The sequence below is a fragment of the Girardinichthys multiradiatus genome, chromosome 12 (assembly GCF_021462225.1).
Source record: "Girardinichthys multiradiatus isolate DD_20200921_A chromosome 12, DD_fGirMul_XY1, whole genome shotgun sequence".
NCBI classification, from domain to species: Eukaryota; Metazoa; Chordata; class Actinopteri; order Cyprinodontiformes; family Goodeidae; genus Girardinichthys; species Girardinichthys multiradiatus.
In genome coordinates, this window is record NC_061805.1 from 25,781,124 (window position 1) to 26,357,839 (window position 576,716).

The window sequence follows — 576,716 nt, forward strand, 5'->3', positions numbered from 1 at the left end:
GCAGAATCTGTTTCAGAGTCGGTGCAGGAGTGAAGCTCTGGACAGAGACTCCTCACACCCTTCCAATAAATGTCTTGAGCCGACGCCATCAGGCAAACATTAACATCAAACCAGAACAACCAGAAGGTTTCACAGATTCTCACACTGTTATAGATTCTGGAGAAATGCTATCTGGGTTTCTCTTTTGTTATTTAAGGTACAATTAAATTACAACACATTGATTTGATTATTCGTATTTATTAGTTCTTTATTAGATATGAAATATAATTGAAAATAATTGAATTAATCCATTATGAAGTTGTGAAGAGGGCTTCACAGGATTTTGTCAAGCCATAGATATGGGATAAATACCATAATTGAGATCCAGATATACAGTATAATATAGAATTAAAAGATAAATGTACTCATAAAACATTATAAGTGGGTTACATCTCACTTTAAAATCTATCTAATCCTTCACAAAATGGGTCTCGTCTTATTTGACTCATTTTTATACTGTTATTTTTTGTCTTTTCTGTCTCACATCCCTCCCTCTCCCTCATTTGGTCTGTGTGTGGTCTGGAGACACTGTAAATCCTCAACTTCCACTTTTTGCCACCCAACGCGACACCAGGGCCCCCTTAATCACAGTATCAACTGGCATGTCAGACTAACCCAGTCAAGGCCATTTATGCCTTTATATGTCCTCCACGAAGGCTTGATGAACTCTTACCAGTTACATAAAAAGACAACATCTTATCAAACTAACATGCTTTAATATGCAGTAACCAGAAACTTGAAAGCTATTATGTAATACAGTACTGCCAAAAGGTTTTGAGCGACCCTTTCACAGATTTTAAATTCCAAGGAGCAGGACTTTCATATCTTTAAAAGTGGCTAACCAAGGCTTTCACTCTTCAGTACTTTGCTAGGGATTTTTTCTTAAAATTTTGGTTGTTTCTAAAACAAACTTAGTTTCAGACCAGTCCCTATAAATTTTTTACACGTAGTTCTTTTGCCTGACTACTTTATCACTGAGCACTCATTTAAACATACACAAAAACGAGGCCCCAGTTGGTGTGGACTTCCGCAAAACGTGTTGGACATTGCTGGTGAAAAAGCAAAACTTCAGTTGTGGGTCCCCACAGGACAAAGGTTTTACTGAGCCGACCGCCTGGGTTTACAGGTACCTACAAAATTTTGTGGATCCCTCAGTTTTTTGTGCTGGTGGTAATCTGGACTTTGGGATTAAGCTGATTCTAGATGGACTCATCTCAACACATAGCTTTGGCTCTGGAAGCACAATTCCTGGAGAGGAACTGGACTCTCTCCTACTGATGAGTTGACCAAAAAGGGGGTTGCTGTGTGGGAATATCTGGGTATTCTGTATCTCATCTTAAAGGCAAGGATTATCAGTACTGAAAGGCGTATGTCAAGAAAATGCCCGTATTATTTTACGTGCGATAATATGTTGTGTCTCTGCTGACTTCAGCACAATGCAACTCTTGCTTGTCTTAAAGGCACACATTAAGGAAATTAACCACAGTGCTTCCAGTGTGTGTTCAACTTCAGCGTGAACTGGAGAAGTTTGTAGCTCACTGTGAACTAAATCTATGCCTGGGGCCATGATTTTGAACATGAAAAAAAGTGAATTGCTCCCTCCAGGACACGGGTCAGTTAGCTTAAGTCTATATGTATCTTTCATGAGTTTTGGCAGGATGGAGGGAGAAGTAGATAGATGGAATGGAGCTTTGTCTGCAGTAATATGGGTACTGGCTCCTGTCTATCATGTTGAAGAAAGAGCTGAGCAATCTTTGTTACAACTCTCATAGTCCTGAGATATGGTTAGAAGAATGAAATGTCTTAACTTTTGGGTGGTTGGAAGAGTCAGAACATACCAGAGAGTTTTTTTTCTCTTCAGACCTGGGAGAGCCTGGGGAATGAACTGGGAATATGTTTGCATGGGACAGTGGATGGTTGGATGGACGGAAGGACGGACGGATGGACGGATGGACGGATGAACGGATGGACGGATGGATGGATGGATGGATGGATGGATGGATGGTGCTCAATATTTATTATAACATTTCCTTGTGTCTTTAAGTCATGTATTAGTGGTCTTACACAAAATATACAAAAGGTCAACACACAAAATATTGAATAACATTCTGTAGCCTGGTAATTTTTTTTTCAGCAAGATATTGTATTTGAAGAAGGTTCAAAGATGTGACCCCTTATTAATACAGCTTGCAGAAGTGCCTATGCGCTTGTACGGACCTTGTACGGAGTCTCGTCTACTTTGGCCTGTCATTCAGAAACAGTGAAACAGCTACCCCAAATGTCTTACTTCTTTATGCATAGACATATTTTGTTTTCTCATCCAATCTTTCCCCTGGATTTTTCCAAACTGGGCCAATTTTGTTACACATACACTGCTGACAGTGAAGGATTAATCATTCAGCCAGCTCTTAGGCCCTGGGAACAGTGGAGGCGTCAAAGAATAATGCTTAAATTCCCATTTTCTTTGTCTGCTTGTTGGGTGGTCTCATACACAAAACTATCATACTCAGTGGCTGTACTTTTTGCAGTTCACATCTGCATTTTTTAAACAGATGCAAAATGTGTTTCCATGTTGACTATAAAGATAAGCAATGCTGATCAAACTAATTTATATGTGTGTCAGGCAAGCTGGGTTGAGAGGGAGTGAAATTTGGGAACAAAGCAAGAAAAATGTGGAGAAAAAACAGATTCTGACCTAGTGACCATTTAAAACAGTCAGAATGAGGTAGGAGGTAGGAGGGTAGAAAAAAAAGAGGCAAAGAAACTGAGCTGGGAGAGAGATCTTTGCACTGCTGTGTGTGGTCTTCAGACCTCCAGGCTTCTTCCGTCCATGTTGACTCTGTCCTGCTTGAGTTCAGTAAAAAGGAGCAAATGTACAAAAGAAGAAAAAGACAGAAGTGTTTGCTCAAGTGCGTGTGTAAGCACAGAGGAATGAACTGTTCTTTTATGTGGAAGAAGCAAACAAACTGAGTCATGCTTAGCGCTGTGAAGATTACTGTGATATTTGCAAATATACGCTCTGTCAAACAATGTTTCTTTCACCAGGCAGCCATCCAGAAAGAATAGAGCCATTTCTCACTGACACATTGTGAGACCAGGGTTTCAGAACACCTGTGTATGTGTTAACATGAATGCTTGGAAAAGACAAACGTACGTTCTCAAAAACTTACTGATCTTCATCCTGCTGACTGCAATGGGCCCCGTGGCAAACAAGTTAAAATGAAGTGATGGCAGTGGATAAAATATTTATTTGGTGTATTATCACTGTGCCGCATTTATTCTACTTCAGCACTGAAAATATATATTTTTTATTTGATGTGTACATGCAGTGCTGGGTTATGTAAGCAGTGCTGTATTTGCTAAAAGGATAATGATTTAATAAAACAACAAAACAGTTTCCATGTTATTATTACAATACAAAGGTTTTCATTTTTTTTATTTTATTTTATATTTTAGGAGGTAAGATGTCAGTTGATCACTTGGTGTTAGCTGTCATCAACTATATTTATTATTTTAATCATGGATAACGATATTAAGACTTCACAATTTGTGAAAAATTAAAGCAACGTTTTAGGGTTGTGAATAAATGATCAAGCTCTGTGCAATTTCGATCAGGGAAAGGTAGTATACTGTACACAGTCACATATAATAAATTGCAATATGCATTCGGATGAGGCTCGTTCGTCCAATTAAAAGAACCTTTAGAAAATAATAAAAATGAAAACCTTTAAATTGGTATTAAACATAATTGTCATTAACCTCACTTTTCTGTAAAAAAAAAATTTTTATTGATCTGATGTAATATTCTAATCTTAATGTCATGTTTTCATTAGCTGTAATAGAAAAATAGAAATGTGATCCTTTAAGAAGTTTTTTTTAACCTATTTTAAGGTTGTTATTTTCAAAAGGTACTTTTAATCTTACAAGGCAGCCTCATCAGAACACATATTCTAATTTATTGAATATCACTGTTAATTTATGGATATATTATCACTGCAAACAAAAGTTTCAGTGTACAGCATTAACATAGGTCTGTGGAAATAAATGTGTTACAAAAAAATTATCACTGTTTAATAATTAAAATAATTGCACTTATTTAAGTGCAGTGGACCCTTCTCTACTTCTAGATGTAATTCTTCACTGACAATTTAAAGCAGTTAATAACACTCATAGAAAATATTTTGTTGTGTATAATTTTATTTTACAGTGGGGATTTAAAAGATATGAGTTGTTTTCACTAAAATGTTTGCCTTTGTACATCTGTGATTTACAATCTTCCCTTTGCTCAAAGAAGACCTTTAGAAGGTCATTTATTTTATGTTATGAGGTCATAACTATAATATTTTTATGTTATAGTTGTAGGAACAACCGTTTCCACATTTGTATCTTGATAATTTTCCTAAAAGTTATTAAATCTAACTTGCATATTGCAATGATCATTAATTATTCAGGGTCACACTATTGTATTTCCCTACTCACTCATCCAACAGGACATGGCTTCCATTTTCATTCAGAATATAGGAATGTTTATGGTACTCTGTTAAATATAGATATGATTTTCCTCTCACACACAAAGCCTCACCTATAAAAAGAAGAAGAGGAGGCTCTCCTGGGACTTTTTTGAGGCTTCCTTCTTGCAGCATAATAATGTTTATGCACAACTCTCTAGAGATGTAATTGTAATCTGTACATATGCTGTGACTTTACAATGAACTAAAACCATCACATTAAACTGCAGGGAATGGAGGGGCATATTTTGGACCACAGTCATGCTCTTTAATGACACGTATATATTGGAATGTGTATTTACCTGCTTTATTTTGACAGGTGATCAGGCTTCCTGTATGTATGCAGTGGTGGAAACATACAATCCATGTTTCCCCTTATGTGGCAAACAAGAAAACAAGCGAGCCTTGTGGTCCCTCAATCAGAGTCAGCTTGAAGGGCCAGCTTGACCAGACCCAGATGTGGCTCCTCTGATGCTGATTGTGTTTGTCTTGTTTGCTAATGCGGCTTGGAGCGGATTCTTCACTTTCAGGGTTATTTTTTCCCTTCTCTCTCCCTCAGATCTAAATACTCTAATTCTGACTTGAACTACAGTCAAAAGACGATTTTGGTTCAGGATTACAGTCTTTGCTGGGTTTGGCTGATTTCTGACAGTGTGGCAGTGCTGATGTTTGTGTTTATTTAGGAGAAAAAAAAAGTATAGCAAAATTCTCAGAGTCGTAACTGTTTCTCATGTCAACTTCTTCCAAGACAACAGGGATGTTACTTGTTAAATGCTGGTGAAATTTGTCTGAACTTCCGCCAAATAAAACTCCATCACCCTTCTTTTCCAGAGTCATTAAAAAAAGAAGTCGCTTTGGAGGTTTTTTTTTCCCCCAATTTTTGTTACAAAATACATATTATAAATTACCTCTCAATGACATTCATAAGGCTTGACCTTTTCCACAGAACAAAGAAACACAGCAGACAGGTCAGGGGTGAAGAATTTAAAACAATATCCCAAGCTTTGAATGTCTCACATTCAATACATCAGTGGAAAACAAAAGGAATGGGACAATTGCAAATCTAGGAATACATGGTCATCTAACTTAACTGACAGACTGGGGAAATTCAATTCATTCAATTCAATTCAAAGATACTTTATTGATCCCCGAGGGGAAATTAGAATTCCAGTACAACCCATCCAAACATACATCATGACACAAGACAAGGGGGGGACGGGTCACAGAGGCTTTGATGCCCACTCACAGGCGCTGCCCTTGCTAGATGAGAAAAGAGGCCACATTAGGTAAGTAGAGGAAAAAATCATATTTCACACTTTTTCCTTAGCAGGATACAGTTTGAGATTGCAAAAAACCTCAGCACAAAGAAGCAACAAGTTTACAAAACAACATCATGCCGGGATCGATGAAGGCGGTGTGAAGTCCATGAAGCACTGTCACAGAGGCCATTGTCCTTGATGGTACATTGGAATGTTCATCAAACAGCCACAAAGTTCTGAGCAGGTCCACAGATGTCCTCAGGGAAGGGAGGGGGCAGAGGGAGCAGAGCGTCATGTTTACATAATTTCCAGGAGAAGTTGAAGATAGCCAGCCATCAAGGCCGTGCAGGGGAGCCAGATTCAGAAAAACAATAATTATTTGGGTTAGGCTGACTCTTAATTTTCCGTCAGCCTTGAGAGTTACGCTGGTGCTTCTCAAAGGCGAATCCAAACAACCAAATTCCTGGTTTTTTGCCAGATCCGAGCGAACAACTTTATCCAAGATTTATCCCATTTCACCCCTGAGTCCAGGAACCGCAACTTGCCTGCGATCCTCTGTAAGGATCACATCCAGTCTGCGATTTAGCTCATGTAACATCTCAGTCTGAGTGCTGATCGCCCGGAAGATCCCATCACACATGCCAGGCAGCCTCACAATTGCCAGAACAGCTGCTGACATTCTCCGAATTTCTCGATATGCCAGGTAACCGCTGACTCCAAAAAGCAGAAATCTTGATATCAAACATCCAATTATATACATATCTTCCACATCCTCAACTGACATTATCGACAAACACACAATCATCCACTTCTGCAAGGAGTCTATTGTGTATCCAGAGAAAAACGTCCCGTCCGGACAAGTTGGGTTCTCCTCCACCCTGTCAATTGCATTGACAGACCAGCTGACCAAATCCATAACTAAGAATTTGGAAGATATGCAAAAAGAAGCACCAAAAAGAAGACAAGACACAGAGCTGAAGCAGGACAGATATGGGAGGGGTGCGGGAAACAGAGAAAAAGCGTCCTCCTCCACCGAGAGCAGAAAGAAAAAACTAGTCAAAAAAAGAGCCAGGAGATGCAGAAATCCACAAGTCAGGTTTGAGAATCTGTCGACACAACAACTATTGGCTGTGTAGTCCATAAACCTAGATTTTATGGAAGGATGTCCAGAAAAATGCCATTATTATTCAAAAGTCATACTTTTAAGTTGCCACGTCTCATGTAGGAGACACAGCAAGCATGTGGAAAATCAGATTAGAAAAAAGTTTAACGTTTTGGGCTACATCTGAAGTTCTTTTTGTGGTGGAAAACTAGCAGAGCACATCATGAACACATCATCACCATTTTGAACCATTGTGGTGACAGTCCCATGCCTGGAGGGTAAGGGAAGCTGTACAAAGTTGACATGAAGATACGTAAAGTAGAGGTTGATATTTTTTCGGGAGTCCCACGGTCACGGGATTCCCACGAGAATCCCGCGGGACGGGAGACAGCATCAGTAAAGATCACGTGATTGGGACGGTACAGGATAAAAAATTGAACGGGAGCAGACGGGAGCGGGAGCTAACCAATAGGAGGGAAAATAAACTAGGATCAATTGTCTTTGGAAATGTAAAATAGAGACTTTGTTATAAACTTTAAGAAAAAAAAACTTGAATCGATGCCGCCATTGTGTAGTTTTTTTCCAAGAAGCCTATACTATAATGCCAGTCAAACGAACTACACGACCCACAAGCCAACAGTGCTTCTGCTCGATGTTTTCCACCTGCGTTCAGGATGGAGGGAGCAAACGCAGGTGGAGAACTGGACGTGGTAAAATTGGATTTGTAACGTAAAGTCAGAAGTAAGGACTTATCTATTAAACTCATAGAGCTGACAGGAAAGTCGCAAATATTACCGAACTTCAGGAGAGTTGATGTTAACACGCAGTCTGCTGCTTGTAAAACGTGTTTAGTCGTAATCAAGTTCACCAGTGATTAAGGGACACTTGTAAGACAGATTCTGGATTAAATCAGCCCTGCATCTCTTCATCAAACCAAAAGTACCAACATGTGTCAAGTCTCATCTGACCAACAAAATTGCTGCATGTGCACTAAAGATTTAAGAGGTAAGGTACGGAAGCCCATGAGGGGACATGGGGAAATGTATTTCTTTTGCGTCCCCACGCAATACTTTTGCGTTCGGCATTTTGGAACAGCAGCACAGATGACAAACTGCTCATAAAACAAACACTAATATGTCATTGATATGGTTTATTTGTCATATGCAGGTTAACACGCAGTAAACAATGCGATGAAATGCTTAGGATAAGAAGAACCGTTCAAACCACAATAAAAAGAAAAACACTAATGGCGTACAAAAAAAAGTACACATCATGCAGCAGTAATAAGAAAATAAAGTGTCACAGATGTGGTTTCGTGCAGTATTATTGTTCAGTAGTTTGTTTGACAGCTTGTGGATAAAAACTGTCTTTTAGTCTGATTTGAAGATAATTTTATTTAATGCTGATTTAAAAATAAAACTCAATAAATCTCAAAACGGGTGTAGTGTTTGTTTCATTTTTGCAGTTATCTGGTTTGGAAACTATCCCACAAAGTATTGTGAAATAACGCAAAGACTATTGCGTGAGAACGTAAAAAGAGAAAAAATCCTTGTCCCCTCGCGGGCTTCGTATAGAAAGGATTTATCAAGGGAAGATATTAAATAAATATGTTGTGAAATAGAAAAAAATTTAATGTACCATTAAATGTACAATTTATTTAATACATCATTAAATATTAAGTGTACCACTAATTATGTCATGTCGTCTTTAAAATTATACTGAATTATTCAGTGGCACATTTAATTGCATAATAGTCCATTTCATGACATAATGGTAAATTTATTGTTTCTAATGATGTATTAAATAAATAAATGGTACCTTTAATTTAATGGCACATTTAATGTTACATTTCTTTCATGTTACATTTACTTCGCTTATGGGACATTCACAACATTTATTTATTTAATGATGATTTTATTGTATTAATTGTGTCCAGTTTGACCCTCCATTCTTGATGCCTGTATAGGAGGTAATGTCAGAATTTGAATCAGGTGTGCTGGAGCAGACACACGTCTAAAACTTGCAGGGAAGGGGTCCCTGAGGACCAGGGCTGTGAACCATTGAGGTACAGTTTCTAAATTGTGAAGGTAATGCCTTTTTGTCCTTTTGTTCAACAAGTACATTTCTCTTACTAGGTGCATTTTTCTTTCGTTCCAGCAACTTGAAACATAAAAGTGATGCCATTGTTCAAAGGAAACAATCACTTAATAAATAAGTAAAATACAACTAGGTACATTTTGTTTATTCAACTAAGATAGGCATGGTCTGTTTCCTTGTTTGATATTTTATTATTTCTTCATTATTATTCTTTTTACTTTAAGTGGCCTTTACTACAGCTAAAATCAGGGACCTAACTGGTCCTTCAAAGAAAGAAATTGCCAAAAGACTAAATGAAGAAAACAAAAATGGGAGTGGCACAGGAGTGGGAGTCGTTCTGAATGGGAGCGGGATGGGAGTGGGAGTCAATTTACCAGGAGTGGGACGGGACAGGATTTTTTTTGTTATGCTGGCCTGGGATTGGGATGGGACAAGACATTTTTCTGTGGGAGCGGGATGGGACAGGAGAGAAAATCCACTCCCGTGTCACCCTCTAACGTAAAGCTAAATACTGTCATATAATGCTGTGTTCTTTTTGGACCAACGTGCAGAACAACGCTTGGAAGCAGTATAGTGAGTGGTAGAGTTTTCTTTAATTATAATAATGAACTGGAAAAGACAAACACAGACTGGGTAATAATAGAGTATAAAGAGTATGAATACTGATGTAGGGTGGCGAATGTACCAATGAACAAGTGCAGCTAATCAGAGAGAAAATCAGGAGCAGCTGGTGGGAGAGAATATGCACGCAACTGAAGGAGGGAGGCAAATTGACACACATGAACAGGGACGGCAACAATGGAGCAGGGACCTAGGAGGCCGACTATGGCCAAGAAGGGGCCTAGGAGGCTAATGACAGTAGAGACAGAGGTCTGGTAGCTGGCTGTAGCGGTGGTGCTTGGGGCACCCATGGGGAACCCAGCCTGGCAACTTGTTGTGGCAGAGGCAAAGCAGCCTTGGAGGTCCGCAGAGGCTGAGAAGAAGCCTTGGCGGTCTACAGCAGCTGACAAGGAACCTTGGAGGTCAGTGCCGGCGCATAGAGGACCCTCTGGGGACCCTGTCTGAGGTCGGCCACGAAGTGCAGAGGACTGTCTGGAGGTCGGCCACAAAGTGCAGAGGACCCTCTGAGGACCTTTTCTGAAGGTCGGCCGCGGAGTGCAGAGGACCCTCCAGGGACACGTGTGGAGGTCAACTGTTGAACTTGGAACCACGGAGGAGCTTTAGGGAACGCAGAGAGAATGAGAATCCACACTTGTACTCGTACTTGTACTCGTCGTCTTCCGCTTATCCGGGACCGGGTCGCGGGGGCAGCAGACTCAGCAGAGACGCCCAGACGTCCCTCTTTCCAGACACCTCCTCCAGCTCCTCCAGGGGGAGCCCAAGGCATTCCCAGGCCAGCCGAGAGACATAGTCCCTCCAGCATGTCCTGGGCCGTCCCCTGGGCCTCCTCCCGGTGGGACGTGCCTGGAACACCTCCCGAGGAAGGTGTCCAGGAGGCATCCGGTATAGATGCCCGAGCCACCTCAACTGGCTCCTCTCGATGTGGAGGAGCAGCGGCTCTACTCCGAGCCCCTCCCGGATGGCCGAGCTCCTCAACCTATCTCTAAGGGAGTGCCCGGCCACCCTACGGAGGAAGCTCATTTCAGCCACTTTTATCTGGGATCTCATTCTTTCGGTCATGACCCAAGGTTCATGGCCATAGGTGAGGGTGGGAACGTAGACCGACCGGTAAATTGAGAGCTTTGCTTTTCGGCTCAGCTCTCTCTTCAACACAACGGACCGGCACAGTGCCCCCATTACTGTGGCAGCCGCGCCGATCCGTCTGTCGATTTGCCGCTCCATTCTTCCCTCACTCGTGAACAAGACCCCGAGATTCTTAAACTCCTCCACTTGAGGCAGGAACTCCCCTCCAACCTGAAGAGGACAAGCCACCCTTTTCCGGTCGAGTACCATGGCCTCGGACTTGGAGGAGCTGATCCTCATCCCAGCCGCTTCACACTCGGCTGCAAACCGCCACAGCGCATGCTGTAGGTCTTGGCTAGAGGGGGCCAGCAGGGCCACGTCATCCGCAAAAAGAAGAGACGAAATCCACTGGTCCCCAAACCAGACCCCCTTCGGCCCTTGGCTGCGTCTAGAAATCCTGTCCATAAAAGTTATGAATAGGACCGGTGACAAAGGGCAGCCCTGCCGGAGTCCAACATGCACCAGGAACAGGTCCGACTTAGTGCCGGCAATGCGGACCAAACTCCTGCTCCGCTCGTACAGGGACCGGATGGCCCCTAATAAAGGGACCCCAATTCCATACTCCTGGAGCACCCCCCACAGGGCATCACGAGGGACACAGTCGAATGCCTTCTCCAGGTCCACAAAACACATGTGAACCGGTTGGGCAAACTCCCATGAACCCTTGAGCACCCTGTAGAGGGTATAGAGCTGGACCAGTGTTCCACGGCCGGGACGAAAACCATACTGCTCCTCCTGAAGCCGAGGTTCGACTATCGGCCGGACTCTCCTCTCATACCCTGGCGTAGGCCTTACCATGCAGGCTGAGAAGTTTGATCCCCCTGTAGTTGGAACACACCCTCCGGTCACCCTTCTTATGAAAGGGGACCACCACCCCAGTCTGCCAGTCCAGAGGCACTGTCCCCGACCGCCACGCAATGTTGAAGAGGTGTGTCAAACATGACAGCCCTACAACATCCAGAGACTTGAGGTACTCAGGGCGGATCTCATCCACCCCCGAAGCCTTGCCACCGCAGAGCTTTTTAACCACCTCGGTGACTTCCGCCCGGGTGATGAAAGAGTCCAACCCCGAGTCCCCAGTCTCTGTTTCCACCACGGAATGCATGATGGCAGGATTGAGGAGATCCTCGAAGTACTCCTTCCACCGGCCGATAATGTCCTCAGTCAAGGTCAGCAGTCTCCCGCCCCCACTATAAACAGTGTTGGCGAAGCACTGCTTCCCCCTCCTGAGGCGCCGGACGGTTTGCCAGAATCGCTTCGAGGCCAACCGGTAGTCCTTCTCCATGGCCTCACCGAACTCCTCCCAGGCCCGGGTTTTTGCCTCTGCCACAGCCCGGGCCGCAGCACGCTTGGCCTCACGGTACCCGTCAGCCGCCTCAGGAGACCCACAAGCCAACCACAGCTGATAGGACTCCTTCTTCAGCTTGACAGCATCCCTTACTGCCGGTGTCCACCACCGGGTTCTGGGATTGCCGCCGCGACAGGCACCGCAGACCTTACGGCCGCAGCTACGGGCAGCAGCATCGACAATAGATGCGGAGAACATGGTCCACTCGGACTCTATGTCTCCAACATCCCCCGGGATCTGGTCGAAGCTCTCCCGGAGGTGGGAGTTGAATACATCCCTGGCCGAGGGCTCCGCCAGGCATTCCCAGCAGACCCTCACTATGCGCTTGGGCCTGCCAAGTCTGTCCGGCTTTCTCCTCCTCCAGCGGATCCAACTCACCACCAGGTGGTGATCAGTGGACAGCTCAGCCCCTCTCTTCACCCGAGTGTCCAAAACATGCGGCCGAAGGTCTGATGATACGACAACAAAGTCGATCATCGACCTCCTGCCTAGGGTGTCCTGGTGCCAAGTGCACTGATGGACACCCTTATGTTTGAACATGGTGTTCGTTATGGACAATCCGTGACTAGCACAGAAGTCCAATAACAAAACACCACTCGGATTCAGATCGGGGAGGCCATTCCTCCCGATCACGCCTCTCCAGGTGTCACTGTCATTCCCCACGTGGGCGTTGAAGTCCCCCAGCAGAATAATGGAGTCCCCGGGAGGGGCACTATCCAGCACCCCCGACAGGGGGTAAACCCCAACACGAGACGGCTGAGCTGGGGGACAACAAGCAAACCCACACCAGCCCGCCGCCTCTCCCTGTGGGCCACTCCACAGTAGAAGAGAGTCCAACCCCTCTCAAGGAGATGGGTTCCAGAGCCCACGCTGTGCGTGGAGGCGAGCCCGACTATTTCTAGTCGATATCTCTCGACCTCCCGCACAAGCTCAGGCTCCTTCACCCCCCAGCAAGGTGACATTCCACGTCCTTAGAGCCAGCCTAAGCATCCGGGGATCGGGCCGCTGAGGTCTCCACCTTCGTCCGCCACCCAATCCTCTTTGCACCGGTCCCTCACGGTTCCCCCTGCAGGTGGTGGGCCCACTGGGGGATGGCCTCGCGTCTCTCGTTCGGGCTTGGCCCGGTCGGGTCCCGTGAGGAGCAACCCGGCCACCAGGCGCTCTCCGACGAGTCCCGACCCCAGGCCTGGCTCCAGGGTGGGACCCCGGCTCCGCCGTACTGGGCGACGTCACTTGCCTCGATATTTTGGTCCTCATGAGGGATTCTTGAACCACTCTTTGTCTGACCCATCACCTAGAGCCTGTTTGCCATGGGAGACCCTACCAGGGGCATTTAGGCCCCAGACAACATAGCCTCTAGGATCATTTGAGCACTCAAACCCCTCCATCACGTTAAGGTGGCGGTTCAAGGAGGGAAGTATCCACACTTGGTACTTCTTAAAGGTGGACCCTGAAGAGCGGTGCAGGAACCTCTGGAACCCTCAGCGAGGCTCTGAAGGCCGGTTCGGGAACCGCTTGAACCTTCGGTGAGGCCCTGAAGAGCAGTGCTGGAAACCTTGGAGGAGCAATGGGGAGCCTCGATAGAGGGCATGATGGAGTCCAAAAGATCTGCATTGTAGTCCAGAAGATCTGCGGTGGAGTTGTTGTCAAAGCTCTGGAGACAGAGGCGATTCGTCTTTGAACCCCGCTGGATCTGGAGCAGTAAAAGATGACAGTGATGGTGAAGATATTGGCTGGTCAGCAGAAGCTAAGACATCAGGGCTGATCCTTGTTGGTAGTAGCTGAAGCTGAGACGTTGGACTGACCCTTAGTGGAAGGAGCTGAAGCTGAAGTGTCGTGCTGACCCTCAGTGGAAGGAGCTGAAGCTAAAGCGTCGCACTGACCCTCAGTGGAAGAAGCTGAAGCATCGCACCGACCCTCAGTGGAAGGAGTGAAGCTGAAGCATCACGCTGACCCTCAGTGGAAGGAGCTGAAGATGAAGACGAAGCTGAAGCTGAAGCATCACGCTGACCCTCAGTGGAAGGAGCTGAAGATGAAGACAAAGCTGAAGCTGAAGCATCAAGCTGACCCTCAGTTGCGTGAGCAGAAGCTGAAGCGTCGAGCTGTCCCTCAATAGCGTAACCAGAAGCGTCGAGGAGATGCAGATGACTGTGATGATGATGATGATTGGGCTGCAACAACAGCCTGAGCAGCAGCTAGATAGGCTTCTCCTCCTCTTCAGCCCGACATGAGCTCTTCTGCGTTCTCGCACAAAGGGACTAGCGTTGCAGCTAATCTCAGTAGCTGTAAGGAGGTCAGCTGTTTAGCTGGCCGGGCCAAACTGTACGACAAAGGCACATTCGGCTCCTTCAGTGGGGGTAACTCTAGCTACCTGGACATGCGCGCAAGAAGGCGTGCCATGCGGTCCCAGTGCCTTCTTCTTCAGGCCGTGAGGAAAAATCCGCTTCAATTAGGGTTGCTTCTTGAGGCCTCAGAAGAAAAGTCAAGCCGTGCTTGTCTTATTACACCCATTTTATGTATGCTGAGTACTTGAACAGCAAATCAGTACTTAACTTTGCATACGATCGGCGTGATCATAGTCACTTTTGGATCCAAAGGTTCTTCAAAGTAGAAGCCTTACTTGCCTGCGAGTTCCAAGGCCTTCAGCTGACGTGGGTCTGGTACCTCCATTAGCCGCTGTCCGCAGCTGCAATGAGACCGAGCAGAGGGGGAAAGGTGTCTTTGGATCAGAGATTTGAGCTCTGACTCCTCCTCTTCCTGGCCTGTGTTAGGAATAGGTTAGTGTGATTTTGAAAGAGATTCATACAGGCCTTCAATGATGTATATTTCCGAGTGCATGTTCATCCATGGCTGGGGTCCCAACAATCCCATCTTGAATAAATGTTGAAAATAATGTAAGATTGACCTTCCATTTGATGATTGTGTGCTACTTTGTGTTGGTCTATATCACAGTAACCTGCAGTATATAAATAAAGTTTGTAATTGACAAAAGGTGAAATAGTTCAATTAGTATGAACAGTTTTGCACGGAACTGTGCTTCTTTGAAAAAAAATACTGTCACTCCTCAGTGTCATTCCCTGACTTTGAAATACCTCACTATACTCTCCACTCTATGGTGGGTAAATTAAAGGCTGACAGTTCAATTCAATCAGTTCTTCTGTCACTAGAGCAGGAAATGACCTCAAATTCAGAAAACAAATCCACATAAAATGACAACACCCCTCACCTAATGTCAAGGGTCAGTGGAGTCATGAAGGAGTCAATGTGTTTGTGTGGCTGAAATGCGGTCTATAATCTGTTGTCAGTGCTGGGATTCATGTGTGTGAGTAAGTGATTAGGTTGTACAGTATGTCAGACATGGGGATTTGTCTGTGTGTATGAGTAATCACTATTTTTGAAGTGTGTGTGTTTCCCCTCAGGTAGGTGCAGACACAAACATGCTTTTGAATGTCAGTCCTTGTCATGTATGGCTTATTGCGCATGTCTGTGTCCCAGGAAGACAACTCAGGATAAAGAAGATAAAATATGTTGGATTACCTTTAAAATCATACAAAAATGTACTGAAAGATTTATTTAAAGATCATGTATAATGCTGATCAAACACTATCTGTTGATTAGTTAATCAGTTTGTAGGATACATTTGTTTCCATATCAACAGAGAGAGTAAGGGTAGAGTAAATTTAGAGTAAATTAAGAGTAAACTGGAAGCTTGTCCTCTAGGCCTGTTGATAGATCTTTGCATACTCTTAGCCAAAAGTCATCGACAGGTGGGCAGTGCCAGAAACAATGTAGATAGTCATGAAGTAAAGCCGCTATGCAGTTTGGACAGTCTTTGTTTGTTACAAAAATACTTTTGGAAGATACTTTGTCATGTATATGTCATAATCTTGAGTTGAGTGCCATTTACTTTCTCTGCACTTCTGTTATTCATGTTTCATTTTAGATTCATTCTGATGTTTAGATATTTGTTACTTCCCTGGATTCTAATGTTAGATGTGTTAGTTGGTATTTTCCTATAAATCTGTTTTCTCTCTGTTAATGTTAGTTTGGTAGTCCCATTGTTCATTTGTTCTGTTCACTTAAATGTTTTTGGTTGATCTGCACGTTGGTCCTGCAAACTCCCAGCCAAACTCAACAGTATGGTACATCTATGAAGGATTCTGTGAGGTAGAATGTGAAGGTTGATCTTTTGGGTCATTCTAAAAGTGCAAATTTTACTCTAAAAGCTGAAATATGTGCTGGTAGCTATCAATGCCCTATTTACTGACAGGAAGCTCATAGAAGCTTCATCAGGCCTCGCGTTCTGTTTAGCTGTGACACCGTCCTGGAGGAGGGCATCGGTGAAGCTACTCCTACCAATAATTTCATGTGTGTGCATCTATAGATGATAAATAAGGTGCCTGTCTTTCAGTATTTAACCCTGTCTCTCACCTAGACATAGCTATTGGCTGAGCTTATGCTGCAACTATGTGCTCTCTTTCATCCTATAGACCTGAAAACTGTTAACTCTTGACCCTTTCTTAAACATAGAAAGTACTCCTACATCACGATATCTGTTGTGAATTGGCACTCTATAACTAAACTGAGTTAAATAGAATCTGGTTATTACTGAAAGAAATGCAGCATTGAGGTGTTGATTTTTAACTTTGTACTGGATAGGAGATTTTAGCTGATAATGCTCAAAACAGTTTTCATTAATGCCATATGAGTCTACTAAAACATTAAATGATGTACAATCTTTCCAATTGTTAAGAAAAATTAAGCCCTTGTTCCTTAATCGTGGATTCTTCTGATCTGGAGAAGGAATGTTATTAGTTAAATGATCACAGGAGAAATTGCTTTAATTATTCAAACTGTATTTATTCAGAAAAGAGTAGATTAACAATATTAAGTATGCATACAATGACGTCTTTTGCTCCACTGGATACAGGAATACACACAGGTTGCTGGAACAGCTCTTGTTAATTTTGTTCCCCTTTACACTGAGAAACCAGACTGAGAACACAATCTTCATGCTACATTGAATATTATAATACACTCAGCATTAGTGTAAAAGCTTGATTATTCTAACACCATCAAATATATTCTCTAAAATTATATAGCCTTTTATTGTTCTAAAAGGAAGTCTGGATTTTTCCAGATGCATGTTCGTCTGCATGGGAGAATCGAAGATCCAATAACTTTGAAATATTCCTACATTAGAGATATATCGATATTGATGCTTTTTAAAGAGCTATGCTGCTTAATTGAAGCACACTGGGAACCACCAATACACCAGCGGGCAGAGATATCAGCCACCGGCAGGGAGTGTGCCGGAACGGAAATAGGCTCCACATTTGATGGGGTCTAAGCTGATCCAGAAGAGGGAGTAGCCCAAGATGCAACCTGACACAAAAACATGCGCGCACAGTAACACCCTCATGCATACACTTAAAAACACTCACACCCACACACCCAATGTACTGTAAAGACACAGAACAATGGATGTCGTACACTCACTTTCACTCCATGTACATACTCTATACTCCCAGGTCCAGGTAACGCTACCCCAGAGGGGCAACCAGCCCCCGGACCCAGGAGGTGGTCCCCTTCATTCCCAGGTGGAGACAGGCAGACCACCCGAGCAGATTAGATCCGGCACCGCCCAAACCCGAACGACCCCAGCCCAGACCCTAACCCCCTGTTCTGACCCAGGCCCCCAACGACCCCCGTCCCAAACCAGAGAGGGGGACACGAACAAAAGAGGAGTCCGTCCGGTCCAACGAACCCACCAACCAGAGCTCTCCCAGTCCTAACCCTCAATGAATTCCAATCTCAACCCCATAAAATTCCCAACCCCTATGAACCCCAACATGAATTTCCCCACAAGGCCACCCCCAACCATGAAACAGATATCAAACACATGCCCCTGAACCCAAATGGCATGAATTCCCTACCCACAGGGGCACACCCCCACAGATGAGCTCCACCCCCGAAAAGCCGATGAAGATACATTCACACACTGCATCCTGCCCTTCACCACACAGCGCGCCACGACGGCAAGGCAAGGGCCCCATGCAATGTCACCCCAGCCTCCACCCACCAGCACCACAGAGCAGACACCACCAAGCATCGTACTCACAATGGACCCCCTGCCCCACACCAAGACGTGACAAACTCACCCAGCAAGCAGTCCCTAGTTGGCGGGATTCACCCAGGGCCGACAGCCCCCACCATGCCGCCGCAACCACAAAAACACACCACATCACTGCCACTGCAAAGGCAGCCCAGGGAGAAACACCAACCAGCTCAGTTTCCCCGTCACTCAGCCAGTCCAAATGCTGGCGACCACACATCCAAGAAGAGGACACAACCCTCCCACCCCAGAAGCTGCAACATCTCCGCGCCACCATCCAGTCTGTCGCCCCGACACCCCCCCTGGACATGACAGCCAGCAGAGCAGCACTCCACCAACCGCCCAGTCAACGTCACCAGCCCCAGCCTGTTTATCCATGAGAGAGAAACAAAAAAAATAAACATTCGCCAGCCGGGTACCCACATCTGGGTCAACACCTACGATATAGTTCATTTTAGGGAGGACCATGTCATGATGTGTGATGGCAAAGAATGACCCAATCGCAGACAGGAACATTTGATGAACATTAAGATTTATTAACTAATAGTTTAAGAATTTACAGGGAGGCACAAGCAAAACCGGACGTGGAACATAGGAGGAAATACAGACATAAAGATGGAGGGAGGATTTAGCAGGGAACAATGAGAGCATGTGAGTTTAATTTCAAAATAGTTGTAGCTATTAATTGGTCTGGGATTAATCAATAAATCGGACTGAAAGATGGTTGCTCCTCCTCCTCCTCGCCCAGTATTTAGAGGAATGTGAAAATTTAAATAATTAGTAGGACTTGACTCATTTATAGTAACATAATCCTCTTGCTGCAGGCAGGTTTCTGTGAGGCAAAATAAATCAATCTGATTGTCACAAATCAGGTCACTAACTAGCAATGTCTTTGAAGAGAGAGATCTTATGTTTAGTAAGCCACGTTTAATTGTTTAATTTTTCTTTTTCATCTGAGTTGTGCTTATTTTTATGAAATCTTCATGATTTACTCCTTTTAGATTATTTTTTAATCTATTCAATTTTGGCCTTGGGCGAGACACTGTCTTAATAGGGTAATGGCTGGGTAGCAGTACAAAAGCTGCAGAGAGGAGTGTTAAACTACGACCCTGCTTCCTGGTCTGAACCCTGGGTTTATGTTATCATCCAAATCCAAATGACTATAATTACAAGCAAGTTTGTTCCATCATTAATAAATATGCTTTGTGTTTAGATATTTTGAAGGAAAAAGAAGAGTTATTGCTAAACCTTGTGAGTCTTTGCATGTGATTTACACATGCTGTGCAGCTCCACACGATCGGGACGTTTCCACATTGGGCTGCCATTAAAATGTTATGATGTGAGGACAGAGACGGATACTGCTACATCAATAGTCTGGATTGAGAAACTGAAGATTCAAAGCTTTATTTCTCACATGTTCGGATTGAAGATCTCTCTGTCATCATGTACCTCCATAAGGATCAAAACCGAGAACTCATTTAGTCTGCCTTTTATCAGAAAAGCACAGCTTTTTTTTTTACAACCACATCTATCTGTATACAAGTACATGTTGACTTTGTTTCTCGTTGTTTGACATTTCTGTGCAGCAAACCAGCATGCTGGCGAGAGGACAAATGAATGTGTTCATCTGATGTCCACGGAGCCAAAACCTGCACACTGTAATGTGTGAAAACAGCTCTAAATGCAATTTATGATCACCCAATATTCCGATTTAGTAAAGTTTAAATATCCTAATGTTCCGTTAACTCTTAGTCAGTTACGTCTTGATTGTTTGCCTTCTGCATATCAGGAGATGGTGGTGTCAGACTTGACCTTGCCATTAAAATTCCAAACAATGCTTCTATTGAACTGAGCAGACACATTTTTCTGATGTTCCAGGAGCTTTGAGTTTGCAAACACATGCACAAAGCAGAGCTGACTCCGGATAATCTGTCAGTACTACTTTCTGTTTATACATAACAATCCTTGGCAGTCTGTAGAAAAGCAAAGCAACAATTAAAACAGTCAATAAAAAATGTCATCCATCTGTGTTTACATTTAGCTGTTCTTTTTAGTAATGTTATACTGCTTTACCTCAATTCATCACTACCATCAATTCATACATCTGACCTTTTTCAAGTCTTCACCTGTTATAACCACATACTTCAAAAAATTTTTTCAATATGATTTGGGTGATGGTACAACACAAAGAAGTGCATTATTGTGAAATAGAAGGGAAATATTTTTTTATTTTTTATTTTTTTCAAAAAAGAATCAACACTTGATGCACTTTTGTTTTCAGTCTCCTGAAGTCAAACGTTTTAGAACAAAATATTTAGTAAATGTTTCCAAAAAAGTTTTAACTCAATAAAGTTAGATGGACACTGTCTGTGAAACTCAGTGTTCAACTTTTGCATCATGTTTAATTGGATTTAGATCTGGACTTTGACTGGGCCATTATGAAACTCAACAATAAACTCCAACATATTTCTTGCCCCAATGAAGAAAAGCCTTCCCACAGCATGATGCTGCCACCTTTATGTTTTAACATGGTATTTTTGGATGTGGCCCAGTAACCAGAGCACCTTCTCCACATGGCTGCCACGCCCCCTACATGGCCTGTGGCAAACTGCAAATGGACTTTCCTAAAGATTTAAATTTTCATCAATTGCTTCCTTCTTGCCATTCTTCAATAAATCCCAGATTTGTGGAGTTCATAACAGAAACTTTTCAATCTGAGTCAGGAATCTCTGCAGCTCCTCCAGAGTTACTATGAACTTTATTTATTAATTTGTCACAATCTCCAGGTGTTTAAGTTTTTATTTTTCCTTTTTGTGTGCATTTTGACCATTACTTGGCTGTTTATGTCTCTTAGATCTTGCTTTCTTGAGGTACTTCTATACTTTTTATTGTTATGTGTTCTTTGTTGTTTAGTTTATTCTTGTGTTCTTTGTACTTTTAGGTTATTTCTGTTAAATACTTGCTTGAGTTTGTCTGTGCTTCTGCTCTGCTAACCCAATCATTCTGCCCGCTGCTCCACATCTCCACTTATTGCTCCCCTCTGCCTCGGCTGTTCCTCATTTCTTCTGATTAGCACGTCTGGTTTGCCTTTCTTCATTTCTTCACCTTGCCTCACTATATATGCTCTCAGGTTCTCTCTGTTCCTCGTTGGTTTGTCTCTACTCTAAGCCACATGTTCCTTGTCCTGTGATGTTATGTAAGTTTTGCCTCTTTTCTTTATTAAATCCTTACTTTCACCGCATTGCTCATGAGTTCCTGTCTTCTAGTTTGGTCCTGCTACAAACCTCAAATCATGACATTATTAGGTGACTTCTGGATGCCTTTGAGTGCACTTGATTTGATCAGTTAGTTATTATTTTAAAAACATGGTGTTGGTCTTCAACACAAAATCAAAGTGAAATACTTGAAGGTTTGTTATTGTGACAAAAAAAGTACAAGTTGTGTTAATACGTTTCCAAGGCAACCTTTGAGATCATGCCTCTCAAAGTCTGGACGTCCGGTTTGGAAACGGCTCCCTTATTTTCCCTTTAAAGAAAGGTAGTTTAATAAAGCTTATCTTAGGTATTTTAGCTGTATCGTCCTGGGTCGCTCTGATTATAGTTATAGTTAACTTTTCACAATTTTAAATATTTTGTTCTTATTCATACATTGACAATTCCTCAATCTCCTCCTCCTTTCAGGTAAAGAGTCTGGGTGTCATCCTCGACAGTACTTTCTCTCATCCGGTCTACTTTTTTCCACCTTTGCCCCTATCCCTCCCTCAGCCCCCCACTCCACTTCTGTCCTCATTCATAGCCTGGTCACCTCCAGTCTTGACTATTGTATTTCTCTCCTACAGTCTTTCACAAAAATCCCTCCATAAACTTCAAACGGTTTCGGGCACTGCCGCCTGTATCATCACCCCCATCAACCCCCTCCTTCCACCACATCACTCCCATATTACAACAGCTACACTGGCTCCCCATCAAATCCAGAATTCAATGTAAGCCACTCCTCATTAAATTCAAGGCCTTCCACAACATTGCCCCACTTTACCTGTCCCAGCTCCTCCATATTCACACGTCCACTTGCTCCCTCAGGTCTTCCTCCTCCATTCACCTCTCTGTTCCCTTTGTCCGCCTCAGCAACGTGGGGGGCAGAGCCTTCTATTACTCTGCCTCCCAGCTCTAGAATCAGCTGCCACTCGATATCTATAAAAGTGACTCACTTTCTCGGTTTTACAAAATTTACAAAATTGCTGGCAGGCGGAAATTTGAAAGCAGGAGATTGTTATTGCTGGGTAATTATGACAGCTATTTTCCCAATGCTCAACACAGACCTCACAGCAAGTCTCAGCAGACACTCAACCAAAATTGCCTGGAAGCTCAAAGGAATGACACTGAAATGTATGCAGTCAGACACACAGGGGAGATATTATCATGATATGAAAAGATGGCAAAATATATCCAGGAGAGCAGACTGAAAGCATTCCTCTTTGGCCAGCTTTATTCATTTTTGGATATGTTTTATATTCAATGTGTTGGGTAATTGCCCACTTAAGCTATGACCTCATGGTACTTTGGGAGAAACAAGCAGATGATAAAGGTGATGGAACTTTGATGAGGCAGAAAAAAAAAATCTGTTTCAGCTGCATGTGGTGCCAATGCATGTTGTTTTAGGCACCAATACAATGCTCTGGATCTGATTTGGATGAGGGCAGCATCGAGGGACCTGCAATTTATAAAACAATGCTACCATTACAAGCCTGGTGTCCACTATAACTTTTTTTTTACCTGGTCTTTTGAAACAGTCCTTTTTATCTAGAATTCGTTTTAGTCATATTTTCCAGCAAAAAAGATTGTCATTTGGACAAAATGCCGCAATTTCAACACAGCTGATGCAAACAGCATTATAACTGAAACTTTTAGAGGCACTGAAATCCCTGTAATAAGACTGAATGTGTCCCACGTCAGCTATCAATAACGTGCTTTCTTAGTCCACCATGTTTTGAAAGTTTGTCAGAGAAAATTTGACATTTTATCTTTTAGTCTTAAATGTTAGAGGTTTGCTTCTCAGATCATTTTAGAACAAATATGAGCTGCTTTTTATAAACCTTTCCACCAACACAGACACTCACTCTGACTGCTGTTGGATTCAACTAAAAACCCAGAAAAGTTTTACGGAAATTAACATTGTTTCAAAGAAATTTTGTAAGTTAGGAGAAGGAAAGGAATGTAAAGACTTCCGACCTGCAGTCTTGGAAGAATTCCTGCTAGTAAAATTTAGATGCTGCTTGTTTACGAGTGTAAATTCCACTGAGGGAGGTAACAGTTCCCTGCCGTGGCTCAGACGTGACTGAACAGAACGTCTAGGCGAGTAAAACGGAGGTCTGGACAGCTTATTAAGTGTTTACCTTTGGATGTATCACTTTTTCCAATAGGCCTCCCACAGACACCCACCCTGACTTTAACAAAAGTGAGTACACAGCATAATGTGAGGGATTTCAGACATTAGAATGGAACAGTACAACCAACAAACTTTAGAGTATTTTATAGAGAATTCATGTGATAGACCAACACAAAGCATTGTGAAACAAAACTTATACATGTTTTCAAATCTTTTCACATAAAAGTTTAAAAGGTGTGGTGTGCATTTATATTACTCTGATGATCCTAGATAAAGTCCAAGAAGCCAAGGCTAACTCTGAAGGAGCTGCAGAGATTTACAGTTTACAGGGTTTCCTCTAGGGGGGAGTCTAGCTGTTCAAAACGTATCTGAAGCATTCACAAAATTGGAAAATTGGAGTTGTTCCGTATTTGACAGAGCGGGTCCGTCGACGTTGACATTTGGAGTAGTCACTGAGAATGTGGAACCGTTCTCATTAATTTATATATCAACGGAGTTGCTCCGTAGGTTGGAACAGAACAGAGCAGGAAGGAGGATGTGGAATTATTTCCCCTCCCTCTACATAAAGCATAAAATGTATAACCATTGCATGAAACAGCATAACAATATAAGTGACATGATCATTAGGGAAACATAAAACTGCAAAAAACTTGATGGTAGTATACACCACAGAGAGGAGTGTATTAGTGACGTTTAGCTGTGACCAGAGAGTGTAGACTGAAACTTTCTGTTACTTGATGGTTCATGTGTATAAGTACCTGAGGATAGCTGGAAATCCCAGAGTAGCTAAAATAAGAAGAAGTTATCATGTTGGCAAGTATTCTTGTTGTGGTTTCTTTATTTATTGCAGTTTGGAGTTTTGAATGATGATATGGACAACTGAAGGCTGGTTAGCAGATACAGTGACTTGCGAAAGTATTCGGCCCCCTTGAACTTTTCAACCTCTTGCCACATTTCAGGCTTCAAGCATAAAGATATAAAATTCTAATTTTTTGTGAAGAATCAACAACAAGTGGGACACAATCGTGAAGTGGAATACAATTTATTGGATGTGTCAAACCTTTTTAACAAATAAAAAACTTAAAAGTGGGGCGTGCAATATTATTTGGCCCCTTTACTTTCAGTGCAGCAAACTCACTCCAGAAGTTCAGTGAGGATCTCTGAATGATCCAATGTTGTCCCAAATGACTGATGATGATAAATAGAATCCACCTGTGTGTAATCAAGTCTCCGTATAAATGCACCTGCTCTGTGATAGTCTCAGGGTTCTGTTCAAAGCACAGAGAGCATCATGAAGACCAAGGAACGCACCAGGCAGGTCCGAGATACTGTTGTGGAGACGTTTAAAGCCGGATTTGGATACAAAAAGATTTCCCAAGCTTTAAACATCCCAAGGAGCACTGTGCAAGCAATCATATTGAAATGGAAGGAGTATCAGACAACTGCAAATCTCCCAAGACTCGGCCGTCCCTCTAAACTTTCATCTCGAACAACGAGAAGACTGATCAGAGATGCAGCCAAGAGGCCCATGATCACTCTGGATGAACTGCAGAGATCTACAGCTGAGGTGGGAGAGTCTGTCCATAGGACAACAATCAGTCGTACACTGCACAAATCTGGCCTTTATGGAAGAGTGGCAAGAAGAAATCCATTTCTCAAAGATATCCATAAAAAGTCTTGTTTAAAGTTTTCCACAAGCCACCTGGGAGACACACCAAACATGTGGAAGAAGGTGCTCTGGTCAGATGAAACCAAAATCGAACTGTTTGGCCACAATGCAAAACGATATGTTTGGCGTAAAAGCAACACAGCTCATCACCCTGAACACACCATCCCCACTGTCAAACATGGTGGTGGCAGCATCATTGTCTGGGCCTGCTTTTCATCAACAGGACAGGGAAGATGGTCAAAATTGATGGGAAGATGGATGGGGCCAAATACAGGACCATTCTGGAAGAAAACCTGTTGGAGTCTGCAAGAGACCTGAGACTGGGACGGAGATTTATCTTCCAACAAGACAATGATCCAAAACATAAAGCCAAATCTACAATGGAATGGTTCACAAATAAACGTATCCAGGTGTTGGAATGGCCAAGTCAAAGTCCAGACCTGAATCCAATCGAGAATCTGTGGAAAGAGCTGAAAACTGCTTTTCACGAACGCTCTCCATCCAACCTCACTGAGCTCGAGCTGTTTTGCAATGAAGAATGGGCAAGAATTTCAGTCTCTCGATGTGCAAAACTGATAGAGACATACCCCAAGTGACTTGCAGCTGTAATTGCAGCAAAGGGTGGAGCTACAAAGTATTAACACAAGGGGGCCGAATAAAATTGCACGCCCCACTTTTCAGTTTTTTATTTGTTAAACAAGTTTGACACATCCAATAAATTTCATTCCACTTCACGATTGTGTCCCACTTGTTGATAATTCTTCACAAAAAATTAGAATTTTATATTATGTTTGAAGCCTGAAATGTGGCAAGAGGTTGACCAGTTCAAAGGGGGCCGAATACTTTCGCAAGGCACTGTAAGTGCAGATATGTGGTTAGAAGATGAAGCATGGACAGGCAGGTAGGTATGGTAAATGCAGATGTGTGATTTACCTTTCTTGAGTCTGTAGCAGTACTGCTGGTAAGACGTTTTGGCATATCTCCTCATGAACCTTCATAAGGGAACACGTGATGCTGGCAAGTGAGGTGGCAGGTAGGGACTCCAGAAAGGACCCGAAATACTGTGGTTTCACAATGAGCAACTTGAGCTGAACCAAAAACCCTTAAAAATCAGAGCAGCTTTGGTGATTAGTTAATGGAACTGAAGAATAAGCAAAGATGTACTGGTCATTAGATTACTGCAACTGTAATGGGCAGACAGGCAAGTCTTGTAGAGGAGCAACGATCCTAAATGTTCAGGAGTAGATTTTGAAAGATCTTCAGTTGTGGCTGCAGCACAGGAGTCAACCCACTGAGTGAGCTGCTGCACAGGAAAAGAGAGAGCACAGAAAAACTGCAGGACCACCCTAGGATTAGGCAGTTTGCAACAAACCATGTAGGGGACCCAACAAACACAAGGAGGAAGGTTCTCTGGCCAGGTAAGATTAACAATAAATGTTCTAAACCTAGTTTTCCAAATTACTCTGAACACACCATCGCCAGGGTGAAACATGGTGGTGGCAGCATCATGCTTTGGAGGCTCTTTTCTTCAGCAGGGACAGGGAAGCTGGTCAGAATGATAAGAAGATGGACGGAGCTAATTACAGGGCAATACTCCTGGAAGAAACCCTGTTAAAGGCTGCAAAAGACAGAAGGTTCTCCTTCTCTCTGGACCACAACCCTAAACCTAGGACCAGAGCTATAATAGAAAAGCTTAGACCAAATCATATGTTTTTTTGGCTCCCCAGTCAAAATACAGACCTAAATCCAATTCTGAAATTGCAGCAAGACCTAAAAACAGCTTTAAAACCCAATCTGACTGTGCCTAAGCTATTTTACATAAGAGAATGCGGAAAATGTTCTGTATCTTGATGTGTGAAGCTGGAAATATGCCACAAATGATTTGAAGTTGTAACTGCAGTGAAAGCTGGTTCTGCAAAGTAATGTCTCATTGGAGCTGGATACAATTGCACACCTCACTTTTAGGATTTTTATTTCTAAAACATTTTAAAAACCATGTATCCTTTTACTCTTCTTCTCTGTCTTGGTCTATCACATAGAATCCCAATGAAATTTATTGAAGTTATGTGGTTGTAATGTCTCAAAATGTAGGAGTCCGAGGGATATAAACACTTTTGTAAGTTGCTACAGCTATTTATTTGAGTGTAAATTTGTGACTCAGATTTTCCCTTCTCCCTTAACAACTTATACGAATGAATTTGTTTAAAGGCACACTCCCTCCATCTGGCTGCCCTCTGTGTTTCTCAGGGAGATTCAGTAAGTTTCTTTTTCCTCTTTTGGACCTCAGATTTCTATGGAGCCACGGCATTGATATTGTATTATATTGCTTATTTGTTTAGGCCATGTGTATACATTCAGGGCAGCACAAGTTTCCTGTTAACATTGGAAGCTGAACTTGTTTCCAAAAATTACAGCTTCACAGGCCATCTGCAGGGTCCAGACCACTGGCTTGTCTAAATACCTGCCAGCAGTAACTTTGTCTATTCCAGATCTCGGCATAGATGTCGGCCAAACAATGTGGGAACTTCTGCGTTACATCAAAATGAGGTTAATAAGATTTAAATGTTCCTAAAAGTTCCTTTCTATTCAATCAAATTACAAAAACATGCCAATTGGAAACATTGCAGATTAATTTGTGATTTAAAGCAATGTGGGAAATGTGTAAATGCTTTCTATAACTCACCAAGAAGCTTAAATCAGGTGAACAATTTTCAAAATGAAACAAGTGTTGCAAATCTGGCCTGAATTTTTCACCGGAGAGTTTACCTTTGCTGATTGAGGCAGTCAAACATAAACATTTACTGTATGTTTGGTCTACATCTCTGTGTTCCTGCTCTGGGGGAAAAAGTGAAATAGCCCTCTTGGATCTTCGCAGAACTGCTCTGATTGTGCACACAAAGCCTCTCAGAAATTGGGAGAGGTAAACAGAGGCCAGGAAGTGCTGCGACCTGTCAAACAGTTCAGTATATGATTGAAGACAATCATGAGCTCAAACATAAACATCCCTGCAGGCCTTTACAGGCACTCAGCCCCCACAAGCTGGACTGGCTGAGGTGCAGGAGGGTATTTTTTTAATCTGGCCATACCACTAGCGGTAATGTGGAGTTTTAGTGTACAGATGACCTAGTAGTGAGGTTTTCTTGTTTCTAAGACAAATTTTCCCTATTTCTGTAACGATGATGCAACTCAACCAGAACCCAAAACGCAGACAGACAAGAGAATGGTTAACCAAAAGTTTTAATATAAAAAAAAATAATAATAATTGGGTAGAAGAGGTTCCACTGAAGCGGTCAGACAGGAATGGAGGTTTATCAGGGAATTGAAATCCAGCCGGGGAGGAAGGGGAAGTGGACAACAGGAGGTCTTGGGGGTTCCAGGAACAAACAGGAGACAGAGAATATTTCCACCAACCAGATGCAGAAGCGGGAGACAATCCAAGGTAAAGCACTGGAGGGTTTCAGGCAGGGATAGTCCAGTAATCCAGAGACAGAGTCAGAGACAGGCAGGTTTCAGCAACGTGAGGTCAGGACTTTTCCGAACAGCAGAAGGACAAGGCAGAAATCTGTGGTCAAAAAACAGACAGGATCAGATAACCAGAAAAAACTCTCTTGAAACATGAATCAAGGCTTGAAAGCTGTGACAGAGGCAACAGACGATCTCGCACTGAGCTGGTGACGAGCAGCTGATTAAATAGGAGCAGCCCAGTGCAGGTGAAGGCAATGAGTAATCAGCACAGTCAAGGTGAGCTGAAGGGCTGGAATCATGACATCACCCCCTCCTCAAGGGGCGGCCCTTGACGCCCCTCTGGGCCTTATCCAGGATCAGGCGAGAAGGTATCCAAGACCTCTCGTCAGGACCATAGCCCTTCCAGTCCACCAGGTATTGGATGCCACGGCCCCAACATCGGGAACGTAGCAAGCGTTTTACAGTGAAGACAGGGGCTCCATCTATGAGTCGGGGGGGGGTGGAGGGGGTCTGGAAGGAGGGCAAAACCTGGATGACCTTACAGGTTTGACCTTGGAGACATGGAAAGTGGGGTGCACACGTAATGAAGAAGGTAGACTTAGACGCACAGCTAGTGGGTTAATGACTTTGGCAATAGGAAAGGGACCCACAAAACGGGGTGCCAACTTGCGATTCTCTACCTTGATGGCTAAATCCTTAGTGGATAACCAGACCTTCTGACCCACCAGGTATCTTGGAGCTTGGGATCTGTGACGGTTGGCATTACGGGCATAGACAGCTGAGGTCTTGCAGAGAGATGCTCTGGCCTTTCTCCAGACTCTGAGACAACGACATGCTGTTAAATGGGCAGCAGAAACCTGGGTAACCCCTTCCTGAATAGAGAGAATAGGCGGTTGATAGCCATAAACAACATGAAATGGTGACAGACCTGTGGCACTTGATGGTAATCCATTGATGGCGTACTCCACCCATGGTAAATTCTGTGACCAGCGACTGGGAGCATCCATGAATAGGATGCGTAATTTGGTCTCAACTTCCTGATTCATCCTTTCTGTCTGGCCGTCCGTCTGAGGATGGAAACCTGAAGAAAGGCTGACGTCAATGCCAAGAAGGGTGCAAAACTCACCCCAGAAACGGGAAATGAACTGAGGTCCTCTATCTGAAATTATGTTACGGGGAATGCCATGAAGTCTAAACACCTCTCGGGTTATTACATCAGCGAGTACAGGAGCTGAGGGTAACTTGCGGAGAGGAATGAGGTGGGTCATCTTGGAAAATCTGTCAACCACAGTGAGGAGTACAGTGTTACCATGAGAAGGAGGTAGGCTGGTGACAAAATCCATAGAGATGTGGGACCATTGTCGGTGTGGAATAGGAAGAGGCCTTAGTAGACCGGCTGGAGGGCGTCTTGAGGGCTTAACTCTGGAGCAAGTGGTACATGCTGACACAAACTCTCGCGTGACCTTTCTGAGTGTGGGCCACCAGAAACCTGACTGGACCACCGCCAGGGTCCTAGTAATACCTGGGTGACAGAAAAGTTTAGAGCCATGACAGAACTGAAGGACTTTAGACACCATTTTCTCAGAAACATACAGAAGTCCCTTAGGACACTGAACAGGAGGTGGTTCTCTCTGATGACTCCTCTTGAGCAGGCTTTCGATACTGGTAAGAGCTAGCCTGGTCTTGGGGGAAAGGATGTAGTCGTGATCAACAGAATCAGAAGGACAGACAGAAAACTGATGAAGTCTAGAAAGTGCATCAGGCTTGATGTTCTTGCTGCCAGGTTGATAGGCTAGGGTGAAGTTAAATCTACTAAAAAATAGTGACCATCTAGCTTGGCGTGGGTTAAGTCTCTTGGCAGATTTGAGATATTCCAGGTTCTTATGGTCTGTCCACATAGTAAAAGGATGTGTGGATCCCTCAAGCCAGTGCCTCCATTCCTCTAACGCTAGTTTGATAGCCAATAGTTCTCTGTTCCCAACATCATAGTTTCTCTCGGAGGTCAAAAGCCGGCGAGAAAAAAAAGCACAAGGATGTAACCTAGCATCGTCTGAAAACCTTTGCGACAGGACAGCGCCAACCCCAGTCTCCGAGGCATCAACCTCCACAACAAAAGGGTTTGATGAATCTGGAAAACACAGAATAGGAGCTGAGGTAAAGAGACGTTTTAGTTTGTCAAAGGCCTGTTTGGCTTCTGAGGACCATTTGAACTGAGTCTTTATAGAAGTGAGTTGATAAAGAGGGGCAGCCACAGAACTATAACCCTTGATAAAAAGGCGGTAAAAATTGGCAAACCCAAGAAAACGTTGAAGTTCCTTCAAACTGGATGGGTCAGGCCACTCCAGGACTGCAGCCACCTTTGAGGGGTCCATGTGAATTCTGCCAGGAGCTATGACAAAGCCCAGAAAGGATACAGATGATTGATGGAATGAACATTTCTCGGCCTTAACAAATAGTTTATTTTGGAGAAGCCTGAGAAGAACCTCACGAACATGTTTGATATGGGTAGAAAGATCCTTTGAAAAAATTAAGATGTCATCAAGGTATACAAAAACAAATCTGTTTAGCATGTCCCTTAAAACATTATTAATCAATGCCTGGAAGACGGCTGGGGCATTGGTGAGCCCGAAAGGCATGACCAAGTATTCATAATGACCTGAAGGGGTGTTAAAAGCTGTCTTCCATTCGTCTCCTTCTCTTATGCGGACCAGATGGTAGGCATTACGCAGATCCAGTTTGGTGAAGACAGTACTACCTTGAAGGAGCTCAAAAGCAGAAGTCATGAGAGGTAGAGGGTATCTGTTCTTAACTGTAATTTCGTTTAGACCTCGATAATCGATGCATGGTCTAAGTGAACCATCCTTCTTGCCAACAAAGAAGAATCCTGCACCTGCAGGAGAAGAAGACTTTCTGATAAGTGCTGCCTTGAGGGCGTCAGAAATGTATTCCTCCATTGCTTCTCTCTCAGGACCTGTAATGGAATAGATTCTGCCTCGAGGAGGGGTAGTACCAGGGAGAAGGTCAATGGCACAGTCGTACTCTCTATGGGGTGGTAGAGAAGTGGCCTTAGATTTGTTAAATACCTCACACAAATCATGATAAATCTTAGGGACCTTAGACAAGTCTGGATAAACAAGGTTGATCTCACGGGGAGATGTCATGATAGGGGCTTCCCTCAAACAATTAGTAGAGCATGATGGCCCCCAAGACTGAACCTCACCAGTGAGCCAGTTGATGACTGGACTGTGTTTGATGAGCCAGGGACGTCCCAGAATCACAGGAATCTCTGGAGACCTAGTTAGCAGAAACATGATCCTGTCGTGGTGGTTTCCTGAAATGAGTACAGAAACAGGCTTAGTGCAGCGAGTTACTTGATCAATGAGATGCCCATCAATAGCAAAAATCTCATGTGGTCTCTCTAGAAGTTCCAACTCCAGTGCAAGCTTATGAGCTAGGCTGACATCAATAAAGTTAGCATCAGCCCCAGAGTCAATGAAAACAGGTACCTCCTTATTTTCAGGAGAGTCGGGAAATCTGATGGTGCACCGATTATGGGGAGGGTTCTGAGACCCGAGGATAGGGCTCAGCAAAGACCTCCCGAACTTTACTGAGCCTGCCCTTTTAACGGACAGTTAAAGGCCCGATGATTCCTCTCTCCACAATAAAAACATAGTTGATTCCTGAATCTCCTATCCCTCTCTTCAGTGGAGAGTCTGGTCCTGCCCAGTTGCATGGGCTCCTCAGTGTTAACAGGAGGAGGAGTGAAGACTTGGGGCATAGTGCTTGAACTGACCTGGACGGTTGAGACTCGTCTTTGATAGTTAGATGATGACTTCTCCCTCTTACGTTCACGAAGGCGTTGGTCAATCCGTGTGGCCAGCCTTTCTAAGGCCTCGAGGGTCTTGGGAGGGTCACGAGTAGCAATTTCATCCTTGATATCATCTGACAGACCCTGGTAAAAAACGTCAAACAGGGCTTCATTATTCCAAAAACAACTAGACTTCAAGGCATGGAAATTGATAATGTAGTCAGTAACAGGTCGAGAGCCCTGTCTGAGAGAGAACAGTCTCCTGGCAGCCTCTCTCTCAGGTCGAATAGGATCAAAAACCCTCTTCATCTCATCAGAAAACTCTATAAATGAGTCACAGCTGTCAGCATCATTCTCCCACTCAGAAGTTCCCCAAAGCTTAGCTTTACCAGACAGTAGAGAGATTGTATAGGCCACCTTGGCCCGTTCCGAAGGAAAGGCAGTGGGCTGGAGTTCAAATAGCAGGGAACACTGGGTCAAAAAAGGTCTGCATTGTTCAGGATCCCCATTAAAACGCTCAGGGGGGGAAGCTTAGGCTTGTTGTTTGCGTTAGCCGTCGGAGTAACAGTAGAGGGGAGTGGTTGAGCAACTGAGGAACTAGCTTGGACCTGGGTGATTTTAAGAGAAGAAAGTCCCCGTAAAAGCTCCTGGACATTTCTTTCTAGGCCAGTAATACCCCCCTCTACTTTAGAACACCAATCGGGATTCGGCTGTGGGTTCATACTGGCGAGATCGTACTGTAACGATGATGCAACTCAACCAGAACCCAAAACGCAGCCAGACAAGAGAATGGTTAACCAAAAGTTTTAATATAAAAAATAATAATAATAATTGGGTAGAAGAGGTTCCACTGAAGCGGTCAGACAGGAAGGACAGGAATGGAGGTTTATCAGGGAATTGAAATCCAGCCGAGGGGGAAGGGGAAGTGGACAACAGGAGGTCTTGGGGGTTCCAGGAACAAACAGGAGACAGAGAATATTTCCACCAACCAGATGCAGAAGCGGGAGACAATCCAAGGTAAAGCACTGGAGGGTTTCAGGCAGGGATAGTCCAGTAATCCAGAGACAGAGTCAGAGACAGGCAGGTTTCAGCAACGTGAGGTCAGGACTTTTCCGAACAGCAGAAGGACAAGGCAGAAATCTGTGGTCAAAAAACAGGCAGGATCAGATAACCAGAAAAAATTCTCTTGAAACATGAATCAAGGCTTGAAAGCTGTGACAGAGGCAACAGACAATCTCGCACTGAGCTGGTGACGAGCAGCTGATTAAATAGGAGCAGCCCAGTGCAGGTGAAGGCAATGAGTAATCAGCACAGTCAAGGTGAGCTGAAGGGCTGGAATCATGACAATTTCTAAAATGAAAATTCTGTCAGAGGCCACAAGCAGCAATTTTTTAAAATCAAGTTGGTTTCTCAATGCTGCAAGTGATGCTGGAGGCCTGACCAGCTCGGATTTCTGTCCCTCTGGGAACCAGATTAAGATTTGCAAGAAATTTCTAGATTTCTAAAATTGGTTACTTGAAATAACTTATAGATTTTAGAAAACAACTAAATACAAAGTCAAACTTTTGAAATCCTCTTTGGCTGGTGGCGATGTCCAATAGTCAGTGAGTGAGAACCAGTGTATTACCTGGATGGGGGACTAGTCCATCACAGGGCAACAAAGACCACGCATACACGGGGGGAATATACTAATTGTATGTAGAAAGACCCCAGTCTGGGATTCAAACCCATTCTTGCTGCAAGGCAACAATGTTAACAACTTTGCCACAGTGTAGCCCACTGAAGTGTTGGAAAAAAAGAAAAATTATATGCAATTCTTCTCTTCAAAAATCCCTTTTTACCTATAATTTCACTATTACATTTGATGAAAAAATACTTCTGGACAGGGTTCAAAAACAGGTAACTATATTGATTTTTTTACTGGTCGTCTGTACATTTATGCGTATTCAACTGCTAAGTAAGACAAATCAAGGCTGAACTCTTTATTTAAGCCCATGCAACCTTGCAAAAAAAAACAACAAACTTTCCTTTCAGATATATCACAAAAAAACACAACAGTCTGACACAGGTTCAAGAGAGGAACCCAGGTGTCTATCTTCCCTTAGCAACTCTCTCGAACTCATTCTAAGTTATCCCATGGCATTCCCAGACCAAAAGAGAAATAGTGTCCCACCAATGAGCTCTGGATCTGCCCTAGGTCTTTGCTGAAAAAAATTCCAAAGGGAGGTGCTCTGTAGGCATCCTGATAAAATGCTTGAACTATCTCAATCTTTTTGATCTGGAGGAGCAGCAGCTCCACAATGCGTTCCCCTTGGACGAAGGAGTTCCTTCGCTTTTCTTCCCTATATTCCCTATCTTGTATCCAAATATTCTTCTGGTCACAAGTTATTTCTCATTACAATAGCTGAGAGCCAGATTATAGACAAACCAAAAAACAAGACTTTTGGATCATGGTTCAATTCTTTCTTCAACACGGTGAACAGAGCAGCGCCTGCAATACTGTTGAAGAGGCCCAGATCCATCTATTTTACTCCTGCTCCATCCCACCATCCCTTTTGAACAAGGCACCACGATACTTGAACACTGTTTTGTGTGGATGTATTAGGTAAATGCCTTTTAGGATTTGTTTTCATGAAATTACTCATCACTTGTGTACAATCTATGCATCTACAGGTCCTTCTCAAAATATTAGCATATTGTGATAAAGTTCATTATTTTCCATAATGTCATAATGAAAATTTAACATTCATATATTTTAGATTCATTGCACACTAACTGAAATATTTCAGGTCTTTTATTGTCTTAATACAGATGATTTTGGCATACAGCTCATGAAAACCCAAAATACCTATCTCACAAAATTAGCATATTTCATCCGACCAATAAAAGAAAAGTGTTTTTAATGCAAAAAACGTCAACCTTCAAATAATCATGTACAGTTATGCACTCAATACGTGGTCGGGAATCCTTTGGCAGAAATGACTGCTTCAATGCGGCGTGGCATGGAGGCAATCAGCCTGTGGCACTGCTGAGGTCTTATGGAGGCCCAGGATGCTTCGATAGCGGCCTTTAGCTCATCCAGAGTGTTGGGTCTTGAGTCTTTCAATGTTCTCTTCACAATATCCCACAGATTCTCTATGGGGTTCACGTCAGGAGAGTTGGCAGGCCAATTGAGCACAGTGATACCATGGTCAGTAAACCATTTACCAGTGGTTTTGGCACTGTGAGCAGGTGCCAGGTTGTGCTGAAAAATGAAATCTTCATCTCCATAAAGCTTTTCAGCAGATGGAAGCATGAAGTGCTCCAAAATCTCCTGATAGCTAGCTGCATTGACCCTGCCCTTGATAAAACACAGTGGACCAACACCAGCAGCAGACCATCACTGACTGTGGGTACTTGACACTGGACTTCTGGCATTTCCTTCTCCCCAGTTTTCCTCCAGACTCTGGCACCTTGATTTCCGAATGACATGCAGAATTTGCTTTCATCCGAAAAAAGTACTTTGGACCACTGAGCAACAGTCCAGTGCTGCTTCTCTGTAGCCCAGGTCAGGCGCTTCTGCCGCTGTTTCTGGTTCAAAAGTGGCTTGACCTGGGGAATGCGGCACCTGTAGCCCATTTCCTGCACACGCCTGTGCACAGGGGCTCTGGATGTTTCTACTCCAGACTCAGTCCACTGCTTCCGCAGGTCCCCCAAGGTCTGGAATCAGCCCTTCTCCACAATCTTCCTCAGGGTCCGGTCACCTCTTCTCGTTGTGCAGCGTTTTCTGCCACACTTTTTCCTTCCCACAGACTTCCCACTGAGGTGCCTTGATACAGCACTCTGGGAACAGCCTATTCATTCTGAAATTTCTTTCTGTGTCTTACCCTCTTGCTTGAGGGTGTCAATAGTGGCCTTCTGGACAGCAGTCAGGTCGGCAGTCTTACCCATGATTGGGGTTTTAAGTGATGAACCAGGCTGGGAGTCTTAAAGGCCTCAGGAATCTTTTGCAGGTGTTTAGAGTTAACTCGTTGATTCAGGTGATTAGGTTCATAGCTCGTTTAGAGACCCTTTTAATGATATGCTAATTTTGTGAGATAGGAATTTTGGCTTTTCATGAGCTGTATGCCAAAATCATCCGTATTAAGACAATAAAAGACCTAAAATATTTCAGTTAGTGTGCAATGAATCTAAAATATATGAATGTAAAATTTTCATCATGACATTATGGAAAATAATTAACTTTATCACAATATGCTAATATTTTGAGAAGGACCTGTATAGTAAAATTCAATGCACATTAAATTATATGTAGAGTTGACAAAGCACTAGAAGTTTAATATAAACGATAAACTGGGATGCTGAGCAACAACATTAATTTGACAACTGCCAGCTTGATAGCCTCACTTTAAAGGGGACATATCATGCTTTTAAATCCTCCCTTTTCCTGTTTAAATCATTCAGATGTGGTGTGTATAAAGTGGAACTGCAATGCTTTGGTTTGAATTTGTCATTACTGTAGCTCCTCAGGCGCTCATTTTACTCATTTTTAAGCTTCCTTTTTGACCGTCTCGTTTTGCTGTGTCCGGTACCTCGTTCTTTCGGTCATGATCCAAAGTTCATGGCCATTGGTGGGGGTAGGAACGTAGACCGATTGGTAAATCTAGAGCTTCGCTTTTCGGCTCAGCTCTCTTCACCACAACGGACAGACACAGCGTCACCATTACTGCGGAAGCCGCCCTGATCCGTCTGTCGATCTCCCGTTCCATTCTCCCCTCACTCGTGAACAAGACCCCAAGATTCTTGAACTCCTCCACTTGAGGCAGGAACTCCCCTCCAACCTGAAGAGGACAAGCCACCCTTTTCCGGTCGAGAACCAAGGCCTCGAACTTGGACAAACTGATCTTTATCCCAGACGCTTCACACTCAACTGCAAACCGTCCCAGCGCAGGACCACATCATCAGCAAAAAGAAGAGACGAATCCACTGGTCCCCAAACCAGACCCCCTCCGGCCCTTGGCTGCACCTAGAAATCCTGTCCATAAAAGTTATGAACAGGACCAGTGACAAAGGGCAGCCCTGCCGGAGCCCAACATGCACCGGGAACAGGTCCGACTCCTGCTCCGCTTGTACAGAGACCGGGTTGGAGGGACACCGGGTTCGGGGATTGCCGACCGTGACAGGCACAGCAGACCTTACAGCCACAGCAACTGGCAGCAGCATCGACAATAGATGCGGCAAACATGGTCCACTCGGACTCTTTGTCTCCAACCTCCCGCGGAATCTGGTCAAAGCTCTCCCAGAGGTGGGAGTTGAATACATCCCTGGCCGAGGGCTCTGCCAGATGGTCCCAGCAGACCCTCACTATGCGCTTGGGCCTGCCAAGTCTGTCCGGCTTTCTCCTCTTCCAGCGGATCCAACTCACCACCAGGTGGTGATCAGTGGATAGCTCAGCCCCTCTCCTCACCCGAGTGTCCAAAACACGGAGCTGAAGGTCTGAAGATGCGACAATAAAGTCGATCATCAACCTCCTGCCTAGGGTGTCCTGGTGCCCTGGTGCACTGATGAACACCCTTATGCTTGAACATGGGGTTCATTATGGACAATACATGACTAGCACATAAGTCCAATAACAAAACACCACTAGCATTCAGATCAGGGAGGCCATTCCTCGTGATCTCGTCTCTCCAGGTGTCACTGTCGTTTCCCACATGGGCGTTGAAGTCCCCCAGCAGAATAACGGAGTCCCCAGGAGGGGGGAAGGCCGGGTTGGGGACAAGTCTCTGACTAGCGCACTACCAGTCAGAGACTGGTAGTGCGGTAGTCAGAGACCTGTCCCCAACCCGAAGGCGCAGGGATGCAACCCTGTCATCCACTGGGGTAAACACCAACACGAGACAGCCACTCCAGAGTAGAAGAGACTCCAGCCCCTCTCGAGGAGATGGGTTCCAGAGCCCACGCTGTGCGTGGAGGTGAGCCCAACTATTTCTAGTTGATATCTCTCGACCTCCCGCACAAGCTCAGGCTCCTTCCCCCCCAGTGAGGTAACATTTCACGACCCAAGAGCCAGCCTAAGCATCCGGAGATCGGGCCGCCGAGGTCCCCACCTTCATCTGCTGCCCAATCCTCTTAGCACCGGTCCCCCATGGTTTCCCCTGCAGGTGGTGGGCCCACTGGGGGATGACCTTGTGTCTCTCGTTCAGGCTTTGCCTGGCCGGGTCCCGTGAGGAGCAACCCAGCAACCAGGCGCTCTCCGACGAGTCCCGACCCCAGGCCTGGCTCCAAGGTGGGACCCCGGCTCCACCGTACCGGTCGACGTCACGTGCCTCAATTTTGTGGTCCTCATGAAGGTGTCTTAGAGCGCTTTTTCTCTGACCCATCACCTAGAGCCTGTTTGCCATGGGAGACCCTACCAGGGGCATTTAGCACCAGACAACATAGCCTCTAGGATCATTCAGGCACTGGAACCCCTTCACCACATTAAGGTGGCGGTTCAAGGAGGGGGGCCCTCAATAAATATCAAAAAATGTCAAAAAAAAAAAAAAAAGGTATATACAAAGTCCTTGCACCAACAACGTGCTTTGTTTACTAATGCATGAAAACAACAGCACTAAAACTAATATTGTAGCTGTAAGTTATTAAATCCAACAAACAACAGCAATGGTTAACAGGCTTTTGCTGAGCTGAAATCATCTAAATCAGGTCTGTTAAAGCAGGGAAATGTCAGGACATCTGGAGGACTGACTTTGAATACCCCCACCCTAGTAGGCTACATGAAAAATGTGAATTCTTAAACAATAGCAGATAAAAGTCAAGGAATTCACAGTAGTAACAAAAGCTGTAATTCCAGTACTAATGTTACTGACAATATTTTTACACAAACTACATGTAAGATACCTTTTAAAATGTTAATGCTACCTCTTTGCTCTGTTCGTCGCTTTCATAGACAGAAGGAACTGACCCTTCAGACAGACCAGACGGAGTCTTTCGGCTCATCCTCCTTGATACTGGCTGAGGTTGCTGAATCACTACTCCCTGAAGTGCTTTGCGCAAACGCAGAGGACTTTTCCCACTGATGTCGGCACGTTTCTATGAAAAATTTAATTTAACCAGGCACTCCGAAGAGGTTCTGATCCTGGGGGACGGTGTAATGACTGGTGTGGGTAAATACACCCGACAACAGAACATTTAGATTTTTCCGCTTGCTGCTTCGGCATCCTTCAACTTGAACTACAAAACTAACTAAACTACTGCGAGAGAAAAAAAATTGGCGGATTGGCTGGATTGGTTAGCCGGAAGTCCATGACTGTCTTTAGACGTTCCACAGAAAATACTGTGACATAATAGAGAACGAAACGTAATAGAAAATGGAAAACAATTAACCGACTGACCAAATATGACCCAAAAAGCAGATGCTTTTTGAGTCATATTTGGTCAGCCATATCATCGCAGGATCTGGAGTGACTAAATTCTATTTTTCTAGACTTTCAGAGCCTCCCTATACACAGAAACTGTGTTCAAGAGCTAAAACAGTGGATTTTGAATGATATATCCCCCTTTAACGGACAGCCCTGATGAGAAGTTGAAGAGTTCCTCTGATAAGCTCAGGAGGTAAGAAAAAAAAAGTCCACTAATTTGAAGGTCAAGTTCAAGTTTTGTTTCCTCCTTACCTCAAAATGTCCCACAGAGTGTACTCACAGGAAAGTAAAATTGCAATAAAAGTGGGTGTGAATAGTTACAGGTCCATAACAAACTCAAAGACGACCAGCATTCCTCCTTTGGCAAAAAAGGAAAAATATGACAGACCATCAGCATTCGACTGGAACAAATCAAGGAGGAAAATTTTGTCTCCAAGGAAAACCTCAGTGGGTTTTTCTTGGGTTACGTGTTAAATCCACGCCTTCGATCGGTAAAGTAAAGTCTACTGGTCTTCGCATACCAGAAACTATTTCTCATGAGTTTGGCCAGTGGGGAGGATTAATGAAAACCCACGTGTGAGTTTCTTCTCCAGAAGGATGGGTGCCTCCGTTACGTGGGAACCGGTCTCGGTTTCCAGCGGGGAAAAGCCCAAGGTGGGCGTCTCCAGTGTCCTTATATAGTCCACTGTGACATCAGAGCTGCGACGCCCCTTCCTATCAGCTGCAATTCCTGCTGGGAGTTGTGGTAGCAGACCATGCTGGGGTATATAGTAGCATATGACACTGGGAGGTACAGTGGCGAACAAATGGTTCAACACATAGTTGATAAAAGGAGAAAATAGCTTTACAAATATTTACAAAAATATATCCAAATACAGACATCGGTCTCATTAATATACTTTCCTATTTGTGTCCAATCTATCAACCAAATCTATCTGATGAGTAATTCTTCAACTTAATCAGTAAATAACTGCCCCAATAGTATTACACTAAAATGTTTTAATGGATAAATACATGAAGAAGCAAAAACATAAAATAAATAACCAAACATAAAATCTACTGACCTAAACGGTAAATTCTAAATGGAACTGAGCATGAAAAACAGAATATTATTAGCGTACTAAAGTACTAAGTTTCACAAAACCTATGTCTCTCAAAGGTAAACTCTGTGTTTTTGTACATATTTTGGACTTCCAAATACCTGTCTTGCATCTGATAAAAAAAAAGGTGTAGGCCTTCTGAGGTGTGGCGCTATAAACACACCCTTAATTGAGTCAGTCGACTGTTTACTTTCTGTCTGGGGGGGGTGTACAGCTAAACACATCCACAGAAGAAATATCTATTACAGTTTATTACATAAACTTCAAAATCCACCCATGTGTATAAGGGTCAAACTGTGTATTCAGGGATGTATGTGAGGAATTTTATTTAAGGAAAGGTGCAGTGAGTGCCATGCTTTAGCATTACAGACAAATCTGTTCATGCTGATATCGGAACTTGGTTACAGAAGGACCCCTGCTCAGAAATATTAATTGCTTAAGTTCTGTGTTATAAGTTCTGTGTTATTGACCAAAAGGACTGTTATGCAATATTAGGGGCAGGGGTGCAACAACATTTTGGTACATTCATATAGGTAAGGTAAGGTAATGTAAGTTTATTTATATAGCGCTTTTCAGCAACGAGACACTCAAAGCGCTGTACATACAATTACAATCACAAAGCAAATAAACACAGATACAGACACAGAAAAACAAATCAAATGATAAAATCAAACACAGAGGTAATTTAAAAAAGTAAAATAAAATAAAGAGAATAGAATGATGGACAAGAAAATGAAAGGAAAATTGGACTGAAAACGCAACTAATCATGCCTAGATGGCACAGTCAAAGGCCACTCTAAACAAATAAGTTTTTAATCTTGATTTAAAGCAACTTAGGGTTTCGGCGCTTTTACAGTTTTCTGGCAGTTTATTCCAGATTAGTGGAGCATAAGAACTAAAAGCTGCTGCTCCATGTTTGGTTCTGGTTTTGGGTACGCAGAGTAGATTTGAGCGAGATGACCTGAGAGGTCTGGGTGGTTGATACACTGACAACAAGTCTGTAATGTATTTTGGTGCTAAGCCATTCAGTGATTTATAGACTAACAGAAGTATTTTAAAGTCTATTCTCTGAGCTACAGGGAGCCAGTGTAAGGACTTTTAGAACCGGGGTGATGTGCTCCACTTTCTTAGTTCTAGTGAGGACAGCATTCTGGATCAACTGCAGCTGTCTGATCGACTTTTTAGGCAGACCTGTGAAGACACCGTGGCAGTAATCAATTCTACTAAAGATGAACGCATGAATTCGTTTTTCAAGGTCCTGCTGAGACATTAGTCCTTTAATCCTGGAGATGTTCTTTAGGTGATAGAAGGCCGACCTAGTTACTACCTTTATGTGCCTCTGAAGGTTCAGGTCTGAGTCCATCACTACACCCAGGTTTCGAGTCTGACTGGTGGTTTCTAGCTGTATTAACTGAAGCTGTGTGCCAACTTTTTAATGCTCTTCCTTTGGTCCAAAGATTATTACTTCAGTTTTGTTTTGATTCAGCTGAAGAAAATTTAGGCCCATCCATGCATTGATTTTTTTTTTCTAAGCATTTACCCAGCGCTTGAATGGGTTCCAGGTCACCTGGTGACATCGTAACGTATAGCTGTGTGTCGTCTGCATAGTTATGATAACTTACGTTGTTGTTTATTAAAATCCGAGTTAGGGGGAGCATGTAGATATTGAATAGATGGACCCTCGGGGAACGCCACATGTGATTTTTGTGCTCTCTGATATAAACTTACCTACTGACACAAAAAAGTCCCTGTCCTTCAAGTAGGATTTAAACCAGTTGAGTGCTGTACCAGAAAGGCCAACCCAGTTTTCCAGGCGCTCTAATAAAAAGGAGTGATCAACAGTGTCGAATGCTGCACTAAGGTCCAATAATACCAGCACTGTGGTTCTTCCACAGTCTGCATTTATACGGATGTCATTGAACACCTTGACAAGAGCAGTCTCTGTACTGTGGTGAGCAGGAAGCCTGACTGGAAGACATCGAAGAGGTTGGTCGTTGTTAGGAAGTTGTTTAACTGCTGAAACACAGCTTTTTCAATAATCTTACTGATGAAGGGGAGGTTTGATATAGGCCTGTAGTTCTGTAGTAGCAGCTTGTCCAAGTTGCTCTTTTTCAATAGAGGTTTGATAATTGCTGTTTTCAGGGCCTGGGGGAAAACACCTGACAAAAGGGACGTGTTTAGTATTTGTGTTAAATCCGATGTTATTACAGGCAAAGCTTTCTTAAGGAAAGCTGTGGGTAAAAGATTGAGACAGCAGGAAGAAGAGCTTATTTGCTGTACAATTTCTTCTAAGATTTTGCAGTTTATTTGGTGAAATTGGGAAATTTTGTCAAAATCAGTTCTAGTTGGAGACAACATTGTTACTGGAGTTGATGTGGATGTGCCGACTGACCCTCTGATCTTTTGGGTTTTTTCAGTGAAGAATTTAGCAAATTCATTGCAGGCCCTGGTAGAGTGGAGTTCAGATGTTACAGTTACAGGAGGGTTTGTTAACCTGTCGACTATGGCAAATGATGCACGAGCATTGTTAATGTTTTTGCTAATGATCTCAGAAAAGAAGGATTCCCTTGCATTTTTCAGTTGTAGGTTATATCTGTATAGTCTCTCTTTATAGATAATATAGTGAACCTGGAGTCCAGTCTTTCGCCACCTACGTTCAGCTTTTTGACATTCCTTTTTTTCACTTCTGACTGGTGAAAAACTTCTCCACTTCTCCAACATTTTCTTCCCAGAAACGACTTTCACTTAAATTGGAGCAATTGAATCAATGATGTCCGAGATTTTAGAATGAAAGTTATCAACCAGTTCATCTACAGTGTTACAGGGCAAAGTGGAGGTAGAAGAGTAAATCTGGTTAAAGGTTTCAGCAGCACCATCCTTAAAGATATGTTTTCTTATCATGTCTCTTTGGCAAACTGAGCCATTGCAGATGATGCTTTCAAAAATAACAGAGAAGTGGTCAGATAGGGCAACATCAGTTACAGACACCTTGGAAATGTTTAGACCCTTAGTGATGATCAAGTCCAAAATATGTCCCTGTTTGTGCGTTTCCTCTTTAACATGTTGAGTCAAACCAAAATTTCTAAGAGTGTCACATAGATCTATTGCACTTCTGTCTTCAGGATTGTCCATGTGAATGTTGAAGTCTTCCACAATAATTAAACTGTCATAGTCAACACATATCACAGCTAAAAGCTCATTAAAATCACTGATAAAGTTTGTTTTGGACCAGTTTTTGACTTAGTTGCTGATATTAACTCTGTGTCTGGTTGTACCTGACAGTTTATGGCTTTTGTTGGTTGTTTATAACTGTCTCTTATCCTTTTGGCTTTGCTCTTCCTGTCATGTATAAGCACAGAGATTTTACAACTATCTCCTATTAGGGGCCCAAGTTTTTCCTGGACATGCTCATTTCTGATAGAGTTACCACTGGGGCCCAGACTGTATCACAGAGAAGTGATTTGAAGGTCCTGATTAGGAGGAGATAGATTAGGAGGTGGTGGAGGTCTGCGGCATTTGGAAGATGTTGGTTTGGTAGCAGGGCTTCGGCCACGGGGGGTGTTGAATGGAGAAGATGTCAGAGCCATTTGGGTCCCGATTTTAAGACCTCCTTTCATGTTATCAGAATCCAGTAAAGCAAAAAGCGGGCTCAGTGGGGAGATGGGAGAGTTCTGTGCGGTCTGGGTCGGGGGTGAGGGGGGTTTACCGGGGGTGTCGGTCTGGGTCCGGGTTTGGGGGGATGGGGGTATAATGGGGGGGGTCCACTTCTCCTGTGGATTTCGACGGGGAGACCTTTTGTGATGACCTGTCTTTCTCAGCCAACTGGCCGATTGTTTCTGCTGGAGCTGTTGGAGGCAGCGTTATCATTGTTGTTGATACTCCATGTTCTCTACTGAAGGTCGAAGCTGCTGGTGGATTATTTCCTGAATAGAAGAGATTAGATGTGAGACGTCTGGCTCCTGGCTTGTTCAAACAGAAACCATCAGAGTTGTATTTTTTCCCAAAAAATATTAAAGTTGTCGATGAAGTTCACAGGTGTGGTGGCACATGTTTTTTTCAACCACTTATTAATCATCAAAAGTCTGGAAAAAATCTCATCTCCACAGAAAATCGGTGCAAAGGGTCTGCTGAGAAACACCTTGATATTGAGACCTCCAACAATATTCAGAAGACGAGTGAAATCCTCCTTCAATCCTTCTGATTTTTTCTTAGCCACATCATCCATGGCTTCACAGTGTACAATAAGGTTTTCTAGAGACGGGCGCTTTTCTGTGATTGCAAGAATATTCTCTGAGATATCAGAGACCACGTTACTGGTACCAATCATAACTTCTGTGTTTTTCTTGTTGCAGAAGTTTTTAATCCCATCCACAGCTGTGTTGCCCACTATTAGGGTTCTTGGTCTGGTGGGGCGCTTTTTCTCTGGCAATTTAGGAGAAGACTGTTTAGAATGAAGGTTGTTCTCAAACCTTTTATTGTTTTCAGAAGATGGATAGTTTTCCTGGTTTTCATTCCGTAGTGGAGCAAATCTGTTTTGGAGGGGAACTCCATTATTTCTAGCTGTCTCACTCCTATCAGTTGTTGTGACAGCAGCTCGCTGTCGAAGTCTCCTTTTCCCAGGGGAAACAGGAACATTTCTCTCTAATTCTGGCCATTCTAATTTATTTAATTGCTGAGATCTTCCAGTGAGTCATCCACTTTGATTTTTTGGGCATGCCCCTAAAACATGCCAGGGGGGTCTGCCGGTAGGTTTATTCTCAGTGTTCTGATTGCCGGCTGAGTTGTTGTGCTGGCTGTCACTGTTTGGGATCACAGGCAGAGTTGAATCATCGTTGTACCCCATATTCACCTCCACATTCACGTCTAGTCGGTGGTTTTCATCTCCAAAACAGCCAATTTCTGTAAAAGTTTGTTGAAGTCCTCTGTGGTGAAGGGAGGCATTTTGTGCTGATTAGCTGGTGTCAACTTGTCCTGCTTTCGAGTTTGATTATAAAAACATCAAAGTCTTTAAAAAAAAAAATCTAATAATAATAATAATAATCCTTGGGAGTCGCTGGTAAGAAATTGTTTTAGTCCAATATTTCTGTAATTTTGGCTAAGAGATAAAACGTTAGGAGTAAAAGAATGCAAGCAAGCAGGGAGCTTAGGAGAAAAGCGTCTGAGCAGGCAGAGAGGTGGCAGCAAAATATATAAATAATAGTTTTCTTAACTTTTTTATTTTCTCCACTGAAATGATCCATCCATCCATGTCTTATCCCCTTTACCCTCTTATCTTTACAGAGTTGCAGGATCTTCAGCAGTCATTGGACAGGAAGCTGGAGTACCCAGAGAAAACCCACACATGCACACAGACTCTCCATGCAGGAAGACCCCAGGCCAGGCAACAGAGCTAACAGCTGCACCACTGCATTCAGTTTCTTTAAGCTTATGCTACCTCAAGAAAAGATTAAGTTATTAGGCAGCTGTTTTCACATTCCCAATAATTCTGGAGGGCTCTGCATGTCTACCTAGACTAAAAAAGGAATTTTTAAGTCATTCACTATTTTCCTATATACCTTGATACAAAGCAGGAAGAACATACACACATACATACAAAGGGTGATATTTAATGCAATGTGGTGATGTATATTTCTAACCATAAGTACAGCTTTATATAAACAGCGTGCTTTATTCAATTAACGAAATATATGACATGATACTTTCAGCACAGAGCATTCCTCACTCTTTTTTTTATTACCTTTGTTGTTTTGTTGTTGGGATGAGGGAAAGACAGAAAGAGGGAGAGATGGCATTCTTACTTAATTGGGATCTGGAGCTCATTTGTTTTCAATAAAGATGTGTGCTTTGCTTGCATTACTTTGCATGCTTTTGTCACCTTTTATGTCTTTCAGTTCACTTCTGGCTTGAAAATACTGACAGCAGACTGATCACCCTCCACCACCACTCTGAATGAGCTTACTGGCAAACACCTGTACCCATACAGTTTAATTCAGCAATATAGTAAAATAGTGATTTTGAATTACGTGTTGGTACAGAAGCAGGAACGTATCGGTAAAATTTGACTATTAGTCCTGTCAAACACCGTAAGAAGTTTTTATATATGGCTGCATCAAGTCTGATGGTGAACCAGGTAAAAGAAAAATCAGAATAAGCCTTCGAAGTTAACATATTATTGTGTTGCGACATTTCTGCTTTGAACTGTAATCCACCTGCAAATCGTAAATAGGCGAATGAACTCAGCAAGATTTTTTTTCCGCTTCTCCTCATGGCTGCTAGCCAGTGGACCAGGATTGTAGGGTGTGAAGGGCCCTTCCAGAGGTCAAAGAGGGTGATAGGCAGATGAAGTAATCCCTGGATCAATGCCCAACCAGCTAATTCTCGTGCTCCTTAAGGAAGTACGTCATCTCCTTCCTCCATGTGGCCATGGAAGAGAAATGGATAGCAATAAACAACAACTTTTTGAACATTTGGAGTCACAAGATACATATTAAGAAATCTGATTGCAGTTGCAAACTTAATACAATGAGTTCATTCTAAGCAGAAAAAGTAAGAAATGTGTGGTTTTGGGGTTTTTTCTGGAGGTAACACTATTTTTTGCCAACAAGTCTTGTTCTGGAAAGCAAGTTATTTGCTATTGGATGGTGCCACATTTGTAAGGAAAACACATTTGTGGGTAGAGCAGCAGCGCTCATTACGTGGGCTGCGCCCATAAAAAAACTTGATAAATCCTCTCTGCCAGTGCCAAACAGCTTTTGGTGGAAGTAGTGCAGGGTGGCATTTCCCTCACAGGAGCAGCAAGGCCTAATTGGAGGCAATCTCAATGGAGAGAGATATCCATATGAGATTCTGCAACCAGTGACAATCCCAAATCTCCACTCTTATCGACTGAACTCTATCCTCCAAGGTGTCAACCCTTGCCTCCAGAGAGCTGGGTTTAGCAGGGATTACCTCCAGAATTTGGGAGTAGAGAAGTCAGGACTGCCTGACTCAACGCCACTGACCACTTGCAAGATTATCTTGGGCAGGTTGTTTGTACCAGAGTGACCAACACGACTAACTTGGCTGACTTCTGACAAATGCTGGGTAACAAACCTGCTGCCATCCCACAGAAGTATCTGACCAACCTGGTGACCGCCATAAGGACGAGATTACAGGCTGTTGGGGTTGTGTGTGGCTTCCACGTTCCGCTGTGTGCTAAACAAATACACTGTTAAACCGCAGATGTGTCTTTTGCTCAAATTCAAAAAACACATGCAACAAGAGTCAATAGCAAACTAAGCTGTTTGACACTGGCAGAGAGGATTTATCAAGGTTTAAAAAAGTGGAACCCAACTTTTATGGTTCAACGGTACAAGCTTAAAAATCCCAATATTGTCGGCTGGTAACACCTGGACTAAATTATGGGTGCTTTACAGTTACAGTTCAGGATTTGTGAGTTTGTCTGTGTCAACAGGCTCCTTCAACACACATTGAACGGGATGTGCTGTAATGCTATGAGACAGAACAGATTATTGGACTAAGCTAATGGATCACGGGCAGAGTTGACTAAGACACTGTTGCTGTGGGCAGATTTATAGAAAATATGTGTTACCATCTATCCATCCATCCGTGAAGATAAATTACTATATGATCACTATTATGTAGCTTTCTGTTAGTTACATAACAAGAGTTTTTTTTACAGAAAGGCCATTGTCTGGAGTGCAGCTGTATGGTTGGTAGTGTACGGAGAACCAGAAGGAGGAGATAGTCTGGATCACCATTCATGCAATGTGACAATACAGCTTATGTCTGAATGTTTGATCTTGACTTTTGTACAGTTTGCTTAAACACCTACTACATTAATTAATTGCAGAAGACGAAAAGGATCCTGTTTGTCAGTACGGTAGGTGATCATGTCAAAGTGAGATTTCAAGATGTCTTATTGTTACTGAATTTTTTTTTCCGGTTCAAGTAATTCATGTATTAAATGACAAGAACAAGGAGGATACTCGCCTTTCTTTGGTCAAAAGTGTGTTGGCATCATATGTGCATATGTGTTTCATTAGTTCACACAGATGCTCGTGATATAATCTCCCAAAAACAATTTTACTGGGATATCTTTACAGCCTTTAAACTACAGATCCAAAAGAGGAAACCCATTTCCTACAATGACCCAAGGCACTTTTATTGAGCCCTGTGGCATAGTACTGTCAGGAAAACAATATGCACAAGTCTAGACACAGATATGGTGCAGGAGTTGACTCTTGTTTCCAGTAAGGTCTTGCTCCACAAAGGCAAACTTCAGTTCAGTGGCATTAGGGGGCATTGCAGCATAGCCTAGATCTTTTTCTGTTAACTATTTTCCCACTCAGACCTTACATGAGTTATATCTGAGCCCGGTGAAATATAATGCAGTATAGGTTTTTATAGTGCTAAGCATAACAATGAAAACTCTAAATGCTGATAGGATACAGATAAATGGATTTGCATTTGTCTCATCATTGTCCGACCTTGGATGGTTTTCTAAAGTTGTGCAATAGAAAATGTGGGAAGATTATAAATAACAACCTAAAATAAGCCAAAGAAACACAAATAGAGTGCTCTGTGATAAACTGAGCAAAACTTCATTTTGAATGGCTGTTTATTTAGCAAAAGAATTGATGTTCATGTTTGAACATTCAGGCCATTAAAGTACAGGAATTTGGGTAATGTATGCATCTCTAACTCTATGAAAATCATATCCACAGAGCTGTGTCCAGGTTGGTGTGTGTGTGTGTGTGTGTGTGTGTGTGTGCGTGTGTGTGTGTGTTCCTGTCTTGGCATCACAGTGAGAACCATTTTCCCGATTTCACCATCAAATTGAGGACCATTTGTACCAAAGTGAGGACATTTTGCTGGTCCTCACAACCTATTTCACTAACGGTTAGGTTTAGGACTAAGGTGTGAACTGAGTTTAGGTTCAGGTTAGGGTTAGGCATGCACTGGTAATGATTAGGTTTAGGGTTATTGTCAGGGCTAGAGCATAGAAAGGGTTGAAAATGACTGAAAATCAATGGAAGTCAATGGGAGTCAACACATGGTCCTCACTACATATAGCAAAACAAGAGTGTGTGTGTGTGTGTGTGTGTGTGTGTGTGTGTGTGTGTGTGTGTGTGTGTGTGTGTGTGTGTGTGTGTGTGTGTTCCTCCTAACCTTCTCTGACTGCAGGGTGTGGCTCGCAGGTGTGTTCCAACAGCTGCAGCTCATCAAGCCTCATCAGGAGGAGCATAAAGAGGAGCAGGCTCCCTGAGGCAGATGCCAGATTGTTGTGCTGACGTGTCGTAATCAGGCCTACCTTCATTGTGTCAATGATCTCCTCAAAGTTCTGGCACTTACCTTTGCTGTTTTGCTGATTTGGACCTCCACCACAAAGCTCAAAAAACCCTCCAGCAGCAAAACAGTTTCAATAAACCTTTCAAACCTTTCCTGTGTCCATGGTTGTTGCCAGTGCTAGAGTCAAACATTTAACAAATGTGACAATGAGTCCCCCTTTTTACCTAACTGAAAAAGCGACTTTAGTTATAGTTTAAGGAAAATTGGTAAAGGGTTTTTGCTTGAAACATCCATTCCATGTCTCCTATACCAAAATGATCTATCCATTGTGCCTTATATGCACTGTATGTCCTAATCCATACAGACGTCATACAGAAGAATATCAATCCTATTTATTGAAAATATTTCTGTAGAACTAAAACTTGTAATTTGTTAAGTGAGTCAAATTTGTCTATAATAAAAAAGGTGCTGGTTAGACGTTTGCATACACTTATCATGAGCAAGTATGTCACATTGACTTTGGGTTTTTATTAATACGTTTGAACTTTTTTTTATGTTGAGTTAATACAACATTGAACCTATTAGTGCAAGAATTTGGTGTGCATGTTTCAATTTATAATGGATTTTCTCTAATCCCCGCAAATTATATATGCAGGGTTAAATACATACATGCACAGCCTCTAATACAGGTCCTTCTCAAAATATTAACATATTGTGATAAAGTTCATTATTTTCCATAATGTCATGATGAAAATTTAACATTCATATATTTTAGATTCATTGTACACTAACGGAAATATTTCAGGTCTTTCATTGTCTTAATACGGATGATTTTGGCATACAGCTCATGAAAACCCAAAATTCCTATCTCACAAAATTAGCATATCATTAAAAGGGTCTCTAAACGAGCTATGAACCTAATCATCTGAATCAACAAGTTAACTCTAAACACCTGCAAAAGATTCCTGAGGCCTTTAAAACTCCCAGCCTGGTTCATCACTCAAAACCCCAATCATGGGTAAGACTGCCGACCTGACTGCTGTCCAGAAGGCCACTATTGACACCCTCAAGCAAGAGGGTAAGACACAGAAAGAAATTTCTGAACGAATAAGCTGTTCCCAGAGTGCTGTATCAAGGCACCTCAGTGGGAAGTCTGTGGGAAGGAAAAAGTGTGGCAGAAAACGCTGCACAACGAGAAGAGGTGACCGGACCCTGAGGAAGATTGTGGAGAAGGGCCGATTCCAGACCTTGGGGGACCTGCGGAAGCAGTGGACTGAGTCTGGAGTAGAAACATCCAGAGCCACCGTGCACAGGCGTGTGCAGGAAATGGGCTACAGGTGCCGCATTCCCCAGGTCAAGCCACTTTTGAACCAGAAACAGCGGCAGAAGCGCCTGACCTGGGCTACAGAGAAGCAGCACTGGACTGTTGCTCAGTGGTCCAAAGTACTTTTTTCGGATGACAGCAAATTCTGCATGTCATTCGGAAATCAAGGTGCCAGAGTCTGGAGGAAGACTGGGGAGAAGGAAATGCCAAAATGCCAGAAGTCCAGTGTCAAGTACCCACAGTCAGTGATGGTCTGGGGTGCCGTGTCAGCTGCTGGTGTTGGTCCACTGTGTTTTATCAAGGGCAGGGTCAATGCAGCTAGCTATCAGGAGATTTTGGAGCACTTCATGCTTCCATCTGCTGAAAATCTTTATGGAGATGAAGATTTCATTTTTCAGCACGACCTGGCACCTGCTCACAGTGCCAAAACCACTGGTAAATGGTTTACTGACCATGGTATCACTGTGCTCAATTGGCCTGCCACTCTCCTGACCTGAACCCCATAGAGAATCTGTGGGATATTGTGAAGAGAACATTGAGAGACTCAAGACCCAACACTCTGGATGAGCTAAAGTCCGCTATCAAAGCATCCTGGGCCTCCATAAGACCTCAGCAGTGCCAAAGGCTGATTGCCTCCATGCCACGCCGCATTGAAGCAGTCATTTCTGCCAAAGGATTCCCGACCAAGTATTGAGTGCATAACTGTACATGATTATTTGAAGGTTGACGTTTTTTGTATTAAAAACACTTTTCTTTTATTGGTCGGATGAAATATGCTAATTTTGTGAGATAGGAATTTTGGGTTTTCATGAGCTGTATGCCACAATCATCCGTATTAAGACAATAAAAGACCTGAAATATTTCAGTTAGTGTGCAATGAATCTAAAATATATGAATGTTAAATTTTCATCATGACATTATGGAAAATAATGAACTTTATCACAATATGCTAATATTTTGAGAAGGACCTGTATTTATTCAAAGGCTTCTCAGAGAGTTGCAGAGAAACCATACACTTTGTATCGATAAACAACGGTGTGGCATAGTTTTGGCTGGTGTTTGATTATTCAGCAACTTCCCCTGAAATCAACAACTAGATTGGTTCAAAGTTTAAGGCAGTTTGATATTCCAAACGCATTTAAAAATGTTCAAGACTGGTTTTGTACTGGATACATTTTTAGGATGGCCCCGACTTTATTGCTATTAAAAATGCATTGACAGTGCTCAAATACCAGGTCTGTGCTCGGAAACAATCAAATGTAAAGAAGCTCTACCATTTCAAAAAACAAGGTTATTAATGAAGAAGCTTGTTGATTGCTGCAAAACTTGAAGTGTTTTTCTGCAACTATTTATCATATATTGGAGCCTGAATGTATAATTGTGACCCTATGTGGATTTGAGAAAATGCATACAGTAGCAATTTTAAATTTGTGAAAAATGTTTTAAATTTGCTGAAGTTGGTCATTGTATAATCATTCCAGTATTAAAAATGAACTTTTTAGTAGCAACAATAAGAATCCAAAAGGAATACAACATTTATGCCCATGATAATTTTATATACATTTCTGACCAGCACTAAAGCACTAAGAAAACAATTCCCATTGTTGTCACTCGCTTTCTATATTTACTTTGAGGAACTACTTTAAGGATTTTTTTAAAATTCTATTTTAATGAAAGCAGAACATACAAAAACATAGGAGAGAATAATAATAATAAGCAGATAAATAGAAGACAAGTCAGAAGACCTGCCATGACTGGATAAGTTCAACCAGAAATGCAATCTAAACAAAAAATAATGAAGTGATTAATCAACACCACGGAGTGGGGAAAAAGGAATTTGTGTAATGCCTAAAAATTTAGGAGGTCATTCAGGGTTCCAGCACATGGCAGTGCAATTATCATAGGAGACACACATTTGGAAAAAGAATTAATGCAGCTCTATTCATATATTAATCTTTTGTGGAATCATTCTCACATCATAGAGATGGCTTTTACAGGTAAATTCAATGTTATTTTACCATGACTTTTACTTACTTTACCTTTTTAGAGACAAAGTGAGTGCATCTGACTGTCCAGTTTGATGCATCATAATGATCCAGCTCGGCAAATTGCAGCCTATGAGGGCTGCAGCTATCAGACATACTTGTGTTATGCCAGGTGTTTCCAAACAAGTCACCATTTTAAATCCAAAATAACAGCTTTCTTACCTCATTTCTTTATTATTTGTATTTTAGGAAATTTCTTCATGACACTTTCTTTCAATAAGAAAGCATGGCAAACTCAGTTTAAATGAATTTAATTTTCATAACTGAACCAATCTCACTGGTTATCAAAAAAAAATTTGTTCTGATGAATCATGTTTCTACTGAGCAAAATAGTTCCCCAACATTCATATAAAGTACTTACACATGACAAGATAAATTGAAATTCACAATTTTGAGCTTTATGACTGGACAGTGAAGGTTCTGAAGAACTAAAGAGACCAATCAGAAAGGAAACAGACATGTAACTGGGTGTGACACTGCAAAACTCCCATGAGTATGAATTACTATGCGTCTTCCTGTCTCAGAACAAAACAAACTCAGCTCTTTTATCCCATCATAAAGGACACATTTTCCTCTCCACTGATGGGCGGATATCATAGATTTCCTCTGAAAGGTCTCCACTCCAGGACTGAAGCTGGTCTGAGCACGGCTGGCAGCCAGGCGAGCTGCTGCTGCTGAACTCAGAAAAGTCAGGTGTGGTGTTGTTGTTCCGGTACGGCGAATCACTTACAGCTGTTGCTCATCAATCCCACTGTCCTGGTTGTTTATTTCAAAGTTTGAAAGATGTGGATTAAATTTTCAACATATGTGCTTATCTTCTTTTCCCTTTGCTGAGTTGAAGGTGTGGAGCTGATATGCTACAGTTTTTCTGGGTTATTCCCCATGTGTCTTGGTTTGTCTTCGTTATGTTTCTACATGTAAAAACTGTAAAGGTTACTGACTGAGAGGGAAGGATAAACAGTGCCAACAACAACAGGAGCTACAATTTTTTTGCAGGATTCTTTTCCCCAGCATTGCTTTATCCTTTTAAATGATGATATAGTTTTTGATGTTCTCCCCACCTTGGCCTCAAAATCAAAAAATGTAAAACTTTAATAGCCATGAAAAAAAGAAATGTATATTTATCTGCTTTATTACAGTTGGCAACTGATCACATCTTTCACACACAGTCCATTGAAGCCTGCTGAGTGAACACTTATATTTAATGTCTGCAAGTAGAAAATGCTTAGAATTCCATAGTTGAGCTTAATTTTTGGACCCACATGCAGAAACCGGACGAGAAGCGGTTCTCAGAAATTAGAAATGGGTGGTTGAGGGAAGTCTGCATGATTCTAGAGATGAGTGGATGTTGCAGATGGCGTGCTGTGTCTTGTGGTTGTAAAGCTATATTGTTCTTGAACTTGAGAGGTGGTGAGCGAAGGAGAGCAGACAGGCAGATTTTCAGCTGAGAAGACAGATGCTGCAATGGATGACTTTGGAAGCAGGTGAGAACCCAGGTAGGTTTACTTGAAGGAGGAAGTGGCTCAAGGGATCCTAAGTCCTGGGAGGTATAAGTACATTTATGAAAGAGAACCTAGGAAGCAGAAAGAACACACAAGGTAAGTAACACATAGGTAAGTTGCTTGACTGAAGCAAGGAATGGTAACTTGACACCTCCTTAAATTCCAAGCAGCCTAATCAGAAGATTGCAGTCAGGTGTGGATGCTACAGATGTCGGGATCTGGGTTGTGTCTTTGTGTATTTTGTGTTTGCAACATGTGTTCAGTGTTTTCAGACGTTGCTGGAGTTCTCAGGTGTGCTGGGTTACAGGTGCGGCTTATTCTCCTGATTGCTTTGAGGAGTACTTAAGCAGGAGGCTGCCAGCACTTCGACGCCAGAGTGTTTGCTTTCCGTGGTAAAAATCTCAGCCAATGCTAAGTCTATGCTTTGTCTTTTGCCTTTGTAGTAACTTTGTTAATGTCCCTTTGCAACCAACAAACTGAACTTTGGATCTATGTCACTGGATTACTGACTTCGCACCTAAGAGCTTTCTGAATGAATTACGTTCTGAGTACTTTGTTCCAAGTATTGTCTCTATTTGGATCATCGTTTCAAGCTGGCAGTTTCCCTGCTTCCTTCGTCTCCAGGATCAAGAACTAACCGAACCCTGTCCACCCTCTAACGCAAGTATCAGCACAAACGAATTAACTCTATCATCTCTAAGCTCATCTAAGAAGCAACTAAGAAACCAACTGAACAAACTCAACGACGACAACTCGGATCCCAAATCGCTCTACCCCTGGAGACCTGACCACTCTCACTCAGTAAGCTGTTCACTTATCTATCTGCAATTCTCATCATTCGTTCAGTTACATTGTTCTCTGTTTCATCAATACTCTTCCCTTACAGTTGGTGTGTTTGTTCGTTTCCATTCCAGAATATTTTGTGACAAAATAAATATTATTTTCACTTTTTCTACTTTCTCTGGAGTGTTCTCTGTATGTGGGTCAGAACTCTTTGGAAAACAATGACAACAGCTCGCTTAGCCCCACTCACTGGTGGAAACCTACAGCTCAATGAAGGTAGGGAATCCTCCCACCCACACATCAAAAAGCATTACATAAAAAAAAACATAGTAGTTACTTTGTACTGCTAACGGCTGCTAACCTGGTCACAGCGCATCTGTTACCAGATCCCTCTGGGTTTCAAGCCTGAAACTGGGACACTGTTTCTATTTCATCCCTACTGACCGCGGTGCTTCAAGCACTGAATGATCATTCTTGCGCATGCGCAGGTCGAGAATTTAATAACAACATGGTCACATGTGACCTACCGGTGGCTCACGTGAGTCTATATAGTCACATGACACCGGGAGCCCAGTCCCTTTTTTCTTCTCGTGCACAAGTTGATGAATGCAGGTGTTGACTTATTTTTGTTGTTCCTCGATCCTCTTGCTGCTAGAAGCCTCGTGATCAATTGAGGTCGGAGCTGCAGATGGCTCTGCCCTCCAGAGGCCGCGGAATCTGCTTTTTCTTCCAGGTTTTCTGGTAAGTTTGTTCGGCTCGCCGGTGGCGTTTTCTGCTCGTGCTGAGTCCGTTCATTTTTTTTCGGCAGTAGTTGCTGTCCGCTTTGCTTTGATTGCTTGACTCGCCTGTGGTGTTGTCTGCTCGTGCTGAGTCTTATTCTTTTGACAGTGTTGCTGTTTGTTTTTCATTTATACATTGCTTGCTGACTCACCAGTGGCGTTTTCTGCTCGTACTGAGTCTATTTACTTTCTTCGGCAGTGGTTTGCTGCTCGCTTTGATTTGTTCCCTGTCTCTTGGCTTGCTGGTAACGTTTTTTCTGCTCGTGCTGAGTCTGTTTAATTTTCGGCAGTGATTTACTGCTCGCTTTTGTTTATTCCTGTTTGTCTGACTCGCCGGAGGCGTTTTCTACCCGTTCGACCCCACCTGTTCCCATCTGTCCCTAGGTCACGGACAATCTTTGTTGTGCGTCCTGTTCGGCTCCTCTGGAGCCTGAGGATGGTCATGACATGTGCCCTCCCTGCCTTGGTGTTGACCATCTCAGGGAGGCGCTTTCGGATCATGCCTGCTCTAATTGCAGCGTTCTGCCCCGAGCACTGCGATTGGCCCGGCTGTCCTCGGAGGAGCAGCCTGCTGACTGGGCGGTCTCTGTCCAGCAGGATCAGTTGCCGCCTGGACAGGCTGCGGCCTCGATGAAGCGGTCCACTGCGGACGTGCCTTTGGCGTCTGGGAGAAGAGCCAAGCGGCGCGGGCCACCGGGACTGTACACTAGAGTGGATCAGCTTTCGACGGAGCTGGCCCAGATGAAGGCCCTCCTTCAATCTATCCGGGCAGATGGTGGCCGCGGCAAGACTTCCCCTCCTGAACAGGGTGGGTCCTCGAATGAGGCTACTCGGTCGTGGCCTCGGGCACCCTTTCTCGAGAGGACTTTCCAGAGTTGGTCTCCTGGACCTCAGGTTCGGGCTCTGGTGCCTCTCAGGGAGGTGCAGGGGAACCGGTGTCTGCGGCAATCAGAACGGCTCTGGGCCGTTTGCAGCTGGATGTTCCCCCTGGCCAGTTTGCTCCATCTAGCGCCTTCTTTAGACGTCGTGATGCCGAGGCTGCCTTTGTCATTCCTCCCTCGGGGGAGTACATCCAGGAGCTGAATGCTTGCTGGACAGACACAAGTGCCTTTTCCCACCCGACGGCGGATGGCAGGGGCCTGGCTACCATGCATGAGGCGCCCAAGTTTGGATTGGGCTGCATGTCCCCTGTCGAATCTGCCATTGCCTCTCTTATTGTTCCTTCTGATGAGGCGTTGAGGCCTAATGCCCGTTGTCCACGACTGCAATGCCGTGTCACGGACGATTTACTTTGTAGAGCCTACAACTCAGGTGCCAGGATGGGCTGGATTGGAAACTCACTCTCCCATCTAATGTTGGGCCTCTCCTCTTCTTTTGAGTCGATTCCCTTGGACCAGTCGACTCAGGGCTTGTTAGACGCATCCTTGCAGGCCTTCGCCCTGTTGACGCGTGAGCTTGGAAGCACGCTCTCTATGCTGGTCCATGCTCCGCACCAGGTGTGGCTGGCGCAATCATCCTTAACCGAGCCTTGCAGGAGAACACTGAGGGCTCTTTCTGTGGTTCCGGGGGAACTCTTTGGTTCCACCACACTGGAGGCCTTAGAATGTACAGCCCAGGCCTCCCAAACATGGTGAAACTGGCAGGTCTCCATAGACCTGCCTGTTGCTGCAGGGGAAGTTGGGGGCTCCTTGCAGGGTTCCTTCCCCCCTCCTGTTCCTTTCTTGGGGTCAACGAGCATGGCTCCTAGACCGACACTGGCTAGGGCCCAAGGGGACCATGGTGGGGCCCTGGCTTCGCATCCAGTTCGGGCTGCTCAATCCGGTCGGCGTTTCCCCAGCCCAGGGTGGCCAGGGTGCCCCTCTGGTGATGTTTTGGAGCCAGCGGTCGTTTTTTTTTTCCCGGGCCAGCTCAGTTATTGGGCTGTTCCCAATGTCACGCTGTTCCTGAAGGGTGCCAGGCGCTTGTGTCCACCCAGGCGCCCTATGGTCCCTGCGTGGGATTTGTCCCTGGTACTTGCAGCCCTTCAGTCTCCCACTTTTGAGCCCATTATGAGGATGGACCTCAAGTGGCTCTCCCTGAAAACCACCTTCCTGTTGGCCATGGTTTCTGCTAAACGGGAGGGGGAATTGCATGCTCTGTCTGTATCTGAACCATGTTGTCGGTGGAACCTGGATGGCTCCGGTGTTACGCTGTGGACTAATGCTTCCTTTGTTCCAAAGGTGCCTGCAGTGGCTGGCAGTGTTCTGCCGCGACTGCTTTCCCGTTTTGATCCTGAGCCTCTTTGCCCTGTCCGAGCGCTCGAGGCGTATGTCCGCTCCACGGCACCCATTTGTCAAACTGACTGTCTCTTCGTCTGTTATGGTGACTCTCGGAAGGGTCAGGCCCTTTCTAGACAGCGGTTGGCACGTTGGATTGTGGAGATGATCTCTGTGGCTTACTCCTTGCAGGATCGGCCCCTGCCGGGCGGCGTGCAATCTCACTCCACTAGGAGCTTGTCCACCTCATGGGCTGCCTTGACCAGGTTGCCTCTAGAGGCCATTTGTGAAGCAGTTTCCTGGACAGCGCCGAGCACCTTTGCCAGATTTTACAGAGTGAACGACGCCACGCCGCATCCCCTGCAGGGCATACTGGAGCAACCGCCTTCTGCGTCCAGCTGAAGTTGGTGGTGTGGCTGTGTTCCTTGGGGTCTCCGTGGAATCCCTCGGGACCCTGTTGGTATGTGTCATCCAGTGCTTGAAGGTCAGTAGGGATGAAATAAAATGAAAGTTATGACTGTAACTACGGTTCTAGAGCCAGAGCGCTCGGTCCCTCGGTCTCCGCGTGCTCGCGAGAAGAATGTTGGGACTGGGCTCCCGATGTCATGAGATTATATAGACTCACGTGAGCCACTGGTAGGTCACATGTTACCATTTTGTTATTAAATTCTCAACCTGTGCATGTGCAAGAATGATCATTCAGTGCTTGAAGCACTGTCATCCAGGATTCATAGAACCGTAGTTACAGTGGTAACTTTCGTTAGCTGGGTTTGATCTCACTGCAATTGCTTTGCATTGCAGTGAATTTGTTTGGATTTGCCTTCCAAAAATTGTAAATAAGTTAATTAAATACATTTATTCTTACCACTGAAAGGTAGAATATTTTGATCTTGGTTATGAATGTTTTTTCTCTCCAGAATTTTACTCTGTACTCGTTTACTCGTTTCCTCTATACTTGGCCGTTTATTTAGATTACATACCCTGACACTGAGCTGCAATATGGGGACACACAGATCTCACCCCACCACAGTTAAATAAAATAGTAAAATCAGTATTAAAAAGCATTAATATTAAATTGTTTCATAGTGTATATTGTGAAAAAGCCACAGTCTGCCTCTCTAATGGCATTTTAACAAGGATAAGTAGACATTTTACAACCTCCTTCTAATGCTGCCCTGAGCAATTGCCCAGATTGCCTATATCTAATGTTGCTTTTGGTTCGCCTAGGAAGTTGGAGCTTGGAACTGGGAATGACATCACACCTGACTTAAGAGCATTTTACCTGCAAGTAGAAAAACAGTTGATATTGCTCACTGTTGTGGTGAGCAACTGATAAAAGAAATTCAAGCTAAAATTACTCGATATCTTTAAATTCATTAGTTAGAACACAAAAACATGTTGACAAGTATATAATTACCCACATGTGTGCCACTGATTTAAAGAGAAACAAACCATTAGAAGAGCTTATAGGGCCACCTTCACTACATTGTAGATGTGCACAGCCAAATTGCATAGTACCTTGGGGTTGATCAGCAGGCTACAACTTCAGCATGTATTGTTTGTACTTCTCACTGGGAGCTCAGAAAATTGGACTTCCAAATAGCCTACAACAAGAACGCAATTTTAAACCACCACTCAGAATGCAGACGAGCAAAAGGAAACTCCTTTGTGTGTGAATAAACTGTTACTGTTTTTTTCTCTAAATTTCTATGTTGTTCTTTTTTGCTTGTTTTTTCTCCATGGCACCTCCCAGGCCATGCCACCCTGGGGAGAGAGCCACATCAAACTGGATAAAATCGTATGTTTTGACTTTTACTAAAGGACAGCTTAAGTACAACCAGTGGTACTTGTGCCACAGTTTTAGAGCCATGATTAGAGGGTATTGGACCTCCCTTGAACCACTGTAATCTGAGTCTTAACAACCATAATGGTGAAGGCAGTGAAGGGGTGGGGAGTTAAAAACTTCACTTCTGACATTCCTCAGCCCTCATCCGACACGCAGGTCCAGGGCATGAGATCTTTAGTGGAAACGTTTCCCTCCTGCAACAGACCTCGGTGCAGAAACCTGACCGCACCGAGCGGTTCCGCACTCTGTCCCCACCCCCTGAAGTCGGAGATGCGCACGCGAGGTCCGTCCACCTGGGTGGTCTCTACTTTAGTGAGCTGTTGCTAAGCAGCTAATAATAGTCGTGTTTGCTGAGTAATTTTTGCCCTTCTGGAACCAATCAGATGCAAGAAAATTCCTGCGATCTGACAGCCCCAGAGGCGGGATCTAGTCTTTTTTTCTCACCCCTCCTCCTTTCTCTGCCTCCAAACGGAGAGAGGTCTTTTTCTCCCTCTACTATTGAATCTCAGAGTTGGCCGTGACGCGCGGCCCAGGGGAAGACCACATAGATCACAGCAGAATGCTGCGACCATTGAGCTTTCAAACCCGACCACTTGTGTGTGGGAATCCCTTTGCGCGCATCGCTATTGAGAGAAACTTGCTGTTTTTCTTGTTTTTCTTTTCTTTTTCAACATTTTTTTAAGAGACAAGGTGAAAGCGGTGAGAGCGGCAGAGACCTCCGGATCGCGACATGTTGGGATGGAAGGCGCAGACTTTGACTCGCCGTCTCCAACAGGAGTATGAAGTCCCACTTCACGGGTGTGAGGTCTCCACGAGTGAAACTCTGTCGCCTCGGGATATCGCTACACGCTTTCGGGGGAATACTATAAAGTGGGAAACGGTAACCACATCGCAGTCCCCGCAACATGGCCTCGGCTGCTAATGCGCCCTCCGAGCTGGAAAACGGAGACCCCGATCGGCCGAGGATAACGCGGAGAAACAGGGGGGACTATACCCGCGGCACACCGCTGGATTTGGAGTATTTGCAGCGGCCGAGTTACTGCGATGCGGGCTTCGCTCTGGAGCAAATCTCAGAGGTGCTTATGTCTCATGTTTCACTACGGGAGACCTGCGTGGTGCTTGTTTCATTGTATTTACCGGGGGAGGGGGGAACGGCAAAACTTTATGCCCAGTTGCTACTAGGTAACAAGACGTGCTGGGAAGCAGGGGTATGAGGGGGGAAAGCTTAGTTTAATTGCATATGCATGTAAAGCAAGCTTCTTGTGTTTATCAACACAGAAACTATTGCATCCACACGTACCACGCACAAGGCAAAAACATAACAGAATTATGTCGCTATCTCATCCTGTTGAAGATGGGAAAGAGACCTATACATATATTTCTTTGACAGCTGTTCCAACTTGGGTGAGTCCCCTAAAAATCCATGTGGCTGCCCTCTTCCATTCAAAAATATTGCCAGTTATCCCCCCCTACACACACACACACACACACACACACACTGTCTCTCTTGTGATGGCTTCTCTACTCCCCATGCAGACCCGAACACACGGCCAGCTCCACAGGGAGAGGGGTTGTCTGTCTGTGTGTGTGTGTGTGAGAGAGAGAGCGTGTGTGGTGGTATTTGTGGGTTTTAACCACATGCATTCTTCAGGGTATTTAATATCACCTATTGATGTGTGGGGCGTGCAACAGTGGAAATGAAAGCCACCCCAGGGACAGTTCATAGACTGCTTCCCTTTAGAATACAATAGATGTTGTGCAGTGGGACATCTGCAGTGTATTTATAACCATAGCTTCAAGCTCTCAGACATGAAATGCCAGTCTTTGTCCTGTTGAGTTTGGCTTTTGAAGACATGAATAAATTACTTGAAAAATTAAGTCGACAACCAACCTAATGATCATTATTATGTTGACAGTAGAGCTGCACCATACATCGAATCACAGTTGTCATTCACAGTATCAATGTGTTCAAAATTGGAATCACAAATGAGTTCTTGGATGCAATATTTGATTGAAAATTATACTCTTAGGGCCATGCATTGATGCCGACTCAGAGGTCTACTTCTATTTTGCACTAGTAAATGAGTCATTTTGTACACCCTTACATATAAAATGGCGAAGGACTTAAAATTTTTTCGTTGTAGATTTTTTAATGAATCACATATAATTTAATTCAACCATATTTTATTATGAGAAAACCTTGCAATGCACTTTATTTTGGTTCTAAATAAAGGCAGCGATGGTCTACTCTTAAAACTAAAATTGATTACAACCCCTGATTATAGCAGAATAACTGTTAAGTGATGTCCTGCGAGTAGATATTATTTTTTGACGTCTTACAACCATTTCCTTATAGTATACTATGAGTAGAATATAGAAAATGTATTTAACTCATCAATTATCAATAAAGGTATATAATATCCCCCTGACATGTACGAATAGATGCATGATCAGTATTAAGTATCCCCTGGTGGACAGCACCAGTCGGTCTCCAAAAGGTTTGATACCAAACATCCAAAATGGCAAAGTGGTTAGATGACCAGCACAAATTCACGCTCTGTATCCCTGTAACATACTTGGCTAGTTGGAAGAACCTTTGACCCCACCTGATAGAGATATCAGTGACGCTGAAGTTCAGGGATAGTTGTGAAGACATGTTGATGTTGGAAAAGAAAGAAAAAGGGCAGGAAAATCTGAGTTAATCACAGTCATTATCGTTGTTTAACACATATAGTCGCAATTGTATGTTTTTGTATGGATATGGTGCAGCCTTGGCTGACAGTTATCTCCGATTATTTACCTGCATCTACTTTGGAGGTCCAGCTGGGACCCAGTTTCAAATATTTCAGTTTCACTCTATTCATAGCCTATTAATGCAGCTGTGAAATGACCAGTGTTGGGCATGTTACTTTAAAAATGTAATTAGTTATAATTACTAGTTACCACTCCCAAAAAGTAACTGAGTAAGTAACGGAGTTACTCCACTATAAAAATAACTAGGTAACAGGAAAAGTAACCATCGCGTTCCTTTTTTTAAGTTTAAATATGTGTACGAATTTAGATTTTTTTTTCTAAGGTTTCACAAGCCAGTTGCATAAAGTGGAATTACGTAGACAAGTAGCCTACTTACATCGAACTTTTAATATTTACCTCACATGTACGTTCTTGCCTTTTACATCATGGAGAACAAAGTAGTGTCTGTACTTCCACTTTGAAAACACAATCTTACCCTCCAGACCTGCCATTGTTGCGGCTTACATCTGTTACTTTGCCTGAGCAGGGCTGCCGTGTGCGTTTGTGGTTTGTGTGTAAACTGACGCCTTACAATGAAAGCTTACTCTACCTTAGCCAATCATCATCACTCATGCGATTGTGTCTCACCTCGCTCCTCCCTTCACCAAAGAAAAAAAGCTTAGCTCCTGTGGCTGAAAGCTACGACAGATGACAAGAGCTTCAATGAGTAGCTTTAGTTTATAACGTGCCCCATTTCATTGTCGGTAATGGTATCGGCGTTGTAAGGCTGGAAAAAGTAATTAGTTTGCTTACCCGTTACTGAAAAAAGCAACGGCAATAGTGACACTGTTTATTTTAATGCTGTTATTCCCATCAATAGAAATGACAGTAGTCACTTCGTATTACAGATAAGACCAGATATGTATGTTCCAGGATGGGGAAGGAAAAGGATTTATCGTTTGGAAATTCATTCATGTGCAGTGAGCGTTAAAGTGAACCCTATTGACCTGAGATGCACCGATCAATGGACCAGAGATCAACATATGTGCCAATTTTCCCTTGATTGCCTCTAATCAATGAGGAGCTGATCAGACATTGAAATATACTTTTCTGAGCTTCCTTTTTTTCCTTTTATATGTTATGGTTCTTTAAAAAAAATCAGTATCTGCCAGAAAAGGCCTGATTATTGCATCCTTGCTAAACACTAAGTCCTCACAGATGTGTTTTCTTGGATAAAAACTCTTATTTCATGCACAGCATATATGTAAATAACACATTTCTCTATTCTATTTTCTCTATATTCCGTCAGCTTTGCCTGCTCAGGTAAGTGCAGTCTGTTTGTGTTTTCATTGACAGTAACTTCAGCACTCTTGTCTTATCACAGGGGAAGGCGACTGGGAGGAAAGCACCTCTGTGGCTGAGAGCGAAGTTCCAGAGATTTTTATTCAGGCTCGGCTGTTACATACAAAAGAACTGTGGAAAGTTTTTGGTTGTGGGCCTTATGATTTTTGGAGCTTTTGCCGTGGGTTTAAGGGCAGCTAATCTGGAAACGGATGTGGAGAAACTCTGGGTGGAAGGTAAGGCGATGTTTGATTATTGGTTTTTTGGTAAACTATTTTCACTTGTGCATGTAATGAAAATGATCAGCTAGAAAGCTTTTTAAGGGGGATTGTTTCTAGTTTTTGTCCTGGAAAGTGGCCAAGCAAAACTGCGTTGGATTTGCAAGAGGTAACAATAACGTCACCCGTGAAGAAGGTTGTAATGAGGCTCATAAGCAGCCCTTGGAGTTGAGGAACTTTTTGTCAAAGCCGCCATTTTGTGAGTGTGTGTGTATGTGTTGGTGTGTGTGAGCCTGCCCCCAGCAGTTGAAGGCTCAGAAGCTGTGTGTGTGGTCCTGTTTTGGACAGTTCTCAGCTTTCTAAAAAGATTTGTTTCTGGCTGCAGGGAAAAAGTGGAGTAGGGACAGCTTTGGTGGAAGTGTCACTCATTCTTCCTCTTTTTATTAACTTATAAACAATTTAAACAAATTAAGAAATTTAAATGAGGGAAAGAGAATGTGTGCATGGATGAAGCTTTGGGGGTAAAGGGAAGAGGCTGAGCTTTTTTTCTCTGCTTTGATCTGCATTGCTGTACATATGGCTGAAGTTGACTGTGGGTCATATTCTGTCATATTTCATAAGAGCGAAATGACTGAAGGTGCAGAATTTTCTATTAGGAACTGTATTTGAATAAAAAAATTATACTTTTCATGCATACCTCTGTGTACCTTCAAACTATTCTTACTTTCTTCTTTTAAGTAAATATAATCCAGGCTATTCAAGCTGAAGTGCCAAAGTGAACAGATTCCCTTGTTTTCCCTTGAGTTGGCAGCCCCTAACCCGTCTTTGCGTGCTGCTGCAGGGGTCTGACAGACAGTGGTCTTCTAATACGTTGCGCAGGCGCAGTTGGAATCATGGTTCTTGCGAAGAGCAGCCTCTTCAAGAACACATTCCTAATTGTACTTAGAGGATCGCACTGTTTTCAAGTGCCAAAACCTCAGTCAGGAGGACCTACAGAATATTATGGCCGGTTGAAACATTTGCTTGACTCAGAGTCAGTTCATAACAGTATTTCGGACCCCTTCGCTCAAACCGTTACATTGTAGATCATTTTATTCATATATTGTGAAGATAAATAGTCATGATAAGGCTAAAATCTCACAAATAATTGAATGTAAATATACTATTTTCTTTCTACAACACCATATTCCCTGTTAATTTCATTCTAAACCAATTTGGGCCTGTTGACTCTTATGAAATATGACAGAATATGACCCCTGATAAAACCAAAATAACTATGAGCGACCTCATATCGGTAGATGCTGAATCATATAATAATATTTGCTTGCTGTAGACTATGAGTTGATGAAAGGAAATAACGTTAGTTCATCGGTTCTCAAAGTGGGTGTTGAAAGTCCAGTTGACAGGTATGAAATGACCAAAACTACAAAAGTGACCAAATGACCAGCTTCCCATTTTTTTGGTTCAGTCTTTACATTCAGGATAACATATTATATGGTTTGAATGGAAATGGGACATCTTTGGATTCTTTAAACAAAAAATTATAGAAATAAAAATAGAAAATAAAAATTCACTGCTAAGACAACTGAAGGCAACTTGTTGATCTACACGTGATGCTTTAATTTGCCTGTTTTTAAATAAGGTTATTGCATCGGTATTGATCCTTTTAGGCAGTGAAGATGTACTTTCCAAGATTTTAGTAGCCAGAAGCTGATCTTTTTGTATGTTATAAGGTTGGAGGGGTCAATGTTTAAAACTTAATGGATGTAATTTGGGTGGATATGTTGTTGAATAATAAAAATGTTATTGTTTGAATGTTAGTAGTGTGAAAATATCACCCCTTTGCCAGTTAGTACTTTTGCAGTTTTGGTTGTTTCATACCAGCCTATTTCTGATGCTAAACGAAATTTCCTACCATGTCAGTTAAATAATTTTAAACCTGCTTTGACAACCAAGTAACTTTCTAAAAATCCTACTAATAGTCTACTGCATTGATTTGTGATAGAATAAGTTAAGTAAGTCAAATAAATATCTTCCAACAGGAGGTTACTTAGCTATTGCTTGATCAGTAGTGATAGTCTGTTAAATTTCACTCGAGTCGATGAGCTCAATTGGGGTTTAGAGAAAGGGATTTGTAATTATCATATAGTGGGAAAATATTATGATGACAGTTAGTTATCCTGGCATGATAACAATAAACCCCCTAGCATAGGTGGGTTTGTAACCTCTGCTGTTTGAACCATTTTCCAATGTCATTTCAATCACAGCATCAATAAGTGTCTTTGCGTTCTAAAATGTGATTGAATGGGATTGTTGCGCACTGTTTAGCTGTACACATGCACTACTGAATTTAACTCGTTAAGTGAAGTAGCCAACTTTTAGTAGCCGTGGTTTTGATCAAAGCAGCATATGTTTCTGTGAAGCTCTGTCTGCATGCATTGAAAGTTTTATAGCCAAAAGGATTGCAGTAAACAATTAACTATCAAACTATCATTAATGTTCTCGCCATCACAGTAAACGGCCAAAATATGGTTGAATTTTGAGCCCATATTTGCCTACCTTAATTAGAACCACAATGAAAAAAGGTTGTATTACACTATTACACGTCCTCCTAGAATCCATCCATCCATTTTCTTTACCCGCTTCTTCTGCACAGAGTCTGAGGGGAGCTGGTGCCTATCTCCAGCGGTCTATGGGCGAGTGGCTGGGTACATTTAGACAGGTCGCCCGTCCATCGCTGTGTGATCTTTCTAGAGTATAATGTACAAATAAATCAATTTCTAAGAGAGATTTAAACATTTTATAGTTATTTATCGTCATATTTCATTTAAATAAAAGACAAGAGAAACAAACTGACTCGTACATGGATACAAATTGATTTGTTTATGTCCTTGAAATGACAAGAGGTAGGATCAAGATGTTAATGCAGATTGGTGAAGGGGGGAATTGCAAGATAAACATTTTGTTTATAATAACAATAATCTGGGAGGAATGGGCCCTGCGATGGACTGGCCACCTGTCCAGGGCGTACCCCACCTGTCGTCCGTAGACTGCTGGAGATAGGCACCAGCTTCCCCGCGACCCTGTGTAGAAGATGGATGGATAGATGGATGGGAGGAATGAGCGATATGGATGATAAAAATGATTAAACATCTCACAGTTTAAAATGTATCTGAATGTATTTGTCTATAAATCAATCCCTACACACATTAAGAGCCTTACGCAAACAAATGCTGTTATAAAAAAAGCCTTATGCATTACCAAATGGACTCACTACAACTGGTAAAATGTTTTGGGGCAACTAAGTAACTCTGACATGACTGCGTTCAAGCATGTTTTCAAAAAGAAATTTAGGATTTATTCAACTCAACAGTGAAAAAAAATTTTTTAATTGCAAATTCAACCACACTGTTTCTGGGGTTCATAACATCATACTTATCATGATAAAAGTATGTTTTTTCTCCACAACCCTGATAAGCAATACAATAATTGCCCATCTATATAATCTGGTCATGTTGCGTGGTTATTCACATCTTTCTTATGTCAAATTAAAATATTCAGTAGCAATGTGTTTACTGTCTTGTTTTTTGTTTAATTAGTTCTTCTGCAATCTTGACTGTGACAAAATCAAGCTGATTTCCGTGAACCAGACATTTGTAGTAAAGTGATCTCTAGGAAACATCAGTAAAATGCACACACACTTTGATTAGAAAAAGGAACCTCCTCACACACATACACTGTCAAAAAGACGGTGCTTTCGTGGTTTCCTTGGTCCCAGTGCATGAAGGGTTCCAGATGCTGGTTGGGAGAGATCTGTTTGTTTAGATTAGAGTGCACAGCTGAGGGATAGATTAGTTCTGCCTGGGCCGCGGAGCCCTGTGCTGGTCCGTGTTGGGGGAACTGGCCCATCATTCGAGAAGAAAAAGAGGCAAGAGGAGGAGAGGACAGAGCAGCTGTTTATGTTTCATCTGGAACTGCCCTCCGCAGGCGACCCGTGGACGACCCTGCCGGGGAAAGCTGTGTGGCCCACAGGCGCACAATACAGTACAATACAGCCAGCTCTTGTTGGAGCTCTGCACGATCCCCTATGGGGTCCCTCCTTGCCCGCTCTCTGGATGTGGCCAGAGTCTCCCAGCCGCCCACCATCAACTGCATACCGCACTTGTCTCGAATGTTTATTCTACACGTTGTCACGTGCAGAAGGGTTAGCAAGGATTGTCTTCTCTCACTGCGCTCACTCTGCACTGTTTATAAATGCTCAGATACAGGAAGTTCTGTTTATTACACAAAGTGACAGAGAGCAATTGGGAGTGAGAAACATGCCCGTGCTTCTACACCCTGACCTCTGAGAATTCATGTAGGGGTTGGTATTTTTTCAAACAATAGAGAATTAGTTGCAGGCATGGACTGGTATGAGATAGGCAGCAAACCATTTACTAAAAGAATTAAAATGAAAACTGATCTTACTGCATTTATTTAAAACAAGAAAAACTTCTGCAAATGTATGATTTGCTGATTATTACAGTTGCGTTATTATCTAAAATATTTACAGTCTGGTATTTTGATTTTGGTACATAAAAAAGACTAAACACTGATTACATTTAGCATTGCAAATGCAAAAATAATTATACTATAGAAAATATTATACTTTATTAACATACTTTTTAAGATTTTGTTCTTTTTAGGGTTTCACTGGGAATCTAACAAGCCGTTAGTTGGTTAATGAGTCTGCCTAGCCTGCAACAGAGTGCTTAACAGCAACCCATAGCTTAACAATTGAAGTTTTGAAACAGTGGTATCTAAATAAAAGTGATGGATGGTGCTACTTCAGTTTTCACAACATGACTGTTTGTATTTTTTAAACTAAAATATATTTCCAAACAGCCAACTTTTGCTTCCTTGTAAGCAAGGGGATAAGTGAACTTGCCTTTTTCAGCAAGATGACAGGCAGTGTGCAGCAACAGGTGCGCAAGGGACGGTACTGTGTTACTCATTACCGCCTTTAGCTGAAGAAAAAATATGGTTCAAAGAGTGGTGTAAAAAAGAGGCTGTTGATGCTGAACCCAGCAAATATTTGTTTTGTAGGCAGCAGCTGGTATGAAAGCTTCACGGTAACCTGGAGTAATTATATCATGTTTTTGTAATACATCATTTTTTGTGCAAATATTTTAAACAAAGATGCACAATGTGATGAATTGCTTTAATTTATCAGTAATTATTCGTACTGCCGCTAAGATACCTGGTAATATATTCAGTATTAGTATCAGTTATAATATTGTTTATCAACATTCTTTTATGCCCATATTGTTGTGATTTTGGTAAAAGTCAGTGAGTCATTTTCTACCACTTCTGCCATTGTGGGTCTTTTTGTAAAAGACTTAAACAAAAATATAGAATACATGTCAGGACTTATTGTTGAAAATATTATACATTTTTGTTGTTCTGCCCTTCTTAGAGTATAAAAAACTCATAATGACTAGTTAAATGGTCAAGCTCTCTGCTCCAATACCCAGCCTCCATTCAACTACCCCTGCATAACTTGAGAACTGTTTTAACATTGTAAGAGTGATTGACGATACCTTTTTTAATGTGACTTTCTTCTAAACATAAATGTAGCCGAATTTTTTTAGTTAGCTGACCAGCAGTACTCAGCGTTAGGTTGGGGTGGAGCTGGACTCCGTCAGTCCACGTTCCGTAAGGCTGGACAAAACCCTGTTCACTGCAGAACTTTCTCTTTAAAATGTAGGAATTCTGTGACAGAATGTTTCTGAAGTTTTGTAACCGTAACGCTTGGAAACCTTGGTAAACGGCATATGCCTTATTGGTAGTAATATTTTAAGTCCTCTTTTCTTCCTTGAAAAGGGTGATTTAGGTCAAATTGCTTCCACACTGTTGAGAAGCTCTGTGTGTATATTCACTGTGCCACTCACAGGAAATGATTAGCTCCAACAGGAAGTTGTAGTATTGTGATGTCCAAGCTTGATCTTCCCACACACAAACATGGCTTGGAGTCAGCTTTGGAGAAAATGCCTTATGGCGAGTGTTCAACCCAAGATGCACCCTCAGCTTCAAATCAGTGCAATGATTAACTGTCAGGGAGCAGAGATGTGGATTTGAGAAACATGAACCCTTTATTGTTTCTTCTGGCTGCAAATAGCAAATTAAGGTTTCCCCTGGTATCCTGGGTTAAGGCGAGCCCAGGCCAAATTGTAAAGAAAATAAGACCACTGCCTGCCTCTAATTAAAAGAGTATCACATAAACATTGGCCTTCCTGTACTACTAAAGCCCCTCACTCCTTTCACGTTGAAAAGGGGGCTGGAGATTCCATTGCTCTGCTGACTGGCAAAGAGAAGTTGCAGGAAGGGGATGAAGTTTACAAGCTCTGGGTTAAATTCAATCGATTGAAGTTGAAGCAGATGAGCTAGAGTTGTTCTCAGAGTTGGTGGACATTATAGTTTTTATTCACAGAAATGTTCCAATTCAAGCTGAAACGACTTCCGTTTGCTGGATTTATGGTGCGGACTGGGGGCACAGAGTCACGGATTGTAGTCTCATAGCTACAGGCTGAAGAGAGGCCCCGGGGTCCCGCAGCACTTTCTTTGGGTGCATAAGTGCAGAGGCCAGGGGCCACGGCCACGGACTCCTGAGACCCTGAGGTCATCTCCTTGAGTCCTCGCTATTTAAAACCTCACCTGATACTCACCCTGTGGCCTGGGTGAAGAGTGAAGACTTGCAGCAGGGGGGTGGGGGGATGGGGTTGGTGTGGGAGCTGCAAGAAATGCAGCAGAAGTTGCAGCTGTCATCAGGGCACTGTTTGTGTCCTGACCAGGTTTGCCTGTGTGCACACGTGTGTGCCCGGTGTAACTGAACCCAACACTTGAACGAGACTTTTAGAAGGGAATCGATAACTGCATTTTATTTTATTTTATTTTTGTGTGAATAGGACTGTCCAGCAGAGGGCAGTAAATCTGAGGTATAATTTTTAAACTGATGTCTGTGAAAACCCTAACTGAAAATAAAATATAGTTTCCCAGATTTTAGTGGTTCAAAGGTGAATTATTTGTAGATTATAAGTGCCCAGTGTTTGAAACTCAAAGGATATATAAAAGGCCACTTTATTATGCACATCTTGTTTGTACTGGGTTGGACCTCCAGAACTGCCTTAATTCCTTATGGCATAGATTCAACAAGGTGTCGGAAGCTGAAGAATTGAGTTTGAGATGATTTACTGGTATGATGTAACCACCCTTGTGATCATAAAGGGATGAACATCAGCAACAATATTTGGGTTAACCGTTGTGTTTAAATGATGCTCAGTTGGTGCAAAGGAGTTCAAAGTGTGGCAAGAAATTATCCACCAAACCATTACATCACTACCACTAGACTGAACCGTGGACCTAGGCAGAATGGGTCCATGCTGTTTACGCTACATTCTAACTCTACCATCTGAGTGTCGCAGCTGAAATGGAGGATCATCGGATCAGGCAGCGTTTTTTAAATCAAATTTTGCAAATCTCAAGCAGGTCTGCTCATTCTTCTCCAACTAATGACATCAACAAGGCATTCTCATTCAGACAACTAACTCTCACCGGATAGTTTTTCTTTTTCAGATCGTTTTCTTTAAACTTGAAATACAGTTATGTGTGAAAATCCCAGAAGATCAACAGTTTATGAAGTACTTGTACGTTTTTTACTTTGAATTTATTGTATCGTTTATGAAAAGTTTCTTATTATGATAAGATTTCTGAATTATCATGAAGACGATAAATATTACAACAAACATTAATAAACCCGAAAAAATGCTTAAATGCAGTTACTGTATGCAGTTTAGTGATGAAAATCAAATTTCTTTGTGTAACTGGTGTCCTCAAGAAGCCTATTTCAAAAGGTGTATATTTTTCAAGAGCAGTATTTGTGTTTGTGGAGCCACACAGTTACCTAAAAATGACTGAAAAGAAGCTATAGTTTTTATAATCACTTTTGAAAACATCTAGCCATTTTGTATCTTTGCTGTTTTGGTCATTGTGTACACACATGTTCCAGGTCTGCCTTGAAAAATTTTGAACTGACATTACCTCCAGTCACATCGACATTTAAGACGGTTCATATTCGTTTGACAGCCAATGATTATAATGTACTCATAGTTCTGGTTATGTGACTCCAATAAATATAATCTATCAACAGAAAGTTGATGGTTCATTTTTGATTTGAGCAGTGGCTGTGGCCCATGTGGATCAGAACCACAGTCAGTGGAAATGGGATGGAATAAAGTAGTGATACACAAATAAATGGTGTTTTGTAGTTATTTATCTACATAATCAAAATACTTAACAGACAATAAAAAATCCCTGCTACACAATGATTAAGTATATGGGTATAAAATGGAAGGAGGTTTGGATTAAATCATAACCTTGTTTTTCCAGCAACCAATCAGGACATGGCCTCTCCCTCCTTTTGTGCTTCACTTTTGTATGTACTGTGATTAACAGCAGAGCCAATCAAGTTGGTGGTTGTTTAGCTGGGAATGGCAGTGAGAAAGGCTGTAGTTTTAATGTTAAGTGCTTGCAGAAAAAGTCCTTGTGGAGGAAGATGAAGAGGAGGAGGAGTGTCCCCAAAATGTGGCGTCTTCAGCTGAGACGATTGTGGTTTTGCATGATTGAATTATTCAGCTTTTGATGTGCATGAAAGCAGTGATAAGTGCATGGATGCATGTGCACAAGCACACACACACGCAGGCACACTAACTCTGTTGCATGCAGAGAGGCTTTGAGGTTCTGGTCCTTTGAATGACGAGGTGGTTGACAAGGGCAGGCTAATTAGACATCCCTTTCTGTTTTTTTCTTCTTTTTTATCTTTTTCTTCTTCCTGTCGTGCCTTTTTACATTTCACTTTTTTTCTCCCCCACTCCAATACTTTTTCTCCTGCAGCGTTAATTTAAGAACCACAACTGCTGAAAACAAAAAATTGTGCCCACACCCAATATTTTTTCCCAGTTATCTCAGAAGTCACTGTAGGGGCCTATCATTTCATCTGTTTCACTTTTGCATGGTAGTTCTTCAATCGAGCACTCAGACACTTGTACAAACTGCACTCAATTAAGTGTGTGTTTATCAGTTAACCTCAAGCAGGATTAAGCCCTCGGTATAAGGAATAACATTCCTTCGTGTGTTGTGTTAAACTTTGAGTTAATGAAAAGTGCAGGCAAACTGTTGAGGGACTTCGTGTGGAGAAATGTTGTGCCTCTGGTCCTGAACGCAGACTTTTTCAGGGATGTTTTGTCAAGTTGGCATTTGAAAACGAACTAGTTTCTGAAAGCTCCTACCTGGCTGAAAGTTACAGTGCAATCAGCATTTAGAGTTGATAAATTATCCTTGTGTGTGTGTGTGTATGTGTGTGTGTGTGTGTGTGTGTGTGAGCTGCAAAGCAGAGCGCACTCCCATTCACAAACAACTTCCTGAGATGCCTCCAAGCGCTCTGTTTACATTCTGCATTCTTGCAGGCGCTCTTATTCAAAAACCAGAGCCCTGCGAATGACCGACCACAGGAGACTGTGGAGAAAGTTAACTCCACCACCCCCACCTCCCACCACACCAACTTTTACCTCCTTCTTACACTCTTCTATTCCCCTCTTTTTCCCACTGCTAGAAAGGTTTCTCTCTTTTGCCCAAGCGTCTTCCCCCCCTCTACTGCCTCCCCCTTCCCTGGCTGGAGAGAGTGGCCTCAGAATGCCAGATGTATTACAGAGTGAGCCACGGCAATGTAAACACTCAGCCCTGCCATGAGAGCAGGGTGGTCTGGCCTCCCTCCTTCCCTACCCTCCCTCTCCCTTCCTCTCTTCCCTCCCTCACAGCGCTGGCTGCCAGGAGGGTGGAGAAAGTACAAAACAGGAGAGGGAGCACATTTGTGTGTGTGTGTGTGCTGGAGTAGAGGCAAAAGAGTATAGTAGCGGTAGTGTGTTTGTGTTTTGGCTGCAGTACCTACCGTACACTTGGATAGATTGGAGTGTGGATTGATGCATCTCAGACTGCAGCGTGGAGAATTTTATTGCAAACATACCCAAAGTGTGTCTTTGTGTATGTGTATGTATGTGTGGTAGTTGCTGGAATTTTTTGCAGCCCCTCTGGCTTACCGCAGTTACATACGTAGCTTTATAGTTCATTGCAATTCCTGCAGAACGTCGTCATATAATCTGGCAGTAACAGCAAGTACCACACAAGCACATGCAAGGCTTGAAAAGGGAGAAAACATTTTCTGTCACAGAAGATTGAGGAGTATGGAGCCTTAGTTTGAGTCTGTATTTGACACAATAAAATGGTAACAGTTTTATTGTTTAACTGTAACAAAGCAAATGTATGTTTTGGTTTTACAAGATTTTAAAAGCCGAACAGCATGGAGTGCTGGGAATTTCGCCCCCTTTACCATTTTGCACCTTTGCGGTTGTTTTGTACCCAAAAAAGCTGCCATCATCATTCAAAGTTGGCTTTGAATGATGATATGAGATAATTTTCTACTTTTACTGTCAGGAATGGGATCATGTTATTCCAACAAACAATATCAACCAAATGGAGGTCACTTAGATTCTGATTTAGCTTTATTTTCTCTTATGTTTTTATGAGTCAAATGGCAAAACTAGGATCAGAACCAAACTTTTTATGACTATTTGTTTCTATAATACCTAACTACAAAAAAGATCTAATGAACTGAAAATCAATACCTTTAGAAAATGTTTCATTTATGGGTATAAAATGGGTAACGTAGGAGAAAAATAGTGATGCATAGAAAGAATAAATTAGGACACCCTGTGTAGGTTTTTCAAACAGGTTGGAACAAATAGATATGTGAGGAATATATTTGAACACCCCCACTTTTATTCCCACTTTAAATGGCTAAAATAACACACACCCCATTATATCAGTTGCATGTGATTAGAACACTGTTACACAACATTGTGACAGCTATTTAATTTGATGTCCTCCTGACCGTTGGGCAGTGAGGTTGAACACCATAGTGAGATAGAAAGAGCTGTCTGAAGCCTCCAGGAAGAAGATTGTAGCAGCCTATGAGTCTAGTTTAAGGAATTAAAGAGGTTTTTAAAATACTTTGAAATCCGCCATTCCACTGTGTGGAAAATTGTCTACAATCGAATAACATTAAAAAAATGCCCAGGCTGAGCCGTTCAAGCAAGGTTACCCTGAGAGCAGACTGAAAGATGCTAAATGAAGTTCCAAAAACACTAAAATGTCATTATGGGACCTACAGCAGGCTCTTGCTATTGTTAATATGAACATGCATGCTTCTGCAATCAGAAAAATACTTCACAATTTTAACTTCCTATGGTGGTGTTCAAGGATCTCAATTGATCACAAAGAAAGACATGAAGGGCAGACTGAAATTTGGCAGAGAGAACATAGCCAAAGACCAGAGCTAATGGAATAATGTTATTTGGATGGATCGGTACAAAACTGAATTATTTACACATCAGAACCAAGGACTGTTTGTCATAAACCAAATACAGGAATCTAAGAAAATAACTTCATACCAACTGTGAAGCATAGTTGTAAGTGTCATGGTTTGAGAATGCTTTGCTCCAGGAAGATCAGCTCAGTATCATGTAATCCACCATAAATTCAGCCGTGTATCAGTGCTTGAGGAAAATGTTAACCTAGTGAAAAAAATTGAACTAAAGCATAACTGGACCTTGCAACATGACAATGACTGAAAACATATCAGTAAAACCTCCAAGGACTGGCTGAAAAATAAGAAATGGAAAGCTCTGGGCAGACTTAAAGCCCAGGACTTGATCAGATTGAATGGGTGATATGAAAGATCCTGCACATGCAACAAACCACTCACAATGTTATACTCAAGGTTTCAGACAGCCAGCCAGAGGATTGCAACACAGAATCTAGGAAAATATTAATAGGTATATGGGAAATGCTCTACACATATTATTACCATAAAACTATTAAAAGGGGCTTGAAATGCCATTTTCTCAAGTTCTTTCTTTCTTTCTTAATTTCTTTCTTTTCTTTTCTTAATTTCTTTCTTTCTTTCTTAATTTCTTTCTTTTCTTTTCTTAATTTCTTTCTTTCTTTCTTTCTTTCTTATTTAACAGCAGTTAAAGTTATGTGACAATCATTCTATATTAACACTTAACATGGTTTTTAACAGAGGCAAAGAACTGTGCTATTTGCCTTGGGTGGATATATGAACTGAGGCAAAGACTAGCACAGGTCATTTATGCATGTTAGACTGTACATTGATGGAAAATAGAAGAAAGAACCAAGCCACAAATAAAGTTGAGATTGCTGGTTATAAATAGGAATTGTGAAAAAGCGGCTAAAGTCAAAGAAAAGCAAGAGCTTCAGAAAGACCACAATAGAATATTACAGGGAAAACTGGAGGTTGTTTACAACTACTACATTGTACTGGTTTATGGCACAGACTGGGACATGAGGCTATGGATTATAGAATTGCTTGCAGGATCATTTTTCCTTTTCCTTTAACCCTCTGTGTGTTTCTGCCTCTGCCTTCTGGTCCGCACTCAGGAATGTGTGATTTTGGGATACCTGCAATCATGGGCCATCTTTACAGGAAATGACAAAAAGATGGCTGGCTGAGATTGGCTGCTCAGGCTCATGTCACGGTCTGTTATGACTGGGCGGTGGGCCAGTCCCAAGATTGTAAATCCAGCAGGGGGGATGTGGTGAAAGCTTACCTGATTTCAAATTTACTGGCATTGACAGGAGATGAGTTTTTTTCCCCCTGTTAATTCATACAGTTTAACTGCTGAGAATAAGATTACGCTGGTAACCTCGGTACATCCCTTTTAAGTGCAACATTTATTGCACACATGCATGCATATGCTGCAAAAACAGACATTTTACTGTCAGTATTTTCTTCCACATGTACCTTCTAGTCTGTCCACTGTCCTGAGGTATTGAAAAGGACTTTTTTTCAGGGGGATGTAGGGGGTTAGTAGAGGCAATTGGGTATTTGAATGAAGGCAACAACGTGGAAGAATCTGCCCATTGAGGACTGTGTGAATGTACACCTCGGGCCCAGCAGAAACTGCATTTGGAGCCAGCCGACTGCTAAATACACCCATTTTAGGAGTTGCAGGGGTCGGACAGGTGATTAGCATAATCAGGGGCAAGGGTATCCATACATATGGTAATGTTGCAGTTGGGGGTGAAGAGTGCAGCGGTTGGCAGCTGGAGTGTCACATTTGTATCAGGGGGTCAGGTTGTTTTGGGCACATCTCACCCTATTTTTCTTTTTCTCTTTTCTGTCATTATCTTATTTTTTCATTCGTTCTACAAAATCCCCTTTGCTCTAACTTACTTTTGTGGAAACCCACTCTTCTCTGAAAGCTAACAGGGGAGACGGAAGGAGAGAACAAGTGGAATGAGCATGAAAGTGAATAAGGGGGGTTTTTCATGGGTCAGATAGGGTTTCCACTTTCAGTAAGGCCTTTCATCACATATTTGTGGCTGTGTGCACACCTGCTTTGAGAACCACTATGTATGCTGTTTCCACAGGACTACTACAGCTGTTGTGGCTCTTACACTTCATTCTACTACTGCAAAAACCTAGAGATAGTGAGAGTGCAAGTTGGAAAATGCCTCTTTTATTGGTGTAATTATTGTGAAACCAGAAGTATTGAAAGTCTTAGTAAAATATAGTTTAATAAAGAGATGGGAGGGATAGATGGATGAACAGATGGATGGATGAACAGATGGATTGATGAACAGATGGATTGATGAACAGATGGATGAATGGATGGATGAATGAACACATGGATTGATGAACAGATGGATGTATGGATGGATGGATGGATGGATGGATTGGTGCATGGGTAAATGGATGGAAGGATGAACAGATGGACGGACGGATGGATGGATGATGAACAGATGGATGGATGGATGGATGGATGGATGGATTGGTGCATGGGTAAATGGATGGAAGGATGAACAGTTGGGTGGCTGGTTGGGAGAATGGATCGGCAGATGGATGGACATATGTATGGGTAAAAAATAGCGAAAACGATCCAATGGTCTATCAAATCTGAAAACAGAAATGGTTTTCCTTCCTCTGTTTTTATTTTTTCATATTCATCAAGACCTGGAAAATTCTGGAAACCTGTACCTTCCAGACGTTTCCAAACTGTGTAGGAAGCCTGCCAATTTGACCTCTCACTGTTTACTCATGATAGTTTACTGCAATGATGAAGGTCAAATAAGTGCTGTTTGCAAAAATGATTGAACCTGGTTTTACTTTCTTCAGTAGTTGAAATCACTAAAAGCCGGCTTTGTTTCTTGATTTGTTTATAATTTTCTTGTTGACAGTAATGTCATGCAGTTTAAACTGTACCTGCCAAAGATCTGGTTAATTTATTGTAACGCTACAATAATCTGCCAGCAACAGTAATCTGCATCTTTTTTGTTGTTTGAATTTAGATGCACATGTACCCATTGTTCAGAGATCAGAGCCCTATTTTCTGTTTGCTTACAATGCAGAAATTATGGATTAAATCATTTTTTTACTTGTTTCTATTTTTTTTTCCATTTTTGTACTTGTTTCTCTAGTTTGAAAAGTGTTCATTCCTTTAGCAATGGCTGTAGCTTTTGGTATGGGACATTTCTTTGCTTTTTGTAGAAAGGTGACCTGGTTCATGGGGGGGAGGCGTTCTCCGCTCCACAGGGGGTTCTTGCTGAGATCCAGCTAATCCAGCTAATCCATTCTGTGCATACATATGCACACGTGTGCACACACACTTAATGAGGTATGTTTGGCCACATGCATGTACACTGAATACACTCATACATCTTGATGTCAATTGATTGAGACAAAACAGATAAGCTTAAAACAGATAAGCAATTGGTTTCGTCAATTAAGAGACCCTTGCATTCCTTTTCTGTCATAACTGAGATAGCTGTAATCTGCATCCAACACATCAGATGAATGATTCACTTGCTGTTGTTTGAAAGTGTGAGCTACTTCCGTTTTCTGCATGAGAGATGTCCGGTAGATTTGGGCTGTGGTGTTGTGTGTCCTGCATGGAAAAAGGGAAAGTTGGCAAGGAGAAAAGGGGGCTGGGCTGGCTTTGACAGAGGGGCCGGGCTGTTTGCCATCGTGATCTGACCAATCACAGGGTTGCACTGAATAAAGCAAAGAGACATAAAATGAGTAAGAATGGGAGGAGGGAGTCCAGAATTGAAAAGGCGAAGGGGGTGATGTCAGTTCCTTAGAAACCTACGTCCTCTCCTTTCATAGCCCACTGCCCCCCATTCCTTCACTTGGACAATAGGGAGCCCAGGGGTTAATGTTATGCAACATGTTTAATACCCACACTGAGGGCTCTGCTACAGGAGGATAGACAAGCCTCTTCTCTTCTCTTCTCTTTTCTTCTCTTCTCTTTTCTTTTTTTCTCTTCTCTTCTCTTCTCAGAGATTTGAGTGTTTATTATGTGGCACATCCAGTGTCTTCCTCTTTTTTGAGATCAATTAAAGGAGGGAAATTCAGACTTCCCTTTCCCCAGTAACATTCTAGTCTCTTTCAGGTTTTCCCTTTGTTTTCATGATCATTTCCCGAGCCAGCTTAGCAGGTAGTCTTAAACCTGTAACGACTATGAACTGTAAGGGGTAATATGGGATTGTTAAAGACACCATCTGCAAGATAGAGGAGAGATTATCATACTCCAGTGTCCATCTGAAAAAATATGTTGTTCAGCAGAATCTGATGCAGTTAATAAAATGCTGAAGGTGGCCCACAACAACTTTGCTTGTGTATAAAGCACTGAATTCTCTTGGACAGCCAATATGCATGAGAATCGTGACAAAGTGCACAACTCCATGTGTGTCGATTTCCTCAGGTGATTGCTAGGAGTTGTAGGCCACACCCCTTTTGTTCTGTAACCCCAGCTTCATGAAATGAAGGCGCACATGGTCATGTGATCTCGCTGATCAGCATATATGATGTAAAAGGAAAAAGTGATAAAGGACAAAGGTGGATTTATGGTTGCATGTTTATTGTGGCATTGTGATCTGAAAGGCCAGAAAGGATAGATATTCCTCCTAAGCAGATTCTTGGTTTATCCTGGAATCTTTTCCCATTTTGAGATGTCTAGAAAATCCTCCGATTCGAGGTGCTCGGGTTGGCACAAAAACCTAAACTGCACATGTAAGATTGCAGGCAACAAAATTTCCACCACACAAGCTTTGCAATTGAGTACACTGATGTTGATGTTAGATTGCCTCTGGTGAATCACCACAATAATACAAAACAATAAAATGGAATTTGTTGAGTGAAGAAGCTGATAACCCGCAGGTTTAAAAATCTTTCTTGTATGACAGCCCTTATGGGCAGCATGTGTATGACCACTTCTGTCTGATCTGCTGTCTTGCCTCCACTAAAAAGAGAGCTGCACCAATCAGAAATAATTCGGCCTATTTCCTGTTATCCATTTTGTATAGCTCTGAATTATTAGACAGTTTGTCTAATAGACCTATTAATAACAATAAATAGTGTTGTTCTACTTTCTGGATAAATTTAAAAGTGAACGGTCTTAACAAAAAAAAAATGAAAATAGCCCACTTTATATTTTCCTCACTGAAGACTGTTATTATTTTGATCTGAAAAAAGATTGGATTTTTTGTGTCCAACCGTTGGATCACCAACTGGGGCCAGTAAAGTGGAAAATTGGGTGCTGGTCAACAGCTGATCACTGTCTCTCTCCCAGAAAACATGCAGAACGTTTACTATAAAAACAGTATGCTGAGCTCAGATCTGGAGGATACTGGAGGTTTCTTTTGAAGGCTAGAGGTCCTGCTTGCTGCGGGTCATATAACAGCCCAGGTTGTTGAAGCAACAGTGTATTTTTATGTTAAAGAAGAAAAAACACATCAAGGAAAAACGTAGTGCTGCTAAAGCAAGTATTTAAAAGTCACTGACTCTTTGTTTTGGTCACAGCAGCTGAACTTGGAGCTAAACACCTTCAAGTTATCAACACAAGCTGGGGTCACCCAGTTTTTCTTGGAGGAGGAATATGGGAATATGTGTCATTGAAGAAACACAGCTGTTCGTACACACACATTCAAATGCACATGTTTGCACATACGCAGCGCTGTGCACACACATTTGCACTTTTTCCTGGTCCAGCTGGGGTGTTAATTTCACCCTATGGCTGTGTGAATGTTGACCCCAAAACTTTGCAACCTTGTGAAGTGAGGAATTCTTAAAGCCCGAGGCTGTAATGTGCCGTTTCCTGTAGCGGAAGACTACATTCCTTTGACTTGTCCTGTCCTTCGCTGCTCGCTCCCTGTAAACGCAAGGGTTTTTCAGGTGGCTGTTCGCAATTTGGAAAGCGTTCTGGCCAGACAGTACGCTCCTTCTAAGCACAACCCTTCCATGTTTTTCCAATTAGATTTTTCTTTGTGTCCTCGCACACATAGAGGCAGGCTGAAATTGTGCCTTTCTTTGTATGAGTGTTATCATTCTTCCTTCTGGCATTGCACTTGCACAAAGCCTGAGGCTAGCTTTGCCTCTGAGTGCTGAGTGCATCGGACAAGTTAACTTGTTAGTGCACTGTTCGTGCACATCGGGTCTTAATCAGTTCCATGCAAGCTCCTTTGAAGGCAGTTGCTGGTGTAACTGTGGAGCTGGCCTAGCACTGGAAAGCACGTCGCTCCTGTTAGGCTCGGCCTGCTATTAATGATGAGTATTATAAACATGCTTTCAGACAGGATCAGATGGGAATGCTGTTTGGGTCCAGAAAAAAAGAAATCAAGTGTGTTTTGATTAATGCCCCAAGACATGGCCCCCTCCCTCCTCGTTCCATTGGTCTGACTGGGTGGTCCAGCCCAGCAGAACAGGCATGCTTATGTTCAACTTTAATGCCATTACAATGGAAGAAAAACATTCAATCCATGCCTGCTGTTGCAGGAATTGAGTCGAATTGTTAAATTGGATTAAGGCATAATAAAATGTTACAGATTTTTCACACAGCCAACACTCACTGGGCATTTTTCATGTTTTGTGTGCGGGTGTGTGTGTGTTCAGGAGAGTGAAAAAAGACAACTATGAATTGCTTGAGCTTTCACTGAGTGTTTAGTCTTTGACGATGGAAGAGCACAAATCCTCTGCTCATAAATCTGGTGCACTGAAATGGAAGTTGTGCACAGACACACACTCCATACTAAAAGGGTTCCTACACTGCTTAAAATGTGGCCATTTTGTGAATTTTATTTAACTTTTTCTGCCTTTCTTCAATTCTTTCATATGACTTTTAAAACAAATAGAATAAATTGTGTCTCTATGGCACAGATTTTCTTTGTCCTACTGATTCTATTAAAAATGCATTGAAACCAGCATAAAAAGACGTAATATTTTTATTCTCACTGACATTTAGTAACATTTACGGTTTTTAGGTGAGTTAGGATTACAAAATAATGTCATCTAGCAAAATAATTTGCTAGATGCCAGAATAACTAATGTATGGATATATATTTTGCCAAATATTTTTGTACTTATTTTTGTACTGTGTCCTGACACATGCGCCAAGTAAGTTAGAGTTTGGGCTTCCTGTATGGAAGCCCATATGAGCTTCCATACAGGAACATATGGACATAAATCACCAAAGTTTTTTCTCTTTTCCTTTCCACCTAGAAATTAAATTTGAAAAAATTTGCTTAACTGTCGAAAGAAGTGGGGTCTGCCGTGCGCCTCCACTAATACTATCATGAGAACACTGACATTTCCCCGTGTTCTCCCCCTCCCTCCTCCTCATCTGCACAGTGCAGCCTTACATCAAGACTTTGCCGTGTTTCTCCGGCATAAGTTGAAAACAATATAGCTCCTCTCCTGCCGTGGTAAATTGGTAACGTGTGAACCCTTACAGACTGTTAGCAGGGGGAGCACCCTCCTTGGATAATGGTAGGGGAAGCGCTGCCTTTAAAAAGTATGGGAAAGCCCACATTATGGTATCAACGCTTTGTAAGCTTCTGTTATGTTAACTCGCAACATTTGTTTAACTGGAGGAACACCTGTGGATGTATTTTAAGGCAACTCCTTAAACACACTGCTTTCTAGTGTGACATATCAAATCAAAAGAAATCAGGCAAGATATCAGGAAGCTAATTGGACCTCCACAAAACTGGTTCATCATTGAATACAATCAGATCTTAACTGAATACAATCAGTTTCCAGATGCCTAAAGGTGCAGTGTTTATCTGTTAAAAAAATTAAATGCATGGATAAAAGGGCATGGGAATGTTTAGACTTTTAGCTTGTACTGACATAGGCTCAAAGGCCACTTAGTGAGGAAGAAGAAGTTATTCCAAAAACTGACAAAAGGCCAGAGTAAAGTTTGCAAATGCACCTGTGGTGTGATGAAACTAAACCTGAAGCTTAATTTGGAGAAAATAAATATTGAAGCTTGCAAGCATGAGAACACTGTTTCCGCTGTGAAGTACGTGTGTGGCATTACCATAGTGTGTAAGTGTTTTGCTGCTGGAGGGACAAGTACACTTCTCAAAATAGATTACAAGGAATGAACATTATGTGAAAGCATTAATTCATATAGAAACATCTCTCTGGAAGGTTAAGTACAATCAGGTCTTCCAAATGGATAGTGACCTTATGCATCCAGCTTGATTAGTTACAAAGTGTCTTTAAGTCAACAAAATCTGTTTGGAGAGGATATCAGAAATGCCTGTTGGCAGCAAACTATTGTGGGAAGCTTTTGGAAGGATACAAAAAATGTTTGATCCAACTCATAATATTTAAAAACTCTAATGAAAGCTACAGAAACTTATGTTAATCTCAGAATGAACATCTTGTATAGTTTAAATTATTGGAATGATTTAAACTGGACCTCATGTGCCAGGTGTGTGTTATTAAGGAAGGTATTGTGAAGTCCTGAAAAGTCAAACATGTCAGAAGACTCACAACATGTGATAAGGACTGTAAGCATTGTTGGAAAAAGAAAAAAAAAAAACTACTCTGTTGTTATTCATCACAATTCTTTTTGGAGGATACAAATAATACAAATTTCGGATCTGGTCTGTGCAACGCATTGTTGCATGTGCCTACGTTTTTCATGTATATGCATCTGTGAGAATGACTTCGACACTTTCCCTTGAAAATTTTGTAAATTCTAAAAGGTTTTTATGTTCAAAGGTATGTCTTGGATTTAATTGAAATACACATTGGTTGTATGTTTTGATATGCACATTGGGCTAACAGAATGATTGACTTGTTCTCTGTCCAGTTGGTGGGCGTGTCAACCAGGAACTGAAATACACACGACAGAAGATGGGGGAGGAGGCCATGTTTAATTCTCAGCTGATGATCCAGACGCCGCGGGAGGAGGGAGCCAACGTCCTAACGGTAGAGGCCCTTCTGCAGCACCTGGAGTCAGCTCTCCGAGCCAGCAGAGTTCATGTTTACCTTTATAATAGGTAACTATACTTTATTGTCCTTATCTCATATGTTCGTAATAGTGATGTAAGAAATTAAACCCTGCCTTATTAAAACTCCATGATATTTTCCTTTTAAAGTGAAATCTGTCTTGCAAAGCTCTATCCAGTTGCAATATGCATGCGACTTTCTCTGGTGAGGTGAGACTAAGGCCCTGTTTACACGAAAATAATCCATTGAAAATGTCATTTTTCCCCGTTTCTGTTATACAGGTCCTTCTCAAAATATTAGCATATTGTGATAAAGTTCATTATTTTCCATAATGTAATGATGAAAATTTAACATTCATATATTTTAGAGTCATTGCACACTAACAGAAATATTTCAGGTCTTTTATTGTCTTAATACAGATGATTTTGGCATACAGCTCATTAAAACCCAAAATTCCTGTCTCACAAAATTAGCATATTTCATCCGACCAATAAAAGAAAAGTGTTTTTAATACAAAAAACGTCAACCTTCAAATAATCATGTACAGTTATGCACTCAATACTTGGTTGGGAATCCTTTGGCAGAAATGACTGCTTCAATGCGGCGTGGCATGGAGGCAATCAGCCTGTGGCACTGCTGAGGTCTTATGGAGGCCCAGGTTGCTTTGATAGCGGCCTTTAGCTCATCCAGAGTGTTGGGTCTTGAGTCTCTCAACGTTCTCTTCACAATATCCCACAGATTCTCTATGGGGTTCAGGTCAGGAGAGTTGACAGGCCAATTGAACACAGTGATACCATGGTCAGTAAACCATTTACCAGTGGTTTTGGCACTGTGAGCTGGTGCCAGGTCGTGCTGAAAAATGAAATCTTCATTTCCATAAAGCTTTTCAGCAGATGGAAACATGAAGTGCTCCAAAATCTCCTGATAGCTAGCTGCATTGACCCTGCCCTTGATAAAACACAGTGGACCAACACCAGCAGCTGACACGGCACCCCAGACCATCACTGACTGTGGGTACTTGACACTGGACTTCTGGCATTTTGGCATTTCCTTCTCCCCAGTCTTCCTCCAGACTCTGGCACCTTGATTTCCGAATGACATGCAGAATTTGCTTTCATCCGAAAAAAGTACTTTGGACCACTGAGCAACAGTCTGCTTCTCTGTAGCCCAGGTCAGGCGCTTCTGCCGCTGTTTCTGGTTCAAAAGTGGCTTGACCTGGGGAATGCGGCACCTGTAGCCCATTTCCTGCACACGCCTGTACACGGTGGCTCTGGATGTTTCTACTCCAGACTCAGTCCACTGCTTCCGCAGGTCCCCCAAGGTCTGGAATCGGCCCTTCTCCACAATCTTCCTCAGGGTCCGGTCACCTCTTCTCGTTGTGCAGCGTTTTCTGCCACACTTTTTCCTTCCCACAGACTTCCCACTGAGGTGCCTTGATACAGCACTCTGGGAACAGCCTATTCGTTCAAAAATTTCTTTCTGTGTCTTACCCTCTTGCTTGAGGGTGTCAATAGTGGCCTTCTGGACAGCAGTCAGGTCGGCAGTCTTACCCATGATTGAGGTTTTGAGTGATGAACCAGGCTGGGAGTTTTAAAGGCCTCAGGAATCTTTTGCAGGTGTTTAGAGTTAACTCGTTGATTCAGATGATTAGGTTCATAGCTCGTTTAGAGACCCTTTTAATGATATGCTAATTTTGTGAGATAGAAATTTTGGGTTTTCATGAGCTGTATGCCACAATCATCCGTATTAAGACAATAAAAGACCTGAAATATTTCAGTTAGTGTGCAATGAATCTAAAATATATGAATGTTAAATTTTCATCATTACATTATGGAAAATAATGAACTTTATCACAATATGCTAATATTTTGAGAAGGACCTGTATAGCGCCATTCCAATCATACAGACCACTCAAAGTGCTTTACACTAGAGCCACATTCACCCAATCGCACTCACACATTCATACACTGATACACAGATCGATAGGCAACTTGAGATTAAGTGCCTTACCCAGGGGCACATCAACATATGGCAAGAGTCAGCTGGAATCAAACCCACAACCTTCTGATTGTAAGACGACTACTCTTCCTACTGAGCCACAGTCGCCTATCTACATATCTACATGGCAATGTTTTACTTAAAAGAACAGTTCACATGGCAACAGTAGAGATGTAAAGGTGGTGTAATTCCTCCACCACCCCACTAGTAGGCGGTACATTCTTTGAAACAACATGCACAAACACCTCCTGCTTACAAAAATAGGGAGAAAATGAGCACTTTGCTGGAGAACCCTTGTTAGATTCAAAAGAGCCAGCAGCACAAGCGCGTACTTTGCAACCTGCCATTGTTATTGTTGAGGTCTTCATTGTCTTTGGGTTTTAAACTGGTTGGCAGCTGTTGTGGAGAGTGTGATCTTGACTAGAGAGCAACTCTCTTCTACTTAAAAAAGCTCAACAGGCTAATCAAGAAGGCTGGCTCTGTTCTGGGGACTCCTCTGGAACTTCTGGAGATCATTGTGCAAAAAAGGATTCTTCATAAAATGAAGAACATTATGGAGAACCCTGAGCATCCTCTTCATGAGACTGTTGAACAACAACAGAGTGTCTTCAGTCAGAGGCTTCTTCAGATCTGCTGTAAGACAGACTGCTAAAGGAGATCCTTCCAGCCTACAGCCATCAGCATCTACATTGACTCTTTAAAGAAACCTGCATAATTTGAGCTATAACAACATTTTATTTCTCTGTGGGATTAATAAAGTATTTTTGAATTGAATTTATGTTGTGCGCGTACATGTTAATTTCCACTGCGGGAGACATACGCCATATGAGCCAGGGCTTCCTCATAAGGTTCAATGTTTTCCATCTCCATGACAATGGAGATGGGGATATTTTCAAACCGTTACACTATGGAACCTGTTCTCAAATTGTGCTGTTTTCAGAGAAAACATGCACTGTTGTTGTGTAAACAAACAGTGGAAACACAAGTAAACTTTTCCATTTTCACCAGGAAACGCTGTTGTGTAAACAGGGCCTAAATTATGTAGTAGTTAAGCTTATAGTTTTGAGCTGAACTCCCCTGTACATATATCTGAGACTTCTATTTTGAAGTAAGAAAGGAAGTATATGTTGAAATAAGTTATAGTGATGACATATGACTATTCAAGCCGTTTTTTTGTAAACAGGTCGACAACTGTCCACTACAAAAGCAAGGAAAAAAACTCCTTCACTTTCAAATTGTTCTTGTGGGATAATTTTGGATGCTTAGTTGAAAAATCGAAACTTAGACAAACAGGAAACGAATGATTTTCACTGCCCAAACTCAAGCCCTGGTAGAATACCACAACTTGCTAATGTTACCTGCTAACAAAGCTAAAGTTAGCATCTGCTTATGAGCTTCTTAGTGGTGCTAAATATTTAACTAATGTTTTAAAACTAAGGCAAAATTACTATGGAATTGACATTTTTAGTCTACTCTTAACATCTTATGTTGTTGATTGGCACTGTTAGCAGGGATAGCATTAGCATAACAGAAGCCATGTGTATAGTCTATAAAATGTAGAGCCTTACCTTAGCTCTGAGGTATAGAAAAACCTGCCAAGATTTCCAAACCCAGCATGTTTCATTGCAAAAAGGGTTAGAAGTTCAAAAAGATAAAACAGTTCAAATTTGCTGTAATCCATTCAGTTCTTCAGTAAAGTTCTGCTCTCTCTCGCTGTCTTGCAGCCCTTGATGAACAACAGACATGGTAGAAAATTGTTTACCTTTAAATGTCTTCTAAGATCTCTGAATTTAAGTTAGTCACCTCAATGATTCTGACAATAGCTAGTTTTGAGTTTTTCTCCCTCCACACTGAAGAGTGTTGTCAGTTCAACCTGGTAGCAATTAGTGCGATGCATTTACTGATCGGAAAAATATGTGATTATTGAGTTTTCAACTCAAAAATTGCAGGGCCATTTAAACAGAATCAGAATCGTGTGTTTCCAGTCACCAGCTAATTTCTTGGTACATCTCTGTTTTGTTGGCATTAAGACCACTTTAGAATTAAACTAATATAAAAACTCAATTTATGGTCTAGTTAAACCAGGAGTTGAATATTCTATAATGATTTCAAATTCTTTAAAACATTGTTTGTGTTCTGTGAAATGTATTAATTTAATTGTCAATACAAAAACATGGGTAAACTCGTGAACCCATGTATCATTTCTCCTTAGCTGAATGCATTTTTACACCCATATGTTCTGATTTATTTTTTCAGACAATGGAAATTGGAACATTTATGCTACAAATCAGGAGAATTAGTCACAGAAACGCATTTTATGAATCAGGTAAGACAAGGATTTGTTTTAATGTTTACTGTCCTAGTCATATGGTAAAATTGCCAGTACCGCCTGTGTTATCAAGCTATCATCTTGTTTAAATCCTGTTTGTGTTTTTCTAATCAGATAATAGAAAAACTTCATCCCTGCCTCATCATCACCCCTTTGGACTGTTTCTGGGAAGGAGCTAAACTCCACTCTGGAATGGTCTATCTCCCGTAAGTACAGGATTTCTTCTCATTAAAAACTGTCAAAAATTATTTTTGGAAATTCCAGCATGGCATTGCACCATATTACCTCTTTCACTATATTTTTACAAGCACATGGAGGGCTGATAAAAATCCTAATTAGGCATACATAATGGCTTTTCTTTTTGTCTGGTCAGCTGGCAAACCAATCAAAACTATGGGACATCTCTGAGAACTGAGCCCATCTGCGCTGGTTTATAACGTTAGCATGCACTCAAACTGCAACGAGATGCTTTTCTCTGCATCTTGTATTTACCCCTTTTAGAAGAGGCTACTTTAAAACACTTAGCCCATCCAAAGAGACCCAACTCAAGAGCATGTGTGTGCATGTGTGTCCTGAGCTCGTCCCCTCTGAAGGCTCTATTGTAGTGGTCTCTGGCATGTGTATTGCTGGCAAAGGTTCCTCTCCAGCCTTGGGCCTCATGCTATTGTCTGACCATTCTGTAGCTAATAGCCTGTTGCTACAGTAATACTCAACAGACCTTTGCCTCTGCATGCAGTAAGTGTGTGGCTTCGCCGATGGTGCATCCATGTGTCTTGTGAATGTGTGAAAGCGTACCAGTTTGGGTTGCCATTATCGGTGGACATGTGCATCCCTGTGTGTTGCCCATTGGTTTGAAATGGTAAATAAGGTTTTTACTATGTTCTGGTTGGGAGGTTGGGAATAATAACTCAAGCCTGGTTAAGCACGTACAATGTAGTCTGAATGAGGTATTCAGAGAAAGAGAGATTGGAATGTGTGAGGAAAGGAGAACATAGAGAAACAAGATCTGGGATCGAGCAGGAAAATAGTTGTTGCACAATGGGAAACCTAGCTCGGAAATTATTTAGTGCACTGAGGTTTACTGTTCCTGTACAGTAACATTCACAGTTAGTTTGCAATAACACTTGATAAACAGAAAAATTGAGCTCTAGCTTTTTTCTTTTTATCATACTAATAAAATAACTTTCTTGCATACAGTGGTTGAGAGAAGAGATGCTGACATTTACTTTTGAACTTTGTAGAGGTGAGAACACTGTACAATGGACCACTTTTGACCCGAAGAAGTGCCTTGAAAAGTTACGAAAAGCAAACATTCCTGTGGAAAGCTTTGAGGACATGTTGGAAAAGGCGGATGTCGGGCATGGCTACATGGATAGACCCTGTCTTAACCCTGCTGACCCTGACTGCCCTGACACTGCACCCAATAAGAACTCAACTAAGGTTGGTACACAATTACTGAGAAATTTATGCATGCATGTCTAACATTAGAGATGCACCAATCAATAACCGGCAGCCGAGTTCTGATCGCATTTTTTTGCAAAGCTTTTGCCTGCCAATACAGATTTTAGCCTACTCCAATTTTTTATTTAGATTTAGAATTGGCAGAACTCAATTGGTTTGTGTCAAAGAAGTTGCTGTAAAATAGGGTTTTACAAATGTGTAAGGAACTTTCTATATATTGGTATATGGCTTGTTTAACATAGTTAGCATAACTAACAGTTAGCATCAGTGTGTATTCCCTAGAAAATGCAGACCCTTACTTCAACTTTTTCTCTAAACACAACTACTTGAAAGCTCAATAGAAACAAACTGAGCAACTCTGCTGTAAAATCTTCATCCTTTCTGTTGTCTGCCTAGTTGGCTCCAGATTAATTTGCTCCTTCGTAAATTCAAAGAAATCCCCCCAAGGCCGGTATGAATTGATGTTGTGAGGCAGAGGACTTGGTTTTTAACATCGAAGCCATCTGATACGGAACAAGCAAAACCCCAAAATGATGAAAGAGCAAATTGACCAGAACCCTCTGCATTCTAGCTCTCGGTTGTAGCAGCCTGGATAAATAGCCATCCTGTTCCCATAGAAAATAGTTACATTTAAAATTGTTTCTTATAAATGTTATGCTGCATTATCTGGCTTCAAGTACTCACTGATATGCTAAAAATGACTAATGCCAAGTCTTCAGAAGATGGTTGTAGCTATTGCAAGGTATGGTGGATTTACTGAATGGGAAAACATCAGATTTCTGAGTTTTGATCAGCCAGTCACCAGTCAGGGCCTGTCTAGCTTAAAGTCGGCTGATTCCAGTTAACAGTCTGTTGGGAACCAAGAAATGTAACCTTTATTTGAACAGTGAATACAGGTCCTTCTCAAAAAATTAGCATATTGTGATAAAGTTCATTATTTTCCATAATGTCATGATGAAAATTTAACATTCATATATTTTAGATTCATTGCACACTAACTGAAATATTTCAGGTCTTTTATCGTCTTATTACGGATGATTTTGGCATACAGCTCATGAAAACCCAAAATTCCTATCTCACAAAATTAGCATATTTCATCCGACCAATAAAAGAAAAGTGTTTTTAATACAAAAAACATCAACCTTCAAATAATCATGTACAGTTATGCACTCAATATTTGGTCGGGAATCCTTTGGCAGAAATGACTGCTTCAATGCGGCGTGGCATGGAGGCAATCAGCCTGTGGCACTGCTGAGGTCTTATGGAGGCCCAGGATGCTTCGATAGCGGCCTTTAGCTCATCCAGAGTGTTGGGTCTTGAGTCTCTCAACGTTCTCTTCACAATATCCCACAGATTCTCTATGGGGTTCAGGTCAGGAGAGTTGGCAGGCCAATTGAGCACAGTGATACCATGGTCAGTAAACCATTTACCAGTGGTTTTGGCACTGTGAGCAGGTGCCAGGTCGTGCTGAAAAATGAAATCTTCATCTCCATAAAGCTTTTCAGCAGATGGAAGCATGAAGTGCTCCAAAATCTCCTGATAGCTAGCTGCATTGACCCTGCCCTTGATAAAACACAGTGGACCAACACCAGCAGCTGACACGGCACCCCAGACCATCACTGACTGTGGGTACTTGACACTGGACGTCTGGCATTTTGGCATTTCCTTCTCCCCAGTCTTCCTCCAGACTCTGGCACCTTGATTTCCGAATGACATGCAGAATTTGCTTTCATCCGAAAAAAAGTACTTTGGACCACTGAGCAACAGTCCAGTGCTGCTTCTCTGTAGCCCAGGTCAGGCGCTTCTGCCGCTGTTTCTGGTTCAAAAGTGGCTTGACCTGGGGAATGCGGCACCTGTAGCCCATTTCCTGCACACGCCTGTGCACAGTGGCTCTGGATGTTTCTACTCCAGACTCAGTCCACTGCTTCCGCAGGTCCCCCAAGGTCTGGAATCGGCCCTTCTCCACAATCTTCCTCAGGGTCCGGTCACCTCTTCTCGTTGTGCAGCGTTTTCTGCCACACGTTTTCCTTCCCACAGATTTCCCACTGAGGTGCCTTGATACAGCACTCTGGAAACAGCCTATTCGTTCAGAAATTTCTTTCTGTGTCTTACCCTCTTGCTTGAGGGTGTCAATAGTGGCCTTCTGGACAGCAGTCAGGTCGGCAGTCTTACCCATGATTGGGGTTTTGAGTGATGAACCAGGCTGGGAGTTTTAAAGGCCTCAGGAATCTTTTGCAGGTGTTTAGAGTTAACTCGTTGATTCAGATGATTAGGTTCATAGCTCGTTTAGAGACCCTTTTAATGATATGCTAATTTTGTGAGATAGAAATTTTGGGTTTTCATGAGCTGTATGCCACAATCATCCGTATTAAGACAATAAAAGACCTGAAATATTTCAGTTAGTGTGCAATGAATCTAAGATATATGAATGTTAAATTTTCATCATGACATTATGGAAAATAATGAACTTTATCACAATATGCTAATTTTTTGAGAAGGACCTGTACACTACAGTGCATTGCTACCAAGATGAGCCGACCGAAACACTTTTGGGTTTGGAAGATGTTATTAGAGGAAGAAGTTAAAATGAAGTCATAAGTAACATAAAAAGTCTAAAAAGCTATTTAAAAGGAAACTGTATTCATTGCAGGCATGTTATTTTTTTATTTAGGTTGCTATAAAATGGATTAGATCTGGTGGCTGCTGGTGATTTCTCTCCCTTGACATTACATACTTTCCCCAAACCTGTTCCTGAAACAGGCTTATTGCATTTTTCAGCTATTAAAATCAAAATGTCCTTCTGATGTTATTCACTACCAGCTCCTTTGGCATGGAACAGTGGATCTTTACTGTATACCTATATATAATGTTGAAATTGTGTAAACTAGTGGTAAAAGCACTCGAGTCACATACTAGAGCCAGTACCCTCTAATTTAAGAGAACGTTTTATTTAACTTCTAAAAACAATAAATTTTTTTCACAATTCATGTAGCTCCTAATTTTAAAACCCAAATTTAACTTACTTAAACTTGCAGTAACTCTGCAAAACTTCCACTCCAAACATATTTGTGATTAGTCTCAACTGTTGTGTTATGATCAAATTTTTTTGTTTTTGACCAGACCAGTTACCAGCGGATGTCTATGTGCATCTTTACTGTTAAGTATCAAGTTTTGCTTTCTAACCTGCTGCTTTTTAATGACAACAGCCATTCAATGCGGCGCTGGCTTTGAGTGGTGGCTGCCATGGTGTGTCCAGAAAGTATATGCACTGGCAGGAGGAACTCATTGTAGGAGGCACCACAAAGAATGGCAGCGGACCCCTACTCAGGTAACCTACCCATGCTTACATATACGCAGCTTTATAAGAACACCGCAGGGAATCTGATGAGGCTTATTCTGGAGACGCTGGATGTTTTTTGTTCTTTTACGCTTTTGACTGTGTGCATGTGTGTCGTATGCGATAAATCTTGCAGTCATTAGCAGATTCCAGTGAAATCCTGAGAGCAACAGCTGTTGCTGCTCAGCTCTGGCTGCTGTGCTTGGACACTGCCCTCCCTCTGACTCTCTCATACACATGGGCAAAGAGTGATCTATTGCTCCGTTAGTCTGTTCAAATACACTGCAATTTGGGGTACACAGACTTAATTCCAACGCAAGCACCAGGTGAAAGTGGGTGGCATTTTTGATGTTTGTACATCATTTATACAGTTTTACGATCTATCAACGACATTCGAAAACAGAATTGACACAGAAATAAAAATCTTATTGGCTGTAATGGGTTTATTTTGCAGTTAGTAAAATGACTATATATATTTTTTGGCACACTTTGGACTTGTATGCTAAATTGGAGTGTTTATGGCACAATCACATACATAGAAAAGCACATTACATTATATGCACGTTCACACACATGCTGCTCGCAGAGTACAGTTGGGTGCATTCTTTGTGTCTTGTGCTTGTGTTTTACTGCCAAGGTTGGGTCAGTACAGTGTTGACGTGTTCCTGCACATTGTGTGTGTGTGTGTGTGCGTGTGCGTGTGTGTGTGTGTGTGTGTGTGTGTGTGTTGCTGCTGTTGGCACTGTTTTTACAACTTGCTTACTAACTGCCACCATTACGGTGATTATCACCATACCACAAAGATCACATTCATAAAGGAAATGACAGGCTAATATCTGCTGCTTTGTTTTGTTGCGTTTTGATGATGTAAAAATACAAAAACTGACTCCAGCACTGTTCACAAGTTGCTCTCTAGTCAAGTCTCATTTGTTAATAACTAATCACTTACATTACTTTATTGGCTTGCTAATATGCTCATTAAGGCTGTTCACTATTCATTATACTTGATATCATGGCTCTTGTAGTTGGGTGCCTCATAGAAGGCATTTCAGATGGGGAATGCTGTAGTACTGTGAAAGGTTTTCATTTACTCCTCATAAAGAGAAAAAGTCCTCATCTCTGATCATGGCAGCATATTGTGCAATTTGATGTTTCAAAATTGAGAAGGATGGATGAGAGAAGGACAAAGTTTTTGAGAATCTGGTAAAAAAGAAAATCCAGGAAATGATGAAGGACCTGAGTTGCTTCGTCTGATAGATACTATGTGACCGTTTTTTGTAGCGGAGTGGTCTTCAGGATTCATCTTTCTAACTGTTATTTTTCTATGTGGTGTTAAAAAGGTCTAAAAAAAGCCAAGGTTCTTTCACAGTCTAGAAAGGTCTGAAAAAGTCTAGAAATTAGATTGAAATGTTTTCTAGGTCTTGATAAATATGGAAATAGATTATTGAAAATGTTTGTATTTTCAGGCTTTATTCCGTACCGCATCTATCATCCATCCACTCACCTGTCCGTCCATCCATCCATTCATCCATCTAACGTCTGTAAATTAATCCATTCATCCATTTGTCAGGACATCCATCCGTCCGTCCATCCATCTTTTTGTTTCTCCATCCATTTGTCCATTCATCTATCTGTCCATGCATCCATGCATTTGTCTGTCTGTCTATCTGTCCATCTATCCATCCTTCTGTCCCTCTTTACATCTGTCTACCCATCTGCTCGTCCATATATCCGTCTGTCCATCCATCTATACATATGTCTGGCTATCCATTTGTCCATCCGTTTGTCTATACATCCATCTTTTTGTCTGCCCAGCCATTTGTTTGTCCATCCTTCTCTTTGTCCATCCATCCATCTGTCCGTTTTTCTGGCTGTCCATCAACCTGTTTGTCTATCTGTTTAATTTTGTCTAACTTTGCAAATTGTTTAGTTTTGCGTAGTGGTGATGTCTAAAATGGGATTTGTCAACTGAAACAGATTTATTTTCTTGCCACAAAATAAACTATAAACTAGTTGGGCAGAACACTAAAACTTAAATGTAAGCTCCATCAGGCACATTGTGAACTGAGATTGCAAGGGTTTGTTTAGTATCTGAAACTGTAGAGAACAGAGCAAATAAGGCAAATAAGCTTTAAAACCTGCATTTCATATTTACAACAGAACCCCACAGAGCCAAATACGAAGAGCTGCGTAGCTGTGTAAAACATGCCTGATTCATTTGAATGACTGGAAGCCTGTTTCCAAGAAACAGCTTTCCATGTAAGCCAATAATTTAAATGCAAATGTTTATTTAATAATTAAGGAAATTCACTGAGACAAACATTTAACAGTTTTTTATAACTTGAGGTGGACAAGCTTTCCAAGCATGTTTGTGCATTTTAATACGATGCAGGAACAGGATGCCCATTGTGTGGATTTCAGAGCTTAGTGATGAAGTTCTTGTATTTATTAATCAAAGAACAAACATTTTAAATCAGTGCTGCCTCTGCTTTAAGAACTCCTACTTTAGAACTGAAAAATATGTTCTAGGTAATGAATTTTTGACTGGATGGGTTTCTGGGATTTGTTGCTTGCTCAAGTAGGTTGGGTTGGCGTTCTTAAAACAGTGATATTTTAAAGCCCACATCCACCTGGTGTCAACGATTGTCCAAAATACATTATCTGCACTTCTTATCTGGTGCTTGATGCTAATTAGTTATTTAAACAAAGCCCCACTGCAGATTGTTGTGTTTAGAATTTCTCCAAATCATTTTATGTCATTTGCACAGTCCAAAGTAGTTTTTTCATGTCTTTAATATGCTGATGTTTTCTTCAGCCTTGCACCTGCAAGTCTGCCCTTCATCATTTTAAAATTCTTCTTCCCTGTGTGCTCACCAGTGCCCAGGCTTTACAGACCATGTTCCAGCTGATGACCCCCAAGCAGATGTTTGAGCACTTTCAAGACCATGAAGAGGTTTCCCACATCAACTGGAATGAAGAAAAGGCTGAAGCAATACTGGAGGCCTGGCAGAGGAGATACTCTGAGGTGAGGGCTAAAGGTTCAGAAAAAAGGCGAGCAAAAAGGAAAAGGGGAAAGAAATCTTCTTTAAATCCTCTACAACCACACAGTAAATCACAGGCCGGATACAGGTGTACACGGAAAGGCCTCATCTAAAGCCCGGGCCCCTGATAGATAGTTGAACCTCTGTTAGTGTGTGGTAGAAGGGATATTGCTGCTCACTGCTCAGCGTAAAGGAGCGATAGAGCAAAAGAGCGAGTGTGTCTGGAATACATTAAGAGAGTGCTGGATATCTCTCTTTTCCTCAGCTTAACTCTCACACCCACACACACACACACAAACACACACACACACAAACACACACGCAACAATCCAGAGCTCGCACACAATCACTTTCCCAGCTGTGGCCTCATTGGTGGCTCGTGTGTGACATCATCTAGTCTTTGTTTTGGGGGGCCTAACTCTCTGTTCCACATGACCCTATACATGTGTGTGTGTGCGCGGTATTGATCTTTGAGCTTGGGAAAAATTGACTGTAAAATTAATCACAGAGTTAGAAAAATATGCCAGATATATTTACTGTGTGTTATAGCATGTGTTATGAATTTTAAGGTGTGTCTACAAAAATATGAATGCATTTCAGTATGTGCAAGTTCACATGTGGGCGATCTAGTGTGTGTTACCTAATGTGTGTCAGCCAGCATTGCTCTCAACTGAGCTGTAACTAGAATTTGAGGTTGAAGGTATTTGTCTGTCTGTGATAATAAAACACAGAGAGAGGAGATCATGGTACTGTCTGCACATACTCCTGCAATGCCTTGCAGAAGTATACATACCTGTTTAACTTTTCAACATTTACTCTGTCACAACCACAGACCTCGATATATTTTATTAGAATGTAATGTGTGATTTATTTTTTAATTTTTTTACCAAGGCAATATTAACTACACTTTCAGTCTTTTGGGGTATATTTCTACCAGCTTGGTACATGTAAAGCCACAATTGTTTGCACATTATTTTTTGTGAAGTAGTTCAATGTCAGTCAGATTTGATGGAAAGCATCTGTGAACTAGGGCTGCACAATATAATGTATATTTATTAGGGATGCACTGATATAAAAATATGGGCCGAAATCAATGTCAGAAAATAATATTGTTGTTATGACCGATAAGCGAAATTATATATTTCCCTACACTTTTGACAGGTGTAAAACGACCACACCCCACAGTCCTGCGTTGCATCACCATCAATGTCACATGACCAAACATCTGTTATTAATATCGGCCCTGTTTTTCTTATCGGACCGATACCGATATGGTAAAAAATTACTAATATAATGTTAATGCCGATATATCGTGCATCCTTTAAATATAACATCATTTCTATATTACCGTACCAAATGTAGATATCACTAAGAATAGCTTAAACTGCAATAAGGATTAGTTAATTTTTAAAGTACCATGCATTCATGCTCCCTATGCTAGTAATATATATGATGACACTTGTTTAATTTAGCATTAAATGGAATAGAAGTGGTGCAAACGTGGTAAAGTCATTAAGAAACCATGTTATCTATGTTTGCTATGAACACAAAGAGGAAGGTCATTAGCATTGCTGAGTTAAAAGTCATAAAATGATTACAACCTTCACCAACATTATCGCATATCTTGCAGCCTTACTGTGAACATCCACTTTCAAGTCAGAGCACAGATATTCAGCAGGATTTTGATTTGGACTTTGGCTGTGTCATTCTGATGCATGAATGTGCGTTGATGTAATCCGTTCCATTTTGGCTCTGGCTGTATGTTTACAGCCTTTTTCCTGTTGGAAGATGAACCTCAACCCCAGTTTCAAGTGTTTTGCAACCTCTGACAGGTTATCTTCCAGAAATCGCTGTATTTATCTACATCCATCTTTCCAACAGCATTAACACGCTTGTCTGTCCCTGCTTAAGAAAACCTAACCCTGCTTTAAACGTCTCCACAACTTTATCTCTCAGGCCTTCACAGAACAGCTGCATTTATTCTGAGATTAAATTACACACAGATGGACTTATGGACTTTATTTACTAAAAAGCTGACTTCTGAAGTTAATTGGTTGCACTGGATTTTATTTACGGGGAACAGAGTAAAATTGGTTAAATCAGATTTCAAGTTTTTTTTTATTTGTAAGAAATTGGCATGTATCCTTTTTACTCTATGTAGTTCTTTGTGTTGGTCTATCACACAAAATCCCAATAAAACATAATAAAGTTTGTGGTTGTAACATGGAAAAATGTGGAAAGGATAAAAGTATGGTAATGCTTAAATCATGCAGTGGATTTCATATTGATTTGTGTTGTCATGCTTTATCTTTTTGTTTTGCCACATCACTTCTTGATTTGAACATTTAACACATTGGTATTTTATTTTTAATTTAATGACTGAATACACACACATTAAAGAAATGAACAGTGTTTTTACACTACATCTTAATGCTAATCGAGCCATTAATACTAATTTTTATTTTACTCTTACCAACAAAATCAAAGTACCAAAGTTCACAAACTATGCTTTCAAGAATCTGCTTCTAGTCTAGGATTCTCCATTCCTTATTTAACAAGTCAAAGATTTGTAAATGTCAAACTAGAGCTAGTCTTAACTTAGTCCAGATGCCACAAATAAGGTGAAATGACCCTTTATCACACTAACAAATCAGAAACATATTTCAGTGTTGTTGCTGGGTTTGCTGGAACCTACAGATAATAAGACTTCAGTTCTATTTGCGCAGATGAATCTTTTGTACTCTGATGTCCAGAATATTAATAAAGCTGCAATAAAGACAATCTAAATATCTGAGTCTGGTAAAATTTTTAATTCTATAGTGAGAAATGAGTGAGAACCTTGCTTCTTAAAAATGAACCCAAAACAGAACCAGAAAGACTGTGGTATAAAAAGCTAAAATAATTGATAATAAAATTACAATTTTTTTAGGTAGTCTTGTCATTTTATACTATAAGGTTTATTTAATTTTGTGTCTTCAGTGTTTGATCACAAAAGGCTTAACAGACTATGAGCTTAAAACTAATCAAGGAATCCCATAAACTCATGGTAAAATCCCTCCTCTAGTTTTTCTGAGCTCTTTTAGGTCTACATCAATTTCTGCCTGAATCCGTCTATTTCTCTCCAGGCAGTGCTGCACAGTGTGGCAGCGAATTCATCCCAGAAGGTCTTATCCTTCACCACCACCACTCTGGAGGATATTCTCAAGTCTTTTTCTGACATCAGTGTTATCCGTGTGGCCAGTGGATACTTGCTGATGGTAAGAACTCGGCCGTAACTAAAATCAAAACCTTTTTTTTTTTTTACTGAAATAAATCTCATCAGATAAAAGCAAGGAGAATGTGGCTGAGTGTTTTCCCATCTGTGCCCAGCTGGCCTATGCATGTCTGACCATGCTGCGGTGGGACTGTGCCAAGTCTCAGGGTGCCGTCGGGCTGGCCGGCGTCCTGCTGGTGACGCTGTCTGTGGCGGCTGGTCTGGGCCTTTGTTCTCTCCTGGGAATCTCCTTTAATGCTGCCACCACGCAAGTAAGTCTCAAACGTTATGGCGGGCAGCTTCACCTCAACAGTCAAGTTATTATGAGTAACAGAGAGATGACCATCATTTTTTTCCCAATTAAATTGCTAAATATTTTTGAGGTTGGGAATTATTTACTTCTACCCTTCTTAGCAATAAATTAAAAATGCAATATTTTAATGAAACAGCGTAGAAGAGAACATATTATTTTCAGTGGTCTCAGACGTTTACCTTAAAAAAGAACTTTCCTAACTTTTTCGGTTGACTGTTTTCTATTTAGTCAGTCCACAAAATGTGTTTAGTCCATATTCAGCAACGAACATTGGAACTTTCTACGAAAAACTTTGATATATCTAGCTAAGTTTAATAAATGGGTGTGTCCAAGTCTGTTTTGGAGAAAGATGTTGCTGGACGTGTGTATATGATACACACACACACACACTGTGATATCAAAATAAAAGCAGAAAAAAACATGTCTAATTAAAGAAAATACTTTGAATTGTACCTTAGATTTTCCATTTGGGAAAATACAAATTTGTCATTAATAATCTCATCCTAAAAACATATAAAAGTGTTCATCTGCATCAGGTCCATTTGTTGAAGGGCCAAATTTGTAACATTCTTGAAATGTGGTAGGGGGCCACTCAAAATTATTCCAAGGGACACAAGTGACCCCCAGTTAGTACTTTGGGTTTGGAATAGGACAAAAGCTTTTCTAAGATGGACAAAGAAAGAGGTTATTGTCAATGTCAGGTTACCGGCTTTCATTTTAAAACTTAAGTAGAACTACCTTTACAGTAGGGACTTGATACCTGAGGTGTCTGAAGTGTATGCTGTTCAATATATCTAATCCAAAATTATCACAAATATTTAGTAAAAACTGATAATTTATTTTGGATATTTATTAGTGAAATGAACTTCCAAAATTTTCATTTATTCAAAATAAAGACATTGAACATGGATTCCCTGGGTCCCTGCGACCCACTATGGAAGAAGTGGTATAGAAAAGAGTGACTGACTGACTGAACATGTATTGGGATTTTCTTTTTTTTCCACGACGTCAACATTACTAAAATAACATCAACTGTTGTAGAGAAAGAAAATAATGTCAAACTTTTCCTCTTTGTTTATGAAGAATGCCCTCGTGGATCTATGTGGTGAAAAAAAAGCTTCAATATTATCCATGAAAATAATGAAGAAATAAACTGTCCCGCTTGCCACACACCACATTTTTTTATATAAAGAAAATAATTCTGGAACCCTACAAGCAAACATGGTTCATCTATTGTATGATATCCACATGCCTGAAGGTGCAATTACCTGCAAGCATGGAAATGTCCTGCAATCATATTGTTCTGGAAGAAGAAGTTTAGTTTCAGTAGATGAATGCATTTCTGTTTAAAGTTAATATTAACCCCCGACAAAATTACCAAGTGAAGATGCTGGCTGAAACTGATAAAGTTTCATTGTCGACTGTCAAATGTGTCCTGTACCCACATGTGCTGAAAGGCCACTAAGAGAGTACGAAGTCATTACTCAATAAGCAACATGAAACACCTGATTAAAATAGGCAAAAACACTAATCCTTTGCAGACATGTTCTAAAGGTTTGACTAAACTAAAACTGACGATTTTGACCATAGAGATTATTGTTACATTTGGAAGAAAAAATGGGAAACTTGCAAGTCTGAGAACATAATTTCAAGAGTGAAATACATGGAAGGATAATTTTGTGGGGTGTTTTGCTGCAAGAGAGACTGGTGCATTTCACAAAAAGGATGGAATCTTGGGGAAAGAACATTATTGGCAAAATGCTCAGGACATCAGCCAAGAAGTTAAAGATTAGGGACAAATGGGCCTTCCAAATGGACAACCATACAACGCGATTAATTACAAAGGGACTTAAGGACAACTAAGTCAGTTTTGATGTGGCCATCTCTAAGTACAGCTCCCATAAAACTGGGCAGAGCCTACAAACCTGACTCAGTTGCACCAGTTCTGTCAGGAGGAATGGGCCAAACATCCTGCAAACTATTGTTAGAAGCTTGTGGAAGGATGCTCCAAATGTTTGACCCAAGTCATACAATTTAAAAACAATTCTAGCAAATACTAAGAGAATGTATGTAAATATCTGAATTTGAAGAAAGGTAAAATTTGATGAAAAGCTCTTCCTCATTATTCTTGCATTAGCGAAAAGAAATAACATTTGTAATCTTAACCAGCCTAAAACAGAAAAACGTTTAGTCTGTTTTTCTGTCACAGTCCAGAACTAAAGGTTATGCATATTTTTATGCAGTGTACAGCAGGGGTCTTCAAGGTTTTTCAGCCTAGGACCCCCAAACTGATGGAGAGAGGACCCCCTAACTATATATCAAACTTACATGTTGGGTTCATGTTAATGTGTGTTTAAAGACATAACTTTGGGTTTAAAAAAGTCGAAATAATCAGAAATCTCATGACCCCCCCCTTCGGTACCTCCGGTGTACAGTTATATTATAATATCCGTTACTATGAGGCTCGTTTGTTAGATTAAAAGTACATTTTGTACATTTTGTCAAACAATCCAATCCGATAGACAGATAGGAATTGAGCTATTGCTTCTACTGCTTCTAATAGTTAAAAAAGATAAATCTGGCTTTAGGTCTCAAATCTTTAAAGAAGAAAGATTTTTAAAGATTTAGCTATTTTGTCAGTCCTCTTAATAATGTTTATTTTGAGCCACAGAGCTCTTATATGGTGAGACTGGACAGCATAGTTATCACTGTGAACCTTTTAAGACAGGATTGTTCCTCATCATCAAGTCCCTAATGAAACACTATGTCTGGTTGCATATAATCTGAAAAAGATGCTCAGCGGTTCATGATGTTTGTTGTCGGCCTTCTGCAGGTTCTTCCTTTCCTGGCTCTGGGAGTCGGAGTGGATGATGTCTTTCTCCTCGCCCATGCCTTCAGTGAGACTGGACAGAACAAGAGGATTCCATTCGAGGTGAGGCAAACAGCCACAGTTACGCTGGTCCTGCTCCTTTCATGTCTTATCTCCTGCAGTGGAATGTGTGAAAGCCTGTCTGTGCCTGGGAGGTAATATCGCACAGTTCATGTGCCACACACTTAGCCCACTTATCTAAGCAATGCTCCGTAGTATTTTTTATCATTAATAGCCAAGCAATCTCTACCCTTTTTTGTGTGTCTGTGTTCCACTGCCAGCATTTAAACTATTTTGTTTTCATTTTAGTATAAGCATGTATGCATTTTGTATTTTTCTTTCCAGATGAAATGTACTTTGAGATTTTAAGCGCTGATTGTAACACGCAGAGTATGTCTCTCCATCTTCACATAGGACGTAATTGTTTGAATCTTAAACAGTTCATCTCCAGACATGTTTTTGCTTGTTTTTGTTTTCCACTGCTTCCCTCCCCTTCCAGCTCTCAAACCCCCCCCCCAGCTTCCTTTGTGTGGCTGAGATGAAAACTAAACAGAGCTGAACATCATCTCTGCTCTTTGACACACACAAACATACACAAACACACGGATGGACACACCCGGAGATGCTCCCTGTGTGGTCCTGCACGTCCCCAGATCTTCATGCAGTTACTGGAAACAAAACAACATCCAGGGCTATTTGCATGAGTATCTCCCCTTGTTTTGTGTGTGTTTTCTGTGAGAATTGAAAATTCCAGCTTCTGGCTTTCCTTTCACGCCTTGAAGGGAGGCACACAGGCACGAAGAATTTTCCAAGCACTTGCAATTACTGTCAGTCATGCTGGTTTTACTGTGCTTGTTCATAATCTGGCGCATTACACATCTGCCGCTGGCTGAGAACTGATCAGAAGTTTAATGGCTTTTCCTTCCATTTGCTTTGCTCTTTCTGTCTTCACCAGGACCGTACGGGGGAGTGCCTGAAGAGGACAGGGGCCAGCGTGGCTCTCACCTCCATCAGCAACGTCACGGCCTTCTTCATGGCGGCCCTCATCCCCATCCCAGCACTTCGAGCTTTTTCTCTGCAGGTATGTTCAGAGCAGCGAGTGTGAAAATGTGTGTGTGGGAGTTTTCTGCAACCAAAAGTCTTATTCCTGTAATCACTGCCTCCAGATTTCTCCAGACCGTCTCTTTATTGATTTCATTCATCAAACTGAAGTCACTTGTGTGTTTTTTCTCAAATCCATCCGCCCTTCTGCCTCCTTCTTGGAGGCTGTCAAGCGGTGGTCCCGGTCTCTGTCCAGATTGCGGCTGAGGTCTGTGTAACTGAATCCTATTGCGTGTGCGAATGGGTGTTCTTGGATCGCCTCGGTTGTGAGAGCTCAGCGGAGGTTTGAAAAGCAACAGACTGTGTGTGTGTGTGTCTGTGTGTGTGTGTGTGTCTGTGTGTGTGTGTGTGTGTGTGTGTGCGTGCGTGTGTGTTTGTGTGTGTGCCTGCACAAGCACTGTGAGAATCAGAGAGGAGCTCCGACTTCTCTAACATCTGCCAGTAATTATAGACGTCACCAGAGCAGTGTCTGACAAAATGCCTCCAATAATCAGACTTGTGAATGCATTTGAACGCTCCTTAATGACGATACAAAGTGAAAAAGAGATTAAACTAGCAGCTTGCTGTTTGGGTCAGTAGTATAATACTGGCTATAAGCCAGTAGTGTCATCGTGATAGGTCTATTATGAATTTTTGGTGACTTTATTTGCTTTTGGCATAGGAGTGGTGTATTTTTGTCATTATTGTTGGGAAATGCAGGTGCAACGAGATCTCGTGGCACAAAATCCTCCAATATGATGCTGTGGCAATATTTCTAATCAAGGTGAAGAATCAAAATGCTCTATCTAGTGTTGTGATTATAAATAATATAAATATATTATTTAGCATTTAAAATTAATACTTTGATATTCTGGCTGCACGGTGGCGCAGTTGGTAGCACTGTTGCCTTGCAGCAAGAAGGTCCTGGGTTCGATTCCTGGCCGGGGGTCTTTCTGCATGGAGTTTGCATGTTCTCCCCGTGCATGCGTGGGTTCTCAACAGGTACTCCAGCTTCCTCCCACAGTCCAAAGACATGCCTGTTAGGTTAATTGGTAACTCTAAATTGCCCTGATGTGTATGAATGGTTGTTTGTGTGTTGCCCTGCGATGGACTGGCGACCTGTCCAGGGTGTACCCTGCCTCTCGCCCATAGACTGCTGGAGATAGGCACCAGCTCCCCCGCGACCCACTATGGAATAAGCGGTAGAAAATGACTGACTGACTTTGATATTCTATTACATAATATTTCGGTCTGTTAAGGGTTGTCCTGTGAATACCAGCCTGATAAGGCGGTGGCATTAGGACGAAATTGAAAGGGATGAGACGAGCTCTGACATTATTGAACAGCATAAACTCTGCACACACACGGAATGAATTCACACAATTTCTTAAAATACAAGAATTTACTAACAAAAATAAGTCGACGCAAAATCAAACATATTTCAATCAACAAACTCTTTACTATGCTAAAACAATCCAACTAAACTACCAAGCAGAATGAAAGAATAAGGAAGGCTAATGGGCTATGTACAATATAAACAAGTTGATTAAAGATGGTTGAAATCATGACCGAAAGAGTGATGCAACATTACCATGCAATGTTATTTATGCTTGAGAACCGAAGATTATCTTGAAGAATCTGGAAATGAAGTGAAGTTAGTCTTGGAACCAACTTAGGCAATAATTGACATACCTTTAGACAAGCATTCATAATGAAAGATCAGATAAACTGTTATTTTAATAAAATAATATTTTAAAGAATGATTTGCTGAATAAAACCAACCTTCTGGATGACCAATTCTCAACGGTGTTTAATTAGCTGCCTTTATTTATTAAAATAATATTTAAGGAAATATTATTTTGAATAAGAACCAAATCTTTGAGAAATTAGCTTAATAGTGTTGCTTAGTTATCAAGTTTAGTAAAATAATATTTAGGGAAATATTATTTTACTAGATTGAAAACTAACAACCTTTTTGGGTAAATGATCTTTAGTAGGCAAGCACGTGTTCTTACCCGTTAGCGGTTGGAGCTAATAAAAGAAGCTCATAGCTTATCATCAGAATCAAACACATACTTTTAAAATACCACTAATAAAAGGGTTAAAATGCATAAGAGTGGACGGAGTGTTATGGCCGATCTCCTGTGTTTAAAATCACCATTTAAATTTTTTTTTCTTAACTTTAAAAACACAAACACAGAACACAAACTGAGCACATGTGCTGAGCAGATAATCTGCTAGCACTAAGATGGCTGAGTTTTCAACACAAACAAAACCAAACATCCTAAAACCCAGAATGTTTAGATTATTTCACTCTAAATTACTTCTCTCTGCCCAAAAGACAACCTCTTACGTGAACCGTGCTGAGGAAAAGTTGTCCAGGGCGATGAAGTTGAAGAAAGCATCCATAGTGGACAAAGGGTTAACTTGCAGCTAACCTCGTTGCTGTGGTGGGGGGCGGCTCGCTCTGTCGGCCGGCCAAACTGCATGTTACTGCTGTAACCATGGTGGTGCGGTCCTGTTGTCCTTCCTTCAGACCGTAAAAAAACTGCTCCACTCTGCGTTGTAGAAACAGGGTCTCTGCTGGGAACTCTCTGGAACACAGTTTGCTTCTGTAGACCTCAGAGAGAAAGTCAAGCAACGCTTGTACCTTAATTACCCCCGTTCATGAATGAATACCGGATACACAAACAGTAATTCATTCATACTTAACTTAGTGCATATGATCGTGTGATCGTATGACACTCTTGGATCCAGTTTGAAGAGTTAAGTCTGTTTGCCAGCAAAGAGACATTGGCGCGCTGTGTCCCTCCGTCCAGTTCCGCTGGGGACCTGCGTGGAAGAGGTCAGTTTGTTGCAAAAGTGGGGTTTTTATTTGGACGTCACGGGAAGTCCTCTGTTATTCCCTGTTTCTGGCTGTGCTGGAAGTAGGTTAATGCGATTTATTTTGAAAGTTCCAGAAAAGTTTGTACTGGCCTTTCATTTTGTAACCCATGGCTGGGGTCCCAACACTAGTAGCAGTTAGATTGACTTCGACCAGCCAAACTGGTATGTAAAATTCCTCCACCACCTTTTCCTCAGGTAGTAGTTTTGTATGAAACAATTTTTTTAGAGATTAGCACGGTTAGCATGTCTAGGATTGGTAAGACTTTACTCTTTCTCACTCTGTCGCAGCCTCATATCTCTGATTTCTCTTGAAACACCTTTAAACAATTAAACCTTTAAACCGACCTGTCCACATTGACCAAAAAACAATGTCAGATACAAGTGGCTAAAATTGGCATCATCCTTAGAGTGGATGGATTTACCTTTGGAGATAAGTTTAGGAGTTCTGCTGGGGGGAGGTTTGGAGGAGAGCAACTGCTCCTCTGCATCGAAAGGGGTCAGTTGAGGTTGTTCTGAGATGAGACCTTGGGGGCAGAACCAGAACTTGCTGGTGGTGACTTGGTTTCCAGAGGGCTGTTGCCTTAGCGTTTAAATCCTTTCATAGAAATCCACCAAATTGTCATTAGCAGTTGTTTCATATAGGAAAGTCAACATTGCAGTAGAAAAAAAAATGAATGTTAACATTTACACAAAAACTCTTTTTGCAAGAGAAAAAAAAAAAAACATGTGCTCAATTATTCTCCGTTACGCAAGTGACAGATTTTACTGCTTAAGTTGACCAAAGTGCTCGTCTGTCTTGGCTTTCCTCTCGGGTCCTAAATCCGTTACTCACATACGTACACACTCAGCTGAATGAGGTAAGATGTCGCCACGTTGAGTACGATATTAGCATGTGTGGATGGATGGCTTTAGTACAGCAAGTCTGTCAAACATGATCCATTTACCCCTTGGGTCTAATCCATGCCGCCTCATTTTGTACGCTTGCATACCACACACACACATTTGCATGCCACGCATGCTTTATACTTGTGGTTTTCTGTATAGTAGAGGACATACTTCAGGGAGAGGAGCTGTTAGTTTTCGTTTTTTGCTGGCAAAGGTGTGTTTTACTCTGTCCATGCATGCCTCTTTAAAAGCATTAAATGCTTCCTGTGGTTGATTGATTGATTTATTACCTATCCTTTCCTTCCTTACTTCACTTCTCACTTCAGTATCATATAAAATCCACAACAAAAACTTTCACATGATTTCTTTCTCTCTGACCAACTAGGAATGTGTATTAATGTGTGTGTCTGGTTGGTGTTAAGGTTTGGTTTCAGTAGGAGGCTGTACAGTTTTTAAGCTCAAGATTTGTGTGTTTATGTGCATTTTTGTGTGAGCGTTGTCTGTGCAGCCACGGTGCCTGCTCATCACCTCAGAGCCTCCGGGCCTCTTGCTTCTTGGGTGGTCTGGCACACACATGCGATTGTGTGGGCTTGTGCGCATGTGTTTGTGTGTGTGTGTGTGTGTGTGTATTTGTCTGGCAACTACGCAATATCCAGATTGTGTTCTGGGCAGGGCCCCAACCCCCAGCCTCTGCTCCAGTGCACCACCTTCAAATACTTAACCACAACATTGTACTGGCTTCTTTACACATACACACATGCTTGCCTTTTTTCCCCCTTTTTGTTTCTCCCTGCACAGTCTCTGTTTCTGTCTTGAAAGAAACTAAAAATGTGTTGAAAGGCAGTTTTTCCATTTGACATTTGCGAGTTTTATGTTTATTTGAATGAGAGCCATCCCAGTCATTTTTTTCAGGCTTTTCATCTTTATAGTTGTTTTGGCAATTTTGGGCTTCTTGTATTGGATTGCAAAGGTGGGATTCTTTGGAATAAATACTTTCAATGCTTTGCAAAAGTATTCATGCCCCATAAGCGTTTTTCCCATTTTGTCATGTTAAAGCCAGACTTCAATGTATTTTACTGAGATTTTACATGATAGACCAGCACAAAGTTTTGCTTAATTTCCAAGTAGAAAGAAAATAATTCTAATAACATTTAGAAGCCCTGCCACAAATGTTTAATTGGGTTTAGATCTAAAACTTTGAGTAAGCCATTTTAACACATGGATGAACCTTAAGCTACACCATTCCATTGCAGTTTTGGTTGTATGTTTAGTGTTAGTTTCCCACTGAAACGTGAACCTAGGCGGCAGTCTCATGTCTCTTGCAGCCTCTAATAGATTTTCTTACAGTATTGCCCTGCATGTAGCTCTGGCTGTCTTTTCATCACTGCTTACCAGTTTCCCTGTCCATGCTGATGTGGGGAAAAAACGACTTGTGAGCATCTTTGTTTCATAGGGGACTTGTGAAGGCATTTAATTGCGCTAGACTTTACTTAGGAGTATCAGAGTAAATGAGCTTGTATACAAATGCTTTCCGCCCTTTTTGTCTTTTTATTTATAAGAAGAACGTATCATTTTCCTTCTTTACACTAAAACTCCCAATAGAATTCATTGAGGTTTGAGGTTACAATCGTCACCGAATGTTCACGGGCTTTGAATAATAACTGTAATTTTTTTTTTTAAATAACTGTATTTTTACTGCTAATTGTGTTTCTACTTTACCAGCTATTAAATCAAACCACATTGTCTCTGTGATTCTTGCAGGCCGCAGTGGTAGTGGTGTTTAATTTTGCCATGGTGCTGCTCATCTTTCCTGCCATCCTCAGCATGGATCTCTACCGACGAGAAGAAAGGCGCTTTGACATATTCTGCTGCTTCTACAGGTAAGATCAGTTCATTTATATCTAATTAAAATGAATGCTTTACTGTTATTTCCTTTCATGTTTTTGTTTCTCAGTGCTTTGATCATCTAAGCTATAGCTTCAGGATATTATCTCCCAGTTATCCAAACAATAATCCCTCTTAGTCAGAACCTAATTAGAGCTAAAGTTGTCTCTGTCTGTCTGGCTGCTTAGTTGTCTCACTGTGTGTTTACCTGTCACTGTCTTTATTAGACTCTGCCGGTCTTGCTGCCAGCCTGGGCACGCTTGTTGGCTCTGCGATGTGTAGTGCAGATGTGTCATTAAATTCCATTGTTGGATCTTACCACTATATTTGTTGGCAGAGGAAAATCCAAAATGCTGAAAAATATTTCTTAACAGATGTAATTCGGTGCTTTATTTTATAAAATTGAAGGTTCTAGCAGTGTGTTTGATTTCCTCATGAAGTTCCTTTTAAATGTTTAATCTCACAGCCGTTAATGGGTTTTATTTTGTTCTGCTTCTCTGTTTACCTCACCAGCCCATGTGCCAATCGAGTGATTCAGATCGAGCCTCAGGCGTACCTGGACGGAGCAGATGCAGGACGCTACAGCCCTCCGCCATCGTATCGCACAGCTCCTCCTTCCTATCGCACGCCTCCCCCGAGCTACATCAGCCACAGCTTCGCCCAGCAGACCCAAATCACTATGCAGTCCACGGTGCAGCTCAGGACAGAGTATGACCCCCGCACCCAAGCCTTCTACACCACAGCCGAGCCCAGGTCACAGATCTCTGTGCAGCCGATCAACCCGGTTCCGATGAGGGGAAACCACAGCGGTGACTATTACAATAACAACAACAACAACATCAGCAGCAACACCATAAACAGCCGTGGCAGCAATCTCAGCAACAACAATGGGAGCAGAGGTAATGGGGGCTCTGCCGCCTTCGGCCATCATTATCCTGCGCCCGCATCCAGCGGCTGCACAGTTCCTCAGGCTGACTCAGCCTCGACAACCAGCCAGAGTCCAGAGAACAACAGCTCCACGCGGGACCTGCTGTCTCAGATCGGAGAGTCCTCGATAGGCTTGCGCTGCCTTGAGCCCTCCTGCTCGCGCTGGACCTTGGCCTCTTTCGCTGAGAAGCACTATGCTCCGTTCCTTCTGCGACCCACCACCAAGGTCATTTTGGCTTCTTAATACATGTCTTTTTCAGAAAATGAGAATAAATGCTTTTTTGTGGGGTATTTGTTCCACTGAGTCACTGTGGTGATAATTTGAATGGGACGGTTAGTCAGAGACACTAGAGCAGACGGAGGAAAACTGTGGTTGAAGTTGTGGTCTTGTCCAATGTGAGTCACTCATACACACACAGCACAGTCTGACCATGAACATGAAAAAGTGTTTCACAAATACAGTGCATTGCAGAAGTATTCATACACTATAAATTTTTATTTTTATTTTGTCACATTACAACCACAAACCTCATCATATTGTGGAGGTATTTTATGTGACTGACCAAAACAAAGTAATACATATTTATGAAGTAGAAGGAAATGGATACATGTTTTTTTTGACAAATAAAAATGCCATGTGTTTGTAGTCGGCCCTCCAGAGGCAGTACTTTTGCTGCTATTATATACAGCCTGTTCTTCTTTGCAAAACAGCACAAGCTCAGCATATGAGACTCATAGGTTCTTTGAACATTAGTTTTCATGTACCAGTACAGATTCTCAATTAGCTTTAGGCCCTTAATCCTACTGGGACATTTATTTAACTCTGGCCATCTTCCCTGTCCATGCTGATGAAAAGTATCCCCACAGGAAGATGGTGTCACCACCATGTTCACAGTGAAGATGGTGTGTTCAGGGTCTTTTACAGTGTCAGTTTTCTGCCACACTTATAGCGTTTTTTATGTAGGCCAAGAAAACCTTCCTCCAAAATTTTGGATGTGTCCCCTTACATGACTTGTGCGAACTTTCTCTCTTTTCTTCTTCCAACTAAGGCCAGATAGAGTTTACAACTAATACTTGTGTCAAAGCATTTTGCAACCTGAGCTGCTGATCTCTGCAGCTCCTCCAGAGTTACCATGGAGCCTCTTGGCCGCTTCTTTAATTAATGCTTTTTTTTGTCTGACTTTTCAATATAGGTGGATTAGGCACTATTTTGTGTTTGTCTATCACTTAAAATCTCAATTAAAAACTTTGAGGTATGCGGTTCTAACATGACGAAATGTGAAAACTTTTGCAGGGCACTGCATTTTGGCTTGCTATCACTCTGAAAAAAGTTGTGTTCCTTACAATCTGGCTTTTTATTTACTTGTGACTGTGCATCAGTCTTTTGTTTTTCTGTTCCTTAGTGGCTCGTGATGCACAAGGTGCAGTGGCTTGATCGATTCATCTGTGCGTTCATCCCTCTGATTCCAGGTGGTTGTGATTATGCTATTCCTGGGCCTGCTGGGAATCAGTCTGTACGGGACCACCCAGGTGCGGGACGGCCTGGAGCTGACAGACATCGTGCCCAGAGAAACCAGCGAGTACGACTTCATCGGCGCTCAGTTCAAGTTCTTCTCCTTCTACAACATGTACGTGGTGACGCAGCGGGCCGATTACGCCCAGAGCCAGCTGCTCTTGCACCAGCTCCACCAGAGGTTCCACACCATTCGCTATGTGTTGAAGGAGGACAATGGCCAGCTGCCCCGCATGTGGCTCCACTACTTCAGGGACTGGCTGCAAGGTGAAATTAGGCCCAATTCCTAATTAGGACTCTGGCCAGATGTTAAGTGGACAGCTCTCTGTCAGTTTCAGTTAGCTCAAACATTTTTTTTGCAGTTGCCATGTTACTGACACTTTTGTTTATGATCCATTTAACTTCTTGAGGCATGGCAGTAATTTCGTTTCTTGTGAAAGAGTTTTGAGTTTATAATTTTCTTCTGTGTTTGACATAAATCCACAGCAAACAAGATGTTACGCTGGGGTTAATAAGCATGTATTCCAAAATGGACACCACTGACAGTGGCTGAATAAAATTACTTGTGTTTTTCGTAAGGAAGGTTGATGGAGAAGAGGTTAGAGGCAATATTTTTTGTTCTGGGCTGTAGGAATTGTACAGTAGAAATGATAAAAAATTATATTGGAAGTTAAAATTGAAACCCAATGAAATCAAGGTCCCCATAAAAGTCTAGAAAGGTTGGAATTTGAGTTTCTTTTCCAGGTTTCTATTTCCAGTACCTTTGTCTGTTAGGTGCATCCATCAGTCCAGCTGGTCATCCATTCATTCCTTTATTTGTCCGTTCATCCTTCTGTTTATCCATCATCCATCCCTTTTCCTTACAGTCTGCAGTTAATTTCCTGTTCCATGCTTAAATCCAGACCACAGAAGAAAAAAATATCAGTGTAAACATTTGCATTTATACAAATTCTTTATAAATTGGTTATAAAAGACTAAGAACACTGTAAATTTTAATCTTGAAAAATATAGATGTATGGCATGAAAAATGTGTAGGAATCTTGTGCAATATCTACTTGACTCTTATTAAGGTTTGTTTTCATTTCTATTAATTTCCAGTCAGTGCAAAAAAAAAAAAAAGATCCAAAAACAGCAACACAAAGACACCAATATGTAATCTTAAAAGAAATACGTGGATGTCTGTGTATGAACAGGCTAGAGAACCACACAGAGTGTGTGTGGGGGGGCTGAGAGCAGGAGAGCTGTGTCTTATATTCCTTTCCGCAATGGTGGGACAAATTGGAGCCAGACAGGCCAAGGAAAGAGACCCAAAACAACATCTCCCACAGACGGACCACAGCATGGGCCTTTAGGGGGAAGAGTAGACAGGAGGGGAGTGATACACATATGGATTAGGGTAGAAGTATAGAAAAGGAGGCACATGTTACTGATATATCCCCTAACAATCACTGTGAATTAAAACCAGCAGATTTCAGACTTTTGAAGTCTTGCTTTGTGGTTGGGAATGGAGTCATATAAAATCAATGACGCTTATTATGGAGGTTAAGGTTAAGTTACAGAGTTGTGTCATGTTCTGTTTTACCGCGCGGGGTTATTACGTGTTCTGTTTTCCTGTGAACCTATGCTTAGTAATTGTCTCGTATAGGAAGACAGAAGATAACATAGCACGTAACCTTTTAAAACATCCTAATCTAACCAATCTTTCTTGTTGTGGTTTCCCTTTAGGACTCCAGCAGGCATTTGACAAGGACTGGGAGGCCGGTTGTATCACCGTCAGCAGCTACAGGAATGGTTCTGATGATGGTGTCCTGGCTTACAAATTGCTGGTGCAGACAGGACGCAGGGACAAACCCATCAACTTCAGCCAGGTGTGATTTAAAACTATCCCTGTTAGTCACATAAACAAATGGGAGACAGTCCTCATTGCTAAATCATTGGGTGCAATTTCAATATTCTCTGCAAGGAAGTCATCAGAAAGGGTTTTTACTTTAGATATTTGTTTCAAAAAGGAGAACTCATTGTACAGGCTCATCAAACACAATGATACATTTCAACCAAAATTTCAGTTATTCAGAAATTTTTTATATTGCACAAGACCAATAAAAAATGATATTTAGGAAATGTTCTGTTACGCTCATATTATGGCCTACACCAGGGGTGTCCAACTCAAATCCTTGAGAGCAACTCTCTTGCAACTTTAAGATGCATTCCTTCTCCACAAAGCCTGAATCAAATGGCTGAATTCCCTCATCTGCATGTCATTAAGCTCTGCAGAGGCCTGATAACAAGCCATATATTTGATTTTAGGTTGGTGGAGAAGAGATGCTTGTAAAAGTTGCAGGATATAGCAGCTCTCAAGGACCGGAGTTGGAAAGCCCTGGCTTACACAATCATGGAGAAGACAGCTGACTTCACAGTAGACCATTTGACCACTAATGGGAGCCAATGTCCTCTTAGCAATGTTTAATAAAGTTATTACATCCTGCAGCTTTAGAAAAAAAAATGGACTATACAAACCTCAGATTTACAGCCAGCAGATCTTACGAAGCTCAAACCTATTTTTTATTTTATGTTTTATGTAATTAGGTCCCGAGGAGACACGCCCCACTTTAAGAGTTTGTGCCTTTATACCTTGATAACCTTACTGAGCCCAGGAAGCTCTCATTGGAGCTTTGGTCTGCCTCTGAAACATAACTGCATTTTAACCACTTCTCAGTTCCTGCATGTGTGAGATCTGCGAACAGTAAGCCGCTTCCCCTTGTGTGTTATTAGCTCCCTCTGTTTTCAAAGTCTTTGCACATCAGTTGGACTGAGAGGCTGCGTTCTGCTGTCTGTTGGTCTGAGTTTAGCACCCATTATATTATTAGTACTGGCAGAGCAACGATAAGGTCATTACACTGTTTTTGAAAGGTTCTGGTTACACAGCACTTGGTCGAGATTTGCACCTCACTTTGACTGGAAAGCAAAAAACTAAAGTGTGTTAGAGTTGGAAAAGTACGGAACAAATGATGTTATCTTAATCATTTGTCAATTTCTAGTTCAGTTGCGAAAGTGAGCCTTGTCTCCAGTCTGGCATTGTGAGGGAGTTTAGGTCTCAGAAGGAGGTCCAGGAAGGAAATTTGTAAAAGATCAAATCAAGTCTCATATATGTCAACAGAAAGATACCAATGTGCTGATTGTAAGACAGAGTAAGAAGGAAAAATGGGAGGAGATGGGAAAAGGTTGAATTTGTGGAGTTGAGGAAATTTGCACAGCTTTAACAAGACAGCAATAAAAACACATTGTGTGTGTTTTCATTTAGATTTATTTTAATTTTTTACCACTTTCTGAAAACACAAGAGATATAGGCTCACTGCTGTGTTCTTTGGCAAGAAAAGTAAAAACACAGATAAGAAACTGGATAAATATACCAAGAAAATTCCTGGCCAGAACTCCTGCGAACCTCACACACAAAATAATCATGTTTCCTTTCAACACTGAGCTCATTTTTGTCAAATCTAATCTCCACTTCTGCATCCTGTATGAAGATACACCGATCAGAATTTTGTGGCACAAACTCTGGACGTTCCAAAAGGTTGCCAACATTTCCAATTCCAGCATGTTCCATGACAGACAGCAGATAAGAGCTCAAAAGGATAAAATAGTGCACCTTTCACTGTATTCAGTTTAGCCTTCCTGTTATCTGCTGATAGTCTTGGTCTCTTTCGCTCTCTCGCAGCCCGAATGAATTGCAGACATGTCTCAGCATGTCATAGAAAATATAGTTTCCGTTAAAATAGCTTCTTACATCTCTGTGCTTCTGACTTTATTTTAAACTCCTCACTGATGCTCAGTAACATCGTCCACACTGAAGAGTGTTATTGTCAGAGTGATTTCGTAGCGTTTAGGTTATGGTGGATTTGCTTCCTCTAGCTGACAGGAAGCAGACACAGCCCTGGTGTGCAGCCCTGTGACATCACTTCCTCTGCCTGTGAGGGAAGCGTATTTGTTCTGAGTCGCAAACGGCCGCCAGCAGAGCTGCTTGGGCTTCCCGTGACAGCTTGAAGAAATGCAGTTGTTGCCTATTCCACTGTTAAATTCAATCCAGATCCTCTGGATTTCAGCTCTCACTCTCTCTGGCTTACCTTCACAAACTTCTGCCTTCTGTGCTTTGCTTCAGTGTCCTCCTTCGTGGAGGCGAGTTGAAACACATGGTTTCTCCGGGCCAGCTCTGTGTGTGCATTTTGCAGTAGCTGCATTCTCTGTCTAAAAAGAGGGAACAGATCTTTACCAAGTGCTTCTTTTGGATATAGCCCACTTTACGGACCTTTGCAGAAGAGCTGTTTTTATCTCTCCCCTCCAAGTTATCTTTTTACCTGGCTATTATTCATTCTTGATGTGCTTGGTTGGAAAATAGGAAGGCAGAACGGAGACATTTCAGTGAGTGAATGCAGACGGAGGTGAGCACAGAGACAAAAGAGGAGGTGCAAAGACTGAAAGTCTGAAGAAAAGGCAGAGTTAACACTATCAAGAGCTCTTTTCTTTTTAGGGCCAGTTGAATCTGTGGCGCCAGGCATTCTGGGTACCCATAGGGGTCAAGAGAACCAAGTGCGAGCAACATTTATACAGATGTTGTGTTATTTTTATAGCTCTACTCCATTTGCTGGGTGGCATTTCCTTCAGTGTTAACAACCAGGTTAACTGCACACAGACGCGCCCAGGGACTCCAGCCAATTTTTTTATTGTTACGCTAACTCAAGCTATTTTTCTCTTGCTAGACCCACCGCCCCCCACCACAAAAAGTGAGAGAGAAAAATAAACTCTCAATCCTTTCTTCATGTACGTAACCCTATGAGTCCAGCTCAACCCCTGAAAGCTCTCCCAGCCTCTGTGAAAGATAGATTTATGGTTCCTAGAAGGCAGAGTGGCGGAACGGTACTGTAATGGTTTTACCTCTCAGGAGGTAGCGATGCTAGGCCACACATTAGCAGCCTTAGGTGAGAGAGCTTTTCATGTACTGAATACAGCTATTTTAATCAAGTAGCAGCTGAAACCAACACAATAAAACTACAGAAGAACAAACTAACTTGTATTTGAGATCAGCAATAAGTGAAAGTGAGTAGCAGAACAGTTCAGGCATGGTTTTGCCTCTCAGAAGATGGCAATGCTACAAGGCTACGGTGCATTCCTTTCCCATTTAAAGGCAAAATTAGCAGCCGTATGTGAAACAGCTGTTTACGAACTGAATACTGCTAATAAATCAAATGACCAAAACCAAAACAGCCCAGTAAAACATACACAAACCCAGAAATAAAGCATTGAATCTTTGGTCAGTAGATATTTACAGCTGTTAGCTAGTTGAGGCTAACTTAGGGCTATCAACATATAGAAGGTAACATTTGACAAAGCAATGTAAGAGTATTTTAAGTTTAGCAGTAACATTCTGCTTTATTGGTTCAATGTTGATATTCTGCAGACAGAGCAGTTATTCAGACTATAAACACAAAATGTGTTTTTACAAAGTGTTGTAGCAATCTAAATCCTATTTTTTTGTTGTCTTCATCTGACCAAATCACCATAAATGTAGCTGAAATACAAAAGCTTTTTTACTTATATTTAAATTTGCAATATTTCACGTGTAAGCTCAAAAAGTACGAACAATAACCCTCCTGCCAGATTCAGTGTTATTCATCAACATGGGATTCATCAATTGGGATAAATAAAACGCTGAACATCATTCTCAGACTTTAAATGATTATGATGATAGTCTTAATCCAGAAATTCTCATAGATTTTTCTAATTGTTAAAGAAATGTATTTTAAACAAAAAAGTTTTATTGGTATCTTTTAAAAGAAAATTATTTTAAAAGATGCCAAGATGGAAGTATTATTGATGTACGAACCCTCCCACATTCCTGGCTAAGCGCTAGTACAGAGCGAGGGAGATGTCGCAGAAGGCACCAGAAAAAACTGCACGCGGGGTTGCTGTGACCCCCGCAGAACCAAAAATCTAGGGCAGTGGTCGGAAATGTGAGGGGTCGGCGTGTAGGAAAACCATGAAAGAGACAGGGGAAAACTCCAGTAGAGCACACGGGGTCCATGCGACCCCTCCAGGACTGCGGCAGGGTCAAACCAAACACACAAGCAATTATCCCTTAAAATTACTAGAAATTCTTATTCACAACATTCTGTCCCTAATTATTACAAACTGAAATAATGCTTTGTTATTAGTAGAAACAAGTTGTCGTGTTTTTTTTTTTTTTAGAGTAGACGTTTCAAACATGTCCCAGTCAGTCAGAGCTACAGCTTTTTGGAACCAGATATATTTTATTTGAACATACCTCCCCAGCAGGTCCCTGAGGTCCTGTGATCAGGGCCTGCTGATAGTCCCCCATACTAAGCTGAAACAAATGGAGACAGAGCTTTTTGTTTCAGCGGCTCAAAGACTCTAGAACTTTCTTGCTTGGGCACTGAGATAAACGGGCTCTGTGGCTTCCTTTAAAAGCCAGTTCAGTTAACAGCCTATCTTTTTAAATCTGCTTTTGTTTAACATGTCTTGTGAAGCACGTTGTGATCTTTACATCTTGAAAAGTGCTATATTAAAAAAAAGTCCTTTCTTTCTTGAATACATTTATCAGTTTAGAAAAGAAACAGTCAAGACAGACACAGAAAATATTCAAGGTGTTTAAAGGTCTATTATAATGCAGTTTGGGACTTAATAAAATTATTGTTGTTTATGGTGATAAGGAGGTGATTAGAGTATCACATTTTATAGCCAACCACTGCACATTTAAAGTAAAAATAATAAAAGAAAATTTATAAATGTACCTGGAATATACACAAGCTGTATAAAACAGTTTGCAGTAAAATCAATGTATTTATTGTTTTCTGTAAAATATTTACACATTTAAGACTATAAGGGCCCAGTTTTAATTCCTCTTTAGTAGCGAGAACCTCTCGGCATAAGAGTGCAAACCTACTTTTAGATGTTTATTCAGAGTGGTCAGGACATATGGCCAGAGGTAGACAGCCAGTATCTGCTGTCTATAAAGGGAGAAGCTGATTCAACATTTTCCATGTTTTAATGTGGCATGATAATTCTGGGAAGCTGGGATCAGAAGTACAGGAATTTTCAGAGAAGGTAACCAGTGTTTGACTTGTTGATTTTTCTTTGGTCAGAAAGGGAGAGAGAGTGCGGCTAATATTTGCCTTCGATTTCGAACGGTGTGTCGTTCTCTTGCACTCATCCATGTGTAAAAGGAAACATTTCTGCGGTCGGCTCACCTGTAGAATGTTATGGTAAAACATGGCTGATTAAACAGAACCGTTACAAAACAGCTGCAAAGCACCAAAATCTTTATTAAAGGTTTAAATCGTTTGTTCTTTTTGCTAATTATTCCAGTTTAGACTACAGTTTTCAACCCAACATAAATGAAAATAACCTGCAAGTGTGTGTTGAACATGTTTTAATGAAAGACCTAAGCAGAGTGTGTAGATTAGTAATGGTTGCTGTATTTAATCTATCCCTTTCTTTGGATTTTTGTAGCTGACTCGACAGAGACTTGTGGATGCAGATGGTATCATCAATCCTGGGGCTTTTTACATCTACCTAACCGCTTGGGTCAGCAATGATCCCGTCGCGTATGCTGCCTCACAGGCCAACATCCGTCCGCACCCTCCTGAGTGGCTCCACGACCGGACTGACTCCATGCCCGAGACGCGTCTCAGCAGTAAGTCAACATGCAGAAGGGCCTTGTAGTGCACGGTAATTGGGTCTCAGCTTCAGCTTGTGCTGGTTCCGTACCACGGCTGCCACACTCTGAGTTGTGTTTACCTCTTGTGGTCTGACTTATTGCTTTGTGTCCACCTCTAAGCTCAAAATGAGGTAATAGACTTTGCCAGACCAGTGCAGAGTGTGCACTTATGCAAGCTCAGGTTGCAAAGCTGAGAGCTAGGGCGCACCTCAGTGTTGTGCCTGCGGTTCAATGGTATAATCCTGACAACCCTGGGGCTCTTGCAAGCACACTCACACACTTTAGTGACCGTAATCATGACACACACCCCGCTCTCATTTCTATACCACAAACAGACTGAAAATCGCAGAAACTCTGCTCTTATTTAAGTTTAGGAGAATCTTGGATGGGATGAACGACTAGGGAAGTTGTAGGAAGCTTGTGACTGTGGAAATGTTATTGGATAAGCAGAATGAAGTTCTTTACTGTGTGAGCTCCTAATGCAAATTTCGCTGCCAAGTATTTTTAGGTGTTTTGAATTTCTTGCTGTAATTACAGTTTCAGGTCTTGACCCTAATTCTCACTTGAGTTTAGGTCTGGACTTTGACTGAGCCATTCTACCACATGAATAGGCTTTGTTCTCAACCATTCCATTGTAGCTCTGACTGTATCTTTAGTGTTGTAGTGCTGGAAGGTGAACTTCGGCTCCAATCTCAAGTGTTTTGGTTCCTCTAATGGGTTTTCCTCCAAGTTTACTGCTTCTCAACTGGCCTGTGAGTTCAGGCAGACCACAATGTCTTATTAGACTCATGGTAGTGCCAAACTCTATGCCAGTTCTGGACGATTGATGGAACACTTGATTTTATTTGGGGATTTCAGGTTGGAACATGACAAAATGTAAACCTGTACAATGGATGTATGAATACCTTTGCAAGGCACTACATATAGACACAGAGTTGCTGAGTAATCCTTTAAAACTTCCATGTGCAGCAAAGCCTTGACAGCATAAATCTGAATAAAAACTCTGTTTTTCAGCACCAAGTATGACTTCATTGCCGAGTGACAGGCAGCTATACGTGTTTGTGCATTTATATTATTCTTTATGTGGTGGTGCTGTGTTTAGGGTGTGGTAATGGCAATGATCCTGACATTGTAATTACTGTGAATCAACGTTAGTTCTGACAGTCTGCTGTGTCTGGAACTGATAGGCCCTCATTAGGCAGCCTTGGCCTCAGACTGGCCAGGTTCGAGTCAATGGAGCTCTGTTTAACCTCTACACCCCACCCCCACATGCACACAAACACACTCGCCTACAGATGTAACTTCTCTTTGAACAACGATGAATTAGGGGTAGGCTGGTTAAGATGGATCATCTTAAATTATTACCGAACATTTATTAAATAATTATCAGAACCTAAAGGGGACAGATGTAGTATCTGCAAATGTTATTTTTCCCACTGTTGATTTTACTGGCATTCTTTAGCATTCAGTTCCTCAAAGTTCAGATTTAACCAATCTTCAAAACTGAGTCTTCCCAATGTAAAAATCTGGTGCAATAAACATGTGGTTATAGCCAAATTGATCTTTACAAAAGCATACACAATTAGTGAATCTTTCTCTCACTGCTTTTCCGTCCAGTTCCCGCTGCTGAGCCCATCGAATACTCACAGTTCCCCTTCTACCTCAACGGGCTCCGGGAGACCCCGCAGTTTGTGGAGGCCATCGAGAGCGTGCGGGCAATCTGCACCAACTACAGCCGACAAGGCCTTCCCTCCTACCCCAACGGCTACCCTTTCCTCTTCTGGGAGCAATACGTCAGCCTGCGTCACTGGCTTCTCCTTTCCATCAGCCTTGTGCTTGCCTGCACCTTTCTGGTCTGTGCCCTGTTCCTGCTCAACCCGTGGACCGCTGGCATCATAGTAAGTGTTGATAACAAAAATACAACGTAGGAAAGTATTTTAAAAAATATGGTTTCATTATCTTGCTTAGAGATGCACTAATCTATGACATGAAAAGTTATGAATGTTTTTAACAGCCTTGGGCGGTGGTTAATTATTTTGATTTCGAGTTGTCTTTGTAAGACAGGGTTTTACTATTCTTAAAACAAAGAAAAAATTATTATGGAATAGACATTTTAAAGTCTCTTTAGCAGCTTATTTTAGCAGTTCCAATAGTGCAGCTGGTTTTACTTAAACAACATTGTTGTGCTTATTCCATTCATTATATAATGAGCATTAATTTTGTATATAGAGAAAATAAATAAGGCTGTTTTTTTGTACTTTATTTTTTTATTACGTCCTAATATTTTTTTAAATTGCGCCATCTTATAGGAGATGGGGTACCCATAACATGTCAGAATGGACTCAGCTGTACTCTGGACTCAGCTGTACTCCGTTTAGCCTTCCTGTTATCTGCTTAAAGTGTTGCTCTCTTATAGAATGAATAAGCGCAAATGCATCTAAACATGTAGTAAATGCTGTCTCCTTATAAATGGCCTCTTGCATCTCTGCGCTTCCTCTGACTTCATTTTTTTACTGAAAATTGGGCTTTTTAAGTCCTATTCCTTGAGACATAACTTCCACGCCAAAGAGTGTTGTTGTTGTTGCAACCACAGCTTGTCAGCAATTGCATTTTGTGCATTGATGGATCGAAAAACATTGGGTCTTTTTTGTCTCCAACCATCCAGTCACTGGCCAGGATCAGTCAAGCTGAAAATCAGCCATTTCAGCACCAGGCGATTGCTTGTTGCATCTCTTATCTTGATTTTTGTTTTGTAAAAAAAACAAAATAAGATTTTGGGGAAAAAACTGTATAAAAAGTGGATTCTGTGTGCTATCGTAGCCCCTGTCACCACTGTTTATCTTGTGCTGTTTTGTTAGGGCCAGTGTGTTTAGTCTAGTCCGACACTCCCAGACATCAATGCTGAAATAAATGTAGAGAGAATACAAAGTTTCTACAGGAGCTAGTTCCAGCTCTGACCCCCATAAAAAGTCTTTAACTTGTTTCTTTCCATCCTATGCTCTTCTTGTCTTATAATAATTGTCTCACCCAAGTAGTTTCCATGGACACATGCAAGCACGTAGCGTGTGTTTATATGATCATCCATGCTGTATGAATGTATAAACTGGCAGGTACTTAATTCACACAGAAATGCGTATACAGAGCCCACTGGTTTTTCTCTCTGCTGGGTTGTACTTTGCAGCAGGCAGTTGCTAGGCTACATGAGGCTTTAAAACAAGGGAAGAGGAGAGTTCATGTTCATCCATCAGGCTTTACTAGCAACATCAAAAGCACTGTTATGGAGAGGCATCAAGGATCAAATAGCCAGCTCCGCAACATTATAAGCTTATAGCTAGTTGCTTGAGGCTGCATTGTCTTCATACAGATTGTATTGGGTTAAAATAATGTTGCCCTCCATATAAGCTATATAATTATTTTAGATTTCTTTATCATGCATTTAAATAAATCTAGTCAGTTTATCCTGATAATTTAGTTTTCATAATAAATAGTAGAAATCTGACCAATCATAAGATTCAAAAATAAGCCCTGAATTTGATCCTGACGTCTTAGTATTTTTTTGTATTTTTCTTAGTATATTTCCCACATGTGTGTCCACATACCTCTTGTGGACACACATGCACAGAGCTACAGCCCTGCCCACACTGGGCCTCTTCAAAGGAGTTAGGTCTCATGTAACCTGACACCTGTCAGCTGATATTGGTATTTACATTTAGCTCCTGCCCTGTCCTGCTTTGCTGGGGAAACTCCACTCACACACAAATTTACACACATTTAGCCCGCATCTATGCTTACATTTCAAAACATCTGCAAGAGACAGATTCTTATGTCTCGTTGCCTGTTGTGTACAGTCAGAGATCAGATCAACTGTAAATTTAAAGGTTTCGACCCAGTTGATTTTATCATGTTTTTCTACATGTTCTCTATCCTATTGTGTAAACAGTCCGTCCATCCATCCTTCTTTTCTTTCTCTTAGATGGTTTTGCATATTCCACATTTTAAACCCAACTACTGCAAAATATCTGCCATAAATTCCTAGTAAATCTTTAAATACATACTCAAAAATCAGTTTAAAGAAGAGCTTTTTAGCACTGTGAAACTTTGAGTGTGTAAATACGTAGGAAGCCTGTAAAAGCCACACAGCTCGTTTTGGAAATACCAGTCCACTGTGCAATTAGTTTTGTGACTCAGCAGATGTGTTTTTATAAGTACAATAAGTGACATCATCTTACCCTCTTTGTATTCTAACCATGTGCACTATGCTGTTTTGTGCCATTAAAAATACAAAAGAAGTTGTTCAGGAAAATAAAATGTTACGGCTGTTTCCAAACCATCCATCCATCCTTCAATCCATTTTTGATATATTGATGTAAGCAACTTAAGCGCTCATAGAATAGAATAGAATAGAATAGAATAGAATAGAATAGAATAGTCTTTATTGTCATTGTACTGGGGGGTACAATGAAATTGAGGGTGCTCGTGCTGGGCTAGACTTACACCAAATTAGGATAAACCAAAAAAACAAAAAATGCATTTAAGAAGGGTTTCTCTTAAAACAGAGATATGATAGATGACGTGTAATATACAGTGCAGAAGGCATGATATGTACAACTGAAAATATATACTATATAATATGCTGTATGTAAACAGTGAATTTGTGCAAGGAGGCATAATTATTAAAATATATACATATGTTACATGGCCAGCAGTGGATGTATGCTTGGGTTCTCTCCGGGTGCTGTGGCTTCCTCCCACAGTCCAAAGACATGCCTGTTAGGTTAATTGGTCTCTCTAAATTGCCCTTAGGTGTGTGAATGAGTGTGTGCTTGGTTGTTTGTGTGTTACCCTGCGATAGACTGACAACCTGTCCAGGGTGTACCCCGCCGAACCAGTCTGGCCATTCTCCTCTGACCTCTGGCATCAACAAGGCACTTTTGACTGGATATTTTCTCTTTTTCGGACCATTCTCTGTAAACCCTAGAGATGGTAGTGCGTGAAAATCCTAGTAGATCAGCAGTTTCTGAAATACTCAGACCAGCCCGTCTGGCACCAACTACCATGCCACGTTCAAAGTCACTTAAATCACCTTTCTTCCCCATTCTGATGCTCGGTTTGAACTGCAGCAGATCGTCTTGACCATGTCTACTTGCCTAAATGCATTGAGTTGCTGCCATGTGATTGGCTGATTAGAAATTTGCATTAACGAGCAGTTGGACTGGTGTACCTAATAAAGTGGCCGGTGAGTGTATATTTAGAAATTTTGGACAAGTTTAGGAGTTGTTTTCCTCTCAATTGTATTTTGAATGTCTCTTTTTAATTAAATCCACCTCTTTTTCACTCACAGGTGCTTGTGCTCTCTCTCATGACTGTTGAGTTGTTCGGCTTCATGGGACTAATGGCAATCAAGCTCAGCGCCGTCCCTGTTGTCATTCTCATCGCCTCAGTAGGCATTGGGGTGGAGTTTACTGTTCATGTGGCTCTGGTAGGCCTATAAAATTTTTTTCAAATTTGTTTTTGCTTTTCTTGACACACTTGATGGTTTCATTTATTGAGGGAAAGACACTATCCAAACTAACATGGCCTGATGTCAAAACGTTATCGCCTGGTTTTGCTGTATCTTGGTGTCAGCATCTGTTTTCTGTTTATTATTTCAAATTTATTTGAGTAGGGACAAGACATGAAACAATATTGCATTTGAACTAAACCCCTGTGCTGTCTACAGGCCCTTTAGCCAAAGGCTAATTCACAGGCCCAATCCCTGGTTAAGCTTTTAGAAGTTAAACTTTTAAACTAATAATACAAATAAATTTATTTAAAACTAACATTAAAAAAGGATTTCAATCAGGAAGTTAACTTGTAAAACTATTACAAAGATACTTATATAAAACAGTGAAATAATACAATGAAGAAGAAAATAAACAAGTTACTTAGTTCACTTTTGATGTAAACTTTAAATGCTTGTTTGGAAGAAAATATCACATGGTTTAAAATTGATTGGCTAGTTTGGCCCCAGTCGGTTGCACAATAGGAAAGGTGTGACAAAATTAATGCCACATGTACGGGCACACGTAAGCTTATCAGAGGAAAGCATTTTAGATTATTTTTTTTACAGCTAGAAACTTTCCTAAAATGACCTTCAAATTTCGGTTGGGGATATTTTAAATCATCTACGTTTTGGATTTTTTTGTTATTGATTAACACAATACAATTTTAGACTTTGAATGATTGAGAAACACATTGAGACCATTTTGGTACAATTAAGGAACAGAACATGATCCTTAAACCACTATGAGACTCCCGTAATTTCCCTGTTCAATACATCTGCGGCCTGCTGTGGAGTCTTTAAAGTTACATATATGACAGCATCATCTGCATAGTGTTTGCAATAACTAGAATGTTTGCCTCACTCTGCTTTGCAAATTGTTTTAATTAGGCCATAGTGGTAGGGTTTCGACTAGTTAAGGTCATTGCACAGCATCTCGGTCAGATTTAAGTCCAGACTTTAACTAGGCCACTCTAGAACCTTCACTTGGTTTGTTTTTTTGCTATTCAGAGGTGGACTTGCTGGTAGGCTTCGGATAATTGTCCGGATGCCTAACCCAAGTGCACTTGACCTAGAGGCCATGAACTGATAGATAGACATTCTGATTTGGGATTTTCTTCTATAGTTTGGTTTATCAGTCACACCAAGTTTTCCAGATCCTGCAGCAACAAAACAGCCCCAAATAATTATTTTTGCATTGTTAGCCCACCAGATATTTTCCAAAAGATCTTGCAGATCATTAAGATATTTTATGGCAAATGTGAGATGGGCTTTTGTTTGGTCAGCCGTGATTTAGGTCTTGGAACTCTCCCTTGGATGTCATTTTTGCCTAATCTCTTTCTTATTGTTGACCTCCTGGATGAGTGGTCATTGCACTCTTAGAGTCATTTTGACAGTCCAGACACTCCTGTGAAGGCCCACCACTGATTTATGTCTTCTCTATCTGTGGATAATGGCTGCCACTGTGTATTGCTGTTTGATTTATTCATGTTATCAGCAAAAAAACAAAACAAACAAAAAAACAAAATCAGAAGAAATTTGTAAGGGGACGAATTTTCACAGCAGTGTATATCATTGACAATACCGAATGTTTTGTCAGTCCAAGTAATTTTTCTTCCATAAGTGGCCCTACCAATAAAAAAAGAGATTTAAATTGCATGTTTGTCTGTATTTTAGGCTTTCCTGACAGCCATAGGGGATCACCACAAACGGGCAGTGCTGGCACTGGAGCACATGTTCGCTCCGGTGCTGGATGGAGCCTTCTCCACATTACTGGGTGTCCTAATGCTTGCAGGCTCTGAGTTCGACTTTATTGTCAGGTGAGTGCAAAAACATGTCATAGGATTGCACATAAAGGTTATCGTATGGCAGTTATGTTTTGTCCATAGTCTGTTGAGACCATGTCTAAACCTGTATGGTGCAGGAATGTACCCGAGACACCATTCATGCATGAAGGCCTCTCTGTGTCCTCCTCTATCAGTCTTTTTGTTTTACACCCGTATCTGCACTGCATGCTCTGTTTCTATGGACAATTTTTTTCCCAGCTTGAGAGACCTTTTTATGTCTATTGTTGAATGAAGATCTCCCTGAAGCTTCACAAAAAATATTTTTGTCCCTATCTTCCCCCATGCTTATGTCCTGTCTTTGCTTTTTATTCTGTTCAACCCCCCACCCATTGGCCTTCATGCCTGACATTTTGAAGTTAAGTATTGAAAGATGAATCTTAAGATCAGAAGAAAGGATAAGGATAGTTTTTATTTAACAGTTCTGAATCGGTAGAGGACAAGGAGAAAATTTAATTCTCTTTTATTTTTCTTTACAATAATAATAGGTGGGGGTAAAACAAAGACAAGCTGTTAAGTCTCTTTTTTGATAGCCTGGTTTTAAGCATGAAATTACATTCTCAGTGGACCATTATGGGAATTTTTCTCTAATTGAATAGGCTCAATGCACTCCTTGCACTTGACTGTACAAATGTTTTGACCTGCTCCTTTAAGAGCTGGGAGCACTGAACTCTATCTGATCTGCAATTACACAAACCGTGCTCACGTATGTACATGCCAGCAATTACGCACAGTTTCTTATATACAGACACACATACACACACGATCATGCTCCCTGACCCTGTAATCATTGGGGTCAATGATGGCTTGCCTGCACGTTCACACATACACACTTGTGTCCAACCGCACAAACTCTGGAAGCCAACGGACCTTCGCTCCTCACCTCTAGCGGTGTGCTCCACTCTGGTTTCTGCCCCGGTCTGGCAGCCTCCATCTAAAGGTCCTGCTGTTGTAAGAGCAAACAAAGCAATGCCCCAACACAGTGCAATAACAACAGGGCCCTGACTGGAATGTTTCTGCTTGTGCAGAAAGAAATGTTTCCCTGACTTTCTCCATCAGACTTGTGAATGTTTTCATTGTAAGCAGCCCGGCAGGGCTCTCAGCTTGGTATAAGGGCTGCATGCATGCATATGTACAGTAAATGTGATTCCAGCACTGACATAGCTTTTACCAGTGCTGGTGTTTTAGATTGATTTACGATAATGGTTGTGATGTGTACTAAAAGTAGAAGATGAATGCTTTACAATTGTAAAAGTGCATTTGTGTTGTTGGAGCTTTACCAGAAAGAAATGACGGTAGGTGGATTTTAGGTATTATGCATTAGCTGAAAATATCTACCTCAAATTGGCTGTCTGGATGCAAAGGTTGAACCCCCAATTGAGTAAGCATTTGAATGAACTAATCCATCTAGCATCCTGTTTCTATAAAGGTAATTATAGCAGCAAGTTCATTACTTGCATAATTTATTGTTGTTTGTGTAAATTAATCACCTATTTATTACGTGTTTCACTTTGTAGGGTTTCTTTCCTTTCCTCTGTACTTCCGTTCTTCCTTTCCTCCCTCCCTTCCTCTCTTATGTCTTTTCTTCTTTTTTCTTTCTTTCTTCTGCTTTCTTATACCTTGCTTCATTCTTTGTGTCTTTCTTTCCTTCTGTCATTCTTTCATTCCTTGTATCCTACCACCATTCCTTGTGTATTTAATCTTGCCTTCCTTCCTTTGTGGCGTCCTATCTCCCATAGTGGTATATTTCCTTGTCATTCTTCCATTCCTTTCTGGTTTCTTTCCTTCACTACTTTCTCATGTCCTTTTTACCTTTTTTGTGTCCTATCTCCCCTTATTTCCTTGTGTCATACCTCTCTCTTTTTGTTCTTGTTTCCCTCCCTCATTTTGCCCTTCCTTCCTTGTGTCCTACATCCTTCCTCCAATCGTTCTTTCATTACATGTGACCTTGCATCTTTTCTTCCTTGTGTAATTCGTTCCTATCTTCGTTTTCTTCTTTCTTCCCCTGGTGCTTCTTTCTTCCCTTACCTCTTGCCTCTGGTCCTTTCTTTCTTTCATTCCAGGTGTCCTTCCTTCATTGTGTCCTACATGCCTCCTTCTGTTCTTTCCTTCTTCCTTGTTTTCTGCCTTCATTCAATTTTTGTTTTCTTTATTAATCTTCTTCCTTATGTCTTCCTTGTGCCCTACAAACATTCCTTCCACGTGTCCTTAAGTCTGTCCATCCTTCATTTCTTCCTTTGTTCTTTCCTATGCTCCTTCCTTGTTTCCTTTCCTCCTTCCTTCCTTCCAATTAGTGTTTTTGCTGGTGCCATATTTAAAACCAGTCGACTGTAGACAATATCTGCCTTAAATTCGTTGTGAATCTTCTATTTGTAAATGACAGAAATCTGAAAAAAGGAGTCAGGAAAATAGGGAATTTGTTTTGAAAAATGTATTCCCTTACTTTTATGACATATGTCAGTACAATGCCTACAATCAATACATCACAACCACTAGCAACCACTGAGTGTTCCTTTCTCCAGCAATTGAAATATATTTAAAAATTAACCTAACAAGCATAAGCATATTAGAGCTGCAGAATATATTGAGAAATGTAGAGCGAATGTCATAACTGAGCAGCTGTGAAAAACTCTCCTGAATAACTAAATGCGGGACTAATCTCACTCCCACATTCACTTAAAAGTTGGCAACCCTGTCTAAAACAGGTATGGATGGAGACTTTGTATATTGTAGCAAACACTACAATATCATCTGCGTATCACACAAACACATCAGAACCTCAGGTGATCTACCCTTACTCAAAAGTAAAACATTGAACAGATGGGTTAGCTGTTGTGCATCTAGGTGTCCTGACAGCGCCTTTTGACGTGGCCAATGAAAAGGAGAGCTCTTCCTTATGTAAAGGCTTGGTTTGAGCGAGGGCAAGGTTTAGAGTGGAGAGTGTGGGGTCTTACCTGATACATACAGATTTAATTAGACGGGGGATTGTGGAGTGGCCGGGAATTTCACAGGAGCTTAGCTGGAAGGAAGGGAGTGAATAAGATGGAAAGAAAAATAAAAAGATTGAGGGAGAGAGGCCAGGGAAGGGTGGTGCTCTCAGGGTTCCCTTCTCTTCATCCAAAAGTGTTTAAATGCTATACCCTTCACTTCATTTGTTTGCCTCTCTCACTCCCTTTTTTAAACCAGAGAGGAAAGAGAGGCCCCTGTCCTTCTGTGCCCCCACCCCACTTTATACTCCGATGTCCTCCCTCTTCAACCTCCTTTACCCCCTCCGTTCACATTCCTCTTTGCTTTGTTTTCCCCATGTTTGCTTATACACCACACACCCAAGAGAGAGTGCCCTCACCCCAATACCCCCCACCCCCAGTCTCCCTTTTCCCCTTTTATTCCTGTGCCTTTGAATTAACCAGCTCTAGCTAATTATGCTTCCCCTTTCTTTTCTCTCTGTGGCTTCTTTAAAACTAACCCTCTTTGCCAGGAGGGGGGGGGTTGTACATGTGTGTTTTGTTTGGGGAGTGGCTGGTGTCTTTGTGGAAGTATTATTTTGGGCATTTGTGGCAGTTGAACCTGAGCATGTCTCCCCACGTATAAACACTTGTGGTCTTCGCAGGTGTTTTCGTTGTTTCTTCGTGTCTGTCGTCGTTGGTCTGAGCAACCCTATGCGTATGCTGTTTTTGGCAGTGTCATGCATTTTGCCTCATGTTTGTTTTTACTGTATTTTTAGAAAATGTTTTAGGGAGCCAAATAAATGGTAAATGCTGTTTTTCAGCATTTGAGAAAGTTTAGCATTTTTACTTAAATTTTTTTAACCTTTTCATGTGTGTTTTGTATTGCAGGTATTTCTTTGCAGTATTAGCCATCCTAACAGTTCTTGGAGTACTGAACGGATTGGTCCTTCTCCCAGTATTACTCTCATACTTTGGACCTTATCCAGAGGTATGATCTCAAAAACGGAAACCTCAATTAGAATGCAATTTTGGTCAACCTGGCTTTTTGTGTTGATATCAATATAGCGTAGGGATGTAACAAACAACCAGCTCACAAGACTGGATCACATACAATATTGGTTTCATGAGCACATTATAAGATTTAGCCATATTTTAGCCATATTGTTTTCTTTATGTTGTACAAAGTAAACAACCAAATACACTATAATAATAATAATACCAAAAATCTTCACTCACCTATCCAAATCATTCATTTTAGGTTTTCCAATCACTTCTCTGGCGACAGGTATATCAAATCCAGCACCTAGCCATACAGACTGCCCATATAAACACTATCAGGAGCTCAATAAATACCAGTGTGGTACCATGATTGGAGGTCACCTGTTATAAATCTGTCATGTAATTTCCTCGCTACTAAATGCCCCTAGTTAACGTCTAACTTGGGAATAATTAGAGCTAGATTGTGAACCAGTCCTTCTTGTCCAACAACAGTGTCTGACCTCACAAATGTGATTCTGAAGAGAATATTTAGGAATTCCCCAAAATACCCTCTGAAACCTTGTGGAAATCCTTCCTAAAAGAGCTGAAGCCATTATAGCCACAAAAGGCAAGCCAACATCATATTCAACTCTATGGATTAAGAATGGGATGTCACTCAAGTTTAAATGTGCGCAAAGGCAGGCGAGTGAAAACATTTATACCAAATAGTGTACCCTATTTTCCCCTTGGTGAAATTTGTCTTGGACTTAGTAGTTAGTCACATATTGTATACCAGTAAACAATCTGATGAAGATGAAGTGGATCAGTTACTATTTTCATTTTAGCATAAGAGTATCTGCTCATTTATAGACTAAAAGGCTTAATGTCAGTCCCCCATATCGTGACTGTTAACCAAACAAGTTAGTTAAACCTTTGGTATTTCAGTTGTTTCCATATCATGCCAGCATCCTATGTCCTTTACAATTAACCACTAATGGTTAGTGAGTCCCTGTATTCTCAAGTATCAAGGGCTTTGTTGTCTAATATAACTGAGTGCTGTCAGCCAATTTATTTAGTTGACTCTGTCAAGTACTCTCCTCTGGGTCTCATAACGATGCTAACAGTGATTGGATGATGCTTTACAGTACAGACTTCATGTTCATGAAAAATATTTGGAGATCTTTTGCAGCAAGATATTGTTACAGCTCTACTAAAACCTCATGAGAATAGTCTTTGTTGAACAGAAAAACAGATTTTATTAATAAAAAAGTGACTAAAAGATGTCCAAAAACTGATTGCCTTTTTTGTTTTCATCCTCTTGTTGGTTAGGTTTCACCAGCTGATGGCCGTAGTCGATTACCTACCCCCTGCCCAGAGGCCCCTCCTCGAGTGGTTCATTTCTCGGTCCGTCCTCACCAAACCTCTGGACCCGTCACAAACGCAGGTGCTGCCACGGATTCATCAGACTCGGAGTACAGCTCTAATGCTACAGTGTCTGGAATTAGCCAAGAGGTGCAGAACTACAACCTTTATACACACAGAGGACACACTCAAACAGAAGAGCAGCACAACAACCTCCGAACCACCAGAGGAAGAGCGTCCCGGACAGAAGAGGAAAGGAGAGCAGGGTCAGGACAACGGTGTTCACCGAGACAGCAGTCTGACCCCCCACCCTATAATATGTCTTCGGTAAGGAATTCATGCAAACGTTTTTTTTTCTTTGCATGTGTCAGACTTTTAAAATGAGTATCACTCATTGCAGTTTGTTCCTTCTCAGGGTTTTGATTCTGGGTTCCAGCACGGCATTACTCAGCCAAACGGCAGCAGGGACCCCAGGGGCCAGCAGCACTGGCAGGCCTCACCCCCAGCCCACCCGCGCATTGACGCTTTTGAAACTGCTACCGAGGCTGGGGGCCACCACGGCTCTCGCAGCTACAGAGAACATTCAGCAGGCCACAGTGCTCACTCCTCCCACAACTCACAACCTCATCATCACCAACAGCATCATCACCACCTCCCGCACCAAAACACCAACAATGCTCCTTTTTGTCAGCCTATTACCACAGTGACGGCATCAGCCTCGGTCACTGTAGCCGTTCACCCTGCCCCATTCTCCGGCCAAGGTCCAGTTTCCTCCTTCCCAGAATACACTGCAACAGACAGTTACTGCCCATCGGGGCCACAGGAGCCAGAACCAGCCTTTCAGGACCCTCACGTGCCTCTGTACACCCACACAGGGACTAGGGAGGCCAAGGTGGAAACTGTTGAGCTCCAAGATTTGGAATCGGAGGCAGCTGAGAGGAACCACAGCAGACGGGCAAGCTGAGGTGAGACTTGAGTTCCTCCAGTAGGTTCATAGGCAGTTCTGTTTCATATATAAAATTGATTTAATCACAGACAGATCATAAAAGAATATTACTAGAAATGCACAGAGAAATCAATAAGTAACCAGAACCAGTTTACTTTCATTTAGTGAACACACAATACCTTAGAGTTGCTAATGCCTGTTTTTCATTCACGGTTCCAGCACCGCATGGCTTCACTCCGCTCTACTCAGCACAGAACTTGTTGTTTTCATTAACAGCTGGCTTCAAGCTTCAAGCCTTATCTCCAGCCGTCAGCATCATGTGCTGTGCAAAGTAAAATACGTGAGGTAGCAGAGCCCAGACCAACCTCAACTCAACAACTTGTGGGACGATGGCCAAAAATGGCGTCAATGATTTTGAACCTCCTCCCTGGCTTTCAGTTTGAGCCTCTGTGGCCATTGTGGTCCTTAATATTTTTGTAGTCACTCTTGAGTTTTTTTTAGCTTTTCCTGCCACTGCGGTGTGCGGTAAAATCTGTGGCTTATCTGTCTCTCCTCTTCCTTGGCGAAAACCTTTTCATGTCATTGGCATTTGGCTGACCATGCTCATGGACAGTCATTGAACAGCAGTGTGTTCAAATCTCATTTCAGCCCTGCTCAGCCACAATGATACCTGCTGATAGGAAGGGCCAAGAAAGCCAGTACCGGGCCTGAAAAGTCAGTAATGGCAATGGTCGCAAAATGGGCTAAGTGGATTGAAGCCTGCCAAAGTAGGGCATAGGTTGAGCACAACACTCTTTAGTGTGGAAGTTGTTTCTGAAGGAATAAGACTAAAAGCTATAATGTATGTGTATCAATGAGGCCTTTAAAATTAAAGTCAAATGAGGCTCAGACATGTTGAGGCACATCTACAGTTTATTTAGTTTATTTGCTCCGTTTAATCATGTTGGGCTTTCGGCCTCTTGTAAAACCTGCTGGAATTAGAAATAAAGAAACATTTTTTGAAAATGTCAGAGTTAATGCATACAATTTTTAGTAATGCTAGTCTTGCCACACACTAATTACAGTTTAAAATTTCAACACTGGAATAATTTTGTCTTTTTTGTAACCTATTAAAATGCTGTTTTCCCAGCGACAGTTCTCTCTCAAACACACACAGTGACGTCACCTGTGCTATTGTTTTTGTATTTTTCCAATCTCTGTGAGCATTGCAAAGTTTTACAGAAAACAGAGATTGAAAATTGGCCAGAAAAGTAGGATATCTTTATTTTAAAGGGTTTGTTTAACCCTCCCGTAGTCCTGGCTAAGCGCTAGTACAGAGCAAGGCAGCTGTCACGGGAGGCGCCAGAAAGAACTGTACGCGGGGTTGCTCTGACCCCCCCAGGACCAAATATCTAGGGCAGTGGTCGGAAATGTGATGTGGAGGGGTCCCTGCAGCCGGGCGTGTAGGAAAACTCCAGTAGTGCCCACGCGGTCCGTGCAACCCCCCCCAGGACTGCAGGAGGGTTAAAAGTAGCAGCCTCAAGGGGCATTTAGTTTTCTTTCTTGAAACGTACTAGAGCTTTTGTACTTCACTTAAAAACAGTGTGTTGACGCTGAAAATGGCTGTGTCCTCTTGTCTCAGTAACGACTTCCACACCGAAGAGTGTTGTTGATACAGTGACCTATCAGAGCTTATGTATGGAGCAATTACAGATTTGAAAAATCAGTTCCCTGTTTTTTAAGCAGCCAATCACAAATCAGTGTCCAAACTAGATAAAATTGTCCGATTCTGGTCGCCAGCCTAATTCTGTGTGCATCTTAAATAACAGTAAAATCACTGACTTACTATCATTGTAAAACACTTGACCATTCATCTTAATCCACTTACAATATACTCTCAATGTTTTGTTTTCTCCCAGCTCTGGAGAAGAGAAGCACTATGGCCAAAGATGGACTCCCCTGTCTTACTAAGCAGCTGACCCAGCTTGGCACAGCCCCACCTCTGACCCCACGTAGCGTAAAAGCTTGCCAGTGTTGCCATAATGGTGCTCAATGTTACTGTAACACAGTGGACTATTGTTTTAGATATTTCTAGCTATATTTAAAAGATCTATACATATGTAAATATAAACAAATAGTAAATATAATTTTTAGAAGCTGTACAACTCCTACTTGTTAATAGACTGAGGGGGTTATTGTATATGTTGTATGTGTGTGTGCGTGTGTGTGTGTATACTCTGATTACTGTTCACTTATCTGTGGATCTGTGCCAATAGGAAGCTCAACGTAGGACAAACATACCTGTCAGCATTCACAGTTGCTGCTCGGAATTTTATTTTTTTAATACTAATGTACATTTTTAACACTATGCAAATCTTTTGTTTGGACAGAACAAGTTACCTATCTAGGTAAGTGCGCGTGTGTGTGTGTGGTGGGTGGGGGGGGGGATGTTTTGGGTTGTGTAAAGTGGAACAGCCCCATTCACCAGATACATCCTCAGTACAGACTAACATTTACACTCATTTAAAACATGAGGGAAGCTGTTAGAATCATCCAACAAAGCTATGGTACATTTGTTTGTGTGTGTTTTTATTATTGTATAAAGGTACGCTTGTAAAACTATTAATTTTTTATTTTATCACAAACCTGTGGTAGATATGAAACAATTACTGTTTTAACTCGACACGCTATGCGTGCTATTTAAAATGAGTTGGTATGAAGACATTTTAAGTTGTTATAATTTTCTTTTTTCTTTTTTTTTTACTTCTGGCCTTGAAACTTGTTTCGGCACTCAGCTTTGTATCACTGTCTTTTAGGACTGGTTGTATTTTACTGTAAGAGGTTTTATGATGTTAAAAAACTCTGGCAGGCTCAAACAGGTTCCGAGCAGCCTCAGAACCCACCTCAGAAATGAACTCTTACCTTTTACAGGGACCTTCACGTTACTGATTCTGGAACAGGGTCAAAAAAGAAACAAGGTGCTACCTCTGCACCCTATATTGAGGCTTTGTCTTGTGGATAAGCTAAAGCTCAGACTGTAATACTGTATGACCCGACACAAAATAGCACTTGACTGCGTTTCATTCACAGGAATATATCTCGCTTGAAGTAGCTCTTTCTGTCCATCCAATAAGCTAGACAATGCAGCCTGCAAAGGGCTAAGACCAATAAGGCCTCATATGTGTGTTTGTGTGTGTATTGGTTCTCTTCACAACTCTGGTCCTTTGCCTGCATCTGAGGGCCCCCGTTTTTTAATGACAGTAAAGACAACTGGTCCTAGTTTGGCCACAGCTGTCCCCACTGACCTCAGCTCTTAAAAATCCACAACATAAGGCCATGACACTAATTGGACATCTCCCCTCAGCTGCTAAATTGCACAAGCCTGAGCCTTATGAGGGTGGAAGGTGGGGGAGGACGGGTCGGGTCAGTTTTTTGCACCTCACCGCCCCCTCTCTTCACCAGCTACGGCCGGTTTGTGCCTGCATGTGTCAGTGCCAGCAGGCGTACCTGTAGCCTCCATGGGCCCCTTTGGTCTCCCTCTACAGCAACCTTTTTTTTGTACTCACGCTCAGTCTCCAACACTCATAGGTCTTTTCTCCTCCTGATCACCGAGCTGTGGTGGTTCTCAAAGCCATACAAACCTTTGTTGAAATGTCAGGTTTTTGTGATATGAAAATTCAGGCCGTGATAAGTAATTTTAAAACTTTTTATTCATATAATGTGACATGCATCCTGTATATTTCAACTAAAGAAAGACAAACTAATTTGTATGTAGGGAAACAACACAGTGCAATTACCTGGTGACATAAACCAGTACTTTGTCAAAACACCTTTGATTCATTTTTAGCATTCAGTCTTCTTTGGCAGGGATCCTTCATCATCCCAACATCTTGACCTGGTAATTGTTTTGCACTTTGCTTGGCAAAAGTTCCTCAAATTTATCATATCAAGCAGACATTTCTTCCCCCTTTAGGTGATCCCACAGATTTTCTGTCGGATTTAGTTCTAAGCTCTAGACATGCTGTTGCAAAACTTAAATTTTCCTCTTATATAGTCATTCTCTAGTTAATTTGGTGCTTAATTCATCTTCAGCCTTCTTTTTGGTACCTTTAACAATTTTTTCCACCTTGATTTAAAAAAACAAAACAGAAATCTAACCCCAGATGCCGCCACCACCATGTTTCGTTGTGTATGGAGTTCTGTCTGTGATGTTCCAAATGTACTATCTTGAACATTAGCCCAAAAGTTCAGTTTTGGTTTCATCAGACTGTAACATAGTCACCCACAAGATTTTAGGTGATTTTAGCCAGGTTAGACAAAGTTCTTCAGTTTCAGGCCTACTCCTTAGTTTAGACTTCTAGAAAAATATTTATTAAAGTCTCATCATTTCACATCACAAAAAACAGGCATTTTAACAAGGGTGTGTACAATTTTGAGAGCCACCGTACATCAGCTGCATGCCTGAAATTGGTTACTTTCTTTGCCTCTTTTAGTTTTGTTTTTTTTTTTTCCTCCCATTTGTCACATTGGCAGCAGCGGAGAGAATCATAGCTGGCAACTAGTTTATTCATTTCTCTGTTTGTACTTTGTTTTGTTCAATTTCGATATTTATATTTTTGTAATATAAAAATCTTTTATTGTTAAAATGCCAGTGGATAACAAAATGCAGGGATTTCTATGTCTATTGAAAAAAAAAAAACACTATTACAGCAATGTTTTTTTACATTAGTGGAGTTGATCTGTATAAAGTGCTTACTAATGTTAAATAGGAAGAAAAAGAGTATATAACATTGTTTGTTTTGTACACTACAGATCTCATCATAGCTCTTAGGGGATTTTAAAAGGAAAAAAAATCTGACTTTTTCAGACTGCCATTTTTTTGGGGGTCACGGTTGGCGTGGATTTATGCTGTTTTTCAGTTACAAAGATAAATGTATGCCATATAATTTATTTATATGAAAATTTATTTTTGTAGTGTACATAGTAGTTGTCAAGCTATTTGACAGAAGTATATTTCTAAAGAGTTTATTATGTAATGATATACCATAAGAAAGAAAAAAAAGAAAGGTGCACACTTTCATTGCTAACTGTTGTGTGAGACAACATGGCCGCCTCCCCTTCAGTATTATGTTCCGATCCTTGGAGAGAGACAGCTGTTTCTATGGGTTTATCAGAAGATAGCCATGAAAGTAGGATTTTGTACTCGCTCTCTAAATATTAATGTTCAAACACTGATAGAATTCTAACAAATGAAAATATAACTTATTTGTTTCTTTTGTTCATAACTTTAATAAATGGAAATTTAAAAAGAAAACTTTGGTCTGACTGTTGTTTCATTGACCCTCTCTTCCTACCTTTATCCTCTTTCTTGACATCTGGTCTCCTGCCCCTGCAGCCCTCCCTCAAAGCCCACCCAGCTCCGCCCCTGCAGCTCCCTCCTCCACTCACTATTTTCTATGATTTTGATTGACAGCTTTATAGACTGCAAGGAAATTGGTTGTAGTTACAATACAGCTGGCCTGTTCAGAGTAATGAGAAAGGACATGTGGTCCTGAGCTTAGTGCACCAATGGTGCAGCAAGGAGGGCCTTGTCAGCTGCATGGGTGGCAAAGAAGTGGTTGTGGGGACGAAGCTTTAGCTGAGCTGCAAGAAAGCATCACAATGGAGATACAAATATGCGTTAGTTTGTTAAATCTGCTTGCATGGAGAAATTGACTGACCCTGGATCAGCTTTAAGAGGAAAGCGTTAGGCATGTAGTTATCTTTTAAGGCCAATAAAAACACCAAATTCTGCAAATGTGTTTGCGGACCAAAGTACTCGGATGTTGTGCATCATGTTTTGAACTTCTCTAACAAGACTTGACTTTTTTATGCTGTTGTTTCATGAGAGTGAGGAACAAAGGTAGAATACTAATGCAGAGTTTGTCATGCAGCAGTCAGGATAAAAATGCAGATGTCTGTGAATAATCCAGAGAAGAAAGATGTTTAAATGCTTATTTTTTCTAATACCTAGAGACTCTTACGAATGCATTCCTAGTCGTTGAATTTTTTTCACACTTCAATGTATTTCATTGGGATCTTATGTGATAGACCAACTCAAAGTAGTGCATGTTTGTACAGTAGATTGTAAAATGTTTCAATGTGCTTTGATTTGTTGTCAGCCCCCCTGAGTCAATACCTTGTAAAGCCACCCTTTGTTGAAAGTCTTTCAGGGTATGTCTCTTCCAGTTTTGCACATCTGGTGATGAAAATGTTTACCCATTCTCCCTTTGCTCAATAGCTCAAGCTCAGTCAGATTGGATGGAGAAAGTCCACAAACATCAATTTTTAAGTCTTCCCACAGCTTCTTAGTTGGACTTGGCTCTGGACTTAGGCTCTGCCATTTCAAGACATGAATATGCTTTGATCTAAACCATTCCATTGTAGCTCCGCTGGCATGTTGAGAGTCATTGTCCTGCTGGAAGTTAAACCTCCAACACAGACTCAAGTTTGTTCAACCTCTGCAGGTTTGCTTCAGGGATTGCCCTGCATTTAGCTGCTTCCATCGTCCCATTAACTCTAACCAGTTTCCCTGTCCCTGCAAAAGAAAGGCCCACAGCACAATTATGCCACCATCATGTTTTGCTCTTGAAATGGTGTGTTCAAGGTGACAAATTTTGCTCTCAACTTTTCCTGAGCTCCTTCTTCCACAAGTTTACATAACTTGTGTCAAACTGCAAGTTAGACTTTTTAGGATTTTCTTTCAGCAATAAATAATGCTCCTCTTGCCTGTCTTGTCAGTGTAGATGAACGGCCATTTATGGGTATGTTTGCGGTTGCGCAATACCTTGAAAGGCGGTGCTTCAAAAGTTCAAAGCTTGGGATATTAATATAAATAAATAAAATATATATAGAAATAGAAATTTCTCTGCTACTTTGTCCCTTTCCAGTCAGCTGTGTTCCTTTGTTTTCATGTTGCTGTTTGTTCATAAATGCTTTCTAACATACCTATGATTCCTTCACAGAACAGCTGGATTTATACTGAGAAAATAAATCACACACAGATGGCCTCTTTTACTTCTAAAGGCAATTGGTTGTGTTTTATATTGTTTAGGATTATCAAAGCAAAATAATGCACAACATACATTTCAGATTTTTATTTTCTAAAAAAAATTGAAAAACATCTGTTATTTTTCTTCAAAATTACATGCTATTTTTGTTGTGGTCTACTACATAAAATGCATACACATTTAACATTTGACAAAATTTGAAAAATCTCCACGGGTTATTAATGCTTTAGCAAAACACTTTATATTCTCACAAAAGCACAGGACATCCTAAAAATGAATGTGCCCACCCAAAGCTTGCTTCTAAGAGACATGGTTCATTGAGTTGTAATGTTGTTAAGATCTCTTTCACCAGCACTCCCCTCATCTGTTTGAGGACCCCAGGTCACCAAACCAACACACCCCCCTCCAAAAGGCCCTGCCTTAGCCTTTAACCCCCCCACCCCCCCTTACCTCTTGTTTCCTCACAAACGCATCTGCACACACATACACACACCCTTGAGTTCCCCTCAAATTCTGAAGGGTGCTTCACTGAGGCTAACAAGCTCAAGGTTGTTAATGAATAAGTGTTTCCGGTACCTGTCCTTTAAGCCAACTGAAAGGGTGTTGGAAAGATTGGGGAAGCATAAAAGTGCGGCCAATTAGGAAGTTTATTCCCTTCTGGACTAGTGGATTGTTAACCATGGCTCTCTGCCCTGCTTGGTTGACCACAGAGCGGACATTCAGCTTAGCCTGTCTTCCTTTTTTGTAACTTTTTTTCCTTTCTTTGCTTCCTTATCTGTAACCTACATTTGTAAATGCAATTATAGAAAGGGATTTCCTGCTTTTTGTGTTTGGCTCCCTCTATTCCATCCATCACCCCCCAATTCTCTACATCACTCACTTATTCCCTGAATGGCTTGTCCATCATCACATGCCGGCAGAGTTAAGCCCTCCAAGTGTATACTCTCCTCCACATGAATGATTGCTCTGTTGACATGACTGCACGGGACACACACATGCATGCGCGATCACTGCTGCCAAATCCAGAGCCTGGTTTGCACATTCTTTATGAACAGGGGAGCTTAAGAATAAATCTGCAGGAAACATCACATGGTGTGTTGATGTGACTCCAGCTCTAGACTAATAGGGGTTTTACCTATGGGGGCTTTAGAGACACCTTGAAAAGCATTCAACCATGAACCTGCTTTTGCTTCTGTGTCTGTACGTCTGTGCACAACAACTGCTTAGGAACAAGTACTTCTAGCATGATTGACGTCAAAGCCGCGGGAGTTTGTAAATAGCCGACTTAAGTTGCAGAAACTGCCTGCATTGACAACAAGAGCTGTGTGTTTTAGATGCTACTGGGTTTAAAACCTTTATTTTCTACATTAAATTGCACAGCTGAAATCAGACTATTACATGTACTGTGTGAAAGGACACAGCCGTTTCTTTTTCCTAATCTTAGGGCATTTAGGATTACAAAAACTGTTTTTATTTGCCAAATGCCAGAATAAATGGCAAGATATTTTTTTAAACTTAAATTTTGAAATTTACATAAATTTACTAAGTGTACAACTGCATTTTGTACACAAAACCCGTCTGTTTTCTGAATGGTATGATTGCTGAACATTCCCATGCTGTTTATGCTTGCATGTAATTATTTGAACAGTTGGATGTGGTTTCTTCAGGCATCTGCTAATTGTGCTCATGGATGAAGGATACTTGTGCATGTTCACAGTTCTCTTTCTAATATCCTGGCTAATTTTCCCACAAGGACGCAGTGTGTTTTCAGGTGTTACCTTAAAATGCATCCACGGCTATTTCTCCGTTTAAAACAAATTTAAATTAAATCAGAAGCATACAAAGTCATGACACCGTCATCCAGGCTGTGACACTATCATCCAAGCCATAATAATAACTTTAGTTTACTTAATGTAAATAAAGGTACAGAATAAGTCTAGCAGCTCTTCTTTGAATGGACATGAAGTTCTAGAGCATCAAAGTAGATGGTTTGGGGAAAGTTTCCTACATTAATGGTGTTTGGTCCATTTCTGGGACTCGTTTAACTCGGCTGCTTGTTTTATTCCCCGCAGAGAGACTTTCTTCTTCCAACAACAGCAGTTCTGAACAAGTGGAGTGCCAGGTCCCCCGTGGCTGGACTTACATAAGCTGGGCTTAAAAAGAACTGTTCTTCATGCTACAGTGCTGCCTAATAACATGAGAATGATGTAAAGTAAATATTTGTGAAATTTGATGTATTATATAAAGAGAAGCAATGCAGCTGTAATTTCAGTACACAGCTTTTTTTTTTTTCCATATTTAGATTTTGATAGCTTTAGCAGTTTTACTGGGTCCTCCTTAACCGATCTTCACAAAACCAAAACATCAACTCTTGCTGCTCTTCATAGTAGCATTCAACATGGATTTAAAATTTTGTAGAAAGAGACAAGATTGCAAACAATGAAGCAGACTGAGCAAGGCTAAGGCAAGTATTATTCTAAACATATTGAACCTGAAAATTTTTTAAAACAGTTAAAGCAAACATCTTTTGATTTTTTTTCACATTGTCCCTTTTGTCTATACAACATACAAAGCCTTGCAAAGGAGTTGAACTTTTTTCACATTTTGTCATGTTCCTACCACAGACTTTATGTTGTTCTATTGAGACCTTTGCCACACAAAGACATAGCAGCATATAACTGTGAAATGGAAGGAAAAGTATTCCTTATTTCAATAGTTTTTACAAATGAAAATCTACAAAATATGGCATGCATTTGTATTCAGCCCTTTTAGTGTGACATCACTAGATAAATCCAGTGCAACCAATTGCCTTTACAATATCCTATTCGTAAAATCCATTAAATTTATGGATGTAATTCAGTTATGACATCTTTTCTCATTTAATGGGTGTGAATACTTTTGCAAGGCACTGTAGATTTCATTGGATCATCAGAATCACAATCAGAATTTCAGTGAAAACACTGAAAATGTGAAAATGTTTAATTATACTAAATGTTTTTGCCAAGCACTGTACTTCACTACTCAAGTCAGAGATAGAAGGCTTTGATTTTCAAAAAGCCAGAAAAGAAGAGGGGTGTATAGAAACAGCCAATGAATTGTAGGAAATTAAGCAAAAGGTGTAATCAAGCCACAGGGAAGGTTCAGAAAAGGGACTGGAATTTAAGACAGATGGAAATTGGAGGAGGAAAAGGGGTAAAAAGAGTAGGGTGGGTGGGTGCTGGATTGTGGAGGGAGTAGTCGTATGAGAATAATTATAATGACTGATGTTGTTTACTCCCATTTCCCTTCGCATCATTTATTCTGTTGAGGTGGAAAACCCACCCAGCCCCTCTTCTTTTTCTTTTTGCGTTACAGACGAGCTCTCTAGAATGGTGCCAAGCCAATGTCACCATCTCCCCCTCATCCGTTTACATTGGAAACATTTATCCTGCCCTCAGCTTTCTACACTCCTTCACTTCTGTTCTGCTTCCATCTGACTTCACCCCGTTTCGTCTTTGTCTACTTTACTGTTGCCTTTATCCATCTCACTTCATTCCCTTTCTCTTCATTACTACTGGGGGTGCGAATGCTCCAAGCACATGTGAGATGTTAGCATGATGTACTGCCATGTACTCCGAGGAAGACAGACTGAGGTTGGATGCTGTCACACTTTTGTTTAATATAGTCCTGGTGGGCACACACACACACACACACACACACACACACACACACACACACACACACACACACACACTCTTGTTTTGCTATGTGTAGTGAGGACCATGTGTTGACTCCCATTCACACCTTAGTCCTAAACCTAACCGTTAGCAAAATAGGTCGTGAGGACCAGCAAAATGTCCTCACTTTGGTACAAACGGTCCTCAATTTGATGGTGAAATCGGGAAAATGGTTCTCAATGTGATGCCAAGACAGGAACACACACACACACACACACACACAGAACCAGATGAGCACCCCACCACCCAACTCCCTGTTTAAACTGTGCTGTCTGTCTTTGCCAGCAAACATGCAACATTGTATGGAAACAGATGCGTCATTCTGAACACCATGTAGCGGGGAAGCTGGGCAGGACACAGATAGAAACCTACAACTAAATATTTGCATGTGTGGCCAAGATTGTTGAGCAAGTACAATTGTCACATGCCTTAAACACTTGGCAGTGTCGAATTGGGGCCCATAATGTATAACAATAAGACTGACAAATTTCTAAAAAAGAGCAGAATACATATAAGAAGGGTCTTTTCCAGGGTGATGACGTTATTCACTTTGGTATTTGCTAATGATCTGCCCATTCACAAAGAGGCGAGGAGAGGAGAAATATTTATTTCCTTCCATCTGTGCTTATTGATTCTGGCACCATGACAGTCATCTAATGAAGAACAGGTCATGGAGAAAAGCTCAGAAGACCCTAATAGGGAGATTTTACCCGTGTGTGGAGACAAACTGACAGAAAATACATAGTACCTCAATGATATTTTCTATATGAACATAGATGAGCTTCCATTACTGAATACACAGAGAATGACAACAATGGAACTTAATAATAATAACATTGACATGCACAAATGTTTAAAGCAAGGTTCAACAGTAATTGAAAGTTGTCATTTTCTGTATGACTCTCAAAATGTGAAATAATTTTGTCCCATTTTTTTTTCTTACTTTATTGTGTCAGTTCATTAAAGTTAGCAGATATTTATTCACAGAGGCTTCGGAAGGTGTTCATAGCCCCAAAAACAATTTTACATTTTGTGTTACAGACAGTTTTCAGTGTATTTTATAGGGACTTCATGTGATGTCTTCTCAGATAAAATAACTCTCAGTCAGATCTGTCAGATCTGTAAACAGGTAATTTTATGTCCACAGCTACTCAGTTGAATTTAAATCTGGACTTTGTCTTGGCCATTCTAGCATATGAATGTGCTTTGACCTAAACCATTCTATTATAGCACTGGTTGTATGTTTAGGGTGGTCCTGCAGGAAGCCGAACTTCTGCCCCAATCTTAAGCCTTTTGCAGCCTCTTCCAGGCTTGCCCTGGATTTAGTGCCATCCATCATCTGATCAACTATGACCAACTTCAGGATGCCGTAGATGCCCGAGATGCTCGAGATGCAAACCAGAGTGAAGTAAATGCACAGTATTCAAAGCCTTTCAACACCAGTTTTCTGCAGTCAGAAATACAAGTCAGAACATCACCATCAGATGTTCCAGCAGCTAGTTCTGGAGAAAGCTAGTTCTAATCTGACAATTATCCTTCTATCTCTGCTCAGGGGGTCCAAGCTGAGCCAATTTCACCTAATTCCAATGCAGCCATTTCACCTGCATGTAAGTTTTTTCCATAAATATAGGGCAGATTGGAAAAATTAACCGAATGTGATTATATTGAACATTTCCTAATCACATCTGAATGTATGACTACAGCTTATTGATGGCAGAAATCAGATTGGGTTTTTCGTTTGATACCCTTGCTTACTGATTAAGCTAGAGGTGCCTACATACATGCGGACATTGATGATTCAATAGACTATGATAAAGTTAAATCTGCCATTCTCTCAAAATATATTAACCCTGAGAAACAAAGATTCAGAGCCCAGGAAGTTAAAACAGATGAAAGCCCTCATGAGCTTTATGCAAGGCTGAAGGAACTTTATGTAAAATGGATCCAGCCAGGGCAAACCATTCATGACATTGGTGAAACTATAATTTTGGAGCAGTTTCTGAGAATGAGGAGCTGGAAACAGTTGCGGTAAAGCCACAAAGGACCCGCAGATAAAGAAGGCATGAGAAATTCCATCTTTGACCTGTGGAGACATCAACAGACACTAAGCCACCATTGCCACCATTAGGGTTTAATACATTTTAGTTTATACTCGTCGTCGTCTTCCGCTTTATCCGGGAACTCAGCAGAGACACCCAGACGTCCCTCTCCCTAGACACCTCGTCCAGCTCCTCCAGGGGGAGCCCAAAGCGTTCCCAGGCCAGCCGAGAGACATAGTCCCTCCAGCGTGTCCTGAGCCGTCCCCTGGGCCTCCTCACGGGATAAAGGTGCCTGGAACACCTTCCAAGGAAGGCGTGCAGGAGGCATCTGGTATAGATGCCCGAGCCACCTCAACTGGCTCCTCTCGATGTGGAGGAGCAGCAGCTCTACTCCAAGCCCCTCCCAGACCCCGAGATACTTGAACTCCTCCACTTGAGGCAGGAACTCCCCTCCAAGTGGAAGAGGACAAGCCACCCTTTTCCGGTCGAGAACCATGGCCTCGTACTTGGAGGAGCTGATCTTCATCCCAGCCGCTTCACACTCGGATGCGAACCGCCCCAGCGCATGCTGTAGGTCTTGGCTAGAGGGGGCCAGCAGGACCACGTCATCTGCAAAAAGAAGAGACAAAATCCACTGGTCCCTAAACCAGAGCCCCTCCAGCCCTTGACTACGCCTAGAAATCCTGTCCATAAAAGTTATGAACAGGACCAGTGACAAAGGGCGGCCCTGCCGGAGTCCAACATGCACCGGGAACAGGTCCGACTTAGTGCCGGCAATACGGACCAAACTCCTGCTCCGCTTGTAAAGAGACAGGATGGCCCCTAATAAAGGGCCCCCGACTCCATACTCCTGGAGCACCCCCAACAAGGCATCACGAGGGACACAGTCGAATGCCTTCTCCAGGTCCACAAAACACGTGTGGACCAGTTGTGCAAACTCCCATGAACCCTCGAGTACCCTGTAGAGGGTATAGAGCTGGTCCAGTGTTCCACGGCCGGGAGGAAAACCACACTGCTCCTCCTGAAGCCGAGGTTTGACTATCAGCCGGACTCTCCTCTCCAATACCCTGGCGTAGGCCTTACCAGGGAGGCTGAGGAGTGTGATCCCCCTGTAGTTTGAACACACCCTCTGGTCACCCTTCTTATGAAGGGGGACCACCACCCCAGTCTGCCAGTCCAGAGACACTGTCCCCGACCGCCACGTAATGTTTAAGAGGCGTGTCAACCATGACAGCCCCACAACATCCAGTGACTTGAGGTACTCAGGGCGGATCTCATCCACCCCTGAAGCCCTGCCACCACGGAGCTTTTTAACCACCTCGGTGACTTCAGCCTGGGTGATGAAAGAGTCCAACCCCGAGTCCCCAGCCTCTGTTTCCACCAGGGAATGGGTGATGGCAGGATTGAGGAGATCCTCGAAGTACTGCTTCCACTGCCCAATAATGTCCCCAGTCGAGCACAGCAGCCTCCCACCCCCACTGTAAACTGTGTTGGCGAAGCACTGCTTCCCCCTCCTGAGGTGCCAGACGGTTTGCCAGAATCGCTTCAAGGCCAACCGGTATTCCTTCTCCATTGCCCCACCGGACTCCTCCCAGGCCCGAGTTTTTGCCTCTGCCACAGCCTGGGCCGTGGCATGCTTGGCCTCACGGTACCCGTCAGCTGTGTCAGGAGTCCCACAAGCCAACCACAGCCGATAGGACCCCTTTTTCAGCTTGACAGTCTGTTACTGCCGGTGTCCACCACGGGGTTTGGGATTGCCGCCGCAACAGGCACCGCAGACCTTACGGCCGCAGCTACAGGCAGCAGCATCAAATTATTTCCCTTGAACAAAGTGCTTGATGGTCTTCCTCAGGTTTCTTCCCTCCACAGGGATTTCTTTGATATTCCTCTGTGTGATCTATTTAATCAGAATATGTATGTAGCCTTTGGTGGCTAGTTTGGAAACTCTCAGAGAAACATACTCTCAGTTGCATACCTACATGTGCACACTCAAGCTTAAACAAAGAGGAGATTGGAGTACAAGCTATCAGAGAAGCATTTTAGAGCAGGAAGTGTGTAATTATTGCAGACAGAGGGGCAGATAGATGGATGTGTTTGTGTTTAACACTCCCACTCAATTTCCCTGCAATCTACTGGACTAATAGAAAGCAGGTGTCTCGCTCTCTGTCCCTCCATCTCTCTCTTGCATTCACTCTACGTGTGCATGTGAGTGCGAAATATTTCATGGTAAAAACGAATAAGAAGCTCTAGTATCAGGCTGTTGAACCAGGGGAATAAAGTGAACATTTGGACAAGTTCTTGTTAGTTTTTGAATTATTTTTATGTCAGATTGAGTCTTTGTTACAATCAGACGTTCATCAATCTACAAAAATAGTTGGAGTTAAACAAAGAATCAAATACTGGGCAGGTTTTGGTTTGGTTATTACAAAGTTTTTAACAAAACAGTTTAATATTTTTCAGTCAAGCATAGTTTAAACTTGACTTATTTGGATTTTCTGGTCCTACAAGACAAACTCTTAATGTGTTTTCACTGCCCACTTACTGATAAAATGAATTCACAATGTGTTGCAACACGCCCACATGAAGTAATTATTAGTAATTTCAGCTTTGATTGCTCATACTTTTAGGTAATCCTTTTACATTTAATTTATTTACTGAATTTTGGCACTTTTGACTCTTAACAGTGGTAACTGCAAATGTGAAGTCTCAGCTGCTCCTCCTCTTATTTGTTGATTTGCCAAACAGAGCAAAGAGCACACTTATTACAATGCAGTGCACACAAAAACAGATAAGGTAAGCAGCATTGATTAGAAAGTTCTATAAAAATTAACTTGTAAATATAAGAAAGATGCCAGTATTCGATAGATTATCTATTATTTACTAAATAAACTGTAAATGTGAAAGTGGAGCTATCAGCATGCAGAGGGTGTCTAGTAACAGTGCAAGATTGGTGCACACTGTACAGTCTTATGCATGCAGTGCTGTTTCACATTGGTCACAGCATCTCTCGCTTTTTCTCCAAAAATCCTCAGCTTCCTCCCATAGCAATAAAGAAGGATGCCTGGAACATAAACAGTGAATCCCTGTGACTGCATTTATTTGCTCTTAAAATATGAAATAGTGTTCAGTAGCTACATGTTTGTGTTTTTATTACTTGGCCACATGAAATTTGTCCTCAGACACATATGACGACATAAGGTGAAATGTAAGAAGTGTTGTGTATCTCAACAGACAATAGTTTCCCTCAAGGCAGAATTTTGCACACATTTTTTTTAGTTGCCCACACCAGCCATAATAAAGCTCAAAAGGCTCCCCAGATCTGTATTTCAATTTAAGGCACTTTGTGTCAGGACATATTTTTATTTAGTGCTTTTTTTCTGGATTTGTTTGAGCGGTCAAGAAGTTTAAGATATGTTGCCACCATTTGTAAGCATCTTTATTCCAGAGGTTCTTCTCCATTTTACAAACGATAATCCAATTTCAAGAGTTTCTTTGTGGTGTTATCATGTATGAGGGGTGAGAAGGGTGCAGTAAGTGGGTTGAAGACAACAATATATCCCAGGGATTAAAAATAAGTAAATAAATACATATTTAAATAAGGAAATTGTCCAGCTAACTACAACTCAGTCAGTCAATCAGTCATTTTCCATATTGCTTCTTCCATAGTGGGTCGCGGGGAAGTTGGTGCCTATCTCTAGCAGTCTAAGGGCTTGGTACACTGCAATCTTAAGGGTGTCATAATGGGGTCGGTTTGGGTTGGAGGTGCCGGACTAAAGTGCAAGCAGGAGGACGGGAGTCGCATTATGAGTAGAAGAAGCTTAATAACTTACGTAGTTCACGGAACTCAGGAAGGGTACAGGCAGAAACACAGATACATAGAACAGGGGACAAAGGGTTTGTTTATTTGAAAGTAAATTGTTTGTGTCTTGTGCTTGTTGCCTGTAACAGAGAGGGAAAAAGTTTATAAAATATTTCTTCTCTGTTTTTTTAAATATACAGTGAGACGGAGTTGTAGTCAAAGTTCTGACCCAAATAAAACTGAGAGTCTTGAGGCAAAGTTGAAAAATAATGTTTACATATAATCGAAATCCAATGTGACTTAGCTTGAGCTTGTTTACAAAGAGGAATCAGCAAAAACCTCAGTCTGTAGGTGAGTGAAGCTGGTAGAAATAAGCCCCAAAGGTTTGGTTTCAATATGTCATCTCAGAGGAGCTTAGTAAAAATGCATGCCACACATTTCATATAATTACTTGTTAATCTATATATACAATAATAATAATAATAATGAAACCATGCATCTTTTTTCTTTCATTTCACAATTATATTTTGTGCCACTGTACTGGTTTATCATGTAAAATATCAAGAAAATATACTGAAGTTTATTTATGTAATGTGTCAAAATTATAAATGTTTAAGGTGTATGAGTACTTTTCAAGGACACTTTACACATATCCTAACACTCATAAAAAACTGTAATCTGTTGGTTTCCACTTGCTTGCAACACTGTTACATACGTTTGTCAGTTTTTCTTGCTTGTCACCCATTTTTAAAGTATTCTTAGGTATGGGGTGGGCGATATAAACTAAAAACTCTAGCATGATATTTTGTGTTGTTTATTGTAATAACAATAAAAGTGCCACAAAAAAACAATTTACAGCTTCTTTGTGGTCTTTTTAGTTACCTGTTTTGCTGAACAAGTATTTGTTTTTTAACATAATTTTCTAACCTCAAGAATGCTTTGATAAATGCATAGAAAGGGTAGAATAAACCCAATGATTTGCATTATAAAAATAGTTGCATTCACAAAATTCACCATCCACAGTGTATTTTGAGTGTAAAAGGTTTCCGATAAATGACAGAAAAGGAGAAAAGATTGCCTATCTTGCAAAATTCCTCCTAACGTTTCCTTTCTGTTTACTTCGCCAATAAAAACGAGAAGCTAAATGAAATGAATGAAAGTTGCTGAGTTTTAAAACCATGTTTTTGAGCAAAATTTAAAGGAAAACCAAAGAAAAATGTTTTTATTTTCCACCTCCCAAACACTCAAACTGTTAAAATAATAGTTTTTTAACTCTATCAGAAAAACAGGCCACACACTACATGTTCACACACTTGTGCACACACACGTCTGCTTGCTCACATGCCGCACAGATCTGCTGGAGTCTGCTCTAGAGAAACAAAACATGTTAGAGCTTTTCTTTGTCTATGAAACTGTACCGCCATTATTCAAGCTGAGCACACAAACAGCACAGAGCAAAGCCTGTGCTGGTATGCGCTGCAGAATTCAAGTAGCTAAGGGATGAATTAACAAACGTTTGACCACAGACAGATACATCCACAAGAGCTGCATTCACCAGAACACAATGTGTAAGTCAATGCAGTTCTATAACTCCTTGGGCATAATCTCTTTCTCATGCGGACCTGCTGTGCACTTATGCACACACGTGTGCATGCTCAAACCAACACACAGGGCATTACGTATTTTAAACAGTCATTTCCTTTTGCAGGGGTCTGGCAATAGTTTCTGGATGATTTGTCACTTCGAGCCATGCTTGTTGGTAACTCCTCAGAGTTGAATTAGGTTCCAATGGGACGTGCTCTGGAACCTGTAACTTCCTGCCCCTGGATTGCACTCTTCAACATCTTGATGTTCAAACCTAAAATGTTTGACACAGAAAAAAAGTAATGCACCCGTTTACCCACTTACATATGGACATATATGCAAAGAATAGGCACAGTTTCAGAGAATGTTTTTACTTTGCAGTGACACATCAAAGTTATCAATTAATGTATTCATTGAGCTTTCGGTTGCTTTTAGAAAAATTATTTGTCTTAAAGCAAATTAAAGTCAAGATTCTGGAACAGAGATGGAGTAAATTATAAAGGCAAAAGATTCCAGTTCCAATGACTACGTTTAAAATGTATCTGAAAAATGTATTATACAAAATATTTCAAATTACATTTATGTAATTTAGATATTATGCATTTTAGATCTATTACTATTTACTATTACTATTTACTATTACTATTTTACAAATTACTACTTTAGATTTTCTCCAGTGAATTATTTAGTGGTATAATAAAGTATATTAATTTCTACAAACCAAATTGTCAGGTTTTAGCTTGAAAATTGTGATAAATTTAGTTATATGTAAATTATTGAAAATAAATACACTCTCTTTGCTTTAATCATCATTACAACTGAAATTATGATAAATTCAGCTTTAGGACTCCATTTCCCAGCTAATCTCTCTAGACGGACGTTCGCATACGTCAAAGCTCTTAGCCAATAGGATTCTTTCCTACCCGGAACTCCCTAGAGAAGAGGGAAGTTCAGTTTGTGCATTTCGCGGAAAGAAAGTCAAGTTTTTGTCGTTTGGGACCGTAAAGAATATTTTAATATAACTCATTTCTGCGTGGAGAGTACGTCAATGTGATTCATACGCATATTATTTAAAGTAAGTAAGTTCACATTTGAAACATCTGTAGTCGATGGTTAAAGATTGTCGAGTGTGTAGGCGGTTGATAAGCTTAAAAAACAATTCTTGAAAGAGAGTTTTTTAAAGTTTAAATGTGCTCCTTTTACCCAATTTTGACACCAACACCGACTGACTACCCAATTTTGACACAACGGCTGTGGCTTGAAGTTAAATTGTGTTTTTATTGATAGTTTTCTTTTCTAATACCGTCTACTGTAGCGGATGAAACAGGGACATCCTGTGTTCTGATGTTGATACTGCACACAGACTCTCTTAACCATCGATGTTTGAGAGTACATTACAAATGAACCAGCTTGCTTTGTATTACCGTCGTTCAAAATCTTGTATTTAATCCGTTTTGTGTGTTAATGAACCTCCTCCTAAATACTGCCTCTTTGGCAAAGGTTTAAATATTAAGATCGAGTCCTGAGCTCATTTACATGTTTCAGGGTTTCTACACCGCCTGGCAACGTTTGGAAGTTGATTTAGATATTTTCCATTTATTCATGCGTTCATCTATCCATCTTTCTCGTTGTACTCCCATCTCTTTGTTAGGGCTGCACAATTTCAGGAAAATATTTAATTGCATTGTTAAAAATTGCAGTAACAATATCGATAATAATTTTCCATGATTTCTTTTTAAAATCCCCACCATTCTACATGACCTTCAGCATCTCAACCACAAAGGAAATTCACCTAGTGTGGCAATTAATGGAAGTCTGTGTCCATTTGTCCAGGTATGCATATGCAAAGCATGAACAAATGACAGTTGAAATATATATATAATATCCTATCAAATATTGCTTCTGAGCAGTCCTTTGCAACAATATTGCACACACACTTGTATAGCAATAATGATTCTAATTCGATATATTGTGCCACTCTAGTCTTTGTAAAGCCAACTGTTTGTTTTTCCATCTACGCATGAATTATTTCTGATTGTCTATTCATCCATTGATTAGGCGCTCTGGAAATATGTATGTATGAGATTCTGGTGCTGCTGGATCCCTGTGGTTTGCTCAGAAGTTGCTGTGAGAAACTGAATTATAAACTAATACACTGATTGGCTGAGGAATGTTTAATTTTTTTATATTTCCAAAAAGGACTTAATTGATAAGAAAATTGTCTTCATTTTAATAGGAAACTAACATTTTTATTGTTACATACCAAGTAACTTACTCATTTGTTGTTTTTAGATATTAAAATTTAAATGAACTTATGTGGATTGTATGTTTACAAGAGCATGCATTAATTGTGCTGCTGGATAGTTGAGTCTCGGGCATGGGGTCTTCAAGGTTGTACACACACGCTGCTGGCTTGTTGATCAGTGGGACTCGGTCAGAACCAAGCTGTGTAAAGTTACCTTTTTAAACTGTGTTTAACATAAGGAAAGCATATGGAAGTAAATTTGCAGAAAGTGATGCTTAACTCATTCCGTTATACTGAAATAATGTCAACAATCTCATAATTGCATCAGCAAACTCAGCAAAACCCAATGTCCACAAACTTAGTTTAACACATCCTCAAAGATAATATTTGACCAGTCATATCTTGTTCCTCCTCCAAAATGTGCTTACCTAATTCCAGAGCTGCTGCTGAGTCTGTTTGCACATGTACATGCTTTTCACCAGGAGTTTTTTTTACATTTAAATGTCACTTTATTCTTTATGTGCCTGTGTGTATTTTTGACTATCTGCAGGATAGAGATCTTGAGGGTTGTGTTTCTTTTAAGTTCAGCCCCAGTTTTTCTGAAAAAGGAACCCCTAAGAGACAAGTCAACAAGAGGCGTTTATTCCTAATTTGGTTTGGTTTTTTTCCTCCCTGAAAATAAGTATTTATATATTCACATCAGCATGCCATAAGGGCTTTCCAGCGGAGCTGATGGCAAGACATTAAACAAATCGTGTGTTATGAGGTGATCATAATATACAAGCCTGTGGTGTCCCACATAGACCTGTCATTATGGGAAAGCACAACAAACATGCACACACAAAATTCACGAGCTATATGCAGACATGAAACACATCCTAACACACACCCTTGGGGCCTGGTCTCCCATACTTTTTTTTTTCCATCTTTATAAAAGGTGAAGAATGTATCATTTATTTCTTAGTAGGCAGCCTTGAATGTGTCAAAAATAATTTTATTGCCTGAATCTGAGGAAATTGATCATTAAGTTGTGGTGATAAGCCACCCTTGCTCTCATAGAAGGTTATGTGTGATGTAGGCTACATAAGCATCTGTTTCCTTATCCTGTTTTGTTTTAATGGTCAAAATGTAAATGTTTCACAATCTAGTAGGTTTTAATTGTGTTTAGAGATGTACCTACCAGGATTTTGTGGCCGATTTTTGATTTGGATATTTTACCGATACCAATTGTTTTGCCAATTTCAGTTTCCCAATAGGATATATAAGAAGATAGAACAGCGGGATTTCCATATTTTTCCTAACCTTGCTGCTATGAGTGGTCATTCTTTATATTAGAAGGAGAGTTGATGTCACACTGTGTGAGAGCCATCGGTGCAAAATTTCATTTTACTATTTTAAAACAAAGAGAAAGTGATTATAGAGTTGACATTTTTAACTATCTTTAGCATCTTATAATGGCTTTTAACTTGGAGAATGGAGGTATGAATAACCTTCATACCAGAGAGTGTTGTTGTCAGAGCGACCTGGTATTGCTAAGGTACAGTGGGTTCACTGATGACACCTTTTTAGCTCCCGACTGGCTAGTCCAATTTTTCTGTGTATTTCTAATTATTATATGTCTTTGTTGATGACTGGTTTCTATTAATTAACATAATCAGCAAAATTCTCTAACTTTATGAAACTTTATGAAGGTGCAATCGTTTTCACGTTAGAGGTTTGGATGCTTTATGTCATTGAGCAGCAAATTTAAATGTCATCCCACTTTAAGACTGCTGGTTTATGGTTTTGGTTGTTTTTATATTCAGTATCGGGCTCATACAAATCACAACATTATTTCATATAAATGTAGTTTTTGGAAACTTAACTCTGGAAAAAGTTTCCACGTTTTATTTTTTCACTGTATAAAGAGGTGAACCTGGGTTTTTACTCCTCATGGTTACAGTAAATCTCCCTCTGTGGAGTTTTCCTGTAAACAACGTTTCTCTTCATGTTCAACATCTCTCTCAACGAACACATTTTGTGTGTTGTTCAGGTCAAACAAAATTGTTGACTGGCTTTCTTTTCTCAATTTATATCTAAATTTTTAGTACTGCACAACATCTGAGGTCAATGTCACAGGATAGAGGGAGGTGGGGAAATGTCATAACAAATCAAACATCTACGTACACAAATATGTTTACAGAGAAATCGTACACCGCCTAGGTCCCATATGTAAGAATGCTGCCATTACTCTGTCTTTATACCCACAAAAAAGTAATGATAAAGTTTAAATTACATACTTCCTATGTAATTCTTGACTTTGACACTGCATTTATTGTTGGTTTTTCCTAGGATTTCTTTTAGCTCGTAAGTAATTTGCCTGTGGAAAGAGCGAAATGACTGAGCTGCTGGTCCAGCAAACAGCAGAGCCTTTGCCAAATATTCAGGAGATGCCCTTCTGGCTTGAAAAAGCAGTCGCTTGGGGCCAAGCTGAATCTACACGCACCCGGAAAGACATATCCCTACACTTGAGCAGGCTGAGGGATTTCCTCCAGCAGCTTTTAAAACAAATCAACGATGTGGTGAGCGAATGTATTTATTGATCGTTTCTAGTCTTACAGGTGGTGATTTTTGAACATTGAAAGTTAAGATGACTTTGGGAAATACTACCATCAGGCATAACATCATTACTACCTGCTTAATGGTATTTTGGTCCCTCATTTGTTGCCAAAACAGCCCTGACCTATCTATGCATCCTGAGGGTGTTGTGTGGTATCTAGCATCAACATGTTGGCAGCAGATCCTTTAAGTCCTGTAAGTTGTGACTCGGGGCCTTCGTAGATCGAACGTTTTTTTGTACAGTATGTTCTACAGATGCCCTATTTGATTGATATACGGGGAATTTAGAGGCCAAGTCAACAGCCTGTTGTTGTATTTCTTAAACCATTTTTGCTTCATGGCAGGGACAATATACTGCTAAAAGTGGCCACAGCGTACAGAGAATACCCTTTTCATAACAGGATGTACATGGTCTACAAAAAGCTTAGGTAGCTGTAATGTTTTTAATTACCATACCCATAGATGAGGAGCCAAGTTTTCCCAGCAGACATTCACCAAAGCATCACACTGCCTTTGTCAGCTTGCCTTCTTTCCATATGGATCCTGCTGTCATATTTTCCCCTGGTGAACGCTGTATTTTCCTTGGACTACTTCTGATGGATACTGACCATTGGAGACTGCGAACACCACATAAGAGTTGCATTTTTTAAGATCCTCTGAGTCCATATCAGTCAAAATGTGGCCCTTGTCCAATTCGATCCAATCCTTGCCAGTTTTTCCAACTAAATCATCAACTTTGTGGACAAAATGAAAAGATAATTAGTGTAACTCACTTCACCTGTCAGTGGTCATAATATTATGCCTGATTGGTGTATATTTTTGATGGAACTGGCACATAATGTTCCTGCACTGTATTTTCTAAATGCCCAAAATTAAATGTTTTTATCAGTTACTCTGCTGTCACACAATTTTTTGTTTTCATTCTCTTGCCATGTATGTTTGGAAATCTGAAAATGTGTTTAAATACGTCTAAACATGCCAAATTACCTGACGAAGTCCAATTCTTTTTACATGGTGTACAGGTGCCTCCAAATGTTCAAATAATTATTAGCTGATGTAACCATACATAAAAATCCCGGGGAATGGCTGAGAGTCCCTGCAATGGAAAAGGGGCTCTAGTTATGCCATTTCACAGCAGTGACAGAAATATACTTGGAACATTTGTCTCTTCAATCTCTAATGTTTATGCTACAGAATTTTTTGACATGCCTAAAAAACTGAGAAATTATTTTGTGTATGCTACATTACAAGATGCATGGAAATGCCTTAGTGAAGCGTTATTTACCTAAAGCTGCGTGTTTTTTTGTGTCATTGAATCACAAGACGAATAAGCAATAGTGGGACGGGAGTTTAGGAGGCTGTTTTTTACGGGTTTACGTCACACTGAGTTGAGTTTAAAGTCTTCACCTATTAGGCAGAACTGCAGCCATTTGGTTAATGAACCTTTGAGTTAATTAATACACAGATAAGACTATTTAACATGCTCAAACATGAACACACTTTCAGAGTTTGAGCCAAGGCTCAAACAGTAATTCATGCAATAGAAGGGTCCTGCTAACAGAAGCTGTTCTGTGTGATTCTGAGGATGTCTGTGAATGTCTGGCTGGCAGCACCGCTGTGTTGAGTTAGTCAGGTAACAGCCGCACTGGGACCTTGAGTGCTAACCTAATGTATCCCCATATCAGGTCCAGCAAATCTGGGAAGAGGGCCGAAGAAATTTAGATTCCTGAATTTTTCTGGTCAAATGTTTTTGTTTTTCCACAGCTCGCCAACTCAAAGCATTTAAGTTTCTTTTTCTTCACAGTTTGTACTAATTCTCCAGCAAAATCTTTATGTTTTGTTTGTGTCATTATGTGATTTCCCTGGGAAGTTATATTTCTTCACACTCCAAAATGTTTTACTGAAACATTTTTCTGTCTCACTTTCTTTCAGCATAACTTTGGCTCTGCGTAATGCAGATGAGTCAGTATGAGCAGAGTTATGGAGCACATGCAAAGAAACAGTATGGTATAGCTTAATTGTATTGAAATCTTTTTTTTTTCCTGGCAATGGACTCATAAAAGACCAGCTGAAGATAGCCCGCTTCTTGGCAGCGATTTGCGTCCTTTGATAATTTTACAGCTTTCCTGTGGCTTATGACCCAATATGTGAAATAATCCTATTGTTAATTTCCAGGTTCTATAAGTGTTTCGAACAGGTGAGGATCATGATTGGAAACCAACATTCGCAAAAGTCAGTGCCTAAAAATTATTTTTCTGAGTTTCTTAAGTTTTCTTCTTTAGCCTTTTCTTAGATGCAGAGACCTCCTGTTTCAGAAGGAGGTAACTAAGCAGTTGGTGGATATTTTAGAAAGACAACGAGTCTTCTTGTAACCGAATTAGGCATTTCTTTATCTTTGTGGACTTTATGTAGAAATATTCTATGGCTATTTGTGCAATAGCAGTGGTTGGTGCTCCACTCTGCTTCAGAATATGTTTGTGTTGTGAGAATGGAGAAGAGATTGATACTGTTTCAGGCCGTCCGAGAGGTTTGGAGTCATCGTTTTTCCGGTCTGAAATAACAGAACAAGAAAAGAGGGAAATGTTTTTTAATTAATTATTGGAATTCATTCCTTGTCCTATTAACTAATTGCTGAATCTGTGCATTCATCTATCCAGCCAGATATCGAACGCACCCATCCGCCCCATCACTTACAGTCTCTGATTTTGCAGGTTTAATGTTTAAAGCCTCTTTGAAAAAATCAGCAGTAAATGCGTGGGGAATGTTTGCATATACACTTAAAAATGTACAACAAATAGATTGAGAAAACCTAATGCTGAAATTTGTAAAACTTCAAAATTTGGCATGAAAAAGCTAATTTGCTTGATAACCATTATGCCCAGTTGTGCTTAATGGTGCTAATTTACATAAATGTATGTCTGTGTGCTATACTTGAATAAACAATTTGTACTTAATTTAATATCTACTTGGCCCACAAAAAGCACTGTTTATTTTTCATACAATTCTACAAAAAAGAAATGGACTGAAAGGGTTTAGAACAGGTTGAACATGACCAGCATGTTTCTAGTTAATATGAATAACGCACACAAAAACGTGCAAGCATTTGATTTCTTTGTTTCCATTGCTGTGGGGTAATCTTAAAATAGCAGATGTTTGCATTGGATTCTCAAAATGTTTCTCCATGTCAAACTTGTCTCAGTTTAGAGCTTTTGTATGTGTACACCTGCTCTGTTACAGTACTGGTTTTAAATTCATACTAAAACAAAGATGCAATAGTTACAGTAAGGCTTTCTCTGATTGGGTTTTAGTGTCTTACTGCACCATTTCCTTTACGGTCATCTATAAACACATCCCATTAGGCTCCTTGGCCAGTATGTAATCAGTCACTTCTGTCAAAGAATGTCTAGTTGTAATCACAATAAAACACATGGTCATAATTGGAGACAGTGCGGGCGAGGCTTTGATGCCAATTGTGCCCTGGTAGTCCGTCGTAATTGCTTTCTTTTGTGATGGCTTATTCTTATGGGCATTCCTTCAGTCACAGAGCATTCAACGGTTTCTATTGTAAATGAGCATTCCTTTTCTGTTGCATCAGACACACACACACACACACACACACACACACACACACACAAACACATGCACACAACATTTACCATAGACTATTCAGCAATTGGGAGGCCAAATGTAAGGGCTGTGTAACACAGAGAAATGATGTTGTTGCAGACAATAGAAAGGGTATTTAGGTTCCATTTAAACTCTGCCTGACCTAACATTATGATTCCAATTAGTAGTGATGTCATCCTCTCAAATTAGTCTAGTTAGTCTTTCTCTGTGACACATTGATGCTCTTTAAATGCAGAGACCTGAGTTTTTTTTTATTTTTTATACAATGATACAATTGTTCAAAACTGCTTATATGCAATATAATAATTTTTTTTACATTTTGTTTTATTCTGTGTTTCTCGTAGAGCTCCACAACAGAGACCATGAGTAGGCTTCCCCTATTAGGCCAGTTTTTAGGGCGGCTGTGCTGGAATCCTCATGTCACTGCAGACAGTGAGTGAATGCTATGGACGTTTTTTTTTGTCTCTTTTTAAAACCTATTGATATACAGAAACAAGAAATATAGAATTGAACCAGATAGAAATGGGTGATGTTCTGTGTGTCTTGCAGGCTCGAGTAGAGGACTTCTCCTCCAGTGTCTGTTGGCACTGTACTCAGAGCATCCAAGCAATGCAGTGGAAAGAAAATCCAACCAGTGGATTCGGGTAGGAACTGGTCTTTCTATATTTGTTCTGTGAAAACAGATTGCAGGTCAAATTTATCATTATTTAATGTATTTTAGTAGAGTTTTAATAACTAATATTTGGTTACTAATTTTCAAACAAGTGCAAATAGTTGTTCCACTTATAAGCTGTAGACAAACCACTAAAATAAGTGAAGGTACAATCTGGATTTTGTTTAATAAACATACCAAGACCCTTTCTTGCAACCTTTGGGACTTCATACTGTCAGTAATATTACTCAAACTGTTTGTTTTTTGAAAGATAATTCAGCAACATACTCAGAATCCCACCATAGAGTTTGTTTCTACTAAAACTTGCACTAAAATTAAAATATGTCTTGAGTGGATTTGGGTTGTAAATTAGAAGATTATGCTAAAAAAAACGAATGGGCCAAATTCTGTTAACATAGGCGAAAAGGTAGATCCCAAACGATGCCATTCAGCTACTATTTCATTTCAAAGCAGATGGGGAAACTGGACGAGCTTGCTCTCTAACTGCTGTTCTTATTTTGAGATTGTTTCAGTTTTAGGCTCCTATCACACTGGACTAAGACTTTAACACGACATGAAATATTAACCAGAATATGGATCAGGATCTTGGAGAGGTCTTCTGGGGTTTAACAAAAACACAGAGGCATTCCACGTATGCTTGTTGCAGCATGAGAGTTCTCCTGCTGTTTTTGATATGTGCAAAGAACGTCTGTGTTGATTCAAGATGCAGTTTACCCCTCAATCGGGATGCAGTTTCACTTACTTGGTTTAAGGTACACAGAGTGCAATTCAATGTGATTCGGTCTGAGAGCAAGCAAAATGATACAGCACTCTTTAAGCCAACAACCTTTCAGAAACAGGTCTCGTCTGCCACTTCTAATCGACTTTTATTAAAACTTACTTGCAATGAACAAAAAAAACTGAGGTTTAGTGCAGAATTATAAAACCAGTGAGGCTGCAGATGCAATTGACACTCATTCGGTAACTCAGCAGTGACGACCAAAATGCTCTGCAGTGCATTATGAGCAAAAAAACACAAGATTTGTTTTCTAAATGTTTTCTTTTATAAATTTGTCATCATTTGTCGTCTTCTGCTTATCCGGGACCGGGTCGCGGGGGCAACAGACTAAGCAGACACACCTAGACTTCCCTCTCCTCAGACAGCTCCTCCAGCTCCTCTAGGGGAAGCCTCAGGTGTTCCCAGGCCAGCCGAGAGACATTGTCCCTCCAGCGTGTCCTGGGCCGTCCCCTGGGCCTCCTCCCGGTGGAAGAAAAGCATCCGAAACAGATGCCCGTGCCAACTCAACCTACCCCTCTCAATGTGGAGGAGCAGCTGCTCTACTCAAAGCTCCTCCCAGATGGCCAAGCTCCTCACCCTATCTCTAAGGAAGTGCCCGGCCACCCTGCAGAGGAAGCTCATTTCAGCCGCTTGTATCCGGGATCTCATTCTTTCGGTCATGATCCAAAGTTCATGGCCATAAGTGAGGGTAGGAACGTAGACCAACTGGTAAAACGAGAACTTCGCTTTTTGGCTCAGCTCTTTCTTCACCACAACGGACCGGCACAACATCCTAATTAATGTGGCAGCCACAGTGATCCATCTTTTATAATTTCTTGCTTTGCAATTTATTTTAGTCATTTAATGTTGCTACAAACATCATGCATCATGACCATTTATGAAAGTTAGATGTAATGGCTGAATGAGTTTTTTTTTAAAACACTTTTCTGATGAATGGAGGTTGTAAAAAATAATTTAAAAAACACAAACAAGAAAGAGGTATCGAAAGCCCCGTTTTCAGTAACTCTGTAAGGCTGGATATTTTTACAGAAGGCTGTGACATCTGTAATTCTCTTTAAATGAGCAAGCATGTTATAAAGGAGGGCAGAAGAAAAGTTACTCACCACTTCTGTTGCTCCTTCCCCAAGAGAAGTCCAAACCCGAGGCAGGTAAAGCTCGGTATAGCAGGCAGTTTTCCACATCTTTGCTGTCTCATGTGTGTAATACGTTTAGTTGTCCTAATTTATAGTTAGCTGGTGTGTCCAATTTTATAGACTCCACCACCTTTACCTTTTATTTGTTGTTTGTGGCAGGCACTTTTTACCAGGCTCCGTTTCCTTAGTCGTGCTGGTCATATGCTTTCTAACCACAAATGGATGTAATGTGTTTCTTAAAAAAAAAGTGTAGACTTTCTCATTATTAAACGAGTCAAGTAATATCAATGCAAGAAAATAAAATGCACCTAGAATTAATTACCAAAATGGCATCTTTTCACAGCTGCTCCAACAGTGCATTTGCATCTGGCACGTTTGTCTGAGAATCTATGCAAATCAGTTAATGTTAATATCTCTATTATTTATCATGGTGGCAGCATTTTGTGGTCCTGGGTGCAGTATGGAAGAGCTTGGTACCAGCATTAGTAGCTTATCCATGTGGTGTGGCTCACGCACATCTGCGTGGCTTGGTCATCGGAGAATTGGAAGGAAGATGGGCGACACTATTTTCATGCCAAGCTTACAACCTAATGATGCCCACACCTGCCTGCGGTCCTCCATGTAGTCTAATTTAGTGCAACCGTTTAGCCACCGCATGTCCACTGCTTGTATGTATATGTGTATGTTTTTGTGCTGCACTTCGCAGCAGAGAGAAGCAATGCACATCTCCAAATTGCAGCTATATTGGCAGGTTGCTAGGAGACTGAGTGAAGTTGTCACTTTTTTAGGCCGCAGTTCACATGCAAAATGTATCTATTAAAGAGAAATCCCTGCTGTTGTATTAGTGATAAAGAGGAAAAAGTGCAAGCAGCAGTTCTTAACATTTTGAGTAACATTTGAAAGTTGCAGCACAAGTTTAACAAATGCTACTGGTAAGCGTTTTGAAAGTTCTAATGTTGTTTTCTCATCCACTGTTAGTGGAGGTGTGGGAATGCAATATTTTATAAGGGTATTCTCTAGATTGAGACGACACATGCAAGGGAGAGAGAGAACAGGAGACTCTGCATGCTTGCCTTAATGAGGTTTTCTAAATTTGCTGTTGTCCAGCGATGTTAGAACAGTCTTAGAGACCCTGGAGACTTGATGGCGATTTTAATCTTGTTTAAAGGGGACATAAGCAAATATTTAACAGAATAACAACTGATAGCCAGGGCACAAGCTGCACACAAAAAGAAAAAGTAGAGCTGGGAAAGATGGTGACTAAATCTCATGACTGTCCAGCCTTTGAATATTGTATTACTTCTGGTAAATTGTGCATAACTGTATATTCTTCCAAATCTTTTTTCATATGCCAATTTTCATCACACTGGGCCAGGGTCATTTTATTGTTTGTGTTCCGGATAACTTCACATGAAGATTACTTGGCAATAAAACATTTATTAACAAAAAAAATCCCTCTTTTAAAAAATTTCTTTTGACTGTCTTTAGACTGCTGAAGAGATTTTCTGTCTCATTTGTTTTAATATGGGCGTGCTTTCCATCTCTCTGTCTTTACCATCAAATTGCATCTACATAATGAATAAAGGAGATCGTGTCTCTGTTGGTCTTACTCTGCATAGCCTCCAACTATGTTTCACATTTTAAAGTCAAATTAAAAGTGACTGTTTCACGGCCTCTTGTCATCATTGAAGAATCTGCCTTTATATTACTGTTAGCCAGCAAAACTCCCTGTGTGTTCTGTAAGCGAGCACAGGAAGGAGGGAAAGAGAGAAGAGGGAAGAAAAACTTCTGCCATTTTCAACTTTGAGAGGGTTCACACAGATGGCTCATGATAAGCAATGTGAAACCTTCACATTTTTGCCAGATTAACTGTGTTTGTATTCATTTGATTAATTTCTCATCTAATAAAACATTTTGCTAATTAAAACAGTGCCTAGAAAGTAAATGTTAAATTTTGCCAGATGGTCTTTGACCTGTTGGAGAGGAATCTCAAAGCATGTGAGCGCATGGGTGTCTGCATCTGTGTCCATGTGTTTCTATGTGTGGACTTGTGTTTGCATAGGATACTCTAGCCAAATGTGCAGAAGTGTACAAGGTAGTATTATGAGAGTATTTACAATAACTTAAATTGTATAGAGGATGTAAATGTATTACAATAACATTCATAGAGTATATAGTGCCTTGCAAAAGTATTCATAGCTGTTCAACTTTTCCCCGTTTTGTCAAGTGAAAACTTGACAAAACGGGGAAAAAACGGAGACAAACTTGATAACATAACCTCCCATATTATGTTGTAATTTAGAGCGAACAGTACAGGATTTGGATTCCCTAATCTACAGTAATACTGTTTTATAGACAGTAGACATGACATAAATTTGATTATTTCTTTCAGTTATTAGAGACTTTAGACTTGACTTGGGGAAAAATGACCTGTGAACATCTTTGCAGCTCCTCCAGAGTTGCCATGGGCCTTTTGACTGCTTTTCTGGTTCATTCTCTGCTTGCCTTGGCGGTCGGTTTACCTAGACAGCCATGACTTCAGAAGGGAATTGGTTGCACTGAATTTTATTCAGGTGTATTAGAGTGAATAGGGCAAAATACAAACATATACCAGATTTTTTATAATTTGATGATCTTGTAAAGTGTTTATCATTGTATTTCCACTTCACAATTATAGTGCAAGATTTTAAAGGATCTAAAAACATGTTCCATTTACAAAATCTTCCCTTTACCATCAGTGATGCAAATGGTAAGAAGCACAGCAAAACCTTTTGAGTACAACTTGGCTTGTCTAGCAGAGCAGAGCAGATGAATAGTTTTAGGTTAGAGATGCTCCTTCTTTGTCTCTGTGTCTGCACTGGGCGCCCTGTTTTGGAATGTGAAGCTAAGCCTGTTTTGTGTTATCATGCTCCCCAACATATTTAACCCTACTTCTTTTGTAATAAACTGATTGTCTGCTTAAATGTGCCTTCAGATCATTTCAAGAATTTAATAAAAAATCTGTCCTCACTGTTTTATGTAGGCAGCTTTACCTTTCTCTCAGTTGATGCATACGGTGCATTTGTCTTTGCTGTTGTCTGCCTTTTGTTTAAGACCCCTGTCTGTCTCTCTTCTCCACATCTGAGCCTTCACATAGGATTTGATAAATTCCTGGTTACAGCCACAAAGCTCCGGGCTGATAGTTATTAACTCAGTTGGCCTGTTTCTCAACATCCTTCACAAGTAAAAAAAGACCTCACACTGCTGCAGTAACATGACATGATCTTTGAGGAAATTACAGTAGGCAAAAAAAAGACATGAATGTAATTTTAGATGGCCATACAATCAGCTGAATGATAACTTAATCTGTGGTGTATACCATCTTTACCTACTCAAAACACTGAACCACAAATATGCCCTGCAACAACTGTAGCCACTTTATATATTTGTTGCTGTTTGCTCACATTAAGTTTTTTATTTTATTATTAAGAATTGAAATCAGTCCCTCCCTTTTAAGTCTCATTGTATGATTGAAATTCACTTTAGGGTTCCAAGCAGCTGGATGATTGTCTTATTTCTTTGTGTTCCTGTTCTTCTAGTTCTTCATTTACTTTTACTTCTGCTCAGTAAACAAAGCAAGTAAGAACACCTGTAGTAAATTATAGATTTTATTGAATTAAGACTTATTAAAACATCTATTCCTTACATTTCCCTTATATTAGGTAAGTAGTACCTCAAATAAACAGTTTGCAAACTTTAGAGTTCTCTAACTAAAATGGTTCATAAATGCCAAAACAATGTACAAAAAACTAAGGGCACCTCACCTTAATAACTTGTTTTCTTAAGTAACTGTTGCTAAACTGACAATATGCTGTCAAAAGGACATGTGGTCAGGTAACCTAGATGTAAAAATGCACTAGTCAAACATTAATTTAAGTTAGTAAAGTTATATATGCTTTCTTATGCTATTAGCTAAATATAAATTGTTGTTTTTCTTAATTTCGGTAGTTCATTAATTTAAATCATAATGGTATTAAAGACGTTTTAAAGGTGTATAGAAAATTGAAAACCTCTACCTTTTAACTTTAGTTATGCTTGCTCAATTTGTGTTGGTATATCATATCAAATCCATTGAAGTTTGTGGTAACAGGCAAAATGTTGAAAAAGATTCAGGAGTTTGGACGCTTTGGGAAGGAAATGTGTGTTAACTGTGCATAAAAAGAAACATACAAGAGGGCTGAAGTTTTATTTCTGAAAGTAACTAGCAGTTAAAATTCTTTTTTGGATACTGTCAACTATGTGGGCTAACTCTATATAGCCCCTCCATTGTTAGTGGGTGCTGTACAAATACAGGATGGGCATATAGATTTATTGCACCACGTTTGAGGTTGGGTTGGTTCTAAATCAGTGCTTTTAGAGATCCAAATTCTTTATTTGTGCTCTTCTCGTGAATTCCGTCTTCCCTTTTTATGTCTTGATGTTTTGACCATCTGAGGCTATAATTAAGTCTTCATTGGTTTTTCAATCATGGTGTAGTAATTGTTAACAGACACCCATCAAAAACAACCCAAGTCTCAGCCTCATGCATTTCTTCTTACATCCCCTGTTTTAATTTTAGATTTATGAAGGGATCATTTCAATGGCAGTAACTTTTCCCCAAACCCGATTCAAGTTGTTTTTTTCTGTGTGAGAAAGATGGCTTTTGACCTAAAGTATTTGCCACCCATCTATCTTTCTGTTCTTTGTCCCATTCCTCTGTCGACCACACACTTTTTTATCCTTGTTCAAAATGCAGCCAACACAGTACATTTCAGTTTCTGATAGTTATTCTACCCAATCCTTCCTTACTTCTCATCCCCTGTCCCCGCTGTGCCTCTTTACCAACTGCGGGTTTAGTGTGATTGGTTTTGTATGTACTAAATGTGCTGGGTTTGAGGGCTCTCAGATGGTAGTGATTGGGGTGGCTTTTAAGACTATGTGGAGGGTAAGCATCTAAGCGTGGTGCAGAGCCAGACCAAAGAAACCACAGGGCTACACCAACAGCTCTGCAACACTACTTTCCCTTGGATTTAGGTTTCCTTGCATTTCTCTTTTTATACATATTGACCATCTCACATCATCTTCTCTTCTTATTTCCTTTTGTCTTACTTTTACCCTGGCATTTCAAAGCAGTTCACATTTTTTCTCTGCTTAGTATGTGTGTTTGGGTGCGTGCTTAAGATGTCAGGTTTTGGGTATTCAGTGTTTGATGCAGCTTGTATTAGTTCTGCAACTTTTTGTGGTTATATTGAAAAGGTCGTTTCAAAGGCTTGAACATGTCTTTCATTTAGTATTTTTGGTTTACAAGTGAACATGTGAATTAATGTCTACAAAGGAAATTCTTACGTAACATTCATTATATCAACAATTATACCACTTGTAGGGTCTTTAAACAAGTCAGCGTATCCCAAAACATAATTTTTACAAACAGGATAAAAAAAACAGGCTAATGTCTGAAGGAGTAATAGATAATAAAATTCAGCAGAAGTACCTGCAACCAGATGTGGATACTTCTAAGTTTTTAAGGGAAATTCAACGTGTTTGAAGATTTAGCGAGTTTTAAAATTTATTCCATGTTCATTCCAGCAGGATCACCTTTGCTGTTTTTAATTTGGTTAAGATGGTTAAGATTCTTCTTTTTTCGAGGTCTGCTCTATGTTGTTCTGGTATGACTGTTGTTGTTGCTCTGACTAAGTACACCTCTTTAAATGGGACTACCACCATCTGCGCTGCTAATTGCACCTTTTGGGTTGAGCTAGGGTCAGTGGGCATGTCTGTTCAATGAGCCACAGTTCCTGGAATCTGCAACAACCTGACGCGATGCCAGGCCTCAGAGGTCACTATGAACTCACCCATTGTTTGTTTGGGTCTGGCTCCATGGCTGCCCTATGCATCTAGGCTGGTGATAAAGTAGTAAAGTCCTGTACAGCAAGCGTCCCTTTCATTGGCAAGTCTAAGGGGAGATCTTGATTCGTGATAACTTCTAATATTAACTGTCCCCAGATTGTCAACTCCCAGCGCCCTGCCCATCCCTTTGGCTGCGCTTGCTGTTCTTTATTGTCAGGAGGTTGTTTCAGAGTTGCGCTAAAGCCCCCATGACCCGGGCTTCTTTACACTTGAAACACCGGGGGATGCTGTGTGGTGGTCAAAGGGGGGTGGATAATCTGGCAGTGTAGGGTTACACTGCCCAAGCACATTACTCCAAATCTCTGGCAGCAGTGATCAACCTGTGCATTGCGAAAATGAGTCCCATTGTCTGTTCACAAAGACAACTTTTCTCTGTTGAACATAGCGAGCCATCTCATTACCACGCTAACGAACCCCTTCTCGGGTATGGGCCTTCTGGTTCTCCACTTCGAAGTCCAGAACCATTCTCAACTCAGCCAACTTTTCCATCAGTTCCAGTGGCCCATCAACATTCTCCATCGTTATGTCTTTGTCGTCTCAAGTTGCCTCCAAAGCCTCTGGAGGTACCTTTGAGTTGGGATGGGTTCAGAATAATTGACTACTACAGGGGTTGGACAATGAAACTGAAACACCTGTCATTTTAGTGTGGGAGGTTTCATGGCTAAATTGGACCAGCCTGGTAGCCAGTCTTCATTGATTGCACATTGCACCAGTAAGAGCAGAGTGTGAAGGTTCAATTAGCAGGGTAAGAGCACAGTTTTGCTCAAAATATTGAAATGCACACAACATTATGGGTGACATTCCAGAGTTCAAAAGAGGACAAATTGTTGGTGCACGTCTTGCTGGCGCATCTGTGACCAAGACAGCAAGTCTTTGTGATGTATCAAGAGCCACGGTATCCAGGGTAATGTCAGCATACCACCAAGAAGGACGAACCACATCCAACAGGATTAACTGTGGACGCAAGAGGAAGCTGTCTGAAAGGGATGTTCGGATGCTAACCCCGATTGTATCCAAAAAACATAAAACCACGGCTGCCCAAATCACGGCAGAATTAAATGTGCACCTCAACTCTCCTGTTTCCACCAGAACTGTCCGTGGGGAGCTCCACAGGGTCAATATACACGGCCGGGCTGCTATAGCCAAACCTTTGGTCACTCATGCCAATGCCAAACGTCGGTTTCAATGGTGCAAGGAGCGCAAATCTTGGGCTGTGGACAATGTGAAACATGTATTGTTCTCTGATGAGTCCACCGTTACAGTTTTCCCCACATCCAGGAGAGTTACGGTGTGGAGAAGCCCCAAAGAAGCGTACCACCCAGACTGTTGCATGCCCAGAGTGAAGCATGGGGGTGGATCAGTGATGGTTTGGGCTGCCATATTATGGCATTCCCTTGGCCCAATACTTGTGCTAGATGGGCTGCCAAGGACAATCGAACCATTCTTGAGGACCATGTGCATCCAATGGTTCAAACATCGTGTCCTGAAGGCGGTGCCGTGTATCAGGATGACAATGCACCAATACACACAGCAAGACTGGTGAAATATTGGTTTGATGAACATGAAAGTGAAGTTGAACATCTCCCATGGCCTGCACAGTCACCAGAACTAAATATTATTGAACCACTTTGGGGTGTTTTGGAGAAGCGAGTCAGGAAACGTTTTCCTCCACCAGTATCACGTAGGACCTGGCCACTATCCTGCAAGAAGAATGACTTAAAATCCCTCTGACCACTGTGCAGGACTTGTATATGTCATTCCCAAGACGGATTGACGCTGTATTGGCCGCAGAAGGAGGCCCTACACCATACTAATAAATTATTGTGGTCTAAAACCAGGTGTTTCAGTTTCATTGTCCAACCCCGGTAGTACCCAAGTAGTGTGAACCCATCCCGAATACTTGGCTACTAGCTTTACTGTCTGGTTCTGGTCAGTTTACCCTGAATAAAGCCCTTTCCTCACCTACACGCTATACAGTTATTGCAGGAGTTGTGACTGACAGCCTTATCAATCACAGACAACCTTACTCCTTTTTCAGCTACCGGTCAGGGGGTGCTCAGCAAAAACATCTCTCTCCTGATCATCCTTCTTCTGGGCCCCTTTATCCTCTCGTGTTGGACCATTTGTTCGCTACTATACCTCCCAGTGTCGTCTGCTACTATACCCCCCAGTAATGTCTGCACCTCCCAGCATGCATTGCAGCTAACAGTAAGGGGCGTCGCAGCTCTGATGTTACAGTGGGCTATATAAGAACACGGGAGATGCTCTACCATTGCTTTTCCTCCTGCTGGAAACCCAAACGTGGTTACCACGCAACGGGGGCACATCATTCTGGTGAAGAAACTCACATGTGGGTTTTCATTCATTCTGGCTAAACTCGTGCGACGCTCAACAATCTGAAAAGCGTATACTGGGATATGAAGGTCAGCAAGTTTTACCTTACTGATCGAAGGCGTGGAGTTGACACACAACCCAAAAAAAACCCACTGAGGTTTTCCCAAGGAGATTAAATTTTCCTCCTTGGTTTGCTCCAGTTGACTGCTGACGGTCCGTCATATTTGTCCCCTTTGCCAAAGTAACCCCCCCCCCCCCAGAAAAGACGGCACCAAGTAATCCCGTTTTCTTTTATTAAAAGTAGCTTGGGCAGGATAGAGTAGGATTTTAGGGTGATCATTTTACTTTTTCTTATTGTTTTAACTGTGAACATTTAATAATTGTTGCATAGATTACATGGAAAGATCTTACCATGTTTTGACAATTTGTAAAATAATTATTTTCATTTGTTTTTAAGGACCATTTAACCTGAATACTGCTATTAATACTGCAGACCACAACATCGTTTTTCCCATACTTGAACATTATATATATCAAAGACTCTGTTCTGCAGCAGTTTAGGTCCTATTTATCTGGCTGGAGTTTCCCACTCCAAATGTAGCAGTAGCGTTTACATCTGGAGTTCCGCAGGGCTTTATTTGTGGTCCTGTTGTGTTTTCTGTATACATATTTCCTCTGGGTTCCATTTTTAGGATCTATGATTTCCCCTTCCTTGCCGATGATGCACCAATCAGTAGGAAGATTGAATTTGGCCAATTTTCTTTTTTTTATATTCATTAAAAGCTTCCAAATTAACCACTCACTCCATTTTCAATCTATAAACGCACCAACCAGCAACAGGTACAGATGTGCTTTTTTTGTTTAATAAAAATCACATAAAGTGACAATTGTTTTAATTCATAAATAGGGATAGACATGTTGTTCCTTAATTTTCTGTTGGATTCAAAATTACTAGAAACCTAAACAACTGAATCTTTTATGTGTTGAAGTTGTTTACAAATTGGAATTTGTCTAAATTGTAATTAACCAGTCATACCTTAAAGAAAAATGTAAATTGGTGTCGGAAAGAAAAAGCTTTATCTGTGCATCTCTTATTTAGATCAATTTTATTCATGAATATATTAGCAATACTTTAAAACATGCACTGTTTTCTCCTGATGGCATCAAACCATAAATGAATTTGCAATTTCTTCATTTCAATGAAAACAATATCATCTTAAGAAGTCAGAAGTTTTAGACCACCCAGACATCACTCAGGAGCCTTTAGCTTCATCCTCGTTGAGAACCATGGTGCTATTTTTAACAGTTTTTTTTTATCCAAATGTCTTAAGCAAGTAAAAGAAATGGTCAAATCAAGATTTTTTTTAATTAAGCCTTCTAGCCTAAAGGCTTTGGGAAGTCATTTGTGTTTGTATAACAAAACATTTAGACTGCTTTAATTCCTTAAATAAGGACATTGATTAATCACCCCTTAATCATCTAAATCTGGTACAGAATGCTGCTCTGCAACATTTGACGGGAACCAGGAAACAGGATTATATAACTCCAACGCTGTCCTCACTCCACTGGCTTTCTAGCCATTTTAGTTTTTTTAAATGTTGTTTAAGTTTCTCATTGGTCTGTGTGGTCTCAGTGGACACTCATATCTGCAGAATTCTTTTATGCCACCAATTTCTTTTTTTTTTTTACCGTGTCCTGTCCGGCAGAGTATCGCTCAGAATTGTTGTCTGAGTGCCAAGAAAAAGCCCAACAGATTTACTTTCACAAGTGGAGCATTACAGCTAACGCTTTAAAGCGCTGTTTGATATTTATAAAAGAAACTTTATTAGAAACTGCTTTTGTATTATTTTGATTGCAATGGACACGGAGACAGAAACGAAAAGGAAAAAAATGAAGCAAGAAAGAGAAAGGTGGGGCAAAAAGGAAAAAGGGAGAGAAGGAGAAAAGAATAGAGAGAAAGAAGTGTGAAGAGAATACAAGATAACACCCTAGAAGATTGGTTCTACACCTGCAGAAACGTATATAACAACTGCGTTGTTATCGAAAAGTGCTCAGTACTAATGAATGCAAGATGTATTTAGTGGTAACTGCGGCTCAATATATAACATCTGTATATCTGTTAACACCTGAATCTAAACACCTGTGGGTGTAAGTGTGAGCGTGCTTGTGTATATAAGATATGATATACCAATGCGCATTAGATATGATCTTTTACCTAATTATTGATCTCTGGAGATTATCTCAAGACCCCCCACTTTTAAAGACTCACCTTCTCTCTGAGGGTTTTGAATCGATTGAAGCTTAACATCACAATTTAATTTTTATATCTGTTGTTTTTATTTCTTTTATTTGTATTTCTTTTGTTTTCTGATGTATTACTGTAATACTGTGTATTTTATTTCTCAACATCATTCTCAGAAGCGATTTCTTGTAAATTTCTATATAAATAAAGTTGATAATGACCAGTTCCGTATCTTTTTACCATAAACTGAGTAGATTGCTTTCCTTTATTTCAGCCAACATTGTTCACAGATGAGTATAGGATGGGTTTATTAGTCGTGTGTATCAGACTATCACGAGGCCCCCTTAAAAAATGCTTGTAAAACACCAAGGGCTTTCTGTTACAAAGAATGCTCTTTTCTGCAGCTCCTCATATGCAGTCCATACATACATGTTCACTTACAGGAATACCTTCTCTCCGCTCATGTGTTTCAAATGATGTGATGCCGACAGTCATCTGATTTTTTTTTTTTTGGTAACCTATTAGCTTTGCTGTAATGAAACTTTGGGTTTTGTTAAATTGCTTTTGTTACTTTCATGAAGTGCCAAACCTCTGCTGCACATTGTTTCATCCTCTCTACCACAGAAAATCCTGTGTCAGCTGGCTACGGAAGAAGAGGATAGTGCAGCCCCGGCACTGATGAAACATTTGGGTGTGCCAGCCAAAGAATACCATCTTAAAGTGCTCAAAAGGGTATTTTGTTTTTACTGCTTCTGTTTAAAAGCATGCTAGCATGCTGGCTAGAGCCAGGCTAAGAGAATTACATTACATTACGAAAATAAAGTTGGAACATTGCAAGAATAAAGTGACTTTTTATGAGAACCCTTACAAAAAGCACAGTTTTCCATATGTTTGAATATGAGGAATGTTGAGCATCTTATACTTTAGTGTCTGTTTCATAAATAAGGACATTCTTAATCTTTTAGCGGATGAGCATCAAATTATTACCAGTTTCAGGACTTTGAAACGATTTTTTCCCCAAAACAAATTCTCTTAGCCTGGCCCTAATACTCTGTCATATTCTTGCATTGCATTTTGATTTTATTTTCTTTAATTTTTTTATTTTTGTATTTCAGATGGTGACACTGATGCAGGAAAGCATTGGGAAGAGTCAGTGCTCTCAGAGCAGCAGAAATCAGGGGTAAATAAAATTCACAGTCAAACAAACATGACTTAGTGTTTGATATTTTTTAGTTCTGCTTACTGATTGTGAAATTGCAGAACATTATATAAATCCTGATAGATTTAAATATGATGTTTAATTATCTGTTAGTCAGTTACACACAGGAGCAGTGCTTCATATTCCTACAAAAGCTGCAAAAGTTGTTATGCTGTTTGTGATTGTTATAAAAGAAAGTAAATGAATGTAATTAATAATAATTCAGTTCCAAAAGGCATAATTAATCTTTCTTTAAAACAAAAAAACATATTTTTAGCATGGGTGCATCATTTCATATTGTTTAAAACTTAGAATTAAAATTTCATATCTGCTTCATTAATGTACTGTACTCAAAACAAACATTATATTTGCAATAACAAGACAAAAGCACAGAAATCAACTATAAATATGTGCAATGAAAAACATTAGGTAAAGGACATATCAACAGCAAATATTAGTGACTGTGTGTGCCTACAGGGCAATCAATTGTTGAATGACAAACAAAGTTATGCATTTACAGACTGGAAAATATTAGTAGACATGAACTCTAACCACAACCTATCATTCTGTCTCCACAGTAATACAAATATCAATAACATTTACCACACCCCTCACAGGTGTTCATGTACCAGTATTCAGGCTGCATCAGAGGCTTGGGTTCCTCTCATCAAATGTCCTGAAACATCCCCTGTTATTGGGGCTTTGCTGCAACAGCCAGTGAATTGCATCAGAGAAGGTCTGAGTGAAAACTTCCTTGATGCGCTACACTCTGCCTACTCAAGGTACTGTAAACATTTATAGTGTATTAAGTGGTGCTAAGGTGTTTTAGAAAAATAAGCTAACGATCTCAGTTGACTGTTCATTTGAGCTGTCAAGAATTTTGCGGTGTTGCAGTTCTAAGAGGGATGTAAAATCTTTGTTTCTGGAAAGGTTGGTCTTCTGAAATGCTATAAAAACCTATAGATGTGAAAAAACAGACTCCATAAAATGTACAGATCTTTATCAATAAATGTTCACATATTGATATCAAATGAATTTTGTTATTGCTGAAAAATAAATAATTTAATTGTAGTTATATTAACCTTGTTTTGCTCATTAATGATATCAACAAAAATACATTTTCTGAGGAAAACGTAGAACACCATACTGCCTAATGATCTGACTTCCTGCCATAAAACTCTTCTTGAAGCCATCTACCAATCTGAGGAAAGTTTTCCCCACTCCTCACTTTCAGCATTAAGATGTTTGAGAGGTTTCTGCATGTACAGCCAAGTCACCTGAAAATGTCTCAAAAGGACCAAGATCTGGACTTTGACTTTCCATTTTTTGTATCCTTTTTCCAAGTATTTATACACGATATAATTTATGGTGGTTTCTGTGATGGTGAGCTGACCAGATCTTGCTGCAGCAAAGCTTCCCCAAATCATGACACGTCCACCTCCATTTTTCAAAGTTGGTATGATGTTTTTTTCCTGATGTATTTGGTTTACATTAAACATGTCCTCTGTTCTGGTGTCCAGATATTTCAGTTTTAGTCGTCTCTGTCCAAAGAAATTCATTCCGGAAGTCCTGGGGCCTCATGTATGAAAGTGTGTGCAACTTTCATACTAAAAGTTGGTGGTAGGGAGAAATTCTGAAACTTGCGGCGCACATGTTTGAAAGCGTGTGTAGACATGTCATCACACACATAGCCTTCATACATCCCAATTTGTGGTGAAACCAAAGTGGGATTTATCAAAACCAACATCTACTTAAATGACTATAGGGACTCAAAGCTGACTGAAAATAAAAGGTTTGTTGGCTCGTAGCCTACCTGTTTTGTCTTTTTCAAATCCAAACCGTGCTGTCTAGCTGCTGCATTGAGCTTAATCATAGCTTGATGCTGATAATTGTAAAGTATACCAAATTATTGTTATGAGGTGAATATGCCTTCCATATTTCTACTAGGACACACACATTATGTGAACTACTATAAATCTTTAAAACCATTCTGGACGTTACATAAAAAAACTGAAAATTACCTAGAAGCCAGCTATCGTGCACGATGACTGATTGACGTTTTTTCCCAACAGAAATATTATACCTAAAATAATTATAATTTTTATAGTTTAAAGGAATCATGAACTGAGAAGGCCATCGTGCCATTGCATTTTTGAGACACAATTGCGCATATAGGTTGCACATATATTGAATTAAAATGTCTTCTATTCATATATTCATATTAACTTACAGTTGGGGTCCTTATAGCTATAAGTGCAGTCCATCGCTCTAATTACATTCAGAAATCGGCTCCACGCTGCAAATGAGAGCCACAGTTTAGGGGAACTTAATATATCTGAGCAACATAAGGATGAGGCAGGCCCGTATGGCTGGCATGGCACGGCTCAGGAATAACTGTTAAATACCCAACATGTCAGTCCGCTCCTTCTGAAAAGCTCCGGTTGAAGGGACCGCAGCGTAGTGAGAACTTGATTTGGCAGTGCCGACCCACGGTTCCTCCTGGGTTCCCTCTGTAACACTGAGGCCAGTTCCATGCAGAGCTCCAAGATGATGCCCTGGGCATTCTGAACCGGCATGCATCATCATGTGCCAGCAGGTCAGTACAATCTCAAACAAAAAATACGGTGACAAAACAGAGGAAGTTTTACAGTTTATATCCAACTGAAGTTGTTTCCATCATTTTCTGACTTGTGTTACGTTATTGTAATTCAGTTTAATCGCGAGAACTTAAACCATAAACGCTCAAACTCATGAAAAAACATCAGGTTTGATGCCCCATGAATTAAATAAAACTGAATGGGGTCATATTTCAGTGTATTTAGGGGAGGTTTAGTTATATGCAGTTTGTTATTGTCAATTGAATAAGTTTGTGTTCTGCCGCACATTTTTAGGGCAGGTCAGAAGTTTGCGTGGATTTCCGCACACTTTTGTTAATTTTTTTACATGCCAAGTTGTGCGTAAAACATTGTGGCATAAAGTTATGCACACTTTGAATATGAGGCCCCTGGTCTTTGCCTACGTTCTCTTCATTCTGACCTTTATGATTTTATTAGACAGCAAATTTTTCCATAAATACCAACTGTAAAAGTTAAACTTGTGAAGTCTTATTCTGTAACTGCATTTCATCTTAACAGTAGCAAGATCCTGTTGTAATGCTAGTAATGGCATTTCAGTATTTCTGGAGACTTCTTGGCATTTTGCGGTCTGCTTTCATTGTGAACATCCTTGGACGACCAGACCTGGGCATGCTGGCAGTTGTGTTGAATGTCCTCCACTTGTACTCTTTTCTTCGTGCTGTGCAAAGTCTGATTTCAAATTCTTTTGAGACTTCTTCCAACTTCTTTCCAAACTCTTAAACATCTATATTCTTCTTTCTGAAGGCCTCAAACACCTCTTAAGTGTCACCTTGGTGTTTAAGTCTCACTTTAACAGTCAGGAACACACCAAGCTAAATGTCTGAGGTTTAAACAAGGAACATCTTCTTCAGCATGCTGAGTAATGCTGTTCAAATTCGAAGGCCTTCCTGTAATATTAGCTGTTGTAAGTTTAAATATTGGGGATGTCCTTATTTATTCCTTGCCGGAGATTGTATTTCTTGAAAGGTAATTTTTTAAAGTTAATATTAGTGACATTTAAATATATATAAATATGTATGTATCAAAATATGTTAGAAACACACAAGCTGCCATAGGGTGATCATGTCATGATCAGCCTGTGTTAGGTTTTGAGTTTGAGTTTCTTGTCTGTTTTCTCTACTTCTGTTGATGTTAGTTCAGTTCATTTCATCATTCATTCTGGTTTAGATTACTTACTTGGAATCCTATGTTAGATGTTTGCGTTTGTTCTTCCATGTAGCTCTGGTTTCTCCATGTGTATCTTCTTTAGTTAGTTCTATTGTTATTTCTGTTCAACCCTAACCCTTAGATGTTTTGTTGTACCCCTGGATTCCCTGCTCATATGTGTTAATTTGTCTCTTTCCGTCGATTGTCTCTCTCTCTCACCTGCTGTTTCAGATTTCTCCTGATTACCTCCCATTGTTCATTGGTTCACTCTCCATCCTACCCCAGTATTTATACTCTAAGGTTTTCATTTCATGCCACTACTGTTGACTACTTACTTCATGCATGTAACCCTGCCTCTCTAAGTTTTGCCTGTGTTTAAATGATTAAAGATTTGTTCTACTCACCATGCGACTCAATTCTGATCCGCATGTTGGCCCTAAAAACACTTTAAGAGAGAACGATCTAATCAGAAGGACCGAGCAGACAGTTACGACTTGGAACTGATCCCGGTGGATCCACCAACAGAAGGAAGAGGCAAGAACCATGTATGGGTACAATATTGAAATCCTCACCTGTTCCCTGTGACTGGAGGAGATGGAGGAGACCTTTAGAAGGTCTAAGATGGTGCTGGCCAGGACTGCTCCTCTCCGCCTCCAAAACTCCAGCCTCGGCAGATCTGGCTGATGTTTTCTGTCTGCTGGCCGCTGCTTTCTTTTTGCACGGCATCGCCGTCAGCAATCCGCAGTAGCAGCAGTAGAACCTCCCTTGTTGGCAGCGGCGGAGCCTCCCAGTCCTCTGGACCGAGTGGACGGGGGATTTAAAGGGGGTCTGGTCATTATGTCTGTGTATCTCCACCTCCTCAATTCCCCCAGTTCACCTTGGCGTTGGCATGGAGATTTCTAACCAGCTGATGGACTGACTGGAGGACTGGAGCAATTTTTCCCACAGAGCATCTTGACTCCGGAAATGACTGAGCATCAGAGAGCTCTGACGCAGATCTTTTCTCCCATCTCTGAGGGTTCAGCTGGTGCCTCTGCTTCTGTCTCTGGGGATCTGATGGCAGTTTCCACCCTGATCTCTGTTAGCCAGGTGACATCTCTGCTCCAGCCTCTAAGCATCCGGAAGGCTCCATTCCACCAGCTGCTACACTTCCCGTTTTCTCCTCATCCCACCGAAAGCTAAGTCATCAGTCCCATTTCAGAAGGTCGGTCTTGCGCATCCAATCTCCCCCCCCGAGGGTTGTGCCGATGTCTCCTTCCGAGCTCTGGAGGGTCTGGTTGAAACCTACCTCGTCTCTCCGATGTCGCTGACCTGGCTTCAAGCTTCCAGCTGTAAAGCAAACTCCACGTCTCTGGTTACTGCTCCTTTAGCGCCATCCAGTGGGCCTTGGCAGGAAATGACTGACTCTTTTCCCCTTGTTTAGCCTTCCGATGCTGAGTTCGCTGCTCTATGTCCCCAAAGCGCGGCTATGTCATCCTCATCAACACCACTATCTGCTCCTCCTAATCAGTCATCTACACTCCTGATTCTGCCATCTCCAGCACTGCCATCTACACTCCCAGGTTTGGTATCACCAAACTCCTCTACACTCCTGGCTCAGTCTTCATTATCCTCATCTACACCATCATCATCTTCATCACGTCTTCAGAGCAGTTCAGAGAAGCCCGCTTTTGTCCTCAGTGTGCTGCTGATGTCTGCCTCAACCTTCTGTGCTCGCCACAGATGGCGTCGCAAAATGGACGCTTCTGCTCACGCCACTGGGGGTCAGCGCAACGTTTCAGCTTCTGCTCTCGCCTCTGAGGGTCAGACGGACGGCTCTGCCTCCGAGGGTCACCTCGACGCTTTAGCCTCCGAGGGTCACCCCGACGCTTTAGCCTCTGAGGGTCAGCCCGACGTCTCTGCCTCTGAGGGTCGGCCTGAAACTTCTGCCTCTGAGGGTCAGACACGACGACATCTCTGCCTCTGAGGGTCAGCCCAACGCCATTGCTTCTTCTGACCAGCCATCACCATCATTGTTCCCATTACCACCATGGTTCTAAAAATTTTGTGAATTAGTTTAAATCTTTATTTTCATACATTAAAACCCATATAAATAATTTGTGTTATCACTGAACAGTTCGAAGGCATTCAGTAATATAATTACTATACCATGCCAACATATATCCAGATTAAAAATTCTGGAGTAGAGGAATTATCTCCATTATACCAAATCAACCTTTCTTTTAATTACACTTCAATTTTTGGAAATTGATGAGATTAGCAGCTCTGTTCAATACTTGTTTTGCATTTTTTCTGAGATCAAATTCTAAATTTCTTTATATTTAAAAAAATTAGAATTGGTCAGTCTCTTTTTCTTATGTTGCATAAATATTCAGATATCCAATTGGAAAATTCCAGATCCATTTGTTTATTCTTAGTTTATCGCATTTTCTGGATTAATGTTTTATACCCAGCTGTATGCTAATATCCAGATAGTGTGAAATTGTAACATTTTATAGATTTTAAAATATGATGTAAACCTAAAAAATACATTTCCAGATGTGGCCTGCCACTGGAGGAAGAGGCCGTTGTGTCTCTGTGGTGTCACAGCCTGTCCAGCATGGAGGACGCTGTGCTCAGTCTGCTGGAGTCTACCACTGCAGCAGGATCGACAGCAAATAAGATTGAGGAGCAAGTAACAAAGTCGTTGTTGGTGGGTTCTCTCTTTTATTATTGTAAAAATATGTCAAATCATAGTCAGGGCGGATTACAAATCTGGCCTTATTTGGCATGAAATACAGAGGGGTTTTGAATTTTGTTTTTTCTCTAAAGTATCTTGTAGCTTTTCTTAAATGTTGAGTTTACAAATTTACAGTGTCTTTCCCAGAGACGGTTGGGTTTGAATTTGATTCTTTTACATTCCAGATCTTTTTTCTAATGAGAACGTAGATAGTGAGGCATGACAAAAGCAGTTGTTGAAACAGTTTGCGAGGTGTGATCTTAAATAGACAGTATTCAAAAATGAAGATTTGAACAGAACTTATCTTAAGATCAACAAGTAAGGTTCAAATTAATGTTATACAGACTAGATTGATTAAAAAACACATTTTTTGTATTTTAGGCATGTTAAATTTCTTACTGACATTATTATAAACTGTATAACACGATAGAATTATTTTTATTTAAAACAAAAAGAAATAATTATTCTAACCGCTGCAAAATAATATAACACACAGATAATTAGCTTTATAAAAAAAATTGTTATCTGTAGTATTTATTGTTATTTTGATTCTGATACATAGACTTTGGCAGTAATATAGCATAACAACCAACAGAATTTAGGAGTAGCTTTTGAGGACTTACTGTGTCAAATATTATACCTGTGAGTCCTTCTGCTCTTTATAAATTAAAACAGATATTTTTATTTGACCCTTACTTAACCAGTTAAAACACTCATTAAAAATAAAATCTCTTTTTTAAGAGGGACTTGGCAAGCTGACATTGCCTGGTTAATTAGATAAGCTATCTGCTCAGGTAGCCAGCCAGCAGTTGCCTGCTTAAGTTTTTAGCTTACTATCTGGTTTTAAAATAGTTAAACCTTATAACAGTAGGGAGGTTTACATGTACATTGGTAATCGGAGTAAATCAGAATGAAAATGCGTAATGTAAATGTGCCAATATGAATATTGTGATTGAATTCAGCTCGGTCAGAATGAAATTGTATTTCGAATGAGAGGGACGGTTTATGCTGATTGTCAATCTGAATGTTGTGTATGTAAACAGGTGTTCGGATCATGTCATTCTGATTGTGGCAAACTGACATGACTGCATGTGTGCCCTATGTCAAGGTGCCGCATTTCTACCTTTAGTATCAAAACTTGCAAGAATGTTAATTTCCTCCAGCTCTCATCCTGTAATGCAAGAACAGCAACAACATGTGTTGCTGACCCTGTAGCTTAATTAAAGTTACCAATAACACCTCGACAGCCCTCAGAACCTGAGCTGGGTCCATTCTGGTCGGTAATGGCCAACACATTATATTGTTTGTTCCGCAGAGGAAGTTATTCGTCTGTTTAAGGTAAATGTGACAACTCTGCACATGTCAAAGTGCTTATATTCTGAATAAAGCTTGGTGCATATAAACACACGCCATGATCAGATTTTTTGAGTTTGTGTCCATATAAACGGTTGTGTTCAGATTTGTTTATTTCAATCCAATCAATAAAATTTACTCATAGCTAATGATAAGTGGTGCTCCTTGGGAGCCAGCAGGACCGCATCATCTGCAAAAAGAAGAGATGAAATCCACTGGTCCCCAAACCAGACCCCCTCCGGCCCTTGGCTGCGCCTAGAAATCCTCTGAAAGTTAGGACCGGTGACAAAGGGCAGCCCTTCTGGAGTCCACCATGCACTGGGAACAAGTCTGACTTGGTGCCGGCAATGCAAACCAAACTCCTGCTCCGCTTGTACAAAGACTGGATGGCCCCTAATAAAAAGCCCCGACTCCATACTCCTGGAGCACCCCCTACAGGGCGCCATGAGGGGCACAGTCGAATGACTTCTCCAGGTCCACAAAACACATGTGGACCGGTTGGGCAAACTCCCATGAACTCTCGAGTACTCTGTAGAGGGTATAGAGCTGGTCCAGTGTTCCACGGCCGGGACGAAAACCACACCGCTCCTCCTGAAAACGAGGTTCAACTGTCGGCCGAACTCTCCTCTCCAATACCCTGGCGGAGGCCTTACCAGGGAGGCTGAGGAATGTGTTCCCCCTATAGTTGGAACACACCCTCCAGTCACCCTTCTTATGAAGGGCTCCCCATCCCCACTGTAAACAGTGTTGGCTAAGCACTGCTTCCCCCCCCGAGGTGCTGGACGTTTGCCAGAACGCTTGGCCTCACGGTACCCGTCAGCAGCCTCAGGAGTCCCACAATTTTCAGATCGGGGCGTGCATTCCTCGGATCACACCTCTCCAGGTGTCACTGTCGTTTTCCACGTGGGCGTTGAAGTCCCCCAGCAGAATAATGGAGTCCCTGGGAGGGGCACTATGCAGCACCCCCGACAGGGACGCCAAGAAGGCTGGGTACTCCGCTCTACCGCTCAGCTTGTAGGCCGAAACAACACCCAGAGCCCTGTTCCCAACCCGAAGGCGCAGGGATGCGACCCTCTCATCCACTGGGGTAAACCCCAACACGAGACGGCTGAGCTTGGGGGGCAACAAGCAAACCCACCCCAGCCCGCCGCCTCTCCCCACGGGTCTTTGAAACTTTTAAAATCTTGCTGTGTGCCATAACGGAGACAGGCAGATGCAGAGATGTTTTATCGCTCAAGTTTTGATGGGTTTCCTGAAACACATTTTACAAACATATGTTTATATATGGCTGCACGGTGGCGCAGTTGGTAGCACTGTTGCCTTGCAGCAAGAAGGTCCTGGGTTCGATTCCCAGCCGGGGGCCTTTCTGCATGGAGTTTGCATGTTCTCCCCGTGCATGCGTGGGTTCTCACCGGGTACTCCGGCTTCCTCCCACAGTCCAAAAACATGCCTGTTAGGTTAATTGGTAACTCTAAAATTGCCCTTAGGTGTATGAATGAGTGTGTGTATGGTTGTATGTGTGTTGCCCTGCGATGGACTGGCGACCTGTCCAGGGTGTACCCCGCCTCTCGCCCATAGACTGCTGGAGATAGGCACCAGCTCCCCCGTGACCCACTATGGAATAAGCGGTAGAAAATGACTGACTGACTGACTGACTATGTTTATATATATATATATATATATATATATATATATATATATATATACACACTGCTCAAAAAAATAAAGGGAACACTCAAATAAGACATCCTAGATCTGAATGAATGAAATATTCTCATTGAATACTTTGTTCTGTACAAAGTTGAATGTGCTGACAACAAAATCACACAAAAATCATTCAATGGAAATAAAATTTATTAACCAATGGGGCCTGGATTTGGAGTCAGGCACAAAATTAAAGTAGAAAAACACACTACAGGCTGATCCAACTTTGATGTAATGTCCTTAAAACAAGTCAAAATGAGGCCCAGTATTGTGTGTGGCCTCCACGTTCCTGTATGACCTCCCTACAACGCCTGGGCATGCTCCTGATGAGACGGTGGATGGTCTCCTGAGGGATGTCCTCCCAGACCTGGACTAAAGCATCCACCAACTCCTGGACAGTCTGAGGGGCAACGTGATGTTGGTGGATGGAGCGAGACATGATGTCCCAGATGTGCTCAATCGGATTCAGGTCTGGGGAACGGAGGGGCCAGTCCATAGCTTCAATGTCTTCATCTTGCAGAAACTGCTGACACACTCCAGCCACATGAGGTCCAGCATTGTCCTGCATTAGGAGGAACCCAGGGCCAACCGCACCAGCATATGATCTCACAAGGGGTCTGAGGATCTCATCTCGGTACCTAATGGCAGTCAGGCTACCTCTGGCGAGCACATGGAGGGCCGTGTGGCCCACCAAAGAAATGTCACCCCACACCATTACTGACCCACTGCCAAACCAGTCGTGCTGAAGGATGTTGCGGGCAGCAGATTGTTCTCCACGGTGTCTCCAGACTCTGTCACGTCTGTCACATGTGCTCAGTGTGAACCTGCTTTCATCTGTGAAGAGCACAGGGCACCAGTAGCGAAATTGCCAATCATGGTGTTCTCTGGCAAACGCCAAGCGTCCTGCTCGGTGTTGGGCTGTGAACACAACCCCCATTTGTGGACGTCGGGCCCTCATACCATCCTCATGGAGTCGGTTTCTAACCGTTTGTGCAGACGCATTGACATTTGTGGCCTGCTGGAGGTCATCTTGCAGGGCTCTGGCAGTGCTCCTCCTGTTCCTCCTTGCACAAAGGCAGAGGTAGCAGTCCTGCTGCTGGGTTGTTGCCCTCCTACGGCCTCCACCACGTCTCCTGGTGTACTGGCCTGTCTCCTGGTAGCGCCTCCAGGCTGTGGACACTACGCTCGCATTGATGTGCCATCCTGGATGAGCTGCACTACCTGAGCCACTTGTGTGGGTTGTAGAGTCCGTCTCATGCTACCAGGAGTGTGAAAGCACCACCGACATTCAAAAGTGACCAAAACATCAGCCTTATAGGTACTGAGAAGTGGTCTGTGGTCCCCACCTGCAGAACCACTCCTTTATTAAGTGAGTCTTGCTAATCACCAAAGATTCCCCCTGTTGTCTATTCCATTTGTACAACAACATGTGAAATTAATTGTCAATCAGTGTTGCTTCCTAAGTGGACAGTTTGATTTCACAGAAGTTTGATTTACTTGGAGATATATTGTGTTGTTTAAGTGTTCCCTTTATTTTCTTGAGCAGTGTGTGTATATATATATATATATATATATATGTGTATATATATATATATATATATATATATATATATATATACAATGTATATGTATATATATATATATATATATGTATATATATATATATATATATATATATATATACAATGTATATGTATATATATATATATATATATATATATATATGTATATATATACAATGTATATGTTTATAAAAGTTTGGACACACCTTCTCATTCAAAGAGTTTTCTTTATTTTCATGACTATGAATATTGTAACTTCACACTGAAGGCATCAAAACTATGAATTAACACATGTGGAATTATATACTGAACAAAAAAGTGTGAAACAACTGAAAATATGTCTTATATTCTTGGGCTTGAAATCCTACTTATTAAACCTGACAGGGCACACCTGTGAAGTGAAAACCATTTCAGGTGACTACCTCTTGAAGCTCATCAACAGAAAGCCAAGAGTGTGCAGAACAGTACTCAAAGCAAAAGGTGGCTACTTTGAAGAACCTAGAATATAAGACATATTCTCAGTTGTTTCACACTTTTTTGTTCAGTATATAATTCCACATGTGTTAATTCATAGTTTTGATGCCTTCAGTGTGAAGCTACAATATTCATAGTCATGAAAATAAAGAAAACTCTTAGAATGAGAAGGTGTGTCCAAACATTTGGTCTGTACTGTATATATGTTTGTAAAAAATAAAATATATGTTTTTATATATATATATATATATATATATAGAGAGAGAGAGAGAGAGAGATTTTCTTTTTCCCATACACCTTAAACGGTAAACTAAACACCAGATTTATTTTGCTTTTGTTCTGCTTTGCCGAGCTCTAGACCACATCTCACATCATTTGGCTGTGATATCATACTTGCTATCGTTTGAATGGTTCAGTTCTCCTCACTTGATATGGCCTGTGACTTTTTTTCATTTAGGGGATTGCCATCACTGATCCTCATCTGTGCAAAATAAAAATCTACAGTTTGTTACCCAAAGAGAGGCTGATTTTAGTCTACAGAGGCAAGTTGTTTTTTTTCCAGATTTCCTTTAAGCAATGGCAGAATAACAGGATTAGTGTGAAGTAATTACATTTGCCACAGATACTACGCTAACAAAAATGTAATAAAGTGAAATCTGAGTCTTGCAAAGTCTGTAAATTCAACATGCTTTCTACATATTGTTTTTGCCAGACTTCTGTACATATCCAAAAACCTATTCAGACAAAGTTAGTCATTGGTATCTTGTTTACCAAGTTACTGATTTCATTTTTTGGCATTTAGGGATGTCGGTGAAATTTAAGTGGGAAAGAAAGACTTACCTTCCTTTTTTAACTAAACAACTAAGGTCAGGTTTGCCAGGCTTTGCTGCTCTTTTTATCCAGTAGTGATGGTCTACTTAAGCTGTGTATATGTCAGGATGGGAACTGAATATATCTGTGTTTACAGATAGTTCTCACAAATTAAGAGAGCTTCGAATACACTAGTCCATATTCATTTGGGTTACTACCATTCCATATACAGAGATTAAACCTGTAGGATAAATTTGCTTGAATCTGTCATTTTGGGTATGGAGTAACTGTTCTGTCAGAAAGTTAGTTTTATAAATAAAGGGGGTAGAGAAGAAAGTGAAAAAGTATTTGTCCATTTACATATTTCTTTGTGGGGTTTTTTTTGGTCACTCTTAAATGTTACAGTTAACTAAACAAATTTCAAATTTGTCGGAGAATGATAAACTGAGTTATTTACTCACTAATAGAAAAGTTTTCAAATGAGGATTTAATTTACTAGAAGAATAGAAATAAAATTCAGGTCTCTCAGCAGACAAGTAAAAGGCAAATGGAAGCATGCAGGCACAAACAAAGGTAAAAAAAAACAAGTGTAGGCTGTAAAGTAAGGGGATATTTACAACTAAGAAAAAAAAATAATGTGCGGTTATTAAAATGGCTCAGATTAAATTATGTGTGCCACTGAGAAGAGTGGTTTTGAAAATATACTTTAACTTAATAATTGGTTGTGGCATCCTTGGCAGCAACAACCGTCATCCAATAGTTGTAGCAACTTGCGATCTGTTTTATTGACATCCTTTCGGCCCACTTTTCTCTGCAGAATTTTTGCCACATTGGTGGGTTTTCAAGGATGAAAAGTCCAGCCACACCATCTCAACCAGATTTAAGTCTAGGCATTGACTAGGCCACCTTAAAACCTCCTATTTTGTTTATTTTGACTCCTTCAGAGTTGGACTTACTGAGTCATTACTTTGAGTCATTGTCCTGCTGTGTTACACAAGTGTGTGCCTGGGCTGAAGGTCACAAGTGATGGCTGGACATTTTCCTTTAGGAGTTTCTGCTAGAGAACAGAAAAATGGTTCCTTTACTTACGGCCTGTTGCCTGGGTCCCATAGTTGCAAAACAAACCCAGACCATCACACTACCACCACCATGTTTGACTGTTGATATGTTTTTACTCAAATGTTGTGTTAATTTTATGTGATGTAGTAGAATGCACTACTTCCAAAAAGTTCCTATGCTTGTCCCATTACATTGAATAATTTTCCAAAAGTCTTGGGGGATTTACGTAATCAATGTGAGACGGACCTCAATGCTCTTTTTGGTTAAAAGCAGTTGTTGCCTTCTCCCATGCATGTCATTTTAGCCCATTCTCTTATTGTTTAATAATGAACAATGGCATTTACTGCGCCAACTGGGTTCTGCAGTGTTTTAGATGCCGTTCTGGGCTCTGTTGTGACCTCTTGGATTAGTCACCTATGTGCTCTTGGGGTGATATTGGCACTCTGGACACCTGTTCTGTGTTTTCTGTATTTGTGGAAAATCGCCCTGTTATGTTTGATGAAGACTCAGTCATAGCCCTTAGAAATGCCTTCGTAATCCTTTCCAGGCTGATAAATGTCACTGACTTTGCTTCTCATCTATTCATTCATTTCTCTAGATCAGACCATAATGCGTTGCTGATTGAGATCTTTGAGCCTACTTTGCTTTGTCAGATGGGTGTTTTTAAGTGATTTCTTAATTCTACAATGTGTTGGACCACGTGTTTGCTGAATATTGGACCACTTGCATGTTGCTGGACGCCACCAGGCCTCCTGGCGTTTTCCGCCATTTTGTATCCAGGACAGTCCGTTCCTACAGATCCCGTCGGACATTGCGACTGATATGACGGGGCGCCCCAAGTCTGATGTCACAGGACGCTATATAGGAAGGCGCCCATTTTGACCATTTGCTTTTTCAGCTGAGGACCGTGACAGTGACACGGTTACCAACATCTGAAGCATCACCTGGAGAAGAGTCCCGAGTGGATCTCATTTCTTCTCTCTCATTGGCCAACAAAGAATTCATAACTGAGGTTTCTGGAATAAGAAGGCCAGAAATTTCACTTTGCCGATCGAAGACGTGTTTAACACGTAACTAAAAAACCACGGAGTTTCAAGGAGCCACCTTGTTTTGTTCTAGTCGACTGTGATGGTCAGATCATATTTTTCCTTTTCGCCAAGGAGGCCAGAGGACAAAGATTGACCGCTTTTCCTGAAGTTAACTGAGGACGCACGTTAACTTCCAACTTCCACCCCACTCTCTCTTAACCCCGCTCAGAAAGAAGGCTTTAACAAAGTAAAATCCATCTTTTATTTATTTATTTTTTTCTTTCTTAGAAAGTCTGGGCAGGGTACAGGAGGTTTTAGTGCGATGAGATTCGCTATTTAATCTAATGTGTTCTGAATGATATGTGCATGTAACCTTTTTATTGAAACTTTGTGTTGGATGTCTGGAGGCCGCTGTGCTACCCAGCTTTGTGTGTGTTTTGCGGGGTATTGAACACCTGAGAGCAAGCGTAGGTGCGCTGTGAGACTGGACTGTTATAATAACCTCTTGGTGAAATTCCCCATTTTCTTTGTCTTCAACCTTACTGCTTGCTAGCTTGCCGCCAAAAGTTTTATAACTCTTTGTCTGCTCACCTCGCCCAGCGTTGGGGGAGGTTTTATGACTGAGTATAACTGAGTTACAGTTGAAGCTGCGCCCCAACCTCCACTCACCACCACACCCCTTTTGTCATATTATCATTTTTGCCATAACTGCTGGTTTGATCCCATACTGCTGTTTTGCTTTATTTTGTTTAGTTAGATATTTTACCCCTTTTGTGTAGAACTTTGCATGTTTGAGTAGGTGAAGATTATTAAATCAGAAGAGCGGATTGTATCGGGGCTGTGATTTAATCAATATTCACATAGATAAACTGAAGGCGTTTTGTGTTTATTTTGTGCAAGAAATGTTCGTCAGTCAAGATAAGGTTGAAGTTCCACACGTTCGGCAGAAACGGTCGATTAAACATTGACATCTCTGATAATAGTTATTAATTATTATGGAGTATTTAACGGTTGTAATTATCAAAGGCGTTGAGCCACAATTACAACACCAGAAGACATCTCTGGTTTCGATTCATAAATGAGGATTTTGGTTAAGAAAAAAATTTTGTCAAATTTTGATTTTTAATTATAATTATTGATAAAGATTAATTAATCAATAATCATAATTCCAACAAATGTGATAAAAATTTAGAAAACAGAAGAAATATATAAATGGGCAAATCCTTTTTTTCATGGCACTGTAGGTATAGCATGTTCACTGATGTGAAAATCAATTTATATTTCACATTTTTAAAATTTTCAGCCTGCTGGTTACTGGTCAGATCAGAGAATCTTCTTCCGTCACTAACCGATTTCTTGGCGCATCTCTACTTTTTAGATTAAACAAAGCCTCCAATTACTTTTGGCAGCTCATATGAAATAAAATCTGTGTTAATCCAGACCTTCATCCACTTAGCCTTTTCTTTTGTTTATAATATTACGTCCGGTATTGTGTGGTATTAGAAAGGAGAAAGATTCAGATTTCATGTGTCTGTGGATATGATTGAGTGGGATATTTCTGTACAAATACAAAAAGGGAGGAAATCTGAGCAGACTGGTCTGTCTCTGTCTCCTTGCTTGCTCGCCTTTCTCTCACTTGTTTTAACTACAGTCAAAATAGGAAACATAAAAATGTGCTTGCATTCCTCATTTTGGCTTTTCTTACCCCCTTCTGATTCAGGGAGAGGGCCCAATAATAATAAACACTCACTTCCTGGCACAAACAGCTGAAAATAACAGGATGTTTGTTGTATGCTGTAATTGACTCTCCTTGAAGTGTTAGTTGTAAGTTATGGAGGAGGATGCTAAAAAAGCAGCTGTTGGGAACCATGATGCTTCACACTGGATGTACAATCTTATGCCAATCATATGCTAACTAATCTCTGGTGTGCATACAAGTGCAGACATGCAAAGAGTGAATAATCTGTAGCGGTTGTTTTCTGAGAAGGCATGAACTTGTATTTTTTCAAGTTGTAATTACACTGTATGAACACTTGGTGGAACTGTTTGTTTCCTAATTCTAAAATTTGACTTAAACAGCGGCTTTTTGTCACTTTATAATTTAAAGTACACAGTTACTGATGGGATATGCAGTTTAGTACCCCTTTATTAAACCAGGTTACTCGTCATGTGTGCATATTTGGAGTTAAGGTCATACAATGCATTATATAATTTACATGCATTATATTAAGTCCTAAAAAGGCATTCTAAATCATTGCACAAATCACAGCTGGCTACCAGTAAATCAAACAAAACAAACTAATTGGGTCACACATGCTTCTCTTCTTACTGTATTGCTCTGCTGGGGTAAAGCATGGGAAGTATATGACATATGAACCACATGGCTCTATACGAGTTGCATATTGAGGGCCAAATAATTAGGGTCTGAGTGAAATGCGCAGTACAGCTGTTAAATATTTGCACTGGGGCGTTTTAGAATGTGTTAAATCTGAAACACATGATAAGTGTGGATTAGAAGGAGATGAGAAAACGAGATGAGTGTGTGGGTGTATTAAGAGTGGGAAACTGAGTGCTTAATGAGGTGAAAGTGAGACTAAAGGAACCATGATTTTGAATGTTAGTTTTAAGATGGTCCAACAGTGCCACCTGGTGGTTACAAAATACTATTTCCATATATTCTGAACCTTTTGAATGTGTATAGGTGCATTTTAATATGTATTAGTATATGTTGTAAGATTGCATTTTTATGTGTTTTAGCCTAAAGCCTGTGCTCAACACTATTCAATATTCCTGGTTGCAAATGACATCTTTAGGTAAGTACCATGGATTTACCGGTAATTTGAATTTAAAATATTATTCAGCTGGTGTATTTTGCTAACATTTGATTCCGAATGTTTCATCGCCAGTGTGTGTGTCTTTTCTCATTTTGGCAGGACGGTCCTTAAACAGGCTGAAAGAAATGAGTGTGTTAAAGATTTTTTCCAAATCTTTACCAAGTGCTTCTTAAGGGAGCTATCCCAGCAGCAGCCTCAGGTATGGCTGATTGTTTTTCCCCTAAAAAAAAGAAAAAACATAGACTCACATAGTTATATATTTATTATATGACTTCATATAGGGTTGGGTGATGCACTTTGATTTTTCTTATAGTGACACATAAATGGATTTTTAAAAAACTGTTAACGATAAGTGCAATCAGAATGAGCTTTAGTGGCCAAGTTTGTGGACCCAAACAAGCAATTTGACTTTGGTTCTCAGTGTGTAGACATTTTAAACATAAATATATACATTGAAAAAAAAGTTTTATTTTTATTTTTATTTACAGTGCCATAAAGATATTGTACTTCCAAGGAGGGATCAACATGTTTTCATAGCACTATATGTTCTACTTTGTGTTGGTCATCACATAAACCCCCAATAAAATACAGTGAATTTTGTAGTTGAACCCTTATAAAATATGGAGATGTTCTACCTTTGCCAGACACTGTATATGCAAATCAACTATATCTATAGATCTAGTCTGCTAAAAAAAATGTTTAAATGTGATATGTAGTAATAAATTAAATGTCCATGTTTTCATGTTGTTGCAATCCATAACCTCAACTGTTAGTGTGGGATTTTTGTTTTGTAATGCAACCGGGACAAATGAGGTCCAAGTGTAAAGAATTTAGAGAGAATCTATTGGCACTAAATCTAAGAAAAACTTAAAATAGCAGAGATAGCGCAATCTTGTGCAAACATTGTGTAGAGAACTGTTTTTGTGAGGATGCTGCAGTTTAAGCTCTTTTTCATAGTTGAAGTGAAGCATCATCTTGATTATTAAGTACCCTCAGAGACAGGATTTCTAACAAAATTCACATTGTAGCTTAAGTTAGCTTATTAAACAAAAAAAAAACTTATTTTTACACCCCAGGCTCCGTTGCAGACCTAAGGTGGAAAACAATTTGTTCAAGTCAGCTGTAAAATTTGCTGTTGAGAAATCTTTACCATCATTATCACTTCATCTCCAGCTGAGAGCCCCACTATTCACACCACACTCCCCACAGCTCACACCTCTACTTGACTGACAGTAAATTCAAAGGATTAATTTACACATAACACCTTTGTCCAGATAAATTGCCCTGCAGTGAATGGAGAATTCACTTCTCTGGTGTGCCATTATGTACTTTTGCTTAGAGCACATCTGCTGTTTTATCATCCAATTAGAAATCCTGTATGGGTATAGCAAATTTTCTGGCACCCGCATGTCATACATAAATGTTAAGAGGCAGAGAGTAGATGTGGTACTATGTAGATATGCATACTATTCACTAAACAGTTATGTGTATGCTGTAAATCGCTCCTTACCAATATTTAAAGGTAAAGTGATGGTACAAAGTTTTGAAAAATTTGAATAATTCTGAAATTTTTGCCCTGGGTGTGGATAATTATGGAAAAGAAAACGATGCATATGGGAACTTTTTACTTTTTATAACTAATGCCTTATTTTTTTTTCAGAAGACAAAACCTTATTTCTAAATACCCAGTGCTCTTTATGTTGATGTATATTTAAATGATCCTGCATCATAATTGGAGTTTAATGTTTCTGGCAACAGTCATTTTGGTTTCAGTTCATTCCTATCATTCTTTCAATTTTTTAAAGTGCCACATCGAAAACAAACATCTCTGTTTTGTTTTATGGTTTGTAGAAGAGTAATTATTACAGTAATTATTACCTCCATATTAGAGGCTGCCATTACTGACCGTTTTCCCAATTAGTTTACTTTGAAAAATTGCCAAGCCTAAAAGACATAAAAAACTTTGGGAACTTAAAGCCCTGGTTTATTTGTGAGTGAAACAGAGACATTATCTGCTGCACGCACACAGAATGCATGGATGTACCGCTACAGAACTGTAGCAAAGGGCTTCTCCCTACACACACAGCAGTTTGAGAGAAAGCAGTTCTATCTTTTGTTAAAGAGATAAATTTAGAAACAATTATGCATGGACTACAAATACTAAATGCTACTGATCAGTATAGGCAATTCCATCAAATATGAGGACAGGCTGTAGCTGCCCAAACTCAAATACATAGATTTTTTGCACTAACATGTCTAGAATGTTATTAAACTCATCAAGAACATCTACTAATTTGAGTGCAGAAAAGCCTGGATTTTTAAGAATGTCTATGTGCAGCAGTAGCGCTGAGAGCAGATGGTAAGGCTGTACTGGTCATATGGACCTCTATTTCTGTTATTGTCACACTGAGCTAAACTTCTATTTTTACATGCTAGGTTACACATTAGCTTCAACAATATCACCATTTCACAGCCTCTTTTTCAGGGTGTCATTTGAAGAGCAAGGGTGTAGAAATTAACATAAAGTCTTATTTCCACTTTTCATAGAATAATCTTTTGTCTCTCTTGTTTCAGACATCTGCATCTTTAAAAGCCTTCTTCCCACAGTCCCCTCCAAGTCTTCTGGTTCCCCTCCTTACCATGCCTTCAGGTCAGTGTGCTCATACATTCTCCCTGTGTTTGTCTGCTTTAACTCTTTGAAAAAAAAAAGCACCAAAGTCTCCAGTGAGGGTATTAGTGTAATAAGGTGTTATTTAACAGCGTGTTTTTCTTCAACAAACTAAATGAGCACACTTGTATATTTGTACTTATTAACATAGTTATAAAGCAACTAAGTAGTTTTTGTCAGATGTCCAAATTGACACGATGTGACTTTTCATTACTTCTCCAAAATCGATACACAGGTTTAATGATTTGTTTTGCCAGCTCATAGGCTTGATCATAATTACACAAAGAGGCCCATGCAGATGTCGGCTTAACTGCGCTGAGTAAGTGTTGGAGTATTAACGGTTCTATGTGGGGGAATGTGTACGGTTGAAGAGATGCAGAGTAGGTGAGTGCAGGAGTGCTGCTTATCGGTGTATGTCCAGACTGGCCCGTAGGCAGGAATAATTTACATGAATGCAGCCATTTAGGGACACACTAAAACCCAGCCAGAAATCACAGTTAATTATTACTGTGGGTGTGTGTGGTGTTTGTTTGTCGAAATGTAATATTTCACCAGGAATGAATAGAAATGGTACTGTAAAAAGGCAAAAGAACTGAGGTTTATGCATCCTATATAAGTCATAAATACACATCTGGCATTGTGTTTTTAATACATACCCTGGCAGGGACCTGAGATATTTTTAAGTTTGTTTGTCAACCTGAAATATCATCTTCTTGGAGTTTTAGTAAAGAATGTCCTTGTTATGAGGAAGGTATTTTTCCACAATGATGCTGACAAGCTCCATTCTGGCCACTAACACAACTGGATATTTGTTTTTCTTCCTTTTTAATAACAACAGCAAACCCAATGACAACCAAAGAACGAGCTGAAGACCGTTTTATTCAAATGTGCTTTACTTTAAGACCTTGTTAAAGATGTTTTATTATTTTAACCATGTTTTCAGTTTTTTACTCAGTCTTTGTGAATTACTTTCAATTTTGTTTGTGTGAAAACTGTAAATAAAAGCATAGAGTAAATAAACCTAAAAACAAAGTGCATCAATAGGTCCTTCACCACTTCATGCCCCATTTCATACTGTACCATTGCTATTTTATCACTTCCTGCATGCAAACAGGCAAGTTGTGTTGTAATTAAGTTTGTTCGTGTAAGTGGAGATAAATAGTTATGAAAATGCTCAAATCTGTAATGCATTTAAATTCTAAAAATAATATCTGAAAACTGTGTTTTCTACTCTGCCTCATTTAGTTTGTCCTGATGCCATATAGACCAGTTGACCTGTCTGAAATATGCCTGAGTCTGATCCCTGATCAAATCAAAGTGACTCTTGCTCATAGATGTTATTTCTTGGAGTGGAAAAACCACAGTTCCTTAAAGTAGTCTATGGTTAGAATATAGAAAATGAAGCATCCCCGTGATAGATATGAGTTGATGCTTATTAATAAACTTCCCACAGCAGACAGTTTCATTTTGTACTCGAAAAAGCCGGGTATGGAAGATCTGGGAATCATGATTAAAATCAAAGATCTTCAAGTAAAATAATGGTGAAAATATTTTGGCCCATTTTTAAATCAAAAATAACAATTACATTTAGGTATTAAACGTTTTTCTTTTTCCAGAAATGCCTCAGGAGGTTTCAAAAAATCACCTGATGTGGGTCAGCAGCTCATTACAGAGACTTATTGAGGAGGAAGAAGAGGAGGAGGACGACTCGGATAGTAGAAACATCAGGTTGGAGAGAAAGACTCACAGAGGAAATGTGCTAATGCGTGTCTGCTTCCAGCACCGTGCTGAATGCCTGTGCGGTGTTTTTATTTCCATTAGTTGCCATTCAGATGGTGGTTAGTCAGTAATTTTCCCCTTGCATCATACTGGAGAGGTCCTGGAGCACAGTGTGGCTTCTCCAAGCATTCATTAAAGGCCATTAGCTTTGGAGGAAAAAAAGAGCACTTTAGAAAAAACAGACGTTGTGGGGTCCAAGAAAGAGTGAAAGAAGTAGTTCAGGACAAGAAGCAGAGATCAGGGAGAAGGTCCGCATATTAAATAACAGACACAACATTGTTATGGAAAAAGAAAAACATGCAGAGAGCTGTCTTAGATGGACTTATTTCTAGAAAAGGAAGAAAAAACCAAACAAGGATGATGTCTTAAAGATGGAGACGGGTGACTTGATACGGGACCATCCGTCCCCGCCACTCGAATCTGAAGCTCCTTCCAAAACTCTAAGCGAGGCAGTGGTGGGAAAGTACTGCGCTACTGCTGCCAAGGCCCTGCAGAGGGCTGCTGCTGTTGGTATGTTAGAGCCAAGTAGAGGGCGGGGTGGGTGGGGGGTGATGATGATGATGATGAGGAAAACACTAATGATGGTTTTAGAGGAAATCTGAGAGACCCATCTTTACTCTTCAATCTTCACATCGCTCTCACTGTAACAGCTGTGCAGCTGTGTGTAGTCCGCTGCAGCGTTCTGTGTGTTTAGATCCCAAGTTGTTTTACGGTCTTTCTTTACAGCAGTCCAGAACAATCATGTTTTTAAATTTACTCCATCTCTCTAAATCATTCCTTTTTTCCATTTAAGATTTTTGCAACTGCTAAAACATCAGGACATTGATTCAACGGAAGCCACTTTTCTCCCTACAATCTTGACGTTTAAAGGTTTCTTTCAGAGTTAAGAGCCTGATCTGCCCCTGTTCTCGTACAACAAATCTGTATTTTAGCAATTTGATTTTTATTGCCTGTGTTAAACCAGGCATGAGTAAGTTCAGAAATTAAGCAAAAACAGAGAAGAAATTTTGTCAGCGAACAAAACATAATGTCATCTGTCATAGCAACAGATAAAACATGCTAATATTAACATTAACCCGTTGAATACAGTCAAAAGCCAGGTTTGGGCCATGAAACCAACCGATTTTAATGAACTTTTCTAATTTTGGTCAAATATCCAGCTGGAAATAAACTAGAACCTTGTTGATGGCTACATGTGGTAAAGGTGCAACGTGAACATTCATGGACATTTCCCCAAATATTAATGGAGATCTGTGTATTTCTTTAGGTCTTTTGCAAGTTTTAGTCTGTGTGGATTGAAGAAAATCCATATTAAATTCAGACTTAATTTCACCCTGAAAGAAATGAATACTTGAACTATCCAACAAATGAATGACATTTCTGTTTATGACAAATGTACTTCCCACCAGAACTGTAAATGTTGAATGTTTCTTTTTTCTGTTTTGTTATTGATTTTACGAGATGTTTAAACAAAGACAGCATAATATCTGAGACAGAATCAGCTTTGATCACCTGTCTATAGAATACCAGTCGACTGCTTAGAAAAATATATCATTATGGCTGTGATGCATTTAAAGTTTAATAGCATTATACATGATCTTTTTTACAATACTCCTTGATTTTGTTAGTTTTTTTCTCTAATTAAATCAACACTGACTGAACTAAGTAAATTGTCACAACAGGGGTCATTTGTATAAAATCTTTGTGTAAAAACTCACTGTATAACAGGACTGATGCTGCTTGGAAGCACCTTAAGTTGTTATTCATTTATGAAACATTTATGACCTAAATATCTTCAGACATCACAAATCAGATTTTATTAAATCCCACCTCCCATTGTTTAATTTTTTAAGTTTTATCTTAGCTTTAGGACTTGTACTTGTTGTACACTTTTTAACCATGTGTTTTTGTGAGAATGGGAGATTTAAATTGCAGGGGAAAAAACCGAGACTTGGGTGTGTTCTGTGACAGGGTGTTAAACAATTAAACCAGACCACCCAAACTACCTGAGTTATGAGCTGTTTACTGCTCTGTTTGCATTGGACCTTTGTCTAATTCCACTATGATGCTTTGTTTTCAAACAACACACTTTTAGCTCATTTGTTTCAAGTATGAAGAATATTTTTATTATATGCAATTTTCATCATGACAAGTTGAAAATGAGTAAGAATTGTTGATGACTTTCACCATTAAATAATTACTGGTGATTTTCTCTGCCATTAAACTTTTTTAACTGTTTACCTGTGATTGCTGCTCTTCCCCCTATCCTGCAGAGGCCCCCACAAAGTGTTTGAGGCATGGTTCCTGCTGCTTCAGTGTGGCCACTGGGTGCAGATGGCGGTCCAGCTGCTGGTCACATCAGGGCCTGAGGACTGTGGTCCCCTCCTTTGGTTGCTGGTCTTTTATCATCACCCCACCAACAGGTGGCACCACAGAGCTTCACAGCTGGTGAGGATTTCTCTCGTAAAAGCCATTTACTATGCCTTGAAAAGGTTGAACTTTTTTCACATCCCAACCACAGATTTCAATACGTTTTATGTGATAGACTAACACAAAGTAGCTTCTAATTTTGCAGTGGATTAAAATTGATAAATGGTTTTCAAACTTGTGTTACAAATAAAGATCTGAAAAGTGTGACATACTATGTATTCAAATTTCAACTCGGTATAAATCCAGCCATTCTGCGAAGACCTCGGAGGTGTAAACATCAGTGATCAAAGAGCTTCCTGAAGTGAAAAGCACGGTTAGGTTTAAAACAATATCCCAAACCTTGAATATCACACGGAGCTCTGTTCAACCCATCTACTGAAAATGGACAGAATTTGGTACAGCTGCCACCCTACCAAGAGATGGCTGTCCACCTAAACGTACAGGCTGGATGAGCAGAGCTTTATACGGAGAAGCCGCTCAGAGGCCCGTGGTAACTCTGGATGATCTGCGGAGATTCACAGCTCAAGCAGGACAATTTGTTGACTGGACAACTACTAGTCGTATGCTTCCCAAATGGGACCTTTACAGAAGAAGGCAAAGAAGAAAGCTACTTTTAAAGACTCAAATAAGGTTCCAAAGTATTTGATAAATTATTTTTCATATGTAAGTCTTAATTCACCAGTACTCCACTCTGTAAGGTTTTACGGGGATGGTGCCCTAACAATCTAAACAAACAGTGTCTTGTATAGTACAGCTGAGCAGTGGAATATATTGTTAAAGGAAATGAAAACAAGTACTTTTTTTTGTTGTCTTTTTTTAAAATAAACCCTCAAGTGGTTTACCAAACTCCACTTAAATATAATTGTTTAGCTCTTAGCTTTCTTGTGTATTGATGTGATGCTAATGTTGCATTCATCTTTACTGTCACCAAATCAGCTAGTTCAATCAATCAATCAGAGACCATCATTGAAATTTGGCCTACATGCAAGTGTTATCTGTGGCACTGCATATCCCCATAAACACACCATCCCTGCATTGAAACCTGGTGGTGGCAGCATCATGCTGTGGGGACGCTTTTCTTCAGCAGAGACAGGAAAGGTGGTCATAGTTTATGTGAAGATGGATAGAGCAGTGCTGGAAGGAAACCTGTTAAAGCCCGCAAAAGACTAGGGATGATGTATACCTACCAGCAGGACAATGAACCCTAGACTACAGCCAGAACTACAGGTGGTTTAGATTTAAATGGCCTAGTCAAATTCCAGGCCTAAATCCAATTGAGAAACTGTGGGAATCCTTATAAATTACCCTTCACAAAAGCTCTCCATCCAAGCTGACTGAGCTTGAGCTTTTCTGCTTCCACATCACATTCCTTCCCTACTTTGTGTTGGTCTGTTACATAAAATCCCAATAAAATACACTGAAGTCTGAGTTGTAAGGTGATAATATGTGGAAAGCTTCAAGCTGTATAAATACATTTGCACATCCCTGTTCTCCTTTATGTCATTGTCTTTTTCACACATTAGTTTGCCACTTTAGGTTTCACTGATGGGATGAAAATACTTTGAAACGTGAGGCAGACGTCTGTGCTCCCCTCACTGAGGAGTTATGAGGTGCTGCAATCTGCAGTTGGGTTATGTTGCACCGCTGGAGCTAAATTGTGAAGAACAACAGAGTTATAAGGTGCTGACATTTGTTTTGTGAGCTGAGAGGACACAGTGTGGATAAAATCTCATCATGTCTACGCAGCACCATAACTCAACACGGCAAGAGTGTGGAAGGTCTGTTATTTTGCTCCAGACATGTGTGGTGTTGCTCAAAGCCAAAGAGCCAATACAGAGAAGGGAGATACATTAAAGAATAAATAATGGATGACAACAAAGCCCTCCCTCCCCTCTCTCATGTGAGAAGTAGTGGAAAACTGAAGAGAAGGAGGTACAGAAGAGCGAGGGGAGCTGGACGAAAAGGGGAATGTAGTATTGATTACTCAGCGAGTGTCTGACCGGCCGGCCGGCCTGAGGTTTGTCTCTGTGTCTCCTGTTTTTCCACCTCCTTTCATAATCCTCGGAGACTCACAGCCGTTTCACCCCTGTTACGATGACGAGCTCATTTCACATTAGACTTTCCTCCTCTACCTCTTCTGAATTATGAGTGTGTTGATCCTTGTATGCAGAAAGGTTACAGCTAGTCACATAAATCTTCCACCCCCAGGTGCAGGCCAAAGCAGTGTGGGACCACCTGAACAGCCTCTTCTCCGTTGTAGCTCATCCTCTTCCTGCTGACCAGCTGCAGTCTTTGATCAGTCTGCTGCCACCAAAACCTCAGCAACCAGCACTTGCGGCATCATTGACCCTTAACCTCTTGGTTAACTTTGCTGTTTTTGGTAAGCTGCCACTGGGTACATCAACAGAGATTATGCAACAGGTGAGAACATTATTTTCTTCCCTGTTAACCTCTTTACAACCAGCAAATTATTCACATTTTCTCCCGTTAAGTCCAGTGTATTTTATTGGGATTTCATGTAATAGACCAACACAAAGTAACTCCTGATTATCTAAGGAATGAAAATTAATAAAAGTCTGAGAATGTGTGGCCCACTTTTGTATTCATCCCATTTTACTCTGATAACTTTAAGTGAATTTCAGTGCAAAGCTCAACCTGCGTGTAATCCAGCTGTTCTGTGAAGGCCTGAGAGATTTGTTTGTTTGAACATTATTGAACAAACCGCATCATTAAAATGGAGGAGCTCAGGTCGGGGATAAAGTTGTGGAAAAGTTTAAAACAGGGTTAAGTTATAAAACAATATCCCAATGTGCAGAGCACTGTTCAATCCATCATTGGAAAAAGGAAGGATTTTCACCCAAATTCCAACTAAACTGACAGGGTGTGTAAGGAGAGCCCATTATTATTATTATTATTATTTTTGCAATAAAATGTACAGTAAGTTTAACAAATGATCAGTAGGAGGCCTGAATTCCCCGGCCAGAATAAAGATGAACAATGCAATCTATCCCCTGTTAATATGATGAACGCGTTTGGTGGTAAGGAACAATATAGATTAAGGTTTAGTAGTAGTACTAATAGAAACATTTACTTTGGGAATACAGGTCCTTCTCAAAATATTAGCATATTGTGATAAAGTTCATTATTTTCCATAATGTCATGATGAAAATTTAACATTCATATATTTTAGATTCATTGCACACTAACTGAAATATTTCAGGTCTTTTATTGTCTTAATACGGATGATTTTGGCATACAGCTCATGAAAACCCCAAAATTCCTATCTCACAAAATTAGCATATCATTAAAAGGGTCTCTAAACGAGCTATGAACCTAATCATCTGAATCAACGAGTTAACTCTAAACACCTGCAAAAGATTCCTGAGGCCTTTAAAACTCCCAGCCTGGTTCATCACTCAAAACCCCAATCATGGGTAAGACTGCCGACCTGACTGCTGTCCAGAAGGCCACTATTGACACCCTCAAGCAAGAGGGTAAGACACAGAAAGACATTTCTGAACGAATAGGCTGTTCCCAGAGTGCTGTATCAAGGCACCTCAGTGGGAAGTCTGTGGGAAGGAAAAAGTGTGGCAGAAAACGCTGCACAACGAGAAGAGGTGACCAAACCCTGAGGAAGATTGTGGAGAAGGGCCGATTCCAGACCTTGGGGGACCTGCGGAAGCAGTGGACTGAGTCTGGAGTAGAAACATCCAGAGCCACCGTGCACAGGCGTGTGCAGGAAATGGGCTACAGGTGCTGCATTCCCCAGACCTGGGCTACAGAGAAGCAGCACTGGACTGTTGCTCAGTGGTCCAAAGTACTTTTTTCGGATGAAAGCAAATTCTGCATGTCATTCGGAAATCAAGGTGCCAGAGTCTGGAGGAAGACTGGGGAGAAGGAAATGCCAAAATGCCAGACGTCCAGTGTCAAGTACCCACAGTCAGTGATGGTCTGGGGTGCCGTGTCAGCTGCTGGTGTTGGTCCACTGTGTTTTATCAAGGGCAGGGTCAATGCAGCTAGCTATCAGGAGATTTTGGAGCACTTCATGCTTCCATCTGCTGAAAAGCTTTATGGAGATGAAGATTTCATTTTTCAGCATGACCTGGCACCTGCTCACAGTGCCAAAACCACTGGTAAATGGTTTACCGACCATGGTATCACTGTGCTCAATTGGCCTGCCAACTCTCCTGACCTGAACCCCATAGAGAATCTGTGGGATATTGTGAAGAGAACGTTGAGAGACTCAAGACCCAACACTCTGGATGAGCTAAAGGCCGCTATCGAAGCATCCTGGGCCTCCATAAGACCTCAGCAGTGCCACAGGCTGATTGCCTCCATGCCACGCCGCATTGAAGCAGTCATTTCTGCAAAAGGATTCCCGACCAAGTATTGAGTGCATAACTGTACATGATTATTTGAAGGTTGACGTTTTTTGTATTAAAAACACTTTTCTTTTATTGGTCGGATGAAATATGCTAATTTTGTGAGATAGGAATTTTGGGTTTTCATGAGCTGTATGCCACAATCATCCGTATTAAGACAATAAAAGACCTGAAATATTTCAGTTAGTGTGCAATGAATCTAAAATATATGACTGTTAAATTTTCATCATGACATTATGGAAAATAATGAACTTTATCACAATATGCTAATTTTTTGAGAAGGACCTGTACTTCTGATTTAAGCTCTGTTTAATACAGGGTGTAATCTAATTTGTAATGTAATTTACAGTTTATCAGGTACTATTACACTTTGTCACATCCTCATTTTTATGAACATCTAGTACCAAACCCAGCAGCATTTTTATTGTTTTTATTGTTTGTTTTCTAGAAAGATCTTTAACTTAGAATACGTAAGGCCATAGCATAAATTAAATGCATAAATATATTTTATTTAAAAATCGTTTTGTTCTTACAAGTAGATAAAAAAAGAACCTAAAGGGGAAAAACATACTTCTTAAGAAAGGTAAGTTTAATTGAAAATCTCACAGTTGTCTAAGTTAAAAAACTATTATGATTCCTTTCATCTTATTATGCACTTATTACAAGGAGATGGGAAAGTTAAAACTTAAAATGGACCGCAGTTCTTTTTTCAATCAGAAACTGGTTTAGGGTTCAGTTCCTTCCCTGCCCGAGCAGTTAGAAATGATGAAAGAAAAAGAACATGTGCATAAAATATAATCTCAACCATCATCTTGGTGATTTAATAGTTGCATTACAGTCTACATTTTGCTTCCAAGGAACCAGGCTTTTTTCAGATTACTTAAATTGGTTTTCGACAATATTTCCTCAGGCTTTACAAAAACGTTTGGAAACTGGCTCCTTTTTGAATTCATTTTCCATCCAGTCGTTGTACATAACTATTTTAATGTATTTTTTTTAAAAATTAATTGTTAAACCACTTTAAAGTAAGCTATGAATCATTCAAGCATAAAAACATGCTTGTAACCTGAGGAAGGAACTGGCAGAGGAAAGAGATGCTTTCTGGGTTACTCAGAGGTAATTGTGGGTCTTCAGAATTATTTCAGTCAAAATGAAATCCCACCTTTTTCATGCAGCCGTTTGATGAGACCAGATCTTTTCCTTTTTAGCCACAAACAGGCGATGGCTTGTTGATTCTGTATGTGTCTGTGTGGGTGTGTGTGTGTGTGTGTGTGTGTGTGTGTCAGTCCAGGTGGTGGATCAGTTTGGACTGCAGGATGAGGCAACACGTGTCCTCAGCTCGCTGCGTCTCAGACTAAATGACCGAGGCTGCTTTGCAGATGACAGAGTTGGTCTCAGGATCGAGGAACTTCACAAAACAATAAAACAAATGTAAGCCAGATGGACTCTCACAGACTGACACAGGGTTGTCATACGATGGCAGGAGGCTGTTTGGGGAATAAAAACAACACAGCGAGGACAGATTACCGGACATGTGGAGGACACAGTTATAAACATATACGTAAGACAGTTACATGGCCCACAAGGACTGTTGAGCAATGATGGATCCTTGTGTTAGGAAGCATCTGCGTACAGTTCGCCCCCTCACTAAATTTCTTCATATAAATCCATCGCTGCGCAAGCTGAATGCAAGAAATGGGGCTGATGGTAAGGAACACCCAACAACATCCGTGTTTGTGCTTTGTAAACCTACTGCAAGGAGTGTAGATTATTGTCATAAATTGTGAATAGTTCTGTTTGTGTATTTTATTCTTTGTAATGGGGGGCAAGAATTGTGAATTCACAATTGTAAGCACATACTGTGGTGCATATTTACCTAATATTCAGATTTCTATAAAAATAATGGATTTTCCTTGACATTTAGTTTTAAGTAAGGAATTTTGCTTCAAATGTGAAGTTTTACACCTGAAAAAAGATATCTACCTACTTTACTGTTTGCATCCAGACAAGAGCTAAATTTTTGTCAAAGCACTGAATTTCAACTATTGCATTTAATTCAGTGACGTTTAGATTCAGTTTTGATTATGGCTTACAGCCCACAGCTTATTTACCTTTTCAGAAACTTTGTGTAGAACCTAAGAGCCATTTTATAACTAATTTATTCAAATAAATGAATGTTTTGATTGTATTCAGGTTTGTTGAGATGGACGTGTAGAAGCAGGAACAGTGATTCCTTTGTTTCCTTACAGGAGTTCACTACACTACAAGTTCACTCAGAAACAGCTTTAAAGAATATATCTTTGTTCATTTTCCAAATGAAAATTTGGACCATATCAGATTTAGAAATTACATTTTGAGAAAATAATTTGGCTCTTTTTGTTCATTTTCATATTTGTTGTTCGAAAAGATGTAACCTTTCAAAGCAGCTTATGTTGCATCTGCCTGGACCACAGCTATACCTTGCTAGGGTGAGCATTTGTTGCTTATTTGTGCAGCATTTTTATTATTTTTGTTTTCAAGCTGTCCCACAAATTTGGATGACATCTCGTGTATGGATTGCTGCAGGTTTCTTAAAAGACAGCACTGCATTTCTTCTATAAAATGCATTTCATTCTACTATAGGGATACATTTTTCCGATTAGTCGAAGGTTTGTGCTACTTTGTTAATACAAACATCTGATGTCAGCTGCACTTATTTTTACATTGGCACACAAATCAAGACCTAAAAATACATGGATTGACTGAGGAAGTGAACTGCCTGCTTCATTGGATCATCAAGCAACATCTTCAGTTAGGTTTAGTTAAACCAAATATACCCTAGATATGTTGAACCTACTTGGCTATTTTTCATTAAACTCCTAGATGGGACGGTAAGAATTAGCTTTACTTCTTCAGAAACGTTTAATCCAAAATGATGAACGGCAGTTTTTATGCAGGACTTGTGGATTGTATTTTGGTTTTATCGTGCATTACCTTGGACAGGTCTCATTAATACACCCCTCTGTGTAAAAAGCATTGTGATAAAGAGGTCAAACGGTGTGGGATTTAGTCTGTGATAAACAGAAAACACAAGAAGCACCTAATTTATTTTGTGAAAATTTTTATTTTGCAATAAAAAAAAATTTGATGAAACCAACATAGGAAAAAATACCCTAAGCTGTCTGGTTTTCAGTTGTATTGCAAAGGAAAGTGAAGTCAGAATAAAGCTTGTGAAATTTACCTTTCCTGAAAGACTTTCCAGTTGAAAATCCAGAGAACCAGATAGTGGTTTTAGACTAAACAGACGTGAACTCATCCCTAAACACACCTACGGCAACAGCATCAACTCAAGCTCACAGTGTTGAAGATGGCGGAGTCCTTATCTGTGAAATGCCTATTTTTCCTCCATTAACATAAAAGAAATCGGAGAATGATGGATTTTATTTTGCCCACCAACGCTGTCCTGCTATGAACAGCTTGTGTAGTCAAATGCGCTGCCGCTTTCCAGTTGGCTGCAGAGTACAAAGGCAGCCTTCTGGTGTTTCTGTAGAGACCCAGAGAAAGACGGGTTAAATGCTGCATCCTCTTACGTCCTCCAGGCCAAACTCTCGTTGTCTCTGTCCAGAGTCTGCAACCTAAAAAATATATAAAGAACACACACGTTGGAACATTATGTAACATTTGGTCATAGTTGAAAATATCCAACCTAAAGTGAAGCAGATCAGTGAGTAAATCCATAAGAGACCATAATAATCTAGGGCTCGATGCACCAGCTGTAGTTTAGGAGTTCAGCCTTCTTTCTCTCAATGGTTGTTACTGACGACGACGTTTTAAAATGTAAATAAGGTCCGTTTGTAGTCTCTGTTACCCTTTTTAGAGTTTTTGTTTTTAAATAAAGAATGATTTATTTTCTCCTGGAGTTAGGTTTAATTAGAGGATTTCTGTTTAAAGCATGTTGTCTCCTTTACTATGGAGACAGGCTGCATTGTGGTGCATTTGTTAGCATTGTTGCCTTGCAGCAAAATGGTCCTGAGTTCGAATCCCAGCATGGGGTCTTTCTGCATGGAGTTTGCATGCTCTCTCTGGGTACTTTGGCTTCCTTCCAAAGTCCAAAAACATGACTGTTACGTTAATTTGTCTCTAAAATACCCTTAGGTATTAGTGTGTGTGCATGTGCTATTGACTGTCCTGTGTGTCTGTATACCAGCAGAGGCACACATTGCATATTTACTAGATGTATGGATTCTGGAGATATTCTGACTTCAGTGGTAAAATGTCTCTCCTCGTGAGTTCATTCCTTGAAACTGAGCTCACAGAGTAACCATGTTAGGTTTTCTGTCTCACCTATTGCCATAACAAATGTCGAAAAGATAGGAACATGTTTTCTGTGGGAAAACTACATATTTGTCCCCCTGATGTAACAGTTAAGGTTTAGAGGGTACCCCTGGTGTTTTCCTCACTGCTAGCTTTACTTTATCTACTCTCCATATGTGCATTACTGGCAGTTCTAGGTGCTAATAACCTTGTACAAACTTTTCTGTGATTACCTGTGTCCCCTTCCTTGGACAGCTAATAACCTTGCGGTGTGTTTTGGTTTTTTTTCCGTAGAAAGTAGTCCTGGCCCAGTGCTTCTGTGTTTCTCTCTTAAATTGACAGAGCTTTGCTGCCTTTAACTGTGTACTCTTTGTTTTATTTTTTATAGAAAGTACGTCTGGCCCAGTGTTTCTATGATTTTTTTTTTTTTTTGCGTGGTACTATCTGACGAAATGCCCAACATCACTATTAGCATTACAGCTAGTCTACACACAAGTACACAAAGCTGTTCTGAAAAACTTTGCTGAAATTAGAGTAATTTCTTGCAAAAATAGCCAAAGCGGAGTTCTTTTCCTGTTGATCAAATCGAGCACTAGGAGTGCAAAATGTTCCTTCCACTCAACATCCTCTGTCTTTCTGCAATACATCTGCTAGATAGGAAGATGCTCAAGATTAATGATAAAAACCACGTGAAATTGACAGATTGTTTTACTTCGAAAACATTTATTGAACCAAAATTCAGCTTATTTCCTGATAATTGTTTCAAATAAAAAGCTTTAATAGTTTAAATAAATAAAATGGCAGCTGTTTCATTGTGGTGTGTCTGTTGGGATCAGGTTGTGGTCAGGTTGTCTATGGACTAGACTCCTGTTCCTGCTGAACTGAGCCAGTGGTTCTGTAGGACTGATTATCAGCTCAGTAGGCACAGAAATCCCAGCCCAAATGTCTTTCTCATCCAAAGCTCGCTGTGAATAGATACAGTTCTTAGTTTTTTCTCTTTTTGTCTTCAGTGATGCAAAATCAATCCAAACCTACAAGAAATCAGGTGCATTTATTCAGACGGTTAGATTTCTGCAGCTGTCAAAATATTCTGAAGCTCTGAATGGTCAGAGTGGTCTGAGAATAGTGGTGCAGAGCGGTACTTTAATGTCTGATTTAAAAGACGTAAATATACAGTACCCTGCAAAAGTATTCATACCTCTTCAATTGTTCACATTTTGTCACAAACCACTAGCTTCAATGAATATTACTGGGATTCTGTAAAAAACCAACACAAAACAGCGTTAGAAGCAATATTTTTCCTAAAGAAAATCGAAGAAACTAAAGGTGTGGGCCCCAATTTTACTATACACTGTAAAAAAAAAAAAAAAAAGGATTTCAGGAGGGCACTTTTTTGTCCATAGGATAAAAGGGCAGGTGCTCTAGCACCACCTTGTGTCCATCTGTGCACATCCCTGCTAGACACACAATGCATATGGCAAAGAACTACTGGGACTGGTATATGCAGATATTTATTTAGGTACCATGCATTCAGGCACTCTGTCCCAATAGTATATTTGTTGACACTTGTTTGTTGCAGCAAAAAATATTTTTTTGAGGTAAAGCGGTGGGTAAAATAATTAAACTATAGTCAGAGGGCAACTTTTAAAATAAAAAGCTTGTTTATTCATTAACATCCCATTGCACATTTATTTGCTGATATGTAACCATAATGGACAGTGTCTATGACTGTTAATTTTTAAGTCTCACCGCAGAATTTAGATCTGGACTTTGACTAGGCCATTTAAACATATGAATTCTTGGATTTTAACCATTCTGTAGCTCTGGCTGTTGGTATCAGACACTAAATTGTGCTTAGTGTCACAAGCTAATTTACAAAACACCTTAAGGCAGGAATAAGACATCGTTCCACCTTTGAAAGGACAGAAGGTGCTAGAAGTCAGCCCGCCTCTGTTACGCCCCCTGATTTGCCAAGCGCAGTGGTCACAGCTCTGCATTAGCTGACTTATATCAGGGCAAGCCAACTTTAGTTGACGTAGTAATAACGAATGTTCTGTGCAACCAGTCACAAGATCCGAAAAACTTGAACAAAACAGTGAGATCGAATTTTAATTCTCTAATGTTCTTTAACAAATCTCTGAGGCCTTCACATAATAGGTGGATATACTGACATTAAGTCAAACACAGGTGCAAATACTAATCAGGTGACTACTGAAGTCAATTGGTTGCCCTAGGTTTTATTTAGGGGAGCATCAGAGTAAAGCGGCAGAACAAAATTGAAATTTTCTTCCACTTTACAATTGTTCACTACTTTGTGTCAATCTACCACATAAAATCCCAATAAAACACAAAGGGTTGTGGTTTTAATGTGACAAGATGTGAATAGTTTACAGGGGGTATGAATATTTATGCTTAGCCCAAATATCCAAAAAGGTCACATCTCATTACCTCCTCTGATGCCCGCATACCACCTCATTTCAGACTAAAGAATTTTCCAACATGTTCTTTGAAATGCAATCCAATGCATTTCAGCTTTTTGAAATGCACTTGACATAAAAGAGACAATTGGTTTAAACACACATGAGGAGAAGATGTGGGCTTTCTGTGGGGCAAATCAGGTTATTTTCAGAAGCTTTATACAGCGTTGCTTGATCCTTTGATGTGCAGAGAACCATTTCCCTTCCCATTAAGGAGTAATAAATCACCCTTTAGAAACAGGCTCTGTTGGCAATTCCTCTTTTTTTTTTTACAGGCCTTTGATGGTCATTACTCTTTTAACAGGCCCTAAATATAGGTCTAAAAATGGCAAGCTCCACATGGCCCTCATTTCTGATTCACACATCTGTCCTCGTTTAGTCGTCATTTTGTCGCTACGGATATAAAGGGCCATAACACCTCCTTGCACCATATATATTCTAGCAGATGTAAAAAAAAAAAGAACCAAGACTGACCAGTTTGAAATTCATTTTCACCCATCTGTCACTTCTTAGATCAAGGAGCAGAGTTATACAGAACTATGTTACAATTAGCCTGTTACACATAAGAGTTGTTGCTGACTGCACACACACATACACACACACACACACACACTTTACAGCTAAAGTTTACTGTTTTACTCTCTTTTGCACACATTTCTTGGCTGGCTCGGCTGTCAGTGGATAAGCGCACTTAGCTGGGAGGATATTTCTTTTTTTTTGTTTTAGATTAGTTAGGACATGCAAATACTATACAGCTTGTTATGCAACTTCCATGGCGATCCCCTTTTTATCTGAATATGTGAAGACAAAGTTACTGATTAACATGGGTGCAGAAGGAACATGCACCTTCTTGCACACCACCTTCATGGTTTATTTTGTATCTTTTCCTGCCTTCTCTCACTGCGATCAGTCATACAATCTTTTCCAAACAAAGCATGCGGCATGACCAAGCTGAGAATTCCTGTGGGTGTTTTACAGGGTCTCAGCGTTTGAGACTAAACAAAAAACACTTACGTATTGCAGATTAAATCTACTGTGTAAAAACTGTTAATAGATCCTATAAAGTTAGAATGTCATCTAACCCACTGAAGAACCTTGAGATTGTCATTTTAAGATTAATCTTTGACGCATGTGTCTTGTTTTCCCTTTCTGAGTGGAAATGTGTGAGAACTTGCCTGCTTTCCTGGCTCTCTTTATCTGGGCTGCCTCAGGCTGAGATTAGATCACAAATCAATACATATCAGCCAGGGTTGTCTGAGCAGCACTTTTCACAACCAAAGTCCATCTAAGTCTAGACCTTCAGGTTCTGTAAGCATCCAAAGGATGATTTATTTTATTTTTAAACATTTTATTTTTATCCTTGTTTGTTTCTTTAATGCTAACACAACTTGTCTCCCAGTTTGATTGGAAAGTCAAAGGAACTGTTGACATTTTTTGCCATAAGGATGTGAGGTTAATTTAGCCGACCACAAAGACTAAAACCTTAAATCTTGTGAAGAACCCCTGGTGTCATTGTGAGATAACGAGGCAGTACAAAAAGGATAAATGAAATGCAACAAGCCAAGAAACAGTTTCACACGAAGATTTCCGTGTGAATTCAGAGAGATGCAGTTCAGACTTTAGTTCTGTAATAAAACTGAGTTAAGAGGCTTCAGGGATATTGAAGGGTACATTTTAAGCATTTTTGCTCAGATTAAGTCTATTCCCTGTTTTTCCTGTACCAATTTATCTATGAAGGCTCTCAAAAGCACCAACATTGTTTTTGAAAAATGTATTTCTTTAACTCAGTAGAGACCAAACCTAATATGGATTTCTGATCAGACGTATACATGCACTCATCATTGGTTGGAATAAATGTTTTTAGGGCTTGTAATGATTACTTTGAACCGATATTTTTAAAAGTTTGCATTCATTTGGAAATCAAGGTTCCAGAGTCTGGAGGAAGAGTGGAGAGGAACAGAATCTAGCTTTATGGAGATGCTGATTTCATTATCCAGCAGGACGTGGCACCTCCCATACTGCCAAAGCTACCAAAAGCTTGACCAGTGACCATGTGACTGTGCTTGATTGGTCAGCCAACTTGCCTGACTTGAACGCCATAGAAAGTTTATGGGGTAATGTCAAGAGGAAGATGAGGAACACCAGAACCAACAATGCAAATGACCTGAAGGCTGCTATCAAAGCAACCTGGGCTTCCATTACACCTCAGAAAAGCTACAGGCTGATCACCTCCATGCCCTGCAGCACTGATGCAGTAATTCATGCAAACGGAACCCCAACCTAGTATTGCATGCATAGTAAATACTTTTCAGAAGTATTTTTCTGTTTAGAATGTCCCTTTTATCTTATGTAATATTCACATTTTCTGAGACACAGAATTTTGGGTTTTCAGTATCTGTGAGCAATAATAATCTAAATTGGAGGCCCACCCACATTGTGCAGTAAACCAGCAGATTTGGTAGGAAAACAGATCCACAGCATGATGCTGCCACCACCATACTAGACAGTTGAAACTGTTTTGCCATTTGTGAAAGCCTAACTTTGACTCCTACAAATATTCTTTTTTGTCATTGTGTCCAAATGGCTCAATATTTCTCACATCTGACCATAAATGTTTCTTCAGAAAGCATTTGGCTTTTCCATGTGGGAAGCTGCAAATTTCAGTCAAGCTTGAAGGTGTCAAATTTGGTGCAGGGACTTGTTTCTTGTTTGCACCCTCTGGTTTATGTTAAACTCACATTACTATTGTTGGTAACCAATTTGAGCCTTGGTGGTTCCTCTGATTGTTCTTGAACGCTATATGGAAAATATGCTTAAAAAGGCAAGTCAAGGCCAGGAAACCAGACGGTTAAAATTAACTCTACTACTTCTATTAAGAAAATTCGTATATACATCCAGAGGTTTACCAGAAACGGCTACAGAAGGTGTGCCATAAAGGTGCTACTTTCTAAGGGTCATTTGCCAGATTCTGATCGGAGTGTACATATATATTTGAGCCTGTATACCTCAATTTTACATTGTGTGGTTTAGAAAAAAAATCCTCTATAATTTGAAACTTTTTATAATGGTAAAGTATATAATCATTCCACTGTGTAAAAATAATGATTAAAAAAACTTTATGTAAACTTCTGATCAGAACTGTATACTATTAAATACCTACTGTAAGGTTTGTATGCATTTAAACAAGGTTAAACCACTCAGGATGCATGGAATATTTTGGGAGCAAGTTTTTAATAACTTAACCTTAATTTTAAAATAATTTATTTTTCATCTAATTTATAAAAGATTTAAAAGAACACAGCATTAGACAACTCGTTTAAAGAGTCCACTTTGTATCTTATACTCTTGCCGTTCGTAAATCCTAAATCAAACTGACTCAGCCTGCTGTGTTATTTCCTTCTACGCACTGCCAGTAAAAGGTTTAGGTATTAAAAATAAACCACAAAAGCTTCGAGAAACAAATGATTTCATTTCAATCCATAAATTATATCACTTCAAAATGTGTCATGCAACTAATATGTCATTCTACACACACACAAACAAGCTGATGCCAAGTTAAATACTAACTTGGGGGCATGTCTTCCTTGAACTGTGGTTTAGCCTAATAATGGCAAAAGAATCTATTATATTAAGCTGAGGCGTTGCTCGGAGAATACATCTAAATAACATTTTAGAAATACATTTTCATACAGTACCTTGGAACAACCACAAACCTTAATGGGTTTTATTAGGTTTTTATGTTATAGACCCTCACAAAGTCAGGTACAATTGTGAAATGGAAGGGAAATGATGCCTGGCTTTGAATGTTTCTTACAAATGTGTGTCTCAGAGGATCTTTTTTTAAGAGAACATTAGTGAACAAACAGCATCTTAACGACCAAGGTAAACACCTGACGGGGCAGGGATGAAGCTGTGGAGAAGCAAGGATGGGTTATGAAACAATATCGAAGCAGCTCACACAGTGCTGTTCAATCCATCATCTGAAAATGGAAACATTATGGCACTGGAGACCTAACAAAACACTGTGGAAGAAAACTAATACACAAACACACCATCCCTATGGTTAAACATGGTGGTGGGGCCATCATGCTGTGGGGGTACTTTTCTTTTGCAAGGACAGGGGAGCTTGTCAGAGCTGATGGGAAAACAGATGCAGCTAAATACAGGGTGATCCTGACATAAAATTTGTTAGAGGGGTAAATCATTTCATTTCATTTCATGCAGCACAAAGACCTTAAACATGCAGCCAGAGCAGCAATGGAAAGGTTCAGATCGAAACATGTTCACATGTAATGGCACAGTCCTAAATCCAGTTGAGAATCAAACAATTATCAGGGAATCAATGTCAAAAAGAATGAACAAGAATTTCAGCTTGTATTTGTCAAAACATGCACTAAATTCACACCACACTTTTTAAATTGTCATTTATTAACTTTCTTGACTTAGTAAAAAATGTTGATTTCCCTTCCTTATCACAATTATAGACTACTTTGTATTAATCAATCATACAAATTTATATTATTTTCAATAATCTTGTGCCTAAAATGTGGAATTTTTAAAAACTTTGTATCTAATTGTATTTTACAACTCATTTGTTGTCTGTTGTATTGATATGCTTTATGATTTGTTTCAGTTCGCTGGACAGCACTTTGGCTGGACGTGAGGGTTTTAATGGATTTTATAAAGAAATGAATTCTGACGTAAAATCCTAACAACATATAAGGTTTGTGGATGCAACTTCATATCCAAATAGTTCTGTAAGGCACTGCAACTTAAGTTCCTGTTTATTCCATCATTGGGAAGCACTGCTATATTTTTCTGGAGGGTCTAACTTTTACACCTTGACTGACAGAATGCTGCAAAGAGACAGAGTTGCGCAATATAAGGACGGTGATGGCAGGTCAGATTGTGGTCACTGCTGTGCATTTGATTAAATCCATGTCAGCATCGGTAAGCAGAGTCAGGGTCTCACTAGGCCCTATTAGTACATAGCAAGTAGACCCACTGAGGTGCTTGGCTCTCACCTTCACCAGGACTACAGAGCATGATAAAGGTATAATGTGCAAAAATCCCTGGACATAATGGAACAAAACCGAGGCGCAGATGTGTGAGGGGATTTTTTTTACATGCAGCCTTTGGAAAACAATGACTGGAATAAGAGATTTAAAGACAAAGATGACGAAAGATCCAAAAGAATCCACAAAAGCAGCAAAGAAGCAGAAGATAAAGACATAGCGAGACTTTGATGAAGAAGTGTAAAAATACAGCTCCACTGTCTCTATACACACATTTCTTTACTTTCTTTTCATTGTCTCCCTGTCTGGGTCATACTCTCCTCAGGTGCAGAACTTAGCCACTGTGAACAAAGAGGAAATCAATCACTGTTCACCAATCAGCTAAGCTCTGTATCTGGCTGGAGAGAGGATACAAAAAGTGGCTGAGGTGATTGACGTGCGGTCAAACCACTGCGCTGATGAGGAGCCCCCCTAATCGTCGTCATTTTAAATCACCGTCTCCTCAAACATAATCATACAAACCCTTAAATAATCAGGCCTTCTATAGTTTTGGTTTCTTAAGTGTGTAAGAACGTGAAGATGTTTGTATAATGAAGGAGATCTGGTTGCCAGAGCAGCCGGCAGGGTCAGGACAGTGTGGTAATCCCTGGCAATGTGATTTTATCATAAGCCACAAATCAGCACGCCAGGAACCCTCACAGCCCAGACATGAAAGAACAAGATCTCCTCTCTTTCTCTTTTATTATTCCCTCTAGCTCTACCTACTGAATCCAGCTCCAGTTCACTGCTAACACCCTGAATGTTAGAACTTTCTCTGCTCTGGCCTCCTGTTTCCCTCCCCTCACTCCTGCCATCAGAACTCAACAGTGAAAGACCACAACTGCAGATCATTCGCTGCCTCGCTCTCACCCGCTATTTCCTTGGTTACCCTTCTTCTCGTCTCCTATTTGCCACGCTCGGCTGACCCGGCGATATGCCCCTCATTAAGCGGATCAAGAAAGATTCCAAAGGCATGTACTGGGGGAAGGAAAATTACAAGAGGGCGAGCAGGGAAGGAGGAAAAAAACACACAAAGACCACCCTACTACTCTAAAGAGTTGTTCTGTTCAGGTTTAAAATCACAGTGGAGGAGGAAGCATGCCTTGATAGACATATTGTTTTCAGTTAAAACCCACTCATCCTGCCTCTGCAAAATCAACATTATTCACTCTGATTGGGACTGAATGTCTGTGAGGGGGAAAAAGGGTACAAGGTCAAGTCAGGGTTCCTACACATTTTCCCGGTAAATATTCAAAAGTTTGAAAGACTTAACTTTCCTGTTCTCTAAACCTCACAATCTTTAAAATATAAAATACTCAGATTCACTGTGAATTTTTGGTGGATATTTCTGTACTGGGCATAATGAAATCTCCAAAAAAACACTGGAAGAAAGGCAGAGAAAATAGGTAGCAAGGACCAGAAAAAGAAACAATGAACGATAGGAATGAAGGAGAGGAAGGGAGGGAGGGCAGAAGGAAGGAAGGAAGAACAGGTGTTATATAGTAAAGGACATAAAGGAGGTACTCAAGAAAGAAAGACAGAATGACACAAGGAAGAAAGCGGAAGGACAGAATGAAGAAAAAAGGAAAGAAGAGAGGAACAAAGGTAGGACACAAGGAAGGAAAGAAGAAAAATACCAAAGTAAGAAATGGAAGACAAAAAAGAAGGAAACAGGGAAGGAAAGAAGAACATAAGGAACGGAAGTATAAAAGAAGGTAAGAAGGAACCAAGGAAGACAGACAGGACGGACATGAGGATCAGAGTAAGAAAGGAGAAAAGTAAATGAGGAAGGCCACAAGGAAGGAAGATGGGACACAAGAAAGTAAATGAAAGAACAGGAATGGAGAAAGGAAAGCAAGGGCACACAGAACTATATTAGGAAAGAATGTAGGCATGTCATAGCAAACGAGGTAGGACCCTAAGAAGGAAGGAAGGACACAATATTTAGACAATAAAACAGAATAAAGTCTGGAATGCAAATATTTCTTAATACTTCTATTTTCCTTTCTTACACTTATTCAGACCTGGAAAATACTGAAATAAAGGTCCAGACATTTTCAGACTGGGTAGGAACCCTGTCAATTAAAAAAAGACAATTTAGGAATACAAACTGAGCAGAGAAACATAAATCCACCTCCCTACAGAGAGATATGGAAAGGCAGAAAGAAGGTCTGTTCATCCATCATTTTAATTGGAGTGAGATCTCAGATGACCAGTGGGATCCACTGATGTTTACGGGGGCTTGCTTGGGTCAGCCCATGGGAAGCTATAGTAAAAGTTGGGGTATTAATCTCTAAATGCTTCTTCTGCTCTTCTGAGGTGACAGGAGGAGGATAGCAGAAGGATGTGGGGATGTTTGTGGCCTAGTATCTGTGTCAGCGAGATTTATCAGAACGGAGCCACATGCCAAACCCTTGTAGAGAAAACCTTTCACATCCTGAGAAAGTGCAGAAAAAAAGCCTGATTGTGTCTGAAGATAAAAGCCTTGTCTCGTGGCAGCTTGACGAAATGGATTTAAGGCTGTGAGGCTGATGATGGACGAGTTTCTAGCTGCATCTCCTGACAAGGTCCGAGTTAACCAAGGTCACCGATGCTTTCTCGAGTGTTATTAACAGGAGGAAATTGAAATATTAACACAGCTCCATTTGATTTAAGTTAGCTGAAAATGCTAAGCTACAACATTAGCAGTAAATCAGTTTAGCCAAAAATCAATGGCTGTACCTGATAATAATTTTGATTGGATGTTTTTATGATTGTGAAATAAAGACTCAAGATCACAAACTTTGTTTCATTACACTTGAATGATTTATGGCAATAATGCATCAGTCATAGATGCTCCTTTATGTGACATTTTTACATTCAATAAGTTTCCTGCATCCTAATGAGTCGTGATTTCTAGGTCCAAATACAGTGTCGGATACATTTATGGCCTCCACCCAGTAAAGACGTGTAAAAGGCCTTAACATAAATGCATCTTCTATAACAGCAGCATAATCTCATGCTAAAACATTTACAAAAATCCAATGTAAGTACATTTACTTAGCGGGTGAAAAATTAAAGTCATGGTAATTGTTTTAACAAAATCACTAGTGACACATTTACTGCTGTGCTGCTGCAACCACCTTTGCCAGTAGGACAGCACTTTGTTTCTTTCTGTAATACTAGTCAAGGCTGGAGCATGCAAAGACAGGAACCTCTCTTTGTATGTCCTCTCTAGAGTCACAGATCTCCAACTCCAGTCATAGAGAGCCACTATCCTGCAACCTTTAAGTGAATCCTTGTTATTTAAGCAAAGGATTTGGCCTTAAGTTCTGGATCGTTATCTTTTTGAAAGACCCAATAACGTCATAATTTCAGTTTACTGGCAGAGACCACCAGATTCTTATTTAAATATTTCTGGTGTTTCAAATGGCACTCTGACAAGCTTCCCAGGGTCTTTGGAAGATAAACAAACAGCATGACAGATCTTCCCTCATCCTTAACAGCGGCCAGGAGTTGCTTTTGCACATATTAATCCTTTGTTAATACACCAGACCAACCTGAGGTGTGTAAAGTCCCACTATAGTCCTCCACATGTTTATGTTTGTTATAGTAGGACTGAAGCTTTTTTCCATCACTAAAAAATGCTTGTCCTGCAGACTTGGTGACCCTAAGATGCCATCATCGCTGCAGTTCTCTCACAGTGAACTGTGGAGATTTTTCTTGTATACTTCTCTTACCCATTGCCTCACTGTGCATGGTGGCAGGACAAATATAGATGCTCCTATAGCCTAGTGGCCACTGAATAAGAGAAATTGGCCTAAGTGTCTGGTCATGTTTATATCCCAGAAAACAGAAAGACATGGATTACTGAGAAGTGCCAACAAAAGTAAATTACACATAAAGAAATTCTTCGGTTATGTTAATTTTAGACAGATTGTGAGGAGTTTAAATAATTGTGCCACTAAATATCTAAATACCTAACGTCTAAATATAATTACCTTGAGAAAGAGAAAATAGCCACCAATGTTAAGAGATTAGAGCTGCACAACAAATCAAATTACGATTGTTAGTGCAACATGAAGATGCACAATCTTGCAATCACAATGGGTTGTTGGGATGCAACTTTTATTATGCTATACCATGATAAGTGCCATGCATTAAGACTCTGGGATTGCTAGTAATATATTTAACCACTCGGATGGACCTTGACTGTCCTTAATGCCCACGCACAATATAGATCTTAGTCACCCCAGAGCTCAGGGTGAGTGTTGGGACACTGTGATAATGGAAAAAGAAGCTGCAGTTCATCAATATCATCGTAATAACATTGCAAATGTTGTGTTTTCCGTATATCTTGCAAACTGTCATCTTAAGCCATAATCTGTTATAGATATAAATACAATTTTTATACATGTCTGTTGCATATTAATAAACATGTAAACTATGGCTGCAAATTGTTTTAAAAGAACAGCTTGGACTGCAATGGATAAAAGTACTTTAAGTACTTTGCATTCAGGCTCTCTATGCCAGCATTATGTATGGTGTTTGTTGTTTAATTGTTTTCATGCAGAGGTCCTGGTAAAGGGCCATTTAAAAAGGCAACTTAATCATTTCTTTGCCAAACTGGCAGATGTGTCCAGATGCACCTGTTTCAGTAACACCATGTTGATACTGAGATACTGAAATACATTTTTTTACATTATCTAGGTGAACTACTAGCTATCTGGGGTCTATGTTAGCAAAAAATCCACAACAGAAAGTTAAAATAACTGTTTATCAAAAGTCATATCGTCATAGCAACTTTCACAAGCATTATCGCATACTGCATGTTTTCCCTAATATCGTGAAGCCCTAATTTAAACACTACTAATTAATTGAATTATTTATTATTATTTTATCATGCAAGGAGTTGAACTACAATCTATTTTTCCCTTTGAACCTTGGACTTTTTTGTTTATAACCCGCCTGTTGATTCAGATTAACAAAGCCTCTTGGAGTTGCATTTACTCATCTTTTTTATGTATTTTTTGTTTCTTCCTTTGCAAGAAAGCTAAAAGTGCCAGGGGGAATTTCAGACACTGTTTGTTCCTGATTCAAATTCAGCAATAAAAAAAAGTTCACTACATAGAAAGAATACATAATTGCCTGACCCAGATCCTTTTAGCTTCTTGCTGTAATTGTATAAATTGTGCAACATCCAGGTGATCTGTTTTCACTACAGCTTTTTATCTTTTCATTTAGTTTCAGAGCAAGAAACCCCTCACGGCTCAGGATAAGCCAGGAGGCCACTAGTTGACAGTTGTGATTATGCATATAAACAACACCCAGTAGGGGTTCCAGGCTGGACCATGTGCAAATTGCTCCAGAGTTCAGACCATCCTGAGCCCTTCAGAACATGCTCTCTGAACCATTTTCTTGGCTTTTCAGTCTTCCTGCACAGTTTATTTAGGGAACAAATTCCCAAATCCCTTTCCTAAAATATGGTGATTGTGCTGCCGTGAAACCACAAGGGTCTACAAGCTCACTAATGAGTCAGAAAAGAATATGGAGTAAAGGTGGCCAACAGACTCACATGTAGACTCTCTGCTCGGATCGATGGGATCAAGATCAATTCAATACAAAGCTTTATTTTACAGGCACCACTGTGGAGCGCCGGGTCAAATATGACAAAGTCTCAGGACACAAAAACTCCTAAAAGTTCAGATAATGGACAATATTACCCTGACATACATGTGTCTAATTCAGAGATGTTTGGTATCTCTGAAGCTTTACGAGATTTACTATACCTGTTAAATTTCAAAGTCTCTGGACAACACACACGATGGTGAAAGTGAGCAGAGTTTCTGCTCAGAAGGTTCGGGGCTGCAAACCAGTGAAATAGAAAGAACCAGCAGAAGTAAAAGCTACTGTTCATATCTAGAATGACAGAAACCCCACAGGAACGACCAAAATTAAAACCCTGCTAAACAAAAATGGCACTTCACCTCCAGCGTCACAGGATCATCTCCTCCACCACTCTGCGTGCTGATTGGTCCATTTCCTCCTGGACTAATGCAAGACAGCGACGAGCCAAAGCCTGCTGCTCTGGATCCTCCTGAACCATCAGCTCCCCGTAAAGATACACACCCATCGCCTTAAACACACACACACAGTCAGTTCTAAATCTTCTCTGTGTTTTTCATATACAACCGAAAATATTGTATACAATTTTGGATGTTTTACCTGGTCGTGAAGCAGAAAGTGCTCAACATCACAGTATGCCTGAGAGTAAGCATGTTTGACCACCAGCTCACACCAGCGATGTTGGACCTGCAACCAAAACAGGAAAACTGATTTTTAGTAATATTCTAAATTTCCCACAGAAAAAAAAACGTTTATGTTTATTCAGAATATTATAAATACTCAAGTCTGGGCTAAAGCCTGCCCTTCTCTTCAACATCTCTGGGCTTTGAAGAGAAATAGTTGTGAGCTATGAGGCCTAGTAGGTGAGAAGTGGAGCCAGTGATGCCCCAATAGTACCAATGTAGCTGCAACCTTCAGTTAGCGTTTGTTAGCATTTATTGTCACAGGATAGCTTCCGTTGGTGACTGGTGAAGTATTTAAACATTTTGACAAAAAATGGTTTGCCAATTTGTGGCTAGGTGATGTTATCACTGCTATGCTGACGATACACAATTATAGATTTCTCTGTCAAAAAAAATGACGAAAATTGTACGTTTTTTGTTTTTTGCAGAGCTTGCAAATCAATAAATTAATGCCATCTTGTTCATCCAGAATGGTGTAGCTAGAGCATTAACTAACACCAAATGGCATTAGCATATTACACCTAATTTATTATCTTTCCACTTGTTAGTTAAGCAAAATATTGATGTTAAATTACTGCCTGCGACTACTATTTTTTATAGCTTTAAATGGAAATGGCTCTTTATTATGCTGATGAGATACTAACTGTAGACAGTTAATGTCTGTAGAAAAAGACCAAATTGAATAAAAGTCCTTATGGCTCTGTTCTCTGTCACTTACAACTAAAAACCAACTTTTATGTTTTATGATTTATGTTTGTGCTGTTTTAGTTGGGCTTCCCAATTTATATATTTTACATAATTATATACAATAAAATAAAAATAAAACCTTCATTTCATGATCTATTTTTAAAATTTATGTTTCATTCATGTTTTATGATCTGTAGTTAAAATTTTCTTTCGAAGAACACTGAGTTTATGATTGCTGTATAAGATCTTGATTTCCCACAATCTCCTTACTTATTCATGAATTTTGGCAATTATTCATACATCATTGAAAATCACAATGATGTTGATGGTTACATTTCTTTAAAGATTCCGAGAGATTTATCTAAAATTAACTTAAAAGATCCTTTATTCACGTTGGAAACATACATTTTATTCTCTGACAGTGTGTTTGTGTTCTTACTGTACAGTGTGTGTGTTTGTGAAAGCTAATACCTGGCATTTTTCCAGTAGGATCAATAGGAGCTCTGTTGCTGCAGTTACAGGAGAGATCAGAGACCGGCTCTGTCCCTGCCTCAACCATCATCCGTCATCATCTGATACGAACGTGCACGTGAGAGTGTGTGTGTGTGTGTGTGTGTGTGTGAGAGGCAGACAGAGGACGATAAGAAATACAGGGCTGCGATAACTTCTTTTAAAGCTTGGCTATTTCAAGCTTTAAAAATCTTCCTCACAGCTGCCTTCACAGACCCAGGGTAATAGACTAGTCCTTTGAAGAGTTCAGTGACCAAGTGTGGGATTTCTTTTGATTGATTTGATCTCAACAGCTCAAGCTTTAGGAAAAGAAAAGGTACAGAAAATCATTTTGAGATTTTAGAACAGGAGCAAAAGTGATGCGTCCGAGGCAAAATGTTAAGCTTTCACATAACAGATGTTTGTTTGAGCCTTTAAATGGTGCATTCCCCAATTTTCATCTCTGCACAATGAGGACTGAGAAATGCTTCATTTAGAATCCAAAAATAACCTGATTGGTTTTTAAACAGTTTTTAAATGATGATTTAATATTTATAAGAAAAAAAAACAAAAACAAAAAAAGCAAATAAACCTAAAAATCAGCTTCATTTTCCTCTAGAAATGTGTTTTCCTATCTTTGAAAGAGTGTGTGCAGTATGTTTACCCTCTAGTGCCAGCTCTGCCCTCCTAGCCTGTGCAGCCCCAGCAGCTGCTCACTATACTGGGTTACATTCCTGGGGAGAGCCCTGGGGCAGAGCAGCTGCTTGGTGCACCTCTTCTTCTCCCCCCTGCTTTTTTTTTTTTTTTTTAAATTATATTTCCTCTTGCAGGGCCCCTCTTCCTGACAGCACATGCAATTACGCAGTGACATTCCTTCATTTATTACTGCACCACTGCTCTTGCCTTCACTCCTCTCTACCACTGGTTTTATCACACAGGCGCTAAAACTGTTTGCTTCAGTATTCATTGTGCAAACCTAGTAACCAAATATATTTTGTTTATAATTGCTTTCCATACCAATCTAAATGCAACAAATTAAGCATAAAACCATCTGCTTAATAGTGTATGAGTTCGCTTTGAAAGCCAGAATGACTTCTGGCATTTGTGCATGTGCCTGGATCCTCTGGACATTCAGTTGACTGCTCTCTGCTGAATCAGTAGTCGCTTTAGGAAGGTTTGCTGTTTTTGCAGCACAAGTTAGGATAGTAGGTACACCTCAAATTAACTTTCACATGACTCATTTGCAATGTAACATGATGATCCTTACCTATCTGTGGTTTACTCTAATATTTTACCACTTGCCCTTAATCTGCCAGCCTGGCAGCTACATTTTGAACAATCATGTCAAGGGGTAGGATGTCCCAACTGTCTGTGTTAAAGGGGGCAGAAAAAAGTTGGCACTAATTTTGTATTATCATGCATTTCAATTTTGACGGTCATGCTTCAAATGAAAGGTTATGAGTTTCCCCAATAAAGAAATCCACAACCTAACATAGTTTCCCATCAGTAAATATCTTGCTATCTCAACAATTATGTTAATATAGGTTTATGTCTTTCACTGTTTTACATATGCTGTTATTGTTCATCGTTTTATTGAGCATAGGAATACGGTCTTGAAAACCATTAAAATTATTTTAACATCACAACAACTGTTGTAAAATGTAGATAATCTATGTCATTTGAAGATTTGCTGCGAATGATTCAGCATTGCCTATCCACGTATCTGATACGTCATTTGATCACAATATAAACTGGGCTACACACATGTTTTTCGAAATTTCGATAGATTATGTGGCATCAATGTCACAACTCAGAGACGCAATAAATTACATGCCAAAAGTTTGAAAGCAACTTCAAGTTTCTATTCACGATGACATTTTTACAAAACAGTTAAAAATTAATGGAATGTATTTACTGCATGGGCAGGCTTTGCTATTACTGACGTGTAAGCTCGGGTATACATCAATGTTGCCAGACCATCACTGATTAAATGTTTGCAAAAGAAGGGCTAAATTATATGGTGGACAGAATTTGCAAGAATCACAACTTCATTGTTAACGTAGAAGCAAATTAAAGTTTGCATATTGTGAATATGAGGCAGCTGTTCTTGCATGAATGACACTCTGGGCAAAATCTTTCTTCTGCTCCAACACCAACCCCAAGTAAAAGCCAACACACTACCCAGAAGAAGCAAAATCTACAAAATACAGCAACTTTTTATTATGTAACTATGAACCATTAAGAAAAAAACATATATTTGTCTGTTTGACTTTAGGCTGAAAGCTGGGAATAAGATATATAGTAAAGTTCTGCGTAATTAGCCACATAAAGCCATTTCCTTACAGTTCTTACACTGTCTATGAAGCAAATGGGCGCCTCCACTGACTGTACATGCAAAAAAAAAAAAAGCCATAGAAAATCATTTCAAGTGCAACTGATGGCTTTTGTTGTATAAGAGCTTTTAATTTTCTTGCCTGTGCCTCCCTGAGCGGTGAGCCATGTAACCTATATCAAAATCTGCCAATGTATGAATGTGAGTGCGGCTAAGTGAATGTGGCTTTAGTGTAACATGCTGAGTGGTCTATATGAGTAGAAAAAGCGCTGTAAAAAATTCATTCTGTTTACTATTGACTCTGTGATTGTAATACAGTTTCACAATGTAAACACTGTGAAATGATCACAAATATATGGCTGGAATATCAGAACTGAATCTGCACAGACTCGCCTCTCTTATAAGCAACAGAATACAGAAGCCAGCGTCGGTTGAAATCATATTACAAATTATTAAACTTACACCTTTCCATGGAGTTCTTTGTGCAGTTGCTGTTTTACATTTGGTGGTGAAAATTTTGTTTTTTAATTCCAGTATGGAAGCCTTTCACTTGTGCCAGCTGTGCGACACCTCAAACCTGCTGCAGTGGGAGGAGTTAATGGCCCTGCTTTTGACCACACAGTGGAAACACTTATTTAAAATAGGCAAGGGTAAATAAAAAATATGGGAAAAATCATTATGGGGAAAAAACTCTGGGTCTCATAGTTGAATCAACTTTATTTGATTGCTTGGGGGCACTTGTAAACTGTGTGTAAAGCATAGAACTTTCAGCTCTAGATGGTCAAGAACAATTAAGTATGGAAAGAGAAAAGAGACAATGACACAAAGCAAAATGTCACTTACTGTCTGTTTGAAGCAATAGTTGATGGCTTTTCAGTTTCTTCCAAGGGGTGTCTAACTTTACTGTAGAGTACTTTAACTGCTATTCTTCATCACCTCAAGTAATGGTCCAAGAAGGACAGGGGCAGCAATAGCACGAGAAAAATAGAATTCAGACTAAATATTATAGCTGATTAGCTTTTTTACAGTTGACACAACTTGTTTTCTTATCTAGTTTGTCCACTTATACCTCTGAGGCCTGAAAGGAATTTAATCTTTTTTTCAGGGTTTTAATACTTTAGACACAGGAACACTTGTTTTTGTTTCCAGTTAAATGTGAGAACCCAATGGCTTTTGACAGTATAATGTTTGCACAGATGCATAAAATGACTCATACAACTTGTATTTTTGTGGCCATTTCCCAGGCAATACTTTGTTTATGCTTCAACATTTTTTGTTGTCTTGTTCTATTTTACTCAGCATAAACCAAATTCTGGAAGTGTTCCAGTGGAATCTATAGTCAGTAAAGGGAGCAAAATGACTTGCCTTTGACATATTTTCACTTCATCACATTAGCACAGGTAGAGTCACGCAGCATCTTAAATCACACAAGGTTCATAGGAAAGGAAGTGGGCCAATGTCACACACCCACACTCATACATGCAAACACATGCCCAGAGCTCACAGGCCCACCTGTACAAATATTCATGGCCACTAACAGCCCACACAAAGCAGTCTGGCTGCACGCACAATGACTGTCAGTGTTTCACTTTTGTCCACATTTTAACACTCAGAGATGCTACAAGCCAACATTTTCAGCTCAAAGACAAGCTCTCTTATCACTTTCATTGCACAGCATTTCTGCACTCTGCAGATTTGTTTAGCACAAGATCATGTGGGGAAATAATATGTAGCAGCATTTTATGATCACATAAAAAATCGATTTCCAAAATAAATCCATAAATATTTATAAATATAATAATAATTATAATAATATATATAATAATTTTATTTGTAGGTGCCTTTTAGGGCACTCAAGGTCACCACACAGAAGCAAGGAAGAAGGGTAGAGCGGGGTGTCATCCGTATAGCAATGAAACTGAATATTGAACTTTCAAATGATATGGCCAAGGGGTAGGAGACAGATAATAAAAAGTATAGGGCTGAGAACAGAACCTTGGAGGACACCCGAAGAAAGAAGAGATGGCTTGGATGCAAATGTTTTTACTAGATGAACTGAGTGTGGCCTGAGAGACATGAAGAGAACTAGTTTAGGGGAGCATCTGAGAAACCAACAGGTGCCAGTCTGTCGAGGAGGATGGAATGGGATATTGTATCAAATGCTGAACTCAGGTCAAGCACGATGAGGATGGATATAAGGCAGAAGTCTGCGGCCATCAGGAGGTCATTTGTTTGTTTTTTTTGGTGCTGTATTGTGGGAGGAAGCCAGACTCGAACTGTTCATTGGAGTCGTTATTGGAGAGGTAACAATGAATTTGGGCTGCACCGTTTTGAGAGGGGAAGTTGGTGATGGGAGGAAGGTTACTGAAGTTGTTCGGGTCTAAATCAGATTTTTTGATAATAGGAATAACTGCAGCATATTGGAATATTACAGGAGCGGAACCAGAGACAGGAGTGGATGATAGCAGCTATCAAAGGCAGTAGAGAGAGGAGACAGTCTTTAACCAGAGAGGTAGGAAGAGGGATGGGTTGGCAGGTAGATGATTTAGATTTCTGAATCAGTTTAGGTAAGGGATATAGTCTGGTCGACGCAGGGTTTTGGTAACCAAAGAAAAAAGGACCCATGTGCTCCAATCACCAGCTCTGAATAACTGTGAATAATAGCAGGATTTTGTTGAGGAGAGATTGTAGCAGATGGTTATGGTTTAATTAATTGTAAATAGAGTCCAATTTTTCTGTAGAAGCATTCCAGTCGGTGTCCTTTGACATCGCTGCGGTCAGTTGTGGTGATGGTGCTAAAGTTATCCGACCTGGATAGGCTAGATAACAGATCGCAATCAACCTTTCTGCCAGTGTGACGAGCCATAGACCAGAAGTTGTTTATAGCCGGGGAGCTGTCGATACGGAAGCTCTAGCTGGACCCACGGTGGATGCATTTTCGTCGAAGGCAGAAAGCAATGTCTGGGCAAATGTACAACAGTGGTGGTGAATGAGGTAAGAGCTAGAACCATGGTTCAATGAATTAAATGGCAGAGTATCAAAGTACAGTTATCGTTGGATAAAAAATAGAAGACAGCATAGTCCAGATGAGGGAAAACTACATAGCCAGATTGTTTAGCCACATAGTTAATTAGATAAGATACCAAAAATTATGAGAGAGGGAAGAAAAGCCAGAGGGCAGTAGCAGTAACACATGCCAGCGTTCCGTTAAACAGCTCAAATCAAGACATTCAAAATATTCAAGGCTTACAGTTTATCTGGTGTGAAATTATCATAAGAAGAGGTGTCACGTAGGCTGTTCAAACTGTCAAAACACCATTACAAAGTGATTCATCAGATCTTTCTGAATGTGATTAGGGTGATAGTATTTGTAGTACCATTTTAGTATCATAAGCAGCCATCTATATCACCCAGTATTTATTAACTACACTGCTCAAAAAAATAAAGCAAACACTTAAACAACACAATATAACTCCAAGTAAATCAAACTTCTGTGAAATCAAACTGTCCACTTAGGAAGCAACACTGATTGACAATTAATTTCACATGTTGTACAAATGAAATAGACAACAGGGGGAAATCTTTGGTGATTAGCAAGACTCACTTAATAAAGGAGTGGTTCCGCAGGTGGGGATCACAGACCACTTCTCAGTACCGATGCTTTCTGGCTGATGTTTTAGTCACTTTTGAATGTTGGTGGTGCTTTCACACTCCTGGTAGCATGAGACGGACTCTACAACCCACACAAGTGGCTCAGGTAGTGCAGCTCATCCAGGATGGCACATCAATGCAAGCTGTGGCAAGAAGGTTTGCTGTGTCTGTTAGCGTAGTGTCCAGAGCCTGGAAGTGCCACCAGGAGACAGGCCAGTACACCAGGAGACGTGGAGGAGGCTGTAGGAGGGCAACAACCCAGCAGCAGGACCGCTACCTCTGCCTTTGTGCAAGGAGGAACAGGAGGAGCACTGCCAGAGCCCTGCAAAATGACCTCCAGCAGGCCACAAATGTGCATGTGTCTGCACAAACGGTTAGAAACTGACTCTATGAGGATGGTATGAGGGCCCGACGTCCACAAATGGGGGTTGTGCTCACAGCCCAACGCCGGGCAGGACGCTTGGCATTTGCCAGAGAACACCAGGATTGGCAAATCCCCCACTGGCGCCCTGTGGTCTTCACAGATGAAAGCAGGTTCACACTGAGCACATGTGACAGACGTGACAGAGTCTGGAGACACCGTGGAGAGCGATCTGCTGCCTGCAACATCCTTCAGCAAGACCGGTTTGGCAGTAGGTCAGTAATGGTGTGGGGTGACATTTCTTTGGTGGGCTACACGGCCCTCCTTGTGATGAGATCCTCAGACCCCTTGTGAGATCATATGCTGGTGCGGTTGGCCCTGGGTTCCTCCTAATGCAGGACAATGCTAGACCTCATGTGGCTGGAGTGTGTCAGCAGTTCCTGCAAGATGAAGACATTGAAGCTATGGACTGGTCCGCCCGTTCCCCAGACCTGAATCCGATTGAGCACATCTGGGACATCATGTCTCGCTCCATCCACCAACATCACGTTGCCCCTCAGACTGTCCAGGAGTTGGCGGATGCTTTAGTCCAGGTCTGGGAGGAGATCCCTCAGGAGACCATCCACCATCTCATCAGGAGCATGCCCAGGCGTTGTAGGGAGGTCATACAGACACGTGGAGGCCACACACAATACTGAGCCTCATTTTGACTTGTTTTAAGGACATTATATCAAAGTTGGATCAGCCTGTAGTGTGTTTTCCACTTTAATTTTGTGTCTGACTCCAAATCCAGGCCTCCATTGGTTAATAAATTTGATTTCCATTGAATGATTTTTGTCTGATTTTGTTGTCAACACATTCAACTTTATACAGAACAAAGTATTCAATGAGAATATTTCATTAATTCAGATCTAGGATCTGTTATTTGAGTGTTCCCTTTATTTTTTTGAGCAGTGTACAAAAAGCTCCCAGCATCTGTGCGGTAAACTGAAATCACTTCTGTATTAATCTAAAGGTTTTACACAGATTACTTATTTATTGTCTAAAGAAAATGTGGTACGAGAGAGAGTGGAAAAAGGAAGAAAATGAAAGTGATTAACCCTTTTGAGAAAGAAACAACTAACCTCAGTCGGCGCTGTTGCCTTTAGACGGATGTGTGCAAGTGTGAATAATTGTGCAAGTGCGTTATTTTCTGCATCACTACATGCATAATGGGCCTGCTTATTTTTAGCAAATAGTGAGATGTTTTTGTTTTTTTTTCCTGGAAATTATGCAGAAGAATCTGCGTTTTATCTGCCAGGAAATCTGCCTTCAGCATCCTCATCCTGAAAGCTGGAGCCAAGGCCAAACACAAAGCGGCCTTCGTTTTGTCACTACAGGGTCAAAAGGCGGCCGCTGTGAAATTATGCAAATTAAAAGGATAAAACTTTGAGATTGCTGATTTATGTGATATAATACAATTACCAGAATATGCGTTATAAATGTAAATATTTTGAATGCATCTTTACTCATCAGGATTTAGCCTAGTAACCACTCAAGTGACTCTCCACAGCAAAACATCTGAGTCCTATTACACAGCTCGTATAATTAATAGGAAGTTGTAAAAACCTGAATATGTATCAAGTTTTTCTTTTCAAAATGAGCCATGTGTTAACAATGGAGGTTACCGCGGACAGCTTACAGGTTTTTGCTGCAGCTGTGTTTTCACACCCGGACTCCTGTACTGCACAGCAGTTCTCTATTGTAAAATAACTTTGAGGTTGTTGCAAACACCAATACAGTGAAAAATGCATGTATACAAATGCTGTTTTTCAAAGTACAAATAAAAGTTTTATAACTAAGAAAAATATAGGGGAATACTTGTGGGTTTAAATCGCTAACAGCAGGAGCTGCTGTTACAATAAATTTATAATAAACCACTAAGTGCATCACATTTAAGTGAAAACTGAAAGGAAACCTACATTGCCTTTTAGCCAGAGCTAAAATAGAATATTTTTGTTTTTTGTTCTTTAATCAAGGTATATTCATGTGTTAGAATGGCCTAGTCAAAGTTCTGACCTAAGCATAATGGAAAAACTTTGAGAAAGCTTGAATTCATAAAGGCTCTTCATCCAATGTGACTGAGGTGGGCTATTTTGCAACAAAGGATTAGACAAGTCCTCTAGGTGTGTAAAGCTGGTAAAGATATACCCCAAAAATTCCGGTATAATTGCAGTAGAAAAGTGATTCTACAACGTTTTGATTTCAGAAGGCTAAATAAAAACGTGCACACCAATTTTCGAATTTTCATATGTAAGAAACGTTTTTAACCACGTATAATTTACATTCCATTTCACTTTATGTACAATTTTGTGTCCGTCACATAAAATTCCAATTAAAAAAAAAAGATTTCTGGTTGAAACGTGACAAAACGTGAAAAACTTCAAGGGGTATGCATACTTTTGCAAGACGCCGTACGTTTATATTCCTGGAAATGAGGTCGGAGAACTTTGTTACGTTTGCTCACTTGTCTGAGCTTGTGTGCACATGGTGTCTCACCTCAGCATCTTGTTTCTGCAGACTGTAGGTTTTTTGCAGAACAAGCATTGATGGCAGACTCAGCTCAGATTCTTCCAGCAGAAGCTCCAAAAGCATCACCAGCTGGTCCGCCGTCAGCTGAGGAGACAAAACACTTGCTAATATTAATAGAAGCTTACACATAGAAGTTACTCTGCCACATTATTAAAGATTATAATAGTTTTACCTTCTTCATACAGCACACAACATTAAACAAGCGACATTATAAAAGTTGTCTAATTCAAATACTGGATATTGCTCATTTCTTCGCAAGCACATTTATATTGTTTTCTACAAGTTTAATTTTCTTCACTGTGCTCTGACATCCTTCATGAAAAATAATTTATAGAAAACAGACACTTTAATCAAGCCTCTCACTCAGAGGAAGAGGTTCAACAATAAAAAAAAAGACCAGAGATGGTAATTGAATGAATATGATAATCCAAAGAAATATTACAAAATAGATGAAAAGAGAAAATGAGACAAAGTGAAAAGATTAAGGTCTGCATGTAAGACAGAGAGGTAAGATGAAAGAAAGCAGGGATGCTGTCTTTGTTAACTTTGAACCAAAACTAGGAACCCTATTTGGGAATAAACAGTGCTATAATAGACTATTTTGGTTAGCACAATTGTGCTTTTTAACAGCTGGAATCCCACAGTGCAATAATTTTTGAGTCTTACAATAGTGAGAAAAGAAGTGAAAAAATATTTCTTTTAGGAATTTCAGGCTTTTGCCACCTTTTATCAGTTATCCTGAGGTAAACAGCCTATTTTCTTCACATGACTAACATCTTCAGAGACGAGTATTCCGGGAAACCATGTGGGCGGAGATATCAGAACGTGGCCTCCTCCTCTGGGGCCAGCTGTGCCCAGCCTTGCCTGCCTTCCCTGTTGGGTACACCAAACACTCCCAGTAACACTTTTCCCCCGCTCCCAGCCTGGGACACAGTTAATGGCTGGAGGCCCCTCAGGGACCAATGTGAAAATGAGTACGAAGTTTGTGTGTGACAGAGGGAAAGTAGAGCTCGAGAGAGCAACTACACATCCTACCTTCATTTGAAGTGAACGAAACATGCATGAATAAACTATGGTTGTGAAACACATTAAGTCACATTACAGCCAGAAACTTTATGGTATTCTACTGTTATTTTATGTGAAATGTAGGGAAGTGATACATTGTTTTCAAACTCCCTTACAAGTAAAAATCTGCAAAATGTGGCATGAATTTGTATTAAAAACTCCTGAATCAACACTTTATAGAATAACCTTTTAATGCAATTAGGTATTGGTATTAGGTGTTTTTTTTTAAAGCTATCCCTGCTGATTCCCTGTAAACACTTCTGAAACCTTCACAGAACAGCTGGATTTATGCAAAAGTAAAATTACACACATTTGGACCTAATGTACTTTTTTTGTTAAAACTTTAAAAAAAACATTTATTATTCTCCTTCCATTTTACAAACATGTACTACTTTGTGTAAACTCGGAATAAAATACAATGTTTGTGGTTCTGAATCTGAAAAAGTTGAATGGGTATGAATATTTTTCCAAGGCACTGTATCTGTGGGAGCTGAGGGAATCACACCTAGACTTAAATTGGCAAACAGTCAAATCAAACTGAACTTGCACTGCTGCCACACACACACACACACACACACTCTTGTTTTACTATATGTAGTGAGGACCATGTGTTGACTCCCATTGACATCCATTGATTTTCAGTCATTTTCAACCCTTTCTATGCCCTAACCCTGACAATAACCCTAAACCTAACTATTACCAGTGCATGCCTAACCCTAACCTTAACCTAAAGTCAATTCCTACCTTAGTCCTAAACCTAACCGTTAGCAAAATAGGTCGTGAGGACCAGCAAAATGTCCTCACTTTGGTACAAACGGTCCTCAATTTGATGGTGAAATCGGGAAAATGGTTTTCACTCTGATGCCAAGACAGGAACACACACACACACACTTCAGCTCATCTAACTGCTAAACATGAGACATCCCGTCTTTCCCTCACCCTCTATTGACTCCCCTCTCTCCGTCTCTCCTCCCTCCATTTTGTGAAGGCTGAGTGTTTTCTGAAGTGGCGTCTCCATCTCCAACGAGTCTCTTCGGGGCCCACCCATGATCCCTCTCAATCCCCCCAGTCTTTGAAAACTGAGGAGTCGGCAGCAATAAAATAGCGCTCTCGCAGGCGCGCTTACACAACCGCTCCGCACGCTGTTACTGTGAGGTCCTGTTATGCCTGTATGTATTTGTGTTGCTATGGCAGTAATCAATATGTCTGCACCAGTGTCTCCAGAAACAGATTCCTGGTCAATGATGATATATTTGAAACTAGTTTGCATTGTTATTATCCAGTCACACACAGAGACACACACAGCATGCACGTCATGGCAGACAGGGACATAATTATCTTCCTTATCTAATGTAACACATCCATGACATCAACAGCAATTAACTGTGGCTCCGACAATCACTTTCCTGTACTTTAACAGGAACACAACACACAGAAAGCACGACTACAAACATTCACTTAAAGGTGGTACTTTCTGTTACTTTGAACTACCAATTCACTATAATTCACAGGAAATATTGGGAGCTTTTTTACCTCTCTAAGTCAAATAGGAGTGATTCGTTTCCCACGATTTCAGCCTCCGATGGCCTGAACTATATTTCCTTATAGAACCCATCAGGAGAAAGAGCACATGCCTGAAAGCGGATTACTTGTTCACTCAACATGCTCTCCAACCTTTTCTATACCTTTTTGTCTGCATATCTCTTAAAATTGGTGGTTTTTATTTTGAAACCTTCAAAACCAAAAAAGTCCAGAAATGTTCTTTCAATAATTAACCGTCTGTTCTTATCATATCAAGTTGGGAGAGAAACAAATCCAGAGACCATTTATTCAACCTTTTTAAATCACTTCTTCATCTTTTCCTTATAAACTTTTTTTTTCTGAAAATCAAACTAAACTCTGCTCAATCATCAGTTTTTATACTGACATCTGATGCTCTATAAACCTATAGGCCTCCCACATTAATTGGAATCCTTTAAAAAGCCTCAACAAATGTAACTGTTATCACAGTGACTTAATGATTAATCTCGCACATATTTAGAATTTTAGAAAAATTCAACCTTTAATTTAAATACTGTAACTTTATTCAATGGTGAACAGAAACCCCCACAATAAGAAATAATTGTTTATAACAGGTGCCGGACTTTCATGATATCTGTAAAACTTTTAAAGATATCTTTAAAATGAGAGTGGAACAAGAAAAAGGTTTTACAGCAAAAACGTTTAAATCTCTTTTTGTAAGATATTCAGAACATGAGGTCCGTTACCCTGCTGTCTTTAATCAGGATGGATTAGGGGATTAATTTAACCTTTGCCCTAAACCAGGGGTCTGAAACCTGTGGCCGCAGAGCCACTGTTGGTTCAACAGCCCCTTCACAACAACAAGCAAATTTTGTTTTTTACATGTTTTTGTAGAGAGAAGTGCAAAGATGTCTTTGGATAAAAAGGGTTGCTAACCCTCACACTTGAGAGAGAAGTAACCTCTCCCTGGCCACAGGATTTATGTTGTAAAGGAATATGAAAACTCACTAATACAGCTACGGTTAAAGCTAAGGCTTAAATGGTGCCTGAAAGTTAACATATTAATCCCTGCACTATATTTCCAGTGTGAGGTTTTCACCTGTTTGCTTAGTTACAGCCATGTAGAAAGTTGTTGTATATACAGTATTTTTGCCAGGCAGGATAAATTCAGACCAACGTCCATGCATGAACATACGTTTTTCCGGAATCGTATTTCTACGTTTTTGACCTAAAGTTATAAATACAAGTTTGAGTAGACAGTGAAGACACACAGATATTTCTACATTAATTAGGCTTTAACTATTGAAGCTGCAAACTGAATGGATGAATGGGCCTGGAAAATGAAATATTTTCCAAACTCTACTTTTTTTTTTCGTTATTATCCAGACCTGGAAAACACCTAAATCAAACTCCAGACTACATTAGCTTCCATTATAACACAATCAAAATCCCAGTGTACACAATCCGCTGACAGAGGTCGGCTTCACCATCTGTACGTTGAATTGAGCTTTGTGAGGACCTTTGGGAAATATGCTGCTGAAATTTCCCCTCACACACTGACCTCTAAACCTCAACAGAACAATGGCACACAAACACCCATTTGTGTGGATATGCACATAAATACAGACTGGTTAGTTGACTGACAGCTCAATGCCACACAGCTATAGTAAAGACAGGAAACGATATCCACCTCAAACTATGAATACAATAAAACAATCAGCTGTGTTCATTCATTACCTCATTAGGACCTTTTCTGGTAAAGGCTGCACCTACGGCATTGTAGTCAGAGCAGTATCCTAATAAGGACAGTATGTTTTTCAATGTGATAGAGAAGAGTTGGACGAATATGACGCATGATGCAGAGGAAGTATCAAAATGACAAGACAGCTTTAATTTTGCTGAACGTTTGAGTGAGTGTTTGTAGCAATAAATAAATGCAGGCGTGTGGGGCTGTGGGACTAAAATGAGGTTGCTGCATAATATGTTCACAATGTAAAAAGAACTGAGCCAACCAGCCCTATTGCACAACTTTTATTTTACATTCACAAAGCATCAGTATTCACATCACTCTGGTTTCTATCAGGCTGAAAAGAAGACAGAACCAGAAGGACTACTGACCCCACACCTCCCTTTCTGGAAAGGGTTGAACATGAAAAGATGTTCTTTCTCTCCAGCAATCCATTACTTCTTCAGTATTTCTGTGGCAATGACAATTAGCACCACTTTCTGTACAAGGGGGCCAGAACCCTGCCCTCTATCAGGAAGCTTTAGTTTTAAAATAAAACTGACTCAAATTATTAATCTGTCACTTAAATCCCCTTTGCTAAATGAGGTCACAACACCTGAAGACGTTCTTCAAATGTTTCCTCTTATTACTGCAAGACTGATGTTTGTTCACCCTGGCTAAATGAATCATGACTGTCATCATCTTATGTTTTTGCTTTAACATGCAAAGACTGACAAACTAAATACAACAGGGAAAATAAGTATTGAAAATGTCATCGTTTTCTGCTTTATATATATTTATAATGGGCCTACTGACATGAAAATCACACCATATGTCAGTAAGAACCCAAGTAATACAAACATATGAAAAAAATCATATTAGTCCAAACAGCTTAGTCCAAAAATTAAGTAGCAGGTAATAGAGTGAATTGACAAAGGAAATAAATCTTAAAAAACATACACAAATGAGGAGCAAAACCAAAATATGTCACTAACATCGGTGTGTATTCAAAAAGGATTCCTTTCCCCTATCAGTGAAAATTAATATCAGCTGATTTAGTCCTAACCGAAGGCCTATAAAAAGGCCTCTCATCAACAAGGTAAAACACAGCAATCATGTCATGATGGGTAAAAAGCAAGCCATCTGGAACCTTATTGTTGTACTAGGGGCAAAGGTTACAGATGTATTTTCTGTTTCCATGGCACTACACAACACCCAAATACACCATACTAACACTGTTGTTTGGAGGTGAAAACATCATGGCGTGGAGCTGTTTTTCAGCATATGGTACTAGCAGACTTCATTTTAGTGAAAGAAAGATGAATGGATAAATGTGCCAGAACATTCTTGATAGGAATATGAAAATGAAACCAGTGCGGATCCTTCAGCTTGACAACGATCCAAACGCACGACCGGGAAAACTCTTTTATTGGTTTCACTAAAACGAGAATCGAACGAGAAAATCTATGGACAGAACTAAAGATCTGAGTGCATAGAAAACACTTTCAGAACTTTCAAGATTTGAAGACAGACTGTATGGCAGAAAGAGCCAAAATTACACCTGAGGAATGCATGAGACTAGTTTTTCTACTCTGGAGGCATCTTGAAGCAGTCATTACCGACAAAGGCTTTTCTGCTACGCAATGGATAAACTTCAGTAAACATCTTTAAGACTAATTCCCTAAAAGATTCAACTGTATTATACATAATTTATGGACTAGGTTTTTTGGCATAAGTTGATTTACTTGGGTTGTTACGAACATCTGGTGCGAATTTCACATCGATAGAAAAATATATTCACTGAGAAAAAGTAGATGTGTTCAGCACTTGTTTTCCCTGCTGTTAGGATTAGTATTTCAGCTTCTTTTCATCTCAATTTTCATTGGCTTTGGTGGAAATTGATGGCATATATACACCATCAGACATAAAGATATAAAACCCTTTTCCATAGTTTTTGACAAATACAAAGGAAATGACCAACTGAACTGGCTACAAACAACAAAGACAGACAAAATGATTTCAAAAAGTCAACCAGTAGGGCAACTGACTGTAAAATAATGACTACTTTACCTTGCTGAGGATAAAGGACAACCTTAAACCCCTAAAGCCCCTTGAGTCAAATTTATGACTTGTGACATTATACAGTGAGTAAAATATGACCAGAACTGACTTGGCTTTAAAGGCAGACAGATGTTTTTGTAATAGGTACTCCTACCTCTGCATCTACAGGGGGTGGGGGGTGTCCTTCTTGTTTAGCCACACAGCAATATGGGGGTTGGAAACACTGACTGAGTGTGACATTATAAAAGCAAACTGTAATGTCTGAGAGGCCGCTGAATAGTTCGTGCATGTGTGCGTTTGTGTGTGGTGCCGTTCAGTCACTCGGCTGCCTTTTATTTCTGCCTGACCGCAGGCTCATAAAAACACATTCTGGCACCGGCAGCCAAAGGACTTGGCCCGCCCCTCAGGTACTAAGGTTTCATTCTTTCTTTCACTCAGATCCTTTTCTTTCTCTCTTCTGTTGCCTCCGTCTCCGAGGCCGTCTGCTGTCTGTCTCTATACCAGATCTTTTCATTACACCTTTTCAGTGGGGCAAAATCCTGTGTTTGGCTAAGTCAGTTAAACGCTCTTCGGTTGCCTTCTTTAAATCTTTTTGTCTGTCTTAATACTGCACATGGGGCCCAGAACACTCGTCACATAAAACTGTGGAGCATTCTTAGGTCTTGAGGAGAGACTAGAAGACAAACAGAAGTGGCAGCTTTGCAAATATCCACTTTAAATTAGCTCACACATTTCCTGAAAATAAATTAGAAAATGAGCAACAAATTTATTCATACATCATTTCTCCTTTGTTTTAATTATTCAGTGTTTTGCAAAGGTTTTCATTCCCTTGAACTTTTCCACATTTTATCATATCACAATGAAAAACTTTAGTATATTGGATGGACCAATACAAAATAGAGCATAATTGTAAAGTGGAAGGAAAAGAAAACAAGACGTCAAAATGTTTTTAAACATCTGAAATCTGAAGTGTGGTGCGTAACCCCTTTACTTTGATACCTCTAAAAAAAATCCAGTGCAACCAAGTGACATCAGATGTCACCTAATTAGTAAACGAAGTCCACATGTGATTATAATATAACTTAGTATAAATACAGCTGATTTCAGATGGCCTCATAGATTTGTAGATGAACAAACGGCATCATGAAGATGAAGGAACACACCTGACAGGTCAGGGATATTGACACTGCACATCGCTTTAAACATATCATCTCCACACTGACCTATCATGGTGGCAGCATCATGCTGTGGGGATGCTTTTCTTAAGCGGTGACAGGGATAATGTTAGAGTTCATAGGAAGATGGGATGGAGCAGTATCTGCTAAAGACTTGTAACTGGCACAGAAGTTCACCTTCAGGCAGGAAGATAACCCTAAGCGTACAGCTATAATGGAGTTGTTTAGTTCAAAGTACATTAAAGGCTTAAAATGGCCCAGTCAAAGCCCAGACCTAAATCCAATTGAGATTGATATATGGCAAATTGATTTTCAGATGCTCTCCATACAATCTAACTTAACTTGAGCCATTCTTGTAGAATTAGCAAAAATTTGCAGCTATAATTACAGCGAAAGGTGATTCTACAAAGTATTGACCAACATTAAATTTGGCCTATCACAAAATATATTGAAGTTTGTGAATGCTTTTCCAAAGCGATGTATGTCATGCCGATTTTAGCCGAAACGCCATAACAGTAGGTAACTCTGCCTGCAGAAACATCCATGGGAGATTTTAGTTAGACATATAGCCGTAATGTGACGAGGCTATAAATATGATAAGAGCCTCTAGAGGAGAAAACACTCCTCAAAACAGAATGATGCGGCAATCTAAGAGATCCACACAGTCTAAAAGGACATCATAAAACGGGCTGCTCATATAGGATTTGTAAACCAATTTCGGGTAATGGGTCGGAACGCAAACAGGCCTACAGGAGATACTGAAAGGTTATCTAAGAGTCACATGTTGTCCTTTCAAATCATGCAACTGAGCTTCATGTTGTTCCAACATTTCCTGAAATGATGTCGCACGTGCTGTTGCTGCAGCACAGATGACCTCGACAATGACCGTCACCTCCGACTGTCTATCTTTAATTTGATCATTAATGGCCCTCATTCAGATCGACGACTGCTCCAATCAACAACCGCAGCAGCTGCCGATAGCAGAATAAGGCAAAAGATTGCGTGTTTATGAATCTTTCTGCTGCAATCACCCTGGAGCTTAATCACCACATACAAAGCAGAAGCACAAAAGCAGAGAAACACAACAAGCCTTAAAGGTTTTGACCTTGCAATCATAGCTGTTGGGATCAATTGCTCATTAATGTTTTTCCAAACAAACATGCTGACAAAAAGGCGACTGTCAAAGCTTATCTCCAGCTTTTAACATGATGGAAGCAAATATGCAGAGAATGGATGATACTCAGATAATCGTTAGAGGCCCCAATGAAAACAAAGACTGCTCTGTGAGCTGGGTAAATTTTAAACTTTAGCAAGTGTTTTTCTTCCGAAATATCTAACATCTCACTAAATTATGTCCATCTGTGGTCACCTGAACATTATTTAGCTGCTGGGTCTTGGAGTTCTGCCCAGTCAAAAAGCAGCAGCAAATCAGATGTAAAGTCAGGGAAAAAAACTCTGTGGGATTAATTACCAAGATGAAATGATGGTGCTGGCAGCATCATGCAGTGGGTAAGCTTTCCCTCACCAGGGACAGGGAAAGTGGTCAAAAAGGAGCAGACGATAGATGGAGTTAAATACCGGACAATCCTGGAAGGAAACCTCTGAGAGACTGCAGAAGACTCATTAAAAGGATGGTGGTTCCCCTTCCAGCAACACAACCCTAAACCTGTAGTTACATTGGAATAGTTAAGATCAATGCATATTCATGAGCTAGACCAGCCCAGTCAAAGTCCAGACCTAGCAAGTAAAACACAGGGTCAAATAGTAAGCACCTCACAACCTTAGAGTACACACACCAGCAGGGATGCAGAAGGGATTTGCATTTACTACTGCTTCTCCAAAATATGTTTTTTGTTTTTTTGTACCCACAGAAGGTGGAGTGTTTGTTATATAAAAATTATATCTTCCTGCAATTTGGAACTGATCAGGAGGACAATTAACGTGTTTTCTGTCCTAATCATCACCGCTCTGACTCATACCCACTTCGCACACATACACACACCTCTCCAAAACAGCGGAGGTTTAATTAATCTATGGCATTTTGTGCTTTGACGCATGCTGCAAATCTGAGCGTCTCCAGTGGATGCCTCCTTCTTAACGTTTCTCCTCCTACAATCCGGTGTGTGCCTTCCCCAATGGAGGAACACACAATTTCTTAAACAGAAAGGACACAGACCTCAAATTAATCTTTTTAGCTTTTTCACTCACAGTTCCCTTATAGGTAGTTGTGGTCACTATTTGTGCTTCTGCTAATCTGAAGAATAAAATATATGTTCTTCCCACTGTTTTTACTTGAAGGGTAAATTGAGTCCCCTTGATCCAAATACAATATATTTTTAATTTCCCTGGCAAAGAGAACTATAATGTGCAGGATGAGTAAAAATAATTTATTCATTATTATTATTTATTATAACCAGAAGGAGCCACAATAGAGGATTCAAACCAGGTTTCAGTGGTGGCCTTTTTGCCCCCCTGCACCACCACCACCCATAAGCCTTTGAAAGAGACAGGCCTTTGAAACAAACTCGAACAAAGAGACTTCTGTTTGTGAGCGAGAGAGAAAAATCTGTAGCATTTGTAATCCTGTGACACATCCAAACAGTTGGACGTCAGTTTAAACAAAGAGCGAGGTGAGTGGACAGGATGGTGGAGAACAAGCTTTTTTTGTTAGGCTGCACAAAGACGATGTCAGGAACACAAACAGTTCTGTCGATAAACAAAGTCAAATATATTCCATTTGTGTACAAGATTAAAAATATTGCTGTATTCAAGCTATTAAAAACTAAAATCTTAGTACAGAGTATTTTACACACATTGTAAAGTTGTGCCATAGACTTTTGAGAAGCTGAAGATGAAATATTGGACTTCAGAAAATCCCTGGTTCTTCCTAGAAGAAAGCCCACTCGCCTGCACCCCTTCTCCCAGAGGATTCGCCACCAAGTAAAACCATTTTGTTTCCAATTTTGGGACATTTTTGGTCTCTAAGTGAGCCAGTATGAGGTATGTAGGGTAAGGTGACCTAGGATAACCACAAGTTAATCCAAGGTATTAACTGGTTGCATTCGTTATAAATGCTTAAAGTTTATGCTGAAATGTTCTGAGTGCTGTTTAATACTGTTGGACTCTGATGTGCAGCTGCAAAACAAAGTTTAAATGATGGTGCGTTCACCGTGTTTTGATTAACTGAGCGCTGACTCAGTTGGAGTTTAAAGTGGACTTTAAAGTAGACTGAGGCTGCAAACTGAGCCTCGTGTTCATCTCATTGTTCCACCGTTTATGGCCTTTTTGTTTTTCCATTGGGTTTCCGCCTCAGAGTTTTATGACTCTTCGTTTCCAGATTAGCCGGCTGTCAGCTGTTAGTGGCTAAGAGGCCGAAGGCTAGGTGCTTGCCTGGCTCTGAGCTGGCCTGGCTCTACTGTATAACAGCTGACAGCCGCTATCGAGATGCAAAAGAAGACTTCACCATTATTAATTCTGCTCCACTTCCCGAGTCAATCCAAACTGTTTTTTTATTCCCATTTTCTCCATAAACTGCTGGTTTGATCTCCATCTACACTCAGTACGCATTTTCATTTTTGGTTATTCATTTACCCCCATTCGTAGAATAGTGCATGATTAATTAGTCGAAAAGTTAATGAATGTGATTAGTTGGTTGTAAGAGGGACGATTTAATAAATATTCACATAGATAAAGAGACAGCGTTTGTGTTTATTTTGTGTAAGAGTGATTATCTGTCAAAATAAGGTTATTGTTCCCCACCATTCGATAAAACAGATGGCAAGAATGATTTAGCATGGCTTTAGTTAATAATTATCAATTACTAATGACAATTAACAAATTGTAATTATTAAGTGCTATGAGCCCAATAATCACAACACCAGAGTCTATTTCTATTCGGAAGACATCATTTTTAGTTAAAATGTATTACTTCTGAATTATATTTATAATAATCACAAATCCCTATACAGGCTGGTGCGTGAAAGACATTAATCTGCTTAGGAATGCCTGTTTGTTTGCGCAGTGATCCCAGGACCAAATCTACCTTTTAACACTCCTCTCTCCTCCTCCACCAGCAGGCTCTGCTCCTCTGTTCAGTTCAGTTTTCTCCACCTTTTCTTCTCCGTTTTGTTTTGGTCGTTTTTCCAAACTAAACCTCATTATACAAGAAAGCACTGACAGTAAAAAGCTGAATTTTATTATTAATATTAAATGAATTAATGTAAAATAGATGCAGCGTAAAAACGACCAGCATGGCGAGTAAACATAATAAGAAGCAAATTAAAATAATGATGAGCGTCTAAATAAGCTACGTTCAAACATTTTGATGCTGTGTGACAATTAAATTAACTTTGCTAAGTCATCATCATAATTTACACATTTCTGAATCCAGACTAAATTCAATCATCAGTTAATTTTTCTCCAGTGATTACTAGGAGCACATTTGTTTGTTTGTTTGTTTTGTTTCTTTTAACAACCAATCACAGCTCTTAGAAGACACACCTAGCAACGGGGTCATCCAAACCTCACTAAGACAGGAACTTCTGTCGTCTCCTCGCTCAGAGTCGCTCTCAACAGCGAACTGAATCACTCTTAAGCTAAGAGTCCTTGCCAGGAATTTTTAGGCTAAGATAGAAGCTCTCTGAGAGGACTCTGAAAATCTGTGAATTCGGGCCTAGGCCCCTCAAAAAAAGAATGAAAAGTGGCATGGACTGAAAACAGGCCAGGCTCCATTTCCCAATATCATTTGCTCTATCAGGATTCTGGCTGGGTGAGAGGAACCAGGGATTTTGCATACATTTTCTCTCTGTGGAAAATTCAGAATGAAAATGATAAAAAAAACAAAAAAAAAACGGACTCAGTTTTACTAGTTTTCTTTAAGGAGTTGTAGATATCAGCATAAGCAAGAGATATTTGATCCTAATAATCAGCAGACTTCAAAGGGTTTGCACAGAGACGTACAAAATAAAGGCTCAAAAAACTTTTGCCAGACCCATGGCATTTTGCAGCAGATCGTCTTACAAATGTCAGCATGCACACTGAATACAAAAAGCCTGCAAAAATCATCAATGCATGGACACACACACAAACAGCAAGGCTTTGTCTGTTCAAGGAATGTCAAATTAGATGATAACAATAATAGGGGTAAAAACACAAACATGCACTGGCGATGACCTCCAGCGTGGAGCGATAGCATCTACTGCTGTTGAAAGATACACTGAGAAACAGGGGTTGAACACCTTAGAGAAGAAGGAAAAAAAAAAACAAGATGAGATGACAGATTCAGATCCAAAGTAGGTGTGGAGGAAAGAAGAGGAGCCAGCAGGGAAAGGCTAACAGAACCATCAGAAAGTGTACAAGAAGAGACTGGATTCTCCTGCAGCTCCATGCCTTTTTCCGTCTGTGCGTGAGCAGTTTGACTCTTTTGCGTGAACTCCCGACTGGCCTGCTTTAAGCATTCTGTGCTGACAGAGGTATTCAGGGTGGACTAAACCCAGATATCTGCTACACTGACTGACAGTCGCACGCGGCAAGACAAAAATGAAAGAAGAGAAAGGTGGTTAGTTAATGGCAGAAAACACTGGAGGAACTGGAAAGAGATGAGCGTCAGGAGGGACTAATGGAAACACGTGGAGAAAAATTCAAAACATGTTGTATACAGGGCCTTGTGAAAGTAATTATACCCCTTAAACTTTTCCACATTTTGTAACGTGTTTCAATGTGTTTTATGGGATTTTAGATAAGAAATCCACACAAAGTAGTGTATAATTGTAGAGTAGTAGTAGAAGATAATTCATGCATGGGTTTTGTAGGATTTTTTTACAAATAAGCCTCTAAAGTGTGGTATCCCAAATTCACCCACCTGAGCTGAGGATCTCTGCAGCCCATCCAGAGTTAACATGACCCTCTTGGCTGAATCTCCAATTAATGTTCTGCCTAGCTTAGGTTGACATACATGTCTTGGTAGGTTTTTGCAGTTGTGCCGTACTTATTCCACATTAAGATGATTTTCAGAGTTTGGGATGTTGGTTCTTAACCAAACCCGGCTTTAGATAACTTTATTCCTGACTTGTCTGCTGTGTTCCTTAGACTTCATGATTCTGTTTCTTCATGAATGTTCTCTGGATTTATACTGATATTAAATGATTCACAGGTAGACTCTTTTTCCAAACATGGAACATCTGAAGGCAATTGGTTGCACTGGATTTTATTCGTGTGTATCAGAGTAAGCGGGACTGAATAAAAATTGAAATTCTTGTAAATCATGCATATCTTTGTGTTAAAATACATTGAGGTTTGGGGTTGCAAAGAGACAAAATGTAAAAAAAGTTATTTGGTATTATTATTTTTCAAAGGAACTGTACATGCGCTCAAATCACAAAAAAGATAATCTCTCATTTTCCTATGAAAAGCTCAGCAGGACAAATCTAAGTCTGAGGAATGTGAGGAAAATGTTGTCTGTAGGCTTTCTTTTTTCTCTACGTTTTAAACTGGATCTCACAAGATCTTTATAAGATAAAGGTTGTAAGTCTGAAGTGTGCTGTCCCCCCTGTTGGTGTTAATAGAACTGCCTCTCTGTTATTATTAGAAAGGTTCATCACAGAAATAATTCTGTTTAAATGTTGTGTGACCTCTGTTTTATGGGACTCCATTTGAGCAGAAAATATTTGAAATGCTACTGCTGAAATTAGCCATATGAAGCTTTCTGGAATCTGAAAGCTTCACACAAACGTCTTCAGGGGAAATTGTCACTTTCTTCTCAAATTCACAACTTTAATAATAGGTTTGAGATTAGGATTTTACGTTTATGATGACATATAACGTTTTATTGTACTGTAAACTGTAGAAAAAAAATAAGAAAGGGATTCATGCAAGGACTCTTTTTCCCTTTTTCAATCTACTGATCAATCATCTCACCACACCCTGCAGTCATTTAGTATAATTAACTCCAGCTCCAACAGTCTTGAAATGCTGTTGATGCTTTAACAGACATAATATGATGATTTCATATACATTATTCTAATGATATAATGATATAACCTTTTCTTAATATTTTTATCTTTCAACCAACAATAGGAAGAATTCCCTCTTTCCTACTTTTCATTTATAAAGATTTTCTACTTTTATTGTTTGATGTGAGACAAAACAGAAACAAGGTGAATGTTTGACTGGCATAATAATTTGATTTATGAAACTGGTAAATGCATTTTTTACTGTTCTGACATCTATTCAATCAGATTTAACAAAGAAAAGACTCAACTTTAATCTGTCTGCTGTATTATTCTAGGGGTTTTTGCACAATAGCATACTTGGCAACAATATAACATTATGAGCTCTTCATAAACTCAGTCTTAGACAGATTGAGTGTCCCTTGGTTGTTTTTTGGCCACAAAATGCAGAAATGGCAAAATAATATTGTGTTCTTCCATCTTTGTTGCATTGTGTAGCAAAGTGCAATCAAATCTAATATCAGTACAAATTGTGTTTGGAGTTTACTGACAACACATACAAAGCAGAAATCTACCTGTAAAACATGATGCGAATGTATGCCTCAGACTGACTGGGCAGAGATATGGGGTTCTGCTACTAGAAAAACACAAAAGCCTATTTAAAATAGGCTTCACCTTCGAGAAACGGACTACGTAAGTGAAGTTTTGAGATGTATCCATTGTCTAAACACATCTTTAAACTATAATTTTATTAGTATTATTAACCGTGAGTGTTTTTAGTCCTGCAACATATCTTCTAGGACTATGGTGTGCCAAAAGGGTCAGGATGGAATGAAAAACCTTTCTGTAGACCCAAATATTTAAAAGTATAAATTTATTAAATACGTAATTAAATAACTGCATGCAGGAAAATGTGGTCATTATATGTTAAAATTATATACAATTAATTCAGTATTTATTTAATTATATCATGGCTCCTGTGCAGCAGTACACCATGATATAATTTTAAACTGTCATTGTGGCTACTCACCCAAAGTAGAAATCTACCTGTATCTGATTAGTTAACCTGGAAAGGTAAGTAACTTCATGATATCTTTAATTTCTTAATCAATCGTGTATTTATCAAATTGTGGATAAAAAATAAACATTTGTATATTTGTTCCAAGCTTAAAATTTTAATGGTAATTAGTTAACTTATTTATTGAATTGTGGCACTGCTGGACCTCCATAGTCCACAGAATATTCATTACACAACCTTGAAACCAGTTATCAAATGTTATTATTAAGTTATTAAATGCATTAAACGTATATGTCTGTTCCAGTGACAGTCATTGGTGACAGTAGATTATTTACCAACATTCATACTGCACTTTTTCTAATCCAAAAGATTAAATCAAACAAATCAAAGCCTTGTCAGTTTCCAATGTGCTACATACAACTACAGGCAGTGAAACATTCAGAATAATATGCTGATTTTTGATTAATATATCCAGTTGGAACTCACTACATGTGTCACAAAAGGTTTTTAAAATATAAAAAAAATGAACAAGTGAAAAAATATAAAAACTTTTAAAAACTAAAAATCTTTTCAACAGATTTATATTTTTGTTTAGAGGTCAAACCTGAATTACCAATGCATATATTTCTATAACTTACAAAACATAATTTTCTTTTCTTTTTTTCATAATTTACAAGCCCAGGATATTTTTACTCTGCGATGCTTGGGTTCTGTGAACAGTGACATTAGTAACCTCAGCTTTATCTGGTCTAGTGGTACATATGGCTGCATTTACTTTGGGTGCATGCCTGTGTGTGTTGTTGATGAGACTAAATGCCTTATGTCTGTCTGAGGGTGCTGCTGGCTCCCTGGTTATTACCAGCAAAGACAGATGTTAAAGCACTCAACAAGCAGCAATCTCAGACGTGAGCAGACACAACATTACATACAGTACCTATAAAAGCGACTGGGTGACGCCTAAATCAGGTTTTACGGGAAAAGTATTGATTAATTTCATACCACTAAAAAGCCTGTTTCTTTTTACAGCTCAGCCCAGTATTGCCATGAGTCTCCACTTTATGTGTCTATAGTGTCACCATCTTCAACACTGTGACCTAAACGCTGCACTGTGTTTTTATTGCACTGTATTACACCGAATGTCTAAATTTGTGTTTGAATGGTCTCCAGAAAGAATTATGTGCAGTTGTGTGAGTTTACAAAGCAGGCTACTAGTTTTTTATGTGTTGTCGACAACATATTTAGAAAACTGTTCTTTTCCTCTTCATCCCCAATGTGTTTTCCAAGTGTGTGCTGGAAAGGCAAACACAGCTGGACTTTAATGAAACTCAAATGCTTTTGGGATTCAGAATGCACGTGCATGAGTGCAAATGCATGTGTTTGTTCTTTCTGACCATTTCAGTAAAATCCCTGTTGGAGCTACTCCCTCCCAGCTATGTTCAGACTGCAGGAACCTTCAGTTACTGTAGTTCAAAGGGCCACTTTATACAATCAAAGTAGAGACGTTTCTATCTTGAACAATCTATGATGCAGATGTAAAGTGAGCGTTTAGAAAAACATAACTGCACAGTGATTGGACCAGACCAGACAAAAAGAAAGAGACTAGTTGAAAGTCTAAGCACTACACTGCAAACACCATTACAAAAAAAGCATAAAGATAACTATGTAAGTGAAAGTAGCTACCAATATCTTCATAAGACCTCATAAAATAATAAAAAATCATTATGTATAATATCATAAAGAAAATTAACAACTTTTAAAAGAAAAATGTATATAACCAGTATAGAGCATGGCCAGCCATGTCTGCTGACTGAACGGTCAGAAACTAAAAACATCCAGTCTCTACTGATCATTAAACACACCATGCCTATGGGTTACCAGAGCACCCAGGCAACAACACTCTTCGATGTGAAGGTGGTTACTGTGGGAAGAGGAGCCAAAATTAGCTATTTTCATTATGAATAAAATGTTTAAAAATGAAATCAGTGGAAGAACAAAAGTTGTAAGAAGCTGGAAACTATTTTCTACGCAGTCATGTTGGCTGTCCCAGCAGGCTGCTACAGCAGAGAGCTAGATTTTGATGAATACTGATCATTTCACTTTTTCTTGATTTTGGGTCTTTAATTGTTTTCTTGATTTTGGGTCTTTAATTGTTTTGTATCTGACCTTCTCTGGTACAAAAAGGAGCAATCTTCCACAGGACATAAATCTACAGTGCCTTGCGAAAGTACTCGGCCCCCCTTGAACTGGTCAACATCTTCTTATTTCAGGCTTCAAACATAAAGATATAACATTTAAATTTTTTGTGAAGAATCAACAACAGTGGGACACAATCGTGAAGTGGAATGAAATTTATTGGATGTGTCACTGTTTTTACAAACATGCAATATTATTCGGCCCCTTTACTTTCAGTGCAGCAAACTCACTCCAGAAGTTCAGTGAGGATCTCTGAATGATCCAATGTTGTCCCAAATGACTGATGATGATAAATAGAATCCACCTGTGTGTAATCAAGTCTCCGTATAAATGCACCTGCTCTGTGATAGTCTCAGGGTTCTGTTCAAAGTGCAGAGAGCATCATGAAGACCAAGGAACACACCAGGCAGGTCCGAGATACTGTTGTGGAGATGTTTAAAGCCGGATTTGGATACAAAAAGATTTCCCAAGCTTTAAACATCCCAAGGAGCACTGTGCAAGCAAGCATATTGAAATGGAAGGAGTATCAGACCACTGCAAATCTACCAAGACCCGGCCGTCCCTCTAAACTCTCATCTCGAACAAGGAGAAGACTGATCAGAGATGCAGCCAAGAGGCCCATGATCACTCTGGATGAACTGCAGAGATCTACAGCTGAGGTGGGAGAGTCTGTCCATAGGACAACAATCAGTCGTACACTGCACAAATCTGGCCTTTATGGAAGAGTGGCAAGAAGAAATCCATTTCTCAAAGATATCCATAAAAAGTCTCGTTTAAAGTTTGCCACAAGCCACCTGGGAGACACACCAAACATGTGGAAGAAGGTGCTCTGGTCAGATGAAACCAAAATCAAACTGTTTGGCCACAATGCAAAACGATATGTTTGACGTAAAAGCAACACAGCTCATCACCCTGAACACACCATCCCCACTGTCAAACATGGTGGTGGCAGCATCATGATTTGGGCCTGCTTTTCGTCAGCAGGGACAGGGAAGATGGTCAAAATTGATGGGAAGATGGATGGAGCCAAATACAGGACCATTCTGGAAGAAAACCTGTTGGAGTCTGCAAGAGACCCGAGACTGGGACGGAGATTTATCTTCCAACAAGACAATGATCTAAAACATAAAGCCAAATCTACAATGGAATGGTTCACAAATAAACGTATCCAGGTGTTGGAATGGCCAAGTCAAAGTCCAGACCTGAATCCAATCGAGAATCTGTGGAAAGAGCTGAAGACTGCTGTTCACGAACGCTCTCCATCCAACCTCACTGAGCTCGAGCTGTTTTGCAAGGAAGAATGGGCAAGAATTTCAGTCTCTCGATGTGCAAAACTGATAGAGACAAACCCCAAGTGACTTGCAGCTGTAATTGCAGCAAAGTGTCCCACTTGTTGTTGATTCTTCACAAACAATTTGAATTTTATATCTCTATGTTTGAGGCCTGAAATGTGGCATGAGGTTGACCAGTTCAAGGGGGCCGAGTACTTTCGCAAGGCACTGTATAACGACCGCACTGTATAACGACCGCAATGACCTTGCTTTATATTAACAAAAAACTTGGCTCTGAGCTGACTTCAGTAGGTACCCAGAAGCCTCAACCTTTTAGGCTGTTTGCACATATGTAGCAGCATATGCTGCTCTACCTGCTTCTCATGTCCAAAAAGCCTTACAATAAAGTTGCTGTGTTTTTCCTGGACCAAGTCATCGAACGTGCTGTTGCTGCCAGTAACTATATGTACTCTGTTTTCATCTTACGGATTTTAGTATAGGTTCACAGCTTATATGTTTATCCGTGTTTCTTTCCTGAGTGAAACAAATAAAACAGCTACTGCTGTCAACAACTCTAGTTTTTCTTTTACATAGAACGTACCCCTCTAGATTATATCATACAGGATTTGTCTCTGTGGTACAAATGCATGTGAAGGAAAGGCCCATGAAGGCAAACAGTCCTAGAGATCAACAAGATCTCTGAACCTCTGGAGTTTAGACTGAGAATGAACCGTTTTTCATAGACACATTTGGCTTTAAGTGTTATAGGTACGCATAATCTTGGAATTTAAATGCTGTGTTCAAATGAGTTGATTGTTGATTTGTACAACATAAGGGGTTCGACACATGAGGTTTCACACAAACATGAAGTGTCTTTGAATGCAATACAAAGAGATGTGTTTCTCAGAGTCAAACGTGATCAAGCTTCTCAGCAACCTAAACTCTGGATGGAAACATCTATACACACACTCTTCTCCCTGTATACCTCCTCATTTACCCACATAAACAGCGAGCAGACAGGGAATTCCTGGAAACGTTGAGAGAGACAATGAGCTTTAAATGACCCCGAACACAGAACCGCTGGTGATTGATGAATGAGATAAATTCAGATGTATTCCTCTAACTTTCTTACCATATCTAGACCTTACTAACATGACACAAGTAAATTCGTCTCCTTTCTAACCCCCCAGGAAGGAAATGTACATGTTCTCATCCAACATTTGTACAAAGCAGTTGGATTCAGTTTTAGCTTTCATTCCCCTCATAAGGTTTCTCAATCAGTTTCATAAACACACCAACCATCTGCTAATTACTAGGAATCTGGTGACTCACATATTCAAGTCATGCGAACATATCGTCTAAGATCATGGCATGAAATAAAAATTACATGAAGGGGAAGCTTTAGGCAGGTTTCACACCATGTGCTCTGCATGTGCTTAAATGCCATCGTTCGCATTTTAACTGCCATGTTAGCAGAAGAGGGCCTCCACATCAGCTGATTGTCACGCACATCTAAGTTTCAGCCATGCTGGAAACCTACAGTTTTGTATGTTTTGCCTATTTTTTTATAAATGAAGTGTGGTTATAGAGATGGTTCCAATCAAAAATGAAGGAAAAAGCCAAAACGTTTGCTGATTATTGGGTAGAAACAACCCACTATAAATCTTTCTACATGGTTGACTTGTATGTGTGGTGCACGCACCAGGTCAGATTTGACATTTTACCTATAAGACACGTTTTTCTCTGGGTCACTTCAAAATATCCAAGTCAAACTTTCAAGGTCAAGGCAAATACGTCTTATTCCTACTGGTATCCCAACGTATACAAAACATTTTTGTGTTTGTAGTTCTTTTTATATTTTATGTTTAAAATGTTTTGTATAAATGCCTATTCACAAATGTCAAAGTTTATCTTGATGTAATTTTGAAATCCAAAAAGCTTTGAAACAAATCCACAATTGAAGCACGATCAGCTACTTTAAATATTGGTCAAACTCTAAAATGTGTGCATTTCTTTACTAGAATGTTTACATGTTTGAAACCTTGAATGTGAAAACACCGCCAGTCAGAAGACATCTTTTATTTACAATTATAGTTTATGAAAATTTGTGGTCTCTGTAGTGTAAAAATGTGGCGAAGTCAACATTGTTGTTGTTTTAGGCTGTCTCATGTGAACCTAGATCTCATTTTCCTCTCCTCTCTCATTAACACAGGTATCAGAACAAAAACTACTTCTTTTAGCATTCAATAAATAGTGTGTGAGATTTAATTAGCACTGTTGTTGTTTAGCTTTGTGAATTATTATTAATTAGATCTTTGGTTGATTAATATGAAAATTAGTTCCTGATTACCCATTGGTTTTCTTATAGTTCCATTTTTAATTGAAGTGTAATTTTCTTTGACTGGTTCTGAGGGTAAATCGGACTTTTTAGAAAAAGACAGACATATTCTTGCCTTTTTAAATTGGTGACAAAGATCATTCAGTGGATTGGTAAAGAAGTAATCCTACAGACTGATTTTGATTATGAGACTGATTTATTTACACACATAACATAGCATATTTAACCCTACCTATGTAAAATTAAGCAGATCTCTTAAATATTACATGCTATGGTGCTGAATCAACATTTCATGTTATTATTTTCAATTAACAGGTTTTTTGGACATTTCTTTCCAAATCCTATAAACACTGAACTATACAAAAGTCTATTTTTAAGCAAACACAAGCACACTATGCAGAAAGAATGTGGAGATTGTAACAGGTGCTGCAGTATGCACGTGCACTACATGCTCCACAGTGGTGGTGAGAAGCTAGCATGAAGTGCAGATGGACACACAGCTGGTTATGTGGTCTGAATGGCTTTATTTAAAGGGACATCCTTGATAATTTATTTATTTAATCACACGGGTGACCTGCATGATTTTATTTACAGCTTTTGGATTTGAAGAGGCCAATGAATCACCCAGCTGTTGTTTGCCACACTGGTCCTTTGATTCCCACACATTGTATCCCGGTCAGCACTTTCCACCACAGATCCAGCAGATATTGATGAAGCCAGTAGGGTACATGTATTGATCTGTTGTTTTATTCTGATTATGTTGACTTTTTAGATGTCCAGGACTTATCGTTTATTGCTTTAGATTTTCTTTTGTTCTTTTCCTTTGAGTGACTTTCATTATCAGGTCTATCCATTAGGCCTTGATGGTTCTAGTGCATGTGGAGAGATTAGTCATATGTGATGTTTTGGCATTGTTCTGCAATTCATTCTCTTCTGTTTAAAATTGTCTTAAATTATTTGCATTTCATTTTTCAAATCGATTCATTTTCAAGTCTTTACTTTGTTTAGTAGAAAATGGATGTAACTAAACCCTTCTAGCTAACCTCTACTGCTGGTTGTCTATTACATACCCTTGAGAAAGGATAGTCCTATACAGGACCGACAAATGCTGCAGTCATGCTATTTCTCACCTCGCCATATATGTTGCATAAAACCCTTTTTTTCTACGTGGGTTCAGATGTGGATAAATGAAGTCAACTTTGTGAAATATCAAGTCCTGTTACGTCTATGAAGTATGTATATCGTCTGCATGGTGGCACATTGGAAGCACTGTTACCTTGCAGGAAGAAGGTCCAGGGTTTGAATCACGGCCTGGTGTCTTTCTACATGGAGTTTGCATGTTTTCCCCGTACATGCATGGGTCCTCTCTGGGTACTCCGGCTTCTTCCCATAGTCCAAAAAAATGACTGTTAAGTAACTGGTTTCTCTAAATTGTCCTTAGGTATGAGGGTATGTGTGCAAGGTTGTTTGTTGCCCTGTGATGGACTGGCGACCTGTCCAGGGTGTACCCAGCCTTTATCCCAATGACTGCCCACACAAGCCTGCGTGGCTAAGCAGGTATGGACAATGGATGGCTTGATGCATAAAATCAGGTATCATGAAAGACAAACTTAAAAATTACAAATTTGTATATTCACCTTTCCACATTTATGTGGTTGCAGGGGTCTGCATTGCAAACAGCAAAATTTTAATAAAAAGGGATGTGCCAGGACTTCAGCTATAACAGCCAACTATAGCAACAAATATCTGTTATAAAACCTTTTCTCATTCTACAACTGAAAAAAGAAACTGAACAACCCGATGGGAAGTCAGCTTCATCCACACAATCTCATCCCCTCTGAGCATAGCAAAATCTCAATCATTATACTGAGCATTGCAGGTTGTTTTCCTCTTTCCTGTGGTCACTTTTTACTCTCCACCTGTTAAATCTGGCAACGTGAGTTCTGAACAACAGACCGGCAAGCAGCTGCACAATACAAATCTCTCTTTTTTTTTTTCCCCCTTTTTCACAAAGCCTAGAACATATCACGATTTGATGGAAGACTTAATTAACTTGGCACTTGAAAGTGAATCAAATACTGAAACAGATATACCTCTGCTTATCCTTCCAGTCTTATCCCATTACTTTTGCTGCTATTTATACAGTTGAACATCTGGGCTACCTAATTTGAGCAAAAATCGAATGCATTCATGTAAAGATAGGTGAGGTGGTAGTAGTGGTGATTCAGATCAGCCCTTAGCTGATCCCTTAGTTGGCCTGCTGATCGAGAAACACACACACACGAACAAACAGACATTCTTCTTCCCCCCATTTCCCATACTGATGTTGAGTCTGGCCGGAAACAGCCATTTCCCTGAATGTTCCCATCTCTGCTCCGACATACTCCCTCATCCCTGATTCATTGCCAATAAATCACACTAAGAGGCAGACACAGAAAGAGTGAGACAGACTTTGTGATAAAAGGCATAAGAGATTAGGAGAAGTGGAGAAGGAAGAGAAAACGACAATATGAAACAGGGGAGAAATAAGAGATGGAGGGGGGAAAACCAGATGCGTGAGTGTCAAAACTTCACAGACGAAGAGGATGCCAAATATGGCAGAGTCTATATGATTGTGAGGATGTTTTATTGAAGAAAACAACAAAAACATAACGGATGCTGTACAAAAAAGGAACAAAAGATGATTTATTTTATGGATTCTGTATTTTAGATGTACTGATCAAATAAACATTGGTACACTGGAAATCAGGACAAAACCGTTGGACTACCAAATGTTTTTGCGACTTTTCTTAATGAAAAATAGCATGCTGGCAAAATAAGATATACTATTTTGTCTTACTTGTCTATTTCACCTTGAAAACCTTTCAGGTGGTATTCAGGTGCCCATGAAACACAATATACTGAAGCATTACCACGCTGAGGTAACAGCATCAGTCTTTGGTGTGGATACTGTTACTGAGTAAAGAAGACTCAAATTTAGCCATTTTTAGTTTGAGGAAGCAAAACAATGTGAGAAGCAATTTAAAAGTAAAATGCACATTTTAAATCGGCCGGCAAACCTTTACTTTAAGGTAAAAGAGCAACACAAAGTAAAATAGACTGAAACAATTCTCTATGTAGGCCTCCTCATTTTTTCAATCCTCTACTTATAGCTTCATAATGTGCACCACCTGCAAACCCCACCCAAATGAGCAACCTTTTGATCAAGGCCTTTTTACTCTCCCACACAGAGGCTCCGGTTACCGCAGCGGCTTCCCCCCTGTCCGACCATCAGCATCACACCTCATTACAACACAAGAGATTTCAGTCAGCACTCAAACATAGCTAATTTCTTCATGGGTTTGTATTGTCTATAAAAATAGAAGCTGGCAACTTTGTCCCTGCGGCACACCATCACTGCAAGGTCCATTTAGTAGATCCAAATAGCTTGCCTTTCAAAATGGAAAAGAACAATGCCATGATGTTTGGGCAAACACAAAAACACCACAACAGTCATTTAAATGAAGCTTGTGGGAAAACAAGACATTCTTAGCACTGAACATTAAGTATGGCTGATATGTTGTTTCAAATTTATTCAGGTATATGTCATGATGACAATTTAAGTAATAATAAAAAGAAATATTTCAATAAAATCTAATTTTTTGGTGAAATAAAAAGTCAAAAGTTAGAAAATATGCTACAAATTGTGCAATAAATGAGCCAAGAATAATGTTCTGCAATGGATGAAACTTTGTGTTCATTTAAGATAATATTTATTTATTTTGTTGCCAGCCATTTTCTCCCATTCTAAGGCTTCAACTTGGCAAAATAGCTCTAAAACAAAATATTTCCCATTATTAAAGAAATGGCTAATTCAGTACACAAATTCCAGTAAATTACATTTAATATTTTTAACAGTAAATAGGAGCTGATTGCTGTTATAGCAGCATGATAAAATATTTATCACTGGAAATATTTATTCAGGTATTCAGTGTTGGCAATCTTATTATATTATAATTATAATATACTTTTGATTAATATAGTAACACGATGATTTAAAGCTTCCTCCACATTTATCTGTACCCGTGTTAATGGTATGTTCAAAGCCATCTTTTACAGTAGTACAGTAATCTCACACTGGAAAAAACGTTGAGCTTTGGATATTCTTTTAACTCCAATATATCATCCTCACTGTGTCCCTTTCCACTTTTTATTCATCACAGTTCTAGTTCTTTAAAACTTTTTAATTACTGCTGAGACAGTACACAATGGCAACTTTAGTTGCGCAGATAGTGTCTTTTAGCCATTCCTGGGACATAAATCTGTTTTACTTGAATGTTCTCTTGTCTTTCCCATTTTAAAAGAGCAGCTAAGAGGAATAGACCTATGTGTCATATCATATTTATACCCCAGGGAAAAATAATTCTGTTGATATTAATTCAAGGTTTGGAGACATTCTACTTAACTTTAAAAGTAAAGTTTTAAGAAAAAATAAATTCAGTTGCATTTATTGTATATGGGAATTGTTAAGTGTGCAACTAACTGTGGCACCAGTAATTTTGTTAATAATTAATCATTTTTAATGTGAAATTGTTTCCTCACTAAACAAATGTAAGCAAATATAAATTAATGGTTCTGAACTAAAAGATACATTTATATTAAGCACCAAGAGTATCAATAAATTTGGACGCTGCTGTAACTAATCTGTACAGAAACTGATCCTATCGATCATGATGATACAGATTCCCATCTTCCTGGCTTGTAAATGCAAAGGAGCAGACTAAGAGACACTGAATTGGAAGCTGACTCATTGCCTACCTATTCTGTTGCATCTGCAGTACACACAAGGATCCCTACAATCTGACTGTTACTAAATCTGTTTATGCAAAAACTGAGTACATAATAATCCATGTTAAACTTCCCAATTTATCTTAAAATGTGTTTGAGAGGTCTGAAACGGTAAACATGGACTTGCAAATTTTAAATCAAGCTGCTCATGACTTATATTCCTCATATTATATTTATATATTATCCAGTTTATCTAAATTAGTTTAACTTAGAAGACTTCTGCAATCATCAAATGTGCAAAGTTAAAAATAGGTAAAAAATTGTGTGCCATAGAGCAATTTAAAATTGAATCACAAGAATTCAGGATTACACCATTTCCTGGAATCTGTTTATTCAGGGTAAGAGCGGAGTAAACAACTTCTATATACAGAGCCTTATCATATCTGCACCAAATGCAGTGTAAATCAGACCAAAACAGGCTGAAGATATTACTTTCAGTAACATTAAAGACTTTATATAAGATCAAAATACTACTGTTTTTCAGATTGTTTTTATTATATGCCTAAAAGTTAAAAATATGATTATTTTGTTGCATCTGTCAACCAATAAACCCATTGCACAGACCAGCTGTTCTATTTAAGCATAAACGTATTGAACACACTTTAGAGGAAAGTTGCACTAAGGTTTCACAAGGGGTTTGGGCATATGATGATGCCCATTCTCCAGGTTAACATGGAATTTACAGGAAACATGTCAACCCTGGGTCAATTCCAATTCCTAATGTAACTCTTAACTGAGCAGAAAGGTATGTCATTAGTTGAGCTGAGATCCCCTGCTATTCACAAATTGTCCCCACAAGGTTTCCTGTCCTGATCAGCAGGGGCTGACCCTCTTATTGAAGTGACCACAGTTGAAAATGAGAGCAAAATGGGGCCCATTACCATGCAGGCAAGACTAATATCCTTTTGCAGAACTCTCCATACACTCTGCTTAGATGCACACATATCTCCCAATGCAAACACAAGTTACATTTGTATGCCAAAAACCAGAAAGACCAGATGTGTACGTTATGATGCTCGTTAATCAATAAGGTTAACTGAAACTGAAACAAGGGCAAGTTGGTAATAAACTATATCTCTATAATATTGAACAGATCTGGGGCTGCTGTGTGGGGTTGTCTGGAACCTTCTATGGAGTGCATATACAGGTCTGTGTGAGAATGCACGTGTGTGCATGTTCCCAATGGTCCCTGACGTAATTAATGAGCAATACAAAACTGACTTGCGCTGCTTAACCACTTAGAACACAATACAGGTCCTTGTCAAAATATTAGCATATTGTGATAAAGTTCATTATTTTCCATAATGTCATGATGAAAATTTAACAGTCATATATTTTAGATTCATTGCACACTAACTGAAATATTTCAGGTCTTTTATTGTCTTAATACAGATGATTTTGGCATACAGCTCATGAAAACCCAAAATTCCTATCTCACAAATTTAGCATATTTCATCCGACCAATAAAAGAAAAGTGTTTTTAATACAAAAAACGTCAACCTTCAAATAATTATGTACAGTTATGCACTCAATACTTGGTCGGGAATCCTTTTGCAGAAATGACTGCTTCAATGCGGCGTGGCATGGAGGCAATCAGCCTGTGGCACTGCTGAGGTCTTATGGAGGCCAGGATGCTTCGATAGCGGCCTTTAGCTCATCCAGAGTGTTGGGTCTTGAGTCTCTCAACGTTCTCTTCACAATATCCCACAGATTCTCTATGGGGTTCAGGTCAGGAGAGTTGGCAGGCCAATTGAGCACAGTGATACCATGGTCAGTAAACCATTTACCAGTGGTTTTGGCACTGTGAGCAGGTGCCAGGTCGTGCTGAAAAATGAAATCTTCATCTCCATAAAGCTTTTCAGCAGATGGAAGCATGAAGTGCTCCAAAATCTCCTGATAGCTAGCTGCATTGACCCTGCCCTTGATAAAACACAGTGGACCAACACCAGCAGCTGACATGGCACCCCAGACCATCTCTGACTGTGGGTACTTGACACTGGACTTCTGGCATTTTGGCATTTCCTTCTCCCCAGTCTTCCTCCAGACTCTGGCACCTTGATTTCCGAATGACATGCAGAATTTGCTTTCATCCGAAAAAAGTACTTTGGACCACTGAGCAACAGTCCAGTGCTGCTTCTCTGTAGCCCAGGTCAGGCGCTTCTGCCGCTGTTTCTGGTTCAAAAGTGGCTTGACCTGGGGAATGCGGAACCTGTAGCCCATTTCTTGCACACGCCTGTGCACGGTGGCTCTGGATGTTTCTACTCCAGACTCAGTCCACTGCTTCCGCAGGTCCCCCAAGGTCTGGAATCGGCCCTTCTCCACAATCTTCCTCAGGGTCCGGTCACCTCTTCTCATTGTGCAGCGTTTTCTGCCACACCTTTTCCTTCCCACAGACTTCCCACTGAGGTGCCTTGATACAGCACTCTGGAAACAGCCTATTCGTTCAGAAATTTCTTTCTGTGTCTTACCCTCTTGCTTGAGGGTGTCAATAGTGGCCTTCTGGACAGCAGTCAGGTCGGCAGTCTTACCCATGATTGGGGTTTTGAGTGATGAACCAGGCTGGGAGTTTTAAAGGCCTCAGGAATCTTTTGCAGGTGTTTAGAGTTAACTCGTTGATTCAGATGATTAGGTTCATAGCTCGTTTAGAGACCCTTTTAATGATATGCTAATTTTGTGAGATAGGAATTTTGGGTTTTCGTGAGCTGTATGCCACAATCATCCGTATTAAGACAATAAAAGACCTGAAATATTTCAGTTAGTGTGCAATGAATCTAAAATATATGAATGTTAAATTTTCATCATGACATTATGGAAAATAATGAACTTTATCACAATATGCTAATATTTTGAGAAGGACCTGTACATTCTCACCATCTTTTCCGAACCATTTTTACACCACCTGACGGCTTAAGTTACCCTGATCTGAGCTTATGTATTTGTGTGCCTTTCCTAGTTGGATTCATTGCCAGATCTACTGGAGTCATTTTGACTTGGTTTCCTGGATGGAGCTATTACTGCCGCTCCCTTGGTGTATTCACTTTTTTTCTCTTTAACAAAGAAAGTAACTCCTGGCCCAGTGCTTCTGTATATAGCTGTTTGTTTCCTGGATGGAGTCATTTATGGAGCTATTGCTGCCATTTCCTTCACCTTATACGTTTCCCCCAAAAGATGTACTTCTGCCAAGTGCTTCTTTTTTTCTGTCTCTTTCCTGTCCTCTCAACTCTGCTGGGTCCAGCCATGGATTACATTTACAACATTTAAAGGCCAGTTTGATCTTTTCTGGAATTTTCAAAATAAATCACAGTAACCTACTCCTAACGCCAGGAACAGAAGTAACAGCGGACTTCCTGTGACGTCACTGTTTGAATAAAAACCCTGCGTTCCAGCAAACGGACGTCTTCCACACAGGTCCCCAGTGGGGCTGGAAGAAGAGACATTGCGCTAATGTCTCCTTGCTGGCAAGCAGACATAACTCTTCAAACTGGATCCAGAGTGACAACAATCACATGCAATAAAGTTAAGTAATGATTTGCTGTTCGAGTATCCGGCATTCATTCATATAAAGGGTGTAATAAGACAAGCTTGACTTGGCTTTTGGATGTTTTCCTCAACGCCCAAGACAACTTTTACTCAGCACGGTTCACGTAAGAGGTAGTGTTTGGGCAGAGAATATTAGTTTAGAGTTAAATAATCTAAATAATGTTCGTTTAATGATGTTTGTTTTTGTTTGAGTTGAGAAACTCAGCAAATGACATGTTCTGTGTTTTTAAAGTTAAGACAAACTTTATTTAAAGGGTGGTTTTTAAACACAGAAGATCGGCCATAACGCGCCGTTCACGCTTATGCATTTTAACCCTTTTATTAATGGTATTTTAAAGGTATGTGTTTGATTCTGATGACAAGCTATAAGCTTCTTTTGTTAGCTCCAACCGCTAACGGCTAAGAACACGTGCTCGCCAACTTTATGAGTCAGCTGAAGATCATTTACCCAGAAAGGCCTGGTTGTGCTGGAGTTTTTTTCCAGTTAAAAAGGAGTGGTTCCTTTCCACTGTTGCCACGTTTTTTTCTCAAGAACATGGACTGCTGCAAACTCAATGCAATCAGCGGAGCCTACTTGGCCAACTTTTTTTTTCAGTTGGCAATAAATATCTTTATTTGACTGTATTGTGTTATAATTTAGACTGAACTGGACTGTACACATTGCACTTGAAAAGAATTGGATAGATTCAAATTGCATCTGGAGCAAACTGGATTGTATATAACTGGATAAGAATTGGACCTGTTTGTCTTGTAAAGTGCCTTGAGATGACATTTCTTGGGAACTGATGCTATATGAATAAACTGAAATGAATTGAAAATAAAGGTGAAGCATGTGTGTCATGTTCTTCTCCCAGCTATGTCTGCAGCAGATTCAAGACCTTACAATATTACACAACCACTAATCCACCAGTGTCCTTGCATGTTCATTATTCATCCACAAAAATCATGTCTCCTCATTTATTAGGTGTGTTTTTTCCATCTCATAGTCATCATCGACTACCTTTTCCTTTTTCCTGGAATTCCATCCACATTTGTTTTCTCTGGTGTCTACGTTTTTCCATTCCAAAATATCTATCAAGTTATTTTCATATTTCCCTCTTTTCATCTCTGTTATACCCTAACTTCTTCTCCTCCATCTCATTCTACTGTCTTGCCTCTTTCGTTTAGAGCGTCCACCATCGCCTTTTGTGATCACTTCTGCTGATTGATTTATAACCTTGCAACAGGGTGTTAGACGGAGGGAGGAAAAACAGAGGAAAGGAGGATCAAGAGAGAGAGGCTTAGCAGGAACAGGGCTGTCGGGGCGTTTGAAGTACATGAAGGAGTAATATAAAATACACCTGGTCCATCCACAGGGCACTCACTGTTCCTAGAAACAAAAGAAGGGGAGGGAGACACAGGGGAGAGTGGAGGGGGTCGGTCTGCAGGGGAGGGAGAGGGGTGTCTCCCTGTTTCCTTTCAGACTGGATTTTATGGTGTTACTTCAAACGCTGACCTACCCCCCCCCGGCTTGCAATACCCCTGCTCCCTCGCTCCATTCGTCCGTCCATTTGCACCTCCCTCCCCTTTCTCACTATTGTGTATGGCCAAGTGGACAGTAATTGGCTATTCTTTCTTTCATGAGGCTGATTTCAGCGCCAAACAGGAAGGGGCCCTTTAGCTGCCGCCTAGAAGTAAGTGTATATGTGTGTGTGTGTTGTAAAATATGCCAGACATTTAAATATCAGGTGGTTTTAGGGAGGAGGGGAGGGGGGTGGGGGGGATGGGGGGACTGCACTGGCATTTCATTCACAGCAAACTTAGGAATTTAAGGTAATCTCATCATGTTCCGACATGAGATTTTATGAGACGCCTAATGGATTTAAGAATCAGCTTTGACGTGTTTAAATGACCTTTTTAATATTTCTTCCATTACTTTAGGCTTGAGTACATTGTGTTCAAGATGAAAAAGACTAAAAAGGCAGCTGTCTTGGCAAGATTTTATTTCATGACACCAAGGAGTGCTTGCCTAACTTATTCATGAGATAAAATGTGCCGTACAAAAAAAGGATGAGTGGTTTCGGAAAGGTTTCCAACAGTTTACAACATCTGAGCGTATTGTGAGTGATATATAAAAGCCGCTCTACTCTCGCTAATGACTTCTTGCCCACTGTGGCTTATAGATCAGTGTGCGTTCATTAATGATGCAGGCGTGTGCAAGTGTGTGTGTCAATTAGTGGGTGGAGGGGATTAGCTGTCTCCAGAGATTCCTAAATAACACTACACATGCAGGCAAAACTGTGCTTTTTCAGATTTTCTAATGAATTTAAACCTTTTTATGTGGTTATTAAAACTGTAAACTGACAGGAAGCAGTAGAACGCTGAAAGCTTTTCAGCGTGAAACCCCATCCACTGAAAACAACTCAAACTTAAAATGTTAATATTTGTTTAGTGTTTTTGCATACAAACCCAAAATGTGGCTCTTATTTTGAAAAGAAAATGGCTTCTATTTTAAAGCCCACATCTTTTGTTTCCTGAGTTCAGTAGCTGCCTAAGCGTTTACCTGTGGAGGGCAAAGTGAAATTAGTGTGTTAACTTGGTGGAAAACTAAATATAACTAAATATAACATTTCAGTTGTCAGTAGGGTTGGTAACTTTTTGTTGTCCAGTTGCAATGTCTACTGTTGCTGGAAGAATGTAAAAAAAACAACAACAAAAAACATCATTTATACAGTAACTTATCAAACATGCTTGTGTCCAGCTATTGGTTAGGCCCTCAAAAAGAGTTACAGTTGCACACATGATCCTTTGGGAAAACTAATTGCTACAACCATGGGCTACACTTTCTACTTTTACAAGGAGCGTAATTTATGTAAAAAAGATAATTTCTCAGTTTTTATTTACATCTTAACAAAAGATGCCATATTGAAAATAACCTATACCTTTCCCAACAATCAGTGGAAAAGCCTTCATTGGCATAACAATTATTAGGAGCCGGCCAGCTTTTCGCATGTTTCCACAGGTATTTTTAACAATTCAGTTCCTGGATTGGAAGCCCTCCCTGCCATAACCCTAATCTTTAGGACTCTGGCTGGGCCACTTCAAAACGTTAAGAATATTTCCAGTCAAAACAAACATGTTGGTTAAATTAAAACATTCATTTGAATGTAAACTTGCCTTTTATGAACAAATGGGTCCCTAACTGTATTTCTTTATATAAATTGGACCTATTTTTCTCATCAAGTGCTTTGAGACAACATTTATTGTGAAATGGCGCTATATAAACAAACTGAATTGAATTGTGACACTACAGATGGTTAATACCTGCTAATATAGTCAGTTTTAGCTGTTTTGAAATGCTAAACTCTGTTAGAACGGGAAGCAGGGCTCACTTGCTGGCAGCCTTTTACCACTCTGATGATGTTCTCACTTTTCTGCAAACTCATGGTGATATAAAATTTTTCTGCTACAGGTAAGGGGACTACTACTGACAATAATTTCACAGAATGACACTTCAAAAACTTGAAATTTCCCTTTAAGTCCTGAATGTGAGGGCTAATTGGTGGCTGCTACCTCCTCCCCCAAGAAAACACAGACGCAACATCCACTTTGACCATGACCACACATACACCCACACACACTATGTGATGTATACAAGCTCTTAAAAGGTTAAACACTCAGCAGCAGAGGACAGGACATAAACACAGACTGTAAAAGTACTGGGTAGTCTGACTTTACAGACACAACACATCTACAGAGTTGGGGATAACCGTGTTGTCCGACAAACAAAATGACTGTAAAGTTTAAAAAATATATAAAATCACAGCAATGTGTAAAGAAAACCCCACAACAGTTGGGGAAGAGAGAGGTCTTTAAAGGATGAAAGGCAGACACATTGAAGAGTAAGAAATAGAGCACAGAGGGAGATAAAGGACTTAATACTCAGAGTGCCTACCTCTTTGTAGTTCACCTTGGGTTCTGTTCTCTTCCGCTTTCTGCCCTTCGCCTGGTGAGTCCGACTGGAGAGAATCCATTTTACAACCTGCAGGAGAGACGATGGTGGGGGTGAAGAGGTGAAGGCGGGAAATAGACAGGAGGAAGAGACAGAGTAGCCGGAGGAAAACAGTGTGATTGAAGATAAAAAAGTGACAAAGATTAAATAAAGGTGAGAGTGGAACACCAGCCAAAGGGGAAAGTGGTCATGTTCAAAAGAAAACAAATTCTCAGACACTGTCATCAGGTTAAAGCTCACATGACCACTCTCAGCAATCGGAAAGCTCATCAAAGTGTAAAGTGGACAAAGATGCACACAGGGGATATCTCCTATTCATTGCAACTTTTCTGCACTCATAAAAGACAAACTAACGATCAACTAGCTAAGACAAACGGATAAAACAGAGCACATCAGCTTTCAGTTTCCACAATCTCCATCAGGTGTTTCAGAAAAAGTATGTTTGCATAGAGTTAAATGATTTAGAATAAAAAAAAAAAGTCTATAAACAATTAGACATAAAGATGAGAGATCATTTTTAAAATGCAGTCATTAAAGCCTTTTTGGTGCTTTAATGAAGTTAAAGTGCATATTTTATCTTTCCTAACAGGAAGATAAATGTGCAGATGTAAAAATATGGGCAAAGCAATTAAGAACAACATGGGAGCATTATGGGAAATCTGATAAGCAGCACAGTACAACACGCAACAGATGCACGGCGCTGTGTGTGCGCGCCGCACTCCACTCACAGGCAGACTGAGAGGGAGAGACTGAAGCAGGGAGTGAATGTGGAAAACAGAGATAAAGTGCAAAAGAGGCAGAGATAAGAGATGATATCAAAACACTATGGAACAAGCATAGAATAGAAAAAGGTAAGAAATTAAGAAACGGAGCAGTGAGGAGGCAATGAAGGGGGGATAAACTTGATGAAGGAGAAAGACTGATGAAAATCAGATGATAATGACATCAAGCATGTGCAATATTTCCACTCTGAGCGCTTTTCCTGAAGACTGTCTGCCACTCCCTGAAGATGAGAAGAAGTAGAGAGAGAGAGAGAGAGAGAAAGAGAGAGAGAGAAAAGGAGAGAAGCGCAGGAGTGAGTGCCTACCTCTGCTTTGACTTCTTCCACCAGCCTCGCCTGTGACCACGCAGCACTTCTTTCATGCAGCCACTGAACAACAGAGGAGAAGGGGAAAGCAGTGAGCTGGGGGGGCAAGTGATCGGGACAGAGAGGAATGCTTTGCAGAGGCAGAGAGAGAGAGAGAAACTGAGCGAAGCAGGAAGGGGAGGGAGGAGAGGTGGGAGGAGAGGGAGAGAAGGTGGGTGCACTATCACTTGTTCCTCTGACGGAAACTCGCTACTTGACTCCGGAGAGAGAGACAGAGAGAAAGTGAAGGCGAGAAAAATGAGAAGAACGGATGGTCACCTCATTTCTCGTTTCCTTTTTTTCATCCATTCAACCATCCGAGACTACACACACAACAGATACGAAAATGGTCATGCAAACACCTACTTAAAAGAGAGAAGCACTGATCAGAGCTTCTGCTGTCTCATCTTAAGGTTTCACTACAGTATATGAATTATACAGCTGCACTTCAATACATTTTAATATCAGATTGATTTTATGGTGGCTTTCAGCTCATTAACATTCTTGAGTCTGATGTCTCTCGTCTTCCTCTTGACAATACTCCAACAGCTATCTATGGGATTAAAATCTTGTCAGGTTGCTGTCTAATCACAGTAATGAAATAGTCATTAAAGCAGGTATTGGTACTTTTGGCATTGTGGGCAGGTGCCAAGTCCTGTTGGGAAATTAAATCAGAGTTCCCATAAAGCTTGTTAGCAGAAAGAACCATGAAGTACTTTCAACATTCCTGCTAGACTGCTGCACAGACTTTGGACTTAAGAAAACTCAGTGGACCAGCACCAGAAGATGACATGACTCCCCAAATCATCCCTGACTGTGGATACTTCACACTGGATATCAAGCAACTTGGATTTTGTGCCTCTACACCCTTCTTCCAGACTCTGGGAGGTTGATTTCCAAACTAAATGCAAAAGTTGCTCTTTTTGCCTTTTTTCGCCTCTGGTTCAGAAGTGATTTTAATACAAGAAAAACAGCAGTTATAGCCCAAGCCTTGGATACATCTGTTTGCTCTGACTCAGCCGTAATAATGCCTTGTGAATCTTCCCCAAACTTTTGATTGGACTTTGTTTCACAGTCCTCTCAAGGTTGTGCTTGTGCACCTTTTTCTACTACATTTTTTCTCCCACTAATCTTCCCATTAATATGCTTAGATACATCACTCTGAACAGCCAGACCTTTCTGAGCTTGCCCTCCTTGTGGAGGGTGTTAATAGCCTTTTCCTGGGCAACTGTCTGGCCAGCATTCTCCCTAGTGATTATGTAGGCCATAACAGTTTTATATTAAGCATAGTTTTTGTATTGGTCTTATTTTATATTGTTTTTATTATCTGAGTAACTCTGTATTTGGTTATTATTAGCTGTAAGCCATAATCATCAAAATAATCTCAAATATATCGCTTCCAATATATCATTCTATGTGTAACAAATATGTGGAATATCTGAGCTTCACTTTTTAAAATGAATTACCTAAATTAATGGGATAATGATATAATTTATTGAGATTCACCTGCAATTAAATGGTGTACTTGTTTTGGTGTTATTTCAAAGTTAAGGAGACAAACAGTAGTGTATGGAATCAAGGTACCTTTAGTGTCTCACAAAAACTCTGACAAACAAGTTGGAACTAGCAATCTCTACCCATTCTACACACTTCATTGATGTTCCCACGCACATGCTTGTGCAGCATTTTGGCGATCACAGTTTTCATAGCCACACACACACACAGAGTTCAGTAGTATAACACCATGCCTGAGTACATCTCCATGACTTTTGATATTTTTATTTTACAAAAGTACTCGAGCTGCATCAGAGGTACTGAGGGAGAGGGAGGTGTTGGAGTGGGCAGTATAGAATGTAGTGTGTGTTGAGGCAGTATATTGGCATTGTGTAACAGGATACCACACATAGCTCTTTTGATGCTTGGATCTCAACCGCTATTCTCTGGATAGAAAGCCCTTTGTCTACATCTACCACCCTGGCCCTATTTCTTTGTCTGTGCAGTGTTTCTCCTGTGGATCAATATTAGAACGACATCTACAGGTCTCATACCACGTTCCCTCAACAAACAAGGAGGTGATGAATCACGTCAACTGTTGGATTCAAAACTGTAATTTGTGGCATATCAGTGTTTAAATTAGAATGTATGTAGAGAACAAATAGAACCACTGTGGTGTTACCCCCTCGTTCAGGACAAAATGGATGACATCATGTGTTTAACAGACCCACACAAGTAAAAGATTCCACCTCAGGTGCATAGTTGAGTGACTAATGACCTGCTAAGTTGATCGACTCAACATGGAACAAAAAGCACTAATAAAGTACTGAACAGTGGCATGTCTGAGAATTGTTTTCTTTGGGGGGCAGGTAGGGGCACAGGTTGTAAAAGGGTCGCACCCTGAAACTGTAGTCTAAGATCTAAAGTGTAAGCGCCTATATTTTTGTTCTGCTTTTGTTTTGTTCTGCTTCTATTTTTTAATAAAGGTTAAAAAAAAATGTGACCATCCTAAAGCTGCCAAAGTTATAGCTCTCATTAAAAGCTTCAACCCAATAGCACCAATTTAATTTTGACTCAATAGCTGTTTTTGTTTATGGCACCAAATATTTTTTTCTACATGCAGTATATATTATGTAAAATATATTATAAAAAGTTATACCATCATCAGAATGGACAAAAACTCTGCACATGTGCAACTCATTGCCAGTTGTGACTGAGAACCACTTCCAGTGGTGTTGCTTTTCAAAAGTGTTGGTTACTGTGGGGACATTGGCTATGAAGTGGGATTTTTCATGGCTGTGTGTTTTATGTTTTTATTTTTATAAAACTAAACTGGGAACTTTATAAACACTTACACACATGCACCTGGGATGGAAATAAGCATCATACACACACTGTCCGCTTCAATTGAACTCTTTCACAGACTGTTACTAAAACATATTGTAGTTTAAACCTACATTTATTAAATTACTGACCTCTGTTCCTTCATGTGCTCTCTCTGAAACGGATGACTCCTGCAACTGCCTATCCTAAACCAGAAGGGTGCAGTGGTACAGATTGGGCTCAAAATTATTGAAATCATTTATGGCTCAGTTTACACAAAAAAAGCTTAATACGGAAAAATGTATTTGTTATTTTTTCATTTAAATAGGCTTTTAACTTTTTACAGTAATATCACTTAGCAGATGTCTCTTGAAAAAGTTGTTTATCTTCTCTTGTAAGTTTTTTTTCTGTATCTTAATCATATTAAGTGACAAAAAGACAATTAAAAGCTTGACAGTGTCATGAATCTGATCAATAGGACTCCTTTTTCTGGCTAACATTGGCTAGCACGTCCAGAGAACACTATGTTAGCAACCACCGACTTCTGCGTCGTTACATCCCCGTATATCCTCTGCACAAACCAAATGTAAGAAAACACAAGACATGCGGGATTTCAGGCGGGAAAGCCAATCAGCAGCCAATCAGCAGCCGGTGCCAGGTTTCAACAGGAGAGAGAGGGGGAGAGGAACGGGATGGAGGGGGCAAATACAGCAAGCGCAATACGGAGAAACCAAATTGGAAGCGCTGTGGGAAAAGTGAGGGTGTTCAACCATGTCACAAGGAAAACTGTGGGTGTTTAAACACCCACATCCACCACGGTTGCGACGCTTGGCAGCCTGTTGCTGTGCGTTGTAACAGATTCAGCTCATTCATGTGGTGACTTTCTTCTACAGAAAGTTGCTGTTAGTTTACCAAAATGTGCCAGATTTGGCGCTAGGCGCTTTTTCGAATATAAGTCAATTCGGGGCTTTGAAAAGGCGCTAAATCTAGTGACAAAAGAGCTAATTTGGCAACACTGCAAACCTCTCTGCAAACGCTATATAAACCGATTGACAGCTCTGGTTGGAGTGGCCAGATGGGGTGTCCAATCAGGTTCCAGGGGTAGCCAGTGCCACCCCCAGCCACCCCTGTGGCCACGCCCCTGCTTTTAAAGTATTAGTAGTGTATTCATTTCTAAACGTATGTGGAATATAAAATTTCAGATCATAATCTGCAGCAAAGAAAAATAAATTAAATGTGCACCGAAAACGATCAACTGGTGACCTAATTCGCTTGACTTGACCATCAGCTTGACCATCCCTAACCTCTGCTCAGTGAATCGGAAACAACAAACTTGGATCTTCTTCCAATCAATGAATGCACCATACCCACAACATACAACTTGTTACTAAAATGAGAAGACTAAAAGTAAGCTATTTTCATGATCAGTGAGTTGTTTAAAAATGAAGTCAATGAGGATAAAAGGTGTAAGAAGCAACTTTAAAAGGAAACTATTTCCACACAAACCCTGGCTGTTCAGTCAGGCTGCGACTTCAAAACAGAACAGTTAGGCTAAACATATTACAACAAGACTGATCTGTTTTATCATTCTCAGCTTTCAGCCTCTGACTGTCATGGAACGTGGTGGATTTGGAAATGTTTGCACCTTTTCCACATCTCCGAGTTAAAAAAATGAAGGATCTATTTTCAGTAGGGATGACACACAGACTGTTCTTTAGTGTATAGTAGCTTATCTCTAACCAAAGATGCTAAAGACACTCTCAAATGTCAATTCAGTAATAACGTTAGTCTGTGTTTTAAAATAGTAAAACCCTGTTTTGCAGCAACTCCTCTCTCAGTTGAACACATGAGCCTAAGAACCTGACTACTGCCCACCAAGAACTCAGAACGGAAGCAGACCTCGGGAAACGGTTGAAGCATCTTTAAAAAGTAGTCCAGTTGCCTTTGAATTTTTTTTTTTACTTCCTTGCCCTGGATGACTGTGAATCTAAACCGGCATCTCTCACACATTTTGTGACCTTGTCTCTGTTTCTAATGTAAATAATTAATGACCACTCATTGCATTGAGAAAATATTTTAAATGCAGTTAATTGTGGGTCTTAAAGAGAAGTTGGAAAAAAATGGATATTATCATCCTTAAAATCTTTACAAAGACTGAAAATCAGCCACAAACTCTGATCAGTGCATCTCTTGTAAAAACAAAAGGTAACTGCACAGATAATTTATACTTAAAGAGTTATAAGTTGGGAAGAGATAAAAATACGAAGGCAGGATGTTTTTTCCTTTGAGCAGAAGAAGTGAAATACTTTTCTGTTGTAAATCTGAACAGCTCACTGAACCTTAAGGGCTCAAAAAAGTGACAGGTCTGGGTTCCTTCTGAGGTTTTAAGTTGGCTGACACCCAAATATAGACTATCAATCATAGAAAAACAATACTTTTTCTTAATAGAACCCCTTAAACATATAGGTTGAGCTGGTAGTTTTTGTTTTTGTACAATGCAAGGAGACACAACGTGGAGCTCCACAATAAATCTAGTCATAATCCACTGTGCAAATATCAACATGCACAATAATGCAATAGCAAAAGACTGCATGCGTGCAGTATTTGGTATGCTATTATATTGCTATGCAAAGCAGTGAAGGTCTGGTGTGGACATTGTGTTCATGGAAAAGAAGTAACTGAGTGAGAAAAATGTTGGTTAATCTCAATTGAAATTTTATTAATGTGTGAAGCTCTAACCATTTGAATGTCATTGTTGTAAATAAAAAAATTTCGCACATACACGCTGCCTAGGCTGGCAAAAAACTGTTTACATTCATATTTAGTATTAAGAAGTAATTTTATTTGTTTGCTGAACCTTCTATGCTGTGTGTGTGGGTTCTCTTTCTTTATTTACAGGGTTCCTCAAAACCTTTCAGTACAAAATTTCATACTTTTCAAGAATCAACATTTTTTCATTTCTAATCTTCTTTCCTTTTTTATAACATTCTGAGCATTTGATTACAGGGGATTTACATCTGGGCTAACTTGGATCACCTCTATTATAAAGTCTTGATTCATAAATCTGATCGGAGTCTCCGAGAATTGAAGTTGATTCCCTAAAGCGCAGTTTAGGAGTTTTGGTGCCTTGAGTTTGGTTGTACAAGGCCCATAAAAAGTTTTTAGTGCTTTCTTTAGGATTTTAAGAAGCAGTTTAAGACCCACAGGTTCAATTCAACCTACATTTAAAGTTGCATAGGTGGCAGGATTTTGGTTTTGTGGTTTTTTGTTGTCATAGGTAGAGTAGTAATTTCCGTGACCTCACTCAAGCAACAAGAGTCTCACCATCTACGTATAAATTTGCTCATCATCAAAAACCTTGATCTTATGCAGCTGCAGTTATTGTCAAATATAAAAAAAGAATCTAATCTCTTTTTGGTAAAAGAAATGTAGCTCCAACCTAAGACATGCCCTTATGCTTGAATGAAAAGATGTTGAAAGAGCTTGAAATATTTGACTGGGTTGTCCTTTCAGCGAAAGTTGTAGAGTAGCTGGAGGACGTTTTACGTTATTGTAAAAAAGCCGTGAGCTTTTTATTACAAGTCACGACTTTTCCATTTGTTAATTAAAACAAAAATAAACAAAATACAGTCTGAAAATGTAAATATTAATATTTTGGAACAAAAGACGCAACTTAACATAAAAATCCATCAATTTAGGGTAAATATAAAAAGATATGTAATCAAAATTTATCTATAGTGTTTAATTTCAAGACGTTTGACAGCTAAGTTTCTATAAAAGGAGTCTGAGCTCCAGGAATTGTTTCTCGCTTTATAAAATGTTGACTCAGGGAAATCCAACTCCAGTTTCAAATGCTGATAAACTGGCAAAACCATTTTCCCTAAATACAGTGACTTCCAAAAATGCACCTTGTACACCCCTTGAACCTTTTTTACTTTTTGCCTTGTTGCAACCACAAACATTATTGTATTTAATGGGATTTAATGTTATAGACCAACACAAAATAGCACATAACTAAAGTGAAAAGAAAATCTCAAATAACATTAATAATACAAAAACAAAAATCTGAAAAATGAGGGGAGCATTTGTGTTCAGCTTTGGTTAGTCTGATACCTCTAAATAAAATCCAGTAAAACAAGCAAATTAATCAGAGAAGCTGTGGGGATACCTTTCTTTGGCATTGTCAGGGAAGCTTGCCAGAGATGATGGATCACAGCATATTTAGGTGTTTGAATAGCCTAATCAAACGTCTAGACTTAAATCTCTTTGAGAAACTGTTATAACATTTGAAATGTAATATTTACAGATGCTCTCCATCCAATAAGTCTGAGCTTGAGGTACTTTGCAAGGAGGAATGGGTAAAAATGTCTGCCTCCAGATGTGTACAGCTGGTAGAAACATACCCCAAATGACTTGTAGCTTAAATTGCAACAAAAGCTGGCTTTTAAACAGTACTGACTTAGTGAAGGTGAACAGATATAGAAACCACACGTTTCAGAATTCTCTGACAACCATGTATTAATAATTATGTATATTTTAAATTAGTAGAAAAACGTATCAGAGTGAAAGCTCTGGCACATCAAGGGTGTCCTCTGTTTAAACATCATATCAAGCGTACTTACACCCCCCCTCCCCTAAGGGAGTGCTTGCTCATTGAAACTGAAATATCTAAAATAGGCTCTCTCATTCCTCATCTCTTTCTCCAAGATTGCTGTATGTCATTGTTTATTATTAGGCCAAAACCATTTACTGCCTCTCTTTTCTTTCCAGCAGCTTGTGGAGCAACGGATGGGAGGCTGTCGCGAAAAAGAGCGAGGGAACCCGGGAAAGGTTTTTTTAAAATTGTGTTTGTGTCTAGTGTACACAATGGACAAGCGTTCGCATTTGTAAGAGGTTTTAATCGACCCGGCTGATCTACTTAAAAGGTGACTGGCACATCAAAACAAGAATAAATAAATAAATACACGAGCGTGCTTGTGTAGGAGCACTCAAGCCTTATCCGATCAGGTAGAGAAAGCAGAAGTCCCCTCCACAGTGTCCTACCCACCCTCAAAGGCCCCTGAAAGGCTCCAGTTACATCAGCACGTAATCTAGAAGGTAAATGTTCCCAGACAGCCATTCCAAAAAAAAAAAAAAAAAAACGACAAAACACAGACACACAAAATTTGCACGTACACTGTGTGGTAATTAAGATCAGTTACCATAGAAATAGGAGAATTGAAGAACCCGTTAAAGTGGATTGATTGTGTGGGTGCGTATTTGTAATCCAATAATCTATGACCGGGGGTATGTTTCACGGTTAGAGGCCAGAAGAGATAAAATGACAATCTGTAACTCACAATATAACATTAACCATATATACATTTATATTTACAGGATATATATATATATATATATATATATATATATATATATATATATATATATATATATATATATATATATCCTCATTATCACTGAAAAGCACAATGGAAGGCAATAATTCTGTTTCTGCCCCTTCACAAATTGATTCTTTTGTTCATAGTGTTTCTTCATCATTGCGTGATGCATTAGACAATGCAGCCCCCTTGAAAAAGAAGGTAATCACTAATAGGAGGCTAGCTCCGTGGTTTAATTTAGATCTGCATACTTTAAAGCACAATGTTAGAAAATTGGAGAGAAAATGGTGCTCTACACATCTAGAGGATTCCTACTTAATCTGGAAAAATAGCCTACTGTTGTATAAAAAGACACTTCATCAAGCTGGAACAGCTTATTTCTCATCATTAATAGAAGAGAACAAGAATAATCCTAGGTTTCTCTTTAGTACAGTTGATAAACTTACATAGAGTCATAGCTCTGTTGAGCCATCCATTCCCTTAGCTCTTAGCAGTCATGACTTTATGGGATTCTTCTTAAATAAAATTTATTCTATTAAAAAGAAAATCTTTGACATACTCCCGAAGATGATTACTTTATCCTCAGCAAGTGAGACATTGGAAATAACTGCGGAACCTGATCTGTGTTTGGACTGTTTTGATCCTGTGAAGCTTCCTGAGTTATCAGAAATATTAGCTTCATCTAAACCTTCAACTTGTATGTTAGACCCAATCCCAACCAAATTATTTAAGGAAGTGTTCCCTCTGATTACCAGCCCCATTTTAGATATGATTAATCTATCTTTAGTAAATGGATATGTACCACAGGCTTTTAAGTTAGCTGTAATTAAACCTTTACTTAAGAAACCTTCGCTTGATCGAGATGACTTGAAAAATTACAGACCTATATCCAATCTTCCATTCTTATCTAAAATTCTTGAGAAAATAGTTGCTAATCAAATGTGTGAGCATTTATACAGCAATGACCTGTTCGAAGAGTTTCAGTCAGGCTTCAGAGCTAATCATAGCACTGAAACAGCTCTGCTGAAAGTCACTAATGATTTTCTTATGGCCTCAGATAATGGACTTGTGTCTGTACTTGTCCTGTTGTCCTGTTAGATCTCAGTGCTGCATTTGATACAGTCGATCACAATATTCTCTTAGAAAGGCTGGAATATGCTGTAGGGATCAGGGGAACAGCGCTAGGCTGGTTTAAATCCTATCTGTCTGACAGATTCCAGTTTGTTCATGTAAATGATAAATCATCTTTAAACTCCAGGGTTAATTGTGGAGTACCACAGGGTTCAGTACTTGGGCCAATTCTCTTTACTACATATATATACTTCCAATAGGTCAAATTATCAGGCAGCATGGGATAAATTTTCACTGTTACACTGATGATACTCAGCTTTACTTATCCATAAATCCTGATGAGCCCAACCAGTTAGATAGACTACAAGCATGTCTTGAAGATATAAAAACTTGGATGACTTAAAATGTTTTGTTTCTAAATTCAAATAAGACAGAAGTTGTCGTCTTTCGACCGGAGTTCTTAAAAAGGAAACTGCTTAGTCAATCACTTAACCTGGATGGCATTAAATTGACCTCTGATAATAAAGTAAAAAACCTTGGTGTTATTTTTGACCAGGACATGTCATTTAAATCCCATATTAAACAGGTTTCTAGGATTTCCTTCTTTCATCTCCGGAACATTGCCAAAATTAGAAATATTCTATCCAGGAGTGACGCTGAAAAACTAGTCCATGCATTTGTTACTTCAAGGCTGGACAATTGTAATTCTTTACTATCAGGATGTCCACAAAATGCAGTTAAAAGCCTTCAGCTGATTCAAAATGCTGCAGCAAGAGTTCTGATGAAAATTAAAAAGAGAGATCATATTTCTCCTATTTTAGCTTCCCTTCATTGGCTCCCTGTTAAATCCAGAATAGAATTTAAAATTCTCCTCCTCACATATAAAGCCCTTAATGATCTAGCTCCATCATACATTAGAGATCTGATTGTTCCATATGTTCCTAACAGGGCACTTTGTTCTCAGACTGCAGGTTTACTGGTGGTTCCTAGAGTCTCTAGAAGTAGAATGGGAGGCAGATCCTTTAGTTATCAGCTCCTCTCCTGTGGAACCAGCTCCCAGCTTTAGTTCGTGAGGCAGACACCCTGTCTACTTTTAAGGCTAGGCTTAAAACTTTCCTTTTTGATAAAGCTTATAGTTAGAGTGGGTTAGTTTATCAGGGAGGCAGCCGTCCTCCCTCCTTGTTGGTTGGAGTAAGGGGGAGTCAGGTTTAGCCTAAACCGGCTCAGTTATGGTTGAGGTGCAAACACACCCTCCATTTCTGCTACCTGTATGACCCCTTCTCTTTTCCAATGGTTATAATCAGTCTGACAGAGGGAGGTATCCCAATCCTTGTGGTTTTTAGTATAACAATGACCATCAGTGGGACCCTTTGTGGGGTGCCTTGAGACGACATTGTTGTAAATAAGCACTGTTTAACTAAATAATCTGAACTGAAACTATCTGTGTAGTTATGCTGCTATAGGCTTAGGATTCTGGAGGACATAACGACCACTTTCACCCTCTTCGCTACATTCTCACACTACTCTCCAATTTTGCATTATTTGCTGTTATTTTAGCTTTTAACTTTATGTTCTTTCTCTTTTCTCTTCCTAGAAGCTACACCTGGACTGGCTCTGTGTCTGCCTGTGACACCTTTCTAGAGGGGGGAATCGTCCGAGCTTCTGCTGGCAGCAACTTAATGCTCACCCTCTACCGATGATCCACATAGCCCTGACTTTTAGTGTTTAACCCTTTCTCTCTCCTAGACATGGCAACTGACTGAGATTAACTGTAACAAACTCTATGTGCTCTCTTTCAGACTCTAACCTTGAAAACTGGCTCAGAGTTTATCTGTTCTTTCTTTCTAGGTGAAACGACTAAACGAGCTACATCCACTAACATTTACTTTTCCCCATAGAAAGTACTCCTGGATCAGTGCTTCTGTGTTCTCTTTGTGTCTCTGCTCTGTTCTCTCTAACCCCCAGTTGGTCGTGGCAGATGGCCGCTCACACTGAGCCTGGTTCTGCTGGAGGTTTCTTCCTGTTAAAAGGGAGTTGTTCCTCTCCACTGTCGCTACATGCATGCTCAGTATGAGGGATTGCTGCAAAGTCAACGCCAGTGACTGTCCACTGTCTCTACATGCTCATCCAGGAGGAGTGAATGCTGCAAGTCACTGACTGGATGCAATCTGCTGGGTTTCCTTAGATAGAAAAACGTTTTATCCAATTTGAATAAAAAGCTAACTCCGACTGCACTGTTCAATTGTTAGGATTAATAGGAATGTATGTACCTGACTGTTGTGAAGTGCCATGAGACAACATGCCACATTTCAGGCCCAAACTATGATGCTGCCACCACCATGTTTGACAGTGGGGATGGTGTTTTCAGGGTGATGAGCTGTGTTGCTTTTACGCCAAATATATCATTTTGCATTGTGGCCAAACAGTTCGATTTTGGTTTCATCTGACCAGAGCACCTTCTTCCACATGTTTGGTGTGTCTCCCAGCTGGCTTGTGGCAAACTTTAAACAAGACTTTTTATGGATATCTTTGAGAAATGGCTTTCTTCTTGCCACTCTTCCATAAAGGCCAGATTTGTGCAGTGTACGACTGATTGTTGTCCTATGGACAGACTCTCCCACCTCAGCTGTAGATCTCTGTAGTTCATCCAGAGTGATCATGGGCCTCTTGGCTGCATCTCTGATCAGTCTTCTCCTTGTTCGAGATTAAAGTTTAGAGGGACGGCCGGGTCTTGGTAGATTTGCAGTGGTCTGATACTCCTTCCATGTCAATATGATTGCTTGGACAGTGCTCCTTGGGATGTTTAAAGCTTGGGAAATCTTTTTGTATCCAAATCCGACTTTAAATGTCTCCACAACAGTATCTCGGACCTGCCTGGTGTGTTCCTTGGTCTTCATGATGCTCTCTGCGCCTTGAACAGAACCCTGAGACTATCACAGAGCAGGTGCATTTATACGGAGACTTGATTACACACAGGTGGATTCTATTTATCATCATCAGTCATTTGGGACAACATTGGATCATTCAGAGATCCTCACTGAACTTCTGGAGTGAGTTTGCTGCACTGAAAGTAAAGGGGCCGAATAATATTGCACGCCCCACTTTTAAGTTTTTTATTTGTTAAAAATGTTTGACACATCCAATAAATTTCATTCTACTTCACGATTGTGTCCCACTTGTTGTTGATTCTTCACAAAAAATTTGAATTTTATATCTTTATGTATATATATATATGTATATATATATATATATATATATATATATATATATATATACATATATATATATATATATATATATACATATATATATATATATATACATGTATATATATATATATATATATATATATATATATATATATATATATGTATATATATATATATATATATATATATATATAGGGAAAGTAATCATCGTTAAGCAGTTGTTAATTGCCTTCTGGCAAACAGTCGCACCACATTTAAGCTGTTATTTACATCTAATGGGAGATGTAATTTTGACTATGAGAGGTGTACTACACAGCTGTTTATAGATGTTCAAAGATACCCAAAAGGCGTATGCCTTTCCTTATCTATTTGTAAAGCATGTTTGCAGCAACAGTCCGAAGCATTTGAGACCAAAAAGAAAATTATCATTGCTTTGATATTAAGAACCATCCTTTTGGAAACTGTCTTTGAAATCCTGCCAGTTCTGCTGTGGCTCATAGAGATCATACAGTAAACTTAGTAATTGAAGTTCAGTATTAGACACAGAGGCATAATGTATTAATTTAGAGTTCAATTAATTGAAAAGGCAGATTTTAGAAATACTTCTCATACCTCTGGAATTCCTGGTCGATCGAGCCAGTTGGCGTAAATGGCACTGAGGGTTAGTCCCTTTCTGGAACACAACAAGGCAACTGTTAGTGTTATTCCTATTATTACAGCCATGATTGTTATTGCCCAAGAAACCCATTTAAAAAAACACTAGAAAATACTGGAAGGGTCCTGGCAAGCTTGATTTTTGGCCAACACCTTAAATAAAAAAAGAAAAACAAATAGGGGGAACACCCATCTTCCTATACAAGATTGAGTAAACAGGCATCTACAGACAATGAATTGGATAAAGATGCATGTTTGTCATGCAAGCAAACATTTGTATGGAAGAGTGTAACTATGTCTATGAGACAAAGCATATGTTTTGTGCATGAAAAATGTCACATTGCTCAGACAGAATCACCACGGTGACCGAAGCAATATGCAAAGACAAATATGTGTGCAAACAAACATTCCACAAGCAGTCAGCAGTAAGGATGGAAACTGTAGAGCATGCACGGAGAGGGAGGGTAACCATACGGCATACCCTTCACCACACTTCAATCTTCCTAGCTGTGTTTAAAAAATATATATATCTCCACTCTCTTGCACTGAAGCTTTTACTGTGTACCACACAATTTAGCCAATTAAAGAGGCAATTTAAAAAAATGAAAAGTTCTCATTTGCACTTTGGAATCTTTATTTTTAAAGTTATGCTCCCCTGACTAAGGCTGAATTACTGATTTCATATATTTGCCAAATATATACCAATAGGACCTTTTTCAAAATAGTGCTTTTCTTTTTTTTACTGTTTAATCAGAATTACAGCATTGGACGTTAAATAATGTTTCAACATTATTCTAAACAGACCGTTTTTGGGCACAGGTAAAAAAAAATCTTCCTTTTTCTTGTTTGAATTTCTAGTTTAGTTACTGGGAAATCCCAGCTTCCCGGTTCATATTGAAACTTCAGGAAAGGTTATTATATATCAGTTATGTCGCACTTCCAGAAATTCACGCAAAAGTGTAATTTTAGCATGCAGAACAAACACGTCAGTGAGGGCTGTAAATATGTCTATACAGGGACAAGGGGTCAAAAGTCAAATCAGCCAACAAGACACACCACAATGAGGACAAGGCTTTACTCCATGCTCACTAACACAGGCTGACTTATAATTTTTGGTCATTTATGTGGCAAATTTCTTATTTTAGATCCTGAAAGCCAACAAATCTCAAAAGTATAAAACAAATAAATCATGTTTAAGAGTTTCATTATTTTTCAAAGCCAATTAGCAATTTTCAAACACATTTTGGACACATTTTTGTAGCATTAGCTTAAAGTGACTTCCTAGTGCCAAACAACATGTTACTGTGCCAAACACTAACTGAAGAGGGACTTAGAGTTATAGTGATGTTAGATAAAGTGTCTTTAGGGTTACATTACTGTAGTGCTGCAAAACCCTCAGAATTAAAACACAGGCTTAAGACATTCAGCTGCTTCCGTTCACTTCTGCCAATGTATTTTTTACACAACCCCTAAACCTCTCAACTGTGTCTTTAGTATTTAGAGAAAAGTGAGTGCTGGCAAATTAGTGTGTGCATAGTTGTTGTTGTGTTGCCTTGCGATGGACTGGCGACCTGTCCAGGGTGTACCCCGCCTCTCGCCCGTAGACTGCTGAAGATAGGCAACAGCTTCCCCGCGACCCACTATGGAAGAAGCGGTATAGAAAATGACTGACTGACTGGCTGACTGAGTGCTGGCAAATGCCCATGAACATCAGTGTAGCAATGCTGATCAAACAGGATCAGAAAATAGAATGTATGGCAAATAAGGTGTTGGGCTTGACATGGAGCGCTCTTATTTCCATGGGTGGGGTGTCAGTCTGCTTTGTCCCCACTGTCTCTAAGACATCTCCCCTGACATCATCCTCCTGATGCCTGAGTTTGGTGCCCTATATGTAATATCATGACTTTTCGGCAAGTTTCCTTAGTATTACCAGCTGCTTTGTGTAAAATAGTTTTCCTAGCTTTTTTTTTACATATTTCTCAACTTTGGACATGGAAAATAATGTAACTACCATGGCCAATAAGTCCAAGCACAGCTGAAAAACAATTAGGATATATGCTATTAAACGATCATAAGTAAATCGATATTCTATGGTGAGCATAAAATGTTCCAATCTGCACAAACATCAAAAAAACAAATGTTGTTTTTTGGCAAGAGGAGTTGGCCCATAATAGAACTACTGAGACCTAAGCCTTCTGTCTCATAGGAGCCACACATTTACTCTTATTTTATATATTTAAGAGCTAACTTTATTGCAATTTGCTGGTTATGATTGGGTAGATTATAGACAAATAAGTCTATGCAGAAAGTGGATGTCTGTAAAAAGCTGGCTTCTAATTAAACCAAATCAATGAATATCATGATTTCTTTAAATAATGTTTACATTTATATAATCCTATGTGGATTACTTCTGGGTTATTTTGTCTAGTAATGTGTGACAATGCAAAAAGCAGCAATGACTCTAAACATAAAGTACTTTAAACCCAAATCCTTCTCGACTTTGGGCTTCGTTTACTGACAGAGAGCTCACATCCAAATATTGACTGTGCCCAACTCCCTCTGTCTAATTCAATCAATTACTGGCTGGTCCAGCAGCACACTCCACCTGACAGAAAAGGCAACAAGACAAGATTTAGAGCAGACAATAGCTGAAGAAGAGGAGAGCTAAAAACAGAAGGTTTGAAGGATAGGAGAGATAATGTGAAACACAGACAGCGAAAGAGAAATGCAGGAAGAGGTTAATGAGGCAATCAGAAGAGATGGAGAATTGAATGATAAAGCAGAGAGGGAGATAGAAAATTAGAGAGGAGGAGGGCAGGAGGAGCTGTTATCCTTTTAAACTTCAATTAATACGAGAGTGGATGAGACTGTTCCGTTAACCAGATTGGTGTTTGGAGCTTTGGCAGACTGGTTGTTTCCACACCAGGACCTCCTCAGAGAGTAAATCAACAGAAGCATGCCTATTTCACATTAAGCTATTATCGTCTGAGACTAAAATGTTTAAATCTATGCTGGGAAAAAAAAGAGGTTATTAAAGGTTTTCCTGTTTGACTGGAAAGGGAAATCCCTACTTCAATACAAGTGAATATAATTCCCATCTTTAAATAATTCATGAATTACACTGTAATCGCAGCCACTTACGTACCTCTCCATGTGGGGGAAGGTAATCAGGAACATTTGCAGGAAATCCTGTTCAAAAAGAACAAAATGACAAGAAGAAATGGGAGGCATAAATTGAGATGTGGGAGGAAGAGTATAAGAGACAGGAAGGCATATCTGATGTTAAGTCGAGTGTGTAAGGTCAGACCATGTTTATGTTACATCCATTATTTAGTGAGAAGATTCAATCTGCCAGGTGGAATGAATCACATGCGTACACACGCAAATATGCTGACTCCCAGGTGTTATTGCTCAACTGCATGGTGTCAGCTGCATAAATGTCTGTGTCTGAGTTGATACACTGAGCTGAATTCTGAATTTCTTTCAATAAAATCCCAGCTTAAAACTCCCAGACCAAGCCAGTCTGTCATCAGCTAGCATAGCTGGAAATATTACTTTAAAAAATATATTTTTTCATCTCTATTTTAACGTTTTTGTATTTGTGTCTACCAAAGCTGTGCGGTTCGAATCAAAGATGCTGTAACACATCTGTTGCGTCAGCAGGAAGCAATAATGATGCCATTAATGACATCAATGTTCAAAAGAAGATCCTGCGCATGACTAAACGTGAGGTTAGTGAGGTTTAAGCTGTTCCCAAAGCAATTGTATCATTTGATTTTTCCAACACTGTTAACTTTTTTCTCCCAGTCATTAACATAATGTTAAGGTCACTGGAAAAATTCGGGAAGATGTGTGAAAAGGTGTGAACAAAACGCCTAAAAACGACTCTTATTGTTGTGGTTTCTTGCACAGAAACTGAGAGCAGGCATGCTAGGTGGGGCCTTTACATATTCCGTTCCCTTTCCCAACCACAAGTATACCACACAAACGGATGGCCTGCTTTGCTTGCCATCCCTACACAAACAAAACGTGGAAATTTCACAAAAACTTTGTGCTGTAAATGTGTAGATACAATATCCAAAAAAACGATGACTAAGATACCCAGATTGCATACGGCAATTCTGGGTTTCTGTGCCAGAAATCCTATCAAATTAGAGAAGATTTCGCGGGTTTTCCTAAATCGGTCTTTATGTAGTTTAATATTGATAATATCACCACCTGCTGGCAGAGTGTAGGCGTTATAGGGTTTGTGACTTAAATCCAACAGAGCGTCTATACCCAGATTTTTCCTACCAAAAACTCTGTGTGTGGATTGGATGTGTTAACATTGCATAAAATCACAATTTTGCAAAACATTCATATTAGTACGGATAAGGTCCAAGACAGAAATATTCCTCTAAAATACTCCAGTATCACCTGAGACAAAACAAGCTGTCCATGGTATTTTTTTACAAATACTCTGAAGAAGTCAATTAGCTGCTGGTCCCCAACTTCACTGGCCAAGAACCGGAGGAGGAAGTAGCCCTAAACAAGGAACAAAACACCATCCATCATAAAAACACAAAGAAACATAATCGCAACCCAAGCACACTGTAGTTTCTTTGGCAGGACAATTGAAAGGATATTCTAGAATTACACTTATCATTTGATATGCCAAACACTGCAGCTCCAGTTCTTTGTGAATGCCTTTTTCCCCTGTATACGTCTGATTCTATTTTCTTCTTTCCTTCCTCCCTTCAACACATTTGTCTCTTACCTTGAGATAGTGAACTTGCATAAAGGTTTTTTCAGGGTTAAGGGCGTGTTTAACCATGGAGGAGCCAGAGTCACTGACCTGACCGGTCCTCTCCATGTTCGGTCTACAGGAGAACAAACAAACAAGAGCATTAAAACAAAATCACACAAAAGGTTCAAAAAGATTTTCAGTTTACACAGTAGCTAACTCTGGATTAGTAGCTAACAACTGGAAGCAAAGAAGCTTTGGTTATGGACCAAACAACCTTGAAATACATCAAAAGAAACCTTAGCTTTAACAAAAGGCCTGGCAAACGGCAATTGTCAAAGTATAGCAAAGTAGTCACTTCTTTGCTTCCTGTGTTTATTGTACTGAGGAGACCCAGCATTAGTCTAGCTAAGGATGGAAAGACGGAACTTCATCCAGAAATCCACCATACTTCAGTATAAAGGGGATAAACCCCCACAGCATCTCAGAAGAGTTGGAAATGAGAAGGCAGACAAGAAAATATGTCCTTTATGCAGGACTGCACCCTGCAAAAGTCAGTCTAGTTCTTTCGCAATAAACTTGCTTGTCCATGTCTTTATGGACCTTAGTGTGAATTGGTGCACAATCATGTTGGAAAAAGAAGGGCCTGTTCCTAAACTGTTCCAACAAAAGTGGTGGAAAGAAATTAAGAGTTCGTTTCACTGGAACTAAGGGGCCGAGAACAATTCCTGAAGAACAGCTCCACACCATGATCCCTTCTGCACCAAACTTTAAACTTGATGAACTCCAGTCAGACAAGTGGTGCTCTCCTTGCAACTGCCAAACCCAGACTTGTCCACTGGAATGCCAGACAGAGAGGCTTGTCTCATCAGTCCCGAGAATTCCTATAATAGAGTCCAACAGCAGTGTGCTTTAACGCACCACATTTGAAGCTTCACATTGCACTTGGTGATGTAAACCATGGTTGCAACAACTCGTCATAGAAAAACATTTGATGAAGATTTCTAGGCACTGCTCTAGAGCCAATCTGAAGGTCACATAAAGTTTGGTCTGTAGTTCTTCACTCCGCATTAGGTTGGCAATCCTGTGCACTATGTGCCTCTGTTGACCCTAATGCCACTGGCCAAAACCCTTTGTAGCTGTGTTTCTGTTGTTCCCAAATGCTTTCAGTTTACACTGTTATAACACCACTAACAGTTGACTGTGAAATATTCAGTAATGAGGAAAGTTCACGACTGCACAAGTGGCATCCTATCATGGTACCAAGCTGAAATTCACTCCACTCCTGAAAACAACCAATTCTCTGCGGTTTAGTGCTGGATTTTATGCACCATTGGCCATGGAAGTAATTGGGTGTTTTTGCCAATATACTGTATCACAAATTTATCATCATCACAATATAATTGTCTGCAATACCAACATACTAAAGAATCTGGCTGCAATAAATATCAGCTAATTTAAGTACTAGGAATTCATGGTCTGTATGCCAGTTATAAATTTCGTTGTTTAATGTTGGAGACACTGTCTTAAGAGGACATTAAAATATTCTGGCTGACAATAAACTGTGTTGCCCTGCAATAAAATATTTGCATTGTTACACATTGTCACACAATTGTTACATTGTCCAGTGGTAATGTTCTACTTGTTTGATTTTTATGTGGAGATTTGGCCATTTCTGATGACAAATCAGCAGTAATGATTTCAATAAACAGTCTGATTTTAAAGGCTGTGTGTAAGCATTATTTTATACATATGTTTGGTGAATAGCTTGTTTACATGTCTCAGATTTGATTACTCTGTTGTTAAAATAAATGTTTTGGGGATTTTATGATGTACATGATAGCCCACCTACATATGATCACCACTAGCAATTACTAAACAGCAGGCAGGAAGATGTCTACAAAAGGGAAAAACAACAAAGGATAATCTAAGATGGTTAAAACTCTAATGATATGACTAATGATCTAATGACTACTATTAGGGACATTTTAGTAGCAGGAAAACCACCGTTTCTATGAATCAAGACTACACTGTCAGCAGCACTAAATCCAGCCAGTCAGGTGATCTGTCACTACTGAATGGACAGATTGCCAAGTTGCCATTCAGCGCTTGAGGCAGGCCGGAAATCATTATACAGATTTATAATAGAATACTATAGACTTTATATGACCTCACAGTGCGGCAGTCAAACTTTACTGCCCGTGAGTCACGAAGCAAACATATAACATTTCCACAAATAAAGCACAGCTGACTACCAGAACTCTACATTTAACATTTCCTGTCACCTAAACAAAAACCATGCCCTAAATCTTTATAGGCACACCAACAAACAAACATGAAACCAATAAAAAAAAACAGTGATAGTTTCAGTTAGCTGGTATTGATCAGGATGAGCAGATTAACTCCGTGTGCCAATAGGAAGGCCTTGAAGAATCACCCTCCCACCGAGTCGATACCACAGGCGCCTGGCCCACCAATCAATACACCCTTCATCACTGGCTAGCACTTTTCTACAGAAGCGCTTCATGACAAGACCAGGAGGACGCATGCACAAGCACATATGAGCAGTGAGATCGACCATGCAAATCAGAGATTCAGATAAGCCAAGTATGGCTTCGAATGTAAGCAATGAGTCAATAGTCAAACTTTTCATCTATGTCTCCCACGCGATGAGCAGAAGAGAAGAGTGGGGTATGGGTGAAGTAGATTAGAGCGGCTGACTGGAGGAAGAGGTGGTGTAGGGGGAAAACGACGACAGGAGATGGATAAGAATGTTTGGTTTGCTAAACAGACTGAGAAAGGAAGTCATCAGCTTCCTGGAATTTCTATATTCGACGGGACACTCATAAAAGCTTTTATCATGCACCCGAGGATCTGTTTCTGCTCGACATGAGATTTTGGGACATTTTTGCCAATTTTACCTTTAAGTATGGAAGAGACCTGCTTAATTTATAGTGTCCTCCTTTATTTTATTTTCTAAACATACAGGTACATCTTAATAAATTGGAATGTAAACCAGCAGCAAAGTGAAAGGCAAATGGTAGCATGCAGATACACACAAGTAAAAAAAAAATGTAAAACAAAATAAAATAAGCGTAAGAGACTACACATAATGGGAAAATTTACAACATAAAAAAAACTACGTGTTATTAAAAATAGTTTACTCAGATTTTATATAGATTTATGACACAGAGTGATATATTTCTGTTAGTGTCGGTGATTATAGCTTACAGCTAATGAAATCCCAAAATGGAGTATCTCAGATAGTTACAATAGTACATCAGACCAATGAAAATGGATGTTTAATACAGCAATGTTATGTTATGACCAAGGTATAGCCTTTACAATCATGAGGAAGACTGCTGACGGCAAACAGCCACTGAAAACCTCCACAAGCAGGGCAAGCTGCAGAATGTTATTGCTAAAGTAGCTGGCTGATAATAACATGTTAATAGAAAGTTGAGTGGAAGGAAAATGCGTGGTAGAAAAAGGTGCACAAGCAACCATGATAACCACAGCCTTGAGAGGAATGTGAATCAAAGCAAAGCAAAACACACTGACAAGTTTAGGGGAGATTTATAAGGTTTGGACTGCAGCTGGAGTCAGAAATGTGGAGCAGCTAAGGCAGAGTAAGATCTGAGAAGCTGATGGAGGGAGACCAATTAAAACAAAGAGATCTGAACAAAGACACGAAGAAACTTCAATCTGCAAGGAAAAGACTAACATGAAAATCTAACAGAAAATTCTAAACGTACAAAGAACAGAACATGAGAATAAACTAATAAAGTACACATAAATGAATAAACTAAAATGGCAACACCTTAGATCACCTTAGACACAAAAGCAACCCAAAAGCCCAAACACCTAAGGATCACAACATTCACCTTTTGAATTGAATTACTGAAATGAATCAGCTTATAGAAGATTCCAACTAGTCAAGACTTTTTTGAATGTGTTGTTTGGCTTCTCTGTTCAGTTCCCTGCTCTAAGTGCCCATATCAGTCTGTTAGCGATGATAAGATAACATAGGCTCATTTATAGACAACAGGGGATCTTTTATCCCCGGGTGAAGTGTATGTGTATCTACGTGTACATCAGAGAAAAAGATGGACTTTAGCTAAAGAGATAAACAGTGACAGAACATGTATTTTCAGAGAAAACAGGTCGACTCTATCCACATTACACAGGAGAAAAATGTTGATCTGTCACGAGTGGATAGCACAAATTGACTCCATTGTATAAATCCCTCACATTCACCCTCTTTTTGTCACATAGGATTAACTTAAGTTTCAGGATGAAAAAACAATTGCTGCCCTGAACTAACAATCCATCAATGTATATTTCTGAATAAACAGTGGTGATGTCTGACTTGTAGTCTGTGTGCAAAAGGGGAAGGCTGTTTGTCTGTGTATTTGTTGTCCTGCATGCACCTGGGTGGGGCTGGGTTTAGGGAAGGAGAGAATGAGCGAGAAGAAATCAGGAGCTATTACTGACCGAACCTAATGTCAAACGCACACACTTGCACACAAACACAAAGAGGTTTATAGCTCCGCAAGCCATATCCTGACAAATTACACTGGGTTGACTGTGGAAACCGGATAAGGTAGAGCAGCGCTTCCAGCAGCCCAGTAAATCAGCAGGGAGAATGGCGTCTGGCCCGGGCTGCCCTAAATATAACTCATCTGAAATAGTCTGATAAACACTGGCCACTGGGGCCCCTGCTGGATCATAGGCTGTCGATTGTGACCTACTGAACTTGAAAAGAACAACCTGCCATCTACCTTTTGTGTGCTTTGTGTGTGAGCTTGGAGAATGGTTCTCTTTATCTCTGTCTACACCGATTGGCTGTATCAAGAGCCAAAGTAATGTTGCTCATCTGGTGTTTTTATGTCAAAATCTTCATCTGTTGTTTTACACGAATGTTACTCCGGCATAAAACATTTTTCACAGACTAATTACAACTCCTTATATTGCACCAACACCCCTATTGTTCTACAAAACAGAGAGTAATATTCCATGTACATCAACAAGCACAAGGCAGACCTTATTACTGTTATCCAATCCATCAGACAGAGTCTAAAATGTGTTAGTTATCCTATAAATCTTTAATTAAAACAGCAAAATGTATTCCTAGGATGTTAATGTCCTTCTAATGTCTTTATGATTCTAATGAGGGTTTCCTGGAAGGAACCCAGTGTAATTTGGTAGCAATTATAGGGAAAATGATTACATGCATAGTAAATATTGAGTGATTTGTCTTTTATTATTCAAATTGTTCTTTATACATGAAAAAAATAATGTACAAATCTGAGCACATATTGTGTTGTTGCATTCTCAGATGACCTGCAGACCTACAGCCCGCTAGACAATTAACTGATCAAATATAGTATAGTTGCTTGTCCACCATACTAGCGCCTCATAGTGTTGTATCTTCATGGAAAGTTACCGAAAATAAAAGGAAAGGTTACTGAAGGTCACTGAACAAAGTTTTACAGAACTTTCAGACACTATATTGAGTGGTGTAGCATTGCATAATCATATTGCATCATATTATATTATCAAAAATACTAAAATCCACACACACTGACATGAGTAGAAAAAAACACGATTATATGCGCAACAGGCTTCCTTTTGGTTTCCAACTTATCTAAAAATAATCAAGTAAGGGTAAGGGTTATGGTATATTTTTTATCAGAGGTGTAATACAGTATCTGCCCAGGTAAGAAAATAAAAAAAATGGTTTGTTTTGATGCACATTAAACTTTGGCACTTTTACACAACATATCACAATACTATTACCCTATTCCGTTTCAACCTTGTGGTGCAATTAAATATGAAGGCAGAGAGCTTTAAATGGTTAGTTTGGAGTGAAATTCAGAGATGTTATTATCAGTACTTTGACAAGGAAGTTACAATTGTTCCCTTACTTATAGTAGAAAAATATCTAATTAGCATGAGTTTTTGGGCAATTAAATAAGTCCTGTGATGGATGGCTAAAAAAGTAGTCAGACATAAACAGGTGGGTTTTAGTCAACTTATCAATTTAAAACAATTCATGAAAGTGCTCATATTATTGAGAAACAGTAGTATCAAAGATGGCATGCTCCTGTACTTTCCAGGCTTGTACAGGTCCTTCTCAAAATATTAGCATATTGTGATAAAGTTCATTATTTTCCATAATGTCATGATGAAAATTTAACATTCATATATTTTAGATTCATTGCACACTAACTGAAATATTTCAGGTCTTTTATTGTCTTAATACGGATGATTTTGGCATACAGCTCATGAAAACCCCAAATTCCTATCTCACAAAATTAGCATATCATTAAAAGGGTCTCTAAACGAGCTATGAACCTAATCATCTGAATCAACGAGTTAACTCTAAACACCTGCAAAAGATTCCTGAGGCCTTTAAAACTCTCGGCATGGTTCATCACTCAAAACCTCAATCATGGGTAAGACTGCCGACCTGACTGCTGTCCAGAAGGCCACTATTGACACCCTCAAGCAAGAGGGTAAGCCACAGAAAGAAATTTCTGAACGAATAGGCTGTTCCCAGAGTGCTGTATCAAGGCACCTCAATGGGAGGAGTCTGTGGGAAGGAAAAAGTGTTGCAGAAAACGCTGCACAACGAGAAGAGGTGACCGGACCCTGAGGAAGATTGTGGAGAAGGGCCGATTCCAGACCTTGGGGGACCTGCGGAAGCAGTGGACTGAGTCTGGAGTAGAAACATCCAGAGCCACCGTGCACAGGCGTGTGCAGGAAATGGGCTACAGGTGCCGCATTCCCCAGGTCAAGCCACTTTTGAACCAGAAACAGCGGCAGAAGCGCCTGACCTGGGCTACAGAGAAGCAGCACTGGACTGTTGCTCAGTGGTCCAAAGTACTTTTTTTGGATGAAAGCAAATTCTGCATGTCATTCGGAAATCAAGGTGCCAGAGTCTGGAGGAAGACTGGGGAGAAGGAAATGCCAAAATGCCAGAAGTCCAGTGTCAAGTGCTCACAGTCAGTGATGGTCTGGGGTGCCGTGTCAACTGCTGGTGTTGGTCCACTGTGTTTTATCAAGGGCAGGGTCAATGCAGCTAGCTATCAGGAGATTTTGGAGCACTTCATGCTTCCATCTGCTGAAAAGCTTTATGGAGATGAAGATTTAATTTTTCGGCACGACCTGGCACCTGCTCACAGTGCCAAAACCACTGGTAAATGGTTTACTGACCATGGTATCACTGTGCTCAATTGGCCTGCCAACTCTCCTGACCTGAACCCCATAGAGAATCTGTGGGATATTGTGAAGAGAACGTTGAGAGACTCAAGACCCAACACTCTGGATGAGCTAAAGGCCGCTATCGAAGCATCCTGGGCCTCCATAAGACCTCAGCAGTGCCACAGGCTGATTGCCTCCATGCCACGCCGCATTGAAGCAGTCATTTCTGCCAAAGGATTCCCGACCAAGTATTGAGTGCATAACTGTACATGATTATTTGAAGGTTGACGTTTTTTGTATTAAAAACACCTTTCTTTTATTGGTCGGATGAAATATGCTAATTTTGTGAGATAGGAATTACATTATGGAAAATAATGAACTTTATCACAATATGCTAATATTTTGAGAAGGACCTGTAGATAGAACATTTTCCCAACAATTCTGTCTGCGACTTAGTATCTCTACACCATATACTGCACATACATGTATACACCAGTGCTCCAAAATGTATGGCACATGCAATAGAAAGGTACCATCAATGACCCAATAATATTAATGAATCTCATTGCTACACAATGCAGACGCTCTGTCTTCACTGATGAAGATTCCCACCTTTTAGAATGATGAATGCTTGAAGTGGCTCCATCAGCAGACAGTCCAACCTCTATACTGATTATTCAGCTAGTAGTTATTTGACCACATGGAGGCACTTTTAGACCATAAATAGTGCAATGAACTTTCAGGTCAAGATGGTCGTGTGATTACAGAGTAAAGAGAAAAGTAATTTACTTCGCTCTGAAACAGATGAACACATTATACTGTATTTTACACCCTTCATCCCAATACACATGTACTGTATAAAACTGTGGCACACCAGAAGCAACACCAATACTTGATATTTCACAAAATGTGCAATATCAATTCTTCACCAACATAAAAATCATTTTTAGACATGGCATCATAAATGGCATAACTGAAAAGATAGGAAACAGCGTGACAGCAGCTTCAGTAACATGTGGATTTTACACTGCAGGAAGGAAAAAACCTAATCCAACTTAATCATATGTCTGCCTTGTAGAGGAACACCCCTGTAGATATATAGACAGAGAGTGATCTTAATTGTATATTTAATCCTTTCACTAAAACATCGTTTAACTTTTGAGGATTAATTCTGTATCTTATTTCAGACATTAACTGCAGGCTAGAAATCTTTCTTCGACATTAGCTACAGGCCTTGTGTGTCAGTTTTTGTTCCTTTAAACTTTTTAATATTTCTTCTGGTTGCTTTCTTGTCTTTCCCATTTTAGAGAGTGGCTAAGAGATAACTGCTAATAAAAAAAGTTTCCAGACTCTTAAAAAAGTTTCCATTACAATTACATTAGTTTTAGATGAAATTGTATTTTATCCAACATGTAATAAACAGTGAATAAATTACCCTGAACACCTTTAATGTATTTCAAAGATTTTCAGGGTGTGACGGTGCCCCTGCACTACAAAATAAAATTGGTTCTTTGTACATCAAAGCACAGCACTCTGTAAGCTTTATTGTTGTTTTTTTTAAATACGTTTCTAAATAAGGTGGTCTGGTACGATATGCTATTTATATTAAGGCTTTTTCAAAAGTTTTACAACCGATGCTCTATGCACGTGTTAAATGTTATCCTCTTTTCATGTTGAAAAACCTTCGGTCAGAGTAATGGTTACCTTACAAGTCAGTGAATCTTATTATCATTTAGGTATGAAAGAAGCTTCTGATATTAGGTGATACAGTCAAGAGATTCCACAGAGATGCATCATGACATCAATACTAAAAGTTATATTATACTTTCTAATGCGTCCATCTATTTGAGAGGCTTTTTGAATGTTCATATGGGTATTTCTAGATGTCTGAAGAGTTAACTCTTGGATGGGATTTTACAGCTATAATCCCCCAATGACAATTTCCTTCCACCCAGGATAAAACAAACAGGGTGTGGGTCCCACACTGTCAGGATGAGATGAAAAGTTAGTACGTGCCTCCTGTCTATGTATGCTGAGTTGTTCTGAGACATGATAGTGCACCACACCTCAATGTATTTTTTTGCCACACCTGTTCCCCTGGAATGCATGCAGCTTAAAATTGGTGACACACACACACACACACACACACACACACACACACATACAGAAAACTGTTTTTTTCTCAGCTCAGGAGTTTCCTAACATCCTAAGGTTTTATTGTACAAAATTTAGCATGTTGAACCCAGTTACTCTGAAGATGTAAGAATAAGTTACTGCAACATGTACATCTTACATGTGTTTGGGGTCAAGTAAATGTACCAAATGTACAAATGTACCAATTTCTTAGAATAAGCATGATTTTGTTTTACCATGTTTTGCAATTCCTTCATGATGCAGCAGCAATGCAATGATAAATTGACAAAGGTACACACCTGAGAATCTGAAGTTCTTCCTTTGAGTTCTGCAACTCATCTGAAAGTCGCCTCCACCTCAGCAATGCCTTCAGGTCAAATTGTTCTGCTGTCTGTTGTGAAGAGAGCTGCAGAGAAGATGGAGATTATAGAGAACATGTCAGAGGCAGACAAGTATTAGACACCCAAATAAAAAAATAAACATGATTTTTACCAGAAACAATTAAAAAAACAGACAGAAATCTGATACTTTTGGCAATGTGTAGGTGTGTCTGTCAGAATTAACTTCACAAGGGCAAAACTAACTTAATATGTTGGGTGATATGATTAAAAAGACAAACAGAAAAAAACAAAATGTTGGTATAAGAATAGAAGGAGGACTGGGTGTGCATGCATCTCAACTGTTGGAATAAAACTGAAATGTTGCAACTACATGTGCATACAAGAGATACACTCCCTGCTGTTATACTGTTTTGTTATTTTTCACATTTTGGGGGGGCTGCTGTTTTACAACTCTGCAGGTTTTATGTTTGTTGAATTATGTTGCGGTTGGAGGAAATTCCTTCCTCTTTCATTCTGCTTGTCCAGTTCCTCTGACTTTCAGCCATTTTTGCTTCTTCGCTGATATCGCTGATATATGGTTTTACATGGTGTACCCTGTCTCTTGCCAAGTGACTGCTGGTGACAGGCACAATTCCTCTTGCAGAATAAGTGGCTATAGAAAATTGGTGAACTTATTGTTAGGTGGAAAAAATCTAAACAAATCTAAAAATAAATAAATAAAAAATAATGTTTTCAGGGTACAAAAGATACTGTATTTCCAGCTACAACAAGAATAAAAACAAATTAAAATGAAACATGTATTTTATGAACAAGATAATCAGCAATGGAACTGTACTTGTTGTGCTTGGGCCCATATAATGTCCTCCAGAAAAGTAGCAAAGCCTTCGCTGATCCACTCCTCTGTCCAGTCTCTGGCTCCAATAACCAGGCCAAACCAGGAGTGGGCAATCTCATGACAAATCCTGGACCCACTCAGAGATAGCCTGTTCAGTCGAGTAGCAGGACATTCCTTGGACAACACACTCTGGGACAGGAAAATTATATGGGGGCTGTGGGAGACAAAAGACATGAAATCTGAGAATTAAAAGTGTCATGTTTGAGAACATTAAGGAAGTAAGAGGAACAACAAGCCAAAAAAAATTACTGGTTAAGGAGAAATACAATGTAAAGACAGATAAGGACATAATGAAGCTTCCTCCAACACAATCAAAGAGTTGCTGAGCTAGTGCTCCACACCTAGGATTACAGTAAACGACATCTTTGCACGTCATGCAAGATGAATTCACGTGTGTGTTCTAACAAGAGCAGAAGCAGCAAACTGCCCATTCTTCACATAGTCCTCTACATTATATTTAGAAATGATCAGCTTACTCATTAGGTGTTCATGCCAAAGCTAACTACTTTGTACAAACTGATTTTGCCAATGTACTGTGGGCAATCTTAGAGTTGACCGTATGAAACTACAGAATGCATATAAAGTGTTTTTCAATTTCTCCTTATGCAATTTCCTTAATGCACTCTTAAAAGGCACTTGGTTTAAAACATTTAGCTTCAAAAACTAACTATTTCTTCTTGTACAGAAGGATTTAGTTAACTTTTAGTCATAAAAATCAGATTATAAAGAAGCATGAGTCAACCAGTGAAAAGGAGAGTTAGTAAAATTCAACTATACATTACAGAGAAATGATTTCTGAATACATGTTTTGCACACTTTGTCAAATGAACCACTATTCTAATAGATTTTAGTACATTTTTGTATGATCGCCCAACACAAAGTAGCGCATAAATGTAAAGTGTAAGGAATGTTATCAATGGTTTTCAACATTTTTTACATATTCAGATCTGAAATTTGTGGCATGCATATTTATTTAAACACCTGATGTAACAGTATGAAAAACTGCCTTTAGCTCCAATTACAGTTGTAAATGTCTGGGTAATTTCTCTATAAGCTTTGTGCATCTACAGACCTAAATATTCTCCTATTATTCTTTTCAAAATAGCTGATGCTCAGTCAAACTGCCAAAAATTATCAATTTGATTTTGATCCAGGTAATTCTAACACACACATACATATACATATACATATACATATATATACAGTACAGACCAAATGTTTGGACACACCTCATTCAAAGAGTTGTCCTTATTTTCATGACTATGAATATTGTAGCTTCACACTGAAGTCATCAAAATTATGAATTAACACATGTGGAATTATACACTGAACAAAAAAGTGTGAAACAACTGAAAATATGTCTTATATTCTAGGTTCTTCAAAGTAGCCACCTTTTGCTTTGATTACTGCTCCGCACACTCTTGGCATTCTGTTGATGAGCTTCAAGAGGTAGTCACCTGAAATGGTTTTCACTTCACAGGTGTGCCCTGTCAGGTTTAATAAGTGGGATTTCAAGCCTTATAAATGGGGTTGGGACCATCAGTTGTGTTGTGCAGGAGGTGGATACAGTACACAGCTGATAGTCCTACTGAATAGACTGTTAGAATTTGTATTATGGCAAGAAAAAAGCAGGTAACTTAAGAAAAACGAGTGGCCATCATTACTTTAAGAAATGAAGGTCAGTCAGTCTGAACAATTGGGAAAACTGAAAGTGTCCCCAAGTGCAGTCGCAAAAACCATCAAGCACTACAAAGAAACTGGCTCACATGAGGACCGTCCCAGGAAAGTAAGACCAAGAGTCACTTCTGCTGCGGACGATAAGTTCATCCGAGTCACCAGCCTCAGAAATCGCAGGTTAACAGCAGCTCAGATTAGAGAACAGGTCAATGCCACACAGAGTTCTAGCAGCAGACACATCTCTAGAACAACTGTTAAGAGGAGACTGTGTGAATCAGGCCTTCATGGTAAAATAGCTGCTAGGAAACCAATGATGAGGACAGGCAACAAGCAGAAGAGACTTGTTTGGGCTAAAGAACACAAGGAATGGACATTAAACCAGTGGAAATCTGTGCTTTGGTCTGATGAATCCAGTTTGAGATCTTTGGTTCCAACCATCGTGTCTTTGTGCGGCGCAGAAGAGGTGAACGGATGGACTCTACATGCCTGGTTCCCAACGTGAAGCATGGAGGAGGAGGTGTGATGGTGTGGGGGTGCTTTGCTGGTGACACTGTTGGGGATTTATTCAAAATTGAAGGCATACTGAACCAGCATGGCTACCACAGCATCTTGCAGCAGCATGCTATTCCATCCGGTTTGCGTTTAGTTGGACCATAATTTATTTTTCAACAGGACAATGACCCCAAACACACCTTCAGGCTGTGTAAGGGCTATTTGACCAAGAAGGAGAGTGATGAGGTGCTGCGCCAGATGACCTGGCCTCCACAGTCACTGGACCTGAACCCAATCGAGATGGTTTGGGGTGAGCTGGACCGCAGAGTGAAGGCAAAAGGGCCAACAAGTGCTAAGCATCTCTGGGAACTCCTTCAAGACTGTTGGAAAACCATTTCAGGTGACTACCTCTTGAAGCTCATCAACAGAATGCCAAGAGTGTGCGGAGCAGTAATCAAAGCAAAAGGTGGCTACTTTGAAGAACCTAGAATATAAGACATATTTTCAGTTGTTTCACACTTTTTTGTTCAGTATATAATTCCACATGTGTTAATTCATAGTTTTGATGCCTTCAGTGTGAAGCTACAATATTCATAGTCATGAAAATAAGGACAACTCTTAGAATGAGAAGGTGTGTCCAAACCTTTGGTCTGTACTGTATATATTCCTTAAAGTAGCCACCCTTTGCTGTGATGACTATAATATTAATCTTTGGCCGTGTCTCAATGAACTTCTGGGTGGCTATTTTGATGAATCTAAACTATAAAAATGTTTAGAGTTATTTCACACTTTTTTTACTAAATAATTCCATGTGTGTTCATTCACAGTTTTGTTGCCTTTGGTGAGAATCTACAATGTATAACGTCATAAAAATAAGAGACCCATTAAGTTAGAAACTGTATCTGAAACGTTTGACCAGTAGTGTGTGTGTATATATATATATATATATATAAATATATATATATATATATATGTACTGGCCTACACTGCAATTTTTTGCTATTGAATTTTAGTTCGTCTTACCGCAGAGCCACCCAGTAACAAATTAATTAACTCAGTTGCCAAATATTATAAGTGAGGTTTTAAAGGCATGTGAAAATGTGAAGCAATTTCTGCTCTGTGATGCTGGGAACGTGTCAGGGAAAAGTGCTGACTGACAGGTCTTAGTGATCCAGATTTAAGCAAACATTTACTGTGTTCTTGCTTTGCTCAAGCTCAACCTTTCTGTCTTATTTTTATGGCAGATGTTGTATAATTTGGCCAAAATACAGACAGGCATCTAAAACACATCCATCACCAAAAGATTTAAGATTCTCTAACAGTTTTGGAAACTCTGTAAGGATCTGCTAACAGGTTCTTTGGACAAAGTACTAACAGGATGGCGCGCAATAGCAAATGTCAGAGGTTTGGTAGCTGTTTAGCTACTAGACCCAAAATTCATGAGTAGCATTAGACTGAAAGTTAACAAATAAATAAACCCCATGCAAGAAGTCCTAAGAAGTCTATTAATACATGGACAACACTTAATATTTGATGCAACTGCCACTTTTGTACTGACAGAAAATCACTTTGATTGCACTGGATGAAAAGTCTTGAAGTCACCAATAGCATAATATATATCTAGGCATATATGCAGTGATCCAATAGCTGTGCTAAATAAAGGAAAGTGAGGGACTCAAACCTCAGTAGAGGGATGTTAGTGATCAATAATATTCAGCATAACATGCTTTAAAACATCTTGAAAATTCAAAATGTATATCATTTATAACATTTTTCATATGAATGCCATTATTAATTTAACTCCAGCTTGAATCTTATAAATGTGCTCATAAAACAGTGGCAATCACAACGACCTGTCAAAACAAGGTCCTAAAGATTCATTAGGAGTTTTTTTTTAATGCTCTAACAAGCTCTGAGGAGCATGAGGGGTAAGGAACCACCTGTGAATAAGAGGGAGGCTATTCTTCAACAAAAGAATAGGGATGAGAAGTCATAGAGATGTGAATTAATAACCACCTGCTCTTCCGGCTTATATAAAACACAAGACTGTCTGAAGATAATCACCCTGATCTTCAGTGACTTATGAAGGAGTATATTTGTAACATGGCAATAAGCACTAGGCCATGCAAAACAAAACTATGAGGTAGTCGCAATTTAAACTAGGGATGCACTGAGAAATTAGTTGCTGACTTTCATGAACTGAACAGCCTTGACTGGTAACAGATTGTGCCTAAGAGCGAAAGATTTGTGCCAACACTATTCGGTGTGGATGCTGTTAAAAAGGGAAGAAAAATCCAAGTTAACTATTTTCAGTGTACTTAAGGCATTTAAAATTAATTAAAAGGAAGCACAGACACATAAAGGCTCCCACGTAGTCGGGCGTACTGTGAGCAGCACAGACTCCGCGTGCATTGTCCGCGGATAAAGTATCTTTGAATTGAATTGAATTGTTTCATAGTCGGGTGTACAAATTTCCTTCATTTCTGGTGACAAATTCCTCCATTTAGCACGCAAATCTGCCATAGGACGAGGAGGAAGAGCTAATTTGCCTTGTAGCTCTGGAAGAACAAAAATAAAAGAAGGTGGTATATAAGACCATTAAACCAGACTAGTGACAATGGAGGGGAAGACCCGTCAGTGCGGCACAGAAAGTGGCAGTGACACTGCACGTCCTTACAACTTGTTGCTCGATGTATCACATATAAAACAGTCCGATGAGGAGACTTTATCCCCACAAGCAGTTTATTGTGTGACACCGCGTACAGGGTCGTAAAAATTGACACTTCTGCTCCTCGTAGCAGGAAGACTAGAAACAATTATTTCAAATGCTGTTCTCATATGTTATATTATAGTTCTTCAACAGAAATTAGGATTGCCTAAAATCTGTGTCAGTATGGCAAAGTTTTATAAAAACTGGAGATCAGAAATTAGCCACAAAATTGGTGCATCAGTGCATCTCTAGTTTAAACTCCTGAGACCTTCAATTTACCTCACCTAATGCCCACTGTTAGCTATCTCTTTGAGATGAATTAAGCTTATATACTTGTATTACTGAAGAATTATAGTTAGCAATAAAATGTTCTTGTCATCGAGCAAACATCTGCAACTTCAACCAGCCGTTATTTTTCCCTGGGCATAATAACGTTGATAAGAGAAGTTTATTAAAGAAGAAATGAAGTGGGTAAAGACACATGTCAGGATGGGTCTAGAGACCTGTTTTGGAGGGAAAAAGAGAATCAGATATGTGAGGAACACCACTACCCATTATTTCCCTCAGGACTCTTACATCAGACAAGAGGCAGGCTACAGCTTTTTGTTATTTAGAAACATGTCAAAGAGGCTCTTATGGGCATTATTTTCAAGACGACACCTCTGATCTAATTCCCTGTTTTTCCTCATTACACAAACAAAGACTCTCACTGGAGCACAGTATGCTAACATTAGCCTGATAAGTTTTTTTTAATGTTTTTTTTAAGCGTAATCCTTTCCCCGCACAATTGGATAGGCAGTTCTTTGTTGTCAGTTTCAGCAGCGTGTCTGGGCGCGTGTGTGCGAGATAGTGAATGTGAAACACAAAGACAGCTTTTCAGAGACGCCGTTTGCACATGTTCCTCTGAGGGAGACAGAATCCATCACTACAGTGACTAATCGTGTCATCCCACTACGCTGGTGATGAATAACAACGGCATCTTTCATGTTCACTGACATACTGACTGGCGTTAGCTGACATCAGGGATCTGCCAGGGATACATGCATGACAAACACTTTACAGATCCATGCATATGTCATTTAACACACGCATATATAATTTATGTCTGCCATTCATGATTATATAACCATCATCTCTGTATACTATAATAAGCAGTCTACAATGTCTGTGTTGATGGAACGTGGATGAACATGCCAGCAAAAGCTACCCACATAGTGGCTAATAAGCAGCCCCAACAGTCCCTGTGTTCTGCCGCCATGAGCCTGGATGGGGTCGGACAACTTCGCTCCTCAACCCGTCGCCCACAGGACATCTTTTCATCAGAAAGGTTCAAGTAAGAGGTGTTGTTTGGGGAGAGAAAATTAGTTTAGGAGGAAATAATCTGATCTATACTGTTTATTTCATGACATTTTGGTTATGTGTGTGTTGAGCAAACTCAGCTATCTAAGTGCTGGCAAACTACCTGCTCAGTTAATCTGAACAAGCCTCTCAGCATTGAGGCAAATTATTTTATTGTGTTGTGTTTTAAAGTTAAGACAAATTTTATTTAAATGGTGGTTTTAAACAGATCGGCCATAACGCGTCGTTAATGCTTATGTATTTTAATCCTTTTATTAACGGTATTTTAAAGGTACATGTTTGGCTTTAACGAAGCCATAGGCTTTTCTTTGTTAGCTAAAACCGCTAACGGCTAGGGCTACGCAGTCCAGAGGTTTACACATGACGCAGGTGAGGGCTAGTTAAGAATTAACTGCCCAGACAGGTTATTAGTTTCCAATCTAGTGAATACTTTTCCCTGAATATTATTTACTAAATGTGATAGCTAATTAAACAACAATTAATTATCCAGAAGGTTGGTTTTTATTCAGAAAATCATTCTTTAAAATATTATTCTCTTTTGATCTTGCATTGTGGAAGGTCTATCAATTATTGTCCTAAGTTAGTTCTAGGACTAACTCAACCTCATTTCTAGGATAGTAAAGACTCTGTTAATTGAAATATGTTTGACTTTGTGTTGAATTATGTTTGTTAATAAAATTCTTATATTCCCAGAGCTTGATTCACCCTTTTCTCTATTGTCCTAATACCACCGCCATATTGGCTTGGTATTCATAGGATAGCACTTAACTGACCAATTTATAATTATTTAATTTAATATTAAATCATATTATAATCATAATAATAATCACACCACCACCTATATTTATATCTATCTGGCCATTCCTCTGCTCTGTGGGTCCAGGGCTACTTGCTCCCATTTGGTAACATGAGCTGTAAGTCTTGTAGGATTTACCTTGTCCTCAGCCTTCTTCAACCTCAGTGTTTGGCTGTATTAGAGTAATTTGTTTATTTATTTTTGATAAAAGGAGAGAACTAACTATTTAACTTGTCAGAACTGTATTTTAGGCACAGAAAATGCAAAACAAATTGTTAGCATGGTGATGATTTCTGAGCTTTTGGTAGTGTTATGTATGAATGCATTGAAAATGAACATGCTCATGAGTGTTGCTGCTTTTTACATGACAAAATATGAATAGGCACAGCTCCCCTTGCATCATTAAACAGTGGATTAACTGGGAAACTTTTGGGGGATACTTTAGTTACTTCATGCAAACAATGTTGTAATATTTACCTTTAAAAGGTAAGAGCTTGGTAACAGCTATGTTTGTTCAGGCTGTTAAGCACATCTAGTGGAAAAGTACCCCCTTGACTTTTTAACTGTAATTTCAATATTATCTACAAAATAGTATAAGTTAGAGAAGTGAAATAAGAAAATATATATATTTATATAAAAGAAAAGAAAAAAATGGAAATTGGCATTTGCATATGTATCCACCGCAGTTACTATGAAGGCCCTAAACGCTTCTGGTGCTACCTTCAAAACTCACATAATTAGTGAAATGAAGTCCACCTGTGTGCAAGCTAAGTGTCACTGAGTGTAACAGTATAAACACACCTTCTTAAAGGCCCCAGAGGCTGAAACAAAACTAAGCAAGAGGCATCACACCATAAAGACCAAGGAGCTCTCCAAACAAGTTTTTGAGATGTACATGTCAGGGTGGTGCTCTAAAAAATATCCAAATCACTGATGTTCCTCAGGACGACCATCAATCTGTCATCCACAAATGGAAAGAACAGAGAGACAGGACAAGAACCAAAAGTAACCCTGACAGGGTTGCAGGTTTCCATAGCAGGGACTGGAGTATCTGTACACAGGACCACAATAAGCGGTTCACTCTAAAGAGCAATAAGCGGTTCACTCTACAGAGCTGGGCTTTATGAAAAAGTGGCCAGAAAAAAGCCATTACGTAGTGTTAAAAATAACAAGGCACGTTTTGAGTTTGCCGAAAGGCATGTGGGTGACTCCCCAAATCTATGGAAGTGTTCTGGTCAGATTAAAATTTTACTTTTGCCCACCAAGAAAAACGCTATGTTTGACGTAAACACATCCAATCACCCCAAGAACACCATCTCCACAGTAAAACTTGGTGGCGGCAGCATAATTTAGATATGCAGCAAGAACTGGGAAACTGGTATGAGTCAAGGGAAAGATGTTTGGTGCTAAATACAGATATATTCTTGAGCAAAACCTACAGTTCGCTTGTGATTTGAGACTGCAACGTAAGTTCACCTTCCAGCAGGACAATGACCTGACACATACTGCTGTGGTTTCAGGGGAAACATTTAAATTTGTTGCAATGGCCTAGTCAATGTCCAGACCTCAATCTAATTGAGAATCTGTCCTAATCTGTGGTGAATACTTTTGTAAGGTACTGTAGATATTTGTCTCACTATGGATCTGTCATTGATAATGTTTGCTTTACAGTTAATATAAACGAAAGCCGTGTACCTTAACCATCAAAACTGACAAATAATGCTGAGTCATATCTACACTCGGATTCCCTTGCTTTGGTGCAGGAGCCTTCTGTAAGCAGGGATGCGTCTAGTTGTGAGTTTGCAATTATGGCAGGGAAGAGAAGAATTAACCTGCAGTTTAATGCATTAGGTTGCTTCTCCCTTTTTTCCTTGACCATCATACAGGTACATATAGCCAGAATCACACTACAGATGTGCTGTCTTGAATTTACATGAGGATTTTATTTGACACAAACACCAACTTTGTAGTACTTCACACGCATTTTAGCTTGATAACGTAAAGCAGATTATTAAAGCAAATTAATGACACATGTTGAAGACTTAATAAAAAAAAAAAAGAATATGTGAACAAAAACTGGTGGTGAACTATGAACATTTATTATTTTAATTTCAATTTGTGCTAACATGACATTAGTTACTGTAAAGGGCAACACTACATGGGCACTGGGCTGGTGTGGGCGCCTCACTGGAAAAGAAGGGGCTAGTTGGAGAGCTGGTCCCAAAGGAGGGATTTATGCTGGTGCCTCACATATGTAACAGCAGAGAGGTCTTGGGGTATGGGATGATGGGCCTTATGGGCATGAGGGGAGCACCATGCAATGCCCGCCCTCTGCCATATTTGGCCCTGTCCTGCACCTCAATTTTAATGCACTAGAGACACTTAGAGCTTTGGGGTAAGGGTAGGGGAGACTTTACTGTCAACAAGCAGTTGGGTCTCACACACCCCAGCCATAACGTGCTCGGGGGGCATGGTGTAGTCCCCTGGCTCCCGCCACAGGGCCTGTGCCAGCTCAGTGGGGTCTGGGGTGTGGAGATGACCTGGGGGGCTTTGACAGCACCATAGGGCTGCCCAGCTGGGGGCCACCTGCCTTGGTGTTTGGCCCCTGTCTGGAGGCCCATGGCTTCCGAAGGTGTGTTTGGCTGGTTGATGGCTGGGGGGGGGGCTGTGCTATGCTCTGGTTGGTATTCCCAATAGACCTCACAGGGACTGGAACCCCAGAGTATAATACAATTTGCCCCTCCTACCTTGGTCCCACCGGGTTCTGTCTGCTGCGTTGAGCTGGTGTCTGCCTGACACATTAGGGGTTCAGGGGGGGTATTCCCTGCTTGATGCCTGATTGTCTTGCTGCAGGGGGGTGGTGCAAGCCCTGGTCTGCTGGTTTCAGGGGGTTAGTCTGCGCAGCTGGGGTGGCAGCGTGGCTGGGTTGCTGGGGCTCCCTCTGTGCTGCTTAGACCTGGGGGCTGTTGCTCCTGTGCCTTGCTGGCGATCTACTTCTGTGCTGGGTGTATGGCTGACCTGGGGAGATGCTTTATGTCTGGCTGCTGTCTTCTGGAGCAGGGTCTACATGCCCTTCGTTGCTCCTAGGTGCCGTGGATTACAGGCCTATTACTCTTCTTGCCACACTTACAAATGTACATTTCCAGGTGACATTTTCACACACGCAATCTCAACACAAACACATGTATTTCTACACATATGCTCACCCACCCACCCACTCACACACACGCGTGTGCACCCACACACACACCCATGCATCAACACACAAAAAAGACTAAAACTGTGGTATAAGTGTGGTAAGAAAAAACAAGCACACACACTACAAATTTTACATTTTCAGAAACAGAATAACTCATTAAACATGAATAAACTGAGGAAAAATATCCTATGGGTATTTCTCTGATGGCAGAAGCTCACTGGGTTTTAATACAAAAAATATAACATTGATAAAAACCCTTCAACTTCACAGCTAACACTCACAGCAGGTAACTTGGCCCTGAGCTTCAGAGGTGTGAGATAGGGCAAATCTTCAATTTAGTAAGAAACAGATTGCAATAGTGTCTCACTGCTCCATCTCTACATCCATTATTCATCCCTCAATCCATCGTCACTGGCTGTAGGCCATTTCTACCCCAGTGGGACACTTCCATGCATAATGCAGCAGGGGCCCTATCATAGTCCTGTAAATGACATCCACAACCCTGCTCAGGCCAGTGCTGGGACACCAATAAAAAAAGCCCCATGAGGGAGAGGGACAAGGAAAAAGATGATGAGAGTGGAGTGTACTGGATGTGTAAATTATGGCTTAACAATAATGGACATACGCTTAACATCATATTAAAGACTGAAAAGTACCAGAGGATGTTAAGAGATAAAAAACAAAAAATGTTATGATAGATTTTTATGGGAAAAATGAAAAAGCAGAAAGGAAAAACAAAGAGCATTGTGGCATTGCCATGCTGTGTGATAAGCTTCCCTCTCTACCAGAGTGCACTATTAGGCCCCAGGTGTAATTACTGTATAATTGCTGAACCACAATAACACAAAAACAGCAAAGAACTGCAACTATACAAAAGCACACACGATTTTAAAAAAGCTTGAATCTTAGTAAATAGATCTACAAAGCACCACGAAATAAACCAAAACATGAAATTGATGAAAGCGCAAATTTATATTTATCAACCTCTTGAGATGTTAGAGAGGTGCTGCTAATGTGTCTAAACGGAATGCATGCAGCAAAATAAAACAGCTTAACAAAACACAAAGAAATTGCTATTTAAATAAATATATTTCTTTTGCGGCATCAGAGGCCCCCACTTTTCACGTTTCAACAGCAGGCAAAAAAAATTATTAATGGAAAGAACTCCCTGCTGAATTGTGACTTTCCCAGCTGTCTATGGTGGACTGGTGGAAGAAGTTTGAAAATCGGTACCCTGAGGATTGGCAAAGGTATATTTGTACCTTTTTTAAACCTCAGTTAAATCAAAGAGGATTTTTCTGCAGGAGGATTAGAAGTACATAGACTGTGCATTACATGAGGACATACCAGTTTTCTATTTTCAAACAAAAATATGAACTATTGTGAAGGGATGCTAGGATTAACCCTGGTTACAAAAATAAAGTTCATATTAGCCTTGGCCTATATCAGATATGTAGGCAGTTTTAATTCTGCCATGCTTTGAGACAATAATAAGTTTTGTATGTGCAGAGAGAAAAAGAAGGTATAGCTTTTACATAATGTTGTGTGTATAATAAAAATATATTTCAAACATGTAAAATGAATTCAAGTCATATTTTCTTATTGGAATGAAGTTTCCTTCTAGACACAAGACACTGAGATCTTAAATTTGTGATGGTTGTATCTAAAAGTGGGAAATATGTCAAAAATATCTTTGTTATGATTTATTTCAGTAAAATTAGCAGTTTTATCACAATTTTCCTAAATGCAAAAGTATCTGTTAAACAATTTTATACCCAAGCATTTAGGCCAAAGAATATTTCCAAGCAAGGATGTGCAATTTTGCCAACCTATGTCAAACACAGTTAATAGAAACGACATATTTTCTTTTTGAAGTACACTCAGTCTCATGCTTTTCCGCCAAACTGGTAAGGTAAATAAAAAGTACACTCTGACTACATACACCTACTTAACAGAGCTAAAGGCAAAAACAAAGTACATTATTTTATATTATGTATTGTGTACCTATTTAGGTTTTTGGGCTTTTGCTTAGTTTTTTACCACACTTTTCCATTTTGGCTTAATCTTTGTTTCAAAAAATAACTACATGGTGAAATATGTAGACTGAGGTTTTGTACATTTGAGGTTAGATTGAAATAAGTACTTAATTCGGTAAAAAAAATCTTTTTACCATGACTGAGCATCTCGAACCAGCAAACAGTTCTAGTTCATGGCACCCAACTTGTTTGACTGATAATAAACATCTTATACAGGATAAACATGTCAAATACCAAACCCAACAGACTCTTTGTGTTTATGCCTTTCTAAAATCCTATCCACATCATCATCATCATCTTCTCACCAAACTGTGTAAAGATATACTCTCAATTCCAAGAAATGAGTGAAGACACTTCTGTTATTGCACCAACTTTCATGCTTCTGTTTCTTTCCTGCTCACAGCTTTTTTTCAGCTGCCTCCTAGAACAAGTGGCAGTAATAAACGGTAATAACAAACAAGAGCTTAAAAGAAAACGTGCATTCGTTTCTATTCAAACAAAGGTTTTAGTGTTCTTTCATAGTTTATGGGAAAAGGCTTTGTCTCACTCCCCTCCCTCTCGGCCAGGGTCTGTGGGCTATTTTAGACACAGGAGCCGGTTTGACCAAACTCCTGCCACCCTTCGTTCTTTTTTAACAAGTCTGACTTCAAATGTCTGGCATTCCAGACTGGCTGCAGAGCAGCTCCTTGCTTCCAGACAGGGACTCACAGGGCCAGTCCAAATGCCACACCATGTAGGGCATGATCACATGAACGTGGGCCAGGCCTGGGGCCCCTAGAGAGCAGCCCCACCCACACACCTCACAACATCAGAACCTGAAAATAAATTGCAGAAAAGATATCAGAGGACATAAGCAAACAAGGAGAGGACATTGCTCTTAAAGTCTGGAGAAACTGATGCTTTCTAGTGCTTCATGAGGTTGACATGTTCTAGAATTCCAAGATCTAAATGGATAAAATGTCATCATGGGAACAAGATTACTTAACCAAGTTGCAATAACTGTGGAATGAATCATGAATGAGTACCCCAACCCACCCAAATGCTTTAAGAAAAAACTTATTTTCAATTTGAGTCAGCTGTGATATTTGGAGAAACATTTACAGCATACAACTGAAATGCCCCAATGACCGTGACTGTGTGTGTGTAGGATGCTGAACTGTATTTAAAGCAATATTAACCCTTAATGCTGAGGTTCCTTACTACTGAAATATTATGGTTTAACATATTTATTTTATCTTTTGCCAATATTAAGTTCAGCCCACACCATAACAACAAATACATAAACATTGATACATTTTCTGATTTTTTTAACCCCCTTTAAATACCAGTCTTTTTATTTTTAGAAGAAAAAAATAAATAAATTTGATGTATTCTCATTCCATGTAAGCACCAAGTTTTTAGAGGAGTATTATTCAAGCCATCGAGTTCCAGACATTTACACCAACACTGATTCTATCCATCCATTATCTGATATCGGGTGGCAGAGGTTTCACATCCACATGGGAAGCCTAGACATCCCTCTGCCTGGCGACACTCTCCAGCTCATTCTGAGGAATCTCAAGGAGTTCCCAGGTCAGACAGGATATATAGACCCTCCAGCAACTTGTATGTCATCCCTGGGGTGTCCTCCCAGTTAGATGTGCCTGGAAACCTCCAAAGGTAGGCATCTAAGAGTGTAAAGATGCCCAAACCAACTCAATTGACTCATTTCAACGCAGAGAAGCAGTGACTTTACTTGTGCCCCCCCTGGATGATGTAGGTCATTTCTTCACCATAACAGACCAAAGCAGCACCAGCATTACTACAGACAAAGCCCCAATTCGTCTGTCCACCTCATGTTCCACCCAACCATCTTTCATAAAGAAGACATCAAGATATCTAAACTCCTCCACCTAAGGCTGCGACTGACTCTCAATCCACCTTTTTCCAGGTGAGAACCATGGAATCAGACTTGAACAAGCTGAATCTTATCCTGGCCATTTTACACTTAACTGCAAACCACTCCCGTGTACACTGGGGGTCGTGGCTTGAAGAAGCCAGCAGAACCGCATCATCTGCAAAATGCCAAGATGACATTACTGAGAGTAATCGATTTTTATTTTTTGTGCAAATGACTGTAAATAAAATTCTCCACCTGGGTCCCTTGGACCCAAAAATTATCTTTAATAACTGCCATATAAACATTAGGCTTCTACAATATTTTTTTAGATGTGTTTTTATAAATGCCATTAACAGCATCAGTCTTCACCATACATAACAAACCTTCATGAATTTTTAACTCCTAAAATGTTAGTTTTAGTAATTAAAGTCTCTCTAAAACAATTATGATTTAAATATTTCAATCCATCCATCCATCATCCATTGTCTTACACTTATCCAGGGTTGGATCACAGGGGCCGCAGCCTAAGCAGAGAGACCCAGACTTCCCTCTCCCCAGCCACTTGGGCCTGCTCGTCCGGGGGAATCCCAAGGTGTTCCCAGGCCAGCCAAGAAACATAGTCCCTCCAGCGTGTCCTGGGTCTAACCAGATGCCCGAGCCACCTTAACTGGCTCCTCTCGACGTGAAGAAGCAGCGGCTCTACTCTGAGTCCCTCCCGGATAACCGAGCTTCTCACTCTATCTTTAAGGGAGAGCCCAGACACCTTGCGGAGGAAGCTACTGTCAGCCGCTTTTATCCGTGATCCAAAACTCATGACCATAGATGAGGGTAGGATCGTAGATCGACCGGTGAATCGAGGGCTTCGCTTTCTGACTCAGCTCTCTCTTCACCGGTATAGACCGGTACAGCATCCGCATCACTGCTGACGCAGCACCAATTCGTCTGTCGATCTCCCGCTCCATTTTTCCCTCATTCGTGAACAAGACCTCAAGATACTTGAACTCATCCACTTGAGGCAGGACCTCCCCCCCGACCCAGAGAAGGCACACTACTACCCTTTTCCGACTCAAGACCATGGCCTTGGACTTGGAGGCACTGATTCTCATTCCGGCCGCTTCACACTCGGCTGCGAACTGCTCCAGTGAGAGCTGTAGATCATGAGCTGATGTAGCCAATAGGACCACATCATCCGCAAAAAGCAGAGACGCAATCATACGGCCACCAAAACGGATCCCCTCAACACTTTGGCTGTGCCTACAAATTCTGTCCATGAAAATTATGAACAGAATCGGTGACAAAGGGCAACCTTGGCAGAGTTCAACCCTCACCGGAAATGAGTCCGACTTACTGTCGGCAATGCGTACCAAGCTCTGACACTCGAACCCCTCCACCACGGTAAGGTGCAAGCCCAGGGAGGGGATATTTCATCCTAATTATGCAAACTGAAATGTTATGATAATGTCAAAAAACTGGAAGCAAAATTGATTCTGATCATTTTTTTTTCATTCTACATATGGAAATAGGTAGGATTACAGTACATAAAAACATTTACCTAATGGAAAACAATAGCATGAGGAATTTTTAAGGGAACATCACTGATGAAAATGAAATAAAAACCTTATTAAATGCATTTAAGTAAAAGAGTCACCATAAATGGGACACAAATTGTTATTTTTAATTTAAAAGGCATATGAAAATATGACTCCAAAGATAAAAAACATGAAAATGTTAAATTCACATGACCAGGCTAAATTTTATTCCATGGGCATCAACACAGCAAATATAATGCAAAACAAACTACTGGGAACAGGTAATTTGAAGGGTTGAGAAACCAAATACAAGTGACTTGCAGCAGCATGCACAAACTTCACAGAAAAAGACCAAATCTAAATGCACACATATTTCTAACCCAGTCCTATACTGTCCTAATACAGCACATTTTAATAGGATTAATTTGAAAAGAATGTGCCTTAATGAGTGCTAATCCAGTGCAGTATGAGTAGATTTGGCAACAGCAAGCCCCCCATCAATCACCCTAAAGGAGATGTAGACATGGCATTTATTTCTCATAACCTACGTTCTTCTATCACTGCCGCCATTAGCATGCAAACTCCATCACTCATCATACAGCACTCAGAGCCCTCTTTTGGCTTCCACTACACCACCTAATAAAAAGGACAGAATAAAATCTATTTCACAGGATTATAATTTGAGACACTTTCTTGCCTTACGGTAATACACAGACTATTTTCTCTGCCTTATGTAACAAGAGAACGAGACGGTGAGGAAATTGCGACATCTCAGTGCAGTGAAGCTATATGAGAAGAGTTTGAAAGAATGGAAAGAGAGATGATGGGATTGAAGTGAAATTAGCCAGTGAGCAGAGCCGGACTCAAATGGAGGATTCAGGCTGCTACCTGACTGTGTTGCCTGCTGGTTAAAACTAAACTGTAGATGATGGATACAGTTTGGGTTTGAGGTGTTCAAATGTGCAAGTACCTAACACTGCAATGTATAACCTGAAGAAAAAAGCAGTGAGAGGATATAGAAAAAATATGTTTCTAAAGACTCAGAATCAAAGTAAATGTTACTGGCACTGAATTCCAGATATTTAACTCAAAAATATTGTCATCTACGTTTACAATCTACTTTTCTTTTTTTTCTTTTTCTTTTTTTTTAAGTGTGTTTTGTATGTTTTGACCTTCACAACAAGGTCCCGTAACCATACATGTGTGGGGAGTCAATCAAAACAAATGAGTCTGACTTTATTTTAAAATAACAATATGAGGGATGCTTGCAAGAAAACTTGACTTAACCTGTTGCTGGTTGTAGATTTAATTTGAAATATGAAGCGCAGCTGCTGGCTACATGTTCATGCAACAGCAACCCTTGGGAACAGATTGCAATAAAACCTTTATGGTCTTAAAGTGAACTTTCAAGACCAGGCATGTGCAAAGAGGGGAGACGGAGAAGGCCTGAGCACCTGCCACTTTTGCTCCTTGCCCATAGGTGCCCTTTTGGTCAAATTAATGAATGGATGGATGGATGGATGGATGGATGGATACATACATACAGGGGTTGGACAATGAAACTGAAACACCTGGTTTTGGACCACAATAATTTATTAGTATGGTGCAGGGCCTCCTTTTTCGGCCAATACAGCGTCAATTCGTCTTGGGAATGACATATACAAGTCCTGCACAGTGGTCAGAGGGATTTTAAGCCATTCTTCTTGCAGGATAGTGGCCAGGTCACTACGTGATACTGGTGGAGGAAAGCGTTTCCTGACTCGCTCCTCCAAAACACCCCAAAGGGACTCAATAATATTTAGATCTGGTGACTGTGCAGGCCATGGGAGATGTTCAACTTCACCTTCATGTTCATCAAACCAATCTTTCACCAGTCTTGCTGTGTGTATTGGTGCATTGTCATCCTGATACACGGCACCACCTTCAGGATACAATGTTTGAACCATTGGATGCACATGATCCTCAAGAATGGTTCGGTAGTCCTTGGCAGTGACGCGCCCATCTAGCACAAGTATTGGGCCAAGGGAATGTCATGATATGGCAGCCCAAACCATCACTGATCCACCCCCATGATTCACTCTGGGCATGCAACAGTCTGGGTGGTACGCTTCTTTGGGGCTTCTCCACACAGTAACTCTCCCGGATGTGGGGAAAACTGTAAAGGTGGACTCATCAGAGAACAATATATGTTTCACATTGTCCACAGCCCAAGATTTGCACTCCTTGCACCATTGAAACCAACGTTTGGCATTGGCATGAGTGACCAAAGGTTTGGCTATAGCAGCCAAACCTTGTATATTGACCCTGTGGAGCTCCCGACGGACAGTTCTGGTGGAAACAGGAGAGTTGAGGTGCACATTTAATTCTGCCGTGATTTGGGCAGCCGTGGTTTTATGTATTTTGGATACAATCTGGGTTAGCACCCGAACATCCCTTTCAGACAGCTTCCTCTTGCATCCACAGTTAATCCTGTTGGATGTGGTTCGTCCTTCTTGGTGGTATGCTGACATTACCCTGGATACCGTGGCTCTTGATACATCACAAAGACTTGCTGTCTTGGTCACAGATGCGCCAGCAAGACGTGCACCAACAATTTGTCCTCTTTTGAACTCTGGTATGTCACCCATAATGCTGTGTGCATTTCAATATTTTGAGCTAAACTGTGCTCTTACCCTGCTAATTGAACCTTCACACTCTGCTCTTACTGGTGCAATGTGCAATCAATGAAGACAGGCTACCAGGCTGGTCCAATTTAGCCATGAAACCTCCCACACTAAAATGACAGGTGTTTCAGTTTCATTGTCCAACCCCTGTATATCACATCAGTCAAAATTTCTCTCCTCACCTAATAATGTAGGTTTTTGTGTCAGTTTAATAAGATATGATTTTATAAAATATGTTATCTTTTTTCATTCAGACAGTTATAATGAGTCATTTCTAGGAACTTGATTAGATTGTTCTGGATGAATTTCACACTTCTTGTCTTGTCTGTAAATTGAATTAATAGTGTATGTCTGTGTCTCTGAATACATTTATATATTAAAGCTGCACTACCTGATTTTGTGAAACCTTTACAATGTGACCCTCTATCACTGTCTCACACATGGATGCTGATGGAGCACACCCTGCCTCGTAAATACAGAAAAGTATGAGAATAACAAACAGCGGTCTGGAGTTGGCTTTTAATTATTTGGAGTGAAAAGTAACATTAGCTTCCTCATATTATTTCTGATAGATTACAGCTCTGGATAGATAATGTATGCATTGTTCAATCAAAGCGCTTCTGTCATGTGGAAGCATATGATTAGTAAAAAAAAAAACACGACCCAAACTCTAAAACAAAAATCCTTACAGTACAGCCTGCAGAGGCTCTCCATGTCTCAATCTCCTTCAAATGACTCATTTTATGCTGTGCTATTAACTGAATAATCATCTTTAGATACAAGTAGAAAAAAAAAGTACTGCATTTAAAATTTGTTTTAGATTATCATTCACAGCTGATCTTTTAGAACTTTTTTTGGCACTAGTGGCCTTTATTTTTATTTATTTTTTGACAGTAGGCAGACAGGAAAGAGGGGTAGAGAGAGGGGGAGACATTCGGCAAATGTCGCCGGGTCCGGGACTCGAACCCGGGACGGCCGCTTTGAGGACTGCAGCCTCTGCACATGGTCGCGCGCTTAACCCTTACACCATCAACGCCACGCCCCAACATCTTTTAAATTCGAAGATGCCTTGTAATGAAGACATCTGAAACAGACAAGGAAGGAGCTGTTTGAAGCAGCCAAAGGTAGTGGATTGTTAACCAACTGTGTTACAAAGAGTACAACAGGTAAGAACAAAAATACAAAGATTTTATATAGTCAACATATAGATGTTTAGTAGTGAACCTATGTTGAATTTTACAGGCAACCAGTTTAAATGTTATGTGATGTTAAGATGTACTGTATTCAAATGTAGATTAATTGATAGCTAATGTCCTGCTCCTAGAAGGAAAGTGTTAGATCAGATGAGATAGAGATGAGATGGAGATGGCTACAGTCAACACAAAACATTCAGGGTGCTTTATTTATTATTAGGGCCTTTATTACAATATAATAAAATGTTGCATTTTGCCCCTCTATTTATATTTTTAACAGTGGGATTGTGCAAAAACAAATCACATTTGGTGGTCTAGCTCTCTAATTTATATATTTTGCTCATATGCAGACTTGTCCTGCAGAATGAAATTCTGTTCACAATACAATATTTAATACACATATGCATGGTGCTGTTTTCTATATTATAGTTTTCCCTAGATTTGATTCAACTTTATATCCCAGTGTTTACTATTTTGTAGTACATCATAGTACATTGAACTGTAAGAACTGTGTGAGATCCTTGCTAATATTTCGCCCTAGAATCAGGTTATATGTGCACCTTTTTTATTTTGAGCATCCACCTGCCCAGACAGTAGTTTGTTGCTGTTGTTGTCTCATGAGCTAACTGCTAGCTAAAGACGTTGTAGGTGTCCAAAAAGCCTCTTCCCTTTTGCGTTAACAACTCAATATTACTATAATATTGGCTGAAAAGCTTTGAGGAGATGTGTGATGGTGAGATGCATAGTGGTCTCTGCACGGCCCTGTTTGAGACAGAGGGGCGGTCTTTGGAACAGCATCTCTGCCTCAGCTTCACTCATATTGGCTCAAGCCTTTGGGAAGTAGGTGATGAGTATTATTGTGGCTGCCTGGTTCTGAACTGGAGCTGCTAGCAGAAACAACTTACGTCCGTCATGTTGCTGCTAAAGAAGTCAGCAGCGTTGTGGATTTGGTGGTACATAGCGCTGTTAGTCGGGATAGTTTACTGTATCCTATTGACTCTTGCTGAGAGAATACTTCAGTTTGCCGAAGTACTAAGAGGCATTCACGTTTACCCACCCACTTTCAAAATTAAAGCATGACTCAGTGGCGCCCTGTATTCCCAATATAACCAGAGGACTTCAGTCAAGAACTTTGATTAAATTTGCACCCCTAAGGTACCTTGGTGACCAAACCAAGTCAGCTTAAAGGTCAGTTCTATGAAACTTGGCCAGGATTTGCTTTTTACTTTTAAATTTCTCTATCCTTTTGATTGCAAGGTATGTAGAACAAGACCTATGCATTTTGCATACACTCTTTACCTCCAGTACCGATTTGGTCCCATTGACTCCCATTATAACAACACATATTTTTGATGCACTGTAATTTTGGCATTTTATAATACCTTTTCCATGAGCACCAAAATAATCTAAGCCTCTACATTCCAAATACAGGGAAAACTGGTTTTATGTGCGATGACCCCCTTTAAATTACCACACTTTTAGAAGAGGTACTGTTTTGGGACATAAGGGTAAAAAGTGTAAGTTGTTGCATTAAACACTCATTGCTCCAAAAATAGTAATGCATCTTGAAGTTCCCGTCTTTCTGCGTTTAAACCCTCCTAGACATAGCTATCGAGTGAGCTTTTACTGTGACTAGCTGTATGTGCTCTATTTCATATTCTAGACTTGAAAACTGGCTGAGAGTTCATCTGCTTAGGTGTCTCTCTAAAAGAGCTACTTACATTAAGGTTTTAATTTCCTTTCCCATAGAAAGTACTCCTGGATCAGTGCTTATGTGCTCCTTTTGTGTCTCTGCTCTATTCTCCTAAACCCCCAGTCGGACGTGGCAGATGGCCGCTTAGACTGAGCCTGGTTCTGCTGGAGGTTTCTTGATGTTTAAAGGGAGTTTTCCTCTCCACTGCCGCTACATGCATGCTCAGTATGAGGGATTGCTGCAAAGCCAATACAAGCGACTGCCCACTGTCACTACATGCTCATCCAGGAGGAGAGAATGCTGCAAGTCCCTTTTGGAAAATATTACATAATTTGTGTTTTTCCCTTCAAAAAAGACAAATCAGGGTTTTTTGGACAAAAGGGCGTAAAAATATATAAAAGATTTTAAAAATATTAAAAAAAATTATATTTATTGATAGGTCTGAAGTTATTGAAACAATCTATTGCAAGGAAAGTGAAAAAAAGTTTTAAATATTACATTTTTATCTCACTTTTATAAGCGGTCCGTTTTGGGACCTACGGGTAAAAATGCAAGTTTTTGCATTAAACTCTCATTGCTCCAAAATAATAATGCATCAAAATCAATATTGTTATCAATTTTCTACCTAGTCAAGGCTGTAACACCCACATCCAAAATTTTCCACTTTGGTGTTTATACTTGTAAAACATAGCATATTTAGTGTTTTTCCCCATCATGAAATCAGGGTTTGTTGGACAAAAAGGGCATTAAAATATAGAAAAGATTTAAAAACATGAAAAACTTTATATCTATGGATAGGTCTGAAGTTGTTGAAAAGATCTGATGAAGTGAAAGTGGAAAACAAATTTAAAATTAAACTTTTATTACACTTTTATAAGGGATACCACTTTGGGACATAAGGACATAAAAAGTGTATGTTCAATAAAGGTGTCACAAGGGTTTAACATTTCTGATAATAGATCTGCAAATATTCAGCTATTTTCTTCAGAAATAAAGCCTGATAAATATGGCCAATATTACATTTATCACTGTATTAAGATTTGTTTATATTAATATTTTTTTTTTTAAGTAAACTGTCATTCAAGGATGATTTCTATCCTGATTAAGAGTCCAGTTTCTATAGATGCTACTGAATAAGTTTCATCTACATCTGATGTATGATATAAAAGGAGAGCCCCCTAAACGTAGGAAATTTATGTACACCATATCCATAATCCTTTTAAAATAAATGAGTCTGATGTCCCAGACTGATTCCTCTCCTTATAAACCATTAAAAAGGGTAATCCACATCTAATGTGGAATTTTAGAGTTAAAGCAATACTATTATGGCAATATCTTCTAATCTTTTAGTGTATTCATAAAGCCATTAAAAGACAATTGTAGCTTTGTAAAATGAAACTACATTATCTTTTGACTTTATTCATATCTGTTGTGGAAATTCAAAATTACACCCCTGGAATATTCCAGCATAACCTATAGTTACATTATAATAATCAGCTTTAAAGAAATATGTGTGGTCAGAGACCATTTTTTCACTGAAAACAGAGTCATATCAGCTGTATCAACCTGAAGCCACCTGAATATGCCAAAATCATATTTCTCAGCATAGATGCAATATTTATCCAGAGGTGTAAGACCTGCAAGGGGATCCGATACCCACGTTTGAGCTTCAGGTGTACTTTGAAATATGGCATATATTTTCCTTGTTTCTCAGTAAACTCTCTCTACATGTACTCTGGCTGATGCAAGCCATATCTTGGACTTGATGACTACAATGACTTTCTCAGGGGCCAGGGATGTAATGTTTGAATAAGATTATAAATACACATCTTTATGAGGCTTTAATATCAAAATCCCACATGAAATATGAATAAAACATATTAAGTGACATCTGGAGAAATTGAACTCTTAATCAGGATAGAAATAATCCTTGAATCCTTGATGCATCTAAAAAGATTATTGTGGTGATTAATATTTGCCATATTTAGCAGGCTTCATGTCTGAAAACTGTATAAGCTGAACATTTTCAAGAAGTATTGTCAGAAAAGTTTAGAGATGCAAGTTTAACGTTGAAGTTCTTAAAACATGTTTTCCCTTGTAAATTCACGTTTAACAAAGAGGCAAAAGAAAACCTCAAGCAAATAAGTGTGTCTGAGAATTAGTGGTTTAAATAAGTGTAATAGCAAATAGATAAATTACAATAGTTAAAGATTAAGATGAAAATATATATTTTTATCTGATCAATTGATGAGTTATTCGATAAAACTTTTTTTTATAATTTTGTTGCATTTAAAAGGCATTCTAGTTTATATGTCTAGCTACTTTTGGGTCCAGTAATTATTTTATTGAGTCATTTATTTATTTCTGTATGTACTCTTAATAATGGCAGGATTGATCCTCCATACCGCATACTGGCAGGAGGTCGCTAGTAGGTATTTTAGGTTTGATCAGGGGTGAATAATCTGTCATATTCCATAAGAGTCAAGTGGCTCAAACACAGAACCAAAATGAAAGGATATTAAGTTTAATATAAAATCTAGAAAAATATTGATATTTAAGTGAGATTTCAGCAGTTTTATGATTGTTTTTCCTCTATTAAAAACTTGAATGGAATGGTTTAGTATATAGGTAAGGATTTGGATAAAATTATAACACTTATAACAGAATCTGATCCTTCAAATGTTGTGTGCGCTCAGTGATAAAAAGCTCTATTGTTTGAAGGAAATGTGTAGAACAGCTGTCTCTAGCAAGCCATTGGGATAGTGTTTTAGGTTACATAAGCATACCAAGCAAAACCGGTTAAAGATAAGGCAAAGGAAATTTTGCTGTTGTTTCAAAAAATAGACCTATAAATAAGGCAACTGAGCACTATAGCTCCTCAATATCAATCTTCAGACACCAACATTTTCTTGCAGTACTTAGTAGTCAGGAATGCAGACTGGTTAAGTACTGATAGTGATTTATTTTAACTTGTCAAACTGTGACACCAGAATAATTTGTATTCATTTTATACATTAATAGGTTTCACTTATAGCTGATTTCAGATTCTTCTGTTTCTTTTTTTTGTCCCATTTAAATGTTTCAGATCATCAAATTAATATTTATATTAGACAAAGTTTCCAAATTATAAATTTATTTAGAGACAAAAGCTATCCAAACCAACCTGACCTTTTGTGAAGAGATAATTGCCTCTATTGTTAAATCGTGAATTAATTAGGCAAACCAAAATGGTTAAATTTTACTAGCCACATCTAGGTGTGATTATTGCCTTACATGTAGAATCAAAAATTACTTAAACTGAACCTATTCTAAACGTAACGTAGGCTGATCTTAAAAAAGCCATTTCTAAGATTTTGGGTCATTATCCACAAATGGAGAAAACATTAGCTGTAGAGAACAGCAGTCAACCTTCCCAGACATGGCCGACTTACCAAAACAACTCAGAGGACATTGACAACTCGTCCAGGACGTCACTAAAGGAACCAGAACACTGAGGGCCTCACTTGTCCCATTTAAGGTCAGAGCTTATGATTCAACAACAAGAAAGAGAGTGGGCAAAAATGGCGTCCAAGGGAGAGTTCCAAGGCGAATCAGCCTTCAGTTTCAGAGCCTAACTTCAAGAGGTCTTAGGTTATGCAGCTGGTCAATGACCCAAGACCGACCACCAACTCCACAGTTGAATGCCAAAAAAAAATAGGTGTTGAAGTGGCCTGGTAAAAGTCTGGATTTAAATGTAATTGAGATCAAAGGACATGCCGTTATACAGGGTGTCCATGCTTGAAAAGCTGAATTAAAACAATTCTGCAAAGAAGAGTGGTTAAAGTTTTTTCAAAATGATGTTCAAGAGTCATTACAAATGACTCAGAGGGCCCTGTGGTGTCGATTGTATGGCAGCCCCACTGCTGTCAGTCTGACCCAGGTCAGCTGTGGCTACAATGTAGCCTACCAGTGTCAGTGTGTGAAAGTGTTTATGAATAGATGGATGACTGTTTGTAGTGTAAAGTGCTGTGGAGTCCATAGACTTAATAAAGCGCTATACAAGTGCAGGCCCTTTATCACAATTGTCTGATGGTGGTTATGGCCTCCCAAGGGTGGCATAATCAGTTTTTAGATTTTTAGGTTAATTACTTTTCATTAGATTTCACCCCTAAAAAATTTAATCATCATTTCAAAAATGCATTTTGTATTTACTGGGGTTTCCTTTCTCTGATATAAAAATTGGATGACTGATATCAGACATTTAATGGTGTAAAAATAGTTAAAAAAGAAGAAATCTTTTTCACTTCAAATTTCAAAGAGGACTTGATAATGATGAACCCTTGCAAAAAAAAAAAAAAAGAAGAAAAAAAAGACAGGAAAAACTCTCAAAGGCTCAAATGAACATGTGTTGTGATTTTGACACTCATAGCCCGATTAACATACTGGCAGTTACAATGGCTACCACCATTTTCCAATGTGGGGTTAAAATGTTTTGCGAAATTCTGTCAATTTCTAAACACAACTACATGTGTCACCATAATTCCTACCCAGACATCTAAACATGAGCTGTGAACATTTCCCAGCACTCGTTTCAGCTGTCTCTTTTTGTTCGGTTGAGTGCAAAAGACCCATGGACATTAGAAGGCCCTGGCTTTTCACAGATAAATAAAATTACTCTCAGCCTTCAGGGTTTACACACCTCAGGATGCATTCAAAGATCAGCAGCACCTTCCCCCCACACTCAACACAATGGACCTATCCATCAATCCAGGGAATGTATCATGTGTTAGTGAAATGGGAATGCAGTGACAAGCCTGTCTTCCAGGGACTCTAATCCAGAGTTATAGCAGAGTCTGTCTGTGTTAGTGTTAAATGTATTAGTACACGGCAGCTGTTGCCAGCATGTTCTCATCTCAGATCGGTTCAGAACAACACATCAGTTTCTCACCAGTTTCTCATGACAGCTCAGAGGGTTACAATAGAACAGTTTCATGTGTACTATAGAGCCAATAGCAAATTAAAACAAGAGAGAATTGTATTTTTTCCAAAAACTATCCCTTCCCAATGTAATGAGTGCTCTTTCAGTTGGGTGGGGGAACAATAGAAACTGAGGTAAACTTACACTGCAGACAGGCAGGGAAAGGTGAAGCCTGAGATAACTGGAAAGGAATGCTGCTGCTATAAGAAAACACTTCCAAACACTCTCCTGCTATCTTCATCAAGTATACAGAGGACAGTCTTAGCAAGGTGAAAAAAAAAAGGAGCAAGGAAGCACAACGAGATGGATAGCAGCAGCCTCTCCTCGTGGGGTTAGGAGCTTTCCTGTGTGCTGTCTACAGGAAGCGAGGGTAACAACAGCACAGGAATAAAAAGGTAAACTAAATATATTAAAAGCTTGCAATCACCTTAAAAGCACACACAGAATACTCTCAGGCCTTCTGTTCAGGTGCAAGCATGCATATACTGTCCTTTTTTTTAACCTTCTGAGGAGCTTTTGTGTGGCTATCGTCAAAAGGGAGATCCACACAAGGTGGGAAGAAAGAAAACACCTTATTCTTGACCGTTTGATTAACAGCTGTGTCCTCTGTGCCAAAAGAATTCAACCCCACGCACGCTACCCTCCCTTCCCTGAACTCCTCGACAGCTTCCTGAAAGAGAGGGTCTGTGTCACACACTTCTAGGGTTACTCTGCAGATCAAACTGGAGAAGTGAGCAAAAGAAAGCCAATATATCCACCGAGACAACACAGGGAAGAGAGAGAGGAATGAACAAACAAGGAACTTTAAAAACAAAAGAGAGCAATGCAATTTAACAAAGAACAAGGGAAGGACATTTACAATCTCAGAAAAAAGTATAGATAAAAAATATGGTTCACAGGGCAGGTTGTGATTATGCACTAAGATTTCATTTTGATAGACTGTCAACAGGTGTTAACATCCACAAAAAACAACAACATTCTTAACACTTTAAATTTAAATAGGACATAGTTGAAGACTGAGAGCCCTTTGCTATCAATTTCACATTAGCTTAAAGAGGGACCCTTGAAAAGGGTTTTAAAACTCATATTTGTTTTTTGGACCTTTTAAATTAAAATTTAGAACTTGGCTAAAAAAAAAAAATCTTAAGATTCTTATAAACATATATTTTGCCTTTGGGCTGAGATTATTCTTTTTTTTGCATTTGTTTTTCTGAGGTAACTGATAAGTGATGTCCCAATCCAATTCTTGAGAATGACCAAGCCAGGTTTTCATGATCAGTATCAGTCTCTTACTAAACTGAATTCCTGATACCTGTTGACAGTCGAACCCCCTTTTAGCTGTGCAACCAAATTTTGTGCTGACAAGGTTTAAAAATCATAGCCCACTTTAATGTGCATGGCTAGCAAATCTCTGTCATAGGCTGGGTGCATCATTTTCTTGAGCTAAGGAATTATGGTAAGCTTGACAGTATCGTCCTTTCAGCACTACAAATAACATCGGTGTGCTGTCCAGAAATTGTGGCTGGGATAAAATACATGTGGTTGTCAGGGAATGTGGATACTGTTGCATCCTAAATGTTCCATAATGGGTGGGTGAAACTTAAATGACCTGAATAGGTGTCAGGGACAAAAATAAATCTTGATCAGGACATTCATAAAATTGATATTTACCCCAACCTATTTTCCAGATTAGCTGAAGTTTTACCATATAGTAATGGGGCTCAAGCATAGGGTGCTCACATGCAATCCCTGTTGTGTGGCAAAATGTCATTTGAAAAGATCCCAAACTCTCCATTGTTACTAAGGTGCTTTTTTGTCCGTATGTCCGTCCATCCATCGATCCATCGTCTCCAGTTCGTTCTGGAAAGTACCAAGGCACCCCCATACCAGAAAGGTCTCCAGTATGTTTTGGGTCTTCCCGAAGTTCCAAGTGCATATACCGAGAAAACTTTCAAAAAGAGGCACCCATGAGGCATCTTTATCAGATGTCTGAACCACCTGAATTCACTCCTTTTAATGAGGAGTAGCAGCGGCTCTACACCGAGCTCCCCTCAGAGGACAGAGCTTCTTACCTTATCCAATAAAGGTAATTCCAGACACCCTAGTGACTTACTAATTACAGCAACTTTTATCTTGAATCACAGTCATCTCAACCAGTGGCAAACATGGCTGCCTCACAATGTCCTGAGCCTTTCAACACCACAGGGCAAAAAAGCTTTTTAAACTACAGCAACCTCCTTCATGATAATAGATTTACTTTCCTTCGACTCCTCAAACTCTGCTTCCTCTCACAGGGGACATGGAGACTGGTAGGGCTGCAACTATCGGTTATTTTGCCAATCGATTAATATGTTGACAGTTTTTTTGATTAAGTGATTAAAAATCTGATAGCAAAAGGTGCTTAGTAGGATTTATTTTTTATTTATTGTTTTACAGAATTTTAACCAGGCGAAGGTAAAACTCTGCCACTTGCGTTCTATATAAAGCATACAAACAAAGAAGGTTTTTCATCTTAAATGCAAAATGTATATATTTATTTTACAATTTTGGCCTAATTACTGCTCCAAGTTGGTTGTTCTTACATCAAATGGCATGTTTTAGAGTCTGTATACTCCAGTGAACGATTATATAATTACTAAATTAGTTGACAGTTTTCTTTTTTATCGATTAATCACAATTAATTCCATAAATTATTATGGGCCTAGAGACTGAATTCAGGAGATCCTAAAAAACCTCCATCAACTGCCTGGAAGTATACCATATCACATGAGTCTACTGAATTAAATTACTAAATTTAATGCACAAAACCAATGTTACAGTATTGGAAATGGTCAAATGGATAAGTGATTAACATGTAATTTACACAAATTTCCAATAGATAAACCATTGGTCTGGTCCTGAAAGGTGACAAACTAAAGAGCTCAGAAAGTGAATTATCCTCTGGGGTCCTGACTCCTCCAACTCTTCAGCTCCCTACTTCCTCCCAATAGGGAGCAATAGTCGATGTAACTTCCTGCTAGTCCATAAACAATGCAATCAGCTTAAGTCAAGCTGAAAATCCTCTTGTGCAACTTAAAGAGGTCAAGAGATATATACCAGCCATAATTTTTACCTGCCCCACTGACAAATTTATGGCTACTCAGTGGTGCTGTATTGCATGTGGAACTAGCAGCTAAGCAACCAAATCCCTTTTTCTCACCAATCTTTTAAGACTGCCACTCCCCTTTAGACAAGACGGGCAAAAAAAACAGGATGGGAAATTCCATATTTGGGAAAATCCTGCATTTGGATGGCAAAGTGTAACAACATTGCAGCTTGAAAAACAGGAATGATTAAGGAAACTGCTAATGAGGGTATAAATCAGTTCTGCCGAGAAACAATTTTTCCAATTCATCATGTCATCTGCAACAACATTGACATGGGTCTGTTAATGGCCACACTGTCTGTGTAGCATTTCTTGGACATGATGCCACTCCAAGAAACTACACATCTCTCCTCAATTATTTAAACAGTACACACATCCATACAGTACAAACACAACCACAGGAATCTGTCAATCAGCAGTGAAGCAAAAACAAACCCCACATCGTCCACACCACTTTGAAAGCCGGGTGCGATGCTGGTTTGGGAAACTGCCACTCTCTTTGGGGATGTTGGACATGTCTTCATTTGGGTACACAGTGATCTAAGATCAGTCCTGCATGTCCAGCCTGCACTTTAGGGACACATAGACGTCATCTTCAAACGAGCAAGAGGAAATGCCGTGCCCTTCCTGTCACTCCCAATCGGACCCAGATGACGTGGTCTTGATGCGATTAAAAGATTACACATTCAAAAAAGGAAGAAACAGTATGAGCTAAGGCACATAAAAGTAAAAGAAAGAATGGTTCAAATGTGAACAAAAATATTTAATTACTACTTGGTAATGTTCACATAACAGTGGGTGGTCAAAGTATGACAAACACTAAACCAATTCATTGTATTTAAGTTTTTGGTTCACATCATTCCTATGTTCTTCAGTCACCCAGGACAATGGGGTTTTCATACAAGCTGGTTGTAGATTTAACGGTAAGGGATTTCCCATCTGTGTCAAATATTACTTTAAGCCTTGCTCATGCTGCTAAATCAATGTTTAACCACCTATCTGTTTTTTTTTTTTTCTTCCTTTCACCACCTTACTGGCTTCTGTTTTACTAATACAATGCCCTGCAAACCTATTCATACATTTTATGTGATAGAACAACACAAAAGTGCATAAGCAGAAGAAAAAGGTGCTGCCTGAAAAAATATAATAATAATAGAAAGACCTATAACAGCAATAATAATAATAATAATAATAATAATAATAATAATAATAATGATGAAGTCATCAAAATAAAGACAGACTCCACCAATAAGTAATTTATTAAAAGTATAAATCTAGCTCTGTTGCTGAAGTTTTGTTAGAGAACATTTGTGAACAGCATAAGGAAGACCAAAACAGAGCAAGGATAAAGGGTTAAACTTAGGTTCTAAACCAATATTCCAAACCTTTAATGTCTTACAGAGAGCTATCCCAACATCCCTATCCACCTAAAAGGACAGACAGGGCAAGGAGACTATAAATAGGGAAGGAATCAAGAGGCCCATAGTAGAAGAAAGCCACTGTTGAAAGAAAGCTAAAATAAGTACTGTTAAAATGTTGTAGGGAGGACAGCATGTAGGAGGAAAACTTACACAGCACATCACCTTGAACACAGCATCCCCACAGTGAAACATGTTGGCGGCAGCATCATACTGTGGAGATAGGTCGCTTCAGCGGGGGCAGGAAATACCTAAATCTTATCCTGGAAGAAAACCTGCTAAAAGCAGTAACGGACTTTAGACTAGTTCACATTCTGGTAAGATGACTGCGCTAAACATACAGCTGGAGCAACAATGAAATGGTGTTGGCCAAAGGATAATTATGAGCCAGTCAAAGTCTAGTCCTTAATTCAATGGTGAATCTGCGTGGCAGGATACGGAAATAATTGTTCACAAATTATCTTTTTTTAAATTTTGGCAAAATTTAAGATATTTGGCAAAAAATGGGCAGAAATGTCCGTCTCTAGATGTGTAAAGGGGGTAGAGATATGTCCCCAAAAGACTTGCAGCAGTAATTGCAGTGAATGGTGGTTCTACAGAGGAGCCAGGAGAGCAGAAAACATTTTTCAGATTTTATGTAGCAAAAAACACAACATGATTAGGCAATTCTTTGTCTTGGTCTATAATGTTAAAATCTCAATCAAATATTTTGAGGTTTGTGGTTGTAATATCATATGAAAAAGTTCAAGGTACAGTGCCTTGCGAAAATATTCGGCCCCCTTGAACTTTTTAACCTTTTGCAAAATTTCAGGTTTCAAACATAAAGATATAAAAGAAGAAACAACAAGTGGGACACAATCGTGAAGTGGAATGAAATTTATTGGATGTGTCAAACTTTTTTAACAAATAAAAAACTGAAAAGTGGGGCGTGCAATATTATTCGGCCCCTTTACTTTCAGTGCAGCAAACTCACTCCAGAGGTTCAGTGAGGATCTCTGAATGATCCAATGTTGTCCCAAATGACTGATGATGATAAATAGAATCCACCTGTGTGTAATCAAGTCTCCGTATAAATGCACCTGCTCTGTGATAGTCTCAGGGTTCTGTTCAAAGCGCAGAGAGCATCATGAAGACCGAGGAACACACCAGGCAGGTCCGAGATACTGTCGTGGTTTTCTTCTATTCTGGAAGAAAACTTGTTGGAGTCTGCAAGAGACCTGAGACTGGGACGGAGATTTATCTTCCAACAAGACAATGATCCAAAACATAAAGCCAAATCTACAATGGAATGGTTCACAAATAAACGTATCCAGGTGTTGGAATGGCCAAGTCAAAGTCCAGACCTGAATCCAATCGAGAATCTGTGGAAAGAGCTGAAGACTGCTGTTCACGAACTCTCTCCATCTAACCTCACTGAGCTCGAGCTGTTTTGCAAGGAAGAATGGGCAAGAATTTCAGTCTCTCGATGTGCAAAACTGATAGAGACAAACCCCAAGAGACTTGCAGCTGTAATTGCAGCAAAGGCTGGGGCTACAAAGTATTAACGCAAAGGGGCCGTATAATATTGCAAGCCCCACTTTTCAGTTTTTTATTTGTTAAAAAAGTTTGACACATCCAATAAATTTCCTTCCACTTCACGATTGTGTCCCACTTGTTGATTCTTCACAAACATTTAGAATTTTATATCTTTATGTTTGAAGCCTGAAATGTGGCAAGAGGTTGAAAGGTTCAAGGGGGCCGAATACTTTCGCAAGGCACTGTATGTGAATGTTTTGCAAGGCACTGCAGCATGAAGACAGGCTACACATTAGTGCTTTTCAATTCCACACTAAGCTTGGGTTTGTATCTGCACAATCTTGTGAAGTTGCGTAAGTTTAGATATCTTTGTGTGAATGAAAACAACTTGTGGGTGGACAGTACTTATGTCCCAAACCCTTGAACGTCCTAACTTGACTCCTTAATCTTCGGTTTCCTGCCCTTCCTCACGTATCTCAGCATAAAAATGTTATGCCGAGGCGATTCCTATCCCCTCTTTGCCTCTGTTTCCCCTCTGTGTATCCACATTGAAGCGGCTTTGTGCCTTCTTGCTGCACCTCCCAGGCTACAAAGCCACCCTCCATTCCTGCTGTTTCCACTGGGGCACCACATTAAAAAAAACAGTGCTTGGCTCCATCCCAACAATTGGGGCCCACATACCTCCCAATCTCTAGATTAAATAGCACCAGCCTCTGAAGTCCTTCCAAGGGCTAATGGCTTTTGTTGCTCCCACATCCTAGGGATCCGCTGGCCTGCTGTGAACCCCGCCTTTGCCCTCTTAATTTCCCTCCTTCGTCTTAATCTACCCTTCAATTTCGGTTGACCTCCCAGCCTTCCCTGCAGTTTAATGCACTGGCATCCAGAACTGAGCCACCAGCATTGAAGGGAGGATACAGTTCAGCTGACATTGGACTCAGAACCACGGACGCTTTTATAGGGAGTCAGTGCAGGTGCTGTATTCAGCTTAATGAAGGTCCTAAATCTCCTCTTAGTCAACTGCAGCTAATAGGAGCCTACTGAGCTAAGGAAAGAAGAACTGCCTGAGAGCTCTCCTCCTAAGAAAAAGAAAACATCCGTCAGACAGCAGCCTCTGTGTCAGCACTTGAAGTCCATTCAAAGCAAACATAGCAGAGAGCCTAATTTTTACAACACTGGGAAAAGATTTACTCAGATCATAAACAACACTATTTTGGTAGAAAACGATGCCCAGATTGCAACACAGTTCGCCCTCTGTTGTTCAAAACATCTCTGATAAAGATCACTTTTGATCATGACATCAGAAATTTATGCGGAACACATATTCCGGTATGAGCTCATATCCTGTCTGGGGCACTTTCTCTCGAGGGAGGCCAGCATAGGAGAAAGAGAACGGCAGACAGAGGAAAAAAAGAGAGAGACTGTGGCTGCAGACCACAGTCACTGGAATGTTTAATGGTCACCCAAATTATACTGTTTTATCAGAAACATTTCAAATATGGCCAGGCATCAAAGGCATTTACTTTGCTTTAATTTTCAAATTAACTTGATTAATAAGCCTCTAGTTACAGCCACAAGGAGGTAAATGCAAGCAGTGAGAATAATTTTGGAAAGAGAAATTGTCAGTGTTTTTGGGATACTGGAGGCTAGATTGAGAAGTTATTGGCTATGCATACTGTAGAGGTGAAGGGAAAAGAATGGAAAATGGGACAGGTTTAAAAACAGGGGGCATAAGGAAGGTGCATGATACAAAAATAAAGTTTTTTCATCTACAAACCTGATGAAAAGTGGAAAAAATGAGACAAGGGCTGGTGAAAGGTAAAGAGGAGGGCAGTGATGATTTTAAAACAAAAAAGATGACAAGACAAACAAAAGAAGAATGATAAGATGAGGATAAACATACAAAGGAGCAGGGGGTGAAATGTCCACAGTAGAGGCTGAATGAAAAACAAATACAGGATTATCTTCATTTTCTCATACTGTGCTTTCCCTCCAGTTAATCAGCTTCCAAACCGCTTCAAAACTAAACAAAACCTCGAGATCTGGTTTGATGGCTTAAAACATAGCAGATAAAACCAGAAGTAAAATGTTGAAATGGCCATTGAGAGGATAAATGCTATGCTTACATAAACAGAAAGCAACAGATGGCTTATACAGATATGATCATAATTAAGAACCGTAGAAAAAGATTGCATATTACAGCCAAAAATGTATATGTGTACTATTAGGATTGTAGTAGTCATAGTCGTCATCTTCCGCCTATCCGGGACCGGGTCGCGGGGGCAGCAGACTCAGCAGAGACGCTCAGACGTCCCTCTCCCCAGACACCTCCTCCAGCTCCTCTGGGGGGAGCCCAAGGCGTTCCCAGGCCAGCCGAGAGACATAGTCCCTCCAGCGTGTCCTGGGCCGTCCCCTGGGCCTCCTCCCAGTGGGACGTGCCTGGAACACCTCCCAAGGAAGCCGTCCAGGAGGCATCCGGTATAGATGCCCGAGCCACCTCGACTGGCTCCTCTCGATGTGGAGGAGCAGCGGCTCTACTCCGAGCCCCTCCCGGATGGCCGAGCTCCTCACCTTATCTCTAAGGGAGTGCCCAGCCACCCTACGGAGGAAGCTAATTTGAGCCGCTTTTATACGGGATCTCGTTCTTTCGGTCATGACCCAAAGTTCATGGCCATAGGTGAGGGTAGGAACATAGACCGACCAGTAAATTGAGAGCTTTGCTTTTCGGTTCAGCTCTCTCTTCACCACAACGGACAGGCACAGTGCCCCCATTACTGCGGCAGCCGCACCGATCCATCTGTCGATTTCCGGCTCTATTTTTCCCCCACTTGTGAACAAGACCCCGAGATACTTAAACTCCTCCACTTGAGGCAGGAACTCCCCTCCAACCTGAAGAGGACAAGCCACCCTTTTCCGGTCAAGTACCATGGCCTCGGACTTGGAGCAGCTGATCTTCATTCCAGCCGCTTCACACTCAGCTGCGAACCGCCACAGCGCATGCTGTAGGTCTTGGCTAGAGGGGGCCAGCAGGACCACGTCATCTGCAAAAAGAAGAGACAAAATCAACTGGTCCCCATACCAGACGCCCTCCGGCCCTTGGCTGCGTCTAGAAATCCTGTCCATAAAAGTTATGAACAGGACCGGTGACAAAGGGCAGCCCTGCCAGAGTCCAACAAGCACTGGGAACAGGTCCGACTTAGTGCCGGCAATGCGGACCAAACTCCTGCTCCGCTCGTACAGGGACCGGATGGCCCCTAATAAAGGGCCCCCGATTCCATACTCCTGGAGCAACCCCCACAGGGCATCACGAGGGACACAGTCGAATGCCTTCTCTAGGTCCACAAAACACATGTGAACTGGTTGGGCAAACTCCCATGAACCCTCGAGTACCCTGTAGAGGGTATAGAGCTGGTCCAGTGTTCCACGGCCGGGACGAAAACCATACTGCTCCTCCTGAAGCCGAGGTTCGACTATCGGCTGGACTCTTCTCTCCAATACCCTGGCGTAGGCCTTACCAGGGAGGCTGAGGAGTGTGATCCCCCTGTACTTGGAACACACCCTCCGGTCACCCTTCTTATGAAGGGGGACCACCACCCCAGTCTGCCAGTCCAGAGGCACTGTCCCTGACCGCCACGCAATGTTGAAGAGGCATGTCAACCATGACAGCCCAACAACATCCAGAGATTTGAGGTACTCGGGGCGGATCTCATCCACCCCCGAACCCTTGCCACCGCGGAGCTTTTTAACCACCTTGGTGACTTCAGCCAGGGTGATGAAAGACTCCAACCCCGAGTCCCCAACCTCTGTTTCCACCACGGAATGTGTGGTGGCAGGATTGAGGAGATCCTCGAAGTACTCCTTCCACCGCCCGATAATGTCCCCAGTCGAGGTCAGCAGCTTCCCACCCCCACTATAAACAGTGTTGGTGAAGCACTGCTTCCCCCTCCTGAGGCGCCGGACGGTTTGCCAGAATCGCTTCGAGGCCAACCGGTAGTCCTTCTCCATGGCCTCACCGAACTCCTCCCAGGCCCGAGTTTTTGCCTCTGCCACAGCCAGGGCCGCAGCACGCTTGGCCTCACGGTACCCGTCAGCCGCCTCAGGAGTCCCACAAGCCAACCACAGCCGATAGGACTCCTTCTTCAGCTTGACAGCATCCCTTACTGCCGGTGTCCACCACCGAGTTCTGGGATTGCCGCCGCGACAGGTACCGCAGACCTTACGGCCGCAGCTACGGGCAGCAGCATCGACAATAGATGCGGAGAACATGGTCCACTCGGACTCTATGTCTCCAACATCCCCCGGGATCTGGTCAAAGCTCTGCCGGAGGTGGGAGTTGAATACATCCCTGGCCGAGGGCTCCGCCAGGCGTTCCCAGCAGACCCTCACTCTGCGCTTGGGCCTGCCAAATCTGTCCGGCTTTCTCCTCCTCCAGCGGATCCAACTCACCACCAGGTGGTGATCAGTGGACAGCTCAGCCCCTCTCTTCACCCGGGTGTCCAAAACATGCGGCCGAAGGTCTGATGATACGACAGCAAAGTCGATCATCGACCTCCTGCCTAGGGTGTCCTGGTGCCAAGTGCACTGATGGACACCCTTATGTTTGAACATGGTGTTCATTATGGACAATCCGTGACTAGCACAGACGTCCAATAACAAAACACCACTCGGATTCAGATCGGGGAGGCCATTCCTCCCGATCACGCCTCTCCAGGTGTCACTGTCGTTTCCCACGTTGGCGTTGAACTCCCCCAGCAGAATAATGGAGTCCCCGGGAGGGGCACTATCCAGCACCCCCAACAGGGACACCAAGAAGGCCGGGTACTCCGCACTACCGCTCGGCCCGTAGGCCGAGACGACAGTCAGAGACCTATCCCCAACCCAAAGGCTCGGGGATACGACCCTCTCATCCACTGGGGTAAACCCCAACACGAGACGGCTGAGCTGGGGGCAACAAGCAAACACACCCCAGCCCGCCACCTTGCCCCGTGGGCCACTCCAGAGTAGAAGAGAGTCCAACCCCTCCCAAGGAGATGGGTTCCAGAGCCCACGCTGTGCGTGGAGGCGAGCCCGACTATTTCTAGTCGATATCTCTCGACCTCCCGCACAAGCTCAGGCTCCTTCTCCCCCCAGCGAGGTGACATTCCACGTCCCTAGAGCCAGCCTAAGCATCCGGGGATCGGGCCGCTGAGGTCTCCACCTTCGTCCGCCACCCAATCCTCTTTGCACCGGTCCCTCACGGTTCCCCCTGCAGGTGGTGGGCCCACTGGGGGATGGCCTCGCATCTCTCGTTCTGGCTTGGCCCGGCCGGGTCCCGCGAGGAGCAACCCGGCCACCAGGCGCTCTCCGGCAAGTCCCGACCCCAGGCCTGGCTCCAGGGTGGGACCCCAGCTCCGCCGTACCGGGCGACGTCATGTGCCTCGATATTTTCGTCCTCATGAGGGAGGACGAAAATATCAATTGTATATTACAGAATTAATGCAATTTAGTGCATACTTGTTAAGTGGAGGGCAAATGATGTAGAGCTTTCCAGATTGTTTTACTCATATAAATGTGAAGTGTGGAGTGGATTTTTATTCACCCCTCCTTACTCTGATAATCCAGTACAACTAAATAGAGTCCAGCTGTGTGTGAGTTCATTACAGTACGAATACAGCTACTCTGTGATGGCCTCACAGGTCTGTCCAAAAACATTTGGATGCAAACATCTTCTTACAGTCCAAGAAGACAGGTAAAACAATATCATAGAGTATGGGACAACTGTGAAGATAGCAAGGCAAGGTCGTCCACCTTATCTAATGAACTGTGGAAGCAGAGCAATAATAAGAGTAGTTGCCAAGAGGCTAAAGGTACCACTGGAGGAGCTACAGAGATCCGCAGCTCAGAAAGGGAATGTGTCTACAGGACAACTGTTAGTTATGTGCTCCACAAATCTAATATCTCTAAAATTCAATTCAGAATATTTTAAAAACTGTAACAATACTGATTACCATGATAAATTTGCACACAATAATCATAGTACACAATTATAGCCCTAGTTGTGGAAGCCTCATGTTGCTTCATGCTTTTCTTCAGAAGAGGAAGTGAAGCTAGCCAGAGTTGAAGGGAAGATTGGCCGAGCTAAATACCGGGCAATCACGGAAAAAAACCTGATAGACAAAGACGATAAACCCCTAAACCAGAACCAGTTCAAAGCATAGTCATGTCTTAGAATGGCCCAGTCAAAGTACAGACCTAAATCCAATTGAGAAGCTGTAGCAAAGCCTGGAAATGAATGTTGCTCTCCATTCAATCTGACCTATATTGTGCTGTTTTGCAAAGAAGAAGCTGGTAGACATACACCAAAGGAGCTGTTATAGCAGAAATGTTATAACAGCTCCTAAATGTCTCCTAAAAGAGATATTTGGAGCCATTAAGAAGTTGTGGAATAATTTTTGGATGGATATTTGACCACTCATTTAGGCAGAAATTGTAGACTTTATTTAATTTCAGTGGGTTTCTATTTAATCAGTTAAGGAACAGTTTAAGTAACTCATAAAAAGCCCAACAGGGTTTTTGTTCTAAATAGGCTTCCTACATGTTTTTTGATGTAAAATATGTATACTTCATGAGACTCAACTTTACAGAGTTCTCAATCTTTTATGTTCATTGCAAAATATAAAATACTAAAGTTCACAATGAGGGCTGCACGGTGACGCAGTTGGCAGCACTGTTGCCTTGCAGCAAGAAGGTCCTGGGTTTGACTCCCGGCTTTCTGCAAGGAGTTTGCATGTTCTCCTCGTGCGTGGGTTCTCACCGGGTACTCCGGCTTCCTCTCACAATCCAAAAACTTGACTATTAGGTTAATTGGTCTCTCTAAATTGCCCTTTGATGTGCATGGTTGTTTGTCCCGTATGTCTCTATGTTGCCCTGTGATGGATTGGCAACCTGTCCAGGTTGCACCCTGCCTCTCGCCTGTAGACTGCTGGAGATAGGCACCAGCCCCCACGTGACCCACTATGGAATAAGTGGTATAGAAGATGAATGAATGAATGAGTTCAAAATGAATTTATATCAGACTTTTCAATAGCTGACAGGTTTTAAATAGGAATCTGCAAAAACAAGAAGCACAACAGGATGAAAGAAATACACAAGGAGAAAAGGAAGGGCACACATAAAGAAGGACCAAAGGACGGACAAAGAAACAGGGAATAACAGTCTGGTATTGCGAATCCGTTTCCCTACTCTTTTTCTCTTTTCCTTACTTATCTATAACTCGAACATTTTGTGTAGGAGCCATATCTATACAATAAAGCTCAAACATACCAGCATACTCACTGCTCATTATATTTCTGCCATTTCCTTCTTTCTAATCAAAGACAGATAAAAAATACCTGGCCATGCCCAGACTGGAGAAGCCTGCTGGGACGATGAGGATGTCAAGGCGGGGAAAAGGGTGCACCCCTAATACAGCATGGGCTGCGGCCAAACATCGGGGGAGCAGCTTGAGGACTCCGACCTACAAAAAACACAAATTATGTTAACCATAGCAACAAAAAAAACATTCAAAACCAAACTTCATTCAGCCCTAATATTGTACACATAATCGTGGATAAACTATGCAACAGCTTGTGATGCTCTTTTACCAGTGTCTTTCACTTAAGCTTAATATAAAAACATTGTGTACATGCCTAGAATAATAATGTTTCAAATTACCCTTTTTAATGAGTAACACTTCTGCTAACGGGACAAAAGTTAAAAACAAATAATATTTTGACATAAACATTAACTCTCCCTAAAAAAAAATCAAATTAGTTGAAGTCCCAGAGCTTAGTTGTCAGAACCCCACCTGTGTCTTCTGGAGCAGGCAGACAGGGCTAAATACACGGTGTGGAACCACCCGCTGGGACCAAGCCGACCGTTCAGTAAACCGACAGGGGTAGTCGCCATGGGAACAAGAGATGCCGTCATCCACCATGCCTGAATAATCAGTTAAACAGAGCTCCTCGTCCCCAAGGAAGGAATGACAGAATGCAGTGTCTGAGCTGGTGGCCTTGTTACTGCTGAAGTAGATAAAAGCAGGGGAAAAAATTATCTAAAAACTATTAACCATTTATTTAAATCTCTTTTTATAGGTATGCACAAATCCTGAAGTGATGAAACTTCTGAGGCACTAAGTGGAGTTTCTCTTAAAAAAAAAAGGAAACGTGAAGCAGCTTTCAAAAGTACTCATACCTCATGAACTTTTTTAAATGCGATCACATAATCACAGACTTCAATGTTTTATTGGGATTTTATGTGACAAACACAAAGTAGTGTTTTATTCTGAAGTGGAAGAAAAATAAGATGAGGTTTCAAAATGTTTTATAAATAAAAATCAGAAAGCTGTGAAGTGTATTTCACCTTGGATCATTACTTTGTAGAATCACCTTTTTGGGGTATCTCTTCCAGCTTTGACAAGGCCATTCTAACATAACATGCTATGATCTGAACTGTTTGATTGTAGCTCTATGTTTGCAGCCTTTAACAGGTTTTCTTGCAGTTTGCTCTCAGCAACTCAGGCCAGCTTTCCTGTCCTTGTTATAGACATGCATCCCCACAGCATAATGCTTCTGCCACCATATTTGACTTTGGGGGTGGTGCCTTCAGGATCAAGTGCGTTGTTATTTTCCCCCGCATTTATGCATGCCAAGAGGTTTAAAGCCAAGGTTTAAACCTTCTCTCATGTGTTTTCTGTGTCCTGTTAAGGAAAAGTTTACTTTGGCTTTTTACATAACTGCAAGTTTAGGTAATCTGACAAGAAGACTTCACTTAGAATTAAATAATCACACCAAGTTTGATTATATGCAAGCTATACTGAATAAATGACAAAATAGTAGATTAACATAAGATGTATATATACAAATAACCTTTTTTGCTCTGCCAGCTGAGGGAAACTCTCAGGTGTATGCAGTCTGACTTCTGAACGAAGAAGGGTCTTGACTTAACGGTACACAATGTTTGCCTGATAACAAAAGTGGGGTTGTGGCCAGGTTTAGAAGCTGTCCCTCCCATCGTTGGTGTCTAGCGTCTGGGCCTGCGTTCTTGACACATAAAACTTTTATCGGATCAGATGTTCAGATACAACCCCTGTTGCCCCAGCAACAACTCAATAGATAACCTTCTGATTATCTGCTGCACAGTCATGCTTTTTTCCGTTACTCTGACTATAGAAGAATTTCTACAACTACCCGTGTCTATTTTTCATTATTAACTCTTAAAAGATATAAATTGTCAGTAGACCTTAAGCTTAAATGCAACAAATAGAAACTAGAAAAATGCTTGGAGCTAAGCTGCAGAGACCTAGGGGTTAACCTAGGGTCATATAAGCAGAAATTTGTCCATTAAACAGAAACTAAGCAACAAATGCCTGGAAGGAGAAAATACTGCAGTTCAGAAGGTCAGCACACTTCCATGGTGTGCATCTCCTGGATATGTGGGTTGGACGAGGGGATCTGGTAATGGTATATGAGTTTCAAAGTGTCATCGTAAAATCAGACTGTTTGTCTAATACTTCTCCTCTTTGGACAGTAATAGTTGACACAGAGTTAGAAAGTCACTATTAAATCTATTCATGACTTAAAAAATATGATCAAAAGTAAATAGCATGCTGAAACTTACAAACTATAAAAGCTCGCAAAACGTTAGCTAATAAAAACTTTTTACCCTACATGGCTTGTGAAAAACTGGTAATGAGACCTGTTTTGGTTTTTTGGCTTTCTTCTTGCCACATGGAGGCCAAATTTGAGGAACACCAAACAACTAACAGTAGTCTTTTCAAAACATTTTGCCACCTGATCTGTGCATCTCTGTAGCTCCTCCAGAGTTACCATGAACCTCTTTCTATGACTAATGCTCTGTTTGCGGGGCCAGACAGTTTAGGTGGATGACTGCAGTTGTGCCATACTCTTTTAATTTTCAGATTAAATGCTGCTCAATGCGACGTACAAACTGTTACAATCCCACAGCATGATGTCGCCACTACAATGCTTCACCATAGGGATGGTTTGTTCCTTTGCCTTCACAACAAACATTTGAGGTCTCCATAGGACAACTGCATTTATACTGATATTATAAATTACACACAGTCACCATCTTTATTTAATATTTAGATGACTTCTGGAGGCAATAGATCGTGAGAATAGCGAGGGGCAAAATACAAACCAATGCCACCCTTTTCAGGCCTTTCATTGTAGAAAATGTTGAAAAACATAATTTTTCCTCGTACTGTGGGATTATGTGTTACTTTGTGCTGGTCTGTTAGATAGAATTCAAATAAAATGTATTTAAGTTTGTAGTTGTAACTTGACAAAATATGGAAAGAGTTTCAGGGGTATGAATATTTTTTAAGGCACTGTTAATTACACAGTACATCATAAAGTCAAACCACAAATATGTCAAAATATTTAAGTGCTGACATGTAATCTCATTCACCCTAATCCAATATTCACCACTTCATCCTCGTCCGCAGAAACTTTCCATAGGTACCGAGCTACAGCCCAGTTTTTTCCAGCCATCCGGTGAGCATAAAGATGTCCCTTGTACAGTAGCTGGAGAGTCACAGTGCTATGGCTACATTTTTACTGGAAGAAAAACCATGAGTAGAGGGGGAGGATTACTGGAAACTACTGGTAGACCTGCCAACCTCCCAGCCAGCAGAGAGGGAAGCACCGGCCTAACTTTGTCCTGCCCTGCCCAACTGGAACTGGGCCAGTCTAATGCTCAAACCTACACTTTATTTCCTGTACTGGCATAAAAAATTATGATGGCTTTAGTCTTTTTCTCTCCAAAGATAATTTCCCCTAGCCAGCAACTGCAACAAACTGCAGCACTAGCTTTAACCTATTTCTACTAAAATGCCAATTGTGCACTGAACACTATTCATCACCCTAATTTCAACTGAATCACTTTTGGTCTGGTGGGAGGAAAATTTTAACAAGGAATATTGAAGGGCCAGACTTGGGTTAATAGTAGTCTGGAGAGGAGGAGGTTCTACTACAAGAAAATAACACAGGAAAGCCATTAAAATACCTGCCAGTCTGAAGTGGAGAGCCCCTTACTCCTTCACCAGTGGAGTTTCTAAGTCTTGACAAAGGGTCATCCTTGGAGCTGCTGCAGTCCACCCTGTCTTCAACCTCTTTTGCCAGAGCTGAAGGAGTTTCTGCAGGGACCTGGCACCAGTGTCCCACAGCCAAAGTCAAAGTGGACGCAGGCATGGGCATTGTGACATAATAGTTCCAGATAAGAAAATCTAAAGAGGTACAAAGAATGAAAATGTCCAAAGGTAAAAAGCATAGATGAACTGACGTTAAAACATAAGATTAGCTTATTATACCATTTTTATATGTGTCCTTAAGTAATGAAAAAAAAAGGCATTTTTAAGTTTCAGATAAAGAATGTCAGATTTTGCTTCCTATTTCAGCCATCATTCAAAACATTACACAGCTCTCTCATCCTTACTTGGGAGACAGATGTTATCACAATACCAGTGTGAAGGGCTAAAAAAATCTGACATGTAAACAGAATATTCAGATGTCTGTGACCAGACATATAAACTTCATGTTGCACCAAAGTCTGATTTTCAGGTGATTTAACTGTTTCACTACAGAATCCTTTTGAAATGTGACTACATAGGCAAAACCAGTTGAGTTCATTAGCGACCCAAATACTTAATGTCTTGTCATTAATGTCTTAATGCAATAAAAGGTTGCTCCGTTGACAAATAATCTGTAAGTATTGCCAATTAACATCCTAACCTAAAACAAAAGATTTGTGAAACTAGTCAGGCAACACTAACCTGCATTTCCCAGAAGTATACAGTGTCTTGCAAAAGTATTCCTACCCTCTGAACTTTTCACATTTTGTCAGATTACAACCACAAACTGCAATGCATTTTGAATGGATTTCATGTAATAGGGTTAGGGTGAGGGTTAGGTCTCTCTATGGTAGGTCTCTACCAGTATTGTACATTCAGAGATAAACATGTCGATTTTTTTACACATTCGTGTTTGTAAAAAAGCTCAATCTGAGTCAGATTGGAGGGAGAGCAATGTGTCAACATCATTTTTTTAGTCTTGCCACCAATTCTAGGATTGATTTAGGAGTGGACTTTGCCTGGGCCATTCTAACAAATGAAAATGATTTGATCCAAATATCCCCTTGTACTTCTGGCTATAGATTTTATGGTGTCCTAATAGAAGGCGAACATCTCCCCAAGTCTCAAGTCTTTTCGGCCTCTAACTGGTTTTCTTACAGCATTGTGCTACAACATGATGTCGACACCACCAGGTTTCGAGGTAGATGGTTTGTCCAGGGTGACGAGCAGTGTTAGATTTCCACCGCACACAACATTTTGGCGATCCATTTTGGTCTCATCTGACAAGAGAACCTTTTTCCATATGGCTTATGACAAACTGGGACTTCTTTTTGCTTTCTTTTAAAACTGGCTTTTTCTTGCCATTCTGTTACAAATAACAGATTTGGGGAATGCATGTAGTTGTCCTGTTAACAGATTCTGGTACCTGAGCTGTGGACCTCTACAGCTCCTTCAGTTACTCTGGGCATCTTGGCTTCTCTAAGCTCTCCTTGCCCATCCTGACCTGCACTGTGATATGTTTAATAACCTAACCCTGCTTTAAAATTATCCACAATTTTATCCCAGACGCATCTGCTTTGTTCTTCATGATTCTTTTGGTTCACTAATATTTTCTGAAAACCTCTGAGGCCTTACAGAAACAATTGTGTTTATGCTGAGATTAAATTACACACAGGGTGCCTCTATTTGCTAATTAGCTTAAATTTTAATTGCTTGTTTATTTACGGGTATCAAAGGAAACATCAGAGTCAATTTACCTTCTTCTTTACAATTAGGAGTCATTTTCTGTTTGTCTATCAAACAAAATGCCTAAGAGATGCATTGAAATTTGCAGTTGTAATGGTTTTAAAAGCAGACATGTTCAAAGGTCATGAACACTTCTATTTTTAGATATTTTTTCAGCACTAGTGGCCTTTATTTTTTTTTGTGACGGTAGGCAGACAGGAAAGAGGGGTAGAGAGAGGGGGAGACATTTGGCAAATGTCGCCGGGTTCGAGTCCCGGACCCGGGACGGCCGCTTCGAGGACTGTAGCCTCCGTATTTGGTCACGTGCTTAACCCCTACACCATCAGCGCCGCGCCCAGGTCATGAACACTTCTGCAAGGAGCTGCATGGGGTGTCAAATTTCACCACACATATAAGGCAAATTTCAGATTTTTAAAATCAACTTGACTTCTACTGGGTGTGATAGCGTACGTGTGTCCCCGTCCTCAGCTGGAACAGCCTGCTCCTCCCCGCTCATCAACACCACGCACTCACTGGGGGCCCGTACCCTCACCTGCCACGTTGACATGGCAACAGGAGGCTCCTGGCAGGGGAAGAGAGCTCGGTTGTTGATGGGGGAACCGGCGGTGTAAACACACTCCCTGGAAGGGTAAACAAAGGTAAACTATAAACAATCGTCCTTTCAGCGCAACGAAACACACACATAAACACACACAAGGATGGAAGGCCTCCCCTCACACAGAGCATAAACTGCCTGGGGTGTGTTTTTTGTGAACTAATTAATCAGTAACATAATCTTTTAACATGGCTGTGCATATTAGAATGTGATCTGAGCAGCCAAAAAGCAAAGCTCATGTAAGGCATAATGCCACTTTTAACATTCATAGGAGCAAGTCCAAACCTGTTGTCCTGGTCCTTGGTCCACCTCACAGAGCCTCCAGAAGGTCTTGTCATGTAGTAGATCCTAATAATTCGGGGGAAGCCTTGCGAAGACTTGACCCTCTCCTTTCTCACCTGCAAACTCCAGCGGTCCGTTTGAAAATGAACCAAGCCGCCATTCTGGGCACCAGGGGCGCGGCTGCACAGGGAAAGAAGACGAAGCTTCTCCCTCCAATGGGCAGACGGCATGGAGAAAAGATGCTGAACAAAATCTGTTTGTGCGCTCACTGAAATGTCTTCAGATGCAACCTCTGGGGGGAAGCCCAGTGGCACTGACACAGAATCAGTGTTCACCTCTTCCACCTTTGACACTTCAAGGTCACAGCAGTCTAGCACTAGGGTGAAATCTTCAGCACTGCTGGTCTGAAATGATTGTGAACCCTGAGTGTGACTTCCAAACACTGTACCTGTCTTGTTGGGTTCCTGCCTTGCTCCATCTCCAGCTTCAGGTCCAATATCACCCTCAGTTTTAACCCCCCCAACAGAACAAGGCTCAAGGAACAGAACAATGCTACCACTGATGATCTTCTTGTCTAAACAAACAGTCAGGTCCAACACATAATGTCTGACAAGCATGTGGTTAGTATTGGCTCGGAGTGGAAGGTCATTTGTGTCCAGGTTAAGGTCCCCGTCTGACTCCATGTCACAAAAAAGAAGCCAAGGTGGAAACGAGGATGGCTAAATCAGAACATAAAAACACAGTGGATATATTTAGGTTCTGTTTTTGTTACAACCTTTTTTCTTAATAGATCATTTCTAAAACCGGCTCTAAATGTTGTGGTCAGGGAACCTCTGCAGTTTGTGAAACACCAAGTCTGGGGTCATCAGTGTGATGCACCAATTTTCTCTGATTAGGTCTGAGCAGTGATCTGCAAGTTCAAATACTGAATGTTATTTCTTAGTTTTCTGTTAGATTTATAGCTACTAACTCTATTAAGCCATATTCTTTTATTTTATGATCAATTAAGTAATAGTTTGCATGTGTCTCTGAAATGAAAAAACTGAACTGGCCAGTCAGATCTCAAAGAAAACCAAAAATCGGTCTCAGCCACCTCTAGCATAAAGACACAACTAAAGATCAAGTTAAATCTGAAAATAATAGCCGATGACATTTTTCCTGACAGCTGTTAAACCAAATAAAACCAGATGTCATAACTATTACTGAGATGGATTAAGTTTGTATTGCGCCTTTTTAACTGATATTAACTTTAGGTTTTCACATTCTGTTATGTTACAACCTCAAACTTCAGTGTATTTTAATGGGATTTTATAGGTGTAGAAAGTGGGAAATAATGAAACATTTTTTACAAACACAAATCTGAAAAGCTTGTCATTTGTATTAAGCCCTCTTTCCACTGATGCCCCTAAATAAAATATAGTATTTCCTGTGAAAGCTTCAGAGATCATTAGAGAACACTACCAGACAGATCAGGGATAAAGTTGTGGAGAAGTTTACAGAAGGGTTTGGTTATAAAACAATAACTTGGACCATTTCATGTTGCAATTTTCAATCCATCATCCCAAAATGGAAAGACCATGGCACAACTGCAAACCTACCAATACATGGCCAACCACCTGAACTGAGGGCCGGGCAATGGGAGCATTAAGAATGGAAGACCACAGAGCCCATAGTAACTCTGAAGGACATTTAGAGATCAGGTGGGAGAATCAGAACAGATTGTGTTCCACTTCACAAATCTAGTATTTATGGAAAAGCAACAAAATAAATCTGTTGTTGAAGAAAAGCCATCACAAACACCTGTTTAAAGTTTGCCACAAGCCCAATAGGTCACACAGCAGACATGAGGATGAAGGTGTTTTGGTCAGATGACCAGAGCAGCTTTTACTGTATGTAGGTAAAGAAATGAGTATTTGGAACACATGTGAAACACTATGTATGGAAAAAAAAACTAACAAACAGCACCTAACCCTAAATACACCATCTTCATCCTGAAACATTGTGGTTGTTGCATCCTGTTGTGGGAATACTACTCTTCAGGAGGAAGAGGGAAGTTGGTCAGTTGATAGAAAGATCTAAATACAGGAAGAAAAACCTGATGAGAGATGACAAACGTATCACGAATGGTGGAGCAGGTTCTACAATGGTTTGGCTATAGGGGCTGAATACAAATGCACATCACACTTTTCAGTTTCTGATTTGCAAAACATTTTGTAAACTATGAATCATTTAACCTCCACGTCTCAAAATCCTTTCCTTTGGGTTGATCGATCACACAAAATCCACCCAAACAAATACATTAAAGTTTGTGCTTGCCACGTGGCGAAATGTTTTGCAAAACACAGTACATATGACAACCTCGTGAAGGCTGAGGTATTTATTTTACATGTCACATGCGACGTCATACGGCTGCCAGACTCGAACGGTTCCGACTTTCCGGTATTCTCTTTTCAGACAGTATTTCATGATCCCAATACAGCAAAGCAATCAGATTATTGGGGGTTGGACAAAACCACAAAAAAAGTCTTACAAAAACGGTGTCACGTTGTCTCACGTCGTCTTACGTTGTGTGGAGTGAGTAAACAGTGAAGTTACCTGCTGAGAAAAAGGTAACCGTTCTTTATCGTTTCTGTGCGCAGAACCAGATCTGTGGCGACTCTAAAGCTTTATCCGCTGCCCATCTAGACAACAGTGAATAATTTTCAAACAGCTGCTAACATGCCGCTGAGAATCACAATAACACCCCTGTTTCATGAAAGACTGGGGAGGTCCAGCAGTGATGTCGTCACCTTCACGCGACGGGAGCAGATTGTAGTTCCGGGCCTCGCCTTGTAGTTTCACACCCGGGGAAATGCTCCACAATTTCTCGCTTGTTTGGAGTTCGTATGTTTGTTTTTATTTTGGAAATTAAATTAACCCTCAATTGAAATTAAAAGCGAAAATCAACAACAGCTTAATAAGAGGTTAAGTTGTTGATTTATTTTTTAGATAGCTTTCACACTGCTTTCGCAAATTGTATAAATTATTCTAAAATCCGCGAATAAGGTTGGTAATTGTTTAAAGATTAAATGGAGAGACACTTTAAACAGTAATAAAAGTGAATAAAAGGCTTAAATAAGCACATTTATAGACAAATACATTAATCTATAACTATAAAATGTAATTTATATCATAATCATTTGTAATAATTTAGAATGAAATGTTAAATTTGTTGATTATAATTGTAATTATGTGTTAAAATCAAGTCCAATTATTTCTGTATTTCTTTAAATCTTCTGGTGAAATGCACCATGAAATCATTTAATTTGTAAATGTAGATTATCAAATAGAGCCGGACATAAACTGTTTAATAGCTCTTCTGATTATTTGTATCTCATTAAACCAAAGGGACATACACAAAGCATTGTACAACTTCTATTTGTGAACATGCACCTTTACTGTTTGAATGAATTAAGATTAATAATTTTTTCACAATTAATAAATCCAATTGTATTCCTAATTGCAACTATACCCAAATCGAGTTCTATGTCATTCCCAGATCTGAGCTTGGACTTCTTAAACAACTTGGCACCATAATGCTGGCAGATTAATATACTGTAAATACCATGTTTTCTTTAACACATTTTTTTTATCAATAGCCTATATATTTAATTATATATTTAATAAATGATCTGCTATTTGCTTCCAGTTTTAATTGTCTAATGACACATTAAAGACATTATTTAATGATTTATTTTAATAAATCATGCCCATTTTTGACCTCCGTGTTTAATTCTCACTGCTTTTTTTCTATTGTACTAATATTCTTGGTCTATTGTGAAATTCTGTGCAAGACTTTTGCTCATAAAGTGGTCTTATACTAACAATAAGTAGTAACAGGGCATTATAAGATAAGAAAACTATAGCCAAACAGTGACAACATTGTGCATATGTTAAAGTTTATTAACTTTCTGCAACAGCGCTTTGCATGGAAAATGTTCACAAACAATTCCTCATTTAGTAAAACATAAACGGTAAGAAACAAATACACAAAAAACAAATTTATGCAAACATGTAGTTGAATGCCACAGATGTATATTACAGTACATGTTCAGATTAGTTCAGAAACTAGAAATACATTTTAATGAATACTTAGTTAATACAGCAAGTTGCATAATTTTGTTTTACTAAACCATTAAAAAATGTCAACAGCTAATAAATACAAGGAAACAAATATGTAAATGGCTACTAATAATCTATTTAAAATGTATTTCCATTTATGAAAAATAAGCACATTTTACATTACTAAGATACAGTGTGTCCTTGAACATAAAACAGGATGAGCTGTCATGAAGGTGTAATTAAATCAAATGAGATTAAATTATCAATATTAAATTTTCAAAACCGGGAGTGAAAATCTTTTCTGAAAAAGTATTTTAACTACAGGGGATAAGTGTTGGTTGGTTTTTCAAAAATATTTCAATTCTTTTTAGGTTTAACATCTTTAAGTTGCAAATAAACACTTTAAATTTGGCACTGTATGTTTTATAGGAAGTGGTATATATACAAAAAGTTAAATTTCCTGAAAAATAAAATGCGAAATATATAAGTATACCCTTGTAAACTGTACTATATACAAAAAAGTGGCTTTTATGCATCCTCAAACTATAATTTAGACCCTCAGGACAGTCTTCTTTCTCCTATTCTGTTATTTTAGTGCTGGATGTTCAGCAGTAAGGAGAGAAGACAAAGAGACAAGCCAACACAGAGATTTGTACATTTTTCTCCAGTGCACAATCCACCCAGTTCCAATAATTGCAACTCAACCTGACAAATGTCATGCATAGAAGCCCAGAGGTTCTTCAGCACCAAGCAGAATTGTTGATCACAAATATTATTTTATTCTAAGCACTATACATATCAACATGTTCATTCAGGCATGTACATACATACAGGACACAGTCATAAACAGAATGTACACAGTATGAACACTCTGGTTCAGTAAGAGAGCTGTTTTGCCAACCAAAAGGACATTTTTGCAGCATTATCAGGACTTGACTTTACAGTAAAATATTAAAAAAAGAGCTACATTTTGCTCGGGATAGCAAATTTCCTTTTTTTGTGCTCTGTTCTGATACAACATCCATGACAATACAAAAGTGCTCATGCAGAAGGCATGTATGCACAGTGCTGAATTTACATAAAAAATGGTGACTCTTCTTTCCGAGGTTTTACCAGCAGTTCTTTTCAGCTTATCTTCTTATTTTTACGCTTTCGGCTGCATGACAGCTTCCCTGTCCTTTCTGCGGCATGCTCCCACAAGCTGAGGCACCTCAGGAGTTTTCCTCTGGAGCTCTGCGGAAACTGAGGCGTTTGAAGGAATCCCTGGACAAGGGATCAGAGAAGAAGTGAAAAATGACAGAAATACAACAAGAGGATTAATAATAGTGAGGAATACAAAGTACAGTAAATATAATGGGAGTTTTGAAGATGTGCAATATCAGTTCGAAGAAAGGCCATACTGATATTTGTTTCCTGTAAAGGATCACCTTTATTACCTAAAGCAAGTTTAATTTTTAATTCTCTAAATATAGCCCCAGGGAAAAGTGAGGACTCACATCCTCATTTTAAATAATCAGGACAACATTTTGATTTTAGCATGTTTAAACTGGACAGTTTGCAGAAGGAAACTGATTTGAAAATCATGTTTAAATGGTCGTCTTTATTGAAACTATACATGTGAGTAAACTTGTAGTGATGCAGCATCCACGGGTGAGAAAACATTAAAAACACACACTTTTTTCCTTGTGGTGTTAGGACAGAAAATGCTTTTTCCAGGCACACCTCCCGGTTGCATTTCATAATTGTTATAGGGACTTGTTAATTCCAAGATGCCAATCTTTGTTGTAGTTCTCTAATGGTAAGCTTTGTTTTTTCTTTTGCCATTCTCCTAATTTTGTACAGGGGCAAGATAAGCTTGGGTCCTCATCCAACCCAGTTCCAGTTGTTGTTTTCTTACCTTTTTCAATTATTGCTGAGATACAGATATGGACAGGGCTAAGCCAGTAGCTGCTTTCCCATAATCATTTCTTGACTTTTGAACACCTGATAGGGCAGTCTCTCTTGTCTTACCATTTTGAAGAGTGTCTAAGAGAAATTGATCTTGGTATCACATCCTATTAACACTCCAGGCAAATAGTGAGTCACAAATATCTAATTAAAGGTTCCTGCATAGTAATGGACTTAAAAATGTTAAGCATAAATTACATAAATGCTTTAGTGACATTCAAGGTATAGGAGTTGTTAGAGATGCCAATAAATGTTGCACCAACAATTATGTTAAAAATAGGAAAGATGGGTATTTTGTTTTTCATCCTTCTGCATTAATTTACTGAAATATTTACTGAAATGACTAGAAATTATAATACTATAATAAAAGATCCATTTATTTAATCTACACCAGTCTGAAAGGCACTGTTTATGTGTCATTTATTGGGACTCCAGTTAGGCCATTGATATGGGTAGAGTAAAGGAAATTTGACTCAGTTCAGTTTGTTCTCATTTTACTTCCAATTCAGGAATCAGGAAATAAAAAAAAATATTTTACAGACATGTGCTGGTTGTCTTTCTGTTTAATCCCTTGTCACAAATTAAAGATAGCCTGCTTAACTTACCTATTCTCTAGCCGGGGCCTGATGATGGGTTTGTAAAGCTCAGGAATCTTTCTCTCTAACATGGGCCTCAGGTTTTCTCTCAGGCGGTTGTAGTTCTTCTTCAGCTCCTGCTGGTACTCTTTCTGGTCTGATGTGATTAAGTGCTTATTCTTTTCAACAGCCTCACCACACCTATGAGACAGACAGCAGAGCGTTGTGAGACAGCTATTATAAATAAAATTTGATTCCACCGTATGAAATGAAAAATTATGTAATTCTCTACTTGATTTTTTTTTTTTATACAACAGCTTTAAGGCTAAGATGAGCTCCAACAGTAATTCTGAGCCCCTGATCTATTCATAATCCCCTCTCTCCCCCTCAAAAATAACTGCAGTGTTCCATGCTAACAATGTCCTGTAACTACTTGACATAAATCGGAGTCCTTTCCACACCAGATGTCTAAATGGGTTTCCAGTTTATTAGACTCTTGGGATTTTCCATATGTTTATTGGACTCCTTCCAAATACTCCCGGTGAAATGTGAGGCAGACCGTGCATGACCCAGAGCGAAGTTAAACAGAGCAGAGGAAAAACAACTAACCAACAAATAAAACATTCCAGCCTCCCTCATGTGCTAGAAAAAGGACAAAGCCTTGTTATGAAGGAAAGCACTAAAAGGATCTGGAGCAGAGAACCAATGTGGTTTCTCCCCAGAGTGCTCTATCACGACATGTCTAATAGCCAACATACAGAGCCCTCTGTAGGAAATCAGAGAGAAGGCGCTGATTGCAAACACATGTCTGAATTTATCTCTTAGCTTTAATGAAGGTAATATAGAAACTCTAGGCTTGTGTAAGAGTGTTCAGGAAAATATGCAGGGGAATAAGCGGCAATGATCACAGAATCACAAAACATCTGCTGATGTTTTGTGATTGACTGACTGTTCAAACAACGTTTCATCTGATGGACGTTTAAGATATTTAGTATCATTTTGCCTGTAAATTAAACGTTTAGGATTGTCGTTTAAATTAAAACAATCTGCTTGCACAAGTCCAAACATCATCCACCTATATTCTGAGCTGATATGCAAAAAAACATTCTTCAGGCATGCAATTTAAATCCAAACAAAAGAAAAGTGAGGTAATAGGCAGCAGTGCCTTGCAAAAGTATTTATACTCCTTGACCTTGTTCACATTTTGTCAGGTTACTACCAAAAACGCCAGTATATTATATTGGGATTTTATGTGAAAAACAAAGTAGTGCATCTTTGTGAAGTGGAAGGAAATGATAGAAATAAAAGTCTGCATATGTGCTCTTTGTTCATTAATGTAACCATCAAAAAAAGACCTTCGAAGAACAGCTGTATTTATACTAAGATTGAATTACACACAGGTGGACTATTTGCTAATCATGTGACTTCTGATAGCAATTGGTTGCTAAACTACTTTTCAGCATTCACTTTAAAATCTATACCATTAGGTCTCAAGGTAAAGTCATTTTGTTGTTTCATGTTTCACATAACATCCTCCATCTCTGCCTTCTTAAAAAGAAACAGCAATAGCTCAATGCCAAAGGCAGTTTACAAACCAGTGGATAACACAGCAACACAAAAGATTGAGACAGACAAGAATACCTATTAATCAATCAACCCCCCTCCAAACACCCTGTTATTAAAGTCCTAATCTCTACAATTATGTATTTTAGAAGGACAGGTTAGAACAAGTTCCTGCTTTTAGGAAGCATTGAGGTGAAACGTGCTTTTGACTTTTTCATGAAAAACAAAAATCATTTTGCCCTCGCATTATTTAATTGTTCATGTTTTCTATTTCATACTATTGTAATTTAATTATGTAAATTGAAAGCATTTTATATCTAAATCCGGGCTTAGAACTCAAAACCATATGGAGAGTTTGTCGGATACTGCACAGCAGTGGGCAGACATTTTCTTTAACATGCAACACATTTAGTCCTTTACATAGTAGAACCAATACAACCAGCTAAGAAAAGCAGTTTTCTTTTGTTGTTGAAGATTGGATACATAGCACAAAATGCTATCTTGCTTGGATTTGGTCCTCGAATATACGAGAAACCTTCCTGAAATTACAGTAAATATTTGCCAACCTGCTTGTAGCAATCAAGGCAGCTGAAATGCAACATGAGGGTTAGAAAAATGTAAACCATCTTTTGGAGGCAAACGACACAGTCACAGGAGATGAGTGTGAAGAAACATGGAGACACAAACAACGCACAAACATCCACAATGTTTAAGATTTAAAAAGTGAAGCATAAATTACAGAAGTTTAAGATGAAGTTTAGAAAATGAGATGCATAACAAACATGTTTGAAACATGTTAACCTAAAGCTTAGATAGTTCAAACAAAGAAAGAACCTTCTGCCACCACTGAAAACACTAAAGAGAATGACTAGTGACATAAACAACAGATCAAGAACTTATATCACTTTCCTAAAAGTATCTACAATATATTTATGCTGCTATAGTGTGCATCCCGAGGTGTATCACGAGGTGCTGATCATATCTTACCTCATTATAAACTCTTTGAAACACAGGCGCAGTTTATTGTGGTGACGGAAGAGCTTCGGGTCTGCTGGGATCTCATTCAGGAAGACCTGGGCCACCTCCAGCGGGCCCTGCAGCATGGGCGGAGAAGGAGAGAGGGGAGGAAAGGAACAAACACAAAGGGACAGTTAGAGAGGGAGGAAGAAAGAGAACGGAAAACACGGAAGAGGAAGGAATGAGGGGAAGTGTTTGGGGGCACATGAACAAAAGAAGGGATGAGAATGGTTCTCATTTAGAAAAGCGAGGAAATGAACTTATTGTCTAATGCAACTAGGAAACAAGGCACTAAACGAAACCATGAGGAAGAGATCAGATCAGAGAAGGAAACATTATTAGCGTACTGACTGGCTAAATTCCCCGCCAAGCCTGCGTACCTCTACCATTTGGCTGCCATTTCCCCAACATGAAATCTTGTTATCCTAACCTCTATTCATCATAAAACCACAACACGCTCACACTAAGCCCACATTACGAACGGCACAGTTAAACAGCTCTGATTAGCATCATAAATGCATTGGGCCTAGTCCTCGGTCCTGGGTCTGAGCTGCAGACCCCCCCTCCACACACACACACACACACACACAGACACACACACACAGACACACACACACAGAAACCCAGCCTCCTGCACTGATTACAGTCAGGAGTTATATGTTTACCAAGCTGCTGAGCATTAGCATTATGTATACAACCATCAAGTCAGAGCGAGAGAACCTGTCAGATTAAGACGCTGGAAGATAAAGCATAAGGGGAGAAAGGAAACGGAGACGCTGAAGTTTGCTTTGTCATTTCTTCAACATTTGCCATGCTGGCAGAACCTGGAAGCTATCAGATCAAAGAGACCTCCGGTTCAACACGCCATGCAGGGGAGACATGAAAGGAGAAAGGGTCCATGGATTGACGTTTTAACTGAATCAAGAGGAAGCAAAGGAAGGATTAGGGTTATAGATAAAGTCTTTGATGCGTGATCACTGTCTTGTGTCCCATTTGAACACTTGGGCTACAATCGAAAGTGAAAATGTAATTACAGAAATAACGGTGATTTAGGTTATATTTTTATTGTATGATAAAACAGATCAGGAGTCATCTTAGGGGTCTCTGCACTTACAAAGATAATATTTACAGTTAGCAATGCTAACCGCACTAATCCTGCTCATCATGCTAAATGCCAAAATAAGATTCCAACAACTGTTTAAAATGTCAACTCTAATCATTTTGTCTTTGTTTTGAAACAATAGTTAAATCCTGTTTAGCTGCAGATTTGTGTCTCTCTCATACACCATATGATGTTACCTCTGGTCCTAGTATAAACACTAAATGATCGTTCAGCCTTACAGAAAGACTCCTGTACAGTTATGAATGATTGATTTAAATAGTAAATGGCCTACATTTGTATAGCACTTCACCAAGTCTGAGGACTCCAAAGCATTTTGCACTACAATCAGTCACCCACCCATTCATACACACATTCAAACACTGATAGTTGTAAACTCTATTGTAGCCACAGCTGCCCTGGGGCAGACTGACAGAAGAGGGGCTGCCATACAATCGGCGCCACCAAGCCTTCTGATTACCATCAGCAGGCAAGGCGGGTGAAGTGTCTTGCCCAAGGATGCAACGACTGAGACGTCAGTCTCAGCAATCTAAAACATAACAGCAAATTTAATATTTTTTAAATCCAAATAGTAAGTTAGTCACAGCTCTTACTTACTTTGAATGGATCTTGAAGAACATAATTGAATATGCTGTGATATGGTACACAATTAGCATCCAGCTCTGATTACAATCGGAAACTGTGTTTACAGAGCTGCAGAGCATTAGCAATATTTATACAAGCATCAAGTCAGAGACAGGGTTGTTTTCATTCAAAGATAATCTGAAACCCTGCTTACCTGGTTAACGGTGGCTCCCACAGAGCCTTGTAGCAGCATCTGTAGCATTTTAGCATCGGGTTGCTCCCGGTGCGTGGCAACTGCGAGCTCCCTAGTCTTCTTCTGCATGTCTTCTATGGCCACCTCAATGGGAGTAAGGTCAAACTGAGAGACAAAGAGAGGTAAGATTGTACAGATATACTGATGCTGGTGTCAAACATGTATGGGCTGGTCTCTGGTACGAGGCTGAACTCAGGTCACAGTCACAGTTTTCAAAAAGAGCAAAGCTTTTACGTCATCCAGTTCTACGGTTTAACATCTTTTTAATGATGTTAAATGCTGTAATTACTGGTGTTTACTCCATTTATAAGGAGCTACAAGGTAATGCAGTGGTGCTCTTCCCCCACCTACTGATGAGCATTGCCGATCAGCTGGCAGAAAGACTGTTACTATGCTTTTGTCCGCATTAAGCGGCTTGGAAAAAATGTCCAGTCCGGAAAAACATAGTCATGATGTACAAAGTAAAGGAGCTCAGGTACAACTGATTTATAATAATAATAGTAATAATTATATTATTAAAATTCTATTTACTCAGATAAAATCTCATTGAGATTTTAAATCTCTTTTCTAAGAAGGACTTGGCAAGACAGCAGCACTTTTTACAAGTATTAATTGTATTGATAAAGTGACATACAGTCATATAGGTTTAAAAGCATAAAATTATAAAGTCCTCTAATAAAAACATGACTGACTCAGAAGCAATTGCAGTTAAAAACACTCTACTTCTGGTCTTTCAGTAGTGCTCTATCAGTTTAGAAGGATGACCAGCATACAGATGACAACACTGAACCCGATATTTACAACCGGAGATAAAACGTAGAGCACAATGATGCACTGAGATTTAAAACTGTACACAAGTTACAAGCATCATGTCGGTAAACAAGTCAAATGCAGTGTGAAGTATTGGGACTAATTAACCAGCTAATATTAGCTTGTTACTCTACAAAAAGCAGGACAAAAAAAGTGTAGTATTCTGTAGAAAAAGGTCTTTAAAACTACAATTAAATTTAGTGGGTGTGCATTCTAAGCCTATGTGTCAGAATCAATATAATAAACATGGTATAGATAAATAATATAAGTTTAATATGTTATATGGTAATTATTTAAGCAGAAGGAATAATTGTTGTTTTTTGTGTTTGCTTTGTAAATACAATTTGTTTTTCTTTTTATACAAGGCTATTGTACCAGAACAATCTCATTCTGGCCTACTGTTAAATTACCAGGATTAAATATAAACCTAACACTTTTCGGAACTGACCTCTTCTTTCTGGATGACGTTGATGCGCGTCTTGACGTAAGGGAAGGAGTGCATGGTGGTGAGGATGGTCTTTCTCTTGTACTGCTCATTGAGCTCACCGCGAGGCCGTCCGCTCTTGGTGAAAGGCGTGGTGTACATGAAGCGTCTCAGGTTGAAGTTCTTCTCAAAGTTCGTTAGGCGGTCTTTCATCTCATAGTCATCAAAGTAGGGCTCCACGTAAGTGATCTGGATATACGCCTGGAGAGGAACAGTGGTTTATTTAATTCATTCAATATTATCCAAACAAGAACTATAATGAGTTTAAGGTTACATGACCAAATTTTGCCAACATTCATTAAACTATGAAGTTCATTCAAAAGAAAGCATCTCCTTTAGTAAAGCTGTCCTGAAATGATTTGGCGTTTTGACCCGCTGGACTAATCATTTTATAATCCATTTCTGACAGATGTAGTTTCTGATATGTGAATACATTCTGTCCACTTCTGATGTATATACAAAGAACTCTAATAACAATCAAAACTTACAATTTACAATTAAAATTTTGAATGCAACATAAAATTAGCACCTAAAGAGGTAAAAAAAAAAAAAAGTTAATGCTGATCTGGTATGTTTATTTCAAGCTTTATACTTCTAATTGCCTACAATTTAAAGTAAATTTTTTACTCCTTTAGCCCCTCATTTCTTTCAAACAGCGTTCACCCTAAGCTCCCACCAACTCTGTTCAAAACCTACTGTAATCTGATAGGCAAGGTATCACAAAGCCTTTAACTTCTGAGAATCCATCCATTTCAGTGTGGAGGTTCTGAAAACATTAAGTGAAACTATTGGGATCCCTATGAAGGCATTTAAAGCTTAGTGACTGAAATTAGAGTTTAATTATTATTTTATATTAGTCACAACCATTGTTACGTGGAGAGTAATCCAGCTGTGGGTTTGTTTGTTGATTTTGTATAAAGATCACAGCATGTTTTCAGCAGCACGGTTGCAAAACTGTATTGTAAACTACTGTTCATTTAATGTGTTTAAGTGTTTTTTAACCATACTCTTTCCCAAATAAAATAGAGACTGTATTGGCTACTGCGGTATCGCTCTGTTTGCTGTGCTCCGATATTCCCAAACAGCAGTCTGTGTCGGGGAGAGTTGCGCAGACAGAGTTGAAACACTAGTCTTCCGTTAGTCTTTAGCTCTTAAGACGTCCGAAGCCTAGTGCTATGTTTCTGAAGTAGGAGAACAACGTTTTCTGTAAGTTTAACTGAAAAAGGATTAATTAAAGAATTATCAACAAGTCATATTAAAATTGACAGTAAACACGGTAGCATTAGCCACTTTTTTCTCTGCAAAACTTTAATTTTTTTGAAGACTGTAGCTGTATGTGTCAAGTCAGAAATGTATTTAGAACAACATGACAATACATGTTTGTTGCATTGTTGGAACAAAATTTCTATTGCTTTAAAAAAATAAATCCTGCTGTTTTTGGAACATGACTTGTGAGTTAGGTTGGACACAGTACTGATATAAATCATGTAATAGGTTTACACAGAACCTTAAAGCTACTCAGGTTTTAATATGGCTAATATGGTAATTGTGATGCTACAGTTGAAAATAGCAATGAGAAATTCAGTTATTGGTAAACATTTGACTCTTTCTGCGTTAACATTCTCCACGGGCTTTGGCATCTCAGTCACTAAAAATATACATCATATGTGGGCATATGATGTATGTTTCCATCCAACAGACCAAATAAATAACTGACATACAGGTTGTGAACACAAGATAGTTGAAACACTGCAAATTTTCCTTGCAAATATTGCATCCAAACAGTCTTTTGTAATTGTATAATTGCACAAACTGGTATTTCAATGTTTGAGATTCAACATATTGTGAAGCTTTAGTTTTTAAATATGTACATGGCACTGATTTAACTAACTTTTTTCAAGACAGTGAAATTGTGCAAAAAAGGCCTTTGTTTTGAATCCCCTCGGGATATCCAGAGGGGATGTGTCCATGTGGTGTGTCTATGTGCACACACCACATGGCTTGGAGGTGCAAAAAAGCAGAAAATCTGTATTATGCTAAATATCTTGTGAATGTGGACAGAGCCATTAATTAAATGCAAATAAATGTGGTCGGTTTTGGGGAAAAAGCAACCAAGACAAAGCAGAAAAATGTTTTAGCCAGTGGCGGTCCATAAACTTCATACTGACACTGACATCAGACATATATCAGAGGAAGAATTGATGCGATATTATAGTGACCTACCTTGCTGGGGTTGAGCTGTTTTCTGTCCACTGGTGTAGAATCCTTAATCATCACCAGTGTCTCATCTCCAAAACACTGGCTATAGAAGTTCTGGGAATAGGAAACATTTTTATTATCCTAAAATATTATTTATAGAATATTCAATATCTCGACATAATCCATGCTGATGTTTAAGGGATTTTTTTAAAGCAGGACACAGCTGATTCCCTGGTTAGATGAATGCTTGATTCTGCTAAATTCTCCTTACAAGCATGTAAATGATTTTTTCATGCTCTTACAAAAAACATATGTATAATTGCTAGTTCTTGCTGTTCACTCAAAGTCCCTCTGCTATTATGAGATTCTACCAGTCAAGCTGGGGACCATCCTCCCTTTTCATTTTTAGTCAAAACCAACAATGCAGTTCAGTCCCTTGTACCTCCAGCCTATGTGATATCTCAGGCAGATGCGTGATGCCAGGCTCCTTGTAAATAAATTCCCATTCATCCAGGTCTCCAAACTTGGCCCCGTAAAAACCCACACGGAAATAGGTGCCAAACATCCTCTTATGGCCCTAAAGGGAAACAAGAAAAGTTTAAACTCTATGACACATCTGTCATGTCTTCTGTATCATGTCAAATTATTTTTTTCACATGAAGATACCTTTTAAGAGCCATAATTATGGGAACCTTTTTATAAAATGCTTCCCAAAATGCTTAGCATAATACAGAAAAAAGAGTGTTTTTTTCTAGTGTTAATGTTAACTGAATTTGTATATTTGAAGTTTCATAATAGTATTTACCTTCTGGATAATGTTATCAAAAGCTCTCTGAAGCTTTTCGTGTGTGGATGCCAGTTTTCTAAAATCTCTGCGAGCCTCTAAGATTGGTATGATGATCTTGTAGACTTCATTCACTGCCTCATAGAGACCACCCTGATAAAAAAACACATTACAGCATCAACTGAAACTGTATATCTATGAAAATATATTGGAAATTTAGAAGCACTGTTAACGACGTGTGAAAAGCCTTAAAATTAATTCATCTTTATCTGATGCCCCTGAAAAGCTCAATCTTAAGCCCTTTCAGATCATCCTTTTTTGCCATGATCTACAGGACTTTTTCAAGTCTCTCAACCAAAAAGTCCTGACTCGGAATGGTAGAGTGGATCCAATGATCCACCTTGAGAGGCATTTACAAACCCTTAACCACTGTGAACTGTAATGGGTAATACAAATGTGATGTCGTGATGTAACACAAAGCAAAGACAGCTGCAGAAGCAGCAGGGGTCTATGATGCACAGTGGGACCAGACACACCAAATGAGCTTCCAGAGTCCATCTGCTCTGACAAATATGTTGGTCATCAGAATCAGTTGGAGATAAAATGTTAAGGATGTTGCAGAACAACAATGCTTGTGTTTAAAACACTAACTGATCTTATGCATTGCTCAGGTAAATGCTGCAAGTTATGAACAACTCCCCTTGGGTTTTGTAACCTCAGAGCATGCAGTGTAAGTATATACGGTCTGCGATTTCATTGGATAATTTTGTATGATGTGAAAGGACAAAGTGATCTGTAATTATGGGGTTCTTGGTTGCATGTTTATTGTAGAACTATGATCCAAAAGCTCATTTCTCTCATTTGACCAAAGCACATGGTTCCAGTTCAAGTCACAGTAGATTTCAATGTACTCCACATGTTGGAAATTATGTACCAACAATAGTGCTCAAGACGTTTTGTTAAAAAAAATATTTCATAACAAGTAATTAATTTTAAGGCTTTTTACACAGCATTAATACTGTATTTGCATTTCACTTAGAATTTATATTACCAAATGTTTCTACAGTTTTAAAATTGCTAAGAATTACATAAATTGTAACATGGATTTCAGATGCAGCTAGATGTTGTTCTTTGTGTGCAATATAATTATATATTTTATATTTGTATAGCTTCATTGCCTTACATTGCTGAAAAGCTCAGCAGCCTGTTCGAGCAATCCCACCAAGCCGCTCTCCGTGAAATAGCGACCTGAGCATACACCGTCCTCATCTGGGGACAGGATGTCATCAGACACAGCTGACTCCTCCAGCACATTGGGGGAAATGTTCTGGAGAGAAAAATCAGTTGACAAATCAGTTAGTTAGCCCACTTAATCAAATAATCAATCAGGTGGCTTGAAAAGACGTGGCCTTCCATTTGTTTTCAAATTGGGCCAGTGGGCTGCAAAATAAGCATATTTGGCTTATTCTCCCACCCCCCCCCTTTATCCACACTTTCAGGTGGGCTTGTTATTCAGTGATTTACAAGGCATTGATTTGATCAACTCTAAACTGTTCTTGGATCAGGACTTGGCAAATATCAAATTTAAATGACTTGGACAGGTATCAGTGACAAACAGTCTCTGTTAGGATGTCTCCATGTTTGATTAGGTTGTTCATTTTTAAAATATCTTCCTGTATTAACATCCAGTGTGTTGCTTTTTCTCAGCATACCTGGAAGGTGACACTTCCAACAGGCAGGTATTTGTGATCCTCCAGCATGCTAAGGTACTCTGCCACAAGTGCAGCTGCATGGATCAGGCACATGGCTGACTCCGTGTAACACTTCCTGTTGTTGTGCTTCTCTGCCATGTTCTGCAGCCAGGTCAGACGGAGGTCAGGAGACGTCTGATAGCCCTTTGCTATCCTGGAGGGTAGAAAGAAGGAAATTAGGTTTTCCTTTTTACTCTTTATTTAATCACTGAAAAGTCTTATTAAGATTAAAATCTGCCTTACACCACAAACAAAGGGACAGAGAGAGAACAATTCCTATGTGCGATAATAAACACATTTAATGTGCATTGTAAAAGTATTTAAACCACTTGAACTTTTTTAACATTTTATCACATCACAAATCTCTCAAGCTTTAAATGTCTCACAGTTTAAACATCATCTGAAAATGTAAAGAGTATGACACAAAAAAAAAACAATACCTGAATATCCACCTTAACTGACAGAGAACATTAACCAGATAAGATGCCGAGACTCCTGTAGAAACTCCACAGGAGCTACATAGACCCACAGCTCCACTGGGAAAATCTGTTCACACAGCTACTAGTGGAACACTATAAATCTTTCCTTTATGACCGATCTAGTAGAAAACAGGACCAGACCACCTGTCGTCTGGTCAGACGGGACCAAAATGCAACTTTCTCGCCTAAATCCAAAGCGCTAACTGTGGTAGAAAACTAACACTGCACATCACCCTAAATTCATAATCCCCTCAGTGGAACATGGTGGTGGCAACATCATGCTGTGGGGATGCTCATCAGAGCTGACAGGAAGATGAATGGAGATAAGTACCGCACAATACACAAAAGAAAACGGTTACAGGCTGCAATAAACTTGAGACTGGGGTGGAGTTTTACCTTCTAGCTAAACAACAAACTTAAACATACAGCCAGAGCCACATAACAAACCATATTCATGTGTTTGAGTAACCCAATCACATTGGAGACCTAAATCCAATGGAGAATCTGTAGAAAAATTTGAAAATTACTGTTCACTGATTTTTTCCATCCAATCTGACCTAGCTTGAGCTATTTTGCAAAGAAGAATATGCAAAGCCGGTAGAGACACACTCAAAAAGACTTTCAGATAAATTTAAGCATAATTCTGTATTGACTCAGAAGACTGAATACAAATGCACATGACACCTTTCTGATTTTTAAAATCCATGTATCACATAATGATGTGCTGCTTTGTGTTGGTGTATAACATAAAATCTCAGTAAAATACATTGAAGTTTGTGGTTTTTATATGACAAAATGTGTCATATAAAAACCAAGGCGGTATGAATACTTTCGAAAGGCATACTACATTATGGCATTTTCTCATGAAAAAACGAAAGAAAATCAAAGCCTCTAACACAAAATCAGCTTTCTGCATTCAAAGTGTAAATAAATGTGTTGGATATCATGTCTACTGAAAATATTTTTTAAAAATGTGCATCAAAGAGTGACCAGTAGAATAATAGTTGGATACTGTGGTCAAGGGGCATCAAGAAAAAAAACCTTGATTTTCTAATTCTGAAATTATCCTGTTATGATTCATAAAAACAGGTGAATTCAGATATCTGCAACTTAAATGTTCGTCAGTCACATGGTTTAAGTGCACAGAGATAGATGTTGAGGTAAACGTAGAAGAAATAGTTTTTAAAGGTCATCCTGCAGAACTGTCAGACAGCCAGTCACTTGGTAACTAGAAGCAAAACCTAAACAGAAAGCTGCATGATGAATAACACACGTACACAACACACATCGAAGTAAAGTGCCAAGATCAACAGCACATGTATGCTCTCTTTGTCTCGATGCATGCCCCGCTTGCTCTTTCTTAAACACACACGCACGCTCACATTCGTACGTACACAGTTTAGTTTTGCATATACACAAAGCCAGATCAGAGGACTAAACTGCTACCACATGGTTACCATAGTGAAGGCAGCAAATAGGGGCTAAATAGCAGAGACAACAGAGTAATGAGAGCCAGCGTTGAGGTATTAGGAAGAAACCATAAAATGATAAGCAAAAAAAACAAAAACAAATGATGAAATAAAGAGACAGATGGAAACAAGGAGGAACCTCTTTTTATGGACGGTTAATTTTTATTTTTACCTGTACATGAGGTCCATAAGCATTTCAGGATCCTCCTGAAACTCCCTCATCTTCACAGTATCCGACAAGATGCTGTTGAGGTTTCTTAAGAGCTCATCCACCTGAACGTGCAAATTTAAATAAAAACATGCTTTTTATAAAGTTTAATCAGAGGTGCTGACGGTTTCTGACAGTGTGTGTAAGCCTTAACCTGTGAGGGCAGCAGGGTGTTCTGCATCTCAGCATCCTCCTCTGCATAAGCAAGAATGGTGCGGAGGGAGCGCCTTAGATATTCCTCTTGGAAGTCTGATGATTTTCCCACCAGTGAGGCCAGTGACATGGTGACCTGCATCTTCACTCTTGAAAAGTTCTGAAGAGAATGCGATATGCACATTTATCATACATTGCAACTGAATAACTGTCTGATTAATCTATGGATTTCCAAAAAAGTTAGATCTTTTAACTTTTCATGTTTTTCTTTAATTGTTTCCTCTAGTTCCTGAAGGAACTAGGTGTTTTTTGTTACATTTTAATTACTGTTACTTCTACGTAGCCAGTAACCAGTTTTAAAACTGTAAACAGATATACAATAATTAATAAATGAATAAAATTGAAGATCCAACCAAATTTTAAAAACAGTCGATTTATTAGAAACAAATGAATGGTTCAAAGGTTTCCAAAACACTAATGGTGCACACAATTTACTAACTTAATAAGCGCAAACATAAATCAGTGGGAGCAAACCCCAGAATAGTCACTGACCCATGGAATGAATTGGAAGCAAGGCACACCACAGATTAAACAAAATTTGAATATCACGAAAAAGAACCCCTCATGATGACTATTAAATTGAGGCATGTGACGTCGTCCACTACATCTGAGCCGGGGTCCCACCCTGGAGCCAGGCCTGGGGTCAGGACTCGTCGGAGATTGCCTGGTGGCTGGGTAGCTCCTCGCGGGACCCGGCCGGGCCAAGCATGAACGAGAGACGTGAGGCCATCCCCCAGTGGGCCCACCACCTGCAGGTGGAACCGTGAGGGACCGGTGCAAAGAGGATTGGGTGGCGGACGAAGGTGGAGACGTTGGCGGCCCGATCCCCGGATGCTTAGGCTGGCTCTAGGGACGTGGAATGTCACCTCGCTGGGGGGGAAGGAGCCTGAGCTTGTGCGGGAGGTCGAGAGATATCGACTAGAAATAGTCGGGCTCGCCTCCACGCACATTGAGGGCTCTGGAACCCATCTCCTCGAGAGGGGCTGGACTCTCTTCTACTATGGAGTGGCCCACGGGGAAAGGCGGCAGGCTGGGGTGGGTTTGCTTGTTGCCCCCCTGCTCAGCCGTCTCGTGTTGGGGTTTACCCCGGTGGATGAGAGGGTCGCATCCCTGCGTCTTCGGGTTGGGGATGTGTCTCTGACTATCGTTTCGGCCTACGGGCCAAGCGGTAGTGCGGAGTACCCGGCCTTCTTGGTGTCCCTGTCAGGGGTGCTGGATAGTACCCCTCCTGGGGACTCCATTATTCTGCTGGGGGACTCCAACGCCCACGTGGGAAATGACAGTGACACCTGGAGAGTGGTGTTTTGTTGTTGGACTTTTGTGCTAGTCACGGATTGTCCATAATGAACACCATGTTCAAACATAAGGGTGTCCATCAGTGCACTTGGCACCAGGACACCCTAGTCAGGAGGTAAATGATCGACGTTGTTGTCGTATCATCAGACCTTCGGCTGCATGTTTTGGACACTCGGGTGAAGAGAGGGGCTGAGCTGTCCACTGATCACCACCTGATGGTGAGTTGGATCCGCTGGAAGAGGAGAAAGCCCGACAGACTTGGCAAGCCCAAGCGCATAGTGAGGGTCTGCTGGCAACGTCTGGCGGAGCCCTCGGCCAGGGATGTATTCAACTCCCACCTCCGGCAGAGCTTTGACCAGATTCCGGGGGATGTTGGAGACATAGAGTCTGAGTGGACCATGTTCTCCGCATCTATTGTCGATGCTGCTGCCCGTAGCTGCGGCCGTAAGGTCTGCGGTGCCTGTCGCGGCAGCAATCCCAGAACCCGGTGGTGGACACCGGCAGTAAGGGATGCTGTCAAGCTGAAGAAGGAGTCCTATCGGCTGTGGTTGGCTTGTGGGACTCCTGAGGCGGCTGATGGGTACCATGAGGCCAAGCATGCCGCGGCCCGGGCAGTGGTAGAGGCAAAAACACGGGCCTGGGAGGAGTTCGGTGAGGCCATGGAGAAAGAGAACCGGTTGGCCTTGAAGCGATTCTGGCAAATCGTCCGCCGCCTCAGGAGGGGGAAGCAGTGCTTCGTCAACACTGTTTACAGTGGGGGTGGGAAGCTGCTGACCTCAACTGGGGACATTATCGGGCGGTGGAAGGAGTACTTCGAGGATCTCCTCAATCCTGCCATCATGCATTCCCTAGTGGAAACAGAGGCTGGGGACTCGGGGTTGGACTCTTTCATCACCCAGGCTGAAGTCACCAAGGTGGTTAAAAAGCTCCACGGTGGCAGGGCTTTGGGGGTGGATGAGATCCGCCCTGAGTACCTCAAATCTCTGGATGTTGTGCGGCTGTCATGGTTGACACGCCTCTTCAACATTGCGTGGCGGTTGGGGACAGTGCCTCTGGACTGGCAGACTGGGGTGGTGGTCCCCCTTCATAAGAAGGGTGACCGGAGGCTGTGTTCCAACCCTAGGGGGATCACACCCCTCAGCCTCCCTGGTAAGGCCTACGCCAGGGTATTGGAGAGGAGAGTCCAGCCGACAGTCGAACCTCGGCTTCAGGAGGAGCAGTGTGGTTTTCGTCCCGGCCGTGGAACACTGGAGCAGCTCTATACCCTCTACAGGGTGCTCGAGGGTTCATGGGAGTTTGCCCAACCGGTCTACATGTGTTTTGTGGACCTGGAGAAAGCATTCGACTGTGTCCCCCGTCCTGCCCTGTGGGGGGTGCTCCAGGAGTATGGAGTCAGGGGCCCTTTATTAGAGGCCCTCCGGTCTCTGTAGAAATGGAGCAGGAGTTTGGTCCGCATTGCCGGCACTAAGTCGGACCTGTTCCCGGTGCATGTTGGACTCCAGCAGGGCTGCCCTTTGTCACCGGTCCTGTTCATAACTTTTATGGACAGGATTTCTAGGCGCAGTCAAGGGCCAGAGGGGGTCTGGTTTGGGGACCAGAGGATTTCGTCTCTTCTTTTTGCAGATGACGTGATCCTGCTGGCCCCCTCTAGCCAAGACCTACAGCATGTGCTGGGGCAGTTCACAGCCGAGCGTGAAGCGACTAGGATGAGGATCAGCTCCTCCAAATCAGAGGCCATGGTACTCGACCGAAAAAGGGTGACTTGTCCTCTTCAGGTTGGAGGGGAATTTCTGCCTCAAGTAGAGGATTTCAAGTATCTCGGGGTCTTGTTCACAAGTGAGGAAAGAATGGAGTGGGAGATCGACAGACGGATTGGTGTGGCTACCGCAGTAATGGGGGCGCTGTGCCTGTCCGTTTTGGTGAAGAGAGAGCTGGGCCGAAAGGCGAAGCTCTTGATTTACCGGTCGGTCTATGTTCCTACCCTCACCTATGGCCATGAACTTTGGGTCATGACCAAAAGAACGAGATTCCGGATACAAGCGGCTCAAATTAGCTTCCTCCGTAGGGTGGCCGGGCACTCCCTTAGAGATAAGGTGAGGAGCTCGGCCATCCGGGAGGGGCTCGGAGTAGAGCCGCTGCTCCTCCACATCGAGAGGAGCCAGTTGAGGTGGCTCGGGCATCTATACCGGATGCCTCCTGGACGGCTTCCTTGGGAGGTGTTCCAGGCACGTCCCACTGGGAGGAGGCCCAGGGGACGGCCCAGGACACGCTGGAGGGACTATGTCTCTCGGCTGGCCTGGGAACGCCTTGGGCTCCATCCGGAGGAGCTGGAGGAGGTGTCTGGGGAGAGGGACGTCTGGGTGTCTCTGCTGAGGCTGTTGCCCCCGCAACCCGGTCCCGGATAAGCGGAAGACGACGAGTACAAAAAAGAACAATAAGTTTTGTCACTAATTTGCGAAAGTGAAACTCATATATTATATAGATTCATTATACATAGAGTGAAATATTTCAGAATCCATTGTCTTAGAAAATTTGAATATTACATAAGATCAATAAAAAAGAATATTTTAAATATAAATGTCTGGGTATTGAAATGTATCTTCATTTCTATGCTGCATCAGTGTGGCGTGGCATGAAGGCGATCAGCTTGTGGCTCTGCTATTGAAGGATGCTTTGACAGAGGCCTTCAGGTGATCTGTATTTTCTAGTATTTCTCATCTTCCTATTGACAATACCCCACAGATTCTCTATGAGGTTCAGGTCAGGCCAGTTTGCTGGCCAATCAATTATAGTAACACATGGTCTATGAACCAGCATTTGATCCCTTTGGGAGTGTGGTCAGGTACCAAGTCCTTCTAGAGAATAAAATTAGCATCTCTTACCAGTAGAAGGAAGCATGATATACTCTAAAATTTCCTGATAGATGGCTGCGTTTACAGTGGGCCAACACTAGCAGAGGACATGGGACCCCAAATCATCACTGACTGTGGAAGGCTTACATTGGACTTCAAGCAATTCTGTGCCTTTCCACACTTTCTCCAGATTCTGGGACCTTGATTTCCAAATGAAATGCAAACTTTATCTGAAAAGAGGGCTTTGGGCCACTTCTTATATCTGGAATAATGCTTGTGCCCCATGTGTAGGATTTGCCTGCGTATAATGGTGATTGATGCACTAACTCCAGCCTCAGTGTACTCCTTGTAAAACTCCAACTCAATTCCTGAATTGATTTTGATTGACAATCATTTTAAAGCTCCTATTATCCCTGTTGTTAGTACACCTTTTCCTAGCACGCTTTTTCCATCCACCCAAATTTTTCTAAACGTTTTCCTTCGTTATCATTATACAATGCCTCCACTCTTCCCTGCCAGTTTTAGTATCTCAGCTACTGAAGAGTGACAGAGGTCTCGGTGTTAAACCGGCCAAATACTATCAATATGCAGAAAATGCCCGACACTTGTATCCAAGCAGTCCTTTGCAGTAGTGATACTGCACTCACTGATATAGCAATAACAACTGTGACTCAATGTATTGTTCAGCTCTATGCCAGGCAGATTTATTTTTAAACTCCTCTTTGTATTTTGCCATCATCTCTGTTGTAAATGGAAGTAATGTTAATATTTGGAGTCCTGACTTGCATATAATAGGTAATCTGTGGTAATCTGCAAGGAGACCTTGCCATCACCCTAACTGTCAAAATACCAGTGTAAACATGCGAAGAGCTGGTCCACAATAATAAGGAGGGTTTGATTGCTGTAATGCTCATAAAGATTTTTTCCATTGACTATTGATGAGTATGTAAGTAATTCTAAACATTCTATTTTTAAAATTTAAATATATTGTTTTGTTTAAAATAGTTTTTTTCTCTTTTTTCCCCTCATTTTTCACACTACCTGACCAAGAACAAGGGCCTGACATAAACCCTTCCATCTTCTGAGCAAATGTGGGAGAGAAACGGTGCCCGAGCTCACGAGATGCCCCATCCATCTCCAGCATGACCGGCTAAGCGGAAAATGATCTCCCATTAGCAGAGACATAATCACCCATGGATCATCTCTACGGCCCCATTCTGTTCAACTGAGCATGGAGCCAGGCTCTCACCACTCATCACTGCCCTCTAACTGAGTGTGTGTGTGTGTGTGTGTGCGTGTGCGTGCATGTGTGCGCGTGTGTCTGTGTGTGTGTGGGGGTGTATTTGCTCTACAATACGGACCTAATGACAGTTTAAGTCAACACATAAAACCTCTTTGTCTTTCTTTTCATTTCTTTTTGTGTGTTCACCTGGCCCTCCTTTCTTCTGGTTAGTAGTCTTGCTTTTACTGATACCGGACGTGTGTTTCTGGTGTTTTCTCATTTTATTACTAAAATCTAAAATTAAAGAAAAAAATGAACAAATAGATGAAAAAATAGGCGTCTGTGACAGATTGAGAACAAGAAGTGGGCGAAAAACTGGATCAAACCATAAACAAAGGAAGAGACAGAAAGTAAACATTGTATGGATGACTCATTTGACTGCTACGCTAATTCAGATCACAGCTCCTTCTGTATACACTGTATAAACAAACGTACACAAGGACACGAAGTGGGGAAAGGCTCCCTAGAAAGTGGAGATACTGTATGTATGTGCGTGCAAATGTGCTCCATAGACAGGCGTCTGACTTTGATTAAAGTGAACAGATTGTAAACACAGGAAATATCGACTCCAAAAGCAGTAATCGAACTGGCGCAAAAAATGAAAGAAGATACTCTGCCTTATACTCTCTCCTCCTTTTAGGTCTGTCTTTCTCATTTCCCCCATTGCTGCCTCACGTCTGTTACAAACACTCCTCTATCTTCATCAAGATTTTCTCCTCTCCGGGCCCTTTAAAAATCCTCCTTTTCTTTCCCCATGTGGCACAAATACATGCGCATGGATATATGCCGAAGCCAGCACCCACACACAACACACACAGAGGGGGTGACTGTCATTAGTTAAAAAGGGGTAAGAACATGGGGAGGCAGACAGTGACATATCTCTCTGCTCTCTACTTAGAGACACATCCTTCAGCAGGAACTTTCTCCTGCACACTCGAAATAGACATGGAAAATACATTAAAGCTGAGCAGAGAGGAAGAGCAGATAGGATAAGGATCCGAGTGACTTGTTGCTTCAATGGGTCTGAAGCAGGGAGCCATTCTGAATTCTTACATGCACATAATTTACTCTACCTGGCAAAAAGTACTAAACCTTTTAATAATTTGAGACATTACAACCACAAACATCAATAAGTATTATTAAGATTTTATGTGATAGACCAACACAACTTAGAGCATAATTGTGAAGCAGATGGAAAAGCATATATTGTTTCTTTTACAAAAAAAGACATGTGTGGGGTCCATTTGTATTCAGTCCCCTGCACTCTGATAGTCTTAAAAGATCCCTTTAGAAGTCATAGAAGGAGTAAATAGGATATGCCTTCATAAAATTTTATCTTTTTTAACAGTTCTGTAAATTACTTGGTTTCCCATTTAAACCAAGAGTCTGCAACCTGTTGCTCCAGAGCTACAAATGGCTCTTTGGACCCAAACTGTTGAATTAAAGCTATAAGAAGTTGTGTGCACCTTGCAGAGACACATGTAGGGGAAACAGCCATACTGTGGAAGAAATTGGTCAAATGAGGCCAGAACAGAACTTTTTCTAGTAGCGGACAAACGATATAACGATAAAAAACACCACACATTATATTTAATTTTCCTTCCATTTCACAATTATGCAATAGTTTCTGCTGGTGTATCATATAAAATCCAAGCAAAATATGTTGAGGCTTGGGATGTAAAAAAAAAAAAAAAAGAGCAGGAGGTGTGAAATCTTTTGAGAGGCACTACAAGTTAAGTGGTTTGTTTATCGACTTGCCTTATAAATGCATCTCTGCACAGCAAACCTTCAGAACAGGATTTTACAAAGCCTACAGGATGGATGCTCAATTGTGTTTATATGTCAACTTACGCTGACATTACTGTAGCTGTATCTCATGATGAGATAGAGGGTGGCACAGGCCTGGCTCCTGTTCTCATCAACAGGGCTGCTGCAGTACTGAAGCACTTTCTGGCACAGGTCTGCACACTGCTCCGCCTCCTCCTCGAACAACAGGTCTCCGAACTGCACGCAAACAAACCGTCAGGTGTTCTCTACAAGGCAGTGTGCTTATGAACATCCATAACTCTAGCTTACATCAGTGGTTTGCCACCCACACAAACAAATAAGAACATTTAATTTAGACGCAGATAATGTTTGAGTAATGACACCAACCCACACACACTGCATCCTTTGTCAGAAACACACACTTATATGATAATGCAACTACCTTGACGACAAGGGATCTCAGTGTGCTGAAGGTGTGACGGAGGAAAGTGGTGCTCTGGTTGCAGGTGAGAGAGTGGAGTAACACCTTCAACACGCCGCCAACGACGCTGTCCTTACACTCATTTAAAGGCACCGCCTGCGCACAGAGCAGATGGAGAAATTATTCCTAAAATGCATATAAAAACCCCTGCGGGTGGAAAATTACAAACACTATAATAAACCAACTATGTCAAACAGATTGAAATGTCTGCTGAGTCAATTAAATTGTAATCTATTAATATTTGTATTATTGATGATTAGATTTGCACTCTGATCTACCTTAAAATTTTCTTTGTACTTTAGTATCATCTTCAAAAATCTAACCATGGTTAAGCTCAACATAAAGTCTTGATCTCTGCTTGTGTAACTGTAACGCTACTGAGGTTTAAGTGTTTGTATCTCCCCACACTTTTATAGAAAAGTATGAAAACAACAATAGGCAGTTTATTACTATTAAGCATAATAAACTGTTTTTTTAAGGACTTTTGTCAAAATAAAATGTCAGGAGCACACCTTTCTACCCCAAACCCTCACAATTTTGGAAGATAAAAAAATTTAAGTCATCAGCTGATATCTAAAGGGATACGGGACACAGTTGGGCATTCTAATTTCCCCTCGGGGATCAATAAAGTATCTTTGAATTGAATTGGCTGAGTTACTGGCATAAAGTCAAAAATAGGTAGGTTTCCAAAAGTAAAACAAAATGTTTGAAAACTGCAAAAAATGTTCAAAGCATTCCTTTTGTTTTAATGTGTTTTTAATGAAATGGCACAGAAAGTTACAAAGTTAAAAGTTTTCTCCAGCTTTATGGAGCAGAGTTACACAGAGCTGCCCCTCCCCTGCCTGTTTCTGTGCTCAGACAGTCAGATTACCGAAAGAAGGCTGCTAAACTATACTCTCATTCATATAGAAGAAAACTTTTTTTCAAAACTGATTATCGACACTAAATTAAATACATCTGTTCTAAATTTCTGCCTAAGTCTATGCATTCAACGACTGGTACTGTTTAGGAGTGGTACTGTTAACATTATTATAACTGTAAAAACAGATATTGTAGTATGTTTTGCAGCAATGGGATAATTGTTGCTTTTCTTTTTAAAATAGAATTAGACTATTTTAACCATTTTTGCTGAAGATGTTAGTCTAAACAATCTGTTGCTCTGAAACCAGGATTTTCTCTTGCCTATCAGCACGATCCTAAATGTGCTTCTAGAAAGAAGAACTAGAATCCTATTTTCTCGGGTTACCCATACACCTAACGTTTATCTCTTTAACCATCTCTTGGCACATCATTCAGAGAAATATGAGGCTCTTTCAAGAGGCTGATTCATCATCAGTTCTTAACATATGACACCTAATTTGGGCCCCTGTGCTCTGGTAAACGGTTATCAACATTGAATCAGACGCCAGCAGACATTATTTGCATGTATAACGTCATGTGTAACAAATCTGGATAAATTTAACTAGACATTACAGTGGTGTTTACTTTTGTGACAATATACTTTAAACAGAGAAATGCTATGCAAACCTTTTGTATCTCTGTATTTTTCAAGTTCAGATCAAATTACGTCAAATTGCATATAGCAATGTTTGATGAGATTAGATGATAAAACATTTTCACGCTAATATTACCAACGAGAGATTTCTTTTCATGCAAATGTTCATTTAGTTGTTTTTGAAAACAAGAAGAAAACCTGAACTACAAACAAGGAGTTCCCGGCAGTCTAGGAGCAGAAGCTTTAAATGCTGAAGAAGCTACAAATTAAGGCAGTGGTGACGACAATGCCATAAAAAAACTAAACATTTTCATGGCATCAATGCAGCTGTAAAAACCTAGACTTATAATAATTACATATATCTGAAAATAAATCTTGACCACAATTTATTAGGTTTGGAAAAGTTGGCTTTCATTTATAAAACCGCTAATCTAGTTTTACTGCATGATGGTTCAGGTTAGAGAACACATCATATAGTATCCCAGCATTGAGGGTTACCTTAACACAAAAAAAACTATTAGCAGTTATACAACTTCTTTTCTTGTCATTTTGTTTCCCTCTGCCTCCCTGTATTTGTATTAGTTTGCCTTATATTATATCGCATCATATTATCTGGGTAAACTGAGTCACAGTCCTATATGTGATTATGAAAAGATAATTTTCTGACCTGTATTATGGTCTCTAAAAGGTCCAGGACTATAAGGTTTGCCTCTGTGGCTAAATTCCCATTAATCAGAGCCTCCTGGTCCAACTCTGCTTTTGTTCTGGAAGAAGATTACAGAGGTTACACTAAAATTAAAAAAGGTTCAATGAAATGGATGCAGGAAGAGCTAAAGCAAAAGTCACAAATGGAAAACATACTTATCCTGTTTGTCGTTTGTTTGCCTCCACTGAGTGAGGTCCTTCCTCCAGCGCAGGTTCTCTCTCTGACCGACCGTTCTGTCCATTCCTGTCAGAGATTTAAAAGGAGCTTATGATTTAACGGGCAATGATTTTGCTTTTTATGTGACACATGAGGACAGTTCTCATATGCAAGATGATGCGTGTTCGTTGCACACCTACAAAGACTGGTTGATTATTCATTTATTCAAAAAATGTAAGATTGTTTAAGGGTTAATGCTGCAGAGAGTTTACATGAAAATCATTTAGGCTTTGAGCTGCTGATTTGTTGAAATATGGCAGGAAAGCAATAAAAAGCTGTATTCTTAAAAATAAAAAAACAACAGCAAAATGTGTTACCTCCAACCCGTTTCATCATTTCTCCGCGGGCTCCCATTCCTCTCAGCAGTGCTTCTTCTAGCTGCAGTTTGGCCTGCTGAGACTTCTGTAAGGCCTGTGTGCTCACTTTGTCACTACTCTGCTTACCCTGAAGATCCACATTAAAACAAAATCATCAGGTTAAAAGCACAACTCATACAATTTGAATATTTTGTAGAAATTATGTAAATGCAGAGAAGACATTCGGAAAATGCAACTGGTAGCTGTATTTGTTTGTATTTTTGTACAGATAAAAGAAAACCGGTCTCATCTGCACTATTAAGAAAACAGTAGGATCCATAACTGACCCTGTACTCAAAGCAAGACACGCATATAGTGAGAAGCTCCAGCAGTTTATTGAGTTGTGAAGGAGGCATATCCACGGTCCAGCGCTGGATAAGGTTTCTATCGGCATTCTTCATCACCCAGAGGAAACAAACCAGTAGGTGGCGACTGGTGTCTGCAGCCAGGGTAGCAACAGATTTACCTTGCTGGGAACAGAAGAAGACAGGTACAAATAAAATACATGAAAAGGAAGAGCTGCTAAGGGCAAAAACAAGTTCAATCAATGACGCGTGCTGTAATAAGCGGTTGACAGTTTCTTTAGTCAACACGTAATTTTTATTAATTTATTTTCTTAAAACTTGAACTTAAAGTTACCACTGGTTTCCTTCAGATTGTTGTTTGTCTGAAGAGCCCCCAGACTGCAGCTGTATGCATGTGTTTCAGCTGAATTCGACTGGAGTCATTAGTTGGCTCTGTCTGTCTGGCGGATAAGACGTCTGGATCAATTTGCACCTTTGTCCATTCATACCCCCATTTCAAACTTACGCGTTGTCTTTTAATCTTCTCTTTCTTCCATTTCACACCATCAAACAAACCCATGTTGTACCCATGTAAAATGCCATAAAAGGTTTTTTTCTTTTTTTTTTTGTTGCAGCAAAGTGTTTATAGGAATTATGGAGATACATTTTCTTAAAAAATGCTTAAACCTCATCTTGAATTAAATTTAGTTGTGTATTTTTACCCGAAACCTTTTTATTTTGTATTATCTGGTTCTTATCCCCATTTGGGCCAGCTGGCTTTCATAAGACATGAGTCTATCCATGCATGATCTCTGGTGCATCCTTTTTAATAGTAACCCAAATCATAATCATGCAACACTCCCCTTTCTAAAGGGGCTATATCAGTAAGTGTATGTAATAATACATCATTTACAAGCTTCTTCAAACCCTAATGTGAAGTGATTGGTCAGCTCTTTCATTCTGGTTTCAGAGAAGCATGGTTCCTCCCCATCTCAACGGGCCTTTAATCTACTGCAGATTAATTTAGTTTCTTTCGTGTGATGATGAATCACTGCTGTGGATGACTACTGCTGCTTCATTATGTGGCAGTTTTGATAAATGTAGCCATTAGGCTCCCGCTGCCCTGTGCGTCCCACCTACAACCGGGTTACCCGAGTCTCTTTTTAACTAGAGCTGGCCTGAGCCGACACTCACCAGAATCGACGTTAAACACCGTTGAATGTGAACAAAAACATGACATTGTTTATTTGAAAATGTGCATTAACATTTCTCCTCTGGATTGACTAAATGATTCATGAATATTCTCTTTGAAGGCGAGCTGCCTGCATATGAAGAACAAGCTGCCGCTCCTCGGGTTTCTGATGACTACCAGGTCGGCGGCTCGTTCGCATGAAAACCGCTCTTTCCACAACAGCATTTCTCGCAACAACATACAGGGGGAACTGATTCATGGTCTGGAGCGGAAGAGAATGGCAGTGCGACGTTTTGGTGCCTGTGCCGTTGTTGATGCAGCCACAGCTTGATGGATGTGTTTGTCAGGGAGGACGGCCCTGTTCACTTATGTTGGCAATGCCTGGCCATAAACCATCTCCCACAGATGTGCGTGTTTATGGGAATGAGTGTGTGAGGGATTTTTTTTGCAGGATGGATGAAGTGCATGTGTGGCTTTGACAGCTAATCAATCAGCATCTGTGCGGCTCACCTGTTGGAAAGCAAACCACTCACAAAACGGAACCTTTCAGAAGTTTTAAAACCATTTAACATTTTGCAACAGTCATTATAATTAAGAAATTAAAGAGAATAAACTTTACCAGGGATGCCATGGAGATGAGAACGTTACGCCCCAACGTGTTAAAGGGATTCCCGGCAATCGCCATGGCAACAGACTGATTGATGGGCGGCACGTTTTCAAGGTCGTCCTCGGAATCGCCGGCCTTGTTTTTGCCGGCTCGTGTGTCAGAAACTGAAAAAGACAAACAGGAGCCGGACATGTTTCAAGTGAGAGGAGTTACAGCTGTAGGTCTTTCACTGCTGTGTCTTCATTAGAGGTAAAACAGATGTAAGAGTCCACCATCAACACATTTATGTCAGGTTGGAGAAAGACTGCAGTTATTTACAAAAACAAAGTTATTTCATTGTGGCTAATTGCTGATTAAAGGCATCCCATTAACCTTTCACCTCGTTAAACCTCTTTAATGGCAAGTTCCAGACCATCTATATCGCCAAAGCTTGGAGTACTTTACTGTATTTTATTTAAAATACTGAAGAAAAAAAAAATGGCCACCAACCCATAACATGATACTTTTCCACATACCAGTGAAATCCAGGTAGTTGGTTGACTCTATAATAATCCCCACCAGGGGGAGGTAGAGAGCGGCCACCTTGGCTCTAACCTCAGATTTAACACAGCGATCATCCAGATCATGGGAACACAGCAAGCTGTAAATTGCATTGATCGCCCTTCTTTGAACCTTTCCCCTGAAAACACAGAAACAAATGTCAATCAGTTTGATTGAAACCATGCTTTGCAAAAGTCCCGCCACTTGACTTCTTTCCCACTTTCCTCGCATTACAACCACAAATGTGAAAAGCATATCTGGATGTTTCGTGATGGACCATCAGAAACTAGGGTAATAATTGTGAAGGCAAAGGATAATGATGGCTTACAATGTTTTTACAGATAAAAATGAGAGAAGGATGCTGTGCATTTGTAATCAGCTACCTGGTCCACACTTTCTAAAACCATCTTTTTAAACAACTATGACTGCAAGTATTTTGGAGTACGTCTCTACCAGATTTACACATCTAGACACTGAAATGTTTGCCAATCTTCTTTACCAAACTGCTCAAGCTCAGCCAGAATAAATAGACAATATATGTGAACAATAAATTTACAGTCTTTCAACAGATTCTCACTTAAAATGAAGTGTGGACTTGGACTGGACCATTCCAACACGTGAATATGCTTTAAATCATTCCACTGCAGCTCTGGTGGCATGTTTAGGGTTGTTGTCCTGCTGGAAGGTGAACCTCCTGCCAAGTTTGTAACCTCTAAAAGCTTTTCTTACAGGATTTCCCAAGATTTAGCTCCATTCATCTTCCTAAGAACTTCAAGCAGCATCCATGTCCCTGCTGAAAAAAAGGCTTCCCCCCACCATGGCGATATCACCACCACGTTTCGTCATGGGGATGGTGTCATCAAGGAGGTGCGCAGAGCTAGTTTTTTTTTTTGCTTCACAGAGTTATGCATGCAGGTCGTAATATTTATATTTGGCTTGGTCATAACTATCCACTACAGAGTGTTGGTCCATCAGGTCAAATACAGAGAGGTTGTCGGTTGTAACGTGACAAAAAGTGAAACATTTCATCGTTTGAAGAACATGCAGAATGCAGGTTTTGAATTGAAAAGTACAAAAGCAGCAGAGAACAGATGGGAATAATTTGACAGTGTTCCTCCGTACCCCTCTGACTCCATGTCAAGTGCCGCACTAAGTTCTGTTAGGAGCAGACCGGTGAGGTAATGCTGTTGCTTGAATTCCTGAGAAAGATCAAAAAGAGCCAGGATCCTCAGCTGTTCCTGGTAGGAGCCGGAACTCTGAACAGAATAAAACAACGAAATGAGCGGGAAACAGACAGACGCCAGCAGTCTCTGCAGTTGTTTTTTTTAAATATTAATGGTTGAATGATCAGATTTCTCCTTTACATTCCCTCAATTCAATAAAGTAAGGTATAGGTACATCTCAGCAAATTATAATGTGCGTTCTGATTAGGCCCATTTTTCAGATTAAAACTACCATTTGAAAACAACCTTTAAGTCAGTATTAAATATACTTTTCATTAAGCCCATATTTCTGTATTAAAAAAATGTTTTTTTATTGGTCTGATGTAATATTGTAATCTGAAATGTCACGTTTGTATTAGCTGTAAATGGAACATCCTCTAAATAATCTATATAATGTCGGTCACTTGGTGAATTGAGTTAATGAAATAAATGAACTTTTCAATAATAATCAGATAGCCATAATGTGTTGTGCAGGAAAAAAAACAAAAAACACTTGTTTTCTTTTATGACTGCACTAAACTTAATGGCCTTAGTTACAAATGCAAAATTGTACACTCTAGTGGGCACACCTGCGAGGAGATGGACGGACATGGAGAGGCAGGCGCAGAGGCTGGGCTGCTGAAGAAGAGGCTCAGGTTGAGGTAGTGCTCATGGCTACAGAGGATTCGCAGGAACTCGAGACGCATGCTGATCAAAGTCGGCATTGAAACACTCTTAGCTGACATCTAAAGGTAAACAATAACAGAAATTGTCAATATTATGTTGAAAGCCTCTCACTTGGCATATGAATTGTACATATTAAATCTAAAATGTCCTAAATGCTTCTGTGTGCGTCTGAGTGCTAATTCACCTGGTTGCAGTAGTTTCTCACAAGCTGGAAGACAAACCCTCGGTCCATGAGGGACAGCAGGTCATACAGGAAGAAAGCCAGACTGATGTTGATTTTCTCTGCTTGCTCTACCTCCTGAAACAACCGTCAACAAACAACAATCAGTAAGCTGCGCTGACCGGATCTCGCCAACATCTAGCTGAGCAAGCTGAGCTTTTGGTACCACAGAGACAAATTTAATTAGCACTTTCAGCTCCCTGTTGTTTAGAGAACACAGACAAGATGAACACCCAAACAGCCCAATGCAGGAGAGCAGAAGGGTTCCTCTATTAAACATTTTTTGGACACCAGTCGAGGGGATCTGCTTCAGTTGGCCCAGATGTTAATTGTCTTATTTTATATTTTTAACACCTTTTGTTGTTTGACCAGGATTGTGCAAATCTCTGCCGTGACCACGGAGACAATGGTGGTGATGTCATCTTTGAATCTGTCAGAGAAGCGGCTCCTTCGAGGGACACTGTACTTGTCTAGCTGAGACACTTGCTGAGCCATGCTTTTCACCTGTTTACACAAAACACAGGAAACAAACAGGAATCACACATCAGAAGAAAAAAAAAAACAAATACATGGAGTAAACACACAGTTGGGGTAAGGAATTGGCACACGCCACATAGATTTAATAAAACAGTATTAAAAATCATTTTTGGCATCCCCTTTTTAAGAGTGTAGTAACACCTTAACTTTGATACAGATAATAATCTGGAAAGCCATTTAAAATTGGATCGAGAAGAGCCTTTAAACTCTCCTGTTATCAGAGGTGAACTCTGAATAAATGGTGTAAGGCAAGGCCCTCTTTTAGCCACCAAAAAACAACACACAACCAACCGGACAGCAACTGACTCAATCGAGCCCATTCTGACAAAAAATATAAATAATATGATATGTAGCTTATTATCTGATTTCTAGATTTTAACAATACTTAGAAAAAATATATAGTGTATAAATTTGGTTTCAGATATAAACTGTGTTTTGTAGCATCTGCTATAGGTCCGGCCAGTCTATATATTGTGCTTTTCACGTTCGTGGTAAGGTTGTCCTAATGCATATAAACCTTGGAAAATTGACCAATATAAAATAAAGGATTGACAAATTTTAAATTGTGATTTAAAGAATCTCTGTTTCGTCTAAAATACTCCAGTTTAGGTCTGACTATTATAAATAATTAAGAAATTTCAACAAAGGATAGTTAATTACAGTTGTGACTCCTTAAAAGAAACTCCTTTAATTAAGTGCTTAATCTCAAGCTACAGATTATACACCAATTTTGACAGTATTAGCCAACTGTGGTTTACAGCAATACTCTTAAAGGCGCCCATTCCGATTTAACCGGTGTGCAAATGATCAATTGAAAACTCCATTTTGTGCAAATGATAACTTTTTCTTTTCTTTTTCATTTGCTCCATGGCGCCCCCCAGGCTATGCTATCCTGGATGGACAGCCATAACTTCCATTTCAAAAATGGCCCGAAAATGTGGCTACCGGTATCCATAATGTCACTGTTTGATTTGAATCCTTTTTATTTGTTGACCCATTTGCCATTAACCATAATAAAAATAAAAAAAATAAAACAAATCACACTGACCAACAGCTCAAAGAAGAACCAGGCGTATTTGTAAGCATTTTCTCTGCACACACCGGTGCTGACAACCATCTGCAGAGCAAGCTCCTCGTGAAATTGCTGTAAGAGAGAAGATATACAAAATATACTGAAATATAGAGCCTCTGCTTACATGCATAACTGAATAAAACTTAAAGGATCAGAACACAGTGTTGACTGAACTCGAACCAATCACACTGTCCTTAGTGTTACACTCCCACCTTGTGGCTAACAGACGGAAGTGGATGCTGACAGCTCTTGTCTTCATAAATTACATTTAAGTCTGAGTTCCCTTTAACACATGCATAAATGCAAAACAACTGCAAACTCCACAAAAAACACTTTTTACGGTGAAAATCAGCTCCTAATTTCCACATTACTGGACTTCACAAGACTTCTGCAACAAAATAAAAAGTTTTTGCTTTATTGGTATTTTATGAGTAAAATGTTGCACTCTCCCAGTACACTTAAGCATATTTCTGTAACATGTTTTTACAAATAAGCAGTAAAACAAGAAAAAAACTGCTTAAATGTATGTTATATACACTAGTCACAAAGCTTTAGAAAAAGTAGGAAAAAATTAACAACCTCATATTTCCTGACAAGCTGCAAATTTATTTGCCGTAATTTGATACGGCAAATAAATTAATTGAATTTGACCATTAATTAAATGGTCCAAAGTAATTCATTATTAATGCAATCTCATTGGTTTGCATCTTACATCAAATGTTACATTATAAGAATTATCCCTTTTGATATATAATTTTTAAATTAGCTTGGCTAAGGAATTACAATTCTTGCAAGTTTTTTTCTCTCATGGAAACAAGTTGCTCCAAGCGTATTTTAGGATTGTGCAGTCCACAATGATCTGGTTTAGAGAGAGATTTTCCTTAAATGTTTTGAAAGATATTAGGTTACAAGGCTCCTACAAACAGGAGACCGTGATCCAGGGATCCCACATGTTTTCCATGTCAAAGGTCCATAGTTGTCCAGACTGGAGTTGTTAATTTTTTCACAAGAACCCTGTTCAAATAAAGAGCTGTCATTTCCCAAAAGAGCAAGTCCTCAATGAAGGTCGTCACCTCGTCCAATGTAAAGAGTGCAGTTATTTTTTGGTTTCCTTAAAGGCATTGATAATAATATTATATAGTATGAAGAGGAAAATCCCCCCAGGAAAAATATCCCCCGGTAACCAGTAGCTGCTGTTTGAACACTCTTTACTGCATCCTGTTCCTCTGCTCTTTTCCCCAATAATAATTTTATTTTCTGATATAAGAAGGAAACATGCATATCACACTAGAATTTATGTTTTGCAGTCTCTCTGTTCTCCTGTTGGTACCTTCCTGTTGGATGGCCTGGTGTTTCCTGCAAAGTTCTGAAAGTTGCTGGCCTCCACATAAGTGGACACACGGCTGCCCGGGTAGTTGTGGCCCTGCAGACAAAAATGTTCCATCAAACTTTCATGGATGACTTCATTAGTGGTGGACTGATGGCCTATTAATATAATGCCACGTCAGGAGGAAAAACAAATTCAGCATAAACGAACAAGCCCTGCATGTTTACAGACTGAACCAGATATTTACATACACTGTGGGAAACATACCTAAGATTTGTTTCCTCCCACTGTCTCACATTCAATCAGAATAAGCCCGTGCTGTTTAGGTCAGTTGGGTTTACCAGGAATATTTCTAATTACTAAATGCCAGAATTATGAGAGAATGTTCTTTATTGCTTTCTTTAAAGTCATATGTTCGCATACACCAATAATAATATGGCTTCAAACAATGTGGGGTGACCAGATGATGATGTCATGGCTTTATGAGCTTATGACACGATCATTTACAACATTTGAGTTAAACAGAGGCACATTTGTGGTTACACTTTTAGGCAACATCTCAAACATACTTCTTCCTTGTGTGACATCACGGAACATTTTAAAGAAATAGCAGGAAGAGAAATGTGGATCCCAACAAGTCTGGTTCATCCTTTTCGAGATGCCTGAAAATGCCACATCCATTTGTTCAAACAATCCTACCAAGTCTGATCAGGACGAATGGGTTCTGTGTCCAAGAAATGCAAAAGCAAAATACCTTGTGAGGGAGAGTGTCATTATCCACTGTGAAAGAAGACCTCTACTGACACAGAATTTAAAGTTTACCCAATGAGGAAGAAGCCATTACTTCAAAAGCAACATTAAAAGCCAGATTAGACTTTGCTAATGTACTCAGGGACAAAGATCTTAATTTTGGAGACCTGTCTGTGATCTCTTAAAACTTAAATTTGGATGATCAACCTCAGTGAACATCGCAACCTTTTTATTAAAAAGTGGGACACTTTTAAGCCTGAGAACACCACCCGAAATGTAAAGTATGGGGACAGCAGCATCATGTTGTAGAGATGTTCTCAAGACATCAGCCAGTGAAGCTTAGGCACAAATTAGTTTTCTAAATAGACAATCACTCTACGCATACATATTTTGGAGGGGCCATCACTGCCATTGTATGTAGTCTGGTAAAAAATGTCGTCAGTGAAAACTGAGGTAGCTCTGGTAATGATTTTATCTTTTAACACTTAATCATTTCCATCTGGTTTGGTATAAATTCATGATTACCGTGGCAGACAGAATGCCTGTGATCTCTGCATCTTCATCAGAAGCTTGCTGAGCAGGGATGTCGGGGTTGCTGCTGCTGCGGATCCTGGACTGGAGGAGCATGCTGCCGACTCTGGCTGCGGTAGCCGGACCTATGGTCATGTAACGACTGTCTGATGAAGGAACTGAACCTGCTGGACCTGAGCACATGTTCCCACAAAACATTAAAATTACAATTCTGGAGACTGTGGAAATGCAGTTCTCTGACTCATAGATGTATAGGACATCACCTGCATTCTGCGTATCTCTGGGGGGATCAGGAAGACGAAACACCCAGTAAAGGTAGGTTGCTAAGAGGATATTCCTTCCCAGCTGGTCCCTGAACAGCTCCTGGCTGTTATGAAGACTGTTGACTATAGACACCACTGATTCAAAGGCTATCTGGGCCAGATTGGCTAAAAAAAAGGAGACACATGCACAAGCATGTACATAAACATGGTTAGAAATTAGAAAAGACAAGTAAACGTAATTAAAGTTTTTTTATACTACGACTAAAATATGAAAAACAGATATTTTTAAGTGATGCCTCACCCGTTTGGCCAGCAATAACCATGGGCTGCATGATGAGGGTGAAGAGTTTATCCAGCACCCGATGGAGGAAAAGCACCAGAGGCTCTAAATTAGAGGAGGACAGAGATATGATGCTGAGCTTCAGCTCGTGCTCCAGTTTGTTCTCGGGAATCTTCTCGTCCCTGATCCGAACAGGGAAGGTAGTTCCACCTTCCAGCGCATGACACAGGGTGAAGAAACGCTCCAGGTGATTGTCCTGAAGCAGTAAACAGATGATTGTTACAAGGATGTCATTATAAAAGGAGAGGTATCGAAAAACAACAAGCAGGTTGTAATTGAAGATGATGGATGTGGTCTACGATGAAGCTAGGTAAAACAAGTAAAACTTAGAAATGTTTATTTACTTGAGGGTGAACAGATGACACAGCTTGAATCTCAAGGTTGAAAAGCCCTTTGTGGCTCTCCATCCACTTGACTGGAGGGACCTGGGGAGGAAGTTTCTACAAAAAACATGACAGAACAATGCATTATTTCAGTCTGCAAAATATGTTATCTATCGATCTATCCATCCATCTATCCATCTATCTATCCATCTATGTAATGTAAAAATGTGTGAACCTCTGGAGTGTGTAGCGAGTAGTTGAGAGGGAGTCGCTCCAAAACGATTGGTAGACAAAACTGCCCTGTCTGCAGCCGGTCACAGTTCAGTATGGGCAGCCACTGCAACATAGGCAAACACCAAAATTATTAGAAGGTCAGTTAAATAAATTTTGATAAAGTAATAAAAACTCACAGAGTATCCAATGAGGGTCTCGCAGTTGCCACTCTGGTTCTGTTTCTGTTGGCAGCTGATGTGGTAGAAAGTGAACAGCAGGTGATGCCTCTCCGTCAGACGAGCTGGAAGAGAAAGCTTCACTTCCTCATAGAAGTCTGGAGACCTGAGAGAGATAAGAAAACAAACAAACAAACAAACACAAAACACACAAAAGAAAAGACGATAGGTGAGAACGGAAGGGAAGAGAAGTGAGATGCACATACTTTTCACATGACAGAAATCACTGATGTAATCAAATAAGACATTATCAAAGAAGTCATACAGAAAGTGTAGAAAGAAAGACAAAAGTCACTGGAATTTTTAAATTATTTTGGAAATCATAAATAGTTAAAAACAATAATACATTTATTTTTTTAAAACAGCTAAAATACTGATTTTTTAAATATAAAAGGGAAAAAATGAAAAGCAGTTGATTATTAAAAGGGGAGCATGTTACAAAATGTAAAAATAAAGGAATAACTGAGAAATTAACTTGCCCAATGGGCTAAACATTTCAAAACATACATGCTAATAAACTGGAGAATCTCTTACAAATTCCAAGTTTTGGCCATTGTGGTTACATACTTTTTTTTGTTTTGTTTAGTTTTTTTTTTTTTTTACACATTACAATGAAGAACAACATTTAGGAACATTGGAATGTAGAAAAAATGTGTACTTGCTTGTTATGGTATGTAACAGGTGTGTAAACTTCTTGTAACAACTCAGGACCACTGGATTTTCCAAAAATAACCTAAAAATGAACATGAACATAAAGATAGATAAAATCATGAATGCATTTTACAATGTGTGGACTTTCTATGATGATTTTAAACAGTTGCACTCACAGGCAGAATGCAGCTTGGGTCCTCTCCACTCATAAACTGGATTTTGATGGTGATGTTTCTTGCTGATGTAAGCCTGTTGACAAAGTTCAGCCTCTGGGGGTAGACAAAAAGCAGGTTCCTAGAGAAAAAGAGGGAATGATGGTGAGACCTCCTGTTCACTACTCAAAAAGAAATCCATAGAAACCTGGATGTGGAAGAAAGTAGTTACAAAACACTTCACTAGATGGCGGTGCTGTTGCAGATATATCTTAGCTATCTGGTGGTAAAATGACATCAGAGAAATGTCCATCCACCCATTCATTATCTATTTCCACCTATCAACGCAGGGCCGCGGGGGACCTGATGCGTATCTCCAGTGGTTATTGAGTGAGGCGTGGTGACCCCTGGACCCAGTCCCCGTTCCCCATTCCATCACAGCGCAACACAGAGACACACAGGACAAACAAACATGCACACATGCACTCAAACATAAGGGAGATGAGATCAATTAACATGTTTTTGGACTGTGGGAGGAAGCCGGTGTACCCGGGGAGAACCATCGCATCCACGGGGAGTACTTGCAAACTCCGTGCAGAAAAAGCCCAGGCAGAACCTTGACTGTTCTTGCTACATCTATGAGAAAAAATCTGCAAGAGCAATCATCCCTGTTCGAGCATCATACCACATACTACAAAGCAGTTTTCCTTTCTCTGTCAACCGCCGTCATACATTCTTAAAAACATATTCTGTAAGCTGTCCAAAAGGTTGCCTATAACAACTGTCCAACCCACCTGTAAATGTTATGGGGGACATAAACCTCACTGGAGGGGAACTCCAGCACCTCTTTAATGGGACGGATGTTTTTCTCAGCCACAGGTATGAGCGGGATGAGCTCGGTGGACAGACAGGCCTGCGGCGTGTCGTGGACTGGAGACATGTCCAGTTTAATACCACCTGGAAGACACAATCATTTTAAGTATGGGTATACCACACAGTAAATACAGCACAACTTATTTTACAACCGTCAGTCCAGAAACCCACTATTAAGGGAAAAAAAAGCCTCCACTTAAGGGAAATTCCCTTTCTGGTCATGAACAAGATCAGATCAATAACCCTGTTTTAGCAAAACCTTTTTAATCAGTTTGTTAACAGTATGACCAAGCATGTAGCCAAGAAAAACAAGAAAAAGAAAGGTTTCAAAGAAGGATTTTGTACACATCTCCTATTATGCTATATACGTGTAACTGAATCTTAATAAGTGAAGTGATCAGATAAAGACTATTGAGCTGTATTCTTCTTCCTGACTCTCTGTGAAGGAAGCAATAAACAGCTGCAACCAATGAACAGATCAAATATTTAAATGCAAAGAAAAAAAAACCTGGTATTGTCTTGATTCTTCTTTGCGGAGTTGAGGTTTTCTTAATATCAGCCAAGAATTTCAACAAATCTTCATCACTTAGACGATCCCCTTCCTGAAATGCATACACACGCACAATATATATGTATTTTTTATCAATTTACATAAATGGTAAAAATAAGAAGATCTAATATAGCTCTGATATCAAAATATATTACTACAATGCAGAAACATTAGAAGAGCTTAATGGTTTATGCCCATTTTGTTTTTCACAGTGGGACATGGGCAAGTTGGAACACGCCATTTTCTTTGTGAGGTCCTTTATGTCTTCAGTTTTTTTGTTTTCTTTTTAAGTCTGATTTGTGTGTCTTGTTTGGAGGAGGGTGGCTGTCTAACCTGTTTGAAGATTGTGGTTATAGTGATGGTTGCAGGTTTGAAGGTGTGAACATTATAACACGCTTCCTCCATGTTACTGAAACGCTCAGAGTTCCTCCTGGGAAGCTGCACTCTCCGGTCCATGCTGCTAGATTTACCTTCAGGAACAAAAAATGCAATGAACTAATATTAACTTAGGTACTGATGCATAGTGACAGATTTTCGCCGGTGTATGATGATATGTTCCAGCTCATTTTATCAGATTGTGATGATATTTATAACATATATGGATATATGTACAGGGGTCGGACAATGAAACTGAAACACCTGTCATTTTAGTGTGGGAGGTTTCATGGCTAAATTGGACCAGCCTGGTAGCCAGTCTTCATTGATTGCACATTGCACCAGTAAGAGCAGAGTGTGAAGGTTCAATTAGCAGGGTAAGAGCACAGTTTTGCTCAAAATATTGAAATGCACACAACATTATGGGTGACATACCAGAGTTCAAAAGAGGACAAATTGTTGGTGCACGTCTTGCTGGCGCATCTGTGACCAAGACAGCAAGTCTTTGTGATGTATCAAGAGCCACGATATCCAGGGTAATGTCAGCATACCACCAAGAAGGACGAACCACATCCAACAGGATTAACTGTGGACGCAAGAGGAAGCTGTCTGAAAGGGATGTTCGGGTGCTAACCCGGATTGTATCCAAAAAACATAAAACCACGGAAGCGTACCACCCAGACTGTTGCATGCCCAGAGTGAAGCATGGGGGTGGATCAGTGATGGTTTGGGCTGCCATATCATGGCATTCCCTTGGCCCAATACTTGTGCTAGATGGGCGTGTCACTGCCAAGGACTACCGAACCATTCTTGAGGACCATGTGCATCCAATGGTTCAAACATTGTATCCTGAAGGCGGTGCCATGTATCAGGATGACAATGCACCAATACACACAGCAAGGCTGGTGAAAGATTGGTTTGATGAACATGAAAGTGAAGTTGAGCATCTCCCATGGCCTGCAGTCACCAGATCTAAATATTATTGAGCCACTTTGGGGTGTTTTGGAGGAGCGAGTCAGAGAACGTTTTCCTCCACCAGTATCACGTAGTGACCTGGCCACTATCCTGCAAGAAGAATGGCTTAAAATCCCTCTGACCACTGTGCAGGACTTGTATATGTCATTCCCAAGACGAATTGACGCTGTATTGGCCGCAAAAGGAGGCCCTACACCATATTAATAAATTATTGTGGTCTAAAACCAGGTGTTTCAGTTTCATTGTCCAACCCCTGTATGTTTAGATAGAATAACCATTTCTGTTTCTTTTGTTGAATAGTTAAAACAATGTTAATTTGTATTTGACCCGCAATTGAATATTTTTTTTTCCAGAGATAAAGAAATGATTAGATGTGGATATTTGAACATTTCTTTAGAGATAACAAAATATTTATAGGGGGCCCGATTTTTTTACATGACTGTACACACATACATACATGTGAGAAAAGTATTAAAAACACTAAGAACGGAGTTCAATAGATTAAATAGATTCAAGTTTTAGCGGGTTTGCACGATATCATCCCGGGAGAAATCTCAACAACATGAGCAAATCTGACCTGAGCCATCTCTAAGCGCTCATTCTTGTAACTGAAAGTACTGTTACTAGAGTCAGTCAGCTCAATAAATCTATGGAAATTCATACAAATGCAAGGCCATAATCATTACTGACCTAACATCTTCTTCATTAAAAGGAAGACACATCACCAATTATCCAATGAAATTAAAAGGTTTATACTTCTGGTATCTAATAATTATTTGTTGAATGAGTGTAAATGTGGTTGTGCTTCTTATGTTTTATTGGTAAAGGACAAATGAGGTAATGAGAAAATACTAGAGATGCACTAAGGAAATCAGCTGTTGACTGGAATCTACAGTTTTCCACCTGATCGATGAGCATCTGGTTGAAAACTCAAATATCTGATCTTTTCCAGTCAGAAAATGCACTGTAATAAATGCTATGATGCTGCTCCAACAACAAATCTCTTCAAAGTTGTTGCTCAGAGGAACCACAGTGATGCACAAAGCTGTTCCAAAAGAAACCACATTTCCTACTTGTTGAGACATTTATCCAGGCTGCAAGAGAGCGAGAGAGAGCAAAACTTTAACCAGATAACAGAAAAGCTAAAAAGAGTACAACAAAGTTACTCTGCTTTGTCCTTTTGACCTCAGTTTGACATGGAAAAGGCTAGAGTTGTTGACAGCCTTGTGGAAATATCAGAGTTAATATGAGAGTTTTTCTTCTGTGGAATACATGCTGTTTTTAATGCTGGACATTCTAATCACCGATAAAGTGGAACCTATACATACAAACGCATCTGTATATAATTTTTTTCAGATACAGTATAGACCAAAAGTTTGGACACACCTTCTCATTCAAAGAGTTGTCCTTATTTTCATGACTATGAATATTGTAGCTTCACACTGAAGGCATCAAAACTATGAATTAACACATGTGGAATTATATACTGAACAAAAAAGTGTGAAACAACTGAAAATATGTCTTATATTCTAGGTTCTTCAAAGTAGCCACCTTTTGCTTTGATTACTGCTCCTCACACTCTTGGCATTCTGTTGATGAGCTTCAAGAGGTAGTCACCTGAAATGGTTTTCACTTCACAGGTGTGCCCTGTTAGGTTTAATAAGTGGGATTTCAAGCCTTATAAATGGGGTTGGGACCATCAGTTGTGTTGTGCAGGAGGTGGATACAGTACACAGCTGATAGTCCTACTGAATAGGCTGTTAGAATTTGTATTATGGCAAGAAGAAAGCAGGTAAGTAAAGAAAAATGAGTGGCCATCATTACTTTAAGAAATGAAGGTCAGTCAGTCCAAACAATTGGGAAAACTTTGAAAGTGTCCCCAAGTGCAGTAGCAAAAACCATCAAGCGCTACAAAGAAACTGGCTCACATGAGGACCGTCCCAGGAAATGAAGACCAAGAGTCACCTCTGCTGCGGACGATAAGTTCATCCGAGTCACCAGCCTCAGAAATCGCAGGTTAACAGCAGCTCAGATTAGAGAACAGGTCAATGCCACACAGAGTTCTAGCAGCAGACACATCTCTAGAAGAACTGTTAAGAGGAGACTGTGTGAATCAGGCCTTCATGGTAAAATAGCTGCTAGGAAACCAATGATGAGGACAGGCAACAAGCAGAAGAGACTTGTTTGGGGTAAAGAACACAAGGAATGGACATTAGACCAGTGGAAATCTGTGCTTTGGTCTGATGAGTCCAATTTGGTCTGATGAATCCAGTTTGAGATCTTTGGTTCCAACCACCGTGTCTTTGTGCGGCGCAGAAGAGGTGAATGGATGGACTCTACATGCCTGGTTTCCACCGTGAAGCATGGAGGAGGAGGTGTGATGGTGTGGGGTTGCTTTGCTGGTGACACTGTTGGGGATTTATTCAAAATTGAAGGCATACTGAACCAGCATGGCTACCACAGCATCTTGCAGCAGCATGCTATTCCATCCGGTTTGCGTTTAATTGGACCATCATTTATTTTTCAACAGGACAATGACCCCAAACACACCTCCAGGCTGTGTAAAGGCTATTTGACCAAGAAGGAGAGTGATGGGGTGCTGCGCCAGATGACCTGGCCTCCACAGTCACCGGACCTGAACCCAATCGAGATGGTTTGGGGTGAGCTGGACCGCAGAATGAAGGCAAAAGGGCCAACAATGCTAAGCATCTCTGGGAACTCCTTCAAGACTGTTGGAAAACCATTTCAGGTTGAAGCTCATCAACAGAATGGCAAGAGTGTGCGGAGCTGTAATCAGAGCAAAAGGTGGCTACTTTGAAGAACCTAGAATATAAGACATATTTTCAGTTGTTTCACACTTTTTTGTTCAGTATATAATTCCACATGTGTTAATTCATAGTTTTGATGCCTTCAGTGTGAAGCTACAATATTCATAGTCATGAAAACAAAGACAACTCTTAGAATGAGAAGGTGTGTCCAAACCTTTGGTCTGTACTGTACAAACAGCGAACCTGTGTGCATCTTGGCATTGCGCAAATTTCCACATCTCATTAGTTCCTGTGTCTGGTCTTTGCTGGATTTTTATTCATTTGTTTTAGGAGGTGACTTTCAGAAACCTTTTTGGTCTGACACTTTCCTATTAGCTTTCCACCTGTCCATTCTCCTGTTTTGTATTCACTCAATATGCTGTCACGGTCAATTATGAAGAGTGGACAGAACATTTGTGAAGGAAAAATGTAATTGGTCAGTTTTTAAAATGCTAATTCAGAGTCATCAATTTCTAACAATAAGTCACGTGAAAAGTGATCCAGATATCTGGACAATATATTGTGGTGAAGCATTAAGAATCTGTGCTCAAAAATATTTGGTATTCCTTTAAAACAAGATATAATCTGGATTGGCTGGTAAATCTCCCAAAAAATACTCTTGTAAGGAGCAAGTTGTTTTTAGGACAAGCTTCTTTTCTAATCTCAAAGATAAACTCATGCATACCTCCTTTTATGCTGTCAGAATCTGTGACATCACGGTCTAAAGTAGCAGTAGAGATGACGTCCATGATATTAACTGTTGCCCAAGCAAAAGGCATGCGATAGCGACCCAGCCTCTGGCAGAAAGCCTCCGCCTGGCCTTTCAGTTTCTCAAGTTTATCCTTGTTCTAAAAAAAAACACACACAAAAACAAATCCACAATTCATTACTTTTTAAATTCAGAGCCAAAAATTATAACCACAGCAAGCATTGGCATTAACCAGGGGAAGAAAAGCATAAATGCCAAGGGACCAGCATATTTCTGTATAGTGAGTCTGGTGACACAACAAACAGATCTCTCTGCAACTTTACCTTTGAGGAGTCATTCTCCCTCATTGTTAAATAGGGGTCAGCACAGTCACTGATCTCTCCTTGCTGGAGAACCTTCTCAATCTGACACAGACAGGAAGCACACAAGTAATCAGAGAAGCTCAAAACATTTAACCCCCCTCAAAAAAATCCATACCCTGCTGGCAAGGTTTCACAATGCATTAGATTACACGGTGCACAGTATATTTTAGATTATAACTTTGCTGGCTATTTAAAACCAGTGACCTTCGCTATTTTCCCTATGATTGTCTAAGGGGAATAACTTTTTTTCTTACCTTGATGACCAGGTAAATATCAGACGAAGGATAGGTGACTGAGAAGATGCCAGATCTAGCCAGGGTGGAGTGATCCACATGTGGAGTGTGAAGTTTCAAGCAGTTTCTAAACTGCTCAGAGTTGAGATCGCAATAGAAGTTTTCTGATATCTAGATGAGAAAAAGAATGCAACATTGATCTTTATTTAGAGAAAAGAGTACCCTGTTAGAAAAGCTGAATAAATTTGCTATTTTGAACAAGGTGGGTGAGAGCAGAATCAAATATATGATTAAAAGCACTCTACAGTTTCTCTTCTCTGTTTTAAAACAGCCAGCATGCAGAAAGAAAACTGTATATCCTGATCTGGCTGGACCTGCTGTGAGTCATGTGATTCTATTCACTACAGGGCTTTTAACCTCAGTCTATCACACTGCACATCCCACAGGAACCCTGCTGCACTGACCAGAGCAGCGCACACTCCAACAAGCCAAACCTGCCACCTATCCATCCATCCATTTTTTTTGCCCGCTTATCAATGCGGGGTAGCTGGAACCTATCTCTAGCATTTATTGTGTGAGTGGTAGGGTGTACCCTGGGCATGTCATTAGTTCATCACAGAGAAAAACAAAAACACCAAGCACACAAACACACACACAAACACAAACTCATACCTAAGGGCAGTTTTAGAGAGTCCAACTAACCACAAAGTCCTATTTTTGGACTGTGGGAGAAGGCTGGTGTACCCAGACAGAACCCAAGCAATGGGAAAGCATGCAACCTCCATAATTAGGTGACTTCTGAAGGTAATTGGTTGCACTGGATTTTATTTCAGGGTATCAGACTAAAAGTGATGAATAAATCTGCATGCCACACTTTTCAGACTTTAGTGTGTGAAAAGTTTGGAAAAGCTTCTACAGTTGAACATCCTTCACTCACTCATGAAAAGTGTAAACATGTTAAACAATAGCAAAGTGTTCACAATGGTAATATTCAGAGTGAAGCATAATTATAAATCACTAATAAAGTGCGATGAAGTGAGACACATGAAATTTAACGACCCCTCTTCAACATGACATCACTTCTAATCACAGCGTTATGTGTCCGCCTTGCACCAACAAGCTTTGCATTGTCAGACGAAGAACATCTGGTGCTGTCAGATTAGCAACTGCATAGCACAATCCTCCTCTAACAGCTTCAATCAAAACAGATCTTTGTGAAAACTGGGAAAAAACATCTGAGACATGCCTACTAATTTTCTATGTTTCAACTCTATTAATCTGACTTTATACTGCTGACTGTAGAGAAATGTTCTTAAGGAATGGTAAATATGTTGTTAATAAACTTTAATACAAAGTATCAAAGACCATCAATCACAATAGGTAATACTTGTAGACAATTATTCTTTCTTGCTGTTAAAATAAACTGATTTGTTTGCGTGCCTAATGTAAAATCTCCTGTGCCGCTTATTGGGCCAAAGCATTTTTTAATAACCCAGAGTATGAAGTGGAATTTTACGAACATCTGCTGCAGATTTCACAAATGAAATGAAGCCTGAGAGACGCGCATGAAAAAAACCCAAACAGAAACCTATTTTTAATCACTACACAGGAGACAGAGATGGCTGTTGAGGTGCAAGCTAAACAAGTGCACCAAAGAGAAATGTAGAAATATATAGATGAAGCAAGACAGCAGAGACATGATTCGTGTATTTTTAACAGTCTGCCTATGTCTTCACTCACAGTAATAGGCAGGAAGTTGTTTCACCTCTACAAAGACACATTTCCCCTCTGCAGCACACAATGAAAGGTCATAATGCCTATTCAGACAACGTCATTGTCTTTAGGATTGTTTATACATGGTGAGATTAAAAGCAGCAGAACTGCAACTTTACATTGAAGATTTACAATCTTCTTTTGAACTTAAAGAATCTTCCATACTTATTGGCACTCCTGGTAAAGACTCTTTTTGCAGTAGCATCATATCATTGAAAAACAACCTCTAACATAATTTTTTAAGTCTTAGGTATGTGTGTCTGTGTGTACATGTGTGTGTGTGTGTGTGTGTGTGTGTATGAGTGTGTGTGTGCGTACGTGTGTGTGTATGTGTGTGTGTGTGGGTGGTGGTGGTGGTGTTAAAATAGTACAGTTGCCACATATATTGGAAGTCCTAAAATTCCCACTTAAAATTATTGTAACTGATCCATTTTTAAATTAATACCTAGGAGTTGCTAAGTCATTCAGAATATCACCTAGTCTGCAAAATACCTGTCCACATCCCAATTGATTATTTGCAGACCTGCCAGGAAAAGGGGTGAGGGTGCAATAAAGGTGGAAGGAACTGTGTGTTAAGGTTTCCACACAGTGTCTCAATCAGTTATATTATCAATCTCCTTTTGTGCTGATCATTTTAATTTCCCTGTCTTTACCCTTGGGAGTATCTTAGAGCTATTAGTCAGGCAGAGCAGCATTAAAAGCATGAGGGCAGAACGACTGAGAAGGTAAAATCTAAGTCTAATCTTAGAGATCAAAGAGCACATAATCTTTCCATTCCATTCTTCCCAAAAAATATTCAGCCAAAAAATACAATTTCAGCTTATTTATTCATTTATGAATATTTTGACACTGATGGTCATTCATTCAAAGCTATGTATTTGGCCATATTGTCTAAAGAACTGATCAAATTAATTAAAAGCAATTTGTTTTTACCTATTGCCATACAGTATAATTGTATTTCTTATTTTTCCAACAGCTCATAATTTAGTTTGTTTTGTTTTGTCATATTGACTGACATCAGACATTAAAAGGTTCACTTTGTGGTATTTGCCTCTGCAAATTTATAGAGTTTGTGTGAAAACAGACATTATGAGCTGAAACAACAACACAAGTTCAAATTAACAAAGATGAATTACATCCGAAAAAAACGTCCAATTCTCACAAGACTGACAGCTCTGGTTTGGTGTTTTCCACTTTGCGGTGCAAAGGGATTTTAAGTGAGAGACCAATACAAAGCAGTACATAATTGTGAAGCGCAAAGAGAAATTATAAATAAAACTCACACATTTGCATTCGCTCCCCAGAGTCAGTACCTTTTGCTGCAACTATAGCTGCAGTTATTTTAGGAAATGTCTCTACCAGCTTTGCTAAGATAGAAACTTAAACCTTTTCCCATATCCTTTTTTGCAAAGTAGCTCAAACTTCGTCAAATTGGATGGAAAGCATCTGTGAACATTCATTTTTGATGCTGCAGATCCCTAACCCTTTATATAGGTCTGGACTTTGACTGGACCATTTTAACCCATGAACATGCTTTGATTTTAAACGTTCCATTTGAGCTCTGGTTCCAATGGAACAATTAAGGTTGTTTTCCAGCTGTGGTGAAACCTCTGCCCCAGTCCCATCTTTACATCACAGTTTTGCAGGATATAATAAAATGGTCATTATTAGTCTTAGAATTAATGTGATTAAATACTAATGTATTTAATGTGGACATGAGAACAATAACTAAACATGCAGACTATTATATTTTGCCCAACAAAAGTGGTGCTTCAATAGAGGTAAAAATGCAACATCTGACAAGCGTCTGGTTCCTCCAAGAGAAGGAGCTTCCTTACCTTTTTCTTCTCCTTCAGGTCATATAAGGCCATGGTGGCAAACAAGGGCTCAATGTCAATTTCAAACCTAGAAGTGAAGGAAGAAAAGGAAATACACATTAATTATGGCCAAAATGTGGAACTCTGTTTCATACTTAAGCTCAGAATATATTTTATCCCTGTAAACCGCAGTCATGATTGGAAGGAACTAATTATCCACCACTAACTGATGACATGCTGAACTGAGCAATCAAAAAAAGTTTCATGTAGCCAAACAACTCAGACAGGGACAGGCATTATGAAGCGTTTAAGGCAGAAAAAGTGCTTTTGTTGTGTGTGCGTTTGTTGCGGGGTGGGCGATTGAAAGTCAGAGAGAAAATCCCACAAAGAAGGGGAGGGATAATTAGTTTTTGGAGAGGAACCCTTCCACACAGCACTCCCTGATATACCACTTTGTCTGTCAATGAATGCTTTTTTTAAAATTTACTCAGACTCATAAATAATAATGAGATTTAAATGCATTAGTGTATGATATATAAAACAGAAAAGATTATTTTTATGCATAAAATGGTGACTGAATATTTTCATTTAATACAAGCAACAGTTGGCCCTATGTCCATCTTATACAAAGAACAGAAAGCAGCTGATGAAATGACAGGATTGTTCTCCGTCCCACAGTATTATTAACATGTATGACATACTTTATGGCCTGGCATCGGATCAAGATGCGATCCCCAGTGTGTTCTTTGGGGCAGTCAGGAATAGGCCGGATTTCCACCGCATCATCCTGGAACAAAAAAAACCCAGAAACTTAAATGAAAGAAATGCAGATGTAAACAGTCTGGGAGAAAATAAATTTTTGGCCCATGTTTTAACAAAATTTAAGCTCTGATAAGATTTTAATGAACATTGGACCTAAATGTTCAATGTTCTGCAGATGTGGAAATAAAAGGCTAGCTCAGGACTGGTTACAGTTAGGGTTAGAGTTCAGTACCCATTAAATAGGTTACATAAGATCCATTGTATAGCATGAGTCTGATCTACTGTGATGCAAACACAACCTCAATTAATCGCTTTGGTGGATTTTGACATGTGAACTGTTTAAAGAGTTAAATACTAAATGCTTCACCTCATCAGGTGGCGGGTAAAGCGCAAACATCTCAGGATGTCTTTTTTCCATCCGCGCCTCCTGATTGAAACGATCCAGCTCCTCATGGTTGCTGAAGGCCAGCAATCTCTCGACCCTATGGTCTGGGGCCAGGCTTCGCAGGTTAAAATCAGACGAGGTCAGCGTACGGCCAGAGTCATCGCTCAGCCCTGTCAGAGTTGGAGACTTGACCTGAGGCAACAATGGAGAAGGATAGGTAAGTGCGAAGGTTAATGAGACAAATTCCCGTCTCTCTGAAATCGCAAAACAATAATCTTCTGCTTAAATAGCATTAAAGATTTAGACACAATACTTGTATTGACGAAACAGCTAACACCCATTAATGATGAGATTTTGTTGTTTGGTCCTTAAGGCTATAACCAACCAATATGGCTCACTCACTACAGAAAACAGTAAAAAACTATATTTAGTCAATTTTTTGATACAGAAGTCAAAATATCACCAATTTGTCCATGATTCAGACTAGTGTTATTTTAGGACCAGACTTATGTTTGTTTTTGAGAAGTTAAAGTGGCTTTGGAAATCCAGAGGAGCCAACTATAGGCTTAATCTGCTGGAGGACACTAATAATTGAGAACTTTTCCCTACTTCACTTCTTTTTCTCTTGTTACTCTGCATTTATGAATGATTTAAAATTGTTGCTGCCTTTACTTGAAGGTTTTACACTGTGTCCTCTCTGTTTTTTCTTCCAAACAAGGTACACATGGGCAGGTGCTTTAAGGTTAGCCGTATCTTTTTGATGAACTAAATCACTGAGGAAGCTAATGATTCCAAACACTTTTTTGTTCAACTGTTTCCTTCCTATAGGGACCATCTGACAAAGTTATTTCTGCTACTTACTTTGTGATCTTAATTTTTCTTTCAAATGGAAAGTACTTGGGGCTCACTTCTGTGCTTAGTGTTATGTCTTTTCTGGATGAAGCCATTGTCAAAGCTATTGCTGTCTTTCATTCTGTGTTCTTTGTGGTTTCCTACCTATAGAGAGTATTCCTAGGCCGGTGCTTCTGTGTTGCGCAGTTCTAGATTTCCCTGGATGTTCCAAGAAAGCTTTATCCCCTATTAACTTTGTGTTCTTTATTTTTTAGTTCTCATAGAAAGCACACCTGGGTCAGTGCTTTTGTGTTTAGCTGTGTTTTTTTCCTGTACAAAGTCCACGACAAAGCGATTGCTGCCAAGGACTCTTTCTGGCATTCCCTGTACACAAATTCACATCTCATCTTTACAATAAGATCAACAGGATGCAAACAACTTTCTGAATCAAACACTGTGGCCAAATTGGAGTAAGAAGTTAGAAACATATGTTATATGCACACTGGTTTGCAACATGATTTGGGAAGAAATTGAGTCTGTCAGGCTGAAAAAAAAAAAATAATCAGAATAAAAGCATGGTTACAATAAGTGCAAGGCTGGATAAGCTGCCAAATCCTAAAATCTGATCCCTGCACAAACACCCGAAAGAGAAAAAAGTGTTCATAAGAATTTGCGCACATGCACAAGAGTCACAAAAGTATTAGAGTGGTAGGGGGCAAATCATTTTCAGTAAAAGAGATGGATAAAACACTGTTGTAGAATAAGGAAAAAGAAAGCTACTTGTCTCTAGTGTTATCTACAGGACAGGCATTAGTTTTGTATTTCACAACCAAAGCACTATACGCAACACATCTGAGATGAAAAAAGCACCAGGAAGCTGTGAATTTCCTTTTTCTTGATATACAGATATATTCTGAGGCCCTTTAGAATAATCTTTGATCATGTTTGAAAAATAAACCATTTAGCTATTTCAAAGTACTCCTAGGTTAAACCTAGTTAATGCTATCTTAAAATAATACAACCTTCCTAAAAGATTCACTCAACGTTATGCCTTTTCCTAAACTGTGATTACTCAAGAGCTCTTTGGAGCAACACAAGAATAGTAACACCAGACGTTGGTGTGTTTGGACAGGGCAGTGTTTTCAGCTTTAATTTCCACAACCCTGACTTGCTATGAAAAAAAGAGGACACATCTTTTCTGACAGTTGGTTTGCAGTGTTCATGCAAATATATTAAAATCAATCAGAAACAACAACATTCATCCATTTCATTAGAATGTTGAAATGAAATGACTAAACTACAGGGCATGACTTCATTGCAGCCATGTTGCATGATTAGGACATTCCCTCTTGCCACCCTCTCTCCTTGTCCCTTTCACTCCCATCATCCATCGAACTCACATCCAGGCTGGTACACTACAGGGTAGGACTGACCGAGCAGCCACCCTGGTAAAGTTTCACCCTGTCAAGGCTCCAAGAGTCCATCAAACGACATACCCTGGGCTTTTGTTGAAGCAGATTGGACCAAGGACAGGGGACAATAGTGCAGTTCTTCCCCACTCTCTCTTTCTCTCTCTCTTTCTCTCTGGCATATGTACATGCATGATGGGAAGCCTGCAGCAGTAATAGGGGGCCTTTGGGCTTGGATGATTAACCAGAACAAACAAGGATGGAGCAACAGTGGGTGGAAGAGAGGGTTTAAAGAAGATAGATGGTAGAGAATGCCTGACTTTGGGAGCCAGGGATTTGGTCACTGTGAGACAGAAAAACTACAGAAATGTCACGATGGGAACTTGGTCTACTAAAACACTATTAGAGAAATGAGGCAGTGACCTGGGCTGTTAATTATTTGTTGGTGCATGCATCATTTTCCACATTTTACAATGTAAAACATGCAATAGCCTATTTTGTTAAAAGAAAATCTGAAAAATATTTTCAGATTTTGTTTTAATATTTTTATTTCTATGCAAACCAGGCTAACTACACTTGAAAGCCGTTCTCACAATGGAGGGAGTGATGAGAATAACAACACTGTTGTGTTCAGTATTAAAGCACCCACCCCCTCACTCTTCACATTCATGTCTCTCAGGCCTCAATCAGTATGGACTGCCATACTGCTCTCAGTAAAACGTCTTCAACAAAAGGCACTTTAAATAAGCAGACCATATCGACAGCCAAGGACAAAGTACTTTTCCTGCAGCTCTTGTTCAAAAAAGTTAAAAAGCTGATTAAAAAGAAAGTGGAGAAATATTCATGCATCCATACAGACGTAGATGGGAGCAAACAGGATATTAGCAGAGTTCAGCTTTGTGTATAAACTGAAAGCACGAGGAAATTGTTGCGCAACAACCTGTTCCTAGGCATGCAGACTGCTTCTCCAAATATTTGTGAAAGAATGGGTCACCCTCAGGAGCTCTGTGAATTCCAGTTTGGTACTGTGAGAGGATAACACCTGTAGAAATCCAGCTGTGACATTTCCTTGTTACTAAATAGTCCAGTCAACTACTAGTGGTATTATAACAAAGTGCAATTGATTGAGAATACCGGCAACTGTGGTGCTACTGGCTGGCTGCTACTGCCCCCAGCGGAACAAGAGGAAAAGCGAACAAAAGCTGTGGCGCCTGAAACATGCTGGGGTTGTTGTGCTGCATCATTATTAATGATCTAGTTGCTGATTTTTTTTCCTTCTGTTCCATTCTGCTACGGCTTTTCTGGACTGTTACAGTTAGTTAACTTTTGTCAACACTATTCCCAGCAGCAGGTTTGTCATCGCAGCCTCTGCCCTGAAGAGATTAGTTCCCCTGTCTGTTAACTTGCGCAAGGTGCTACTGAGTGCATAATTGCGCATGCTGAAGGCTGAGCGTGAAGTTGCTCTGCGAGCAGATGCTTTATATTTGGGGTTTGGGAATATTTTAACAATAGACAACGTATTTGATTGTTTAAGATTGATATTTGGTGACACAATATAATGTTTTACTGTATTAACCCTCCCATGGTGTATATTCACATTCAAAAAATGTAATCCAACTGATCCAACTCCAATTGCTCTGCAATCTATGCCTCCTTCTGGCCACAGGGACAGCAGACATTTTTGTGTCCTGGTTAATACCTGCATTTCAAACGTGCTAAATCTAGATGCAAAAACAGCACCCACAATTCGTTTCAGGTTTGATAAATCACATTGCGGGTGGTAAGGGATGACATTTGCATATCCCTCTCCCATAAATTTCCGCATTTGGGTCATTAAGGCAAACACTGTAAAAGGTTTGCGCCCGCTATTCCACTGATTTTACACACGCAATCTGATTAGCACCTCATTAGCAGATCAGCTTTGCGGACGCAAACAGGTTTGCTTGTGGTTTTGTACACGCAAACCTTTTGAAGATGCAAAGGGTGAATCCAGTGGTGTAAAGCTTGCCTCCAGAACAGTGGAGACGAGTTCTCTGGAGTGACAAATCATGCCACTTTGTCAGGCAGTCCAATGAATGAGTCTGGGTTAGGCAGTTGCCAGAAGATCAGCGCTTTGCCTGACTGGATTGTATCAAGTATAAAGTCTGTGGAGTTAAAGGGATTACAGTGCATGGCTGTTTTTCAGGAGTTGGGTTCAGCCCTTAGTTCCACTGAAAGGTACCCTTAATGCTGCAGTATTCCAAGATAAATTGGACAATTTCCTGCTCCCATCTTTGTGGGAGCAGTTTGGTGATGGCCACGTTCTGTTCCAATATGACTGTGCACCAGTGCACAAAGCAAGGTCCATAAGGACATGGATGAGCAGGTTTGGTGTTGAAGAACGTAGCTGACGCTGACCTGTAGAGCTGACATCTACCCGAAGTAACCCCTTTACAGCAGAGATTGTGAGTTAGGCCTTCTTGTCCAACATCCATGTCTGACCTGACACATGCGTTCCTCAAAAATGCCCATGAACACAATCCTAAACTTTGTGAAAAGTTAGATGTGAGTAGCTTTAAAAAAAAAAAAAAGCAAAACAATAAAATAAAATAAAATTCAATCAATGACAGAGTTTTAAAAAACAAATCATTACATTAAAAAAACAAATCTTGGTTGGTTGAGCAACCAAAAGTGTAGAAAGAGCAAACTTTATAACACATGATAAAAACTGCTATTATAAAAACTCTTCCCATGTCCAGCCAAATGAAGATCAAGTAGTTTTATCTGAGAAAAGTTTTTGCAGTAATTATCTGCTTTGCAGTGATATTTGTATTTCTGTAGCAAAGTAGGATAAGTAAAAGGTTGAATTATCAAGATGAAGACATTCTGCTTGTCATAAAATAGTACAGGAGGATTTAACACAATTATGTCCATGTCTGGTCACTTTGTTAATGTCATATTTCTTGAAGGAAGAGTGGTTTATAGTTTTTCAGTTCGATCTAAGTCTAAGCCTACATATAATACTTACAAATGTGAGCTGGGCCTCTGACGGAAAATAATGTCTCAGCCAATGCACATATATTTGCAAACAAATCCAGACATTAACAGGTTAACTGTTTTAGGCTGGCTCGATACATGTTAAACTTACTACGGCCTAATTACTATCAGTTACAAACGAGCTTTAGATTTTCAAATTAAAAGCTTGTGGCCAGTAGCGCCTACCGACAGTTTTTTACTCATTTAGACATAAACTGAGGATTTGCTTCATTGACAACACCAAGTAGTTCTCCTCCATTTCCTCACTGGCATCTGGTATGGGTCGAGCCCAGTTGCTTAAATGTCAAGTTCTCAATTGTTTTCAATAGTTGCTTTCTCCAATTTTTCTGCATGCGTCTCCATGGTTATGCTCATTCATTGTCCAAAATGAACCATCAGTCCTTTTTTTGAAGTTCTTCCAAACACCCTGATGATTTAAATGGGGATGCATAATTTTACCATCCAATAGGGGACGATTTCATGTTTTAAGGGATGCGTAGCAACCCTGTGGTTATCTGGCTGCAATACATTATATTTACCAACAGGAGGTTGCTCACAATCATTTTGTCATATTTCATAAGACTAACAGCCCAAACAGAGATCAGTACCACAATCAATGTAAATACGGTGTGATATAAAATCTTCTGAAATTTCTAAAAGATTAAATTAAAAGGTGAAATTTGAAATAAAAAGTTTCTATCACCCATCTTTACAATAACTCAAAATTCAATCAAGAGAATGAATCTGAAACGAAATGGTTAGTTTACGAGATAAGGTTGGGATAAAATGCCAAATGTGTGGGTGCAAAATAGCAAAGGGGAGAATTAACTTGCAAAAATAGATCAACTTGACATAATTAACATTTTTAAGAGTAAATTTCTACACCTTAACATCTAAACAAGCACACGTGAAACGGACTATGCAAAGACTGCACTATCCCTGCAATTAAATGCAGGCATGATTACCAGGCTTCATGTCTACCTGGGAAAATACTTTACAAATTCATGGAAATAGCTTACGCAAGAATGTAACTTGGTATAAAGGGGTTATTAAATGGTTTGGTCAACATGCAAATATATTTACATGCTAGGTCATGTGATAAACACAAAGCTGATGTCAGACGCTGTGATGTCTGGAATAGTCACATTGTATGGAGCCCCCTCTGCGAAACTGGAAATTTCATCATTTGACAAAAGTATATAGGCTGAAAACGTCATACAAACCCAAGTTAACGAGCCAAATCATCAAGTCCTCCAAATTTGCTTCAGAGACTAATTTGAATTAGAACAATAATAACAGGTGCTTACACAGAACATTTAGTGCTTAATCTATTTAAAAGCAGCTGAATTAAAATGTGAGACAAGGTGTGCTGTAAGTAAATAGCTTTCTTACTGGTTTGTCTTTGTTTTCTGGTTGGAAATCAGACTCAAAGATTTGTTTCTGCAGGACTTTATGCAGGCCGGCTCGCTCTGAATATGCGCTCCAGCCGTCCCCCTGGCATCTTTATATGCACAAACACAGATATCCAGGATTAACATGCGAAAAAGCACGTGATGTATGCTGTTCAGAGAAACATGCAGATCACTGGGCTGAATCAGAGTTAAAGAGTTTACCTCCTGGAGACTACAAGCCATGGCTGGGTGTAACTCCTTACACAATCTCTCACATGTGGATCTAAATCGCCTCTGAAAGGAAAAGATTGAGGACAGTAAAAAAGTACGTAGACACACAAATATGCATGCAGACACTCAGGGACAACTGAAAACCTTTAATTCTACTTCTGCAACTCATGGTCAAGGTGCAGGCAAAATATGTGCAAGACACAAATTTCAAGATAAGCAGTGACATAATACAGGGGTTGGACAATGAAACTGAAACACCTGTCATTTTAGTGTGGGAGGTTTCATGGCTAAATTGGACCAGCCTGGTAGCCAGTCTTCATTGATTGCACATAGCACCAGTAAGAGCAGAGTGTGAAGGTTCAATTAGCAGGGTAAGAGCACAGTTTTGCTCAAAATATTGAAATGCACACAACATTACGGGTGACATACCAGAGTTCAAAAGAGGACAAATTGTTGGTGCACGTCTTGCTGGTGCATCTGTGACCAAGACAGCAAGTCTTTGTGATGTATCAAGAGCCACGGTATCCATGGTAATGTCAGCATACCACCATGAAGGACGAACCACATCCAACAGGATTAACTGTGGACGCAAGAGGAAGCTGTCTGAAAGGGAGGTTCGGGTGCTAACCCGGATTGTATCCAAAAAACATAAAACCACGGCTGCCCAAATCACGGCAGAATTAAATGTGCACCTCAACTCTCCTGTTTCCACCAGAACTGTCCGTCGGGAGCTCCACAGGGTCAATATACACGGCCGGGCTGCTATAGCCAAACCTTTGGTCACTCATGCCAATGCCAAACGTCGGTTTCAATGGTGCAAGGAGCGCAAATCTTGGGCTGTGGACAATGTGAAACATGTATTGTTCTCTGATGAGTCCACCTTTACTGTTTTCCCCACATCCAGGAGAGTTACGGTGTGGAGAAGCCCCAAAGAAGCGTACCACCCAGTCTGTTGCATGCCCAGAGTGAAGCATGGGGGTGGATCAGTGGATGGTGAAGTTGAACATCTCCCATGGCCTGCACAGTCACCAGATCTAAATATTATTGAGCCACTTTGGGGTGTTTTGGAGGAGCGAGTCAGGAAACGTTTTCCTCCACCAGTATAACGTAGTGACCTGGCCACTATCCTGCAAGAAGAATGGCTTAAAATCCCTCTGACCACTGTGCAGGACTTGTATATGTCATTCCCAAGACGAATTGATGCTGTATTGGCCGCAAAAGGAGGTCCTACACCATACTAATAAATTATTGTGGTCTAAAACCAGGTGTTTCAGTTTCATTGTCCAACCCCTGTAGTTTCAGAATCAAAGAAGGCATTCAGATAAAATTCTTGTGTCTTAAAGTATTTCTCTATATAATTCTGAAAGTGTGTGGCTATTATTTAAATGTTTCCATGTTGCTTGATGTTTTCTGGCCCATAACCCACCCATCCTCTGGGACAGGGTGCCGGATGGTACGTCGCTCCCTCTCCACCTGCTCCACCTTCAGGTCATCGTCAGGGAAGTCCCCAACTTCTTGCATCAGAGCAGAGTCTTCACTTCTTAACTGTAACATTAGGAACTGCTCCAGGTCCAAGGGCTCCACTGCGTCATATGTCGGAGGCTGAAGAATCCAGAAGGTATGGAGACAAAGGTTGAGTTTATATATAAATGACAAATGTTTTAAATAAGCTCAGAAGGTCCACATCCGAGGAGAAATGTTGAATTATTTACCCAAATGCTAATATATTTAAAAGCATTTACTAAACATTACAGGCTACAATAACTCTAAATACACTTGGTCTGTACCTCTAGCCATATATATATATATATATATATATATATATATATATATATATATATATATATATATATATATATATATATATATATCAGGGGTGCGAATCCCCTTATTTGGACCCCTGAAATGTCCTATATTATAAATTAAACGTAGGCAATTAGTAACTTGCAATAAATTCCTGTCTTGTTGGGGTCTACTTATGAGGCGAAACACAGGCCCATTTCTCTTACCACTCTTCAAAATAGGAAAGACAAGAGAGCATGTCATTTATATAAGACAAATCATAAGTCAGGAAAAGGCTACAAGAAAATAGCTACTTGCTAAACCTGTCTATATCTACACAGTCAAAGCAATACTTAAAACAGTAAAACAACTTTAACTGTGATGAATAAAATTCATTATAATTTATCTTGCAATCACGAACAGTGAGAAGATGGTAAGAGAGGAGGGTAAAACCTCTTAAAGAACCTGCAACAAAAAGTAGTATCTTAGGGTCTTTAAGTCTCAAGAATCCTTTATTGTTCTTGTATTGTGTTTATACATAACAAATTTTCATTGGGTAAGGCCGTCATAGGAGGCACACATCAGAAGAAGGCACTTAAATCACCCTATTTTTCCATAACAATCATTTTCATTTTCAACTTTAAATTGGAACAGTTTGGCATGCATGTGTTATGGTCCCTTGACTTTGATACACTTAAATAAAATACAGTTCCACAATTTTACCTTCAGAAGACACCTGATTAGTAAATAAGAGTCCACCTGTGCAACTTAATCTCAACGTAAACACACCTGTTCTGTGAAGACCTCAGAGGTTTGTTTAGAGGATGAACAAAAAACATCATGAAGACAAAGAAACAGGTCAAAGTTAAAGTTGTGGAGAGATTTAAAGCAGGGTTATGGTGTAAAACAATATCTGAAGCTTTGAACATTTTCAGTGAGCGATGCTTTAACTAAAGCTAAAAGAGAATTGCATTTCTGGAAAATAGAGCTGGATGATATATCAAATTGCAATCATCATTACAATGTCATAGTTTCCAGTTTTGCAATTGAAAAAGACTGCATGCTATATTTAAGTGACATTCATTCTGCATGCCATTATTATTTTTGTCATTTGAATGCAACTTCAGCTACCTTAAAAGCCCACAAATTATATTGATCTTAATAAACAAGTCCTTGGTTTACAGAGTGGTGGAAACAGAGAAGAGAGAAGCAAATGCTGATTAATGGCAATTGAGATCGCCATGGCAACATTACTACAAGAAAACATTGGGGACATGGGCATTCAAATAAACTGACAAGCTAGGCAGAGAAATAGTTAATCAGAGAAGAGGCCATTGTGACTCTAGAGGAGTTGCAGGGATCCACAGCCAAGGTGTGAGTATCTGTTTACGGGGGAAACGATTAGTCATGCCCTCTACAAATTTGGCCTTCAAGTAATTGTGGCAGAAGAAAGCAATTGTTGAATGAAAAATGCTATATGTGGTGGAACACACCACAACCTTCACTGTGAAACTTAATGGTGGCACCATCATGCAGTGGACATTATTTTCTTCAGCAAGGCCAGTTGAGAGGATGATCATGGGAGTTAAATACAGGACAATCCTGGAAGAAAACCAATTAAAGAAAGCGAAAAAAAAAAAAAAAAACTGGGACAATGGTTAACCTGGAGTTGTAAAAAGTTGGACTAAATGCAAATATACACCACAATTTCTATATCTTTATCAATAAAAACATGTATAATTTTCTTCCAGCTCTATAGTTACACACTACTTTGTGTTGCTCTAATACACAAAATACCAACAAAATATATTGAAGTTGGTGGTTGTAATCTGTCAAAACATGAAAAAGGTTTAGTTTATATAAATACAGTACTATTGCAATGCACCAAGAACAGTGCTTAAAATGTTTTTGAAAAAAGAAAAGAAACTGTAATAAAAGCAGGACCAAACATGTTGAATCCTGATTTTTTTTTCTAATAGCTCATACCTGTCTAGGAGCAAAAGACACTAGCACAGACATAAATAGCAACTGGAGCAAACTGACTCCTAATAGACGCCTGGGCCTTTCTACTCATGGTAAACCTATTTTTAGACAAAGAAAATCTAAAATCCTACACTCTGCTCAGGGCAGATCAAAGGGAAATCTATAATGATCTCCACGTATGGCCAAAACGGTGAGTCCTGCATATAGTTAACATAATCAATGCACACTTTAACAAATCTCCAAGATGGATTGTGAAGATTTTATCATTAAGAAAATGATGTGTGCAAATGATTAGAAAGGACGGAGTAGTCAGGCTTAGCTGGTTATGCTAGTAAAAAGAGGAAGCAGCAGGGTGCAGGTGTCTAAGAAAAGTAATAGCAAACTAGGCAGATTTCCAATCTGTTAACAGGCTGCAGAAACAGACAGCTTACAGACATATATAATAATGTCCTTCTGAAATTTTAAAAATAGTTTACATACGCAATGCAAAAACGGAGAATCTGCTTGCATATGAATATTTAGAGTAGCTTTCAAAGATTATCTAAGCTTTTAATCATCCTCATGCTCCTACATGGGCTTAGCAAAGAGGGGTTTTTTTCAGTATGGGGTTGTGGGGAGAGTAGAGGTACTACTGCAAATGCCATGCACACTCATGAGCAGTATGTGTACAGAGGAGGGGTGGGGAAATCAGCAACGACATATTTCGTTGTTATACGCAGCTCCTACAGACAGAGCAAATTCCATCTGCCAACGGACATGTTATTACACATCCTGAAGTGCATTTTTTTGCACAACTAATCACACGAGCACCTTTGCAAGTAAGCAACAAAATATTAGAAACAAAAACACCCTATGCAGCATGAAATCACATACACAGGTGAATCACCTGGATTCTACACAGATGGTGTGAACCTCTACCAAATCCCAAATTTGGCAGTCTGACTCAGAGCTGAAGCAATCAGCTTAGCAAAGCCTCTTTCTATTTTTGGGAAGAGCATGAACCCAAAAAATAAATAAATGCAAATGCATGCATGCTTCTGATCTGTGTGCGGTGCTCTGCAGAGTTAAAAGAGGGGAGAGTGGGAAACTCCTCAAGTATTCAATCAGCTCTTAATGATGATGATTATATTTAAAGCAGAGCAGAAAGATAATATGCACTGCAAAATTACATTTGCTTCATTATTAAGATTAAAAAGAAAGATTGCTACAAGATTTAACACAATAAATTCTCTGATTTAAATATTTTAGGTAAACATCTGATATGATTCTTCAAAAAACGGATAAATCGCCCAACACTTTGCTGTTTTAATGCAACATTCAACTCAATTCAAATATTAATCCCAAGGGGAAATTAAATGTTGTAGCTCATGTGAAGCCGGATGAAACTACAAACACTACAGAAACTCCAGACAAGCAGCATTTTGAAAATGTACAGCCAAAATTAACCTGACCACAGACATACAAGCATATTAACCTCATTTATAGTCCTAGTTAGTACCTGCACGGCTCAAACAGCTCTCTTAGACTTACCCTGCTCACAACTGAAAAGTGCCACCATAAAGAGGAAGTGTACAAAATGGCGCAGTCCGGATATGGGAACCTGTACTACTGTTCGTTTCTACTGGCGCTGATTGCTTTTAACTGAAACTGAACCTCAGGCCAGTATACACATCCTCTTTAAATTCATCTTTTTATTCCTAGATGATGAAAACTACAAAAATCTGTGTTGAAACAGTCAACATCAGGACAAGTTGGAGCAGAAGATGGCAGCACCTGTTTACATTTAACTTAAATTCAGCCTAAAAACTTGAACAAGCTTTGAAACCACAGACGTTGGGAAGGAAGTGACATCACTGTGGCGCCCCGTCAAACAACCAGCGTTTCAACACAGGAACAGATTGCACAGGCGCACAAACATGAACATCACACAAAATCTTGCAAAGCTTTTCGTAGAATCTCATTTTTGCAACAAAACTAAATTAACGTTCAACCAGAATTCAAAGCACAACTGCAACAGCGAATATAGAAAATATCCCTCTCATCCCTGAGCTTTCACTGCTGAATAACAACAAAACTGCCATCCCAGAGATTATAGCATTAAAACCTCTCTCCTGCATGCCAAATCCAGACATATTAAACATTTGTTGGCCCTCTATAAGCTGCAAGGTAAACATCCACATCCAGTGCCTGTCAGCAGCCAAGGCGCTGACCCATTTCCCAAGCAGGTTACAGATTAACAGTCCTGGATGCCAGCAGGTGGATGGGGAGGTGTGGGATGAATGGCCCAAGTACTCATACTGAAACCATGTCAGCTGAGAAGCTCAAGGATCAAAACTGGGGAAGTATAACAGGGTTTCAGCTAAGTCACGCTACAGATATGTCAGGAGACTTAGCACTTAAGAGCTTTAGTAAACTTTTGAGTGACAAAAATATGGAGCAGTGGAGCAGGATGAAATGAGAAGGAAAAGCCAGGGGGAAAAAAAAGAAGGAAGTGGAAGATTAAAAGCTGGAAGGCAGAAACAGGAATTCAAGGGGTGGCACAGAAAGACTTAAAGCGTAGTGCGGGAACCAATCCCTGTACAGGATTAGGCTACATCATTCTGTCTGTTTGCTTAGAAGAGAAAGAACCTGCTGTGCTCCAACCTGTAGTGATACTATTCATTCTTCGGCAGAAAGAGATCCAGAGTTTTTTCAAATCATGTTTAGGAAAAGCTTTTATTTTTAATCCAGGTCCATCTCAATGAATATCAATAATATCAAAATGTTCATATATAATATCAATAACTGATTTTAAAAACTGAAAGATGTTTGATACAGAAATACAGATTACACCAACTCAATATTTGGCTGGGGCTCCTTTGGCATGAATTACTCCATTAATGCAGCGTGGTATGCTAAGGTGTTAAGGAAGCCCAGGTTGCTTTAATAACAGCCATCAGCTCATCTGAATTGTTGGGTCCGGTCTCTCATCCTCCTCCTGACAATACCCCAAAGGTTGCCTATGGGTTTTAGGTCAGACAGGTTTGCTGGTCAATCAAGCACAGTAATACTATGGTCACTTAGAGAAAGTATTAGTACTTTTGGCAGTGTGGGCAGGTGCCAGATCCTGTCGGAAAATATGAAAATTAACATCCACATTAAGTTCTCCAGCAGAGGGAAAAATGAAGTGCTTGGAACCTTACTGCTGCGCTGAATTTGGACTTGAGAAGATGCAGCTGACCAACACCAGTAGATTCAAACCATCAGGTAATACAAAATATTCACACCGGACCTTTAGCAGCTTGAATTCTGTCACTTTCTGATGTTTTGCTCTTGGATAAAAGCTAAATTTGCCCTAATGTAAAAAAAAAACAAAAAAAAAAGGATTTTGAATCACTGAGCAACAGTCATTTCCTTCTTGTTTTTAGCCAAGGCTTTACCCCTCTGATGTCTCTGGAGTGGTTTAAAGCAAGGGAAACAACAAGGTGGTTCATGCATTAGATACAGGTCCTTCTCAAACAATTAGCATATTGTGATAAAGTTCATTATTTTCTATAATGTAATGATGAAAATTTAACATTCATATATTTTAGATTCATTGCACACTAACTGAAATATTTCAAGTCTTTTATTGTCTTAATACGGATGATTTTGGCATACAGCTCATGAAAACCCAAAATTCCTATCTCACAAAATTAGCATATTTCATCCGACCAATAAAAGAAAAGTGTTTTTAATAAAAAAAACGTCAACCTTCAAATAATCATGTACAGTTTTGCACTCAATACTTGGTTGGGAATCCTTTGGCAGAAATGACTGCTTCAATGCGGCGTGGCATGGAGGCAATCAGCCTGTGGCACTGCTGAGGTCTTATGGAGGCCCAGGATGCTTCGATAGCGGCCTTTAGCTCATCCAGAGTGTTGGGTCTTGAGTCTCTCAATGTTCTCTTCACAATATCCCACAGATTCTCTATGGGGTTCAGGTCAGAAGAGTTGGCAGGCCAATTGAGCACAGTGATACCATGGTCAGTAAACCATTTACCAGTGGTTTTGGCACTGTGAGCAGGTGCCAGGTCGTGCTGAAAAATTAAATCTTCATCTCCATAAAGCTTTTCAGCAGATGGAAGCAAGAAGTGCTCCAAAATCTCCTGATAGCTAGCTACATTGACCCTGCCCTTGATAAAACACAGTGGACCAACACCAGCAGCTGACACGGCACCCCAGACCATCACTGACTGTGGGTACTTGACACTGGACTTCTGGCATTTTGGCATTTCCTTCTCCCCAGTCTTCCTCCAGACTCTGGCACCTTGATTTCCGAATGACATGCAGAATTTGCTTTCATCCGAAAAAAGTACTTTGGACCACTGAGCAACAGTCCAGTGCTGCTTCTCTGTAGCCCAGGACTGGGGAATGTGGCACCTGTAGCCCATTTCCTGCACACGCCTGTGCACGGTGGCTCTGGATGTTTCTACTCCAGACTCAGTCCACTGCTTCCGCAGGTCCCCCAAGGTCTGGAATCGGCACTTCTCCACAATCTTCCTCAGGGTCCGGTCACCTCTTCTCGTTGTGCAGCGTTTTCTGCAACACTTTTTCCTTCCCACAGACTTCCCACTGAGGTGCCTTGATACAGCACTCTGGGAACAGCCTATTCGTTCAGAAATTTCTTTCTGTGTCTTACCCTCTTGCTTGAGGGTGTCAATAGTGGCCTTCTGGACAGCAGTCAGGTCGGCAGTCTTACCCATGATTGGGGTTTGGAGTGATGAACCAGGCTGGGAGTTTTAAAGGCCTCAGGAATTTTTTGCAGGTGTTTAGAGTTAACTCGTTGATTCAGATGATTAGGTTCATAGCTCGTTTAGAGACCCTTTTAATGATATGCTAATTTTGTGAGATAGGAATTTTGGGTTTTCATGAGCTGTATGCCACAATCATCCGTATTAAGACAATGAAAGACCTGAAATATTTCCGTTAGTGTGCAATGAATCTAAAATAGATGAATGTTAAATTTTCATCATGACATTATGGAAAATAATGAACTTTATCACAATATGCTAATATTTTGAGAAGGACCTGTACATCTGTGTGTGGTGGCTCTCGAAGCTCTGACTCCAGCTGCAAATCACCTTGTGAATCTCCCCAGAACTCTTGGTTGAGCTTTGCTTCACAATCCCCCCAAGGCTGCAGTTTCTGGACCGTTTTCTAGCACATCCGTTCTTTCATTACACTTTCCATTGACTTGTTTGGATATAGCTCTGTGAACAGCCAGCTTCTTTAGCAAGAGCTATTTTGTGGCTTCTGAAGAGTGTTAGTAGTTGTCTGCTGAACAACAGACGAGTTTACCTCATGACTGCGTAGGCCATAACATGGCCTTAAAAAAGCATTTTTGTATTAAAATCATTTTTGTTTTATTGGTATTATTAAATATTCTAACTTCTGAGAAACACAATTTGTGGGTATTCATTAGCTTTAAGCCATAAACATAAGAATGAACAATAATAAACAGTTAAAACATATCACTCGGTTTTTGATGAATCCTTTTAATATGTGAGTTTTACATTTTGACTTGAATTACTGAAATACATTAACGTTTTGATGATATTGTATTTTTATTCAACACACCTGTATATTCTCATCTACCATGATGATGCGTGCAGCCTACTTTGCTAAGACATTTCCTTGTTTTGTTGCAGATTTTTTAGGACTTAAGTGTAATCGCTGAGACTAGACACTGAACTGAGTCAGACTTTTTCCAGGCTAATGACAGTAAAGAGTGAGGATGATATGATTACAAACACTAAAGCTGCTAAGAGTGCTGCATTAGTGGAACAATTTCTGCAAACCTTTACAATATTACAGGAGATTATAGGCATGTTTTAATGTGTTGATTCTTGCACTTCATATAAAATAGATGGAATAGCAATAGAAAACATCAGCGAAAGATCATATTTAATGCTTTGATTTCTTTTTATTCACTTACATTTGTCATTGCTACCTCAGAATTGGATATATCAAAGCACATATTTTAATGATGATGTGGGATATTACCTCCAAAACAAACATGTCTGAAGTAAAAACACTAATGTATTCTTTTACTAAAGAAGGAAACTCACCACACAGATGTAGGATGTGGGTGAAGAATTAGAGTTGGATCGGCTGTGATACAAGCCATAGTTTCCACTGAAGTTTCGTCTGATCTCTGCAGAAGAGTGCCTGGAACAAAAATTATAAACATATATTTTTAAAGGTTTTGTGATCTTAAGGTAGTAAAAAAGGAAACTGGCATAATCTATTTGTCCTATAGATGCACCGAGAAATTGACTTGCGATTGGAACTGGAAGATCTGACTCTTGACCATCACTGGTTGTTGATCAGTCGATCAATCAGTTAGACACTAAACATCTGATCTTTATCCGATCAGCAAACGCACCACGCCATTGTTATCAATGCTCCAGGTTGCATTGACAATGACACCCACTGGTTTGGAAGTCTGCATAAAGAATAAAGACTTTCAACATCTGTGAAGTGTTTGAAAATAAGTTAGAGGAAGCAACAAAAAGGATAAGAAGCTTCTACAAAAGGAAATTATATATATATATATTATTATTTTTTTTTTTTTACAGAGCTGTCAGCTGTTCATTCAGGCTACCACAAAATGGAGCTACATGTCAGCAGATAACAGAAAGCAGACTGTTTTCAGTAATATTGCTCTGTTTTATCTACTGGGAGAGACCAATTGTGTCATTGTACAAGATGCACTATGAAATGTTAGCAGTCTTTTGGAATTTTTTTTAACTAAGGTAAGTGTCTACAGGGAAAACATACAGAAACTGTGGTTAGTAATTCTAACTATACTAATTGTGCTAATCACTACTGTAGGATGCTAAAGATAGGATTGCCACATGACCCTTAAAATACGGAATCATTTTGTATTTGACAAGTGAATTTGGAATCCCATTTTGAATTGAACCGGGAAAGGTTTTTCCATGACTATTTAATTTCCAAATTTCTTATGGTAAGTATGGTATCTTTAATAACTTTAGTGACTCACACTATATATTGTCTTTTCAAGATTATTAATGTTAAAATCAAAACCATCACTATTTATTGCAGAAATAAAATTTAACTCCCTTGAGAATTATTATAATCAGTATTTTAATTATTATGACATTTAATGTCCTCTTATTGAATACTGTGAATTTTGAACATCTACATATTATCTAATGGTACTCCTTTATTTTTCTGCTTGAAATGTGGTAACCTTCACTAAAGAATCTAAAATGTCAACCTTGTAATATTAGTGAAATTTTGTTAAACTGCAGAGCTGTGTAAAACAAACTGCTCTCTCTTACACACAGTGTCATGTTGCCTCAGGTGCCAATATAAATAATTAGGGATCAATCAATCAAAGGCTTCTTAAGTCTCCTTTAGTGTTAATGAATTATTAAAAAGTAAAACACAAAACAGCAAATCTGAGCTTTTTCCCTCTAAAACATGACATTGAAAACAGTTATTATTCAGACATTGTCTTGTAGAAAAACATTGCATATTATGTGATAAGATGCATGTTAGATTTTCAAGTGTGCAAAAACAAGGAAATATTAGTGAGCTATAATCTGCCATGTAGTCCCTTAATCTGGAGAATATTACCGAATTTCTAAATTTGCCGTGATGAAAAAATAAAGGGTATTATTTCTTATATTTTATTCATTTTTTATATTTTATTGTAGAAATAACTATTTGTAGTTATTTCAAACTTTGTTTTGGGGAAATTGTTGTTTATTGTATTAAGAGTGTTCACCAAAAAATGTATTTAGTTATTATTTGTAGTTCTTAAAAGGAAAGCCTACAAATCGATATCAGCAGGACATAGATAAAAGAAATAAATAAATGATCAAAAATTGGCCACAAAAATCTCAGATTGGTGCATTTCTGATTCGTACAGAGACAGACTTTACAAAAATCTACAGAAATGAACATACATTTCCTTCAGCAAGAATGCATCTACAAATAATAAAGTGTGCAGTATTGTTCAAATACACACTGGATTGTATCCATTTTAGAGTTGGTTATCTATGCTTTTGTTTCCTCAAGCACATTTCCATTGAAAGTGAAAAGCTTTGTCAAGTAGAAAATAAACCAGCTTTGGAAGAGATGATGGTGTTTTGATTCAAGGGTCAAACCGAGCAGGAAATCAACATGACAGATGGATAAAGAAGTATTCAGGGGTGTTGGGTAGACAGTGTTTGTCTGTGCTTTCCTAAAGCTACCCCTAAAAAAAGGAGGGGAGAACAAGAATTGGGAGACGGTGTCCCAGTTTGGTCCTCACATTCCATCTCCTCAGAGTGAGTTCATGGTCTATTTGTTTATAATCAATCTACCATATCACTGGAGTCCGACAAAACATTGCACAACACATCCTTTATTTGTTTCATCTAAATGAAAAATAAAAACATTATCAGTGCAAGCATGTGTAGAAATTTTTGATAAGTGTCTGTGTTAGCATGTTCAAGTGTCAGAAACTGTCTGTTGTGATATATCCACACAGCAAAGAGTTAAATGGTAAGGACTTGAGCAAATGGGTCATGCTGCTGGCTGCTTTCTCTGTGGTCAGTGTCATGAGTTCGTTAAGACAGTTACAGCATCACTGTTACTAATTATCAAACCATAAACAGAATGTTAGGAAAGAGTGTCAGAACGCCAAAACGAATGAAGCTGCAGTGAGAAGCACCATGTAAAGATCAGTAAGGCAGCTTCATTCATATGTCTATCCAGACATGTTCTATAAGATTAAATATTGCTGATACGTTTCTTGACATATTTGTTTGCACAATGTCACTGCTGAACCATCACTGAAGGTGTTCATTTCCTGTTCCACTGTCCCTATAAATCATATTACATTCTGAGTCAGTACAGTAAGGTCAAGGCATGGGTGGGTGTGTAAACAAATCTACACAAAGAGCAAAGTCCAGCAGGGCAGTTGCATTAATTCAAACACATAACCTCGCTTTCGCTGGGAAACAAATGACTGAATGGAAAGCTTAAAGACAGCATTTAGCAAAGCAGCACTGCACACCAATATTAAAGACAGTTTTATGGATATAGAACTGATATAAATGTCCCAAAGATGGCATCATAAAGCAATTACATGGGGTACATTACAGCACATACACAAATATCCTGCTTCCACAAACTGCCATTAGAATGCCTCAGTGCATTCCTGTTATTACAAGAACTAGCAATGAGACTGTACAGCTCCCACTTGTGCAAAAGTTGCTATGAAACCCCCCTTATTGTATACACAAATGCTCTTACAACTTGACTTGTGTGCAAATCATCTGCAATCTTGCTGGCCACCTTACTGGTTTATTGGAGCAGCATGTTGTACCACAGCAGGCTGATTAGCAATAGTGTCAGGAGCTCATATTTGCTCTTTACTTTGTATTACATTAGAAAAAACATCTCACCACATGCCCTCTTCTTATGCCTCTCATGTCTAAAGAAATGCTAAGAGTAATAGTGTGTTTCTCATTGCACATTGAGTCAGATCCCATGAAGTTCCTGAAAAAAGTATTTACACCCCTTGTTGGTCAATCCCATATAATTACAAATAAAATATGTTAAGGCTTGTGGTTGTAATGACAAAATATGTGGAAAGGTTTAATGGATATGAATATTTCTTGCAGGGCACTGTTTGTCGAGAAAGCTTTGAGTCATTTCTGATTTGTGTCTAACATGGCTCATATTTGGTCAAACTAGTCTGTCTTTGAATTCTAAATCTGCTAATAGAATTTACCAGATCCTGATTTAAATGAACATTTTTAAACCCGTTTTTATTTCTGTCTTGCTAGTCCTGTTAAATGAAAACTTCTAAACAAAGAAAAGCATTTTTTGAGCAATTGTTTGTTCTTTAGTGGTTACATAAAAGAAAATTAAAAATCTATAAAACAGTTTATGATGTGACTCTCTTAGAAGACATCTTGAGTATGAACTAGTCTCCTGACCACAGTGACATTAATTCCCTTCTGCATGTTTTATGAGCCCTGCAGAAATTAAAAAGATTCTACCTACAATGCAAAGCCATGTACAAAAGTATAATTTGTAGGTACAAAATCTTGCAGGCATGCATGAGGGAGATTGTTAGGTCGCAAACAATGACTGACATTAGGGGCCGAACTATAAAAAGACTAGGGAATGAAAACTGTAATCAGCTCTTGCCAGTAGAACCAAGCTGACATTATTTTACCACTGTTAAGCAAACAGCTTGTGACAGCAGGCAACATCTGTCTCTCTCTTCAGTGGGCCTCTCCTTGGGCATCTTCTGTGACATAAAACCAAAGCTCCTCTCAACAGGATAAAAACAAAAGCTTTGGATTTAGTAATTTGACTATAAGCAGCTTGCAGCAAAACGTCTGGAAAAATCATGAATTCTTGTAAGGGACTAAATTCAGAGTCACGACTTCAAGTGAAAGATTGCTTGACCATCAGCAGTACATGTGCAGCTTTTAGATCACAGGACAAAAGATCCATGAGCACTGTGAATGAGGCTTTAACCCACTGCCAAGAGTAAAACTGTTTTTTAAGCTAACCACTTTGGCCTAAAAAAGCCACTCCTGGGGTTTTAAACCTCATCAAAACACACAACTTTAGGTCTTAGGTCTCTGAAAATAGTCATTGTGGCATTCCCGAAAATGCACACTTCATTACTGTTCTTTCAATGACATGATGTCATCTGAAATAACAAATAGCACTCCTAAAAGTAAAATGTACCCATTACAAAATGGGCTACTTCAGTACAAAGTTACCTTTGAAAATTGTGTTTAATCTTATTTTCCTATAAAGTGATGTTCATTGATCCTCTCATGGAAACCATCAGTGGAAAACATTGCCTAAACTACCAATCGCAACCATATGTTAAGTTCTGGGATTTGCAGTAATTAAAATTGAAGTGTATCATTATCATCATAAACCACAGGGTTTATCATGGAAACGAATTACCATATAACAAAAATTATTTATAATTGTGGCCTATTTTGCTTTAATATCACTACCCTGTTGCATAATTCACTACCTTCTAAAAAGTGGACTCAGTTATAGTCAACAGATGCACCAACCAGGCTTTTCCTGTCTGATATTGATTTTGAGGTCTGACCTGCCAATTATAGCCAATTCTAATTTTGTTTTTCGGGACAGTACGACATGCAAACTAATCTGTTCAAACTTTGTTTTAATTCGGTGATAAATGCAATATTTGGTATGATATTATATTTCAAGTGCTATCCATGAAAATTCTGCATTTTACTGCCCTTCATGAGCACACTTGAAACATATTTTTCATGGTTGTGATGCTTAAACTTAAAAAGAGGTTGCGAAGAATATAATGGTGAAACAAATTAAGAAATGAGTCAAAATGTTTTTTAAATCATAATTGATGTCATGAGATCATCGGCAATAGCAGCACAATTACATGTTTTCCTGTGATCGTGCTGCCCTTCTGAAAACCCATTTGTGTTCATTGATACATCAAAGCCTTAACATCAAACTAAAGTGAAACATCAAAAAAAGCCAAAATGCCATCCCTGTTTAAAACATAGAACTACTATTAAAAATTGCTTTTATTTAGGAATATTAGGAGAGCTCTTAAAATATAGCCGCTCCAAAGGAGACAACAAGAGCTACATACCATACACATAAATAGTGGTAGCATAAATAGTACACAACGTATGTTTATACTATTTGTGTCGATGATGTTATCTCTAAATTGACTAATATGGACGGTTTTGCAATTATTTATAACAATGGCTTGAAATATAATAATGAATGAATTTAATTGTTATTAAATTAATGATGGTTAGACGGCTCATATAGAAAAATAGAATTGAAGTCCTATTCTGCTGATGGTCAAGCAATCTTTCACTTGAAGTCGTGACTCTGAGTTTAGTCCCTTACAAGAATTCATGATTTTTCCAGACGTTCCAGACAGATTTCTACACATTTTCAATGTTCCGAGACTTTTTAGACATTTTTAACACACAAATATCCACCATGGATGGATGGATGGATGGATTTTAGACAACGGTGCAGGAATGATGTTTGTAAATGCAGATATTTCCTCATACTCCATTTTTATTCTTAATAATATACAAATCCAGATGTTTGTACAGTAGGTCAAAGCATTTTTAATGATCAAAATCCTTTGTCCCCAGTGTTTTCCAATGGGGTTCCTAAATGGGCTGAAAAAATCTGGAAAAGACAGGAAAAGCAATTCCTGTCTATAGAACAAAGCATTTATTATTAATCAGAATATAACAACAGCGTTCAGGTAAAATATTATGACAGGTAGACTATACCCTTAATCTGTCCCAAGTTTACTACAGAGAGTTTTTAGATTTGAATATAAAATACATGCGTGTGACATCCAATCCTGACAATATATCAGCATGAGATTATTGCTAGAGTAGAATTTCCTAAAATGATCATCTCTAACCGAACTGCTGTGATTTCTGAAACCTCTCAGGAATTTCTTCCCCCCATTCTCATCCCAGCATATGTTCTGGATCTAAAACATTCATGATGCATCTGTGCAGAAACAGACTTAGAATTTGTTTTTTTTTATGTCACACATGGCAGGCCTCCACTTGAAGTGTGTGCAAATTGTGGGTTCCTGCCAGTGTTTCTGGCATCATTCCCAAACTGTTCATTAAGCTGAATGTGAACTATCAAACTTGTCCTGGCTTTTAAAAAAAAAAAAGTCCTTATAGCAGATGCTTTTAACCTTGTTTTTTTATACATCCAACCTCATCTTATTGCCACTTAGTTACGTACTTGTAGACAGATATAATCTTGCATTCACATTTACAGTTTCCCTGAGGCACTAAAGACAGAGATGTAACATACTTCTTAAACCACTCTTTTTACACAGGGTTCTAATAGCCATTATTCATAACAAGCATGGTGCTATAAGACACACCCCGACTGAAAAATATGAACCTGATTAGGAACACGAGTTACACCTTCAGCTTTCTGCAGCACTAAGGGACTATCCATCCATCCATCCATCTATTTTCTATACCCGCTTCTTCCATACAGGGTTGCGTGGGAGCTGGTGCCTATCTTCAGCTGTCTACCGGCGAAAGGCAGGGTACATCCTAAACAGGTCGCCAGTCCATCGCAGGACAACACACAGGACAAACAACGAAGGACCTTCTTACTGCAAGGCAACAATGCTACCAACTGCACCACCTTGCAGCCCCACTAAGGGATTGATTTCTTTAAATTATAAGTTTAACCTTTGTCCATGTGTCAAGCACTATCGGCTACAGATTAAGGTCATGCATAAAGTCCATCCACCTAAGCTCACACGCCTAATATCAGACTGTTTTTACCCCCATCTACACGGAGAACGCGAAACTTCCCTCATTCACAAATTATGGCCATAATAAAATGCAAACTTTCATGAAATGTACTCCAAATTTTTGTTCTCGTACTCTGGGAGGTCGATATGGGTCTGATTCTAACTTACGATTCAAAACTCTAAGCTGTACCCTACATATTTGTGTAGAAAGTAAAACCTGATGCCTGGTCGGCACATAAAAAGAAACTGTCTACAAGCAACTGAGAAATATTTGATGGTGCGCAAACTTCTTAAAAATGTAACATCTAAAATCTGAATAAAAAAGCGATAGTTATTTTATTTAGTTATTAGTTTTTATTATTTTTTGTTTTTATTAAGATTTTTTATTTTTGTGTATGTATTTGACTAGTTCATTGCACTATTTTTAAATTTGTTTAAAAAAATTCTTAAAAACTGATTTTTATTCTTCATGCTTGTGTTTTGTATAAATTTATTTTCACTTCTAGTATATGAAGAATCATTTGAGAAGTTGATCCTTTGTTATTTAAAATAATTTATTTTCATTTTATAATTTTTTTTATTTAGCTATTTTTCAAACATAGATTTTTATTCATCCAACAATGTGCAAATGTATTTCTTGCTTCCAATTATCTGTAAAACAGATAGAGTATCAGAAATTTCCATAATTCTCAAAAGTCATTATAAGAGTGGCAGAAATGTTTTCTTTATTTCTTTGATTTGATGTATTTGTTTATTAAATTTCAGGTTTTATTTATATTCATTTAATTTAACTGTATATTATTATTTAAAAAATCACATCAACAAAGCATTTTATATCATTTTGACCCTTTTCCTGCCTCCAATCATATTGAAAATAGAACTGAAGTTAATGTAGAGGGAATGAGTTTTTGGGGAGGGCTTCTGTTATTTGCTGCTGAGATCTCTAATATAACAGATAATTTTAAAAGATAAAAACAAAACAATTTCTTTTTCCTCTTAATGATAAGAGTCCTGAGGGAATTTGTTCCTATAACCTGCAGTCATCATCTGCAGTCATATAAATTCTAGTTTTGTCTAGAAGAGGTGTGTTCCTCTATAGCTTAATGTCATTTCCCATCTAGTTCTCTGCTTTTTAAACTAAGCCAAGGACAAAATGCAGAAAAAAAAAAAGCAGAGTGGTATACACAACAAGAGAAGTGAGAGGACCAAAGGGATGCCCCCTCTGTCTCATACGGTCATATGTCTCCAGTCTTAATGGGTCTTACTACTATCAGCAACATCACGACTCAACTTCCTCTCAAAGGGAGGCACACACAAACATACCCATCATTTTGCAGGAATTGGGTCGCAGGAGGATTCAAGAAAAACCAGGGCCCAAAAGAGACTAAACAAAACTAAAGGTAGAATTTGGACTCGTTTTGTTAAAGTTTGTTGGATTTTAAGGTGTGTCTTGTTCACAGATAGTACCACAGCAGCCCACCAGGAGACCTGATGGTCAACAGATGACATCTGCTGAAAACCCAAAGAAAATCAGATGAAACTCAATCCGGAACCCCCTCTCCACTTAGGAGTATTGAATAATAGAGGCTGCATGCCCACAGCTGTCCTCACACCTGTTATCATCAGCTCTTAAATAACTTCAACTTCAAATGGAGATTATTAAATATTTACTGCTTTATATGATTACAATTCGGCACTCAGCTCCCCTATCATGAATGTTTTGCTTTTTTAACAGTCAAACCTCTCCATTCCCCTTTTTTTGTGGTGCCTATATGAAGAAATATTTCCTGTTCCAAAACTGTAAAGTGAAGTGAAACCAGTGAGTGATTGTGTGTGTTCTCAGTTTGCAGGATTTCCTTCACACACGCTATGCTGATAAAAAGATGTGGAGGGAAGGAGGTGCTCCTGAGACTATATAATATTTATGGGGTGTATAAACAAAAGATTGTTTCAGCCTGATAAGCACCACAAAACCATATCTGCAAACATGTCTTAGTGCAAGCGATAAGTAAAGGTTTTTCATTTTACTATTCTAAAAGCTAGAGTTTCAGCTTGTGGCCACTGTTTTTCTTTGTCTGGCTGTTTGAGGCTGACTACTACTCTGATTCGTTAAGTTTCCTTTAGCAACTAAAGTTTCATTTAGTTGCTGTATTTTGTGGTCTTTGAGCCAATATGCCCAAAATTTAAAATGAAATGAATGATATGTTTTTTTATTTCTTTCACCAACTTCAGACATATACAAATATTAACGCTTTTTTTTGCAACACTTGTGGCCCTTATTCTTCCTCATTTTCTCAACAGAAAGCTGAAAGGAAAAGGATGGAGAGATGGGGGAAGACATGCAGCAAAGGTCGCCAGGGTCGCGAGTTGAACCTGCGATGGGCTGCGTTGAGGACTGAAGCCACCGAATTTGGGTTGCGCATTTTACCCCTGTGCCACCGCTGTGCCTCAAATATTGATATGTTTTTGCACAGACTCACAATATTTGAGTTAAATGGAGCGTCACCTGCAGACGTATTTTGACACACTGCTTCCTTGTGTGTCTTCATGAGAAAAAAAAAAATCATATTCACCAAAATATCAGGAAAAGAACTGTGGCCTTCCACAAGTCTAGGACATCCCTGGGTACAATTTCCAGATGCCTGAAGGTGCCACGTTCATCTGTTCAAGCAATAATACACAAGTATGAACACTATGGGAATGCACATCAATCATACCATTGCAAAAAATTTGCAAAACCTCCTAAAAACCTTGTGAGGATGCTGAGATAAGAGAGTATTATTATCTACAGTAAAATGAGTCATTTACCATCATGGTCTGAAAGGCCCCTGAAAGAGGCCCTTACTCCAACAGCAACAGAAAAACCCAAACAATCATTGCCACGTTTTGAGGAAAAAAGTGCTTAGAACATCATCCCAACTGTAAAGTACAGAGGTGGCAGCATCATGTTTTGGGTGCGTTTTGCTACAGAATAAACTGGTACACTCCACAAAATAGATGGCGCCATCAGGAAACAGCAAGTTAAGCAGATAAATAATGGTGCAAGCACACAACCAAGTTAGTTAAAGGGGGCCTAAGAACAGCAAAGTCAAGGTTTTGAATCACAAGGCTTTAATCTCAGTAAAATAGAAAATTTGTGGGCAGTGCTGAAAAGGTGTGTATGAGAAGTTGGCCTACAAGCCTGACTCGCTCGCAACTGGTTTTGTCAGGACGAACGGGTCACAACTTAACCAAACTAGTATGGTAGGATACTCAAAATGTTTGACACGAGTCACACAATTTCAATGGCAATTCTACAAAATACTAAGGAAATGTATATTAACTTGTGACCATCATGCTGCCAAACTGTTTGAACCCTACAAGACAGTAACAAAGATTGTTTACAAATAGTAAACATTGAGAATGGTTGCCAAGCATCTAATTCACCCCAAGGTCTGACTGTGTAATTCTTAGATAGACTGCAAAAGATAAAAAGGCTTTCTGTCTGACTAATGCTTGGCTAAAAGTGGATCATCAACATATAGCACACTATCGCAATGAACCAAAATAATGTTGTAAAGAAGAGTAAGACAAAAATTTCCTTTTAATGAGGTAAGTGAAAGTAATAATCAAACAGATAGGAAACCAGTGTTTTCTACTAATAACCTTTAATGGCACATACAGTTGCTCTGGTTTGATTTTTATGCACCTCAGTAGTTGATAAATGTTAGGTTAATCTTAAACAGTAATAAAATAAAATAAACAAAACTCCAGAAGGAACTGACTTTACACTAGCCAGAGTTACTACAGGTCCTTCTCCAAATGTTAGCATATTGTGATAAAGTTCATTATTTTCCATAATGTAATGATGAAAATTTAACATTCATATATTTTAGATTCACTGCACACTAACTGAAATATTTCAGGTCTTTTATTGTCTTAATACAGATGATTTTGGCATACAGCTCATGAAAACTCAAAATTCCTATCTCACAAAATTAGCATATCATTAAAAGGGTCTCTAAACGAGCTATGAACCTAATCATCTGAATCAACGAGTTAACTCTAAACACCTGCAAAAGATTCCTGAGGCCTTTAAAACTCTCAGCCTGGTTCATCACTCAAAACCCCAATCATGGGTAAGACTGCCGACCTGACTGCTGTCCAGAAGGCCACTATTGACACCCTCAAGCAAGAGGGTAAGACACAGAAAGACATTTCTGAACGAATAGGCTGTTCCCAGAGTGCTGTATCAAGGCACCTCAGTGGGAAGTCTGTGGGAAGGAAAAAGTGTGGCAGAAAACGCTGCACAACGAGAAGAGGTGACCGGACCCTGAGGAAGATTGTGGAGAAGGGCCGATTCCAGACCTTGGGGGACCTGCGGAAGCAGTGGACTGAGTCTGGAGTAGAAACATCCAGAGCCACCGTGCACAGGCGTGTGCAGGAAATGGGCTACAGGTGCCGCATTCCCCAGTCCTGGGCTACAGAGAAGCAGCACTGGACTGTTGCTCAGTGGTCCAAAGTACTTTTTTCGGATGAAAGCAAATTCTGCATGTCATTCGGAAATCAAGGTGCCAGAGTCTGGAGGAAGACTGGGGAGAAGGAAATGCCAAAATGCCAGAGGTCCAGTGTCAAGTACCCACAGTCAGTGATGGTCTGGGGTGCCGTGTCAGCTGCTGGTGTTGGTCCACTGTGTTTTATCAAGGGCAGGGTCAATGTAGCTAGCTATCAGGAGATTTTGGAGCACTTCATGCTTCCATCTGCGGAAAAGCTTTATGGAGATGAAGATTTTATTTTTCAGCACGACCTGGCACCTGCTCACAGTGCCAAAACCACTGGTAAATGGTTTACTGACCATGGTATCACTGTGCTCAATTGGCCTGCCAACTCTCCTGACCTGAACCCCATAGAGAATCTGTGGGATATTGTGAAGAGAACGTTGAGAGACTCAAGACCCAACACTCTGGATGAGCTAAAGGCCGCTATCGAAGCATCCTGGGCCTCCATAAGACCTCAGCAGTGCCACAGGCTGATTGCCTCCATGCCACGCCGCATTGAAGCAGTCATTTCTGCCAAAGGATTCCTGACCAAGTATTGAGTGCATAACTGTACATGATTATTTGAAGGTTGACGTTTTTTGTATTAAAAACACTTTTTTTTTATTGGTCGGATGAAATATGCTAATTTTGTGAGATAGGAATTTTGGGTTTTCATGAGCTGTATGCCAAAATCATCCGTATTAAGACAATAAAAGACCTGAAATATTTCAATTAGTCTGCAATGAATCTAAAATATATGAATGTTAAATTTTCAACATTACATTATGGAAAATAATTAACTTTATCACAATATGCTAATATTTTGAGAAGGACCTGTATTTTCCTGTGATGTGTCCATGGTCACAATGGAAGAAAAAAATAAGTGCCTCATTGGTGGGTCATTGGTCAGGTTAGCCAAAATCCAACTTAATAAGTCTGAAAGAAAGTAACTATTATAAATGTATAGAATAGAATAGATATTTTAGTTGTCCCTTAGTGGGGAAATTTAAATGTATAGGCAAATGGTGGCACACAGATCCACATCAAAAACAAGCAATAATAATAACAAATAATAAAATAAAGACTGAATAGTAATGATAAATATGCAAGGTAAGAAACGTACACAGTTATGAGTAAATATTAGATGTAGATTTTAATAAACGTATTGTGATGTGTATTAGGATAAAATAAAAACTATACAAATAGTGCTGTTTATATGGAAACCTGTGTAAGAATAGTAGGAATGTAAACTAGGGGTGCACCGATTGATCTGTCCTAATTTCCTTAATTTTGGGAGATCGGTGATTGGCCGATACTTATTTATGAAACCGATCGTATCTGCTTGTCCAACGTATTGTGCAAGATATTTTTATTTTTAAAATGTGAAAACTGAAAGACTAAAGGAACTGCAATGCCTTAAACTTTTCATTTATATTTGAAATCACTGCCTCGCGCAGTTGAAACAAGTTTGTATTGTTTCACGGGTATTGGTCAATGTTTTTGAATAAAATAAGATTGAAACTTTGAAGGTGTATTGTGACCTTATAACACCTGAGAGTGTCAGTTATAAAAAAAATAATCTGTATCGGCCAAAATCTGAATCGGCAGGTCAGGCTTTTTAAAGATCGGTAATCTGTGATGCCAGAAAACTGCAATCGGTGCACCCCTATTGTAAACAGCCCTATTAGGTTTGTTGGGAAGAGTGATGGTTATACAGCCTAACAGCCGCAGGGAGGAAAGACCTACAATAACGCTCCTTTCTACATTTAGGATGCAGCGCCTGTTGCTACAGGAGCTCTCCAGTGCTGTAACAGTGTCATGCACTGGGTGGGACAGTGAGTTCTCCTGTCCTTTGCCACCTGCACTTGGTGGACGGGGAATCCTAGGACTGACCTGGCCTACCCGATCAGTAATAAAATGTCTTTGTAGTACTACTGGCAGTGATACTTGATGCTCAGGCAAAAGCAGAAGCATGAATAGTCTAACAAGTTTCAGTTTTCAATTCAATTCAGTTTATTTATATAACGCCAATTCACAACACGTCATCTCAAGGCACTTCACAAAAGTCAGGTACATACATTCCAATTAATCCTAATCATTGAACAGTGCAGTCAGATTCAGTTACTTATTCAAATTGGATAAAAAGTTTTTCTTTCTAAGGAAACCCAGCAGATTGCATTCAGTCAGTGACTTACAGCATTCACTCCTCCTGGATGAGCATGTAGAGACAGTGGACAGTCACTGGTGTTGACTTTGCATCAATCCCTCATACTGAGCATGCATGTAGTGACAGTGGAGAGGAAAAACTTCCTTTTAACAGGAAGAAACCTCCAGCAGAACCAGGCTCAGTGTGAGCGGCCATCTGCCACGACCGACTGGGGGTTAGAGAGAACAGAGCAGAGACACAAAGAGAACAAAGAAGCACTGATCCAGGAGTACTTTCTATGGGGAAAAGTAAATGTTAGTGGATGTAGCTCCTTTAGTCATTTCACCTAGAAAGAAAGAACAGATAAACTCTGAGCCAGTTTTCAAGGTTAGAGTCTGAAAGAGAGCACATAGAGTTAGTTACAGTAAAAGCTCAGTCAGTTGCCATGTCTAGGAGAGAGAAAGGGTTAAACACTAAAAGACAGGGCTATGTGGATCATCGTTAGAGGTTGAGCATTAAGTTGTTGCCAGCAGAAGCTCGGACGATGCCCCCCTCCAGAAAGGTGACACAGGTAGACACAGAGTCAGGCCAGGTGTAGCTTCTAGGAAGAGAAAAGAGAAAGAACATAAAGTTAAAAGCTGAAATAACAGCGAATAATGCAAAATTGGAGAGTAGTGTGAGAATGTAGCGAAGAGGGTGAAAGTGGTCATTTTGTCTTCCAGCAGCCTAAGCCTATAGGAGCATAACTACACGGATAGTTTCAGTTCAGATTATTTAGTTAAACGGTGCTTATTTACAACAATGTCGTCTCAAGGAACCCCACAAAGGGTCCCACTGATGGTCATTGTTATACTAAAAACCACAAGGATTGGGATACCTCCCTCTGTCAGACTGATTATAACCATTGGAAAAGAGAAGGGGTCATACAGGTAGCAGAAATGGAGGGTGTGTTTGGACCTCAACCATAACTGAGCCGGTTTAGGCTAAACCTGACTCCCCCTTACTCCATCCAACGGGGAGGGAAGAAGGCTCCCTCCCTGATAAACTAACCCACTCTAACTATAAGCTTTATCAAAAAGGAAAGTTTTAAGCCTAGCCTTAAAAGTAGACAGGGTGTCTGCCTCACGAACCAAAACCGGGAGCTGGTTCCACAGGAGAGGAGCTGATAACTAAAGGATCTGCCTCCCATTCTACTTCTAGAGACTCTAGGAACCACCAGTAAACCTGCAGTCTGAGAACGAAGTGCCCTGTTAGGAACATATGGACCAATCAGATCTCTGATGTATGATGGAGCTAGATGATTAAGGGCTTTATATGTGAGGAGGAGAATTTTAAATTATATTCTGGATTTAACAGGGAGCCAATGAAGGGAAGCTAAAATAGGAGAAATATGATCTCTCTTTTTAATTTTCATCAGAACTCTTGCTGCAGCATTTTGAATCAGCTGAAGGCTTTTAACTGCATTTTGTGGACATCCTGATAGTAAAGAATTACAATTGTCCAGTCTTGAAGTAACAAATGCATGGACTAGTTTTTGAGCGTCACTCCTGGACAGGATATTTCTAATTTTGGCAATGTTCCAGAGATGAAAGAAGGAAATCCTAGAAACCTGTTTAATATGGGATTTAAATTACATGTCCTGGTCAAAAGTAACACCAAGGTTTTTTTACTTTATTATCAGAGGTCAATTTAATGCCATCCAGGTTAAGTGATTGACTAAGCAGTTTCTTTTTTAAAGACTCCGGTCCAAAGACAACAACTTCTGTCTTGTCTGAATTTAGAAGCAAAACATTTTAAGTCATCCAAGTTTTTATATCTTCAAGACATGCTTGTAGTCTATCTAACTGGTTGGGCTCATCAGGATTCATGGATAAGTAAAGCTGAGTATCATCAGCGTAACAGTGAAATATTTTTTGCAGCCTGTTTCTAGTTTCTGAACTAGGAACTACCAGAACTTTTCTTATATCGTATTATATTTTCTCAAGGTTCTTTGCACTAAAGCAGGGGTGTCCAAAATTGGTCCTCAAGGGCCGGTGTCCTGCATGTTTTAGATGTTTCCTGGCTTTAACACACCTGATTCAGCTGATCGCAGTTCACCAAAAGCCTGGTTATCAGCCATCAATGGAAATCAGGTGTGCTGAAGCTGGGAAACATCCAAAAATGCAGGATGCCGACCCTCGAGGAATAACTTAGGACACTCCTGCACTAAAGCATCTCTAGACAGATCACAAGGCAACATTTGTGGCTAGAAAGCATTCCTAAAATGAGTTTCCATGTCTCTGATTTGCTCATCGATAAAATATTTTTAAGAATTTGGCCAACAGCTGCTTTCACCAACCCTCTCTGACAGAGGTTAGATGATAAGGCCTTTGTTTCAGACATGACCTGTTTACAGTGCTTTAGAAAAGTATAATTCCTCCTTGGACTTTTTAACATTTTTATTACGTTACAGCCAAAATTCCAGTTTATTTTTTTGAGATTTTGAGCTAGCATTTCATATTTAGCTCCCTGTACTCTGATACCCCAAACTAAAACGCAGTGCAACCAGTTAATAAATATGACTCTACCTGTGGTTAACCTAATGTCAGTATAAATACAGCTGTTTTGTGAAGGCCTCATAAAGTCGTAAAGTTTAAAGCAAGTTAAGGTTAAACAACAATCTCCCAAGCTTTGAAATATCACAGAGCCCTGTTCAATATATCACTATGAAGATATATAGAACAGCTACAAACGTCTCAATATATGGCGGTCTATCTAAGCTGACAGGCTGTGAGAAAATTAATTAGAGAAGCAGCCAGGAGGCCTACGGTAACTTCAGAGGAGCTGCAGCCACACACAGCTTAGGTGGGAGAATTTGTTGACAGTACAACTACTATGCAATTTACAAATCTGTCCTCTATCAAAGAATTGCAAGAAGAACGCCCTTGTTGAATGAAAGCCATAAGATGGCAGGTTTTAGGTTTGCTACAAGCCATGGAGGGGACACAGCAAACATGTTAAAGAAGCAGCTCTGGTCAGATGCAATTAAATTGAACCTTTTTAGGCCTACATGCAAAACTATGAAGCTATGTGTGGTGAAAAACTAATATTGTACATCACCCTGAATGCACCATGCCCATGCTCAAACATGGTTGTGGCAGCATAATGCTGTGGGGATGCTTTTCTTCGATAATGATAGAGATCAAAATATTTTTATGTGTTAGAATGGCCTAGTCAAAGTGCATTTTAGTTTCTATATATGAAACACTGGTAGAGACATATACCAAAAGACTTGTAGTTGCATCGGAGCAGAAGGTGGTTGTTCCATATATTGACTCAGAGGAGCTGAATAGAAAAGCATGCCACTCTTTTTAGGTTTTTATTTGTAACAAAAAAAAAATCAAAACAGGAATTCTTCTACTTCCACCCCCAGGTTTGTGGTTGTGACTTGACTAAATGTGGAAAAGTCTGAAGGGTATGGATATTTCTGCAATGCACCGAAGTTCTCACACTTGAAGAAATCTCGTATTTTCATTTAAAACAGGAGAAACTCTAGCATAATAAAACATTATTGAACCCCAACAACTAAGAATCTATCTGTAAACCAATGCAAACATCAGTATTGTTTGCATTCAAATGGTTCAGTGAGGCTTAATTAATACAGCTTTACAGTCAATACAAAAATCTGTTCAAACACGGTGCAATGCTACAGTACCACATCTTCTAGCCAGCCCAGATGCTGGCTCATCACTGCATTCAGGCTCTGACCCAACTTCGCTCTCATCTCCAAGCCGCTGAGCTCAGCTCTGCACAGTGCAGCACAAAAACAGAGAACCACGATTTCCCCTGGCTATTTCAATCAAGAATGCAGCTCTCGTGTTACTGTGCATAGGGAAACGAAGAAGAGATCATACTGACAACTGACAAGCTCATTCATTTGTGATACAGTAGAGAACTATTTCTATTGAAACTAACCGAAGGTAAAAAAAAAAGAAAATACAGGTCCTTCTCAAAATATTAGCATATTGTGATAAAGTTCATTATTTTCTATAATGTCATGATGAAAATTTAACATTCATATATTTTAGATTTATTGCACACTAACTGAAATATTTCAGGTCTTTTATTGTCTTAATACAGATGATTTTGGCATACAGCTCATGAAAACCCAAAATTCCTATCTCACAAAATTAGCATATTTCATCCGACCAATAAAAGAAAAGTGTTTTTAATACAAAAAAACGTCAACCTTCAAATAATCATGTACAGTTATGCACTCAATACTTGGTCGGGAATCCTTTTGCAGAAATGACTGCTTCAATGCGGCGTGGCATGGAGGCAATCAACCTGTGGCACTGCTGAGGTCTTATGGAGGCCCAGGATGCTTCAATAGCGGCCTTTAGCTCATCCAGAGTGTTGGGTCTTGAGTCTCTCAACGTTCTCTTCACAATATCCCACAGATTCTCTATGGGGTTCAGGTCAGGAGAGTTGGCTGGCCAATTGAGCACAGTGATACGATGGTCAGTAAACCATTTACCAGTGGTTTTGGCACTGTGAGCAGGTACCAGGTCGTGCTGAAAAATAAAATCTTCATCTCCATAAAGCTTTTCAGCAGATGGAAGCATGAAGTGCTCCAAAATCTCCTGATAGCTAGCTGCATTGACCCTGCCCTTGATAAAACACAGTGGACCAACACCAGCAGCTGACACGGCACCCCAGACCATCACTGACTGTGGGTACTTGACACTGGACTTCTGGCATTTTGGCATTTCCTTCTCCCCAGTCTTCCTCCAGACTCTGGCACCTTGATTTCCAAATGACATGCAGAATTTGCTTTCATCCGAAAAAAGTACTTTGGACCACTGAGCAACAGTCCAGTGCTGCTTCTCTGTAGCCCAGGTCTGGGGAATGCGGCACCTGTAGCCCATTTCCTGCACACGCCTGTGCACGGCGGCTCTGGATGTTTCTACTCTAGACTCAGTCCACTGCTTCCACAGGTCCCCCAAGGTCTGGAATCAGCCCTTCTCCACAATCTTCCTCAGGGTCCGGTCACCTCTTCTCGTTGTGCAGCGTTTTCTGCCACACTTTTTCCTTCCCACAGACTTCCCACTGAGGTGCCTTGATACAGCACTCTGGGAACAGCCTATTCGTTCAGAAATTTCTTTCTGTGTCTTACCCTCTTGCTTGAGGGTGTCAATAGTGGCCTTCTGGACAGCAGTCAGGTCGGCAGTCTTATCCATGATTGGAGTTTTGAGTGATGAACCAGGCTGGGAGTTTTAAAGGCCTCAGGAATCTTTTGCAGGTGTTTAGAGTTAACTCGTTGATTCAGATGATTAGGTTCATAGCTCGTTTAGAGACCCTTTTAATGATATGCTAATTTTGTGAGATAGGAATTTTGGGTTTTCATGAGCTGTATGCCAAAATCATCCGTATTAAGACAATAAAAGACTTGAAATATTTCAGTTAGTGTGCAATGAATCTAAAATATATGAATGTTCAATTTTCATCATGACATTATGGAAAATAATGAACTTTATCACAATATGCTAATATTTTGAGAAGGACCTGTACCCTTAGTTTTGGAATTATTATGAAGGAAACATACATGTTTTCTGCCCCCCTCTTTCATATCCACTCTCACAATGTGAATGAACTCCAGCGCACTGTCGAACTTCGCAATATTGCACAAAAAACACATGGGGCTTTAGACCCAATTGCTGAGGTAAGCATAATAGAAGTCTTCTACAGGGAACACATAGCACACAATAGACTTCTATATGCATACTTCCTCCACACCTGGTCAACTTCACAGCAGGAACTATGATCACATCCCTCCTCATTTATACCAGCTCTAAGGGCTTGTCTCACACACCACAGGAAATGGTCACATTAGAAACTGCAGAATCTGCATGGTCAAGAAGAGGAAATGACAAAGACATTCACGGGCAGATTTAAAGCACAAAGTTTGGGTCAACAATAAATAGGCTACGTGTGAATTTATTAAAGATAACATGGCTGTCACTATTACCAGACCTGTTCTAACAGATCCTAACAAATAGTTCCAGTAAAGCTGGAGTAAAGCTTTACTGGGTAGCCCTCCAGGCTGTCTTTTTTCCGGGGCAGAGTGAAACAACCTGCAGCTTCAACATTCATAACATGTGGCTGCCTGCTCTGCTCGGAACAAACGGCTCCGTCCCATTATTTCTCTGCACAGTTTTGCATTCCCTCCTTAATTTATCTCCAAGCCCCGAAACAATCAGGAGGATTTATTTACCTTTTTTTTTTTTATTTATTTATTTACCTGTTGATCTTCAGAGCGAAAGCACGTCGCTCTGCGCTGCCCAGAGAAGCCATGCGAGGGTCTGAAGTCCAGTCCAGCGGCCGCGGCTGTGGTGTTTCCTGGCGGTGTCGCCTCGCCCACTTCCTCGCTGTCACTGCCTTGCCTCCTACTAATCGACTGTCACAAGCTCATCTGAGCTGCGGCGGGAGAAGCAGCCGCTGCCCGGGGTGGAAACTTCCGCATGTGCTTTGAGGAATCCCGTTGAGAGAGTAAATGCGAGATAGAGGGAGTCAGACACCGGCTGTGAGGAAGAAGGAGGAGGAGGATGGGACAGGGTGGATGCATGAGGCACATGCGCTCCCTCGCTGCTGAAATGAGCGTTGCTAGTCAGTCCTTTAGTCATTTATTTATTGGGTTATAAATCAATTCATTTGATTGTTTTTATTTATTTAAAATATATTTGTGTGATAGCTTCAGTCCTCGCCATATTTCAGAAATAATCATAAATTCTCAAAATGTTAACCTTTTCAATTAGAGATTTTTGCGATGAAGCGCAATCTTTCAGCTCAAACCCTACTGCTTTTCCTCATCCCACTTTATTTTATTTTAGTTTTTGATTTAAATTGCTAATTTGGTAAATTGCTCTAATTGTGTTCCTTGGATAAAACAAAAGATTTCATAGAAATATATCACAGTGGTTGTGCAGGCTATTATAAATTTCCAATTGTATTTAATATTCTGGATATTTTTATCTACGTATTTAATTGCCCATTTTGGCGATTAAAGTATAGTGTTGTGGGTGAGTACAGGGCACATAAAGTTTATATATGTGTTTGTTTAAGAGATACCATCCTATACAGGTCCTTCTCAAAATATTAGCATATTGTGATAAAGTTCATTATTTTCCAAAAAGTCGTGATGAAAATTTAACATTAATATATTTTAGATTCATTGCACACTAACTGAAATATTTCAGGTCCTTTATTGTCTTAATACGGATGATTTTGGCATACAGCTCATGAAAACCCAAAATTCCTATCTCACAAAATTAGCATATTTCATCCGACCAATAAAAGAAAAGTGTTTTTTCTACAAAAAACGTCAACCTTCAAATAATCATGAACAGTTATGCACTCAATACTTGGTCGGGAATCCTTTTGCAGAAATGACTGCTTCAATGCAGCGTGGCATGGAGGCAATCAGCCTGTGGCACTGCTGAGGTCTTATGGAGGCCCAGGATGCTTCGATAGCGGCCTTTAGCTCATCCAGAGTGTTGGGTCTTGAGTCTCTCAACGTTCTCTTCACAATATCCCACAGATTCTCTATGGGGTTCAGGTCAGGAGAGTTGGCAGGCCAATTGAGCACAGTGATACCATGGTCAGTAAACCATTTACCAGTGGTTTTGGCACTGTGAGCAGGTGCCAGGTCGTGCTGAAAAATGAAATCTTCATCTCCACAAAGCTTTTCAGCAGATGGAAGCATGAAGTGCTCCAAAATCTCCTGATAGCTAGCTGCATTGACCCTGCCCTTGATAAAACACAGTGGACCAACACCAGCAGCTGACACGGCACCCCAGACCATCACTGACTGTGGGTACTTGACACTGGACTTCTGGCATTTTGGCATTTCCTTCTCCCCAGTCTTCCTCCAGACTCTGGCACCTTGATTTTCGAATGACATGCAGAATTTGCTTTCATCCGAAAAAAGTACTTTGGACCACTGAGCAACAGTCCAGTGCTGCTTCTCTGTAGCCCAGGACTGGGGAATGCGGCACCTGTAGCCCATTTCCTGCACACGCCTGTGCACGGTGGCTCTGGATGTTTCTACTCCAGACTCAGCCCACTGCTTCCGCAGGTCCCCCAAGGTCTGGAATCGGCCCTTCTCCACAATCTTCCTCAGGGTCCGGTCACCTCTTCTCGTTGTGCAGCGTTTTCTGCCACACTTTTTCCTTCCCACAGACTTCCCACTGAGGTGCCTTGATACAGCACTCTGGGAACAGCCTATTTGTTCAGAAATTTCTTTCTGTGTCTTACCCTCTTGCTTGAGGGTGTCAATAGTGGCCTTCTGGACAGCAGTCAGGTCGGCAGTCTTACCCATGATTGGGGTTTTGAGTGATGAACCAGGCTGGGAGTTTTAAAGGCCTCAGGAATCTTTTGCAGGTGTTTAGAGTTAACTCGTTGATTCAGATGATTAGGTTCATAGCTCGTTTAGAGACCCTTTTAATGATATGCTAATTTTGTGAGATAGGAATTTTGGGTTTTCATGAGCTGTATGCCAAAATCATCCGTATTAAGACAATAAAAGACCTGAAATATTTCAGTTAGTGTGCAATGAATCTAAAATATATGAATGTTAAATTTTCATCATTACATTATGGAAAATAATGAACTTTATCACAATATGCTAATATTTTGAGAAGGACCTGTATATTCCAGAAAACAGTAAAACATAACATTTTGAAAATGATTTCAACGTCAGGAAAAGGAAAACTTGACATAAAGAAGAAAAAAACATGAAAAATTAAAATTGACCTCAAAATCCATTTTGCTGCTATGTCAAGGTTTTGCAAAAAAAGAAAAAGGAAATAATATAAAAGCAATATCAAAAACCAAGAAGGATCAATTCTTTGATTATTTTTTTCTGTGTTGGAGTTTTTACAAATTCATTCATTCATTTATTCATTAGTTAAATCCATGTGTCTGTGTGTTTAAGGGGGCCAGCATTGAATTAAAAACAGAGAAGTCACTTCAGTCATATAGTCAAAATTTTAAATGTGGCACCTGTGGAAAAGTTTTGAGGATCTACTCACACTTCAGGATTTTAAAGTACTCTTAAACAATAGGTCTGCTGGCCTTTCTGGCACTTTCTCATTAATTTCTACAAACCGTTTTTTTTTTTTTTTTTTTTCACTTTTTCCATTTCAGAAGACTGCTTTGTGATTTTCATTGAAGTGTTTGTTAATTTTGGCCTGTGATTTATTAAAGCTCCTGGTTAATTTTCTGCTTCACCAGTTTGATAGGTTGAACCAGTTGTGACAACACATAATAGACATCTTAGCAAATAACCAATTTTAAATAAGATATTTTTGGCACTTTGTTACCATTTTGACACAAAGATCAATTAAGAATACCAGGAATCACACATATAAAAAATCATATTTTACAAACAAGTTCCCCAAAAACTATTGGCTGTAAAGACTCGTGACAGTGGATCTCTCAGGTCCTGCCAGCCAAGGGGTGTAAATGGGCCCCATATAGATTTTGCCCAGGTTGGATAGGCGCTAACTGGACCTGGGCTTCTTATATAGGCCCCACTTGGGTTAATAAACTAAACCTGGTTGGGTTGACAACCAGTAAATGTATGTAGGTCTTAGCTGGGTCCCACATAGGTATTATCAGTTGGTAAAATCAGTTCAAACTGGCAATACTCATAGGTCTCACTTTTTGCTCCATACTACAATGCATTAAAACTATATATAGGCTATTATCATGTAACCATTTTTAAAACCTTATGGGCAATCCCATCTGGGGTCCATTGTTGAACTTACTTCCTGCCCATATGGGTCCCTTATGTAAAAATTGACTCCACTGTGTCAGTTCTTTGCTGGACTGGTTTTCTTTAAAACAAACAAAAAAAAACCTTTAGATGCTATTCATGTATTTTCTTTTTAAACTTTAAGCACATGCTGCACATACTTTTCATTTGAGATACAGGAAAGTTTTCCAGGAAAATTGTGGAAACAAAAAGAAGCCAGTCAAATGTAACGTTTTTTAAAGTCCTCTACAAAACACAACTATATACCAAGAACTCATTTGAAAGTTTGACTCCTTATAAGGTGTGGATTATTTGACGTTATATTCATAGAGATAATGTTCATACTGTATGTGTTGAATAATCTGACCCAACACCATCATTTTGATTTTTTTGGGCAACATTTTAAAGTTAGAAATGGAATAAATAATAAATTAATAAACACAGCTGTAATAAACTACACTGACCTGCACTGTATGTCTATGGTTTATCCAAATAGCATTGCGTTGACTTGCATGAACCACATTTTAAGGTTTAATGTCAGTTTTGAAATAACCTAAATTCAGTTTTACAGAAAATTAGACTCCTCCAATGTTATGGCTTCTACATGATAATGGAGGAGACAGCTGACTTAACAACAGGCTGTCAATGACACTATCCACAAACAATATAAACCACAAAAGGTATTTGCTAACAAAGTTGGCCTGTTCTCTGTATTGAACCATATTAATGAAAAGTTGAGGGGAGGAAAAAAGTGAAAAGTGTGATAGAAAGAGGTGTACAAGCAACAGGGATAACCCTAGCCTTGAGAAGATTGTGACATAAAGTCCATTCAAGAGTTTGTGGGAGGTTCACAAAGTGCACACTGCAGTTCGAGTCACTTCGAGAGCCACTCGGCCCAGATATATCCAGGACTTGGGCTACAACTGTCACCCTTTTGCAGCAGAGCCTGTTGCTTGTGGTCTTACAAAATATTAGTTTATGATTATAGCTTTTTCATGCATAAAATTCATGTATATTAAGTTAATTATATTTGTGGCTTTATTGTACTTTCTACATTTATTTACTATCCTTATTTATTTTGATTCATTTCTGTCATCTATTAATTTTATATCAGTTATTTGAATTAAATGCATGCTTGCTTTTAATTTAACTTTTTTTTTATCGTCCTTTGATTGTTAGGGTCTTAGTTTTAATAGGATTTTATAATCTGTGATGCTTAATATGTTTACATCTGTCTAATGTCCACCAAGGTTAAATTAGATGGCATTTCTTCAGTTATCTCTGTTACATATTTTTCTGTGCATTTCTTTCTCGCATTTCACTCTCATGTTTCTGTCATTATTTTTATTTTCTGCTGTCACATTTTGTTTGTTTGTTTTTCATTTCTGTCTTTTTTTTTATATGAAGCACTTTGTGTTTTTATCATTGTAATTGAAAAGTGCTCTCTACATATAGATTTTTTGATTGAGGAAATAACTTATAAAAAATAAGTAATAAAAAATAAAAATGATTCACTAAGACCTGATAAGTTAAAATAAACAATAGTGATTCATTCTAATTCAAATTAATTCTAATTAATGATCTCAGTAAGATTATTTGAAATGTATCTGTCGCCATCTTCTGGTTGATGTATGTCACTGCATACCCTGTTTAAGTCCGTTGGTCCTACCAAACTACTGCAAGTACAAGTGAAAAAACCGAAATACTCATTTATATGGTATCGCAAATACGCTGTGATTGTTCATACTTGCTGCTTATTTTCATCTTGATGTGAGGAATAACTTTATTAATTTTGTAGTTTGTAATTCTGGAACTGTAAAAATAGAAGGAAAAAAAGCGGAACCATTGCTACAGCTTGAGGATTTTACCGGACTGTAGTTAGCGTTGCACTCTGTATTAACTACAAGTCGAGGGCTGTAAAGCTCTTTCTGGGAGAAAAGTTGTCTTCCGAAGATTTCTTTTTAATGTTTTTTTGTAATTTAAGAACTTGTTGTGTTGCCTGAGCAGGTAGGATAAACTGGCTATACGCTGTTTAGTATTAATATTTAAAAATTACGTTAGATTCCGGCAAACATAATGAGTGAGGTAGTTGTTTTTGTACTCAACCTTGCCTAGAATTAAGTTATAGAAAGAGAAATCCTAATTTCTAGTCAATATTATAAAGATCTTTAATCCATTAAACCTGGTTTATTGGATTTGCATTTCTAAAAGTTGTTCCTATCACATCTGATCCAGATTTTAAACACATTATTCCCAGTTAGGGTTATATAATGGAGGAGGAAGATGATTGTCCAGAACTGGTGCCCATCGACAGCCAGGCTGGTTCACCAGCTCGACAGATCCCCGTCACCATCATCACCGGCTACCTGGGTAAGATCTGGACTCACAGCTGTAATGAGCCAATAAGGGGATTAAAGGCTCAGACAAAGCTGCAAGATTGTTAACTCAGACTGTTTTATATCATAGGTATAGCGCTTAAATATCCATACCCCTTGAACTTTTTCATATTTTATCAGTTTACAGCCACTAACTTTAATCGTTTTTATTGGGATTTTATGGGATGGGCCAACACAAGGGTATGCATGGTTGTCTAAAATGTTTTACACATAACAATATGAAAAGCCTGGTGTGTATTTTATCACTATTTTCAATTCTTGCCACATATTCTGGACTGGATTTACTTTTGGATTTTGATTAAGCCATTCAAACACATGGATATGCTTTGATCCAAACCATTCCATTGTATCTCTGTATGTTAACTGGTGTTGACTTGTTGGAAGGTGAGCCTCCACCCCCGTCTCACTGTGTGTGTGTGTGTGTGTGTGTGTGTGTGTGTAAAGCCTTATTATGAAGTTCTCAACTCCAAGATGTGTTGCTGCAGCTGAATCATTTCAGATAGGTCAGAAAGAGGTGTGAGTACGGCAAAGATTGCAAAGCAAGTTTTGGGTAGTATCATTAGAGTCACACACTAAGAACAGGGAAAGAAGGATTAGGGGAAAGAAATTCAAAACTATTTTTCCTTTTCTGCCTGGTTCCCAATTTTAAACTGCTATCTCAACATTTCTTTACAGGAGCTGGGAAGACCACACTGCTGAATTATATCTTGACGGAACAACACAATAAGCGGATTGCAGTCATTCTCAACGAATTTGGAGAAGGTAAATGAGAAACAGGAAACGGAAGTTAAATCTAGCTGAAAACATGCACAGCCTGCTCTGTAGGTGGTTAATCGCATGTTGCGTTTGTCCCATGCACAGTTCATGTGCAAAGAAAGAAGTTCACAAAATTATTGGATATAAAACAAATTAAATGGATTCGAGAGTTAGGTTAAAGTTAAAAACAGGCAAATGGAATAAGGAAATGTACATGATTGACATACTAATGTTTGCTTACACGATTATATATACAACTGTGGTTAGGAGCATGAAGTTTACGTGAGATTCTTATTTATAATGCATGGATTGGATGATATGTACAATGTAAAGTAATTTAAATCGTATCCACCCAGAGAGAGATGCTGCAGTGTTTAAGACATGCAGGGCAGGTTATTCTTCATAAACTAAACTGTTAGTGGGAAAAAGCTGTTTTTATTGCTATAATGTTCTTTTATGCAGCCTTTTCTGAATACAACAGGTCATATCCTTGGTGCAAGGGGTCTAAAATATTCAAAATGTTCTCTTCTGTTTCCAAAACAGAAGAGTCTGGAAAAGTCTGGAAAAGAGTAAAATTTGCTTTTACAATTTTTTCATCTCTGGATAGAAATGGAAAACCTAAATCGAGCATGGAAAAATGTTTGAGTGTCCAGTCTATAATCCTTATTTTGTCATATAGAAGAAAAAAATGTTTTTTTGCATAGATTTTTATGAATCTCTGATTTACCACATAACAGTCTGAATTAGAGCTGGAACAATAATCGGATTAATTGATTATTTAAATGATCGTCAACTAAGTTAGTAATTGAATAATCGTTAATTGGAGTGTAAATGAAAACATGTCATTTACTGACAGAACAACCCACTCAGAAGTAATTAAGCCATGAATGTACAAAATATATATATATTTTGCATTTAAGATGAAAAACCTTCTTTTTCTGTAAATAAGCTCTTTCCAGAACTTAAGTGGCATAGCTCTAACTTCACCTGGTTCGAATGCTGTAAAAATTGCTTGTTAAGCACCTTTTACTATTTGATTATTAATTTGTTAACTGGAAAAACAGTCGACAGATTAATCGATTAGCAAAATAATCATTAGTTGCAGCCTTAGTCTGAATTTCTGTCAAACTTTTTTTGTTGGCCTGTAGACCCCCTAAGATTTGGGTTTCAAACCGGACCTGTGGTACGTTTTACAAAAATGTTGACATTAACAAAGGTTGTGCTTTCACGAATCTGTATTTGGTGTTGGATAATCCAGTCCAAATTTAACAAGTCTAGGTGCCATAGAGTTTAAAATAGAACTGATTTGAGTTAATCCAGTTGCCAAACAAAACCAAAAAAAATCTGTTATCAGACGTTTTTTAGCACTCCGCTGAATCGGGCTTACTTATTTGTGGAACACACAGATAATAAAAAATCCACCTTAGTAAATGCTTTGTGCTGAAATGTCCTGAATGTTTAAAAACCGACTGAAACATTTTGCAGTTTTAATCGAAACTTGATAGTATTCTTGAAAGCTGCCTGTCCTCTGTTTCCCCCTGCACCTCCCTCCTCTTCCTGCAGGGAGCGCTCTTGAGAAGTCACTCGCAGTGAGCCAGGCAGGGGAGCTGTATGAGGAGTGGCTGGAGCTGAGAAATGGCTGCCTCTGCTGCTCTGTTAAGTATGTGCTGGAACTTCAGATCATTTCAAATGTATTGAGGAAGTTTCAAAGTTGTTAGTAGTGCTTAAAAAAACAGACAAATGAAAATATTTCTAATTGTGTTTATCAAAATTTGAAACAAATCTTAGTCTGGTTTACATACATTGTGCATTTTATGTCACCGGTGTCTTAATGCTGTTTAAGAAACATGTTTACCTCCAGAATTGTTGATTTGAACGGTTTCTCTTGGCACAAGCCGCACAAGTTGACACCAACAAATCTCTGAACACCTACTGTTTAATTCAACTTCCTCGGTTCTCAGTGCTTGTTTCTAAAATACTCAGACTTGTGCAGCTATGAATAAATATGGTAACTCTCCATCTTAATTAGCAGACATGGCCTAACAGTAGAAACATCCAGTGGTACTGTAGACTCTTAATGAGAAGAGCGGTCGTCTTGCAATCCCAAGGTTGTGGGTTTGATTCCAGCTTCTTTCTCTCACATGTCGATGTGCCCCTGGGCGATGCAAATATCTCTCTCTCAGCAGACAGCTACAAAAGCCTCTAGTCTCTTGTTAACAGGTCTCTCTTGTAAATGGGTCTCAAGAGACTTTCCTGTATAAATAAATAAACATTAAGCTTCATTGAACTGGTTTGAAAATGACTGTAACCTGTTTGGTGTTAGATTTTAAATCTACGGTATATCTTAGATTTTTTTTGTACATAAATCTTCTTGTTTTAATTCAAAGGTAAATACTTTAATTTAAAAGACTAAGCTGCTTGTATTTTTTTTGTTTGATATTTGATCTTTTCTTTTTTCTTTAGAGACAACGGGCTGAAAGCCATTGAAAACTTGATGGAGAAGAAAGGAAAGTTCGACTACATCCTTTTAGAAACAACGGGACTTGCTGATCCAGGTAATACGCATCAAGCTGAATTCATACATGACTTCTGTTATACATTTGTTTTTCCTTATAGACTCGTCTCTCTTTGATCCCTGAGCCCTTTTTTGCCCTTTTTTTTGTCTTCACAAATGTATTTGATCAGAGATGTTTTCATCTCTACTGAAGAACGACTACTACAAAAACTCTTCCAACCCACAGGAATACTCAATTACTCTTAATAATTAATAAAACCCATATTTTTATCATTGTTATTTGGCAAAAATGACTAAATTATTAAAGCACATCACTAAAGTATGAATGTAGTACATTTAAAATTCATTTAAATAATTCCTTAATGTTTTTAAGGTACAGCGCCCCCTACAGTTATTAGTACCACTGGTAAAGATGCATCAAAAGACATAATAAAGAGTTTTTATTTAGACTTGAATCTGTGTTTAGTTGGCGTGTTTTGTTGTCTTTGTTCCACGTCACATTCACACATCATGAGCGTTCTAGATGTGATGATCAGATGCAGAAAAACTAAACTGAAAAACACTTGAAGTGCCTTTATTTTAAAGGGATCAATAGGGCTGACATGAGTGATTTTTAGGGAAGGATTTAAAGGGAAACAAAACTTTGTTTTAACATGGAATTGTTCCCCATTTTGGGTTTTTCATATTGATTCAGTGTTAGATTGTTGCAATAAAAGATGAATTTATCCTCACGCATCACAAGTTGTGCAAGAGTTAAACAAAAGGAAAAAACAAAAGTGTTGTCTTCTTTTTAGTTCATTTTAGATCCACCGTTCATAAAATTCTTTTTCTTTGTTGTTTGTGTGTTCAAATTGGTAGTTCCTCCAGATACTTTGTAAAGCTCACATTAAAAGTTGGACATTTTCTGACAAGCTGAAGATCAGACTTGTGTTGCTGTGACAGGAACATCAAGGGGAAGCCTGGAAAGCATCTAACTGTCCGTTCTTCTCTTTGTTGCCTATCTGGAAATCAGCTTTAGGCTATTAAAGGGCGAGCATTGTGGCGTGTCGCTAAGTGACAGGTGTCAGGGGGTAGCGTCACAGGCAGACAGTCGCTACTCGAGCTCTCGGTCAAAGCAAACAGAGCAGACTCACACTGGGGCTGTCCTCGCTCCTCTCCCTCGTCATTGGCTCGTTATGGACCCCGACAGGCCTGTCATTGGCTCCGGCAGCTCTGTCAGTCATAGAGACTCCCAGGAGGATTCCCCTCTGTTCTATCAAGCAGGAGGTTGGATGAGTTATTTGAAACATGCCATTCAAAAACTGTGTTTTCATTATGCACCCTTCAAATATTCGCAATTATTACTTATCCTTTTGACAAAAGTACAAAATTGAAACAAACCAAATATACCAGGAGGACGTGAACAATTGATAGGTTTGAAATTGCTTTCATCTGCTTTTCTGAGCTCAGCCTGGAAAAATTGTTTAGAGTTGAAAGTCTCAAAGTAGATTGATTTCTAAATAAAAACAGGCAAACATCAAGTTTTCTTTCATCACTTTGAGTGAGCTTGAAATAAAACTCACGTTTCAGTTTTCTTTCTTTTTGCAGATGTTTTTTTTTATTGTGTTAACTGTAAATTTGTTTAAGCATTTTGTTTGAAAAAGAAGCACAAGAAGGCATTTTAATGACTTATGATGGCAAACAAATCTGAATTCTGAAACTAATATTAGTTTTTTTAATACTTTGTTTTCTGAGGTAATGAGTACACATAATTTCAAACAATAAAGCTGTTCGCTGTTCTTTTATATAGATGAGTGAGAATTTTATAGATTACATGTTTTTACAAATGGAAAAAATTGAATCTGCATCATTTAATCTAATTTAACCTTAAAAAGATGCATCTGTTCCTAAATTTGTGAATTAGATCTCCTTTTTCACCCCATGTTAGATGTGTATCTCCCATTTCTCCTATCTTCCCTATCCTAACATACCAGCTCCTCTTTGCAGGAGCTGTGGCCTCCATGTTTTGGGTCGATGCAGAGCTTGGCAGTGACGTCTATTTAGATGGTAAGAATTTTCAAATGTCTGTTTTGGCGTTTTACTGCCTTGTTTTGTATACCCCGTTGAAAAGCCCGCTCTTCTTGGCAGAATTTGTGATTCCCTGTTGCAGTCTGGGCTTTTAGGCATCGTCTGCAAATTTTCAGTGTGTTTTTTTTTTTTTTTTTTTTTATGTGGGGAAGCTGCAGAACCTTAATGTTAGCCTGCTTCTTCCTTTTAAAAATCACTTTTTATTAGTTTTTGGTATTATTGTCCTGGTTAAACAACCAAATGTTTCAACTACATAGTTCAGGGTTCTCTCTCAGCTCTCTAGCTTAAATTAATAAATTACTCAACTGGCAGCAATCTTTATCGACTTAAATACAAAAACTCCAACCTGACTGTTAAAACCCAAACTGTGTATTTTCTAAAAAGATGTAGAAAATGAATAAAATTTATATTTTTAAAAGCACTGTTCTAATGAAAGAAATACAGAAATCAACATAATGGAGAAGTTGTATCCACATTCTAGAAAACATAGGACCAAATTAGTGTTACAATTTTTCTGAATAGTTAAATAGCATTTTATTTTCTCCTTCTATAAACAGGAATATCCCACATTTAGTAGTTTTTTTTTTTTCTCAAATTCAGCTCTTTACTAGGTTATTTTTTGCTGCCTATACCTGATACAGACAAATATGAATTACGGTTTGTGGATATTTTATATATATTTTGTAGGAACTAATACAAAGAGAAGATAACAAATACATTCCTGCTAAAACTAAAGAATAACTAAGAAATAAGGTACGTATAATGTTTTGTTTTTTTCTTTTTGTAATCACCGTTATTCCCTCACAAGAAACATTGACCGTACAAGAGGATAAAAGGGAGATTTTCAGTGGTGTGTGTGGTTGTTGTACAGAAAATGAGATCTGACGCATCCACGGATCAACGCTAATCTAAGAGGCTGCAGCTGCAACAACTGCTGCAAACAAAAACCGTCTCCCTCACCTGCAGCGCCACTTGCCGAGGTCACTTACGGGAGCTAAAAATAACACATGGATGGCAGCATAACGTTCACAATCAATTTAAATGTGAACATAGTAAACGTTGCAACATAAACAGGCAGGAAACATCGAGTTTCACCAAAAAAATAACTTTAACTCACAGACCGTGACTTTGTGCAGCGTTTTCTGTGGATTACAGACTTGCATAGGTAACAGGTGTTCTACCAAAAGACCACAACCCGACCAATACATTTACTGCAGCTGGTTGAGGAGCACCATGGTTGGAAAATGCAACGTGATAGCTCAGTTCATCAGCACTCTGACGTGCACCTCTAACAGCTTCTGTAGTTGATGTTAATGGGCTGGCAGGGCTTTATTACACATGAAAGCCGTTAGATTTTTAAATGAAGTAATATCACAAACAATCATTCGCCATCATGTCAAATTGCTGCCAAACTGAACGCGACCCTGAGCGGTTTTATTCGCCATGTGCGATGTGCCTAACGCTAGCTGGCTCCCTGGAAGTTGTTGATTCCGGTTGAAGTTGGAACTTTTAAAAGATAGTCCTCTCTCCTTATCCAGTGTGTTCAGTACACCAGTACCACTTGTGGTGAATCAGCCCCCAGTATGATGCTTCTACCACCTTAAGTAAGGTGTTCTATGTGAAGGTGTCAGTTATGGTGCCTGTGGTTGTTCTTTGGTCAGCGGCAGCTTAGTTTGTGCCAGGTTTAAGCCTTGGTGGTTCCTGTGTTGTTCCTGAAAATAAATCCTAACCAATTTTCCTTCTTCGGAGGGGCGACAGTTTGGGTAAGATGTTTTGGAACCTGGACTCAGTTGGCTGTTTCAACTGGACAATGATCTCAAACACACATGGATGGAGCAGGCCAACATGAAGCTTCTGGAATAGCCACACTGTTAAAAATATGTGGACAATCCACAAAGAAACGGACCTATTAAAAGAACCTTTTCCATTTCTGCCAAGCATTGTGTTTAAATGTTTAGCCAGAATTACATGTGATGCATGTTTATGACTACACAACGTATGTAAGTTGAGTAGAACGTGCTAAAGAACATTCAAGTATTTTGCGTATATTTAAGCCAGGACCCATTCTGGATAAGAGGAAATCAAATAGATTTCAACTTGAGCACACAGATATCATTTTTAAAATTCGTTAAAGTTGTAAGTTGTGGCTCCAGTTAATCCAGAAAAGAACTGCTCAAATAAACAATTTAAATGACATTCATACCCACTATAAGTGAATGTTAACCTCTGGACTGGAACCATAAACCCAAGTAACCTGAGCTGTTACAGTCGGGCCAGAATTGTAACTCAGTTTTTATTACATTATATTTAGTTTGCTCTGAATTCTTACTTTGTGAACCTGTAAAAGTGCATTTTGGCAGTGCAGTCTTATTTTGTTGAGACATGTTTTCTTATTTATTTACCCGTTGTTTGAATGAATGCTCAGCTGTCCTCTCTGTTGAGACCGGCTTGTTCACCAAATGTTCTGTTTCAGAGAAACACAGCCGGGCGCCGAAAGGCAGTTTCAGTTCAGAGCAGAAGGCGTTCAGATTGTGGTGCTGCGATTCATGCATTAATCCGTTTTGCTTGTCTATAGGCATTGTGACGGTCATTGATGCCAAGTACGGGCTGCAGGTACGTGATGCAAATATTTCTTTATTGGAACCGTTTATTTGAGAGCTGATTATTCTGCTGTAAATCATTTTGTTCCGTAGTTTTTCCAAGGAAAACTTTGAATTTAACTGTGAAATAAGAAAAAAAAAAAAACAGCGATTTAGTTGCAGGTTTAATCAGGCAACCTGAGAACATTTGGTACAGTTACAAACATAGCTGTGACTTTTTGTCTATAGGGGTCTGCTAAACCTCTGAGGTTCTTGTCCCCCCTCCTTTTAGTGAACAAACACATCCTGCCTCCTTTGTGCTACTTAAAAGGAACAAGACAAGTGACACCCAGATAATGGGCTCTAATTTAGAGGTGTCATGCTCAGTGAAGTGACACATTTCATGGCATTTGAGCGGTTCTGTCCTCAAACTGTTGTGAAGCGAGATGAAGGAAATCCTGACGGAGAGAAGAAGGGAATCAAACTCATGCTGACAGAGTAATTGATATCAGAGGGGTGACCATTGTAATTGCCCTGTCACCTCCGCTCACCTGCCTCCCATCTCATTTATTTTTTGAAATATTGGTCTACAAATAGGAGTGTTGGTGGTTTTCAGATGGTTGGAAAATGTCCTATGATATAGTAAAATGAATCTTGCAACTGTTACTGTAACATCCCCATCATTTCCTCTTTCATAGCAACTAAAAGAGGAAAAAGCAGATGGACTCGTCAATGAAGCAGCCAGGTATGACAGCTGACGTTTATGTATTTTTGTTGCACTTGTTATTTAAACAATAAAAGGACAAAAATCTATTTTTTTTTTCACAAAGTTGAGCTCACTTAGTGATTGTGCATCACACCAGTTTTTTATTAACAATTAATAAAACACTTTATTTTAATCAAAAACTAAACAGCAATAACTTTATATTAAAGAAATGCCAATAAAAAAAAATCAAGTAGCTTTTGAAATTGGCATCTAGAAATAACGTTTTTGATTTCCTAATCAAAAAGACTAAAGATCTCGTTTCCGTGGTTTTTCCATCGGTTTACCATCTCCAAGAGTTTGCCCTGTCCGAATAAAAACCTTTCTGCCCCCTATTAATCCGTCTCGCCATAGAGACAACCATGCAGAGTTTCTTTTTTCAACCTGCAGTGTTTTTCTCGGGCTCGCCTAACTCTTCCTCTCCTCAGAAGTTACCACTCTTCAACATGGGAGAGATTAGAGAACATGCAATTCAAATGAGGCATTTGTGTGTTGATCTTCATAAGTTAGAAATGGAAAGAAAAAAATAGAATCCTGCCTAAATTTATCCATGTCTATATTATGAATAGTGGTTAAACGAAAAGAAATCTGTCTGGAACTGTGGCTACTGGGCCAAGGACCCAGGTTTATCCTGCCACGCTGGCCCATTATTACAGCTAGAAAAAAAGAGTGTTTCAGAATTTTATAAGGAAAGGTTTTGGAAAGTAAGGCAAGGAAAAGGAAAATGTTCAACTAACCTTTCATTTAATATCTTCTCAGACAAGTTGCTCTTGCTGATCTTACCATTATCAATAAGACAGATCTGGTGGAGGAGGAGCAACTGAACCAAGTCCGAGACACTGTCAGGTATAACTTCTTACAACCAACCCTCCATTGGTAGTGTGGGCTCAGAAGTAAGGCTGAGCTGTCATTTCACTTGATTGTAATTTATCTTTTCTCAACTCAGGTCTGTGAATGGTCTTGTTAAGATTCTGGAGACCCAGAGATCAAGGTATGCCACTTTTTTACTAAAAGAATACAGGGTCATTCTCTAAAGGTTAAGTAGCTTTTACTGTGGTCCAGATTTCCTGGTGTGTTATCATAACGCCTGCTCAGATCTTTGTATCAAAGATGAAGCAGTTCACACAAGGAGACGTGCACATAAGCAAACACAAACTACAGCCCCCTGAGTATAAACATCAACCCCACGTTGGAGTCCGGTTACCCACCAGTCTTTGCTCTCTGACCCCATGGCCGGCCGGGCGGCTCGATTTTGAATGTGCGTGTACCTCGCAGAGGCCTAACACAAGGTGGTGTAAATGAAATGTCTGGGTGTGTTTGGGTTGTGTGCCGCCCCCCTGCAGAGCTCAGACCTGAGTGAACAGATGAAAGGCTGTGCAGCGAGGGGTTAATTGAAACAGCATTGTGAAAGCATTTGTCATTGGTTAGTTCACATTATTAAGGGTTAGTTTAGCACCAAAGCTGAAATTACTCTGGTGGGATGCTTCGGGTTTAAATTAAATGGGAGAAAAATGTTATTGCTTTTGCAGGGTGGATCTCTCTGAAGTGCTGGATCTGCATTCATTTGACTGTCAGGATGGAGCAAAGTGAGTTGAATGTGTCACTTTAATTTTATTTCTTTTTTAAGCACAGAAAATGTATCAAATTTGGTCATTTATTCACTACTTAATAAAAAAATATATTAGCAACAGTTCTTCATATGAAAATAACTAAATAAAATAAGTAGGCTCATTAGAGATTTGCAGCTCAGTTAACTGTGTACAGACAAAACTTACAGAAATATTTGTTCTGCTGCGTCATTAACTTAGCGCTTCGCTTTAAATGTCATAAAATTTAACGGTCAGTGTTTCAGCTGCTTTCTGTGCAGCTGTGTCCAATAGCTGACGCCAGTCAGGGGAACACAGGGCCCAGAGCCGGTCATGTGACACAGACAGGGAGGTGCAGCAGCCTTTCCAGTCTCTCTTTCACAGTGAATGGGTTGGTGATGGTTGGAAAAACACTTAACAAGTGGAAACCCAGAATTGTTAGATCCACAGTATAATGAGTTGTTTTTACATGTGATCTATTTAAGAAAATGTCTGCATGACTTACTGAGGTCGTGGCTGCCGAAGTCAGAGATGGTAAACCAGCAACAGGTATTAGTAGTAGAGTCTCGTCAGTGACATCATTGTTTTCTTCATTAGTCTCTCCTCCATTTTAAGCGTCTTTGTAAGATCTTGTTCTTGTGTGGTATATCAAAGTTCATCCAACTCGCCAAATATGTAATTGGCAAGCATAGTTTAAATGTGTGCTGCATGAAACTGAACAAAAAAACATATATAAAATCCAACCAGCCCCTTGCGATGGCAAAATTAACCACATTGATATTGCCATAAAGGTTTTTAAACATTATGCAGCTCTACCAATTTATTTAAAATTCCCTTGATCAGGACCTGTGACCCTATACTTGGAATCTAATTTGAACATTACAAATATTCGTTGCTTAATCAAAAGTAGTTTTAGTATAAGTGAAATATACATTTCGGTTTTTGTTAGCATTTTTAAACGGGGAAAAAGTTGATGTGACAAGATGCTTGATTTCCTAATTTATCAAGTCAGCAACAGTTTTTTTTTAAGTTACCTTCAATTTGTGGCAACAAGATAAATTTGAGAAATGCTTTAGAGCTAAAAAAGAAAATTCTACCTCCGATGTTTCTAGTACATCAATATTTATATTCTGATGCTTTGTATTGTGCAACCTAATAATGTAGCATTCTTGTAAAACTTGCAGGGTAGAAATACTTATAGTCCATTGTTAGCTTTTGTTACTACATTGTCTGAGTTTCATTCACAGCAGCCTTTGATGCTGCTGCCGTGTTTCTCTCTAATTAACAGACTCCTTTTTTTTTTTTACTGAGCGCCCCCCCCCCCCCGTCACACCGCAGGACGGTCATCATATTGAATCCCACAGCTGAATCTCATTCTCATGAATAGAATCGGTGTTCATCCCTTCATGTGAATGAACCGGCCGCCACGTTAAAGCTCCCTTACATGCCCCGAGTCAGTGTCTCTTGCCCAGCTGCAGAGGATTAGAGCTGTGTGTGTCCACTGGCACCCAGCGAGCCCCCCTTGTCCCTACAGATAGCTCCTTTCCGCTGCCTTTTGAGTCGTGGCCCCTCCTTATTTTCAGCCCCATGCTGGCCGTTTGAAGCGCCCCCCTTCCCGCAGCTCTGCCTGTGTGGTACTAACAGCACGGAGGGCTCAAGCAGCTGGACACAACATTTAGCCTCCATGTGAGGTCAGAGGGAACAGGGGTAATAGTTTGTTTGGGAACTGTGGTCAGTATCCAAGAGGATTTAATTGCCATTTCTAAAGCATTCGCAAGTCCATTTAGGGTTGTCATTAAGCACCGACATAGCTATGAGACTAAATACAATGAGAAAAACTTCATTTGTTTTGCAAAAAAAGGGGAAAAGATAAAAGTAATGAGAAAAAAACCAAAGTTGTTTTTCTTTATTGCTTTTATTTACAGCAACTATAAAATGTTCTGGGATGCTAAAGCTACTTAAGATACCTGACGAGAACCAGGACTTGCAGAAAAAAATGTATTCACCCACACAAAACTTGGCACGTAATGCAAAACCTACACTTAAATTGTAACAATAATTAATACAACTTTAGGATTTGCTAAAAAAGCGTTCAGTTTAAATCAAACTGTCTCTTTACACTCAAGATCACAAGGTTTTAGAAGGCTAGAGGAGCTTCTTAAACAATAATCTATTGTCTGATTTGTATGTTTTCTTTATATTTCATAAAATGAACTTTGTCTGACTTGAAGTGCTCCCATAATTACAGATCATAACTTTAAAAACGTTTGTAGCCATGGGTTAGGTTTATGCCATGTTTGTTTTGACAGAGAAACCTGATGACTGGAGGCGAACATGATGGACTTCTTCTTACAAACAGCGGTCGTCAATTTAAAGAAAAATATAGGAAATAAAAAAATAAAGAAATTAAAGAAATTAAATGTCAGCTAGCAGCAATTATGCAGGAATATTTTAAGTGTCCGTCAGTTACTCCAAGTGGTCATGGCAGCGAAACTATAAACCTCTGTTGTAAGAATAATAATTTTTTATCTTTCTCAAAACTGTCCTGTGAATTTTCTACATCTGCTAGAATGAATCTGACTGGAAACATCAATTTAAAATTTGAATAAACTGCAATTGATCTAATATGATATCAGACCAAAAGCCACTTTTAACTGTTAACTATCAGAAAAATGTAGCTTTCGAGTTCAGTGTGGTTAATCATTATTTCTTTTGTTGCATTTGACTTGTACCAGGAAGTTATAAGTTCCAAGATGAAAAAAAAAAATGTCACAGTTTTGACTTGGAAAGTTTAAAGTCTCGAGTTTAAATTCAATATGTCCACTGCGCACATAAAACGTAGGAAAAGTTGCATGCATAAACAGTTTATTTGTACTTCTGGTGGTTTGCCTGTCATTATATGAGTAGGGAGAAATAAATGTGTGCTAGCAGTTGACACCACAGTGATGACCTAATCTCACTGGTTATCTGACTTGTTAACTAGAGCGCACTTGAATTGTGTCTTATGTCATTCCCAGATCCAAGTTCTGACTTCAGAAACAAACCATCAATTCTGCGCTTGGTGACTCTGCTGCTAACCCTAACATACACACTGAAACTGGCTGCAGCAGCTTACAGGCTTAAAGGGAGATTATCCTATTTAACTCGCCTCCAAGGTAGCTGCCAGCCCACCTCCTAGCAGAATCCCTTGTATTTTACAGTTCAGTGTAACATGCACTGCCATTTACTGGCTTTTTTTGTAGATCTCCAGTTACTGAAGAGTGACCAGACTGTTTGCGTGTGAGACTATGGTGTGTTTTTATCCCTTGGGGTCCATAAACTGAGATGATGTAACATCTTTTTTTGTTTAGTTCTGTTTTTCTAGAGTCAGCAGGACAGGATGGACCGGTCGAAAAAGGCTGTGAATAAAACTAATTGATCTGTGAACCCGTGGTTTAAGCACAGATTAACCCATCTCAGTCTTTAAGGTCGATGAGGATAAATATGAAAAGAACTAAACCACTGCTTAAATTATGCTTCAGTGCAATGTCATGGATATACCCACAAACGTAAGAAAATGCAGAATCAGCCTTCTTGAGAAAGCTCTTAAAAATGACTTTCAGTTGTAGGAAAAAGCTACAATCACTTGCAGTGATCTAGCATAAATTAATTTAAGAGACTCCAGATAAATGCTTTAAAAGTCCACTTTTAAAGCCGTCTGTTCTGTTCTGTTTCTGACCCACCTTGGCAGTCTTTCCTCTGTGATTTGGCAGCATAACCTGTATATTGCTTTGGAAAACCCAGTCAGATGCGCTATTATAAAAATATTAACATGGTTTCCCCTAGGCATGGTTGCTCAAACACAAAAATAAAGAAATATATAAAAACGTTTCAAAAGTCGTGAGGCCCTTTAAAAAAAACAAGTTAATTAAAAATATTACCTAGCTAGCATCTTTGTTGATTCAAACAGCAAATGAAACATAACATGATGTTTAAAGCTTAAACAACATTATTGATCACAGAAGTTTGATTTAGTATATGTTGTCAAGTTAATAACTCTACCTCTACCTTTTAAACTACTTTGTTGGGTGGAACTTTAAAACAATTCATCTTCTCTATTCATTTATCTGATCTGAAAGGCTTGCTGAGAAGCTCCAGCTTGTGAAACCTACCAGACCACACCTGGACAAGGTTTGTATGCACCAATCAGAGTTTGCTTTGTGCATCTCTGAGGGAGTTTCCATGTTTTTTGTTTGCTAATTTATTTTAGCAGATCATTTCCTGCAGGATAAAGGGGGATGCGCTCTCCTTGGGGCTCAAACAGAGCACTGCATTACCCTAAGGCTGCGACACCATAGTGAAATCTCCCGCCCTGCTCTTTTTTTGTGTTGCGATCAACTTGAGGCTTTTGATGTTTTCATGTTAAATTACAAATAGAGCCAATTTGAGCTGAAAACAACCTAACCCTTTGAATTATGTCTAGACTGACTTGAATTTCCCGGCCTTATAGGGAAATATAGAGTGGCTTGCAAAAAATGTTCCTACACCTTAAACTTCTTCATATTTTAGCAACTTTGAAACAACAAGAAGCTGCCACCACCATTTTTAACTGTGAGGATGATGGGTTTTGGATGTTACTTATGGGTGGTAAAATAGAGTGAGGGGGATACAGACTTGGAAGAAAATGTTCTACAAATTTTCTCCCACGTCACAAATATACATTTCTTTGTGTTTATGTATCACATAAAATGCCAATAAAATACATTTAATTTCTCTTGTAGAATTTTGATAGTATGTGGAATGTTCAAAGGGGATTGAATATTTTTGCCCCCAAAATGTTTCTTTAAACATTTTGGGGGCCTTTTCTTTTCTGCCATCTCTTTAATCATATTTTGCAGAGCCTTACCACACCACAAGACTCTCTGCTACAATCAGTTGTGTTTTATACTCGTTAGCTTTTATCACAGGATGAGGACAGACAGGGGTTGTTTGGGTGGGTAAATAACACCATTGTTTGTCTGTTTTCTTTCGGGTTCCTTTTCCCGCATAAAGCTCAACCGTCCCTCAGACCCCCCTGACACACGACCACACCTCCTCCACCACTGTCACCATCACGCTTCCCTTTTCATGTAAATGAGAATGCTGTTTTTTTCTGTTGTTATACCAGATGACAAGAAAGTGTGTAGCCTTAGCGCCTCAACCTCCCCCAAATATCTGCAAAGTGTCCTTTTAAATGTTGTGAGGAAGTATCGAAGAGGGAGGGAGAGCATGTGTGTGAGAACGATGGAAAGAGCGAGGCACCGTCGCTAGGTTTCGGGTGCCAAATTGGGCTGTGGGTTTTGACATGTTCATTGACAAAGTCCTCAGCCGGGGCGTAAAAAATGCATCTTTTGTTCATCACTCACAATTAGTCTCAGTAAACTGAAAACATCTTTGTAAATTAAATGTTGTAGCTCCTCATCAAGGCCTGAAAATAAGATTCCTAAACCTTTAAAGCGGCGGCGCAACAACCACTGTATCAAATGCAGTTTGCACTACTTAGCACAGTTAAAGCTTTGCATTTCATATGGAAATATTACCATTTCGTCATCATGGTTTCCATATATTTTTTTTTAAAGAATTTAAATCTACTTTATACTATATGAAATTTTGTATGATTTCTCTAAAAAGTAAATATAATACCTTCTGGGCATAAGAAGGATAATGTAATATCTATCTATATATATATATATATATATATATATATATGTATGTATGTATTTTTTGCCATCTCCAGAGTATTTTAACTGTGACGTTTGAGGTACCTGGAGACCTGTGTGAGGACGCCCTAAATGCCTTCATCCAAGTAAAGATACAATCTATTATTCTAGTCCCTGTTGCCATTGCTAATTAGCTCTGGTGCCATAGCACTCTTTGAAAAGTAAACACCCATTTTCCACTGTCACAGGATCTGCTTTGGGAGAAGAAGTTCTGTAACAAAGCAGGGGAACCCATGACCGTCATCCGGTTGAAGGTACAGCAGAGCACAATAGTTCCCCGGTGGTTTTATTGTCTGTTTACCAGTTAGACGATCCATTTGTGGTAGCTTAATGTTTTACTTGTGACTTGTGTGTTTTCAGGGTATAGTATCGTTTGCAGGTAAAGCCCACCAAGTGATGCTGCAGGGGGTCCACGAGCTATATGAGTTTAATGAGACTCCACAGCTTTGGGAGGAAAATTCACATACAAACAGGCTGGTCTTTATAGGTAGCCGAGCTCACACGCACACACACTTACACACACATTTGTCTTGATGTCATTTTTAGAGATTGTTGTCAGAAAAGAGATCAACGTTGCTAATAAATTCAAAATTGCTTTTTGGGTCTTCAATGAATTTATTTAACATGTTATTTTCGACTTTAATTCAGAATCATACATTTTATTAGTTTTCTTAAGAGTCTTTGGCTTCCTAAAAGAATTCACACTCAGGGGTCCTAAATGATAATATTAATATTAGCATTACGTTATACACCGATGAGTGTCTTCCAAGTGGTTCGTAAATTGAAACCACACTCCCTTGAGTTTAGCTAGGTTTGCAGGTACAAGGCCTTGCAAAAGTATTTAGACCCCTTGAATGTTTTCTCATTTTGTCATGTTACCTTCACAAACTTTAATGTATATTTTAACTCATGGCATGGAGAGTACCAAACAGAGAAGCAGCCAAGAGGTCCATGGTGACTCTGGAGGAGCCGTGGATCTCGGGAGAATCTGTCAACAGTTAAAAACCAAAAATCTAATTCAGATGTATTGTTGCCATTCCACATATATTACATAGTGTACAAGATTGGAATGAAATTACAATTCTCAGGATCACAGAAATGTGCAAAATCAATAGGACAAAAATCAGTTAAAGGCTATAACAGGTTGCATTTTGATTAAAAGAAACCTTAAAAAATTGGATTAACATATGCTGTAAAAACATTGAACAATTTAAAATAGTGCCCTGAGTAAAAGTAGCTAATTAAAAATTAATTTAAATCTGGCCTTTATAGAAGAATGGTAATAAGAAATCCCTTTTGCAGGTTGTCACAAACCAATTTTGAACTTTGCTAGCAAAATGCTATGTGTGATGAAAACCTGCACATAACACTGAACAGCTTATTACCATAATGAAACATGGTAGTGGCAGCATCATGCTGAATACAGGCCATACCTCTTGGCAGAGGTTCACCTTCCAACAGGACAACAACGCTAACTCAAGTTTATTTGTATGGTACATTTCAGCAACAAGACAATTCAAAGTGCTTTATGTGATTGGAAAAAAGGAAATTGCAGTGACAGAAAACATCAATTAGAACATTGCAGTGGCATAATAAACAAAATTAACAAAAAGTTGCACTACAGACTAAAATTAATAAATGCACTCGATGCGTTTAGGCCCATATTTCCTTAATATAAAATCAAACGTTTCTCCCTGGGGAGGAGGCAACTCTGTAGAGCTGTTCTGGTCCATTAGACCCATCAATAATGGGGGAATATTGCTTTCAAAATTGGTCCACGTCTGGACCAAGAGTCAGACACTTCCTAGTCCTCAGTACCTTCCTCCTAACTTCTTCTAGGAGCGCCCAGCTCAGCCACAGTCTGTCGCCGAGGGGTCCTTTACAGTGAACTACAATAGAGTAGTGTTTTTATCCATTTCATAGTTAATCTCTACTTTGAATTATCGCAAATTCCCCAAAATGCATTGAAGTCTGTGATTGTATTGAGTCAAAATGTTAAAAGTGGAAGGAGTGTGAAAAACTTTGTAAGGCGCTGGTAAATGTTTCATGATGTGATTGTGTGTCTTTATTCTGCTGTGTTAAATCTCTTTTTTCACTTTACTCTAAATTGCAGGAAGAAATCTGGACAAGAACATTCTGCAGGAGATTTTCATTTCTACTGTTGTGACGAATGGAGGAAAAAAATAGTTTTAAGCTCCTCTGAAGATCACAGTGGTTGATTGTGAAGTAAAGGTTATGGCAGATTTCATAAACTGATTCTGTTTCTCAGACACTCTTTTCTTCGAATTGGAAGTTAGAGTAAAGATAACTGTGTTTAAAACTTCTTTAACCTGTAATTATTCCTGCTTTAAAAAAAAAACTAGAGTAGGAAAAGGTGGAAGACCGTTACTATAGAAAATGTTTCAACCCCTCAAACCACTAGGATTTAAGAGTGTGGTTAACATATTGTGCTTTTTAAAGGTGGCTTTAAATGAACCTGCTGGTATTTAAAATTCTGATACACGATTGGGCTTGCATCCATGTGTCAGACCTTTACCAATTCTGTCTTGTTGAATTAATTTAAATAAAGTTTTGTTCTAAATTTGGTATTCTGTCACTTTTTTGTTCCAGCCTCACAAAATGATGACAAACAGGTTTGTTTTTTAAAGAAAATCCTTTGACCAAGACAAAGTGTGCTTGTGTAAAAATGGGGAACTCACTATTTCGGTGTCTTCAAAGTGTGAAAAGTCTTCAGGGAGGTCTTTGCACTTTTTTAATTTCAAAACAAAATTAAAAATTTTATAAAAGTAAAATGTCAGATATATTGTAGAACTAATGAATCACGATCAAAGTCGCAAGTAAGTAAACAGATATAAACATTGTGAAAATATAATTCTAAATCTGTTAAAATGCACTTCAGTCATAAAACAAATAAAGAAAGGAACATCAGATTTATTATTACTAATGCTAAAATCTAAACTAAAATGAGAAAAAAGAATACAAATTGGAGTCAAATGAAAAAAGTACCAAACAACACAAAAATTACCTTCAATTTGCCGAAAAGATAAAAGACAAAAACTAAAACATGGGTGAGAATAAACAAAAATTCGGCTCAAAATATCAGTTTTAATTGGATTTAAAAAAAAGCAACATTCTCAGCGGCACTCAGGTCTTCAGGAAGGCTGATCCAAAGGTGAGGGCAGTAGTAAGAAAACAATGAGTTTCAGCTTTTACTTAAGTTGTCAGCAGAAGACCTGAGAGATCTCCTGGGCTTGAAATGTAAGAAGCAAATCAGATAAACTGTTTTCAATAAAAATATAAATACCTTTAAAAACCAGTAAAAGCATTTTCCTTGGAGGATCAGAAAGCACAGCATTACAGAAATTATAGTCTCTTCATTAGACTGAGAAACTGTTGTGCAGATGAGAATATGCGCTCTGTGTAACATGTTTTAAGGGGTGTAAAAAATGCTTAGAGATGATCAAATATAACGCCACCATTCTTTCTTTGATCTGAAAGGTTCGTTGCCAGTGTTCAGTGTTGTTGTGTGAGTTTCTCTATCAGGTCTGTGCCTATTACTAAAACTTTTGTTTATTCCTGATCAATCAGAAGGAAGGTTTATGCCATCCAAAGCCTAATATCTATTTGTAGTTAAAAAGCGCTTTAATTTGGTGGTGACATAGAGCTGTGTGTCATCTGCATAGCGATGAAACTAATTCCCTGTCTTAAAAGCAGGGGACCTAAAATTGAGCCTTGTGGGACTCCATAGTGCAAACCATAAGTGTATTGTCATATTACTTATGTTTACAAAGGATTTCCTGTCTTTGAGATACAAAGTGAACCAACTGAGAGCATTTCCAGAGATTCCAGTTAGTCTAAGCCTATCCAGTGAAATTTTGTGGTCAACAGTATTAGATGATGTACTTAGATCTTGTTCTATCACCATCTTCAGCACAGCTGTTTTTGTAGTTTGACTGGATCTAAAACCTATATCTCAGAAATGTTGTAAATATTCAAATTGTGATTCAACTTGAAGTTTGCCAGTCATGAAATAAGCTAAAACTATCAAGCATAGAGGCAGCAAGTTTTTTCTCTTCAGATGTAGTCTACAATGGTCAGCCTTATGGAACAAAAGCCATTCAGCATGACCTTTCTAAGGAGGAGAAGGTTTTAAAACGTAATGCCTGGTAGACCATACCTGTTTCAATTAGAAAAATAACTCTGCCAAACATTCCGATTTCAATCAGTTCAAGACTCTGGTGCTTTTAACAACAACAGACATGGATTCAGGAGTAATATTATGCCATTTCTTATACTGGTTATATGTTTGTCACAGTAAATAATTTGTCTCCTTATCATGGGAGCCTTTGTCATGTGAGAAGAGGCCCAGTAGGAACTTGGTGGAGCTGTCCCACTTTATTTGCAATGTAAATGTTTTAACAGCACGTTTCTTGATTTTTTTTGTTTTTGTTTTGTTTTTTAGGACAGATCCGCTGTTGGAGCGCTTTGCTTTGTGGCTGGCTCTGCCTCTTCAGTTCCGTGTTCCGAAGCCGTGCCGTGCCGAGCCGTGCTGTTAAAACGCAGAGCACATCACGCAGCTGCGCCGTTTCCTTTTCGATTCTCATGCTGATGGCCTCATTTAGGGCAACTATTGCCTCTTTTCTCCGCTGCCTGCGGGAAACCCCAACCCACGGCCATTTTCATGGTCACACCAGCCGCGGGGCATCCAGAGGTGGCAAAAGTAAACGCGGAGTTTTTTAAATTTTTATTTCTTTTATCACGAGTTAAGTGTGGGGTTGTAAATCCACCCAGAACACCGCACGGTTGAAAACGCCGCCGTGAATACAATAAAATCTACATTAGCTCGATGCGAGACTTTGATCTAAGCTTATAAAAATAGGATTTAAAAAAAGTGTCATGATGTCCTAAATGTTCTTTAATGTGGGCCTACAGTATAGGCTGCATCATTCAGTGGCATCAGCTGAATCTCCAAGGCGAGGGGGCATTGGCATTTTCTGACCCCCGCCACTGCCCCACTGGCTAGACAATCTTGCATGTTTTACTTTATTATTATAAATTTAAGAGAGTAAAAGACAAGCTTTGGTTAGTTGTCAATTTAGTTAATTAATCAACCAATTAATTAATTAAAATATGCTTGTCATATTTTTTTGTTTTGTTTTTCAGGGCATGTCATTAAATAAATGTCCCTTCTCACATCACCCACACCCTTTTTATATAACAAATAAAGGAGGCAAATAATTTCAGTTGAGAAGGCTTCGGTTGAACATTTATGTAAGGTTCATTTACCTAAAAGCTTAACATTTCAAACACTACATTTTGTAGGGGGCTTAAAAAGCAGGTGCTGACACATAACCCAGCGGTGTCCAAGCTGCCCACAACCACAATTAAAAATTAGGCTTTTTTAATTTTATTTTTAGGGTGATATTTTGTGACAAATGAAAAATGTCCTTTTGTTCTCATAGTAATTGCATAGTAAATAGAACCTCAAACATCCAGTAACATTTTACTCATAAATCAGACTTGCACCCTTTCATTAAATTTGGGTAAAGATATGAAGGGTTTTCAAAGAAGGAATGTTCTTGTTATTGAGCATACATTGTTCTTTCAGATAAAGAAAATACAACCCTCCACCCCACCCAGAAGAAATTGGAAACTATATATATATATTTTTTTTAATAACACACATTAGGACCCTACAATGATTTACAGATTCCTTGGCTAAATCAGCTACTTTGTTGGTTTCCTAAAATATTGCATGTTTACTTTATTCCTGAGTGCCATAAAACACACAAATGTTATATTTATCTCTTAATAAAAAAAAATCTAACTTGTGACCTTTAAGAACTTTCAACTTTGATGACTTTGGCCTTAGTGGCAAAAAAGTTTGGACATAACTGGTACGAGCTCATTTCTGAGTATTAGGTTGTTTACAAGGATCCTAGAGATAATCAAGTATTTGTTTTTTTTTTTATCAGACCTAAATTTCAAAGTTCTGTCATAAAATTTCTGTTCTTCTCACCCTTCATTATTATTAGTGACCCCCATCTGGCCACCCTTTATAATACTTTTGGATGCACCCCTGTTTGCAATTAGTTTCCTTTTTTCTTGTTTCAAGCTCTTCCCTACTAATAGGTATCCTAAACCTAAAGAATGGGCCTTTCGCAGCAACCATCCATTCCCCCACCCCGTCGTACTATGCCTCCCCCGTGGCGAGGGGGCTCTGATAGGTCCGAAGGATTAATGGGACTGGCCTGCAGGAGAGAAGCATCCCTCTATATAAAACCTCTGCGCTCACTACTGCGAACAGTCTCATCTTTGGACAGCCAGACCACAGACGCGTTGTTACGCACGACGCACCATTACGCTTGTTTTGGCATACAAAGTTTAGGCGCGAACATGATTCTGTCCGGTGAATCTGAATCGCCTCACCAAACTGGACTGTCCGTGGAAGAGAATGAGATTGATATAGTGGGAAATGAAGAGCCTATCCTCCCGCTAGTGTTTAGAAACGAGTGCTCCACGGACGCAGGATCCTCGACAGAATCTGGTGCGGAGTTTGACTCCTCAGAGCCTGACTCTTCTGGGGAAAGCGAGAGCAGCTTCTGTACGGACGCTCCGACGCCCAGGAAGGCTCAAGGCAGTTCGGTAAAGCCTCCCTACTCCTACATTGCCCTTATCACAATGGCCATCCTGCAGAGCCCTATGAAGAAGCTGACACTGAGTGGCATCTGCGACTTCATCACCAACAAGTTTCCCTACTATAGAGAGAAGTTCCCCGCTTGGCAGAACTCGATCAGACACAACCTCTCCCTCAATGACTGTTTCATCAAGATCCCAAGGGAGCCTGGGAACCCGGGCAAAGGTAACTACTGGTCTCTGGACCCTGCATCTGAGGACATGTTTGACAACGGCAGCTTCCTGCGCAGAAGAAAGCGATTCAAGAGGAACCAGCCTGAATTCAGCAGGGAAGGATTGTTTTACTCCAGCCTGAGCAGCTACAGGCCGTACGGACAGCCGTATAACGCTCAGGGGCAGGTAAACCTCATACCTGCCTCTCCTGTTCGGTACATACCACTTCAGGATGGCACCATGATGCCCCCCTCTTCTTACCACCGTTTACCGCATGCCCTAAATGCTCACGGGAAACGCAGCGGGCCCAAAGACTCCAGAGCGCAGCCGTGCGTAAGAGAACCAAAGTCTGACGCTCATGCAAAGTGCTCATTCAGCATTGACAGCATCATGAGCAGACCATCACCCATCAATCCACAAAACCCACATCCAACCCACCCTCTTCACAGCGGCCTAGAATTTGGCCATTTGATGTCAAACTCAGCGGCCCGTTTGGTACCAGCTCTTCTGCAGCCTTTAAAGACTCCTATCTGCCCTCCTGCAATGCTGAGCAGTGCTCCTTTAATAAATGAGCATCTCATACTCTCTTATCCTCGATGCTGAGGCCACCTGAAACACTTTACAGCCTGATGTTTTGGTCTGTTTCTTAAAGAAATACTTTGATTGCATGATATTTATGTGCGTTACCTGTGTCTTTAAAGGGTGCAATGTAAATAAGATGAGTGGTAATATATCTGGAACATTGAATGGGGATAAAAAACAATACTTTTATTGTTTTTCTACAAACTAGGGTGTTAAAATAAAGGTTAAAAAATGTGTTTTGCTTGTGTGATGATTTTTCATAATCTTATGGTATTAGGAATACAAAGAGCGTGTAACCATGCATTTATGATTAAAATTCCTTATTAGATTCATAAAATGTGTATTTTTCTGAGTTGGTCTTAACTTGGTTAATATGAAAAGAAAAAAGGTAAGAAATGTTAGAAATAGATTTGGTGCATGGACTACTTTAGAATAGAATAGAATAGAATATTTGTTTATTTGTCCCACAGTCGGGGAAGTTCAGTAGCAAATGGTCAAATGGAAAACACACAGATACACACTAAAAAACAGCAAGAACTAAAGAGGTTAAAACTACAGCTTTAATTTTTTTTATTGTAAAGTCTTTCCAAACGCAGATGTGAGTGATACCAAGACTGAACCTAATTTAGCAAAAGTCATTTCTGCCAAATTAAACTTTCAATCAAAATAATAATAATAATAATAATAATAATAATAGAGAATCAAAGTAGGTGTTGCCAGGCTGTCATGCTAAAGGAGGAACCAAACCTTGGGAACAAAAACATGTATTAAAAAACAAAAACATGTATTAAACCTAGCTGCACCAAACTTCAGGTTTTAGATTTCCTCGTTTATTCTTCAGCAGCCTAAAGTAATAACTCTCATCCATTTTTCCTTTTACTTCATGTTGCGAGTAAGACAGCGAAATGCACATTTAGAAATGAGCATTTCGCTTTTTTTTTTTTTTTTTGCTTTTTTTTTTCGTGAACTAATTTAGCCAATCTGAAGCATCTTTTTGTCAACAGAAAAAAGGTCCACATCCTCTAATCTTCCACTGGGTCGCGCTATTTGCAAAATATTCATGCATAGATTTGAAGACGGACGTTAAGCTGTTCATATATAGGCCATAATTACTCCTCTTCTTTTGGATGCGGACATCGACTGTTTCATATTAGATATTTATTGAAGAGAAAGATATAAAATAAAACACTTCATATCCTCTGTATTCACGGTAAGATCCATCATGCCTTGTGGACTGTCAGAGTAAAATTCTGCCAAACATATTGTACGGTTGAACGCCTTGTTTCTTGGAAGCTCCCTGTCTTGCATTAACCTGCTTCTGAGTTGCATTATTCGGGAAAAATGTCCATCAGACCAGGTGAAAATAGGCTTTTCCATAATCCCTTAACTGGCAAAAGCTGCTTGTCAGGCATAGAGTTTATTCAAATCAACAAATCACCTTGAAACTGACCTGTTTGTGTGGATCCTGGTGGTCTATTATTCTTGCCATCTGTCAGTCATTCCCAGCCCATTTGACATCAGTAACCCAAATGTCCAATTGCTAAGATATATACTTTTTTCAACTTTATAATGTGAAATCTTGCATTTTGATGGATTTCTATTCTGAACTTTTTTATTTTTTTATTATAACTCTATAGTTGTAAAAAAGGAAATGCATGTTTAAGCAATTTATTTGTATCTGTTAGCTGGTAAAATTACATCATTTCTGCAAATAAATATTGACAAGCTTAAATCTAGCAAAATGAAACATGCAAATTGTTACAGACAGAAGTGGTTCTTGGATGAATGTTGCTCTGAGAAAGCCCCTTCCTTTACATTCCAACACCACCCAATGACCCACTCCAATGGAGTCCATTACAACAATAAATGTATAAATGGCTCCATACAACCACAACTATGTTTTAAAGCATTGAATCAGTGGAGAATAAGTCCAGGTTTGATTATATTTGTTGTGATGTAATGTGGTGCTAATTCCAAAAAGCTTTAAAAATGCCATTTTTGTCTTTTGACAAATGTAAAAAAGGGTTAGTAAATTTCAATTTTATCATTAGTCTGTGTTGAGTGTTAAATATTCCAAATGAGATATGACAAGTATACATGTTTAAAATGAGTCTCAATTCCCTTTATATAGAAAGAAACCCATATAGCACGAAAATTACATACCAACTTCATTAGCCACCTGTGGTCTACTGTAGTATTTTCCTATTGGTGCCCATTCTCATTGCCTGGGCATGTTCTCATCTCCACGATTGCCGCACAATGGTAACCCAATGCTCCCTAAAGGATGCGTTAAATGCAGAGGATAATTTCTCCGTTGTGAGATCAATAAAGCCTAAATCATTAATATTTTTATTATTATGTAAATAAGCAACAGAAGACTCCTTTTTGTGTAAACAACGGACAACTTTTCAGTTTCTTGCTCCATGACGCTCAGGCAGTTCTGCCCTGGGTGGAGAGCCTTATCGCCCATTTAAAAAAGTGCGACTGTTTTATTGTTCAAAGTCTAACCGCTTGTTTTATCAGTGTATTTTCACACCGGGCTCTGAGGACAGTACAGACAGGCAGTGTCCGGTTGCACTCCGGCCCCAGTACAATTCCTTTACTCCCTTCAGTCAGATGTTTATTTTTGGCCTGAGGCTCAGCTGATTATAACACTGAAAGCTCAGTCCCTCCCTGATTTTTCCTCCCCTCTTGTCGTCTGTTGTTCATTCTTATTAGGAAGAGAAGGAGCTGTCTAACAGCTGAGCGGAGGGTTGCTGTTGGGCTCAGTCAGGATAGAGGGATGCTCTCTTGGCTTAAGTTGCCAAGGTGAAAATAAACTTTTTCCGTCTCCTCCCCAGCTGTAAGAAGCCGTTTACTCCGCAAGTTTTGTTTTCCACCTTTTATTTTCACCCCGTAGTCGATTTCTCCCTGCTGCCAGCTCTAGAGCCTCTAACATTTGTGATTGTTCCTCCGCCGCTGGGTCCCGATCGACCACAAAAAAGGAGGATGGAGACGAGTCCCATCCCGGTGGTGACGGTCCAAACTGCACCCTTTGAGGACCAGCGGCCCGGTACCAACGGGCTGCGGAGGAAGACTTCTGTGTTCGAGGGGAAGAAAAACTATCTGCAGAACTACATCCAGAGCCTCCTGTCCTCCATCGACCTGCGGGACCGACAGGGCTGCACCATGGTGGTGGGCAGCGACGGTCGCTACTTCAGCCGCGCTGCCATTGAGGTGATTGTGCAGATGGCAGCTGCCAACGGGGTAAGGAGGGCATTATGCATTATTGAAGTGTGCAGCACTTGTATATCATATTCTAAAATTTAAATCACGTCCCACATACTGAATTACTCTATTTATTTAAAAGACAGCAGTGCAGAATTAATAGTTTTCTAGCTTATATCCATTAACTGAATAAAGCCAGGAAACTTTAAAGAAACGTTCACAGCTACACAGCTACAACCCACAAAATGCTTTGAAACCTACAAATTTAGCAGAAGACATAAAGTGGATTAAAAAAAGTTGTGATGTTTATGGCCTGCTGAGTGTGTTTATCTTTAGGCTGGAAACATAAATTTATAAACCACCTTTTAGCACATGTCCCACATTGTCTCACAGTTGGTTAATTGGCATTTGGTTGCCCTATTTATAATAAACCCTGGCTTAATTGAGCAACAAGTGACAAGAACATATTTTTATATTTTGTCACGTTAAAATAAAAAAATTCAGCTGGATTTATGTGCCAGAGCAGCAAAAAGTAGTGCATAGTTAGAAAGCGGAAGGAAAATAATTCCTCACCTCCACCAAAAAAAAAAAAAAAAGAAATCCAGTACAAGCAATTGCCTTCAAAAGTCAGCTTAATTGTCAAACAGAGTCCCCCTGTATGTAATATACTGTTAGTATAAATGCAGCATTCTGTGAAGGCATAGAGGTTTGTTCTAAAAAAAAACCAATGAGAGCAAACAGCATCAGATCCATTGTAACTCTGGAGGAGTTGCAGAGATGGAATAGTTCAGGTGGGATTGGGACAATAAGTTGACTGAACAAATATTTGCTGGACATTCCCTAAATCTGTCCTTTATTTAAGAGTGGTAATAATAGAGCCATAAGAAATCCTAATTAGATTTTGCCCCAAGCTGTGTAAAGGAGACAGCAAACATGTGGAAGAAGGTCCTCTGGTCAGATTAAAGTAAAATTGGCCTACAGGTCCTTCTCAAAATATTAGCATATTGTGATAAAGTTCATTATTTTCCATAATGTCATGATGAAAATTTAACATTCATCTATTTTAGATTCATTGCACACTAACTGAAATATTTCAGGTCTTTTATTGTCTTAATACGGATGATTTTGGCATACAGCTCATGAAAACCCAAAATTCCTATCTCACAAAATTAGCATATCATTAAAAGGGTCTCTAAACGAGCTATGAACCTAATCATCTGAATCAACGAGTTAACTCTAAACACCTGCAAAAGATTCCTGAGGCCTTTAAAACTCCCAGCCTGGTTCATCACTCAAAACCTCAATCATGGGTAAGACTGCCGACCTGACTGCTGTCCAGAAGGCCACTATTGACACCCTCAAGCAAGAGGGTAAGACACAGAAAGACATTTCTGAACGAATAGGCTGTTCCCAGAGTGCTGTATCAAGGCACCTCAGTGGGAAGTCTGTGGGAAGGAAAAAGTGTGGCAGAAAACGCTGCACAACGAGAAGAGGTGACCGGACCCTGAGGAAGATTGTGGAGAAGGGCCGATTCCAGACCTTGGGGGACCTGCGGAAGCAGTGGACTGAGTCTGGAGTAGAAACATCCAGAGCCACCGTGCACAGGTGTGTGCAGGAAATGGGCTACAGGTGCCGCATTCCCCAGGTCAAGCCACTTTTGAACCAGAAACAGCGGCAGAAGCGCCTGACCTGGTCTACAGAGAAGCAGCACTGGACTGTTGCTCAGTGGTCCAAAGTACGTTTTTCGGATGAAAGCAAATTCTGCATGTCATTCGGAAATCAAGGTGCCAGAGTCTGGAGGAAGACTGGGGAGAAGGAAATGCCAAAATGCCAGAAGTCCAGTGTCAAGTACCCACAGTCAGTGATGGTCTGGGGTGCCGTGTCAACTGCTGGTGTTGGTCCACTGTGTTTTATCAAGGGCAGGGTCAATGCAGCTAGCTATCAGGAGATTTTGGAGCACTTCATGCTTCCATCTGCTGAAAAGCTTTATGGAGATGAAGATTTTATTTTTCAGCACGACCTGGCACCTGCTCACAGTGCCAAAACCACTGGTAAATGGTTTACTGACCATGGTATCACTGTGCTCAATTGGCCTGCCAACTCTCCTGACCTGAACCCCATAGAAAATCTGTGGGATATTGTGAAGAGAACGTTGAGAGACTCAAGACCCAACATTCTGGATGAGCTAAAGACCGCTATCGAAGCATCCTGGGCCTCCATAAGACCTCAGCAGTGCCACAGGCTGATTGCCTCCATGCCACGCTGCATTGAAGCAGTCATTTCTGCCAAAGGATTCCCGACCAAGTATTGAGTGCATAACTGTACATGATTATTTGAAGGTTGATGTTTTTTGTATTAAAAACACTTTTCTTTTATTGGTCGGATGAAATATGCTAATTTTGTGAGATAGGAATTTTGGGTTTTCATGAGCTGTATGCCAAAATCATCCGTATTAAGACAATAAAAGACCTGAAATATTTCAGTTAGTGTGCAATGAATCTAAAATATATGAATGTTAAATTTTCATCATGACATTATGGAAAATAATTAACTTTATCACAATATGCTAATATTTTGAGAAGGACCTGTACATGCAAAGCATCATGTAGAAACCTGGTGCTTTTCCTCATCAGGAACAGGAAACCTGGTGCTAGTTAACATGAGGATGGATGGAGCTAAATCCAACAAGAAAGTGTGTTAGAGGCTGCAAAGACTCGATGGTTCACATTCACTAACTGATCTTGAGATAATTTGTAAAGAAGGGCAGAAATCTGAGTGTCTAGATGTGCAATGCTGGCTGAGACACCCTAAAACACTAGCAAGTCAGCTGCAGCTGTAGCTGCACCAACATGTGCTCCTATAAATTTGTGTGTGTCTCTCTTTTAAGATGTTTATGTGGAAAAAAATAAAATAAGACTGTACATAATTTCCTGTCCTCTCCAGAATTATGCTCTACCTTATGTTGGTCTGTTACATTATATCTAAATAAAATATATTGAAGATTTTGGTTGTAATGTAAAAATTTGTGAAAAACTTCATGGGGTATCAATACTTTTTCAAAGGCACTTTACTTTGCAGCAATAATCTAATAACCGTTTAAATCAAAAAAAGAATGATTGCGTTTGGCTTGGAAGTTACGAATTCATGTCTGCAGTTATACAAGAAGAAGAAACTTGCAGTGTAAAAATGTTAGCTGTTGATAGATGAAATCTGCAGGAAGAGAAAGAAAACACAGAGAACCCCCCCCCCCCTTAATGCTCCTTTAAAAACTGCTGTGCTGTGAGAACTTTGCTTTTACTTTGGACCGTTTCCAAATGGAAAAAAGAGCTAAAGGGAATATAATTTGTTGTCGAGTTTGGTTCTTATTTTTCTGCTGGCCCCAGCCAAATGTCTCCTGATGTCAACCTTATCAGCAGTTCCATCCATCCTGCTCCTTTTTCCTGCCTACGTTAGGCCAGACCACCACTGTGCCCCACCATCACTTCTCCACAGCTGAACTGTACACACTGGGGGATCCCTCTGTCAGAGTGGCAAAGATCCAATTGTAACGCATCAATGCTTAGCACACAAACCCAGGCCTTCCACCACTTTACACTTTACACTGGTAGCTGAGTTTACACCAATTTAGATTGTCACTACCCCAAACTGTCGTTTATAAAAACAAACAGCATTTTTTATCTTAGGAGGATAAATTCCTTTCTGTTGAAGACACTCTTATTTAGAGCGGTTGATGTGCAGGGGAAGTGTGGGATGCTGGTATTAGCACTTTATAAGTAGCATACAAAGTATAAATAGGGAACATAGCTCTGATATCTGTGCACACACTTGAGGGGGAGATCATTTGCTTTATAAAGCTGGCTGTAAATTAGTCTCCTGCAAACTAATACAACTGTGGGAGTTCAGTTTCTCTTCAACCTTTTCTGGTCAAAACAGACAGAATATATATAGATTTATAAATAAAATAAAAATATCTATATATATATATCTATATATATAGATATATATACAATACTGTGCAAAAGTTTTAGGCAGGTGCGAAAAAATGCTGTGAACAAAGAATGCTGTCAGAAATAAATGATGATTGTTTAATTTTATCAATTTAAAAAATGCTAAGTGAGTGAACCCAAACAGCCAATGTCATTAAGAACTATCTTCAGTGTAAAGAAGAACAAGACTTAATGGAAGTAATGGTATGGCCCCAACAGTGCCCTGATCTCAACATTATCGAGAGTGTCTGGGATTACATGAAGAGACAGAAGGATGTGAGAAAGCCTCCATCCACAGAAGATCTGTGGTTAGTTCTCCAAGATATTTGGAACAACCTACCAGCCGAGTTCCTTCAAAAACTGAGTGCAAGTGTAGCTAGAAGAATTAATGCTGTTTTGAAGGCAAAGGGTGGTCGCACCAAATATTGATTTGATTTAGATTTCTCTTTTGTTCACTCACTGCATTTTGTTGATTGATGGAAATAAATGATTAATACTTCCATTTTTAAAGCATTCTTTACAGCAGTTTTTCACACCTTCCTAAAACTTTTGCACAGTACTGTATAAATATATAAATTATAGAGTGCCTTCTAATAGAATTCTTATACATAAGTTAAACTTTTTTGCCATTTGCCATGTTGCAACCACAGAATTACTGTATTTAATTGGGATTTATATGATAGACCAACACAAAATACCCTATAGTTGAGAAGTGGAGGCAAAAAACGATTTATGAATCCAGCAGTTTTGTGAAGACCTTAGAGGTTTGTCGGAGAGGATCAGTGAATAAACTGTATCATCAGCAGCGTAAAGTTTTGGAGAAGTTTAAAGCGGGGTTAGGTTATAAAACAATATGCCAGGGTTGGAATATTTTACAGATTTGTGTTTGATCTATCACCTGTAAATGGAAAGAGCATGCTGCAATGCAAACCTGCCGAGGCATCAGCAGCAACTGACAGGCAGGTCGAGCACAGCATGAACTAGAAAAGCAATTCAGAGATCCATGGTAGCTCTGAAGGAGCTGAAGAGATCCACAGCTCAGGTGATGACAGGACAAAGGTTGGTTGTACACTCTTAAAATTATGGAACAGCAGCAAGAAGAAAGCCTTTGTTGAAAAAACGCTGGTTATAGTTTGTTACAAGCCAGGAAGAGGACACAAACATGAGGCAAAGTGCTCTGGTCAGATGAGATCAAAAATAAAATTTCTGGCCTACATGCAAAACCAAATGTTTGCTAAAAACTAAACACTGCCCCACCACCGTGGATACACCATCCTACTATGATACATAGTGGTGGAAACATTATAATGTGTGGTGGCTTCTCTTAATGAGGAACAGGGATATTGGTCAGAGTTTAGGAGAAGATGGATGGAAAAATCCTGGAAATAAAATTGTTAGAGGCTGCGAATTACTTGAGACCGGAGCATAGGTGTACTTCTCAGCAGGACAACGACCCTAAACATACAGCCAGAACTGCAATGGAAGGGTTCAGGTCAGACCATTTACATTTCAAATTCAAAGTCCAGACTTACCTACCAATCTAGAATCAGTGACAAGAATTTAAATGTAATGTTCACAGACACTATCAAGTCTGATCGAGCTTAAGAATACTTTTTCAAGGCACTGTATAACTATAAAATTCAGATTTTTCTGTCTCTAACATTTGTTCCATGCAGATTGGTCGTCTGGTGATTGGTCTCAATGGCCTTCTTTCCACTCCCGCTGTGTCCTGCATCATCAGGAAGATCAAGGCTATTGGTGGGATTATCCTCACAGCGAGCCACAACCCCGGAGGCCCCGGTGGAGACTTTGGAATCAAGTTCAATGTGGCTAATGGAGGTGAGGGCTGTGCATGAATTGTTGTTATCTCATCACCCTTTTAAAAAAAATCAGAAATAGTTAAAATTGTTGCATTTTGGGTGTTAACTTTCTGAATTTCTGAAATTGCCCTGCGATGGATTGGCGACCTGTCCAGGGTGTACCCCGCCTCTCACTCGTAGACTGCTGGAGATATGCACCAGCTTCCCCGCGACCCACTATGGAATAAGCAGTATAGAAGATGTATGAATGAATGAACTTTCTGAATGTCTTCTTTGCCTGAAAGGCCCATCTACTGATACGGTGATGGAGAGGATCTCCCAGGTCAGCCGGACTCTTGAGGAGTATGCCATCTGCCCTGATCTGCGCATTGATCTTTCTAGGCTGGGAAGACAAGACTTTGACCTTGAGAACAAGTTCAAACCTTTTAGAGGTACAAAACTCATGCATGATGGGCAAAAACCTTTCTGAAAAGCAGAATTGTTCAATTATATATCGGAACATGATGTAAATGATTCTATTACATTTTTTAGATAAACCTGAATTAATTTTGCACACTATGGACATTCCTGCATAGTTTCCTCTGTCTTTACAGTGGAGATTGTAGACTCAGTCGAAGTCTACCTACAACTGCTGCGAAACATCTTTGACTTCTCTGCCATTAAAGGTCTCCTCACAGGACCAGATCAGCTGAAGATACACATAGATGCAATGAATGGAGGTGAGTTAGGCATCTATTGTAATAAACTCTGTCAATCAAGATAATTTCACTACTTACATTTTTGCTTGACATAGTGATGGGCCCCTATGTAAGAAGGATCCTGTGTGATGAGTTGGGGGCTCCGGTAAACTCTGCCGTCAACTGCGTCCCTCTGGAGGACTTTGGTGGTCGACCACCGGAGCCCAACCTGACCTACGCCACCTCTCTGGTGGACGCCATGAAAGGGGGCGAGTTTGGCTTTGGAGCTGCATTTGATGCAGATGGGGTAAGGCCTCTAAATCAACACCACAACTTGTAATTTTGTAAATCAAGTACAGGCCTGATTGTATACTTACTGGAGATGGTTTTGAGGGGTAGAACTCAAAAGATGAAATTTCATTTAAACAGCTAAAGTTGCAGTATCTTTTATGAACTTCTATGCATGAACTAATCAGGTTAACTTCTTACAATTTTACAATTAATATAATTTATCTTGTTAAATGTGAGTGTTCTTCATACAGCATCAGACAGAAATGATAAACACAACCAGTTCAAAACAACTGGCAACACTCTGCATCCCTTTCAAAATATTCTGAAAGGCCAGTTATGAATGATTTTGAAGACCTTTATGTGCTAATCTTCAATGAAGGGATTTTTTTTTTATTCCTGTGTCCCTGCAGTGACTTGCATAAACTTATTTTGCACAAAGAATCCAGATATACACAGTGCTGGTGAGAAAATTACATGATTTTATCACTGGGATGAATCTCAACTAACAGAGGATCTTAATGGTTGTTTGAGCCCTTCTTTTATTCACAGTGAAATAATGATACACCAAACAATTTCAAGAATTTTTAAAAACAGAAATTGTATTTGAATTTATTGTATTGTATTTATTTTCTGTAATTCTGTAAAGAGTGAAAATTATTCTTGGAAGCTGAAATATGTGCATACACGCCCACTAATAATTGGATTAATGTTCTTTAGCAAGTTGCACAAAAACCACATGCTTTGCCCTGATTAAATACTGATATTTCACAATTGCTATTGGCAGAATTGGTGGGTCTCATTTAAGTTGGTTCGTTAAGCATAATTCATCAGTTATCCATTGTGTTCCAGAAGGTTAATGTTAGCCTAATTAGCCCATACCACCGCCAGATTTAATGTGTCTTTGGGGTCACTGTCCTGTTGGAACACCGGGTTGTGTCCCAGTGTCAACCCCAGAGGAATGAATATTGCTCAGAATGGCCAGGAACATTCCAGGAACCACAAAGGCACAAGATTATCGTAAACTGCAAACTGCTAGAACACAAGTGGCAGTGTCCAAAGTGAAGTGAGTTTAACAACAGGCAGGAATAAAACGGTGCCAACCAAGCAAGTAGCACCTGTTCCAAAATTGACACCTTCAAACTCGACTGAAATTTGTAGCTGCCTACATGGACAATCAAATGGCTCCTGGAGAGTTTTATGGTCAGAGGAATAAAAATTAGGGTATTTGGCCACAAAGACAAGAAGAGTAGTTGGATAAGTTAATGTGTGAACTTCAAAACTAAGAAAACTGTACAACAATCAAGCATGGTAGTGGAAGTATCATACTATGATATCTTTTTGGCACAAAGTTGATGGAATAATTAATATGGAGGACATCCTCCAGAATTTAAGGTCCTTCCACAGCTAGCCAGTTGACACTTTGACACAGTTAGGTCTTCCAAAAAGACCATGATCCCAGTGACTGGAAACTAGCTTCATCATTTCTGATAAAAAATAAGGATCAAATATCCAGCCAGAAATATACCAAAAGCTTGCTGGTGGCTACAATAAGCTTAGTAAGTGTTATAAGTGTTATTTAGGGTATATGTGCATAACAGACTCTATATTTGGGATAAGACAAGAGATAACATTCATTCTTATGATGAGTGGATAAAACAATCTCACCTGCATTGCATAGGAAGAACTTGTCGTAGGTCAGAGATTTTGTGTATCCATTATTTACCTTCAGGTGGAAAACCCACCGGTCATTCGGTGAGAGGCTTAGTCCACGCTGAACAAGTCTCTAGACCATCACACAGGGCAGCTCAAAGACACCTAGGGCAAACAATCATCAGCAGTCTGGAGTGACCAATTAACAAACATGTTTTTGGACAATAGTAGGATGGCAGTGCACTCAGAGATAATGCATGGAAGAACATGCAATGTCAATTCAGAAAGAGATTTGAACCCAGGACCTTCTTGCTGCAAGGCAGTAGTGCTAATAACAGTGCCACTATGCAGTCATTTAGGAAAGACATATATTCTACTTTTCTGCACAATACTAGATTTTTTGACCAATAAATTTTTTTTTATGACTCAAGATAATTTTTAAATGTTGTTCTTCTAGCTAAAGAAAAATCACTAAATATGAGAATATAAACTAGTAAGTAACATTACTTACAGCAAGGCTCTCGCCACTTTTTGAAAGTATTTGTTCTTTGACCTTTGTAATATTTATTCTTAGCACACATTACATTATTGTTTCTGGGTCAGAATACATCTACTGCGTCGTTTCATTTTATTTCTTCCCATACATATTTATAATGTGTTCTGGATTTTTTGCACTCAATGTATGTGACACACATAGGTTTTGTTTCTATTGGGTTTTCAACAAAGCAGCAAGGCATAAAGAGCATGTACTGAAAATATACTATAGCAGTTTAACTTACCTGTTTACCAATAATCTTTTTGTTTCTACATAATAAAAAATTTTCTTGGGTTTGTAAAGCAAAGTGTTAGATAGTGTTTTGCTGAATGTGTGTGTTTCTGTTTCTGTGTGTGTGTGTGTGTGTGTCGGTGTGGTAGGGACTGTTATCTTTGCCACACAGGGATCAATTATTTATGTTTTCTAAGTAAATAGACAACACAGTTTTTATTTTTATGAAAAATAATGTGGCATTTATTATTTTTTCGGCACTTACTTGCTAATGTTAAAGGCACTTGATTATTTTGGGTCAGAAAGAGACATGAACTCTTCCACCCTCACTTCACTTGTAAAACGGATATTAATTAAGATTCTTTTTTTTTTTACTTGTTAATAAAAGCATGGAAACCAATGAGGGCAAATAATGGTGTGTCAATAATAATAGGAAAATATGTTCAGTTTATCACATCATAATGAGATTTCTATCACATCTGCTCTGTTTGTCCCTCAAGGATCTGTTTCTCCATTTATCTCATTATTAATCTGACTGGGGGAATGCTTCTTTATTAGGCTTCCCTGTTTTATTGAACCGTAACTGTTAGCTCCCCTAACGCTCCCAATGTTGAGGATTGTGCAGTTGTTGTAGCTCATTTCTAGCTTATAGTAGTCCATGCCTCATTATCCAAGAGTGAATGGTATAAATAAATAGAGGGAATATTTTCAGTTTCAGTTATTGGTGAGTTAATATTTATGGCAGTCAGATGGCTTGCCCAGGTCATACCTAAAACACACTTCAGATGGAGCAAGCTTCATAGTCCAGAGGTAGTTTCTGAGCAACAAAAGCTGTTTGTTAGTGTTTCATTATTTGTGCATTGAGTTTTGATTGGGTTTGTTTAAAAGAGGCTAAATGTGACTCCTAATTCCATGCATGGTGTGTCTGAACCAGGACCGGTACATGATCCTTGGCGAAAACGGCTTCTTTGTGAATCCTTCGGACTCGATTGCTATCATAGCTGCAAACCTCTCCACCATCCCTTACTTCAGACAACATGGCGCCAGAGGCTTTGCTAGGAGTATGGCCACCAGTGCAGCCCTTGACAGGTACAGCACACACACAAACTCACACTCACTAAAGAGTCATGTTTGAGAATCCAGGGCCTTTTTAGACTAACCCCTCAGGAGTTATCTATGTATGAAGAGGCAGTACTACCCATGTTAAGATGACATAAAAGTCCTTCTCTTCCACACTCTTGATTTTACTTCTCTCCAAAAATACTGCCTGTTTTGTAAAATAAGAACTGACCAGAGTGCTGAGTGAAAGCATGCAATTGAAGCTAAAGTAATCCCCATTAACGTTGTTTCAACAGGATAAATCCCAGCGGGGCACTCCACTAAGGCCTGAAATGAACGCTGCCTGTAGGAAACAGGTTATTATATAGTTAACTAATCAAAAGGGACACAAATCATACAGTCACGTCTAACTATATATTCACAAAACGGTGTTCCTAACAAGATCAAAATCACTCTTACTATTTGAAAGCTATACAGAAACCTTTGTGCATATATTTTGAAATTGTCTCTACTCTTAATGTGAAATTTTAACATGAACTTTAGACCATTTCCTGCTTTATAGCAAGGATGCATGGTCCTTTCCCTGTCACAAATCTGAAATTAGCCACAACAAAGTCAGATTTGAATATATGTTTGTCTTTGGTGCATCCTAATATTTATTACAAATCTATAATGTTGTGCATTTATTTCAAACTTCACCTTCAATAGCTTCAAAACATGTTTTTAAGAAATCTTCTACGAATCCTTTCTTTTTTAAGAATTGAAAAAAATAGTAAAGAAAAAGTAGAGAACAACTGATATTACCCATATGTACAAGTCTAAACTTTTGTCTAATAGTGATTAAAATCCTTCTTGTTCCATGTTGTGTTCATTGTTTGACTCAAATGTCCCAGAGATGAAACAGAATACTGTGTGGATATTATTGCAGTTATCTTGTCTGCATGTGCAGAACGTGCACATTGGAATAAAAACCATTTCTTGTTTGCCTGTTTTCTCATCATTGCAATGATTATAAAATGTATTTAACTGCCTGCAAGTTCTTGTGCACTTTAAAAGAAACTGTCCGACAGAAAAATTGTCGTTCCTTCTACAGTTTTTCCTCACCACACTTGCAGAAAACATGTTGTTTCAAGCCACGCTCACTTTGCTCAGCTCTCAGCCGGACAGCTACCTCTCATGTTCCTAATCTAACACTTGGGCAAAAGTTTGCATGTCTCTGACAAACTCCAGGAAGTGTTGAAATGCCTGGTGGTGGGGTGTGTACGTGCTGGAGTCAGCCCAAGTGTAAGCCTTTTTAGGAGAGTGTCTGTGGGAGTTTGGGCTGAGGACTCCCCCCTGCTCTGTGTTTCTGCATAATCAACCTCATGTTTGTATAAATGCAACAGTGTGTATTCTGTGTGTAGTCATCTGTATTTTGAAAAATTTACTGTTGTGATTAAGAAATGCAGGCAATTTATGAGATCAGCTGAAAAGATGATAGATGTTTTTACCTGTTATATTAATCCCCACTGGGTTGACTGAAAGTGTTTGTGCTGCTTGTGCTTGAGTTTCTTTGCCATTCTTATAACACACTAAGAAACAAATAAATGCAGTCATGGAGGAGAGGGCAGTGGCGTTTAGAAGGAAACATCTGCTTTTCCTAACTTCAAGGTTGGATGATGGGGAGATGGAAGAGGGTTGAGCCACTGACGTACACATTGCCTTCATAAAGAATGAATGTAACGACTGTTTACCACAGATTTAAAAAAAAGTGATGGCAGAGATTGCAAGACAATGCAATGATCGTCCCCTTTAACTTAGTCATTTAAGGACAAAAAGCAATGATTTAAGCTACATTTTTATCAGATTGCAAACATTTTACATGTAGTCGATACAAATAAACTACAAAGTAATAATTTCATAATTACGGCACAATAAAAAAAACTCTTGTGAGCGATTACATCCTTTTAATTTTCACCTAATAAATAAAAAAAGCTTTTTTCCATTGTGGTGTGCCAGCTTTGGGTCACTTTCTCCTCCACCTCTCAACTTACTGTTCCCGACACTTGGTGCCTCGCCTCACCCCTCCAGCCAATAGGGGCAGAGATTTAGTGCCCCTCACCCACATTGTGCAATACCAACTAATCTTTACATGGTGAACTTGTTTGATATCTATTTGTTAAACACAGTTTGTAAGGAATCTGTTGGAACAATTATAAGGTCTTTAATCTTGAGTTTTCTATAAATACTGGTCAGACCATTTTTGAACAGAAAATATTTGCAAATAAACATCAGCTAGGATTAGTTCTCAGAACCATATTTTACCCAAAGCGACTGTTGCTTAAAAATTACCACCTGCTTTTTCCAACCCTAATTCTCTGGCAGAATCTGCATTTTGCAAAACAGTTATGGCTTTGGAGAGCAAGGAGTTATTTGTTCTGACTGTGGTTTTTATTTATACATTAATACGAATGAGTATTCCCCTAAATGAATGCATGATGCTCCATCTAAATGTGGGCCAGCCTTGTTTCGGCAGAGATAGAACCTGTTTGCTTTTGAGAGCTAAAAGCTTTGTGTATGTTAGCCGTGTGTTTAATTTATTCACTGTGATGTAGAGTCAGGATTTTAAGCATTTAAGACACTCCAAAGACAGTTTCATAAGACTGTGTTTGTTTGTTTTTTTCCATTAATAACTATTAGGAGAAAATGCTGTAAAAAGCTATGAAGAGAAAGTGTGAAAGCCTGCCATCGGGTCTATGGGATGCAATATTTTGATAGGAAACAAAAACAGAGGGTTTGCAGGTTCAACTGCAACTGTGCAGGCACACATCTCCCCTTAAAAATATTAATATATGAAAGAAATGTTTGGAAAGTCCCAGAAAACTGCTTTTAGTTTACATCAGAAAGAAAATGTTAATGTGGCCTCCACAAAACACCATTTATAAAAGCCATGGACTCAGTTTTATCTTTTCCCATGCTGCCTTTTGTGTCAAGATATTCACTTCAAATAATGCAGTTTCTGTTGAGGAGCATGGTTCACATGAAGCTCAAAAAATGCTCAGGCTTTGACATTGCAAGCATTTAAGTCCAGACTGTGCTCTTCTTGCAGGTGGAGGTGGCGAGCAAAGCCAGGAAAGCTCATTGCTCAGTGCACTTCTCAGTATATTTGGTTATGCAAAAAGATGCACAAGAAGCAAAGAATTACCAGTAATAATGGTTGTATGTGTTCTCCAAAAGAACACCATAACCAATGTAAAACATGGTTAGGGCAGCATTTTCTTTAGACGGAAGTACCCTTTTGTTAAAGTAGATGAAATTATTAACAGTTTTTAAATAGATTCTTCAGCATTACTGAGTCCAAGCATCAATTCAAATCATCAAAACAATAACGTCAACAAAAGAATAAATTGTTTAGGAATGGCCTAGCAAAGAATCAAGAACTAAATCTGACACGCAGATCTGTGGGGTTACCTGGTGAGGGCGGTGGACGTAAAATGTCTTTACAATCTTAGAAATTTGAAGACCTTTTGCAAGATAGAGTGGGCAAATGCTGTAAAGCCAATATTTGGCATGCTGAAAGACTCCTTCAAAAAAGTATTAGTTTAAAGGTGTGCACAGCTTTTTAATTTTTTATATTTCCACTACAACGAATGTATTTGTTTTTTATTTATAAAGATTTATCATGGTCTTAATTTCTTCGTCACAGAAACTGGGAATTTTAAAAGAGGTGTGTGCACTTTTGGGATCCACTGTATAAAATAGCATGTACAACATTTATATCCTAACCTATCCTTTGCTATAATGGAAAAATGGGCATTATTTAATGCAAAGCCAGAAAGCCTACAATTTCAAAAGAACACACCAGAGGATTGAATCTGTAAATAGAAACCTTCTACTATTTCTGTTTGGCAAGTATTGTTTACTTGACAAAGAAAATGTGGTGTATTTGTCAAATACGCTTAAGATAGTATACAGGAGATGAAATCCCACCCTCACCAAATCTTTTCCTAGTATGTGTGTCATCCAGTTTAGGAGTTTTCCACTATGATTATTGCATTCGATCTGGCTTTAGCCTGCATGGATTTTACTTTTAACTGACTTTAAACATCTTTGTTTTTACAAAAATGCTTAAACTCATTCTGCCTTTAGTCACTGTTGTTGATTGTGTTGTTCTGCTGCTGGAACTGTGGGATAGGATAGAGAAGATTAAAGAGGAACAAGGGCTCCATTGCAGGGACTTTCAAGACAAGGCAAAACAAGTTTATTTCTGTAGCACATGTCAGCAACAAGACAATTCAAAGTGCATAAAACATACATAAAAAGTACATTTCAGTAGCATGATCAAGGAAAGTGAAAAAAAGTACAGAAAAGTTGGACTAAAGACTAAAATTAATGAATGCACATTATGCTTTTAGGCTTGTTATTAAAGAGGCAACTCTTTAGAACTGTTCTGACCCATTATGCGTCTCGATAATGGAGGAATATTCCTTTTAAAACTGGTCCACGTCTGGTCCATGATTCAGAGACTTCCTGGTGCATTGTACCTTTTTCCTAACTTCTTCTAGGAGAGCCCAGCTTAGCCACAGTCTGTTGGGGACGGGTCTTTCAAAGTGAACTGCTTCTCACTGTGGACAGTGAGCTCCTTTACCACTGTCTGTTCCAGGGTGGAACAGACAGAGTCATTATTAACCTTTATCCCCAGCAGAAACTCTTGCCAATATGTTTTAGTTAACAGTTTAAATATAAAAGTCAAAGGCAATTCTAAACAAATGGGGTTTAACCTTAATTTAAAAGAGCTCAATGATTAAACATTTTTGCAGTTTTCTGGAAGTTTGTTCCACATTAGTGGAGCATAAGAACTGAATGCTGCTTCTCCATGTTTGGTTCTGATTCTGGGGATGCAGAGTAGACATGAACCAGAAGACCTGAGTGGTCTGGAAGGCTGATACAACAACAACACATCTTTCTGTATTTTGGTGCTAAGCCATTCAGTGACTTAAAAACTAACAGAAGTCTATTTTTGAGATACAGGGAACCAGTGTAAGGACTTTAGAAACAGGGTGATGTTTTGGTGAGGACGCCGGCAGCAGTGCTCTGGATCAGCTGCAGCTGTCTGACAATTTTTCTTTAGGCAGACCTGTGAAGACACTGTTGCAGCAATCAGTTCAACTTAAGATAAATGCATGGATGTGTTTGTCAAGATCCATTAGTCCTTTTATCCTGGAAATGTTCTTCAGGTAATAGGAGGCCGACTTAATGAGTGTCACCCAGATTTCAGGCCTGATCAGTAGTTTTTTAGCTGTAGGAGCTGAACCTTTCTGCTGACTCTTGATTGCTCTTCCATTGGTCCAAAAATAATCACTTCAGTTTGAACATTGATGTTCTTTGCATCTAGCCAATACTTGAATAGGTTCATATTTACCTGGTGACATTGTTATGTAGAACTGTGTATCATCTGCGTAGTTATGGTAACTTATATTGTTGTTTGTTGTGATCTGAGCTAGGGGGAGCATATAGATATTGAATAGGAGGGGTCCCAGGATAAAACCTTGGGGAACCCCACATGTGATTTTTGTCAACGCTGTTGTAAAGTTACCAGTTGACACAAAGAAGTCCCTGTCCTTCAAGTAAGGCTAAAATGTAAGTGCTGTACCAGAAAGACCGACCCAGTTCTCCTGTCACTTTAATAATATACTGTGATCAACAGTGTTGAATTCTGCACTGAGGTCCAATAATACCAGCACTGTGGTTCTTCCACAGTCTGCATTTATGTGGATGTCATTGAACACAGTCTTGGCGCTTTGGTGAGCTTGGAAACCTGACTGGAAGACATCAAAGCAGCTCGTCATTGTTAGGAACGTATTTAACTGTTGAAACACAGCTTTCATAATCACTTTACTGATATAGTAAATGGGAGATTTGAGATCGGTTTGTAATTTTGCAAACAACTTGTCCAGAGTATTGTTTTTTAACAGTGGTTTGACAATTGCTACAGTCTTCTGAACCTCTCATCTCTGCCCTGAACTGTCGGTAGAGGTCCAACTTTTCTGTAGTTTTGGACTGAGAGATAAGAAGTTAGGGGAAAACAATCCAAGCAAACAGAGAGCAACGGGAGAAAGAGTTCAAGCAAGCACAGAGGTGGAAGTAGCAGGTCCCAGGTAATGGCGATTTCAGCCATTACCTGGGACATCTACAGGATTTGACAATTTTACCCAAGTAATTTTAATTTCCTTTGAGCCACATTTTTCCGGATAAAAAGGTCTCGGTCTGGGGGTAGGATTTTCAGATAACCCCGGCATTGTTGCGGGGAGGGATCATGTGCTGAGCAACGATGATCGGTGGACCCTTTTTTCAGTGTTCTGACTTCTGCTCACCTGCCATATTTAAGAGCTGCGAGTTGTTGTCTTCTAAGACGTTGTCTTCAGGTGATCGCTTGCCTTCGTTCCCATGTGGATTGCTAGGTTTCAATTACAATGTGGTGGACCACAAACAAAAAAGCCATTTGTGTGTTCTCCATCTTGTTTTGTGAACAAATTGTTGGATACAGGGTTGTTAGTCAGGCTTTGCTTGTTTGGACATTGATTTATTTTTATTAACACCACCCACTGGACTGGAGATGTAGTGCAGTTTTCTTCACAACTTCCTCATACATCATTACGTACGGCTGATTTAAACTAATTCTCCACTGCCTTTTAGAGCAGTTGAAACAGAGTGTGCACAAATTACTCCAGATTCCTTTTAGCTCCGTAAAAATATCCAAAGTATTTAAAACATTGCACTTTCAGTAGAAAAGGGACTATGGTCACTGTTGTGCATGCAGCAGCTCCCCTTTCAATGCAAAAAAAGAGCCCTACCTTCACTCATCATCCTCTGAAACTAAATACCCTATAGAAAGCCGAGAGGCCTGCAGTGATCTGTTTAGTTCCTGGTCTTCCTTTCTCATTTGATCTGTACATTTATCAGAGCCAAAGCGACCTGACTCTCACACTTTTTGTCCGTAATTTAGCGATCCTGCTTGAAAACTGATCCTACTGTGTTAAGACCAAAGGCTTATTTTGGCCAATGGATGTGCCATTTAAAGCACCAAATGCTTGTCAAATGGACCTGTTTGTTTTCTTTTAAGGAATGCCAGACTTTCTTTTCCAGTGCTAGCATCCCCGGAGGGGAATTAAGCTGGTTTACTCATATTTGGTAATCCATTCCCTATACTTGTAAACAACTTCACTGAACACTGTGGGGGTTTATTTATGGGCATACTTTTTATGCAGATGTTTTTACCGCCACTTAAAAACCGTGAAAACCACCCACATTCAGATATATTACACAGTGGGTTCCCATAGATTGATATGTCCACATATGTTCCTTTCACTGAAAAATCTGTTTTGTTACTTTAGATATATGCTTCAGGAAATCTCGATCTAATCATGTGTGTTTACATGGAGAGGTTTTCGCTGATGGCGTGAGGAGGTGTGGGCAACATCAAGTAGATGGGATGATAACATTGATTTAACTTTAGCCAACTGCAGCTTCTTAAGCTTCTTGTACAATGAAAGGAATAGCTAGAGCTGAATTTATTATCCGATTTCTGTTTTCTGGACTTTGAAGCTTTTGTCAATTCCTGTTTCTCTTTAGGAACTACAATACAAGTATATATAAGAAAAGCTTTCAAACTATTATTTTCCTTGCCTTCCTGTCATAAGCTGTCACGTATTATTTTTATTAGAGACAATGTCAACATCACACCTTGTGTGTCAGAGAGCATTTGCTGTGAAATAAGGTTTACTTAATATTTTAAAAGAAAGACAAAATTATTACAAAGTTGACAGTATAAATTGTCTTTAGCATCTTATTATGGTTAGGATGATTATCATAAAAAAAAACCAGCTGTTTCTGTGTGAATTCTAGAGAACATAGACCCTACTCTGATATTTCCAGAAGCTGTCAACATCTCCAAATCTTGTATGATCCATAAATGGTACAGATATAAAGCTCAAAATGAGAAAACAGAGCAACTTTGCTGTACTTTATTTAGCCTTCCTGTTTTCTGCTTGAAGTTTCGTTCTCTCTTGCAGAACAGATGTGTCGACATGTCATAGAAAAAAAAGTTTCTTTTTAAATATTTTCTTACATCCCTTTGCTTCCCCTGACTTCAGTTTTCAAGACCTCACTGTTGTTGAGAAATGAGAAAGTACAACTTTCTCAAACATTTTACACTTAAAAGGAAGCTTCGAGAAGCTTTGACGTAGGTCTGTAAATGTAAACAGATGAGTCAAATTTTTATTTTTTTTACTAATGATTCTGCAATTGCTTTTTTGAAGTGTTTAAAAAGGTGATACTTTAAATCAAAATATAAAAAAATACATCAAACAGTTAAATTGTGCACAATTTTTATTTATTGCGCAATTAGGAAATTGAATTGTGAAAGAAAAAAACAAACACTTCAATAATTATATATACTTTGAATATATAATGAATACTAATGGTATATAATAAGTTGCCTAAATTTTGTATTTTGCAACTTATTGAAACCTTAAACAGTTATAGGTAAATGTTTTTACTTTATATTTTCTACTTTATTTAAATTATCACACATATAATTATTTAATCAACAACTTATTTTCTGAGTTGTGGGAATTTTTACCTATTATTTATTTTTTTTCTTACAAAAGAAAATCCGAAAAATCCCAATTTTAGTTTGATTACATTTATTACGTTTATTTTTTTCTTCTTTTAAAAAAAAGACATTACTAAACAGTTTTTCTGATTCATACTGCAGATTTTTAACATGACAATATAATCACTCATTTGCTGTTTCTCTGGGTTATAAATATGCTATAATATGGGATCCACAGGGCATCATAGCAACCCACTTCTTCTAGCCACTCTTCCAAATAGGAAAAACAAGAGAACATGGGATACAGTTCAGGCTGATGTTTGTTGAGCTTAAAAACTATGGATCTGCCTAAAGAAAACAAAATTAAATAACTCCTATCAACAGTCAGAGGAATAGTTAAACAGTTAAAACCAACAAGGTTTGACCGCTGCACCACACACAGTGAGGAAGATGCAAAAGGGAAGTGAAAAAGAATCTTCAAAGCTCATTGTTAGAAAACTGCAGCAAATAATGTCATCTTGGGGTCACTAATCTTTGATGGCAGCCATTTATTTTAAGTCTGTATTTACACATCTTTTTGAGGGCTGCCAATAACTGACGCAGTTGCAACACTTCTGAAGGAGAAATTAAGCTCTTTAGGTAATTTATGTGATTTTGATCAGCTAGTCTCTGTTTCTCTGAACCTACATTAAAACCCCTGATTCTCCTTTACCTTTTATTCGCACATATTTGACACACACACAGCTCACTCCTCATGACCCCATTGTAAGATGTATACACATGCACTCACACATAAGCACACTCCCTCTGTTTTTCTGTTGTTTGGTGACTACATTGCCTGCGTTGGGAGAACATCGAGTGAAAGGTTGACTCATTTTGTTTCTGCAGTATTTTGCCTATTGGATGAACTGTTGGCAGATTGCTGCTGTCATGCAGCATTTGGTTTGCTTCATTTCAAAGGTCAGAGGACTTGCTTACTGACACACTCTTCTGATCTGAGAAAAGCAAAGGTACAAACATGGTTTTGTTTTTCTCTCTTTTCTTTCCTGTGCTGTTTGCAGGGTAGCCAAAGCCATGAAGCTGGCTCTTTATGAGACTCCCACAGGCTGGAGGTACTTCGGGAACCTGATGGATTCTGGGCGCTGTTCCCTATGTGGGGAGGAGAGCTTTGGAACTGGTACGATCTAGCACACAAGCACACACTCTGAACATAAAAGGTTCATGAAGAGAGATTTGTGATTGTTGAAAAGACATGGGCAGTTAAAATAATAAAAACTAAAGTAGCAAAGAATGGATTATAGGTGCAAACCCCTGGTTTGGAGAATTTGTGGGGTTTTGTGTCTGAGAAATCCCCTCCTATGTGGATCAACTGTTGCGAAGGTACGTGCAAACACTTGGAGGGCGACACTCACCAGCTTCTACAGAGTTGTTTGCCCCATAGTTTTAATTTATTTTTCCCCAAATGTAAATGCTGTCCAGATGTTTTAAACTGATTCCACTATGTTAAACTTTTTCTCAAAGGCTCTAAACTTCTTTTTTAAAGAGTTCTTGATTAATAGACTTTCTTTTGAAGTATTTTCCTAGTTTTTATGGTTTAAAAGTATTTTTAAAGAAATGCTGTCTTCTTGGACTATTTGTGGAATGAACCATGACTTAAGCACAGTACTGCAAGTCATTTTTTAGTCTGATATTCTCTAGTATTACTCTTTAACTTTTCAAAAATATTTATTATGATCTTGTGACATCTCTACCTGTGAGACTAATAATGCCTGGCAAAATCACTCCTACCCCTTACACTTGTTCACATTTTGTTTCATTACAACAGACCTGCCCATTCCTCTTTGTAAAACAGATCATGCTTAGTCAGACTAGATGGAGAGTGTAAATTTGATACGCAACCTTTACATCTTGCTAAAGATTCTCAATTGGATTCAGGTTTTGACTTCGCCTGGCTCATTCTGGCACATTGCTATGAAGTAATTTATTTCATTGTTGTTCTGGCTGTATATTTAGGGTCATGGTCCTGCTGGAAGGTGAACATCCACAACATTCTCAAATTCTCAAGTTTTCTTTCATGTTTGCCCTGGTTTTAGTTCCATTCATGCTTCCCATCAACTCTCACAAGCTTCCTTTTCCCAAGAAAGGGAAAAGCTTCCTCACAGCATGCAGCTTAGTGTGTAGTTAGTGTGAAGTAGGGTGAAGCAAACTGTGTTTCACTGGTAGGCCAGATTGTTGAATTTTCATCTGATCAGATAACATCTTCTTTCACACATTTGCTGTGTCCATTACATGTTTACTGGAATACTTCAAAGGGGACTTTAATTTTTTTTCAACAGGAGCTTTTCTCTTGTAACTTCAAAGGCCAAGTTTGTGGAGTGGGGGAATAATAGTTTTCCTTTCTCCACCTGAGCTGTGGATCTCTGCAACTCCCCCAGAGTTACCTCGGGCCTCTTGGCTCCTTCTCTGATTAATGCGCTTCTTTCTTAGGTTGTCCATGCAGGTGGACAGCCATTTCTTGGTAGAGTTGAAGTTTTGTCATACTCTTTGGATTTTTGGATGATAGATCAAACAGAGCTCTGTGTGATGTTCAAAGCTTGCTTTATAACCTAACTCTGCTTTAAACTTTTCCACAACTTTATCTTTGATGGCTGTGTTGCTTGGTTTTATGATGGTGTTTGTTTACTAATGTTCTCAAACTCTCTTTATTAATGAAGTGAATTCTGAAGGCAATTGATTCCATTAGATTTTATGTATTGGATCTAAGTAAAGAGGGCTCAACAAAACTGCACGCCACACTTTTCAGATTAGTATCTATACAAAAAATATAAAAACCATGTGTGTCCTATCCACTTCAGAATTACGCTCTTCTTCATGTTGTTCTATCACGTAAAATCCCATACATTGAGGTTTGTGGTTGTAAGGTGAAAAAATGTGAAACATTCCAGGTATGTAAATACTTTTGCAAGGCATTCTATAGGACGGAAATATCAGTGGAGGAAAAGTCGAATGGGCAAGTGATCATATGTCAGCCTAAATATCACAGCTTTGCTTCTCTTCCAGTCTATTTCAGGTTTAGAGTAGTAAGCAGTGCATCCTGGCCGCCTTCAACTCCAGTCAGAGGACTCTAATAGAAGATAGGGCTGTGACCCTGACCGCATGTGTAAATAATCCTCATTCCTCTGCTATAAAAGGAGACAGGGGATCCATGAATCACCGCAACATGCCGACAAGCCTCCAGGGGAAATATTTTTCAGTAAATGCAAATGCAGACACACACTAACATGCTGTAGATGGCCAGAAATGATTTTAAAAACTCTGCAGATGATGAGACGTGTGTATTGGCTGTTGATCTTTGTCATCTTAAATCTGACCCATCGGAGTACATTTCAGTTTATTGTCCTCAATTGTTTTACCTTTTTTTGATTTTATTGAACAAACAGCAAAACTGTGGAGGTAAAAGCAGAAAAATGCTAGGAGGTGAGAACACGAGAGAAGAAATCAGATGGTGGCTGAGTCCGAATAGAACAAGCGTTGATCGAGATGAGAGGAGAATAAGCAGAGAGTTGAAGAGCCCGGAGAACATTGGAAGCTCACTCGTTGTCTATCCTTGTAAGGCAAAAAGCTTAGAGAGAGCCTTGCAGAGTAAATCGTCAGAGCTGTGCACCGCTTCTACTCTTCACTACCTCCAACATGTCCAGACAGTATGAACTAGGACAATTCAGCCAGTTATGTGCAACTTTGCTCTGCATTGTGACCTTCGTTACCCAGGCCTTTTATCTGAAGATAAAAACAAGCGACTCTACTAACCTTTAATGAACCATTTTCTAGATTTGTGCAAAATATTTTGGGTGAAAATATTAGAACAAATGTGGTGTCAACCTTCCAAAAAAATACTTTATGTGGTCTTTGTTACATCTCAAATAAAACTTTTTGTTAACATGTTTTTAACAGCTTCCTAGCAGCAGGTGATGAAGGGCAGAGCTGAGCTGAAAAGAAAAGCTCTCCTGCAATGAGCGCTCATTAATGAGTGCAGCTGTGCTTTGATGATACAGATCTTGAATCTGTTTTATTGGGTGACCCTCTTTGACTCCTCTTTGACAGCGTGCGACAGACAAAAGGGTAGACAGACAGTAAAGCTGGGATTAGATAATCACAACTGTCAGTTTCCTAACAATTGTACGCTGATGGAGCCGGACACAGGAATCAACAGCGCTTCTCATCTTTTCAGTGCCTGATGAGGACAATAGCTGTATTTGCTTATTTAAGGGGTGATAGAGGCAGAAAGATGCTTTCAGGTCTTTGATTCTGTTCATTGTAGATGTAAAGAATTTAGAAAGAGACCTACAAACACCTCAGTCCTTTTTCCACTTTAAGGTCTTGCATGGAAACATTACTGTCACATTCTTGACCTTTGAGATACCTCAACTGTGCAGCTGTCGCTGTTAACAGCCCCCTTGTGAAAGAGACTTTGGGGTGATCTTCTGCTTGGTGTCTCTGAAAGTGTGTATCCAGGGGAAGCAGCAGGACCTGTTTGTGTTAGTATGTTTGGCTTTGTCATTTTTAATATACAGCAGAGATTAATCGGCATACATTTGCCCCCTTAACAATTTCTACCCCCATTGTGTGTGTATATATATATATATATATATATATATATATATATATATATATATATATATATACAAAAATTTATTTAAAAAATAACCCCATATATATAAATTGGATGTTTCGTGGAGGCTATTATCTGAACCTAGAATTGCTAAAAATTGTAAGAAACATCGATTCCCATTCACTTTAATTTTTTTATGCAAAGTCCTCAAAATGTTATCAGATTTTTTTTTACCATACAATATAATTCAAATTGGTAGTTTTACAGTACATGAAAAGCATCTATGCCTAGAAAACAATTAAAACATTGAATTTTGAGGGGATTTTCACATCAGGGCAAATCACAAATATAAATCATAATGCAAAGAATCACAGCATAAATGGGAGGCAGTGACACAAAAAATGCAGAAGTCTTAAGTTTAAACGTTAGATTGAACCTGGAAAAATTATACCATGTGTCAAAATATGTTAAAATAAAATAGAGAAATCTCAAGGGACACAGAAGAGGTAGAAGAGGTGGTCTAACAGGAAAATTCTGTCCATGACACCACCCTGTTTTCAGTCAGCAAAATGAGGTTTAGCATTGTTGTACTGAAGTAACCATGGATCTACTAACAGACTTTCCCAAAAATTCCAAGATGCTTTTCTTCATCTATGGTATTTTTAGATACTGTATATGTTAGTCACCCATGTGCTATGCAGTCAAGCCCCCCATGATTTCACAGACGCAGACTGTATTGACAGTGTTTTAAGGTTCTTTCAAACCTGTGAGACTGTAATGACCATGGCAATTTCTGTTACACTATTACCTGAGGAAGATCATATGCTTTTCACAAAGTTTTACAGTCAGAACAGGTTAGGTGTATCCATGTTTAAGGGTTACCAATAATCTTAATTAAAGTAACATAAACTGTGTTTTGTGTATTTTGCATGATATCTGAAATATAAAAGACAGCTCGTCTATTTGGATGTTTTCTCTGAAACTATATGACAAAGTTTACAGGGGTTGTGATATTTTCTTTGTATTTCTCCTTCAGGTTCTGACCACATTCGCGAGAAAGATGGCCTGTGGTCGGTGCTGGCATGGTTGTCCATTATGGCCGCCAGGAAACAACGTGTGGAGGAGATTGTTAGGGAGCACTGGGCCAGGTTTGGCCGCAACTACTTCTGCAGGTGATGAGCTCTGAAAGACCTTTAGCCATCTGTCTGTGAATGCAACAATCTAACTTCTCTTGATGTGTTTTCATCTTTTCAGTCGATTGGCGAATGCTCTAGCAATGAACGGACTGCAATGTAGTGCGTTGTGAAGTAAATGTTAGCAATAAATAGCTAAAATGCTAAAGATAGCATCCACATTTCTTCAGTGATTTTCTTTGTTGAATTAACCGTGCTTTCTATTGTCCCAGTCCATACCAAAGCTAAATACTGTATACCAAGGCCTGCCTGGAAGTCACTTGTCCTTATTTCACCCTCTCCCCAGTTAAAGTTTCTGCAGAAACTGTTCCCACTGATAGCTGCTGCAGCTCTGTAGTGTATTTTCCCACAGAGAGCTTTTATAAACTATTGAACAATTCCCACAAGACAGAAATGGCAAGGACAAATGAGTTAGGATAAGGACCAGGCATGATCATGATTTTTAAAACATCTGTCAGAATTTTGAGAAAGAATAAGTCACTCACCCCATTAATCAACAATTTGAGAATTCAGGGGCCTTATAAATGTCATGGGCTGTTGATGAAATGTTGCAAAATTAATCCAGTCTGAAAATGCATTAGAGATAAATAACCTAATGAAAAACATTAAAACCTTTTGATCATCTATGGCAAAGTTTTTCTTTTCTAGCTCTTTGAACCTAGCAATATCTGTTTGAAATGTTTGTGAGTGCATTTGTCTGTTTATGACTTTCAGGTTTGACTATGAAGGCTTGGACCCACGTGCTGCCTTCTACCTAATGAGGGATCTGGAGACAGTAATCTCAGACAAGGCTTTCAGCACTCAAAAGTTTGCTGTGGGAGACAATGTCTACAGCGTGGAGCGGGCTGAGAACTTTGAGTACATTGATCCTGTGGATGGGACAGTTGCTCGGAACCAGGTCAGTGTGGGACGGCTCCAAATGTAAGATGTCAGTTGCAAACATATTATGTGTAGAGATAAAACTTAGATTCTTAGCTTTTCAAAAGAAGGAATACTTGGAAGTTGCTGCAGAATATGACAAAAACCCTAAAGATGATAAAAACAAATGTGTTTTGTTGAAACCTGGGGTTTTCTTTGGTAAAATACACAAGTTATGGCAAATGTATTGCTGGATACAAAAGGTACGCTAAATCAAAAACTAGAAAACATTTTTTTATTATTATCTGGTCAGGGGCTGCACAGTGGCACAATTCCCTGTGGCTGCAGTTGCCTTGCAGCAAGAAGGCTCTGGGTTAGATACCCAGCCTGGGGTCTTTCTGCATGGAGTTTGCATGTTCATCCTGTGCATTTTCTCCGTGTACTCTGACTTCCTCCCACAGTCCAAAAACATGGTAAATGGTAAATGGCCCGTACTTCTATACCTCTTTATCAAGTCCCCAGAGACCCCAAAGCGCTTCACAATACATTCAGTCATCCATCCTCACACATGTGTTTGAGAAAAACATGTGTAAAATATGACTGTTAGGTTAATTGGTCTCTCTAAATACCCCTTAGGTATGAATGGGTGTGTGCATGGTTGTAAGTCCGGTGTGTCTCTGTGTTGCCCTGCGATTTGTTGTCAGCTGTGTTGAGTTAGTTTTAGTTATTTTAAAGGAGACAGAAAATTTACAGTGTTATGCTTTACATTGTATAAAAGTGCCTCATCTTCAGTGTTTTCCGATGAAAAGATGCAAAAAAAAATATTTGCAAAAATGTGAAGGGTGTTCTCACCTTTGTGAGATACTGTATATGAACTGCTAAGGTTATGCAGAAATAAGATCAAATAAAAGAAAAGCATGAAAAAAAATCTAAATGGACCCAGGAGGGTCCAGCACTTCAAACTTGTTGACTCTCCCCCCCCCTTCCTGCCCTCCAGACCACCCACTGCAAGGCTCCATGTTTGGATATGAACATGTTATCTGTCGTTTTATATCATAAACTTGTTCATACACCCATAACATATGGTTTAGGTTCCCACAAAACCCGGTTACCATGTTTAGTCAATGTAACCTTTCTGTCACAATCATTTTAACTCATTTGCTCTCTTCAAGTTTTTAAAGTGGAAATTTTATTTTCTTATTCTGCAAACAAAAGACTAATCATTTGTAATGTCTTAGAAACTAATATTACAACTAATACTTGCTCAATCTTCGTTTGGCAAGTTTAGTTCCTGACCTACAAGAGTAATATCAGCCCACATATATATACAGTGCCTTGTGAAAGTATTCGGCCCCCTTGAACTTTTCAACCTTTTGCCACATTTCAGGCTGCAAACATAAAGATATAAAATTCAAATTTTTTGTGAAGAATCAACAACAAGTGGGACACAATCGTGACGTGGAATGAAATTTATTGGATGTGTCAAACTTTTTTAACAAATAAAAAACTGAAAAGTGGGGCGTGCAATATTATTCAGCGCCTTTACTTTCAGTTCAGCAAACTCACTCCAGAAGTTCAGTGAGGATCTCTGAATGATCCAATGTTGTCCCAAATGACTGATGATGATAAATAGAATCCACCTGTGTGTAATCAAGTCTCCGTATAAAAGCACCTGCTCTGTGATAGTCTCAGGGTTCTGTTCAAAGAGCAGAGAGCATCATGAAGACCGAGGAACACACCAGGCAGGTCCGAGATACTGTTGTGGAGAAGTTTAAAGCCGGATTTGGATACAAAAAGATTTCCCAAGCTTTAAACATCCCAAGGAGCACTGTGCAAGCAATCATATTGACATGGAAGGAGTATCAGACCACTGCAAATCTACCAAGACCCGGCCGTCCCTCTAAACTCTCATCTTGAACAAGGAGAAGACTGATCAGAGATGCAGCCAAGAGGCCCATGATCACTCTGGATGAACTGCAGAGATCTACAGCTGAGGTGGGAGAGTCTGTCCATAGGACAACAATCAGTCGTACACTGCACAAATCTGGCCTTTATGGAAGAGTGGCAAGAAGGAAGCCATTTCTCAAAGATATCCATAAAAAGTCTCGTTTAACGTTTGCCACAAGCCACCTGGGAGACACACCAAACATGTGGAAGAAGGTGCTCTGGTCAGATGAAACCAAAATTGAACTGTTTGGCCACAATGCAAAACGATATGTTTGGCGTAAAAGCAACACAGCTCATCACCCTGAATACACCACTGTCAAACATGGTGGTGGCAGCATCATGGTTTGGGCCTGCTTTTCGTCAGCAGGGACAGGGAACATGGTCAAAATTGAAGGAAAGATGAATGGGGCCAAATACAGGATCATTCTGGAAGAAAACCTGTTGGAGTCTGTAAGAGACCAGAGACTGGGACGGAGATTTATCTTCCAACAAGACAATGATCCAAAACATAAAGCCAAATCTACAATGGAATGGTTCACAAATAAACGTATCCAGGTGTTGGAAAGGCCAAGTCAAAGTCCAGACCTGAATCCAATCGAGAATCTGTGGAAAGAGCTGAAGACTGCTGTTCACGAACGCTCTCCATCCAACCTCACTGAGCTCGAGCTGTTTTGCAAGGAAGAATGGGCAAGAATTTCAGTCTCTCGATGTGCAAAACTGATAGAGACAAACCCCAAGTGACTTGCAGCTGTAATTGCAGCAAAGGGTGGCGCTACAAAGTATTAACGCAAAGGGGCCGAATAATATTGCACGCCACACTTTTCAGTTTTTTATTTGTTAAACAAGTTTGACACATCCAATAAATTTCATTCCACGTCATGATTGTGTCCCACTTGTTGTTGATTCTTCACAAAAAATTAGAATTTTATATCTTTATGTTTGAGCCTGAAATGTGGGAATAGGTTGACCAGTTCAAGGGGGCCGAGTACTTTAGCAAGGCACTGTATGCACACTCTCGCCTAACGTTTCAGTTTATGTATGCAGAAGCAAAATTACATCTCATTGTGTATACAGCAGGTCCACCGCTAGTTAGTCGGTCACCCCAAAATGGTAAATCCCCAGCAACCCAGTCGCCCCGAGTGAATGTTTTTACAGCACACATTCCTACCAGGACAGAATGATATCAGCTGTTGTCTCTCTTGCAGCGTCTCCATCACGCAGGGGGGAGGAAGTAGGCGCACGGAGACAACCACATTCAAACAGAAATGTGCCAGACAACCGTTGAGGATTTACACTGCAGTTGCATGGCAGCCTTTCTGTTGTTGGCTACTGAATTCATCTGGCATTGTCTGCATATCAGACAGACAGCGGATGGATTTAAGCCCTTAGAGTCAGCTGTCGGTTTTAGGAAAATGTTGCACCAACATCTTTCAGTTTTCATCTTCACTTTTCTTCTCAAGATAAACTTTACTAATATAGTCATTTTAGATTAAAGTATTTGCGTTAGTTGTTAAGGTGGGTCAGCTTCTTCTTTTACTTTGAATTATGATAAATGTTTTTCAAACTTTTTCTCAAAATATAATCAGTCAATAATTTGAAACAACCTTTGCTTCAATTACAACTACAAGTCTTTTGGGGGTATGTTTCTACTGGGTTAGCATGTCTAGAGACAGATTTTATTTTAATTTTTCCATTCTTCTTTGGAAAACAGTCCAAGCTCTGTCAGATTGGTTGGAGAACATCAGATTTCAAGTCTTCCCACAGAATCTCAAATAGATGTAGGTCTGGACTTTGACTGTAACATGAACTTTAACACATGAATATGCTTTAGTTTAAAGCATTCCTTTCTCTGGCTGTACATTTAGGGTCATCATCCTTCTGAGAGGTAAACCTTCACCCCAGTTTTCCTCCTGAATGTTTGGCTATTTTACTCCACTCTGACCAGCTTCCCCTTCACTGATGAAGAAAAATATTCCCAAGCCATTATATTATCACCACTATCATGTTTCAAAGGTGGTGTATTCATCACCTGTGTTCTGTTTGATGTTTTCCACCACACACAGTCTTTTACGTGTAGGCCTAAAAGTTTTGCAGTGGTCCAGAGCACCCTTTTCCACGTTTGCTGTGCCCCATTCTTTCCTTGTAGCAAACTGTTAGTAGGACCTCTGTGGCATTCTTCCAAAAATGGTTTTCTTTTTGCCACTTTTTGTCAGCCACGTCTAGGTTGGTTTGCAGCTGTGCCATAGTCTTCCCATTTTCAGATGGAGAATTGAACAGTGCTCCATGAGATGTTCCAAACTTGGAATTGGTCTTTTAAACCTAACTTGCTTTAAACTTCTCCTAAACATTCTTCCTGACCTGTCTGACATGTTCCTTGGTCTTTATGATGCTGCTTGTTCACTGAGGGTTCTCTAACAAAGCTCTGAGGCCTTCACAGAAGAGCTGCATGAAAACGGATGTCTAAATTATACACAAGAAGAATCAGACCTAAACAATGCCGCACTTTTCAGAATTTTATTCATAGCAAATGTTAAAAACCATTTTATTTTTTTTCCCACTTCCTAATTACTCACTCCTTTGTGTTGGTTTATCACACATCAAATTTCAATAAAACACATAAACTGTTAATTTCACAGAATCCCAATGAAATACAATTTGAAGTTGTTACATGACAAAATGTTAAAAAAAAGTAAAGGAGTGTGAATATTTTTGCTCAGCCCTGTTCACAGTCCCCATAATTTAAAGATGGCATGCATGTTCCCCTCTTATTGCGTCCGAGCTCTGCAGCAGACGGTGTTTTCAACAAGCATTAGTCTGTCAGCCTGCTGTAAACTGCTGCTCTATTGTTAGAGATGAGCCGGCAGACTCTCAGATATACAGAGACGGTCAGGCGGACATCTCTCATTATCACTGTTTCTCTTTGAACATGTGCTTTCACTTCCTCCTAACATCCAGAGTCTAGATAAAGGTGAGGAACTGGAGTTTTCCAGAAGTTTCTGTTTATCAGTGAAGGGAACGGTCTAAAAAGGTTATCTCCTCATTGACTGCATGGTGCGCCCATGTGACCTTTGCGCTAATAATAATCCATTAAACTCAACTGAACTGTTGTTGCATTTTAATGCCTGAGGGGGGGAATGTTTTGACAAACCTTTTAAGTCAGCAGATGAAACATGGGTATCCTATTGTTGTATTTATTACCACCAGAGAAACATTTTATTTTTTGTTTTTACTCCTTTTTTTCTCCAAATATAATGCTATTTGTAAACTTGTCTTCTGTGTGTCAGCAGGTGATATATTGATCTTTCCCATCATAGTAATATCCTGCGTTTTCTAAAAGGATGAACAGAAAAAAGTGTGGGCCTCTAAATGTTTTTTTACCACAAAGAAACTGAGGTTACATAAGACAGTGGGTCCAAGCAGTTATCATAGTTGAAATTCATTTTAGGACTATATATATATATATATATATATATATATATATATATATATATATATGGGCTTGTAGCCTTATTTATATACTGGATAAGGTAAAACAAATACAGTTCAACTCATTACCAGCAAAAGGCACAGTGACAGCGACATCTAGTGGACTTTTGCTTTCAATGCGCATCAAAAAGGCATCAGTAGAGCTAAATACCATATGTTCAATGTGCATTTAGTTATATATATGGTGTTCATAGGATTATATAGCTAACCAAGGAAACATTAAACAGTTGTAATGAAAATATTTTTTGTGTTTTTACTTTAGGGTTTAAGGATCATGTTCACCGACTCCTCCCGTCTTGTGTTTCGGATGAGTGGGAGCGGTGGAGGAACAGGCACCACCATACGCATTTATGCTGAGAGCTTTGAGAGAGATCCTGAGAGACACAGCAGAGAGACTCAGGTAGGGACGCTGTGTGGTATTTGTGTGTACCTGTTCTGTTTGTACGTGCACTCCCACTTTTACCTATGACCTTCAACAAGGGCGAACCACTTTACAACAACTATGTGTTAATTAAAACTAAGGATAAGGATTATTTGTTTTGAGATCATTATCATGAACAGTTTGTCTGAAATACTTTATGAAGATCAAAGATAAAGATTTGCACGAATAAAATCCATGAATTATTCAACCCTTTCTTTCTTTCTTTCTTTCTTTTCCTCCAAATGTATTAGCTTCCCTGTTAAAGATGTGTAAAAGAAACAAAAAATAAATTAATCTTTCATTGCCAGAGTATAGTTTTCAACCAAAAAATGGCAAATCAAGCTATTAGTTTTAAGACATTTGTTGTTTTTAATAAACTACTAATGGACCAACACATTTGTCAGATATGCTTTTATCCAACAGGCCCTCCAGACCCTTCAGCTCTTCTGTTGGTACCTATAGCGAGAACTAAAAAACCCAGTGAGGTGTATGTTGTAATCTTATCTGTTTAAACATGGTGTGTTTTTAGAACTTAAAACTCATATTTAGATTTTTCCCTTTATGAAATTTTAGAGCTTTATTTGCGGTTCTTTATGGTAATTCTTGAACACACACACACACACACACACACACACACACACACATATATATATATATATATATATATATATATATATATATATATATATATAAGAACAAACCTGTCTTTCCTGTCACATGTCACTGTTTACAATAGGAAACATAAGAAAGCTTGCAATTAAAGTAAGATAGATGTGTGTTGATTTTCACAGGTCGGGAAGTGGCAACAATAAAGTACTTGTTTAATTAAGGATGCCCACATCTGCAGTCATGTTAGTAATTAAAAACAAATGTAGCACCACACACTTAGGGTGATAAGTGAGGTTTAAAAAATACCCAAAATTCACTGTTAGAGAAACGCAGCAACCTTCAGATTAGGCTTTTGCAGGACAAGATGAATTTATTTTAAGGCTTTTGCACATCTTTAGTAGGGATACAAATAGATGTAGGGGATGCTCTAGGTTTATTGACCTGTCGATTTTTGAAAGTCTGAGAACACTTTGTTATTTTTGTGGCTGCACATGCTGTATATAAACACAGTTAGTGGTTACAAAGTTGAAATCACAGTGACTGTTCGGCCTCATTTGGGTCTGTCTCTCTTTTATTTAATCTTTCTTAATCACACAAACTCTGCATCCAATCATTCTGCTGCTTGACTGATATGTAGAAATTGTCATTCAGAACGCCCACAATTATAAATCATGCTTGTCTAACTAGATTTGAGATCATTTGGGGACAACCCTTAACGTTGCATAAGATCTGGATACAATTCATTTTACTGTTTTGTATTTGAGTTTATGTGTCCTGTATGGGATATTGGTTACTGAGTCAGCATAAATAGCGTCAACACACGTTTACCGGAGATGCTGCACTGTGTGAACATCCTGTAGATTATACAGATCCACACTGATTCTTTATAAGACATTTTTAAGGCAACTTTTAACATCTTCAAGATATTTTCTTGCTGCTAATTTTGGTCAAAGTCATGACTCATGACATGGCATGACTCAGCAACTGCTTGTTGACTTGCCGTAGCTCCTTAAATTTATCTGCCACATTTCAGTTTTATTATTATTATTATTATTTTACTTCTCTAACTGAATATCTGCTACATGTAATAAAGCCCACTACAATATCAGACCACGCATTCTTAGGTTTTTAAAGCTCTAGAGTTTTCTCTAATGCTATCTAGGTTATCTTTTTCAGGAATCTAGTTTAATCTCTGTTTAACTCTGTGCTTTTTGGTCGCTGTGTCATTTATTGCCTATGGTTATTAAAAGTAATGCTCAGTCACAAGAAAAGTAATAAATTCTTAATCAGTGTTGGTATAAGTAACCAGATCCTTGACTGAAGTATGATGGTGCAAATAAATGATCTACAGCACATTGCTTTAAATAAATCAGACAGGGAATCGGGAGGAAGAGAGAAACGTATAAATTACTAGATTTATGTGCTAAAAGAGAAGCAAATACACAAAAAACACTGACTTATTAAAATCTAATTAAAATTTATATTTTCAGGCTTGAACATGCATGTTTTATCATTAAAATATTGCATTATCCATTCTGTGTGTGTTCATCAAATAATAAAGATTTCCAAAATTGCAGAAAGGAGCCATAAGGATGAATAGATTTTAAAGGCACAATATAATGTATTTATAAAGTATTCTATTGTTGGAAGTTTACTTACTTTTCCTCACTGAGCATATCTTTAACATTGCAGAGTTTTATAATGTATAAACGAGCAGAACGTGAAGTCAAAGTTAACTGACTGATTGATGGATTGGTTGATTTATTTACTAATTAATTAATTTTTATTTATCAATGTATCTGTTGTACTCGTACTCGTCGTCTTCCGCTTATCCGGGACCGGGTCGCGGGGGCAGCAGACTCAGCAGAGACGCCCAGACGTCCCTCTCTCCAGACACCTCCTCCAGTTCCTCCAGGGGGAGCCCAAGGCGTTCCCAGGCCAGCCGAGTGACATAGTCCCTCCAGCGTGTCCTGGGTTGTCCCCCGGGCCTCCTCCCGGTGGGACGTGCCTGGTACACCTCCCAAGGAAGGCGTCCAGGAGGCATCCAGTATAGAAGCCCGAGCCACCTCAACTGGCTCCTCTCGATGTGGAGGAGCAGCGGCTCTACTCCGAGCCCCTCCCGGATGGCCGAGCTCCGCACCCTATCTCTAAGGGAGTGCCCGGTCACCCTACGGAGGAAGCTCATTTCAGCCGCTTGTATCTGGGATCTCGTTCTTTCGGTCATGACCCAAAGTTCATGGCCATAGGTGAGGGTAGGAACGTAGACTGACCGGTAAATTGAGAGCTTTGCTTTTCGGCTCAGCTCTCTCTTCACCACAACGGACCGGCACAGCGCCCCCATTACTGTGGCAGCCGCACTGATCCGTCTGTCGATCTCCCGCTCCATTCTTCCCTCACTCGTGAACAAGACCCCGAGATACTTAAACTCTTCCACTTGAGGCAGGAACTCCCCTCCAACCTGAAGAGGACAAGCCACCCTTTTCCGGTCGAGTACCATGGCATCTGACTTGGAGGAGCTGATCCTCATCCCAGCCGCTTCACACTCGGCTGCAAACCGCCACAGCGCATGCTGTAGGTCTTGGCTAGACGGGGCCAGCAGGACCACGTCATCTACAAAAAGAAGAGACGAAATCCACTGGTCCCCAAACCAGACCCCCCCCGGCCCTTGGCTGCGTCTAGAAATCCTGTCCATAAAAGTTATGAACAGGACCGGTGACAAAGGGCAGCCCTGCCGGAGTCCAACATGCACTGGGAACAGGTCCGACTTAGTGCCGGCAATGCGGACCAAACTTCTGCTCCGCTCGTACAGGGACCGGATGGCCCCTAGTAAAGGGCCCCCGATTCCATACTCCTGGAGCACCCCCCACAGGGCATCACGAGGGACACAGTCGAATGCCTTCTCCAGGTCCACAAAACACATGTGAACCGGTTGGGCAAACTCCCATGAACCCTCGAGTACCCTGTAGAGGGTATAGAGCTGGACCAGTGTTCCACGGCCGGGACGAAAACCACACTGCTCCTCCTGAAGCCGAGGTTCGACTATCGGCCGGACTCTCCTCTCCAATACCCTGGCGTAGGCCTTACCAGGGAGGCTGAGAAGTGTGATCCCCCTGTAGTTGGAACACACCCTCCGGTCACCCTTCTTATGAAGGGGGACCATCACCCCAGTCTGCCAGTCCAGAGGCACTGTCCCCGACCGCCACGCAATGTTGAAGAGGCGTGTCAACCATGACAGCCCTACAACATCCGCAGCACGCTTGGCCTCACGGTACCCGTCAGCCGCCTCAGGAGTCCCACAAGCCAACCACAGCCGACAGGACTCCTTCTTCAGCTTGACAGCATCCCTTACTGCCGGTGTCCACCACCGGGTTCTGGGATTGCCGCCGTTGAAGTGCCACAGCAGAATAATGGAGTCCCCGGGAGGGGCACTATCCAGCACCCCAGACAGGGACGCCAAGAAGGCCGGGTACTCTGCACTACCACTCGGCCCGTAGGCTGAAATGATAGTCAGAGAACTCTCCCCAACCTGAAGGCGCAGGGATACGACCCTCTCATCCACTGGGGTAAACCCCAACACGAAATGGCTGAGCTGGGGGGGCAACAAGCAAACCCACACCAGCCCGCCGCCTCTCCCCGTGGGCCACTCCAGAATAGAAGAGAGTCCAACCCCTCTCAAGGAGATGGGTTCCAGAGCCCAAGCTGTGCGTGGAGGCGAGCCCGACTATTTCTAGTCGATATCTCTCGACCTCCTGCACAAGCTCAGGCTCCATCCCCCCCAGTGAGGTGACATTCCACGTCCCTAGAGCCAGCCTAAGCATCCGGGGATCGGGCCGCTGAGGTCTCCACCTTAGTCCGCCACCCAATCCTCTTTGCACCGGTCCCTCACGGTTCCCCCTGCAGGTGGTGGACCCACTGGGGGTGTATCTGTTGTTTATTTGTTATTTATTTATTTATTGCTAATTTTTATCTCAGTTTTATTTATTATTTTTTATCATGTTACTTTTTTCATAGCTTTTTTTATTTATTTCCTATTCATTTCACTATTTCATTATTTATTTATTTTAATGTATTTGTTTGATTATTTTAATCTTTTGTATTTATTGTTTATTTGATTTCATTATAATGTCTTATATTTATGTATGTATAGATTTTTTATATTTTACTTGTTTAATTACTTTTGTTTGTTTGTTGATGAGGAGGAGTTAAGCCCACACCTTTGATAATAACAATATTGTAAAATGTTTGAAGATGTATATTTTGCTGTAATAACCAGACTTCTTTGTTGAATCCATTTAGGTTTCAAAGGATGATCCTTCTGTGTGTTTACTCTGGGTTATTTGTGGCTTTACTCCTTCTGCAGGTGGTGCTGGGTCCTCTCATCGCGATCGCCCTGAAGATCTCGAACATTCACGAGAGGACAGGACGGCGTGGTCCGAACGTCATCACATGAGCTAAAAGGAAAAAAATGGAGATCCACACTCACACACACATTATATGCATCTATCTGCTCACACTGATACATTTTACGTATGTACTTGTCTGCCATCTCTGCAGCTTCAGCCTGGTTCTTCACTAATGATTAAGCTGAGATATTTTTTCAGCGGAAATTTGTCTCCCATAGACAAAAATGTTGTCACAGCCACACACCTTTGTTTGTTATTGTCCACTATAATAAGTCAGTTATTAATAAATCTGAAGCAAAATTAAATAATGCAATGCATAAATAATGGGAATTATGTAAACAATAAACCCAAACATGAAGACAGAATATTAGTGTTCCTGGATTGCTTGTATCACAAATTATTCAGTGTTGGCTTTTTGATTTAATATGACTTCTTTTTTTACTTTTCCTGTTTTCATTTCTATTGCTTCCCACAAAACTCAACAATCTTCAACAATTTCTTTTACAACAGGCAGTGCAGCAATGGTGAATTACAATTTGTGTTATTTTTAAACAAATTATGTTTTATGGCAAAATTACGGAGCCCACGAGGGGACATAGGGGAATTCTTTTCTTTTGTGTCCCCACTATTGCAGTTGCTCGAAATATTTTTGGCGTTACCATGCAATGCCTTTGTGTTCTCTTGCAAAAGTTGTTAATCACCTTGGGAAAGCTGTGCATTTTGGAACAGCAGCACATATGACAAACTGCTCACAAAACAAACAGCACTGATATGGCATTGGTATGGTTTATTTGTGATATGCAGGTTAACACACAGTCAACAATGCAATGAAATGCGTGGGAAAAGAAGACCCGTTCAACTCACTAGCACTAATGGCCTGCAATAAGAAAAGTACACATCGTGCAGCAGCATTACGCTAATAGAGTGTCACAAATGTGGTTTAGTGCGGTATTATTGTCCAGAGTGGAGATAACTGTCTTTAAGTCTGATTGAATATCCTTTTATTTAAGGCCGATTTCAAAATAAATCTCAATAAATCTCAAAAACGGTTGTAGTGTTTGTTCTATTTTTGCAGTTGTCTGGTTTGGAAACTATCCCAAAAAGTATTGCGTGGGAACTCAAAAGAAAAAGAAATCCCCCATATCCCTTCGCGGGCTCTGTACAAAATGAATAATCAGGAACAAAATCATTTGCTTAAACAGCCTTTTCTAAAATCTATCTAATCCTGTTTGAAATTTTTTTATTAAATTAATTTTTATGCAACTTAACATTTTCATGTCACTTATTTTTCAAATCAGATTGAATGGAAATAATTTAAAAAACATATAAGTGAGATGTTTTATGTTGCACTTTGGCTTTTCACCGAAAAGTTTCCTCATCGCTAAGACATGTTTACTGTGATTGAACAGGTCTGTTTTCCACCTGAGGAGGAAACAAACTGAAGCTGTTATGTTGTGATAAGAAGTTATGAGGTTTGATCTTTAGACAGTTCAGATGAGATGCCGAGAGCAGTATATCATAAACACATTGATTGCCGTCATTTTGATTTGAGGATAATGCCAGTGGATATCCGAAAGGATGTCTTCACTCAGACATTAGCTATGGTCCATCCAGGTTATTGCTCCATCTGACTCAGATCTGACTCAGATAATCTAAAAAACTAACATTTTATACACATCTATAATGATCATAAAAACATGTTGGCTATAAAGTTTTGGTTACTGTTTCACCTGCGCGTTATTGAGCTAAAGTGTACCGTCAGGTGTTTTGGACCTTAATGAAACCATCTGCTGCTCCTGTGAGGCACATTGACAGATAAGCTCTGAAGGAGATATAAGGAACACCATAAAATCCATGAAAAGTTTCCTGATGTTTTATGTGGTGTCTTGTTCAATTCAATTCAATTCAATTCAATTCAATTCAAAGATACTTTATTGATCCCCGAGGGGAAATTAGAATTCCAGTGCTGTCCAGTTGACATAATGGTTAATCTTTTCTTTGTTTTTATGCCATTTGGATTGCAGCCTTTAGATGCAACAGCTTGGCTAAACAAAAGCACATTCATAATGAAAATTATCTTATTTAGGTCCCTGGGAGGAGTTCGGTGAGGCCTTGGAGAAGGACTACCGGTTGGCCTCGAAGCAATTCTGTCAAACCGTCCGCCGCCTCAGGAGGGGGAAGCAGTGCTTTGCCAACACTGTTTACAGTGGGGGTGGGAGGCTGCTGACCTCAACTGGGGACATTATCAGGAGTACTTCGAGGATCTCCTCAGTCCTGCCATCACGCATTCCCTGGTGGAAACGGAGGCTGGGGACTCGGGGTTGGACTCTTTCATCACCCGGGTTGAAGTCACCGAGGTGGTTAAAAAGCTCCGTGGTGGCAAGGCTTCGGGGGTGGATGAGATCCGCCCTGAGTACCTCAAGTCTCTGGATGTTGTGGGGCTGTCATGGTTGACACGCCTCTTCAACATTGCGTGGCAGTCGGGGACAGTGCCTCTGGACTGGCAGACTGGGGTGATGGTCCACCTTCATAAGAAGGGTGACCGGAGGGTGTGTTCCAACTACAGGGGGATCACACTCCTCAGCCTCCCTGGTAAGGCCTACGCCAGGGTATTGGAGAGGAGAGTCCGACCGATAGTCGAACCTCGGCTTCAGGAGGAGCAGTGTGGTTTTCGTCCCGGCCGTGGAACACTGGTCCAGCTCTATACCCTCTACAGGGTACTCGAGGGTTCATGGGAGTTTGCCCAACCGGTCTACATGTGTTTTGTGGACCTGGAGAAAGCATTCGACTGTGTCCCCCGTCCTGCCCTGTAGGGGGTGCTCCAGGAGTATGGAGTCAGGGGCCCTTTATTAGAGGCCCTCCGGTCTCTGTAGAAATGGAGCAGGAGTTTGGTCCGCATTGCCGGCACTAAGTCGGACCTGTTCCCGGTGCATGTTGGACTCCGGCAGGGCTGCCCTTTGTCACCGGTCCTGTTCATAACTTTTATGGACAGGATTTCTAGGCGCAGCCAAGGGCCGGAGGGGGTCTGGTTTGGGGACCAGAGGATTTTGTCTCTTCTTTTTGCAGATGACGTGGTCCTGCTGGCCCCATCTAGCTGTATTCTTGTCAAGTTTCTGACAAGAATACATGGTTTCTCTGGTCGGCCTTTTAAATTCTGCAGTCAAGTCAAACCTAAGGAATTTAGGTGTTGTTTTCAACCCATCAATGTCTCTTAAAGGTCTCTCAAAGCAACTGGTCCATGGATTAATTAACTCCTTCATTGTTTCATTATTTTGGTTATTAAAAAGAGAGGTTTGTGAAAGCTCAAATAAAATTTTATGGAAATCTGGACAATCTTCCACGTTCAAAGTCAGTGTGGAACAGTATGTCTTTTGTCCTTTCAAAATAAAACACAATTTAAAATATACTAAATATTACATAATTTGAGTTTTTTATGTTGAGTTGTTTTTATCTATATGGTTTTATTTTTAATAATGTGCTGTTGAAAAAGAATAAAATCTTTCTTGTTTTTTTTTCTGCTCAACTGATGAGTCATTAAAAGTTCTTCAACGTTTTAGAGAGGATATAGATATTCATTTAATTTTTAAAATACAGTCAGTCATCTTCTATACCGCTTCTTCCATAGTTGGTCGCGGGGAAGCTGGTGCCTATCTCCAGCAGTCTATGGGTGGTAGGCGGGGTACACCAAGCACACATTCATTCACACACCTAAGGGCAATTTAGAGTGACCAATTAACCTAACAGGCTCGCTTTGGACTGTGGGAGGAAGCCGGAGTACCCAGTGAGAACCCCGCGTGCACGGGGAGAACATGCAAACTCCATGCAGAAAGAGTTGAACCCAGGACCTTCTTGCTGCAAGGTGTTGGAATTTTGAATCTGAGAATATTTAATATTAATATTTTATCAAATAATATTTCGGTCTGTTAAGGGTTGTCCTGTGAATACCAGCCCAGTAAGGCGATGGTATTAGGACAAAATAGAAAGGTGTGAGACGAGCTCTGACATTATTGAACAGCATAAACTCTGCACATATATGGAATGAATTCACACAATTTCTTAAAATACAAAAATTTATTAACAAAAATAAGTCAACTCAAAGTCAAACATATTTCAATCAACAAACTCTTTACTATACTAAAACAATCCAACTAAACTACCAAGCAGAATTAAAGAATAGGGAAGACTAACGGGCTATGTACAATATAAACAAGTTGATTAAAGATGATTGAAAACCATGACCAAAAGAGTGATGCAACATTACCATGCAATGTTTATGTTTGAGAACCAAGGATTATCTTGAAGAATCTGGAAGTGAAGTTAAGTTAGTCTTGGAACCAACTTAAGCAATAATCAGCAAACGTTTAGACAACCATTCACAATGCAAGATCAGATCAAATATTATTTTAATAAAATAATGTTTTAAAGAATGATCTGCTGAATAAAACCAACCTCCTGGATGACTAATTCTCAACGGTGTCTCATTAGCTGCCTTTATTTCTTAAAATAATATTTAAAGAAATATTATTAAGGGAGTATTTTGGAAAAAAACCAAATCTTTCTGGAGGAATGGGCTTAATGGTGTTTACTTAGTTATCAAATCTAGTAACTGATGTTCAGGGACTATTATTCACTAGCTTGAAAACTAACAACCTTTCTGTTAAATACTCTTTAGTAGCAAGCACGTCTTCTTACCGGTTAGCCGTTGAGCTAACAAAGAAGTGGATAGCTTAGCACCAGAAACAAACACATACCTTTAAAATACCAGGGTTAATACAAGGGTTAAAATGCATAAGCGCGGACGGCGCGTTATGATCAATGTTCTGTTTACAATCACCCTTTAAATAAAGTTTGTCTTAACTTTAAAAACATACAAAGAACACAAACCGGCACGTGTGCTGCAGATAGCCTGCTAGCACCAAGGTAGCCGAGTTTCACACAAACAAACCTTCATAAAATGAAAAACGTTTAGATCATTTCATCCTAACTGTTAATCTGTCTCTGCCCAAAACACTTAACCTCATGAACCGTGGTGAGGAAGCATTGTCTGAAGAAAGTATCCACAGTCAACAAGCGGTTAGCTCGGTAGCTTCGCGGGGGGGTTGAAGGTGCGTTCGCTCTGAACAAAAGGGTTAGCTGTAGCTGGACGGCCCATCCTGTCCGCTCCTACAGGGCTCGGAGAGAATGTTAAGCAATGCTTGTACCTTAATTTCCCCGTTCATGAATGAAAATACCGGATACACAGACAGTATTTCATTCGTACTTATCTTCGCATATGATCGATGATCGTATGACACTCTTGGATCCAGTTTGAAGAGTTTATGTCTTTTTGCCAGCAAAAGACATTAGCGCGCTGGGCCTCTCCTGACCGGTCCCTCTAGAAGGCCATGTGGAAAGAGGTCGGCTTGTTGGAGAGGGGGTGCTCTTATTCACACAAAGGCATCATGGGAAGTCCGCTGTTAAGTAGGTTAATGCAATTTATTTTGAAAAGTTCCAGAAGAGTTCGTACCGGAGTTTAATGTTGAAATCCATGGCTGTGAGTCCCAAAAAAGGCAATAGTGCTACCAACTGCAGCCCTTTTTAAAATACATTGAAAATACATTGAAAGTACATTTCCAATTGTTTAGATGAACGTTAAAATTTTCTTTATCCAATAAGTAAAAACTATTAAACAGAAAAACTGTTTTATTCCTGTTATTGACAAGCAGCCAGGGTGTTAGATAATATACCTGACTGAGCTGGAGTTGATTTTATTTTCTAAATACAGGTCAACTTTATTTGATATGTATTTTCATGTCAGAAGTTTGTAAAATTACACAGCTATAAGATCAGAATAGTAGGCAGAGAAGAGGGTGGTTCAAACCTTAACGGCTAAAGTATAAAAGAAGAGGTTTAAGCATTTCTAGGCATGTGTTCTTAACTCAATCAGGGATGTGTGAAGCATTGTCTTGACCAATCATGGCCAATGTATCCCCCGAAACTGTACAAATTTCTCTTCTACCTTTGGAAAAAAATAAAAACAAGAATTAAGGACAAGAATTCATAAACAAAGTAAAAACAAGACAATAATAAAAGAAAATAATAACAAATTTAAAATAAATAAGAAAAATAAAACAAAGTAAAATCTAATTTTTTAAAATTTTGTTTCTTATAACATTTTATTTCCCAAAACAAGCACTTAGGTTTTTACATTTTATTGGCAAAAACAATCACCTAAAACATTTTATCTTTTAAATATCAACAGTCATCATTCCTCTAACAATCACTCCTGCTAGTCCCCTGTTGCTTTTATCATATCTTGATGGGAAAATACCACAAATTTTTAAGAGTAGTAGCAAATTCTAATTTAATCGTACCTGATTGTTAGATACATTCGGCATATTGTTGCTAACTGATAACTAAAGTTCATGCAGTATTTTTAATATATTCTTGTAACCTGTAATGAATTCTTGATAATATTTGTGCAAATCTCACTATTTATCTTTATTTATCTTTACTTGTTTTGCAACTGAATCTTAGGGCGTCACAAATTGGACCAGAATATTTTCAAAATTCCAAGAATCACATCATTTTGCAATTCTTGGCCATTTCCATTATTGATGGTCTGTGTAGAATAGTGGTTTTAGTTTCACAACCAAAAGGTTTAGCAGCTAAAATGGAGTCTTGAAGCAAAATCATTCAAGTAACATCAACACAGATTTAATTTCAAGGCATCAGGTTTTTACCCTGTAAATTCCAGAACATTGGGGCCACTTAGACGGTGCAGACTGGGTGACAACACAGCAGCTGATGTCATTTTGCAGTTGAGCAAAGTCACAAAACAAGTTATATTCATAGTGTTTTTATGGGCCTCCTCCTGGTAAGCAGTCCTGACTCTCTTCTTCTCAGTTAATTAAAAACAGTTTCTCCTTTAGTGTAGGAATGAGAAATTTTTTCACTCAAATGCATCCATTTGTCTGTGTTCAGTATGCACCACCTGACTGTATTGAGGTGGTTGCTCCCAGCTCCACCTGCAGTCCGGGCTCTCTGAACTGTTTTGTGTGTACAGCGGAGGTGCAAGACCCAAAACCATATGAACTCCATCAACTGGTACAGCTTCCTCATGCATGCCGTCCGAAGTGACTTGGCTGGGACTCTGGGACTCTTGATATGAGGGAGGAAAGAAGCTCGGCCTGCTGAAGAGAAGATCCAAGATCAGATAGGAGGGGTTTATCAGTTAGTTTTTCTTAAGGACAGCCTTTACATGCAAATGTAATAACAGATGTTTTCAATGAAAAAATCAATTAAAATCTGCAAGCATTTACAGGCTGCTCACCTTTCAACTGTAAATATTTGGATGTGCCTTTCGTCTCTTCTCCTGAGGTACATCTTGCTGCTCATGGTGTGGCAGAGGCTCCAGAACACCCCCATGAGCATGGCCAGGAAGCCTAAGACAATCATTATGTAAGCAGGGACCATCTTCTCATCAAAACCATATCCAGTTTGCTGGGACAACAGGTAGGCTCCAATGCATGTTAACACAAAACCCACAGAAGGTAAGAACATGCAGGTGAAGGACAACAGCTGCTTCTTCAGACCCATGATAGTTAAAGTCACTTGTTGCTTCTTCGCTGCAGGTTGGAGATGTCCTCTGATGAAAACAGTGCATTCACATCTCAAATAAATGAATGCGCTCAAAAAGTCTCATCATTAGTTAGATGCACGTCTCAGTGAGCAGCTCTGCCTCGTCAGTAACAGGACGAAGTGGCGGCACTAATCCTCCCTGCTCGGTTGTATATTAACGCAGGAAGGGTCATGAGTATGAGATAATGCCTGTGGTTTGGTAAAAACACACTGGGGAAGATAACAAATAAGACAGCACCTTTAATTTCACAACCATAATGTTAGTGCTAAAGGCTAAAGTCTGCCAGGGATGTGGTATTTATTGAAAATGCCATTAATGCCAAGAATATTCTCCAATTTCTTAAATCTTTATGAAGCACTTAAACGTTCTGATTCTAATGACTTTGAGTCTTTGGTTTTCAGCTTACCTTATTTTCATAAGTCTGTTTTTTCTTCGGCTTTGTATTTTTCATCATTTAAAACCTGCTTTTTGTATTTACTCACATTATCATTTAGTGATATTGAAAGTTTGACACTTGGGACTGTGGGTCAGTGATTCAGTAGTCATCTTGCAATTTGAATTTTGTAGGTGCGATTCCAGCTTCCTCCTGCCACATATTGATATGCCCCTGGGCAAGGCACCTAACCCTAAGTTGCCTACCAATCCGTGTATCAGTGTATGAAAGTGAGTGCAATTGGGTGAATGTGGCTTTGAGTGGTCGGTATGAAACAGTGCTAGAAAAAAAATATATATTTATATATATAAATTCAGTCCATTTACCATTTAAAATAAAATCTGTGAGTGAGAGAAAACCCGACAGCATCACCATTGTCATATTCTTACCAAATCTGTTGAACAATAACATCCAATATGCATATTTTTGTTTACTCAAGATAATCTGTAATATGAGACCACTCAAACGGTTTGTTAAAACTGACATCTAAACAGATGAGTAGAAAGGCTTGTTCAACCAGTGGGCAGTGTGTGGGCAATGGGTTATAGGAATTGGAGTGTATAGCAATTCTTTAGTTACTTTTAATATTTTAATATTTTCTTTTTAGAATTGAACTTTTATTATTTAACATACTATTCATCATTGTAGCTGTTTATATGCTCTGTATGTTTTTGTACTGTTTTTGTGTATATGTATTTTTATGTGTCAGGGACTGCAGATGAACCTGGTTTAAAGCATATTGTCCTTTGATATTAATTTTCCTATACATGGTCCCTGTTGAATGAGCAAACCAAACAAATACAGATATGTTTTCTGTTCTCTCAGCTCCACAGCGGACACGAGTTACAGTATTGCACAACATTGTTTCTCCAACAGCTTTAACACAACACTTTGCACAGGTCATAGGTTAATTTTTCCATAAACATGCTTTCATTAACTAGGGAGAACTGAATATTCCAGTTTACCTGATCACTGTGAAAACATTTGGTTTATCTGTCAGCTTAAATCTGTTAGGTTTAGATTAATAGGCACTTTTATTAAGACATTCCCCCTTTTTGTGATTATTTTGCAAAATGTTGCAAACCAAACCAAAGAATGATGTCCTTGGGATGTTTTGCATGCTGTTTGATCTTGCTTGTAAAATGTTCTGTTTAAAACTCTTCTCCCCTTTCTTGTCATATATAATTGATTACAATTCTAAACCAGTGAATGGGATATATGGCCACACTTTGGACCCACATGAGAAGCTAAAGTAGCAGTTTTTCCCTGTTGCTGTAATGCTTTCCTGCAGAAATATGAATACAAAGTGCAACTCTTAACACTGTTATAATTTAGGATTTCTTTGTGGGGAAACAAAAAAACATATACAACCAAGCTTTCCATATATGTTACAGATCCTTCCTTCATTGTTTTAGTGCAGCACCTAGATCTTGGTTTATTGGCCAATATTATCAAGTGATCCTTTCAAAGATAATTTCATATTTATGAATGATGAAGTAATATGAATGAAATCTCCCCACCCTCTGTACCGGTCATTGAGGGCTTTTTTTTATTTTTATTTATTTATTTATTTCAGACAATGATTTCAGACAATGACAAACAACAGTAAATAAATAAATCAATTTCAGAAATGCTTATAACAAACAAACAAATATCCAAATACCATACAAAGAAGTGTTTGGTAAACATTAAATTAAATTAAATTTCCAGGTTGATAGTTCAATAAACATTATCAGTCGTATCAGAGTGCAGTCTAGCTTGATAAATATTTTGATTTTAGGACTGTGTCATCCAAAAGCCCAAACCTTTGTATTTCTCACATGATAACCACAAACTTTATTATAATAGACTAACAAGAAGTAGGGCATTATTGTGAAGTGGAAGGAAAATCAGACATGGTTGTTTAAACAGCACCAGACAGGTCAGGGATCAAGTTGTGGAGAAGTTAAAAGTGCAGTTAGGTTATAAAAAAATATCTAACCTTTGAGCATCTTACTGAGCACTGTTTAATCCATCATCTGAAAATGGAGAGAGTATGGCTCAACTCCAAACCCTCCATGTAGAGCTGTAGGATATAAGGAAAACATGTCATTGCTATACTATTGCTTAATGTTCCAGTAATGACATCAATAACAATGAATAATCCAGGCAACAGGCCAAATACATCCCTGACATGCAGAATTTGCACACATGGAACTTGAAATATATCAACCTACCATATATTGCATCCAAGCATTTATTTGCAATTGCAAAATTGTAGACATTGATATTGAGATGATGATTGTGATTTGTACTGTATTGTGAATTTAGGTGAGAGACCAACACAAAAGCAGTGCATAATAAAGAAGTGGAAGGAAAAGATTAAATGTTTTCAATAGTTTTTACAAATAAAAATCTGAAAATGTGGGGGGAGTATCAGGTATGATCTAGGAATCCAGGAATGATCCTAGAGCTATGTTGTCTGGGGCTTAAATGCCCCTGGTGGGTCTCCCATGGCAAACAGGCTGTAGGCAAAGAGCCTCAAGACACCCTCATGAGAACCATTATATTGAGGCACATGACGCTACACCACGAAGGGATGGAAAATCTGAAAAAGCTCTACTGTGATACTTAATAAATATATATAAATATTTAGCCCTTCAAGATGGACTGCACAATATAATGACATATAAACATGTCATTGCCAAGTGGCAGAATAAGTGAAGCCCTCAGTTCAGATGATTTTAACATTTTGGCCTAACACTACACACTATGATCTTGAACACACAAATACCACTGTGGTGACAGCATAATGCTGTGGGGATGCTTTTCTTCAGCAAGGATAAGAAAGCTGTCAAGAGCTGATAGAAATACAGATGAAACCAAATCCAAGAAAATTATTGAAGAAAATTGTTAGAGGAAAAAAAGACTGGAGATTGGGATGGAGGTTCACCTTCCAGCAGGAAAACATACAGCCAGAGCTACAATGGAGGGGTTTAGATCAAAATCTGTCTATCTGTGTGCTACAATGCCACAGTCAAAATTTAGGGCTAAATCCAGTTAAGTATCTCTGCAAAGACTTCAGTATGCTGTTCAGAGATGCTCTCCATCAAATCTATCTGAGCTTGAGCTGTTTTGCAATAAAGAATGGGAAAAAAGTGTTTCTAGTTATGCAAAGCTGCTAGAGACATATCACAAAAGACAGATTCTACAAAGTTTTGATGATAAAGGGGGAGCTGAATACAAACGCAGAGCAAAATATTTCTATTTGTATTTTATTTGTAAAAATAATTATATTGTAAAAATAATTGATCATTTCCTTCCGTTTCTATGACTATGCAATAGTTTGTGTTGGTCTGTCACATTAAATCTCTATTAAATACATTTGCATTTTTGGTTGTAATGTGAAAACAATGGAAAAGGTTAAAAGACAATGAATACCTTTGCAATTTACTCTATATGGTACCAGATTATGCAGAAGCCACCAAGAATTACATTTGAATCAAGGCATTAATTATTGCTAAACAAGCTATATCACTTGCTGATGCACACATTCTGCAGCTGATGTTTTTAAGCCTTTATTTCTCTGCAGCACATAAAATCCAAAATGACAGATGCTAACTCAGCTCCATTTAACAGTGCAGGAACTTTGCTGTGTTTTGAAGATGATAATGATGACTTCTTTTATCTATTTTTTAGCATAGCTTTCACATTGTGTTTTGACTGATATGAGTTGCCCTGTAAGAGAACATAAACTAAAGTCTGAACAGCGGATTGATGCCATAGTTTCCTGCCTGTTCATATCCGAGAGTGAGCACGTATTCAGAAGCAAGTTTCATCTAATTCTCCTAGGAATGCGTTGGTCCTTAGAGTGATTTCTGTGTCTGTACCATTACAACAATTTTACTCTGGGTGAGAAATCTTTTCTCAAAGTGATCTGCAAAGCTGTATTTTGAGAGTTGATGGCCACTTTGAATTGGTAAGATATAATAAAACACGTTGAGCTGTACTACTACGGAAACACAGTGTACATACACTCATATTCAAAAAATCAGATTATTATTGAAAAGCTCATTTATTTCAGTAACCAAATTCACTAAGTAAAATGCATTATATAGATTAATTACACGCAGGCTGATGTTTTTAAGCCTTCATTTCTGTTATTAATGATGATTTTCTGCTTAAGGCTAATGAAAACATGACATTTATGATTATAATATTACATTGGAACAATAAAAAAACATCTTACTATAAAAAGGTGGGCTTAATGTAAGATACAGTATGTTTAATAGCTGCCTAAAGGTTGTTATTTTCAAAAGGTACTTTCAGTGTAACAAACAACCCTGATTGGAACACACACACTCTAATTTATTAAATACGGCAGTATACTGTACTGTAGAAATGGCTCATCTCATCCCTCACTTTTCTTCATCAACTCCCGATCAATTTCAGATTTTATTTTCTTTAGTTTTGTTTGTTTTGCAACTTTTTAGGCATTTTGTTTTTAGTAGCCTGCCACACAAACATAATTAATTTCCCCTTTCTTGACCAAAATAAAACAAACACCAAATACAGCAAATTTTGAAAAAAGAAAATAGTAACATAGCAGCAAAACGTTGATCCCCAAATAGGCGTTTCCTGAAAATGTGTGGATGATCAAGGATGATGAATATTTCAATCCCCTGTCATGTCTTTTATGTATTTTCCTTCTTTCTAAAGACGTTGGACAGATCATCAGGTAAAATAAAGCAGCTAAAGCCCTAAGATAAACTTTCAAAGACCTTTAACAAATTGCCAAAACTTCAGCTTCAAGTTTTTTAAACGTAATAACACCAGGGGTGAAAGTAGTTTTATATTCTTGCTGGTACTTAGGGGCGGAGCTAGAGAGGAGGCTGGGGAGGCACTGGGGGCATGTAGAATATATATATTTATACATATATAAATTTCAATATATATCAATTGTTAAAGAACTCCCATGTATGAAACAATGACAAACCATTTTCTGATGCATAACTATTCATCTTCAGTTTTCGTCTTTTCTTTTGAACAAAGAAGTTATTGTTCTCTGCATTGTGGTCAAGTTTTGATTTAATTTAAATTAAAAATTTGACAGTTCGGTTGTTTTCGCAGTTTTTATTTAAACGTCTGTAGATGGTAAGTGATTTATTGTTCGTACTGTCCTAATGCAAGCGGCAGTTTTTTATGTCTGTGCACCACCTGTGAAAAATCTCCCTAAATTAAATCGAACACACTGATCTCCTTGGCAACCGCTCTGTTTTGGAGGTAAGTGCGCATGCGCTCTCGTGTAGCGTATATGAAATCTCTGGTCACAAGCGGTGTTTTTGAGCTTTACTGTGCTGTTGTAATTCAGTAAAATAACATGAAACACAACTAGTTTCTCTCCATTTCCTTTTAACTGGGGTATTTAGCAGCGAGCAGACAGACATTAAACGTAGCGGTGCTCGTTTTAAATACTGGCCGTTCACAACAGCCTTGAGCTCCGAGGGGAGAGAAGCAAAGCAAGAGCATTGAGGTTCCAGCATAGCAGAACTGCTCAGAAACAATTTGGAATGCCAGCATTGGCAAGTGGGTATAGACGACAGATGGCTATATTTATGAACAGATTAAGTTGTGTTTTAGACTGACTATTGGTAGCGGATCTGTTCTTCTTTGTGTGCTTGAGAATTTTTGCAGCCGTAACTGGTTCTGGATGACGGCTTCATAGCAGACAGCCGTTCTTCCCTCTTCCCGGCATACCGGCGCAGAATCTTTTAGTGGTACACAGTACCGGACCGTACCGGCTCACTTTCACCCCTGAATAACACTATACCAGCTGTCAAGCTTGGTGGTGGCAGCATCATGCTAAGGGGCTGGGAGTATAATAAAGATGGAGGGCTATCCTCAAATTCTTCAAGTTAACCGCAAATAGAGAGCTAGAGAGTTGAAACTTGGACAGACTTTGGTGTTCTACCAGGAAAATGGCCCCAAAAACAAAAAGATTGGCTTGGAATGAACAAATCAAGCAAACGTTTAACTTCTGGAACTGAGCTAATCTGAACCCTTTTTGAATCTTTACTCACTATGTTCAAAAGGTGTCCCAGGAAACCATTTAAATGAGCTGTGCCATTTTCAAAATGAAGAGGGGTCAGATTCCAGCCAAAACCTTGTTGATGATTGCATAAATCATGTCTTTTTCTGCAGCTTATCAAGAGAGAAACATGCAAACTCCTTGCAGAGAGATCCCAGGTAAGGATACGAACCCAGGACCTTCTTGCTGCAATGCAACATCCACCTCCTCCACTGTTCTGTCCTGTCATCTGCAATTTTTTTTTTTTAAAGTACTTCCTCTGAATTTGTTTGTTTACTTTAAATTTACCCAACAAAGGTGGAAGCATTCTCAGTGTTGGAATGTATTCAAGTGCTTCATTGAGGTCAAGCACTAATACACAAAGTCGGTTGTGTTCATTTTATGTACTTAACCTGCTAAGTCAATTGAGTTCCTGTAGTATTTCGCTGTTTTAAAAAAATTTTTTTAATGAACTTTTTAGTCAATATCTTGCATCAATTGTCCACATAGCTGTGAAATATTGATTTAGTTGCATATCCTAATACAATAGTTAATGCACGTACACAACTTATTAATTCAATGCACAGTCCACTCCAAATACACACACACCTTCTTTTAGATCTCATTATTGAATGATAATAATAGACAGGATGAGGCAAGGAGCCATTAGTTGTGAGGAAAGGAGTGAAGGACCGGATATTAATCAGATGGACCCAGATGAGGTCCTGGCACCCCCCCTCCCCAATCATCAATCATGGTCATACTGCACTCTCAGCAGTACACAACTTCACTTGTTATATGGTCACTAATTCAATACACATCAGCAATTTGATTGTTTAGCCAATCGTGTTGCATTCATGCACATAAATCACAGTGTTAGCAAGGCTGGTGGTTAGGTCCAGATGTAGTTGTATTGATGTTCCACTTGGGGCAATGTTGCACTTTTTATTTTTTTAACCACTGCTCCCAGTGCATGTTGGAAAGTCAGCTGTGCTGCTCAGTAATCATATGGTTCGGGGTGATTTGAAACAAATGTCTGCCACACAGAGTTTCCCCCAAAGCAACTAGTTTGATGAGTTCATTGTGTATCTCTGATGCCTTCATTCATGGATGTAAGTTGATTTGACTCAGCCTGAGACGGTGAGGGTACCTGCCTGCCTGATTTCAATAACCATCATGATGCTGCTTCCCTGTGCAAACTGTGGCCAAGTTTTTTCTGTTTCATCACAGATTATAAATCATCTGGGCTTTGAGAGAACATCTTTATAATGGTAAAGCCTTTTACTCCAGTATCAGCTGTGTCATTTTATGGATCTGGAGATGATTTGGACAGCAGATTTATCAAATTAGAGTCATGTGAGATGAAGGAAAAAATATTTTAGAAATATTTTTTGAAGGACAGAAATAAAGGGAGGAGATTGGGATGTATCAAAGGAGGAAATTAGGGTTTAAAACATTCTCGTTTTAGTTGCATTTGTTGCATTACAATCACAAATTTTGATACATTTCATTAACAACCCAAAGTAGCACATAATTGTGAAGTGGAAGAAAAATGATAACAGATTTTCAAACTTCAAACAAATGATTATCTGGAAAGTGTTTCAATAATTTATATTCCAACACCCTGAGTCACTACTTTGTAGAACCATAACTTGCTGTAACATCAAATGTATGTTTCTATTAGCTGTGCACATCTAGACTAACCTGTTTTTCTTAGCTCAAACTCAGTCAGATTGGGTGGAGAGCATATTTAAACATACATTTTTAAGACCTGATGCAGATTCTCAAATAAATTTAAGATTGCACTTTGACTGGGCCATTCTAACACATGAATATGGTTTGACATGGACCATTCCATTGTACCTCCAACTGAATGTTTAAGGTTCTTGTCCTGCTTGAAGTTCTCAGTAGCCTCTAACAGGTTTTCTTTCAAGATAGCTCTGCATTTAGCTTCATCCATCTTCTAGTTAACTCCAACCAGTTTCCCTGTCCTGCGTGATGCTGCAACTGTTTTTCCAGGCTATGTTATATTGCTATGTTATATTGTTCAGGGTGTTGCTTTATCCCACTACACATAGCGTTTTGTGCATGTAAGGAAATCAAATTCTGGTTTTGTCTCTTCTGACCAGACCAGCTTCTTCCGCATGTTTTCTGTGTTCTCTACATTGCCTCTGGCTGATTTCAAACAGGACTTCTTATGGATTTCTTTCATCTATTTAATCCACAAAGGTCAGATTTGTGTAGAGTAAGAAATGTCCTCTCAACAGATTCTCCCACTTGAGCTGTGGATTTCTGCAGCTCTAACAGGCCTTCCCAAAAAAGCTGGATTTATACTGAGATTAAACTACACACAGGTTGTCTCCATTAACATAAATGAGTAACTCCTAAAGGCAATTGGTTGCATATGCACGCCGCACCTTTCAGATTTGTTTTCGTGCATCTATTATGCAGTGCTTGGCGTTGGTCTCACATAAAATCTCAGTTGAGTACATTAATGTTTGCGATTATAACACAATAATATGTGAAAATGCACAAGGCACTAAAGATAACTTTTAAGCCTCATTTAATATTTCTTTAGCTGCTCCATGTGCACTTGTCTGTAGTGTTTCACGGCTCTTTCAGATGGTAGCCGTGTGAACCCACACAGTTGTCTGGATCGGCCAAGGCAGGAGGGGATCAATGATGAGATCGATAGGGTCCCTGGGAGTCCTAATAGCCCTGTTACTGCTCCCTGACTCCCTGCCTGACTGCCTGATATAGCACCACACTGGGGGGGAGAAGAGTGTGTGTGCATGTGTGTGTGTGTGTGTGTGTGTGTGTGTGTGTGTGTGTGTGTGTGTGTGTGGTCCATCCTAAATAATGGCTACGAACCCCGCTGAGTCTGTACTTACACTTTGGCCATGATACAGCACAACAACCTGTGTAATTGTACACACTGATGGAGCTGATTGCCTTGTGAGTGCCACAAAGCACCATATTGAGCTCGGTTTCATCTTTATTACAAACAAATGTGATGATAAAGGCTCTGCAAAAAGAGACTTACAGAAGGCTAAGCTCACACAGCTTTGATGAGGTTTAATTAAGAAACCTATTTTTAGAGAAAAGAAATCAGTTTATAATGTGTTAGATATGGCTATTATAATATTGATTTATATGTGAGTCTTTTGTTTTATCTGTTTATTGTTTATTGTATTTAAGTATTTTGCTTAGGTTGGTTTGTGTTTGGTTTAGTTCACACTTCAGTTTTATAGAACTGAGCAAACCAAGGTTTAAAATAACAAACACAGAGCAAATTAAGTTATAAACAACTCAGCAACATTTGATATAATTTGCTAACTACACCACGCTTTGTGACAAAGCTATGAATTTAAAAGATATGGAAAAATAAAATGCCATGGGTAGTTTCAAGATGAAGATCCACACAGTGCAGAGAGTGGACTGACATCTAGTGGCACAACCTGCAAATTGCAACAGGCAAAGGACATTGCTTGAATGTACTGTTGTAATTTAATTGACCTGTCCAGGATGTCCCCCACCTCTCACCCAATGACTGTTGGGCACCGGCCCAGCATTAGCAAGTGGGTATAGACGATGGATGGATGGATGGATGGATGGATGGAATAGCTGTGCATTTAATCACAATTCCATGCAGTTTTTGTTTTTAAATCGTTGATCAGTGTTATATTTGATCAGAGAGCTTAGTTCTGGTCTTGTTGAGGTGTGCTGCAATGTTCTAAAAGCATTTTCAATATGTATTTGCTGTAATAAATAGGCCTTTAGACTTTGAAAACACAACATTTATTCTATTTTTTACATTTTAGGAATGCATTCAGGTTAGTTTTAAACATCTTAAGATCATTGGAGCTGCAATACTTACAAATCCAGCTGGATGACACTTTTCCACATAGAAAAGGGAATACAAGCACACACAAAGTCGCACCTGGTGTGTATTCAAACCTCTCGAGGCACAGTCTTTGATCCTGCTTGTCTTATATTACATTGGCATGACTGTAAGACAAATCTTCACCCAGAGATGTATTTCTGGTATCTTGCCTTGATGTTGAAGTCTACCGTATTGTCCGTGTCATCTAGTCTTTGACAGCTACCCCCATCTCTGTGTCTGCATTGATATGTGCTCCATGATACAACACTGATTCTCTCAGCATGCCCACTCAAAAGATGAGTTGTTAAAAGTACACTATATCAGGACCGCCAGAGCTCGCTGCTCGCTGAACACCCCGCTGATTTCCCACATTATCAGACTTCACACAGGCTCCTCAGTTGTGGAAACAAACATGAGGGAAGGAGCAACAAGAACATGAGTCCAGACCTTGTGATTTTGCACAGTTCACATCGTAGGTGTACAGTTTTTAAACTTTAATCAAACGAGAGCATAATTTTTTGTTTTACAGCTGGACAGCATTAATCAGAGAAGCTCCCGAGAGGCCCATGGTAACTCTAGAGGAGTCGCCGAGATCTTTAACTACGAAGGGTGGATCTGTGGACAGTGCAGCTATTAGTTATATATATATATACAGATTTGGAAAAGAGGCAGGAAGAAATACGTTTTTGAAAAATAAAAGACATAAATAGTCATGTTTGCATCAATTGAAAAGTCATCGAAAAGACAGAAAACGTGGCCAGGTGCTATCCCAAATGACACCAAAAAAAGTATTTTGACCATATGAAAATTGCTATGTGTGGCAGAAAACCCTGAAAACAACATCTACATGGTGATGCTTGGTGGTGGTAGGATCATGCTTTGGTAAATGCTTTTCATTTCAACAAAGAGAGAAGACAAGTTGATGGGTAGATGGATGAAGCTTAATACAGGACAATCATAAAACAATGTTAGAAGGAAAAGACTTAAGGCTGGGGTGGAATTTACTTTCCAGCAGGACATCAACCATAAACATACAGTCAGAGCTATGGATCAATGCATATTCGTGTGCAAGAATGGCCCAGTGAAAGTCCATCACTAAATCTAACTAAGAAATCTGTGCAAAGACCTGACAAAATGATGTTCACAGATGCTCATCCTCAATCTGACTGAGCCTAAGCTATTTTGCAAAGAAGAATGGGCAAAAACATCAGCCTGTACATGTGCAAAGCTTTTAGAGACATACCCTAAAATAAATGCAGCTGTAAAAGCATTGGAAGATGTAGTTGAAGAGAGTATTTACTCAGGGGGAGGGGTGAACACAAATCTTCACATCATGTCTGTGCACTGTCTGTTGGTCTATCATATAAACTCCCAATGAAATAAATTTAGGTTTCTGGCTCTAGCGTTACAAAATGTGACAAAAAGGTCAAAGGGTGTAAATACTTTTACAAGCCCCTGTACATTAAGCTCTCTGAGGTACAGTGGAGATTGTGGACATCACACTTATAGGACATGGAACAACTTTGGATGGTTTTACACTTTAGCACCAGGGAGCACAACCTCTGATTTCCAGCCATGTGGCGATCTGTTTAACCCACAGATTATACACAGAATCCCACACCCACATCAAAAATTTGCCTCTGAATCTCAAAATAGCTTTTAGTAAATAAACGCATGATGCCAGTCATGCAACCCCATATATCACATGTTGTGGATGTAAGCTTGTAAAGTTCAAAGAAACACAGTGGAGTCATGTTGAAGGCAGATGTTGTGCTATATCTATAGCTGGCTGCATTATATTCCTCCGGGGTAAGATGACAAGATTATAAGGCCAGGGCTGTCCTGCATAAACCAGGGGGAGAGGTAATGATTGCAGCGTATTACTGTGGGTAATGAAGGCTCCGCCACTACATTGGCCATTAAAGATGATAGGAGATGCAGACGAGAAGCCGTTCATAGGTTTGACCTCCGCTGGCTTTCCTCCACCTCCTATAAATTTTTTGGTGTGCTCTGTCTGCAGGCAAAAAAAGGAAGGGACGGTGGGGGAAGGAAAGGAGGGAGACCGACAGATGTGGAAGAAGGGGAGAGAAAAGAAATGAGTGACAGAGGAAAACAGAGTAAGAAAGAGGCAGAGGATTTAGCCTCGGCAAAGACACAGAGGTCAAATCTCTCTCTCTGATCTTATGAAAAATATACAGTTGCGCTTGTGTCCTTTGAGACCTCTGGAGCCAGAGCATTTCACCGTAATGTGTCGGAGAAACAGATGAAAAGAAAAGTCTGTCAGATTTCCAGTGATTGCAGCAGGATTCTATCCTTTGTGACTAGCATAAGAAAATAGCCCCATAAATAAACAATGGCGTCCATTACCATCGAACAGGGAAACACTCACACTCCTACTCAGGGCATCCCACCTCTTAGTTCTTCTCCCAGTTCATCGGTATGCAGGCAGCGTGGCGATATACTGTGGGCACACTGGGCTGCAGAGCTCTCCTCTACATGTCTGCTAAATGACAGTAATTATTTTCCTGGGCTGCAGGCAACTCATGCATGTTTTATTTTCACCTCCACCTCCCCCATCTGCCTTCACAGCAACGCACGGTGCACATTGTGGGGGAATGAAAAGAGTGGAGGGAAAAAGGCATCAGATTATTTTATTTCTCTCCATATCGTCATAAGGGTCCCAACTGGGTTCTCCAGGCTGGGTTCTCTCACTGAGGAGGCTTGGTCTTTTATGGTGCCAAGGGAGTTTTTGCAGGGAATGACAGATGCTGTTGGGGTGGTGTCACCATGGTCTGGGCACAGATAAAGACGCCTGATGGTGGTTTGTCTGTATACACTGGCTTATGTTGTAACCATTGTGCTTTGAAATGGCTATCATGTTTTAGCCTGCCTGCAATCTGAGTAACAGCAGTGTGTTTTCTTAGGGTACAAAATGCTTTTGCATCAATAACATAACCTTTAAATTACAAAAAAAAACTACTTTGTTCACAACAGTCTGAATACACAGTTAAAAAAAACATCTAATTATTAAAAAATATTTTTTTGCTGGAAATGTTTTAGCATAATGACATAGAAAAAATAACTTTTAGGATTTTGTAAGGCCAAAATTCAAGAATGGCAGCAATTTCGGGGCAGAGATTCACAGTTTTTAACGTTTTTAGAGCAAACGTTTCACTTACAAAATAAAATCTGTACCTAAAATGGAGAATGTTAGGTACAGCACAAGGTATCTCTCTTTTAATAACATTGCTTTTTGCTGATTTGACTTCACTCATTCATCAAACTTGGCTAAATACGGCAAGAGTTTTCAAAGAATAAATGACCCATGACCCGTTCTTGTTGCTGAGATAAGACAGAAAAAATTAAGAGTAATAAAATAGAAAAAAAGAAACCCAAACAAACATGAAATCTCTATGCCTTTCTTTTAAGAAGGCATATACTTTTTAATTTTTTAGATTTACATGCAAAAACCTAACTATTTTGTTTCATATTGCATGTTTAGTTTATTGTTAAGCAGATAAAAATAAAAATCATACAACAGATTCATTTTTGCGTTTTTAAACTTTTTTATTCTACTTCTGAGGCCTGCAAGTCCCTTCAACTTATATATATTTGGTACAAATAAAATACAATCTGCTGGTCACTGAGCATTTCTATCTTGTATTGAAATGTTTGACTGCAAAGGAAATTAAGTTGATGCCCAATGTTCCAAGTACATGGGTGTGAAATGGTTTGCTGACAAGAATAAACAAAGAAGAAGAAAGGTAATAAATGCATGGGTAAGTGGGGGTACCAGTTGGTGAAGAGGCAAATTGACCCAAAGCTGCATCCACCTTTATCGTCGTTATTTTGGTTTTAGAGACCCATGGCTGGCTCTGGGTCAATTTCCCTCTTTGCCAGATCACAACCCTATATTGAACCCATGTTACAATGTCATACCTTCTTCCTTTTTGTACCAAACCCTTTTTGTTGAATAAAGTAGACAGAAATTTGAAAAGAAAAACGCTTGAATCTCACAAATACTTTATTTGTATATTATTTTCTAAAGACTTTCAATTAGACTGATTTTCAGTGATTATCGCTCTGATACCTGATTGGGTCCGTTGAATGTTTTGAAATAGAAGAAATTATGACCTCTGACTAAACCAAAATAACTAAGAGCTGCCTCATTGCCAGCAGATAATAGTTGGAGACACATTTCCTTACAGCAGACTAAGTAGGTTATAAAAAATGACTTGAAATTGTCAGTTGTCATAGCAAGTATGAAATGTCCCCAAGGCAGAAACAAACTCGTGCAAGTGTCTCCTTTTCCGTGAGTGGAAAACGGCAAAAACTAAAAAAGTATAGAGAATGCCAAAGGGCGAAATGAAAAAGCATCTGCCATGGTTGTATTCATAGTTTGTGTGGGGTTGGTGAAATTAGAATTCAAATACTGGTCGAACTAGTGAAAATATTTGACTTTTTCCATGTGTGCAGTGAATCCAACAGAGTAAATATTCTGGCAACAGGAGTTCCTATGAATCTGCAGAAGCATTGATACAGGACATTTAGGTGGGTGGATAAGTCGTTAAAACTTTAGACTGTAAAACGGTAAACAAACAGCAAACAAAGATCTCAAGCACTTACAAAACTTTAGAGACATTTAAACTACCATAGCAGAAAAAACTCAAGCTCTTTCTGTGAACCTACATATATTTGGGGGGTTGTCTTCAAACATGAAAAATATCTTTAGCTTTTAGGGGAAGCAATCTGGAAATATTATCAATGCTGTTCAGAACATTGATAAGAGTATCTATAATGGGGTTTATCTAAGAGTAACTGCCATTTAAACTTGTTACTTGTCGTTTATGAATTTAAAAGTAAGAAAAATAAACTGGATTTTTGTTTAATGTAGTACATTTGCTTTGCATATTAAGTGTGTTCCTTAGTCTTAAGATTACTTGTGCTTTTGTTTTGTACTTTATTATTTCCTATGTATTTATATCCTGCTCTGAATTGATGTTTTTAGTTGCATTTGTTTTCTATAGTTATTAGTTCCTGATTTCCAATTTTTTTGTCGGTTCTTGTCTCTCAATCTATAGTATTTGAGTTTTGTTGTACTCCTATATTTGCATCTCTGCTAGTGTTTAGCCTACTTCTCTTACAGTGTTGTTGGTGATGATTTTCTGTGTTCCCTGATCTACCCAGTATCTTTAGTGTCTCACCTCCTAGTCCCCCTCAGCTGTCTCTCATCTGCTTGTTAACTCACCTGCCTAGCATTTCAGTAATCGAGCTGTCCAGTATAAATACTACCGGTGTTCTCATTCAGTATTAGTTCCTCCTGTTATTGCTACCAGCCTTTCCCTCGTACTCGTACTCGTCATCTTCCGCTTTATCCGGGACCAGGTCGCGATGGCACCAGACTCAGCAGAGAAGCCCAGACATCCCTCTCCCCAGACACCTCCTCCAGCTCCTCCGGGGGGAGCCCAAGGCGTTCCCAGGCCAGCCGAGAGACGTAGTCCCTCCAGCGTGTCCTGGGTCGTCCCGTGGGCCTCCTCCTGGTGGGACGTGCCTGGAACACCTCCCGAGGAAGGCGTCCAGGAGGCATCCGGTATAGAAGCCCGAGCCACCTCAACTGGCTCCTCCCAATGTGGAGGAGCAGCGACTCTACTCCGAGCCCCTCCTGGATGGCCGAGCTCCTCACCCTATCTCTAAGGGAGTGCCCGGCCACCCTACAGAGGAACCTCATTTCAGCCGCTTGTATCCGGGATCTCGTTCTTTTGGTCATGACCGAAAGTTCATGGGCAGCAGCATCGACAATAGATGTGGAGAACATGGTCCACTCGGACTCTATGTCTCCAACATCCCCCGGAATCTGGTCAAAGCTCTCCCGGAGGTGAGAGTTGAATACATCCCTGGCCGAGGGCTCTGCCAGACGTTCCCAGCAGACCCTCACTATGCGCTTGGGCCTGCCAAGTCTGTCCGGCTTTCTCCTCCCTCAGCGGATCCAACACACCACTAGGTGGTGATCAGTGGACAGCTCAGCCCCTCTCTTCACCCGAGTGTCCAAAACATGCGGCCGAAGGTCTGATGATACGACAACAAAGTCGATCATTGACCTTCTGCCTAGGGTGTCCTGGTGCCAAGCGCACTGATGGACGCCCTTATGTTTGAACATGGTGTTCGTTATGGACAATCCATGACTAGCACAGAAGTCCAATAACAGAACACCAGTCGGATTCAGATCGGGGAGGCCATTCCTCCCGATCACGCCTCACCAGGTATCACTGTCATTTCCCATGTGGGCGTTGAAGTCCCCCAGCAGAATAATGGAGTCCCCGGGAGGGGCACTATCCAGCACCCCCGACAGGGATGCCAAGAAGGCCGGGTACTCTTACCTGCCTGCTCCCTGCATTTTGGCATCACTGTTTTATAATAAACTGGCCTAGTCCTAATGCCTGGGGCAACCATATTGGTTTTTGAAGTCATAGATGGGAAGAAACCTCTGGCTTTTTGTGTCAGGACTCCATCTTCAGGGTACAACAGAACCCTGCCATTAGCAAATAGGACTGGTTTTCCAACTGGCGTTAATAAGACGGTTAAAGTGAGTGTGGCAAATTCCAAAATCCAGGAAGGACTTCCAGGTGAAATAAAATGCAACATAAACGCCTTTGTTTCTTCTCCCTTTGCTTCCATTCAAGGATTTAAAGTTGCCTGATTTGACTTCAACTTTCAGCACCCCATGTGGAGTGTTAAATCACATGACTTTCCAAACAGCAAATAGCCACAATAAATATTCAGCTCTGACAATGCAGTTGATCAACATCGAAACAATGGAAAGCCAACCCTGTCAGAGCTCAGTCAAGGTCTCCTGATGAGTGCATCCTATTAAACCAGAGGAAGCTGTAGTTTTTCTCACTCCCTCCCCATCGTGGTGCTGTGTTGTGTGTCATGGCGTCCTGTGACATGCAGCTCGTTTGGCATGACTCAAGGGATCTCTAATACCCCTGCAGCTTTCATAATGAACATGTGGCTTCTCTCTCTTGGGCACAATTTAGCGTAATTCATAAGCAGAGGACGGGGCATTAGCCAGATGGTGCTGTGGGTGGCATCCTTTCTCTGGCCATCCATTAGAACTGCGTTGGTGACAAGATTCCAATAAGGAGAGACAGACAAGGTTTCCACTTTCAGAATCCATTCAACTGTGTGTGTGTGTGTGTGTGTGTGTGTGTGTGTGTGTGTGTGTGTGTGTGTGTGTGTGTGTGTGTGTGTTCCTGTCTTGGCATCCCAGTGAGAACCATTTTCCCGATTTCACCATCAAATTGAGGACCGTTTTTACCAAAGTGAGGACATTTTGCTGGTCCTCACGACCTATTTTGCTAACGGTTAGGTTTAGGACTAAGGTGTGAATTGACTTTAGGTTAAGGTTAGGGTTAGGCATGCACTGGTAATGGTTAGGTTTAGGGTTATTGGCAGGGTTAGGTCATTGAAAGGGTTGAAAATGACTGAAAATCCAATGGAAGTCAATGGGAGTCAACAGATGGTCCTCACTACATATAGCAAAACAAGAGTGTGTGTGTGTGTGTGTGTGTGTGTGTGTGTGTGTGTGTGATGTGTGTGTGTGTGTGTGTGTGGCTTGACAACATTAAATGTGGGTAACTGGGATGTGTGCCACAAAGGCAGTCTTTAGGGACAGATGTAATGTAATGAATACATGTAGATCATGTAAAATAAATGTTTTAAACGTTTGTGCAGCATCCTTACTAAATAGCAAATGTTTCAAACACAGTTCTTCTGTGCTCTGCACAATTCTGTCGACACCCGGATGTTCATGCAAACAACAGATCCTAAAGATTTGAGGTAAACATGAACTTTAATATAGAATGTACATAATATTTGATATAAAGGTTACTAATTTTGAACCCTTCCTACAATTTTGCATTTTCCCTGTCTATTGATCCAATTTCATCAGTTTCACAGTTTCTTGTCCACTCAGAGGTGTCAGACATGCAGTGCGAGGATGACCACCAACTGCAGGCAGATGAAGGTTAATAAATAAAGTTTGTTTCAATAAAACATTAAGGCACTGGAATAGCAGGAGGGACTACAGAATAAACTCAAAATATCAACTAATAAAACAAATCTGACCTTTACATGAAGCAAGCACAAAATGCCAAATGATGACCATATAAATAAAAAAAAACAACATGACTGTGTTTCAGGTTTCCAAGTTTTGTCTTTAATTCTGTTCTTGTTAAATGCCAGTATAATATTTATGATTGTTGTGTTATTTTCTGACGTGTTGTAAATGAGACCACCAGTCTAAATGAGATTGCCTGTCTAATTAAAAGTAAATTTAAAAAAATTAAATCACTCTCTGAATACAGGTGTAAAAACAAGAGCAGATGTGTGAGGAGAAAAAAGACCAATCTGAATGAAATGGGTTTTGATGTAATAGCAGCAGATTATTTTAATGCATGAAAAATCAGGATTAATAAATAAAAAGGAGCAACTGATTCTAGTCTATTCCTTACTGAGTGATATCTACAGACACATTTGTGAGTGACTACAACTGACACAAACCCACGTACACTGTCACACACTTTCACACACTTTCTGATCAGCGGCCCTGTCTTGCGTGGCCCTCGCTTCGTCAGTGGAGGTGTCAGGGTTCCCATGGCAACAGCATAATGGGCCAGGCCTAATTCAATCCCAGGGGTCGAACGGTGGGTCTGGCGGGGGAGACGCAGGAGAAGGAATCAGTCTGGTTCTGAAACCCATTCAAGTCAGAGATTATGTGTTTTTAGCTGCTGTTATACTAGGTCACTAAAGAGAAAACATTCTGTCTGTACCAAACTTTCACATCCACTCTTGATCTTTCATTTGCTCTTCTCTACTTCCTTTCACGCTCCAATTTGTTCCTCCTGAAACCTGCTTTCACTTCTGTTTATGCACTCACTTTTCAGTTCCCTCTTCCCGACTTTCGTTTCCCCCTCATTTCCTCCTTTCTTGGTCCAGCTTTGGTCTCCATTCGATCAATACTCTCTCAGTCTTCACGCTTCTCCATATCTCTCATCTTCTCCTGCATTCAGGGAACCCTACAGGACTTCATTAGTAGCTCTGGATCTTGTTGTATTATTGTTATCCCTCCCTGAAGAAGGCAGGGATTAGTGGCTGGACTGGAGACAATTTTAAGTAATAAGCTTAAATCCAAACGTCCACAATCACTCAAATGCATGCCCTTATACGGCTGCAGAAGGTGCGCAGGAAAGCAAAAATCCAAATGCAAAAGGGTGGAGGCAGCAACCTCACAATTCCTGTGTTGTTATTTCCGTGCAAAACCAATCACATGCAGCTTCATATGTGCCGCCCAGAGGGAGCCGGGCTTGCAGCTTGTTATGGAAGGAGCAGTTTGTTACCCTGGGAGAACAGTGCATAACTCCTGTCACTGGCTCTGCATATAGAAAGGTCTGGGACTGGCCTGGGGCTATCTCCTTGCAGATGGGGGAGGGGGTGGGGGTGTGGGTAGATTTGCATCCCTTTGACTGTATATCTCTGAGCACCAGAGGAAGAGGAGAGGAAGAGGTGAGGGAAGAGCATGTGAATGCACCAGAAAATACATGAAGATAGCTGCTAGCTGTAGCTGATGTTCTGCAACTCATGCCAGCTATTTAATCCAATCTGATTTACATACTGTAGAGCTCACCACAGTTGCACTTGACATAGAGTGTTTTTCACTAACACAAGCCACAGTCATGAGAGGGAAACTGTTGAGGCAAAGCAGCACTGTTCACACAGCCATGCACAGGCTCACAGACTGGCCATTACGCTGACTTGAATGGATTTCTTGTGTGCATGAATAGCTCAGTGAGAAGGGGAAAAAAAGGACTATGTTTTCTCTCCATGGGTTCATATTGAAATTCATAGGGCCTCTCCGCACCGAGCGCACAAATGTCAGTGAAAGCGGCCTTGATATATGCTCTCATTCTCTCCACTTCCTGTCGCCCCATCCCTCTTTTTTTTCCCCTGTCTCTCTTCCTCCTTCTTTGTTCCCTTTTTGCTGGACACATGCTGCCAGCTGCTGCCGGATATAAAGGAAGAAGAAGGAGCGAGGGGATGATGGAGTGAGCAAGGGACATTATGTTGCTTCCCATTTAGGCTTTTAATCAACTAGCACTGGAATGTTAGGACTTTCTCTTCCTGTGAAGCCTTCCCATCTTGATCCTGATGTCGTTTGCCATCTCAGATCATGTTAAACATGAAGCTTTGGTTACCAAAAGAATGTTTTGCATCCAGGTACATTTATGTTTTGTATCTAAGGAACATATTACAGGAGAGGAAAAAGGGAGTCAAGTGGGGGTTTCCTCCATTTCTCAGCTTTTAGTGACATTATAAACACTGGCAGACAGATTTAGGGCCCTTGGACAGCGATCCGGCAAGGTGTTGGCAACAACAGCAGGAGATGAAAAATATTTTTGCGTTGGGAGCAGAAAAGCAGGTGCATAAATCTCCCTATATTAGTTAAATGTCTTTGGAAAACAAGGATGTTGGAATTGTTGGCTCAGTTTTCTTTCTAGGTGGAGGAGAAGGTGAAGCTTGACATAAGGGTTATTTCTGAATTTTTGAAGTGAGGTTTTGTTTAAAGGTTATAAGCAGTTAATATCTTACCTGCAGTAAACAATGTGTGTGGTGTCTTCACTTAGTATAACTCCAGATTAGTTGGTACTGGAGGCTGAAGCTACTGGTCTTCTAATGTCTTGAGATTTAAAACTCCTGTCTCAAAAAAGTGCGCCATCAATGATCTTCCTGGGTGAACCCGTACTATGAGCGGGCTCTGATAGATAAATGTGTAAAAATTGAAGAAACGGTTTATCCCAACCGCAATCATATTTTTGCTTTTTAAACCACTTTAGTTTTATATCAGACAGTTCCACCAACCAGAAACAGTTTGCAGGTTTGTCTCTGAGTACATGTTTCACATAGGAAGATTATTTGTGGTGTGCTGTCTTCCACCCAATACTGCCAACTTTTGCTATATTTTGCAAATATTCAGACTCCAATAAATCTATTAGTCTGAAACATCAGAAGGTTGTGGGTTCGATTCCAGCTTCCTCCTGCCATGTGTCGATGTGCCCCTCGGCAAGGCATTTAACCTCAAGTTGCCTACCGATCTGTGTATCGGTGTATGAATGTGTGAGCGTTAGTGAGTGCAATTGGGTGAATGTGGCTCTAGTGTAAAGCGCTTTGAGCGGTCTGTATGACTGGAAAAGCGCTATATAAGTTCAGTCCATTTACCATTTAACATGAACACACTGATATCTGTGTTTCTGAAAATAATACATGAAACAGTAACTACCATTAAATGTAGCTACTTTTTCAGATTTATTCTGTTGGACATGTGAAAGCACATATATACTTTTAACCTTGTCATTGAGCATTGGTTGCTGTTGTCAAAAACACTCTGAAGACAGTGAATGTAGTGTTACAGGCTAAGTAAACAGAGCATCAGCGAGACATAAAAACTCCAGAAACAGCCATGATATTGGAGACTGCAAAATGCGGTGAAGAAGGAGAGCGATCAACCAGTAGTGACATAAAAATCAACCTTTTGTGAAAACACTGACAAAAGAGTAATAGCTTAGCAGTACATAAACCATTCATAATTACTAAATTAGACCAAACAATAATCATCAAAATTATAACAAAAAAGAGCCATTTGGAGACTGTAACAGCTAGCCAAAAAAGCCAAATCTTTGAAAAGAGCAGGGCTTCCCGTTATTATTGTTTAATTAGGTGGTAAAATCCTGAATGTCAAACTTAAAGCATCTCTGGTCAGTGAAGATTTATCCAGTTCAGTTAGCCAGTAGCAGTATTCTCACAGAGCTTACGAACTGTTTGCATCCTGTTACGCAAGCTTTATTTTTCTTTAATCGGGTGCCCAATGCTGCCACAAAACCGATTTCAAAATGGTGGAGGCTTCTTGAATGCTCCTGTTATCAATAGCTCAATTAGAAATCTTTATCAGCCAATTCTGTCAACACAGTGGGGCACTTCAAGAACTACTTGTTTACTTACTTCAAAATAAGAGTCTTGACAGGATGTCAAATGTAGCACTCACCCTTATATCAGGTGTCCATGATACAAGCTTATACACTCATAGTCAATTAATTTGAATATTAGTGAAAAGTTCATTCATTTCAGTCACTTTAAAATGTGAAACACATTATGTACATGAATTACACAAAGATCGAAGCTTTCACCCCTTTATTATGTTGATTATCTGCCTCCATCTAATAAAGACACAAAATTTAGGATTGAAATATTAGATCTAACCAATAAAAAAAAACTTTTTTAATACAGAAATGTGGGCTTAATGAAAAGTATGTTTGATACCTGCTTAAAGGTTATTATTTTCAAAGGGTACTTTTAATCTGACAAACGTGCCTCATCAGAACTCATTCTAATTTATTGAACATGACCATACTTACAGTACCAGAAAAATTCCCACGATAGCAGCAAATAAGTAGCGATTCTTGAGACAGAATTTACTTGGTCAAGAAAAGTAATGGCAGTTTATTATTGTGCCAAGTGATCTTGTCATTCCTCACTTAAAAAATCCAAAAAGTTTCCTTTAAAGCCCTTTCAGAAGCACATATTCATCCAAGCAACTTGTAGCCCTTCAACACAAACAACATCCTGTTTACCTCAAGTTTAATTTGGAAAGGGGACCAATTTTATTATTTAAGAGACAGCAAGGTAGTTCAGATAGGCTGACATGCCGGAAACAAACACTAGATGAGGCCCTTCAGAGTAGCTGCATATTTCAGGCCAAGCCTCACCCAATATGAGGGTAGTTCCATTGACATTTGGCTGACTTGTCACGCACAGGTCTGTGTATTCCAGTAGCTTAGAATAATTACCAATACTGGAACCAGTAAAACATTTGTGGGCCAGAAATTGTGAAAGAGTAAAATTAAATGACGTGTGTAAGTTTGTTCTGAGATTTTATATCCCTTGGAGGCTCGTAGCGCTCCGGCTGAAAATGGCGAGAATGTCAGAAGAGGTAAAAAAAAGATGGCACCGCAGTGTGTGCTCAGGGTGTAAGTTATGGCCATAACTTTCTCACTCTGTCAGGCGCTTTAACCGTCTGTCCTGGAGGACACATTAACTTGGTATCCTTAAATAAAGTCCTTTAAATAAAGCTGGGGGAGTTAAATAATGAGAAAGCTGCTCCCACTGTCCTTTCTGCTTTTAAATGAACCTCTGCCTTTCTTATTAATGTCCTCTTATCGCTCATCACGGCCACTGACCCGCTGCTGTAACCCCTTCCCACTCAAGCACACGAGCAGCTCTGGCAAGTGGTCGGCGCAGAAGTAATTGAGGGCAATTTTCAAATTAAAATTTAAACCCCTCGTCCATCTTCATGCGACGGGTTGGGGCGTAGGGAGAAGGGGTTTTGGAGGGGATGATGACTTGATCAGGTTTTGCAAGGCGGGCAGGTACTCTGGCTGGGAGAGGTAGCATGATGAACGAGGGGCATTAATCTCTGTGACAGAGAGAGGGGAGTTAGCAGCGGTGATAGCAGCGCTAACGGCTTTAATTAGCATTTAATCAGACGCCTCGGGGCCAATAGAGGGAAGAGAGAGGAGATCAAACTCCAGCGGCCTTCTCCGAGAAGAGGAGCAAAGAAAGTCGGTCCCTGTGGTGGCTGAGCCGATGCTGGAGGCTGTGCTGAAGAACACATGTCTATGATCCTCTTTTTGTACTCCTGTAATGATAGCAAGCTTGAAGCACTGTAAAAGCCCTGGACCTTTTGTCGAAAGAGGCAGAGTTGGATGAACATAGACTGCACTCGCAGATACGCGTTCTGGCTTCGAGCTTTTCCAGATAGACTTCAGTAGATCCATGAATGAGCAGTGATGAGGATAAAACTCGGGTGGATTTAGAGGTAATAAAGCTTACTCTTAAACCCCTGTGCATGAAAATCCCACTGATTTAGCATAAACTATTGAATACAAATGGAGGGAAATGAGTTATCGGGATTCAGCATCCTGGGGCATTTAACATCACATTTTGCTTTTTGTTTTTTTTCTGTAGGATGTGATGTGATGTTTCTGAACCTCAAGCATCCATCCACTGATCCATTTTCTGTACCTCCTAAAACCTATGCAGGGCTATGCAGGCCGGAGAATATCCTATTATTGATCAGGTAACGTACAGGGTACACCCTGAACAAGTCACCAGTCAATGCACAATTAGACCCAAACCTAAGGACAACTTGATTTCATGAATTCACCTTAAATGCATGTTTTTTTGTTTATGATAGGAAGCAGTGCTGGTTTTTGATATGGGGCATATGACCAAGGCAGCATTAGAAAGAAGGGCGCAAGAGCACCAGATATTTAAATATAACTTATCTGTCATTTGTGACTTTAACACGTTTCCTATTGCTTTTATGCACGTGCAATTCAAAGGGGAGGTTGAACACACATGTGTTACATAGTCGCACCCTACTTACTTCTGAGAAAAGGCTACAGATCATTCTTTATTTGCAGAGATGCACTGTATTTTATTCCAGCCCAGAATCTCAGATCATTTCTTGCATTTTAACCTGTTGGGGATGGCAGAAGGCAAGGCTTACCCAGGGGGCCATTCGTTGGAAACCCGTCACTGAGAGGAAGCAATGGTGTTTCACATCCAATGAGATAAAAACTGTAAAGTTTATGTATTAAAGTTTACTCAATGCAATAACCTAAAAAAATCCAGCTTACCAAAAAAAAAAACCAAAAAAACAGAGCCTGTTCAAGGCCGTTTAAGGCCTTAAACTGAATTTGATTTGGAGCCTATCAATCATCACATCTCAACTTATAACCTCTTTATGTCATCCGAATTAAAGGTTTTATTCCCCAAGCATCCAGTGTAATTGTTACATAGTAGTTTGACATTCTAGAGTTGAAGTTAAATTATTGATGCGCTTTATTAGCAAAACATTTTAGTTAGAAAAAAAATCTTGAAATTCTGACTACCCTGATTTTCATAACAGTTGAAATAAGGTTAACCAATTTTATTTAGTATTTTATCACTTGTGTATCAGTCATCTAAAAGAGCTGTAGTTGTAAACCTGACTTGTTTGACAATGCCAGTGCACTTGACCCCTGTAGGTTTTGAGGCACATAGCAGATGATGAGTCTTCAGCAGACTATGTCTTTAAGGCTTATGGTTTGACAATATTATATACACCAATCAGGCATAACACTATGAACACTGACAGGTGAAGTCAAACACTGATTAATTGTCTATCATGCCACCTGTTAGCTGGTTGGTGTGATAGCCCTATATAACAAAGCATTAATCTTTGTTTGGTTATATGGGTAAGGAGCAGAAAAATGGCCTTGGGAAAGAATTGGAGCGAGTTTGACAAAGACCAAATTGTGATAATTAGACTAGGAGGTCAGAGCATCTCCAAACTGCAGATGCTGTGGGGTGTTCTTGGTCTGCAGTGGTCATTATCTATTAGAAGTGGTCTAAGTAAGGAATAATGGTGAACTGACATCATGATAATGGGTGCTCCTTGGTTAACTCATGCACTTGGAAGCAAAGGCTGAGTTATGTGGACTGATCCAAAAGACAAACTATTGTTTCTGAAATTGTTCAAGTTCATGTTTGTTCTGAAAACAAAGTGTCAGAATACAATTTGTAGCACATTCAGAGGGGCACATTCACAGATCAGTCAGTCATTTTCTACCGCTTATTCCATAGTGGGTCACGGGACATCTGGTGCCTATCTCCAGCAGTCTACAGGCAAGAGGCAGGGTACACCCTGGACAGGTCTCCAGTCCATCGCAGGCCATCACACAAACAACCATTCACAAACAAACAGTGATTCATACACCTAAGGGCAATTTAGAGAGAACAATTAACCTAACAGGCATGTCTTTGGACTGTGGGAGGAAGCCAGAGTACCTGGTGAGAACCCACGCATTCACGGGGAGAACATGCAAACTCCATGCAGAAAGAGCCCCAATCTCAGTTCCTTTAAGCATTTGTGGGATGTGCTGGACAAACACGTCTGATTCATGGAGGCTCCCACCCAAAAATGTACAGGACCTAAAGCATGTGCTGCTAACATCCTGATCCCAGATACCACAGCACACCCTCAGAGGTCTAGAGAAGTCCATGACTGGATGGGTAGGTATTGTTTTGGTAGCAAAAGGGTGGCAAACACATTACTAGGTAGGTGGTCATAATGGTAACACTGGAGTAGTGTTTGGTTGTGGGATCTGCATAAAATCTACAACAGTCAGATGGTTTGTTGCTGCTTTTATTAAGTTAACTGCTATTATGTAATTAGGATGCAGCCTTTTGACAAGAGTGCATGCAGTGGTGGTGGAAAGGTGTTTTGCAATGTCTTTCTGTGAGAATCATATTAAAGCATGATACTTGCAAGATACATATAACTGAACAGGTTATATGTACAGGACAGGCAGTTCAAAACAGTAGCTAAGGGGGTCTCAATGACTGAATTCACTACTTTTAAAGAAAGCATTATTTTTTTATCTAATATTGTAACAAATCAACAATAGTAAGAGAATAAAAGTTAGATATAATTGCCGTTGGTGCAAAATTGTAAAATACTAAAGTCATGCTGAAGGTGGTTTGATTTTTATATTTTGTACTCAGAAATCTAAAGTCTCACTGGACTGAACCTAATATTTTGAGGGGTTGCTGCTTGTCCCAGGGCTTTCTTTTTAGAATCCAAGACTTCGAGCCATCTACAACAACAAACAGAGCGATTTTATAACCTGGTGATTTCTGTTGTTTGCCTGCAAGGATACAAAGTTTGTCAGAGGCAGAAAGCACTTTAGAATCTAAAATCTAAACTGCTTCTCACAGATGCAGCCTGCAAAGTTGAGCTTAGGCATGATCCAGTGAATATAGTGAGAAGGAGAGCACCTCAAAGGGCGAAAACATCTGAAAACTAAAACTGTTCTCTCTTCCTGTACGATTAGTAGGGTAATCCAAATGTTACCAAATAATTAATGACCAGTTGAATTTTACAGGGGTGTCCCATGGGACTGACTCAGTTATGTTTCAGACTATATTTACTATTTATTAATTCATTACTTATTTATATGGAGAAATACATTTGACAAGTAACAGTTCTTTACAGGAGTTTCCTCATGTTTTTTGCTGAGCAGTTTAATTTTGGCACCACATATAACTGTGAAGTGAAAGGCAAGTGATATAAATCTGTGAACAATGCTTTTGCGCTCAGCAACACCCAAGTAAATATTCCATGGAAGCTGACACCACAGCTGATAATTTTTTGGGCTATGCCTCGGCAGCTCTAAAACATTTACACATTCTGCTTTGAAAAATTGTTGAAGTTCAGTTAAATTGAATAGAAAGTGTCTGTGAACATCAATTTCCAAGTCTTGCCACAGATTTTCAATTGGGTTAAGGTCTGGACTTTGACTAGGCCATTATAACACATAAATATGATTTGAAGGTCTGCTGTGTGTTTAGGGTCATGGTCCTTCTGCAAGGTGAGCCTCTGCCCAAGTCTCCAGTCATCTGCATTGATGCTGCCAATTTTTCATGGTGGGGTGGATGCGTTTACACAGATGTCCAACGCTTGGTATATTGTGTAATACCCTGCCTTAAACTTCTCCATCTCTTTTTTTCTAATCTGTTCCTTGGTCTTCATGATACTATTTTATCACTAATGTTCTCTTACAAACATCTGAGACCTTCACACAACAGCTGGATTTATACTGAGATTAAATTACACACAGATATACTATGTTATTTTTAGAATTTCTGGAGGCAGGTGATTGGACTGGGAGTTATTTGGGGGCATCAGAGTAAATGGGGCTGAATACAAATTCATGCAAAAAAAAATATTTCTCAAAATGAGGAATATTTCAAAGTGTATGACTATTTAGCAGAAGTATCAGACTACGTTTGTCTGAGGTCACACTATGAATACAAATATGCTTTAGACTATAAATATGTGAATCTTAAGTCAATGTTAATTACCATTATCATGTTACTTCACATGTTCTTGTGTTTAGTATGCAAAAAAAAGAAAAAAAAACATTTTTAGACATTTTTCCAGCATGAAATCGGGGAATGCACAACAAATGCACAACAAGTTATTGTATACATTTTCTTTATTTGAGGCTCTGGAAGAGTGGACTAAAGATAACATCCTGTGTAAATAAAGATAATATGCTACTAATAAATGATGATAAGAGCCTGATTGGCCTATAAACTGCCCAGTTGGCACAATGAGTCATAACTCACAACAACATTATGGTTAAAACATCTCACAGAACTAAATCAATGGATAAATGCAAATTTAAAAATGTAATTTTGTTTCTTTAGATTTAGATGCTGTTTTGGGTTTTTTTGTGACCTCTTGTATAAGTCAATGATGTGCTCCTAGAGTGATTTTGGTAGGTCAGCTATTCCTGTGAAGTGTGAACCACTGTTCCATATTTTCTCTTTTGTGTAAAACAGCTCTCATTGTGGTTCAATGCAGTCCCAAAGCATTGGAAATGGCTGTGTGACCCTTACCAGACTGCCAATGTCAATGGCAGTGTTTTTAATCCTTTCCTGAATTTCTTTGGAACAATTTTAGCCTACTTCATGTTGTCAGATAGGTTTTATTCAAGTGATTTCTTGGTTATACAGGTCTGACAGTGATGAGGCCTGGGTGTGGCTTTTGCAACTGAGCCTAGCTTTTCAAAAAGAATTTAATTACAGTTAATCACAGTTACTTTATGACATACAGTATTAGCATTGGGTCAGGTTGCCCCAGATATCTTTTTCCCTTAATAAATGAAATTAAGATTTAAAAACTGTTCTTAGTACTAACTCATGTATTACAACTTGTTTGGTGATCTGAAACATTTCAGTGTGACATAAAAGGTGAAGAAATTTGTAAGAGACCAAATACATTTTCACAGCATAGTATAGAAACTCTGAACAATGAAGGCTTTCTATGTATGGAGGCATGCAGCATAAAGGATCTACTGTATGAGAAAATGTCAAGACCATGATGTAGAGTCATGGTGCAGTGTGAGGGTATGTCAAAGAGAAGCGACAATGAGTGCTCCAGATAGAAGAAGTTTTGATGGTGATGGTGAGGAAGAGGGCTTTTGGCATGAAAGGGCCCAGTGTGTGATCATGATGTCATTAGAAGTATAGAATAAGACAGACTGGAGGAGGCTGCTGTACTGTGCTGCACCCAGGGGACGTCATTACCAACTGGAAGTGAGCAGAGACCTGAGTACAGGTCAGACACACAGGAAGTGGGCTAACACACACACACAAGTAAGTGTATGCTTACTTACATCAATAAACACACACACACACACAAAGAATTTCTCACCGGCAGGCATTCATCACATAAGAAATGGACAGTCCTGTCTGGCTTCCAACAGCAGACTCCTGCTTTTGTTGCTAAACCTGACAAATTCTTCAATATCTGAATGGACACCTCTGTAGACAAATGTACCTCATTAATGAGTGTCCACAGATGGACAGCAAACACGCACACACACACAATTGCAGACAAACCCACAGTCGGGGGCTCGTGCTGTGCCAAGTTGCAGTGTGGATACCGGTGTAGCAGTCTGCGCTTCATTACTGTTCACACACAGACAGTTGTAGTGTTTTTGTGTCAATGTTTAATGAGGGGCTGGGAGTCTGGGGACCTTGCTGCTGTCAGGAGCTCCCTCAGTCTGAAGCTACCACCTGTTCCCATTGGTTCCCTAAAGACCTAAACACACACACACACACACACACACACACACACACACACACACACACACTTTATATTAAACCCTACGCAGACACACAGCAGCATGCAAACAAGAAAACAGTACACAAGTATGTCTACACAAGCGGGCACACACTCGACAAATTGCATACACTGATTTAGTCATCCTGTGGCACCACTGTCAGTGCTGGATACATGTAAACAGGTTATTGTGGTTGGCTAAGCTTGGCTGCCTGACAGAAGCTACAAAGACCATGGGAATATCAATTGATACATTTCATATTCTTCATGATCTCGCCTGAGATGACAGTGTGACAGGGTGGCAGCTGCTGTCAGAGAGAGTGATCCATCTCTACCCTTATTTCTGACACATCTCTGTGATGGAGATCTAATCAGCTCTCGCTTCAGCCTTTGCCTGTGAGCTCAAAGGCCACGTTCCATAATTCTCCATTACAAACCTCCTGAAACAAAAGTGTCCAACGCCTTTTTGAAGTTTACATCCATTCATCAGCTCCGTGAATGCCGCATAAATGATGCATGTGAATAGATATTGTTTCAGGTTAGAATGATGATACGATATACAGGTTCAATGAATTGTAAAATAGCAAGAATTTGGTGCGCAAATTTTTATTTATTGTGAATTTTTTCAAATCCCCACAACTTTAAAATTTTTGTCTTGTAATTGTTAAAACATAAATGTATTCAACAGCATATTTTAAATGATAGTAATAATGCACTTAAGTTGTGTCCAATAATATCATAGAGGAAGAGGAAATACACTGAGTCACATGACACAGAGGGCATCATATGATAAAGCCATATGTCAACCTTATTACTTGAAACCCTGTTAAAGTGGTTGTAACATTGATGTTATTGTCCTCAATTAAGAGCAATGTATCTATTTAACTATGTTTCTTTAAAAAACTCTAATTTTAACACTGCCACCATTTAATTCTAAATAAAAACAATCTTAAATAACTTTTTTAACTCATGCAGGTTTGATCTATTATCCTTTTAATAGTTTGAATGACTTGATGCATAATGGATTCAAGCACATATTTAAAAATAATTACTGAAATTAGTAGAAAAGAATGAAAGGGGGTGACAACTGAAAAGTTGGCCAAGATAGATTTCAAGGTTGTTTTAATTTGTAGACAAGCCTTAAATATTTTTAAATATTTTTTTATGTAAATATGAGTTTTGTGATGGTTTTCATAAGTATTTATTAAAATGTTTTTATTAATATACTTTTTTAGATTCTGGAGCATTCATGACAGGGTTGCACTAAACATAGCGCACAACAAATAAAACATCTTATAAAAGTGTACCTTTGATGCTTGAGCTGTAAGAAATACATTTTTGATTATTATATGGTTTCCTTGAATACATTAAAGAAAATTATAAAATAAATGCTTAGTTTTCCTGCCTAAAGTTTTAATGCATAAAGTTCCTTTAATTCTCAAAATGACTCGCATGCAGGCTCAACATGCACCCTAACAGGTGTGTCTGAGATCACTTTGCAGTTGGAACACCTAAATGTCTTCAAGTTTGCAACTATCTGACCAAAAGTGTTCTTTACGATGAAGGAAAATTGGTGAGGATGCTTAAGATTCCTAGGTTTTTCACCATGTAAGGAGCAACCCGAGAACCACCAGGAATCTGATTAGCATGTGGTGACAGTGGACAGTCAATTGCATCGAGACGTTAATTTTGCAGCAATCCCACATGCATGTAGCGACAGTAAAAAGGAAAGACTCCATTTTAACAGAAAAAGACTTCCAGCAGAACCTGGCTCAGTGTAAACGCCATCTGCAGCGACCAACCGGGGGTTTGAGAAGACAGAGGATACACATAAAATCCACAGAAGCACTGATCCAGGAGAGCTCTCAGTGTTACATAAAAAGTAAAGTAGCTCCTTTTTAGGCTTCATCTAGATAACAAACACAGCTAAACATATAGGCTCTGAACCAGGAGTAAAATCTGAGGGATGAAAAACAGAGTACATAGAGTTAGTGCCAGCAATAGATCTTTCAATTGCTTTGCCCAGTAGAGGGTTAAATACAGGGTCAAGTGTGTTATTTATACAGAGAGAACAGGAAGTTATTGGCAGCTATGGCTCAGCAGATGCACTGAAAGCTGTGACAGCTAAATAGAAACACCGGCCCAGGTGTAACTTCTGTGAAGAGTTAATGGCAGCACAAACTTCAGATGATGCACAATAGGAGATTAGTAGGAGAAAGTAGTTGCGTATTTCCCTCAGCTGACCTGGCCTATAGGAGTATAACTATACAGATTGCTCAGGATAACCTAGGCTGCTTCATCTGTAAGTTTAAAAAAAATAAAAAATAAATAAAATAAAACTCTCCTCCCAGCTTTAGCCAGCATCTTCACAAGGCCTTTGGGTTTTGTTCTGGGGTTGATAAACTTACTACGCACCACAACCTGTTCATCTCTTGGAAAATGAATCCACCTCCTTCATGAACGATTTGATGGCTGAACATTAATGCTGTTTATAATCCCAGTTAATTGTTTAAAAAGGTACACCTGCAACTTCAGGTATCTGGAAATTGTACCCATGGATGAACCAGACTTGTGAAAGACCAAATTCTCTTGAATAAAGTGTTGCCTTAAAATACATGCACAGGTGTGCCTCCAAATAACTCAAGTTTTGTGAAACATCTATCAGAAGCTTAGAAACAATATCATCGCCATAGGGGCTTTACTAAATTATTTAAAGTCAGATAGGATCATCAAAATGATTTATTCTCGCACTAAGATTAAGATTGGCACGTTTACTCTGATAGCCCTGCGTATCGTCACTGTCTGACATTCACTTTATGTACAAACTGGTTTTCAGCTGCAGATATTTAAACCTATAAGCTGTCTTTTGATCCTGTGTGGATTAGAGAACATCCACTATAGCATACCCAGTTACTTTTTAAAATTAATTGCAGTTGTTTTTCGCATATCAGGATGCATCGTTAAAATGGCCAAAATTACCATCACATTCATGCGGCTGAGGAGTGCATGTAAACTTCTGTTCGTCACTGTAACTGTTGATGACATAAAATGCTCCAATCAATTTACAGTTCAAAAAACTAACTTTTATTAAAACAAAAAAAAAAACAAATCAATTATTGACTCATTAACAAGATTATAAAACAGTGATTTAGTTACATAAATAAATTGATATCGGTGTATCAAATCTTAATTTCATAAGCATGTATACATAATAAATAAAGTGGGAGCGCAGAAGATTCCTACACAAACCAAAAAAGTATAAAATAAAAAACAGCTAGACGACTCAAGAGGAAATAGTTTCCAAAGAGAACAAGAGACACTGGACGACGTATTGTTTTCCTATCAAACACGCGTGATTAATTGCTTTGTTAAAGCATGGAGTTACACAGCCATTCGCTTACTAATTAAGGACACTAAAGCTGGGACCAAAAGGTTGGTTGTCTCTCACCTCTTTCGAACGCGTTTGGTTGTTAGATCTTCTGTTTGGTTACTTTAAAGCGTTAAGACAAGGCAAGAGAAAAGGCTGCTTTTTATCTTTAATCAACACAACAAAGACAAGACAAAAATAAAAATAATAAAAATCAGAAGTACGGTAAAAAAAATAAAAATAAAAGTCTAGTAATGACACAGGGCGCTGAACATTTGCAGAGAAGACACTGGAAATTCTGCAGTGACTGAAGGGAGTATTGAGGAGACTTGCTTTCGAACAGCTAGATTTGTGATACTGAAGCTCTGAACCTGTGCTTACTTACGAACAGGGAACCTCATCTTTTTGCTATGACATAACTGCTCCAGGAATTGTTAAATTTTTGCAAAATGAGACGGACTGCAGCTGAGAAATATTCTGAAATGCATGAGAAGCTGGACAAAAACATGACGCCATTTTTAACCAGATTCCCCCCTAATTAACTTAGTTTTTCCAACAGGATTTCCAAGTATACTCCGCCATGACAACTTACATGTATCAGGATCTTCAGAAATCATTTTCTGCTGACCAGTAACCTGAAGTAGTCTACCTCCCTCCCCTTTCTACGCATCAATCAGCAGGAATGAAGTACAGTCGTCCTCTATGAGAGTAATCCTGCAATCCACAAAAATCCAAGGTCTCATACGTGAACGCTTGTGGCCTTGTTAGTCCACAATATACCTTCAAGAAGGTCATGCTAGTCTTTCTGATATGTTGTTTTGAACAAAAGAGGAAGAAAAGAGAAGTCAAAAAAGAGAAAGAGATGGAGAGTCAGAGAGCGAGAGCAAACTACAGCGGCTTCAAGTATTTCACATTACATAGAATACTCTGTATAAATTAGTTAACATATAATTTCAGATCCTCCATATTCAGACATATACTATGGCATATATACAGAGTACAATAAATGCTTGCTCATGTCATGTCGTGTTGTGTTTTTTTTTTTTATCTTTTTCATCCTCGAAGTGAGATGTTCGTTTTGTTCCACCTTTTTCTTTTTTCCTGCGTAGAGAAAATCCCTGAGAACCTTCCGGTTGCTGAATGTTCCACGTGACGAACTATAACAGTAGAAAGTCTGAATATCCATGATTCACATGCACAGAGGAAAGTGACACTGGCCTAGGCTGAAAATACCTTACAGTGAGTGCTGCAAGGATGAGGGAGGGGCAGCAGAGCATAGAAAGGACCTCAGGAGGAGCCTGACTCTGTTTCCATTTAACATTGGATCCCAACATTTTTTATAAACACTGTCAGCTATCATAATCAATAAATATCATGAAAGCTACAACTGGGAGCAGATTCAATACCGCATTATGAGGTAGTCACCCCCCCCAAGAATTTCTTACACGTAATAACCATATCCGCAGCTCCTTATCATACCCTTTGACCCTTTTTGAGTCTCAAAAGTGTGGCATGCACATGTAGGCAGTCCTCTTTACTCTGGTAGCCGTTTTATATAAATAAAGCTAACCTGGACCTAGTTCTGTACCCCACAAACATGGCTTTTATGGAAGAGCACCAAGAAGGAAGCCAGTGTTGAAAGCAGCAAAACACAAGTCCCATTTGCAATTCGCCACAAACGATATAGGGGACACTGCAGGCATGTGGAAGAAGGTCTTCTGGTCAGATGAGACAAAAATTAAACTTTTTGCTTGCATGCAAAACACCATCTCTGGCAGAAAACTAACAATGCATTTCACCCTGAACACACCTTTACTATAGTGAAAAACGGTGGTGGTGGCATCATGCTGTGCGGCTGCTTTTCTTCAGCAGGGAGACAGAAGCGGGTCAGAGTTGATGAGAAGATTGACTGGGCTAAATACATGACAATCCTGGAAGAAAACCTGTTTGAGGCTGCAAAAGAGTTGTGAGTTCACCTTCTAGGAGAACAAAGATCTTAAACATACAGCCAGAGCAACAACGGAAAGGTTTTAGATCTGAGCACAGTCATGTGTTAAGATGGTCCAGTCAAAGTCTAGACCTAAATCTAATTGATAATGTGTTGCAAGACTTTTAAATGGCTGTTCAGGTACGCTCCTTTCAATCTGACTGAGCTTGAGATATTTTGCAAAGAAGAAAGGGCAAAAATCTCAGTATCCAGATGGGCAAATCTGTTAGAGAAGTACCCCGAACCACACTACAAAGTATTGACTCAGGGGGGCTGAATGAATGCATATGAATGGCACACTTTTCAAATGTATTTCTAAAACATTTAGAAAATTATGTATCATTTTCCTTCCACTTCAAAAATGTGCTACGTTATGTTGGTTAAAACCTAAAATCCCCTTAAAATACATTGAAGTTTGTGGAAAGGTTCAAGAGGTATAAATACTTTTGAAAAGCCAGTCCAGTTTTAGCAGTGAAGAACTCCAGCTGCACTACATTACTTTAATGTAGAAATAATACTTCACTTTTTGATGTGCCGTCACTGCAGCTTCTCAGTCTAAGATTGGGTGGGTAAAACTGTATGACAATAATAATAATAATGATAATAACAACAAGAGTTAGCTAAGAGCATTGTTGTATGGAGTGACCCAGAGAAAGCTAATGGCTGCTCAAGTGCTGCTGCTATGTGTGAGGAAATGCTGATGGAGCCATTTTATGTCAGTGCTAACCCAAGCTGTGCCGAGCCGAGCTAAGCTGTGCAATGCTGCCCAGTGCCGATCAGCTAGGGCTTAGACCAAGGGAGGTGCTCTGTGTAATTTTAAAGCCTTAGTTACTCTTTGAGGATACAGAGATGTTGAAATTGGTCTTTTTTTTTTTTTTTTTTTAAAATGAGCGCTATTGTACAAAGGCTTCAGCCACTCAATAATGTAAAACTCAATATACACTGAGAATGGGGGGAAAAAGATGCTTAAAAATCATAAAAATATAGAAAAAAAAGTAATTTCACGTTTCATTTTCATCTCGCACACATGTAGAGAAGTACACACAACATTCACAATGTGACAAATTTCCTCACTGCTCAAAAATAAAAAACGCTTCTGTACACATAGTAGTAATAATATTAATAATAATAATAGCAATAATGTTCATAACAATAACAACAGCAAGAACAATAATACCGCATGTGGCTCTTGACTTTTTTTGTCATCTTTTCCTTCCTCTTTTTGCGTCATTCTACAAGTCACATCCCTCTTACCTGTCTATTAGTCCAAAAAAGCTCAAAAGGCAGACTCAAGTTAATATAAAAGTACTAGAGTGGAAGAGAAGCCTCTCCCTCAGCCAAACCGCTCCCGCACTAGCATCATCAGTTTCTTTTTGCCCTTGTAAATCTGTTTCAGGTTGTCTATGAACTGGGTGAACTGGATGTGTCCGTCGTGAGCCATCATAAAAGTCTCCCGGGCCTTCCCAAGGAACTCAATGAACTCACTGTAGTGCCGGGGGCTGATGTGCGTGAGCCTCGAGTGCGTGGTGTTGATGTAGGCCCCAATAGTTGCGTCCAGCAGCTGCCTTAGCGGCGCCTTGTCCAGTGACATCAGCTTCCCAGAGTTCCTGCGGCTGTGCAACGCCGACACCATGCCCGGGGTGGTCAGCGTGCACCGCCGCAAAATGTCAGACAGCACTGTGGCGCACTTCACGCTTTTGACCACCAGAGGAATAACGGCAGCAAGCTCGTTTTTGCCCAGCGAGTGGCTGAGCGCGCAGGCCCACAGTACATCGTTAATGGCCGGGTGTGTGTCCTGGTTGTAGCTGAGGTTCAGGTGAGCCATGGCTAACGTCGCTAGCTTGTACGCTCGCATCGGATAGCCGCGGTGTTCCATGTAGCGCGCAATGGTGAACAGCTGCGTGTAGCTCATTCCCGTTGCTGCAGCATCCAGTACAATCTGGTAGGCTGTCTCGAAGGCAATGTGGTCCTTTTCACAAAGTGTGAGAGCGGAGAGGGCGCAGTTCTGGGGATCCTTCATGGCACACTGCAGGGCGAGCGTGCGAGCGGACGAGGCCAAGTTCTCCTGCTGGTGGCAGTCCAGGTGCAAGCGAACTATGGTGCTGTTGGACATGACGGTGGTGGCCACGATACTGGTGGCTTCTGTGGGGGTGAAGAGCGTGAACCAGCTCTGCATAATGCTGTCCAGTGCATAGACACCTGGAGGACACATTTTGTGGAGAAAATAAAAATAATGGTTGAGGATAAATTTGGAGAACAAACATTGATTTAGCCCATTCCGGACTAAGACTCACCGACTTCAGTGGCACACGTGACTAACCAGCGCACCATCTCTCTCCTCCTCCAGTTTAATGTGGACAGAGTTATTCTCATGACCTGAAGAAGGCAAGAAGCCATGGAGAATGGATTGAAAGGTGAGTTGGTGAACAAAAACCAGTTAGTAAGCCAGAGACTATTATTATTCATGATGGCTTGCCATTGATTTTTATCTAACTTTCTTTTTCAGTTTCATGTTATTTTTGCGGCTGTCAGACAGAAATTTGCATGCAGGAAAACATTTTCATTATGGTTTCATTCACACTAATCTCCTTAATAACCCTGCTTAAGTTCATTAAGACTGTGGTCAATTATGCTGAGATCTTAACTTTGACTTGGTCTTTGCAACCTCTTGAGGCAATCATTTTTGTTCATTTTTTCCAGCCATTATTTTGTGGATTACATTTGGCAAAGACCACCAAGCTTAAGGTGAAGGACCCCTCTTTGACTGTAGGTGAGTTAAAGCTGCAAAGATCACAAGGCTCCTAACCAAAGCCAAATGATGAGTCTTGGAGCACACCATGGCAGTCAGTCTGAGGTATTCCAGCTCCAACCCCTCATTAACACTTGTGGTTACTTTTACTATGCAAACTCAGTATTTTTCAATAAAATAAAACTAAATCAATTAATAAAAATTATACATGATAAAAGAACAAAAAAGAAAACCAAAATCATTTAATAAAATAAAACTGAAAAAAAACCAAAAAATATATTGAAAATAAAATGAAGGTATAATCATATTGACCAAAATCAAATTAAATCTGAAACAAAACCAATGCTTCAAATAAAATAAATATTAGAACAAATTGTATATAAAATAAAATAATGGTCCAAGACTGCTACATTGTAAATGAGGCAGTGTTTGGGCAATGTGAAGGGAAGGTATTGAGGCTACAATTTAATAGAACAGAAACATATTTACTGAGAGTTTATCCTAAGCTTACGTTTCAGAATGACCTTACTAGTATCATTTGTAGAACGAATGTCATTCTCAAGAGCTTTGGGTGTTTACCTTTTTGAAAATTACTCAAAAGCCAAAACAAATCAGCACAGACTTTGTATGATTACATCACTAACACCAACTGATGACTGTAATATGCAGCATTGCAACAAATTAATACTATAGATTATTTTTTTTAATCTCAGACTGAAACAGAACAGTGATTCTGGTAAATATAATTGAACGTGCACAGACAGATCAAGAACATGTTCAGACATTTAAGAAATAGCTTTAACTGTACATTTGTACAAACGCATTTCTGACAACTGAAGATGGATCTTTCTTCCAGTCTGTGATGATGACTTGTAGACTAGAAGAAACTGAGACTCTTAATATGACAAAGACCCCTGCAACCTGCTTACTAATTTGGTCTTACTAGTCACTACCATCAGGTGCCAAACACAAGTGAGCCACAAACACTCTGATTTGTGTTTACAGATAGAAGCGCGGGGCCATTTCGGCCACTGGCGAAGATGTTTTTGCACACCTGCAGTCCGAGCTCCAGAGAAACTTTGAGAAGAGTGATGTCCGGCAGGCTGTCCATGAGAGTGGCGATCTTGAACGCGTCCTGTGCCAGTTTGAAGATGTGAGACGAGGAGTGAATGTTTTTCTGGATGGACTCCAGGACCGTCTCTAACCGGCGACTGTCGCCTAGAAGGATTAAAGCAGAGAAATGAGTTAGAATGAGATAACACATGAGTTCAGCACATATTTGTATATATAACGAGCCCTCTACAATTATTGGCACCCCTAGTAAAGATGTGTAGTTTAGGTTTAATGGCTCATCAGCGTCAATAGGTATATCATGGTGACAAGGTACTGTGAAATAAACAGTACATATTTTTGAAAAAATGTAATTAAATGAAACATTTTTTTATTTCATATATATACACTGATATAAACTGATAATATCTGTTGAGAAAACACTCAGAGGTGTGTGTGGTGCTTCTTTATTAAAAAAAAGTAATTATAAATACCTTCAAAAAAAACAATTTGCCTTTTGATACTCAAAGTAGAATAATAAAGTAAGGTATGTTTAGTTGACAGGTTAATACTGTAAAACTGACACTATGTGGCTCGCATATTTCTTCGTTAGTCTTAAGACATAAGAACTTAGCATTCAAGTAACGTATGAGCATATTTATCTTTGTAAATCAAGAAATGGCTACCAGAAAACAGATTTTACACATCTTAACCAGGGGCAAAAATTAATTATAAGCCTGTTTTTCAAGAGTTGTTTTTGCAGGTGAATGTGTACCTTTAGCGGCAGTGAGCATGGTGGAAGCCAGCTCACACTGCTGAGACTCTATGTGGCTCAGCGTGAACCAGCGCGGGTAGCGGTTGGGAACTACAGACACAATGTGGTGAGGTCGCGAGAGATCACCGGACGATGCTGTGGACTCCAATACCGGCAACCTGATGGAGACACACAGGAAAAAGATTTGAGAAATACTTTTTCCACTTTAAAATATGACATTACATTTAAAGTTTTGTCCTACTTTATTAATTAGGAACTATCACAAAAGGACGGGGAAAAAACTCAAGATAAGAAATAGTGAAAGACAAATGAAGGTTGGTGATCAGAGAGAACCACATTAAAGTTGTAAAAATCATGAACATCATAATGAAATCACGTCGTTCTTCTTAGTGTAACAAGCAGTTAGACAGAAATAGTGTATAGACAGAAAAAGTCTTCATTATGGCGCTCTGACTGTGACTTCAAAATGAAAATGACTTAAGTCGCCACCGGGGGGATTTCAGTTACCCTATCCCTGCAATTTACTTTCAACCTACCATTTAATCACCTAGAAACTAAGGTATAATTAGTATTTTCTTCACTCTAATTGGTCATAATGAAGTCAGAGTTAAGCAACACCTGCTGGAGGATGGAGGAGCTTCTCTGGTTTCTGTCTCTCATTATAATAATCCAGACGGGGCCGAGTCTTCTGGAGCATCAGGAGCTCCACATGATTGCAACTGTGGCCTACTCATCTCCTATTCTGCTTCACTTTTTTTTTCTTTCCTTCCTCCGCTCCCACCTCAGTTTCAAAGGTCTTCTTTCCTTCAGAAGACGGCATAACCTGCCCTTCTCTCAGCCAATCACAAAGCTAATTGAGTCCGTGGGGAAATTAAGGAATTCACCTTCTAGCCCTGTAAGGCTGGACACACATCAAACAAATACCAACACACATCAGTGAAAAGAGACCCATACCACACACGCACACACACACACACACACACAAACACACCTGCCCTTTTGAAAAACATCAAAGCTGCCCAGTAAAAGCAATGTGATGCTAAATGCCAGTTTCAATTTCAGAGCAAAGTGCATGTGATCTTGCTGCCACGTGAGTGAAGGCGTGTACAAGAAAAAAAACAACCAAAAGAGCCTTGTCTTTGCTCACTTTTGCCCACAAGAGCACGAGGGGGTGGCTCAGCTCTCAGACAGCTAGGGTGCTAAAAAAAACAAAAGTGTGAACAGTGGCACTTGCTGCAAAATGGAGATGCTCACAAGCTCCAGCAACGACAGGGTTCACGCTACATACATCTGAGGAGCTGCTAAAAGCCTCTACCACACTGGGGCCTTCTGGAAGATTCCTGGGGTGCAGCATAGCACATTACAGCAAAGCAGAGTTTTAAAAAAGGGAGAGCCTTGAGTAAAGATGGAGCCCTCATCAACATTCCTGTCTTTGTTTGGTTTTCACCAGAGAGCCAGAGGCCTCCATTGGATAAGAACTTGAGAGGACGGTCCTGCTGAAAAATAGCTTCCTCAAAACGTTTGGGAGGAAAAAGCTGTACCGGGTCATTGTTCAACAGGAAACAAATGAAAAAAAAAAAGATTAAAAAAAGATGGAAAAGGTCTTTGTAAAAAAGCACAAGGACAGTTTATTCAGCGATACATTCTCCCTGAGCGTGCTGTACCTACTGACAAACAGTGCACACACGTTTTACACACTGGAATAATGCCGAACAATCCTTCAAGTCATTGACAAGTGGGCTGAAAGCAAATTAAACCCACTTTTCTTTACAACCATGCAGAAATAAAAAGTATCATCAATAGCTGTAAAGACTAGAATTCAATATTAAAATGCTAAGATATTTCTCATCAATATAGTTTGTCAGAATGTGACTTCATTAGTTGAAATAAGTCTAAAATAATATTTTTAGCCCGAAATGAAAAGATATATGCTTTAAGCTTGAAATTCTGTGTTGCAATTGGATAATATTTGGCAGCTAGTAATGCTAAAGTTAGCATCTGTTTTAGGACTTCCTAAAAGGCTAAACTAAAGAGCTGAACAGAGGCTAAAGAGAGACTATTTAAAAGTTTGACAGCCTGTATCTACGCTTTATACTTTAGCAGTCTTCAAAGAGGCAGCTCTTGGGTTATTGGCCTGTTGTGTTGACCGCTAATAGCACTGCCAACAACTTATATATGCATTGAAGGAGTCTCTATCACATTTAAATCATTGATCTGGCACGATTTTTGGTGTATCTGTAAAAAAAAAGAAAGGGTGACAGAGTGGCAGACCAGATCCAAATGTTTTTTTTAAAACACTGAGAGACGACAACAATTGGCTAACCACCGATGACACTAACGTTAGCATCCACATCACAGCTTGGTATGAGAAGCCGAACTAAAGGGCTGATCTGACAGCAACCAGATATTCTTTAAATAACTGAGACCTTGCATCCAAGAGACACCTTTTTTGAAGTATAAAAGGAACTAGTTCCTGAGTTTTATCCCTGTTGCATTAATGAAGTTGGCCAATAAAGACGCTGCAGAGCTTGCTGACATCACACTTTTCTGGCAGCATTGTGGACACTTGCAGGAAAAAAAAAATAGTGCCTGAGTGATGGGAAAGATATGAATGATTTGTAAAAGACTGAAAATATGGCGAGTAGATAACTCCTAGCCGCTAACAATTCTAAACTGAGCATCTGCTTCATAGCATCCTATTGGCAAAGAGCTAAAGGACTGAGCTGAAAGAGATTCTTCAAAAGCTTGACACGCTGAAACAACTTTGGATGTAAGGGAGCAGTTCTTGGGTTGTTGCCTTGTTGTGCTGACAAATATAAAAAAGAGGTTGTTGGGCTGGCTAACAACAAACGTATTGAAGCACAAAAGAATCGAAAAAGCCTCCACCACTTTTAGGGTCTTTTTTTGTGGTAGCAATAAAAGAGCAAATATATAGAGTAAATAAATAAATGAGAATATCGCAACTGGCTAACCATAAAAATGTTAAAGTTAGTATCTCCTTTTTAGTGCCGCTAATATAAGCACACACTAAACAGAGATTTTTTAAACGTTTGACAACCTGGATCTATTTCTGAGAATTAAAAAAACATCCTAGTTCTTAGGATGTTACATGGTTTGGTCTAAAGCTCGCTTGTCCAGCTGGTCGGCCACACTCAGTTACATAGGCGTTGAAGAAGCCTAAACTAGACTCTTATTTTGAGAAAAGAAAGTAGTTCTTCAGTTATGTTGTTCTCATGGAGTTGGCTAAAAAAAAGTTAGTTTCTGCTTCAGCGGCTCCTATAGATGCTAAACTAAACGGCTAACCTGAAACTTTAGGGTTCTTGATTGGTTTTAAATCAATATTTATTCTGTTTTTGAAACAGAAAAACTGTGAATTTTTAATATATTCTGCATAAGAACTACTAGAGAATTAGAAAAAACGAACCTACCAAAATACAGAGTACTCAAACAGGGACTATAATATTCTATAACCATTGCAGATTCTGTACACAGTGAAACATTTACTCTGTGAAAACAAAAACAATAATGCATTTTCAGATTTAGGTATCGTCTCTTCTTGTGAGCTGGATGTATTGTTACACCCTTAGTAAGGATATAAGCAATCCATGCATAAGGAGACACGGATGGAATTAGGCATTTAATAAAGACAGTGTTTGCCGTTTTAGTTCAGTAGGAGATTGACAGACCAAGTAGTAAGCTAAATGATGCACAAAGTGTATTCATGACACAAATAGGACACACTATAAAGAAAAAAAAAATCTGTAGCAAAAAAGGCTCAACTGAGATGATGAGAATAAGCAGTCATGATGGGTTTTATCTAAATCCTGAGGCCCTTTGGGTTTCTGGTCTGCATCACCATGACGACTGACCTCTTTACCTCACGCTGCGTTTCCCCCTCCGACTGTAAACACCCTTCACTTTTACCATTCATCAAGCACACATCTATCAACTATACACGACACATCCGGTGGAAGACCTCGACTGTATACACAAACTCTTCCAAGGTGAGATTTTCAAGAAGGACCAAGTCATACATGACCAAAATTGTACATATTTTTTATTTTTTCAAAAGGTAAGTGATGATTGAAATCAAATCTTGCCATCAGCATCCCACTCAAAGACTACTTAACTAAAAACAACTTTTTTTAAAAGTAGAAGTACAACACGTACATAACAATCAAGTTCAAAGTGATTTCTTCAACTTAAACATGAATGTGCAGCTTTTCCATAAAAGGGAAAGAATATTTCATCAGATATTTCTGAATTTTGTATTCTTTTTTTTTTAAATGCTTAAATTTATTGTTATTCTATTGTTTTGTAATGTAGTTTTTTTTACCTTTGTTCCTTTATTTTTCTGCAAAGCATGTTGAATGACCTAGTGTATGAATAATGCTATACAAATAAACTTACCTTGTGTTCTTGACAAAATCTATTGCACTGGATTTTACATAGGGGTATAACAGTAATGGGGGCTGAATACAAATGCATAAAATAAAAAGCATAGAATTTTTAAAAGTGAAATACAGTGATGTTTGTGGTTGTAACGTAAAAAATTGTAGGAATGTTCAGAGGGTATGTTCCTTTGCAAGGCACTGTATTGTACCATAGCTACCAAACATGTAAAAGCATATTAATTATTCGATTTTATATAGTGATTATTTGGTCAAAACTGAAACAAGATCACATTTATTAACATTTGTAAACATTTAAAAAGATTTCATATGTCTGGCTTTAAAATTCTGGTAACCTTCAGTAAAGATTCGCCCTGCTTAAAGACTATGTATTATGCGGTTTACAGTACAAATCTACAGTCATTAGCTCTAGAAAACTTGCATCTCATTTGGAAATCTCCCACGATAGCAGCAAGGACTGTCTCTCCTCTTTGGCTCACAAACAGTTAAGATGAGCAGAGTCTGAAGAGGCAGCGACTTTCTTCTTCTCTTTCCCTGGCGGAAATCAAATTGTGGGCAGCCTGTGGACCAGCAGGCAGATCCTCTTTTCGTTTATTTATTTATTTATTTTTTTTAATGTTGGTCACTCGCACCAAGCCATCAACCAGCATATGCTGGTGTCAGACTGACTAATTAACCTCATCCAAAACGCACAAACACACACAGTGTTTTAAATAATCTGCATACTTTGCCAGTCTGACTTCTCATTTAAAGAGACAGCTACTTGCGAAGCAACTGTGACAGGGAAGTCAAATTTAAAAAGCGAGGAGAAAGAAAAAAACAACACAGTGTGAGGGAGTAAGAGCTTGGTTATTTTATCTCCCCTTTTATCAATGATAGTATTATAATAGGTCCATTAAAAGAGCCCTGGTTACTTTACCTCCTCCACTATATTTAACTGTCCACCATCCCATGGGAGCGAGGAGGTATATGCTATCACATTACACTATGCTACATTACACACATTCATTATGTGCTGAGTAGACACCTCTGGTTCCCAGGAGCTCCCGTAAGTGGCCGTATTATTCTAAATAGCCGGTTTCACACTAAAGGAGTGAGGATGGAGGAGACAAAAAGAAAAGGTGAGGGGAAGCGGGGATGCTGGTTTAAAGGCAAGCAGCTGGATGAAACAGGAAGCCTCTCACAGTTTGTTATCGCGAGGATGTTTCTATATACTAACATAAGGTGTAAAAGGGATTTTTGTCCATTTGTTATCCATCTGCCATATTTCAAGAAACTCACTTCCTAATCCAGTGTTGCTAATTTCAAAGTAGCAATTGGCTGTCCAAAAAGTTGCTAAATAACGTCATTAAATAATTGTTTGTCAATTTTAATGTAATTATAATGTTCGCTGCAGAAGAGGCAGCATAATGATCTGAGGAGACAAAACCTGAATAAAAACCTTCTTAATATATTTAGAACTACAAATTAAACGTGACCCAAAACATTTTTAAGTATATCTTTTATTCAGCTGTTTAGTTTATTTTTCTCTATACGATTTTTTTACCTGTTGCAGTAAAACATCAGCTGCCTGTGAGCCTCTGCAGATTGAGAGGAGTGCGTAAAACTACAAACTACCATGCCTTTAATGTCAGAGTCTCCAATATTAAGGCACTACATTTCTCACAGCAGCTTCTTTGAGTCAGAGGGAGAGTTCTGAAAGATCACAATAATAGCGACAATGTCACTAAGTTGGCACCACTGTCCTGATCAGTTCCGCTTTCGCAGAAAGACAAGCAAACATCCCCCCCCACAACCCCACCCTCTCTCCCCTATCGGCTCGGCATGTGTACTCGACTATACGTGCGTGTGATTCCTCCTCATTACAGCTGCACTAATTACACTCTCATTAATGTAATTAATATTCACTGATCCAGCTCCCAAAAGTCACAACATCAAAACAGAGCAGGCCGATTAACACGCGCACGCATGTTCCACACACCGCCCACAGCTGAATATACGCAGGAGCTTAACATGGAGAGATCAGACGGACATCACCCAGACACATTAAGGGAAGGATGCAAAGAGATTGCGCTATTCTTCATTATATCAAGGGTATTTGCACTGTAGCAAACACCAGCAATTAGGTTTTAGATGAATACTAACATTTTTTCTTATAAAAGAAGGGTTAACCTATAAATACTGGACTTCAAAAATATAAATATAAATACTTTTATGTATTTCTTTAGTTTTTAGATTTAATAATATGTAGAAATTTTAAAATTTGCTTGATTTATCTTTAAATATTTGTTTATTTCTATTTATTTATTGTTCATTTTTGCTTGGATGATATTTTTGTTATTTTTACAATTCTGTTTTATAAGTCTAGTGTACATCGAGGAAACCCTTTTGAAGGAGCTCTACACCACTGTAAATGAACCTTCATAGACATGACCTTTATTTATAAGAAGACCTACCGCATGGCTCTCAGTGCAATTTTGTACGCCAGTTCAGCGTCATGAGGTAGCAGAGAGGTGAAGAGATAGCGAGCGAAGGTGTGCATGGGGACGCTCTCTCGGTGGACGATCTCTCCGAGGCCAGAGTACGGACCAGCTGTGAAGAAAAAAGACATAAAACAGTACACTGATGAACACCCCACCAAGATTATTTAAATTCAAACTTTTCATGCTGATGAAAAACTGAGTGATGAGTTTCTGTTGCATGTCGAGGAGTGCCTCTCCCTTCCAGCCAGGAAGCAGTGAAGCCATGCGGCATTGAAACAAAACCATGACGTCAAAAAAACACATGGTCGTGTGTGCAGACTTGGCCTCGTGCCCTCCTCCTTCCCGCCACCTCTTCCTGCACGCCCCCTCATCTCTGGTGGGTTATTTTAAACCCCCATGGGCCCCTAAGCCACAGACCACATCACAGAGTGGCGTGGCTGCAAGCCTCCTGAGGCCCCACAAAGGCCTCAGAGCCGAGCTGCTCTATTAGCGAAGGAGCCAAAGGTGGGTGGTCGCGCCAGGGGACGAGTCAGGGCTGGGATTTGGGTGGGGACTGCAACGAAGTCTGACTCGGTCGGTTCTACCACTGCCTCTGCCCCTCCTTCTCTCCCCCATAACCCACTCATTTTGTTCCAGCTCCAGCTCCTGTAAATGCACACACACTTTTGTGTGTACCGGCATATGTGTGCTGACACAATACCCCTGGTGTTGCTGTGTAAAGAGCTCATTTTGGTCTGGCCCAGGACAGCTCAGCCTCTATTTGCACCACAAAATGAAAGGATAATAAATAGTGAGACAGAGTCAAATCTGTTTTTCCTGTTTTAGCAGGAATGCCTTTAGCTCTCTGTGTGTGGGTAGGTTATGAAATGACAGGGAGGAGGCGTTTCTATGTATACATTTGTGAGCTTTTGCGCCAGAGAGGACTGCTGGGAAATTTAGTGAAATAAAAATCAACAAACGGTAAAGCTAAAAGAATCAATCTGTGACCCTCCTTACCCTCCAGCAGAAAGACAGCCTGTTTACGGAAGATTTTGACCAGGGAGTCATCCAGTTCCACTTCCTGCAGCTTGGCCAACAGCTGCTCCTCGTTGCGACACACCTTTTCCTGAGCGTACAGCCCATCGGGCATCACCCGCTGTTGGCCCAGGCCGATCAGAGCCATCTCCACCGCCAGTGCCATGTACGACTCGCCGTCTCCCAGCAGTCGCTGCACGGGCATCCGCTGAAGGTCTGCTCGACTCACAACGCTGGAGCAGTCTGTGAACAGAACAACGTGATGTCATTCTCTGGGGTTTTGGATGTTACATGACTCTAGTTAACATGAGCAATCCCGGCAGATCTCTAAATGGGCATCTAAAATACATATGAACACATTAGGAGAGATTCTGTGCTAACTGCTCCTCTTTAGTGCAGAGCGGTATTTTTGTTAGCAGAGGAGGCAACAAGGGACTGAACAACCACAGCGGTAGGAAAGGATCATTTTAGTACTCTGAGAAGACATGATAAGACAAAGATATAAAGACTGAAAGTAAAACAACAGGTAAACTGTTCTTTTTTATTAGAATTTTGTTACATTTCCATGTAGCTGATCTCAATATAAATCATACTATTTTCATAACATACATGTTCTTGTTCACTCCACTTTAAATCTCTCCATTGGCTCCCTGTTGTGTATTGTGTTCAGTTTAAAATTTTAGTGCTAACTTTTCAGCTCCTGCCTACATTTGTGACCTTTGGAATAAAATTTCCCTCGAGCTGCGCTCTCTGGATTCAGCTGATGTGTTTAAAAAGCTCCTTAAAACCTATTTGTTTAGACTAGCATTCCAGTCCTAGCTGACCCAATGTTACCACTTTTGCAATTGTTCTATTTTAAGGTTTATATTGTATGTTTTTCGATTACTGTGAAGCACTTTGTGAGTCTGTCTGTGAAAAGCACTATAGAAATAAAGTTTACTTACTTACTTACTCTCTAATAATAACAGATCGATAGGTGTTTAGTTGTGTTACTATGAATTATCGGTACCTGAGAGGTCTAAGCAGGTGTTGGAGCCTTCCTCGCCCGCCCGTCCCGACTCTGTCAAGGTGCTGAACAGGGTACCGATGGGATCCAGAGGGTGTCCCACCCAGCCCTCCATGTTGGTTATGGAGGTATGGCCTTTATGGAGCAACTCTGTGAACAGATATTTAAGCATCTGTTTAGAGACTGAAGGTTCTACAAAGCAGTACAAGATTTACATCGTGGGTTTTTGTGCCTCTTGGTTTGTTTTTCCTTCATCCATCCATCCATCCATCCATCCATCCATCCATCCATCCATCCATCCATCCCCAAAGCGACACTCTCAAGATCATTCTGGGGGAGTCCAACGGGGGTCTCATCTCCGGGTTGCACACCGGGTTCTCTTTTGGTACAGAGGGAAAATCTTCAAAGGAGCCACCCAAAAGCATCCTGATCATATGCCTGAACCCCCTCAATAACCAGGAGCTGTGCTCTCTTATCTCTAAGGGTAAGTCCAGCCACTCTAGAGCTGCTTGTATCAGGGATCTTGTTTTTTTTTTGGCATTGAATGACTCCAGATGAACTGGGAAATTGAGAGCTTTGCTTTGCAGAAGAGACTGCAATCCGCGCATGCATCGCTTTCTCCATCCTAATGCAAATCATCAGTCTAGATTATACTCATCACAGCGTTTTAACATAAAACCACACACACACAAAAAAAAACTAATCTTTCATCAAGTGTCTTCAGAAGAGGCGTTACATCTCTGCTTAGCGACACTGGGGCTGCATTTAGGGCAAAATATTAGGCACAGTTAGAAACAGTTATAAATGTGAATTTTTACAGCAGCTTTGATGTTTTTAATAAACAAAAAAGGGGGGGGGGGGCACACCCACCTTTTTTGTGTCGTCGAAAGTGCTCCAGTTGCCTCTGCTGCTGCCTTCGTAATGTGTTCACCACGGCAATGGCCAGACGGAGGGCTTCTCTGGGGTAGCCGTGTGAGCGCAGGGCGTCAACCCGAGCGCAGGCCGTAGGGACATGTTCTAGGGAAAAGACAAATCCCCCCATAATAATCTAGCATCCGCTGCATAACAGTCAAAGCCCAATTTCCGTGTTTAAATAACTTATTTGAAACCTACACATATATGCAGACTCACCATGCCACAAAGGCCAGCCGCGTGAGTCGAAGAGGGAGCCCTCCTGGTTGTCATGGTAACAGTAGTTGGCGTAGAGGTCACTGGCGATGATGTGCTGGAGGTGTCGGTCCTGCCAGTGCAGGTCGCAGGCCTCGATGGCTCGCGTGAACACAGTCCTGTGGGGACGCATCTCTATAGAGGAAAGAAGGAATGAAGCAGGAGAGGTTTATTTATTATTTTAACAATTTTTAGAGAGAGCGGCAAAATTACTATGAGCATGAAATAATAAAATAAAATCACATAACCTTTGAACCTCTGAAATACAGCGCCTTTAAAAAGTGTTCCTTCCCATAAAACTTGTGCACCTTTTGTTGCATTAGAACCACAAACGTGTGTTATTGAGATATGATGCAGACAACATAAAATGGCTCATAATTGTCAAGTGAGAAACGGAAATTGCACAGGGCTCTTTAATTTTTTTAACATCTGAAAAGTGAGGTGTGCATTTGGATTTAACCCCCAGGAAATACTTTGAAGAAGCACATTTAGCTGTAATTACAGCTGCAGGTCTTTTGGTGTTTGGTGCACATCTGTAGACTGAATATTTTTGCCTATTTATTTTTTTTATTTGCAAAATAGCTCAAGCTCAGTTAGGTTGGAAGAAGAACATTGTGAACAGCAATTATCGTCTTGCCAAAGATTCTCAATTGGATTTAGGTCTAGACTTTGACTGGGCCACTCATAAAAGAACATATGTTTATATATGTTTTGATCTAAACCATTCCATTGTAGTTCTAGCTGCTGTACTAAAGGTCGTTGTCCTGCTGGAAGGTAAATCTTTACCTCAGTCCAAAGTCTTTGGCAGCTTTTCTCGTTACAGAGATGTCCTACATTCAGCTCCACCCATCTTCCCATCAGTTCTGAACAGCTTCCCTATTTCTCCTTCTGCAACCTGTCACTTAAGATGGACAGCCACGTCTTGGTAGGTTTGTTTAGACCTGACCCTGCTTAAAACTTCCCTACAACTTTCTCCCTGACCTGTCTGCTGTGTTCCTTGGTCTTCATGAAGCTGTTTGTTCTCTGATGTTCTCTGGCAAACCTCTGAGGTTTTCACAGACTGGATCTGTTTATACTAAGATTAAATTACAGACAGGTGGATTATTTATTAAGAAAATGACTTGGCTACCTCTGATTTTATTTAGGGGTATAAGACTAAAGGGGGCTGAATACAAATGCATTCCACACTTTTCAGATTTTGGAAACAAGTAGTCCTTTTTTTCCGTATTTCACAATTAGGCGTTACTCTGTGTTGACACATTACATAAAATCCCAAGAAAATAAATTGACGTTTGTGACAAAATGAATGCTGTTTGTTATGGAAAGACACATGAGACTTCTAACCTTGGTTACCGTGAGCGCCCTGGGGCAGTGAGTGGGTAAGGTTGGGCAGCTCGTTGACGTGGTTGCCGTCCTCCCAGGGGCAGACGTCCACGCTGTTCCACCGCCGCAACTGCCGCAGCCACGATGACTTCTGCTCGGGTTTGCAGTGGGGGTTCAGCACGATGCACATCCATAAGGCGCCTAGGTGTGCAGCAAACGCACAAACTTATTGTATTGGAGGATAATGTAAGCATAAGCAGGAAAGTTTACGTTTTGAGTTTTACAACCCGGTAAATGCAGCTATTGTGTAAGTTCATGTCATGCTTTGCAGCAAAAACACAAAACAGTGGGTCTAATTCTTAAGAGTTCTTTCTCTTTGCTGCCGCCATCTTCTGCTCAGATACAAAAGCGAGAGTTAGCTAATCCAGAGGCAACGCTGCCTGCACACACATCAGTTTGGAGTAAATTGGAACAAACATAATGTGAAAAATGGTACAGTCTCAGGGGACCCAAGCACATTCAGGGATTTTACTCTCAGGAGCGCTGGAGATGTATACTCTCCAGCAAGTGTGTGATTTAGGTACAGAATGTGTGAACAGAGAGAAAACATTTGGGGAGCTGGGGCTGAAAACAGGGACAAGAGACGAGATGTGAAGGCTGAAACTGATGGAACAAAATGTGCAGACTATGGTGACAGGCTAGAGCAGGAGAAACGAGAGTGGAAGTTATTTGCAAAAAAGGGTGGGAGACATGGGCGAGGACAAGTGGTTGCAGCTCGACTGAGACTCAAAAGAAGAGGAAAGAGCAGGGATAGCAGTGCCTAGAGGCAGCATTCACACATCATGTGGAGTGATAAGGACTCTGGAAGAAAGGTTTGAAGTGTGGACTTCAAAGAAACCCGTGCGCAAACATGTCCAAAAATACGTGGGGCTGAAACAGACGAGATCGCTGCGCTGTCCTCACAGAGTGCAGGAGAGGACCAAAGGGAGAGGACGAACATCATCAGCATCATCAACAGGAACAGAAGACATTAGGGGAGACTGGAGACGATGCGGTGTCCGCCTCAGTGACGGGCTAAGCGGGTTGAGGTTCGTTTGTGGAAAAGAGCTGCACTCATAAAAACTAAGCAAGTGTGTGCTGAGCAGCTCACTGTCACATCTACCAGAGACATAATGAGAAGTGTTTGAAAACACTGCAGAGGTGAGGCTCTGTGTGCTGCATTAAACGGCTTCTAATTCAAGACGATCTAGACGAGAGCTGCCAAACCTACAGTCATAGAAAGAGAGGGAGAGAAACTAAGCTGTCAGCATCGAGTCAACGCATCTGAGACTGAGGGCTTTCTTGGACATAAAAGCACAAAAAAAAAACAAACAGAAACAAAAATATGCCTTTGTGGCTTTGTGTCAGCGTCTGGGTTCGATCACCCATCTCGCTGTCAGTGCCTGTGCGTACAGGGGGGAGAGGTGTGTGTAAGTGTGTGTGTGTATGTTTATTGCCACCCCCCCTCACCAAGCTCGTCCCAGAGCTGTCTGTACTTGTCGGTCATGGTGGTGCCCTGCTGTCTCCACAGCGCCAGCCGAGGGTCGGCCATGAACTGCTCTGTGATTAGTGTTAACATCCTCGCTCCGTTGGAATCGCGCATCTTCAGCATCTCCCTCACCTACACAGGAAGACACAGGACACGCTTGCAGTTTATACCAGCACATGCACACCAGACAATGGACACAATCCCAGATACAAGTGCATGCCAGTCTCCATAACGGCCACCTTTCCCACTACCCCATGCCCTTGCTTTTTCTTGTCTTTTTGACTTGGAAAATACCTAAAACACTTTTTAAATCTGCTTCATACTGCCTCAACTGTTTTTTTGCGGTTTCTCAAAGAGTTTGCATATTCTTTAAAGCACACGGTCAAAGAGTAAAAGGCAAGAAAACGAAGAGGGAACAGATTTCTAACTTTCGTTGCTACTGAAATTACGAGTGTGCAGATGCAGCTCTATGTGGGCGTTTAGGCATTCGTGCAAGGTGGCTCAGAAAACATAGCTGTCAATGTGTGTGTGCATGCGTGTGTGTTATATCGAAGATGATAACTGGCTTCAAAGTGCATGAATCTGAGAGACATTCTAAAAGCCAGGCAAGCTGGATGATAATGGCCTTGGCTTGCGGTCTTCACATAGCACACAATGCATTAATGCAGCCCTAGCTCAGCCACTGTAATAGTAGGCAACTGAGTGATACAAACATCTCTCATGTAAGCGTTTAATATACGGTGTGTAGTGCAAGGCTTCTCACTTTCTATTCCTCATTTTTTTCATCTTTCTGTTTCCTCACTCCTACAATTAGCCCAAGTTAAGACAAGGCCTGCCCTTTAAAGCATCTACATTGCATGTTTTCTTGTATTCCATTTCTTGAAGAAGTAAAGAATAATGAACAAGATAGGACCAATAGATCTAGGCAAGAAAGCTCAAAGGGAGAGACATAATCCTACACAGGCTGAGTGTGTTTTCTGGTCTGTACCTGGATGAATCGGCGTAAACATGGTACTGACCTTGCTAAAAAGCAGGTTGAGCTGCTTTCCTGAGCCGTGGTAGCCTCCCTGGGATAGGAAAAGCTTGACTTGCTCCTGAACCTGCTCCTCGTCCAGGTGCCAGCAGTTCTCGTCATCCACGCTGGCTCCTGCTGTAGGGTCCGGGGCCCCTATATGAGCATAAAAAACATACACACGTAAAGCACACGTTCCCAGGATTTCTCTTGTTGTCTTTCGATTTGATTAAAAATATTGCATCACGTCACACCCATGGTTTGATCTTAAAGACAAATAAAAACTTGCCTAGAAACACAAGGCTTTCCTGAATGTACTACACCAGTATTGAAGTTATCAATAAACAGTGAAAATTATACGTAGTAATAAGAGGTGCATTGTAAGTACATATAAAATAATAATACTATTCACAACAACATCAACGACGCAGACACAATCTCTACAGTTATCGGCACTCCAGGTGAAGATGCAGAAAACCCTTTAAATAAATAGTTGTTGTTGAGACTTGGTGATGTTTAGGTTATTGATTCATTTTATCAAGATATAAAACAATGTTACATTTCTAAAAAGAAAAAGAAAAAAGTAACCGTTATCCTATCCACAGGTCTCCTATCTAAAGACTTGTTCGCACCCCTGGTCAGGCTTTTAAGGGCCAAACCTTTTAAAACTACAGATACAGAAAAACCTCTTTAAAACTAGCAGTAAAATACAACCTAAGAGAATCCCACAAACATGCAGAAAGCTGGATCACAATAATAACAGCAGGAAATAATTCATAAAAGTGTGAATTACAGGATTGTCCCTGTTTAAGCCATTTTGCTCACATGGGATGCAAGTAAAATTAGTCAACTGTTTTACTACTTCTGGGAAATTATTAAGATGCTGGGCTCCATTAAATGTTAGAGAGGATAGTCCAAATGATACAGAATAAAAGATCCTGCTCTCTGCTGCACCTCTCCAACAGTAAGCTAGAGGTTTTTTTTTTAATTCTGACCTCCCTTAACATCTCCCTCACGTGGGTCCTCGTCCAGGCTTGCTTGTCACATCTCTGGTTGTTTTAAGCATTCTAATTATTGCTCTGACTATTGATATGGTCATACTGAGGGGGGTAGCTACTTTCTTATAGTCATTTGCTGACTGTCTTTCCTATTTTGAAGAGCAGCTTAAAGAGATGGGTCTCTGTGCCATGTTGCCCAGGGAAACAGGAAGTCGTAGGTTACAAATCAAACTCTCCTTGGTATTCCGGTCAAGTTAAAAAAAGAGAAAATTATAAATGACAAGAGTGATTTAGCTATATCTAGTGGCACCAATAAATGAGTGAATAAATTAATAAAAGAAAAACAATTATTTCTTAACATGGGAAGTTTTTACTCCAGAATATCAACATATTTCATTTAAAGGTTGGATTTTTCTAAATTTCCCAGTGTGAGAATATGTATATATTATACATCTTTGCGAGGAGTGCCAGGGATGTGCAGGGCAATGTATGTTTAAGCAATAGGCTTTACTTTAGCGCACCCACTTCCTTTTATTTCATCCTCTGGTATCCCTTAGTAAAAGCAGTGTCTCATTTGGTAACACTGATTTTTGAAGATTTTTATACAAGATTTTGTTAAAAGTTGTGAAAATAATATGTGATATTTTAAAAGCTGGGCTGTCTTTTTCTTTAAATTGATCAAAACTGACTCAACTTGAAAAACTAATGAATAAAACAAAACACACCGAGTTGACTCTTTTCTGCCAACTTCCAAGTACAAAGCGCGGATAGTTCCCTTTGTGTGAATGGAGACGCTGAGTTTGAAGAGTGCTGATGTTGTTTTATTTTGCTTAAGATATAAATATGTACAAAGCTCCAGAGTACAGATTTTGAAGCAGCGATCAAATGTGATCCTGCATTTTTTTTTATTTCTGATCAGAAGGATTGTTTCTAGTTTGCAGAATGGGTTTGAACTATCTCCTGCTTCCTTGCACATGTGTGACAGGCGCAGATCTGGACACTGACAGAAACAGATTCTCCAGATTGTGAAAATGGCTTTGGTTATCATTTCCAGAGATTTGCTCACAAGGTCAAAAGGTTTATTTGGTCTCAGAGATCTCTTTGCTCATGTCTCTGCCTCTCAGAACACTTTCCTTCATGGCTCCCTGTCTCAGTTTCCTCATATTTCCTTCCTCCAAGTCCGTTTCCTGTGTCTTTATTTCTGATGTCTCTTTTATTCTCGTCAGAGCTACTCAGCAGTAGCTCATCTTCTTTCTTAGTAGTCTTAAGTTTCCTGCCCCTGTGGGTTTCTCTTTCTTTCTTTGGCCTGGATTTAAAATTTTCCTCATCCTCCTGTAAGATGTAAACTTGTCTATAGCGTTGATTACAGTCCCTGCTCTGCAACATGGATCTCATTAATACGTAACATTGATCCTGCCACACTTTACCTTTATCAGACAATCAACATCACTGAATATGGAGGCAGGAAGGCACACGCCAACTGCACATGGACACGTTATCTTAACCATCCTCTAACACACACTGGGTTCCTCACCGTGGACCTGGTTGATCTCAGAGTTCTGCGACAGGATCTCATCAGCCAGTTTCTGTGCTGTGGGCAACACCTCAGTGTGGTGTACCGATATCAGGTACTGGACGAACTTCTGCAGCTGGTCTCTGCTCATCTGAAACAGGGTTTCTGAGATGGGCAGGTGCAGCTTGACCTGCTCGGGCTTGCGCACCCTGTAAAGCGACAGCGCCACGACGTGGGCACAGTAGAAGATGTCCTTGTTACCACAGGTGCACGTCACGGCGGTGATTTTGCAGCGGTCGAAGCTGACGCTGACGCTGCAGACGAGCTCCGGGGACGAGGGGGTGGCGGGGTCCGTCACCGTGCCACTCAAGTGGAAACCTGGAAAAAGTCCACAAGAAAGAAAGGAATTTTTCAAGGAATGAATTTTGTTTATAAGTAAGAGTTATTACTAGAAGTGTCTTTCAGGACATGTTTCAACTCCTTTACTTAAACATCTTCTGCTGCTTGAACCAATAATTTCCAAACAGAAACTCAATAACGTCAGGAGCTCCAGGTCCGCACAGCAGACAGAATCAGCTACCTCCAATCTGAATCACTTCATCAACTCAATGAATGTGTCCTTTTTTAAGCGACATTAATGAAGACAGAACACACTCGGGACGTTAATACAGCTGCATCTCAGCAATGTAGAATATCAGTGAGAGGTTATATCCTCAACTTAGCTCAAAAAGTGAGATTGTTTACGATAAAGTTTCATTACACACAGAGTGATAGAATTCAGGTGTTTATTTCAGTTCATTTTGATGAGACTAAAATGCACTTTTCAGCTACTAAGGAAAATGCTATGTCTGGCGCAAAGCCAACACATCCCATCACCCCATGAATACCATGCCCACAGTGAAACATGGTGGTGGCAACATCATGCAATGGGGATGTTTTTCAGCAGCAGGAACTGGGAAACTGGTCCAAGTTGAGAAAAGATGGATGGTGCTGAATACAAATATATTCTTGAGCAAAACCAGTCAGTCTGCCTGTGATTTTAGACGTGATGTTCACCTTTCAGCAGGACAATGATCCGATGTATCCTGCTAAAGTAACACTCAAGTGGCTTAAGGGGAAACATTTAAATGTGTTGAAATGCCAGACATCAATCCAACTGAGAATCTGTGGTTAGACTTGAAGATCGCTGTTCACAAGCGAAAACCATCCAACAAGGAGCTGGAGCAGTTTCGCCTAAAGGAATGGGCAAAAATCCCTGTGGCAGGATGTGGCAAGCTCGTGGAGGCTTATCCAAGCGAATTGCAACTTTAATTGCAGCAAAATGTGGCTCTACAAATTGTTGACTTCAGGGGGGCTTTTGAGTTATGCATGCTGAAGTTTTCTGTTATTTTGTCCTATTTGTTATTTGCTTCACAATAATAATAAAAAAAATACTTCTTCACTGTTGTAGGCATGTTCTGTAAATGAAATGGTGAAAACTCTCAAATAATCCATTTTAATTCCAGGTTGTGAGGCAACAAAACATCAAAAATGTCAAGTTGGGGTGAATACCTTTGCAAGGCACTGCACTGTCAAGAGGAAGATAAGAGACACCAAACCCAACAATGCAGATGACCTAAAGGCCACCATCAAAGCAACCTGGCCTTCCATTGCATCTCAGCAGTACCACGGGCCGATGATCGCCTCCATGCCACGCTACTCTGATGCAGTAATTCATGCAAAAAGGAGGCCAAACCAAGTAGAGTGCATTTACTGTACAACACAAGGACTTTTCAGTACACTGATATGTCTATATTGAAAATCATTTTTATTGGTCTTATGTAAGATTCTAATTCACTGTGAGAATGACTTTGTGGTTTTTATTAGCTGTAAGCCATAATCACCAAAAATAAAATAAATAATCTTTCAAATCTTTCAGCCTGTGTGTGATGAATGTAAATAGTGCATGACTTTCACTTCTTGAATTGAAATACTAGAATAACTGAACTTTTTGCTGATATTCAGATTTTAATGTGATGCACCTGTATATGACCATCAGCATCGGATTCATCCAGATGCATGAAACGTATGATGCACAACAAGAGGAATCGGGAAAAGAAACTAAACAGTGAGGATGCCCGTCCCAGCATAAAATATACAGGCTCTTGTTCGAAAATATCGTTTGATCTCGTCTTGACTGCATTATCTGGAGGCGTGGCCACTCATTATACAGGAATGAATATGAATGAGCCAGGTGGGGTCCCCCGGCAGTGTGGTAAAACACACTTTGGTGAGCACATGAAAGATGAAGGCGTGCGCGCAAGCGCCGGGACGCAGTGTGAGATCATGACTTATTAATAATGGGAGGGGTTAGAAGCAGCTTTATGAATGTATTTATGTGCTCAGGAGAAACATGTGAAATTCATGTGCACCAGGCAAAGACATACATATCTTTAATATGTTTATCAAAGGGCTGAGCGCTCACATGGCCTCGATGTAAAGCGTGTCTTTGTGCATATATATCAAAGGGGTTTTTTTTGTAAGAAGGGAGGAGCCAGGGCTGAATTTTTAATGGGTTATGGTTCCATAAGCAAGCTAAGCAGAGGTCAGGTCAAAGTGGCTCTCCATCCCTTGTGCTTTAAAGATGCAGTCGGAATGCAGGTGGATATGAAGAAAGAGAAAAAGGATGGTAAACAAAACATCGCAATCCTTGCTTATACCCGCAGGATGCATGTAAAAATAAAACATGGTGTTAATAGGTCTTATGCAGTGCTTGACAAAACAATTGCACATCCTCCAACATTTTCACATCTTGTTATCTTAAAACCAAAAACTTTAATGTATTTTATTAAGATTCTATGTGTTAGAGAAACAGATTGTATAACATAATTAGGAAGTAGAAGAACAAAAAGACGTGGTTATTTTACAAATAAGATCTAAAAAATGTACACTTGTATTCAGCCCCTATAACTCTTAAACCCTTAACTGAATTCAGTGCCACCAATGCTTAAATAAGTAATTTGATCCGCATCTGTTCTGTGAAAAACTCAGAGAACATTACTGAGTAAACATTATGAAGACGAAGAACACAGCAGAAAGTTTAGGGGTAAACATCTGGAGAGGTTAAAGAAGGGTTAGGGTATAAAACAAGATCTCAATCTCACAGAGCACTTTCAGTCCATCATCTGAAAACAGAAAGAGTATGCTACGTCTGCAAACCTACCAAGATATGGCTGTCAATTTAAAGTAACCTGTTGGGCAAGAACAGCATTAATCTGGGAAGAAGCCAATACAAGGTAACTCTGGAGGAGCTGTTCAGATCCATATCTGCAGTATGAGAATCTGTTGACAGGAAACATATTAGTCGTACACTTCATAGATTTGGCAATTATGGAAGAATCAAAAAAGGAAAGCCTTTGTTGGTAGAAGATCAAAAGAGGTTCCATTTACAGTTTGCCACAAGACATGAGGGGCAGAAGGCAAACATGTAGCAAAAATGTAGAACAAGGTGCTCATGTCAGATTGGACCAAATGTAACTTTTTGACCTACATGCGAAGTACAATGTGTGGAGGAATACTAACAATGTCCATCATTCTAAACAACTATTCCCACAAGGAAACATGGCTTTTCCTCAGCAGGGGCATGGGAGCTGGTCACAGTTAAGGATGGATGGAGCTAAACACAGGGCTATCTGTAAAGAAAACCTGTTAGAGGCTGCAAAAGACTTAAGAATAGTGTGGAGATTCAACTTTAAGCAGGGCAATGACCCTAAACATACAAACAGAGCTACAATGAAAAGGTGTAGATCAATGCAGATTCATGCATTAGCACGGCCCAGTCAAAGTCCAGACCTAAATCAAACAGAAAATCTGTGGCAAGACTAGAAAACTGCAAAACAACAAGCTCAGTCAGTTTGAAAGGAGAGGATCTGAACAACAAAAAATAATTTGTACAAAAAATAAAACAAAATTCAGCCTCTAGATGTGCAAAACTGGGAAAGACATACACTATAAGACTTAGAGCTATAATTGCAGAAAAATGTGGTTCTACAAAGTATTGACTCTGGGAGGCTGAATGTAAAAACACACTACAGCTTTCAGATTTTTAACAGTAAAAAATGGAGAGCCATTTTTTTCCACTACATTCTCTTTCGTGTTGGTTTATCGCATAAAATCCTCCAAAATTGAAGTGTTTGGATACAAAAAACATCCAAGGGCTATAATTAATTTTGCAAGGCTTTGTGTATCTCCTGAACTTTCTCACTCAGGCATCTACTACACAATAAAAAAAATTTAATAATAAAAGTGTACAATCATGAAAACATGAGGACAAACACTGAAGGTCTAGAGTATGCATTGCAGCATGGGCCTTTCTGTGCAGAGTTTGTATGTCTCTCTGTGCATCCATGATTAAGCAGGTGCTGAAAACAAGGATGAATGGATGGATCACATAGAATATGCCAATTAGCCTGCTTGTTAATTCTTTATCTGCAGAAGTATAAAGTGTTGGCTGCAAATATGCTGCAAGGCAGAGCTGCAAAACATTGCCACAGAGATATGCATTCCCCTTCTGAAAGCCAGCTGGCGGAGGAAGCATGTTCGTTAACAATATCCACACAAGAGGGGTGTGGATCGAATATGGCAGCTCCTCGCATGTGCTGTGATCAAAGCTTGGATGTCTACAACTGCGGGAGACGGAGGGAAACAAGGAGCCGCACTGAAACAATCCTAAACGAGACAAAAAGGTTCACACGGCACAGCTGGCCCGTGGAGGGGAAAAAAATACTTATTTAACTGCCATGCGATTCACAAATGAGAAGATGAGCGTTTGATACTCAGTGATACCTTTCGTGTGGATACGTGCGTGTTTGTATTTGTGTGTTTGTTTGTGTGAAGAGAGTCTCAAGAGTGGCCCCTGGTCGAGAGGAAAAAAAAACAGAGAACATCAAAAACATGTGGGAGCTGAGAGAGCTCAAAGAAAAATCACCCTCAGATGCAAGCAAACAGACACACACACACACTGAGCAGAAGGTTACAAAGGCAGCTGCACTTTCTTTTGCAAATGATTTCTTTCTGAAAGGGAAATTAACGGCGATGCACTTTAAAATTCAAAACACATGGAAACTCTAACGGGTGATAAAAGACTTGCAGGTTCGAAGGAAGGGGGGGTTTCCCTCTGCTTTATCGGACATTCTCACTCTTTCACCTTCCAAGCCCTTTGCATCTCCCCCACCCTGCCCCTTCCCTCCCTTTGTCAGTCCACATTCCCACAACTCTTTCACTCTCACTCTCTGACAGATGGGTAGGTAATGAGTTTCGCCTTTCCCTGTCCAATCGTCTGGGCACCAAAAAATGCCCCTTGTGCCAGAAATGCCCTTTTAATTTAGCCAAGCGCTGAGTACAGGGATATTACTGTTTAGGCGGACACATACACACACACACACCCACACACACATACCTCCCATAACTCCTAGTTGGGTGGGTATGAAACCTTCAGTGTCTCATGTGCTAGCTATTAGAGAGCGTGGTTTCCCCCTTACCCAATCCACCAAGCTCCCTTCCCAGAGTGGTGCTCTCGGCTCTTTTCAGTGCATGTTCAAGAGGCCAGAGTTGGCTTTCAAAGTAACCATTGTGGCCATTTTTAGAACGAGGCCTCTGTGAGGTTGCCCTAGAAACCCCTTCTGACCGCCCTGGTGAAATCACACTTGGCAAAAAGCACCATGCAAGGTTGCAAGAACAGCGTGTGACAGAGTGAGCAAGAGGGAGAAGATGTGGACTATACAACATGATGCTAAAATTGAGTCATCCCATATTATTTTGTATTTTTTTTACTTTGAGAGAGCCAGGCTTGTCTTCAGAGATACTTCTTCGAATCCTCTGTAGGTCTTTTCTGAAAGTTTTCTTTGGAATTTGGCTGCATTTACACGCATTATAAGAGGAGTTGAAGCTTAAATAGTGGTCACTTCGCCACTTTTCCATTTTGTTTTCACATTTTGTACCCACATAGTGACATTTATCACCCATAATCTATTGTTAGTCATTTTGTATACGTTGATTATCCTGGTAGTTTAGCGTTTAAAAGTATTACAGGGCTACAAATACTTGAAAGTAATGTAAAATTTGTTAATGGTAATTTTTGTAGGAGATTATTTTATTTTATTACTTATTGTTTTATATTTTTATTGATGTGGTTCTGATCCCAGTTAACTTTTATGATATATGAGAGATTAGAATCCCTGATCAATCTAAAAAAAGACTCTAAATTTCTATTGCCAAATAACAATGGTGGAACAACCACATTCCAAACTGGAAGTAGATTATGGAAAATCACTTTAATCTGGAAAAGACATCACAGTTGAGTGACTAATAGTTCCAAGTTGGAAAATAGTTGGGTTTTTTAAGATTCTTATTTTAACAATTCAAACAATAAAACAGCATGCGTATAAATAAATGCTATACAATACCATTAGTGCTACTGATTTATTGAGATATGAACTGTCAAAAGGGCTAATTAATATTTTATACCTGTAATTTTACTGCATTTTTTTAGCAGCACCCATCTTTAATATTAAACTTGAGGAAAAGACCTCCAACTTTCCCAGTCGGAATTATGACTGTAAGCCATGTTTTCACAACAGCTCTAACTGGGAACTCAAACAAATACAACTTTCAAGTACAATCAACAAATAAATCACTGATTGGCAAGGTCACTATGAAATTTCCCTCCACAAACTGCTCCTTTTTGCACCCAAAAGAAAGGGAGACAAAACAATCAAAAGTTCAAATTGGCAAAGAGCCGAAATGACCAGCCTGGGTCAAGTGCCTGACCTATTTCAGAGATGGTTGAAAAGGTGTCGTCACCTCACAGCAACTTAGCAAAAAATCATGTTTCAAATAAGCTCTTTAGGCACTTTGTTACTAGAAAATACATTATGTGTTCCTATTTCTTTATCTGAATCCATTTCCAAAGATGCCACAGATTGACAGAGAGAAAAGAATATTTTAGCTTCAACAAAGTAGTTACCAAAGGGCCATTAGCTGAAAACCTGGGATACAGTAGATGATCGGCACAAGGACGGTACATCTCATAGATGTTGTCTCAGGTCTTTGCTGGATTACTTCATGAGTCTTAAAGACATGACTTTTATGTACTCCACATGGTTTGAGTATGAAACGCATGGGAAGAAACTTGTGCCATCAGAAACTGAATTTGAATTTTTCAGACTGAATCAGTATTTGGGTAATTTGAAATTAAATGCATTGGTTTGAAAATGAATTTCACTTAATTGAAATTGAATGTAATGGTTTGAAACTTAATTCATTTGCTCTAAAAATGTAATTGTTTTTAATTGAAAATTCAGTGTCACTACTTTTACTTTCAGTTCTAAAATTCAGTTTTTTGTGTCACACATCCGGGTCCTTGAAGCCAGATTAATCAAACACAGATTCACGGATGTCATTCACTATTGCTGCGTCCAAATTGAGGGACTGCATTCTTTGAAGGACGCATTTGTTGGGCGATTACGTCATTGTGAGGCAATGAAGTCTACAGCTTCGCAGGCTCCTCCAAATAGGGCCGACAAATGCGTCCTTCTTTTCCTGCGGGTCAAAGTAGATAGCCTGGAGGAGAGGGAAAAGCTGTGAACAAAGTTGGATATATTGCGCTTTCTGTGAAACAAAATGAACTTGTTTTTAGACTAGAATGTAGCTGTGTAAACCTGAAATATCTGCTCGATTTATCAAGATTTCGTTAAATTCCACACGTGCTCCGACGTGTTCGGAGACGTCCGCTTCTGCTGCCCTGACACCGGGCTCACAGCCGGCTCGCCTCGCCAGCACACAGCTGACCGGGGGGTTGAGGTGCTATGAACCCATAGAGAACAGCTGACTCCCGGCACGTTGTTTTCAAGCTCCTGCTGGGTTTCCCCAATGGAGGGAAGTTAAACACAGATATAATTTAGTCAGATGATATCTAATGTTGATGTTTGGTTCTTTTATTTTTATGCTCTACAAATAAACTGATTTAAACGTTGTTCCTAAAGTTAATATGTTAGTGTTTAAATTGTTACATTTTTACAAATAGATTTTTATCTTTTTTTTAATCTATGAACACAAAACTTTAACAATTTAAATGGCTGAATAATGAACAAGATTATAAAACAAGAAAATAAGCCATTAGGGCTCCATTTGTTTGACTTCACAGCTCTGTGCTTCACGCTATCACTGTTGCTAGGCAACATAAATTACGCTGAGGTAAAGGCAGGGGAAACGCAGACCGACGTAACATCGGCCGCACCATGCTGATCTGGCATGTTTAGCTAATAGCTACAGGCAGCATAAGTGTTGCTGTTTGACCATCATTTGTTTACATGATTTCTTATAGATGCTCATTTGACTTGGTGATGGACATCCGCTAAGCTCATGTATGCTGCACTGCTCCAGCTCAAAATGCCGTAAAGGAAGTTTAACCTGATGTGAAATGTAAATTGATGAATATGTGTTTGATTAATCTAAGGCTATCCTCACGGACCCGGATGTGTGACACAAAAAACTGAATTTTAGAACTGAAATTGAATTTTAGAACTGAAAGTGAAAGTAGTCAAACTGAATTTTCAAAACAACAAAATACATTTTCAATGCAAATTAATTCAGTTTCAAACCATTAAATTCAGTTTTCAAACCAATAAATTCCGTTTCAAACCAATAAATTCAGTTTCAAACCATTAAATTCAGTTTTCAAACCAATAAATTCAGTTTCAAACCAATAAATTAATTTTCAGATCAATGCATTTAATTTTAAATTACCCAAATACAGATTCAGTCTGAGAAATTCTAATTCAGTTTCTGATGGCACAAGTTTCTTCCCATAGAAACGACTGCTTTTGTCCTCCACTTGTTTGAAGCACAAAGAAAAACTCAGAAAGACCTACAGAAGGCCTGGAGATCCATGACTCAAACCACTTTAAAAGATAACAAGAAAGTCAGACACCTATGAAGCAAAGCATAGAAAAATTAGAGGTGCTCTAATACTTTTCGACAGTAATTTAGTGTCTGTGTGCAGATTCCACAAATACCAGTGGCCCACCTACTCCTTAGGGGACATTCATGAGAGAAATCTTACAAATTAGCCTTTAGTACAGTTTTTGTACTGAGTCCATTTAACACAAAAAGCTCCAGAAATGTAGGGCACTATACAGTGCCTTGAGAAAGTATTCGGCCCCCTTGAAATTTTCAACCTTTTGCCACATTTCAGGCTTCAAACATAAAGATATAAAATTATAATTTTTTGTGAAGAATCAACAACAAGTGGGACACAATCATGAAGTGGAATGAAATTTATTGGATGTGTCAAACTTTTTTAACAAATAAAAAACTGAAAGTGGGGCGTGCAATATTATACGGCCCCCTTGCATTAATACTTTGTAGCGCCACCCTTTGCTGCAGTTACAGCTGCAAGTCACTTGGGGTTTGTCTCTATCAGTTTTGCACATCGAGAGACTGAAATTCTTGCCCATTCTTCCTTGCAAAACAGCTGGAGCTCAGTGAGGTTGGATGGAGAGCGTTCGTGAACAGCAGTCTTCAACTCTTTCCACAGATTCTCGATTGGATTCAGGTCTGGACTTTGACTTGGCCATTCCAACACCTGGATACGTTTATTTGTGAACCATTCCATTGTAGATTTGGCTTTATGTTTTGGATCATTGTCTTGTTGGAAGTGTTGGAGTGAGTTTGCTGCACTGAAAGTAAAGGGGCCGAATAATATTGCACTCCCCACACCTCAGTTTTTTATTTGTTAAAAAGGTTTGACACATTCAATAAATGTCATTCCACTTCACAATTGTGTCCCACTTGTTGTTGATTCTTCACAAAAAAGTTGAATTTTATATCTTTATGTTTGAAGCCTGAAATGTGGAAAAAGGTTGAAAAGTTCAAGGGGGCCGAATACTTTCGCAAGGCACTGTATGTAGGGGAAGAGCAGGACCTGAGACCTACAAGTTTAACACCAGCTTCAGAATATGGCTTTCATAATATCCCTGTAAAATAAAATTATTCTGCCCACATGAAGGGAGCCGGCAGGAATCACGGCCCGTTTTGAGAGGTTTGCTCAGTGCAGCAAAATCACGGAACCAAATTAGATTCAGAAACATACGTATATTTCTGCAATCACATTAAGATTCCAAGTCAGTAGAGAAATTTGTGGTCTAACAGTGGAAGGACCTTTAGTTTATTGGCTGTATTGGTTTATGAACGACTGTCATCTAATTCAAATATGGCACCCTGTCATTCAGGTAGCATTAATTTGCTGGATTTGTACCTGACAGAATTAAAATGCACATTGGTTTTCTCTGAAACTAAGACCATGAGGCAAAAAGCCTGTGACTGTATTTGCTCTGATATCTTCTTCCATTTTGCCAGTAATGGGTCAGATCCCCTTTTGCATTCAGAACTGTCGGTACACTGTGGTCATAAGGGATGGACTCAGGGAGACTGTGGAATTAAAATTATGCTCCATTGGTACAGAGCAGCCCAAAGTGTGTCAAGAAATATCCCACATGCCATTACATCACCACCAGCAGCCTGAACCATGCTTTTATATTGCCTCTACACAATTCTAACCCCACCATCTGAATGTTCCAGTTTAACTCAAGACTTGTCAGACCAGGCAACTTTTTTTCAATTTGTTACTGTCCAATTTTGGAGAGCTAATGTGAATTGTGGTCTTGGTTTCTTGTTCTTAACTGATAGGTAGGACAACCGGTGTGGACCTCTGCTGCTGCAGCCCATCAACTTCAAGGTTTGGCAAATTCTTCTTTCAGAGATGGTATTGTGGATAACTTGGTTGTAACAAGAGGTTATTTGAGCCCTGTTGCATTTTTATGATATTAAACCAGTCTGCCCATTCTCCCCTGAACTCTCAAATGAACAAGACGTTTTCCTACACACAACGTCCTCTCACTGGATATTTGGTCTTTTTTGGGCCAATCTCTTTAAACCTCAGAGATGGTTTTGTGTGAAAATCAAAGTACATCAAAGTATAGTTTCTGAAATACTCTGAGCAGCCAGTCTGGCAGCAAAATGTACTTTGTTGCTATCATGTGATTGCCTGATTTTTATTTTTGGCTAAACAAGCTACTATACCAAACACATTGGCTGGTGAATGTTCATATTTAGGACTCGTTTCTGTAGAAGTATTAACTTTAACTTTGCACCTTAATCAAGTTACCTCAGGAGCTTCAGAGAAACATAACAACACCTAAATCTGACTGATCCAAAGGTGACCACCTGCGGAAGCTTGAGCGCTAACATTTGGATCCTACCTTCTGTTGACCAAAGACAGCCTGCTAAAACCCCACAGAGGGATCGCTATTGGACTGGAATCCAATACATTTGGCTGGATTGAACCGAGAGGCCCCAGTGAAAGGCGATCTGAACCACAATTGAAGAAAAGCAGGGCTCCAGTGTAGGTCGAGGAAGGGTCAAGAACTGTTTGGCAGCCCAACACTAACCCCCAACCACCATCTCTAAAGCCCCATCCCACCCACAGCTAAAGAGAGAATTTCCTGCATAGCGGCTCCTTGAACTGGTTCAATAATTAAGGCTACAAAGGCAAAAATGAGGCCTTTCAGCATCTTGGGAGGGTGGGCCTGTATGAGCAACAATACGAGCATGTGTGTGTGGTCCTATAAGGAAGAACTCATATAGAGACCATAAACAGAGATCAGTGCTTTTCTGCAGAAGACCTTGCTTTAGGCGTGTGTGTGTGTGTGTGTGTGTCCTAGGTGTGGGACAAGCTGGAATAACACCAGCAAGCTCCAGGGCTGTATTTATGCTGTGAACCCACTGGTGGAGCGATACGTTTTTTTCCTTCCGTGGGTGTGCATCACCCACACAGACACACACACCCTCACAGTTATCCTGACAGACAGATGCAGGCATAAATTAATGTTTTGAGATATTCTATGAATTTCAATGCTTTTACTTCTGCTTGAGATTCTGACAGCAAAAAAGTCTGAATGTAATTCACAGATATGGCAGGGAATATCTGAATGTGTGTATGTGTCTGTGGGTACGCTGATGGATGTGTGGGTGATTGGAGTTGTCATCAGCTGGCAGTTAAAATGACAGTCAACTGCTTGGCTGCTGCCACTTAGTTGCCATGCGGTACATGAGGAATGACTTGCAATTTTCCCAACTATCACTTTCAAAATAGACTCTAATTTTGCTGGATTGGGCTTGTCAGGCAGGGATGGTGTTACTGCTTGGCTGACACATCCCAAAGGCTGTCAGTGGGAAAGCTGACCAGATCAGAAAGCCAATAAGATCAGGGACTGGGGCAATTGAGGGACCTGTAAGGAGCTATTTAACAATTTCATCTTATATTGCCTTTAGGTCTAAGTATCTTTGG

At 39.9% G+C, this 576,716-nt stretch overlaps 9 protein-coding genes and 1 long non-coding RNA gene across 25 annotated transcripts in view; 5 read left to right on the plus strand and 5 right to left on the minus strand.

Moving 5' to 3' along the window:
- Nucleotides 1-61,315: 61,315 nt before the first annotated feature.
- Nucleotides 61,316-139,980, plus strand: ptch1 (patched 1). Of its 2 annotated transcripts, none has more exons than XM_047381763.1 (24): nt 61,316-61,936; nt 64,978-65,170; nt 85,423-85,612; nt 89,817-89,886; nt 90,004-90,095; nt 91,131-91,329; nt 94,557-94,678; nt 97,565-97,712; nt 100,854-100,985; nt 101,098-101,253; nt 104,128-104,226; nt 105,119-105,244; nt 110,776-110,894; nt 111,412-112,051; nt 113,296-113,605; nt 115,064-115,206; nt 120,863-121,046; nt 122,688-122,968; nt 126,412-126,549; nt 128,287-128,429; nt 132,290-132,389; nt 133,709-134,068; nt 134,157-134,706; nt 134,907-136,567. In XM_047381763.1, exons 1-23 carry the CDS (start codon nt 61,766-61,768, stop codon nt 134,703-134,705), a joined length of 4,665 nt encoding a protein of 1,554 aa, XP_047237719.1. In that variant the 5' UTR covers nt 61,316-61,765; the 3' UTR covers nt 134,706; nt 134,907-136,567. The 2 variants fall into 2 exon arrangements, with proteins under 2 accessions (XP_047237719.1, XP_047237718.1); XM_047381762.1 differs by lacking the exon at nt 134,907-136,567 and adding an exon at nt 136,586-139,980 and having other exon boundaries at nt 61,318-61,936.
- A 13,766-nt stretch (nt 139,981-153,746) lies between these two features.
- fancc (FA complementation group C) lies at nt 153,747-206,378 on the plus strand. 5 transcript variants are annotated; one of them, XM_047380334.1, is made up of 16 exons: nt 153,751-153,928; nt 154,621-154,686; nt 157,430-157,659; nt 161,668-161,755; nt 161,873-161,967; nt 175,033-175,140; nt 175,524-175,588; nt 176,224-176,388; nt 181,927-182,080; nt 192,855-192,910; nt 193,031-193,130; nt 195,506-195,581; nt 197,216-197,327; nt 199,652-199,826; nt 202,017-202,229; nt 205,482-206,378. In XM_047380334.1, the coding sequence occupies exons 3-16, from the start codon at nt 157,474-157,476 to the stop codon at nt 205,623-205,625; spliced, it is 1,737 nt and encodes a 578-aa protein (XP_047236290.1). In that variant the 5' UTR covers nt 153,751-153,928; nt 154,621-154,686; nt 157,430-157,473; the 3' UTR covers nt 205,626-206,378. The 5 variants fall into 5 exon arrangements, with proteins under 5 accessions (XP_047236293.1, XP_047236291.1, XP_047236290.1 ...); XM_047380335.1 differs by lacking the exon at nt 154,621-154,686 and having other exon boundaries at nt 153,749-153,928; nt 205,477-206,378; XM_047380333.1 differs by lacking the exon at nt 154,621-154,686 and having other exon boundaries at nt 153,753-153,928.
- An 895-nt stretch (nt 206,379-207,273) lies between these two features.
- Nucleotides 207,274-344,398, minus strand: LOC124877253 (aminopeptidase O (putative)). 6 transcript variants are annotated; one of them, XM_047380329.1, is made up of 18 exons: nt 344,205-344,387; nt 341,613-342,328; nt 341,183-341,352; nt 338,923-339,142; nt 335,702-335,915; nt 335,247-335,371; nt 295,559-295,772; nt 294,682-294,788; nt 285,155-285,179; nt 284,737-284,844; nt 283,466-283,509; nt 280,279-280,339; nt 267,153-267,215; nt 266,009-266,095; nt 232,360-232,476; nt 222,219-222,305; nt 221,981-222,129; nt 207,274-207,804 (listed from the first exon to the last, which is right to left on the minus strand). In XM_047380329.1, exons 2-17 carry the CDS (start codon nt 342,290-342,292, stop codon nt 221,989-221,991), a joined length of 2,463 nt encoding a protein of 820 aa, XP_047236285.1. In that variant the 5' UTR covers nt 342,293-342,328; nt 344,205-344,387; the 3' UTR covers nt 207,274-207,804; nt 221,981-221,988. The 6 variants fall into 6 exon arrangements, with proteins under 6 accessions (XP_047236285.1, XP_047236282.1, XP_047236284.1 ...); XM_047380326.1 differs by having other exon boundaries at nt 285,077-285,179; nt 344,205-344,386; XM_047380328.1 differs by having other exon boundaries at nt 285,077-285,179; nt 344,140-344,386.
- A 1,128-nt stretch (nt 344,399-345,526) lies between these two features.
- On the minus strand, nt 345,527-431,529 carry dock8 (dedicator of cytokinesis 8). 2 transcript variants are annotated; one of them, XM_047381371.1, is made up of 48 exons: nt 431,260-431,529; nt 411,076-411,175; nt 402,649-402,824; nt 401,214-401,285; nt 400,993-401,101; nt 394,328-394,537; nt 393,900-393,985; nt 393,220-393,286; nt 389,630-389,779; nt 389,337-389,417; nt 388,990-389,152; nt 384,481-384,617; nt 384,106-384,199; nt 383,519-383,681; nt 382,749-382,866; nt 382,584-382,654; nt 381,883-382,027; nt 381,708-381,809; nt 381,494-381,589; nt 381,111-381,345; nt 380,810-380,974; nt 380,541-380,719; nt 379,269-379,361; nt 377,915-378,010; nt 376,684-376,833; nt 376,294-376,407; nt 376,013-376,168; nt 375,343-375,476; nt 374,196-374,359; nt 373,693-373,844; nt 371,885-372,067; nt 371,559-371,685; nt 371,181-371,268; nt 370,987-371,083; nt 368,786-368,920; nt 368,428-368,580; nt 361,088-361,246; nt 360,898-360,998; nt 358,739-358,931; nt 358,210-358,353; nt 357,048-357,179; nt 356,685-356,819; nt 356,267-356,356; nt 354,008-354,244; nt 352,711-352,854; nt 350,783-350,889; nt 348,263-348,433; nt 345,527-346,973 (listed from the first exon to the last, which is right to left on the minus strand). In XM_047381371.1, exons 1-48 carry the CDS (start codon nt 431,310-431,312, stop codon nt 346,922-346,924), a joined length of 6,279 nt encoding a protein of 2,092 aa, XP_047237327.1. In that variant the 5' UTR covers nt 431,313-431,529; the 3' UTR covers nt 345,527-346,921. The 2 variants fall into 2 exon arrangements, with proteins under 2 accessions (XP_047237327.1, XP_047237328.1); XM_047381372.1 differs by lacking the exons at nt 411,076-411,175; nt 431,260-431,529 and adding an exon at nt 406,518-406,570.
- A 5,092-nt stretch (nt 431,530-436,621) lies between these two features.
- Nucleotides 436,622-455,428, plus strand: cbwd (COBW domain containing). Of its 2 annotated transcripts, none has more exons than XM_047381699.1 (16): nt 436,622-436,779; nt 437,030-437,142; nt 437,844-437,930; nt 439,488-439,584; nt 440,388-440,479; nt 442,426-442,485; nt 445,082-445,119; nt 445,784-445,830; nt 446,608-446,694; nt 446,795-446,839; nt 447,378-447,434; nt 451,553-451,604; nt 453,190-453,258; nt 453,361-453,426; nt 453,533-453,659; nt 455,286-455,428. In XM_047381699.1, exons 2-16 carry the CDS (start codon nt 437,043-437,045, stop codon nt 455,357-455,359), a joined length of 1,098 nt encoding a protein of 365 aa, XP_047237655.1. In that variant the 5' UTR covers nt 436,622-436,779; nt 437,030-437,042; the 3' UTR covers nt 455,360-455,428. The 2 variants fall into 2 exon arrangements, with proteins under 2 accessions (XP_047237655.1, XP_047237656.1); XM_047381700.1 differs by having other exon boundaries at nt 436,646-436,779; nt 437,034-437,142.
- Nucleotides 455,429-455,518: 90 nt separating this feature from the next.
- Nucleotides 455,519-460,837, plus strand: foxd5 (forkhead box D5). Its single transcript, XM_047381698.1, has 2 exons — nt 455,519-455,805; nt 457,635-460,837. Exon 2 carries the CDS (start codon nt 459,323-459,325, stop codon nt 460,622-460,624), a length of 1,302 nt encoding a protein of 433 aa, XP_047237654.1. The 5' UTR covers nt 455,519-455,805; nt 457,635-459,322; the 3' UTR covers nt 460,625-460,837.
- Nucleotides 460,838-463,287: 2,450 nt separating this feature from the next.
- On the plus strand, nt 463,288-500,543 carry pgm5 (phosphoglucomutase 5). 2 transcript variants are annotated; one of them, XM_047382519.1, is made up of 12 exons: nt 463,288-463,445; nt 463,588-463,849; nt 469,473-469,635; nt 469,901-470,047; nt 470,210-470,335; nt 470,410-470,600; nt 473,935-474,089; nt 483,714-483,829; nt 488,298-488,433; nt 489,169-489,352; nt 495,008-495,145; nt 500,136-500,543. In XM_047382519.1, exons 2-12 carry the CDS (start codon nt 463,592-463,594, stop codon nt 500,223-500,225), a joined length of 1,704 nt encoding a protein of 567 aa, XP_047238475.1. In that variant the 5' UTR covers nt 463,288-463,445; nt 463,588-463,591; the 3' UTR covers nt 500,226-500,543. The 2 variants fall into 2 exon arrangements, with proteins under 2 accessions (XP_047238475.1, XP_047238474.1); XM_047382518.1 differs by having other exon boundaries at nt 463,288-463,849.
- Nucleotides 500,544-505,842: 5,299 nt separating this feature from the next.
- LOC124878279 (transmembrane protein 252-like) lies at nt 505,843-507,969 on the minus strand. Of its 2 annotated transcripts, none has more exons than XM_047382143.1 (2): nt 507,491-507,969; nt 505,843-507,347 (listed from the first exon to the last, which is right to left on the minus strand). In XM_047382143.1, exons 1-2 carry the CDS (start codon nt 507,754-507,756, stop codon nt 507,110-507,112), a joined length of 504 nt encoding a protein of 167 aa, XP_047238099.1. In that variant the 5' UTR covers nt 507,757-507,969; the 3' UTR covers nt 505,843-507,109. The 2 variants fall into 2 exon arrangements, with proteins under 2 accessions (XP_047238099.1, XP_047238098.1); XM_047382142.1 differs by having other exon boundaries at nt 505,843-507,350; nt 507,491-507,959.
- An 18,387-nt stretch (nt 507,970-526,356) lies between these two features.
- Nucleotides 526,357-527,579, minus strand: LOC124878400. Its single transcript, XR_007040759.1, has 2 exons — nt 527,100-527,579; nt 526,357-526,910 (listed from the first exon to the last, which is right to left on the minus strand). It is a non-coding gene; the product is annotated as an uncharacterized LOC124878400 (long non-coding RNA).
- A 16,536-nt stretch (nt 527,580-544,115) lies between these two features.
- The window catches only part of LOC124877636 (zinc finger SWIM domain-containing protein 6), a 63,267-nt gene continuing 30,666 nt past the window's right edge, over nt 544,116-576,716 (minus strand). Inside the window, exons 2-14 of one of the 2 annotated variants that reach the window (XM_047380993.1) lie at nt 564,353-564,709; nt 561,828-561,976; nt 560,790-560,940; nt 559,302-559,481; nt 557,922-558,092; nt 557,661-557,807; nt 556,794-556,940; nt 555,767-556,027; nt 554,744-554,879; nt 547,876-548,033; nt 547,105-547,268; nt 545,596-545,677; nt 544,116-545,500 (exon numbers count right to left, since the gene is read on the minus strand). In XM_047380993.1, coding sequence (XP_047236949.1) covers nt 544,635-545,500; nt 545,596-545,677; nt 547,105-547,268; nt 547,876-548,033; nt 554,744-554,879; nt 555,767-556,027; nt 556,794-556,940; nt 557,661-557,807; nt 557,922-558,092; nt 559,302-559,481; nt 560,790-560,940; nt 561,828-561,976; nt 564,353-564,709 — 2,969 coding nt within the window. In that variant the 3' untranslated portion in view covers nt 544,116-544,634. The remainder of the gene's footprint in view (nt 545,501-545,595; nt 545,678-547,104; nt 547,269-547,875; nt 548,034-554,743; nt 554,880-555,766; nt 556,028-556,793; nt 556,941-557,660; nt 557,808-557,921; nt 558,093-559,301; nt 559,482-560,789; nt 560,941-561,827; nt 561,977-564,352; nt 564,710-576,716) is intronic. The other variant, XM_047380994.1, reaches the window with a different exon arrangement.

Bases quoted from the DNA above. Each gene is read 5' to 3' on its own strand.
- ptch1 (XM_047381763.1), top strand. From the start codon at position 61,766: ATGGCCTCGGCTGCTAATGCGCCCTCCGAGCTGGAAAACGGAGACCCC. The intron at 61,937-64,977 runs GTGCTTATGTCT...GTCTTATCACAG, and splicing joins CTCTGGAGCAAATCTCAGAG to GGGAAGGCGACTGGGAGGAA. The intron at 115,207-120,862 runs GTGTGATTTAAA...GGATTTTTGTAG, and splicing joins AACCCATCAACTTCAGCCAG to CTGACTCGACAGAGACTTGT.
- fancc (XM_047380334.1), top strand. From the start codon at position 157,474: ATGACTGAGCTGCTGGTCCAGCAAACAGCAGAGCCTTTGCCAAATATT. The intron at 161,756-161,872 runs GTGAGTGAATGC...TGTGTCTTGCAG, and splicing joins TCCTCATGTCACTGCAGACA to GCTCGAGTAGAGGACTTCTC. The intron at 192,911-193,030 runs GTAAGTACCATG...TCATTTTGGCAG, and splicing joins GTTGCAAATGACATCTTTAG to GACGGTCCTTAAACAGGCTG.
- LOC124877253 (XM_047380326.1), bottom strand. From the start codon at position 342,292: ATGGAGTCAGACGGGGACCTTAACCTGGACACAAATGACCTTCCACTC. The intron at 294,789-295,558 runs GTACAGTTCCAT...TCTTCTCTGCAG, and splicing joins TATGGGCCCAAGCACAACAA to CTCTCTTCACAACAGACAGC. The intron at 232,477-266,008 runs GTAGGCACTCTG...TTGTCTCCTCAG, and splicing joins CCAAGGTGAACTACAAAGAG to CTGACGGCGGACCAGCTGGT.
- dock8 (XM_047381371.1), bottom strand. From the start codon at position 431,312: ATGGCTTCTCTGGGCAGCGCAGAGCGACGTGCTTTCGCTCTGAAGATC. The intron at 381,810-381,882 runs GTGAGTTTTTAT...CCTATGTTGCAG, and splicing joins AGACCCTCATTGGATACTCT to TGGCTGCCCATACTGAACTG. The intron at 352,855-354,007 runs GTCAGTTCCGAA...TTTGTCTCTCAG, and splicing joins ACGTCATCCAGAAAGAAGAG to TTTGACCTTACTCCCATTGA.
- cbwd (XM_047381699.1), top strand. From the start codon at position 437,043: ATGGAGGAGGAAGATGATTGTCCAGAACTGGTGCCCATCGACAGCCAG. The intron at 445,831-446,607 runs GTATGACAGCTG...ATATCTTCTCAG, and splicing joins CTCGTCAATGAAGCAGCCAG to ACAAGTTGCTCTTGCTGATC. The intron at 453,259-453,360 runs GTAAAGATACAA...CCACTGTCACAG, and splicing joins CCCTAAATGCCTTCATCCAA to GATCTGCTTTGGGAGAAGAA.
- foxd5 (XM_047381698.1), top strand. From the start codon at position 459,323: ATGGGCCTTTCGCAGCAACCATCCATTCCCCCACCCCGTCGTACTATG.
- pgm5 (XM_047382518.1), top strand. From the start codon at position 463,592: ATGGAGACGAGTCCCATCCCGGTGGTGACGGTCCAAACTGCACCCTTT. The intron at 463,850-469,472 runs GTAAGGAGGGCA...TGTTCCATGCAG, and splicing joins AGATGGCAGCTGCCAACGGG to ATTGGTCGTCTGGTGATTGG. The intron at 489,353-495,007 runs GTCAGTGTGGGA...TTTTTACTTTAG, and splicing joins GGACAGTTGCTCGGAACCAG to GGTTTAAGGATCATGTTCAC.
- LOC124878279 (XM_047382142.1), bottom strand. From the start codon at position 507,756: ATGGGTCTGAAGAAGCAGCTGTTGTCCTTCACCTGCATGTTCTTACCT. The intron at 507,351-507,490 runs GTGAGCAGCCTG...TCTTCTCTTCAG, and splicing joins CAAATATTTACAGTTGAAAG to CAGGCCGAGCTTCTTTCCTC.